The sequence below is a fragment of the Globicephala melas genome, chromosome 7 (genome assembly GCF_963455315.2).
Source record: "Globicephala melas chromosome 7, mGloMel1.2, whole genome shotgun sequence".
Lineage (NCBI taxonomy): Eukaryota > Metazoa > Chordata > Mammalia > Artiodactyla > Delphinidae > Globicephala > Globicephala melas.
Window position 1 is genome coordinate 59,983,739 of NC_083320.1, and position 487,587 is coordinate 60,471,325.

The 487,587-nt window shown below is 41.2% G+C and overlaps 7 protein-coding genes, 1 non-coding gene and 1 pseudogene across 14 annotated transcripts in view; 3 read left to right on the forward strand and 6 right to left on the reverse strand.

The window, feature by feature from the left end:
- Window positions 1-203,457, reverse strand: part of ITGA6 (integrin subunit alpha 6) — a 328,970-nt gene extending 125,513 nt beyond the window's left edge. The window contains exons 1-2 of the mRNA XM_060302245.1: window positions 203,297-203,457; window positions 183,709-183,797 (exon numbers count right to left, since the gene is read on the reverse strand). The gene's annotated coding sequence lies outside the window, so the exon portion shown is untranslated. The remainder of the gene's footprint in view (window positions 1-183,708; window positions 183,798-203,296) is intronic.
- Window positions 203,458-207,482: 4,025 nt separating this feature from the next.
- Window positions 207,483-209,942, forward strand: DLX2 (distal-less homeobox 2). Its single transcript, XM_030851903.2, has 3 exons — window positions 207,483-208,131; window positions 208,625-208,809; window positions 209,322-209,942. The coding sequence occupies exons 1-3, from the start codon at window positions 207,726-207,728 to the stop codon at window positions 209,727-209,729; spliced, it is 999 nt and encodes a 332-aa protein (XP_030707763.1). The 5' UTR covers window positions 207,483-207,725; the 3' UTR covers window positions 209,730-209,942.
- A 10,858-nt stretch (window positions 209,943-220,800) lies between these two features.
- DLX1 (distal-less homeobox 1) lies at window positions 220,801-225,709 on the reverse strand. 3 transcript variants are annotated; one of them, XM_060301483.1, is made up of 4 exons: window positions 225,583-225,709; window positions 224,468-225,146; window positions 223,603-223,802; window positions 220,801-222,475 (listed from the first exon to the last, which is right to left on the reverse strand). In XM_060301483.1, the coding sequence occupies exons 2-4, from the start codon at window positions 224,778-224,780 to the stop codon at window positions 222,221-222,223; spliced, it is 768 nt and encodes a 255-aa protein (XP_060157466.1). In that variant the 5' UTR covers window positions 224,781-225,146; window positions 225,583-225,709; the 3' UTR covers window positions 220,801-222,220. The 3 variants fall into 3 exon arrangements, with proteins under 3 accessions (XP_060157466.1, XP_060157465.1, XP_030705560.1); XM_060301482.1 differs by having other exon boundaries at window positions 225,579-225,698; XM_030849700.2 differs by lacking the exon at window positions 225,583-225,709 and having other exon boundaries at window positions 224,468-225,182.
- Window positions 225,710-229,741: 4,032 nt separating this feature from the next.
- On the reverse strand, window positions 229,742-308,700 carry METAP1D (methionyl aminopeptidase type 1D, mitochondrial). The gene is given in 11 exon segments (XM_030851925.2): window positions 229,742-230,176; window positions 230,308-230,386; window positions 231,283-231,330; window positions 232,643-232,740; window positions 239,684-239,847; window positions 243,117-243,159; window positions 243,713-243,861; window positions 245,263-245,412; window positions 247,205-247,362; window positions 308,264-308,411; window positions 308,413-308,700. Coding segments are annotated over 11 exon segments (1,404 nt in total). The 3' UTR covers window positions 229,742-230,097.
- On the reverse strand, window positions 291,377-291,448 carry TRNAV-UAC (transfer RNA valine (anticodon UAC)). The gene has a single exon. It is a non-coding gene; the product is annotated as a tRNA-Val (tRNA).
- SLC25A12 (solute carrier family 25 member 12) lies at window positions 308,433-481,883 on the forward strand. 4 transcript variants are annotated; one of them, XM_060302248.2, is made up of 19 exons: window positions 308,456-308,604; window positions 376,789-376,933; window positions 392,404-392,457; window positions 410,347-410,489; window positions 420,215-420,330; window positions 428,398-428,537; window positions 438,892-439,038; window positions 441,199-441,337; window positions 442,013-442,106; window positions 443,683-443,767; window positions 454,185-454,266; window positions 455,549-455,707; window positions 458,967-459,019; window positions 459,266-459,346; window positions 474,853-474,993; window positions 476,827-476,965; window positions 479,523-479,681; window positions 479,791-479,881; window positions 481,188-481,883. In XM_060302248.2, the coding sequence occupies exons 4-19, from the start codon at window positions 410,380-410,382 to the stop codon at window positions 481,384-481,386; spliced, it is 1,935 nt and encodes a 644-aa protein (XP_060158231.1). In that variant the 5' UTR covers window positions 308,456-308,604; window positions 376,789-376,933; window positions 392,404-392,457; window positions 410,347-410,379; the 3' UTR covers window positions 481,387-481,883. The 4 variants fall into 4 exon arrangements, with proteins under 4 accessions (XP_060158229.1, XP_060158231.1, XP_030707815.1 ...); XM_060302246.2 differs by lacking the exon at window positions 376,789-376,933 and having other exon boundaries at window positions 308,433-308,604; XM_030851955.3 differs by lacking the exons at window positions 308,456-308,604; window positions 376,789-376,933 and adding an exon at window positions 391,351-391,456.
- On the reverse strand, window positions 324,681-375,915 carry HAT1 (histone acetyltransferase 1). 2 transcript variants are annotated; one of them, XM_030851933.2, is made up of 11 exons: window positions 375,839-375,915; window positions 370,811-370,915; window positions 358,820-358,895; window positions 354,907-355,027; window positions 345,778-345,957; window positions 345,384-345,505; window positions 344,779-344,883; window positions 344,345-344,451; window positions 335,286-335,437; window positions 332,320-332,436; window positions 324,681-325,130 (listed from the first exon to the last, which is right to left on the reverse strand). In XM_030851933.2, the coding sequence occupies exons 1-11, from the start codon at window positions 375,843-375,845 to the stop codon at window positions 324,963-324,965; spliced, it is 1,260 nt and encodes a 419-aa protein (XP_030707793.1). In that variant the 5' UTR covers window positions 375,846-375,915; the 3' UTR covers window positions 324,681-324,962. The 2 variants fall into 2 exon arrangements, with proteins under 2 accessions (XP_030707793.1, XP_030707799.1); XM_030851939.2 differs by lacking the exon at window positions 375,839-375,915 and adding an exon at window positions 375,667-375,686.
- LOC132597567 (28 kDa heat- and acid-stable phosphoprotein pseudogene) lies at window positions 339,979-341,246 on the forward strand (annotated as a pseudogene).
- LOC115850227 (small nuclear ribonucleoprotein E-like) lies at window positions 450,434-450,743 on the reverse strand. Its single transcript, XM_060301484.1, has one exon. It carries the CDS (start codon window positions 450,710-450,712, stop codon window positions 450,434-450,436), a length of 279 nt encoding a protein of 92 aa, XP_060157467.1. The 5' UTR covers window positions 450,713-450,743.
- Window positions 481,884-487,587: the final 5,704 nt, after the last annotated feature.

A 487,587-nucleotide genomic window follows, 5' to 3' on the forward strand; every position in this document is an offset into this window, starting at 1 on the left:
ACATTAATATGAACTATTTACATATCAATATTCCTAGTAAGCATGGATTACCCATGTCCTGACCAAACTTGATTTTGGATCAAGTTGAATAAATCCCAAATCATTCTAGTTAATGGATGTTTTAATATACAAAAATACACTCTAATTACTACACAATGATCTCCAGTAGGTAAAAGAAGCTATAATATCAGTTGTCATAGATGAGAAAAAATACATTTAAATTTGGCCACAAAGAGATTTCTGGGCCCTTTTACATTCAAATTAACATAGACTCATGTTTATATATCATCGGAGCCTGTAGCTGTGGCTTTATTTTAGTCCTAGAATATTGATAATAGTCATAGGTCAATTTATGAGTTTTTTAAAGAAATTGTTTCCCAGACCAGGCAACACAGATTCCTCTGTCACAGCCCTTATTCATTGGTCATCCAAATGAAGATGAAAACAATGAAGTCAGGACCAGGCCTGTCCAGTTAATTAAGTTTCCGGAATTGCCTTACAGGGTGAGTTTCCCAGGAGAGCTCTAGGCCATGTAACCTGGGGATAGGAGAACAGAAATTCCATTCCCCGCTGAGTCACTCACTGCAACACCCTGGGTAACTTACTCAACCACCTAGGGCTTTACTTACCTGAGTGGTAGAATGAGGATGAGGAAATAAGAATACCAAGTACATACATAATTTGGAGGAATGAAGGAGAAATTAGTGACAATATCTGCAAAGGATGAGAAGAAGCCACAAGTAACCTCTTCTGGCAGGATATTCACAATCAGAAATGTAAATATGCTTCATAAGTGTATTCTTCCTTTCTACAAACTTTTCTCTCCACAGAGACAATTGAGACGTTCATTACTCAAAAGACAGAAGATTGAGATTTTAACAACCACATATCATCAGTTCAAAGACACCTGTTCATCCACATTTTACCATTTCTGAAATCTAGATGCGTCTTACAATTCTTATTTTTGCATCACTGAACTAAGTATGGTCTTACAATTCATGGCATCTTAAATTTAATGACACACAGCATTTCTTTTTTCGCTTATACAAATGGATCTACACAGACATACCTCCTTTGGTCAAGTGGCTTGCTGAAGGGATTGTGGTGGCCCTACTGGCTTTGGAACCCTGAACTTTTTTTTTTTCTTTTGTACCTTGCTAATCACTAGTAGATGGTCAACAAATAGTGACTAATTTTTTTTCAGATTTTATTTTATTTCATTTTATTTTTTTGATTCCCAAAGCAAAGACATTGATAAAGCAAATACAATCTGCAATAATAAATACATCTGCAACAGATGCTAAATATCATTAAATTATATAATTTAGACAGTAAATATGGTCTATTTTTGCTTCTTTCCAATAGAATACATTTGATCAGATTTTTTTTTATACAGCAGGTTCTTATTAGTCATCAATTTTATACACATCAGTGTATACATGTCAATCCCAATCGCCCAATTCATCACACCACCACCACCACCCCCCTGCGGCTTTCCCCCCTTGGTGTCCATATGTTTGTTCTCTACATCTGTGTCTCAATTTCTGCCCTGCAAACCAGTTCATCTGCACCATTTTTCTAGGTTCCACATATATGCGCTAATATATGATATTTGTTTTTCTCTTTCTGACTTACTTCACTCTGTATGACAGTCTCTAGATCCATCCACGTCTCTACAAACAACCCAATTTCGTTCCTTTTTATGGCTGAGTAATATTCCATTGTGTATATGTACCACATCTTCTTTTTACATTTGTCTGTCGATGGGCATTTAGGTTGCTTCCATGACCTGGAACCCTGAACTTTTGCAAGAGGTTGACATTCAGAGATAACCAGAAGCACCTCTAAGCCACTAGGACAGATTCATTTAGAACACAGCTTGATTGGTGAATGCTTTGACAGGGGGACACACAGAATTCTATGAGACCAGCCAGCCAGATGTGGGTTGGAGGAAGATTGTCAGGAAGACTTCCTGGAAGAAGTGATGTCTTAGCTGAGAATTAAAGAAAGGGTCAGAAAAAAAAAAAAAACAGAAACAAAGAAAGGGTTGGAGTTACCTAGAACAAAGTTACTCGAAGTGTCCACTAAGTCTATTTGTTAACAGTCTTCCCTGGGTAAGTACAGAAATTGAGAGGAAACATTTAGAAACTTTTATAACATTTGGGCAAAGTAATTTTATGTCTGTTGAATCTAATTATAGAAAATTGGGGAATGTACTTTATGTATCTGTTCTTAAAATTTTAGTTTCTGTGGTAATTAATTTTATTGTAAATTTTTATAAAAAAAATGAGTCAGAACAGATTGGAAATTGAAAAAAACAAAGCCAAAAACCAACTGGCTCTTCCTCACAGATCTTTGGAGAAACACTGAGTTAGAGGAAGTGATAAGGAAGGACTTAAGAGAGATAAGCAGCATTTGTGAGGCCCTGGGAAAGAGAGAGAGAGGGAGAGAGACTGAGATTAAGAGAGGGAGGTGGGCACAAGTGATGACCGTTTGTATAAAATTTCACATGGGAATTAAGAGACTGGAAAAATACTGACCAAAATGTTACAAGTTGATTATCTCTGGATGGTAGCATTTCGAAGAATTTTCATGTCCTTAATTTTAAGCTTCTTCACCACTATAGTGAATCCTGTAGTGGACATGTTTTGGTTGGTTTTGCCTACACAGCATCCGTTCTCCTTCCAGGGGACGATGTCTGCCTGATTTCCTTCTGGGAAATCTCTGCTCCCCAAATGTGTATGGTCTTGGAGGGACCATCCACTGAGTCAACGACTGGGTATGGGACTCAGGCTAGACCAGTGGGCCTCTCTCCTTGGGATTTGCAAGAACAGAAGCATATATAAAGGATCCTTCACCCCACTGTGGCAGTGTCTATTTGGTCCAGATAGACCAAATCATCTATTCGGTCCAAGAGCTCCGAGCTACTCTGGCTTCAGTGAGGCGCAAGCCTGAGTCTTATGTGTTTTCTTACATTCTCTGAGGTACCTCATTCCCTTTGAACAAATTCCCTTTGGTTCAAGTTAGTAGAATCAGTTTCTTTATTTGCAATCAAAGAATGTTGTCTGTTCACATGTATGTAGTACCTTTGCAATAGGAAAAAAATCTGAAACGAGCCTCCAGGGACTGACTGATAGCTTGTGGAATGGTGAAAAGCATGGGCTCCAGAGTCAGAAAGCAAGCCTCAGATCCTCCTCCAGCCATTTATCAACTATGTGGTTTTAGGCAAATTCCTAATCCTAACCTGTGTCTCAGTTTCTTCCTTGTAAAGAGAGAATGACAAAAGCATTGACCTCAGGATCGTTGTGAGGATTTAAAGACATAATACATGTAAAGTGCTCAGAAAAGCGCCTGGCACACAAGTGCTGTAGGAGCATTTGCTATTCTTGTTTTGCGAATACAGCCCTGTACCGGAATACAGTGCAGCTCTGGACACCAGATTATCTTTGTCGGTTCAATCTTGTAAATTCTTTGGTTCCTATTCCAGGACTCCCGCAGTTCTGAGATTCATCCACTCACTCCGTCTCCACTTCTGAGATTTGTTCACTTACCCAGAGCCTTACTCTCTGGCTATGCTTTATATTCAAATCCTGAGAGAAAAAGGCTTTGATGGGTCTGGCTTGTCTCCATCACTGGATCTCTTGAGTAAACGCTGTTGCGTATAGAGTAGCCCTAAGGGCGGGGCCTCTCCTAGTCCAATCAGCTCCCAGCTGCCGCAGAGCTGATGGGTGATGGACAGGGAACCGCCTTGGGCTGCCTCCTTCGTCAACGTCAACGCAGCGTGGCTGCTGGGCAACTAGCACAGGACACAGAAGGTCTAGTGTTCCCATTGCAGCAACATCAGCACCCAAGAAGCCCACCCGCTTTGTTCTGGTTCCGCAGGGGCTGCCGAATTGTCAGAGGGAGCCAACTGGTAATGCTGTCTGAAAGCTGGGTTCTGAGAGTTTTTTGCGAACACTTAGCGAATGCACCGAGAGCGAGGATTTTCCCTACCTTCTCTTCCTGACATAGCTGCCAGGCATATTACATCAGGGGGGAACTTTTAAGAAAATTCACAGGAAGAGTGAGCTTTCATGTAGAAAATAATGTGCTTATAAGGAGTTTTATTTTTCCCCGTTTACTTAATTTGGCTGGCTTAATGTACTGAAGGTTGGGCAGTTTTATAAGATTTTGAGAAGATGAGTTCAGGAATCCCGAGTGAAGATCGTATCCGGACTTCTTGCTGATGGTTGCAGAGGTTAAGACATCTGCGATTTGTCAGACCCTAAGTGAAGCAGATACATCACAGCACCTGCCTGATAGAATTCTCTTTAGCGTGGAGGCATCTGGGGCTGGATTCTGCTGATACCACATAAATTTCATCTCCCTATAAAGCTCTCCCCCCAGAAGAACACTTAAAAGGAATAAAAATCAGGAAGCCTCATAAAATAGGGACTCCGGCTTCTGTTAGCCAGGTCTGGGAGAGGGAGCAAGCAGACGGAGTCCAAAACAGAAAGCCCATTATAATGGACTTACCAGGAGACAGGACTATTACCTGGGTAATAGACTAAAGTGTTAGTTCATCCAGCTATTTGGGCCATGATTCCCATACAATGAGTCCCACGTAACAGGCTGCAATACAATATGTTTCTACTGTTCAAGAATTAAGGTGTTGAAAATGACAAGCTCCATTTCTTGGTTTAGGGACAATCTTTCAGCTTCATTTAGTCTCTGCATCACAGTCAGAAGCTACAGAGGTGGAGAGAGATCTATGTGCTTCCCAGATAGCATCTGGAGACGGGGAAATGGGAAGTTTGAACTGGGAATATAGAGGTTTGGAAAAGATGTATTGTGGTTCCCTGCATCTACAGGGGGTGAGGATGATGTCAGAGTCATGGGGGTGCCCGCGTGGGAGCACATATCCACCTCCCCAGTTCCTAGGGGGAAAATCAGAATGGAGAAAGTGCACACCGTTAAACCTTGTAAATTGTAAAACTGAGGCCTCTGTTCTAATTGTTTCTGTAACCATGTAAGAATCATAAAGATCTATCAGGATAGAAAATAAAATCAAGTAATTGTTCATTGAAGGATTGCTAAATGATTAAATGAGTTTCTTATATTTTTTGTTACTTTCATCCAGAAAAGAAATATGTTTTAAAAGCAGTGCCTAAGTAAAGTACCTTACAGGTCCTAGATGATAACCTCCTTAAAACGTGCTGATGATATGAAGATATGTCCTTCCTCCCAAGGAAAGGAGCTTTGGGAGGACATTCATTCATTTATTTAGTCATTGTACAAATGCTTCTTTAGTGTATACTGTATGTCAGGCAACAATTAGGTGACGAGGACGTGGCAGTGAACAAAAAAGGCAAAACTCTCTGCCCTCAGGGAGCCTATATTCTATGGGAGAAAGAGAGATAATAAACAAATAAGTAAAAGATAACGCAGAGCAAATGGAGGTGCCATGCAAATAACAAATGTTGGTGAGGATGTGGAGAAAAGGGAACCCTCGTACACTTCTGGTGGGAATGTAAATTGGTGCAGCCACTGTGGAAAACATTGCGGAGGTTTCTCAAAAAACTGAAAATAGAGCAACCCAGTAATTCCTCTCTTGGGTATACACCCGAAGAAATAAACAAACAAGCCTAATTCGAAAAGATGCATGTACCCCAATGTTCATAGTAGCATTATTTACAATAGCCAAGGTATGGAAGCAACCTAAGTGTCCATCAACAAATGAGTGGATAAAGAAGATGTGGTATATATACACAATGAAATAATATTCAGCCATAAAAAAGAATGAAATTTTGCCATTTGTGGCAACATGGATGGACTTGGAAGACATGCTAAGTGAAACAAGTCGGACAGAGAAAGACAAATACTATATGACATCATTTATACGTGGAATCTAAAAAATACAATAAACTAACTATGTGAATATAACATAAAAGAAACAGACTCACAGATATAGAGAACAAACTAGAGGTTACCAGTGGGGAGAGGGAGGGGGAAGGGGCAATATAGGGGTAAGGGGAAAAACGGGTTATGGGATTAAATGAAACCATGTGTGTGAAACTGTTGAAAACTGTAAAACACTATAGAATTTAAAGAATCTTTCATTAAAAAAAAAATCCACCATCTAGGTGATGCTGTTAAAATTTTCTCTGCACCTAGAGAATATTAGGCTTAGTGAAAGAAGTCAAAGAAAGACAAATTCTGTATAGCATCACTTATATGCGGAATCTAAAAAAATAATACAAATGAATGTATATGCAAAACAGAAACAGAGAACCAGACTCTAGATATAGAAAACAAGCTTGTGGTTATCAAAAGGGAAAGGGAGGGCTTCCCTAGTGGCGCAGTGGTTGAGAGTCCGCCTGCCGATGCAGGGGACATGGGTTTGTGCCCCGGTCGGGGAAGATCCCACATGCCGCGGAGCGGCTGGGCCCGTGAGCCATGGCCGCTGAGCCTGCGCGTCCGGAGCCTGTGCTCCGCAACGGAGAGGCCACGACAGTAAGAGGCCCGCGTACAGCAAAAAAAAAAAAAAAAAAAGGGAAAGGGAATGGGGGAGATACAAACTACTATGTGTAAAATACACAAGCAACAAGGATATACTGTACTGCACAGGAATTATAGCCATTATCTTATAATAACTTTTAATGGAGTACAGTCTGTAAAAATACTAGACCACAATGCTGTACACCTGAAACTAATATAATATTGTAAATCAACTATACTCCAATTTTTTTTAAAAAATGGAGGTGCCAAGGAGTTGGGAGGGATGGAACTCTCTGTGGTAATGACATCTGAACAAAGACCTAAGGACATGATGGAGCAAATATATAGCATCTGGGAGAGAGCTGCTACAAAGAATGATTCTGGAAAATCAACATCAATATTTAACCAATATCAAGTCCAAGATGGCCCTTTAGTTGTGATTCCCAGGAGCTTCACGACAGGCATTCATGTCTCTTCTCCATCGCTCAGAGGCGGATGGCCCTGGAAGGGAGAGACAGGAATGTGTGGGGTGGACCCCACTCTGACTCTCTCTAGGTCCATATCAGCCACACACATGTGTCTTCACTTAAGTTCCAAGCGCATGTGCCTCTCTCTGTCCCACCCTTGCTCCCACCTCATTCCTCTTGTTTCTTAAGTGACAAGGACAGATTTTCATTGGTAATACACTATCACAACAAGGAAAAGAGTCCTATGTGAACTGAAGTGAACTTTGATTTGTACAGAGCTGACTGGCTGTTTTGTTTTTATCTACCGAGATATAATTCCTCTTTCTTTTTAAAGAAAAGCCATAGCCATATTTTAATCGTTGCTTCTTTTGGTGACAATGTGATATTGTGGATCAGGAGAGAAAAAGTTTCAAACAGAATGCACAAAATTGAGAGCTTCTGAATATACTGTCTTAAAGCAACCTCTTGAGACCTATTAACTGAGTAGAAAGGAAAGAACTTAGGGTTGGGAAGGTGGGGTTGGATGCAGCTTTCCATGTCTTTTTATATATTCTAGATGGAATAGTTTGGCTAGTAAAAGTCAAATGTCGTAAGGTTATTGCCTTTCGAGCCAATCCTATAAAAACATTGTCAGAACTGGAGCGTTCCAGATGTGGTAGACATCAGAGCAGACGAGGAATCTGGGGAAGGGCAGGCTCCATTTTCTTTCTGGGTTCTGACCTGTCTGTAATCTGTTGTTACGGGTTCTTCAGATTTGAACGAGTCTCTGGGCTCAGCACTCTGAATCATAGGTTTCTAGATTCCCCAAAAGGAAACAGCCTTATTTCTGGTGATATATTTGCCTAGTAATTTATAATTTTATTTTTTCTAGTAAGCAGCTGACATTCAGCACATTTTTATTCATTTTGTACAACAGGCACTAAATGATTCTGAATGCCAGGCACCTAATCAGATTAAGAAAACCTTCATGTTGGCCAAAGGTTTCTGCTTTTGTGTTACAGTGAACTTCCCCATGATCAAATCTAAATAAGAAAGTCAGTTCTTTCTTCTCTAACCCATCTCAAGAAAGGAGGTGAAGCAGCCCAAGGCTTTCAGCGAAGATCCTTCCTCATGCAAAGCCTTATCAGATACCCCCACCAACTCGGTCATTTACAATATATTGGGGCTGAGGGTGGGGAGAAAAGGCGCAATTACACAGGATTAAAATGAAAATTCAATTTAGAGATCAGCTGACTCGTTTCACGGTCAAATTTTTTTCTTTGGCAGCAAAATTATATCTTGATAAGCCAAAATTGGACTTAGTTTTCAAGCAGGTTGTGGCAGTATCACCATCTATACCGACTCTACAGAGATGCTAAACCTTTAGTCACCTTCCAGAGGAAAGTCAGATTCTAACTCAAATTAGCTGAACCCAGGTAACCAGATCACCTGGGACTGCCCTCAGCAGCCTCAGTTCTTGCCCTGATCATACCTTGAGGTTGCACTTAACAATCTGTCACGTGGGAAAAAAATAATAGATCTAAGGCCACAAACACTAGTGACGTCGATTTCAATGAAGATTTCACAGGAAGACAGAAAAGATTGCCATCTTACACCACACACCGAAACCTGCATAAAAGTCTTTTTTACTGTAATTTCTCTCAAAAATTTTCTCTGTAAGTCACCATTTCACTTTCCCTTCATTCTCTTTCTCCACACAGCTTCTAAAACTCCAGAGGCAGTCAGTTCTGGTACTCAGTTTGCATATTCCACTTAGCAAAATAAAATCATGGTGGTATATTCATACAATGAAATACTACTCAGCCATGAAAAAAGAATGAAATACTGATACAAGCTACAACATGGATGAATCTTGAAAACATGATGCTAAGTGAAAAAAAAAGCCATGAAAGGCCACAAACAGTATGATCCCACTTATATGAAATATCCAGAATAGGTAGAATTATACAGACAGAAAGAGGATTGGTGGCTGCCAGAGGCTGGGGGAGAGGGTAATGCGGGTGGCTGCCTGCTGAGTATGAGGCTTCCTTTTAGGGTAATGAAATGTTTCTGAACTAGACAGATGTGGTGGCTGTAAAACATGGTGGATGTACTAAGCGTCGTTGAATTGTTCGATTGAATATGGTTAATTTTATGTTATATAAATTTCATCTCAATAAAAATAACTAAATCAAATCATGGCAGTAATTTCCCCCAACACTTTTATTAGAAGACTGTCCACCAAACATCTAGTAATACTCAACCACGTCTCCCACCTCCCCACTCTAGAGAGTTTATGAAAGCATTTTTTTCAACAAAACTGGTGAGTTAAGACTTCCCAGTGACTAAGAAAATAAGATTTTGTTTTTCCCATTCACCCAAGAAAATATCCTAGACAGAGTAGGTCCATACGGAGTAGGGTCTGAGGGATCCCCTTGGGCCGGACCATGAGGCTCTGAGGGATCTGCCCAGGTCCGGGAGAGGAAGTGAGGAGGGAGCCAATTCACACTAAGGTGAGTCCCTTCAGTGGAGAAGCCATGAATCAAATCGCAGGATTGGGGAACTGGGCTTATCTTGGGCCATTAGCTCAGCCAAGGACTCCTGCTATGATGGGTGGGGTGGTGAGAGGGCTGGAAGCTGCCACTTCATAAGCCACACCCCAGCCAAGCCAGTCTAGGGTCATCCTTCCTATATTACAATCATGACAGGTAATTTACACACTCGTCTGTTTCTAGGGTTTTGTGTTTTGCTTTGTCTTATTTTGATCCTTGGTAAAGTTCCTTTTGAAAAATTGCAAATTTTATCTCAGATTTATGTCATACTACCTACCTTTGGCTATTTTACTGCTGGTGACAGATTCCACAGTCCAGCTGGCGCTGTTCCATCCCTTAATCAGGGGGTAGGAAGGGCAGGGGTGGTGGTGAGAAGTACTAATAAAACCAGCTCATATTGTATAGCATGTTCTCATATGTTATCACTTTTAACCCTTACAACACTTTAAAACAAATATTATTTTTCTCTTACCCAACATAAATAAACAGTTCATACAACTCAACATCAAAAAATCAAACACCTCTATTAAAAAATGGGCAGAAGAGGACTCCCCTGGTGGCACAGTGGTTAAGAATCTGCCTGCCAATGCAGGGGACACAGGTTCAAGCCCTGGTCCGGGAAGACCCCACAGGCCACGTAGCAACTAGGCCCATGGGTCACAAGTACTGAGCCCGCGTGCCACAGCTACTGAAGCCCTCGTGCCTAGAGCCCGTGCTCCGAAACGAGAAGCCACTACAATGAGAAGCCGGCGCACCGCAATAGAGTAGTCCCCACTCACCGCAACTAGAGAAAGCCTGCGTGCAGCAACAAAGACCCAACGCAGCCAAAAATAAATAAATAACAGTTTTTTAAAAATGGGCAGAAGAACTGAACATTTTTTTTAAACATCTTTATTGGAGTATAATTGCTTTACAATGTTGTGTTAGTTTCTGCTTTATAACAAAGTGAATCTGCTATATGTATACATATATCCCCATATCCCCTCCCTCTTGCATCTCCCTCCCACCCTCCCTATCCCACCCCTCTAGGTGGTCACAAAGCACCGAGCTGATCTCCCTGTGCTATGCGGCTGCTTCCCACTAGCTATCTATTTTACGTTTGGTAGTGTGTATATGTCCATGCCACTCTCTCGTTTTGTCACAGCTTACCCTTCCCCCTCCCCGTATCCTCAAGTCCATTCTCTAGTAGGTCTGTGTCTTTATTCCTGTCTTACCCCTAGGTTCTTCATGACATATTTTTTTCTTAAATTCCATATATATATATATATGTGTTAGATTCCTTAAAAAACTACAAATAGAACTACCATATGACCCAGTAATTCCACTCCTGGGTATAAAAAAACAAAACACTAATTCAAAAAGATACATGCACCCCAATGTTCATAGCAGCACTATTTACAATAGCCAAGATATGGAAGCAACCTAAGTTTCCATTAACAGATGACTGACTTAAGAAGATGTGAGATAGATAGATGTGTGCATACACACATATACACACACACAGATGCACACACAATGGAATACTACTCAGTCATTAAAAAGAATGAAATTTTGCCATTTGCAGCAATATGGATGGACTCGGACAGCCTTATGCTAAGTGAAATAAGTCAGACAGAGAAAGACAAATACTGTATGATATCACTTATATGATATGTGGCATCTAAAAAATACGACAGGGCTTCCCTGGTGGCGCAGTGGTTGAGAGTCCACCTGCCGATGCAGGGGACACGAGTTCGTGCCCCAGTCCGGGAAGAACCCACATGCTGTGGAGCAGCTGGGCCCGTGAGCCATGGCCACTGAGCCTGCGTGTCTGGAGCCTGTGCTCCACAACGGGAGAGGCCACAACAGTGAGACGCCCACGTACCGCAAAAAAACAAAAACAAAACAAAAAAAATTACAACAAACTAGTGAATATAACAAAAAAGAAACAGACTCACAGATACAGGGGACAAGCTAGTGGTTACCAGTGAGGGGGGAGGGGCAGTATAGGGGTTGGGGAGTGGGAGGTACAAACTATTGGGTGTAAGACAGGCTACAAGGATGTACTGTACAACACAAGCAATAGAGCCAATATTCTGTAATAACTGTAAATGGAGTGTAACCTTTAAAAATTGTATTAAAATATATATGGGGGAAAAACAAGGAAACAAAAAAATAGGGGGAAAAAAAGCCAAAACAACAACAACAAAAAGACATTAACAGGATGCTGTGTGCTTTGGACAAGCAGTCCCTTTAGATGGTTTAGATGTATATTTCAGGAAGAATTTTAATGAACCCAGACTCTTGCATTTTCCCGTACATGAAAAATCACTAAAATCATTAACTTGAGATGTCCATTCCTTGTGACTAGCAGTAATCTTTAATCACAATGTATGCTTGATTACACATATTCCCTAGCCAAGAAAAACACCAAAAAACATATAAACTGGCTTCTCCTCCCACTCTTTAGAACATTTCTCTCAGAGTTACTAAGAGGCTGTTTCCTGGACTATCATCTCCAGTAAGACCCTGAATAAAACTTTTAAACTCGCAGAACAATAACATATATATAATATTTAGAAATTAGGAAATTAAATGTAGATTTAGAGAAAATGACCCACAGATGCTAGGTAAAATCCAGGGACACTGGGTTTGATAATGAGGTGAAACATCAAAGGAGATGTTATGAACTGAATTGTGTCTCCACAAAAAGGACACATAGGCGTCTTAACCCCCAGTAACCTCGGAATGTGACCTTATTTGGAGATAGGGTCTGTATAGAGGTAAAAGTTAAAGTGAGGTCATCAAGGTGGCCGTAACCTAATATAAATGGTGTCCTTATAAAAAGGAAAAACTTGGACAGAGACAAATACTCATAGAAGGTAGACACATAAGGAGAAGGCAACCATCTATAAGGCAAGGAGAGAAGCCTTCTCTCACAGCCCTTGGGAGAAACCAACACTGCCAACACCTTGATTTCAGATTTGAGACAATAAATTTCTGTTGTTTAAGCCAACAGAAATTGGTACTTTGCTATGGAAGCAAGATATGGGGAAGTGTGGATGTGGATTCCTTGCTAATGGGAACATCACTAGAGAAACTTCACAGCATACTAGTCACTCCACCCAGCTTTGGGCACCAGCACCCTGAGGGGGGCTGCACAGGAAGTTTGGAGTTTCCAGGTAGAAGAAAGAGTCCCTGCCCTGGAAGCAGGGCATAAGTGGGAGACCTGGAAGTCAGCTTCTAACAGGAAGGTGCTGACGGTCATGGGCCCAAGACTAAAATACAAGCTACAAAGGGAAAGGTGGGGGTAGGAGTGGCCAGCTTGAGAATGCATCTTGGCCTCCTTCCCTGTGCCTCTACCCCTTCCCTCACTCTGGCTATCTGGGATCACCTTCCAAATCAACTAGCATGAACTTGGCTACTCTGAATTGAGCTGTGTTGGAATATAAAATATGTACCACATTTCAAAGTATGAAAAAAGAACATAAAGCACCTCCTTATATTCGTTTCCTAGAACTGCTATAACAGATTTGGTGGTTTAAAACAACAGAAATTTATTCTCTCACAGCTCTGGAGCCAGAAATCCAAAATCTAGTTGTTAACAGAGCCATGCTCCCTTAGAAGGCTTGAGCATTCCTTGGCTTGTGGCTGCATCCCTGATCCCTGCCTCTGTACTCACATGGCTTTCTCCTCTGTCTCTGTCCTCCTCTTCTGTCTCTTATAAGGACACTTGTCATTGGATTTAGGGCCCACCCAGATAATCCCAATGATTTTATTTCGAGATCCTTAATTTAATTACATCTGCAAAGACCCTTTTCCCAGATAAGGTCATATTCACGGGTTTCAGGGATTAGGATGTGAACATAAATTCTGGGGAACCACCTTACAAGCCACTACACTCCTTAATAATTTTTATGTTAGTAACATGGTGCATTAGTTTGCTAGCACTGCCACAAAAAAAATATCATAGACTGGGTGGGTTAAACAACAGAAGTTTATTTTCTTATAGTTCTGGAGGCTAGAAGTCCGAGATCAAGGTGCCAGCAGAGTTTGTTTCCTCTGAGGCTTCTCTCTTTGGCTTGCAGATGGCTGCCCACTTGCTGCCTCTTCACATGGTCTTTTCTTGGTGCTTAAACATTCCTGATATCTCTCTTGTGTGTCCAAATCTCTTCTTATAAGGACACCAGTCAGGTGTCCTTGATGACCCACCTTGGTGATTAGAGCCACCTTAATGATCATGTTAGCTTGATTACCTCTGTAAAGACCCTATCTCCAAATACAGTCACATTCTGAGTACGGGGGGTTAGGGTTTCAACACGAATTTGGGGGGAACACAATTCAGCCCATAATACATGGTGAAATAATATTTTGGTTGTTTTAGGTTAAATAAAATATATTCTTAAATTTTAATTTAAAAGGAAGTATGGGGAACATCTTAAACAAACTTTGACTCCTCACAAATTTGCCCAGGGTCTGCCCTTAATTCTTCCCATGCCCCAATCTCCTCCAACAACCCTGGCCAGAACCAGGGCTGTTAATGAAATCCTAGGATCTTGATTCTCTGGGTAGTTTGAGGAGCACTTGGGGAAAAGAGACCAGGAAGAAGGTCCTAGTGTTGGTGTTATTGAGGGACTTTCAAGGACAGAAAGAAGAGATCTATTAAATCTGTTTGAGTACCTATTCTGTACAGGAACCCCCCCTACACACACACACACACACACACACACACACACACACACACACACACCCCATCTCTGCAAGTCTTGCGCAAAATCTGCCACACTCCTAAATGTTTTGTTTCTTGAAAGAAATCAGGGAAAGGACCTGGTTGGCATGAACCTGAGAGGACAGAGCAGCCACAGAGGTGGGATGTGGGTGAGCCCAAGGCCAGCAGGAAGAGGAACGTGGAAACGCAAGCGACCACCAAAGTGCTGGGAGTTTGCAAAGATCTTTGGGAGGGTATCTGACTTCCCACAGGATGTGTGATGGGGGCTTGAGCTAATTTTCTTTCAGTCTCAAAGGACAGGGTGACGTCAACTGACGACTGGGTTTACTTGTTATCAAAGAGTTGAAATGAAGACACAGGAGGCATGCTTATCAACTTTGTAGAGGACAGGAAGCTGAAAGGAACAGCAAATACGTAATTAGAACCCACAAGCCTCAAGAAGCTAGAATACCAACCTGAATTTAATAAGAGGAAACAATAAGAATGAAGGGAATGCCCTGCACTTGAGATGATAGATAGATAGATAGATAGGGAAATAAATAAAAACTATTGGTACAAAGCACTTGGAAAAGAGTCAGGGGTTTGACTCAGATGAGGGTACTCCAAAAGCAGATGGGACCCAGGCTGTTCTAGTAGAAAAGCAGTATGCAAAGGAGGGAGCCGGCAATCAGGTTCATTCTTTCTAGTCAGGCCCCCGGAATGTCAATTTCAGGTCTGCTTGCTGTACATTAAGAAGGAAGAAAACTGGAGCATGTGCAGAAAATGAATGACCAGTGTGATAAGGGAGCCCCAAACCACATAAGGCAGGAACAGTGCTATGTAGCTGGAGAAGAGAAGCACCGGGGAGAAGGGAGAATTCTCTACATGAATCTAAAATGCTGCCATGTGAAAGAGCTTGGGCTTGTATTGAATGGCTCTGAGGAGTGAAATCAGGAAGAAACTGGAATAATGTATAATGAATAAAACAAATGTATCCAGTAGGATTTGTTTAACTGGAAGTAACAGAAAATCTGATTAATAATGGCTTAAACAACAAAAAAAATTCCATTACTTAAAAAAAAAAAAAGGCTAGAAGTAGTCCATGGGTAAGGCCTCAGGCTTTCTCCAATCTTTTCCCCCACCACCTTCAGAGTTCTGGTTTCATCCTCCATGTTGCCTCATGGTCAGAAGATGGCTGCTGAAGCTCTAACAGCGCAAATCAGCTCTCAAAGCAAGGGAGGAGGGTGACAATAAGGGGATGTAGCAAAGAGGATCTTTTCCTTAATGGTGCTGTCCTTTTTCAGAAAAGGAAACAATTTCTCAGATGTCTTCGTATACGTATCTCATTGGCCATACTGGGTTATGTGGCCAATTCTAGCCACAAGGAAGACTGGAAAAGACCTAGCTTTTCCAGCCTATATAGTGGGAGGCTGGCAAGAGAGAAGAGAATGAGTTTTTAGCAGCCCTTAGTAGTGTCTGCCACAACAAAATCAACTATAAATCAACTACCAGTAGATGCTCTTAGTGTTTTTAATGCAAATATGTTTATATAAGCACATATGCTCACATAGGTCTACTGCACACAGTTTTATTCCCAGTTTACATTGCTTAATATTTTGAGTATCTTCCTATAACATTTTGAAATTCTTTGAAAATGTAATTTTCAGCAGTTGTACAATATCCTTATGCTATTCCACATTCAACCACTCCTCTACATGGAGGTTATTTCTACTTTGATAGAACTTTCTAGCTGTCATATCCAGAGGCAGAAGGGTGTGCCTTGGAAGGTAATGAGGTGCCCACCTTTGGAAATATTCCATCACAGGGATGAAAGAGATAAGACACAGCACGGGGGTGGGTGGTTCCTGGACTCTATGACATCTCAGGCCCTTCCTCACCTCCTCAAGCTGCAGATGATAGGGTGTAAAAGAAATGGAGACGTGATCAGGGAGCGTCGCCGTGCCTTCTCTGTTTCATCTTCCCATTCTGCTGCCTGAGCCCACAGGCTGCGCAACATTCCTCCTCTGGATACCCGCAAGGTCAGCACCCCACACAACACCCCATCCCAAGGTCACACCATCTCTCTCACTATCTCCTGTCAAGGAGAATAGCCTGAATCAATCTTCACAGGCTTTAAAATTGCCTGAATAGGGCTTCCCTGGTGGTGCAGTGGTTGAGAGTCCGCCTGCCGATGCAGGGGACACGGGTTTGTGCCCCGGTCTGGGAAGATCCCACATGCCGCGGAGCGGCTGGGACCGTGAGCCATGGCCGCTGAGCCTGTGCGCCCGGAGCCTGTGCTCCATAACGGGAGAGGCCACAACAGTGAGAGGCCTGCATACCTCAAAAAAAAAAAAAAAAATTGCCTGAATATAGACAGCAACATCTCTGGCTCTCATCAATGGGGCCAAACATGAGAATCAGTGGGAAGCACCTAGGCCTGGACCAGGGGTCAAGGATGGAGAGAGCCTGAGACGCCAGGAGCTAATGACAACATCCCAGTGATGCTCCTCTGCGGCCTCTTGCTGCTCTGAAGCCTATCTGTGGCTTTCCAGCCTGCCACGGGGACAGGGAAGGGGCAGGTATCTTCGACTGCTCAGCAAACACCACCAGGGTCATGTAGGTGAGCTGGGTAATGCAAGGAGTGAGAAGTGTCAGTTCCCAAGGGTTGTGTGCTAGGGGGTCACAGACACTGGAGTGGTGTTGGGGGACAGAGCAGACACCTGACTTATCAGTGAAGGGTTTGATATCAGCCGTTGCTATATATAGTTATGCTTCAATGGATGTGATCTGACCTAAGTCTAAATGAATTTAAATTTTCCTTCCATGGAATCACGGAAGTATTCATACGCTTCAACAGGGTCAACATCCCAAGCCTACAATTCAAAAACCAGAATTCAAAACCAAGATTTTTAAGACACAAGCAACTTGCCAGATGACAACTCAATGACAAAAAAATAGCCATTAGCAACATCACCAGTTTATTCTCAGTTATACGGACCTTAGCTCATCCCTCCAGTTTCTTGCTCTTTTAAGTGGGTTTAGGGAACAAATATTTAAAGGTCAAATAATTTCGGTAAACTTCAGTGATATAATATTGCTAATGCCAAGCACAAAACAACCCAGTAAGAAAAGTTGCAAGTATTTGCATTGTTTCTTTTCTAAAAATGGAGCTCCAATTGCTTGCTGGATGAATGGAATTGGAAAGGTCAGCAGCCCCAAAGGTCATTTTCTTGCCTATGAATATTGTGTCTACCACACAGCACAATCGTGTGTGCATCAGCAGCTCACTAGGGGCAGACCAAAGGCTGGAGCCAGGGATCTGAGCAGAGGAATAATTTGTGTCTCAGCTCTGCCAACAGCTGCCCCCAAGGCATGTCTCTTAATTACTCCATGACTTAATTTCTTCAGGCTCTTATTTGGGTCCATGAATCTGGCCACCAGAAGGAATCTTGAAAAGTCCCTTCTACTAATAGCTGCCCCCTTTCCCCCAGGTTAATATCAAAGGAACCCTCTTTAATTTTATTAAATTAATAAAATATCCTTCTTAATATTATTTAACCTTTGGATTAGGGATAAGTCTCATTCTGTTCATCATAAGTCTCTTAAAATTTTATTGATTCTAAGTTCTCAAACAGAACAAAGTATACGTAAACTTGGTAAAGCACAAGTTTGAGAAAATGTTAACTATCCCACTTATATTCTCGACTGCAACCCTCATAAGATGCAGGACATGGTATGAGGCAATCTGCTGGTTTATAGAGCTGGGTAGACTATGTCCCTGGTCTCCAAGAACTTCCAGCGTAGAGGAGAAACAATGACTAATATAGATATTAAGAGAGAAAGGAAAAGGATACATAGGTTACACACAAAATACGAACAGCTCTAGTAGACACATCTGGGACATCTGTCCAGCCCACAGTGACCAGCTTTCTCTGAGAGCTGCCTCTGCCCTCAGATACCACATCCACAGCCATGTTTACACACCATCACTCGCCCCCCATCTCAGCCACGGCTGATTGGACCAGTGGTAGACACCTCACCAAGCTAAGTCAAATTCTCTGTCCCGGGAAGCTGGAATCGTAATTCAGAGCACCTGTAAACTCCGCCAATTTAGGTGCCTATACCTCTGGAGAAGAAGGAGGACAAAAGAGAGCAGAGAGGAGCAGCCCGAGACCCTGTGTGCTCCCACCCCCAGAGGCTGAGAAGACAGCTGCCTTGGTTGCTAACGGCTTTGCCCTTTCTGGTACCCGGCCTGCATGGGGCCCCGAGGACACTCCTATCTTCCTGAAACATCCTTGTTTCCTATGAGAAATTTCCCCTTTCTCCTTGAGCTGGCTCAGGCTGCTGCTACATTCAAAGCCACCTTGACTAGGCCTTGATCATTAACATGCCCCTCCTCATATAAAAGAGACACAGGTAATCCAAAACAGCCAACAGTCCAAAAGCCATTTTTGGCCCTGGAGGACACCATGAAATGAGTATGTTTAAATTGCTGAAATTCATAACACCTTGAACGAAAACACAAGCCCACAGCAATGTAAACCTGATCGACAGAGTCCAGCGAAGCCTGTTTCCTTTGTCCTGCCCTAGGCTCTGCTAGCCTCTGCTCTCTGGTCCTCACAGGATGAGGAAGCATTACCACTTTCCCTCCCCTTCCACCCATCTCTCCCGCAGACCCACAGCTGAGCACCTCATGTTTTGGGAGGAACATTTAAAAGCCCTTCCTGAAAGCATCGAGCATAACAGACGGCTGCCCGAGAAAATAGTAGAGGAGGCAAGAAGACCACTGGATTCTTTTCAGAAAAAGTTTACCATCACACCTCAGATAATTTATAAAATAAATAATGCCTAAAAGACATGCAAAAGAAGACCTGTGAGTGGTTGGCTTCCTGGTCAATGAGGGTTTCCAGTGTGGTTCAGAAGTTTTGATGCAAGAGCCATGTAGAAAGGAACCTGATTAAGGATCCGCAGGAACAAAAACCATTGCAGGAAAGAGAGGGAAGAAGACTCTATCAGAGCAGCCTGAATGCTCATCGGGCTGAGGAGAGTGTGCAGAGTGGGGTGGAGGGTGGTGGGAACACTGGTGCTGTCCTTACAAAGCCTGGTAGGCCCCGTATCCTGGGAAACAGAATCCACCAATTGCATTGAGAGAGATCTCTTTGTATAACCCAAGCCTTCCCCATGGCGAAATAATCCCCTCATCACTACCCAACACCTACATCTTAAGTAGTTTACGGACCTATTAAATACCACAGAGACCAAGGATCAGGTCTGGTACCTTATAGATGTGCCCACGAGGATCAGCTTCCAGTTTATAAGGACTTGGTCATGGAGATGACTTCATTCAATCACAAAACGAGGTGACCTGGAGGGACCTCAGGGAGCCCTCTTCCAACACAGCTTCTTCAGTTTCCAGATGAAACAAAGGCTGGGTGTGGTTACAAAAAATGATCTGAGTCCAAAGATCCCCTAGGCTTGGCCAGGCTATTTTTTTGTCTCCCAGTCTAATAGGACAGGCCAGCCTGGCCCGGCTCCCAGGCCTCGCATGCGAGGTTTTGCCAACAGGCCTCACAAATGTCCAGCGGAGAGGTTGCCAAGCCCAGGCCCCACCCGGCTCGTTATCTGCCCGCAGGGTTCTCCCATGACTCTCTGGCTGGCCCTGCTGCCACCTCTCTTTGTGGGCCAGCTGTACCGGCATGGCTGCTGGTGTGTTCAGTCAAAGGTCCTGCCTCTGTTTGGTTGATAAGCACGGTCAAGTTGCAAATCCCACTGCTACGACGCAGGCACTCTTGCCCCGATTGTCTTCGAAGCCTGCACTACCTTGACACGTTGTCACCTAGGGCCTAGGGTGACCCAGGCCTGAGGCTTGGGCACCAGGAAGAAGGGGAAGCTACAGTCCAGAGTCACAGAGCCAGGCTTCTCTCTCCGGAATCACCATAACGCATTTCCCTGCCAGTTGGCTCTTTTAAATGATTCTTTTGTGCCTCAATTATTACAGCTCTCCCAGGTCCTGAAAAGCTTCTTCCCTGGAAAACACTTGAACCAGCCAGTAAAAGTACTGACTAGCTTAAGAGATCTAGGTCAATGTTTCTAAAAGTGTGGTTTGCGGCAGAAACACTGGGTGCTTGTTCAAAATGTAGGCTCACGGCACCATCCCAGGCTTTCTGAATTAGAATCTTTCAGAGTAGGGGCTGGAAATCAGATCGTTTAACAAGCCCCCAGGTGAATGTGATGTGCACTAAAGTGGTAAGACCCACTTGACCCATTGTGGGTCTGACTCAGTTACCTCTGGCAGCAAGGGGTGGTCCCTTCCCTAAGTCCTCCAGGTCTTTTCTTCTGAGCCTTCCGTGAAGAAAAAGTACAAAGAACTTTGCAAATGTCAACTTAATGACTAAGATTATCATTTCTTGGAGGCAGATGTCTATTTCTTTCTCCTGGAGCTCACCTTATCAAGTCCCAGTAGGAGGAGAATTGCCCATGGAGGATACCTAAACCACCTTTCATCCCCTACTCTACATAGAATGTTTAGTCCGTGCCCGCAATCCTGTGAGATCCATTTCAAAGTTTAATGACCATTCGGGGGCATAAATCTACAGTGTTTCTTTTTGAGTAGCAAAGATCTCTGGAGCCACTGACTTCCGTTCTACCTGTTTAGAAGATAATATGAAGATTCTGACAACTCAGCTTTATTTTTTTAAAATTTTTTTTATTGGAGTATAATTGTTTTACAATGTTGTGTTCGTTTCTGCTGTACAATGAAGTGAATCAGCTATATGCATACATACATCCCCTCCTTCTTGGAACTCAGCTTTAGTTTTTAAAGAAGCCCACAGGAATAGAAAAGGCACCACTCCCTTCTGCTGGCTAAAATACCAAGAAAACTAAATGAGGTCTTATTCTTGTGCCCAAGATGACTCTTCATCTATTGACAGAGAAGTGACAATCAGTATTAGGTCTGCAGCCTGGTTCCAACCATGAGCAAAAAGCCGACAGTGCATCCTACACATATTTTGTGTTTGCATCTTGCCTCTAAAGAATCCAAAGCACTTCCACCTACTTCTGTGTGTACTTCTGTGTGTACTGTCATGGAGGAAGGCAGTTATCCACACTACTTCATGAATAACTCTTCTGCGGCCAAAGGAATATGTGATGTGTTCAAGGTAGAGCACTTAAGTAAAAGCAGAATTCTAGCAATTAATTAAGGTGACGATCCTTGGGTCAGAAAATTGAGCTACACTCTTTGCGTGAAATTGTCTTTTGGAATATTCAAGACATCTTAATCTTGTTGGCATTCAGTCTGCAAATAAAGCTGAACCACAGGTAACTCCACTTCTGTATCCTTTTCCCCACCTTTTATGCCCTGCTTTCTGACATTAAGGATCTCACCTGTTCATATGATTCATCAGAGGAAAAAACAGCATTAATTAATATCAAAATGTTAAGGACTCAATGTATTTTCCCACAGATAACTGGATTACGAAAGAGAAGCCTAGAAGAGGATTGTTTTACCCAAAGAAATGGCTGGCTAATGGTGAAATTTTAGGCATCAGTGGGATAGGAAACTTCCTACTATTCCTTTAGACGTATATTCTGCCCAAGCAGAATGTCAAAACCTGTCTATAAGATACAGTATATTAGAATGAAGAAACTGTCAAACATAATATGAATTTAAGCAACCAAACTCTGTTCCAAAGCACCTTAAGAAGGTGATATTGGAGATCTAGAATCATAACATTAAATAAACCTGTAAACCTGGAGACTTCTAGTGTGGCCCAAGATGGAAAAATAAAAACTGTATTTATTTTCCCACCCAAAACATCTAAAAAAACAGACAAAACATATGAAAATAGTTCCCAACACATTGGACATCAGGCAATGAAGGGCAGTGATCCCTGAAAGATGAGAAATGGATGAGCCCTAAGATTGCCCCAGCTTATTGCACTGAGAGAATTTCCAGCCCACAGCACAAGAAGGGGGAACCCGGATGGAGTCTGGCTGTCTCACTGAGTAGAGGAAACTGGGGAGGCCAAGGTGGCTAGAGTCCACAGGGTGGAAACGAGAGAGATGCACAGAGAGAGGACTGTGGAGACGGGCAGAGGACCCCCCTTGAGTATTCAGCTGCGTATTCTTCAGTGCCTGCAAGAGAGGAAACTGCCTGAGGCTGGAGAAAAGACTATCTAAAAGGGTTAGAGGGGATAAGGAGCAGAGAGCTTACAAACGGCTGGGAATAATGCCCGTTCCCATCAGCCAGAACGAAAAACCTTATAATTCACAGGGTGTGGGATAGACTACTCAGAATGGTCTTAACTTGGTAGTAAGGAAACTTGACCCTAGACTAAACACTGCCTCAGTCCCACCTAACAAAGCTTACTCAAGAAGAAACAGATAACCTGAATAGCCCTATCAAAGAAATTGGATTTGGAGTTTAAGACCTTTCCACAAAGTCAACACCAGGCTCAAATGCCTTCACTTGGGAATTTTGCCAAACATTTAGAGAAGAAATACTATCAATTCTATACAAACTCTCCCAGAAAATTAAAGAAGAGAAAATACTTTCCAAGATTCCATAAGGCCAGTATTATTCTGATACCAAAACCCAGACAAAGGTATTATAAGAAACAAACTGCAAACCTATATTCTTTACACAGAGATGCAAGGATTCTCAACAAGATTTTAGCAAATTGATCCAACAATGTAAGCCAATAAAATTATATGTAAATACACAGAAATAATACTAGCCCTGATGAGAAAATACATCATTAGTTTGAGGCACAAATATTTCTCTCTAAAAGCAGTGACTATTTAAGAGCTATCTGTAAGCCATGTGTTCATTTAATGATTATCCCTTGTGGCTATTAAAATAAAGACAGATTACTTGCTGATGGCCAACACTGAGCAAGTCCACAGACTGTGGGTCTGCCTTTTCAGTGTTACTTCTACTGTGAGTTCCCCATGAGCAATAGCTGGGTTTTCCCATCTTTGTATTTTCAGGGCTAGCAGAATCCCTGGCATATTATCAATCCTTTCTTCTTGTTCCCAGCCTCTTAACATGGGAGATAATAAATGTCCTTGCTGTTCCTGCCAGTCAAGTTGAAGTTCCCTTACTTGAAGTCAAGGGCATCAGAATGGACACAACCATTGAGCTGAGTCTCAGTTTCCTCAGCTACAGAAGAAGGACAGTACAATCTGCCTTCTCGGATTTGGAGGGCAGTGAATAAGATAATGCGTTTAGAACTTCTCGCACAAGTTCTGTCTCAGGAAGCGCTAAATAACTGTGAGTCCCCTTCACCTTCTCCTTCCCCTTTCTTTCTTATGGAATTCTCAATCTAAATATTAGAGATACAAAGTTCAACACCCGTGAAGCTTATAGACCTGTAACTCTGTTTTGTCAGCTGCTAAATTTGATGTCACCTAGTTTGAGAGAATTCATTTTTACCCTAAGTTTTATTGATTTTCTCTCTTACTTGTGTTCCTATTAAACTCACCAAAGGATCTATTGCAGGAAACAATCAAAAGAAGGCCTATGAATGAAAACCTAACTTTGCACTAGGCAAGCAACAAAGAAAATGGCTGAGAAGACTCTTCCTTCCAGGAAAGTGGGGAGGGGAAAAATAAGGGTAAGGGAATAAGAGGTACAAACTATTAGGTATAAAATAAGCTTAAAGGATATACTGTACAACACAGAGAACATAGCCAACATTTTATAACAACTGTAAATAGAGTATAACCTGTTAAAATTATGAAACATTATATTGTACCCCTGTAATTTATATTATATTGTACATCCACTGTATTTCGAAGAAGGAGAAGGAGGAGGAGAAGAAGAAGAAAAAGAAGACGCTTCCAAAAAATAAGCCATTTTGCTGGTAACCCAGCAGCTGCAGCCCATGTTCATTCCATCATGATTTTCAAGATTTTTTTTATTTGGAAAATGTTAAATTTACAGGAAAGTTGCAAGCACAAGGAGTGCTAAGAACACTCATATACTCCTTACTAAGACTCACCTATTGCCAACATTTTGCCCATTTGCTTTATCATTGTTTCTCTCTGTCCCAATCTCTCTCTCTCTCCATCTTTGTGTATATATATATTTTTTCTGAATCATTTGAGGGTAAGTTGATGATGATGCCCATTATAATATTAATTATAAATTTCATTTTAGGGGCTTCCCTGGTGGTGCAGTGGTTGAGAGTCCGCCTGCCGATGCAGGGGACACGGGTTCGTGCCCCGGTCCATGAGGATCCCACATGCCGCGGAGCGGCTGGGCCCATGAGCCATGGCCGCTGACCCTGCGCGTCCGGAGCCTGTGCTCCGCAACGGGAGAGGCCGCAACAGTGAGAGGCCCACGTACCGCACAAAAAAAAAAAAAAAATTTTCATTTTAGAATTTAAACACTTTAACAACAGATACTTGTACGTGATTTGTGCATGGTTCAAAACCCAAAGTGTATAAAAGGGGATAGAGTTGAAAATAGATCTTCCTCCCATCCCTATGCCCTAGACACCCTGTGTCTCAGCATGAGAACTTAAAATTCAGAAAGGAATGTATCTTGATATTCTCTGAATCCATTTTCTTTCCCAATTATATGAAAACCTCCTTATATCCAAAACAATTGAAAAAATTATATTTACCCAAAAGAGAAAATCCAAGCGACCTAATACCTATCAGAACCCCTCAGAAGCCACTGCTCTTTGTGGTGCTACAAAGGTTTGAGACTTTTGGTTTTACTTAGCCATTTATTTATTCAACATTTCTTCGTTCATCTACCAATCCTTTATTGAGTCCTAGGCCCTGTGCTAGTGTGATGGATTGTATTTTCCAAAATTTCCCATCCCACATGCTCTTCTCACAGTGTGATTCTGCCACTCCTCCCACAGAGAGGTGGATCTATGTTCCCTCCCTGACTTGTGACCACAGCAGAAGTGACATTATTTATTTGACTTCCAAGGCCAGGTCATAAAAGGTAATACAGCTTCTCCCACCAGGCTCTCTTGGGATGCTCATTTTTGGAATCCTGACACCATTGTGTGAGGAAGCCCAAGCTGCCCTGTGAAGAAGCCCACGTGGAAAGGCACTGACAGTTTTCACCAACTCGCCAGCCTTATGAGTGCGCTGCATTGGAAGACTTCCAGTGGAAGTGGCCACTTCAGAGGAACCCCAGTGGAGCCACCCCAGCTGACACTGCATGAGGAGGGATGAGCTGTCTCTGTGGAACCCTGTCCATGGTGTGGACTTGTGAGCAAATTAAATCATTTTTGTTATTTTAACCTATTAAGTTTTAGAGTATTTTTCACGACAGTTAACCAGAATAGCTAGGTACAGAGGATGAAAAGATAGATCTATTAGGTAAGGTACCTGCCTTCAAAGACCTCATACTCTAGTGGAGGAGATGGGCAAGTCAACAAAAATTAATTAAATACAATATGATGAGGACTTTCTATATAAATACCATTCCTATATAACATTTTTTTCCCTATATAACATTTTAAGAAATGGGAGAAATTACCTGAATTTGATGGAGACTCAGAAGGATTTGAAGAAAACAAAAGCTGAGTTAGGTCTTGAAGGATGAGTAGGAGTTCATCAGATAGAGGCAAGAGGTCCCGTCCATCACTGCAGCACCACAGAACTGTGTAGAGAATGTAAAGAAGGGTGGTAAGGAGGGAAGGGGTAGGATAAAACCTGAGAGAAGAAAGGATTCAAGTTAAGGATGTTGGTTAGAGTGAGAACAGAGACAGACAGGAAGCAGGAAGTGGGGAGGCTGAGAGACAGAGAGAGCAGGACATATATGAGACCACAGGATAACTGGGGCTGCTGAGCAGGACAGGGTCCTCAGAGAGCCCAGGACCGAGATCCGGGTCTGATTCTGCCTCTGCCTCTGATTCTGCCTCTGACAGAGCTGTAGGAGCCTGGGAGAACCCCTCTGTCAACCGAGGGGTGGGAACTTAGGAGTTTTAAGGCCCTGTCCAATTTTGTGACATTTAAAGTCACAAGTCTAAGGGTCAGGGTTTCTCAAAATGTGGCCCCATAGAGTCAGGTTGCCTGGGTACCTGCTAACCTATATCATATCAGCTCCCCAGGTTATCCCGATGCCAGTTATGTTTACCAAACATTATTGTATGAACTGAATGGAATTGAACTTCTCTTCCTCTTGGTTTCTTTGCATAAAACAGAGAACAAAGAAACGTTTGCATTCTGTGGGCAATACTGTAGAAATGTAACATACAACTGTGTAAGATTTCTTGTAAACACCACACCATTTTACCCAAACTGAAAACTGATGGTTTCTTTTTCCTTTAGATAGGAAAGTAGTATCTCGCTTTCCCTTTTTTCTTAAGGAAGCAAACTTACTCCATGGGAGGGGCCAGTAAAGTGTCCTCCTTGCCATCAGGAGCGGAGGCTACTCTGAGAAGACTTGAAAGCCCCAGGGAGGGAGGCTGGATGGACATGTTGACGTTTACTCCATAACCCCCTCTGGCTGGACAGCCACTGAACGCATCAGCCTTTTGTTGTGATAAACACGGCAAAAACACCAGCATCTTTCAGAATCTTCTGAATAGTCGGTTGTACAAGAGATGAGGGTGATTGATTTCCTTGGTGGGTACAGGAGCAGAGCCATGGGAGGAATCTTCTGGAAGAGAAAATCGGGGCCTGGACAAGCTTCTTGAAATCAGGCAAGTAGAAGCAGAGCTGAGGCACCACCTGCTTTTCAAATGTTAATGAGTTTCTTAATCAGATAAGGGTGGCTCTCACCAAGAATTCCGCTCCCACACACCCTAGTTTGAGGCTGAGCTAGACTGGCTTGCTCTTGATTTAACTAAGCCCGGATCTCATCCAAGGGCAGGCCTGGTGTTTTTATCTTTTAAAACATCGGGAGAATTGTTAAATAAGACAAATTTAGGAAATATAAATTCCCCCACCTCCCTTAATCTCAACAAACTCAGAGAAGCACACGTGTGTCTATTTGGCCCAGAAGATTCAGCAGTTAGCTGAAAAGTTATCAGATCCTATAAGAAAAAGAAGGAAAACAGAGAGAGAGAGAGAATGGAAAAAGGAGCGCATGGAGGGGACATGGGCCAAGTCCAGGCAGTGTAGTCCGCGGCGTTTACTTGTGCGGGCTCCTTCACCTGGTAACGTGAAATGGACCTCAATCCCTGAAGGGAGAAGAAGGAAGCCCTTGGGGAAGGAAGCACTGTGTCCTGGCCGAGGGCCCCTCCCGCTGCTGCTGCCAGGAGGTCTGCAGACTCACTGCTTGTTCCTGAGGGTCACTGAATTTTGGCAGCCTCCACTGGCCGCATCCTCCCTTCCCACAAATGGTGCCCGCGGCTGCCCGTCCAGCCCCACCCCAAACGAGAGGTTCAGGGAAGCAGCCCCTTTTGTGAGGCACTCCAGGAATTTGTGATTTATAGGAAGGAGACACCCCTAGGTGTGAGAACACAAACCCCAAAGAGACAAGGATCTACAGCATATATTTCAGCTTTCTTTTCCCTAATCTGCAGCACTTCTGAGGGGTCTATTAAAACTTCTAAAGGGCAGAGGGTGGGGAGGTGTTGCCTAATCTAGCTTTTTTCTCTCGCCCCAACTTTTTTTCAAGGATTCATTTCCATGTCTTCGTGACATAATTGTCCTGAGTTGATTTTTGCGAACCCAAGTTCATGTCAATGCCAAGAAAGAAAATTCTTCCAACCTGTAAGACATCAAAAGTAAGGCTGGCTTTACCCCATTAGACAATAGACAGGCTCACGAAGCCACTGCTAGTTCAGGCTCAGGGTGGGGTCACCAGGAGGAGGAACAAGGGGACTCAGGCTTTACTCATCACCTGAGTCCACTACAGGCCTGACAAGCTCCGCCAAAAGATACACGCCGCAAGGCAAAAGAACTTCGCATAAATATCGCCATGAACACAAAGAACAATGTTCATGATTTTTATGTCCACGGGAGCTCAGGCACAAAGGCATATCGGAAACTTCTTTTTCTTCTACATTATGTAAGGACTGGTCCATGAGACAAGCCTCTGTACCCCCAAGCAAGGGGAACCCCAATCCCCTAACACTGGAGGGCTTACAAGACAGCCAGGTTCGGGCGCCACCTCGGAGAAGGAGAAGCAACCAGATCAGGGGGCGGAAAAGAGGAAATACGATCTTTTTTTCAAGGTCCTTCCACGGATTTTAGCATCTAGCGCCTACAAGTACTTTGCGAAGTTTAATAACACAAGCCTTATAATGAAAAAGACAGTCTCCCGCTCCCCTCCCCAACCTGTCCTTTTCAGCCATTTCTTATACTTTCCCCCAGATTTCTGAATAATAAGCTTATACTGCTACTGATTTATCCATTTGGGACATGGATGTTAGAGGACTCTTACATCTGCCTCCCTATTTTGCCTCCCCCATTCTCTCAACACAGATAAATAATAATTTTTGGTTAAATCAACAGTTCGTGTTTACATTATTGGATGTTGTTGCCACTGAGGACAGAAATGAACTGAAGTTTGATATCCTTGGTCTTCTGACATTGAGCGTTGCTATTGAGAAGTCCTGGGCCATCGCAACTCCTGTTCCTTTAAATGGAACCTGTTTTTATCCCTCTAGGGTCTTTATCCACAGTTTCTGAAATTTCAGTGGTGTAACGTGGTGTGGATCTTTTCAAATTCACAGGGAAATTTCCTGGTATTTTTTCTTTGCCAATTCTTTCACCCTGTTTTCTTTATTCTCTCTTTCTGGAATTCCTATTGGGTGAAGATTGGCCTTCCAGGACTAATTCCTTTATTTTTTCTTATCATTTCTTCCTTCCTGGGCATCTTTATCTTTTGGTTCATCTTTCTGGGAGATCTTCCCATTTTATCTGCCAAATCTCCTTTTTTAGCTCTTCTATTTTTAATTTCTGAGAGATTCTCTTTCTTGTGCTTTTATCATTCCAGGATTTAAGCATTCTGCCTCTGATTAATGGGTACGGCACTACTTCTTATCTCCCAAAGAATATTATATATATGTGTTGGGTGTTTGTGAAGTTTTAGTCTGTTCCCCTGCATTGTTTCTGTTTCCTCCTAAATCTTTTCCCTGCTGGAATGCTTTTGGACTCTTTCATCTTGGTGGCTTTGCTCCGAATCAGGTGACTCCTGGATGTGCATCCACATTGAAGTCTAAGATCTAAAAATCTGATTCGTGGGTTTGCTTTGAGGTGTGGGCAGGGCTTGTTGGCTGGTAAATTTCATTGATGGAGACCGGGTGGTGAGCCAGCCTTTTCAGGGTGGGACCCCAAATGGCATTCTCTGCAGGTCTTTTCTCTGCAGTCACTCAGTTCTCTGGGGTCTCTTTTGTAAGAGTACTGTTTCCATTCATGAGGGCTCCACTCTTACAACCCAATCACCTCCCCAAGGCCCCACCTCCAAATACCATCATACTGGGGGTTAGGATTTAACATATGAATTTGGGGGACACAAACTTTCAGTCCATTGCAGGAGGGGACATTCTAGTTCCCTTTGTGTCCTTACCTTATCTTTACTTTAGATGGTCTTTCTTAGATGATCAACTTCTCACTTTCCAACTTAAAATAGCCTCTACTTCCCAATGCATTTTAAAGTCAATACTCACTCAAAAAAGTGGAATGTTTTCCTGTAGTATTTTGCCTCTTTATAAACTAAGTAAGATTTGACACATATGTTACCTGCCAAACATTGACCCCTGTGAGGGCTTGGGATCGTCTCCACTCTTCTATGGGCCATAGGAGATGACACGATGCCCAGGACACATCCCACATCACAGCCCTTAGGAGCTACAAAAGATCTTAAATTTATCTGGTCCAATCCCCTTCTTTTACAGATGATCTAAGTAAGCCCAAACAAGATGAAATTATTTACCCAAGACTGCGAGGAAGAGGTCAAGCCAAAACTTGACCTGGACCTTCCAACTCCGAATTAGCGCCCTCCACTCTACCAGGCAGGCCAGAACAGGTGTTCATAAGTATCTCGTGTCTGCATCACGACCTAATAATCCATTTCTCCCCAACATAGCCCAACTTTCTCGTATCTTTTTAAATGCTGTTCTTTTAACAATAATGCTTAACATAAACCTAATAGTTAATGACATCAAAAGGAAAGAAAGTTAGGACATAAAATATTGGATGAATAACTACCTACCCAAATATAACACACAATCAAAACTACTCTCCATCAGTCGTTCTGTCATGCATTCTCTCATAGAGCACGGCACAGGTCTGCACACTTTATGCCCCTGGATGCCGACTGCTTTGTGTACCTGCAGAGTCTTTACTTTTTTTAACTTGACAAAACTAGCCCCAATTAACCTCTGTGCTGAGTGTTGCCTTCATTAAGGTCACCTGAGTGAGTTTAATTTCGAACACCTGACTGAAGGAGGTTCTGATGGTTTGCTTTCGTGTCTCACCCAAATGGACTTGTCCCACATCACTGGTACTGGCTAGAGCCAGAACTGAACTCGGGTTCAGCTGCTCATCACTGAAAAATCAATGTTCGAGAGCCAAGGGTTGGTGCAAAAAGAAAGGTGCTTTATTCAGGAAGTCGCCAACCTGGGAAGATGGCAGCCTAGCATTCCAAAACTATCTCCCAGGTATCAGGGGACAAAAGGTTTTAAAGGGGAGTTTCAGGGGTGCACAGCTGGGAGGGCTACGTGCAGAACAGCACAGTCAGCTCCAACAATCATCTTGAAACTGGCCATGCGGTGGTATGGTCAGCATCGTCTTGATTGCTTTAAGCGCAGTTAGTCTGCAATTCCAGGGTAGGTGTGTTCCCATTTCATTGAGGCCAGTTCTTGTAACTGTGCAAGGTGGAGCAGCTTATGTCATGGCTACAGTCTGCTTATTATGCAGTTAGCTTTTTCTCTCTGGTGGTGGTTTTAGTATCTGCAGAACAATTCAGGAAAGTGCCTCAGACACTGTTATCTATGCCCTTCAGGGAGGAACTAAAGATTCTGTGGCTGCTACATGGCTGATCCACTGTTCAAACTGTCACCAGCTCTCCAGGTCTGACTGTCATCCTTGTCACCACCTGTTCACATCCTTTCAATCGTCAATTCTTGAGTCAGGCTTTTGTGACTCAGGGGAGGCTTTTCTACAGACAAGAGGCAGGCAGAGGATACAGTGAGGGGTCTGTCCCTGGGAAGGCCCCGTATGGTCCTGCTGGTTACATCACCACTCACTCAAGCACTCAGCAAAGGTTCATCACAGGCCTACTGAATGCCAGGCACTGTTCTAGGCCTTTGGGATACACCATGAGCAAAACAAAGACCCCTGCCCTTGGGGTGTTTACATTCTAACAATAAGCATTAAAAACAAAAAAAGTAAATTATACAGCATGTTGGATGGTGGGAAAAGAAAAAGTGCAGGGTAAGGGGAAAGGGGAGTGCTGAGGCAGGTGGTCAGGAGAGGTGACATTTGAGCAAAGCCTTGAAAGAGGTGAGGGAATGAGCCCAGGAGATATCTGGGCAGGAGGTTTCCCAGCAGAGGGAGCAGCCAGGGTGAAGTCCTGAGGAGACAGCATGTCCAGTCCGTTTGAGGTAACACCACTTCCTGATGGGTGACGTATTTGGGGAAAGAATCGCGAGTAAGAGAGAGTTGTCATTTCCTGATTCCAGAGAGAAAAAAGAAAGGAAAACTTCTAGAAAGAGAGAGTCAGAGCCTGGAGGTACGGAATCTGTAACAGTGGTGTGAGAGCGGCATGAGAAAACTGGGTAGCCAGAAGAGATAACTGAGGAAAGCAGGTAGCACTGTAAAGTCAGGAAATTGCCGTGGGGATGACTCACAGCGGGGCTGAATCTCACACACCTTTGCATTCACGGCATCTGGTGCAGAACAGAGCACACGGCAGGGCTGCGGAATGAAGGGATGACCATTCTTAACACAAGACACTTCTTGTGCTTTGTGTGGTAAAGGACTAGAATCAGCCCCAGAGCTGTGCTATGAGGTCTGCTGCAAATTTGCCCTTGAACTTAATTTATTGCTAAGAAGGGGGATGTACCTCAAAGAAAAGTTTAGCAATCTTTTTTCTATTCATTGGTTTATTCAGTCTGCTTAAGATCTAGTCCAGTGAATTATGGAGTCTGAGAAATGCACGTGTGGCTGAGACATGTAGGCGCGTGGGAAGTTGTACCTGGTGGTTGAACTGAGCGTGAGTGCAGTGCATATGCGTGTGTGTCCTTTATCAAGACGACGTTCATGAGGCTGGGAGAAATGGCTATTAATAGAGTCTACAGGTTTACAAACCTTTCAGAAGGTATTTATATACATTCCAGAGTGACATCGAAGTGCATCAAGGTTCCTTCGGTTGAAGGAACAGAAAGCACTTCAAACACTTAAGCAATAATAAAGAGTAATTTATGACAAAGATAGAGGTAGAGCCTGGAACCTCAGGGCAAGAAATCAGTTAGACATTCCCAAGGAGCTGAAAGCCAGCACTAGCAAGTCAGCGGGAACCCAGGAGGCTCCCCACCGTCCTGCTCTTCTCTATGCTCATGCTGTGAGGCCACATGGTCTCTCAGCCCCGCCTCTGTGCAGGTGTGTCCCCCCCCCCCTTTTCTCCTGGCAGAACTGCTTTCTTCCCTGTCCATTCACACGGCTTCCCCAGCATGCCTGGGTTTATCTTACCTCCGTTTCAGCAATGAATAGAGCCTGAGACCAGTAGTTTTCAGTCTCAATTCCACCACTGCAGGAAAGATTGGCGCTGCTCGGGCCAGTGTCTCCACCTGCTCCAAGAAACCACAACCAGTGGGACAGTCATGCGTTCAAACATGGCTGCCTGGGCGTTGACATTGACCTCCGTCAATTTGGCCTAAGACATTCATCAGGCTCTTTTCAGTAGCTAACGGCGACTCCGCTGGTTAGAGGTATGTGAGCGCTCTAGTTCCCCTCCCCGAATACCTCCCTATGAGGACAGTGTCCAGATGAAAGCAGGTCTCATTCAGAATTCCGCCACACATACAAACATTTACACAGAAGCAGGCACAAAAACATCAGACCACTCAGAGAACTGGACGCTCAAAGACGTAGTGATTGACATCAGCTTGCACGGGAAGTTCACTCAAGGGAGGGAGAGGTGATGGCACTCCAACCACAGAATCAGCTCAACTCCCAGCTGCATTAGTGGTCGAATCCCCTGGGACTCATCAGTGCACAAAACTCAACAAAGCCTCCATCCTAGCGCTTCTCCAAGGTGGTGGTAGGGGTGGGGTCCATCAGGTGGACTCACTCTAACACCACATGAATGCAAGGGCACAGCGCCCTTTACAACGTTCCTAGCCAATCCACAGTTCGTCCTTGCAAATCCTTGTGCTCATTAACAGACCCCCTAGTCAAGATGCAGGTGGCTGTCTTCTGCTACCTTTGGAGAGTGGACTCCTGACCAGGACCCTCCAAATGTACCTACAATGCTCTGGGGTGTGGATTCCTGATTAGGGACTTCAAATGTGAACCAACCAGCCCTGGGCAAATGAACACACACAAATACACACACACACACACACACACACACACACACACACACACACAAGGCCCCCTGCCAGATGAACTGGCCTCCTCTAAAGGGTTGTCTTGGAAGTTTTCCCATGTGCCACTGCTGCTTACACGTCACTGGCCAGCCCTGTTAGCAAAAGAATCTGGGAATGTTCTTTATTAACTGCACATATCCTTATCTGAACAATACAGGGGTCTTGTTACCAAGCAAAGGAGGGAATACAAATTGGTTGGGCAGCCAGCCCCCTCCGCTGAACTCACTGATCTAAAGCAAATCGCTTAACCCTTGTCTCAGTTTCTTTATCTATAAAATGGGATTATCAATACTTACTCTGCCAGTTTCTCAGGGTTTGTGTGAGAATCAAATGAAAACACTTAGAAAACTGAAAAGCCTTGTTCAAATAGAAGATATCATTCTGACAGTTTATACAAGAAACCACAGTGTTATATGACCATCAAAAGGGTCATTCTTTCAAATCAAAATGTAACCATACATAAGCACTTACTCTTGATTCCCCAAAGCTTACTTGTATTTTCCAGACCAGAAGGTGTCATTTTTTATTGTCAAGGATCCTTTGTGACACTTGCTAGTTTACGGGAGGCTGACTGGACATATATGGAGGCTATCTAAAGGTATGTAACATTTATTGGGGCTTTCTCTGTGCCAGGTGCTGTGTTTCACACGAATTATCCACTTAATCCTCACACAGACTCCGGCGGTGGGCAATGCTGTTATCCTCCCAGCCTGCTGATAAGGAAACTGACGTGAGTGCCATCAGCACCTAACACAGGCAGTGGAGACCCAGTATTCCACTCTCGGCCACATCGGCAATACCTGAGCGTCATCCTTTAATTCTAAAATGTTGCAGCTTCTAGTTACCATGTGTATGGGTGGAACTCTGTCCCCACCCCCTGCCCCTGCAAAATAGGTGTTGGAGCCTTAACCCCAGGACCTGTGTACGTGATACCTTGTTTGGAAATAGGGTCTTTGCAGATGTAATTAAGTTAAGATGGAGTCACACTGGATTAGGGTAGGTCCTAATCCAGTGACTGTTGTCCTTATAAAAAGAGGGAAATTTGGATGACCACACAGAAGAGAAGGCCGAGTGAAGGCAGGGGCAGAGACCAGAGCAATGCATCTACAAGCCAAGGAACGCCAAGGACTGCCAGCAAACACCAGAAGCTACAAGAGAGGCAGGGGGTGTTTTTCCCTTAAATCCCAGAAGGAACCGGCCCTGCTAACATCTGGATTTCAGACTTCTGGCCTCCAGAACTGTGAGAGAATAAATATCTGTTGTTTTTAAGCCACCAAGTGTCTGGTAATTTGTAATAACAGCTCTAGGGAACGAATACACCATGTGAATATATGACGGCCCTAAAAGGAGCCTGGTGTGGACTCTGCAAATGAAGTTGGGCTCATTCTCCGGCACAGCCTCAGCTTACCTAGGAGGTGCTGTCTTTACAGACCGAGCGAGTTCCTCCCCAGGCATGCTCCTGGTTCTGTGGAAGCCACTCTGACTGTGCCCCCAAGCAGAGGGGGGGGTGTCTCTGAATCCACCTGTGAGATGCAGGGTGCAGCCTGAGGGTCTCAGCCACAATCATGAGGACTGGCACACGTGTTCAGGTCACAAGATCCGTTAGGGCTGGGCAAAGGGAAAAGCCTCTGACTTTTCTTTCTATTCCATTTCTATTCAGATTGCACTGAAATCTTTGTGGGAACTAGATCTATTTGCTGGATGAGGAATCATTTGCATTTTGAAAACCATGATTTCCTCTACTTTTTGGTCATTTCATCTTCAAAAATGTTTGTCAAATCTACATATCACTTGTGCTTTTATAAAAGCAGTTTTATAACACTCGCCAAAACGGAAAGCCAGAATCATTTGTCAAGAATAAAAAGCAAAAATATTAAAATATAAATATTTACCCGTTTACTGTCTGTATATCAGGGAGCACACTGGCCAGAGAAATGATGATTGGTAAATTGGGGCAGGATCCAGGCTACTCTAATAGGCCAGATAATTTTTGTGAAAAGAACTACTTTGAAAGCTACTGGAAAATATTAAGTAACAATATGAAAGAAGTTTATTTTTGTAAACTTTATTACTGCACTGCCGTGAGGATTCTCAGACCACCACAGAGCTACCTGTTTGACACACATTCTGTAGAGATAAAATTCTAGAATGGGATAAATCTAACAGGCTTTTAAATACTTAAGTGCCACTCACATTTAAAAGAACAGATGCTGGTATTTCAAGTCTGAGAAGATTAACAGTACGGACATCTGCCATCTGTATGACCTTGCTTAAGTGTCACTTTATCACCCCTGATAATAACTGGTGATGTGTCTTGTCTTGACTGGAGAAAATAAATAAGACTACTAGGCTAAGAAGAGATCTTTTCATTGTGCTGGTGAGAGGAGAAATCTGGACACCCAGCCAAAGAATACAGGCTAACCTTTGTTCAGAGACTCGCATGAAGAAGAGGGGAAAGGACTGCTGGGATAAAGAGATACTTGTGTTTGTAGTGTGCAGGGGCAGATGGGATGCCACACTCCACGGCACACAACAAGCCTTCTACTGCACTGAGGCCTGACACAAACAAGTGTGTCTATTTGGGTCTAATATTGCTTTTCCTGGAGTTGAAGGTTAAGACCCGTACAGGGATGTGATCCCAATATGGAAATGGAAGCCTGAGGGCCTAGAATGCCAAGCCAGTTACCCAGCTTGTCGGCATGAACATTCAAGAGTTTGGCTGTCGTGGAAAACACTGAGAAAGTTGTGCGTGTTTCCTGCCACCACCTTTTCCTCTGCATGCTGCCCTTTGCAGAAGTAGTGGGCTAAGAAAATGCAGACTGTTCTCCACAATAATACTCCTAGGGTTAACCGAAAACAATGACTCCAATGCAAAACAACTCAGAAGAGCATAAAAGACCAGGACTATAACATTTCTCAGAGGAAAGGCAAAAAGGGAAAGGGGAGTAACACCGTCACACAACAGTGAGTCTATAGTGATGTCCTGGCCAGAAACAGATGGCTCACTCAACCGGGAATTCTGAAGAGACTTTTTAATGAAGGGATAGTTTTTTTGGAGGTGTGGGTTAAGGGACAAACCACAGCAGAAAACTGCCACCACTCTGTTTGCTAGAGCTGCCAACACAGGTTACCTCAAATTGGACGGTTTAAACAACCGCAATTTATTATCTCAGCGCTCTGGAGCCCAGATGACTGAAATCAAGGTGTTAGCAGCGTCATGCTTTCTTTAAGGCTCTAGCAAACAATCTGTTCCAGCCCCTCTCCTAGATTCTGGTAGTTCCTTGGCTTGTGGCAGCCTAGGTCCAGTCTTCACATGGCGTTCTCCCTGTGTGCACGTCTGTGTCCAAATCTCCCCTTTTGATAAGGACACCAGTCATATTGGATTAGGGGCCCACCCTACTCCAGTATGACCTCATCTTAACTAATTACATCTGCAATGATCCCTATTCCAAGTAAGGTTACGTTCTGAGGTTCCAGGGGTTAGGATTTCAACAGATTCACTTTGCTGTACACCTGAAACTAACACAACATTGTAAATCAACTATATGTCCATAAAACATTTTTTTTAGTTATCATAAAAAATATCTATACACATGGCACTTAGAGTTCTATTATATGCCTACATTTGTGGGGAAAAAAAAAAACTAGGAATTTTGGAGGGATAAAATTTACCCCCTGACGCTCTCCGAGGCCCAGAGAGGCAAAGGAGGGAGGGGTGTTGGAGACCCTGGTTGAGAGCTGAAGCCGGGGAATGGTGTTGTCACGAGGGACACAGCAGAGCCAGAACCTGCCAAAGTAGGGATGGGGCCAGAGAAATGAATATTCTGCCTTTTCTCTCATCCCACTCTCCAGGCACAAAAGCCAATCAGAAGGCGGAGGACAGGGGAGTCAGGTGATACAATCTGGGGAAGTCAGCCATCTCCCAGGATAGGGCAGAGAGGGGGGGAGAATGGAGGGGGGTAGGGTGGCGAGGTTAGAGGCGCGAAATGAACACCCATTTACATGACAGACTCAAGGGATCCAAACGGGTCAGGGAGAGAAGTTGATTTATGAGAAGTTTCCAAACTGTAGCTTGGGAATCAGCACATTTAGAAGATCCAGAGAAAAATCAAGGTGTGCGTCCTCTCCCAGGAAAGATATCTGTTTGAAAATGTCTTCTCTTTAACGGAGAAGTCAGGTCAGAGTGGAAGGTCTACATTTCAACAGACACAATGAAGGCCTCCCGAGAGAACGTCACGTTTGGGTGCACGTGCTAGAAGATTTCCCACAAAGCGTCTTCAGATTATTTCATCACATCTCTCTGTCCTCCTGAAACCTGAGTCACCCCAGATGTCCCTTCATTCTGTATCCAGTTCAATCCAACGTCTCCATTTCTATTCTCACCACCTTGTTTCAGGACTTCCTCACTTTTCCCCCGCCCACCCCACCGGGCCCAGTCTTCCGGACTTAGTCTCCCACAGTCCATCCTGGACCCTGTGGGCTGCAGGGTAGAATTCAGACTCCCTGGCTCTTTGTGGTCTGGTCCCTGCCTACACTTCAGGCCTCATCTCCCTGTCATCCACGCCCTACCCTCCACTATGATTCTCCAATAAATTAACCCACTCTGTCAGGAAAAATGCGAAAAATGTTGAAACGGGCCCAAAATGGATTACTGGGTGTCCTGTCTGGTGCACCCTACTGGGTTACCCTTATCTTTCCTTGGTCTTGAGCTAGTTTATTTCTGTGAGTTGTAGACTATTTTATATTTCATTTCTGTAAGTTGTAGACTATTTCCTATTTTATTTCTGTAAGCTGTACACTAGTGAAAGTGATGCAAATGAGTCTTGGCCACAGAAGTGCAAACTGTGTCCCTGGAGATGCACCGGTGGATATTGACTGGTTTTGCATCTATTCTTAAATTCTTTTCATCATTTCTGATAACTTACAGATGAATGTTCTTTGAATTCTCCTTTGAACAATTTATAACATCTTACTGGTTTTCTCATTAATTAATGAGTTCAATAAAACCTTTGACAGATGCTCAATTTATAATTCTATTAGAGTCACAGTTCTATCCTTTTAAATTTTTATATCTTTTAATAACTCCTATGGTTCTCTGATTGGGCCACACTCTTTCCTACCTCTCTTTGTACAAGCTGCTGGTACTGTCCAGAATATTCTTCCTCATCTTTGTCTACCTGGTGAACTCCTAATCATCCTTCAATGCTCAGCTAAAGGTTGCCTCTTCCGTGAAGTCTTCCCTGATTACCCAATGAATCCTCCTGAGCCAGTAGTACTTTGTATGTGCCTGTATTTCCATGCTTAGTATGGGTCCATATCTGCTTTCCACACTAGTCTTGGAACTCCTGTTGGTAAGGGCCATATTCTACTCATCTAGAATATGGATATCTATATTCTACTCACCTGGCACAGAGTAGGCACTTAACCGTATTAGTGAATACTTATTTAGTACCTTTACCTGGGTTTCCTTTTAATTCTCACAACAGAAGTAGGTAACATTTGTGTCTACCTTTTATGGATGAAGAAATTGAACTTAACTTGCCCGGGATCACACAGCTTTGGGAGTTTCTGACCTAGTGGGTGTGTCATCTGACTGAATGGTGCTTATTTATTTATTTATTTATTTTGGCTGCGTTGGGTCTTCATTGCTGCTCACAGGCTTTCTATAGTTGTGGCGAGCGGGGGCTACTCTTCATCGTGGTGCTCGGGCTTCTCATTGCGGTGGCTTCTCTTGTCGCGGAACACGGGCTCTGGGCGCACGGGCTTCAGTAGTTGTGGCGCCCGGGCTTAGTTGTTCCAAGGCATGTGGGATCTTCCTGGATCAGGACTCGAACCCGTGTCCCCTGCACTGGCAGGCGGATTCTTAACCACCAGGGAAGTCCCTGACTGAATGTTCTTAACTGCAATGTTATAGTGTTTGTTGATTCAGCAAATCCGTGGCCGTCAGGCCCTCTTTAAGTTATGCTTAAACAGAACAACCATGACTTAGGAAAAGAAGGGTTGACGTTTGGGTTTTGTTTTTTTATCAAGAGATAACATACATTACCAGCTTGGGACAATGAAGAGCAAAAAAACTTACAATACCTTAATTTAAGAAATTAGCCAAAACATATCAACCACAGAGAACCGGCTATCCAGACAAAGTCATGGTTATTATTACACACTGCAGCATAAATGAAAACTGCTGTTTCTGGCTCACACAATCAGCACAGCCATTGGCGCATACTGGTGCCCGGCAGGTAGTATCTGTCTATGGGCATTTGCACAGGGACATTCACAGTGCAGGGGCCAGCTGTCCTGAGGAGCTGCCCGAGGAGCCCCAGCCCCTATTCGCCTGGTGCATCTCTCCTGGCCAGCCTGCTCCTGCCAAGGGCAGTTCTATCAGGGATGCATCTAGGGTTTGGAGTTGACGGAAGCCTCTGGAGCATTTTTAAAAATACACTCAATTGCTCAACTTTGCTAAGCAGGTGAAGAGTGAAACAAATGCTGCTTCACGACCTGGGTAAGTCAGCTTCTGTCCTTGAGGTGACTCAGGGCAATCTGACCTCCACTCACAGGGTTGAAACAAACAGAGTGCATTGCCATAATAAGGGACATGTTGGGAAAGGCCATGCTGGGCTTTGATTACCTAGTGTGGTGTGATTAGGGTACCTTTGATGTTGATAATCCGTCTGAGGGCCCTTCATCTCAGCGCCCCGTCCTTGGAGGTTTGGGCTCGGGCAAGCCAACGTAATCACTACCTCTGGCTCCAGATTGTGCCGGAGAGTAGGCTGTGCGGAGGCTTGGGAGCAGCGAGGCCAGGCAACCACAGCTGCATTTCTCCTCAGTGCCAGGAAAGGTTCTAATTCAAAACAAATGTATTTATCACTCCCAACCGCTCCACAGGGCAGGGCATCCTGCCTCTGGGTGGAGTGTCAGTATACAGTGGGAACTGTGGCAGGCGGCCAACGGAAATTTCACATTTCACCAAGGTTCCTGCCACTCTGCAATGGTCCTGTAGACCCAGCATCACTGAGTGGAGAGAGTCCAGCCTCCCAGCCAGCCTTAGAGACCCAGGCGCCAGGCCAGGGCCGGGCCCTCAAACCACCAGCCAGACAGCCCCTGCCACAGCCGGCCAGGCCCTGAGACTGAGCTATCTCCACCTGGTGGCTAAGTTGCTTTCTAAGCCAGGAGAATGGGCCAAGGGGGAAATCGGTCTGTATGAATCCCCGTGACATATATGCCGTGGTTCCCTGTGTAAGGAGTCAGAGGCTTCTTCTGCTGTAAGACAAGACCACCTTTGCCTGGGGGTCCAGGGGCCTGGCTGGACATGCTCCAGAGAGAAGGAAAGGAATCGCAGACAGTTATAGATTTCCAAATCACTGGACTCCGGGCTGCTGACCCGTCCTTCCTCCTCCAGTCTAGGCTTCCCCACTACCGGAGTTCTTTCTACCACAGACTAGAGCTTGTCTCTCTCCATCTGGACACTCGCCTGAAAGAAGTCCACTCCCTACAGGTGCCATATCCAGTGTTCCTGGTTCTTCCTGTACCCACCTGTCCCATCTCAACACTCTCTCCTTCACGCCCCTCACTCACCAGCCCACCACTCCCCAAGCAGGCCATGCACTTTCTTTTTTTTTTGGCAAAGATTTTATTTTATTTTATTAACATCTTCTTTGGAGTATAATTGCTTTACAATAGTGTGTTAGTTTCTACTTTATAACGAAGTGAATCAGTTATACGTACACATATGTCCCCATATCTCCTCCCTCTTGCATCTCCCTCCCACCCTCCCTATCCCACCCCTCTAGGTGGTCACAAAGCACCGAGCTGATCTCCCTGTGCTATGCGGCTGCTTCCCACTAGCTATCTATTTTACATTTGGTAGTGTATATATGTCCATGCCACTCTAGCCCCCGAATATCCTCTACCTTCTGCTGCTCATGCTTCAAGGCCCAGCCCTCCTAGGTGAAGGCTCTCCTGCCTTTCCTACCCCCATCCAGACAGAACTTGAATGCTTTCCTCCCTTCACAGGCCTTCATAGCTGTGTGTACCCACCTTTAGTGTAACATTAAACTACATCAGAACTGATATGTCCACCTTTCTGATTATGAGCTCAATCCAAGTTAGGGCTCCTTTTGTATTCACCTATTCTCCAAGAGTGACTAGTATAGCCCCTGGCACATAGTAGGTGCTCAATAAATGGAAAGAATGAACGAGCGAATGTCCAAAATCATCCCCTTTCCTTGGAGAATCTCTTTTCTTAGGAGGACGTAATCCAATTCTGAGCCTTCTAGGGGTCAAAGGACATTTATCTGTGGAAAATTGTTTGCTCTGGACAAATTCTGCCTTTCCCCCATCCCTAGAAAAAGCCCAAGGCAAAGAAGACAATGTGCAAACTAACCATTTCAGGATAAGTGTACTCTCAGATGCTAACAATTTTACTGCGTGTTAAGAGCAAAGCCAAGCCACACACGGAAGTGAGACCTCCTGAACGTCCCCCACCAAGCATTTAGCTGACTGCTCTGCTGGAATTTTGATGACAATACTAGGCATCTGGGTAAAGATGCACTGTGCAAGAACAGAGGGATTCTGAAGATTATTTTATACATAAATCTTTGGCCTTTCACTTCTGGAGGCACGGCATCCTGAGAGAAGAGAAAAAGGTGCAATATCCTTGGTTTGTGACCTGGGCTGTACCATTCCTACAAAATTCTGAACCTCCGTGTCAGAACTGCTACTCTCTTCAGATTCTTTTGCTTTAAAAAGAGTTATCATTATCCTTATTAAGATTGTTCTTATTGAGAATCACCTCCTCTAAGAACAAAACAGGCTAAAATCTGAAGCAAATATTCCAACTTTCCCAAAGATAAGATTTATAATTTCAATATTCTGATGGTAAGATCAAGGTCCAATTAAACATAACGAACTAACGTCTACACAGGGGCGTTATACGCCCAAAGCCTTTCTGCATACATAATCTCACTGGTAAGAGTTGCTCTAACTCATCAGTTCCACACCTGGCAAAGGGACAGGTGTCCTACCCCCTCCACACACTGCTGAGTGTCTCCCCTCACTCCACTGCCCACCCCAGGTGGAAAGGAAACCAAATGCCCATTCATCTCTAACACCTCCAATCCCATTTCCAGGAAAAGGCGGTCATAGCTCTCCCTTGCAGAAAGAAGCAGAGTGCCCCCTCCCCACATCCTGAACCCACCCTCCCTCTCCAGCCTAGCTCTGCCCACTTCCCCACCCCGACTCAGCTACAGCCCTGATGAACTGCTCCCAGCTTCCAGAATGCACCATGCTCTGTCATCTCCAATGCCGGTCACTATCTCACTGTGCACCTCACTCTTACTCAACTTTTGAGTCTTAATTAGATATCACTTCCTCCTGGAAGCCCTCCCCCAGCTCCCAAGGCTGAGTTAGGGCTCTTTCAAACAGTTCCTAGCTCGCCCTAGGAACTGTCCTTCTCCTATCCCAACAGTAATCATATTTCTTTATGATAGTCAATTATACTTGTTTTCTCACCCTCTAGAGAGCACCGTCCAATAATCATATAATGCGAGCCATACGTGTCATTTTTAATTTTCTAGCAGCCTCATTAAAAAAGTAAAAACAAATAGGTGAAATTCATTTTAACAAGTTTTATTTAACCTACTATATTGAAAATATTATGATTTCATCATGTAACCAACATAAAACAGATGTTAATGAGATACTTCACACGCACTTCTTTTCCTACAGAGCTTTGAAATCTGGTGTGTATTCTACACTTACAGCACGTCTCCATACGGACATTTCAAGTGCTCAATAACCACATGAGGCTGGTGGCTATTGTATGGGACAGTGGGAGTCTAGATTAAACTCCTTGAAGGCAGGGCACGGTCTCAACCCCTCACACTAGCATATCTTGCCCTGTGCTCAGCACAAGGGCAACAGTGTGAATATCTTAGTCCATTTGGGCTGCTATAACAAAAATATCACTGGGTAAGGCTTGGTGACTTAAACAACAAACACTTATTTCTCACAGTTCTGGAGGCTAGGAGGTCCAAGATCAAGACACTGGCAGATCCAGTGTCTGGTGATGGCCTGCTTCCTGGTTCATCGATGGCCATCTTTTCACCGTGTCTTCACGTGGCAGAAGGGATAAAGGAGTTCCCTGGGGTGTCTTTTATCCGATTCATGAGGGCTCTACCCTCATGACCTAATCACCTCCCAAAGGCCCCACCTCCTAATACCATCACATTGGGGGGGTTATGGGACACAAACATTCCATTCATCCCCCAAGGAGGGAGGCTGGGTGTATGAGTGCCTCCCTGTGGCCCAGAGCAATGGGTGTCTATAATATAAGGTGCAAGTAAGCACGTGTGGGCTCAGGTAAAACTCTGTTCCAGTGAAACTCCCTAAATAAAAGAGAGGTGGCCAGATTATGGGCCACTCACATCATATTTCAAGCGTTACTCAAAGGACAGAAACACCAGTTCAACAAAGCAAACTGATCAGACCCTTGGAATTTAGAACAATGTAATTTAACCTTCATATAAGATTGAAACCAAAATGGAAACACAGTATCTCCAGGAGAATTCCTTGAAATGACTCAGCCAGAAACGTTCTCTGCCGCAGGACCCGGAGGCAGGAAAGAAGCCTGAGGCCAAGGAGGAAGGACAAGTGTGGAATTATCTGAGTCCTACCCACTCTTTGTTTCACGATTCCTAGAGTTTTTATCCTAAAAGCTGACACTTTTTAAAGTGCTTTTTGGAAACAACAAAGCAGCGGTGCCAGGAAAAACAATGACATCAGCCCCAAACCGCAGAGAAGCAGCCTTTGGGAAGACCTCAAGGACACACGAGGAGGTGACACTGCAGAGCTGAGAACCGTCTCTGTCTGCTCTGTCCAGTCAGAGTTCTAGATTCCCAGATACACAGATCTCAAGGACTTCTGACACAACAGTTGCTAAACCAGCAGTTCTTAAGTTTTGGCGGGGTTGGGGGGGGTGGGGGGTGTCAATAGAATCCTCTAGGGGGCTAGTTAAATATCCAGATTGCTGGGTCCCACCCTTCAGAGCGTTTAATTCAGTGGTTCTGAGGTGGGTCCCAGGAATATGCACTCTTATCGAGTACACCTAGGAGACTGTGATAGGGAGTTCCGCACTTTGAGAAAAACAACCCTGAATAATCAATTCACTTTTCTCTTACCTCTCCTTTCTAAACACCCCCAAAGCTATACCTTCTTGGCCACAAGTATGGCCATGTGGTTCCTGTGCTGCATAATGGCTCCCAGCTGAGAAGGCAAGTGGGCATTGAGATCTAGGTGCCTGGCATGGGGCCGTGCCCACCCAGAGTAACGAGCACTCTTTCTTTGAACAGAGACGCCTCCAAATGCAAGGCTTCTGCCCTAGTGTGGAGCCGGGTCAGCCCAGAGGGGGCACTTTTTTTCTGATTCATGCAAAGACACTATATAGGCTAGCAACAGCCCTGAATCTGCTGTGCAACATCTTGGACACTGCATCTTCCCCAGACCCCGACACCTGACACCCTCAAACAGTCACTGCTCTTGAAGCTGGAAACCACGAATAGAATTGATGGCTCATCATTTTCCTTGTGCCTCACTAGCCAGCCAACAGCCAGCCAGGTCCTTCCTGGGCCCCAACGATGCTCCAGCAGGCACAGGCCCAGCGGCAGTCAGCACCTCCCTGAGCGAGGCCGGTCAGCGTCTCTGCGTGAATGAGGAACACACCATTGTCTCACTGTGTTTCTTTCCTGGAAAGACTCTGCCTCGCTGATTTTATGTGCAGATGCCAGATTTCTCCTGGGCTTGGTGATTATTTAACAGGAATGATGGTTCCATGGGAATAGCTCCTGTACACATCTCCAGGTTACCTGGTTTCCTGAGGCAGTAGACTGCTGAATGGGACGGACGCCCAAGTGACTGAAGCCCAAGTGACTGACTACATTTCTACAAATTCTCTTTTCACTCTTCTATTCTCTCGCAGCTTTTAAAATTTTCTCAACTGGATGAACACTTTATGACAGACTGTACATGTCAAGGCAGACAAAGAGCAGGTCATTGGACCTGCTGTGAATCTCAGATACATCCTGGGTGAAGTGAAAGAGGACTCCCCCCAGCTGCTAAGAGTGAGGAAATGCAAGCTGGGCTGGGCTGGGAACTCTAGCTCTGCTACAACCTGGCTAATTGTTACTGGGCAGAGAGACAAAGAACAGATAAGAATTTGCAGCCGCAAGAGAAAAGAAATCCGAAAGGGATGGAAGAGTTTAGTAAAAAGACAGCTGGAATCTGAACCTACCTTTTTTGTTCACGGGACAGCTACAAGGTGCCTCTTCCCATCATGTCACAAGCACTGACTATCCTAGGTCCAGGGAGACATGGGTCCCTCAGAGAACTCACTCACAGAATAGCAGGTGGTGTAGGTATAAACAAATAATTACAATCAAATGTGGTGGGTAACAAGAAAGGGAAAGGCACCACCAAGCACTGTGGGCGTACCCAAGAAGGAAGGCCCCCGAGGATGACAGTAGTGCCCCGAGTGGAGCTTGGGGAAAAGCAGAGAGAGGAGCTTGACGGACTGACTGGCTTCCACCCCTAGAAATGGGACTGGGATCAACACAAACCAATCATTAGAAGGGACGGGAATGGATTCTGGAAGAGCAACCAGCAAATAGTTCTTACAAACTCCATCATCCAGTTACCATCATTCAATAGCTCTTACCAATGGTCCCTCAGCTTGTTTCCAGTATCTTGCTTTGTAAACAATGCCTTAATTGACATCCTCACACATACATCCTTGCATGTACAAGGGTAACTTACAGAATAAATCCCTGGAAGTAGAACCTCGAGTTAAAGGGTGTCTGTTCTTATAACTCTGATAGACATGACCATATTGCCCTTCAAAGGGGGCACCCATTCACACCCACAGCATCTCTGAGATGGCTCACTTCCTCATATCCTGGCCTGTGTGTTGTCAACTTCCTTAGATCTGTACTTTCAAAGTTCAGTTTGACAACCATGTGGTTGATGGATAAGAAGGGGAATAAGAGTGGAGATAAGAAAAGCAGTTATATAATTACAGTAATAAAAGGGAGAGATGATAAGGACTTGAGCTATGGTAGCTGCCAAGTGTGTCTGAAAGTAGGGGAAGGATCAAGGTATGCATCTTCCAAGTACAACTTGGCAATGGAAAATGTAACTACTGTGCTGAAAATTTCACACTGAGAAGGCTTCTTTTTGACAAAAAGACTATAGAAAGGAAGGAATAAAGGAAGGGAGGGAGGGAGAGAGGAAGGCAGGGAGGAAGGGGAAGGGGAAATGATGGGAAAGAAAGGAAAGGAAAGCATTCTGTTTTTAAGACTTTTCCAGTTGGAAATAAAAAATAAACATGCTAAGTACCAGAGGCCTTAACACAGGCTCTATACAGAGAATTTGAGTTAAACATGCTCAGATCTCAAAAACAAACAAACCTAGAAATGGAATAATGCGTTATCAGAGCACTAAGCATTAAGTAACACTCTAAAAGTGCATTTTGTAAATTCGAAACAGTCTACAGTGTGAGAGAATATGGCAATACTGGTCTTACTAAAGCAGAATAAGGCATTGAATCCTAAGGACCATTGCTCAACTTGAGAAAAACCTTTCCTCTGTGGATCCTCCCCCTTGGATGTTGTAGACAGGAGAGTTCTCAGCTGACATCCAGATGCCTCGTACACTGTAGGTCCTGTAGCAAACACTGGCTGCGATAGTCTAAGATCAACCCCTGACACCTTCCCCTAGTTTCAGAATGACTGTGTCTAATTCTTGATTATGTTTAAAATCTTCTTGTGAATATAACTGCAGATGAATGCATTTTGCTACTGAGGTCCATAAAACCCTCTGCTTTGCTCACATTCCTGAGGATGGCTACAACTATTTCTCTCCTGGGTGCAATGATGAGGGAAAAGAAGCATTTCTTCTTCCAAATCCCCTGACATCGTAACTACCCACCCAATCCTGCTTTTCTCATTATCTGTACCAACCATCCTGCGATCTTTCTTTCCTAGAAGATTCTTAAAGGAAGAAGCAAAAAGGAGAACATTTTTGAAATAGTTACAAAGGTGGGGGAGAAAAAATGCAAACACATTTTTAGGAGGTTTAATGTGCCCATGGGAAAGAGGGTCAGATAAACAAGGTTGGGTGGGGTGGGGATTAGTCCCGGGTAGAACAGTCCGGGGCATATGATGCTGTATCTGGTGGAAGTCCCTGGAGGAGGGACCAGGAAATTTGCAGACCCGAACGTCAGAGCTGGAGCAGTTTACCAGGCACTCTGAAGCCATGTGGGTGTCCACAGCACCCCTCAGAGCAGGGCCACATGCTTGAGGGCTGCCCAGCGCCTGTGTGCTCTGCTTCCTTCAAGCCCAGGCCTGTGCTCTCTGCTCAGCTGGAACTCTCTCCAGCAAAGGGTCTGGGTCTCCCTCGGTTTCCCTCATTTCCCAGTGTATGTGTATAATTGATGCGTCTTTGCCAGGATGCCAAAGAGCCCAGAGTCCAGAGAATTCCCTGAGCCTTCAAACCCAGACTGGCTAGGCCCTTCAGTGTAGCCTGGAGTCCCGGGTACTGACTGATCAGGAGCCAGTAATCCCTCGTAGGAAGGAGGGTCTTAAGGCAGCGAAAAGTCTTCCCTCAAAGACCTAACCACAGCCAGGTTGAAAGGCCGGCTCTGGAACGCTGTGTCCCTGGTCCTGCTCGGGGTCCCACTCCTTGTTTCTGTCCTGCCGTCTCGCAAGAAAGGGAAGCCGTGCCTCCTCTGTGACGCCCCACAGACCGCCACCCACGAGAGGCTCTTGCTCGTCCTTCAGTCGATCGCTGCTGTCCGTGATCATTACCACAGGAACGATCTCCTCAGCAAATGCCCCCCACTTAGCACCCACAGGTCTCTCCTCAGCAGGAAACATGGTGCTGGCACATAGGAGATACTCAGCCATTGAATCAAAGTGGGCCATGCTATTTTCTCCTCCCACAATCCAATTCCGGAAAGAGTCTGGTGTTTCTTGTAGCTGAGAGTCCAGAGGATGATACAATCATCTATTTACTCCCAAGTAAGTCACCTTGCAGACCCTACAGAGTCACACTCCGACCGTGACTCAGTTCCTGCTTCCTCAGTTTCCCTCCCTCCTTCCTTCTACACTCTGCCTCTACCCATCCACCCACCCCCATCCCTAGCATCACCAAAGCCTGGAGCCACACGGCCTCTGGAGCCTGCCCTTCATTCTGAAACAGCGGCATGAATTCCTTTTCCAAGTGGAGCCCTCATCAGACAACCTCTCTCTTGCTGCCATTATAACCTTTCACAGCATAATTTTGATGTATCTTATGCTTTAAAAACCCCTTCCACCAAGGATAAAGGGTGAGCTGGAGTAAAGTGAGTGAAGAGACAGATAGTTCTGCCACCAGCAAGCAAATGTCTTCCCCTGAGAAATGACTTAAGGGGCCTAAGAGGCTTGGAAGAGTTAATGGCCCTCCCTAAAAGGCACCAGGTGCATCGAGAGACCAGAGACACTAATAGTTTACCTGTAAGAGCTCAGCTCAGACAAAATAAAGCAGAAATCTGAAAGAAAGGACTCCAAATGTTTTTGAGATTTTTAGCACAAGGTTAAGGAACTGACCACAAACCAAAAGGACCCAGAAGTTCAAATCAAGCCTAGAAAGTTACTTAATTGTCTTTACCTCCCAAATAGCTACCAATGTGCTCATCTCATTATAGGCAGCACCCTCAAAAGGAAGGCCACCGGGGGGTGGGATAGGGAGGGTGGGAGGGAGGGAGACGCAAGAGGGAAGAGATATGGGAACATATGTATATGTATAACTGATTCACTTGGTTATAAAGCAGAAACTAACACACCATTGTAAAGCAATTATACTCCAATAAAGATGTAAAAATAAATTAATTAATTAATTAAAAAAAAAAAAAAAGGAAGGCCACTGGGAGGAGCAGAGGGAAGGTCTGAAAGCTCCTTGATAACCACATTAGAAATCAGAGAAGCAGGTCAATTAAAAGAGATACTAAGTGCGCGTACACATGCCAGGAAAAAAGGGGGCATCAGACCAGAGCAAAGCAAACCACCATCTGACAGTCCACCCTTTTTCTCTCTCTAAATTCCTAGTTGCCTTAGATGTAATACTATATTTGCAAATTCTCTGGCTCATGAACCGTTTGAAGTAACATAAAAGCCAATTATATTTCATTAAAAGCCAAAAAAAAAAAAAAAAAAAAAGACACCAGGTGTGCCCAGGAGGCTGCAGCCGCAGGGCCGGCCCCTCTGAAGGGGTGGAGCTCACAGCTAGCCTGAAGTCCAGGCAGGGCAGGAGCTGCGCTGTACTCTGCCCCCTTGGCACTGAAGCGGCAGGCAATTTGGAGGCAGCCACTTGGACTCTGTTGGGCCCAATGAGTCCCTTGCCTAAACCATATGTTTTCCCTTTCCTTACAAAGCTGTTTCCTCAGCGGGTTCAGTGAGGAAACCCCTGAGTAAACAGAGAGCATGCCATGGGCCCCAAGGTTTCTCTGAGGTGTACCCCAGGGACGCAGCCCCGGGTGAAGCCCACTTCCAGTCCTCCTGCCAGCCCTCCAGCCCGTCACAACTGTTGTTCCCATGAAGTAGCTGCTTTCAACTCCATTCGCTTCAGCCTCCGAAGGAAAAGCTTACAGCAAGGTGGAGGAAACCTCCGAGGCAGATGTCTGCCGGGGGCACGGAAGCCCTCGGGCCCTCCCTGCCAAAGGGTCACCCCACCCCACCTCTGGCAGCAGAACAATGCCTCCAGTCTTGCTGGGGAACTCCACAGGCTTCCAGGTTGGCTCGTTTTCAGCATCTGAGTGGTTCAGGGGCCTCATCTTGTGCGAGGGGGAGGGGAAGCTAGAAGTAGCTAACATGTGAGGCCGCAGAGGCATGGGAGGATTGACGGGACCAGAGGTCTAGCCCAAGGCTGTCCAATTTGAAATCCCACATCTTGACCAGGACCCTTTATCAGTCATGGGCTGATGCTGGGGCCAGGGCCACCAACCAGGTTCACCATCTAAACAGGAAGGCCCTTGATGTACTGCCAAGCTCAAGGGCTGGCTCAAGAAATACGTGGGCTGCACCTCAGGAAGGGGGCCAAGGAAAGTGGGTTTTGGCAGTAGCAGAAGCCCCTGTACTTTGCCAGTATTATCGTTGCTATTTGGTTCAGAAACCCAAGAAATAGTAGATAATCTCCACCACTTACTTACTGGTACAATCTTGAGCAGTTTACCTAATCTCTGCATGCCTCAATTTTCTCGTCTGTAAAATGGAAATAATAAGAGCCCCTACCTCAGAGGGTGGTTTGAGGAGTAAGGAGTTAAAGTGTGCAAAGCACCCAGCAGATGCCTGGCACGTGGTAAGCTCTGTATATCGCTGATAGCAGCATCGTCATCCTCTTCCTCAGTAGCACCATCAGCATCACCATCATCTTGGTCTGAAACCTCCCCCCACTTCTCTCCAGGCAGAATCAAGCACTCCTGCCCATTACTCCCTTTAATGACACCTTGAATGTAGCCCTCATCACTTGGTACCAACGCCTCTAATCTGAGCAGGAATTATGACTTTCCATCTCTGTATCTTCAGTGCCTTATACAGTGCCTGGCACATAATGGATATGAAGTACACGTGTGTTGAATGAATGAAAAATGGTGCTTGATTCTAAAAATAAGACTTTCAGATAAATCACAAAGGTGTCTGATTTTTATAAGATTTTTAAATATGCCTTCGACCATGCCTTAGAAATCAGAACATCGTAATAGGCGATACGAAAATTGAAAGGGCTTTAAATCATGATGTCAGACACGTGTAGGAGATTGTCATTGTAACAATCATTCTATCAAATAACAGTAACAAACCCCATTTGAGGCACTGAGTGTCCCTGATGCCCTAAAGACCCCCTCCCTATTCAGCATTTGAAGACTCAGAAATAGGCAATCCCAAGACGTACCCCCATGAGTCTTGCCATAAGTGAAAACATTTCCAAGGAATCAGCATTTAGTGGAATGTTTTAAAATGAACTTTCAAAGACAGACTCCAAAAATAGGTTCATGAAATACTGATGGAGCACCTCCTGTGTGCCAGACACTGGACAGACACATGTAAGATATGGTGTCTAGGAGGGGAAACAGGCACGTGAATAGATAATTCATATACGGGGAGTGATATGCAGAGGCAAGCCCAGCATATTCAGAAAATACAAAGGATGGGACCGAGTTGTGGGTTCGGGGATTTTTAAATGGCAGTAGAGACTGACCTAGGACAATGGATGCATTTTTAGGTTCTTACCAGGGCAGCTGTGGTTCAGAAATACCAAGGACTGCTAAGCACATTGCTGAAGGTGCCACTACCACACTTGTAACCCATTTAAGCTGCCAGCAAGAGGAGCCCCCCACCCCACCCCACCCCGGACAGGCGGCTGGAGCTGCTAGCCTGCGTGGAGTCCCGGGGGCAGGGCGCTCCCTCCCACCAGCCAGTGCACAGTTATCTTTGCTCAAACAAAGCCAGCGCTGTCCCGCTGTCCAGGACTGCCGAGGGCTTCTCTGCAGCCCACAGGCCCTCCCCGCTGAGTCTACAAATAATAACTGAATGTCGCCCAGGTCACCTCAAAAATGCTCACCACCATCGGGGTCCTGAGCAGGAGCCTTATCCTGTCATGCTCTGATGACTCCCTTCCTTCAAGCCCAGGCCTGTGCACCCACTGGTCATCCTGGGTGTGCTTCCGGTTTTCAAGGGGTGGCTACATTTTGTACTTGGATAATTCCTTTTAACTAAGGGAGGTGCTGTGAGAAGTGGAACAATAGTGCCTATTCACAGTGGGTGAGAACCTTTAATTCACCATGTGCGGCTACATACTCCAGGCCAGAAAGATGCATGAGAGTACAAAAGAAGAGAGCTCTCAGGTTTGGGACTGAGTCGCCCTCCTTCTAAGGAAAGAATCTTACAGCTCGGACCCCTGCTGGTCAATATGGCTGCTGGGACACGGCCTCCTCAGAGGGCTTCTGCCCATCCCTATGCAGGTGGGACTCTGGAGGTAGGTGCTGGCATGAGGTCCCTTAAGAGGATTACAAGCCAATCATCCTAAACCAGGCTCCTCAGTTTTCAATAATTACCCTCAAGCTAACCTTCCTTTTCCCTCGGAGGCTAAAAGGGGGCCTGTGAAGCCACTGCCTCAGGCCTCGAGGCACCTGGCAATGCAGGTCCCAGGAAGGAACTCAAGGAAGAGGCTGGGCTGGGAGGAGGAGCAGGAAATCTTGGCAATTCCTGAGCTGGCGCTGGGCCGAGGACAGTGGACTGAGAACAGTAGTACGTGCCTTTCGTTAACTGAGAAGTGCCCCCAAAGAAATTCCACGCCATCGAGGTGCTTGTTGCAGTGGGAAAGGCAGAGGAAGGAAATACCAGGAGTCAGTGGCTGACAAGATAGAGCCCTGTGTTGGGCTTCCCTGGTGGCGCAGTGGTTGAGAGTCTGCCTGCCGATGCAGCGGACGCGGGTTCGTGCCCCGGTCCGGGAAGATCCCACATGGCGCGGAGCGGCTGGGCCCGTGAGCCATGGCCGCTGAGCCTGCGCGTCTGGAGCCTGTGCTCCGCAACGGGAGAGACCACAACGGTGAGAGGCCCGCATACCAAAAAAAATAGAGCCCTCTGGAAGAGTCACCATGATTCATAACATGGGAAAAATGAGAACTTTTGGAATATTTGGTCAGCTCAGGTATCAGGTGATTTTTGCAAATCATGGCATTTTAAAATAATAACAATACACTGGTTTCTCTCCTATTATGTCATATGTTTATGGCAAAAAGTTACAAAAACACAGAAAAGTGTAAAGAAATAATCAAAATCATCAGGAAACTGGACACCCAAGAATAACCACAGTTAATATGGTGTGAGATATGTGAGTTAATATGGTGAGATTTTTGTATAAAACTCATATAAGATTGTTGGTATAATTAGATATTTTATTGTCTCACAAAGATTTATTGATGGCCTATTATGTGCTGGGGATACAGCAATGAGCAAAACAGACAAGTTCCCAGTCCTCATGGATCTGGAACTCCTCATGGAAAAACAGACAATAAATAAATAAATACAAAAATATGCCATGTACCAGGAAGCAATAAGTGCTATAGAGAAAAATAAGGCACGATCGGTGACAGAAAGGATGGGGTGGCAGTGGTGGGCTGAGGAGTGGGTACTATTTTTATATGAGCAGGCAGGGGTGATGTGGCTGATAAGGTGAGCTTCAACCAGAGGCTGAAGAAAATGAAGAAGCAGCTATGCAAGTATTTCAGGCAGAGCGAAGAGCAAGTGCAAAGTCCTGAGGCCACAAACACTGGGCATGCTGGAAGAACATTCAGGACTCCAGGGTAGCTGAAGCGGAGTGGACTTTCACTGGTGGCACAGTGGTTAAGAATCCACGTGCCAATTCAGGGGACAGGGGTTCGAGCCCTGGGCCAGGAAGATCCCACGTGCCACGGAGCAACTAAGCCTGTGCGCCACAACTACTGAGCCTGTGCTCTAAAGCCCACGAGCCACAACGACTGAGCCCGCGTGCCACAACTACTGAAGCCCGTGTGCCTAGAGCCCATACTCCACAATAAGAGAAGCCACCGCAATGAGAAGCCCGTGCACCGTAGCAAAGAGTAGTCCCGGCTCGCTGCAACTAGAGAAAGCCCGCGTGCAGCAACGAGGACCCAAAGCAGCCAAAAATAAATAAATATTTTAAAAAAACATAACTCTGTAATGACAATAAGATTGTACCATATGGACTAACCATAATGTATTCAAGCAACATCTTTTGTGGTTATTTTGATTATTTTTCTCTGTTATTAACAGTATGATGATTAACACATAAATCCTGGGAGCCCCCTGGTTATGTCCATACAATAAATTCCTAGAAATGTAATTAGTCAAAGAATATAAATACGTAAGAAGTTTTTTACACACATTCCAAATTTGCCCAGAAGGGGTCTGATAAATTATAACTCTGTACGTGTAAGAATTTCCATTTCACTGCTGGATATGACAACTTTTAAAAATCTTCGGCAATTTGACAAATGAAGACCTGTACTATTGATACATTGTTACTTTAATTATCGCCTGATCATTACTGAAGTTGATGTTTTACATATGTTTATTGCAAATTGTCTGATCAGGTCTTTGTCCAATCTGATCAGATCTTTTGTTTATTTTTTATTGAGGAGTTTTTTTCTTATTGTTTTGAAGAGCTCTTGTACATAAAGACTCAACTTATTTGCTGGGGTTTTTTTCTCAGTTCTCAATTATCTTTTATGTTTGCTTATGGTTTTTTAACTTAAATGTTTAATATTTATTTAGGCTGTGCAGGGTCTCAGTTGCAGCATGCGGGATCTTCATTGCAGCACAGGGGATCTTCGTTGCGGCATGAGGACTCTTAGTTGTGGCATGCGGACTTTTTAGTTGCAGCATGCATGTGGGATCTAGTTCCCCCACCAGGGATCGAACCCAGGCCCCCTGCATTGGGAGCATGGAGTCTCACCCACTGGACCACCAGGGAAGTCCCTTAACTTAAATTTTAAAATTCTTAGGAGGTCAAATCTATCAGTATTTCTTTTATGATTTCATCCTTTGCTTTCTCACTGCAAGATCTGGTAAACATTCACCTATATTTTCTTTATTTTAAAAATAATTTCCTTTAAAAAAATCAGCCCTACTGTTTATGCAATAAGTATATAATTTTTTTCTACTTAGCCAATCAAATATCATCCTATGATTATGAATTGAGCAGTGTGACCTTTTCTTATAAATATGAAGCATACATTTATAATGTACAAAATTCATATATATGTGTGTGCATGCTTACACAATTACCAGATTTTCTATCTTATATCCATTAATTTATAAGTCTATTCTTGAAACAATATGAGATTTATTTATATATTGTAGCATTTTGATGCTTGGTACGGAAAGCATTCCCCAAAATTCTTATTTTGCTACATTTTCTAGGTTATTCTCTTTCATTTATTCTTCCTATAACTTTAAATTGTTATCACAATCCATAAACAACTCATAGTAATTTTATGAGAATGACTTAACACTTAGAAATTAATTTTCAGAGAATGTACATCTTCACAATTGAGTCTTTTGTAACGTGGTATGTCTCTGTTTAGTCAGGTGTCTTATGTACCTCAAAAAACGTTACCATTTTCATCATAGATTCTGTACATTCCTTTTAAGGTGCTTATTCCAAAGTACCTTACTTTTTATTGCTATTGTGAATTATTTTTTGTAGATTTTTTTTACTGCAATTGAAAAAGCTGGACAGAAGACATGTGTGTGATGTACATCATGAAGAACAACCTCATTCCTGTGCTAACGGAATTAGAGCACGCAGCCCTGATGGACAACTTCCTATCCACAGCCCCACACTTGGAGGGGAAAAAACGATCATGTGTGTAGTGTGTATCAGTTAAACTTAAAGGCTAGGCTGCTATAGCCAAAAGACCTAACAACACTGTGGAACAGAGAACAAAGAAGTTCATTTCTCCCTATGATAGTCAGAGATAAGCATACCAGTCTGGTGGGCAGCTCTGGTGTATAAGCCCAATCATGGACCCATGTTGCTTCCAGGTTACTGCTCTGTCACCCCGTAGAGGATTGTTGTTGTTTATTTGGTTAAAGCTAGACTGCCTCTAAGTCAACATCGCAAAAGGGGCAAAGGGAAAAGAAAGTGTTGGAGGGGTGTACACAGCCTTAGGTCTAGGCCTGGGAATGACACACAGTACTCAGACTCCATTTGAAAGAACTTGATCACGCCACCACACTGATGTGCAAGGTGGGTGGGAAAATACAGTCTAGCCCTGTATCCAGGAAGAAAACAGATATGGTGGACAAGTACCAATACCAGCCATAATGTGCCACCTCAAGAAGAAAATGTGATGAGAGGCTGATCACTTAAAAAGGGATATGTATGTCCATAAATCGTACCAATGTTTTCTTAGGTCAGTCTCCCAAGGCAATAGAAATAAAAACAAAAATAAACAAATGGGACCTAATCAACCTTACAAGCTTTTGCACTGCAAAGGAAACCATAAACAAAATGAGAAGACAACATACAGACTGGGAGAAAATATTTGCAAATGATGTGACCAACAGGGATTAATTTCAAAAATATACAAATAGCTCATAAAACTCAACAACAACAAAAAAACAAACAACCCAAACGAAAAATGGACAGAAGACCTAAATAGACATTTCTCCAAAGAAGACATTCAGATGGCCAATAGGTACATGAAATGATGCTCAACATTGCTAATTATTAGAGAAATGCAGATCAAAACTACAATGAGATACCACCTCACAGCAGTCAGAACGGCCATCGTTAAAAAGTCTACAAATGGGCTTCCCTGGTGGCGCAGTGGTTGAGAGTCCGCCTGCCAATGCAGGGGACACAGGTTCATGCCCCAGTCCGGGAAGATCCCACATGCCGCGGAGCGGCTGGGCCCGTGAGCCATGGCTGCTGAGCCTGCACATCCGGAGCCTGTGCTCCACAACGGGAGAGGCCACAAGAGTGAGAGGCCCGTGTACCACAAAAAAAAAAAAAGTCTGCAAATAACAAATGCTGGAGAGGGTGTGGAGAAAAGGGAACCTTCCTATGCTGTTGGTGGGAATGTAAGTTGGTGCAACCACTATGGAAAACAGTATGGAGGTGCCTCAGAAAACTAAAAATAGAATTACCTTATGATCCAGCAATCCCACTCCTGGGCATATACCTGAACAAAACTATAATTCAAAAAGATACATGCACCCCAGTGTTCATAGCAGCACTATTTACAACAGTCAAGACACAGGAACAACCTAAATGACCAGAGACAGAGGAATGGATAAAGAAGATGTGGTATATATACACAATGGAATACTACTCATCCATAAAAAAGAATGAAATAATGCCACTTGCAGCAACATAGATGGACCTAGAGATTATCATACTAAGTGAAGTAAGTCAGACAGAGAAAGACAAATACCACATGATACCACTTATATGTGGAATCTAAAATATGACACAAATGAACCTACCTACTAAACAGAAGCAGACTCACGGATATAGAGAACAGATTTGTGGTTGCCAAGGGGGAGGGGGTTGGGAGAGGGATGGAGAGATGTTTAGGGTTAGCAGATGCAAATTATTATATATAGAAGGGATAAACAACAAGGTCCTACTGTATACACAAGAAACTATATTCAATATCCTATGATAATAGGATATTGAATATAGTTCAATATCATATCCCTTTTCCCATAATGGGAAAGAATATAAAAATGAGAATGTATATATATATATATATATATATATATATATCTGAATCAGAAAAACCCTGGGTCTCTGACGACTCTATAGCACTGAGCACATACTGCCTTAGACTTTTACACGGAAGAGAAATAATCCTTTACTGTATATAAGCTGGCTCTCTGTGACAGCAGCTGGGACTGTATCTTAATTAATACAGAATGTCAAGAACTCTTTCTGGACACCTGTGAATTCGCTTGTCTTGGCTGTCCGGGGTACACTTATGCTGCAACAGCCCCTGTGCACAGCTTTGGGGAATTCATTCTCTCATTCCCTCCCAACATCTGCTTACTCATCCCCCAAATATGTGTGGAGAACCTGCCCTGTGCCCGGTACAGAGCCAGGCTTTGGGGACATAACAGTGAATGAGGCAGGGGCTCCATCCCTGAAGTTCGTTTGGATAAGACTGGTCACATTAAGCAGTGTGTAAGCATGAGTTGATGGAGAAACTCAGAGAGGGCTAAGAAATTCTCCTGAAAGTAGTCGATATCAAGCCAGAGACCCACACCCATGTCTCTCAGGACCTGTAAACAGGTGCACACCATGCCAACTCCACAGGAGGAAAGGTGGCTCTGGAAGAGAAATCCTAAGATGGTAACTTGTTTTTGCACCTTCCTTACTTGCCTTTCATATAAGGTTCTGCAGAGTTTAGAAACCCTACCAGAATGCAGTGATATAGACTTTGCTTTAACATTTTAAAGAAGGTTAAAGGAAGAATGATTCTAACTGACCCCATGAGCTCCCCTGCCACTGGCAGCTCCTGTAACCTGCAGCCCTCACACCTCTAGGGCTGTGTTGGTGTGCTCTTTCACACCAACAGCTGGGCTACAGATCAGCCCCAGTTCCCGCAGCCTCTCACCTGACGTCGCTCCAATCAAACTCAACCCCTGGCTGTGTACTAAACGCGCCTTGTGCTTTTCAACTTGTGGGCTTTTGTTCAAACTGTGCCCTGCGCCTAGAAAGCCCTTGCTCCAGGTTGTCTGATGGAATCTCAAATATCATGAGGATTCTCCTGATCCCCTGAGTTGAAAGTGTTCACATACACACAGCCAGACACTTATGTGAGTCTGCCTTGCCCCCAGCCAGATTGTAAGCTCCTCAGACCAGAGGCTGTGTCTCTGTGTCTAGCTCATCTTGGTGTGGCCTTAGTGCACAGCTGTGCATGTGAGAGGGGCTTAGTACATATCTGCTGGATTTGATTAGGTTGAATTTTCTCTCTTGTGGCATGGTAACAGAGCAAAAGGGCTCCACAGGAGGAGCCAGGGCATGGAGATGATGGGCTCACCTTGGCAGTGTAGAGTTGGTTTTCTTGTAGGTAAAATTGGGATAATAATGATATTTCAGTCTGCTGCAGGAGTAAAGAGTGGACATCTAGCAACAAATATTTCCTCTGAAGCAAGCGAGGTCAGTGTTGCATATATCCCTCTAGATGCACTCCATAGCACAGCCAGCCACAGCTCTATTGCTAGAAAAGAAAGGAGATGCAGGTGTTAATGGACAGCTAGCAGCCTCTGCCATATAAACAAGCCAAAAGGAAATGAATGACACATTTAATTACATTAACTTAAAAATTCTATTCAACCAAGACAACAAAAAGGTAAAAAAGGTAAGCATTAGACAGGAAGAAAATGTTAGCAACATATATAATTGACAAAAATTAGAATCTATGAAGAACTCTTTCAAATCAATAAGAAAAAGAGAAATAATAGGAATGGGCAAAAGATGTAAACAAGCAGCACTCAGAAGAAGAAACCCAAGTGGCCAATACACATGTGAAAAAACAATCAGCCTCATGAATAACTGGGAAAGGCAAATTAAAACCATAAATAGATACCATTTCACATCCATCAGCTTTGCATGAAATTTTTTTTTTTTTTTTTTTTTTGCGGTACGCGGGTCTCTCACTGTTGTGGCCTCTACCATTGCAGAGCACAGGCTCCGGACGCGCAGGCTCAGCAGCCATGGCTCACGGGCCCAGCCGCTCCGTGGCATGTGGGATCCTCCCGGACCGGGGCACAAACCCGTGTCCCCTGCATCAGCAGGCAGAGTCTCAACCACTGCACCACCAGGGAAGCCCCTGCACGAAATTTTTAATCTGACAATACCAGAATAAAGAGCAGGGTGATTCAATCACTGTTGGAAGTTGTATAAATTAATGCAACTGTTTTAGAGAATTTGATGCTGTTAAGAAAAGTCAAAATGCACATATCATATGACCTATCCATTCCACCTTTAGACTGGTATCCTGGAAAAACTCTTGCACATGGGCACAAGGAGAGTGCAAGGACACTCATAATGACATTATGTGTAATAGCAAAATAAAAATATTACAAGCAACATGAACGTCCATCAACTGGAGAATGGATACACAAATTGTGATTTATTAACACAGTGGAATGCTGTACAGTCACTAAAACAAATGAATTAGAGCCATGCAGATTAATATAGATGGATCTCACAAATATAACTTCGAATAAAAAGAGAAGGTTGCAAAAGAATCATACAGGATGCTGCCATATATAAAGTTTGAGAATATGCCAAACAACTCCCCATATTGTTTAGGATACACAAATTTATGGTGGAAATATAAAAGAATGCATGGAAGGGTAAACACAAAATTCAGAATACTAGTTTCCTAAGGGCAGTGGGATAGGGAAGGGGGAAGATATAGTCATCGTGAGTGCATAAGGGATGTCAATTGAATTGATAATATTTTATTTCTTGAACTGGGTAGTAGGCACATAAGTATTCATTTAATTCTTTTTAATCCTTTTTCTATGTCTGAAAATATTTCATGATAATTTTCTTTTTTTTTTTTTTTGCGGCACGCGGGTCTCTCACTGTTGTGGCCTCTCCTGTTGCAGAGCACATGCTCCGGACGCGCAGGCTCAGTGGCCATGACTCACGGGCCCAGCCGCTCCGTGGCATGTGGGATCTTCCCGGACCGGGGCACGAACCCGCGTCCCCTGCATCGGCAGGCGGACTCTCAACCACTGCGCCACCAGGGAAGCCCCATAATAAATTTTTAAATCATGTTTTAAGAGAACGGGTTTGTGGTAGTCAGGGCCCAAGACAGTCCCACTGACCCTGGCCTCCTGGTATTCACACCCTTGTGCAGTGGCCTCCCTAAAATGATGGTGTATGACTTCTGATGCTAGGTCATAACAGGCATTAGAGTTTCTGCCTTGTTCTCTTGCATCACTTGCTCTAGGGGAAGCCCTCTGCCATGCTGGAGGACGCTCCTGCAGCTCTGTGAAGAGGCCCACGTGGAGAGGAACTTCCCGCCAACAGCTTGTACCAACTTGCCAGCCATGTGAGTAAGCCACCTGGGAATCAGATCTTCCAGCCCCAGCCAAGGACTGCAGTCCAGGTGACATCTGAGTACAGCCGTATGAGAGACCCTGAGCCAGGAGAACCCCGCCAGGCTGCTCTGAACTCCTAACCCACAGAAACTAGGAGGAAAAAGTAAACGATTCTTGACTTAAGGCACTATGGTTTGGAGTGATCTGTTATGCAGTCGTAGATAACTACTGTAGGGTCGTATTGAGTGATCACCAGCTTCCTTCAGATCTAGGCTTAGATTTCTCCCACCCCTAACTCCATTCATCCATTCACTCAGTCACTCAACTTCTGTGTAGAAGAAACTTCAAAAGTCTTAGGATCGCGCTTCCCTGGTGGCGCAGTGGTTGAGAGTCCACCTGCCGATGCAGGGGACACGGGTTCGTGCTCCGGTCCGGGAAGATCCCACATGCCGCGGAGAGGCTGGGCCCATGATCCATGGCCGCTGAGCCTGCGCATCCGCAGCCTGTGCTCCGCAACGGGAGAGGCCACAACAGTGAGAAGCCCGCGTACCGCAAAAAAAAAAAGTCTTAGGATCACTTCTGACTCCCTTTGGGATCCAGTCCTGGGCTAGAAACACTCTAAATAGTTCATAACTCAGAAGTTTAGTACTTCTTAATTTTACTTAGAAGAGATTCAGCTCACGAAAGAGGTCCTCCATCCTTAAGTTAATGCTATTGCAGAAAGTACAAGAACAGTCTCCAGAGGGAGAGGGCCTTGTGCTGTAACATGCGATTATATGTTTCCATAAGTATAGATCCTGGAACTGTATGTGGTATAAAGTAGTAAAATGCTGGATCATATGTTTTAGTATATATACTACCCTGAAAAGATTTCTCCCACCTGCCCAAAATTTACTAGCTACTAAATCTTTACTGACCACACCCACCAACCTCACTGCTTCTCCATCTGAACTATACCAGCTACCTGTGATCATCTGCCAGATCAACAGGGTCTAGAAAACACAGAGACAGACCCACAGCCAAATACGCTTAAGAATCAGCCTACCAGCAAAGACACATCCCACGAAAACATAACAAGAGCAAAGTTTAAAAGAGGCCGGTTGTGGGCGCATGCAGGTACGTGCCAGCTCCGTGGCTGCAGTTAAACTTGAAGTACGTTCCCAGGGGTGGATCCCGACGTGATGCTACCCGGAAAGACGCACAGCCTGACGGGCTTACAAAAAAGCTTTACTACCAGCACTGCTCAGCTCTCTGTCTTTCCTTAAAGTTGCTGTGCAACTTTGCATTTACTTGGTGTGATAAAATGTCACTGACCAGAGGTGAGAAGACCTGGCGGGGGTGGGGGCGGGGTGTGCGTGTTATAATTTGGGCTTCTTTTGTAGACTCCAGCTAGCATAAACTAAAGACAACTTTACTGAGAGGAAAATAAATAACCCACAGGATGGAAAGAAGAGCTGAACAGCCAGGCTCTGAGTCATCCTGGGGATCGTGGAAACAAGAATCCACTGGCCTTCTCTTTATACAGCTCCAACACCTTCCTCCCCCAGAAACTCTCCCCACGAGATTCAAGTGTCCAGTATAAAGAGCCCAGTGGCCTAGCTAGAGCCATACGCCTAACCCTGGGGGTGGGAGACAGAAGGGGTTGGAAAGGTGGGACAGTCCCGTGATTGGCAGACCCACCAGAATGCAATGATTACAGAAAAGTCAGTTTCCCAAAGAAAGGGATGCTGCGCTGGCAAAATAAGAGATGTCCATTCACTGTCTAGCCTCATATGCTTGTCATAGGCTTAAATAAGGTCATGCACCTCTGAGAGTTTCTCTTAAATCTCTGTAAATGTAAAGTTCTTGCTCACTGTCTCTTTCTTGGATTTAGAAGTAAGCAAGAGCCTTTCCTTCTGACACCCCTACCCCTCAGAGGCCTGGAGGGAGCTGCAGCAACCTTGGGGGCACTAGATCCTGCAGGTCCAGGGCTCTGAGCTCCAAGTCACAACTGTCATCAGGAAGGGAAACCAGAAAATTGTTTCCGGGAGTGTTGTCTGAACCAATAATCTGAGGCTTAGGAGAAATGCAACTGCTTGGCCTTTATGGGAGGGGTGTCTCTGAAGTTACCACTTGTGTCTCCTTCATCGTCTCTGAGACCCCCCCCCCCGCGCCCCCATATGGAGCACCCACGGTGTAACTGAGGACAATACAGTTCCCAGCCCCTGGCTGCAGCTCAGCCTTGGCCGTCTGTGCGGCCAAGTCAAGTAAAAGGAATCCACTGCCAAAGGAACTACAAAGAAATCGTAGCAAACCTTTCATCGGGTCCCACGGTGCAGACCGCTTTTCCCTTCTTTTACTCCAAATGCTGTTTCCAGAGCCCTGGCAGACTGACTGACATCCCCCTCCCACCCGCCTACCTCTCCTCCCCTTTGAGGTCCTCAGTTGGTAATGTCTTTTTCAGGCTCTCTCCTCCTCATCGGCTCCACTTCATCTCAATCACAAATAGAACGTTGGCAAATTGAGATGGGGAGGGACCAGCATTCTGGAGACAAGTAGGAGAGTAGAAGTAGGAGGTTCCTTAGGAAGCCAAACATAGGCTTGAACATCCCCATGGAACCATCTCTCATTCCTCATCTCAGACATGATCCCTGGGGAACCTTGAACAATGTGAAGAACAATGACCAGATGGGGTTACAGCCCCACCTGGAAGTTCCCATTAGGACCCCAGGGACAACAGGTGTCCTCCAGTGTTCATCCTGCTACCACAGACCTGTACAGCGACTGCCCCTCTCCTACTCTGTGTCCTGGGGGGGGGGGGGAGTTTTCTTTGTTCCCAGTTCTTGAAATCGTAATAATTTTCCTTGTCATCCTGTCGTCATGGGAGACAAATGCATCAGTGTTAGTAATCCTTAGATAAAAGGTGCTTTACATGTGTGAAAAAATGAGCTTTAATTTCGTCTCTCGGGTATATGGTGAGGATTAATTAGTTAATCTTAGCAAAGTGCTATGATTGGCAGGGGGAATTATCAAAACCCTGGGGGAGGACTAGCTTTGAGTGTAGTCATTTCAAACTGTTCTGCTGTGAAGAGCAGCTGAGGTAGCGGCTCTGGTCTCTCAGATGTCACAGTCTTGGTTTCCGGCGATACCCTAGACTATACATGCCTGGCCAGGGGTGAAAAGGTGAAAATAACTTTGAGAGTGGGGAGCGAGGGGAGACATCAATGTATAAATGAAAACTCAGGACCTGAATTAATCTCTGATTCTCTTCTCACCATTGACCCTCACCTGAGTCCCTGAGAGCATCTGTGTGAAATGGAGCTGCTGGGTGCTGACCCAGCACAGAGCTGCCCCCAGGAGAGCAGGGAGGGCAAGGAAGGCTCCCTAGCTCAGGCCATGCAGCAGACAGCCCCTGGACCTCTCTAGATCCCCATATTCTCATTTGTAAGATTAAGAGGGTGAGCCAGATGTCTAGATACTGTAGAAAGACACGGTAATAGCACATGCTTACCCAGCACTTACGGCATATCAGCCATTCTTCTGCGCCTTCACTCATATTAACTCAGCAATCATGGCAGCCCTGTAAAGGTAGGAGGTTATTTTCCCCACCTTCCAGAGCTGGTAAAGGTTATGTTTGAAGCCAGGTGGTCAGGTGCTACAGCCCCCACTTTTAACTATTACATCATGCTGCCTCCTTAAGGAAAAATCTCTTTGTGAACCTCTCTGTTCATGAAGAACCCACAGTGGGGGAAAGAATTTTAAAAGTACCAAAGGTGAAATTCTTTGGGGCTCTCCACAATTTAAGCCTGAACTCATAGAAAGAAATAGCTCTGTTATTCTTCCAGGTGTCTGAACTACCATAACATATAAAAAGGAGACTAAGAGTATAACGGCTCTCTCCTCTGAGCTTTTAAAGTGAGTCACATGTTGGCTTTTAAACCTAGATTGTATCCTTCAACTAAAAGAGTTGTTTAGACAACAACAGTGCTTTTGGTAGTCTCTTAGCAAAACTGGCCAGTTACGTGAACCCAAAACACTAAGCTTATCAGGTTTGCAAAAGCCATCTGGAGACTTAAGGGCACTGATTTGAGTAACTTTTCAAGGGAATCTTAAGAAGAAATCTAAGCATGAGACCTTTTATCTGCTCGTCTGGCTCCCCATTCTAATACATCAGTCAGTCAGTGAACTGTCGGCATTTGAACGATGCACTGGGTAGATACGAGGTCCAAGGCTGTGTCAAAAAAGGCAGTTATTTATGTCAGTACCTGATTTTTACTTGCTCTCTTCTTCTCAGTCCAGTTTCTTCTAAAGCAAGCAATGTATTCAATAAGCAAATTCTCATTCAGGTGAGGAACCAGGGACGATAGAGTGAGGGCTGGGCCTAGGGAGTGGACGAGAGGAGACTCCACAGGTGTACTGTGCCTTCCACCAGTGACAGAAGGACCTCTGATGAAGGGCAGTCTGGCCTTGGGCTTACAGTCCTGCCAAACTTTCCTGCACATGTAGCTTCAATAAGGGGTTTTCCTGATACAGAAAGAGAACTAAAGCTTAGAGCTGGAGATTGCATGAAGCTTCTGATAAGGAGGAGAAAGAAGCAGCAAGGGAACTCCAGGGAGGGTCTAATAGTGCAGCATCTAAGAGCACAGGCTCTGGATGCAGATGGGCTGTGTTCAAATCCTGCCACACTCACTGACCAGCTATATGTCTTAGGGCTTTGCTTCCTTGCTGCTCAAACATGATGTGAAGAAACTTAGAATTTACTCCAACATCCACTCTCATCTTCTTCCTTGTGACAGAACTCAAATATTTACATTGCTGACTGTGAAACAGTAAGATGATATTTCCCAGCCTCCCTTGCAGCTAGGTATAAACGTGTAACTAAGTTCTAACCAATGAAATGTCAGCAGAAGTACTGTTTGGATTTCTAGGAATAAAAAAAAAAAAAAAAAAAAAAGGTAGCCCTTTCACTCTCTTCCTGCTTCTTGCTGCCTGAAATAGACATGTGATGACTGGAGCTATTGCAGCCATCTTGAACCCTGAAGTAACCTTGAAGTGATATGCTGAGGATGGTGGAACAGAAAGATAGATATCTTGAATGACACCATGAAGCTACCATATCAATAGTGGCCTGGCCTACTTCCAAATGTCTTGTTTTATTTTTTTTTTTAACGTGGGATAAAATTTAACTTCTATCTATTTAAGCCATTATTGTTTAGGACATTTCTGTATAAGCGGCTGAAATGAATATTAACTGATACAAAGGATAGCATTAGTAACTACCTCAACTTGTTTTTGTAAGAACTAAATGAGAGAATGTACATAAAATTCTTAGTGCAATTCCAAGCACACAGTAAGTGACTGAGAGGGTCAGAGCTTAGAATGATAACTCAGAGCTAGCTTGATAGCTGTGAGAGCCAAAAGGGAACTCAGTCACCAACCCGAGCCCCAAATTTTAAAGATGGGATGACTAAGGCCTAGAGAGGCAGGGGCCCTTGAACAGAACACCTAGCCTGATAGAGGCAGCCCAGGTCTCCGCACATCTATGTCTTTCATACCCTTTCAAAGCTGAGGAGTGGCTGACACAAGAGAGGATTAATAAAGTCACAAGGTGACCCCTAAATAATAGGATAGACAAATGTCCTGAGGAGGACTAAACATTTAATTCTGAGGCTTTCATTCAAACAATATCAATCTGCATTTGATTATTTACTTAACTATCAGGAAACAGGGGGGTGGGGTGTGAGAGAATGAATAAGGAGATCAGGTTTGGCTCCATAATGGACTGTGCAGTGTCTGTGTCTGGAAGCCTGCCAGGTCCATTAACCATAGCACCACTGTGGACGGAAGCCTGAGACACCAGTGAAAGAAGCAGTCTTCTCTGATGGCTTCACCTCAGCTGGCCCCTGCCCAGGACCCAGGAAGAAATGCTTCCTAGATGCTCTGAAGAGTCCCCTTAGGGGCAGTCTGATGCCAGAGGCCTGTGACTGCTCACTCACTCATCTTCCCGACTGTGACCCAACAGAATCACTTACCTGCCTTAAACTCAACAAGTAGCCTTAGTCTGTTTGATGCTCCTCAGGGCCAGGACTTAGGCTGGTTTCCTTGGGTCTCTAGCAAGACCACAGCTGGCAGAGTTACCTTGATGAGTGAGAACATCCCACCTCTAATCTGCTGAGAACAGCAATCTCCAACCAAACATTCACAGATGCCAATAAAATCCTGGCTCCAGTAGCTCAAGGAGGTTCCACAATAAGTCACCCAGAAAGCCTCTTGGGAAAGAGTGACAAATGGGTTTTTTTCATGCGCCACCTGCTTAGTTAATACTGGTTTCCTGGAGAGCTGTGTTGAGAAGCATTCCTAAGCTTAGCAGTAAGGAATTCGACAGTGTATTAGCATTGCCATGGGCCAGGCAAGAGACAGGATCACGGGTTCCCACACTCGCCATCCTTAGCCTGGCTTTCAGATGTGCAAGAGCTGTGTTAGACCATCAGCCTCAAACTAGTTCACCACAGATCTGTGTCTTAGAGGAATTTTGCAGCACCAGCCTGTGGCTCGTAGACACATCCCTACTGCCTTCTCACAGACACTGTTTACATAAAGAATCAATTCCAGGGCTTCCCTGGTGGCGCAGTGTTGAGAGTCCGCCTGCTGATGCAGGGGACACGGGTTCGTGTCCCGGTCTGGGAGGATCCCACATGCCGCGGAGCGGCCGGGCCCGTGAGCCATGGCCGCTGAGCCTGCGCGTCTGGAGCCTGTGCTCCGCAACAGGAGAGGCCACAGCAGTGAGAGGCCCGCGTTGCCTTCATTTTTGCCTTTGAAAGCATTTAATCAGCAGAATTCACTGAATGGGATACTGTTGGGTGTTTACTCCGAACAATTAAAGCGTAAATAAAATATAAAATGTGTACAGTATTACGCTGGAAGCACCTTCTCTTCTCTAAAAATCCCCACCCTCCGTTTTCAGGGATGGGTCCCCGGCAGGTGCTCAACCACAAGATCTGGTCCTCTGGTCATAGTTGCTTGCTGCTGAGGTGGCTACCTGCCTCAAGTTGAGCCAATCTGATCCATCTCCTGGGAATGTCATCCCTGAACTGAAAGTCACAGAGGTTGGGAGCAGAATCTTATAAAAACACAGGGGTAAAGCAGGTATCTCAACATCAGTACCTTACAGGGATCAGCTGAGCAAGTAGGCAAGTATCATAAAATAGCAGAGCCACTATGAAAATAAATGGCAGCTAACACTAAGTCTGTGTTTGGGGGGATAATAGAGAGTGGTGGGGACTATGCCCAACAGGAGAGCCATGCCCAGTCTGAAGGGGCAGCTGCTAACCTCCATCCAATTGTTGCCACATGGGAGAGGGGCCTAGTGTTGCCAAATTGTTTGATTTTTTTCCAAGAGAAACCAGAAATCTAGATTTTTACATGAAGGTCTTCCAATTTTTTTTAAGTTGTCAACTAAATTTCAAAACTAAATTTTGGTCAAATAAATCATGTCTTTGGTAAAATACTCCCTGAGAGCCAATGATTCACAATCTGTACTTTTGAAAGGAAGTATCTACGTCAGTCAGGGTCCTATCAGGACACAAATTGCTTGCTCAGAGAGGAGGGATTTATCATGGGAAAATTTACAAAATGTAATCAGAAATCACAGCAGTATCTTTTTCAATCCATCTCCTAGAGTAACGGAAATAAAGACAAAACTAAACAAATGGGACCTAATTAAACTTAAAAGCTTTTGCACAGCAAAGGAAACCATAAACAAAATGAAAAGACAACCCACAGAATGGGTGAAAATATTTGCAAATGAGGCAACTGACAAGGGATTAATCTCCAAAATTTACAAACAGCTCATGCAGCTCAATATCAAAACAACAAACAACCCAATCCAAAAATGGGCAGAAGACCTAAATAGACATTTCTCCAAAGAAGATATACAGATTGCCAACAAACACATGAAAGGATGCTCAACATCACTAATCATTAGAGAAATGCAAATCAAAACTACAATGAGGTAGCACCTCACACTGGTCAGAATGGCCATCATCAAAAAATCTACAAACAATAAATGCTGGAGGGGGTGTGGAGAAAAGGGAACCCTCTTGCACTGTTAGTGGGAGTGTAAATTGATACAGCCACTATGGAGAACAGTATGGAGGTTCCTTAAAAACTAAAAGTAGAACTACCATATGACCCAGCAATCCCACTACTGGGCATATATCCAGAGAAAACCATAATTCCAAAAGATACATGCACCCCAATGTTCACTGCAGTGCTATTTACAATAGCCGGGACATGGAAGCAACCTAAATGTCCATCAACAGAGGAACGGATAAAGAAGATGTGGTACATATATACAATGGAATATTACTCAGCCATAAAAAGGAATGAAATTGGGTCATTTGCAGAGATGTGGGTGGACCTAGAGACTGTCATACTGAGTGAAGTAAGTCAGAAAGAGAAAAACAAATATTGTATATTAATGCATATATGTGGAATCTAGAAAAATGGTACAGATGATATTATCTGCAAAGCAGAAATAGAGAGACAGACGTAGAGAACAAACGTATGGATATCAAGGGGGAAAGCAGGGGTGGGGATGAATTAGGAGATTGACATTGACATATATATATAGTATTGATACTATGTATAAAATAGGTAACTATTGAGAACCTACTGTATAGCACAGGGAACTCTACTCTATGCTCTGTGGTGACCTAAATGGGAAAGAAATCCAAAAAAGAGGGGATATATGTATACATACAGCTGATTCACTTTGCTGTACAGCGGAAATTAACAAAACATTGTAAAGCAACTATACTCCAATAAAAGTTAATTAATTAATTACAAACAGTAAATGCTGGAGAGGATGTGGAGAAAAGGGAACCCTCCTACACCGTTGGTGGGAATGTAAATTGGTGCAGCCACTGTGGAGAACAGTGTGGAGGTTCCTTAAGAAACTAAAAATAGAGCTACCATATGAACCAGCAATCCCACTCCTGGGCATATATCTGGAGAAAAACATGGTTCAAAAGGATACATGCACCCCAATGTTCATTGCAGCACTGTTTACAATAGCCAAGACATGGCAGCAACGTAAATGTCCATCGACAGGTGAATGGATAAAGATGTGGTACATATATACAACAGAATATTACTCAGCCATTAAAAAGAATTAAATAATGCCTTCTGCAGCAACATGGATGGACCTGGAGATTATCGTACTACGTGAAATCAGACAGAGAAAGACAAATATCATATGATAACGCTTATTTGTGGAATCTAAAAAAAAAAAAAGATACGAATGAACTTATTTACCAAACAGAAACAGACTCACAGACTTAGAGAACAAACTTATGGTTACGAGGGAGGAAGGGTGGGGGGTAGGGATAGATTGGGAGTTTGGGATTGACACGTACACACTGCTACATTTAAAATAGATAACTGACAAGGACCTACTGTATAGCACAGGGAACTCTGCTCAATACTCTGTAATAACCTAAATGGGAAAAGAATTTGAAAAAGAATAGATACATGTATATGTATAACTGAACCACTCTGCAGTACACCTGAAACTAAAACAACATTGTTAATCAGCTATACTCCAATATAAGATAAAAATTTAAATAAATATCTTAAAAAATGTAATGGGAGTAGGGTAAAGTGAGTGAGGCCTCAGGTGCAAAATTTAAGGGGGCACCACAAATCTTAGTAAGCAAGATAAATTATACTTTTATTGTTTATATTTAATTATATTTTAATGCAATAGTTTAAAAAATCAAAATTAATGCAAAAAATATCTATGATGAACAAAATACCAACATTTTAAACAATGACAGGATCAGTATTACTGTTATTTCCTTTTGCCTCAAGCTCCAGTGTGGCCCAGCACAGCACTAGTCAGGATGCAGGGAAACCACAGGGGTAGTGCAGTTCCCTGGGGATGGTAAAAACAGAGCTGTTACCACAGCTAAGGCCAAAGAGATGAAAGGCAAGAGGGGTTGCTAGAACTTGGAAGGAGAGTGTCATGTTGAGAAGGTAAACTTAAGATGACCTGTGACTGCCGGCCAAGAGACTGGCCAACCCAAGGCATTCCCCAAGGTAGGAGCCAAGGGAAGAAACATCCTGATCTCACTCTCCTTTCTTCCTCTGATCTCTGGGCAGGATACACCACTGGCCAAACCCAGCCAGAAGTCAAGGGAACAGGAGCTCATTGATGCAGTCCCTAGAGCCCATCATATAGTCCAATGGAGCACAGAGCAGAGTGGGAAGGGTAGAAAGTGGACTGGAGAGGCAAATGGAAAAGACCCAGCACAGGCCTAGAACTCCTGCCCTGGTCCCCAGTCCACCTGAGTCCTGGGAATTCAGTGATTCCTGGGACTTGGTGAGTTTTCCCAGTATCCTCCCAGTATAGCCTTTTTTCTGCTTAAGCTAGCTGGAGTTGGTTTCTGACATTTGCCACCCAGAGAATCTTACTTAACATGCCTGACCTGTGTGAGAATGACTGTATGTAGACAGTCAAACTCCAGGTGAGTTCCACCAGTACTCAACCATGCCTGACCAGTCCCAGCTCACACTCAGAGCTACCTCTTCACACCAGCCATCAGCATTTCGGGACTTCACTGACATGGTATTTCCTAACTAATAACAATCTGTTGAAAAAAGGTGACTGCTCATGGTTAGTTATCAATAGCAAAATAAAGGTGAGTGTACTCAAAAAAGCTCAAGTATATTATAATGACCCTGCCCTAAGTTTAGGTACTGAGTTATCGCTTGACCTACAATTCCATGGATTTTCCCTTGGGGGAGGGGAACATTGAATCCATCCTGTCCAGCATCCATAGAACGTTGACCAAGATATTGGGTTGGCTAAAAAGTTCGTTCGGATTTTTCCACATCTTATGGAAAAACCTGAACGAACTTTTTGGCCAATCCAATACTTATGCGAATTTTTTTAAAAGCAGTCTGTAAGTAGAAGATAATATGAGAAAGGTGGAAATTTTACATTAATTACTCAAAAAAAGGAAAAAAACGTCAACTTTGTAAGAATACAATTTACTCTGAAAGTGATTTTCAACAAGAACCTTGTTTAGGCACTGTTGTGGGCTTGTGTCTTTCAAAAATTCATACCTTAAAAAAAAATCATTTGGAAATAGTGTCTTTAAAGAAGTAAGTTAAAATAAGGTCATTAGAGTGGGCCCAAATCCAGTATGGCTGAAGTCCTTATAAGAAAAGGAAATCTGGATACAGACACACACACAGAAGGAACACCATCTGCAAACACAGAGAGAACATAGCGATCTCCAAGCCAAGGAGAGAGGAACAGATATTTCTCTCAAGGCCCTTAGAAGATATCCAAACTTGATCTCAGATTTCTAGCCTCCAGGACTGTGAGAAAATAGATTTTTGTTGTTTAACCCAACCAGTCTGTGGTACTTTGTTATGGCCCCCCTGGCAAACAAATACAAGCACCATAACAACAATAACAACAAATATTTGTAAAGGGTTTGTTAAATGCCAGGCACTGCTTTTAATGCTACACATATTAACTCATTTAATCTTCACAATTTCTGTGGGAGGTAAGAGTCATGTTTATCACCACTATTTTATAGATGAAGAAACTGAGGCATTGAGAGGTTCAGTAACTTGCCTAACGTCACACATGAAACAAGTAGGAGAATTTGGATGACACACCTCAGTCTAAATCCGAACTCTGTACCCCAAATCTGTGCTTGTAACCGCTATACCCTACTGCCTCTTGGGTGCAGAATTTTAAGATTCCTTCTCCTAACCCTACTCCTGAGCTGTTACTAGCCAGATCACACCAAATGAAAAGTCAGGTCATACAGATGCATCCATACGCAAGTATTTGAGCGCCTTTGATGAATCTGATACCCCCAGAGACATTGAAACCAGATAGTCATGGATTAAATTTTGTGTTACCAGGGAGATCAGCTCAGTGCTTTGTGTCTACTTAGAGGGGTGGGATAGGGAGGGTGGGAGGGAGATGCAAGAGGCAGGGGATATGGGGATATATGTATACATATAGCTGATTCACTTTGTTATACAGCAGAAACTAACACACCACTGTAAAACAATTATGCTCCAATAAAGATGTTAAAAAAAAATTCTGTGTTCCCCCAAAATCATATGTTGAAATCCTAACCCCTAATGTGATGGTATTAGGAGGTGTGGCCTTGAGAGATGGAGCCCTCGTGAATGGGCTTATACCATTATAAGAAGAAACACAAGAGAGATGACTTTTCTCTTGGCCATGTGAGGATAGAATAAGAAGATGATCCTCTGCAAACCAAGAAGAGTGTCCTCATGGATACTGGATCTGGTGCCACTTTATTCTTGGACTTCCCAGACTCCAGAACTCTGAGAAATAAATGTTTGTTGTTTAAGCCACCAGTCTACGGTATTCTGTTATAGCAGCCCAAACTGACTGAGATACAGCTCTTTAAAATCACTGGGTACAAGACATGGGTGATTGAACCAACCTTATCCCACAACCGAGGCATGCAGTTTAGTTCAACATAATTTGATGGGGTTATACAGTGTGTTTCCCCAAGTGCTTACGGAAAGTCATGCTGGAACCTTTGGCCATCAAAGTCCTGTTGTTTCTACCTACTTATCCAGGGATGTCTCCCAGGACAATTAAAAGGCATGTGGCTTAGGCACTGCTTCTGAAACCCCTTTCCTGTTGCCAGTGTCAGCAGCTACCACCACCACCACTGCCTGGCATAACCTCCAAAAGGGTGGGGATGAAGCAAAAATAGTAGCTGCTTCATAGGGCTGTTGTGAGAATTTAATGATCCTAGCACACACTTGGCTCTCAGTAAATGTTAATCCTTTTTCCCTTTGCAACCAGTTGGTATAGCCTTGTGAAAGTTGAAGATGAAACTGTTGGTTTTCAACTGGTGTTGTGTTTACATTTTAATTCATTTTATTAAATTAAACCTCCTCTCCTGACTTTTCCAGGGTTAATGACTTGTGTGCGTGCAGATATGAAAGATACAGACTGTGCCTAGTCTGTGCAGTCAACATGTGGTTGTGAGTAGGATGCTTGCTGCAGGAACTCCTGCATCTCAGCAGCTGCCTGGAAGGGAAGGGGACTCATGACGTATAAAAACAGGGAAGAGGCATTCTCCCCCCAAAATCAGCATTCTGAAAGGATAACCCTGTTCATCCCAGTCCTGTTTTGGCCAGACTCTCCTGTCCATTAAAAGTGCTAATGTCCAGCTGCTCTAAAATACAGGAGTTGTGATTTATTTCGCAGTGCACCGTGCCAGCCCAGCCCAGAGCATGCTTCAAAATCCTGGTTTTCCTCTTTGCACAAAAGAGTTTGGACAAAACAAAGCTGGGATGAGCAGGGTCACGGGCTCCTGTACCCTACTGGCCAAAGACTAGGAGACAAAGGCAAAACAGAGACTGGTTGTCCAAAGCTTTGTGGATCGTGGGAAGCGGTGTTGCCAAGGTGATGATTTATCGCCAGACCGGAGGAGCTGGTGTTAACAAGGACAGGAGACCCGAGCCATGTTTCCTGAAAGGGAAGAGAGAAACTCGGAGGGAATTTACCACCAATTGGTAGGATTTCCATGTTTTGTCTAGAATATGTATTTCCAGCCTGCCTTACGTTGGGAAATTGTGTTCAGAACTCTGAACTCTGAACACAGCAGACTTACATCCTGACTGTCAGAGATAATTTAAAATCAGATGAGAGGGAAGGAAGGGACATTAAGAGTCACGGTTGTTGTCCAATCCAAACCCGATAAAAAGCATTTGATAATGGTCTATTTATAGAGACATATGGGATGGTTATTGGGATCCGAGGCCAGGCATTGGGCCCCAGCTCCAATGACAAATTTTGTGAGGGACACTCACCAGTCAGGAAAATCATCTAATCTCTTGGTACTCAGATTAGATCACCAACAAGAATGAGTAAGACAAGTAGAATTTCATATTGGAGAGAAAAAGGCAGGAAGAGCCTGACTCCTCACATTTAGTTTGGAATATTAATTTTTTCTCTTTTATTTTACAACCAGAGCCCATTGTCAGGGGACAACGAATCAACATGCTTGTTTATTTATGCTTAATTCCATCGACTTGCCTACCAAGGACCACTAAGTGCTCTGTTTTCTAAGCCAATACTGTATTTGAATGAAAATGTGGGTTTTTCTAAGAGAAAGTCAACTCCAGACAGATCTATACTCAACTCAAAACTCACCTCTGCACGCTTCAAGTCATTTTCTCAGTTCCCTTATTTTATTTCTTTTTCTCCCTTATGGAATTTTATTTTTTTAATTGATGTATAGTTGATTTACAATGTTGTGTTAATTTCTGCTGTACAGCAAAGTGATTCAGTTATACATATATATACACCTTCTTTTTTCTTTAACATCTTTATTGGAGTATAATTGCTTTACAATGGTGTGTTAGTTTCTGCTGTATAACAAAGTGAATCAGCTATACATATACATATATCCCCATATCCCCTCCCTCTTGCATCTCCATCCCTCCCGCCCTCCCTATCTCACCCCTCTAGGGGGACACAAATCACCTAGCTGATGTCCCTGTGCTATGTGGCTGCTTCCCACTAGCTATCTATTTTACATTTGGTAGTGTATGTATGTCCATGCCACTCTCTCACTTCGTCCCAGCATACCCTTCCCCCTCCCCGTCTCCTCAAGTCCATTCTCTGTGTATGTGTCTTTATTCCTGTCCTGCCCCTAGGTTCTTCAGAGCCTTTTTTTTTTTCTTCAGATTCCATATATATGTGTTAGCATACGGTATTTGTTTTTCTCTTTCTGACGTACTTCACTCTGTATGGAAGTTATTTATTAGCAAGTGAGAAAAGTCATAGAATAAAATCAGGGGACTGTGCCCACTCTTAAGCCATAAACAGTTCTCTAGAAACTAGGAAGGGAGTAAAGGGAGAGCCTGAGGGCACAGCCAAGGAGCCTGATGGTTATTTCTCTGGCACAAAATTGGGACCTAAGTAGTTTTCTGAGAGTGTGTTAGAAACACAGCACAGAATTTCACAGGCTAAACGAACACTATGGTTTACATCACCAAGACAGTGACATCTTTTACATAACACATTAATGGCTAACCAAGTGCTTTGTTTTTATCTGTTCCTCATTTGATTCTCACACCCCCTTGAAAAGTCAACAGATAAGGTACAGACTATTATCTCCATTTTATGGAAGGGGAAACAGATGCTCATAGAGAACAGAGTATCCAAGGCAGCCTTGTACACAATGAATGATGTAACCTATGAGAGTTTTTTCTTTTAATTAATTTATTTTATTTTAATTTTGGCTGCATTGGGTCTTCGTTGCTGCATGCGGGCTTTGTCTAGTTGCAGCGAATGGGGGCTACTCTTCGTTGCAGTGTGCGGCCTTCTCATTGCAGTGGCTTCTCTTGTTGTGGAGCACAGGCTCTAGGTGCATGGGCTTCAGTAGTTGTGGCTCGCGGGCTCTAGAGTGCAGGCTCAGTAGTTGTGGCGCACAGGCTTAGTTGCTCCACTACATGTGGGATCATCCTGGACCAGGGCTGGAACCCGTGTCCCCTGCATTCGCAGGCAGATTCTTAACCACTGCGCTACCAGGGAAGCCCCTTATAAGGTTTTTATAGCCACCAAACAGTAGAGCCACGACCTAAATCTAGAGCTTCGGATTGCTAACCCTGTCCTATAAAATCTCAACACATCACCACCACCAACCCTAGCTTCCAAAATAAAACTTTCTATTCAAACATAAAGGCCCCACAAATAGTCATGACAGCCACTTAAAGGCAAACTCCTTTCTCTGTGGAATTCGCTCAGCACTATCCTAGAGCATCACAAAATCTTAGACAGGAAAATAATCTCCAGTCCAATGTTCCTGTTTTATAAACAGAAGAAGAAATTGAGGCACAGAGAAGTGAAGTAATTTGCCCTAAATCACACAGCTGAATGACTTGTTGCATTGGTTAACTAAAATTTTTAAATCAATTTAGTCATTCCACAGTTTACAATTAGAAGGTGTCCATTTGCATAATGTGAACCTAATTAAACACCATATTTAAGGGGTTAATTAAGTGGCCTTAATCTGATTCTACTAGTTCCCAAGTGATTCAAAGTTAAAAATTCATAGCACATGCTCCAGATGCCAGAGACAGGTAACTGGGAAAAGTGGACAGTTACATGTAAAAGAATGAAATTAGGGCTTCCCTGGTGGTGCAGTGGTTGAGAGTCCGCCTGCCGATGCAGGGGACACGTGTTTGTGCCCCGGTCTGGGAAGATCCCACATGCCGCAGAGCCGCTGGGCCCGTGAGCCATGGCCGCTGAGCCTGCGCGTCCGGAGCCTGTGTTCCACAACGGGAGAGGCCACAACAGTGAGAGGCCCGCGTACCGCAAAAAAAAAAAGAATGAAATTAGAACATTCTCTAATACCATATACAAAAATAAAGCTCAAAATGGATTAAAGACCTAAATGTAAGACTGGAAACCATAAAGCTCTTAGAAGAAAACATAGGTGGAAAACTCTTTGACATAAATCATAGCAATATTTTTTTGGACCTGTCTCCTAAGGCAATGGAAACAAAAACAAAAATAAACAAATGGGACCTAATTAAACTTAAAAGCTTTTGCACAGCAAAGGAAAACATTGACAGCCTAATGAATGGGAGAAAATATTTGCAAATGATATGACTGATAAGGGGTTAATATCCAAAATATATAAACAGCTCACACAACTCAACATCAAAAAAACAAAAAACTCAGTTAAAAAGTGGGCTGAAGACCTGAATAAACATTTTTTCAAAGCAGACATACAGATGGTACGTGAAAAGATGCTCGACATCTTTAATCATCAGAGAAATGCAACTCCAAACCACAATGAGATATCACCTCACACCTGTCAGAATGGCTGTCATTAAAAAACATCACAAATAAACAAATGTTGTCAAGGATGTAGAGAAAAGGGATCCTTGTACACTGTTGGTAGGAATGTGAATTGGTGCAGCCACTGTGAAAAACAGTGTGGAAGTTCCTCAAAAATCTAAAAATAGAACTACCATATGATCCAGCAATTCCACTCTTGGGTATATAACCAAATAAAACAAAAACACTGATTTGAAAAGATATATAGCACCCCAGTGTTCATAGCAGCATTATTTACAACTGCCAAGGTATGGAAGCAACTAAGTACCCATCAACAGATGAATGGATAAAGAAGATGTGGTATATATTTACAATGGAATACTACTCAGTCATAAAAAAGAATGAAAATTTGCCATTTACAACAACATGGATGGACTTGGAGGATATTATGCTTAGTGAAATAAGTCCTATAGAGAAAGACAAATACTGGATGATATCACTTACATGTGGAATCTAAAAAATAAAACAAACTAGTGAATATAATAAAAAAAAGAAACAGACTCACATATATAAAGAACAAACTAGTGGTTACCAGTGGGGAGAGGGAAGGGAGAGGAGCAAGACAGGAGTAAGGGATTAAGAGATTCATACTGCAATGTGTAAAATAAATAAGCTACAAGGACATATTGTACAGCACAGGAAATACGGCCAATATTTTATAATAACTATAAATGGAGTATAACCTTCAAAAATTGTGAATCACTATGTTGTACACCTGAAACTTAGAGAATATTATATTATAAAGCAAGTATACCTCAATTTTAAAAAAAGAGAGACAGGTAAACCAGTCCATCATTCGGGATGTAAATAATAGAGACCCCCAACTAAAAGAAGTTTAAACAATAAGAAAAATGTATTATCTCATATGACTAGTCCAGAAGTAGGGCAATTCCAAAGTTAGTTAATTCAGTAGCTCCGAAATGTCACCAGGAACCCAGGTTCTTTCTTTCCATCACACTCTGTGATGACCAGGTTCAGGGCTCACGTATTACGTTGCCGTGTTTAACTATGGTCCTGCCCCAGGTCCAAGCAGCACAGGTAGACCACAGTGCCTGGGGCAGAAAAAGGAATGCCCCTTTCCCAGGCCCCTTTTTTAGAGCAGGGAAAACCATTCCCAGGAGCCCCACTGAAGATGTCCTTTCTTGTATCATTGGCTAGAATTGTGTCACATGTCCATCTCTAAACTAATAATCAAAGGTAAAGGGGATGGAATTCAAGCCTGTCTTAGAGTAATCAAGATCCAGACCTATTCCTGCCCCTTCTGAGTGGTCACCCCCCTAGACTCCCACACCGTTTTCACAAAGGCTCATGCCAGCCCTGGTCATACCGAAGGTCAGAGTTAGTATTTTTCAAGCTAAAGGTTGTGATCCATAAGCAGGATAAAATCAATTTAGTTAGTCACCACTGGCATTTTTTAAATGAAATAAAATAGCATAAAAATACAGTGCTTTGACGCAGACGTAGATAATGCACTTGAGGACACGGGAAGGGGGAAGGGGAAGCTGGGACGAAGTGAAAGAGTGGCATGGATATATATACACTACCAAATGTAAAACAGATAGCTAGTGGGAAGCAGCCGCATAGCACAGGGAGATCAGCTCGGTGCTTTGTGTCCACCTAGAGGGGTGGGATGAGGGGGTAGGAGGGAGACACAAGAGGGAGGGGATATGGGGATATATTTATATGTATAGCTGATTCACTTTGTTATACAGCAGAAACTAACACACCATTGTAAAGCAATTATACTCCAATAAAGATGTTTAAAAAAAAAAAGAGTGCTTTGCATGCAAAGGCAAGTATTATTTCAAGAAACTTTTGTTCCAATTTTTGTATAAATACTTTGTATGAGTGTGTACTGCATTGTGATATTTCCTATCATGGGTCACAGTCAAAGGCTTGAAACCCACTGCACCAGAAGGCGCTTTTAGGGAATTCCCTGGCAGTCCAGTGGTTAGGACTCCATGCTTTCACTGCAGGGGGCACGGGTTCCATGCCTGGTCAGAAAACTAAGATTCCACAAGCCACGTGGCCAAAAAAAAAAAAAAAAAGAAGAAGAAAGTGCTTTTACTGAAGGCAGAGCTCTACCTTATTCATTCCTGGGTCCTTGGCACCTGGCATATAAGACACTTCAAATATATGTCAGCAACTAAGTCCGTGCGCCAGAACTACTGAGCCCATGTGCCACAACTACTGAAGCCTGTGCACCTAGAGCCTGTGCTCCACAAGAGAAGCCACAGCAATGAGAAGCCCGTGCACCACAACGAAGAGCAGCCCCTGCTCGCCACAACTAGAGAAAGCCCGCACGCAGCAACAAACACCCAACGTAGCATAAATAAATAAATAAATGTAAAAAAAAAAAGTATATGTCAGATGAACTGAATTGATGAAAAATTTGAGATTTACACTCTGCTCCCTAATTTTCTCTCACAAAGATTAATGTATCAAGGTGTTTTCTGGCAAACTTCAGCCAGCCGAGCAGGTAACGTTTCCCCACGGCCAAAATGGTCAAGTGCCTACCTCTGGCCATGTATGAGATGGCCATGTGGCATACCTATTTCATTTAATCTTCCCAGCAATTCTATAACATTTGTTGTTATTACCCGCATTTTCTGCATTGAAGAAATGATAGCTCAAAAATGTTAATTTGCTGACATCACAGAATAAGTGGGGGCGGGGGAGAGGGTTGGCAGGATATGAAAGTGGGTTGATCTGACTCCAAACTCCTTGACCTTACCCATCACTATCAGCCTGTTATGTCAATGACCCTTTGCACCCCTCTGGAAGAGCGGGGGAGAGGCACAGCATTGGTTCTGCTCATCTCGAGCGAGAACGTCTTGCCCACACATGAACACCTTGGACTTGATGACTGTACCCAGAGACCTCTTAGCCATGCCTAGTCCACAGCTGTTGGGCTTCAAATCCCAAAGGATTCCTTCTGCCTCCCTGGCAGCCCTGGCACAGGGAGACACTGTCAAACAGTTCACGCCAAGTAATCCACAGCAGGTAGCTGGGATTCCAGAGGAGGGCACAGTCCCAAACACAAAAGCTGTGACTCATGGGGGCCCCTGCTGACCTTCTCAAAGGCCTCCACACTCCCAGGCCTAAGAGCACTACTGGAGGATCATTTTAAAAGGCCTGCTTTGGCCCATAGTTACTGCAGCTTGTGGGCTCCCAGCCCCCTGTCCACCACATCCTTAGTAACCGTGGCGGTTCCAGGCTTTCTGGCCCAAGTCATCAGCCATTGAAATCCAGGAGTTATTTAATTAAACTGGTTTCAAGTTACATGCTCTTATAAAACTGAGGGGAAATTAAACCTGCCGGCCTATTGTCTGTGCTGTAAACAACCACTTCTTTCTCGGTGAAGTTTCTCCCAGGTCTTGCGTCCCACTACTGAGTGGGAGTAGAGGAGTAGCTGAAGCATTGGTTTTACCAAATGAGGTTTAAAAGATCTCTGCTTTCTGAGTGTCTTGTTCCCAGTCACTCTGCACTCTCATAGGCTGAATCTTTTTGCAAGAGCCCCACATTACCTTTCTTCTGAGTATTTCTTCAGTGTATCAGGGGGACAAGACAGCACAGAAGAGCGTCTCCTGTCTTCAGTTTCTGTCTTTGCCTTTAGCTTTCTGATGGTAAACTGCCAAATGTGCCAAGAAACTTGACTTCAGAAAGGGAAACACATGCTCACACAAACACCTGCATTTGGCCCAAGGTAGGTTTGCCCTCTTTTTCTCTCTTGTTTAAATTAGACATATGGATAAGAGCTGAAAATGACTCTGGAGAAGAATGTTTTCTCCATGCTAAATGCCTGAAATCCCAGCTAGCCCTGTGTAGCTGGACGATGCTTCCAGATCTTTGAGAGGGTCAGTGCGGGTGTTATAAAAATCCCTCTCATGCAGAATTCCTTAGTCTTCTGACAGCCAGTATGTGTACAGGGAGAGGGCACACGCCCCTTAGGGACAGTCTTGGAGCATGTTGCTCCCCCAGCAGATTCACAGGGTGTAGAGGGTACCCAGAGGGGGCTGAAGATCCCTGTCAACTTCCTGTGAACCCCTGCCACCACTGCTGCATGGGGTATGACATCACTAGGGGAGAAGTGGGAACAGGGAACTGGGGTTTAAGTACCATCTCCCCTGCTTACTCTAAGCAACACTGAATACACACCTGGACCTCTCTGTACCTCAGTTTAAATACCTGTAAAATGGGACCAATGATATCTGCCACGCAATATGGAAAGGTCTTTGTAAATGACAAAGCATTATTATTCATAAAAGTAGTAACATTAAGAAGACCATAAGGACTCTTCTCTGATTTGTCCTAAGCTGCTACATCTACAACATTTAAGGGGAAATTTTCTGAAGGTAAATTTCATTATTGTTGTCATCACTGTCACCTTCCTTAGTCAAACACTGAAAGTAGACTTGGTACCAGATGAAATAGTCATCAACATCATCCCTAAAAGAACAGTTGGTCAGATATTTCAGACATCCAAACAGCCCCACCCCCGCCCATCAGAACCCTCAGCTGTGTCACATTCCTCCACTTAGGCTCCCTTCAGACCACATAGCACCTTCCGGTAATTTTAAATTTCAACCCACTGCCTCGCGCTATCTGGGCTGCACACTAGAGCAGCCTGGTTCCTGTCTGGTGAACCACATTGAAACCAAGGGAGTAAAAGCTAATGTAATTGGTTGAAGTCATTTCCAGAAATATACTGTGGGGGACATATCAAGAAGGTATCTGGGTTCTAAACAGGAAATCATAATAATTAGAACTAATGTAGCATCCAAATTACTTTAAGGAAAACAATTGTTACAAAATCAAATTCACCGATACAGACTCACCAAGCTCCTTGTTAGAAATTGAAAGAGGCTTGCTTTTTTATTACATGCCTTTATTCCAGTAAATTCCTTGCTCATTCTAGAATGAATCTTAATTATTCACAATCCCTATAGTTCATGAAATAACACCATTATAATTATACCAAACCTGAAATACAGCTTGACCCACGATGTGGGGCAAATGGGGTGCATTAACACACAGTCGCACATGAAACGTGTAGGCAGCCTCAGAATTACGGCAAATTTAAATTGGTGCCAGAGAAAGAAAATACATTTGCCTTTTTTTAAATCATCTTTATTGGAGTATAATTGCTTTACAATGTTGTGTTAGTTTCTGCTGTATAACAAAGTGAATCAGCTATACGTATACATATATCCCCATATCCCCTCCCTCTTGTGTCTCCCTCCCACCCTCCCTATCCCACCCCTCTAGGTGGTCACAAAGCACCGAGCTGATCTCCCTGTGCTATGCGGCTGCTTCCCACTAGCTATCTATTTTACATTTGGTAGTGTATATATGTCCATGCCACTCTCTCACTTCGTCCCAGCTTCCCCTTCCCCTTCCTGGTGTCCTCAAGTCCATTCTCTGTGTCTGTGTCTTTATTCCTGTCCTGCCCCTAGGTTCTTCAGAACTTTTTTTTTTTTTTTTTTTAGATTCCATATATATGTGTTAGCATATGATATTTGTTTTTCTCTTTCTGACTTACTTCACTCTGTATGACAGACTCTAGGTCCATCCACCTCACTACAAATAATTCAGTTTCATTTCTTTTTATGGCTGAGTAATATTCCATTCTATATATGTGCCACATCTTCTTTATCCATTCATCTGTCGATGGACATTTAGGTTGCTTCCATGTCCTGGCTACTGTAAATAGAGCTAAATGAACATTGTGGTACATGACTCTTTTTGAATTATGGTTTTCTCAGGGTATATGACCAGTAGTGGGATTGATGGGTCATATGTAGTTCTATTTTTAGTTTTTTAAGGAACCTCCATACTGTTCTCCATAGTGGCTGTATCAATTTACATTCCCACAGAAATGGGCTTCCCAGACCCCTACTGTGTCAGTGTTCCACACCTTAATCCTCTATATATAAATACCTCTGAGGTGTAGAAAGTCAGATAGGATGCCCAGGAGCACTAACACACAATGAACAGTGGAATCTTTTTTCTTTTTGCAGGAAGTGACAACAAGAAAACAATCTAGAAAATGTGGGCAAAATGTAGGAAAGGAAAGAGCAAAACATAAGATGAAGAAGGAAGTGGAAAGGAAAATAAAACACAAGGGCTTTCATTGTGTCCTGACTCTGGGCTTGAGCTCAGATTTTCTTTCACATGCCCTTCAAGAAGATGGAGGGGCAGCATCAGGGCTGATACCAGGGAAAATTCTCCTTTACTCTGCACAGTCAGGTGTCTTTAATACATTGTAGCCATTTTTTTTCCTGTTTCTTAGGGCTGGGCTTTCTTTGTTAGAGATTGGCTCGACCACTATTATCGACCACTGACAAAGCAACAGGACATCATCTGTCCCTGGGCACTTGCTGGTTACCTATCAATCACTTTTTATTGACTCTGAGCTAAGATCTATGAATTCAAAAACTGCAATTTAAAATTTTATAGGCAAACTAATGGTCTATCAACTTATACAAAGCTGATTCTTCACTAATGCACTTGAAGGGCATAGTCCCCTCCATTGACAGAGCCCTGTTTTTTGGGTTTTCACTAAGGGGAGGAAGGAAGGAACACTTACTGAACCCCTGGTGTGTGTGCCAGGCACTGTGTGGGATGCTTTACATGTATCAGATGGAATCTAAGTTGCCACCAACTGTAACATAGCCATTATTTCATGTGCCACCAGAAAAGCAAAATCACTACCAATTAATTGAAGGATGCCATCCAGGGTGTATTTATTGCGAAGCTAAGGAAACTTAATAAGTCTCAAGGCCCTGCACTTGCACAGACCCTCCCAAGGTTCCGAGAGGGACCCCAGTAGTGTATTCACATGGCCACATATTTTTATAAAATTTGAAAAAGGTATTTTAGCTGCAATCAGACTTCCCCTCTGCCATACTTCCCCCTGTGTTGGCTGGCACTGGAGTGGCCATGGGCAATTTGGGGATCTTCTTAAAGGGAAAGTTGACTTGGGGATACATTTAGTCTGGGTTCAGTGGGATGTGTGCATGTGGTCGCAGTCACATTCGTGCAGTCAAGTCATTGCTGGTCATTCTGGTGCAGCAAAAGTGTCCACCTCTTCTACCCTCCACACCGTCAGCTCTCCTGTGGTGAGACCCCCAGTGCAGGGCTCCAGGTTGTATCGAGTGTCAACATGTCCCACCATGCTCACCAGAGGTATATGGCACGAGTAGTGGGAAAAAACAAGGTTTGAAGTATATGAAGCCAAAAACTAGCCCGTGGAAAATTCTTCCAAATCTTATAGCTCCCATATGAAAGAAACTTCATAGAGGTTTCCCCAAATTTGACAATCCTAAAAATTTATCTGACATTACCTAAAATAAGTGGTGAAGCTGGAAAACACTTCTCTAAAATATCTATAGTAAAAAATAATTCTCCGTCAACCACAGAGAAGGAAGACTGAGTAGCCTACCTATTTGCTCTATAGAAAATGACATAACAAAATCACTGTTATACAGCCGAAAAAATGTAGGACAAAGAGGTATTATAGAGGCGTGTCAGGCAGTTAATTAATAAATATTACGGTGTTTTTTGTGGATTTTAAGGTGTTCGTGATTTATTGCAGCTTTTTAAAATTTATAATTTGTTGTGATTCCTTTCTCATCTAAACAAATATTCACATTTTACCTTATTTTGCATTCATCATTTTTTTAAAGTTCCCCAAATAATATAAGTTTCAGCCCCATAAAACCTGGATCCACCCCTGGATACCATCCCAATTTCAGGGAACTTTTTAATTTGAGGGAGGGGAGGGGAGGAATATGTGTTTTAGAATTGATGAAATATATAGTGTGTATTATTTCATTTAATTCCACATAACAACACTATGAGGTAGGTATTATCACACTCATTTCACAGATGAGGAAACTGGGCTCAGGAAGTTGAGAAATTTGCCCAAAACTAAGCAGGGTTAATTCTGTTGCATGGTTTCACCAGCAACGTTCAAACCTTGAAGCCACAAAATAAGGCCTGTGTGTGTTTGGGTTGAATCACTTTTTGCAGAGCCTCAAAGCTCCCCTGTCTCCACTGAGTCAGTAAGATTCAGAGGCAGGTTTAGAACAAGACTTTTTTACTCTGAAACCCAAAGTCTTGCCACCACGCTGCACCACAGCCTCTTTGGAAAAGAACCGCTATCAGCCACTTCCTCCCTATAGAAATCCACATTTCCTGCTACCCATCCAAAGTATTTCATTTCACCCTTATGTGTAATTATGTAATTAAAAGTCTTTGTCGTATGTTCAAAAGTTTTAGGAATTCAACAAAGGACCAGTCCCCAAACTCTGCTCCTAACCCCTGTCCCCACAACCAGACCTAACCCAGAGAAGACACCCCTTTGGGTTAAGACATTAAAGTCCCCTTCCTTTCAAAATGTACGTGTCTACCTGGAAGCAGAAACTCAACAAGGAAGCTATTCTTCCTTACTAAGTTAACAAGAACATATTATTCAAAAGCACTAACATGGCAGGATTCCTGTGAGGAAGGCAGAGTGTTGGTCCTGACAGACTTTTCTTTGTTTATGGAGGTGAGGTCCTGAATAGCCAGGGGCAGCAGTGCTGTGGTCATTTTCACTTCTATTCTACCTAGCCTGTTGCAGTTAATAAAACCAACTGATTATTTCCTGGTTCAAAGCTCCTCTTGGCCATTAAGCCAGCACCACCAAGTCCAGTACTTCAGGGGATGACATGCAAGGAGGCCTACTACCACTGCTACATTTGGGACTGTCCATCATCAAAGATATCATCATGGACCACCAGCCTGAGCTTCCTGTCTCCCTTCCCCATGAGTTATGGGAAGCCAAGGTTTAGAGCAGGAGTTTAATGTGGGGTCCTTGAGCCTCCTTGAAATTACACACCAAGCTGTTGCAGAAGTAATGTGAGACAGCATTTCTTCAGGGAAGAGCCCATAGCTTTCATCAGATGCTAAAGGGATCTATGATCCCACCTGCCAAACGATTAAGAATCACTGCTTTAAGAGAAAAGCACTGAAACAAAAGTTAGTACAGGTCTCAGAGAGCTGTTCGTACCAAAAACATAGTCAAACTGGTTTTTTTTTTGACCACAAGAACACTCTTTTTTTAAAAAAGAAGATGCATCTGTATGTATGTGATGAAGAAAGGGTTTATTATATTTAACTGGTTTATAATGTTTTTAATTTGTTAAATCATCAGTTAAGAATTTCTGATTATTATTAAATCATGAAAATAATGACAAGATTGACTTCTTTAAAATGTTTGTATTATAATACTAGAGGAGTTATCAATCTTCCACTTTTAAAGTACTGGACCATTTTACTTTGAATAATACAACTTAGCAAGAATTCCATTTTTGGCCATAAGTCAGACTACTAAACAGAAAATATTGAGCTGTGTAGAAGTCACCCTACCCCCGTTTCATTTTGACCTTCTTCTCTGCAGCCATTTTTTAAATATATTTGCTGTGTTTAGAAATACATTATTTATTACTTGAACTAAAGCAGTAATTTGTTTCTGTTAATATAAAAAAGTTCTGCCAACTCAACCAGCTTCCTGAATCAACAAAAATCATGATATCATTAAGGGTTACTTTAAAAAAAGAAAGCAGCTTTTCTTAAGAAAGAGCTTGTTCGACCTTTGTCTTGCTTCCTTGATCCACCTTCCTCTGACATACAAAATACTTTCATCTCATATTTCTGTCCCTGCAGGTCCTTCCAGTCCTTGTCCCATCACCCCACAGAAAAACCTAATTTTGGATTCTGAATCAGGCCTTTCCAGTTTATAACTTTGAGAGAAAAGACCTACAATTGGCTTGAGAAAGACTGTAAACTGGAGTGCCATATCCTTCAGACAGGGATGTTTGTTCAGCGTTGGTCACACAGACATCCAAACTCATGCATTAGCTCCTTCAGCACCGCCCCTTGAAAAGGCTTTGTTAAACTTACTACAAATAAAGGAGGTAGTAATTCTTTTCATTTCTTAAATGTTTGGCTTTGGAGTTTGGTTGTTTGGAATTCGGAGTTTGGTTGGTTGTTTTTTCTCTCCCATTTCTGCAAAGAACATTGAATCTCTCTGTCCCTCTCCAATCCTACTGACCACAGCAAAGCAAACATCTGGTGATGTGAGAGCAGGTAAGTCCAAAATCCTTGACATCATTCCTACACCTGGAGAATGTCCCACCTTAGGAGTGCTCACCTCCTCTCAGTAGATGCCAAAAAATTCACTTTCCTTGCTTCTCTTGCAGCTAAGGCCTCATCCACATGATCCAAACTCTGCCAGTCAGATGTTCTTACACAAGGCTTCATTCAAAAATGAGCCACAGGAAGAGGCCAACTGTGCAGAATCCACTTCCTAGAAAAGGTGGTAGTGGGTGTCTAGCTCTCATGGGCAACAGTGGCATGAGCTGTGCTGTGGAGTCTAGACCTGGTGGCAGTAGCGGAGGCCCTCTGCTGATTCCACCCGAGGCATGGCTGGTCTAAGCATCGTTCTGGCTTCCTGACCTCCAAGCCTGACTCTCTGACCCGCCTGGAGATTTTGAGAGTGTCTTAATATCCTTTAATAAAGTCCTTTTCTGCTTAAACTGTGGTGAGTGGGTTCTGTTGTTGGTAACAAAGATCCTTGAGAGATACAATGCCCATGGAGCCCTACATGGCCTCCAGGCAGCCTGCTTCTCCTGTTCCATCTGGCAGCTGTTCCCCCCTCTCACAGGGCCTTTGTCCCCCTCCACCAATGGGTTAACTTCCTTCCTGCCTCAGGCCTCCATGCCAGCTGTCCCCTCAGCTATGAATGCTCTGTCCCTGCTCTAACCCTGGCTCCCTCCAAAACTCAAAGCACAGCTCAAAACTGACGAGGTTAAGTCCCCCCTCACACACAGCCTCCTGGCCTCCATACTTGCCCTTCATGGTCCTTATCACAACTGAAATTAAGTACTTAGTTGGTTAATTAGTTTTTCTTCCCAAACAGACTGTACAAATTATAACAATAACTAACATTTATTGAGCTCTTTCCAAATACTGGGAAGCCGTCTAAGCACTTGACATGGATTATTTCATTTAATCTTACTGCAACTCTGGGGAAGGTATTATTGTAACACCCATTTTACAAATGGAGGATCTGAGGCCAGGAAATCTGACTCCAGATCACACTCTTAATCCCATCTGTGGTCTCCATAAGTGGGTGCCTGCCCCCGCAGAAGTTGTACAAGATAAGCCACTGGCGGGTGGAAAGAAAATATTAGAATGTATCTCTCTATATATGTATATATTTATTAATCTCATCCTAATTATCTTATGTTGTATGTCCATTTTATAACGTACATATTTCATGATGTACATAATAAGCAATACATTACATAATTTATGAATAAATAAAAACAGCATAGATAGGCTCAATTTTCTTCCTATAGGGACTTGCAGTGACTCAAATTTGGAGACCACTGCTCCCAGCTGTGTGAAAGTAGAACTCCCGCTCACCAGTTTACCTCCAGCAGCCAGCACAGTGCCTAACACGCAGTAGATACCCAATAAATATGTGTTGACTGAACAGTTGTCCCTCTTATGGTGACAACACCCAGCACTAACTAGGAAAAAAGTCCCAATGTCCCATCTATAAGTTCAGGTTCCCAATATTTTTGCATCTGTGAAGACTTCCTTGCTCGCTCCTGCTACGATTCTGCATCTGAGACCAGCTGTGCTCAGCCACGCTGCGGGATTGTCCATTCCCCGCAGAGACTCACTTTCTGTTGCGCCAGAGGCGGCAGCAGTACCTGGGGCAGCCCGTGGTTTCTTGGATTGTTTGCACTGACCTACTGTCACTGACAGTAAAGCCTGGGTGGAGACTGGAGTGCAAGGGGCAGCTCGGGCCGTGCAACGTCACCTGCAGAAAGTCTGCGCACTCGGGCTCCTCTCTCTTTCTGCCTCTGCCGCCCTCCCACTCAGACTAATTTGAGCTCCTCCTTTCCCTGCAGTTACAAAGGTTCCTGGGGGCTTGGGGCATGGAGGGGGGTCATGCCTGAGCAGGGAAGAAAGGGAACAGGACAACAGGAATTTTATCAAAGAGGGAGAGGGACCGACAACTTGAGAACATGGCCCTTCTTCCTTCTCTGACAAAGGGCTGGTGAAAATGGGATGTCACTGGACAAATTCTTGCTAAATTAAAAACAAACTAAAACCACCATCTAATGTGGGTGAAAAGATGAAACTGGCCAACCCACGTGGGCGTGGATTTCCCACAGGGCTCTTGAAAGCACTGCTTTGAACACAGGCTCAGACCCTATAAATGTTATTCTTCAGTCATTTTTGGAATTCCACATCAGTTGAATTGTTTTTAGATAGGTTTGTGGGTTGTTTCTTCTCTAAAAATCTAAGAAATGGGAGGCTGGGTGGCGAGTAGGGGTAGCACAGAGGGTCCTGCAGAAACATCAGACCTAGCCACCAACGGACATCGGGGTTGGAGGTCCCCAGGTCAGAGGAGGTGAGGCGGTGAAGAGGCCAACAGCTGTATTTGCAGTCACAGGTGCGGCCCTGCCCAGGGCAGCCCCACAGGGTCAGCTGACCTGTGAACATCATTCCTGGAGCTAATGGCAAGCCACAGACCAGGTTCCCACTGGCCACCCAGGAGTTGACTTTCAGTCTTGAATTTCCAGCACCTTCAGCACTGCCCATGGGGATGCAAACAGCAGATAATCTTCCTCTATTGTGCTGCCTCCTTTAGAAAGGAAACGGCGGAACTGCCGCAGAGTGGAGCTGGGTGTCTACAAAGGCCACTCCTGCGGCTGCACCCCTCCTGTATGTTCGAAAACAAACGAGTTACTCCTTCCAAGTCTTCTGTGCAGAGACAACTATGAAGCCGGCCTTCGCCACAAGGCCGCCTGCCAGACTCTTTTGGAGCGCATTTCTCATTTATTTAAAGCACATGAAATGTGCTGGAAACCTTCAACACATTTTAGAAGATATCTCAAAAAAATTTTCATGAAATACATTTTAAAGATATTTTCTCTACAAATATGTATTCAATATGCAGAGTCATCAACTCAGCAATCATTTAGTCAGAGCTTGTATGCGCCAGGCAATTATGCTGAGAATGTTCAATGCAAAAAGCATTTACACACACACACACACACGTGTGTGTGTGTCTACAAACGGATACCTGTAAAATTTGAACTAAAATATTAGCCATCTAATCTTGACATCAAATAAATTAATTGCTTAACACCCAAACTGATAGTAGGAAAATGCCTGTTCCTATTATTGTCTAGCTGGCGGTCTCACTCAAGTGCATTCCCTTGAATCACTTTGGGAGCCTTTTAGAAGCACAAATGCCAAGGCCACACCTCAAACTCACTAAACCAGAATTTCTGAGAATGGGCCCCAAGAATATGTCCTTTGAAAATGTTCCCAAGCAATTCTGAAGTTTTCCCCTTGTTCAGAGCCACTGATCTAGATGATCTTAACAGTAGCTGAACAACTTGAGATCCACATTACCTGGTTACTAGTAGCAAGCTCAAAACCAAATTTTTTTTATCATTTGTAAGTAATCGTCATTAACTGTGACCACATTAAACGAGCAGGGGCTATATGGCAGGGTGGGGGGTACTTTCAGCTAAAGGCAGATGCAAAGCATGACAGACCCCATGACTAAGATGTCCCGAACAAAACAGGACCAGGAGCCCAGGTATGACACTAGGGAAGAGGAAGGCAGGGAAACGACATCTAGCACTTAAGTAAATGCCCCAGAAATAAAATCCACCCCAGACACCAAGAGAGTGGCACGGAGAAACACAGACCATGTCCAAACCCTACTAACTAGAAAGAGGGTCTATATTCCATCATTGGCTCAAGGCCCAGTTGGACCGACCTAATTAATGGCATCCCCTAGTAGCTGGTAGATGGGCAAATAGGGGCCACCATTCCCCACACTAAAAAATTGGGAGAAAAACAAAGGAATGTTATTAGTGTCAGGGAAACCCGTTTATTTAAAGAGGTTCATTTTCACACAAGAAAAGGGTGAATAATAACGAATGTTTTCAAGAATTTTCTATGAGAACTGTTCTAAGCGCCTCAAACAAATGAACCCAATACTATTAGATACCTACTATTATCAGAAGCCCTCAGGTCGGGTCTCAATTAAAGCAGTTTCAGAAAGCCAGGTTTAAAAACCTTGTTTCATCGATAAGATTGTCTATGTTTCTGCTCTGGTGGTGTGCCCCTGACCTTCAGTACATTGACTTCCGGACATTCCAGCCATGCCACGGGTCAGTGCTATATGTGCTCGGGCCAGTGTGAACAAAGGAGGAGCATCCCCATTAAGCATGATCATGGCCGTGATTACTAGCAAAGGACTCTAAAGCAACGCTCTCCAACAGTCAGAATGCGAGCCACAAATGTAAGCCACATACATAATGTTTACACATTTTCTAGTAGCCACATTAAAATAAGTAAAGGGTGAAGTTAAGGGGCTTCCCTGGTGGCGCAGTGGTTCAGAGTCCGCCTGCCGATGCAGGGGACATGGGTTCGTGCCCCGGTCCGGGAAGATCCCACATGCCGCGGAGCGGCTGGGCCCGTGAGCCATGGCCACTGAGCCTGCGCGTCCGGAGCCTGTGCTCCGCAACGGGAGAGGCCACAACGGTGAGAGGCCCACGTACCGAAAAAAAAAAAAAAAAGGGTGAAGTTAATCTTAATATATTTCGTTTAGCCCAATACATCTAAAATATTATCACCTTAATATACCCATATGAAAAAATTATTGATGAGATATTTTACATTTTTTATGTTAAATCTTTGAATTCCAGTGTACATATTATATATATCTCAATTTGAACTATCTACTATTTCTTTAACTTCCTTGAGGAGTGATTGGGAATAACTGACAAATATAAATTTCAAGTGCTCAAGAACCACATGTGGCCGGTGGCTTCCATACTGGACATCTCTAGAGGAATGTCAAGGTCAGCTGCAGGGGAGGGGTCAATACCCAAATCACCTCTCAGTGCTAACTTCAGAGGATGTAAGCTTTTTTTTTGTTTTTTAAATAACAGCCACTTTTCCTTATACTTTCATCCTTAGAGGATAGAAATCTATCATCCCTGGCTTGGATGTCTTCCTTTTTCAACATGAAAATTATTTGGGATAATTCCTTTACATTTTAGGAGTCTCTTATGCAGAAACTTTTTTTTTACTGGCTAAAGCTAGTCCCATCAGGACTTCCTTGTTTGAGCCTTTGGAATTTGGTGAATAAGAGTCTGTCAACCCTTCCTGGGCCCTTGGGTTATCTCTGACTTGCTCTATAGCCCTCTAATGAGGGCTTCGAGCTGTTCCATGAAGAGGCCCAATCTTTCAAGGACCCAAGGTGATAATAATACAGTTGCTTTTGTACATCCCAAAGCCCCTTTGGTCTCAGTGTCTGCCTTTCTCTGCAGTTGTCCTCAGTCTCTCCTGCTGTGCAGGGACCAGGGCAGCACTCAGCAGTCCCACTGCAGATGGTACATGTTTAGTGCAGAGAGCACGTTTGGGGTTTGTACCTGTTTCAACCATGCCTACCTTTTTCATGCCCCCTTCCTTTTTTTTTTTTAACTATTAATATACCTTGATAAGGAAATTACCTTCCAAAAGTACCCAGGATCCTTCTCCATTGGCCTTTTTACTTTTGAAAAACAAATTCTTTGAGAAGACAGATCAGAATTCCAAAACCTCAAGCTTCAACAAGGAGTGGCCAGTCTGACAGTTACTACCATGTACGAACTCGTCTAATATTTTTAAAATCCTAAAACGTAATTTGGGTGACTAATATCCCCTGGGATAGGCCAGACACTTGGTTTCTTCCAACCCCACCCAAATTCCCAAGTGGATCTCAAAAGCATGCTGTAGGAAAGCCTGTTCTGTTTGTTTTTAACGTACCAATACCTTCAAAGCTGAAGTTATGTAATCAAGGAAATATTTCCCTCCTACTACACTAGCTGACCATGGCACAGAGGCCTTGGAAGGACAGCTGACGTGGGGCTTGATGTTTCAGTTAGTCATGGACAGCCATGGTCTGTGAAGAAAGCAAGCCCGACCTTCTGGTGCAACACCATAACCAGGGAGGGATGTGACTGTCAAAAAGAAAAGAAGGAGGGCTTCCCTGGTGGCGCAGTGGTTGAGAGTCCGCCTGCCGATGCAGGGTTCGTGCCCCGGTCCGGGAGGATCCCACATGCCGCGGAGCGGCTGTGCCCGTGAGCCATGGCCGCTGAGCCTGCGCGTCCGGAGCCTGTGCTCCGCAGCGGGAGAGGCCAAAGCAGTGAGAGGCCCGCGTACCGCAAAAAAAAAAAAAAAAAAGAAAAGAAAAGAAGGAGAGGATAGATGAAAAATGGGAGTATGTGAGAAGGCCTCAGCTGGCTGGGGGAGGGGAAACAATCTCTGTGGAGCGACAGGATTTACACCATGGGAAACATGGAAGGCAGGCCTTGGAGCCTTCCTTCAGGATGTGGGTTTGCTCCCTGCAGGATGCCCTTTCTCGTTAACGTCTTTAAAACGTTCAGTATGAGAAAGACTAAGAGAAGCTGGAAAGGGGAGAGGGGAAATCGGCTATTCCTCATCAGATCTCACCTCTTCAAACAATGCTCGGTGCCACCAAGGGCTCAGCAACTAGATGTTTTCTTCCTGCTCTCGGGGCCTGTGCTTCCTTCTCTCCCCGCCCTCTGTGGGTCTCAAGATTTTAATTATAGGTGGAGATTTTGCAGCTGTCTGGAAAGCAAGTCAGGCATTTTTTTTTCTGGTTCTTTTAAATCCTGGGATTTTCCATCATTCACCATCAAATGAATTTCTAAGGAGTTCCTTGCTAATCCCTGTCTAGGTGATACTAGACACACACACACACACACACACACACACACACACACACACACACACACACAATCACGGTATAGATTCTGGTTGGAGCACACAGCAGGCAATACATTATTGACAGTAGAAATACTGAAATCTTTTGTTGAAAGGGGAGGACGTTTCCTGGGCGTTTTCATGTGTTGAGCAGACAAGAAGCAAGGGAAGCAGTTGTTGATGGTGACTAGCAAGCTGGCATCCACTGTGGTGCTTGTGGCTGCCCCATCCTTAAACCACCCTGGGAGGAACGACTGTTCTGTTCCATCTGACTCATGATTGGGGCAATTATTTGAGTAGCTTAGAGGTCCTGGGGCCTGTCATCCAAGGGGGACTGCAATAAAAGTGTTGGTGGGGGGAAAAGGCAAATACTGTATCACAAAGCTTAGAGGCTCTATTTCCAGTCAAGAAGTCCTTCTAGCTTTTACCTTTCAGAAACTATCAGCTGTTAGTTGGTAGGAGCTTGATTTTTTTTTTTAATTGATGTTGCCATGCCAACATTATTTCTTTTATTTTTTAATTTTTATTTATTTATTTATTTTGGCTGAGTTGTGTCTTCGTGGCTGCACGTGGGCTTTCTCTAGTTGCGGCGAGCGGGGGCTACTCTTCATTGTGGTGCGTGGGCTGCTGATTGTGGTGGCTTCTCTTATTGCAGAGCATGGGCTCTAGGCGCGAGGGCTTCAGTAGTTGCAGCACACAGGCTCAGCAGTTGCAGCTCAGGGGCTCTAGAGCGCAGGCTCAGTAGTTGTGGCGCACGGGCTTAGTTGCTCTGCGGCATGTGGGATCTTCCCGTATCAGGGCTTGAACCTGTGTCCCCTGCACTGGCAGGAGGATTCCCAACCACTGCGCCACCAGGGAAGTCCCACCTGATTATTTTAAAATAATTTATTTGGCATATTAAACTCCTGACCTAAGAAGATCACTGACATAGTTTATGGTTTTTACAATTTTTAAAAGTCCCATGCAAAAAGGGCCTCTTCAATCCAAGGTTTGCAGTGGTATTTCAATACGGGCCATCAATATATCAGGACAAAACTATAATTCAAAAAGATACATGCACCCCTACTCTCATAGCAGCACTATTTACAACAGCCAAGACTTGGAAGCAACCTAAATGTCCATCGAAAGATGAATGGATAAAAAAGATGTGGTACATATGTACAATAGAATATTACTCAGCCATAAAATAGAATGAAATAATGTCATTTGCCACAACATGGATGGACCTAGAGATTATCATACTAAGTGAAGCAAGTCAGACAAAGATGAATATATTATATCACTTAAATGTGGAATCTAAAATACGGCATAAGTGAACTGCCACAAAACAAAAACAGACTCACAGACATAGAGAACAGACTTGTGGTTCCCAAGGCGGAGGTGTGGTGGGGAGGGATGGACTGGGAGTTTGGGATTAGCAGATACAAACTGTTATATATATAGAATGGATAAACAACAAGGTCCTATGGTATAGCACATGGAACTATATTCAATATCCTGTAATAAATGATAATGGAAAAAAATATGTATAACTGAATCACTTTGCTGTACAGCAGAAACTAACACAACATTGTAAATCAACTACACTTCAATAAAATAAATTTTAAAAAAATTTAAAAAAATAAATTAAATTTAATTAATAAAAATAGGCCATCAACTGATAAACGGATTTTTAAAATATGGTCATCCATACAATGAATGTTATTCAGTCATAAAAAGGAATGAAGTACTGATGCATGCAACAACATGGATGAAGCTTGGAAACATCATGCGAAGTGAAAGAAGCCACAAAAGGCCATCTGTTGTATGATTCCATCCATATGAGAAGTCCAAGATAGGCACATCCGTGGAGACAGAGAGCAGATTCATGGTTATCAGGGATGAGGGAGAGAGGAGAATAAGGAGTGAACGTTAATGCATACAAGGTTTTCTCTGGGGTGATGAAAATGTTTTTGAACTAGATAGTACTGATGGTTGCACTACATTGTGAATATAATAAATATTATTAATGGTAAATTTTATGTTACATGAATTTTACCACATTTTTTTTTAAAAAAGAGCCTGAGTTAAAAAAAAAAAAAAGAAGCCACACTGGTGACAGATGGTAACTAGATTTATCGTAGTGGTCATTTTGTAATGTATAGAAATATCAGATCACTATGTTGTGCACCAGGAGCTAACATAGTGCTGCAGGTCAGTTATACATCAAAGCAAACAAATAAACTCATCGAAAAAGAGATCAGGTTTGTGGTTACCAGAAGCAGAGAATGGGGGGAGGGAGAACTGGATGAAGGTGATCAAAGGTACCAACTTCTAGTTATAAGATAAATAAGTATTCGGGATGTCATGTACAACATGATAAATATAATTATCACTGTGTGTTATATATGAAAGTTGTTAAGAGAGGAAATCCTAAGAGTTCTCACCACAAGGAAAAAAATTTTTTTCTATTTTTTTAATTTTCTATCTATATGAGATGATGGATGTTCACTGAACATTGTGGTGATTATTTCATAATGTATTTAAGTCAAATCATGATGCTGTACACCTGAAACTTATACAGTGCTGAATGTCAATTACATCTCAATAAAACTGGAAAATACATACGTACGTATGTACGTACGAACACCCTTCCAGGGAGCATACCTGAATCCTTGGAAAAAAACAAAGAAAAAGAAGGCATACTAACCAACCTCTTCAGCAAAGGCCTTCATACCCTTGAGTTCAGCCTTGTTAAAACCTTTCCTGAGTTAATCAACCACCAACTTTTCCCACTCAGCCCCATAAGAGAACAATTCGATTAGGCAGGCCAACGCCAGACAGCTACTATGTACACGGACCTTGGTCTGTCTTAATCATCAAAATGCTGCTGTCTCAGGGCAAGCCCCTCACAGCTTCTCACACAGGTGATGGAAAGCAGTCGCACGGAGATTTTCTTCAAACCAGGGAACAACCGAGAGATTCATTTCACACTGGGAATTTTCCTTCACTGAAACACAAAGGTGGTTCAAGGATCTGAGTCTGATTGCATGACTCCTTTTGTGTAAATAAAAAGGCACATGTAAGCATGGACACGGGTCTGGCAGTGTACACATAAATGTTTTTCAGGATAGAAACAGAAACTTGTCAACAGTATCACCTCAGGGAAACCGACTGGGCCAGGAGAACTTCATTTGTTACTGTGTATTGTCTAAACCCATTTAAATTCTCCAATCATGTAATTATATGACTTTTATAATATATATATTTCTATATTTATATTTGCATGTAAATATAGGTAATACATAAATATAATATTAAAAATGCCAGCCGAGTCACTTGACTCTATTAACTGGATCTTGTAAATGTAACCATTAGAAAACAGCCAACTGAATCTAAATTGAGAGATATTCTGCAAAACAACTTACTTGGACACTTCAAAAATGTCAATGACATAAAGAACGGGGGTGGGGTGGGGGAATGCTGAGGAACTGCTCCAGATGAAAGGAAGCTAGAGACCTGACAATGAATGCAGTGTACGTGCTATTTACATGCTGTGTTCATCTGATCAATTACCTAACCTCTCTACGCCTCAGTTTTTCCATCCCTAAAATGGGGTGATAATAATCACTATCACTCCATAGGGCTGTTTGCAGAGTTAATAAGATTGTGCATGCAAGTGCCCAGCACACAGAAAGTACACCATAAATGAGAGTGTAATTATTTCTTAAAAAATCTGTTGTTTTGAAGGGTCTGACTCTAATGGATGAAAATCAGAGATCATTTTAAGAAGTCACCTAAATTGTAGAAAAAGGGTTACTTAGTGAGGGATTTAATTTTTCCTGAACAATTTACTATGAGCAAAATCTTTGAAAAATGATACTTGTAATGGGCAAACTTACTACAGAATGACACTTCCAAGTTTTATTATTCCTAGTATTTAAATACTTATCTCTTCAATTTTAACACAAAGCTAATCATTAATATTATCGTATTCTACAAGTAATTATTTTAAAAGCTTTTGCTGTAATAGCTGAAACCAACTTGGCTATTCCCGGTACTGAAGAAGGTAAAAGTGTTTATTTTTTTTTTTTTTAGGACTGACATGAAAGAGACTGATTTTTGATGCCAAGAAATCACTTAGCATTCATGTGACTTCAACTTCACGGCATCTTGGAATATGTTTATCCTTGATCAAAATTCCTCCTGGGGCAAAATGCCAATACCTTCTCCTCTCTACTACGTTCCCTAACAAAACCCAAAGAGAAATCAAAGGCAAGGTCATGACCCATGACTCAGCCATGCCGGCAAACACTTTGGGATGTCATGAACTACCATGATCTGTAACCACTTCGAGTCCATTTCTTCTGGGCACCTCTTGCCTGGTAGATAATACTGTACCTAGCTTTCCAGGAGAGAAACTGAGGTGCAGAAGTGGAATGAAAAGGCTGAGATCCAGATATCCATTAGGATAAAAGCACTGAAGTCCCCACGGTTGGGTCCCAGTGCCCAACATTCATTGTATGAAGTATGAAAGGTTGGTAAGGGAGGGTACCTACTTTCAAAACAGCCTCTTAATTTGCCGGGGGTTGCGGGGCCGGGAGGGTGGCGGTATTTTTTACCATTAGCCCTAAGTTCAGCACAAATGAAGATAAATAATTTTTTATTTTTAGAATGTTACGTAATAAACTTTTAGGGAAATCTTTATTTCTATAAGATTGACTGTGAGTCTAACCATAGAAAAGTGCTAGACGCTATTTTCAGCACTTTACAAATATTAACTAATTCAAACCTTATAATGGCCTTATTATTACCCCCTTTTACAGACGAGGAAACTAGGCATGAAGAGTAAAATAACTTGCCAGAAGTCATGGACTGACCCCTAAAACACATTGTTAAGTAAACTGTAGAATACTATATAGATCCCATTTCTATGAGAAAAAAAAAAATCTTTAACGTGTGTGTGTGATGTAAATGCAAAGAAAGAGGCCTACCTAGACAAACACACTTCAGTCACCGCTGGTGATTATTTCTGGAGTGGGAGCAGTGGGGTGGGAAGATAAGGAAGACTTTCATATTCTGCTTTTTTTACTTCTCTATCATTTGCATATTTTATAAGGAGGCTATTTCAGGCATTAACATTCATAATTTTTTTACCTTAGAAAAATCAAATAAAGAGCCATATCTAACAAAGCAACCACAGAAATGAGCTTATCCTTCCTTTAAGGCACATAAAACTCCGTGTGTGATTTATTGTTGCAGTAATCGCCACGAAAATTTTTAAACAAGTCTTTATTGCACACCTGCCAGGCCGCGTGCTGGGTGCTGTTGTGTATTTTATCTCACTTGATCTTCACCAAATCCTCTTAAGGGATAGATTCAAGTTTTATTGCCAAAAATTTTTAAAGTATTTAGGGGCACTTGGGTTATTAAAATGGAGTCATTTATGTGACACAATGTAGCACTGTTCTCATTTATCTTTTACCATTTCATCCCCCTAAAATATGGCGAAATAGGAAGCTCAAGTGATTATTTTTCCCAGTTTATACACATGGAATCTAAAGCTGTGGAAGAATAAATAACTCAGTCAAGATACAGTGAATTACAAATGAACACTATAAACAAGAGCCAGGTCTCCTGGTTCTCGACCTCATGTTCTGGCCACCAGAGTGTAGCCCAACTGGCCCAGTCACGTCTGCCACCTTATTGCCAACACTCGTTCATAGAGTGGCTGGATCTGAGCTCTTAGTGACCATCTAACCAGTGGCCCTCAAGCCTGGCTACACAATAGAATCACCTGGAGAGCTTTTAAAATATATCAATGCCTGGGGCTCATCCCAGACCAATTAACTCAGAACCCATATGGGTAGGGTTCAAACATGTGTATTTTGTAAACACTCTTCAGTGATTCTAAGTGAGAACTGAGAACCAACCTTAGGAGGCAAATAGGCTCACCTGAAATGCTAATTCCAATTCACTGAAAGAGGTACAAGAGGGCAGTGTGGGAAGGGCTCTGAGTGGGTGTCTGGGCTCGGGTAGAGTGCTGTGAATAGTGAGTGGTGTCTGCTGTGGACGCGGGAGGGGTAGGCGGCATGTGAGCTGTGTGCCGGCCAGTCCTGATCTAGAAGGAAACCGAGGCTGGAAGGTTTAAGTGATTTACCATAGTAACCAAAGGAGCTAGTGGCAGAGCCCAGTCTAAGCCCGGGTCTCCTAACGTCCAGCTCAGCCCTCCATGTCTTTACATAACTGAATAGCTCCCAAACAAATTCACAACAACCTGGAAGATGTCAGACCAGCCCTGGGATTAACCGGACCATGGCACCCATGACGCACCCGCCATCTTGTGTGCCTACACCCAGCATCGTTCCCATCACTGTGTGAAGAGGCCCCTGAAACAGGCACAGCCCACAGCGGCCAGCAGGCACCAGGCACTTCCAGTACCAACTGCTCTCACTGCTGCCACCATCCAGGTTGAACTTAAAGAGAGAAGTAATGCTGGGCCTGGAGTTGCGAGCTGTGGCCACAGCTTCCCTTTATTACAAGCCACAGGAAAGGCCGCCCAGGAACGCGCCTGCCTGCCCCAGGCACATTTCTCTGGCAGTATCCAAATCACTGCCTGTCTTAGAAGCCTGTGGGGGAGGTGACTTGTGTGTGTGTGTGTGTGTGTGTGTGTGTGTGTGTGTGCGCCCGCGCGACTCAGGCATTTGTCATAAATGCCCCATGAGTCACCCACTTCCTGACCAACACACTGTGGAGACAACTTCAGGATGCACAAAAGCACAGGAAAAGAGCCTCTTGGCGCGGAGCAGGTTACATGTTTTCGGGAAACTGGTTACTTTTAATATAAATACACACACACAGCCCCCAAGCTAAAACTCAACGCATTTAGTGTCTCTTCGTTGAGATAATTCTGTCCACAGCCGTTTCTTTTATTGTGGCAAAATATACGTTACATAAAACTTCCCATTCTAGCCATTTTTAAGCGTACAGTTCAGTGGCATTACGTGCATTCACAGTGTTGTACAACCACCATCTCCAGAACGTCTTCATCTCCCCGAAGTGAACCTCTGTACTCCGTAGACAATAACTCTCCACTCTCTCCTCCCACCCAGCTCTGGTATCCACCAATTTACTTTCTGCCTCTAGGAATCTGACTACACTATCTGCACATAATGTTTTTTTTTTTTTTTTTGCTGTACGCGGGCCTCTCACTGTTGGGGCCTCTCCCGTTGCGGAGCACAGGCTCCGGACGCGCAGGCTCAGCGGCCATGGCTCACGGGCCCAGCCGCTCCGCGGCATGTGGGATCTTCCCAGACCGGGGCACGAACCCGTGTCCCCTACATTGGCAGGCGGACTCTCAACCACTGCACCACCAGGGAAGCCCTGCCCATAATGTTTTACTTCATGAATCATTTATCACTTCATTGTTATCATTTTTAATGGAAAAAATGGGTAATGCTCTGGCTTCTTGACGTCTATTTCTTTTAAGGATTCCCTAAATATAAATAGAAATGATTCTCTTGAGTTCCTATTCGAATTGGCTAGCAGAGGATGGAGAGATGGAGAAGCAGGGACGACCGGAGTCGGGGGAAGGGGGGTCCAACTGAGCAAAGAAGTGAGCTTCAGAGCACCAAACCCAACACATTCTGGTTGCTCATACAAAGAGACACCAAAATGCCACAATTAAGTGCTTTCCCCAGGTGGGTAGCAGTGGCTCTGAAAGGCAGCCAGCATGTGAGACACTTCAGTGCGTGAGCCGCACAGGGCTCCCTACCTTAGCAGTTTTTCTGGGAAACCCATAAAAGAAAAGCAGAGCAAGCAATGAGCATCGATGTCTTTGACCCACACAGTTAAATGGTTGTTAATAACTCTGTTTCACAATGCATCTGCAGACCAGCTCTGGCTCTGTACACCTCTGCAGGAAGGCGGAGGCCGTGCCCAAGAGGACCGCAGCTGCTTCCACTCGCTGTCCCAGGGGAACCTCACAAAGCACACTTCTTGCCCCTGGTCACTGGTTTCAGGGCTGGTGTGGACAGCCCCCCAGTACATAGGCTTGGGAGAATCAGAAACAGGTTCACTTCCAAGAAGTCCTGTGGAAGGTTTAGTCTAAGCAACGGTTCCTAGCCTGGGGTCTAGAAACACCCCACCCCACGGCCACCATGACCCAAAGAAGAAAGTCGAGAATCTCGGGATTTGTGAATATTTCCCACTCAGACCATAAACCAACCCCAACGAATGTTGTAAGGAATACAAAGACTTACGCAAAGTGTAATCCCTTCCTTCAAGAAGCTCACCTCTGGTTAGGAGACTCAGAGCCTCCATGGAGGTGAGACTGCCTACTGGATGCCTTCCTCCCCGGAGGAAGGCGCTAACAGAGCTGGGTGCCTCTGGAAGAAAGGTTTCTGGAGGAAGTTGAGACCTGGGACTCTCAGAGGCCAGTTCTTTAAAGAGATGTGGTCGTTTTGGTGTACAGTCACGTCTGTTTTTTAAGTTTCTGATCTTTGATCTCTTCGAAACAGGACTTGACCATGGGCTGCCCAGACCCTGACGTGCTGGTCAGTGAGAGGAGACCCACCCTCCTCCAACCTATCCCTGAGGGGGACCGAGGTAGCCCAGCACTGCCAACTTCTAGAGGACCAGAGGCACCATCAGAGACCTCGCCTGCTGATTCACTTCCACACCTTGTTGAGCTCCTCCCACAGAACAATCCGCAGCTCACACCGAATCCCCCCACCCCAGCATCCTAAAGCAGCTACAGGGGAAATTAATGGTTTCCCCCAGAGGCTTTTATTTATACAAATGTAAACCCCCTAGAAATACCCTCCCAGATGTGTAGACCTCTTCTTGCTGTTGTTTTTCTCCTGTTGCTTAGAATGAAAGAATGAGGATGACACAAAAATAAACCCCTTTAGTACTACAGAAGAGTGAGAGTTCGGTGGCAAATTGCAGACAGTGATTAAGTGAATACAGGCATGGTATTAGGACACACACCGCAGCCTGTCACCTTTTCAAAATTAAACATGATCACGTCCCACACACGCTTACATCAGCCCCCTCCATAAAACGCTTGAATGGCTCCCCACTGCTCTTAGGACAAAGGCAAAGTTCCTCAGTGGAGCATACAGGGCTTGCCTGTCTGTCCCTGGTGCCTCTCTAGCCTCATCTCACATCCTTCTCTCTCCGCCCCACAGGCACGCTGCCCCCGCTTCAGTGCTGCAGGTGGATTGCGCTCCCTCTAGCCTGAGAACTTTTATGCGTGCTATTCCTGCCTAGAATACCGTTCCTGCTCAGCCCTTCATCGAGTTGAAGCCCTAGCATTCTCTAGACCTCAACACAAACTTTGCTTGCTCAGAGCAACAGTCCCTGAGCCTCGCGTCTCCCCGTTATTCTCTCTCTAGCCCTGCCATTACACCCCTTTTCCTCATGTGCTAGATGAGACTATCACTTCTCCTGTCACTTTCAGATTTCCTGTGAATACTAAGGGAGAAATAGTATAGGATGGCAGATACAGAATAGATGTATCTATCCAACTTTCTAGTGCGCCTTCCCATACCACAGAGCCTGCAAGGCTAAAACCTAGTTTCCAGACTCCCTTGCAGCGATGTCTTTGCAAAGGACTTGAATTTACAAAGTTAAGAAGGCATGCAGTATGCATTCTGCTAGCACAGATCACAAGTGGAGCTGGAGCCAATATTTCTGATCTCCAAATTACAATGAATTATATTCTTAGAGCCAACATTTCTGGGACTGGCTTCCTAATTGTGGCAGAAGTAGATGCTCTCTGGGTAGGCCAGTTCTGGGATCCAGCTCTGGGAGACACTCATGGAAGGCCAGCCCGAAGCCTGCAACTCGTAAGCGCCTGATGATCTATATTAACGCCCTTTCTGCTTAAACTTCTAAAGTGGTTGCTGTCACCTGCACTGACCCCTGTTCAGTGATATATATGAGAAAGAGCTTCTGGAACTGTAAACTTCTATGGAAATGTGAGCTACGGTTACTCATCACGGTGCAGAGCTGCCATCTGGAAAGGGGCCATGGGAATAGCCATCAGTCACGGAATGTGCGGTTTCAGGATGACTCACACTCTTGGAACAGTCTCCCCAGTGCCAACAGCCATTTTAAACCAGAATCCTCACCTGAAACATGGAGGTGTCTCTAAGTGTCATTTTGGGATCCAGCTTCTCTTCTGTAGTCTTGTTTTTCCCTATCTGGAAAACAGGAACAGTGTGGAGTTTGCAGCGTGCGGCACTTGGGGAGGGCTTGCTAGAGTTGATCATCTCCTAAAGCGTCTCCTGGAAGGGCTGACATTCCTGTATCAGAGTTGATCATCTCCTAAAGCGTATCCTGGAAGCGCTGACATTCCTGTATCAGGTGGAAAGCGCATGAGTCATTCTCAATGGCTCATACATACCTCCCTCACTTTGGCAAGTCTACCCTGCATCCGTGATGCTTGCTCACCCTGCAGTCATTCCCAACTCAGGGAGGGAGGGAGACAGAGGGCTGTGGGTACTGCTCACTCCCCTCTCATTTTCCACCACACGGGGCAGACCATCTCAGCACCTGGCTGTGTGAGGCCTGGCTGAGGCTACTGGGTTGAGTCCCAACAGGATGACAGCATGGAGGTCTTGCTTCTTCAGCACATTGTTTTTCCAGCCATCTAAAAACTCTGGCTCAGCTACAGACAGCTCAGCTGGAATGCCCCGGGCGTGGCACTCGTGAGCCTGAATGGAAAACCTTAAGTTCAGAGGGAGAGTGGGTGAAATTGAACAAACATCACCTAAAGCAGCCTTGGGGCCTCTGATTACTTCTCCATCTCATTTTACCACTCTTTAAAGGCTTATGGCGGTCACCTGCCAGGATGAAAGCACCTCAGCTCAAGGAGCTAGTGGGACAGAAGGGATAAGTGAGAGATTAAACACGCAGAGCACTGCAGATGTGACTCAAGAGAAGTGGCAGGGAGAGGGAGAGAAAGAATAAATCACCACCAGATAAAATTGTGCTCGTGGCTGGCCTAGATCAAAATGAACTTGGGGACTTCCCTGGTGGTCCAGTGGCTAAGACTCGACGCTCCCAATGCAGCAGGCTTGGGTTCCATCCCTGGTCAGGGAACTAGATCCCACACGCCGCATCTAAGAGTTCGCATGCTGCAATTAAAGATCCCACATGCGGCAACTAAGACCCGGAGCAGCCAGATAGATAGATAGATAGATTTTTTTAAAAAATAAAGTAAAATAAAGATGAACTTGCATCCCTTCTGGGTGGGAAGTGTCCCTTTTTGATGAACCAGGGAGTTCGTCTGTGCTCTGGGCGAGACCAGGTGCTCCGGGAGCAGTGTTTTGGGAGTCCCTCCTCAGACAAAGTTCAGGGCCCAGCTGCCCTTGGGGAGGGGGTAGCTGAGCTATCAAAATTCCCACATTCACCCCATTTTCAACTAGGGCAGTTCCAGCCATACTTGTTTCACATGTTGGACGTCTTAAATGGTTTCATTTGAAGAAAGAGATATGTGGGGTTTAAAAAAAGAGAGAGAGAGAGCTGGAAAGCCACTCATCTGAGGAAGAAGCACTAGGCTAGGAATCAGGAAGCCTGGTTCTACCACTAATTTTCTGGGCAACCTTAGCAAGTTATCTCAGCCCTCTGGGCTTTAGCTTCCTCACCTGGACACAGGAAAAATGCTGACTTCAAAAGTTGCTGGGCTTCCCTGGTGGCGCAGTGGTTAAGAATCTGCCTGCCATTGCAGGGGACACAGGTTCGAGCCCTGCTCCGGGAAGATCCCACGTGCCACGGAGCAACCAAGCCTGTGCACCACAACTACTGAGCCCGCGTGCCACACTACTGAGCCCGTGTGCCACAACTACTGAAGCCCACATACCTAGAGCCCTTGCTCTGCAATGAGAAGCCACCACAATGAGAAGCCCACGCACCACAATGAAGAGTAGCCCCCACTCACCGCCAAGTAGAGAAAGTCAGTGTGCAGCAATGAAGACCCAACAAAGCCAAAAATAAATAAATAATTTTTTTAAGTAAATGAAATATTAAACATTAATTTAAAATGCTGGAAAAGTTTAGGTTTAGAAGGGTACATAAGCCACATTTAGGTTTGTTCTACAGAGCTCAAGCATGTTCAAGGGTTTTGCTTTATCCTGAAGTATTTCCCCAACCCTTGGGCTGTTTCTACACAAATGCCTCTTCACGGATGTCTGTCTCCATGGCAGCTGGCCGGTGCTGCCTGTTCTCTTTTTGTAGTTCTCTCTCTCTCTCTCTCTCTCTCTCTCTCTCACACACACACACACACACACACACATGCACGCACACACATGCACACACACACACATACAGTAACATGATTGAAAAGAGGAACTTTTCTGAATTCTGGAGAACTTTGAGTGCTGTACCTTGAGAGAGTTCCTGAAAGCACCTTGTCAGGTTATTTCCCACTGCCAAGATGAAGGAAAGGAGGAGGCATTGGAAAAGAGAAACCATCACTCCAAATAGAATGGAAATGGAAGCACTGCAAAATAAATAGCTGAAAATATCACAAGTGTCATTCACAAAGACTATCTTTAGACAACATAATAATCCAGTACAACATTTATTCTGTCTGAGGGATTATTACAGCACAATTTTACCTTTCCATCTTCCATGGCGTAGTATGATTTCTTTAATAATCATTCTTTGTCTTTCCCAAGTTTTTGGGGTCAGACTAATCCAAATGATGACTTGGGGAGACTGAAGTGAGGGTTGTTGGCAGCCTGGAAAACCACTCGAGGACTCTCACGTCTTCAGCGTCGCCACACAATTACAAATTACTGCTCTTTAAGTAGCCTTTTCCTTGGCATGACCTGGGATTATTTACTGTGCACTGTCTCAGGCCTGGGATATCGCTCCCTCTACCCTTCTCCCACGAAAGTCCTATTTCTTCCAGGAAGCCTTGCTTCACCACAGCAACTTACATGCTCCTTCTCTTTTTAAAATCCATATGGTGTAATTCAACAAGTGTTAATCACGTCCCTCTCCAAGGTGGAAAGAACAGAGAACTATTCAACCTAATTCACTGGGGGCGGGTGGTGGTAGGGGGTTACTCAAAGAATAAATAAGAGGTAAGGGAAGAGACAGGGATGTCACAGGATCTGATACTGAGCCATGGTACAGCCAGTTCTCATGGGAACTAAAGCTTCAGAGTGTCTTTAGAGACATTAGCAGCAGAAAATCTCAAGCTTCCTCTGCTGGTGCCCCACCAATAACAGAGCTGGTACCCTCACGTGTTTGCTTCTTTCTCCATCTCCACCAGCTGGCCTCCCCCTGCTCACTCATAGTTTTGCTGGCTTCAAGCTGCAGCAATTTATCCATGATTTGGCTGGCTAGGGTCCCAGAACTACCACTGAGCATCCTTTCACCTTTTTCCCCTTCTACCAACTGGCAACTTGTTTCAGTGTTTTGGACTTCAAATTCCCAAGTAAGAACACCTGATTTGCCCAGTTAAACTTTTGGAGCTAGACAAGTCATAGCCAGGCAACAGCTTGGTTCATCTTAGGTTAAATGGCCCCTCACTAGCTTGGAGATGCTGAGAGATTCTTCATGTAGAGGCCCAGCAGAGATTTTACGGGGGCTCTGAGATTATGTGTGACCTTTAACTTCTAAGGATGGTTATTTTTGGTAGCAGTTGTAGCCTAGTGTCTGCATGGGTCTTCTTCACTCTAAAACCACAGTGGGAATAAGAGTGGAAACTTACCTAGAAGCCCCATTTGAAAGAAAGCCCATTTCTGGCAACTGGACAGGAGAAGACTTGTTCTAATACCATTTGGGTATAAGATATGACACACACTACACAACTTTTTGGAGTAGGCACAGGCTGATGAGGCCGGAAACTTACAGGAATGGGTTACACGTAGATGACCAAGACTTCGCTCTTGATGTCATGGAGCCTGTATTATTCAGGGTTCTCCAGGGAGATAGAATGAATAGGATATATATATATAGAGAGAGAGAGATAAGAGGAGGTTTATAATAGGAATTGGCTCACATGATTACGGAAGCCAAGAAGTCCCATGAACTGGCATCTGTAAGCTGGAGAACCAGGAAAGCTGTGGTGTAATTCAGTCCTGCCACAAAAGCTTGAGAACTAGGGGAGCCAATGGAATAAGTCCTAATCTGAGTCTGAAGGCCCAAGAAGCAGAAGTGCCAATGTCCAAGGGCAGGAGAAGATTGATGCCCCAGCTCAAGCAAAAAGCAGATTTGCCCTTTCTCTGCTTTTTTGTTCTATCCAGGCCTTCAATGGATTGGATGATGTCCAGCCACATTGGTGAGAGTGATCATCTCTACCAGTTTACTGATTCAAATGCTAATGCTAATCTCTTCTGGAAATACCCTTACAGACACATCTAAAAAATGATATTTTACAAGTTATGTGGGCATCCCTTAGCCCAGCCAAGATGACACGTAAAATTAACCACCATAGAGCCCCATCTAGCAGAGAAGATGGACATGTAAAAAAATATGTTCCAAAACAGTACAAGGCATTGGGTAGCACAAAAGAAAGAATGGGTAATTCTCTAAGGGTAAGCTTCCTCGTTCAAGCAAAGTTGTGAATAACAAGTTTAACTGGTAGACAAGGAGGGCAAGACATCCCAGGCAGAGGGATCATCAAGGAGAAAGGTATGAAGAAGTGAAGTGTAGGATGCTCCAGGTCAGAGCTGTTATAAAATATAAAGGGAGCAAACGTAGGAATTAAGGCTGGAGAGAGGTATACAGGGATCAGATCATGGAGACCTTATAACTCAAAAAAGGACCAGTAGAGTTTTAAGGAGGAGAGAGGTATGAAAAGACTTTCCTTTTTGGAAAATTACTGTGCCAGAAATGTGGAGGACATGTTAAATTGAGGAGAGGTTAGAGGCAGGCAGATCAGTTATGATGCTATTAGACTTGAAGCCAGGCATTGGCAGGGGAAATAAAGAGGAGAATGTGGATTTGCAAGGTCAAGAATGTAGAACAAGTTTAGGGTAGAGGGAGAAAATGAATATAATTTGGTACATGTTGAGTTTAAGATGCATCAGGGCCACCCAGATAGATATTTCCAATATAAGTTTTTGGACAGATGGTCCTGAAGTTAAGGAGAGAGGTCAGATCTAGAGATAGAAATTTGGGAGTCTTGTGCATCGACATGGAGGGAAAAGCCATGGGCTTGGAGAAAATCAATGAGGATGGAAGGTAGGGAGCAGAGTAGAAGAAACAGGAGAATGGAATCCTGGCAGTAATGGCACAATAGATTACATGGTATCTTGTAACATCTTCTGAATATTTCTCTTCCCAACTTAATTAAATTATCCATGTTACCTTATTCCTCTACTGTTACCCTCTCTCTTTTCAGCCTCCCCTACTTCCTTTCCCAGGCCACTGTGAACCTATTCAGTGTCTTTGTGCAAGTTACAACAGTACACACCCTCTGAGCACTTGGCTTGGCAAGCCAGCTTTGGGCAAATTAGGAAAAAAAGTACCATTCCTTTGGTCTCAGGCAGCCTCATGCCAATACAGAGCTCAATAAGTAGAGCCAAGATTGATTCACCACCTCAACCTGGACCTTTGTGCAACACACAAACTGCTCAACTTTACGCGGTAGCTCTGGCCCCCATCCAACAGGATCTACACAACAAGATTCCTAACAAGGCCCATAACAAGTACTTGTAGATGACTCTTCAATTTCCTTGTGATTTAAAGTATTTTAAGGCAGCATTTTATTTCTTCTCTTTGTACCAGACTGTGCTGTGACAAATTTTGCTGATGACGGCTCTTCAAACCTGGCCCCCAGATCTTAAGAGTTGAGAAATAAAAACATCAAACCAATCTCTCTCACACACAGGCAGCTCTTGGTCCTTGTCCCTGATTCTCATGAAGAAAGGTCACAGAATCCTCTCTTTCAAAGGATGGCAGCTCTGAGATGCCAGCAACTTCATACTCTGTGGCTTTAGCCTGGCCTGCTCCCAGCCACATGCCATGCCCAACCGATGTCTCTTTCAAGACTTTCTTCAAAGCAGCTTCCTTCCTCCTTTGTTCTCTGTCCTTTGGGGATAGCCTCTTTATGAAAAACTGATTAATAGCATTATTGAACACAGTTGAGAATTCTCTGTCCTTGAGATCCAACAGTCATCTTATCTTAACGAATTTATTCATGCTGCATATCGACGTGTAATGTGCCGGTATAACTCTTCAGGCAAGGTCCATGCTTCTGCAAATGCTCCGCCATGTTTAAAATTATGGCGTAAATAATTACAGGATTCATTTCACTGATATTATTAATAATAGATTTCTGTGAATTACACTCTCAAATGCCTGGGGTGGTTTTGAATGAAAAAGAGATTAGAGGGGACTTCAAAGAAGATAGAATGTTGGAATTAGTAAACTTTGAAATTAGAAAAAAGAGAAAATTAGAAAAAAAGAGAAGAAAAATAAGACTTTTCAGCTGCATTGAAAGTGCCATTGAAGTTATCTGGACTCCAGTTAATTTTATCACATTGTCATCCTCACATCTGGCACAAATAAAAGAAACTCATCCATAATCCTACCAGCCATCAAATTAAATTACTCTTATTTTTCTGTTTTCTCCCTCCGATCTTTGTCACATGTATATAAAATGGGCTCATAGCTTTAGCTGCAGATCCTGGCTAATTTTACTAGATTTCAAACCCACTGATATGAAATGGAATTTAAATCAATAAGTATGAATTGAGCATTTACTACTATTTAAATCTCAGCCATGGGGAAGGCTACCAGACAGGTGCTGCCCTGTAGAGTTTAGAATCTCCTACATAGGTGTACCAGAGACAAAAGCAGGACAGACTAGGAGGCAGCTGCTAGGAGAGAACGCCAGCATTAGGAGTCAGGAGCTGTGGGTTCTGACTATTTCAACCAGCTATGATCTTGGGCAAGCCTACCTCTTGGTTGCCTCAGTTTCCTCATCTGTAAAATGAAGGGATTGAACTTGATCAATGGTTTTTAAACTCTGCTCCTCAAAAGGCTGCAAGAAGATGCTGGGGCATGAGGTGTGGTGCTATAGCACTGATCTCCGCCCACCTCCCTGCAATCAGAGCAGCTCCAGCTTTGTCTACTTTTTATGCCGATGCGTCTGACAACAAGACAGATCATGTGCGTTCAGGGCCGTCTCAGAAAAGCAAGGACTGGGACTTCCCGGGCGGCACAATGGTTAGGAATCCGAATGCAGGGGACACGGGTTCGAGCCCTGGTCCGGGAAGATCCCACATGCCGCAGAGTAACTAAGCCCGTGCGCCACAATTACTGAGCTTGTGCTCTAGAGCCCATGAGCCACAACTACTGAGCCCGTGTGCCACAACTACAGAAGGCCACGCGCCTACAGCCCATACTCCGCAACGAGAGAAGCCACCGCAATGAGAAGCCCACGCACCGCTCTCTGCAACTAGAGAAAGCCCGTGTGCAGCAACGAAAACCCAACGCAGCCATAAATAAATAAATAAGCTGATCAATAATATGAAAGTGTTTTTTTAAAAAAAAAAGAAATAAAATCAAAGACATAGGGTCACCCTGGTTATCAACAATACAGGCAGCCAGGGGGGTTCACAAAAGGGGGAGGTAAAGGAGGGCAGGTGCAGAATGGGAAAGGTGCATGGAGGAGCCAGGGCTTGGATGGACCTTGAGGGAAGGTGGTACACAGGGTCCCTGACCTACAACAGTTCAACCTACAATTTTTTGACTTTACAGTGGTGCAAAAGTTATGTGCATTCAGTAGAAACTGCACTTCAAATTCTGAATTTTGATCTTTTCCTGGGCTAGCAACGGGCAGTACAATACCCTCTCCTGATGCTGGGCAGTGGCAGCAAGATGCAGCTCCCAGGCAGCCATGTGATCACAGGGTAAACAACCAGTACACTGATGGCCATTCTGTACCCAACCATTCAATATAGTATTCAGTAAGTTACATGAGGTATTTAACACTTTACTATAAAATAGGCTTTGCGTTAGGTGATTTTGCCCAACTGTAGGCTAATATAAGTGTTCTGAACATGTTTAAGATAGGCTAGGCTAGGCTATGATGCTCCGTAGATTAGGTGTATGAAATGCATTTTCAACTGACAATATTTTCAACTTTATCAAGATGTTACCCCATCAAAAGTCAAGGAAGATCTGTACTTGGAAAGACAGAGGGAAGAGGTAAATGAAGAGAGCATTTCAGGGAAAGCATAGTGCCCAGAAAACAGGACGCACTTGGGCTGGAGCTGGCCTGGGGAGCAGAGAAGGCTGTGGAGAAGGCTAAAAAGAAGGGCATGAGTGCCCTTCTTCACAAAGTGAAGGCAAGCATGTAAATACAAGTTTGACAAAGTAAGCTACAAGATCTCCTGAAGATTTCTGAGCAAGGGAACAACATGCTGAAATTGGTGATAAGGAAGATTAGTGTGTCAGCTTTTCACAAAGCAAACACTTCTTGATGTTTATGAGGTGTCTGTAGGCACTGAGAATACAAAGCTGGAGAAGGCAGCGGCTGCCCTTGAGGAGCCTGGCAGCGGGGAATGCAAATGGGTTGAAACAGAGGAGAGCAAGAGTTGGGGCTGGATTATGGAAGAAAAATGGGGGCAGAGTAAAGGGGGAAGAAGCAAGAGATGAAAGACATTGCAAAGTAAAAATTAACACGACTTGGTGGCTCGCTGAATAAAGTAACTCAAGGAGAGGAATAAATAACAAAGGACCACACTTTTTAATCCTGGAGCTTGAGTGTAGCTTCCTCTTCCTCTTGGGGCCACAGGTAGACCACCTTTCCCAGCCTCCCTTGCGGTTGGGTATACCATGTAATTGAGCTCTGAGGAAAGATTGTGAACAGAAGTAATGTGTTCCCCATAAAGGTCTGGTCCATAAAAACTTCCCACATGTGTTTCTCCACTCTCCTTCCCATCCTCCCGATGAATGAAGAGGGCTCTGAGGCTGAAGAGGGGGTCAGATCAACAAGACTGAAGGAGGGCTACATGAAAGTCTGCCTGCCAAATAGGAACACCACCTGGGCTTCACATGGCTCACTGCGGCAAGCCACTGACATTCTGGAGTCATTTGTTACGGCAATTAACTTATCCTGAGACTGAAACAGTAATCGTGCCATTTTAACAACCAAGAGAAGAAGTTGATATGGGCTTAGAGGGTGAGATAATAAATTCAGTGTTTCATTTAGGGTTGTTTTGCTTTGATGTACTATAAAACCTGACCTAAACTAATTTAAAGGGGGGGGGAGGAGTTATTGACAACAGGTACTATAAAACCTGACCTAAACTAATTTAAAGAGGGGGGGTAAGGAGTTATTGACAACACTTCCAACGTTCAGTTCTGTATAGCTCAGAAGGAAGCTTTTTCCACCAAGTTATGAGTTTCACTTTGATTGGCCCAATTTAAGTCATGTGCCCCACCTGAGAACCAATCATAAAAGCCCTGGTTGTCCTGAGTGGAGTGGCTCTGTACTGGGAGAACAGTCAACTCTACCCAGAGCAAGGGTGAGGATGATTCCCCAGAGGGAAAGCAGGGTACCACTACTACAGAAGGGGAAATGGACGTCCAATGTTAAAAAGCAGTAAAAGTGCTTCACTTTCTGTTTCAGACATGCCTAATTATTTGGAATATCCAAATGGAAAGGACTTTATAGAACAGAACTAGACATGCAGTTTAATCCAGGCTGTGTGAATAAGAGAGTTTCTTCCTTTTTCTGAATCCCTAAATCCGAGAAGACTGAAGGAAGAAGACAAAGAATTCCTTTTGGGGGTCCCATTTGATATGTGGCTTCACTGTTTCCATTGCCTGTCTTTTCTACTCAGTCTTTTTTTTTTCCTTATTTTTTCTGGGGGTGGGGTGTGCGTCAGGTTTTTGTTGCAGCACACGGGATCTTTGTTGAGGCACGCAGGATCTTTTCGCTATGGCGCGTGGTCTGCTGAGATTCTCTCTAGTTGCGGCGTGGGCTTCTCTCTAGTTGTGGTGCACAGGCTCCAGGGTGCGTGGGCTCTGTAGTTTGTGGCACGTGGGCTCTCTCGTTGAGGCGCGCAAGCTCAATAGTTGGTGGCACACAGGCTTAGCTGCCCCACGGCATGTGGGATCTTAGCTCTCCGACCAGGGATGGAACCCGCTTCCCCTACATTGGAAGGCGGATTATTTACCACTGGACCACCAGGGAAGTCCCTCTACTGAGTCTTTATGTGAGAAGTTTGGGAAGTAAGGAACGTATTTTTAGGGACACAGGTGAGGAACGCAAAAGAGATAATACATAATATTGAAGAGTATTTTGCAAACCTCACACTCCCATAGCCTTTTTAAAAATGCTGATTTTTAGACTCAATTGATGAGGGCGGCTGAGTTGGGCTGCACAACTCCAGGACCAGCTTTCATTGAGAAAGCTAACATGAAAACAGTGTCCCCTGGAGTTGTACAATATACCAGCACTGGATTCAGGAATTCTCTTTACATAACAAAAGTCTTTAGACATAGAGAATCTGACTGACTATGGTCTGAACCTTGCTTCCACAGCTTGGAACATTCTAAAGCCTTCCCCATACTTTTATAAAATGCTTGATCTTACTTGAGACATTTACAGACTATATTCTACTTACTTACTTCCGGATCTTACTACGTCCTCTCGATATTTCATGCCCCCCAAATCCTCTCCTTCATGTGAGTCTGCCATCTTGGTTCTACCCTCTGTGGATCTCTATGAAAATTTTCCTAAGAACTTTACTTAAGATTTAAGGTTGTCACTGAGGAAGAATTACATCATATGCCAGACAGCAAATTAATAAAATCCCCATTTGATTTTTCTGTTCTCCCCACAAATCCCTCTTTATAAGCCCCTCTTTATTAACTCAAAACTCCACATTTATTTTGACCCTTTAGCATAAAGCTTTTCCTATATCTCTTCCTGCTCCAGTACTTCAGTATCTTCTATCTAGACTTTCTTCATACCAGAACCATGCCATCCTGATTACTGTAGCTTTAAAGTTTTGAAATTAAGTCATGTAAATCTTCCAACTTTGTTATTCTTTTCAATATTGTTTTGACTATTCTAGATCCCTTAGATTTTCATTTTCAGTTTGTCAGTTTCTACCCAAAAAAAAAAAAAAAATCTGGGGAGAAATGACAAGATCATGTTTCCAATCCACGCACACAGTATATTTCTCTCCATTTACTTAGGTCTTTTAAAATTTCTCTCAGCAGTATTTTGTTATTTTCAATGCTCCATATTTTGCTAAATTTAACCCTAAATATTTCATTCTTTATGCTGTTATTTATGGTGCTTTTTAAATTTCAGTTGTAATTGTATATAGCTATCATATAGAAATACAGTTGATTTTTATATGTTGAGTTTGTATCCTGCAACCTTGCTAAATAGGACACAAAATGATACAGTAACTTTGGAAACAGTCTGGCAGTTTCTTACAGAGTGAAACATACACTGACAGTATGACCTAGAAGTTCCACTTTTAGGAAATGGAAACATGTCCTCACAAAGATGGGTATGCAAATGTTCATAACAGACAAAACTGGAAACAACCCAAACGCCCATCAACAGGTGCACAGATAAACAAATTGTGATATATCCCTACAAAAGAACACTACTCAATGATTAAAGGAACTAGCTAGTAATACATGCAGCAACATGGATGAATCTCATGGATGAATTTCAAACAGAGCAAAAGACAGCAGACAAAAGAATGAATATTATATGATTCCATTTATACGAAATTCTGGGAACTACAAGTTTAATATATAATGACAGAAAGTAGATCAGTGTTTGCCTAGACTAAGGATTAACAGGAGGAATACCTGGGAAGGGTCATGGAGGGGACATTTTGGAAAGATACAAAAGTTCTGTCTTGATAATGGTGGTGACTACAGTGCTGTTTAGTCAAAACTCACTAAATTGAGCATTAAAATGGATGCATCTGGGCTTCCCTGGTGGTGCAATGGTTGAGAGTCCGCCTGCCGATGCAGGGGACACGGGTTCGTGCCCCGGTCTGGGAGGATCCCACATGCCGCGGAGCGGCTGGGCCCGTGAGCCATGGCCGCTGAGCCTGCGCGTCCGGAGCCTGTGCTCCAAAACGGGAGACGCCACAACAGTGAGAGGCCCGCGTACAGCAAAAAAAAAAAAAAAAAAGAATGCATCTGTTGTAGGTACATTTTACCTCTTTACTGAGAAACTGAAACTGCTCAGGCTACTTTTTAGAAAGCAAGAAGTATGTATACACCAAGAAACAACTGAACTTCAAGAACATAGCACATAGGACAGAAAAGAGGGAAATTTTCCTAAACTTCACTAGATTGTTCACTAGATTGTTCACTAGATTGTTAGAACTTCACTAGATTCACTAGATTGTTAACCTCTACACACAGTGCTGACCAGTAGAACTCTCTGCCCTGTCCAGTACAGTAGCCACCAGGCATACATGGCTATTGAGCTCTTTAAATGGGGCCGGTACAAATGACTAACTGAATTTTACATTTTATTTAATTTTAATTAATTAAGATTTAAATTTTAATAGCCACCTGTGGCTAGTGGCACCATACTGGACAGAGCACCCAGGATAGGAAGTGTATTTCCTAAGTCTTGGTGTGCCTATTACCTCATCTTGGACCTGGTAGTAGCTGTTCACCGAAGGCAGAAAAAGGAAAAAATGAAATTAAATAGGATCCAAATAACCCAGTGTACACTGTAGCTGTGCCAAGTGGTGGACAGAACACCAGACTTGGTCCTTTGGTTCCTCTTCTGTTAAAACGGGGCTCTTACTCACTACAGACTCACACTGTCCTTATGAGGCTAAAATGAGAAATGCAAGTGCAAGTGGAAGGTACTGGATGCATTAGCAACGTAGTGGCAGCATCTGGCGCCACCAAGGGATTTTAAGCTGCAGGATCAAGAGGGTCATGGTCAGGCCTTCCCGGAGCCACAGGAAGAGACTCTGCATGTAGACCTTGGTTCCAGTCTAGCCTTGACATGCTAACACTGCAGTCTCCGAGGAGTGCAAACCACGGGCGCCTCATAAACCTTTCGATTTACATACACACGTGTCACCTTTCCTAGGGCCACTTTACCAGTTTTGACCGCTGCTTTGCAGGGGAGCACGCTCTACTTAAGAAATGATGACTGCGGCGGCGGCGGCCTGCAAGGATAAAAGAGGTGGAGCTCACTACCGGTAAATGAAAGAGAGCCCCACGGTGAATTACAGTCCCGCCGGAGGCAGAAACAGAACCTGGAATCCTCGTTTGCACCCTCTATGGTTCAAATGGTGTCCCGCGATCTCCAGTAACTGCTCGCTCCTCCCTCCACGGCTGTCTTTTGTTTTTGAAAGCCCGAGACCGACAGTCAATTATTATCTGTGCATGCAGGTGTTGTTGAAGAGCCCAATTTGTGAACAATGGCCCTTCCCACGTTGTCCAAACACAACGATTGCTCCGCAGCTGTTATTTGCGGAACCTGTCACCGTTCGCCGCGCTGCCGCGGAGCCGCCAGCTGTCCCGGAGCGCGCTGCGCCCGGCGCCGCTCACCGCTGACAGCGCCCCCCGCCCTCCCCGCGCCGCCGCCCACCGCCGCCTTGCGCGGGATGCCCGGAAGCTCGACGCGCCGCCCTGCTCCACCCGCCCGGCAAAGCACGCCTGACAGCCTGGCCGTGGTCTCCGCCTTCCTCGGGCGGTCTGGCCCGGTTTCCAAAGCTCACTCCTCCGAACCCTCCCTTCCCATTCTGTATTCATTGGGGCAGAAAAACAGAATCCACGGACGGAGTTGTTAGGCCAGCCTGGTAGGACACGAGTTTAAAGAACAAATATTCATTTGGGTGTTTATTTTAAAGGTGTGACCCAAAATTCAGGTTCAGATCTCCTTGCCCTGTAACATCTGGACGAAATTGTCTTGAACCCACCAATTCTATAGTCGAGGAAGGTCCAGAGACTCCCCCAGAGTCCTGCTAGTTCCCATGGGGTCTGATGTCCTCTTACCGCCTGAATCTGCACGCCATTCTTGAGTTCCTCCACCTACCCTAAAGCGAAATGCAGCCCTTCCACTGGTTCCCAAAATAAATCTGCTGGCATGAAGCAGTTCCTGAGAGGTTTCACTGAAAACACAGAGGGGGTTTTCACAAGAAGAAGGGACACCTCTTGGAGGACACTCTCAGCCATTCCCCCCACCCCCTTCCCATGGTGACATCCCTTATGTTTCAACCCCCAGAGCTCCAAATTCCTCTCCCCCTATTATACACACAGCAACTCTCTGATCCCCAGGCCCTTCCCCCAAGCTTCACTACCCAGTTGCTACCAACGGCCTTCCATTGCCAGGGCTCCCTCTCCTTCGGGGAAGAAGCACTTTTCTTCCTGGTACAAAGACCTTCAGTTTCCAGTGGTGTCCTGCTGGCGTCAGCATGTCTGCTGGGCTGCCAGTTTCTCAAAAAGTTCACTGGCCTCCAGCACTCCGTTTTCTCATGTCAGGACAATTCACATAGAGTGGATGGCTAGCTACTCAAGGAGCAGGATTTCATAATAGTTTTCAGCCCCGAACTTCCAACAGTGATTTTAAAAACATCAATTGCTGAATCTTGTACGATGCAGAAGCCATGCTTGCTGGGCAATATATACTTAGATTGACATATTTTACAGTCTAAATTCAAACTGTCTAGCCTTTTCCAAATCCCTGACAGGTGACTTCAGTCTTCCTCAAGACTGTCCATGCATTTGTGTACACATTTCAAGATTACAGACACGAGCATATAGTATTTCTTAGATTATGATACTATAGATACCTTATAATAAAGAATATTTTGAGTGTGAACTGAATATATTTCCTAAATTTCTTCGGACACCAACTTCTAAGACCTGTGCCATTCTCAAGCATGGAGCTATAAAATAAACTGAATAGTCCCAGATCTCTTCTTAACCCCATTTTATGCTAATGGTAATGCACTCTAAAATGACCAGTCATGTCCTTTACAGAGTAACATTAAGGCTACCTTCCTAATTTGTAGTTAAATTTCTTAAATGTATGTTAAAAGCATAAAATACTCTATAATTCCTTCTCCCTTCACTTTTACCCAAGAGACAGAGATCAATCAAAAAGAATATTTTTTAATCCTGATCTTAGATGACATACCCCGGTTTGTTTTGGAATATTATTAAGGGCCTGAAGGAAAAAGAAATTTTTTGAAAGAAAGTTGAAATCAGCTTCCCAGAGAGAACATTAAGATTCAAGAAATTTCCATTTCAAAGGACTCTAGAATTATGTCCACTGCCCTTGAATTCCGTGACACCGAGGCAGCAAGGCAAATTCACACAGGAGAGGGAATGGGACTATCCTGAACGCAAGGCAAAACTCATCTGATTCAAAGTGGTCCTGTCCTCAGCGGTGGCATGTGGTTGCTTCAAACAGCAACAAGCCTGTGCCTGCACCAACGTTCCAGGCTGGTGCCCACACACTGTCTCCAGGGCAGAGTTAGATGTCACAGCCACCCGGGGAGGAGAGCAGTTCTGTGCGTGTTAACAAGCTCTGTGGAAGAAGGCAATCCACTTGGCTCAGTACCACGTTAGACTGGGGAAATACGAACTGGACTCTGGGCAAATATTTATCTTCGAGGGACCTCCGAGAGACCTCTGGGGGAGGAAAATAAATCTCTACACATGTTTACTCATACTGATTTCCAACAGCCCATCTAAATACAAGTGCAGCATTTCATTAAACAGACTTCTTCAATGGCCACTGAGCTGGGTAAATACATTATAAATAAAGGCACAGATCCCCTTTTCAGGGCAGATGGAGGTGTAATGTTTGAGTACATGATCCCTGTATCCCAAACCAATCCCTTCTCTGGGGGCCCAGGAAGCAAGGAGTTTGCTGAAGGATTTCATTTTCTTTTTCGATAGAGTCGTTTATGGAGGGACTTCCATTTGAAGGAGAATATGCTCATTTTCAGTTTTGGAAAAACAGAAATTTAAAAGAAGGAAAAAAGACCATTGTGAAGGCTGCTCACCCTTGATCTATCCAAGGAAAGTGCTAGGATTTGTAAGCTCAAGAAGTTCATTGAACATGATTTTAAAAATGACTTGCACAGGGTCTGTTTCCTCATCTGGCTGGAACGACAAAGCTAATGTTGGACTCCAAGTTTGAGTACAAGAAGGAAAAGTGCATGACCTCAGAGCACCTTCCCACAGCAAGGCCCCAGGTGATGCTTGAGAAAGCACGTGCTTTTGGACAAGGCTCCAGCATGTACATACACACACACACACATACACACACACACACACACACACACACACACTCCTTCCACACAATGGCTTGGTGTAAAGAAAGCAGGGAAATCCCTCTCCAGGCTACAGATTCGCCCATGTTATTAGTCACCCTACCCTTCTCCTCCCAACTCTCCCTGGCAGCTGGGCTGGGCAATGACTCAGGAAGGCAGGCGGTGGGGAGAAGCTAGTTCACCACCATGGCTTAAGAAAAACTACTGAGGCCTTTTCAAGTATAATTAACTCATAAACTTACTAGTCATCTGGAAAGGGAAGAAGGAGGCCAATGAGGGGTACAGGTGTGTGTTTGGGGCAAGGTGGGAGATGAAAGACATTTGGACAATAGTTGGAGGAAAAGTGATAGCCCCTATTTTTGTGAAGATGGTTCATGTAAACAAGCAAATGACATTCTGATAACCTATGCACACTTCTCCATGAGCCATTCTGCTGTGGGGAGTTCTTCCGGGTTCAGCAAAGCCCCCGACATCACTGATGAAACCAAGTCCCATCAGCACCACATATTACCTACTGGAGGAAGATGCAAGCAGCTCTGCGGAGTATAACAGGATCTCAGGAAGGGAGAGCTGAGAGAGGTAGCCTGAAACTCAGACCCGAGCCAAAGTGAGAGCTGAGTACCAAGACACACCACAGTCAGATGGAGGAAAAACAGTGCCAAACTACAGTGTCTTCAGGACTGAAAGAATTTCTGTTGAACATGGTGGATCCTTTCTCGGAGTATGATATCTGATTTGGCCATCTTGAGAGAGAACACCAAAGGAAACCCAACCTAGACACAACTGATTGTGTTTGGGGGTAGCACTGGATCTGCTCTTTTTTCTTTGTGCATACAGCAAAATGTCTCTGCCCTCCATCTTCACTACTCAGAGAGAAGGGCAATAGCTTGCTCTCTGCTAACCCCACAATGATCACATCATAGATGTTTACCACCCTGACCCTTGCCTGTCCCTCCCTGTCATAGCTGGCTGCTCACACCAGCCATGATGACATGATTGTAGCTCCAAAAGTGGAACGTTAGGGAGGATAACACCCTAAGATTCTCAACATTCAATTACACGCTCCCCAGCCCTGATATTCCAGACTGCAGCACTCCCATCAGCATGATTTGCAACTGATTTATGAAGCAAACCCCACTGTTTCTGGCTCTTATTCAGCCCCAAATACAAAGGAATGAGTAAAAGCTGTTTTCTCCGCAGCAGTATCTTGCCTCCTTGGCAGGTGGAGAGGATGATGTATGGAATAGCTGGCATCTCCTCCTCCTTGGAAGGGGATTCAGCACACACAGTCCTGTCAGCCAACACACCAGCCAGCTGACTCTCCGGGGGCCGCGGAAGGCCAAGCGGCAAGGCTGGCCCCAGCTGCCAGTTCCAGGAGAATAAGCCACTGAGTTCGTTCTGCCCTCTCCTGGAGCCCAAATCCCCAGGCAGCCTCAGCCTCCAGAGCCCACGGTATGGTCTACGCTCCACATTCCAAAAATCCTCTCCCATCGTTATGTGTAACCAAGTACATTAAAATGTCACTGGAACTCTCTCTTAAGGCCCTTTCTAAAAGCCTGTCTGTCCCACTAAAGCGTCCCTTTAATATACCCATGTTTCCTCTATAGAACACATACATTCACACCTTCTGATAGGCACATAGCTATCAACAGGCTATCAATAGAGAAGCTTTCCTCCAAATGCTGAAACTTTAGAATGTCTTCTGTGTTGTTTGCCTCGTGTTCTTACAGAGTCAGTGCTCCGAGAACTCAGGAGCCCTCTGTGCACGGAGAGGCTGCTCGCTCGCGGCCTCTCAGGCACGTCTCGCTGTCTGGCCCAGTAGTGGCCCCTGAGGTCTTTACACAGGGGCCTGGGGCTGCAGTCTGACTGGGGGAACGGGGACTCGTCTAAAGCTGGCTCTGTGCAGCAAGTACACTGTTTACTTAGATTTAATGTTGACGTGCCGAAGTTTAGAGTCGGAGCTCGCGAAATCACGAGGAGCCCGAAAACCCCACCTCCACCTTGGAGCTGCAGGCTTCATAGCCCAAGTGCAGCCATTGATTACGGTGCCAAGATACCCCAGAGTCCTTCTAGAAGTAGCTTCAGAGGCCAGCCGACCAGCTTTCTGCTGTCAAAAAGGAGGCATGTAAAACAGCCCATTTCCCTAGCATGTGGCAAGGTTGAAGTGAGAAGATCATTCTGACAAACATGGTGGCATGGGGTAGACAGAACTCCTGTGTGGTTGGGGCAATAGCACTGCCATTAATTTAGCGTTTACCGAATAATACACACTATCTAAAAAGCCTTGACTATACTATCTCATTTAACACTCACCACAGGCTTGTGGGGTAAATATCACTACCCACCCCATTTTAGAGATGAGGAAACTGAGCCCCCAGTCCCAAGATCCAACAACGAGCAAGCAGGGGTCCCACGCTTTGAACCCAGGTCTGTCTGACTATAAATTTCCCTTGCTGCTACAGCCTGCCATATCTCCCAGTTACATTATCTTCACCCTGGATTTCTGATTTCCCTCCCTGTTATCAGCCCTCACAACAACAACCAGATAGTTTGGTGCCACCCCTCAGCAAGAAGTGCGAGAGTCGTTTCCCAGGTTAGGAATGTAGGATAAACAGCTCACGGCACCGGCAGGTGGTGTGGCACCAGGCCATCAGAGGATGGCCAAAGCCAGTGGAGGCTGTCCTCTGAGGAGAGGTGGGTCTGAGAAGGGGATATTTTCATTACCCAGTGAGGAAAGGATGCAGAGGTACTTCTTTAATCAGGGGATCCGCTCGCTCCTTTCTGGTTCCAAACAGCTTCCTGCTACTTAGCAGACTCGTTGGGGAGGGAACTCCTTGGTGTCACTTTGTCATCACAGGCCACCAGGAAACGACCCCACTACCTTCCTGGCATTTGCGACTTCACTCCAGCTCAGGTGTTTTTTAGTGTATGTCCCATGCAGTATTTGCGCATACTTATTCTAAAAAATTATTTGTTGCTTATCTGAAATTCAAATTTAACCAGGGTCTTGTATTTTACCTGCATTTCGCACAGGCTCCAAATACAGCGCTACTCTCTTCAAAAAAATAAGCGTGCTAATGAAGGTCAGGAAGTGTCACACAGATGGTGATTGGGACCTAACCAAGCCAGCTCGGCCCTGAATTAAGACCCGGAGAATCCTTAGTGCACCCACCCCCAGAGCCCTCCCCTGGAGCTTCATGAGAGTATCTTCCGACCAGGAAAGGCCTCAGCTAAGCAGTTGGATCCCTAAACACCCCAGGAAAGGTAGATGAGTCAACAGTACATCGATCTCTGTGGGTGCAAATACACAGTTCCTTTCTCCTCAGTTCCTGTTCAGGGTAAGTGTCCATGTAACACTCTCCTCTGCTAGCAACAGGGAAACCTCTTCCCTCTCCCGTACTAGCATATTTTTAACAAAGCAGCTAAGATCTCCCCAGCTGAAACTCCTCTTTCACAAAGATTTGCTTGGAGGAGCAGATGGGAAGAATGGCAGTTACGTAGCAAAAAAAAAAAATTACACTGGATGCCACAGCACGTTCCCACTCGTAGCCGCCAGCTCTGTCCAATGTTTTCACTTTTCAAGCGCAAGCATGTTGTTGAAATCTAGATGCCATTTCAAAACAAGATTCCGAAAGAACAGCAAGGGGGTTTCACTGGCACGGTATTCTCTCCCTTCTTTCCTGCTCTCCAGCGAAACAAACGTCAATGTTTCCACATCACCTTCTACAGAAAGCCTGTTCTGTTCTCCCTGAGAAATCCAAAGCCCAGCCGACCAGGAGAGCAGCCTCCCCAGGTTCCTGCTGTAGTCCTGAAATTCTGTTTTCTGTGTGGCCTCTCGCACCTGGCTCTTATCACTAAGTCATCCGGGCCACACACCCACAAAAGACTGATTTGGCAAGAGCTTAGGACCAACAGCCTGAACCCGGCTTCCTCTGGACAAGCCCAATCCCCTCCCCCGTCCCCAGGCTACCCACACCTGGGACAGGCAGTCCCTTCCAGTTTCCTAACAGCCTGTTTCAGTGTGTGAGCTACAGGCCTGGGGGAAGATCTGGGTGACCTGTGACCTTGGCTAACCCTAGAGCAGTTTTCAGTTACTCTTCTCTGGGTCTAGGACCAGTGATTCCTGTCGGGGGTGGGGAGCCCGCCCCTCAAGAGGAGCCTAATGATACTGTCCAGCAGGATGTTTTATTCAAAAAAGCAAAATTAATAGTATGTCATTTTATATTGGAAAATTATTTATTATTTTTGCAACACAAACTACAGAAAAGAAAGGGCAAACATTTACAGAAATAAATCTTTCACATTTTGTAGTAAGAATAATAGCTAATATTTGAGAGCAGCCTAACCCCAGGCATTATGCAGAGTATTTTAAATGCATCATTTGGTTGATTCCTCAGCCATCCCATGAGACAGTACTATCATCAGCCCCTCAGCCCCTCGGCCAAGTAGGGAGACAGAGGCACGTCCCAGCGAGGGCCAGGGCTGCAACTTAGATCCCAACATCTCACCAGAGTAAACCCTCACCATCACTCCACATCATATCCGAGGACCAGATCATGTTTAGCCATCGCCTCAGATATCACTGGCTTTCTCTCCTGCCACAGAGACCTGAGACTACACTGAGAATCAGAAAAAACAACTATAAAATCAGTTATAGGGACTTCCCTGGTGGTCCAGTGGTAAAGAATCCGCCTTACAATGCAGGGGATGTGGGTTCGATCCCTGGTCAGGGAATTAAGATCTCACATGCTGCAGGGTAACTAAGCCTGCGCGCCACAACTACTGAGTTCGCGGGCCTCAACTGAAGAGCCTGCGTGCCGCAAACTACAGAGCCCATGTGCTCTGGAGCCCGCGTGCCACAACTAGAGAGAGAAAACCCGCATGCCACGACTAGAGAGAAGTTCAGGCACCGCAACGAAGAGCCTGTGCGTTGCAATGAAAGATCCCGCACGCCTCAGCGAAGATCCCACGTGCTGCAACTAAGACCCGATGCAGCCCAAAATAAAATAATATAAAAATAAATAATAAATAAATCTTTTTAAAAAATCAGTTATTACCTTGCCATTTCCAACAGCCTAGTAGACTGTACACATGCTACAGAGTGTCAGCAGGACAAAACTAATAAAATCATATGTAGACCTGGCTCTTTCCTGTTAAATTCTTGCCAAGGAAGAAAATCTTCAGGGAAGTCCAGGAAAAAATTGAGTTTGGCTGAATATCTTCAGCCACTGAAAGAAATCAGTATGTCACAGCATTTGATTAGTGCCTTGAACACAGCAGGTACTAAAGCCATGTTATTCTGTTGAAATTGGGACAACTTTATAGGAAGGATTACTTCTCTCTCCCTATCCCCCACCTTAAGATGAACCTTAAAATGTCATTCATTCACTAGACAGGCATTAATTGAGTTCTGCCATGACGAGGCATCACTGGGCATGGTGATAACCCAAGATGAAGCAGGTGCCATTCCTGTAATTGAGAGCATTATAATTTGGGGAATTATATACTTTGGGGGGAAAGTTATATACTTTTTAAAGACAAATACATGTGTATTCGTTTTCTACTGCTGTGTTAACAAATTACCAAAAGCTGATTCTCTCACAGTTTTGTAGGTTAGAAGTCCAGGCACAGAGCGGCTGGGATCTCTGTTCAGATCTCACTGGGCTGAAATCAAGGTGGGCTGAGTTTCTCATCTGGGGCTCAGGGTCCTCTTCCAAGCTCATTCAAGTGTGGGCAGAATTCTTTTCCTTGCAGTTATAAGACTGAATTTCCCATCTCCTCCATGACTATCAGCCAGGCTGCTCTTAGCTCCTAAAGGCCACCTCCCTCCCTTGCCACGTGGCCTCCACCTTCAAGCCAGCAATGGCGTGTAGAATCCTTTTGCTTTGAAACTCTGACTTTCTCCTCTAGAACCAGCCACAGAAAACTCTCTGCTTTTAAAGGGCCCACTGGATTAGGTCAAGTCCAATAGGCTAATCTCCCTTTTGTCATATCACGTAGCATAACCATGGTATCTCGTCATATTCACAGGTTCTGCCCACATTCAAGGAGAGGAGATGAGATAAGTGTGTGGGTCACTGGGGGTCATCCTAGAATTCTGCGTGCCATAATATGCATGTAAAAATATTGTGTTTTCAACCATTGTCAGCAGTGGTTCCCCCAAACCCTTGGTGTCATCAGAACACAGGGGGAAGCAAGGATGCTTAATATCATATAGTAGTCAAAGAATAACTGTCCTGGATGAAATACCCAAAGGACGCTCACTGAGAAACACTAAACTAAATGAAACAGAAAGAGCCTTAAAATTTGATGGAATGCCAGAGCCCTTCTTTGAATAACAAAAGGTCCATTAAAGACTGATACGACTCCTCTTTTATACTGGTAGATTCCCCCCCACCAGGTGAAGACAGAAACTAAATGGATAGAAACTGTGCTATGCCACGTAATGACGGAAGCCCAGTAGCTTCCCGAAACAGGACTAGGCTCCTACCTAAGGAGAAAATATTTCTTTTCTTAATGTGATTTCTGACTTAATTATTCACCACCCTCTTCCTGTCTGTTCTTGGAAGATGCTCAAATTTAACAGGTCAACCAACGCAGTGATCAAGCTGACTACTGTTCTCCATGTGGCTACACTAAGGGAAAACTTGACCTTGAGTTTCACCCCTCTGGTTTAGCACACTGTTGTGGAAACCAGGGGACAGAGGAAGGTTATCCTGAGAATGAGGGTCTTTCCTCTGGAAGGAGAGAAATTTGGGGAGCAGAGGGCAGGGGAGTAAGGTCCTTCCCACCTGGAGGTTGTCAAGCATTTGAGCAGGGTTCTGAAGGATCAGAAGCTTTGCATTTTTGAGATAAGGCAGGAGAAGCTCAGCAATGAGGAGAAGGAGAGTACGGCAGTGAAAGGGCAGTGAAACGAGAGCAGGTTACTTCTTTGGAAGGAGGAAGCTAAAGTATGTTTGGAGGCTGAGAAGGACTCAGTGGAAAAGAATAGAATGAAGACCAGACTAATGATACAACCGAAAAAGGAACCTGCAAGGTTTCAGAAAAGTCGGCGGGGGCGGTGGGGGGCGGGTATAAGATGCAATGGGAAAGTATTAACTATGAACACTTCTGCTTCTGTGATATGAGGAAGGAAGGAAGGATGGGTGAAAACACAGAGATGCTGAAGTGGGTAGGAAGAGGGGAGTTAGGTCAGGTGGTCTCAGTCTCAGTAACTGTAAGTCCTCTGCCAGTGAGAGTTTTTAAAGTGCAGTATATCTTACATATTTAAAAATGCCCAATGTTTCCCCTAATTTTAGCTATCCCTGCCATGGGGGTTAGGGGAGGAAGGCTTTGAGAAATACTAATGTTAGAAATTAAAAGGAATAAAAGCATCCATGACCAAGGAAGGGAGCCAACATTTGCTGAGTTATTAATGTTAAAACAAGACATTTAACCAAAAAGAAATGGAAACAGAACAGAAGTGTTTCTTAAGGGCACAGGAGAAAGATGTGCAAGGTAGCCAAAGTGCAAAGGTTCCTAAAAGAGAGTCACCGGATACCAGCTCCTCTATCCCGCAAACCTTTCTGGAAGGAAAATATGTCTTCACAGTTGAAGGGGGTAGGGAGTGCCCCTGCCATGACCTGATGGATGGGGAAAAGTTCTGTTTACCCAGTTTTCTTCCTATTTGTCTATAACCAGCCAGGTGTTTACAGAAAGAGAGAAAAGTCATTGACCCTATACTTACTAATATGCCAGCTCAATAAACAGGGGGTTCTATTCCATTCACATTTTGAAGAAAATGTTACAATTGCTAGAGAAGAACCAGCTGTTTAGTCTTCTGTAAAAAGAATAATTTTGTAATGTACCAAGGCTATCTGAATTGAGTAAGGCGTCTGGGGAAATTTTGCCTGATGAAATCAGTTTTTCCTAAGTGAGCAGCTACAGCAGAAGGAGGGTAAATGTTTTACCCGGTTCTGGTCAATAATGAGTCCAGTCTCCATTTTTGTAAAGAGATCGTACAACCTTACCATCCCTAATACAACATTGGCCTCAAATCTTCAGCTCTGTCTGACAAGCTAGATCTTACCACAGCTTGGGAATAGAGCTTTGGTTCTTAATGTTTTTTTTAATACATCAAAAACACTTCAGTTTAACTGATTTGGGTCAGCTGTGAGCCATTAGTCAGTGGGAACTGATGGGTAAAGATGATATATATGCAAATGAATGGGAAAATTTTTGATGCACCAAGTTTAGGAGAAAGAGTGATATATATGCAGTGCTGTTATACTACAAATATTCTAAGTAATCAAAACGGTTTGACATACTGTGTACATTTCAAAGAAGGTTTGTTGTATCAGTCAAACCATGTAAAAAGCGTGATGTGCAATTTGAAACAGCGGCCAAGATTTAGCAGAAAATGACGAGATCAAACAGCAATTTAGGAAAAGAGACAGGGAGAAATAGATTGTTTTGACTCCATTTCTATGGTTATCTAAGCAAAATCCAGGCCAGCTTTTTACAACAACCTACCTAAGGTAAGTCACAATGAAGGGCTGGCTGGCAAGCCTTTAACATACCCTAGAGAAATGTATTATGATTCAGGAATATTTTTTAAATGTACTACTCAGCAAGAATACTGCAGCTCTCCTATAGATTAGGAAATTGACTATGTTCAAGGCCATTAAGGACAGCCCAGAGCAAATTACAAGAGAGTAAATCCTGGTACTGTTAGGCTTGGAGATATCCTCCTTCAGAAAAAAAGACAGATGAAAAAAGAAAAATACATTTTTTATTTGTACTTTAGCCCTGGAGCAAATACCAATGTAGTTTGCCCCATCCCTGCCTCCCTGTGTTGGGTTAGGTAGTTACAAAGAGTTGCCACCTGGATGGGGTGTAAGTGCTGAAGCTCAGAGAGAGATAGACTCAAGAGCAAAGGATGACAGTGCCCATCAGAGCAAGGACAGGGTGACCAACTGTCCTGTTTGCCCAAGACTGAGGTGCTTCTCGATACTCAAGACACTCAGTGTTAAAAGCAGAAGAGTCCCGGGCAAACTGGGATGACTGGTCACCCTAGCAGGTATGGATGAAACTGCAGGAGCGGCTCCTGGGTGGAACTTCACCACCCGAGGCTGTTGGAGAACTGGGACTGTCGTACCTGGCTTGGTCCCCAGGCACGTACACCATGGTTTGGCTCCCTGAGGGACTGCACTCAACTGTCCCCCTTCCTTCCCTGGCAGGTACCCTGGAGCACTCAAGGCACACAAACACACAGAGACATACAGACACAGACACACACATACACATTGTATATCTTTGCTATAAATATACTTACATGCTAGAAAATAAAATAGTAAGTTACAAGGTTTAGAAAAGTAAGGGAAAGCAAAAGGAACAAAGCATTTCATTTCCTAGGCTCTGAATCATATTTATTTCAATTAAAAATTTTTCTAATTACAAGTAATATCCTCGTTACAGAAAAAAAAGTACACAGAAAAGATAAAAAGAAAGGAGACAACTCCCATTCTATTCAGGGACAACCACTCAATACCTAGATGGACTTCCCGCTCTACCCGTGGTCCTCAACCTTGGCAACATACTGTAATAACCTGGGAAGATTTTTAAAAATACTGAAACCTGGGATACACGCCCAGAGATTCTGAATTCATTGGTCTGGAGAAGTCTGATTTATTTCATTGGTCTGGTCTGATTTTATTGGGCCGGCATCAGTATTTTTTAAAGTTTCCTCCAGGGATTCTAAGACTCCGGGAAAGCTGGGAACCACTGCTCCAGGCCCTTTTCAAAGTGTCAGTCCCTTCACACACACAGACCCATACATGCAAACACACACACGTTTATATCATACCTAGCATGCCTTTTAAAATCTCCTGTTTTTTTCACTCAGCAATATATAGTGAATAGACTCCCATGTCAATAAATCATTTTGCAACACTTTAAGTGGTAGCATGGTATCCCAATGTATGGCTTAATTCATTTAAAAAATTTCTATTTTTGAATATTTTTACTGTTTCCAGATTTTGCTCTCATATCTGCACTGGGAATAATAATTAAAATTCTGGACTCTGGAGTTGGACTGCTTTGGTCTGAGTCCCAGACACTGCCCTCACTAGCTGCGAGTGACCTCAGGCAAGTCACTTAAAACTCTCTGGGCCTCAGATTCCCCATCTGTTAAATGGGGTAATAGTGGTGCCTATCTTTTAAATGAGATAATACATATAAGGCACTAACCATGAGCTTAAAAAGCATTAGATATTATATAACTATTAACCTTTGGCCATTTCCTAAATTATTTTCTTAGGATAAATACCCAGAAGTTCAATCTTGAATCTAACAGTATGCATAATTTTGAGGTTTGTGATATGATTTCCACACTACCCTCCCACAAAAGTGTGAGTATCGTGCAATTACCAAAGTGTCTACTCTTAAGTAAAGGTGACTCCACCCATTTTCTCCACCCCTTACTCATGTTGTACCAGTTTTATGTCTTAATTTCATGATTGTAGGGACTTCCCTGGTGGTCCAGTGGTTAAGAATCTGTCTTGCCATGCAGGGGATGCCGGTTCGATCCCTGGTCGGGGAATTAAGATCCCACATGCTGTGGGACAACTAAGCCCGTGTGCCACAGCTAGAAAGAAGCCCATGCACTGCAACTAAGAGCCTGTGTGCAGCAAAGAAATATCCCGTGTGCTGCAACTAAGACCCAACGCAGCCAAAAAATTAATTAATTAATTTTTTAAAAAAGTTCATGATTGTAATTATGATGCATGAAAATGATACAATGATCTGTAAAATTTGAAAATTAAGCATAACATTGACCTAAGAACTGGATTTGAAAAAGCTAATAATATCTGTAATTTATTTATAATTTATCTCCTAACTGCCTGGCAAAAAATGAGGTACTCAGGGGAAAAAAAAACAAAAACAAAAACAAAAACATGATACAAGACAGATAAAATAAACATTTCAGGAAAAAATCTTACTATTTGAAAAAGAAAGGGAAAGATATGAGATGGTCATGAATTTCAGCTCTGAGCTTCCTAGCAACAAAATAAAGACAAAAACACATTTCCCACTCCAAAATAAAAAGGAAGCACATTAACTTTATCTATAAATAAATGTCTTCCTGTTACTAAATTCTAAAAAGAATTACCATGCATTTCCTTATGTAAAAGCCACCAAATAACATAACAAACAATACAGTTTGGTCCAAATTTGCTGAAGATGTTAAAACTTTTTCATGTGACCAGTTCTCATATAGATCCTTGAAAAAATATGAGAACCTAAGACCTGGTTGTATTTCAGTGAAGACAGAGCTTTTGGTTCTAACTTATACCACATATGTTGTTTGGTGTTTCTCAAGTGTGACTTAAACTGTGGTGGTCATTAGTGTTGTTAACCAAATATTTCTGGTTTCCCCATTTTCAGACACATGGTAAGATTGCATATCACTGCCCCCTTAAATTAGGTGAAACCATGTGACATTTTGTGGCCAATGAAATGTGAGCATCAGTAATACATGGAAGTCTCAAGTGGAAACTTTAAATGCCAGGGCACATTTTTTCACAACATGCATACTGTTGTGGTCATTAGGGTACTCAACAACAGATTCTTATATATGATACCCAAAGCATAAGCAACCAAAGAAAAAAATAGATAAATTGGACTTCATAAAAATTAAAAACTTTTGTGCATCAAAGAATACTATTGAGGCTTCCTTGGTGGCGCAGTGGTTAAGAATCCATCTGCCAATGCAGGGAACACAGGTTCGAGCCCTGGTCTGGCAAGATCCCACATGCCACAGAGCAACTAAACCCGTGTGCCACAACTGAGCCTGCACTCTAGAGCCCACAGGCCACAACTACTGAGCCTGCGTGCCTAGAGGCCGTGCTCCGCAACAAGAGAAGACACCGCAATGAGAAGCCTGTGCACCACAACAAAGAGTAGCCCCCGCTTACCACAACCAGAGAAAGCCCACGGGCAGCAATGAAGACCCAATGTGGCCAAAAATAAATACATAAATAAATTCAAAAGAAAAGAGAATACTATCAAGAAAGTGATAAGACAACCCACAGAAAGAGAAGAAATATTTGCAAATCATATATCTGATAAAGGTCTAGTACCCAGAATATATAAAGAACTCTTACAACTCAACAATAAAAGGACAAATAACCCAATCAAAAAGAGAGGATTTGAAGACACATTTCTCCAAAGGAGATACACAAGTGGCCAATAAGCACATGAAAAGATGCTCAAAATCATTAGTCATCAGGGAAATGTAAATCAAAACTGCTTCATACCTACTAGGATGGCTATAATCAAAAAGATAGACAATAACAAGTATTGAGGAGGATATGGAGAAATTGGAACAATTGTACACTGTTGGTAGAAATGTAAAGTGGTGCGGCCACTGTGGCAAATAGTTTGGCAGTTCCTCAAAAGGTTAAAATAGCGTTACCTATCTTATGACCCCGAAATTTCACTCCTAGGTATATACCCAAGAAAATTAAAGACATATGTTCGCTCAGATTTTATACATGAATGTTCATAGCAGCATTATTCACAATAGCCAAAAGGTGGAAATAACCCATGTCCATTAATTGATGAATGGATAAACAAAATGTGGTTTATCCATCCAGTGGAATAATATTCAGCAATAAAAAGGAATGAAGTTCTGATAAATGCTACAATATGGATGAAAACATTATGCTAAGTAAAAGAAGCCAGACGCAGAGGCCATATACTGGGTGATTCCATTGATATGAAATGTCCAAATTAGGTAAATCCATAGAGACAGAAAGCAGATTAGTGGCTGCCAGGGGCTGATGGGTAGGGAAAATGGGAAGTGACTGCTAATGGGTACAGAGTTTCTTTTGGGGGTGATGAAAATGTTTTGGAATTAGGTAGTAGCGATGGTTGCATAACCATATGAATATACTAAAAACCACAGGATTGTATTCTTTTAAATGTGTGAATTATATCTCAATTAAAAAAAAATAATTTTTAAAAGAATGCTAACGTCAAAACAAAACCTCAGTCAGCCTGGGTCCCTGAGTCTAGCTGAGGTCAATTAGCAAAACTCCCTAAACTTCTGTTGAGTTAATAACTGAGTTTAGGGACTTCCCTGGTGGCACAGTGGTTAAGACTCCGTGCTCCCAATGCAGGGGGCCCAGGTTTGATCCCTGGTCAGGGAACTAGATTCCACATGCATGCCACAACTAAGAGTTCACATGTCACAACTAAGGAGCTGGTGAGCCGCAACTAAGGAGCACACGTGCTGCAACTAAAGAAGCCAGTGAGCTGCAACTAAGGAGCCAACAAGCTGCAACTAAGGAGCCTGCCAGACACAACTAAGACCTGGTGTAACCAAATAAATAAATAAAAGTAGATATTAAAAAAAAACAGTTTATTTTGTTTAATATTGTTGCATAAGTGTGCCTATCCTTATTGATATGAAAACTAATTCCTTTTAAAGGTAATAAATTTGTACAGACCCCAAAGTTAACATAAATTATTTTCATTGTTACGTTACTTAGATATATATAAATATAAATTTCAGTTTAAGGTCCTTGGGCTTATATATACAAACAACTATAAAGCCAAAACAAGGTTATAAACTAAACAGGTACAAAACTACAAAACCAATAATATTCAAGTTACCAGCACTAAATCAGATGAGAGATGACACTGTTTGCTTCAACTAAATCACACCTGAATAGGCATTGACTGCAAGGGCCTCGAGTCTGACATGCAGGTAATGTCATGCCTCATGACACCTCAATTTTCTATCACTTTTCTAGGTTCAAACTCCTAAACAATTCACCCAGTCTTCACTTAGCACAAATGCATCTCATTAACCCGTGGCAAAGGAATTCTACTCTAAACCAACACAAAAACTAATACAGACACAAATTATGGACAAAGAAATAGTACGGCAGTATTTGTATACAAACTGATCATTTAGGCTACTTAGCATACATTTATATTGTGCTTTTTGGATTTTTTTTCAAAATAAAACATTTCATTTTTATTCTCTTAGCAAAATCTCACGAACCTCTAAGATATACAGCCTCTAGATAGTTACGATGCATAGCTAATGAAGAACTTCACTAGCCCCAGTCTGTTGCATCTTCCATACATACAAAGGTACTAAAATCATTAACTTGAGATATCTGTTCTTCGTGATTAGTAGTAATCTTTTTATATTTGACATGTATTTCCCAGCCAAAAAAATTCATATACATACTGGCTCCTCCCCTACTGCTTCTAAGCAAGTCACCTCAGAGCTACTGAGAGGCTGTTTCCCAGGCTATAGTCCTCATAAGGTCCCTGAATAAAACCTAACTCACAACTCTTACATTGTGCATTTTTTTTCAGTCAACATTCCCAATAATACATTTGCTGACCAATATAAGCTCCATGGCTCTGTTTGAGAAACTGAGACTGTTGTAGCCTAGACCACTGGTTTTCAAATTTGAATACGCATCAGAATCACCTGGAAGGGCTTGTTAAAACACCGATTGCTGGGCCCTACCTTCAGTTTCTAATTCAGTAGGTCTGAGGTGAGGCCCAAGAATCTGCATTTCTAAAACTTCCCTAAGTGATACTGATGCTCCTGGGAGCACAGTATCTTTCGAATATCAGGTGACTCTCTGGTAGCCATCAATTCAAGACAGGTTTCTGACAGCAACTCAATTCAAGGATACACTCTCCTCTGATGCCTGAAATCGGCATCCCGTAGGGCTGACTGGAGAGACAACCATCTGCTTTGATCACCAAACAGGAGGAAAAGTTAGCCTTCAGTAACGAGAACTGTGATAGTTAATTTTATGTGCAACCAGACTGGGCCACAGGGTGCCCAGACATTTAGCCAAACATTATTCTGGCTGTGTCTGTGAGGGTGTTTTGGGGTGAGATCAACATTCCAATCAGTAGACTGATTAAAACAGGTTGCTCTTCCTAACATGGGTGGGCCTCATCCAATCGGTTGAAGGCCTGAATAGAACAAAAAGGCTGACCCTCCCACTAGTAAGGAAGAACTGCCTGACTGCCTTCCGCTGGGACATCCTTTTTTTTCCTGCCTTTGGACTCACACAGCAACATCCACTCTTTCTAGGTCTCAAGCCAGACAGCATTTGGACTGGAACTACACCATCTCCCTCCTGGGTCTCCGGCTTGCTGACATGTCAGCCTCCATCATCATGTGGGCCAGTTCCTTAAAATAAATCTTTCTCTATCTGTATCCATCCTATTGGGTATGTTTCTCTGGAGAACCCTAATACAAAAACTAATGAGCCTTTCTTGGATTTTCACACAAACTGAGCCCAGAGGTAGAAGGAGGAAATTCTCATTAATAAACCTTCGTGATCCATCCACCTCCAGTCAAAAGTTTCTATAGCAACCTGAGTTTCAAAGCGAGGCTCGGGCCACATTTTCACAAACTGAAATGGAATAGATGGAATAGATGAGTGGAAATAAGTAACCCCTTGTGATCAACCAAGAAAACGAGGAATAATAAAAGACTAGCACCAGTGCCTGAGTTGAATTAATTTACCAAGATTTAGGACTATGAAACACTGGGCGCACACACTTACTCTGCCACAGAGATTACCTAATTTCTTAAGGTCAAAGCAACGCTTCCACATCATTACCATTTCATACATGAAAAGATTTTTCTTCCTTTTCCTTAATTACTTCTAACTCATTCTGAGAGGCCACATAGTAGTGTATTAAGAGTGTGAGCTCTGAAGTCTTACATTTTGAATACCAATTTCATCATTTGCTAGTTGTGATGACCTTGGACAAGCTATTTAACCTATATAAGCCGCAGTTTACTCTTCTGTTCACTAGGAATAATAATCTAACCTGTCTCCGGATCTAACCAATCAAACAAACTACTTTTAAGTATTTATAATAGACAGGGCTCCATGCGGGGAATTATTTCCACAGACGACGGAGGAGTTGAGATGGGGAGGAAGCTGCTACCACCCTGCGGTGGAAGACAAAGAGAGGAGATGAAGTTATGGAAGTCCAGGGTCAGCTGAGGAAGCTGGGACGCTGAGGGCTTGTCTGCAGCTGCTGCCAGAGCGGCCTCCTGAGGCAGAGGTCGGGGGGGGACGGGTCTCCCTGGCTTCTCCCACCCCCTCACCTTTCGGTCCTACGGATGCCTTCCACCGGACACACCATCCAGATGCAGCCTGGGAAACATGCCCTAGAGCTGGCTGTCCTGTGGCACCGAGCAGGGGCTCCATCTGAGGTCCAACGTTCCCAGAGCCAGCAGTGCACGGCAGGGAGTAAGTGACAGCAGGTGTAAAGTCCCCGGTCCGCTGCATATGGCAGACCCCTTGAAGCTGTGTATTTTAAATTGGGGCTGTTGTGTCTCACTCGCCTTTTCCTTAAACCCTTCAACAAACTTTCCACTCCTCACGGTCTCTCTTTGTCTTCCTACTCTCTCATCACCCGGTCCTTTCCCCCCACTTCCTCGCCCACACTCAACAGCAGAGAGCAAGTCGGCTGACCTCCCAGTGAAACTACAGACTCTATGAAACCCGAGGGATGGTGGTGTCAAGCTTTAGCTGCCAGATGCAATGATGTCCTCCTCTTCTCAGAGCCTGAATCCCCTGCCTTCACACACCAGGTCACAGAGGCATGACCACACAGCAAGCGTGGCGCCAGCACAAGCAAGACAGCAGGACGTGCCGGCCCTTTATCCTGAAGATCTCCACCCAGACCCACCCCCAGTGGCCATGTGAGCTTGTGCAGTTTGCTGCAGAGTCAGCTCCTTCAAGCACCCCAGCTAAGTCTGCTGATCAGACGGAGATGGAGACAGATGACCTCGAAGTCCCCTTCCACCCCATCATCCTACGACACTACTGATGAAGTTAATTCCTATACAGGGACCCACAGGATGGAGGCCACCCGCCCCCGCAGCCCGCATCACAAATATAAACCAAAGTCAGCCTGCACTTAGGGGAAACACCTGTCAAGGTACCTTGTCTAACACCAATCCTCCAACTCAGCTTTAGCTAGCTCACCTTACCCTAGAAAATAGGAGCTGCTAGCCTTATAAGAAAGTTCCCAACCTCCTAGCCAATCATGTGCTGTTTCCGTGTTGCCTCTTCTAATATACCATAAAACTCGTTCTTGCCCAAAGCCCCTCCGGAAGAGTGCTCCACTGCTTGACTGTGCTCCCCTAATCCATGGATTGAGTAAAGGACAGAAACCTCACTAATAAAATGTTTTAGTCATTTGACACTATTATGGTTTCCATTTGTGTAAGGCTGGATTGTGGCATAGTCCCTGCCTGCCTGTGTTATGTTTAGACAGAGGTAAGAGTCCCAAAATTCTTGAGCCCTGGTGCCAAGAGTGGTTTTCTGTTATAGGACAGGCATTTAAGAACAAAGGACCCCAAGGCTTATCCTAGGAGCCGCACAGAGTATAATGTTCTCAAATCAACCCTCCTTATAAATAAATTATTTGTAGATTAAAATAATTCAGAATTATGCAGGGAAAATTAGGGCAAGAAAAATTATCCCATTGCACAAGGCCTATAATGAAACTTCGGTGCCAATTTATATCTTTACCATTCTCAAAACCCTTGTACATTTTTCCTTCATATTTCTTCTCTGGGGTGTATAAAAGAATCATTCCTCTGACATGGTCCTTTATCACTTAAAACCCAGATGTGAACTGTGTCCATCAGCTTGACCAACCCATACCAGACTTTTTTTTTTTAACATCTTTATTGGAGTATAATTGCTTCACAATGGTGTGTTAGTTTCTGCTTTATAACAAAGTGAATCAGCTATACGTCTACATACATCCCCATATCCCTTCCCTCTTGTGTCTCCCTCCCTCCCACCCTCCCTATCCCACCCCTCTAGGTGGTCACAAAGCACCGAGCTGATCTCCCTGTGCTATGCAGCTGCTTCCCACTAGCTATCGGTTTTACATCTGCATACCAGACTTCTTGTTAAGTCCAACTAGAAAGCAGTTGGCCAGAAACTCAGCTTTTTGCTTTGTATCAGATTTGACACAAGTCAGGTCATGATTTTCGACATTTCACCAGCCTGATCTACTGGTGGTTCTCAAAGTGCGGTTCCCAAACCAGCAGCAGCATCACCTGAGAACTGGTTAGAAATGCAGAATTTCAGGCCTCACCCAGCCCTACTAAAACAGAAACCACGGAGGGTGGGGCTCAGCAACTTGTGTTTTAACAAGCCCTTCAAGTGATTCTGACGTAGGTGAGGTCTGAGAACCACTATGCTAGAAAAACACACACAAAAACAAAAAACAGACCAATTCCAGTGAAACATATCACAGATTACTGGTCATTTTTCTCATGACCTGAATCTGAATTTAAATCCCAGATCCCCCCACAATCTGAAATCTACAGTCTTTCTAACACCTATTTTATTCAATACTCATTGTATTGGGAAGGCTTTTATTATTAAGGGAGGGTAATTTCAAGCAAGAGGACAATGGATATTAGAACACCGCTGCTATTGCCCTATCAAAATGAAAAAATTCCCCTCTACCAAACTGTCATTTTATGTTTGGGGGGAAAGGAAGGTTATATGCCTTTGCCAGACATGCCACCCTTTTGCTGGTAAACGCTTCTTTCCTATAATTGAGTGGACCTGCGCAAGTGCGCTTCTGTGCCCACCAAGAAACAGCAGGCCCGACATGGGAATGGAGTCATATTTCCTTGCTCTTTTTTTCCAACCTTGTAAAAGCTCTTCATCCTTTCCAAGGAGAGGGGAGTTTTGGCAAAGAATTCTCCAGGGTGACAAAAAGCACTTTCTTTTCACTCTTTTGTTGGGCTGTTAGATTTGAAACCCTTTTGCCCTGAGAACAATACACTGCAGAGTTACTTTCCGTCACTGCCTTCCACGTGCTTTCTCTGGCCCTTAGGATAATAGCCACCATTTTAACATCAGAGACCCTGTGGCTGCAGTGAATCTAAGTGTAATGTAAGTCAGGCTCGTGAGTACTATTAGTCCAACTCTTAGCTAGACTGCTCTAAGGGGTTTAATTTTTAAAAAGCAATGTGGCACTCTAGTTAGAAGGCCAGTGAGCAGGAAATGGACTCCCACATCAATAGAATGCTAACCACCCTGGTGGTACACACCCAGAAGGTAATTTGAGGAATTGAGGAAGTCGGAGAAGATGAATAAATAACAGAAGAACCAACCAATTTCCTTTTTCCTTTTTATGAAGACTATGATTGTAGGCTGTAATCTTCTTCTCATCATTAATGAAATAAGGGGAAGGGGGAGTTTAAAATATGTGGTAGTGTTAAATAACCCATAACTAAATGCATGGCAACATCAAAAATATACATCTCAGGTGGAAATACGATGAGGGCCTCAAAATTTGATGTAAGGTTTTTTCCTAAATATAACTCCCTAAGGAAACTCTTAAAAAAAAATCTCCCCTAAAACATAGGCAGAACACTCTATGGCATAAATCACAGCAAGATCCTTTTTGACCCACCTCCTACAGAAATGGAAATAAAAACAAAAATAAACAAATAGGACCTAATGAAACTTAAAAGCTTTTGCAAAGCAAAGGAAAACATAAACAAGACAAAAAGACAACTCTCAGAGTGGGAGAAAATATTTGCCAATGAAGCAACTGACAAAGGATTAATCTCCAAAATTTACAAGCAGCTCATGCAGCTCAATATCAAAAAAACAAGCAACCCAATCCAAAAATGGGCAGGAGACCTAAATAGACATTCCTCCAAAAAGATATATAGATTGCCAACAAACACATGAAAGGATGCTCAACATCACTACTCATGAGAGAAATGCAAATCGAAACTGCAATGAGGTATCACCTCACACACGTCAGAATGGCCATCATCAAAAAATCTACAAACAATAAATGCTGGAGAGGGTGTGGAGAAAAGGGAACCCTCTTGCACTGTTGGTGGGAATGTAAATTGATACAGCCACTATGGAGGACAGTAGGAAGGTTCCTTAGAAAACTAAAAATAGAACTACCATATGACCCAGCAATCCCACTACTGGGTATATACCCTGAGAAAACCATAATTCAAAAAGAGACATGTACCACAATGTTCATTGCAGCACCATTTACAATAGCCAGGCCATGTAAGCAAACTAAATGCCCATCAACAGACGAATGGATAAAGAAGATGTGGTACATATATACAATGGAATATTACTCAGCCATAAAAAGGAATGAAATTGGGTCATTTGTAGAGACGTGGATGGATCTAGAGACTGTCATACAGAGTGAAGTAAGTCAGAAAGAGAAAAACAAATATCGTATATTAACACATGTCTGTGGAGCCTAGAAAAATGGTACAGATGAACCGGTTTGCAGGGCAGAAGTTGAGACACAGACGTAGAGAACAAACGTATGGACACCAAGGGGGAAAGCCGCAGGGGGGTGGGGATGGTGGTGTGATGAATTGGGCGATTGGGATTGACATGCATACACTGATGTGTATAAAATTGATGACCAATAAGAACCTGCTGTATAAAAAATAAAATACAATAAAATTAAAAAATTTTAAAAAAAACTAATACTAAACTTTCTTTGGGTTATTTGTATGGAAATATGTTAATGTAAATGTTTCAGACATTACATGAAATTCCTAAAAATCTTATATGTTCTGGTATAATGTTATAAGTCATAATTCTAGTTATTATTTTAAAATGTGTATCTCAGAAATAACTAAATTTCCTTGTCAACTGCATTATTATGAACTTTCATCAAATCTTTAACCATGGTCATTTTTAAGTCTTTTGTCATTTACAGACAGTTCTGGGTGTACTCTGATGCTTCTGCAAAAATGTTCCTATAAAAGGGTTTCATCTTCAAGGAATTCATGGAAAAGACTCTGACAAGTACAGGTTTCTGGTAACTGATTATACTATGGAACTGAATGAATAAGCATTTTCAGAACTCTAATGGAAAACTGATGAATTCATGAAAGTGCTAACAAAAGATCAAGATGAAAAATATTAATTACATGGGACTGAGTGAACTGATGAAGATGATTATAATTTTTGTGACTTTCTGTATGAATTAAAAAAAAAGAGTCATGTACCACAATGTTCACTGCTGCTCTATTTACAATAGCTAGGACATGGAAGCAACCTAAGTGTCCATTGACAGATGAATGGATAAAGAAGATGTGGCACATATATACAATGGAATATTACTCAGCCATAAAAAGACATGAAATTGAGTTATTTGTAGTGAGGTGGATGGACCTAGAGTCTGTCATACAGAGTGAAGTAAGTCAGAAAGAGAAAAACAAATACCGTAATACATATGGAATCTAAAAAAGAAAAAAAAAGTGGTTCTGACGAACCTATGGGCAGGACAGGAATAAAGACGCAGGTGTAGAGAATGGACTTGAGGACACAGGGAGGGGGAAGGGTAAGCTGGAACGAAGTGAGAGAGTGGCATGGACATATATACGCTACCAAATGTAAAACAGATAGCTAGTGGGAAGCAGCCGCATAGCACAGGGAGATCAGCTTGGTGCTTTGTTACCACCTAGAGGGGTGGGATAGGGAGGGTGGGAGGGAGACACAAGAGGAAGGGGATATGATACGTATAGCTGATTCACTTTGTTATACAGCAGCAACTAACACACCATTGTAAAGCAATTATACTCCAAAAAAGATGTTAAAAAAAAACTCCTCTAGCACTAAACCAAAAATATATATTTCTAAGCATTGCTCCGAATGATATAAAACTAACTATAACTCTCTATAGCCTCAAGTGAAGTGAACATTTGCTGGTGAGCTCAATAATTAGATCATTCTAGACAGTCACTCTGGGCAAATCACATCCCAAAGCTAATGTTTCGCCCGTAATTATCTTATGTCTGTCTACAACCATCAAATTAACCAAATAATTGCCGACTCTCCAACATGATGTGCAGACAAGCTGCAAAGCATCCACTGGGGCTTCTCCTTTTGCTCTTTCTCTTTCTTCCATATGTCACCATTTACCCTTCCGTCCTTTTCCCTTCCAAAGCCATCTGGGCCTATGATTTACAGAAGGATTTATTTGCAATGTTCCAAACCTGGCTTTTGTTGTAAGTGGTATTCACTTCTAATGGTTTCAAGCATTCCACCAGAAATGTTTACCTGTGAGAGAGTACAGAGAACCAAGAGGGCAAGGTGCACAGACCTAGTGCTTCACAGTTTTCAAAGTGCTGTTTCATAGCCTTGTTAGTCTCATCTCATAGCCCTGAGTTATTTTACATGCATACAAACTATGTCTTCTAAAGACTTTCCCAAGGTCAAAGGTCTAATAAATTCAAAGATATCCTGGAACTCAGGTCTCCTGATCCTGAATGCTCTGAGACTAGGCTGGAATGTATTTCCAGGAGTCAAATGCCAAAGAAGGTGTAATTCTGATTCCCTTAACATGAGGGTAGAATACAGCAGAACTCCTGCAGCAGGATGGGAATGGATGTGTGTGCCCGAGGTTGGCATCCATATCTCTGAGGTTAATGTCTCGAAACTAGAGCTTCCTAACCATGGCATTGACATCCTTACCCTCACCTTCACAAAGCCAGTGAGAATGAGAAAATGAAGGTTTCTATCCCTCCAGGTATGACTAAAAAGGATGACTATTGAAGTACTTCTCAGAGCCCTGAGGGAATATTTATTCTAGGTTAGTAATTCCAACTTTTTTGGACATGAGATTTGTTTTATTTCAGAAGGCCCAGACCCCCCACACAATTTGAGTTATGATTGAGAACAGAATTGAGAACAGAAGGATAGTTCCTTCAAAATCCCTGGAGACAGGGAGTCCAGTAAGTTAAGGAGGAAGTTTAGCCTGAGTAAGACTAAGGTGTCTTTGGATACCATCTTAGCTGGGTTTCACAGATTGGGGGATTGTTCCAGACCTGTAAGTTCAAAACCTCAAAAGTCGGCTTAACCATAGCTAATTAGACCCAAGGGAAACTATTCATGTTATCCAAACTCTGTCAACACTGATTTTTAATTAACAGCTACTTTATTGAATTAAACTGAGTAAAACCTATCCTAGGATTTGACACTTGCATGTTCCAACCAGGACACCCTCCTCTATATAGAGGTTCTTTAGTGAAAGTGGCATTATTGAAAAAAGGTACACATTTGAGATTGTTATGACAAGTGTCATATGTGAAATTAAGGGTGGAGTGGCTTTAATGCATGGAGCAAACAGAAAGGAAGTGGTTCTAAAATATAAAAGTAATTGACGGTAGAGAAATTTCTCAGTGTGCACGCAACAAGGTTCAGGAGAGAACTATGCTTTCATCTGAAGCAAAAGTATGGGATACTTCAGGAAGACCAGCCACATAAAGCATCTCTTAAAGATGCAGAAATATGGAAGCCAGTCAAGAGACACTGCACGTGATCACAGAGCTAAGAGGAGAGAGCTGTAACTACTATGTATCCAGCACTCCTCCGTATCATTTAGAATCCATTTCATGGTACAGAACAGAAAATAAACTCAAACTGGTTAAAAACAATACAATTGATTTATTGGTTCCTGTAACTGAAGTCAGGGTTGGATCAGATTCAGTGATTTAACTACATCATCAAGGATCCAAGGCTCTGTCCTTTCTGCTCTGATACTGTGGAGGAGCTCAGCTGGGGCTGTCAGCCAGAACCCAAACATGGGGCCTCTCCATGTGCCTTGGACTTTTCACATGGTGGCTGGGTTCCAAGAGGAAGCATCCCAAGATGTTTTTTATTGAAGTATACTTGATTTACAATGTTGTGTTAGTTTCTGGTGTACAGCAAAGTGATTCACATATATTATTTTTCATATTCTTTTCCATTATGGTTTGTTACAAGATATTGAATACAGTTCACTGTACTATACACTACGACCTTGTTGTTTATTTTATATATAGTACTTTGTATCTGCTAATCCCAAACTACTAATTTATCCCCTCCTCACTTTCACCTTTGGTAACCATGTTTGTTTTCTGTGTCTGTGAGTCTGTTTCTGTTTTGTAAATAAGTTCATTTGTATCATATTTTAGATTCCACAAATAAGCTATATCATATGGTATTTGTCTTTGACTCATTTCACTTACTATGATAATCTCTAGGTCCATCCATATTGCTGCAAATGGCATTATTTCATTCTTTTTTATATCTGAGTAGTATTCCATTGTATGTATGTATGTATGTGTGTGTGTGTATATATATATATATATATACACATACCACAACTTCTTTCTTTTTAACATCTTTATTGGAGTATAATTGGTTACAGTGGTGTGTTAGTTTCTTCTGTATAACAAAGTGAATCAGCTACACATATACATAAATCCCCATATGTCCTCCCTCTTGCATCTCCCTCCCACCCTCCCTATCCCACTCCTCTAGGTGGACACAAAGCACCGAGCTGATCTTCCTGTGCTATGCAGCTGCTTCCCACTAGCTATCTATTTTACATTTGGTAGCATATATATGTCCATGCCACTCTCTCACTTCGTTCCAGCTTACCCTTCCCCCTCCCTGTGTCCTCAACTCCATTCTCTACGTCTGCATCTTTATTCCTGTCCTGCACCTAGGTTCTTCAGAACCAACCTATTATTTTGTTTTTAGATTCCATATATATGTGTTAACATATGGTATTTGTTTTTCTCTTTCTGACTTACTTCACTCTGTATGACAGACTCTAGGTCCATCCACCTCACTACAAATAACTCAATTTCATGTCTTTTTATGGCTGAGTAATATTCCATTGTATATATGTGTCACATCTTCTTTATCCATTCACTGTCGATGGACACGTAGGTTGCTTCCACGTCCTGGCTATTGTAAATAGTGCTGCAATGAACATTGTGGTACATGACTCTTTTTGAATTATGGTTTTCTCAGGGTATATGCCCAGTAGTGGGATTGCTGGGTCGTATGGTAGTTCTATTTTTACTTTTTTGAGGAACGTCCATACCGTTCTCCATACTGGTTGTATCAATTTACATTCCCACAAACAGTGCAAGAGGCTTCCCTCTTCACCACATGCTCTCTAGCATTTGTTGTTTGTAGATTTTTTGACGATGGCCATTCTGATGGGTGTGAGGTGAAACCTCATTGCAGTTTTGATTTGCATTTCTCTAATGATTAGTGATGTTGAGCATCCTTTCATGTGTTTGCTGGCAATCTGTATATCTTTTTTGGAGAAATGTCTATTTAGGTCTTCTGCCCATTTTTGGATTGGGTTGTTTGTTTTCTTCATATTGAGCTGCTTGTATATTTTGGAGATTAATCCTTTGTCAGTTGCTTCATTCGCAAATATTTTCTCCCATTCTGAGGGTTGTCTTTTCATCTTGTTTACGTTTTTCCTTTGCTGTGCAAAAGCTTTTAAGTTTCATTAAGTCCCATTTGTTTATTTTTGTTTTTTTTCCATTTCTTTAGGAGGTGGGTCAAAAAGGATCTTGCTGTGATTTATGTCATGGAGTGTTCTGCCTATGTTTTCCTCTAAGAGTTTTATAGTGTCTGGCCTTACATTTAGGTCTTAATCCATTTTGAGTTTACTTTTGTGTATGGTGTTAGGGAGTGTTCTAATTTCATCCTTTTACATGTAGCTGTCCAGTTTTCCCACCACCACTTATTGAAGAGGTTGTCTTTTCTCCACTGTATATTCTTGCCTCCTTTATCAAAGATAAGGTGACCATATGTGCATGGGTTTATCTCTGGGCTTTCTAGCCTGTTCCATTGATCTATCTTGCTGTTTTTGTGCCAGTACCATACTGTCTTGATTACTGTAGCTTTGTAGTATAGTCTGAAGTCAAGGAGCCTGATTCCTTCAGCTCCATTTTTCTTTCTCAAGATTACTTTGGCTGTTCAGGGTCTTTTGTGTTTCCATACAAATTGTGAAATTTTTTGTTCTAGTTCTGTGAAAAATGCCATAGGTAGTTTGATAGGGATTGCACTGAATCTCTGGATTGCTTTGGGTAGTATAGTCATTTTCACAACATTGATTCTTCCAATCCAAGAACATGGTATATCTCTCCATCTGTTTGTATCATCTTTAATTTCTTTCATCAGTGTTTTATAGTTTTTAGCATACAGGTCTTCTGTCTCCTTAGGAGGTTTATTCCTAGGTATTTTATTCTTTTTGTTGCAGTGGTAAATGGGAGTATTTCCTTAATTTCTCTTTCAGATTTTTCATCATTAGTGTATAGGAATGCAAGAGATCTCTCTGAATTAATTTTGTATCCTGCTACTTTGCCATATTCACTGATTATCTCTACTAGTTTTCTGGTAGCATCTTTAGGATTCTCTATGTATAGTATCATGTCATCTGTAAACAGTGACAGCTTTACTTCTTCTTTTCCGATTTGGATTCCTTTAATTTCTTTTTCTTCTCTAATTGCTGTGGATAAAACTTCCAAAACTATGTTGAATAATAGTGGTGCGAGTGGGCAACCTTGTCTTGTTCCTGACCTTAGTGTAAATGGTTTCAGCTTTTCACCATTGAAAATTATGTTGGCTGTGGGTTTGTCATATATGGCCTTTATTATGTTGAGGTAAGTTCCCTCTATGCCTAATTTCTGGAGGGTTTTTATCATAAATGGGTGTTGAATTTTATCAAAAGCTTTTTGTGCATCTATTGAAATGATCATATGGTTTTTCTCCTTCAATTTGTTAATATGGTTTATCACATTGATTGGTTTGCGTATACTGAAGAATCCTTGCATTCCTGGGGTAAACCCCAGTTGATCATGGTGTATGATCCTTCTAATGTGCTGTTGGATTCTGTTTGCTAGTATTTTGTTGAGGATTTTTGCATCTATGTTCATCAGTGATATTGGCCTGTAGTTTTCTTTTTTTGTGGAATCTTTTTCTGGTTTTGGTATTAAGGTGATGGTGGCCTAGTAGAATGAGTTTGGGAGTGTTCCTCCCTCTGCTATATTTTGGAAGAGTTTGAGAAGGATAGGTGTTAGGTCTTCTCTAAATGTTTGATGGAATTCACCTGTGAAGCCATCTGGTCCTGGGCTTTTGTTTGTTGGAAGATTTTTAATCACCATCTCAATTACAGTGCTTGTGATTGGTCTGTTTATATTTTCTATTTCTTCCTGGTTCAGTCTTGGAAGGTTGTGCTTTTCTAAGAATTTGTCCATTTCTTCCAGGTTGTCCATTTTATTGGCATATAGTTGCTTGTAGTAATCTCTCATGATCCTTTGTATTTCTGCAGTGTCAGTTGTTACCTCTCCTTTTTCATTTCTAATTCTATTGATTTGAGTCTTCTCCCTTTTTTTCTTGATGAGTCTGGCTAATAGTTTATCAATTTTGTTTATCTTCTCAAAGAACAAGCTTTTAGTTTTATTGATCTTTGCTACTGTTTCTTTCATTTCTTTTTCATTTATTTCTGATCTGATCTTTATGATTTCTTTCCTTCTGCTAACTTTGCAGTTTTTTTATTGTTCTTTCTCTAATTGCTTTAGGTGTAAGGTTAGGTTGTTTATTAGAGATGTTTCTTATTTCTTGAGGTAGGATTGTATTGCTATAAACTTCCCTCTTAGAACTGCTTTTGCTGCAACCCCTAGGTTTTGGGTCGTCGTGTTTTCATTGTCATTTGTTTCTAGGTATTTTTTGATTTCCTCTTTGATTTCTTCAGTGATCTCTTGGTTATTTTTAGTAGTGCATCATTTAGCCTCCATGTGTTTGTATCTTTTACAGATTTTGTTCCTGTAATTGATATCTAGTCTCATAGCGTTGTGGTCAGAAAAGATACTTGATACGATTTCAATTTTTTTTAATTTACCAAGGCTTGACTTGTGACCCAAGACATGATCTATCCTGGAGAATGTTCCATGAGCACTTGAGAAGAAAGTAATCTGCTGGTTTTGGATGGAATGTAACCGATCCTCCGTGGGGAATCTCTCCACTTTGCCCTCTGCACCCCTGTTGCTGCGCTCTCCTCCATGGCTCCGAAGCTTCCCTCCCCACCCCCGTCCCCACCAGTGAAGGGGCTTCCTAGTGTGTGGAAATTATTTCTCCTTCACAGCTCCCTCCCCAAAATGCAGGTCCCGTCCCTATTCTTTTGTCTCTGTTTTTTCTTTTTTCTTTTGCCCTACCCAGGTACGTGGGGAGTTTCTTGCCTTTTGGGAAGTCTGAGGTCTTCTGCCAGCATTCAGTAGGTGTTTCTGTAGGAGTTGTTCCACATGTAGATGTAGTTTTGATGTATTTGTGGGAAGGAAGGTGATCTCCATGTCTTACTCCTCTGCCATCTTGAAGGCGCACCCCTCCAGTCCATACCACAACTTCTTTATCCATTCATCTGTCAGTGGACATTTAGGTTGCTTCCATGACTTGGCTATTGTAAACAGTGCTGTTGTGAACATTGGGGTGCATGTATCTTTTCAAATTACTTTTCTCCAGATATAGGGAGCATCCCAAGATTGAATATTCAAAGAGACCCAGGAGGAAGCTGCAAGACTTCTTATGACCTAGGCTTAGAAGTCCCAGAATGTCATTTCTACAACATTCTATTGGTTAAGAAAGTCACTAAGGCCAACCCAGATTTAAGGGGAAGTGGGGTAGACTCCATCTCTTGAGAAAAAGAATAAAATATGTGTACAGGCAGGGAAGACTATCTACCACAACATGAATGACTGAGCACCGCAGAGGCAGTCCCCTATTGAGAAACCTCTAATTAGCTGTGACTGCCAGTGTGCTGAAGACGAAATTCCTGGCCTTTGAGACCCTCTGCCTGAAGCAATTTCCTTTTCCAGGCTCATCTTCCACCATTGTCGGCCACCCATCATTGCCTCAATCAACCTTGTGTTTTTCCACCTCCATGCTTTTGCTTATGATATTCCCTTTTCTGCAAAGGCCTTCCCCCATTTACTTCTTCCCAACCAAATCTTGCCCCCTAAGGCCCAGCCCAAATCCTTCCTGCCCCTGCTCAGACTACCCCAGGCTCAGATGATTTCAAACCACTCTGAACTCATACCACACCACTGATTAGGCCCTTCCTGTGGGGCAGTTCATTGGGTAATATTCCATCTGACAGCACGGCCCCAGAAGAGAGGATGGATGACAAAGTACAGGCTTTTGCTCCTTATTCTCTTGGTTTAATATTTCACGGCAAACATTTAGTTTTATAACATAAACACAAATTTAAGATTTTAAGCAAGAGATAATAGAAATTCATTAGAAAAATTGATAAGGGCTAGAATAATCTCCAAAGTTTCGTAAAGAAAAAAATAGTTTACTCTGGGAACACTAAAAGAAAAAAAAGTCTCTAAATGGTATTAGTTCATGACTCAATCCACTCTTAATATTTCACTACTCAGCAGCGTGTGCCTTCCTCTGGTTTATTATTTTCATACTCCAGTGTTTTCTCTGAGACTGTTTAGCAAGAGTGAGGAATGGAATTGGGAGGGTCAGGAAACTTTGAGAGCTGCACCAGGCACGCCTTGCAACCTGCACAAAATATTTGACAATTGAGCCATCAAGTCAAAAGTCATCCTTAGCCCTGACCCTGGGCTCACCATCTTTTATGAACACGGAAAGAAGGGTCAGACATGAATCAGACCAAGTCCACTTCCCTCTTCAGGCTATTTCACAATGTATAGCCTTGAAAACTGCCAACCCAGAAGAGAAAATCTGCTCTTTTCCTGACTCTGTTTTTCACAATATAAGCTCTATAAATAGATTCTTCTGCTCTCTCAGCCTTTGTTCAACATTGGCTCCCTCAAGTTAAAAAACACAAACAAACAAGAGCCACAGGGGAGCAGCCTCCATGAGGAGGACCTTCAAGCCTTCTTCTAGCTTTCAGACGGGAGTACACATTCCTAACTAGTAAGAAGATACTTTACCTATCAAGGCCTAGAGAAAAAGAAGTCCACAGCTGCCTCAGGATTAACAACCTGACTGAGAGAATGCATCCCTCCTTCTAACCAAAATCCCTCTTGGTGGTCTAGGATCAGTCTGCCAACCCCTTCATGAACTCCACAGACGGGAGAGCGCCGTGATAACTCATGGTGCTTCTCCTATGTATCTGCTGGAGAAAACAGACAGTAGATGAGACCGTCCTTGCCTCTGTAAGGTAGTGTGGGAGATAACTGTAAACAGAGATGCCCTTGATATCTGTAAATGAGGCAGGCGGGTGTTACCCCTGGAAGGAGAATTAGCTAAAGAAATAATGATGAAAGGGGGTCCCTGAATATTTCCAGGTGGCTATATCTTAAGGAGGCATTCCTGCAGTGAATTCTGTGAAAGATATAATTTCTCCCACTTTACTAATCCATCCCCATACAAGATGCCACCTGGTACATAAAACTACAAAGACAAACCCCCATGAAGCTCCAAATTAGGGAACAGGGAGAGGGTCTGGAGTGGATAAGCATATCTGGCTGTAAGTCAGAATTCCAACCTGTGTTCAACAGTCTAAATCCTACCTACTGGTGTGGAAAGGGAGATAGCAGAGAGCCATCTTCTATTCTGGAGTAGAAATACTTCACTGTGAAAATGGACCAGAGCTTACTTTCAGGGCAGGGTTACAAGGCCACCCTGTCCTCATCCATTAACCTCCACGGCCCAACCCCCTGGCACATGTTTACCGAGGTGGGAAGCTCAGGGAGGGGGGTGTTATGATGACCCAAGCAGCTGCCAGCTGAGTGCACGGCTATTACATGGTAGCTTGAGTTATGATGAAACAGATGGATAGAACTCACAGAATTCCCTCCCCAACAAGTCCTCTCAGACAACTCTATCTGCAAAAACACTTCATATGCCAAAACAGCACATTAATTGGGGCCAGAAGAGCCAAGTGATCTGCAAGCTACTGTATAAGCAAAGTCACTTAGGGCTCCTGACAACCACATGGCTTCCTAACACCTTTTAATCCCAGCCTCACTGAAAACTTAACTTTTTTTTTTTTTTTTTTTTGCAGTACATGGGCCTCTCACTGTTGTGGCCTCTCCTGTTGCGGAGCACAGGCTCCGGACACACAGGCTCAGCGGCCATGGCTCACGGACCCAGCCGCTCCGCGGCATGTGGGATCTTCCCGGACCGGGGCACGAACCCATGTCCCCTGCATCAGCAGGCGGACTCTCAACCACTGCGCCACCAGGGAAGCCCTGAAAACTTAACTTTTGAGCAAAAGCTTGAATTGAGGGAGCGAGCTACAGGAGTATATGAGTAAGGAGCTTTCCAGACAGAGGGAATGGCCAGGCTAAGGAATCACAAGTGGATTTCCCTTTCCCACATTCTGGAACTTCACCCCTATGAGCATGTCAAAGGCCAGGAGAAACCAAAGGCAGGGACGCCAGAGCAGACCAATATTAGCAAGGGAGGCCCCAGAGTCCCCTCTAGACCTTTGTGGTGATGGCAAGAGAGGGACCTAGTAGTTCCAGAGGTTTTGCCTCCTTCCCTTTTCCCGCCCACTTCCTCCCTGAGTGAGCCCATCCAGCCCAGACCTCCCCATGGTCCCTACTCAAAGGTCCCACTTCCTGCTGGGCACCTCCAGATACGTTCCCACAAACATTTCATGCCCACATATCCAAAATGGACCTCAGCATCTTTCCCCAAAAACCTTTCCTTCTCCTCCTAAATTCAGAAGTTTACCCTATCACCCAAGCTGGAAACTTGCCTCTCCTCTCTCCCTCGTGGCCTATATCCAAGACGATGCACTGTCCTAGTAATTCTGTCTGTACAACATCTCCAGAATCTCTCCTCTTCTCTGTTTCCTCTGCTGTTATTTTGCTTCAGACATCGATCGCATCCTAACCATTCTCTAGCCTGTCCACAATGACCTTTCTAAAACCAAATCTGACCATGTCACTCCCTTGCCTAAACTTCTTCAATGGCTTTCCATAGTACAAAGTCCTGAGTCTTCACAATGACATAGAAGTCCCCCAGGACAAGGCCTCAGCCTCATTTCTGACCATTCTCTCCTTAAACCCTGTGTCAGCCGTCTGCACTGTACCACTGTGCTCCCTTGAACCTGCCATGCTCTCCATCAACTCCTGCCTTTGCATGTGCCTTTGCACCTGGAATACCTTTCCCATCCTTCTTTGTCTGGCTTATTCTCATTTATTCTCCAAGACTCAGCTGAGACATCACCTCCTGTGGGAGACTCTCCTCACCTCCCTGGGGTCTGTTAATGCTCCCCGCCTTGTGCTCCATCATACTCTGTGAACTTCCCCATCATATACTGGTGGCCCTGAATTCTAAGGGTTCCTCTCTCTCTCTCACTAATCTTTGAACTTATTTAAGGCAAAAGCTGTTTATCCCTCTTTGTCAAACAAATGAGAACCATCCCAGAGCCACATTAAAAAACAAAACAAAACAAAACAACGGAAGGATTCTCAGCTCACAGGAGGAACCAGGATTTTGGTTGGTATGGGGACCAGAAGCAACTGCTCGACCTTCAAGTTTGAGAAGTTATACTAGAAATACAGACGGGAGTCCCAAGGCACATCAATTCTGGGGAGTGGGATTTGGGCAGGAGACCGGAGCTTCAGCTTCGAATAAGAGACCTGGGGCCTTTGTATTAAGATGTATGAGAATGAGCGTGAGCAGCTTTTCATTAAAGGTACAGAGTATCACAGAAGAGGTGGGCAGTGGAGATATTACAAGTCCTAGAAAAACAGGAGAAAATAACATCTAAAATGTTAACTTGGCTATTTAAAAATACCTTCATTTATGGGAAGTGTTGTCTCCAGTGGAATACAAAATCATTTTTTTAATCACTGAACGTGTATCAGATTAATTGGGTTGTAAGTTAATTAAAGCAGTAAAATCTATATATGCAGGTGGATCTTTACTGTTGACTGCATACTACGCCAGAAGTTTTCTACTCAAAATTTTCAAAAATCAGAGGTAAGATGTAATGCTCAAGAAGTAGAGGAAAGCTGGGAGTTCCCTGGTGGCCTAGTGATTAGGATTCTGGGCTTTCACTGCATGGCCTGGGTTCAATCCCCTGGTTAGGGAACTGAGATCCCACATAACATGTGGCCAAAAAAAAAAAAGAAGAAGTAGAGGAAAGCTGACCCCTTGGTTACACAGCAGGAGGACCCATGACTGTCTTCACAAAATGCAAGTGTCTTAGTCATAAACCAACCCTGGCTGAATTGTACATGTTTTCTTACATCTTACATCCTTTCTTTATATCCTCACCTGACCCAGGCCACCTCCAGTCCCATCTCCCAGTTATTACTTATGAGTTAAACCAAACCGAAATGTGACCTGAATCAAGGTTCTGCAGTGTTTTAGACAAGCAAAGCAGAGAACCAGATAGAAATGTTATAAAACTTAAAGTGACATTTCTATTTCAAAAGAAAAATTTTAAGACAAACCCTTTCCCTTTGTGAAATAAGTTTCTGAAACTTGAACAGTATGGCAGCAAGGCAAATACACTTCCAAACACCAGTCAATTTGAATGAAGATTTCTTTTGGAAACACATTCTAAGAAGTCACCTTCACACGAAAAAAAAATGATTTCTTTTGGGGGCTCATGAGGGATGGGTGGAAGTATTTACTGCAAGGAACAGAAATGTAATCTTAATCTAATTAATAAACTTTCTCATCAGCTTTCCTTGCACAGCTATTGGTAGGTTTTCTGTCTTCAAAATAAAGAACATCTTCCAGATGGATGCCCAGTTGGAAGCGAACCTACTGGACACAGGGACATGTACGCTGTCCTCTGACGCTCATATGCCATGGGACACAGCTTTCCTCACTTTCCCCAGTAATGAAGGTGGATCTGAAGTGAGCCACTGTCATGCTCCTCATGCTTCCTGGGATCAAGTGGGCTTTGAGGTTCAATTTATGACCCTGAAACAGAGGCTTTTTCTATGTGTGAACTAACCAGCTAATGTGGGGATTAAATGCATGTATTCAATTTATGGATACTAGAAAATTAAGCCTATATTTAGCAGCATGCTATAGATCACACCAGCCTGACAGTACAAGTATTCCTAAACCAATTAACTATTCCACAACTATCTATTACTGAGCACCTACTGTGTTCCAGGCACTGTGCTAAATTTTTCACCTGATAGTGATGTTTAGTATACCCAAAAGCACAAATTAGATTCCTTAAAGAACTTTAAGATTCAATTCAGACTTCCGTCCTCCAGGAGACCATCCCTGACCCTCCCAGGCTAGGGGAGGCGTCCTTCCTCTGAATTGCCTATGTGCATATTTCTATCATTGGGCTGACCTCATTGTTTTATAGCTCTCTTTGTGTGTCTGTCTCTAAACACAAACATGAAATCCATGAGGGCAGGACACTGCTGGCGAATCCTCATAGCTGCACCTGGCACAGAGCTACTGTGTGGTAAGCAGTTAGTGTGTTTTGGTTAAAGATATGAAAAACTAGCAAATGGGGCCTCCCTGGTGGTGCAATGGTTGAGAGTCCGCCTGCCAATGCAGGGGACACAGGTTCGTGCCCCAGTCCGGGAAGATTCCACATGCCGTGGAGCGGCTGGGTCCGTGAGCCATGGCCGCTGAGCCTGCGCATCCGGAGCCTGTGCTCCGCAACGGGAGAGGCCACAAGAGTGAGAGGTCCAGGTACCGCAAAAAAAAAAAAAATGCAAATAAATGGAGAAAACCACACCCATAAACTAGGACTTAAGTCAAACTGCAAAATGAAGGACTTTTCAGACTATGGCAGTGATTCTCAAACAGGTCCAGCCAGTACTGCCCCTACAATCTGTGATGCTCATTTCTTCCTTCCTCTATTTATTTAAGAACTACCTGTGTCAAGAACTGTGCTAAGTATGCATTGATAAATAAAAGATGGAGTACCTGGCCCTGGGGAACCTATGGGCTGGCAGTGCTCTTGGAACAGCACCAATCCATGCCTGGCCTTTGGGGAATGCCATGTCTCCATCTAATTCTATCATATTCTAGGAAAATAATTCTTGCAGAAAATAATGGTATTTTACATACAGGCAACATAATATTACGATCGTGAAAGCATAGCATGAAAAAAATTAGTAAACCAAGCCTGATAAGCTGGTTTTGTGTTTTTTCATTAAATTTAATTTATTAGATGTTCATATTTACTGTTAGATAAATAGCAACAAGTACCAAAGAATTAACATAAAGTTATGGACAGCAAACTTTCATTTGAGAGAACTTAATCCATTTTCTGTGACCTGATGGATTACCATCACAGTTTGACTATAGTGGAAAAATACCACTGTTCTGTACACAAATTACTTCCGCAGATTGCTCTTGAGTGGTTGAAGTTAGAGGTTAAGGTATATACATACTCAAGTGTTAAAGGGTGGCGCCTACAGGCAGGATAACATACTGCAGCTCAGATCTATTAGATATTAAAGAATACACCAAAGGAATCACAACAGAAACAACAGTGTTAGTTTGGGAGTTTTTTGTTCCCCAACATCCAAATCCTCTTCCTATTTGGGTGAAATTCTCCAATGTAAGAGGCCCCAACTTCCATTATAGAAGCTAAACTGTATAGAACCTCCTCTCTCTAACCTGGAGCTCAGCCCATTAGACAAGATCACCAGTGATTTTTGAATCTTAAGAAAGAGATGTCAGGAAGAAGAGATGAGTAGATTAGGATTGCAACAGTGGCAGAATCCAGCAGTGGTACCTGGGTCCAGCAACAGGTACAGAATGTCCTGATCAGATGATTTCTGCTGCCTGGCCTCCCTTAGTTCCTGTCTACTGACAGCATCTGCTTTTCCAAACTCTTGTGTCAATTCTGTGAACTGGCCAACATCTTTCCAATAAATTCTTTTTCCATTTATGGTAGCCAGAGTAAGTTTCTATTGCTTAGAATCAAGAATCTTAGCTGATGCACTAAATAACATTTATTGAGTGCCTTTTATGTGCCAGGCATCGTGCTAAGTCCTACTCATGCAATATCTCATTTAGTCCTGCTCCAGTAAAATCTATGAGGTAAGAATAGAGCAGGAAATAAAGGCAAAAAGACTAATTAACTTTCCCAAGTCATACAACTAGTTTGGCAGAACCAGGATACAAAATCATCCAGTTTAACACTAGAATTGATTCTCTTAATCATTTCACTACCTCACAAAAAAATATTCTGGGGCTTTTGAAAGTATAAAATTGGAAGATAAGACTTGAGACATAGTCCTACAGTCTGTGGGCAGTGTGAGCTAATAAATTACAAAGAGAAGTCTTGCAACAGTATAAGGAAAATAGAATATTAAATTGAGATTGGAGACCATTTTACCATGCAGTTGATGAAGCTTAAATGCTCTTGCCTTGCAAGGTGCTCTTTCCAAAGCTCTAAATTTAATTTTTTATTTTCAAATTTTTCTTCTTTTTCTTAAAGAAGGCCCTTCAAAATGGTAAAGCTTCAGACTCCACAAAACCTGGATCCATCCCTGGATGAGACCACGAATTTATCAAATTAGAGACTCATTTTCTAGCTTCAGATTTGGAGATCAAGCAGAGAATCAGAGACCTACAGAATGTGGATAACAGCACAACCTTCAAGGCCACTCCTGCTCTGCTGCGCCCAAGGGGAGGAAAAGGGAGAGTTAGGAGTTATTCCTCATAACTCAATTTAGGGTCAGTTCAGCACACTCAGGGACCCATGGGTCCCCAAAAAGGTGGCTTCCTTCTTATCCAGCATCTGTGCACCCAGCAGGTGCAACAGCAGCAGCCAGGACTGGGTGTGAGTCCCCCTGTCTCAGGCACAGACAGTCATCAGGCCCCTCTTCTTATAGAACCAGCTGGATGGGGTCCTGACTCTCATGAGGAAAGGACAGAGAGCCAAGCCTCATCAGGGAGACTAGGAGAATCCTACCTTTCTTTAAAATTTCGATATTTTGTTCACCATGGACTTTTGCATTAATTTTTCAAATTGCATTAAAATAGTATTTACATTGACTACTGAGTTTTTTGGGCTCCCTTAAATTTTTCACCTAAGGTGAGTGCCTTATTCACCTTACCCTTATCCAGGCACTGACTCGGCACGTAGAGAATCACCAGACATGCAAAGGCTGGGGTTTCCCCTAAAATAGCAATAACTCATCCAGTCATTCTTCTGTATTTCCAACATAGCATTGCCACCTAAATCAAAACCATTTTATTGTGGTCCGGATGCATCATCCATCTTTATATCTGAATCTTATGAGCCTTTATTACTTTAAGGGATAAGCAAAAAAACCAAATCTCATTACTAAGTAATATTGTTTGGAAGGTTCTTGGCCTTAGGGCAGGATCGTCCAACCAAGACAAACAATGGTTAGGCCAGTGGTTCTTTGCCCTGGCTGGACATTAAAATCAGTTGGGGAGCTTTTTTAAAAATGCCAGTGCCAGAGTCCTACTTCTGGAAAGTCTGACTTTATTGGCATAAAGTGATGCCCAGGCAGAGGCTTTTTTGAAGAACTTTATGGGGGCACAATTTACATACCATAAAATTCACCCACTGTAAGTTCAGTGACTTTCTTAGTAAATACATACAGTTGTGCAACCATCACTACAGTCTGGTGTGGAACCTTCCCTTCACCCCAAAAAGCTCCCCAGTGCCAGTTTATAGTCAGACCCTGTTCTCACCCCAGCCCCAGGCACCACTGGTCTGCTTCCAGTCTCTAAACTTCAAGCACCCATACGTTTTAAAAGCTTCCAAGTGATTCTTGTGCAGACACGGTTAAGAACTACCATTCCAGACACCAAAGAGCTAAATTCTCTCCTTAGCCCTGCCTAAAAAAATTTAGACAGTTTCTGTTAGAATTCTTCCCTATTGAAAAATCTCTAATTTCATATCAAAAAATTTTGGTGAAATAGAATACGTTTTGTGACAGTCTGTAATCAACTTTACTAAAATATCACTAAGTAAAAAAAATGCCTGTACGTATATCTACACCCCTAATAGGTATGAAATGCCACATTTCTACACAGGCCTAGGATACAGAGTTCTTTTGTTTTGTGGTAAAATTAAAAGCCCACTGTGCTATCTTCAAAGTCATATTCATTGCCTAAAAAGTTAACAAAGGAACATTTATTTACCTCAGACTGAAAAATTATGAGGATTACAAAACGACCGTCCTTAGATGTTCAAAAATTCTTCAGGGAAAAGGTTTTAGAGAAGAACAAAGTACCTTTATTAGTATGTTGCACAAACATAAATATGATATCACACTAGTCCAGGAAAATTCTAGAAAAAAGTCACTGGCAAGTTATCATGTGGAGCTGATGTCCTTCTGTCATTTTAGGCATGCAGGGCGAGCAAGCACTTGTAAAGGGGTGAGCCTGAGGAACAGGAATGAACTTGACAGAACTCACAGAAATGCCAGCCCCAGAGGGCTATAAATGTGAGTAAACCACAGCCAGAGGCTGCCGGATGAGTCAATGCTTTTTCAACGCAAGCAGTTCTTCTGCCTTCGTGGGCCAGGACAGTGAAACGCAGACAGCACCAGCTGTCAACACAGCCAGTATGTGGGAAATGTTATGGGGTGCAGCTGGAACGTGACCCCACCCATACCGCTCCTTAAAGTTGCAAAGCTTTACAACAGTGTCCACAGCCAAGGAGGTGCTGCCTCCAGTTAGGCCGCCGACGTTCTCCAGCAACAAGGCTGCCAAGTGTCAGGAGGGCAGCTTCTGAGCAAGCGGCCCTGAACTATGGATAAAGAAAGTTGGGGTTTTAGTCAAGTGGATGGCCTCAAACCATGCTTTCCCTGTATTTAGATTTTTAATTCCTAATACCTATTAAGATACTGGGAGGCAAATATTAAGCTATTTCCTTCTGTGATTATCAATACTGAATTCTTAGTCCACAAGAAAACCTCAAATGACTTTGAAAAATATCACCTGAGAAGACTGGATAAAGAAAGCTGATGTGTTCCAGCCTACCCCTCCCTCTCCAAAACATTAGAAATGACAGAAAATAATTTTAAATAAATGAATTAGAAAATTGAAGGTAAGCAAAGAAAGGCAGCCTCTGGGGCCAGTAATAATGAGCCATCCCTGAAAGACAAAGGACAGATGGAATCAGATTCCTGAACCTAAAACAGACATGAGGGGACAGTGGTGGGGATGGCTCCAAGGGACCCTAAATTAGAGGGAGAAGATATTGGGAGCCTGGGTGGATGAGGGGTTCTGGGCCACCGTCAGAACTGGAGGAGCAGGGACTTCCCTGGCGGTCCAGTGGTTAAGACTCCGTCCTTCCAGTGCAGGGGGTGCAGGTTCCATCCCCGGTCAGGGAACTAAGATCCCACATACCGCGGAGCTCAGCCAAAAAAAAAAACTGGAGGAGCAGTCAAGCAGGTGGTTACACACACACACACACACACACACAGACACACACACACACACACCCCAAACTTGTAGGAGCAGCAAGCCCAAGGGGCACATTCTGTGCCAGAGAATCAAGGCGGTGCTTCTAGTAGCTGGCCTCACCCAGGAGGAGTGCAAGTGTCTTGGCTAGAAGACTTTAGGGAGTCACCCTGCCCAGCCCCATGTCCTGCTCCTGCCCTTACCACCAGAGGACAGCACATTCTCAGACACAACACCTGGGCCTCTCAATGGCCCAGATACACAATACACAATCTCAAACCACCAAATATTTGAAGAAAACCCTTACTGTGACAGACACATCAGTTACAACAAGAGAAGAACTAACTGCCCCACCTCCCCCCCAAAAACAGTCTTTAAAAACCCAGTAGATGAGCTGAACAGCAGAATGGGCACAGCAGAAGGCAGACTTAGAAAGCTGATGTGGGGAATAGAGAAATCCTCCCAGAAATAAAAAGGATAAGAGAGGCATGAAGGGTACGTCCAGAAGAGAGAGAATCTAAGAAAGGAACCCCTCAAAAAACGATAGAAGAACATTTCCCAGATTATCTTGCAGATAAAATTAGGACTACTTTTATTTTCTTTACACTTTTTTGTGTTTTTCTAATCTTCTTCAGTGAGCCTTGTATAGTCAGGCCACTCAAGATGGCTGTTCTCTTGCACTCCATACATCCCCTGCTTGACCAGTCCCTGCTTCACCTGCACCTTACTCACATGACTAGCCAATCCTCTTAATTATAGGACTTCATCAGTAACTGTCTACATGCCCTGGTAACCAGTGAGCCAACCTGATGTCAATTCCCCCTATTAGTGGTAGCCTCCATCCCCCTCAGTAGTAAAGACTGCTGCCATGTCCTGCCTGATGACTGCTGCACACAGTGGGGTGTTGCTTCAGTACTACGCTTCAGACGTGTAAGATCCCCTATCCAACAAACCATTGATGCCTCTGTCACTGTCTCCAGGCTCTTTCTTTGGTCTCACGGCTGGGCAATTACAAGGTTTGCAGGCCTGCAGGGTGTAGCCCAACAAGCACACAATTTATTCAGAGAAAAAAAAAGTTTAAGTACGTATAAGGTCTGAAAAGAATAAATAAAAGAAAAATCCCTAAACCACATGACAGCCTTCCTAAGGGAAATGAAGAAGGTAAACTCAATCAGAATTTCTCTAAGAGATCACTCATAAATGAAAATTGGTCATCAAATAGAAATCACAGGGCTTCCCTGGTGGCGCAGTGGTTGGGAGTCCGCCTGCCGATGCATGGGATGTGGGTTCTTGCCCCGGTCCCGGAAGATCCCACATGCCGCGGAGCTGCTGGGCCTGTGAGCCATGGCCGCTGAGCCTGCGTGTCCGGAGCCTGTGCTCCGCAACGGGAGACACCACAACAGTGAGAGGCCCGCGTGCCGCAAAAAAAAAAAAAAGAAAAAAAAAAAGAAATCACAGAAATTTTGCTAGAGGTCTTTGAAAACAGGAGAAATGCTGATCCTTTCTACTTAAAAATTGGAAATGGATTCTCCTGTAGCTTCTAGACTTACCATCCTAACTCTATGTCAGAACTAGAGATGGCCTTGTGGGGCCTTGAAAGTGCGCACTAAGAGACTGAACTGTCTTCATAAGGCAATAAAAAGCCAAAGATGGCTTTTGTGGCATATTTTAGGCAGAACTGCCATCATCCAGGGAGGAGAAGGAGGTGGTGTCCCAAGACAGAAAACCTAAGGAGTAAATGTCTGCTTAGCAAAGGGCTCAAGGATTGCCATTTACATCTGTGTCAAGAAATAAAACAAACAGAACCTCTTGTCAGAGCACATTCCTGTGCCCCAAACCAGCACCCACGTGAGCCTCTGAGATCTTTGTGCTGCGGCCACCCTAGGGAGGTAAAGTAGTGCCATTGTCCTTGTCCTTGCAGGTTCCTCTTTATGTTGGAGAGATGCTCAGGAGGGTTTCCAGGGTCCAAAAATATATCATAGCAAGATGCAAAGTGTGCCCAACCCCTTGCATGGCAAGATGCTATTTCCTGGGGTCTTCTTACATTTATTTTTTCTCGTTTTCCTCTGACTTTAGAATTTACAAAACAACTTAGACTTACATACAACCTGTCCCCATGCAGTTACTTCCCCTAGGATCCAACAGTTTTAAGGTCTGCTAGGGGACTAAAGAGGGGAAGCGGGGAGTTTCCATCTAAAAATATAAATGTATATTTTTAAAATGTTAAAGCATCACCAGAACTCAAACATCAACAAAGGGAACAAATAGAGGGACCCCAAAAAAGATGCCAGTGATTTAATTGTAAAACTAAGTCCAAGTCTTTGCAGCAGATCCTGAATCAGATTCATATTTTCAATAGACGTATTGAGGACCTACTATGTGCCAGGCATCATGCTAGTTGCTAAGAATGCAGTGCCTTCTGAGCCTTGACAGGGAAAGTGGGACAGTCTGGTATGGAAGAGACAAAGCTTACCTATCCCAGCACCTCCAAGACAAGGCCTCCAGGAATGTCAGGGGTCCAGTGAGGGAGACAGACAATGGGCAGTTGGCCCATGCGACAAAGGTGAGGGACCCTTCCCAATGGGATGACCAGAGACACCTTCACGGTGGCATCAGAGGTGAGTCTAGAAGGATAAGAGTTTCAATAGGCAAAGCCATATGGGAGGGCAATGAAAGGCAGAGAGAGATGTCTGAGAGAAAAAGAGAGGAACGAGACACCTTCTGGTCTTAAAATTGTAGTTCCAAGGTCACTGCAACTCTGTAGCCATTCATCTGACCAGGAGACTCCAGGAGCTAGGGCCTTTGTGAACGAAAGGAAGCCCTTCCTTTGACATGGATGCTGAAGGAAGTGAGCAGGAAGGGGAACGAGGGAGGAATACCGGGAGGCAGAGGTTGGAGACGAGGAGGACCAAAGGCCTTTTCTTAGTCAGAAAAGTGAGTTGAGGTTGGCTCCTTTGCTCATTTGCCTCAGAGCTGTCCTCTCAACCTACCTTGGTCACAGTCCCTCCAACCCAGCCTGCCTTTTAGGACAGTCTTGGTAACTCAGTGGCAAGAAACAGATACTGGGGGAATCACATCTGATACGAGCATTTCCAAACCAGATGTAAATTACTTTCCTGTGATCAATCATAACCAGGAATGTGTGCTGACATTTGTAAGGAGGCAAAGAAGCCCACTCAGGAGGCTGGAGAAGACAAGCTACCCAGTAGTCCTGTGAAATTAGTACGGTCCCCTTGTGTGTGGCTACAAGCTAGAGAGGAAGTCATTGCACCCTTGCAATTTTCTCAGACACCTGCCAATCCACTCAACAATGGGCCTCCTTACTGTCCAACCACAGGGAGGGCAGGAGGTGGGGCAGTAATAGGACCAGATTCTAGCTCTAACTCAGCTCTGGAGGAATCTTGCTCCCTCTGGGAAATCCCTGATGGCATCACTGCTTCTGCTGCATCTACCACCCAACTCCAAGCTACAGGCCCTCCAGCCAGACCAGGTTTCCTGCAGGCAGGAGAGGCCAAAGAGAAATGCTTTGTAAAGCACCTTAAAATTCTCTAATGAGGGGATGAGTTACACATCCATACTATGGAAAACTGTGCAATTGTTAAAGAAAATGAAGCTTTGTCTATATCAACAAAGGAAGATGTCCAGGACAGGGCACTAGGTGGAGAATGCAAGCTGCAGTGCAGACGTGTAGAATCATTCCAGTGTTTATATAAAATATTAAAAAATACATATATTCTTGCAAGTACATGGAAAGTTTCTAGAATATTATAAAATACACTATTCTATATCTGGAAGTAGGAGAGATAGAGGGAGCTTCAATTTTATCTCCTTTTGGCTGTTTATATAATTTTTAAAAGTTTGAAAACCTTCTCTAAATGATATGATGTAAGAGGCCAAGAAAAACTATTATCATGTCTCTATGCTAACTGAAGGTAAAAAAAATGATCTTCTTACTTGTACCTCTCTAGCCTGATATACATTTCTGTATTAATACCACAGCTTTGCCAGGCTTACTATGATGCTGCTTCTGTTCAATGGAGCTTAAGCTTTATACTGAAATCAAATTAAATGTGACTGTATGTACAAGGTGTATTTTCAGAGAGAGACATAAACATGTCTAAACACTGCACAAATCTATAGCTAATACACTCACACTTCATGCAAAGGCTTTTGTACTGTTGGTTTGGCCTGCTTAGCATACCTTTGCTCTTTGTCTGGAACGGCAGAATTACTCTCACCTGACTCCATGGGAACCTGGTAGGGGTGTCTATCATGGTGCCACAATCCCCACACCCCCCTCAAAGAGATGGGCTCACAACCCTGGCTTGCCCATCACAGTACCCCATTCTCCTAGCCACAATTATTTGTCCAGTGATAGGCAAATGTCTTAAACTGGACCAATCAGAATCTTCCCTAAGACCTGACATGTAGGCACTAGAAGAGAAATGTTGTCTCTCTTACTCTAGGACCTTGAGCTTAAGACCATGAAGGCTTGAATAAACCCAGGCAGAGGTAAACAGAGTTGAAAAAGTGAGAGTGAAGGACAGAGCTGATGGCATCACCTCAATTTCTGGATTCAGTTACATATGAAGTCACGATTACCCCCTTGGACTTCCCATTTGTAAGAATCAATAAGTTTATCCTTGTGGCTTGAGCTGGATGTTGTTGGTTTTCTCCCTTGCAGCTTAAAGGGTCCTAACTAATTAACATCTCCACTTCCTCACTGGAGGTTTAACAAGCCACTCCATGATTGGGACTATCAGCCACATTCAAGATCCAGAATTATAGTCCATATTCTAATATTCTGAATGTCATTGTTAGGTAGGATATCCTATTTGTTCTTCAGGAAAAGGAAGTACAGGGAACTTTCTATACGGAATTTCCCCCAAGGTCATACAATTCATCAGAAGCCAAGTCCAAAGCAAAAAACAATTTCCCAGACCTTTTCTTTAAAAAAAAAAAAAAAAATTAAAAAAAAAGCTTTATTCTATGTCAAAAGCAAAGGAGAGAGTGGGGCTTCCCTGGTGGCGCAGTGGTTGAGAGTCCGCCTGTCGATGCAGGGGATGCGGGTTCGTGCCCCGGTCCGGGAAGATCCCACATGCCGCAGAGTGGCTGGGCCCGTGAGCCATGGCCGCTGAGCCTGTGCGTCCGGAGCCTGTCCTCCGCAACGGGAGACGCCACAGCAGTGAGAGGCCCGCGTACTGCAAAAAAAAAAAAAAAAGCAAAGGAGAGAACTATCTGCATAATCTACAAAGGGAAGGGAAAGAGAGATGCAGTCCTGATGATGTCTTAACTCAGGAACAGTAAGGACCAAAACAAACCAATCTCAAATTCTCAGCCAACTGAGCTTTATCCGACTAATTTTGCTGATTTCTTGTCCAAAACGATTCTCCACAACTGTGAAAGTGTCTAAAATCCAAGTAAATTGTTTTTAACTATACTTACCTTCGAGTCAATTAGGTAAAAGATTTCAAGGCTTTCAGAATGTTCATCTAAAGCATTGTTTTATAGTATAAATGAAAGTCGTAACAATGGGAGTTCACAGTAAGTTCTTTCTCAATGAGAAGCAAAATAAAAGCCTGATCAGTAACCGAGGCAAAAACGCAGCATACAATTGGCTAAACTCTTTGGAGCAGGAAAATGGTAGACAAGAAAGGAAATTCATAAAGGAACTTTTTCAGTGCAAATGGTAGAGCAGAAAGAGGTGAGAAGCCTGTATGGGGAGTTGAGATTTCTCGGGAAGCCAAGCATTTAGCAAAGCCAGGATTCTACAGAAGTATGCGCTATACAGAAATTCTGTAATCACAGTCACTAAAGGCCAGTTCACCAAAAATATTTTCATTAAAGAAAGAATGTACAATTCAGATAATGGACAAGAGAAAATCTAATACAAAACCTGCATCACCTCATGCAGCTGAGGAGTGAGTCCAGGACTCACATAACGTCTCTGAGCCTCAACTTCCTCACCTGTAAATGAAGGGACTAAACCAGATAGTCTCCAACATCTTTTCTAGATGCACAAATGATACCACCTATAGTTTCTCACTCTGAGCCTCAGAGATGTTATATATTAAAAAAAGGAAATTTCAATTTTTAGTCTGTCAGGCAAGCACTGAAATGTGAAAACTATAAGGAACTGGATTGTTGACTTGCTTCTTCCTTTATGTGCAGAAAGCATGACTACGTCCTAAAAGGATATTAAAGGAAGGCACAGAATCTATAGAGGTCCTGGCACATTATAGCCAGAGATTAACTGATCACACGAAAAAAGGTAGTTAGGGACAGGAAGGCTCCATCCCGAAACTAAATCCATATTCTCCCTTCTTTGCAGTACATTTTACACTTACAGCATTGGCTAAATTAGAAGAAAAGAAAAAGAGGGAAATGCATATTATCACAATTTGCTCAAAACAGTGAAAAATTAGAAATTCCCTAACATCCTGAAACTAGGATTAAACACATTATCTTACTTATATAATAAAAAATAATTCAATAATTAAAAATCATGCTTAGAAGAATACTTAATACCCTAAGAAAATTCCCATAGAATACTGCTATAATTTTAAAAGTAGGTTACAAAATATAAACAGTATAAATGATATATATATACATATCGTTGTTTATCTCGAAGTGGTAGAATTATCAATGATTTACATTCTCTTCCTTATATCATTGTACATTTCCAAATTTCCTACAATGAACATAATCTTTGTAAACAGGTAGAAAATGTTATTTTTTTTAAAGGCAAACTACATGTTTGACTTCATATATTTGCCTTATGGAAAAAATAATATTCCCTCCCTTCTGTTTTAGCACCCAGGAAGCTCTTCATGTACCTGGGTCTCTTTGTAGAGACTGAAAGACTAAAAGCTGGGGACATGTGAGTGCAATATTTGGGTCAGGAAGGTCTTTTTAAACAAAACAGAAAACCCAGCAGCTATAAAGTAAAAGACTGATAAATTTGACTGTATAAATATGAAAATTTATGAAAGGTAAATGATGTCAAAAGACTGAATAGATGTAAGAGCCAAAAGTCTAATTTCTTTAATGTATAAAAAGCATTTGCAATCCATAAGAAAGAGTCCAACAATCCAATAGAAGCAGGAAAAGGAGAAGAACCATCTACTCATAGAATTCTCATTGCTTTATTCATGTGAAAAAGAATAAATCTCACTCAAAATTTAAAGAATGCAAATTAAAACAATGACATGCTACATTTTTTAAAATAAATTTATTATTTATTTATTTATTTTTGGTTACGTTGGGTCTTCGTCGCTGCACGCGGGCTTTCTCTAGTTGCGGCGAGCGGGGGCTACTCTTCGTTGTGGTGCGCGGGCTTCTCATTGCGGTGGCTTCTCTTGTTGCGGAGCACGGGCTCTAGGGGCGCGGGCTTCAGTAGTTGCAGCACGCAGGCTCATAAGTTGTGGCCTACGAGCTCTAGAGTGCAGGCTCAGTTAATTGTGGCGCACGGGCTTCGTTGCTCCGCGGCATGTGGGATCTTCCCGGACCAGGGCTCAAACCCGTGTCCCCTGCCTTGGCAGGCAGATTCTCAACCACTGCGTCCCAGCCCCAATGACATGCTAATTTTCAATCCTTCACTTGGCAAATAGTATTTTAAAAGCTCAGTAAACTTATTGTTAACAAAGTGGGGGATGGGGAGTAGTCACTGAGGAGAGTATGACTTGGTGCTACCCTTAACTGGCAAGATCTATAAAATTAAAAATGTAAATATTCTTCATGAAGACAACTCCACTTCTAGGAATTTATCCTATAGACACAGTTGCACATGTACTCCAAACACGTACACACAGATGTTCACTGAATTGTTTGCAACAGCAAAAGACCGGAAACAACCTCGATATCCTTTAGTGGAAGGCTGATTGAATAATTATGGTGTGCTGCATACCAGAACCCCAGGCAGCCATTCTAAATGAATGCCCGGGATCCACCTGTGCTGATGTTAGGGCATCTCCAGGATGTATTATAAAGGGAGAAGAGAAGGGGCGCACAGTTCTTGTGTACAGAGGACGTTTCAAAGGAGATATCCATATACTTGTGTTCTGGAATAAATCAAAAGAAAGTATTAGCAGTGGCTGCCTCTGAGAAGGGAGATTGGGGCCAAATAAAAGGGGGGAGAGGCTTCTGTACTGCTTGAAGTTTCTACCATATGTATTTATTATTTTTCCATTTTAAAAACTAGCTAATTATTTTGAATAAATATTAAATTAATATTTAAGCAGAGTGGGGGACTCCATGGTGCTTTGAGTCAGGAGGAAGGAGATTCCACATCCAACCCCAGAAATGAGCACTCATGAAAAGTCAAATGCAGACAATTTTTAAAATAAAATTAAAAACGTGCAGATATTTTTTTTAAAAACTAAAGCAATGTAACAAAGAAACTGGAGTAGCACTTTCCCCCAGCATACATCGAGTTGGAACGAGTGTGGCCGCGCCGGAGGACCACCCGTTGCCCTAACCGCGGCTGAAGCCCCCAGGCCTTCTCTTCTCTGAGACCACTCTTTCGTGCCATCCGAGGAGGCGACAGCAAATCGAGGCGCCAAATATCCGGGACAAGGGAGACAGCCAGGACGGCCGAAACTCGCACCCTTCCAGAGGGTGGCGCAGGGCAGCCCCTCGGGCCGGCGAGGTCCAGCCCTGGGATATACTGTCAAGGGCAACTTTTCGGGATTTGGAAAGCTCTGCGTCGGGCACCGCTCCGTCGGGCACCGCTCCGTCGGGCACCGCCGGCGGCCCGGCAGCAGCTGCGCCCAGATTCAGCGCTGCCACCTGCGCGCGGGGGCTGAAGCCGGCCGCTCCCGAGCGCCCCTGCCCGGCCCGGGCGCGCATCCGTAGGGCCACAGTGCGACCCAGCGGGCCGCCGGAGAAACTGCGCCCGACGGCCGCCCCGGCGGCCGGCGGGGCGAGGACCCGGAGAGTCACTGCTTTCTGCCAGTTACAGTCTCAACGAAAGGTGATGCGGACGCAGTGTCCTTCCTCTGTAAACGGAGGGAGTCTGTCTGTTTGCCAAGACACTGTTGCTAAATTCCACAGGTCTTTCTTACCGCACTCACCCTGTGGGTAAAAATCGGCTTGCCAGATAAGTTCTGGTTTGAAATGCCTGCGGTATTTTATTCAGAATTCTGGACGACTGGTCATTTATGAAGTCCAAGGAAGGAACTATCAATTTCTATTTGAAGGATGACTCTTGTGGTCTAGTAGAATCTATGGACAGTAGAACTGACTATAAGCAGGCTCGACCAAAATGCCACCTCCTTCCTGAAATCGGCCTCTAGGTTAAGTAGACGTGTCCCCTTACTTAGTGTCATGGCCTGTGTGAAGGTCCTTCCGCTGTGAATCAGATCTTCACATCAGCCTCGTTACTGGACCTACAAGTTCCCTGAGGCCGAGACCATGTCTTATTCATTGTGTTAGGAGTGGGGGAAAGACAGAAACGATGCAGACATCAAGAACAGGAAAAAAAAAAAAACAGAAGAAAGAATCTATGTCATAACAGCCTTGGTCCAGTAGCCCAGCGTTTCTCAAAGGTCGCCCTGTGCATATTAGTTTCAGGCCATATTAATGCCATAAATCGTGAATATCAGGTAACTCTGAATATACAGGGATCTCACATTTTGCGAGGGAAAACCCTCTTAAAAAACAAGGTTACGGTTTGGGGGGCCTTTTGGCCACCTTAAAAATATAAATGTTTCAGCAATAGGTAAGAGAGTTAAATGTCTGTGTATAGGATTGAATTCATCCCTTTAGTTACACATTAAAGTTTAAGTCACATGTGAAATAGCAGGTTGATTTTGTAATACTGCTTTTTTTCCTCTCGCTTTTTATGAAGCAATTTTATTTAAACTCTCACCTGTTTCAGTATCTCAGTCATGCCAAGAGGCCCTTCTTAAAGCATCTAACACAGTCACTTTTATTTACATACATTATTTTTTTAAATCCGTGTATGGTGCTGTCACTGGACATTTTAATCCTAACCATAGTTATATAAATTCAGGGTGTTTTTTTTTTCAAATTTGTGCTATAGGTTTAGATTTATCTCTTTGACATATTCACTGACTATATTGCTTTTTAATCATTGCTTTTTACATACACACCAAATACTTGCATAGGGAGGTCATACCCTGTATCAGTAAGGGTCTAGCTGCAGAGAACAGAATCTGTTCTGACTAGTTCACACAAGAGGAGATTTGTAACAGTATCATAATTTCCAGAATCACTGAAGTGGGGGGGGGGGGGGTGGGGAGGGTTTGGCAAGAAACAGACTCTAGGCTGAGCTTCCAAGAATAATTCCAAAGCTACACCAGAGGACTGGCCAGAAAACAAAAAGCCACAAGCCAAATCTGGGTTTGCCGCTGCAGCATGCAACATTGTGCCACTCATGCTATAATCAGAAAGCTGCCGGCTGAGCCGAGAGTCTGCTGTTGCATATCCCCTCTGCTACCATCCACAAACCAAAGTGAATGCCTTGCTCGGAAATCAAGTTTCATGCAAGTTAATCTGACTTTTGGAACCTGAAGTACCTCCAAAATGCTCACTGCAGAGTCTAAGAAAACGTTCTTTTTAGCTTTCCAGCTTTTTCAATATAGGAAGATAGATCAGAAGAAAGTTTGAGAAGACGATGAGCAAGCTGGTCTATAGCATCTGCCTCATACTCTCAAGAATAATTACCAATTTTTTGTTACATTTATTTGCTCCCTCCCTTTTTTTTTTTTAACTAATTCCATCAGACAACCTTTACCAGCTACTAAAACTAACATTGAGTAAAGCTGTCTCAGGATCAAGTTTTCCTCATACAGTGCTTTAGTTGTTTAAATTTAGTTATTTAATCACTTTCAAAAGAAAGTGATTGAGAAACTGGCTTGAAATATGAGATCTTGAAAGCCCTTGAATATCAGGAAACTCCATCTTATGTATCTTATATATTCATCTCCATCTTACATGTCCATGAAGGATAATTTGGAAGAAGAAAACCTTACTTCATATTTGGGCATACACAGTAGTTGTTCCATGAAAAGCTTCTTTAAAAAAGAGTTTTATGGGCAAATGGATTACAGGCATACCTCAGAGACCTTGTAAGTTCGGTTCCAGACCGCTGCAATAAAACGAATATTGCAATAAAGTGAGTCACGTGAATCTTTTGGTTTCCCACTGCATACAAAAGTTTTATTTATACTATACTGTAGTCTATTAAGTGTGCGATAGCATTATGTCTTTAAAATGTACATGTATTAATTTAAAGAAAAAAACTTTATTGCTAAAAAGTGCTAACCATCATCTGACAGCCCAGGATTGCCACAAACCTTGCATCTGTTTTAAAAAAAAAAAAAAAAAAGGTAATATCTGCAAAGCACAATAAAGTGAGGTGTGCCTATAGATTCCAAGGGCTTCCATAACAAATTACCACCAACTGGGTGGCTTGAAACAACAGAAATGTATTCCCACACGGTTCTGGAGGCCAAGAGTCTGAGATCAAGCTGTCAGCAGGGCTACCCTGCCACTAGAGGTTCTGGGGGAAAATCCTTCCTCGCCTCCATTTTCTGGTAGCTGTCGGCAATCCTCGGCTTTCTTGGCTCATGGCCACTTCACTCCAAACTCTGCCTCAGTCTTCACATCATCTTTCTTCCACGTCTGTCTTCTCTTCTGTCTGTCTCAAATTGCCCTCTATTTTTCTCTTATATGGACGTATCATTGGATTTAGGGTACAGTCATATAATTCAGGGTGATCTTGTCTGGAGACCGTTAACTTAGTTACAATTGCAAAGACTCTTTCTCTAAATAATGTAACATTCACAGTTTCCAGGGATTTGATGTGGATGTATCTTTTGGGGGGGGGCACCATTCAACCCACTACAGAGATAAATTTAGGAAATGCTGGACTAAACAAATTAAGCCATTTTTTTTGCTGCAGGATTTTGCAAAGCCTTTAATTTGTTAATGGGCACTGTGAAACTTTTAGAGAGAGAGACACTATATACAGTGATTCTCAAATGTATTTGACCATGTAATCCTATTCACAGAAGTGATGTTCCACAGAACACACTCCAGTATAGGCTTATAATTTACCTGCTAGGCAAATTCTCAGAAAGAGTATCAGTAAGTATCAGAGAAGCCAAAAATAAGTGACTGAACAGCTGAAGGCTCTCAAGGATTTGGCAAGAGTAACTATTCTAAACTATGACCATGCATCAATGCTAAAGATCATCACAATCTTACAGCCATAAAAATGAAATAAAATAAAGATTTATCCCCAATTATTAGACTGCTTCCTACCAGATTCTATTTCGGTTCAGGATAAAGTGCAAACACTCAATCGTTTGCAACCAAATCCTCCATCAGTCTTCTTGCCCTATATTAATCCTTGCTCTAGCCAAACTGATCTATGCACTGAATTTCCTACTGCCACGCTTTTGCCGTGAAAAATACCTTCCCCAATGCCTCACCTATTAACAGCCTACATTCATTTCAAGTGATGCCTCCTAGACAAAGCCTCCCTGGTCACCCCAGCAAGAAGGGCTCTCTCCCTCTGTCCTGTATTTGGCACAGGACACTTGTCAAGTGCCTGGTTTTAGAGTTCTTTGCATGAAAGATCATCTGTCACTGGCTAGTAAGCACAGCACTGGTGAACAAGGATCATAATTTAGATCTCTTCCTATCCTCTAAGTGTTCTGGCACAGTGCCTTTCACAGAATAGATGCTCAAAAGAAATTTGTTGATTGACTAAACAATCAAATTAATCTTCTCAGGAACTATGTATGTAGATGTAAAAGTGCTGTACAGACTCCCCCAGCCCACCCCATCTCCCAGATGAGAGTGGACTGGAGACCAGAAGCTTGCCCAGGAAAAGGGCAATTTAGAGTTAAGAGAGTTACCCAATCAGCGATGGATGACAGACCCAAATGCTGATGGCACCGAGGACCTAGGTTAGGCAGAGTCCTGGGTACTCTTAATGATTTAAGGCAGAACAGCATATCCAAAAGAATTGAAAGCAGGTGCTCAAATACATGTACATATGTACACATGTGACACACATGTTCATAGCAGCATTATTCACAATAACCAAAAGGTGGAAGCAACTCAAATGTCCATCAACACATGAATGGATAAACAAGTTGTAGTGTATACACACAATGGATTATGGAGCCACAAAAAGGAACAAAGCACTGATATATGCTACAAAGTAGATGAATGTCAAAAACATTATGCTAAATGAAAGAAGCCAGACACAAAAGGTCACATGTTGTATGATTCCATTTATCTGAACTATCCAGAATAGATCCAAAATAGGTCAAAGAGACAAACTTCCAGCTAGAAAATAAATAAGACCTGGGGATGTAATGTACAGCATGGCAACTATAGTTAATACTGTTTTGCATATTGGAAAGTTGTTAAGAGAGTAAGTAGATCATAAAAGTTCTCATCACAAGAAAAAAGATTTGTAACTATGTATGGGGACAGATGTTAACTAGACTTACTGTGGTGATCAACTTGCAGTATATGTATACAAATATTGAATCATTATGTTGTACACCTGAAACTAATATAATGCTATATGTCAATTATACCTCAATTTTTTAAAAAAAAGAAAAAGAAAGGGCCCTTTTTAGCCCCTAAAATCAAGAGATATTTATGCTGATTTTAGATCACAGATATGCTGTTTTAGATCATTGCCTTGTACTAGCTGAAGTTATTGTAAATGTCTGTCTCAATTTATATATTAGTCTGTTCGGGCTGTCACAACAAAATACCACAGACTGCCTGGTTTAAAAAACCGAAATCTATTTTCTCACAGTTCTAGAGGTTAGAAGTCCAAGATCAAGGTGTCATCGGGTTTGGTTTCTCCTGAGGCCTCTGTCCTTGGCTTGCTGATGGCCACCTTCTCACAGTGTCTTCACATGGCCTTTTCTCTGTGCACATGCATCCCTGGTATGCTTTCTTATTCTTATAAGGATACCAGTCTTACAGGATTAGGGCCCCACTCACATGACTTCATTTAACCTTAATTACCTCTTTAAATACCTATATCCAAATACAATTGTACTGGGGGTTAGGGATTCAATATATATATTTGAGGGGGAACACAATTCCACCCATAACAAGTTATAATAGCACAAGACTCCAATGTTCATCAGAAGGGGACTTGGTGACATAAAAAAAAAAGTCACATATTGTATGATTCCTTTTATATGAAATATCCAGAACAGGTAAATCCACAGAGACAGAATGCAGATTGGTGGCTGCTGGGGGAGGGAAAACGGGGAGAGACAACTCGATGTGTATAGAGTTTCCTTTCAGAGTGATGATAATGTTTTGGAACTAGATAGAGTTGGTGGTTGTACAACCTTTTGAATATACTAAGTGCCACTGAATTGTTCACTTTTAAATGGTTAATTTTAAATGGTTACTTTTGCTATGTGGATTTTACCTCAATTTTTTAAAAAACTTGTATAGCATATGAACAAACCTGGTATTAATGTGTAATAAGTGATGCCAAGAAAACATTTTTGTTATGGAATAATATTTAAAATATATGATTCATTTTCATAACTCTATTCTCATTTTGTCTGTGGTAAAAGGTCACAAAAGCAAAGGATTGTCTGGGACTAGTCTGTAGTTATGATTTTAATCATTTACTATTAGAAACTTTCACCTAAAAGAATACTGCACTAAACAAGAAAAGCAAAGCACAACACAACTGAATGAGCCCTTGTGGTAACTTTACCCCCATATAGTAGAGTAGGGCTCAGCTTCAGGCTTAGGAGTTATGTGCACTAGAATGTCAGCCCCAGGAGAGCAGACCCCATAGGTCTGCCTTGTCCCCCATAGATCTCCAGTGCCCCTAACACTACCAGGAACATGTAATTGTTTATCAAGCTTCTTGGAGAAGTCTGGACGCTGCAGTACAGGAGGCGAGTGGTCACTAAGGTCAGGTCAGGCCCTTGGGTTCAGGACCTGGTTCTGCTGAAAGAGACAAGGGAGGCCTGTATCCTGCAAATGCTGAGGCCTTCACACTAGCACGTCCTCGAGGTGCCACTCCCCCAACTTCTATCAGACAGATGCTAAAGGGGCTGGCAGATGAGAGGTCCCAAAGGAAGACACACAAAGTTGAACCTTCCTTGTATCTGCTCTGGCACATGGGGACTGGCACCCCTGCCTACCCTTTGCCACACTCTTATGTATTGGCTAAGTACCCATTCCTAGCTACAAGCTCTGGTTCCTGCCATAATTCCTATCAAATTCTGTGAACAGACTTTGAACTAGCTCCTCAGGTCACACTCACGTCCAGTTTACGGCTGACCACTTGGATTTGGTAACCTAGACACTGGCCTCACCCAGGCACAGCTCTGGCCCCCAAACTCTGGTCCTGCTGTTACTCATGGCCCCTACCTCTCAGGGAAGACGCACCTCAAGCCAAAAGGGTACACACTTCACACAGTCCCCACCCTATCCATGCCAAGGAGTAAAAGAGACTAACATTCAGCCTCATTAATAAAGAAGCACAAGTCAAAAATGTGGCATTAGCTTAAAAGTCAGGATGGACCGTGAAGTCACACAGTGTGAATCCAGCCGAATGGGCAAAAGATCTCTTTCTCCTGCTTTCTCCCTATTTAACCCCCTCTACTTATCCCTCTCTCATGGCCTCTCATTCTCTTATCGCCTGTTGTCTAAAGTGCTCCCTCTGTCCTCTCAGTATGTCTCTCATTGTCTTCCACCCCTCTTTTTCTCCTATCTCTTTTACTAACCAATAATATAAGATAAAGCTGATTACAATACTATAAATATTTCTTATGTATTTTTTTCATTCAATTTAGAGAGCTGTTGTCAGAACTTACAGGAGTGATGGCTAAAATGTCATTCTCCATAAGAATCCTTTGATAAAATACTGATTCCAAGTCTAGGATAGGGAAAATACAGGTGAACCTGGGATATCTTGTTGCACCAGAAAGCAAGGAAGTGCTTTTCTATAAACTGATGTTTCCTTACTCTAGCTAAACACTTCATTGAACACTTAACTCCTGGATTATGGTGTATATTATAGGTAGGATTGGATCCCCCCAAAAGGATATGTTGAAGTTCTAACCTCTGGTACCTGTGAAAGTAACCTAATTTGGAAACAGGGTCTTTGCAGGTGTCATCAAGTTTTAAGGTGAGGTCATACTAGAGGAGAGTGGGTCTTTAATCCAATATGACTGATGTCCTTATAAGAAAGAAGAGTCACAAAGGCAGAGACATGCAGGAAAAAGATGGCCATGTGACAATGGAGGCAGAAATGGCAGTGATGCATTCAGAAGCCAAGGAACAGCAAAGATTGCCAGTAAACACCCAGAAGCTAGAAGAGGCAAGCAAGGGCTCTCCACTGCAGGTTTCAGAGGGCCCTGCCAACACCTTGATTTCAGACTTCTAGCCTCCAGAACTGTGAGGCTATACATTTATGTTATTTTAAGCCACCCACAGGAAACTAATACAGTTTCCCTCAAATATACAGTACTCGGGTTTTTTTTAATGCTTAGGACTTCTTCAAGAATTCTTATTACTGATACTAGTTATTCACTCCTGACTTACCTAATTTTGAGATCAGGAAATTTAACTATTTATATATAACAGAAAATACATAACTAAAATTTGTCGTAAGTTGATTTCATTTTAACGTGAATGTGCCACAGTACCAATGAGCTTGGTTCTTGGGCCATGGCTTAAATCATTCTCCATAAGAAACCTTTGATAAAATACTGATTCCAAGTCTAGGAGAGGGAAAATACAAGTGAACCCGGGATATTTTGTTGCGCCAGAAAGCAAGAAAGTATTCAAAGACTAACCAGGACATGTCAAAAGGTCACAGGAGGTTATAGGATGCAGCTTGAAAGGGTTCCTGCTACCCAAATTTGGGACAACTTGAGCAGCAAATGGAAATAGAGTAATGATAATAATGGATTGTTTGTAAAAAAAATAGTAATAATCCATGCTCCATGGTGATACTCAAAAGAGAGAAGGAGAAAGAGATTTTCTTCATAGAAGAATGTCAACTAAAAAATATAGAAGGAAGGATAGGATTAGAAAATGACCATTTTGCAGCCTGTGATGTAATTATTAATTTAGGCAATGGATGCAAAAAATGTAGGGGAAACAGTATATTCACATCGAGTCAAAGTATCACTGCACAGAGGATTTACTAATTATAAAGGAGAAATGTAGGAATATGGGGGACACCTCACTAACTGGTGGATCACTAACTGAATGACCACACTTAGCAGCATATTATATGCTTTCTGGTGTGATGCAAAAAGAGACACACAATCTTACCTATGTAACATTTTTTCCAAAAATGTTTCCCTAAAAGTAATCAAGAAAAAAACAATCAGACCAATGCCGAATGTGATACATTCTACAAGGGAACTAACTGGCTTGGTCTCTTCAAAAAACCAGTGTCATCAAAAAGGGAGGGGGCAGTTATTCTATATTAAATGAGACCGAAGACATAACAACTAAACATAATTCATGAATCTTGATTGGATCCCAGACTGAAAAAATAATCATAAAAAGACATCTGGGGGAATTCCCTGGTGGTCCAGTGTTTAGGACTCCGCGCTTCCTCTGTGGGGGGCATGGGTTCGAACGCTGGTCAGGGAACTAAGATCCCACAAGCTGTGCAGCGCGGCCAAAAATTTTTTTAAATAATAAATAATAAAAAAAGACATTTGGGGAGAAACTGAATACAAATTATACATCAGAATTATTGCTAATTTTCTCAGGTATGATCATGGTATTATGGTTACATAGGGGAAGGGTCGTTATTCTCAAGAGATGCTTGCTAAAGTCAAGGGTCACAATATCTGCAACTTTCAAATGTTAACCATTGGTCAATCTAAGCAAAGGATGTATAGATGTTAATTTTATTATCCTTTCAACTTTCCTGTAGATTTGAAAATTTTCAACTAAAATGTAGGGGGTGGAGACTTGAACATGATCTCAATTGTGTGTTTCTTTAGTTTCTTCATGATCCTGAACAGTAAAGCATTCCCCATGTCCTTGTAAATTACCTTTTGTTTCAAATGCCTTCTAATCTGACCCTCCTGAAGCACTTGAAGCTGAACTCACACCTGTTCCAAGAAAAGTATGGTTTCCACTGCCCAAAAGGGTACAGGCTTTCCCTCTTCACAGCTGTATCACTAAGAGCATTTTTCTCCTTCAGCACCTCACGTGTTTGTCATTTTCTCATGGATGTGTGCAGCTTTAGGAATCTGTTACTGTCTCTTTGTGACTTAAAGATGAATCATTCTCCCAGTCTCTGGAAGAAAAGATACCATATGACCTCCTCATTGCCCTGTAGCAAGAGGGGGCCACACCCACAGCCCTCTGCTCAGATCACTAGTAGATTCCAACAGTGGCTTCCAAAGTTTATAACAGATGCCAAGGTATGTTAGGAACACTACTGGGCTAAAAATTGGGAATCTCCTTGGGAAAGTCATTTCACCTCTCAGGCCTTCTGTTTCTTCATTAGTTTAAAAGAGTGATTGGAATGAATGTTTTTAAAATCCTCTTCAAGCTCTCACAGTTTATCATTCAAGTCCCTGCTTCCTTGGCCCAGAAGGCAAAGCTAGGGCTAAGTCTCCTCCTTGAGAACAGTCCTCAAATTCTAGGCTGCTGCCATGGTGAAGTAGCACCCTCAGCTCTTCTCCAAACGGAAACATTTTCATTGCAGCACTATTTACAATAGCCAGGACATCGACGCAACCTAAATGCCCATCAACAAAGGAATGGATAAAGAAAATGTGGTACATATATACAATGGAATATTATTCAGCTATAAGTAAAGAACAAAATGATGCCATTTGCAGCAACAGGGATGGGCCTAGAGACTGTCATACTGAGTGAAGTAAGTCAGACAAAGACAAATATCATGAGATATCACTTATATGTGGAATCTAAAAAATGGGTACAAATGAAATTAGCTACAAAATGAAATAGAGTTACAGATGTAGAAAACAAACTTATGGTTACCAGGGGGTAAAGGGGGTGAGGGATAAATTGGGAGATTGGGATTGACACATACACACTTCTATATATAAAATAGATAACGAATAAGGACCTACTGTATGGCACAGGGAACTCTACTCAATACTCTGTAATGGCCTATATGGGAAAAGAACCTAAAAAAGAGTGGATATATGTATATGTATAACTGATCCACTTGGCTGTACACCTGAAACTAACACAACATTGTAAATCAACCATACTCCAATAAAAATTTTAAAAACAAACAAAAATTAACCTACCTAAGCACCTGGCCTATACCTACCTTCCTTCTGGAAACAAATGTGTCAGTTGGCAACTTGTAAGCCTCAGAAAGAAATTAATTCCATATGTACTTAGCATGCTATATAAAGAGAGCATCAAAGGAGGACACCCTGTGTGGAATATGGTTAGCGGCTTTCTTTATTCTCTAAAGTTGAACACTATCTGTTAGCTATAGGCCCCCTTGGAAAATTCTGACAGGGCCAAAGGATAGAAGATGATGGAAGATATGGGCAGAAATTGCAAAGGAAATCAGTAAACTTTCATCCAGGGTGTGACCAGGGCAGATGAAGAAGATGAAAAGTATAAGAGATCGGTAATAAATGGAGAAGAAAAAATTTTAGAAAATATCATACTGGAAACTGGTTCTTTCTCCACATTCAGTTCACCACCCTATGCTTCAATGGTATTTTCTATCCTGTTCATTTTCATAATAAATAATGATGCGAAACTATTTAAACAGCATCCTTCCCTGGTTAACCATTCAAGCCAAGCAGCGGTCCACAAAACTGTGATAGTCTCCAGGGTGAAGAAGCCACTACCTCCTTATGATTCGCTAATAGAGTTCAGATTGGATACTGTGAAAGCCAGAAGTGGGCCTGCCCTACCTCTAAGGGACACAGGCTAAATCAAGCCCTCCTGTCTTTCACGTGACATAGGCAAGTTTTGTTTTGTTTTGGTTTGGTTTTTTGCCACTCCGCACTGCTTGCAGGAACTTAGTTCCCTGACAAGGGATTGAACCAGCACCCTCTCAGTAGTGAAATCGCAGAGTCCTAACCACTGCACAGTCAAGGAATTTCCACAAGAATGCATTTAAACAAAGTAAAAGAAAAGGTCCTTTTCCTTTTAAAGGAAAGAACCCAGTACTCAGTGAGCTCTGGCCACAACTGAGAGCTGAGGTGGTTTATAGTGACCCGTCTGCATATTTTCTTAGTTAAATTAGATTTGTCATCTGTTGCTTATTCAACAAATTTGCTATAGTCAGTGTATTTGTAGTTAAAAAAAGAAAAATGTTTGGGTACTTCAGAGAGCTAATAGGGGCCTGTCAGGGAGCTCTCTCACAGAAGTCAAAGAGAAAGGCCATGTCTCTCGATCCTTATTGTGAGCTGTATTCATGTAAATAATTTGTTTTGTTTATTCTTTTATCAACATCTCTTCCTTTCAAATGTAAATTCCATAAAGGTTTTTCACCACTGAATCCCCAACCCGTAGCATATAGTGAAATGCAATAAAGAAGATATAAATATAACATTTGTAATAAGGAAAAAATGTGATATGGTTCTCTATTTATTCACATCTTTATTTTCAGGAGATTTTTAAGTTTTCTTTATATAGATCCCAGAACACATTTCTCACTAAGCTTATTCCTGGGTATTTTGTGAGTTTTATTTGTTTTTAAAAATGCAATCTCTCTTTCTCTTATTATATTTTATAGCCCAGCAATGCTGGCATGTGGGACAACTTTCGATTTGAGTATGTCTAGCCTGCTTGCAGCCAGCGCACTAAACTCTCTTATTAAATCCAATAGCTGGGGGTTCATTTTGCTTGATTCTCTTAGTAGGCTAGGTATAAAATCATATCATCTGCAAACAATAAAATTTTGTCTTTTCCTTTCCAACAATCTAAATCTTGTTTCTGTTTCATCTTTAATTGCACTAGTGACAAACTGGGAAAGACATCAAATAATAATGGTAATGGTGAGTGTTCTATCATCCATTCATGGTTCTAATGAGAAGGCCTCTGTTGTTTCCTCATTCTGATTTTCACAACTGGAGCCCAGCAACCTCCCATGTGCTCACTTCCTTTCACTTTACTCTTATTACAGACAACTTAAAATAATCCTAATATAACAATCTAAGTCTTAATAACACCAGGGTGGTTAGCTCTCAAAGAAGTCTCCTTTCTGCCCCTAAACCACAATGTGAGAGCATCCCTTTGCCTCTGTTAAACACACACACACACACACACACACACACACACACACAGAGCACATGTAGCATGTCCAAGCTATGCCACCTCAGGGATTCAGGGGCTGTGGAGGGTGGTGGAGCAACGCTGATGCCTCAAGGGCTCAGCACATCCACAGCACTCGTGGCTAAGGCAGTTCCTGCAGCTCTGAGAACATCAAGAATTGGCACCCTTGGCATAAACACGCGCATTTCCATGATGAGTCCCGGCAGCACCATATGAATTAGCGGATATTAACTGTGTGTTTGTCCTAATCAGCACAAAATTGAACAGCATATTGAAACAATATAAAACGAATTACTTCTGCTCCTGCCCCAAACAATGACTCTGGTGGACTCTGGCTCTTTTCGTTGGTCCAACTACCCATCCACGCTTGAGCAAATTCTTTTTCTGTCTCCTCTACTTAATTCAAAGCAGGCTGAAACTGGAAACCATTTTGGAGCTCATGGAGAGACTGCCCTTCTCTGGTCTCAGACCTTCTCCATCTCCTGCACACATCTCCTCCTTTTCAGAACCAAGCTCTGCCACTAGCTGCCTCCAGGTGATGAAGGCCACGGTCACAAATACAGGGCAATACACTGTCAGGTGCAATGGCACCAGGACCTAAGTGTATGGACCTGATGCACCACCTAGACAAGGAGGTCTTCTCCAGGGAATCCCATCCTCCCCAGCCCACTGTCCAAGCTTTGCTGCTGTCAGAGCAGCCATAGGGGAAGCTTGGTGTCATCTCCACCGATGACACTCAAAACTACTTCCAAGACTTCTCTTGGGTTTTCCCAACTATGGCAGCAGGAGAGTCATTATGGGGAAGAGACCTGGGAGATGGACGATAACAGCAGTTATATCTCCCCTTCAGCCAGCCTTTGGCACTGGCTCTACTGCCACCATCATTCTCGAGCTATGTGCAAATAACTTAGAACCTTCCTTCCCCCTTCTTAGCCTCTTGCAGGGCTACAGCCTCCCTGGTCTAGTAGGAGAGGCAAGAGTATATATGTGTGTCCATACTGATCTCATGCATTGGGGGTAGGGAAGGCAGCCTTTGTCCCCATCCCCGGCTTCTGTCTCTCACCCCTTGATGAAAGTATGCAGCAAATGTGCTGGCCCAAGCTATATTCCAGAGTCAACCCTAACCCCAACTTTTCTAATGTTTATCCCCAATGCTATGTTTCATTCATTCATTCATTCATGTTTAGCTTCATTCCAGTCCCCAGCCCCGAACAGTGCCCACCCTTAATGCCCAGCCCAGAAATCCAAGCCCTGGTATTACACTAATAATAAATCATTGTAGCTAACGCTTGTAAGCTAGCACATGCACACACGCGTGCACGTGCGCGCGCGCGCACACACACACACACACACACATTCAGTCTTTATAGCAATCCTCTGAAGTAGGTACTATTATTATTCCCCTTTTACAGGTGACAAAACTGAGGCTCCAGGGGATTAGGTGACTTTCCCAAGGTCACATAGCTTGTAAATAGCAAAGCTGAGATTTGAACCCAGGATCTGCAATCCTAACCTCTGAGCTCATGCCAACACAGAAAGTTTCACTCCCTGTCCCCAATCCAACCTCAGTCCCACCCTCAGGCTCTCCAGATATGATGGCAGTCGGCGCTCCTTAATAATGCAGCTGAGACCCACAGCCTGCCACCCAAAGTCAGGAGGCAGAGTCTGCCCACCTTGCCCCATCAAGTGCTCTCCTGACACACCCTTTCCCTTCGTACAGACAACAACAGAGCCCAAGTCAGTGAGAGGTCAGTGCTTAACCAGGCCACGGCGGTCAGCTCCTGGAAGTCCTAGGGAGCTTCCCAGCTGCTGACTAAAATGAGCTTCAGACACCCAGGATGCGGCCATGGCACCTCAGGCCTACCTTCCAGGGCTGTGGAGGATGTTGCTGCATCAAAAGCATTCCTGTGTCTGGAAACGGCTGTGAAATCTGTGGGCAGCGGAAGAAGGCAGCTGTGGGACGAAAAGAAGGCCTGAGGGTGAGAGAGTTGACAGGAAATAGGCCTGGGCAGAGGCCTTCACTTCCCCTGCAAGAAACAGCAGTGGAACCCACACACTGCCATTCTAGCGGAACCCTGGGCATTGACTTCTCTGAGCTGTGTGTCAGCAACTCCAGGCTGCTGTTCTGCAACTTTCTGGACCAAACTGTGCTCTCCCACTTTATGTGACTTTCCCAGCAAACACGCCTAGTTTTATTCTCAAACTGACTCAACATCTCTCAGCTCCATCTGCCCCTATTCCCCCATCCCCACACTTCTAGCACTTCTTAAGGCATTCATCACTGTGGATTATTATTAATAACCAGATGTACAATTTGTTCAGAATTTACAGGCTAACTCATTTAGTTCTTACATTCATAAGTCATTTAGTGCTTTGAGATAGGTACTATGCCCATTTTACAGATGGGGAAACTAAATCCTAAACTCAATTGCCTCAAGTCAAACAACTGACATAACACTTTAACAGGGTCAGTATAAGACAAATAATCACACATTCTTTTTATTGAGATCAAGATAATGCCTTTTACTGAGATCAAGATAACTTTGCTTTAGCGAATGCTAAGCAGGCAAAACAAAAAATGACCCACTGGTTTCTCTGGCCTTTGAGTCACCAGTTTAAGATCCTTGAGTTACCTAACTCAAATCAGCCTGCCTATGCGGAACCATGCTCTTAACACCTAGGCTATCCCACTGCTCTATTATTCCCTTTGTTACTAGTCAGTCCACCAGTCCTAAAAAGAGTTGTGTGAGAAAGGAAGCAAAGAACCAGTGTTGAAGAATCCCCAGTGCAGCTTAGAGGGGAATTCCCACCAACCTATACTGCAATACAAATCACTAAGATACAAGACAGAACGTTGTAATCCTAAATTTGTGCACAGTGCAGGGAAAGAACGCTATCTAATTCTTTAAATCCCAATATAGAACATTTCCAAAGAGAAGCAAAACTTGCTTTAAAAATAAGGGGGAAAAAAAAGCAAAAGATGCCATCAGGGGGCTTCCCTGGTGGCGCAGTGGTTGAGAGTCCGCCTGCCGATGCAGGGGACACGGGTTCGTGCCCCGGTCCGGGAAGATCCCACATGCTGCAGAGCAGCTGGGCCCGTGAGCCATGGCCGCTGAGCCTGCGCGTTCGGAGCCTGTGCTCCGCAACGGGAGAGGCCACAGCAGTGAGAGGCCCACGTACTGCAAAAAAAAAAAAAAAAAGATGCCATCAGAGTCATTTTGTGTCTATTTCATTATCTTGTTAAGACAATGCTTTCCAGCCACAACCAATGGACAGGTCAAGGGGGTAGGGGGAATACAACAGCTAAGAACAAGTATGAAACATGATCTAGGGAAGTGGGTTCTAACCTGGGACCATGGAATCTTTAGTGGCCTTCAGGGGCTCCCGGTACATCTTGGAAGCTCCTTCAAAAATTTGTGTGTATGTGCCTTTTTCTGGAAAGAGGGTTCATGGCTATCATCAAGAGGCCCACTACTGGGGGAAAAAAACCCACTAAGAACCACTAACTTACAGTAAAAGTAAATCTCTTCTATAACCCAGCAGTATTTTCTAAAACCCAACTGCCCCTCCCTCCTGAAAATAGTGACCTCTCCCCCAGTGACACCTTAGAGGAGCTGGGGGGGGGGGGTACCAGGAACTCACTGACACCAGGCTTGGCAGCCCATCTTACAAGCCCTTCCTATCATTCCTGTGCCCCTGCCTAGTCTCCTCCACAATGGAAGGCCAAGTATGATCCCACAGCACCCTAATTAAGCCAAACTGGGAACATTCAAAAGAGCTAAAAGGGATATAACATGGAGAATAAACAGTCAGTCCCCAGGAGAACACAGCTCAAGTAGCCTGCAGAATCGCTCAGGGAAGGCTGGTAAGGCTGGAATCAGTCAGGGAAGCAGATGAGGTTTCTGAAGGTTAGGGAGGAAGAGCATATTACATGGGCTGGGCTTGCAGGTGTAACAAGCAGAGATCAGAGGCAGAAACAGATTAAAGCAACAGAGATGCTAGGAAGGAACAGATGGTCTGGTCCAGGGCCAGGGAGGAAATGAAAGGCAAGATGAAGGCCATATCATTAAGCATCACTGAGAGATGAGGCTTGAACATTTGTATGGAAGATGTCAGAGACTGGGCAGATTTCAATGGGGAAAGAGAGTACGTGACTATGCTCTACAGAGGAAGCGACTGAGAAATGTGGTTTAAATCAATAGAAAACAGAAGAAAGATATGACTGCAGAGAAGAGAAATTGGCCAGCACATGGAGTGTCAGGTATTAGTTTTGAAGGGACATGGTAGATGAATGGAAAAGTCAGCAAGGGGTATATAAGACAAGATGCAGGTATGGATAAATGGGGTGACTTAGGTCAAAGGAAATGAAGGGATCCTCCCCTCCATTTCCCCACCACAGACCTCCGCAGCCTACAGGCCTCCCACCATATGCCTATAGCCTGCCTGCACATAGGTCTGCCCTTGGCTCTAGTAACTATTAACATAGAATTATTGTTAAGTACCTGTGATGGTTTCAATGTCCATCTCTGCCCATACCTCAATGGAGCAACCTTTTTCCCAACTGAGTAGCAAGGATTAAAGAAAAATAAAAATTATAGCACAAGAAAGTCAGAAAATGACCAATAGTCTCCTCCTCAGTTCTAGAACAAGTCCCATACCCTGAACCTGAATGATCTGCATTCTTTTCCTTGACTTGTTGTTATTGCAGGAAATGGTGAAATTCTCAACATCCTAACAACCATCAGTAAATGACTGGTTAAATAGATTAGGGTTTATCTGTACTCTGGAATACTAAGCAGCTACTTTAAAGAATGAACTGCATCCAGATGTACTAACATAGAAAAATGTCTGAGATTCCTTGCTGGGCGAAAAAAAAACAAGCTGGAGATCATATATATAATGTAAAAAAAAAAATTATACAAATAAATATATATTATATAATTGTGCTTGATATTCATCCATTCATTCAGGAATTATTTATTGAGCATCTTCTGTGTATCAGGCACCACACAAAAATCTCTGCCCATACAGAACTTACATTCCAGTGGGGAAGATGCATAATAAACAAGAGAAATAAACAAAAGGCATATGTACCATGTACAAAGTGCTAAGGATAAAAAGAAATCTGAGAAGGGGGACAGAAGTGTGGGGTGGTTGTGATTTTTGACACCACTATCTAGTCTAGACCTCTAGGAGGTATATTTGAGTAAAGAATGGAGGGAAGTGAGGGAGGAAGTCAGGCTGCTGTCCTTAGGAAGAGCCAGGGAAATAGGAAAAGCAAAGGCTCTGAGGCAGGAGCCTGCCTGGAGGGTTACAGCCAGTGGGGGAGAAGGGACAGAGCAAGCAGGGGTAACAGGGCCTTGTAGACATTGTGAGAACACTGCTTTTACCCTAAGTGAGATGGATACATCTGCAAAGAAAAGCATCTTAGAAAAAATGTTAATTAGCAGTTAATTGAGAAATGTGATTAGGAATAGGTGTGGAAAAATCTTTTTACTTTTCACATTATATACTTTTATACAGGTATATACTTTTATATATATATATATATATATATATACACATACACACACACAGGTGTAACAAGCAGAGATCAGAGGCAGAAACAGAAATATATATATATACAGGTATATACTTTTATATATATATACTTTTATACTTTTATATATATATATAAAAGTATATATATATACTTTTATAAAAGTATATATACTTTTAAATTTTTATTGAGTTTCTATACCTTTTATTATTAATTTTTAAACTAGTTCAAACTCAAGATTTCTATTTTTTAATGGTAAAAATCAGCATTCCAATAAACACATAAATTCAATTAATTTGCTGCTTTTGTAGTGGTCTGTGTTTTCTTAGATTCTGTATTTGTCTATTTGCCATCCATTCATCACAGAGCCAATTATGTTAACTATATTTTCTTATTTTCTGTATTCTTGATACTCTAGGGCCCTTACAGACCCAGAGAGAGACTGCCCCTCCCAGAGTTTGCTAATTCCTAAAGGTAATAACAACTTGCCAAAGAACACACCTTTCATATGCAAACCAATCAATCTCCCAGTCTATACTCCCAACTACCTTTTTATCTAACTCTCACACAACCGAGCCAATGTTTCCCCCACCCTAAATCAAACCCAGAGCTAGGTACCGGGCAACTACAGACAGCCCCTATGTCCCAAGGCCCAATGCAGTTATTCAAGCCAGCCAATTCTAAACTGTTCATTCTGCCCTACCTTGCCTTTCCCCAGTAAAGGCTCTGGTCCAATGTTTCCTGCCCGCCCCCCCTTCTGCCTCCTGACCATCCTTTCCCCTGGGGCCCTGTGTGATGTGGTATAAAATCTTCATTCAACAGCACTGACGAATGGATAAACAAAAAGGTCCTATTGTATAGCACAGGGAACTATTTTCAGTATCCTGTGATAAACCAAACGGAAAAGAAATGAAAACAAATGTGTATGTGTATATATATATACTTATATATGTATATTATATGTATAACTGAGTCACTTCGCTGTACAGCAGTAATTAACACAACATTGTAATTCAACTATCCGTCAATAAAAATTTAAAAAAAAAAAAACAGCACTGACATCTCCAAACCGTCACTCAATCAAACTTCTATAAATTAAATCCTGGGAATAATTTTAGAATAGGTAGCTATGTGTCTCTTAAAAATTCCAAGGATTTCCAGGTAGAGAGGAAGAGGGGTCATTTTGTTTTGTTTTTCATTTTAACTGCTGAATTAACTTTCCCCAGCTCATTCAGACTTCAGCCTATGTCCTTGAGAAGCAGGAAAAGACCACCAAAAACCATGAAGTGACAAAACTACAAATGTGACTTAGCTGAGCAAACTGTGCCCTAGTTAAAAACAAAAACACAAAATCACATCTTCCTCCTGCCACTGTCAACAATTGCTATAGGTAAGGAGGCCTTAGAAGGAGAAAGTTAAAGGGTGCAGGTGGTATTCAATGTGAGGAAGTCTGTAGGGGAAGCCAGGATGGGGGGCTTCCGCTAGACCTGAAGGGGGTGGATCACAGAAGAGCACCTGCTTCAGCCCTCAAACTATTCTGGAACAGGGATTGAGATGCCTAATTAAAAGTGTCAGAGTGGAGTTTTTATATAAAAGAAAGATCTGAAGCGGAAGTCATTAGAAACCTAAGAGAATACAAAAGTTGAACCAAATTAAGTCAGAGAAGGCGTGTGAATGGGTGTTTAGAAGTGTTTGTTGACTGTGGTCAGACTTTGAAAGAGAGCCATAAAATGCAAATTATAGGTTTGCATTAGGGCAGGGGCCTGCAAACATCTGGAAATGGCCAGATAATAAATATTTCCAAGCTCTACTGTATTTGTCATATCATCCCAACTCTGCCATTATAGCACAAAGCAGCCATAGACTACATAAATGAATGAGCATGACTGTGTCCAATGAAACTTTACTGATGGGCACTGAAATTTGGATTTTACATAATTTTCACTTGTCACAAGATAGTATTCATCTTTTGATTTTTTTTCAACCATGTGAAAGTGTAAAAACCATTCTTAGTTTCCAGGCTGCAGTTTACTGACACTTTTCCTTAGGGAATGAAGTTTAGAAGGCTGCAAAGATCTTAGGAGAAAAAAAATGCTGGGCTTTGTTTCTTTTTCTGAGGATACCTCTTGGTGTGGGAAATCTTGCAAAACTCCTTAACAAGGAATTCCTACACCTTGTTACTCTTCCATTCTGAGTCTGTCTCAGCGTATTCAATTCTCACTCTCCCTCTGACTCACCAAATAGGGTCCTAATCCCCTTTTCTCATGTTGCTGTGGGTTCCTCTGTGTATTAGGCCAGTGTTACATCCCTGAGCTAAAGGAAACATCAGGATGGACTTAACTTATGAGACATAGTAGCATTTATTGGATTTGGGACCCAGAAAACACCTTAAAATAACGTGCTCCAACTCCTATATTTTATAGCTAAAGCAACAGAGGCTCAGTGAGGGTTAACGGCTTGCCCAAGGTCACCCAGCTCTCTGGAAACAGGCCTGGGACTAGAACTCACGTTTCCAGCTTCTTCCACATTTGTACATTTCTGCTCCACTACTTCATTTGCACTCTCAGGAAAAAATTATGGAGCTTGCTATGGAATTGAGGGGTGGGTACTGTGTGGAGAGATTGTAAACACTTTGTTAAAAGAACATAGAACATAATTAAAATGCCATTACCACATCTATAGAATATTTTTGTATTGCCACTCCCAAACTTGGGGCAAGGAGAAAGAAATTGTGGAGATCTGGGAGACAGGGGGAGTTGAGAAGTATTTGCAAGGGATGCTCAAATACACACCTTCCCTAAGCATTGTCTACATACTACTAATGATAATAATGTCTTCCACATATCAATATTCTACAGCAATTCTCAGAGTGTGGTCCAGGAACCCCCGGGGGTCCCTAGACACTTTCAGAGGCTCCATGAGGTCAAAACTGTTTTCATAATAAAACTAACACTTTATTTGCCCTTTTCACTGTCAATCTCTCAAAAATATACAGCAAAATTTCCAGAGGCAACTCCGTGTGTAATATTGTAACAGACTGAATGCCAAAGTAGATATAAGAATCCAACTGGCTTCTATCAAGCAAGACACTAAAGAGATTTATGAAGATGTAAAACAATATCACTCTTCTTACTAATTTTTTTTTGTTTTAGAAAATACTGTCGGGCTTCGCTGGTGGCGCAGTAGTTGAGAGTCCGCCTGCCAATGAGGGCGACGCGGGTTTGTGCCCCGGTCCGCGAGGATCCCACATGCTGCGGAGCGGCTGGGCCCATGGGCCATGGCCGCTGAGCCTGCGCGTCCGGAGCCCGTGCTCCGCAGCGAAAGAGGCCACAACAGTGAGAGGCCCGCGTACCGCAAAAAAAAAAAAAAAAACACTGTCATTTTTCTCACAAATGTATTATTTGTTAACATCTAACAGATTTATTATTTTTAAAAATGAATTAACAAATAAATATTTTAATTGTTCAGTTTTAATTTCTAATACAACAGATATCAATAAACAAACAAGAGACTTTTATAATGCCTCCTCAATAGTAAAGGAGTCCTGACCACAAAGTCTGAGAACTCACTGATTTACAATTTCTCAACTCTTTTGCCCATGCACACACAAAAAAATTAATTTGAAAGTGTTACTGAATTTTTAGTAGCCTTTTATCAATATGCATTTTCTTAAAAGATACTAAAATTACAACTACTAGTATATGGTTTAAAACGGCCTTTATCACCACAGAAATAAAATTTGCAACTCCACAGGACTAAAATTATAAATATCTAAGATAGAAAAACTCTACTGCACAAACGATGCAGTTTAATCAACAACTCAATGGCAAGAAAAGAAAGAGGGCAAAGAAAATAGGACATAAGAGACTCAGAAGACCTAGAAACCAAATGCAATGTGTCTACCTCATAAGACCCTGATTCTAACCAACCAACCATAACAAAGCACTCATGAGACAACTGGGGAAATTTGGATCCTGAGAAGATATTTGATGATATTAAAGAATTGTTACTTTTATTTAAGTGTAATAATGGTATTGTGGCTGTGTTTTCTTAAACAATCCTTACCTTTTAGGGATACAGGCTAAAGTATTTATGGATAAAATCATTTAATATGTTGGACTTCCTTCCAAATAATCCAGTAGGAAGGGGAGTAAGAGAGATGTAAGCAAGATTGGCCATAAAATGATAATTATCAAAGCTTGGAGGTGGATACATGAGATACCATTCTTTATACGTTCGTGTATGCTTAGAAAAGTCCACAATAAAAAAAAACATTTAATAGGTTGTCATGCTAAAAAAAAAGTGATAAACCACTTCCCTAACTCATTCTTGATTTAGCCATTTGCAAATCAAAAAGCCATATAATTTTCGGCAGGGAACTTAAACAAGGCCCCCCCTCGTAACCAGAACATCAGATGGTAAGAGAATACACTTAGAGCAAAAAGCATATCACAGGAGGGATTACAACTCTGCAGAAAGCAGCTATTAAAAAAAGCTGCCCCCAAAGGGGACTCTTGCTTTGGGTGGAACACAGGACCTGTGAAAAGAACCCTTAGATCTATCTTGTCCTACCTACTCCAAGACGCCCACTGGGTAGCTACTAGTTTCTTACCAATCTACAAGTATACTAGTCTCCCTTGGAGGGCCACCATGTTATCAGAGGTATCCAGAAGTGCCTGGAACAGGAACGATCATGAAAGTGGACCACTTTACTTGAACCTGAGCTCACCTATACGGATCTCATAGACTGGTTTTTTTGTTTTTCTTTTTTTTCATAGACCGTTTTTAATGACAAAATTTAACAGACGCATATTGAAGAATGACTCATTTTACTATTTATTTTTCTACACTGACCACATTTTTAAAAAAACTATATTGCACAAAAGCCCACCACAACAACTTTGAAAAGTAGTTTGGAATTATTTACTAAAGTATAAGATACATATATCCTATGATCCCTCTATTCCATTCCTTGGTACATATCCAACAAAAATGCATATATATTTGTACCAGGCGACAAGCACAAGAAATTCTTAACGACAATGAAGTCAACCCCATGTCCATCAATAATAGAATGGATAAATTATTATATATATAATCATAATGGAATATGAGACAGCAGTAAACATGAGCAAACAACAGCTACACCTACAACAGGGATGAATCTTATAAAGTTGAGCAAAAAAGACATATCCCAAAGAAAACTTTCTGTAGTGTTAAAGAAAAAATAATAATCTCATCTCTTGGTAAAGACTGAGTACTGAGTAGAAAAAAAACTGAGGCCAAACTGAGGAACTTAATCCAGCACAGAGTCTAGGCTCTGGAAGATGAAAACTGGGAGGACAAGAAATAGGGCAGGTCATTTAAAGCCAAAAAGACCAAGACTCTTCTTGGACTGATATTAGGAAAACAAAGCCTCATAGTGAGGTTGATTAGCTATGGGAATTGTGTTACCCAGCCAGGTTCACACAGATGTGGGCAGGCTAGGTAGCCAAGCTGGTGCTTCTTAGTATTAGTCCATCTAGGTATAGAGTTCAAAAATGGGCAAAACTTTAAAAAGCAAGGAAGTGGTTACCATAAAAGTCAGGATAATGGTTACCTGGGGTGTAGGGGAAGGTTGAGAAAGAGGTGATCTGGATGGGACACATGAGAAGCAGTTCTGGGGATAACAGCAATGTTCTATTTTTTGATCTGGGTGGTGCTTTTGTGTTTTTTTTCTAATTATATTTATTTTGTAATTATTCATCATACTTTGTGTTTTATGTACCTTTTCTCTGTGTGTTATCTTTCACAATTAATAAAGGTTTAGAATAAACAAATCAGCCTCATTTTATATAACTATAGTAGTCCCTCTGAAATTGTTAAACTTTTAATAAGTGTATTAATACACTTTGACTTTTGAATGAAGGTATCAGTAGAAAATGGAAGCCGTCTATTTCTGACTTGGCAAATTCTCGTATGTTAAGTTCTCATGCCTGTTGCCTTAAATACAGATGAGCTGTAGAATAAAGTTAAGAAACTATTCCAAAATATGACATTTGGGTTCTAAAGAATCCCAAGAGCATTCTAAGAATGACTTGGAAAAGTACTGTATTGTAACTTATACCATAATTTAATTTGAACCTTCTCCATTTTACTAAGCCTTATACCAATTGAGCTAACATTTCCAGGCCATGAAAAGTAATTTGAAAGAACTCCCACATTCTCAGAACACTAGAAAACCAGTGCTCTGGAGATCACACTCTACAAGTTGGCTCAAGCAAATTTCAATATGCAAATACATGCTTTTACATTAAGCTTCATTAAAATACACTTACCGGTTTAAGTGGAGGCTGATTTTGTAACCACATTTGGAATTTAGATTCTTACTACTTTAAAACAAATGCTATGTAAACATGAAAATTAGATAATCAAATGATTCTGTGCCCTCCTTCTACAACACTTTTCACTTGAAACAACTGATGTACTTTAAAACACAAATCTTCAAAATACCCCCGTGAGGAAATGGAGTCCCGAGCTTTGGAAATACACTTTAACCAAGTCAAAAGCAGACTGCCCTGATGTCATGAAGACCACTGGAACAGGGGAATCTTAGAAAGGTCATCTGAAACTCATCCCAGAAGCCCTTTCCAGGCCCAAACAGGCCCTTTCCAGGCCCAAACAGGCCCTTTGCATTCTCCTGTCCTTGCCTGCCAACTGCAGGAAGCTGACCTGCATTCCTAGAGCTGGCCTCCTTTCCTCCGAGCCTGTGGGGTCCTCTCTCCCCAAGTTTGGCTGCAAAAGGACCCATGATCTCCTTCACACTCCCTTCATTACTCTGCTTTTTTGAGGAAAGGGAAGAGTGTGATAAAAAGACAGAACACAGAGACCTAGAGCACTCATCCACCATGTAATGCAGCCCACACCCCTCCAAAACCTGAGGGGGAAGTGTCATTAGACCCTCATTTTACAGAGAAGAAAATCAAAGCCCGAAGAACTTGTGGAATCTGAGGTCACACAGCTAACAGAGCAGAGCCCCACCAAACCACTGCTTAGGGCAACTGACTTCCCTGCCTCTCTGCAGACTTGGTATCTTAGACCCCACTCCACTCAGTGGTTCAGAGTTAGGGCTTAAGGTCAGATAATCCTCATTGACATCCCAGGTCCATCACTTCCAAGGTGTGTGATCTCAGATGGATTACTTAGCCTCTCTGGCTTCAGTTATCCAAGTCAAAGCTCAATGAATGGTGGCCATTATTATCATTTCTTTCACACATGCTAAGGTCTAGTGTAAACCTCTGTTCTCAGACTTTCCTTTCACTCAGGGTCACCTGAGGGAACTTGTTAAAAGCAGATTTCTCCTGCTCTTCCCTGGGAACTTCTGAGCCAGATCTAGGAAGCACCATTTTAATTCTTTAACAAGAGTCCTAGAGATTCTAATACAGAGAGCCAAATTTTAGCAAATACCAATCAAGTACTTCTACTTTCTCTTTTTACTCCTTTGAAATAAAAGAGCTCACCAGATCTATACATACATTTGTTTCCCTCAGGAAAGCTCTGGTTCTAAGAACTTGAGGTCTTTCTTCTGAAACAGATCCCATTACATATCTGTCTTCTAGCTGGTGGCTTTCAAACATTTTTTACCATAACCACAATAACAAATACATTTTACATAGCAACTAAGAACACATGTGTTTATATATACATATATAAATAATTTTTTCACAAAATAAGGTGCTCACTATGCACATTGCTATTTTCATTCTTTTTTTATCATTAATGATAGGCACAACTTTCTAATTTTATTTCACAACCAATAATGAGTTGCAATCAATAAAGACCAACACTAAAATGACCCAGATGTTGGAATTAGCATGCAAGGAATTTAAAGGAACTATTATAAATATGTTCAAAGATATAAAAGAAAATGTGCACATAATGAATGAATAGAGAACCTAAGCAAAAAATAAAAACTATAAAAAAGAACCAAATGGAAATCCTAGAATTGAAAAAATATGTATATGAAATTAAAACTGCACTTACTAGACAGATTGAGATGGCAGAAGAAAGTCAGAACTAGAAATTATTCAGTTTGAAAAACACAAAGGAAAAAAAAAATGGAAGAGTCCCAGAGACCTATAGGACAATATCAAGCAATCTAACATACATATAACTTGAACCCCAAAATTATCCAGAAGAGAGAAGAAGCCCTCCAAAATGTCAAGAATAGTGGCCAAACAGTCTCCTAACTTGGTGAAAGATATAAATTTACAAATTCAAGAAGCCCAGCAAAACCCAAGCAGAAGAAATGAAAAACACACCTATGTATATTACAGTTAAACTGTTGAAAATCAAAGATAAAGAGAAGAATATTTAAAGCAGCCAGAGAAAAACAGCTCATTACTACAATGATACCTTTACTATCCAACTTCTCATCTGAAACAATGAAGGCCATAAGACAGTGATGCAACATCTTTAAAGCATTTACAGAATAAAAAACTTTCAACTCAAAATTCTACCTCCAGTGAAAATATTCTTCAACAATGCAAGCAGGGACTTCTCTGGTGGCACAGTGGTTAAGAATCTGCCTGCCAATGCAGGGGACATGGGTTTGAGCCCTCGTTCAGGAAGATCCCACAAGCTGCAGAGCAACTAAGCCCGTGCACCACAACTACTGAGCCTGCACTCTAGAGCCCGTGAGCCACAACTACTGAGCCAGCATGCCACAACTACTGAAGCCCACGCGCCTAGAGCCCGTGCTCCACAACAAGAGAAGCCACTGCAATAAGAAACCCGCGCACTTTAATGAAGAGTAGCCCCTGCTCACCACAACTGGAAAAGGCCTGCATGCAGCAACAAACATCCAATGCAGCCAAAAATTAATTTTAAAAAAACAATGAAAGCAAAATAAAGATGTTTTCAGATAAATGACAACTAAAAGAATTCATCACCAACATAAGTACACTATAAGAAATGCTAAAGGAAGAAATTCAGGCTGAAAAGTAATGATACCAGATGGAAATTCAGATCTTCAGGGAGAAATAAAGATGACCAGAAGTAGTAAAAATGTAGATAAATATAAAAGACAATCTTTCTTCTCTTAATATATTTAAATACATATGACCATTTAAGCAAATTATAATATTGTGGTATTTTTAGCATACTTATATTAATACATATGACAACTGTAGCATAAACTGGAGTCAACAAACTTTTTCTGTAAGGGGCCATATGGGAAATATTTTAGACTCTGTAAGCTATTGATATATGGTCTCTGTTGCAACTACTCAACTCTGCCATCATAACATAAAAGCATCCACAGACAATACAAAAATAAATGGGTATAGTTGTGTTGCACTAAAACAAAAGCAGGTACAGGGCAAGATTTGGCCCAAATGTCACGGTTTGTCAACCTCTGGGATAAAGAATTGGGGGTAAGTGAAACTGTATGGTTGCAAAATTTTTATATTTTGCATTAAATGGAACCAAAACTCTAAGTAGGCGCTAAGAAAACTTTAAGGATGTATACTGTAATCACTAGAGCAACCATTCAAAACAAAAATGCAAAGAAGAATAACTAAAAAATATAGAAAATAAAATGGAATTCTAAAAAAACCTAATTGACTTAAGAGAAAACAGTGAGGAAGGAACAAAGAAACAACAAAAACAAAAACAAAAACAACTCAGTAGAACCAATAGAAAACAAATAGTAAAATGGTAGACCCAAATCCAAATCTACCAATGATTTACAGTAAATGTAAATGGACCAAACATTCCAATTAAAAAGCAGAGATTATCAGACTCAGTAGAAAAGCAAGACCCAACTACATGCTTTCAAGAGACACACTTGTGCCAATTATCAATATTTTGCCTCTCAGCCCCAAATTCATCTTTCTTTTCAGGCTCTGTAAAAATGGAGTTAGGAATCTAAATATTTTCCCTTTGCCACCTGCCACAATGTTAAGCTTTGTCAGTGGTGATCACTGGAGATACACTGCAGGAAGAAAAGATTTTCTTTGCTGGCTTCAGAGTGCTCTCTCACCAGACACCTGCAACACTGTCAGCTTCTCTAGTGCCCAACTCCTAAGTGCACAATGGTCAGCAGCACCCAGCATCCAGCAGATTCTCCAGAACCCCTTGGGCAGTCTCATAGCAGAAACCACCTCTGTGTGAACAACTTTCCTCAGCATCCTAGAGGGCAAGTTTCTGGCAAGTTCCAGAGGGTGGATTTCCAGCAAGATTTGTTGATGTGGCACCACATTGACTTCTCTGCCATACCGTGAGCTATGGCCCAACCTTCTCCAACAAGGTGGAGCTTTGCATCAGCTTTGGCAAGAGGGAGGTGGAGGGAGAGACCCTTCCTTGGGCACCCTATCTCAGCCCTAGAAATAGGGGTGCTACTTATATCTGCTCTTCTTATATTCTTGAGTTTTTTGGGGTTTTTTTGCTTTTTACTAATCAATCCCTCATTATTCCAATCCCCTCTTTTACTTAATAATTCTTTATATTAAACTTTTCTGGTTCAAATTACTGTAGTTTCTGTCCCCCAGTTGGACTCTCACTAATATGACACTTGAAATACAGAGATATATAGGTTAAAAAAAAGATGTTAAAAAAAAACCCTGCAAACAGTAAGCATAAAAAATACGGATTAGCTATATAATTATTATATAAAGTACTCTTCAAGATGGAGTATTACCAGAGAAATAGTGAGGCATTTCACAATTATAAGAGATCTAATTAATTAGGAAGACATAAATATGTATGTGACTAATAACAAAGTTCAAGATACATAAAGACAAAGTTGGCAGAATTAAAGGGAAAAACTAACACAACCATTATTGAATACCTTAATACCTTTCTCTCGGCAATTGATAGAAGGCAACAAACAAAAACAGTAAAAACAGAAATTCTCAACTATACTATCAACCACCTTTACTTAATTGACATTTTAGAACATTATATCCAACAACTACAGAATATAGGTTCTTTTCAAACACACTTATTACAGTCACTGAATCAGACTGTATATGGGCCATAAAACAAGTCTCAATACATTTCAAAAGATTAGAATCCTTCAGAGTATGTTCTCTGACCAAAACGAAATTAAAGCAGAAATACATGTGAATATATTTTAACTTTTTCTGAATTGCTCAAGGCTTACTATTCTAAATATTAATAATTTACCAGGTCCTAAATGTAAGGCCAGACACTGTAAAACTCTTAGAGGAAAACATAGGCAGAACACTCTATGACATAAATCACAGCAAGATCCTCTTTGACCCACCTCCTAGAGAAATGGAAATAAAAACAAAAATAAACAAATGGGACCTAATGAAACTTAAAAGATTTTGCACAGCAAAGGAAACCATAAATAAGATGAAAAGACAACCCAAGAATGGGAGAAGGGCTTCCCTGGTGGCACAGTGGTTGAGAGTCCACCTGCCAATGCAGGGGACACGGGTTCGTGCCCCGGTCCGGGAAGATCCCACATGCCACGGAGCGGCTGGGCCCGTGAGCCATGGCCACTGAGCCTGCTTGTCTGGAGCCTGTGCTCTGCAACGGGAGAGGCCACAACAGTGAGAGGCCCATGTACTGCAAAAAAAAAAGAATGGGAGAAAATATTTGCAAACAAAGCAACTGACAAAGGATTAATCTCCAAAATATACAAGCAGCTCATGCAGCTCAATAGCAAAAAACAACCCAATCCAAAGATGGGCAGAAGACCTAAACAGACATTTCTCCAAAGAAGACACACAGATTGCCAACAAACATGAAAAGATGCTCAACATCACTAATCATTAGAGAAATGCAAATCAAAACCACAATGAGATTATCACCTTACACCAGTCAGAATGGCCATCATCAAAAATCTACAAACAATAAATGCTGGAGAGGGTATGGAGAAAAGGGAACCCTCCTGCACTGTTGGTGGAAATGAAAATTCATACAGCCACTATGGAGAACAGTATGGAGATTACTTAAAAAACTAATAATAAAACTACCATATGACACAGCAATCCCACTAGTGGGCATACAGCTTGAGAAAACCATAATTCAAAAAGAGTCTGTATGGAAAATATTTAGTCTGTACTTGTATAAATACATCTTTATGTATTTCATTTTCCATGACTCACATTAATTTGACTGCAACTTGTCTTGGTGAAATACTTTAACATAATAAAGCAGTAAATAATTTGTTATTTTTACAAAAAAAAGAGTCATGTAACACAATGTTCATTGCAGCACTATTTACAACAGCCAGGACATGGAAGTAACCTAAGTGTCCATCGACAGGTGAATGGATAAAGATGTGGCACCTATATACAATGGAAAATTACTCAGCAATAAAAAGGAACAAAACTGAGTTATTTGTAGTGAGGTGGATGGGCCTAGAGTCTGTCATACAGAGTGAAGTAAGTCAGAAAGAGAAAAACAAATATCGTATGCTAACGCATACATGTGGAGTCTAGAAAAATGGTACTGATGGACCTAGTGTCAGGGCAGGAATAAAGACACAGATATAGAGAACGGACTTGAGGACAGGGGGGTTAGGGGAGGCTAGGACGTAGTGAGACAGTAGCACTGACATATATACACTACCAAATGCAAAATAGATAGCTAGTGGGAAGCTGCTGCAAAGCACAGGGAGGCTTGGTGCTTCGTGACCACCTAGAGGGATGGGATAGGGAGGGTGGGAGGGAGGGAGACGCAAGAGGGAGGGGATATGGGGATATATGTATACATATAGCTGATGCACTTTGTTGTACAGCAGAAACTAACACAACATTGTAAAGCAATTATACTCCAATAGATGTATAAAAAATAATAACAATAATTTACCAGGTCCATCAGAACCTAATCAAGGTGTGTCAAGACATTCCCCCTATGCTAATTAGCCTCAAATTGCTGTATTTGGGAACCATATATCAGCTTTTGGTAGATTTGCTATCTCCATCCCTCACCATCAGTTTCCTTTTATCTTGCTCTCCTTTTATCTCAAGAAACAATACTTTAAACTCCTATTTCCATTTGTAAAATGGAGATAAACAGTATGTATTTTCCTATTTAATTTGTAAGGATTAAAACTAAACAGTTTAAAGATATTATTATTACTATTTTTAAAAGTTTACTATATTAGTATCTGTCATTCAATTGCTCAATAAATATTAGATAATCTCACACACACACACACACACACACACACACACACACACACACACACCCCAAATTTATCTCCAGACTAGACCTCTCTTATGAGTCAAATGAAGGACTTCCCTGGTAGTCCAGTGGTTAAGAATCCACCTTCCAATGCAGGGGATGTGGGTTTGATCCCTGGTTGGGGAACTAAGATCCCACATGCTGCAGGGTAACTAAGCCTGTGTGCTCTAAAGCCTGCGCGCCACAACTAGAGAGAAGACCGTGTGCCGCAAGGAAGAGATCCCACGTGCCGCAACAAAGATCCCGCGTGCTGCAACTAAGACCTGACACAGCCAAATAAATAAATAAGAGTCAAATGATACCTGATACTCTACTTGGAAACCTCATAGGCATTGGAGTAGACTGACTGTAAAAAATGTCCCATTTCTTCATCCCTCCCTATAACTATGCCCTTTACAATGTGACTTTGTAGCTCTTCCCACTAAGAGGTGGAGTCTACTGAGAGCGACCAGCCATCCCAATTTACCCAGGACTGAGGGGGTTCCTGGGACACAGAACTTAAAGTGCTAAAGTCAGGAAAGTCATGGGCAAACCCAGATGAGTTGGTCATCTTAAGTCTACTTCCCCTTTTGACTCTGGACTGGCTTTCTGACTTGCTTTGGCCAACAGAATGCCGTGGAAGTGACAGTGTGCAAAATCTAAGTTGACTCTGGTTCCAGCCAGTGGAAGAAGGGCAGGGAAGAGTCTCAGCTCTGTCTTAAATGGCCCATCCTAGGACTGGTACTCGTGACTCCCACTCTGTTCCACTCATAGCCTAGAACTGAATCACATCATTAACCGAAGTGCAAGGGTTGGTTGGAAATGCGGTCTAGCTGTGTTCCCCAAAAGATCAGATTTTGGGAGACAGCACTTGTTCTATTTCACAATTTTCCATTACTAGTCCAAATGATGAAGTCTTATTCTGATTAAAGACTAAATTGAGGCACAGAGAAGTTAAGTAATTTTCCCAAGGTCACACAGCTTGCAAATGGCCAAGCTAGGAATTGAGCCCAGAGCCTATACTTTTAACCACTCCAATATATTTCTAATACTATTTGATTCTCTGACAAATTACTTTGTAATTCTTTAACAATAACAACGTTTCCCTTTATCTAAAAAAGGATGCAAGAAGCTGGACATAGCTATAGTCAGTTCCCTATGAATAACTTGCAGGGCTCCTCTTCATCCCCCTCTACGGTTTCAGAGAGGTGTAGAAGCAGCCGGGGCATGCCACACAGGGAAACTACCTAAGGCTCAGCACAGAGGGACTCTGCCCAGGGGACTAAATGAGGATAGTGCCCAGGGGACTAAATGAGGATAGTGCAATGCTACATGAGTTAGGTAGTAAGTAGCCTGAGAGCCATTCCTAAATTCAGTACTGCAGGCAGCCCTGCACTCCCCACATCCCAGCTCCTGACCTCTTCTTAAGGCACATGGGCCCTACACTGCGACTGGGAGGCCAACGCCCATATCCCCAGCCTGCTCTGGTCCGCTGGAGTTAGCAGGCCTTCTCTGCTCTCAGCCTGCCGCCTGAAGAAAGCATCCTTACGCACTGGAGAAGAAAATGGGGCAACACACTCGCCTTGGCCTTTTAGAACCTGCAGAGCCTAGGCCAGAGAATGCCCAGTTCTCCAGATAAGCAGGGCAGCAGACAAGAAAACACGTGGTGATATGTTCCCACGCAATAATCCCAGGAGGAAGGTATTGGGTTTTTTGTTTGTTTGCTTGTTTTTGTTTTTGATTTAAGTATAGTTGACTTACAATATTAATTTCAGGTGTACAACATAATGATTCAGTATTTTTATACTCCAGATAAAGTTATCATAAAATATTGACTATATTCCCAGCGCCGTACATTACATCATTGTTAACATTTTATACATAGTAGTAGTTTGTACCTCTTAATCCTCTTCACCTACTTTGCCACTCCCTCCAGGAAGGTATTATTATTATCCGCATTCTACAGATGCAAAAACAACGAAGCACAGAAAAATTAAGTCCTTTTCCCAAGGTCACACAGTAAGAGCAGCGGTTCAACTCAGAAAAGTCTGGCTCCCGAGCCCAGGAGTCAGCACCTCCATAGGAGGTGGCACAGCTCTTTAGTGTGTGATGAGGAAGGGGCGGGGTGGAGAGAAGGGAATCCGTGTACCCAGAACGGTACTCTGAGTTTCAAACGGTTCCTTCCAAGTTCTTTTCCCGTTTGGTACTGGGGGGCGGGTTGCTTCAACCACTGAATAGACAATAAAGTGAAATGGACCTGACTAGAGTCTAAGACCTGTAAGGCACAAGGCGAAATTGGCTCTGAAAGTTCCAGAAGTATGCTATAACTGACAACCCAGCACCATGAGCCTCAGGGGGTGACCATCGAGTCTGGGCGTCCGCACAAGGGTTCACCTCCGCCCCTCTTACGGGAGGAGTTACCCTTCAACCTGACAGGCAGCAGTCAACCGTGGCTGGGCACGCAGAGGGCAGGAGGTTCCAGAATGAACGCAGCTCTCCCCGCCCGCCCCGCAGGCACCTGAGCTCGCCCGACGCAAACGTTCCCTGCGGCGTCCGCCCATGCGGTGCCTAGGGCAAAGGGGCGGAAATTGTTTTCTTTCAGGTTTAGGAATAAACCTTGTTGAGAGCCATTTGTTTGCACACCTCTTATCACCCCACGTGGGTGCAGCTGAAAGTGCAAAGTGAAGGTCCCAGTGCTCGGAGCTGGGGGCGGGGGGGCGGGGGCATAACTTACTCCATCTGCGTTCCTGGCCCGCCTGATCCAACACTGAGCTCTGAAAGCCGCGGAAAGAGAACGCGTCCCTCTCGCTCACTGAAGCTTGTCCACCTTGCCGAGTCTCCGGCCTTGGGAGCCCCAGCTGGACACTGAGGCCCTGCGCAGCGCCTCAGAACCCGGGGGGCCCTTCGCCCCAGTCTGGGCGCCCTGGCGGGTCAGGAAACCCCGGTTTCGCTCTCTTTGCTTCAACCACTGAAGAGGCAGTAAAGCGAAATGGGCCTGGATCTGGGTCAGGAAGACCTAGAAGGTAGTCGGGGAAATTGGTCTGAAAGTTCTAGAAGCATGTTGAACTGACCACCCAGCGCCTTGACTCAGCCGCGGAAGGTTCGGGGCTGTGAACGCCGAGCGTCAGCTCACTCTCGCCAAGCCCTTCTGGGTTTACTCACTCGAGCAGGGAGCGGAGGTGCGGCAACTCAGCGGGGACAAAACACCTGCGCGGAGCTGCGGTTCGAGGGCGGAGCGGGAGGGGGCGCCCGCCTTCCCCGCGCCAAACAGTGACCCTCGAGTCTGTTCCGGGATCATCCCGGGTCGCGAGCCGTGTCCGCGCAGGCTAGTCTCCCGGAGAAGCCTCTCCTTCCAGTCCACTCCTGGGGCCGCAGGGCCCCTTCCTAAGCGGTCCCTCTGCCTCGGAGCCCCTGGCCCGGGAGAGGTGGGTGTGCCGCGGCGATCTCCCGTGACCCCCAGGCCTGAAACCGGACCCGGGCAGCAGCGGCCTTGCCTCTGTGGCCCGGACCTGCGTTCAAGTCCTGATGCTGCTGCGTGTCCTCAAGCAAAAAAAAAAAAAAAATCAGTCTCTGTAAGCTTTGGTTTCCTCGATGTGGATAATTGTGAACCCACCACATTAGGATGGTTCCCAGGGGTCAGTGCTTGTCAGAACTCCTGGACTTCAGGAAACGCTCAAGAAATAAAAGCTGGCCGTTAGTACTGTATTAGTTATCGCAATATATCTGCTTTTTCCACGAGACTGTAAGGTACTGGAGAACAGGAACTCCCAGCACCTGGCACAGTACGTGGCATGGTAAGCGAGACTAGCTGCCTGGGACCCTCGACGGCAGAGTGCAGAGTGGGAACAGGGGGCAGTCCAGCAGCAGCGCGTGTGACCCCGAGTGACGTAGGCGAGTGAGAATAAGCCTGTCCCGGCTGCGCACAAACTGCACTTCGGCGCCCACCCCGCGCCCTCAGCCGACAGGGGTCATCCTCTTCCCCCACCCCCCCCCCATCCCGGCACCCCTCGGCGTCCGCTTTCTGTGTAATGGAGGACGCCCAGTGGTCGGGCAGAGGCTGTGCGCAGAGCCAGGGGAAGCCCTAAACGCCTGACCCAGGCCAGCGGTGGGGCAGAGGCCTGAAAGCAAGGCGCAGCAGACCTGTTCTCCAGAGCCGCTCGCTGTCTGCCAGAGGTCGGCAGCTGTTCGACCAAGGCTTACGGTAAGTACCCTGTGGTTTACACTATGGCAACAGAGAAAGGAGGGGTACCTAACTCAAAGGAAGTCGTTTCTGCCCTGGAGCCTCACTGTTCACGTGTACAATGGGAACTATGATTCCGTCCTTGCCTGCAAGGCTTGTCACGAGGCTCCCAAGGGAGGAGACAGATAAAGGGCTGTCGCGACAACCTGGTGGGCATGGGATCCAAAACAGGAAGGTCTCAGCGACGGTGCTGGAACATAGAAGACCAGAGCAGAGACACTGAGCCCCCTTCCTTCCGCCATCCTTCTCTAGAAAACTGAAAGCAGAAAAGGGGAAGGAGGGTGCCCTGAGGTGGAAGAGGAATTTTGGCTGCAAGGAGGCATTACCCCAAACTCGGTCTGAGCCCCCCTAAACTCCTCTCAAATCACTATGGAGGCATCCCCCTACTCTGAACTGTGGACAAGAGTGTCATTTCTCTACAGTACTGTCTCCCTGACTTTAGACCAAAGTGAGGAAATCGTTTGGATATTGTGATCTGATAATTTAGGCAAACCCAGATTTGTGCCCAGATTATCAGAATTAACATCTCAGGTATTTACTTGATTCTCCAAATGCAATTGTAAATTCTGCCTCTCTCTCCCTCTCTCTCTTTGCTCATTGCCTCCGGTCTTTTCTCCCACATACAAACAAGTCCCTTGTTTTGCAGTTAAAGGGGAACTAGGGTCATATTTCCTTCCAGGAAGATGCTATTTTCCAGACCTAGCTGACCTGGACTTCAGGCCATTAATGCAGGTTCTCATAGTTAATAAAATTAAACGCATTTGCCACCATGAGAAAGTCTGGAGTACATGCTTGGGGTGGAAACAAAGGAGCAGAGAGAAGGCAAGGCTATGGAAATTAGATCTTTTATATTTCATTTTCAATAGGAAAACAAGTTTTTACCTTAGGTCAAAACAGCTACCACCTTAGTGACAGAAAGATTTGTAACTTGGTGTCAGGACACCAAAAAGCAATCTTGATTACATATCAAGAGGTTAAGTTTGAGACTGGGGCCCACAAAGCAGCAGGCTGAGCGCAATGCACTGATGAGGCAATGCGGCCTGAGGCGAGACCCACCTCCTGAAGCTTTCTAAACCAGCTCCCGCTTCTCCATCTAGGGGCCTTCTGTAACCAAGAGGAAGGCTGCAAACTAAATCCAGGAGGATTACGTTCCTCAGTATTCCACAGAGAGTGAGCTATGTGGATGCTGCAGTTTTAATTACACACTTGCTTTTTCTGAGGAAGAAAACCAAAGATATTTTTCAAAGTATTAACTTGTTTTCCATTAGGCAGTTGTTGTAACAAGTTCTTTCAGCGACGTGTTATGTCTTTAGAACGGGGTGCTTCAGATGGCGTGCACTAGCACAATTTTGTGGCTTTTAATTACTATTTTGTTCTTTTGGGGGGTTTCAGAGGCTGGCGCCTCGGCATCATTAGACCGTCTACTGGGCCCACCGCAATCACGAACACCTCCACCAGGTGGCGCCACAAGGCAGGAACTGCGGACTCCGGTAAAGGCGAGTGTCCCTCAACTCCGGGCCACGGTTTCCAACCACCAGGAAACAAGAGATATAGAGGAAGTCGCCACTTCAGATTTAAAAGAGATTGCAGTGATAGGGCCAAACAGCGTTCTAAAATGAAAAAAACTGTAAAATAGGGTTAAGTGCATGAGATAAAACTTTTCCGTTTCTGTAAATTTAGCAAGATTTGTAGTATCGAGACAACACTCTCACCAAAGTATCATCCCATTTCCTTTTTCGTAAAAGCATGGAATTTAAAGTTAGAACGAACTTTGAAGGCCATCTGGTCAGTCCAACCTAGAGAGGAAATCCCCGGGATCGTTCTTCGGTTGTCAATTAGCCATCAAATACACGTAATTACTCAGTCTCGGTGTCCACATCAGAAAAGTACAAGGGAAAATGCTTTCAAATATATCATTAGCAATACTACCTTTGAATTTATATAGCTTTTCTCTCAAGGAGCAAGGAAAATAGTTTAAATATTATCGAATTAATTGTCCTAATATCCCTGTGGGTTAGGAAGCAGGTATTATTATTATACCATTATATCAATGGAATGTCAAGTGCCGAGTGGCTGACAACAGTAAATGCCAGACCCTTCGAGGAAAAGCGGAGCTAGAACTGGCCGGGCTCTCCGCACCGCTTTATTTTGATTAATGTTTGAAAGCTGACCTCGGACGTGAAAGTATGAATCACTGGAGTTTGTCGACACTTGTACACAGAATGGGTTGGGAGACCCCATTTCTTCTTCTCGGAGGCGAAATGACAGTCTCCGTCTTCACGCCTTCTGTCCTCCTGCCATCGGTCACCCTGATTCCCCGACCCCCCGCCTCCAGCCCCTCGCCTCGCAGCTCACACTCAGCAGCAGCCTGTCTGCACCCAGGACCACAGCAGCCGCCGCGCCAGCCCTGTGATTTCCCCCAACACCCCCGCCCCGCGCCCGGCGTTCCGGAGCTCCAGAAGCCTTGTGGCTCGGCGCTTCTGATTGGCCGTTGCTAGGTGACGTCGCCTGAGCTCACGTGACGAGTGTTAAATGCCCACCCTGCGGGAGCCCGGCCCACAGACAATCGTAAAGCCGCTCGGGGCTGCTCACCTGCTCCCACCTCCTCCCGGAGCCCTGGCCAGGCCCCGCCACCCCTGCCCCCTCCACTGCCCGCCCCTCGCCCGAGCCCGCGCTGGGCAAGGCGCCGAGCGGCCCGAGAGGCGGAGAGAGGATGAGGCCGGAGGCAGCTGTCCCGAGCAGTGCACGGTGATCGCCTCCCCCGGAGGAGGAGTTGCCTAGACCATTGCCGCATTTCTTGTTTTCCTCTCCCCTCCCCCACTGTAATTACATTGGCTGCTGGAGGGGACAGGGAGAGACGGAGGAGGCGCCTCGCAACCCCCCGCGCGCCCGCCACCCCTGCTCTTTCCCGTCCCGGGCCAGGATGACTGGAGTCTTTGACAGTCTGGTGGCTGATATGCACTCGACCCAGATCACGGCCTCTAGCACGTACCACCAGCAACAGCAGCCCCCGAGCGGCGGCGGCGCTGGCCCCGGCGGCAGCAACAGCAGCAGCCTCCACAAGCCTCAGGAGTCGCCCACACTCCCGGTGTCCACAGCTACCGACAGCAGCTACTACACCAACCAGCAACACCCGGCGGGCAGCGGCGGCGGCGGCGGCGGCGCTGGGGGCTCGCCCTACGCGCACATGGGTTCCTACCAGTACCACGCCAGCGGCCTCAACAACGTCCCTTATTCAGCCAAGAGCGGCTACGACCTGGGCTACACCGCCGCCTACACCTCCTACGCGCCCTACGGGACCAGTTCGTCCCCGGCCAACAACGAACCTGGTAAGCATAACTTTCGCGTCAAGGGTGCCAAGTCCGTCTAGTTCCTGGAATGGGTGGGATAAAAATGTTTGGGACGGGGATCCATCTGGAGCCCTGGCCTTTCACACTGATTGCTTCCCGCTCTCCTCGCGCCCTTTACCCTCATCAGCTTTCAATTGGCCGAGGGTCACCGGGTACGTCCCTCGGGTACCCGGGTACTCGGCTGGTGGGACCAGGTGGCCTCGGCGGCCGCCTCACAACAACCTCATTTCCCTACCACCTGCTGCTCCTTTCTCCCCCGGTTTGCGCCTGTCTTCCCCTTCCCTGGAGGGGCCGACTCCCGGGTTCGCTGGCGGCGCGGGTCCGCGCGTTGCAAAGTTGTGCCTGAGCGCCGCGCAGCGTCTCCAAGAACCCGCCTCCCGGCTTAGGCCAAGTTCCACGCTGCTCTCCCGGCGGGCGGGGAACTCCTGGGCTCCCGCGGTTGCGCGGTTCTCACGATTCCATTTTATTGCAGAGAAAGAGGACCTCGAGCCTGAAATCCGGATAGTAAACGGGAAGCCAAAGAAAGTCCGGAAACCCCGAACCATCTACTCTAGTTTCCAGCTGGCGGCTCTTCAGCGGCGTTTCCAAAAGACTCAGTACCTGGCACTGCCCGAGCGAGCTGAGCTGGCGGCGTCTCTGGGCCTCACCCAGACTCAGGTGAGGGCTCGCGGCCTGGGAGGCACGAGGAGGGCGCTGGCCTGGGATGGCCAGGAAGCAGGCAGGTTTAGGACTATGTTTTTTTAATGTATTTTTTATAGTACTTTTAAGGATTTCGAGGCCCGCGCCTTGGGCGGCCTAAACTTCTACGCCCGAAGCTGAAATCCCCCAGGGTGCCACCTCGTGTGAGAAAAGGATAGGACAGGGGTGGGCAGAAATCCGGTAGCAAGTTGTCCTTCCGCGTACTACTGATTAAGCGGGTAAAACAAGTGGCCCTCCTGACTCCCTCCGCTGTCACCATCACCTAAGTGCACACACATCAGCTCTCTCGGGTTTTTTGAGAATACCTCCCATTGGAGCAGGAACCGACAGACCCTCTGAGGCCGCGGCACGTGATCGGCTTACCTGACCAGGGTATCCACCTCCCAACCAGCTGTCTTCCTAAGCTTCCTCCCCTCCCCTGCCCCAGGCCGAGTTTCCTCCATTAATGCTCAGGTCCCTTTTCCACAAAGGTCAAAATCTGGTTCCAGAACCGCCGATCCAAGTTCAAGAAAATGTGGAAGAGCGGTGAGATCCCTTCGGAGCAGCACCCGGGGACCAGCGCCTCGCCACCTTGTGCTTCGCCGCCGGCCTCGGCGCCGACCTCCTGGGACTTCGGCGCGCCGCAGCGGATGGGGGGCGGCGGCGGTCCGGGCAGCGGCGGCAGCGGCGCGGGCAGCTCCGGCTCCAGCCCGAGCAGCGCCGCCTCGGCTTTCCTGGGCAACTACCCGTGGTACCACCAGGCCTCGGGCTCCGCTTCGCACCTGCAGGCCGCTGCGCCGCTGCTGCACCCGGCGCAGACCCCGCAGCCGCACCACCACCACCACCAGCACCACCACGGCGGCGGGGGCGCCCCGGTGAGCGCCGGGACGATTTTCTAACTCCCGGAGACTGCGCCAGAGACTAAGAGAGCAGGGACCAGTTATCCTTACTGCTCATCCCCAGAGCCATAGGGTCCCTCCGGCTGGCCCGATGATGGCACCCGCCGCTCCCGGAGGTGGCGGCCCAGGATGGCCTACCCCAGGGCCGGGGCCACCGCGCGGCCAGGGACTGGAAGGCGTCTTCTCGCGCCACGGGCTCCTCTCGGAGAAACCCGGCATCCGCGGGAGAAACCCTGCCAAGGCCGCCTTTCCGACCTGAGCCCCGCCTCAGACTTGCCTCCCCTCCCCTCCCCTCCCCTCCCCGCCCCGCCCGGCGAGGCAGTCCGGCGCCTTTTTCGCCCCGGGCCGCGAGCAGAGTCCCGGAGAGGGACGCCTGCCCCGCCCGCGAGGCTGCCTGGGCCCTCTGAGGCTCCTTTCTCCTTGCCCGCCCCCAGGCTCAGCTCCAGTCCTCTGGGGTTATTGACCTCCCGGTCCTGCCGGCCTGCCCTCCCCCCGCCCCGACCCCTTGACCCCGGCGGCCCGCCGCTTTTTTTCTGCCCTGCTGTTTCCAGCCGTTGGAGCCCTCGTCCCTCCCCCGCCTTAGCTCTCCTCGCAGGAACGCTCCCTCAGCTCTCTCCTCATCCTTCACCAGTGGAGTTTTTTTATTTTTATTTTTTTAAAAGTTTAGGTGCCTTTGCGGATGACCTCATTTTGATGTTGGGGGAAAAAATGATTTTTTTAATATGTGGACACTGCAAAAAAATGTGTTTAAATTATCTTTTTTAAAACCTATTCAGGATTATTAGCCTGGACTTCGATATAGCGTTTGTAAATAAAGGTGTCTGTGCAGATTTTCCCACTGATTTATTTGTATAAAAATACTCATCTTTTCAGACTTTTTTGTAAATCCCCACTTGTGAAAACTGCGGTTTAGCAGTGACCTCAGCAACCCCTCCGTTTTATTTTTCCCTTCGAAAAATGTTCTCAGTTTAACTAAGCTACTGATTTGGATTTGTTTTATCTTATCCTAAAGTCTTTGTTCTTGAAATGAAAGGTATTTTGGGGTTATTTATTATGAAAACAACATGCTCTTAATGTTGATTTTACAATATGAAGAGATTATTTAAATAAATTATTGTTTTCATTGGATGTGTGCGCTTTTTTCTTGGTGTCACGACCTGGAAGCTCGAGCCGCTGCCCAGGCGGGGAACTAGGTCAGCCAAGAGTGACATTTACATCTATCGGAGGCTGCGACTTGCGGAGAGGTGCGGCGAGGCGAGGACCCGCACTCTCAGCGCAGGGCTGCTGCGAGAGTTCACGCTCTGCCCGCATCCGTGTCCCTGCGCGAGGTTCGCCAGCTCTCGGCGCGGTGAGTCACTCAGCGCCCGGTGGCTCCGGCCTCCGCCCGCCCGGCCCCTTCGGCGCCGGCGCTGCAGCCCCGCTCCTGGGAGGTCTCAGCCGCCCCCGCGCCCGAGGTGCAGGCAGGGCAGTACCTTCGAGCCGCCGCGGGGAACCTGCCGAAGCCGAGGTCTAACCCCTACTTTGGGCCCTCCCCACTGTTTGCCCTGCAGCCCTTCTGGGACTGGCTGAGCTGAGAACTCAGTGAGTCACCCAGGCCCTCGCGAGACTCTGGAAGGCAGGGCGACCCTGGGCACACAGGGCTGCGCTAGCACACATGCAATCACACACTGACTCTCACAGTCACATCCATACTATCACATATTGAATCACACTTACACTCCTACACAGAACACCGACAAAAATTCATGTACATTCGCACGGAGACCGACGCACAGTGCTGTGGATTCGGCGTTGTTAACACCTCACGATCTCGAAGGGGAAACGTCCATACATGATTCAGCTCTGCTTTCCACACTGGGTCCCACATAACTAGCGCCCAGCTTTGGAAGTGACCCTAATTTCTGGCATTCCCTTCAAAGGCCAGGGGTAGGTGGGTAATGCAGTCCTGAACCAAAAGTCTTTTTCCTTGAAAGCGCTGGGGCCTACAATTGGAAACGTCTTGGCTTCAGTCACAAACTGTGTGACTTTAGGCTACCCACTTAACCTTTCTGTGCTGCAGTTTGCAGATCTGTAAGATGGAATCAATAATAACAGATATCTCAGAGCTGTGAGCCTTTAACAAGGGAATGACAGTGTGTGGCACCTGGTAAGTACTCAGTAAATTTTGCTTAGTAGCATAGAGTTTTATCCCAATGCCCCCAAATAGTGAGGGCATTGGGATAAAATGCCCTGCAATTATGAGGCCCAGAGTTACCCAGAGGCCCTTCCAAGTTCACCTTGTGTGGAAGAGCAGCATTCTAGGGCACTCTAGGGCTGGGAGAGCTCTGGCCCCTTCCTATATGAGAGGCTGAACCTTAGCCATCCCCTCTGAAGCGAACAGCGTCTACTGGAGAGGAGGTTGGGGCAAGCCAGAGAGCCCAGTTTGCCATATGTCCTCTAGGATGGCTATTCAGGCCATCCTTTTTGTGTGTCCTCAACTAATGTCTGCCAAAAAACAGACGTGGGGGACTTCCCTGGTGTTGCAGTGGTTAAGAATCTGCCTGCCAATGCAGGGGACATGGGTTCGATCCCTGGTCCGAGAAGATCCCACATGCCGCGGAGCAGCTTAGCCCGTGTGCCACAACTACTGAGCCCAAGTGCTGCAACTACTGGAGCTCGTGCTCCGCAACGAGAAGCCACCGCAATGAGAAGCCCGCGCACCGCAACAAAGAGTAGCCCCCGCTACCCGCAACTAGAGAAAGCCCACGTGCAGCAACGAAGACCCAAAGCAGCCAAAAATAAAATTAAAAAAAAAAAAACAGACGTGGGACAATGGTGACTTTCTAAGCATCACTGAGAGCAATTCTCACTTTTCTGGCCAGATTGTTTTGAGGCCTGCATTGAATCTAGTTTACAGCAGAGTATGGTCCACAGAGTTGGGGCTCTGGGGAAGGCAGGGAGGCCATTCAGTCAAGTGTCCGTTCGCATTCCTGCAGTGTTTTCCCAGGCTAGGGAAGCCTGGGATGAAGCTCATTGACCCCATGATTCTGACTTCCCTAAGCAGTTGCTGCCTAGCAGACCCCCATTCCTGCCACCACTCCCGCCCCAGCTCCAAATTTCGTGGTTTTCTTTGAGTGCCAGTAGTTGGTGCCAGCCTTCTTTCTGCGGTTGACTGTGCCCTCCCTTCCTTTGCGCGCACTCCCCTCCCCCTCCTGAAACCAGCGAGGAGAGACGGGGCAGTAAATTGGCTGGTGTCGAGGATCTGCAGCAGACAAGATGATTAAGAGGCCTACGCCGAAGCGCCCGGGGCAGGGAATGTCAGCCCAAGTTGGAATCACGCAACAGGCCTTGGCATGAGCGAGCCTGGGAGCCGGGAGGGCGGGCGGCCCCAGCTCTGGGGTGGGCCGAGGCCCCACAGACTCGCCGGAGTCACCGAACCTGGCACCCGGCGGCGGCGGGGTCGGGCCGGGCCAAGGCGCGCCTTTTCCCGGGAAGCCCTTGAAGCAGAGAGCAGAAGGGTGCAGGGGCCAGAGGAAGGGGGCGTTTCCGCAGACAAGGAGAAGGGCAAAGAGAAGGGAAAGAAGGATGCACCTGGGTCCCAGAAGTAAGGGGGCGGGGAGGAGGAGGGGTGAGCGAGGGGAGAAACAAAGCCTGGCTGGGGGAGGAGGGAGCAGGCTCCAGCTCCGCCGGGGGCGACGCGCTGGCAAGTCCTTCTCAGTCTCGCGGCCCGCTGGGAGACGCAGAGCCCTGTGATCAGCCCGCCGCCGCCGCGCAGACAAGCTCCCCCCGCGCCCGACTGCACTCCCCAAAGCGCGAATGAAAAATGGAAATGGGAAGCAGCGATCTCGGCTCCCTGCACTGGGAAACCAGCCGCGCTCGGAACACACATAAATCTTCATTGTAATCTCCTTCCATTTGCTCGCGTGAAATATCAGGCCAGAGATAGGATATGACAAGAGCTGGGAAGCAGAGGGAGGGAAGACGAAGAGTGAGGGGTGCCCGGTTCTCTCCGCTCCACCCCCTGGCAGTGTTGCTCGGAACTCCGGCTGAGCACTGGCACTGAGGTCCAACTCCAGTTGCAGGCACTCCTGGCGAGCCCGAGTCCCCTGCCCCTCGCAGTTCCCCCTCCCCCACCCACCGTACCCCCGCCCTGCGCGCGCTGCGTCGCGGGCCACCCCGCCCCGGGTGCTTCCTGGGTGTAGACACACACCCCTCCCGCGGGCCCGAATTCCCGCCGCCCGCCCCGCCGCTCCCGGGCTGCGGGGGGGAGGGGCGGGAGGCAGGAAAGAAAGGGAATTCATCCCGGGCCTAATCAGCGCGGCTGCAATGTGGGACCATTTAGGAGGCTTCCCCTCCGCCTTCTTTCAGGATTACTTGTGAAAATTGTGAATATCCGTCCTGTGTAAGGATTTCCGAGACTAGTGGGGAGAGTTTGGGGGAAGTATCAGGTTTGATGGGGGCGGAGAGAGGGCTGGAAGACTGGAGCTTTGTTTACAAACAGTCCTTTGGTAGAAGGGGGAGCGGAAAAGAGGGGTAAAAGGTCCCGTGAAGGAGAGTGATGTCGGGGAGTAGAAAGGCCCCTTACCTTTCTAACAAAGATGTCCTCACTGACTGTAAAACCCAGGAGTAACTCCGCACTCCCCCAAACACCTCCTCCCCCGTCCCCGTCCCAACCACTTGCTCAAAAGTCACAAGCCGGGTCTTTTCCCTCTAGGGAACAGCGACCACCAGTCGCTTAAACCTGTTGGGGGTTAGAGACCTCTTTGAGAATGAAACTACAGATTCTCTCTTCCTCCTAAAATACTGGTTCCTTTGCATTTGACTTTGGGGTCCCCGCAAGCCGGTGGGTGGGACGCGATGCTGCAGTCTTGATTACGCGGGCCCCTGGCCGGGTCTGACTAGGCTCTCCGGAGACGGGCGGGCTCTCGCAGGGTCGTGATACCCAAAACCGCCCCAGGGAAGCCTCCCTCTGCATCTGGAATCTGCCCCCAAGCCTAACCCGCTGCCCAGTCTCCCACCCCCCAAACTCAAAGGCGCGGGCGGATTCGGAGGCCCCCGCTACCCTCTGAGGCCCCCCTGCCGGGAGTTCCCCTCGCGGGGACGGGTTTGGCAGTGATTGCCCCATTACAAGACTTGACATTCCGCCCTGGGGCCTGGGGCCAGGCGATGCCGCGGGTAGGCTGTGTTTAACGAAAAGAGAGAGCAGGCAAGTCTTGGAGGAGCGGCCATTCCACCTCCACGTGAGAACACAGGCAGAGTCTCTAGATAGACCTTTCTTTCTCCGGCCGCCTCCGCTCCTCTCCGTCCTCCCGGTCGGGCCAGACCGCAAACACTGCAGTGTCTTAGCAGTTTGCGGGCTGCGCAGCGCTCCCAGGATTCTCCGGAGGCCCGTTTTGGGAATCCTCGGGAGTCCTGGTGCCACTGGCTGCGTCCCGGGTCCGGTCCCGCCAGCGCTAGGAGCTGGAGGGAGGAGACCAGCAGTGAGGTTTGGGCGCGGAGCCCGGGAAGGTGGAGAAAGGCTCCCTGTGATGGGTCGGGACTGCGGGCCATAAGATTAGAACTCAGGGGAAAGAGAAAAGGCGAAGGAGAGGGAGGGACTGGACTTGGAGCGCGCCGGGGTAATCCCAGGGGGCCGACTCGGGCCCGCACAGAGCAAACATGGCGGGCTTACCCCGCTCCCACTCCTGCCCTCCTTTTTGTGGCCCAGGAGGCTCAAATACCCTAGAGATGAAATCGTCGCTCACGGAACAATGGCGACTTCTGGCCCTGGAACCTGACCGAGTCCGGGCTGCTCCGAGCGGTGGCCGCACTTCCGTAGGCTTCTCCAGCCCGGAGCCGCAGCAAGCCCCCCCCACCCCGCCCCGGGGCAGCCCCCGCCCCGCCCCATCCCTCTGCGGCCCTGGCCTTGGCTTCTTAAAGTCGCAGGCTGTCTCAGTGCCCGAGAGAAGCACCGCCCAAGTGGGGAATGGGTGTTTCTCGGGGGCGCTCTCTCTCTGGGGTGGAGATCAAAGAAACGCCTAGGAGTTCACGGGGCGGGCCCCGAGGATCCTCAGATCCTCCTCTTCCCAAAGCTTCCCAAAAAGCAGGTTGGTGTCCGCCGGCACTGGGCGGCACTCTGTCTAGGGGTGATGACCGCCTCACACCAACTCCTCAGCCAGCTACCCCCACACCCCACCTCCCGCCCCCTGGACTAGGCCTGCAGATTCCAGGGCCCTACTTGGCTGCACTTTGGAGGGGGTTTGCGAGAATACGGGAAAGGGGCCGAAGGAAGGAGGAGGGGAGAACTGGAAAGAAAAGAAATAGAAGAGGTGTTGGGAGGAGGAAGGGGGGTGGTCAGAATCCTGCTCAGGCACTTTCTTGCTTAGTTGCCGCATTTAGGGTCGGGGTCCTGGGCCTCTCAGGCATCCCAGCTGGGGCCAGCCGGCACGCGGGAAAAGGGATTCTCTTTTCCCGCAGGAGAACAGTGAAAATTTGCCTTGGGTGGCCAATTTTCTCATTTGCCCCTATTAAAAGAAAAAGCCCAAGAAATTCAATTAAAGCCACCCTGGCCAGGGCGCTATTTGAGGCATGAATGTCTCCCCTAAAGCTGCAGCAATCATGTGGTATTAGACACTTCCGGAATCCTATAGCCAACCTGAAAAATCCCAGACCCCCTTTTTCCCTAATTTTTGCTCTGATCTGTAATTTTATCCACATTTGCACTAGTTTGAGCATTCTGGCTCTCCCATCTGAAAGCCTGCAATTACTATATAATTCTTCGCAATTTCAGATGTCCTAATATGGACTGTAATTTTTGCGCAAGACAATTTCCTGCTATTTCAAGCATCAACATTGTCAAAGTTGTATGTACATAATAAATGGGAATATCAATGCATAGTTTTTAGCATAACATCTTGACTCCTCGATAATTATATCCGTTCGGAGCCTACGCAGAATTAGCCTGAATTGCATGGTAACTGCTGCTGCTTTAAAATTTTTAAAAATTACTCATAATTTTCCCAAAGATTACCAAGATCTCGAGTGCACAATGTCATCAGCGTAATGAAGAGTAAACATTTATGCTAATAATCTGCAATTTTTTTCATCAGCTATAAAGACAGAGGCTATATAGCCGAAATTTTCAGTCCTATTCTGCAAGCGCAGCGCTGCAAAAAGCCTGCGGCGCTCGGAGGCGTCTGGTCCTGGAGACCTCTTTCCACTCTTTACCTCAGGATAGGAGGATGGGGCTGGGGGATACTTTTTGGTTTTCTGGTTTTGTTTTGCTCTGGTTTGGTCGCTTTTGTATTTCCTATTTTTCCTTTTTTTTTTCTTTTTTTCCTTTTTTTTTTTCTTTTTTGCCTTTTCTTTCCTGTCATTCTCCCAGCCAAAAGCCGCCTTCGACCCTTTTGATTTGATGTAGCAAAGATTGTGTCCAGATTATCTGAAATTGACACTGAAGAAGGTAAGGGTGGAAACCGGTTTCATTTTTCAGAGGGTTGGAAGGCTGCGCTGCGCCCGCCGCAGCGGCTCCCGCTCCGGGAATAGGAGGGTGGGGGGAGTGATTATGTATGCACCAGCTAATTCTTCCATCAAAACTTCTTGTCAGCGATGTCAGGATTATTTTTTTTCCTTTTTATAAAAACACTTGATGTTTCAGGAAGTGTTAATCCCTGAAGGTTGGGGGATGAGGGAGGGGGTATGAGAGGAGTGGGTGGGGGGGTGACAGTTTCTTGAACCTGGGGAAGGCACCCTTTAGAGCCGTTTGCCAGTCTACACTGAACTGGGGTTTGTTGTAGAGCTGGGACGGAAGGAGGGTTTCTTTGAGTCGTGAGAGAGAGAGACCCTTACCCTCTCTATTGCATTTGATAGAGGTTTCTATGGCCATGAGGGATGAGAAGCAGAAAAGTCCGCTTTAGCCTTTGATTTCGGGGTGTTTAACCCAGGCGGTGGGATGACAAAAGCTAGAGATTTTTGAAATCGGTTTTTTAAAGATACAGAATGAAAGACATGAGTAGCAGGATAAAAATATATAGCTAGGGGCCTGGATTGCTTCTTTCCTCCCACTTTTTCTTGAGATCGAGTTTCACAGGTTTTGTATCCAGCACCCAGACCTACCTTTCTTCTGGTGACAAAAATTGACAATTTCTTCAAGGGGAGAGATTTAGTTAATTTCTACATCAAATGACTCTAAGAGTAAATTCATACTTCTGTGCATATAGATACGGGGGATTCTAAAACTTTTTGTGGCTCTTTAAACTAGTGCAGAATAGGCAAGTCTGGAGAGCCATCTGACCTAGCCCAGTGCAGATCTCAAAAAGAAAGAAATAAAAATAAAACATAACAATCAACGAAGGAACGTTGTGAATTATAAACCTGTTTCCAATGTTGTATTTTAAAATATTGCCTAGATTTAGGAGCTTGATTTTTCCATAATTAGACCACTATTAGCAGGGCCACTCAGTCCCCAGCTTATGAAACCCAAGACCAGTGAGGAGGGGGCTGGGGATTGTTGCTTCTGTCCCTCCACCCCCACCCTTACCCCTTTTAGAGCGAGTGTGTGAGAGAAGATATTAAAGAGGTATCTGTTGTTTGGCAATTTTGCTAAGTCTGTCTTCATTACTTCGACGCAGTGCATTTGCTAATTTGGAGGCCCGGCCATTGACAAGCTTGCTTCATACACCTGCAAGCAATTTGCCGGCTCCGGTACCGGAGAATTGCAGAGATGGCAGCTCGCACCTATTTGATTTTTTTTTTTCTTTTCTCAATGCACAGCAAATTTGGCTTTCAGTGCGTTATCTCTTTTGTTAATGCAAAAAGATTCCCTGGGCGAAAAAATTGCTCATAATTACCAGAGAGATGGGGAAACTGCATTAGAATAAATAAACCTGAAATTACTGTAATTATGTTGTGTTTGATGGGCCCGGCTTGTAATCAAGAAGAGAATACAGTGAAATGATGCTGACCCTCTTGGGTTTGCAGCTGTACGCGCACTTTGGGGTCTTTTTTTGCAGAAAAGAGTCATTTTGATAATCATTAAGCTGTGTGTAACCTATTTCAGAAGTGTTTTAAAATGAGGTTCACATTTTTTGAACAAGGGGAAAAAAATCCCAAAATTGCATTTTGCCATTACAGACTCATACATAAGGAAAGGTTGTGTTTTCTAAGTGACAATTGTTAAGACATAATATTCAAAATCAGTATTTAATCATTATAATGAGGTATTGTTTAAATATAACCACCTTTAGATTATTCATAGTTTAATTAATATACTCATTATGAAAATCTTTGAATCAGATATTTGATGAACTACTTGTCAGTAACAAGGCAGCATTAATTAGACCTATATTGAGATTAACATTTTTTAAAAGTACAACCGCTTATAATTATAATAGAGCCTAACTAAAGACCGCCTTCGTTGAGCTAAAACTAATAATTTCTCTATTTGAACTGTTAGCATGAGATTATTAAATTAGTATAAGCTAGTATCTCAACGTATTAAAATCCACTTGACCAAACAGATTTTGCCTGTGGCTTCAGGCGTTGGGCCCTGTCTGCCCTCTGGGGTACCAGAGTTGGATGCTTGAAAGAAATCCGCCCAAACCTTCCCGCTAGCAAAGTCACATTTGGCAGGGGAAACCAAATCCAGGAAGGTCCCTGTCCCCACGCCGGAGCCCAGCCCGGGAAAACAGTTCCCTCTTTTTAGCTTCGACACCCGCCCGCATGCATCCTGGTCTCCAAGGTCCGATCACCTCCCCTTAGCCCTCCAGGTTCTGGGGGCTTGTGGGAGAGGAAGAGCCCCACTCTCAGGCCCAGAAGGAGCCTCGATGTTCCCCGCTCCATTCCCCACCACCTCCCCTGCTCCCTCCACCATTCCCCCCCTTCCCCTCCCTTTCCTAAAGGGCGTCGGAGAAGCCTGGCGCATCCGATCTTTCACCAGCACCAATTGAAAAATGGGTGATTGTCATAACACAGATCACTGCCTTCCCCTCTCTGCTCCCCACCGCGCCCTGCAAAGGGGCCCCCAAAGGCGGAGCACCAGCCCCCTCGGGAAGCAGTGTCGGAAGGCGAGTTCGAGGGAAGCGGGAATCTTTCAAAGCAGCCCGTCGGGGCCCGCAGCTTTCCTGAGCTCTCTCAGCTTGCTGTGGGGCCTGGGGCTGAGGCTGGTCTGGGGCGCAGGAGGAGGGTGCCAGACTGATGCTAGCGGCTCAGAGCCCACGTTCTTCTGGAGTGTACTGATCAAAACGGTCCACCGGAGGTGCCCCTTAACCGCCTGGCCTTGGGACTTCTGCGCTGGAGGGGGTAGGGGCTTGGCTTGACAAGCTCTCAGGTTCCGTCGAGTCAGCGGAGCCCACCTGCCCCTCCCTCCTCTCCTCCGCTTCTCCTAGTCGCAGAGAAAAGCCCGGGGTCATTAGGCAGGAATGGGCCTCTCGTTATGGATGGGCCCGGATGGGTGGGAGTGGCTGTGGAGGGGCCCGGGTGGCGCCTTGGGACTGTCCCCCGGAGCTCACTGATTGATTGGGGGGTAGCGTGACAAACGTGTCCTTCCGGCCCCTTTCCTGCGTCTGGCCTCGTCTTTTCCGCCTCGAGATCCAGCACCCTGCGGGTAAGCAAAAGCCGGGAGGCCAGATCCCGGCGGATTCGAGGGGCATAGTCGGGTGTCTCCACTTTCAGTCTTCCAGGCCCCCTGCAAGGTGACTGGGCGCGGGGGGCACTTACATCTCACAGGACGGCTGCTTGTGAGCTCTGCTTTCATCTCATTTCAGACTGCCTTCACAGTCCCTTTGGTTCCTGAGCCCTGGCTCTGCCAGGCCGCACCTGTTCATGATTCCCCTTCCCAGGAACACTTGCCACCGCCCTCTAACCCAGGCAGGGATCAGACCCTTTGGGGGGGGGGGTGCAGGAGTTAAGTCTTGAAGAATGGTCCCAGCAGGGGCTTCGCATACCTCCGCCGTTATCCTGCTGTTTGGAGACGGGAGTCGCTGCCCCTGCCTCATCTGTCCCCAGAGGTGGCAGTCTGCTGCCTGGCCCCAGCACCCCTCACACAGCACACCAGACAGCAACTCTTTCTCGAAACCATAATTTTACTGTCTCGGAGAAACTTTATAACTTATTTACAAAGTTCTTTCCCCCCCCCCAAGATACAAAGCAATAAGTTAACATTCTCAATATAAAACTAAACTTTGACATAGAGAACACAAAACACGGTTGATTTCATTTGATCACATTTTCCAAATTTCACAAGAAAAATGTCAAGATTCTCATTTCACAAAGCATCGGGTTTTACAGCCACACACAACAGAAAAAAAGCTAAGCTTGTGCAACATGTTTACAGAACAATAATAATAACAATAATAATTAATAACAATAATATGTACAGCAATTAGATCCTGCACTGGAGACTGTGCATTCAGGGTGGTGACTGGCATTATTCTGTGGTCGAGCCTCTGGGGATTGTTGTAAAGCTGCTTTCGTCTTACTTTAAAGCCCACCGGCATTAGGGCACTGGCGCACCCCTGCACGTTTTCTCTCCCCGCCCATCAGTCCTCTCTCTCCACAAGGGAAGAATTAGGATTTTCCTGCTTAACCAGGCAAAGCGATCAAGCGTTCTTCCCGAGATGAGGAAATTGTGTTGGCTTCATTTCTTTCTCTCTCTCTTTTCTTTTTAAAATAATACGGGACATGTAAAAAATGCAAATCATTCGTTTCCAACCTCTCCATACCAGCGAAGTACAAAAGTTACTATATAAATTAAAAATCACCAGGTCCTCCTTATTCGTTTTTCCGGGTGCGTTTAAAGTAATGGGTACGTTTGGACCCTGCGCTCCTCGCCCCACAGAACCGTGAACTGACCGAACATTCAGCCTCAAGCGAAGTCCATTTCTCAATAAATAAAACCCCCTCCCTCCAATTTCCCCCAATCCCCGAACGAGCCACACAGATGGTTAGGCAGGCCCAGGAAAAGGTCCGAAAAGACAAAACGTTCCAGTATCCGGAGCAGGGTGGCCCGGTGGACCAAGCCTCCTCCGACCTGGTGACTTTTTTCAGCGGCCGAAGAACGAGGACAGCGGACGGAAGAGAACCTCGACTTCGTCAGCTCACAGATACAGAGCGAAAGGAGACAAGAAACGGACAGGACAGAAAGAGCTTTTGCTTTTTCTACATTGTTTTTTGTTTTGTTTTGTTTTCCTGATAGTCCCATACAGCTGAGCGTCGGCGGTCGGGTCCGGCGGGATCTTGCTGCGGCTCCCGCTGTCTCAGGCCGCTGTGCCTGCGCTTCGAGGCCACTCTGCTGTCACCGCGCGGCCGAGGCCGGGGTTCGGGCAAGGGCGTGGGCGCCAGGGAAGTCGCCGAGCCAGACCGCGCGGCACTCGGAGGAGGCGGCGGGCGTCCTGCCTTTACTGTTCCTTCTTCTTTCCCTCTGGGCCCTTCTCCTCCGGACCCACGGCACGCGGACGGGGCGGATGGACCGGGAGGCGAGAGGGGCCCGGGCAGAGGGAGACGGGAAGGAGGCGGGCGGATGCGGACGCGCAACCTCACATGAGCTGGGGTTGCTGCATAGCTTCTTGGTGCGCCGAGGGGTACCACGACGTGTAGCTAGGGATGTAGGAGCCCGCGCTGCCGCCCGAGCCCTTCCCGGAAGAGGAGTTGGGGTTCCAGCCGGGTGGCACTGGAGGAGAGCCTGCAGACAGCGCCCGGCCGTTGGCCAGCGCGCTACCCTCCAGAGCTGCCCCGCCCTGCTTCATCAGCTTCTTGAACTTGGAGCGCTTGTTCTGGAACCAGATCTTGACCTGCAAGAGCGGACAACAACGTGACTCGGTCTAGGTCCATTGTGCCTACCTTGGTCCTGGGGAGATAAGGGGGCCGTGGGACAGCGAGAGAGGATACCCCGCGGGCCCCTGCCCTGAGCGACCTGGCAGCTCCCTGCTGGAGAAGCATACACACCCCCCTTCCCCCATAAGAACCGAAGGCTGGGAGGTTCCACCGCGGGCCGCCGGTGGCCGGCAGGGGCAGCTCTCTGAGAGCCAGGGAGCGTGGTGGTGAGCGGTGCAGGGATCCAGGCCTTCGCCTGCCTCGGGACTCAGCCCGAGCCCGGCAATCTTTTGGGGAAGACGCGGAGCCTGCATAACATCGAGGCTTCAATTCCAGTATGAACATCAATAAAAGAACCGAATGGAGAAAAGAAGTGGAGGAAATTTATTTCCAGTGTGACCCGCCTTCTCTTTGCGCCATCATTTCAGCCCTTGAGCAAGTTGCGGGCTGACTTAGGAGGCCACAGGGTTTTGTTAAACTTTTCATTTGGACTCAAATCCACCTTTCCTTAGCGTCTCCTAACTCTGCTCCAAATCCCGGCCCGGACGTTGGAAACCCGCACCAGTCGTGATCAGAACGCCCAGGGGGTCCCCGGAATCTTAGAGAAACCAGGGAAGGAAGGTTCCGTTTCTCCTCCAGGGTCTGGGATTTGGGAGGTGAGAGGGCCGAGGAAAGGATTCCCCCTGCCAGCCCAAACCGGTGAGAAGGCGGAGGAGGAGGGAGACAGAGGCTCGGGCCCAGGCCAGGAGTGATTAGCCACACACTTTAAAGCAAAGAAGGGATTAACCCCCGCGTCTATTGTTCCAGTTGTTCGGGCACGTGTGACCTCAGAGTCCCCAAACAAAATGCCTAGGGAAATCCTTCTTGTGCCCTAATCAGATTGTCCAGGAACGGAGGGCAGCGACAGAGCCAGGGCAGAGAGAACTGCGGAGGAAGGAGAGATGTTGCGAGAGCCGGGGTGGGACACACACACACACACACACACACACACACACACACACACACACCCCGACCCCTGACGCCCAGAGAGCAAGAAATGAAGCTGCGGGTGCAGGTTGGCCGCGGGAAGCCTGCGTGGCGCCACAGTGGGGCAGCGCCGAGGTACCTGCGTCTGCGTGAGTCCCAGGGAGGCCGCGAGCTCCGCCCTCTCGGGCAGAGCTAGGTACTGAGTTTGCTGGAACCTGCGGTTCAAAGCCTGCAACTGCAAACTGGAATAAATCGTCCTGGGTTTGCGGATCTTTTTCCCCTTGCCATTGAAGCGCACTTCACCGCCTTCCACCACCGTGCTCTTCTCGGAGTCAGCCCCTGGAGGGACAGCAGAAGTGGGGGCCGTAGTTAAGGCGAGGGACTGCCTTTAGTGCGGGGAGCCCAGAGCAAGTGACCGCAGAGGGGTGGCAGAGGCAGGACCAGGAATGAGAACGCTCAAGAAACTCAGAAAGCCAGGGAAGGGTCCCGCCAAGTCCAAAGGGCCCGACCCCGGCCGCTGCAAGCGGTCTGGGGCAGTTCCCAGGCGCGCAGCTCCTGCCTTTGCAGGGAAAGTTTGCTATTTTTACAGGCGGTAGTTGAGGTTTAATTACCCTTAATTGCATACATTGTTTACAGCGCTACACAACAAATAATTACCGAAACTAATAAGTGCACATGTGGGTTTCTGTTTTCCACCAAGGCATTGTGTGCTCGGCTCACGGAGCCACCCAGAGGCCCAGCCAGTGCCAGGGGACGCTCTCGGATTTATCCTTTGCTGGATAGTTGCAAGTTGCGTGGATACATATTTTAAAAATTTCTTTGCTATGGCAGGGATTCATTTACTGATACCCAAAACCTTTCACTGCTTCGGCGCTCTCCCCACCCCCATCCCATGTCTCTCTCCTCCACTCCTCTCCCTCCTTTCTCTCTCTCTCCTCCTCCTCCTCTCTCTTCCCCCCCTCCCTCCCTTCGCACCTCTTCCTCTCCCTGGCAGGCGCACGTACCTGGGTCCTCCAGGCGGCTCTGGGCGAGGCTGGCGCTGCCCGGGTAGGACTGCACCGAACTGATGTAGGGGCTGGACGCGTGGCTGCTGACCGAGTTGACGTAAGGGTAGCCCAGCGGTCGGGAGAAGGACGAGGCCGAGCTGTAGGCGCCGTCGGGCTGCGAATGGCCCGCCGAGTGTAAACAGTGCATGGAGTAGTGCCCGTGGGACATGGGAGAAGGAGACATTTGCTGGTTGGGTGGCCCAAACTCCATAAACACCGCCTTGCCCGACACGGGGCTGTTGAGACTCTCTGGCATGGTGGTCATGGTCATCTCTTCTCGCGGGGTCTGGGTGTGGGTCTCTCTCTCCTCTGCTTCCCTTTTGGGGGTCTCTGTGTTTCTCAGGACAGGAAGGAACCCAATTTAAGCGTAACAGGGGTTTTCACTTTCCATTCATAAGAAAATGGAGTTTGTCTCTTTGAAAAGTCTAAGCATGATGCTGCCGAGCTCCCCAAACTCGCTTCAAAGCTTTGACTCAGCCAAGGTCATAAATATTCATGAGCTGGCGGAGCTGATTGGTCCGCTGTCTTGCATAATCACCGGGGATTGGTCCCAGGCGCTCCGGCTCCGCTGGACTAGAGCGGGCGAGGCGGCCCGGCCTCGGGAGAGACGCATCCACACCTCTCGGCCGGGGCTCCTCTGCAACAGAGCAAGCAGCGTGGGGCGCACAATGGGCTGCGGCGTCCGCGCCGGGACCTCCGCGGCCCGCGGCTCATCAGCCTCCCGCCTCCCCGGCGCGCCTTACTTCCCAGAAATCAACCAGTGGTTCGGCGCCGCCGCCCACCCCCTCCTACTGTCCCCACCCTCCGCCCACCCCCAACACCGGGGACCAAGGCAGTTTCTCCTAGCAATCGCCAGCCGGTCCGGTGCAGAGCTAGGGCGGCTCTGGAGCCCGGCCGCGGCCTCCCGTACGCGGAGTCGCGCAATGGGGGCGCCGGAGGCGGTCAACAGAGCGCTGTCCTCCCGAGAGTCTCGTGCCTAGCGCAGCACTCTCCCGGCGGCGCCTCCCTGTCCTGGGTCCGCTCTGCCACATCCCTGGGGGCGGGTTTGGGGCCCTCCGGCCGCACTCACTCACTCGGCCGCCGCGCCGCCGCCGCTCCCTAGGGCCCGCTCGCATTGCTCCAGGCCAAGCTGGCCACTCCAGCTCGAGGCTGCACCGGTCTGATTAAAACAGTGCGCGCGGAGAGCCAGGAACCCGCGCTTCTCCTCCCAGGAAAGGCGACCGCACCGCCCCCTCCCCCCAACACCCACCTCCTGTTTCCCTCCCAACCTTCCTCCTCCTCCCCCCCCTCCATTCCCTCTGCGCCGAGCGCCCCGGCTCACTCGCCCCTAGGGCGCGGCACGGAGTGGAGCCTAGGAGCTGGCGGGCTCAGTTCTGCTTGAGCCGCGGACGCCAGGTGGTCATTTTCCGGCCTCCTGGGGTCTGGCGAGAGTACCCGGGGTGTAGGAGTCCTGGAGGATACCAAAACCCGCAGCAAAACCAGGCCAGTGGTAGGCTCGCTTGTCTGTGTGTGAACACGTCTCTCATTGTCACCCAGGATACTCCTCATCTCCAGGGGTCAAAGCGGGCGCCACTGGGCCTGGGGTAGAGCTGGTGGAGGCAAAAGCTGCCGCGGCGCCTTCTATCTGCTGGGGCGCTAGGTACAGAAAAGTGCACAAAAGCCCCCGCCACCACCGCCACACAGCCACCCCCATGAGGCGTGGCGCGCACCACGCAGGCTGCCAAGGGGCTGTTGGTTCCCTATCCCGCCAGCCCCACGGTGAATCCCAAATTACTTTGTTAGGTAATTAGAAAGTGTTGATAATTATTTCTTTCATAATTTAGCGGTGTGACGGGAACAGGGAAATGATCTTGTGAAAGTTCACACGTGCAGATGTATTAGTTACTGATTCATTTGATTAAATGGTAGTCTCAAGTGCTCGGATCCGCAGCTGAAGGCGCCCCATTAGCATAACACTGATGTTTAATTTTCATATGCATAATTAGCCATATATTTAACACTAATAGCAACATGCAGCCTTTCAGCCTTAAACAGCCCAGGGTTTGATCTGGCCTGAGCTGAACCTTCGCCGAGGCACCTTCCCCTTTCTAGAGTGCGTAGTGATCACAGGACAAACCTCTGTAATCAAGCACATTTTGGCAGAGGGAACACCAATAAAAATGAACATTCAAAACAAATTACATCGGTGCTGTCGTTACAGATATTAGTGGAAGGGGCTTCTCTCTTTTAACTTCTGTAGCAGCAGCTGCTGCCCGGGGGAATTCCTCTCCTTTGGTTTAAGGGTAAGATATTGGGGGGCAGAGATATTTCAGGCAGTGTGGTTGGAGCAAAAAATAAAAGCCAAGCAAAACGAAACAACCAATCCTCCAAACCAATAACGGGTTTGCCAACGTTTTAAAAGATTTTTCCTTCTTTCTTTCTTTTTCTTTTTTCTTTTTTCTTCCCCCCCTCCCCACTTAATCGCCGAAGCACACGGTGAGGCTTTGTAGCAACAACCAGCTAATGACTCCGCCACCAGACAACTCCCGGAGCCGTTCCACTCCTCTTGTTTTCCGTGTTGCACTTGTGGTTTTAACTGCTCTTTCCTAGCGCCTGTTTTGGGGTGCGGAGTGCGGTGCGCCCTGCACCGCAGCTGATGCCGCCCGGGCCCCTGGTCTCCCGCGCGCCTCATGGGCCCTGCCCACGTAAGTGATCGCCGCGGCTGGCGCGGGGCAGGGATTGGGACGGAGGGAAGCAAGGCTGGAGATTTCGGCTGCTCAGGGCAAGGCGTGAGGAAACCCGACGGCTGGTCTGCCCTGGGCCAGTTTATTCCAGAGAACTGCAGGGTGGGGGAAAGGGAGAGAGGCGGCCACAGGTCGCGATGGTCTACAGGGCTCTTTGCCGTTCACTTCTGGTGGGGGGGAATCCAAGTCTTCCGCAGCGCAGGGGACAGGGCTGGCTCCAGGGAACAAAAGCCCCGCACGGGAAATGGTTTCAGAGCCTGGGTTATTTTAAAAATGAATTGTATCTGGGCGAGGGAGTGCCTACACTCCGGAATTATTTCTTAGCCCCAGAGAAGCAGGTTCGGGGAGGGGTGGCTGAGCCGGGGCCCTCGGGTGCTGAGACGCCCGGCCTCGACTAGCTTCTCCATGTGTGATCTTATCTCTATTCTAAGAGCCCAGGGTGGATCCCTCCCAACCCTCACCGCTAAGGCGACACCTGTTCTGAAACACCGGCTTGCTTAGATCTTCGCTTGTCCCAACTCAGAGAGGCAACAAAACTCTCTCAATTATCCTGAGAGCCCCGGATTCCGAGTAGGACCTGTAGGAGACACCACAGGACCGGGCACCTTGTGGTGTTAGCAGTAGTCACGCGTGGCTGGAATCCCTGCAACCCAGGGTGAGGTTTGGGGCCAATTGAGTTGGCGGGATTGGGGGTGGGGACGTGGACAAGATATTTTAAAATCTGCTTCCAAATTTCAACTTCAAAGCATGTTAAACGGAGTTCATTCTAATTCAAGTTTGTTTCCTACGGAGCTGCTGACGATTGGCTGGTACTAGTATATATACATATATACGTATCATATTTAAACTTGAGGTTAGTCACTTTAATAAGTGGGATTATAAACCTGTCCCATAAATACCTCCACCTCGGGAAAATTACTGCACAAGCAGCGTGCTATCCCAGTGGCTGGTAAAATTCTGTGGTCCTAATGAAATTATTCTTGGGGAATCTCCGGGTAAACGGATCCGTAGATAAGATACTGGCTAATCGCTGCAATCCGACTAATCTAGGAGAGAAGTGAAGTCATTCTCTGGCAAAACTCTCCCAAGGCTATCTGGGCCTTGTTCCTCTCTAGAAAATTCGGATTGTTCTGGGGCAGCAGCCTCAGTCTCTAGGCCTTTTCTTGGCCAACTCCCCGGCACCCTAAAGTTTTCCTGTGGGTCTTGTAAATCTTCAACCCGTCCCTCATCTTTTCCAGCTCTCAGGTCCACTAGAATCGGAATCCCCTCTGTCCAAATTCTACATCCCTGGACGCAGAGAAAGGGAGCTGGAAGGGTTGGCGGATGCCCATGAGAACCGAGTTCAGGGAAAAGCTTGAACTAGCCACTTTTCCAAGCACGCTCGTGGGCCTCAGTTTCCTATAACTTTTCCCACACTCTGAATGTCACATAGACGAGCTGGCTCTCCAGTCCTATCACATAGGCCACCTGTCATGGCAATGACAGGTGTCCACATCTCCTTGGTGGTCTGGAGCTGAGCCCAATCTGTGTTTAGTGGATGGCAGCTTTGTAAAACCCGCTTCAGTAGAAACAAGAGTTAGCACAAGCACTGACGGGTGGGACACCCTGAAACCATGACGGGGTGAAACTACTTTCTACATGGCTTGTTAGAAGCCCAGCCCTTGCCACCTCTGAGCCCAGGTGTGAAGAGGTCCTGAGGAGCGAGCGCTAAGAAAGGCAGGGTACTGAGGGCGGTAATGAGCCTTGGGGGACGCAGAATGTGGACTCTTGGATTTCCTGCTTCTGAAGCAGGTGGAGCTGCTGGCAGGCTGAATCAGGGTTAAACTCGCCAGCTCCAATCCCGACTAACTAGGCCCTTGCCGTCAAAAGTTCCCGTGACTCCTCTTGCAGGGATGCTCTGGGTCTCCAGCGCATTAGCGCGGGTCTGAAGAGGGCCAGTATTGGAAGAGATCAATTTAGGTAGGAGACCCGCCAGACACCGCCCACATCTGGGCGGGTGGGACCGATGCTCCAATTCCTAGGGCGACAAACGGTCTAGCTTGCCTTCGTGTGTCGGAGGGAGGGTCTCTCAAATTTAACCTTTGGGATGGGCGCGCGGTGCGGGTTGAAGGCCAGGGAAGAGGAGCCGCACGGCACCAGGAAAGTCAAGTTTGGGGAGTGATAACCCCTGCAGAAGGGCCAGGCCCAGGGTCCAGTGGCAAGGAAATATTTGTAGCTAACTCCTCCACTGGCGGGCTAATCTTTTCATCGCGAAGCAGCTATGAAGGGGAAAGAACCGGAAGGGCTGGGGGCAGCTGGCCCCGCGAGCTCCCTCAGGGCTGGCCAGTGGGGGGGGGGGTCCAAAAGGGGGGAAGAAAGAGACTTAAAAAAAAATTCCTAACAGCTAGGCTCGGGCTCTTCTTTCTGCGCGCGCGTGTTAAAAGTTCAGAGACTCAAAAATTAACCACCTACCCTCTTACCCTAGTAACCTTCAGAGACGAAAGAGCACAAGACACAGCGGTTTTAGGAGGTGAAAGCTTTTTATTCGGGCAGTCAAGACAAGGGAAAGAGAAAGCTATGCATTTCTAGGAATCCCTCGTCTTCCAAATGAGGGCGTCCCCGCTCCCTTCCAGATGCGTTTCCCGCGTTGGGAAGCAGAGCCCGGCGCCAGGACCCGTCTTTCCGAAGCCGCACGGCCACATCGGGGCCTCGGATCTGAGCTCTCAACGGCCACCAATCCCCACCGCGTTTTCCCAAGGCGCTACTAGGTGCTAGGTAGGTTACTGTGAGACCTGCCGTTAGCCTGTTTCTTCTCAAAGTTCTCCAGCTGGATTTCAGCAATTTCAGAAAAAAGGCGCCGGGTCTCTGCGACCTTTGGGTGGATCCTCAGGCCTCGTGGGGCAGTTTGGTCAGGATCTGCGCGCCCCCCGACGTGATGAGAACTGTGTGCTCGAACTGGGCCGACCTGAAACACACAAGGCAGCGATCAGCAAGCGCTCAAGCGCCTGCGGGGCGGGGAGTAGCAGCTCGCCCTCGTCGTCGGACGAACCTTCCCTTTCTATACAATTTAAAACAAACCGGGCAGAAAGCAAACACCTTTGATTGTCCAAGGAGACCACAGTCCATGCATCCTCCAGCACTTTAAATTCAGGGGATCCCTCGGTTATAATTGGCTCTGTAAGAGGGAACATATTTACTGCAGTGATCTAATCAGATTCTTGTTAAACATTGTTTCGGCTGATTATCAAAAAAGAGAATAAAAAGGTTCTCCCCCCTCCCTCCAAGTGCTTCCCCCCACGGGCTCATGTTGTCATCTCGCAAGCGCTGATAATTGATGTTGCTTACATAGTATGCTACAAACCAAACAGTAGGAAGAGGAAACGCTATGGCATTCAAAAATGTTATGAAGTTGCCTAGTTCGTAATTCTTTTTAGAGGAAAAAAGGGCATTTTAATCAAGCCTTAATTAGGACCCTGTGGATAATAACCACCCAAACACCAGTCCCTCTCATGAATACCAGTCAGTTTTTAAAAATATTTGAATTTTTAAAACATGCTCAAAATGTTCATTAATCAGCAAATAACAATTTTCTTATTTCACTCTAATTGCTTCTCCATTAAGCCCCACAGTCAGAAATATGATGCCTTCAGGGTCTTAGGTGATTGGAATTTGGTGGTGACACCACTCACATGATCAGCCAGGAATGGGTTACCAGAGAGTATGTCACTAGCCGACAGGGAGCAAGGGACATAAATGCCTCTAGTTACTGGGTGTTAATGAAAAACAAAAACAAAAACACCCCACAAAACAACACAAAAAACCCAAACACCACATTACACTGGTAACAGAATTAAAAGGTTGGACGGCTGCCGTCTCCTAAATGTGTTGGTAAGTATCTGATTTAGGAAGATGGGGCTCGAGGATATTATTTAATCAGATTTACTATGCATCTGAATTATTTAATTATGCTGATTGGCTTTATTAGCCCTTCAACTGGACTGCCTGGCCTAGGCCAGCGCCACTGCTTCTGCGAGGGATCCACTGCTCTCTGAAGAGGAGCTCAGCACTGACCTACGGTGAATGCCATGCCCTCCTCCATGCGTAGATCGCTGTCATTCGCTGTAAAACAGAAACAGAAAACAATGGGTGTGGGGAGCAGGAATGGGAAATGGAGAGGACAGAGAGAAATGGAATTAGAGGGGTTAGGCTACTCAAAAAACATGGTTATCTTATTTATTCTTTTAGGAAGAAAGGGTGGAGGTTTCTAGAATCCTGGGCGGTAGCTACCACCCATGGGTTAATAAGCACAGGGCTCCTAGGCCTCAGTCTTTGCATTTTCTGAGCTTGGGGTCAGGGTCCCTAGGAAGGGTGCACCAAGGCTAAGCAAAATCAGCCTGGGTGCTTGAGACACCTGTTGGGCACCCCCTCTCCACTGTCCCCTGGCCACTTGCTCTGAGGTCTCCTGGCTGCACTGGGTCCTGGACCTTGCCCTCCACACCTCCAACCCAAAGAGTAAGACATCTTGGGAACTGAGTCAAAGGGAAGGCAGGTTGGTAGAAGGCAAGAACAGGGGTGACTTGAAATATTTCCAGGTGTTGGCGCTGGGTAGGCACATGGCTGAGAGGCCCTTTCTGCACTCCAGCCTGGGCCTCTTATGAGCTGCCTCTGGTGGAGCTCTTTGGCCCAAAGGGAGTTCTGACTTGCTGAGTCTCTAGGGATCTTCCAGGGGATGGATTCCAGCCAGTAGTTCCTCCAGGGGCTGCTCCCACCGCAAGCACACAGGTCAAGGCTCTAGGGCCAACTTTCCTTTGGTCCCTGTCCAGGTATGCACCCCCCTTGGGGGCACTCCATAGAACTGCTTCCTACCCTAACCCAAATACCCCACCCTTTCTGGCCCACCCTTGCTTTCTCACTGTAGGGTACACATCCAGGCAGGGAAAAACAGGAGATTCTGGGGAAAGAACAGGGTGGGTATAATCTAGAAATCACTAAGAGTACACGCTGCTAAATACATCAGCTGTCAACGCTGTGTAGGATGTAATGAAGTTTAACCACAACAGTCAGCAGTTTGAGAAGGGGGCAGAAAAAGAAAAACAGAAAACAGTCATATGTGTATGCTGCTGGGACATTGATGCTGTGGTGTTTTGTTTTCAGTAACTTTTTCTAGACAAATATCCCTCGTGCCTTCCAGCCATCACCCTTCAGGAGACAAAAAGCAAAACAAACCTTATTTTGGGACTGAAACGGCTGGGCTCTAATTCAATAACATAGTAATGTGCTGGTTACGATTAGGTAGGACCCCCCCATTCCCACCCACACACTCATAGGAAAGGATGACATTGTGGATTAAAAATTGCAGCAAGGGATTCAGGAGCAAAACTGCTTTATCCTGATTACCTTCGATAAGCAGCTCCCAAACTAACTTTCTTACCATGATGCCAAATTTCTGGATGTCCATGAAAGTAAGATCCTATCCCATGTCCCACAAAATGTGGACAGACTTGCAAACCATTCTGATGAGTTATCTGGCTTTAAAAGTAACCAAACAAAATACTTAATTAAATTGGATCATTTTAAGTGCATACACAGATAAGACAAAGTCACTTCAAAATATTCTCTGAAAAAGAAAAAACTAAGTTATATTTAGGATAGTAACAAGTTGTTTTCATTATTCTGGAAAATTTTTAAATTTTTGTCATAGCTTGTAACAACTCCCTCTGGATAAATGAAGAAAAAAAAGGTATGTATCTAACACAGTAATTTGCTTCATTTACTTTATTATTATTATTATTATTATTATTATTTTCTTTTTGCAGTATGCGGGCCTCTCACCGCTGTGGCCTCTCCTGCTGTGGAGCACAGGCTCCGGACGCACAGGCTCAGTGGCCATGGCTCACGGGCCCAGCCACTCCACGGCATGTGGGATCCTCCCGGACCGGGACATGAACCCGTGTCCCCTGCATCGGCAGGCAGACTCTCAACCACTGCGCCACCAGGGAGCCCTGCTTCATTTACTTTAGTACAGCATTCAAACAAGCCCACTTTTAGATGATGAGTGTGCAAGCACACATATATAGCTCAATATAACCAAGATACATGTACAGGTAATGCAGGTCATAAAAATCTGCCTGATTTGTATGGAGTTTCACAAAAAGGCTGTGCAAATTACCACTGATTTGGGAACCAGACAAAAAAATTACAATCTGAAATGTGACTTCCTACTTCTATAATTCAGAACATTAAACATTTTACAAACAGACACACTCACACAAAAGGTCACATCTACTTTGTCAGTATTCTTGAAACACTCCAAAACTTTGTGATTATTTGGGATTTCTACTAAAGACTTACACCATTAACAAAATTCATAAAAAATGCTTTTTAATCGCTACGATGCTTAAGTGAAGCTAGTATTGTGATTCTTAATTCTTAATGCTTCATTAGTTACTTCTACATGCAAATCTTTTGGGTTCCGTCTATCCCATATAAGTGAAATCTTACAATCCAACCCTAAAATCTTCACCTACAAGGTTAAGAAGTCGTTTTTGCCATCAGGTGAACATGTTCATTTCTGGGAGCACCAGAAAGACAAGAACATACATATCATGAACAATCTATATTTTCATGTGAATGAAGGGCAAAGTGCCTTAACCCTAACCATAATAATGGACTGGGATTTACAGGCCCACTGTTTAAATTCTTAACAAAACCAAAGTTCTTAGATCCCAAACTAGAGGTTCCAACAGCCGTTTGGTTTAGTTTAACATGAACTCAAAGGCGTTTAGCCAGCATCTATATGAGCATTCCTGTCAATATACTTTTCTGTATACATTTTTAACCTTCATCTCCGGACCTGTAAAATGTCTTCACTTAGGCCAGGATGTCACTATAAATAGCAGGTGGGCAGCCTCTCATTCAGATTTAATTTCCATGTAACAGTGCAGAAATAGGTGAGCTATGCATGTGTAGAGAGGAATGGTAACTGAATGCTTTTATCTCTTAAGTTGTTCTTTATGGTTATACTTATTTCTGTGTGTCTTTGCACTTTGGACAGGAGGTATTACAACTTTTCCAAGATGTTCCTATTTGTACCACACAATTTCTGAATAGAAACTCAGGATGGAGAGTGGATAGAGGGTGGAAGAGAGATTATTTAGTAAGATAAACTGATCTAGTATTTTTTTTTTTACAAGAATGGGTTCTATCTAAACCTGTAAATTATGTTATCTATGTCCCAACAAACCTCAATAATTCTAAGAAGATTCATTATAAACTGTTCTATTTTCTTTTCTTAAAAAAACCAAACTAGTTTTTTGTTGTTGTTTTTGTTTTAAGGCTCTAACTGATTGGCAGGCATCACAGCTACGTCATAAATGTGTGTTACAATGGCAATCTTCATTTTAATTTCCGATGAGAGGAGAGGAAGAAAGCCCACTCTGAAAAAACACCTGGGGTCCCTCCCATGCCTCTCATTCCTCTTCATAAAAGAAGCTGTGCAATTACTAGGTGGCTAAAGATATCTGAGTGCATTCTACAACAATTTACTGCCTGGATCCTGCTGGAACTTCTGGTATTAGGAGGATCATAGAATGTATGTGCCATGGATGCAAAGGTCAGAGGATTTCACAGCTGTGTGGGAAGAGGAAAAGAACAGGACAAATTTCCCTCAGTTCCTTGGTTGAGCACCCATCTCAGTGCTTGATTCTCACGAACTAAGTAAACACGCCTGTCTGCTTTTTAGGGTATTCTCCTTTTGGATTGGTAGTTCGCTTTTTAACGCATACTTCCTGGGACTGAATGGAAGAAAATCTCATTAATATTTCTAATTACTGTTGAAAAGCGTACCCCTTCTACTATTCTACTATATACTGTTCTTCTATTTTGGAATATAAGGGAAGCACAAGATTATGTACCTGATTCTAGGGTTTAAATCTAACTTTGTGGAGGTAATCCAAGCAAGTTGTAGTAGCAAATTCCACTCTAACATGGAATCAAGTGGCTAGGATCCCTAGCTGTGGCATGGGAAAGTGGAGTACACGTGCTTCTCGTGACTGGTGTGTTGGGGGAAATGGAAGCTGTTGGGTGGGCAGGGGTGCCCAAGAAGTACACAACTGCTCCCCAACGCCAGCCATCGAGGGTCATGACCCATTTCTGAGCATGAGGGTCTTCCTGCCTTGGACATTTCACAGATGAAATCTGCCTTCTTTTTGTTAAAATCTACCAAAAGAACGCTCCTGGTATTAGCTCTTCCGTTCTGATTTTCTCTAATTAAAAATTTTCTAAGACAGCCACTCACCTGAGCCTGAGTACATCTATGATTTGAAGCCCTTCAGATGGAATATTTGGGGAGGAGAGGCAGGGAGAGGAGGAAGGAGATGTATAAAAGTAGTTTATGAACTTACCTGAAAATTATACTGTATTATTACAGTTCATGTTTCAGGTACGGTTTAGAGTTGAAAGAAAAATCTCTCTAAAGGAATTTCATCTTGTGATCATTCTCTTAATTTAATTCCCTTTCATGAGATAGTTTTCCTCAATTGAAGTTTTGTCTAGATAAATTAAAATCCTTGATAAACTTAAACTACATTTTATGACTAAAAATACATTCCCCAAGAGGGCAGAGGAGTATTATATTTAAGTACATACTCTTCTAAAGAAATAAAAATGCACATGAAAATTGTTTTATTACCATTTTCTCATGAACCCTATAAACAGCACTGATTTCCAAATGGTCATATCTCTAATTAAAGGATCTCAAATGGCACCTGACTTTCTAAGTTATGGAATTTTACTTTACTCTTTCCAGATTTTTATTTTAAGCAGTAGTTTTGAATGCAGGAATGCACAGATTCAAGGATTCCCTTTAATGACAAGGAATGTTTAAGTACAATTAGTAATATTTTTGAAAGCCAACAACTGTTTTCTAAAAGAGTGGTACATTTTTTTGTTTCAAACTGGATCACAAATTACTGTATTTTTCTTACAATAGTGCTGAACTTTTATTTGAGGTTTTCTGTTTCTGAAAAGCAGACATGATGGATGGAAATAAAAGATAATTTATTGCAATGCTTACTTTCATGTGCAGAGAGAAGCAGTGTAATTGTAATTTACAGTAGCTGTCAAGAAAAATCCATCACAGATGACATTAAAATGACTTATTTTGCCTGAGCCACTTATTGTTTAAATGTGCATAATCTAATAGAAAGAGATTTTTAAAAATCTGCTTTATATTCTTCTAAATTAATATCAAAACATATACTTATGAATTAAACATTAAAAACCATTCATTGATACTTTCATCATGACATTTACAAGTATAAGTTTAAATTATTTTTGATTGAGCTGTCACATATTTGTGATGCATGAATCTACACATTCACAGTATCTTCATATGTACAGCTCATATCATCTAGAGGTAATTACAAAAATACAAATTTAGAAATATTTTAAAGCAAATGCAAGTCCAGTGAGTATAGTAACACTGTAACCTAAAGATCACTAGCTATCCCTCACGAAGCAGAAGGGCACACAGAGAACTCTTTTCATTAAAGTCTTTTTAGCCAATACTTCTTCAGAGATACCATCCTATCCTTTAGGTTTCAGAAAATTTCAAAATTTCCTATAAAGATCACCAGGTTTTTGGTGACATAATACTACTGAAAGATGCTTGAATGTGCTTTTCATGGTGTATCAGTAGAGGGAGGCTATGCAAAAGATGGTGAGTATCTTAAAATAAACGAGGCTGAGTTGAAAGATGTTTGTCAACTTTCGGTCTGTAATGATTCTGAGTATTTTTGGCTTAAAGGTGGAGACTGTTTGTTTATTTACTCCCTTGAGATTTTGCCTGAATGAGAAAAGGCGAAATAATAGATGTCCAGAAACATTGCCTTAACACATCAGAACAAACATTTGTTAGAAGTGGGGCCAGTTTCCTCCTCAGTGGCAGACGTAGACCATCTAAATAATGAAATGCATTAGGGTAAAGGAAAAAGTTCATTGTCTGTTATTTTTCACATAGTTTCGTAAGTGCAGTCGTCGGGACTGATCTGGTTTTCAAAGGAGCTTGTACATGCAAATTCATCCTCTGCGAAAACTGACCTTTGTATCCAGATAGCTAAAATCCAATGTCACTTTCAATTTTACTCTTCTTCTTCTTCTTTTTTTTATGTAGCTAGAATTAATGTAGTGAATATGTAATGAAATGCATTATCCTGCACGGGGATTTATCAGATTTTCCGACTGAATGCTATGCTTTGCTAGTACTAGCTGGAGTTCACCTGCATGTTGGTGTGGCGTGTGGCTCTTTTTTGTAAAGAGTTAAGTCGTACACAAAAAAAGGGAACAAAGGTCAGCACCCAGCCGCCACTTGAATGTGAGATTTTTCTTTTTATTCCCCTTGATGTATACTAGGCTCTGTGTTATTAGTCTTAATGATGGAAAATTGTAGTGTTGATACAAATCTTTTTTTCAAAGTAGTAGGCGGGAGCTCCATTTGTTAGTAAGTTTTTTTGTGACTAAAAGCCACGGACAGTACATTTATGTAGCAGTAAAAGGCCTAGATGCTCTTTCCATAGCAGAGCTAATTATTCCTACTGTGACCTTACTGATCTAGCCTGTTCCTAGTACATCTCATCTGCACGCCTGTTCCTCTGTGTAGATGGTGTCAGAGAATATGAAAAACCCTATAATGAAACCATTTTCATGATGGAGAAAGGCTACTGGAGTTGCACTTGCTACAAAGAGGCTCAATTATATGAGTAATTGTGATAATTTTCTACATTCATAGCCTTCAATGGGGAAAAAAGAATGAGAGCCACAAAGGAAAATTACTTTAACAAGAAAGTACAGAGAGTAAAAATGGAAGAAGAGACAAAAAAGGGGAAAAAATAACCAGAAAAAAAGTTTAAAAAATAGATCTGGAGGGAGGAATAGCGAGACAGGGAGAACAACAGAAATGCTCAAAAGCCCATGTGCAGCTGTGTTGCACAATTAAATTGAATTTTTTTTTCTGCAGTTGATGAATGTGACTACTGCAAATGTGCCTCTGTAGTTAGCTATCATTTGTTGTTCCGTGACAGGAAAAGGATAATTACCTCTCAGAGAGAATCAAAGGCTGACATGCCCTTTAGACACAGCCATGAATGCAGAGCTCGATAGAATGCTTGAATAAGAATCTAGTGTTCTCTGCCCCCTTCTACTGAAGAATAAATTTTGTTAAAATGCAAGAGCACCACCAGTAAATTTGTTGAACCCTAGGTGTTCAAAAATATGAGGTACATCTATCGACTCATCCCATTTGCAAAAATAAAACTGCATTTTGAATTCATTTCTATTATATTCATGGACAGTAAGATAGTGAGATATGCATTAAATTTCTTTTCTCAGTAGGGGTCTGATTCAACATTTCCTATGAAAGAACAGAGAGACACTATCCTTTTTTCCCAGGCTAGTTAGCCTATAATTTAAAACTGTCAAAAACACAATTTTGTTCAAAGTCTTCAATAAAAGCTTCTCGCATATAACCCAAAGAGATTTTACTAAAGTTTGATTCAGACACTGAATCACTGTTACAATATTTTTAAAGCCATAAATGCATTTAACTTATATTTTACTGCCTTTTTTCTTAAAGTGTTTGAAGGCTTACAAAGAAAAAAGGCAGCATCTTTTCAAGGTGACTAAGCCTTCCATCCTTCAGACAAATGGGAAGTATTCAATGGTTCATATTAATGAGAACAGTACTTTAAAAGGTACTGATGTGATCATCTTTAACAAAAATATGTTACTGTTAAATGAAAACACATTTTCTGTATGTCTACTTCAAAACAGTTATGGGGAAGAAAAAGAGATCTAAAGTAGGTAATGGATTACAAAGAAAAGTCTTGAATTCGGAAAATACACACACTCTCAAAAAGCAAGCATAGAAGCCTGTGTGGAAAGTAAACAATGGTTTATAGGAAAAATGAACCAGACCAAAAAAAAAAAAGATCACCTTTTCAGGCTGTTTGTTAATCCACCAATTTGAAAGGTAAGGCTTGCTTGAGCTAATAATGCTTTTTATCTTTCTATCACAGGAATATGTTTCACTTCATGCCTTTATAAAATCTAGCTTTTCTCCTGTCTCACTGTCCAAGAGTTGGGATACTTACCCCTTCTTAGTTACTCCTTCCACGTTTGGTGTGATTTTGAATATAGGAACACTACAGACCAACATGTCAAGCTAAAAGTAAAGCGGTCACATAAATATTGCTTGCCGGTTCTATAAGTTTCTTTGCTGACCTGATATAATTCACTTTAAAAAAAAATTTTTTTTTTAAACTCAGGGAACAACACAGCAGCCTGGCAGTTCACATACTGATATCAGACTGAAATGATGGTTCTGAATAGTAAAACATGTCATCAACTTTATACCAAGCCACCAATAACCTTTGTACCATTTGCCAACCCTCCCTTTACTTGTCAGTGTAAGGCTTACCTGATTGTGTTTCCAATTACAGAGAAGGGAGCCCCCGCTCTGCAAGCAGCAATTGCTTCGTCTCTACACCTCCTGGCAACCTCCACTAACTTTTTACCACATTCATCCACATTGCCCACCAAAAATGTTTCAGAGGTGTCTCCATGGTAGCCATTGTAGTAAACCTAAACACAGGCAGAAATTTTAAAATATGTCCTTGTTTAAAAATCTACTCTCCTAAAGTCTACATTGCATTCATTTATGTATTTAGTAGATTCATGTGTTTCACCCTTCCAGAATTACTGTCAAGTTTACCTACAAAAAAAGAAGAAATAGCCTTACAGAAATTACAAAGAGGAAGACACTCAATGATATTGCAAGATTTTAAAATAAATTTGTGACTAGTATGGCTATTTCAGCATTAGCATTAGCAATGTTCTTTAACATTTTGAGTCCTCATTTTATTTCTGAGACAAAATTATATATGCAGAAATAGTGACCAAAGACACTGACCCACAATTACTACAATAGGTTTAGAGAATCCAGAAGTATTTAACACAGTGAAAAGTTTCTTCAGTGTCATAAAGATACTTATCTTTTATTTACCAGTCCCACACTTGGAAGTGATAGATAATGGCAAAAAGAAATAAGATAGACATGTTGGTGTTATGACAGACAGAAGGAGAATTCAGTTCCAAGAACTGAAGTGGCTCAATATTGGAATGAAAAATGTTATAGAAGAATCCTGTCTGGAAGTGGAATCTTAATCAAATGTTCCAGATAGCAGAATGTTAACAGAAACCACTATACATGGATTTTTAAAGAATCAGAATGTAACAAAACAGGCTTAAGAATAAAATTACAGAAAATAGCATTTTATCTGTCTTCAATGACTCAGAAGGCCCTGTAGGATCTCGAAAGACACCAGATTCATTATAAAAATCAATAATTACCAAACACTGTAATAACTATAGAAGTCAGAGGAGACTGGTTGAATATTGATCCTTTGATATAGCATGGAATTTGCTATTTTGCATAAACTTGTCCTATGTAATTATTTTTCACATTTCTCTTTCCCATGAAATAGAATGCAAAACTGTAATAAAAAAGAGATCTATCTGAGCTTTCTGCTTTAATACCAAATTAATATGTATACTCTTCTGCTTAAAAAATATACTCTTGTATCCTCTGTGAGGGAGGCAGGAGAAGTCTTTATTTTATCCTCACTTTAAAAGTCAGGAAACTGAGGCACAGACAAGTAACTTGTCTAAGGTTAGTGGCAGAATACAGAGGTAGAACCAGGTTAATATGATGGATTATTGGCTTCTAATCAAGTGTTTTCGCTACTACATCAAATTACCTTAATTACCTTGCAATAAAACAATGTTTTATATATTTATTCCCATTTGTAATCCAAGAGAGTACAAGTTTTGATTTGATACACAAGTATATAACATTTACTAATAAAGAGTAATTATTAAAACAAAATTGTAACTCTGAATGTTTGTATAGTTGCTATTTAAGTAAAAATGTATTTTAAAAAATGTTTACTTGCCTTTTCATATTACTTTTTGCTAGCCTGTAAAATGACTACTTGAAAGATTCAATATATATGAAATAATACTTTTGAAAGTCTGTGGCAGTTATCTATAATTACTGTTTTTACCCACAAACTATTCTTGTTTTATACTTCATTTATTTAACAAATATTTATTGAGCAACTAATATGGGTATCACGTTATCTTTTTTTAAACATTTAACTTTCAAGGGGGAAAGAAGTTATTTTCTTGTGATATATACTAATGTAAACAATTACAAAATGCAATGAGTATTTTCTGATAAAAGTATAGGATCTAATAATGGAGTCTTTCACTTAATAAAATATTTCATAAGAAATATAATTTAAGATACTGACCTGTATGTTTTCTTGGTCCCTTCACATTTCTAGACACTTGAAAATATTTCACTTTGACCATTTTAATGTTAAAAATGGAATTGTTTATTGAAGGTCTTCAGGAAACTTAGAAAAGGCATGGACTATTCTCTTTGGACACATTGGAAACAGGAAGGAAGAGTATGCTGATTTCATTCAAAGAAGCAATATTTTATTAGGGAGTGATTAGGTGAGATAATAAATGAAGAGCCCCCAAATCAGGTACAATCCAAAAGAAAAGTGCATCATGAAAAATACTTCATTTCAGGTACACTTCATAAAATACTTCCTTCTACATATTCTGAGTTGGAAAGATAGCAACAATATATGTAGAACAAATGTTCAAGTATTCTAAGTAGGACAAAATGATATAGGAAAGAGCATCAGCAATAAAAGAATATTTGGCTATATCCTAAGACACACTGATATGAAGAAAAAAAGCTGAATTAATTTAAACAACTAAATATTGGACTGAACTAAACTACTGGATGCCAATCTCCACCGCATTCCCACTCCCACCTAAGGTTCATGGTCTGGAGATGAAATCACTATTATTAAGAATATTTCCTCATTAATAGAAACTGTACTCCTTGAATGCTATCTCAACTAGTTCTCATCAGATGTTTAATTTATATTTATTTATTTAAAATGTATTTATTAATCATCAGATGTATAGAATTTATTTACCATCTCCATAATCCAAAGGTACTATTACAAATTTTTTTAGTAAAACGAACTGCCAAAGCACAAATAACCCAAGTCTGAGAATAGTGGAAGGCTAGGGAAATTAGAAAAGGTTAGAGCTTGTACAGTTTGAAGTTCCTGTGTTAAATTACTTGGGGCTGTTATTTAAAAGGAAGGCTGTTAACCATTTGGTGAAAACTGAAGTTCAGAGAGAAAAGCACTCTGCTTGTACGCTTTGAGTTCAAGGCTCTCTATACCAGAAATGGAATACAACGTTACCTTCAGGGATTTTAATAAATCTAAGGAACACTGCTAGCAAAAGAGTTGCTGTCCAAATAGACTGACACACACAGGCCAATGTAGCGCCTAATGACAGAGTAAGATAATGACAGGCCCCACTCAAAATCAGCAGGAAGAGGAAGATCAATCTTGGCAGAGTGAAGGAAAAATGCTGGCTTTCTTCGCGTTAGCTCATCTCATACATATCTAGCTTCAGCAGCTGCCCAGTGCTGTGGGCTCTGCATTAACTACACAGTGGATCAATAACAATTACACCTTCTCAAAAACATGACACATAGCAGGATTGGGTTGACATTTCACTTAGGCCAACATTGATCTCAGTGCATCTGATTCCAGCCCTAAATTCAAGTCAGGCCTGGGTTTACTTGGAATAAACACAGAGTTAAAGACAAAAAAGGAAACCAGCTGCTTGTGTCTGGGTCTAGAAGTAAACAGCACTTCCATCGGTGCAGTTCACATTTTCAATCCACTCTTCTTCTTGTTGCTACCGGCAATTCTGAAGTTGATCAAAGACTATTTTTTATATGATTTACTCACCGTGACATCAATGTTGATAATATCTCCATCCTGAAGAGGTCGACTGAAACATAAACAGGAAAAAAAATGGTGACAGACAGATCCCAATAAAAGGAATATAAAAATAAATATCTAATGACCACTATCACAAGCCTAATGAGTTGCGGTGATAATTCTGAGTGGAGAAGGAATGAATGGAATAACTATAGTTAATCTTTAATTTATGTTAGTCACATCAATTTTTACTAGAAATACCTAAATGAGCATGTATTGCCACTGGTAAAAAATCTACTTATTCTCAACAAATTTACTTAATAGTTACCTTAATTTTACAAAGAGCCAAAGCAATAGTAGATGGTTAAAAATCTAAGATGGTAAAAGAAATACTTACTGCACAGCCACTTTTTTTGTATTACATATTGCTTTAACAAACATTAAATGGTGGTATTATGTCCATTTAGAAGCAAAATACTTCAAAATTGTTGCTCTACCATAATCAGCTTCAAAAGTTTGCAGGTAGGTTTCAATTAAACTATAGTGTCTTTCAACATATGTTATAGATCTTAGTTTCATGTTTTAGTTTCCAAAGGAACAATATGTTATTAAGCAATGAATACCTGTCAGGAATACCATGACAAAGCACGTTGTTTACAGAGGTACAAACAGATTTTGGAAAACCTCCATAGCCTAGAGGTGAGGGATAGGCATCATGACTGATGATTTCCTGATGAACAAGAGCATCTATCTCTTCAGTTGTCATGTCAACCTAAAATATTAAATAAAGAAATTGTGGAGCGACAGTTGAAGATACTTCCTGTATTTATTGACTATGCCTATAGCTATAGCACTTCCAGATGAGGCTGTATAAATTTACTGTGATAAACTTGTGGTACAACATTTCAATTAATTATGATTAACCTTAAAATCCTATTGTGCCTTTCTGACAACTGTTTGGGTATATGATGGTGTTATGGACTATTAGGAAATGGACATTTTAAAATCTAAGATCCTTTCAATCACTTGTGAGTCATTAAATGACATGACTCCGTTTTAGCCTGAAGGTTTAAAAAATATGTTGAGGCAATTCCTTCCTCTTCTTCAATGGTTAGTGCCCTGGGCTAACCAAAGCATATAAATTCTCAAAAGGATCTTCAATTTAGATGACAAAGCTTGAAAAGTAGGTCAAACCACACCTTTTTATCTCAGCGAAACATTACATGGGTTTCGCCATAATGGCATGGAGGTTACGGATCATCATTTAAAAAACTAAGTCTGATACATTTTGTAGAGATTCAGGTTCACTAATCTTGATTTCTTTCATGCCTAAACAAATCAATGTGTTTTAAAAAAATATTTTTCCCTTACTAGAAGGTATCCAATTGCTCCCAAACTAGAAGAAAACTGAAATCAAGTTTTGTGGGCACAGGAGGACTATCTCCACAAATTCATAAATCATGAGCAAATTCTAAAACAAAATCTTTTATTAAAAAGTATTTCTTCAAGAGTTTTCTTTATGTTATTTTATATTCACATTATGGTTAGTTGCGTTGCTATCACAAGTCTATTACACAAATGATACACTAAGTGTTTCATCTTTGAGTCTCACTTCCTAAATTCTGCCCACCTTTTGGAAACTACAGTATTTTCTTTTATGATCCTTACATAGCAGGATTCAGATTCAGTTTCAGATTATTCCAAAAGACCTAAATCTTGTAGTAAGATAGTTGTACACAATTACATTGCTGAATTACCTATAGCTTAGTGTATGTGGTCTGTCTTTCTTTGCAGAGCCAATGTAAGAAAATAAGAGACAAAGGATGAGGCAAAGCAACTCTTCAGGCACACGGAAATAATGTGGGGAATAAAAGCAGAAACTACAGGCAGGAGTAAGAGGGGAAAAGTCAAAGCCATCTGCCATGGATCAACTTGGATAGGCCGATTGTGCTCCAAGTATCTCCAGAATTCTGCTACTTAACATCAAATTTGTATTTTCAATTATCTCTTGAATAAACACAGAAATAATACGATCCCTTTCCCCTATCCCAAGGCTTTACTTAATTTTAACAAATGAGATGTGTACAAAAGAAGAGTTAAAGGGAAAGGGAAAAAAGGGGAGCAGGGTTTGTTGCCCCTTATGTAAGTCTTCCGAGGCTTGGTGAGACGCCACCTTTAAACTCTTCCCGGCCAGGAGGAGGACATGGCGGGCCAGCTGACAAGCCTGACGAAGCCCTTGAATCTGATCTTCATTCTTAACTTCTATGCTGTCTCCCCAGTCGGGTACAATGCCTGTCGTCACATAGTCTGGCTTCTTTATGTGCTTGAGGAAAAAGGATTGAAAACGAAGATCAGAACCCAGTGCATGACAATGGGATCATTTTTTCGGACACAGCCTCCTGCTTCATGGAGCTCTGCCCTTCCTGCCGGAGCACCGACCTCTGAAGCCAGCACAACAGACCCTCCAGGCTGCCCCCAGTTCCTTCCCCTGCCCTTTTGAACTTAACATGGCCTGTTAGTGCTGCCTCTGGATGGTCTGTTAACCTTTCTGTGCTTTGAGTCACACTGGACTGAAGGAGACTTCTGGTCAAAACAAACAGGAGTTTTCTTCCTTCTCCAACCCCGTTAGAAGCCTATTGCCATTGATAACAAATAGCACCAAGCTTCCCAATTGCCAAATGGTTAATTAAGAGCACTTTCATCTCCTCGACACAAAGATAAATTTATGCAAAGGATAGCTCACAACACCCTCTCCCAATGAATATATGTAAAAGGCTGACTGTCAAGTTCACGGACGCCTATTACATATGCACTTCTCTTACACTTTGCAACTGTACCCAAACTAAGAAGGAACTAGAGGACAAAATGAAACAGCTCTCTTTCCTTTTCCTTTCTTTTTTTTTCAAGTACATAAAAAATACTTTGAACACTTCCATCATTTGTCAAAAACAAACAAACTCCCCCCTCCTCTAAAACTCAAAATGTTCAACTCTGATCACCCTTGGAGAACATTCTCCACCACGAACTTAAATCCGTGGGCAGTATTCAGAAAATAAATACTACCTTACACACAGAGCTCCTTTCAGTCCCAAGGTTTTGCACAGCTCTTTACAAACTATTTATGGCAACTGCTACATAAGTTTTGTTGAGCAGTACCCAGTAAGGCTACACAGCAGTTGGGGACAGGAAGCTGAGAGAGATAACGCTATTCAATGGACATCACAGCATCTCTGGAAGGTCTGAGGTTAGGGCTCTGCACTTTGGGAACTGCATCATGCAGGATTTAAGGACCTTCACTTGTTCTTGTGTTCAGATGGGCCTTTCTGACACAAGTAACACCATTGCTTGGGCTGCAGCAGCCGAGCTCGGGGTGAGCATCTTCTCTGCTACAGCTTTACCACCAGCACCCACAAAGCACACCCGGTCTCCCACAGCCCCGCCTCCTCTCTCTTTGCAATCTGGCCAGGTTACAACCACAGGCAGAAGGGCTGTTGGCTTGTCACTGAAATTCTAAAACAATACATTCACCTCTCTGGAGACTTCTTTTTTCTTTTCTACTAAAGAAATACCAGAAACATACTCTGGCTCTGGTGGCCTGTCTTGTCAGCCCTTGTCACAAAAATGGGCCACTCACCTTCAGGGAGTATGATATACTTAATGTGGGTTTACTGCAAAAAAAAAAAAACACACAACAAAAAAACAGAAAAAGAGGGAAAGCAGGTGACTTTTGTGACAAATCTATTATTTCTTTCACCTATTCTCGTTCTTCCTAAACGATCCCCACACCTCCTTTACATTGCATTTTAGAAAAATGGACAGATTGTCTATAATCTTATCTTCATGGTAGAAATTTAATATGGAAATTTTAATGATAGAAACTTGAATTCTAAGTGAATTAAGCAGTTATGAGCTCAGTGCTTTATTTAAAAAATGAATATTATAGAACTGCAGGATGTTAAAACTTCCCAGACCACAGTTTTAAATCACAGACCAAGTTAAAAAATTATAATTCAAACACCTCAGAAATCAAAGGTGCAAAAACACTTGATTGCTTCTGCAGTTAACCTTTATCTTGGCCGGAAAAAGCAGCAAAAAAATAATAGGCAATACAGTACCTTAGGGACTGGATGAGCTGAAGAAACTGCAGCCGGCAAAACTATACTGTGTGAAATCTCTCTTTGTCTTCGGAAAAAGAAATTTCTTCTTTGTTGACTGCTTGACTGCTTGTGTAAGTAGATATGATTGAGTGATGAAGAGAAAATCCTGTGACAACCTAGAAGCAGAAATAGACATATCTTAAGTAAAAAAAAAACTACTTAGTGCTACATGTTAAGATGTTGCATTGTTGTCTATTAGATCATTATTATAATCCTTTATTGGCTCAAAAAAGAAAAAGCTCCAAATAGAAAGGAAAGCAGTGGTATTCTGAGTTCTAGTACAATAGTAGCAAAGCATATTTATTAGCTAATAGTATGTTTACATAAATGTTTGACAATGGAAAACTCTATTCTAGTGGGTAAAAAACATATAGAAACATCTGCTAAACACCAGGTCTATAAAAAGAGCAATTTCTGCTGTGGTACCTTAAAAGCAGCCATGTCCAGGATGACCCTAGATTCAGGGCACTGTTTGGGTGGCTTTAAGTTCTTTAAAGCCATTTTCCTTTCACGACTCCTGGACAAATTACCAGCTGCACTTTTTGCCCTCGATAGGATTACTACTCTGTGTTAAGTTCATGTGCAGCGAGGCATTATACTGAAATTCATTGTAATGAATGCTCGAGTCAGATAAAGACTAAATAGCAAAACTGTAGGGTGTAACCCTGAAAGAAAACGAATGTAGGGTCCTAAAGTACCCACAACAGGAATTTAGAAATATCTATCAAAATTTTAAATGCACACATCCTTTGACTCAGCAATTCATCTCCTAGGACTCTACTGTATGCAATGATGGATGTTTGAAGATGAACTGTAGCACTGTTTGTGGTAGAAAAAAATGGGAAATAATCCAAATGTCCAATCGTAGGGGACTGGTTAAATATATTATGGTAAATCTGTACAACAGAAAACTATAGAGGTATTAAAGAGAATAAGCTAAATCATCTCTATGTATTGACATTGAAAGAGGTCACAATATATTGTTAGGAAAATAGCAAATGCTGAGCCGTACATATTAAAAGTTCATTAAAAGGAGCTTATGTAAAAAGCTCATGTAAAAAGAACTTATACATTTATACAGGCTTGTATATGCCTATAAAATTTCTGAAAATTGATATTCAGCAACAGTGGTTATTTCTGGGGTATCTGATTGGGGCTGGGGTGGGGAGGAAGACTTACCGATTCCTTCTGTTTTCTTCTATACTGATTGACTTTTAAAAACATTCACTTGCATTACTTTTATAATTAAAACAATAGTTTTAAAAATCCCCAACATGCCATAATTGCATGTCAGGTGTTGGCAAACTACAGCCCAAAGGGCAAATCTGCCCTGCTGCCTATTTTTATATAGCCCCAACCTGAAAGTGATTTTTATATTTATAAATGGTTGAAAAAAATCATATTTTGTAATGTGAAATTATACAATATTCAAATTTCAGTGCCCATAAATAAAGGTTTATTGGAACATAGCTACACTCATTCACTTACAATTAGCCATGGCTGCTTTTGAGCGACAGTGGCAGAGTTGAGTAGTTGTGACAGAGAACATATGGCTCACAAAGCCTAAGATATTTACTACCTGCCCCTTAGAGAAGAATTTTGTCGACTCCCGGTCTAGAGCACTGGTTCTCGAAATGTGGTACCCAGACCAGCATATTAGTATCACATGGGGAAAAGATGCAAATTCTTGGGCCCCTCCTCAATTTACTGACTCAGACTCTGGGATGTGGTCAGCAATCTGTGTTTTAACAATCCCTCACCAGAGTGATTCTCATGCACACTAAAGTTTGAGAATTACTGGCCTAGAGTAATCTTTCAGCTGTGAAACATAATGGAAACACAAATTGCAGGTGAGTATTAGCCCCAAAACTCAAGATCTCTAAGTGGGAGAAAGGAAAAATGGGAAAAAGGCGCAGAAGCAAACAAACCCCTATAGTCATTGATTCAGTGTCCTAAGTTTCACTCAATTATGTTCTTCCAGAAAGCTGAAAGTAACATTGTTGAATCAAACTTACAGAGGTGTTTCAGGTACTATTTTAAACAATTCCAAATACCAGACAAAATGCTGCCAGTAATATCACTTCTTTAAAAAAAAAAAAGTTGCTTGATAGAGGCAGGTACATATTCCCTAAAGCTTGTAAAGTACAACATTTCCCTAAAGACAACACCACCAGCCCCAGGATGTTAATTGTCTATGAGGGGCAGGGTAGTTTCCTAGTAAAAGCAGATGGTTGGAAAGCAGAAGCCTGGACTTCTGTCTCAGCTCTACTACTTGGTAGCTGTGTGGCCCTGAGCAAGTGTCTTGTTTTGAGTCTCAAGTGAGAATTAATTGGAATAAAGTCTGTGAAAGTGCCCTGCCTTTAGTAGATGCCCCCAAAAATGGTAGTTCCTTCAAGAATACTTGAAAAGTAAAATGAGAAAGAAACCCTGGGCTTCACTATAGCTTCTAATACTGAGAACTTATTGTACGTCAATTACTATGCTAGGCCCTTTACATATGGTAGCTCATTAATCTTCCTGAGAACCCTGTAAACTGTAAACTGTTATTACTCATTCCACAGTTGAAGATACGGAAGCACACAAAGGTAAGTAACTCTGCCAGAGTGCCAAAGCTGCGGGAAAGCAGGTCCAGTTGCCTTCATGAAGTATACTGCTCTCTCATGCGTGAGAAAAAGATGAGCTAACAACACACAAGGACACACTCTGAAAATGTAAAAGGCCTCACAAAACTAGTAAAAGTTACCACTATTATTATTTTTTTTTTGCAAAAGTGGTGATGGGTTGACCTAATCCATCCTCTTTCTCAAGCCAAACTCCCTTTGCTGACCAAATACATGCTGTAGAGGTTTGGCTGGGCAGTCTGTGGACACAGAATGGAAAAATCTGGGTCCCAGTTAAAGCCAAGGAAAGGCTCAGGTGGAATCAATCCATGATTCTGGGCTCCCTAACTGCATCCCTAGGTAGGACCAAAGACAAGCTCCCAAGTGTTTTCCCTTCTGAGAAAAGCATGTATTATGATGACTATTAATAACAATAACACTAATAGAAATAGAAAACAATAATAGTGGTTAACACTTAATGGCCAGTTTCTTTAATTAAGCACAGTGCTAGGTGCTCCACACGCATTAAGTCTTACCAGTGCTGTTAGGGAGGCGGGCAGCTGTTGATGTCACTAGTTTATGGATGAGGAACAAAGGCTCACACCTCTGGTGGCCCCAGCTAGAGTCCTCGAAGTCTGAATCCAGGGCTGTGTCTGCCGCTCCAAGCTGCCTTTCAACAGTGTGCACGGGCTCTAGTAGCTGGTATGCTTTGCTATAGCATGTGTTTTTTCAGGGATTCGATTTCAAAGAAATTTTTTTTTAATCATGAAAAAAAAATAAACATCATGGAACCAGCCAACATTCAGAATGAAGGTATTTTTCATGAAAAGTCTTAGAACTGATTTAACTGGGAGGCATTGTGGTAGTGAAAATAACATGAGCTTTGAAGTCAGATCTGAATTACCAAAACTTCTGAGCCCCATTTCTTCACCATTACATGGGAATAGTAGTGCTTTCCTCACCACCAGGTTGTTGTGAACATTAGTTGAGATAACACATATCCCTAAACCGTCTTTTAAAAGTAGGCGCTCCATGGGGGAGTTCCCTTGTGGCCTAGTGGTTAGGATTCCAGGCTTTCACTGCCATGGCCTGGGTTCAATCCCTGGTCGGGGAACTGAGATCCTGCAAGACATGTGGTGTGGCCAAAAAAATAAAAAAATTAAAAAGTAGCCACCCCAAAAATGTTAATGTCTTTTCCTTTCCCTTCTCAACACTCAACATGTTTACCTGTGGGCCTTGAAATTTACTTATTCTTTTATTTGACAATTACTTACTGAGCTCCTCCTACATGCCATGCTTTGGACACGAGGTGAACCAGGTGACAAAGTCTCTGCCTCAGGGAGCTCATATTCCGTGGTGCGACACAGACAAGAAGCAAACAAATACATTCGATTATAACACATGGTGATATTCCTGATGAAAAATGGGCCCGAATGACACCGCATTGGAGCTAGAGGTTCTGCTCCTGGTCCTGCCAGGAGCTAACTGTGTGACCTCGGGCAGTAACAACAGCAGTGAACACTGGCTGAGAGCCTACTGGTGCCAAGCTCTGTGCTGAGCACTTCACAGACACTATCAACTGCTACAGAAGGTTTAGTAAAATGAGGGAGTGAACTTCATAATCTTTGAGGTCTATTTTTTTTAATATAAATTTATTTATTTATTTTGGCTGCGTTGGGTCTTCGTTGCTGCGCACGGGCTTTCTCTAGTTGCAGTGAGCTGGGGCTACCCTTCATTGCGGTGCGCGGGCTTCTCATTGCGGTGGCTTCTCTTGTTGCGGAGCACGGGCTCTAGGCGCACGGGCTTCAGTAGTTGTGCCTCGTGGGCTCTAGAGTGCAGGCTCAGTAGTTGTGGTGCACGGGCTTAGTTGCTCCGCGGCATGTGGGATCTTCCCGGACCAGGGCTCGAACCCATCCCCTGTATTGGCAGGCGGATTCTTAACCACTGCGCCACCAGGGAAGTCCCTGACGTCTCTTTTAGCTCTGAAAATGTGTGCCTTCATTCAGCAGCTTCTGACTGTCATGCTATGTCCCAGGCAATGGGACGATGTAGAGTCTGATCAATTTTAGGACTCATGTAGATTTTTTTCAATGCAGCTGATAACATGAAAGAGAGGTCATCTTTATCAGTATTATCAAGTTCAAGTACACAGTCATTACAGGGGGAATCTTTCCAATGTTCTTAAACTCAACGCATGAAGTCATCAGGTCTCTACTAGGAGATCTGAATGAGGCTTCTCAGACATTCACTTCTAGAATGAACAGTGTCGCCAACATACCTGTTCTGCTAAATAATGGGCTCACTGCCAGAAAGAGGCAAGCACCTTCACACATGACTTAAACATTGGGAACACAGCCTGAACATATCCAATCTGTTGACAATTATGGTTTTGCAGTGTTCTCAGCAACTCCACTTCCATAAGATACATTTTTATTGGAAGCAAAATCTTTTCTTTCAATCTGATAAAAGACACCCTATAAATGTTGTCACAAAGTAACAGGATAATAAGGTACCATACCGTGTTTATTCTACTAACTATTCATTACAAACCAGAAAAAAAACCCCAACAATTTAGTGTTTTCACAGGTGAAATGAAGAAATGGTCTTACATCAATATGTGCCTTTAGAAGATAATGGCTCTCCAATTAACATGACAAAAAATGCGGGGGGAGATCCTCAACTTTGCTTATCATAGTGTAATTCATAAATAGCAATTAACAAATTTTCTAAATGCAGAGGGAGTAAAATTAAAATCCCCTATCCCAATTATACTCAGGGTCACAAACTACATTATCTGCTATAGATCAGTCTAGAAAAGGTTTGTTGAATTTCCTATATATTTCCTTTCTTTTTAAAAGCACTGCTTTGTACATCCAAAATGAACACATATGTTATACATCTGTTATATTTCAATTTAAAAAATAACTAAATAGAAGAACTGCTGATACCTTCTAATAACTACATGTAACTTCCAACTTGCTACTGTCAGTGTTACACAGCTAATTTGATGATGTCCATCATCAGAGGCAGGGACACCAGGGAGGTTTCCATCAGCCTCGGGACTGGCCCCTCGGTCTTCTGGGCATCATCATTCACCCAGGACTCACAGCAAACCCTCTTTTGTTAAAGCTATTTTTAGGAAACAAGGGTTAAGTTGACTAATCTGAAGTTTAGAAGATGCCAGTAGGAAATCATCAGAAACCTCAGAAGAGGAGAGCCCCAGATCAGCAAGGAGCTGCTTTGGACTAATTTGATCTTAAAAGACATGATCATAGCGAGTGTTGTTACTGTCAATTATGTAACAGAAACTCTATATAAGGTTTCCTTAGGCAGTAAATCTATACATTATTAGTTATGAATACTAGAATACTTACTGTTATCACAGGTAATAACAAGAATTTATTTTCAGTGTCATAAAAATTCTATTAGCTCCTAGTTTGAGCTGAATGTCAAAAATTATAAGCAACTGCTTCTTTCCTTCCACGGAGGAGCACGCTGTGCAGCCTGAATGTCTATTGAAATTGCTATATGACCCTTGGATCCTGCAGCACATTTTTCATATTCTAAATTTGTATTTGAAATGTAAATCTAGGTTACAGTTTTAAATATTTTCATATTCGGTAATAACATCAATTTCTAAAAGCTGCATTTTATTTCCCTTTACAGATTAAGTCTGAAAGGTGGGACTACAGAATTCAAGTATGATGGGGGAAGAACGCATTTAAAATAACTAATATTGCTGCATATGACATGCCCTATATTCACTGGCCTCTTACTCAGGGTTCATTTTAATTGTTATCTGCACGTGCATTCTATACCACATAATGAAAAGCTTCCATTTCACCCACTGAGCCCTGGGTTTTTATGTGCACCTCTACTAATGACCCTTAATTAAGCCGATTTTACCCTCGGAAATGCAAGTTTTCTTTTGGTCAACAAGTATTTTTAAGAGAGAGTTCTGAATGAACTTCCAAAGAGACATTTAAAATGCCTATTAATGCTTATTATCTTAAGCAGTTGTAAAACTGAACAAAGTACATTTGTACTCAAGTGTGGGCTACCAACACCTCTATGTTTCACTGTACGTTTCCAGGGAAGCACTTTCACCCTCCAGAGTGCCATCAATCCTCAGTTACGGTATGTTTCAGAGGCTTCAAGTATCTGGGTAGAAAACAACACAATAAAGTAGCCTGTATCACTTTACATTAGCCAACAATGTCAACCAGAGATAATATGTAATTTAAAAGACACCCTGTAAAATGTCTTGCTGAATGTATTTTTTCGTAATGATCAGCAAATGTCAAAGTCTAGTAACAAAACTATTATTTATAGCATATCAACATCTAATTGATTTTACAAATGGAGGCAATTATTTTGGATGAAGGGAGGAATGCCTGCCAGATTTAAATGATTTATGATTACTAAGAGAAAACAACGTTTTGCTAATTCATTTTCAAATATGGCTCTTACACTCATTGATGATTTTAATTTTAAATCAAAGGATTTGCTAAAATAATATATTAACTCTAAAAAAAAGCAACTTGTGACAGCAATTCAAGATATTTTTAACTGTTTAGAAATATTGCTTCCTACAGTAGGCTCAGGAGGGACTGTACCACAGAAATACATTTTCAAGGTGCTGATTTAGAACCACAGAAAGATCACAGTTCATGAACTCCAACCAATTACCCAGGGTAGGAGTACAGGCTCTTACAGCACGGTGAATGCAGCCATGTCTCATATTTCCTGACCTAAAACATTGACTGTCCGCTTGATAGGTTTGATAACTTGCACAAATGTCGTGAAAGGAAAATTAAATAGTCTGCCTCACTCTCTGTAACTCCCATTGATTTTTATAATCTAGTAGTAAGAGGTACATGTTTTAAGAGTAAATGAGAAAGTAAGTTCCTTCCCATATCAAGGAGACTATAACGCAGAAGAGAAGCTCACATTTCACAAGAAATAACCTGTGCATCTGTTGAAGAAGAAGAAGAAAAAGAAGGGAAAAAAACCCAAAACGGCTAGAGGAATGCCCCAGGCTGAAGCAGATACTGATTGGGCAGAGCTTAAGGACAAGGGCCCTTGGAACTAAACAAAAGCAAATTCATTCTGTTGACAGATGTTGATTACATCAAAGCAACAAGGAACTCCCCCAACTCCCATTTTTTAAAAAACAATTAATACCTCTCTATAATCTACACAATAAGGACAAAGTAAGTTTTTAAACCAATCATAACAGACATTATTAAACTTGTTTTTTAAAAGTTTTGGTTGAGTTCTGGTGTGCTTTTAGCTACGAGCTTCTCCAAACAGTGCTTTATTCATTCCCACGGACATGTCTGGGGAGCTAAGCTGCCCATGCCATCAGCCCCTTCCTTCCAGGGGTTAACTGCTCTAACTGCCAAATAAAATACAGAGCAAGCCATGTAATTATGGAGACAGTCAAAGGGCAGGCTCTATTTTGAAATCTATTTGCACGGACAAGGTCTTCCAATTGAGCTTACAGGAAACAAGCTGGTAAAGAGCCTCCTTTTCCCCAGATGCTTTCCACACTTTTTCTCCAATTCAGAAAATCATGGATATGGACACCATACACCATTACTTCCTGGATTTCAAGCTAAGATGCCATTACAAGGAGAAGAGTGGATCTGTTTCACAAACCTGTAAAAAAAACCTTTTTTTTTCTTAATTAACAGCATTTGGCAACAGCATCCGGCAACAGCCTCTGGACGATAAAGCTACAGTGTTTATTAAACAACATTTCTCAAGAGGATACAGGCCAATTGTTATGCAGGTGTTGGAAAACAGATCATTTTCTTTAATGCTCAAAATAAAGCACATAGTCAAGTCTAAAGTACGCTGGCATAAACACTTATCTGAAATAAAGATTCTACTCGACATGCAACAGGGTTGTCCTTGAAGTTATTTATAGCTAAGCTGGCTAAAACAGTAACAAAGATTCCACAGAAATAAAAAAAAAAGAAATGTGTAAAGTATTTTACGTGACACAAAATCACAAGTCACTTTTATGCTGAAACATAAAAATTTGTCCGAGTTGCTTAGAGCTCTACGTTTGCAATTTCTATGAGACTTTATCATACTCATATTAGAATTGGGCCACTACAACTAATAACACTAAGTAGTCAGAGGAAGGTGAGATAGTAGTCTTCACCACACATATGAGGCTGTGGATGTAACTCATCATCAAGCCTATAAACCAGAGCCTGGGAGTCCTGGTTCTAAAGAAGATGAGCTGGAAAGCCAGCCACAGAGCACTTCTGGGAAGAGGAAGGGTGGCGGCCTGAGGGCACCCCCTACCAATAATAACAACATTCAAGAATGATGCCCAGGTCATGGCAAAACATGACCTTCCCCAAGGCTCCATCAGGAAGTTGGCTCAGTGCTACATCCCTCTTCCTTTTTAACAAAATGTATCAATAGCAACTGATAGAGTATAATGTCAATGACAAGTTCAGAAATGGGTTTAGGAAAAATACTTCATTTTGCTACTTAACAAAAGCTAATTGGATAATATGTTGTTATTCATTAATTTACATCACTAGCACCTAGGGATCTGTGATTTAAACGAAAAGCATTCCCCTCTTCTTGGGTGACAAAAACAACCCAACCTATTCTAGAAACACAGATCAATAAACATACCTATTTAATAAAGTAGACTCATGTTTGTGAACCTAGAAAAAAGTTCCTTTAGGCCGGCCCAATCGTAGCCAGGGGAGGAGTGTCAAAGATTATAGTAAGAACACAAAATCTAAATCTAAAAGCAGATCATTTGGTGGATAAGTGGAAGTTACACAGAAATCATTCATCTGTAAAAGGAACTAGGACTACTGTATGAAATTTCTCCATTTAAGATGAAAAACGTTTAGTTCAACATTTGAATTTAAATTCCTCTTTATAATCATAAAATATTGAGTCACACTGAAATAGTATATGCTTAGAAAATCCCATTGTGTCTCAGCTAAAGTTTAGAGAAAAGCAGCTTTTTAGCACTTCAACAATACATATACTCAGGCAACTTCTTGGACAAAGAAATATTGTACCCTTTCACAGGAAATAAAGAAGCTGTTTATTAGGGCTGTGGTTAAAATGTAATAATTCATTCCAGTTGAGCCCTGTGAAAAATGTCATCAAAATATCATTTTCTTTGCCAGATTTTCTGGATGCCGTAGTATCATTTAAATACAGAATAAAAGTCAAGCTCTGATCAGAGTAGAAGTACGACACCAAAATGACCCAAAAGCAAACATTCATTCTGTCAAAGTAACAGGAAGGAATTTCACACAGTCCTGATACCCAGAGAATGCACACTTCTAGGTTAGCACAGAACATCTGGCAAACTTCAACTTTCCAAAGTCTCTCAAAAAAACATTCCTATTACCTCACATACTTGGGTTAAAGAAGAGGAAAACATAGAGAAAAATTTATATTAAAGCACACAAGTAAGCATCAGAAAGAGCAGTTTCACAGAAATAACACATGGAATTCAGTTTTAGAGAAAGCCTGTATAAAAGTATCATGAGTTTACAAAAAACTGACATAATAAGAAAGTCCTTCTTTAATTCTTTAAAAAAGACTATTCTTAAATACTACTGTCATGTAAAATACTACTCAAAATATTAGTTATTTGGATAAAAATAGCCAGTAATAGAAGATGTTGGGACTTATAATTTATGATCAAAGGCACAGCTTTAGTATGAATATTTTTCAATTGTACTAAAGCCTTTGAAAAGACTGTAATTTTAATCTTCCTCTCACAACAGGGTCAACTGAATTCTATATGCAACATGCTCTAGTTATATTGTTGGATGCATTTCTTTTTTCTTTTTTTTATGAGCCCTTTAAAGTTATTTATGCAAATAATTGGTATAAAATAGCTCAGAGCTTTGACCCAAACTACAGTATCATTACCAAAAAACCCCTACAAAACCCAAAAAATCTTAATATTTTCCTGAGAATGCTTTCACTGTACAGCTCCAAGTGAAAGGCATGGAACAAAAAGAAACCATTTGAATATAAATCCTACGGTGGTATTTTGACAATCGTGGGAGTTCTGCCCTGTAACCAGGCAATAGAAGTGGTAGGTAGTTAGGTAGGTCAATAATCACAACCGGAAATAAGAAAGCTAAGCTCCAGGAAAACAATATATTTTCAGCTTCTGCAGTTGAGATTACACAGATTCAAGACAAGAGAAGGCAGGATCACTCATCAAGGAGTCATTTTCACAAAAAATAAAGAGAAAATACACAGTAGCCTCTTTAGCAAAAGAAAAAAGTTCCAAATTATCTGAAGGTAGCTTTTTGAAGTGATGTAGTTATGTTGCCACAAATAACTTTATATTTAATTCAACTATGTAGCCTTAGTTAACCACATGAAGAAATAACAGCTCCATTGCTTTAAGAATTAATGCAAAAAGTACAATGTATTAAAATGGTACAGGCTTAAAAGGGGCGTCCCACAGAAGCCTGCTTACAAATTGGCTCTTGTATTTTTTATTTTTCAGATGTGGATGCTCAGCTATAAAACCATTATTTTCTGTACTAAAGATTAAAAATGAAAACCACTGCCACCACTACCCAAATGTGTACTCTTTACCTGTATAAAGCAGGCTGCCTCTCACAGCTGAAAACACAATATTACTTGAAATCCGTAGCTGACCAAGGTCATTCACACTTGGTGGAATGAAAAATTCATCATCTCATTTTTAGATTAAAGTCTTCAGTAGAGCCACAGTCCTGAAATATTTAATGTGTACAATAGCTGAAGCATGCTATTGTCTAATGTGAACACTTTTTGAACTATAGTTCTACCAGAGTGTTATAAAACAAAAACAAAAATGCCAAGATAAAACATAGCCCATTTGGAGGTAAAAATAAATAGTAGAATTTCAAACACTTTATATTTTGCTTGTGAATGTGCCATGGGATTTTCCTCTGAAAGGTGTGCCTTTCTAATTATATTTACTTGAGTTCTTGTTTAAATTGTTTTCCCTTCTCTGAGCATTAGTTGGTTTACTTGGACAAGTTAGTTAAATTCTCTAAGCCTTAGTTTGCTCATCCGTTAACAGGAATAACAATACCTTCTTCACAGGGTTGCTATGATAACTGTATGACATGAGGTATGGAGAGTGGCACAAGGTAAGCACTCGATAAATGGTAATTATGATCACTGGTTGCCTGACTATGTATGGGAGAAGGTCACTCTAAAATGGACTGATCAGTAGGTAGAAACCAGCCTGAACGTCAAAATGTGTTTTGGATAATTCACAAAGTAAGTACTTCACAAAATATTCATGAGATCCTAGGTTGGGTCCCAGAACTGCTACTTAAAAACCATGCTATCCAAAGCACTGGTCCTCTCCTGCCTTTATCACAGGACCACCCTGACCATCAAATGAGACTGCAGATGTATAAACACTTTATAAACCAGACGGCATCTCATGATTGTAGTGTATTGAGAGAAGGCTTAAATTCAGTAGGATGAATCATGTACAGCCTAATTTTGACATTTTTCTGAGAGTTCTTGGTGGGGCCTTGCTAGAAAGCTGATGGTAAAGTCTAAGGAAAATCTCTTCTTCCATGCAGAAGCATAAACGATCCCAGCTTTATTCAAGAATCATATCCTTCCAAACACATTAGTATATGGAATAGATTTTATATTTGTGCAAAGGGTGGGATGAGAGAAGTATGTTTTAGAAAGATTCTACTTGGAAGTGAACACATCCCCTGTAAAGCTCCTTACCGCAAATAATTTTGAGACAGCAGAATGTTATTTTTATTCTGTTATTAAATAGTGTTCAGTCAATGTTATGCTTAGCCATAAACTGTTACGTTGTCCTTGGTAACCTCAGTAACTTAGTTTGTAAGAGTTTAAACACATTTGTTTGACTATTTAATAGAAATATTCTAGAGCTCACCGAATCTTATTGTTTAAATGTACCAAGAAGTCTCCTTTGCATAAAAATTCCTGTTTATTAAACAGTAATACAAGAACGTATTTATATTTCAAGCACTACCAACATACATCATTTATGACAAAAAAGGCAAGCACTGCATAAGAAATGCTCAATCACTGTCAATCACAAACACTAAAATATAAAAACCAAAGCAAGCCGTGTGAACTGCATTAAATTCAGCTAAGCACAGAACTACCAAAAGAACAAAAAAAAAACCAAATAATTATCAGTGACTCACAGATCTATTTACATGAGATACACAAAATAACGTGCAAAGGTGTAACCATGGTAACGTGATAGCCTAAATTGAGTGCCTTTAAAATTTCCACTTATTTAAACACTATGCAAACTGATGTCCTTACAAAATTTAAATATTTCAAAAGTAGTCAAAGCTTATCTTTGTTATCTGATCATTGATCAAAATAGTTTCAACTATAAATCAGCTGTCTTTAAAATTATTCATGGCCCAATTTAATGAAACCATGATAAAAATATCAAACAATTTTTTCTAATTTTTCAGCAAACTATTTTCACAACCACTGATTAACAATTGAAACAACTCAGCTGTATACAATAAATCTCATAATAGTCAAATAATATTAAAACATGCTTTGACATAAAGACTTTTCTTAAACTCATACTGTTGCGAGTAACCACCCCCCCTTCTAATTAGCTACTGAAGCAGTAATGCTATCAGCTGTTTCAGTTTATAGGTGATTTTCACTGACAATTACCATTTGAATAGTTTAATATTTAATGCTATAGTTAGTCCTAATGTCTTCTATTTTATTTCTTAAGCTACAGGAGTAAAACATTATTTTGTAGTTCACTGGCTCCCACACTTAAGATGTAATGTTTAGTGTGTATTTCATTATGTAGATGAGCAATGGATGTTGCTTGACATGATTTAAATGGGTCAACAGTATTTTCCTAGTCACATTAATCATTCAGACAGCTAGAATTTAAAATATGGCCTTGAAAACTAAAACTGGAGAATCTATTCACACAAATGACACTCACCATTGGCGGGTTATCTAGGATGTGGTTAAGGAGAAGGAAGAGTTACAGACTTTGAACACGTTTCATTATTTACTCGGAAACCACTTCAAGACCCTAGCTCTGTTTTCAGAATCTAAGTGAACACCCACAGGGACAGATTTCTGAGATACCAAACTGTAGTTAAAAAAAAAGCATTAGATGGAAATCTATGAAAACTTTTTCATTTGAGAAGAAAGAATAAAATTTGGGGAGCCCAGCTGTAAATGAGACAGGGCCCCAAGGGTATGATCAGGCAAATGGTATCTATACAAATATACCGCAGCATGGATGAGGACACAGCACTCACTTTGGACAACCATCATGTCTTCACCCACTGATGGCTCCTAGGAAGTGAAGAAGAGAAGGAGAAAAAGAAAAAGCAGAACTGGCCTTTAGAAATAGCTGCAAATCATCTTGTTCCAGATGCATCAAAAGAAAGAATCTGATGAGGAACATGGAGAGAGACAGATGGGAACCCATGAACAGCAACTCCAGTTTCCTCTTCCCTTCATTGTCATGACTGACCTCTCCACTGAGTCTGACCGAGGGACGCTCTGGTCTACATGGCTAGGCAATATGCTGGAAGACCATCCTGGACAACCATCCTACCACTTTGTTCCATATGAATTAGGTGCTTTCAAATAAAAGTATGGAAGCCACATGCAATCGCTTCCCTCTCACCAGAAGCTCTTCAGGGGGTCTTTGGCAGCTGTGAAGAAGACAGTGCGTGGCATTAGCTTTCTCTTTCTGAACTCACTTCACAAGGGTCATCCTCCTAAGTAGATGTGCTCTGTCCTTGCCTGAAACCACACAGGATGAGCCAGAGTTCATGGGAAGCCTACTTTTTTTTTTTCTGATTATGAAAATGGTATATGCATGGTATTAAACATTTTTATAACAATACTGAGAAAGCATAAATAGTATAAAGTAAAAAATGGTAAAGAGCTTCCTCAAATGATCACTGTTAACATTCAGCAAACACACTTTAGACCATTTCTCTATGTACCCATTAATATATTTTTATTATATTTTTAATAGTATATTAATTTATATTTTATAAATATTCTGTTTGTACATGTAGTTTTATAAACTGCTATTCTGAAAGCTAGTAATTTCTCTCCACAGTATACAGAAGTTTCCTGTCTTTTTTTTTTAATTAATTAATTAATTTTATTTTTGACTGCGTTGGGTCTTCGTTGCTGCACGTGGGCTTTCTCTAGTTGCGGCGAGTGGGGACTTCTCTTCGTTGCGGTGCGCGGGCTTCTCATTGCGGTGGCTTCTCTTGTTGCGGAGCAGGGGCTCTGGGCGCACGGGCTTCAGTAGTTGTGGCACACGGGCTTAGTTGCTCCGTGGCATGTGGGATCCTCCCGGACTGGGGCTGGAACCCATGTCCCTTGCATTGGCAGGCAGATTCCCAACTACTGCGCCACCAGGGAATCCCAAGATACCTGTCTTTAACAAAAACTATAGATCTACATGATACTTTTTATCCTCCTGGGTTACTGGTTTCATAGTACTCCTTTATATGGATGGGTAACATAGCACTTTATTTAACTGATGATGAGCATTTAGGTGAGTCCTTCTGTTTTGTGCCCTGCACAATATACCTTTTACAAATACATGTATTTGTAATTTTTTTTTTTAGCTTAAATTCCCAGAAGTAGAATTCTTGGGTTAAAAAATATACAAAATTCTGACATATCTGCAAAACTGCTCTCCACAAAAGAGCAATTTATATTCCCAATGGTACCTATTCCCCTACACCCTCACCACTATTATTAATGTTGAAACCTTTGTCAGTCTGATAAACGAAAAATGGTATCTCGCTTTTACTTGTTTTTCTTCAGATACTACTGAGGTTGAAGATCTCTTTATTTATGTATTTATATTCTTTTGTGAAATCTCCATTTACGCCTTGTGGGCTGTTTCTTACTGGATTTACTTTAAGTGTGCTCTGTGAATTAGAAACATTAAACATTTGTGTACTATATTGTTTCAATTTTTTTTCAGTTTGCCATTTGCATTTCAACTTTGTTTAAAGTGTGGGCTTAGGGACTTCCCTGGTGGCTCAGTGGTTAAGAATCCACCTGCCAATACAGGGGACACGGGTTCGAGCTCTGGTCCGGGAAGATCCCACATGCCGCGGAGCAACTAAGCCCATGCGCCACAACCACTGAAGCCTGCGCGCCTAGAGCCGGTGCTCCCAACAAGAGAAGCCACCGCAATAAGAAGCCCATGCACCGCAACGAAGAGTAGCCCCCACTCACCACAACTAGAGAAAGCCCGTGCGCAGCAACAAAGACCCAACACAGCCAAAAATAAATAAAATTAGATATTATTAAAATAAAATAAAGTGTGGGCTTATATTGAATTTATAGATTAATCTAGGGAGACTATGACTCTCTAAAATATTTAGTTGTCTTATTTAAGAGATGTCCTTACATTTACTGCAGTCTTCTTTACTATATCTCAGTAGACATCTAATGTCTTCACATAGGCCCTGTATATTCCTTATTATTTGTTTACTCTGGGATATTTTATATTCTTGGTTGTTATCATAAATGGATTTTTTCCATTATATTACCTGCCTAAACATAGGACAATAATTATTTTTCTTTTAAAAAAACATAAGTTTTAAAAAGTTGAAATATAATATTCCAGTGTCATACTTTCATGCTCCTTAATATATAAAAAAAATCAAACAAACATACAGACTCACATGCTTTTTCCACTGGAAAGAAGTGAGTTGGGACTGACTGGGTTTAACTAGACTTTCCTTTCCATCACTGCCAACTCACCCCCTCCTACCTTGTCTCGCCCCAACGTTACCCTCCCTCTTCTCAAATATAAAGTGTTAAACGAGGTAGGCTAACAGGTGCTGGAAGTGCCCGTAAATTAAAGGCACCAAAAAAGGACAGATTTTTGGCAAAGGTTTGATATTTAAAATGTTCCGCCTCAAAAGCAATGACCTAATCATGAGGGGTTGGGGGAAAGAGTTAGAACTTTTTAAGACTTATTATTCTACACTTACCTAAATTTACAGCTTAGTCTTGTTTTTGTGTTGAGTTGTGTGTCTGGGTTGGGATGGGGCAACCGTAATCTTTTCAGTGGTAGGGTTCCATCTTAATTCAGCCTTTATGCAGCTATAACTGTGCCTGTAGGCACAAGAAGGTCTGACTGCATTGAGCAAACAGCACAATTACGAAAATTCCCCTCATCTTATAACAGTGAAAGAAATCAAGAACTTTAAATAAAAATAAATTTAAAACTAATCTGCCAGCTTTCCGACCAAGGTCTCTGTATAGCTCTAGTTGCCAGGATCCTCTCATATTCAGTTTGACTTCCCCCTGGGAAGACAAGTCTTCCTTAAAGTTGTAGAAGGGGGGCCAGGGTGTGTGTGGGAAAAATCCTCTCCTTACTGTTCTCTTAGAGCAAATGCTCTCCTGACATATTCTCTTCCATGAGTTTCAGAATACTATTTCCAACTCTACCTGCAAGTTTGGAAAATCCCTATGACATATATTTGGCAGAAAAAAAATGACTACTTTTTTGCATTATAAATATCTGATCCACAGGTAATAGCATGGAGGATTATACCCTTTTCTCTACTTTTACCTGTATTTGAAATTTTCAATAACAAAAAATTTAAAGAGCATTTGGTCTAGCACTAAAAAAGAAAAATAGCTTTCCTAAAGAATTCAAAGAGGGCTTCCCTGGTGGCGCAGTGGTTAAGAATTTGCCTGCCGATGCAGGGAACACAGGTTCAAGCCCTGGTCCGGGAAGATCCCACATGCCGCGGAGCAACTAAGCCTGTGAGCCACAACTACTGAGCCTGTGCTCTAGGGCCCACAAGCCACAACTACTGAAGCCTGCACACCTAGAGCCTGTGCTCCACAACAAGAGAAGCCACCGCAATGAGAAGCCGGCGCACCTGAACAAAGAGCAGTCCCTGCTCACCGCAACTAGAGAAAAGCCCGTGCACAGTAACGAAGACCCAATGCAGCCAAAAATAAAAGAAAAGAAAAGAATTCAAAAAGTGTAGGAAATAGAAGAGTTATTCTAAATCTAGCATGCTGTTTACAATGAAAAAACAAAGTATTTAAAATGAGCATTGATCTGCAATTGCTCCTGTTAGGAATAGCCCCAGGACTGATGCTTCTTGATGGTAGAAACTGCAGAGTTATTCACACATTTCTAATTTGCAGTTTACAGCAACGCATCCTTCTTTGGAGTAAACCTGGGGTTGAGTTTTAACTGCTCAGATGTTATGCAAGTAAAACTCCTAAAGTACATTATAGCACAAGAGGGCACAGGTTTGGACACCAAACTCTTTCTGAGCACAGTGTTATATAAGGTGCTGGCTGGGGTCTGAAAAGTGTCTGGGGCTTGGCCATCATGGTGATATACAGAGAGGCAGGAAGTCTTCATGGAAGTTCAACACTGGAAGTGCTGAAGAAACACTGCAGTGAGGGAAGTTCCATTTCCACCTCTGTGTCATAAAACCTTAGGCAGCAAGTAGATTTTTGCACAATGGTATGGGGCCCCTCAGGTGAGTATTTCAGGGATAATACATAAAACAGGAAGGCCATAAATCCTGTAAAGGGGGTAGCAGTGGACTGACATGGACAGAATTTACACCTAGAATTAATGTGTCATCATTACCAAATCCACTCTGCTCTCAAATCCATTGCCATGACTAGATGATGCTGACCTCACTGAGTTATCTGAAAGGCTGGCAATATTTGGGTTTGGTGACGCTAACTTCAGACCTCATAAATATTATGTAATTCTAGTCTTTTTGCCTCTAGCCAACCAGCCTGACTGCAATTTTCAGCCACAAGTGGCGAACTGACATTGAGAATTTATGAGCTCTGCCATATTAGTAATGCACATTTCCTTTTGAATTATTCTAGCCTGTAGCCTGAAGCAGATCATAATTATCATTCCTTTCGCCATACAAATCTGAAGATCTAAAAGTGGTTCAGGTGGCAACATCAACGTTTCAATGTTCTATGTAGGTTGGTAAATAAAAGCCCATATATGACAAATGAAAAGCACATGGATATTTGTATTGCTGGAATTTTAAGATATCTTAGCTTATTAAAGCTTGGTCCCCATCACAGTGTGTCCATATAAAGTGATTCCCTATCCTATTAGAGATGTTTTTCACTTTACTATCAAACAAATGCATGTTGTACGGTTTGCGTGGAGCAGGATATTCAGGTAGTCAGTGAGCCATACTATGGAAAAAGTTAGTTCTACACCAAGATAAATATGTGGTCTTAGCTGTTAGGAAAGCATTTTCCGACATAAGCAGTGTGTCTAAGTTCTAGGCTAGCCCATCTGCCCATAATACCACTGAAATACTACACATCTGCAACGAAAAGAAAAAGCTAGGAAACGATTCAGCCGCAAACACCTGATGTTTTAGCTACATTATGGATTTTCTGGGAATGTTGCTGCCATTTACAGTGTGGTTTCTAGAGGAAAACATGTTCTACATGGACAAGGAGGGAAAGTGAAATGCCCTCTCTATGGCCTTCTACCTCCCATTCCCAGTCTCTTCCTCTCCATCTCCCACTGGAAAGGGGATGAAGGCTGAATGGCCCTGAAAATGCTAGAGAGGAGAGTAGGCCAAGTCTCATTCCTTCTCATAAAAGCTGTACCAGCCCCAGAGCTAGGATCCTCGTGCTGCTTCAGCTTCTTCCAACATCTAGAGCAAGTGAAAGGAAGCAAGTCTGTTTTGAAGTTCAAGCAACCCCATTCCCTGACCCTCAGCACCAGAATGAACACCTCAAGCCCCAGTACAGCCACCTTGAGAGGAAACAAGGTGGCTCTGTGGGACTACTGTCACTCTAACTGGAGTTCACCAACATGGGCAGGAGGTCTGGTTAATAATAACTTAGATGGAGCCAGGGGAGCTGGATTGTCTAACTTCAGTTCTGGCTCTAAGATTTACCAGCTGCCAACCTTCAGCAAGTTACTTAATCATTCTGTGCCTCAGTTTCTCTATCTGTTAATAAAAAGGGAAAATTTTTTAAATTGTGAGGATTAAATAAGTTCATACGTATTAAGTATTTATCATTATGGCACCTGGCACATAGCAATCAAGAAGTTGAGCTATCATTCATTATAGGTATAGTATTACTTTGAATGAAAAAGGTACATAAATGCTTTCTCCTTTTTGAAAGCTATATTATTTTTTCCCTCTGGTCTCCAGAACAGTAGTGGTTAGGTAGGAAGATGAAATTTAGCAAGTGGGGCTTTCCTGGTGGCACAGTGGTTGAGAGTCCGCCTGCCGATGCAGGGGACACGGGTTCATGCCCCAGCCCAGGAAGATCCCACATGCCATGGAGCGGCTGGGCCTGTGAGCCATGGCTGCTGAGCCTGCGCGTCCGGAGCCTGTGCTCCGCAACGGGAGAGGCCACAGCAGTGAGAGGCCCACGTACCGCAAAAAAAAAAAAAAAAAAAGAAATTTAGCAAGTGGACATTAATGCCCAGAAACAGTTTATGTACCTCTAAAATACTCCTACACTCACAAGGATGCTTCAACATATGCAAATCAATCAATGTGGTATACCATATCAACAAAAGAAAAGAGAAAAATTATGTGATCATCTCAATAGATGCAGAAGCATTTGATAACATTCAACATACATTCATGATAAAAACTTTGACCAAAGTGAGTATAAAGGGAACACATCTCAACATAATAAAAGCTATTTATGACAAACCCACAGCCAACTAATGCTTAATGGTGAAAAGCTGAAAGCCTTCCCACTAAAATCTGGAGGAAGACAAGGATGCCCACTCTCATCACTTCTATTTAACTTTGTACTGGAAGTCCTAGCCACAGCAATCACACAAGAAAAAGAAATAAAAGGTATCCAAATTGAAAGGGAAGAGGTAAAATTTTCATTATATGCAGATGACATGAAATTCTAAATAGAAAACCCTAAAGACTCCACACAAAAACTATTAGAACTGATAAATGGGGACTTCCCTGGTGGTGCAGTGGTTAAGAATCTGCCTGCCAATGCAGAGGACACGGTTTCAATCCCTGGTCCGGGAAAATCCCACATGCTGTGGAGCAACTAAGCCCATGTGCCACAACTACTGAGCCTATGCTCTAGAGCCCACGAGCCACAACTACTGAGCCCATGTGCCACAACTACTGAAGCCTGCGTGCCTAGAGCCTGTGCTCCCTAACAAGAGAAGCCACCGCAATGAGAAGCATGTGCACCACAATGAAGAGTAGCCCTCACTCGCTGCAACTAGAGAAAGCCTGCGCACAGCCACAAAGACTGAATGCAGCCAAAAATAAATAAATAAATAAGATTAAAAAAAAAAAACCTCTTAGAAGAGAACATAGGCAAAATATTCTCTCACATAAACTATAGCAATACTTTCTTAGATCAGTCTTCCAAGGCAAAAGAAATAAAAGTAAAATACTCCTCTACACACATACACACACACACTCCTCAAATAAAACCCAGACTTTTAAATTACAAGTACATATGAGTAACAGACAACAGTAAACTTATTTATCCATGTTGTTTTTACTAATAAATTTTTTTTTTTTTTGGCTGCATTGGGTCTTCATTGCTGCGCATGGGCTTTCTCTAGTTGCGGCAAGCGGGGGCTACTCTTCATTGTGGTGCATGGGCTTCTCATTGCGGTGGCTTTTCTTGTTGGGGAGCATGGGCTCTAAGTGCATGGGCTTCAGTAGTTGCAGCACGTGGGATCAGCAGTCGTGGCACGTGGGCTCAGTAGTTGCAGCGCGTGGGCTCAGGGCACATGGGCTTCAGTAGTTGTGGCACACAGGCTCAGTAGTTGTGGCACATGGGCTTAGTTGCTCTGCAGCATGTGGGATCTTCCCGGACCAGGGATTGAAACCGTGTCCCATGCATTGGCAGGTGGATTCCCAACCACTGCACCACCAGGGGAGTCCCACTAATAATGTTTTAAAGAAAGCATTTTAAAACTTAATGCAAGTACAGGTGAGAACATGGGGCAACAAAAACATTCAAATATTACTGGAGAATGTGTCGATTGGTACAACCACAATGAAAAACAGAATGAAGTCACTAGTTCAATTCCAGGTATACACGCAATGAAAATGCATACGGAGGTACAGAGATGCACCAAAAGACACGTACAAGAATGTCTGTAATAGAAAAAAAGTGTAACTAACCCAAAAGCCCATCTACAACAGAACAGATAAATTATGATAAATTCATAAAATCGAAGGCTATTCAGCAACCAAAATAAATGAACTGCACCTATGGACAATAATATGGATGAATATTTAAAATATAAAGTCGAGTCAAAGAAGCCAGAATAAAAGAGAATCTGTGATTCTATTTATATGAAGGTACAAAAACAGGCAAAATCGAATCATACTCTATAAGAATCTATACATGGGCGGGGGGGTGGTTAAGAATCCGCCCGCCAATGCAGGGGACACAGGTTCGAGCCCTGGTCCAGGAAGATCACACATGCCACAGAGCAACTAAGCCCGTGCTCCACAACTACTGAGCCTGCGCTCTAGAGCCCGCAAGCCACAACTACTGAGCCCGAGTGCGACAACTACTGAAGCCCATGTGCCTAGAACCCGTGCTCCACAACAAGAGAAGCCCCCGCAATGAGAAGCCCGCGCACCACCATGAAGAGTAGCTCCTGCTCGCTGCAACTAGAGAAAGCCCACGTGCAGCAGTGAGACCCAATGCAGCCTAAATAAATAAATAAATAATATTTAAACTAAAAAAAAAAAAAAAGAAGCTATACATGGGGGTAAAACTATAAACAAAAGTAAGAAAGTGAATACTATTAAAGTCAAGATTGTGATTACCTGGGAGATGAAAGAGATTTGGACTGGGAAAGGCCATGAGAGTTCTTCTGAGGTACAGGCAACATTCTGAGTTTTTTTTTTGTTTTAACTGGCACAGTAGTAATATAGGTGTTTGCTTTACAATCACTCGTTAAATTGCCCAATCCTTTTACACATGTTTCTCTCTATATATTATAATTCACAATAAAGTGCTAGAGGGGAGAGAGGAAAGAAGGCAGGAAAAGAAGAAGGGAAAGGAGGGAAGGAGGGAAGAGGGGGAGGGAGGGAGTGAGGGAGTGAGGGATAAAGCCAGAACTAGAAAACAAAATAAACCAAAAAAAAGATGAGAAAGCATTCTAACAATCGAGTTTCTGTATATTATGATGCAAGTAATTCAAAATATTAATATATTAAATTCAAGCAATTTTTAAAAAATCAAGTAAAACAGAAAATCAGAAATAATTCACAATTCTTATTATACAGTGAAAATTAATAGCATAGTTATCTATATTATATTTAATTGACCAGGCTATTAGAAATTTGTATTTGAAAAAAATTAAAATGAATTCTTATAATTATTCTATTACTACAAACTAGTTAATAAATATCTTCGATGGCCATATAACTATATTCTTATTCCAGGGCTTTTTAATTGATATAACATACATGGGACAACTATACTGCTTGCTGAAGCAGAAAAACCTACTTAGCAGGAAAACTGTATCCTTTCAGAAGCTTTATAATAACAATAATAAAATAGCTGACATGTTTATAGCAATTTACAAAATAACTTCATACAGATTATTTAATTTGGTCCAACAACTTGTGTAAGGTAAACTGGGAAGATATTCTTGTATGTATTTTACAGGCAAAAAACCCTTGAGACTCAAGGGGGTTAAGGGATTTGCACAAGATCACAAAAGTTACAAGTGGCAGATCTGAGTTTCAAACCTGAGCCTATTTCTTTTTTTTGAGTTTTTTTTTTTTTTTTTTTAATTTATTCTTGCCTGCATTGGGTCTTCGTTGCTGCACGTGGGCTTTCTCCAGTTGTGGCGAGCGGGGGCTACTCTTTGTTGCAGTGCGCGGGCTTCTCATGGCGGTGGCTTCTCTTGTTGCAGAGCACAGGCTCTCTAGGTGCGAGGGCTTCAGTAGTTGCGGCACGTGGGCTCAGTAGTTGTGACGCGTGGGCTCTAGGGAGTGCGAGCTTCAATAGTTGTGGCTCGCGGGCTCTAGAGCGCAGGCTCAATAGTGGTGGCACACGGGCTTATTTGCTCCACAGCATGTGGGATCTTCCCAGACCAGGGATCAAACCTGTATCCCCTGCCTTGGCAGGCGTATTCTTAACCATTGCACCACCAGGGAAGGCCTTAAGCCTATTTTTTTAAAACTTTTTTTAAAAATAGAAAATTAGAAACATATGCAAAAGTAGACAGATTACTATAACAAACTCCCATGTACCCATCATCTAGCTTTAACAATTATCCACTCATGCTGATCTTGTTTAATCTACAACCATTCTCCCTTCCCACTGAATTATTTGGAAGCCAATCCCAGACATCATATCTGTAAATATTTCAGTATGTATATCTAAAAGATGAGAACTCTTTAATAATTTAACAATATAACCGTATCATATTAAAAAATTAATATTAATTCCTTAATATATCAAATATTTGTAGTCTTCAGATACTCTCCTTTTGTCATATATATGAAAATTATATGTATATATAATTATATATAATTCAATTTTTTATTAAACAAATGATTTGTTAAAATAGGATCCAAAGAAGATCTACACATTGAATTTGATTGACGTCTCTTATGCCTGTTTAATCAATTCCTCTCTCTTTTATTTTTTCTTCCATGTAATTTATTGTTAAAGAAATGAATTTCTTTGTCCTTAGCATCTTCCTTACACTGGAATTCACTAGTTATATCTAGTGGTGTCTCTGTCCCTTATATTTCCTATAGCCTGATATTAAACCCACGGACTTGTTTTGATTCAAATTCAGTTTTTTTAGCAAGAATGTTTAAGGGGCGGTCTCTGACAGATGTCTCTCTTTTTGTGATGTTAGCAGCCACTGATGGTCAGTGCCTAGATCCATTAATTCATTAGGGGTTTGTCAAGTGGTAATATTTCATCAGTACTTTTTAATTCGTTGGCAGGAATATTTCTATAAAGAAATCCTTTCTTTTTTTTAGACTACGTATTTGGCCATCCTGACGTTCAGTTCATACAGGAAATCAAGCTAATGGCTTGATTCTTTCTCTCTACTTAACCAGTTTTCAGAATAGCTAGTTAAAAGCTCAGAGCTCTCAACAATAAATTCAGTGTTCTTAATCAGAGATTAGATAAAATTTCTATCTAAAAGATTCTGATCTAAAATATTATCTATTTCTGTGTAAATAATTTCTATATGAAAGATTGAGTCAGTGAAACTTAATTGCACTTTGAAGTAAAAATACTGGTCAGAGTCCAGTGAAACAGAAACATTCTATTAATTTTTATCATAAAGTAAAAACATTAGTCACCCAGGCTTAATAAATCACATATCTCCTCCATCCTTTTCTCCTCACACTTCCATTTGGGGGGTGGGGTGGAGCTGGAAGATTAGAGGTAACAAGACTGCAATTTAAAGCGGGGGGGACCCAACTCCAAATGGATTTTTCTTTAAGAAAGAAACCCAAAACCGAAAGAAAACAGGTAAAATTAGCTATTGGAAATTATGGCCATGTGAATCAACCCTTGCTCCCCACATCTGGCAGCACTTAGCTCCCTGAGGGCACACTTGGTGCCCTAGGGCACCGTTACACATGTTTGACCAGCGGGGCAACAACAAAGGACACAGAGGCTATAAAAAGAGGCAGCAGGTAACCATCAGGCCGGCCAAATGGCTGAGGCACTTTGACAAAACACACAATGAAGCAACTGGTTATTCCCATGGCTGAAAAGTCAGCCAGGGAGGGCTGTATTTTAGGATTCAAATTCCACAGCGTGCCTCTTTAAGTCACTGGGTTACTTCCTTGTTTTAATCAGGTCCACAAATTCTCCCTTTTCTTTCAGATACTCAGTGAAAAACATGGGAGACAAGCTGTATAAAGTGACCTTGTGTTCTTGCCAAAAACCCATCTAAGAATTCAACTAGACTGTTCTCTGGACTTTCCCCCCAGACGGTGGAGGCAGTGAAGGTGCCAAGTTATTCTGCACACCCTGTGGCATCCTGCTCCAAAAGAGACAGAAGTGTTCACGAATGACACGGTCCATCTGATTATACCCATTCTACAACTTAGATGAGTATAGTACAATTAGTTTTAAATACAGAGCCCACATAAGCAGTCATTTCATATTTAGGAAGTAGGGGCTCTGCCTTTCCCACACCCTAAAGCCCTCTTTTGGAGCCCTTGGTACTGGCGTGTCTCCCTTCTCTCCCACCAAGAATGCCCACCCTCCCCTCCACCTCTTCACTAAGACTATTAAAAACATATCAACTCATTCCTTCGAATCCAGTCTTAGCAAAACACAGGAATGATAACGCCTATTAAACAAAGGCTTTGTGTGGATATTCCCTTAATCCGAAGGAATGATTCTAATTGTAGGAAATTTTAGATTCAAACAGGCTGTAGAGCGGAGATATTTGGGGGCCAGCGGACCCTTCCAGTGTTTTCAGTTACACCACTGTTAACAATCTGTTTCATAAACATGAAGCTCTGGGGGGAAAAAAACCTATAAATGTCTTTAGTCTCCCTTTCCAGTGAAATATTTCTGAATTATGAGCTTTTGAAAATGTTGAGCACTTACAATAAAATATCTCTAAATTATCTTGAGTACTTATTCCATAAAACAATTTCTTAAAAGTAAGCAACAGGAAGATTTCTTGAGGTATCATACATACATACATGTCGGTGAGTGTTTAATTGTGGAATTAAGATACCTTTTAGCAAAAGCGTCCCATACAATTAAATGTTTGGAGAAGTTAAATATATTTACTTTTTTTTTTTTTGGCTGTGTTGGGTCTTCGTTGCTGCGTGCAGGCTTTCTCTAGTTGCGGCCAGCGGGGCTACTCTTCTCACAGGCAGTGTTGCTCTGCGGCCTGTGGGATCTTCCCGGACCAGGGATCGAACCTGTGTCCCCTGCATTGGCAGGCGGACTCTTAACCACTGCACCACCAGGGAAGTCCCTATATTTCCATTTTTAAGTACAGAAGAAAGTTACATGAAAGATTTTATTAAGAAACAGAGTATTTCTCACTAATCGATGTTGCTCCAGGGTCTCCAATTTGCCATAAAAGGCAGAAAGGTAACTGATGAGTGCGTAACTATTGCTTGTGACTTTATTGCAAAACCAGAAGCATATCAACGATTTGAATTTAAAAAGATACTTCCAAATGCTGAAGGCTGGGGCCAGGGTTCATGGGTTAAGAGTGCAGACAGGGGTTTTGTCCGAGATATCCCTCCTGTAATGTGATAGCAGTGCTGTGTCACACATCCTCAGGCTCCTTATTTCTTGCCTGCTTTAGCTCATTTGCAGCTCTGCAATATGTTTTTGTTTTTGTTTTTTAATGTAGGCTTAAAAATTAGCTACATCAGTTTTCATGAGTTCGAGGCAGTTATTTTTGTAGCCTATAGTTTTTTCATTCACCTGCTATTTTAGAAAATGTTTGGCTTAAAGCCCATACTACAGGGGACTCTAAGACCAGAAAACATAATCCTTGTCTTCGCTTTACTGTAATATAGACAGTTTCTCCTGTTTAAGCTTTTGCTTAGATTTTACAAATGGGCAAGAACTAAAAGATGCCGGAGTTTTTACAGTTTAAGGATTTTTAGGTCTATTTTTACAAAAATTAAATATGTTTTAAAAGTGAATAAATATGTACATTTATAACTGTTGACAATAGTAAACCACACTTCTCAAGGTGACACGTTCTCTGTGGAGTTTATTGATCATCTCTCTTGGTTTGTTATGGTTTGACCATACACTTCCTGCTGAATTCTTATTCTTCTATCTTCCTTCTTTGTTCAAGCTGTGCTGTATCTAGAAGACTAAAAATGGCCTATAAAGTTGTTTTAACAATAAATACATGATTAAAGTAATATACTAATCATGATAAGCTTATGAAAGAATCAAGTTAGAATATGTCTTTAATGTTCTTAAGTTACTGAAGTGAATTTGTATCTATAATGGACATTAAAAGCAAGCACTGTCCATTTTTTACCCCTAGGACACTGATTTTTAGCCACAGCTTCAAGTTCTTACATATCTACATCTATTTGTCATGTCGTTCACAGCAAATCAAACTTATTTTTCCTTATAAATCTTCCTTTCATAGATGCCCATGATGTTATTGGTAAATGAAAGAGCAAATTGCAGATCACCTACAGCAAGCTACCATTAGAAACACACATAGGGAATTCACTGGCAGTCCAATGCTTAGGAATCTGCGCTTTCACAGTGGAGGGCATGGGTTCGATCCCTGGTTGGGGAACTAAGGTCCCGCATCCTGCAAGCTGTGAGGAGTGGCCAAAAAATAAAAAAAACAAAACACACACACACACACACACACACATAGAGGTTTGCACATGTGTAAAAAAAAAGCCTAAATGAAGATAATTACTAAGTTTTCCTGCTTAAAATTCTTCAATGTTTGTTAACTGCTTTTAGAACATTAATTCCAGCTTCTCAGAGTTGACATGGTCCTGGCGTGGTCTGGCCTCTGCCTACCTCTCACACTCCACTCCCCCTGTCACTCACGGCCAGCCAGCCACCAGGCCCCCTTTCTGTTCTCAGACATACTAAGTCCTTTCTCATCTCTGCATCTGCTCTTTCACCAGCTCCTCACGTCACTGGCTCATTCACATCCTTCAGGCCTCAGCTCAAATGTCACTTCATCGGAGAGGGCTTTGGGACCGCTCTCTCTAAAGTGGTCTCCCCAGTTACTCACTACCTCTTAACTTTATTTCCTTCCAAGCACTTTCCCGTTGCGGAGTTATCGCATTTGTCTAATTGTGTCTTTGCATCTCCCCTATTAGGGTGCCTGCTCCACCAGACCTAATCCACAGCACCTACCACAGCTGTTGGGTCTGTCCCTCGTCCTGCTGTAGGTCTCTTCAGCCTGAGGAAACATTTAGTACTTTGCACTGGGATTTTCTTCTCAGAGTCTAATTTTCCCAATTTGGATTTCACTTTCTCTTCAAAAAAGCTAGTCACATGAGCAAACTCCAAAGTGGGTATAAAGTATAGCTAATTCACTTGCTACCTGAGAAGCTGGAGATGAGAAAACTTCACGCAAACGTCAGTGCAAATGACATCTGTAGATAAATTACAAATGAAGAAAATGATTTTTTTTTTCCATTTCAAATGAGTTGGTTTAATTCCAAATGGTACAGAATTCAGGATAGAACAAAGACTTAAGAACACACTTTGGCAGGATTCTGGTCTGGGTTTATACAGATTTCATCGCTAAGGTAGAAATGGCTGAGAAGAACTAAAGATAAGATGAGCAACTCTATGATTTAAGGAAATGATTTTTGAAATTATAATGTAAGTCAGAGGGGAAAATCAACACACACATATATGGGCCTATATATGTATAAAATTATATACACACATATATAAAATCAAATACACATATACATGTGCTTATATAGGTATAAAATTGTATACACATACATATATAACATCAAATACACACACATATGTACAAATATATATATTTGATTACCTGTAAGTATAGGATGAGACTTGATGGCTAATTCTAGGCACAGAGGTATATGGTTTTATGCATTAGGTTGGGAGTACTCTAGTATTTACCATCCTCTCCAGAGCTGGCTCAGTGTCTGCATACACTCGACCATCAGTATGTGTTTGTTGAATGAAGGAATGAACCCATTCATTCCCAGTTCCTGGAGAGATCTTGGCATACTCAATTCATTCTTTTAGACCCCTTCACATTGCTCTCAAGGAGAAAACTGGGGTATAGGGAACCAATATGGTTACTGTTATAAGTAATAATTGTCTGCCCCTGATCCAGAAACCTCATGTTTGCTTTCAGGACAAAGTAAATAAATATAGGTATTAAACACTCATCGCCTTCCCCTCAGGATGGGATGATGGTACAGAACTGGAGGCTCTTACTCACTTGTACTTATACCAGGTCACCTTGCCTGCAACTGTGGTTTCATTACAGGGCCCCCAAATTTCTGCTCAATTGTGTGGTCATCCATTCAGCTTAATATGTCTCAGAAACTGAAATAAATGTTGAAGGCACTAGGACAAATTTTAAAGATTACTATATTGTGAAAATGAGACTAAGATGTGAAAGCAAGAAAGCCTTTCTGCTTTTTGTAGCAAACACATTGTCTAAGTAGGCAGCTATGGTTCACTGTGAAAGCTTTAAAAGCCTAACTTAGAAAAGGAAATATCCATGATGAGAGGGAGAAGGTTCTTCCATGAAATACTTAGAGTCAAAATATGGGGCTCTCCCTACGTAAGAACAGATCTCAGCAATGATCACCAATAGCTGCTAACATGACATAAAGAGAGATAACCAAAAAAAAAAAAAAAAAAAAAAAAAAGAGAGATAACCAGACATGTGCCTCCTGATGGAAGTATATGACATGACCAATGATGCATTTTAGCTCCCAGATTGAACTTTAATCTGATCAAACTTCAGGATGGAAGTGATGGAATTTACAGGAAATACAGGGGAAAGAAAAATGATAAATGACATCATGGGGATCCAATGAGAAAATCCAGACTGAGAAAAGCTACAGAACAAATGGCCTAGTTTCTTCAGCAAATAAATCACAAGGGAAAGAAAGAAAGCAGGGAAGGGAGACCTCTAGATTAAAAGATTAAAGAGACGTATCAATCAAATGCAATATGTAGACTGTGTTTGGTTCCTGATGCCAACAAATCAACGGTGGGGGAAAGAGAGAATCAAGGAAATCTAGACACAGACATATTTGATACTAGGGAATTATTCTCTAATTTTGTAAGGTTTAATATGGTATATTTTTTAGAGTACTTATATTTTAACATTTTAGAGTTGCCTACTAAAATTTTTTTTTTTTTTTTTTTTTTTTGCGGTACACGGGCCTCTCACTGTTGTGGCCTCTCCCGTTGCGGAGCACAGGCTCCGGACGCGCAGGCTCAGCGGCCATGGCTCACGGGCCCAGCCGCTCCACGGCATGTGGGATCCTCCCGGACTGGGGCACGAACCCGTGTTCCCTGCATCGGCAGGCGGACTCCCAACCACTGCGCCACCAGAAAAGCCCCCTACTAAAATATTTATGGATGTAATGATATGTCTAAGATTTGCTTCTGCAAATAATCAGTGGATGAAGTGTATAGGGAGTAGATAGGGGTAGAAGTGAACTAAGAATGTTGAAGCTGGGTGATGGGTCCATGGAAGTTCGTTTTACCATTCTCTCTACTTTAGTGTACGTGTAAAATTCTCCCTAAGAAAAAGCTAAAATAATACAAGATTCTATCAGTTAACATAGTACCCATCAAAACACACCTACGCTGGTTTTCACGTGGTCCAATATTTACATCAGTATCACAGCAGGCATTTATTAAAATGCAGATTTCTGAGCTCTGCCCCAGACCTACTGATTCAGAAAACCCAGGTGTTGGAAGCTGGAATCCCTAACAAACTAAATGATTTTTACACACACTAAAGTTTTAGAACCCCTGACCGGGCATTTTGTGCCAGGTTTCATTTCTCATTTTCCAAGTGAGAAAATCAATGAATGGAGATAAATTAACTGGCCAGAGTTCATTTTGAGACCCTGAAAGAACTGAGATCTTTGAGCCTCTCCAATCTTGACTTTCCAGTTTACTGTTCAAGCACCAACTGAGCAACATGGCCTCATTTAAAAATGTATTATCATTAGCTTTTAAAAGTTTGGTTCAAATTCACCAGAACCAATTTACCCTTTTGACCCTTCAAGATTAACACACACACAACATAAGTATCACAGAGGTCCCATATAAGATATCTTTAAAAAGAGGCCTCTATCAGGATGTAAGAGAGAGCTTGGCATTCTGATAAAAGTAGAGGTGTTCATGGCCAAATCCCTGAGATTTGGCTGAAAACCGAAAGCCCATTTTCATTTGATAGGGCCTTAGTATAAGGTATACAGCAGGGGGGTTACCTGCTTACCAGTGGTGAAGATTATGTGTCAGGAGGCCATGTCCTTTTCCATGGTTAGGGGTCTGGAGGCCAATTTTTATCTGCCCAGAGAGGTCATTGGTTGGGGGCATGATGTGGGTTTCTCAGAGCTCTTCTTGTTTGTAAAGACACTCTTGGCTTCCATGCTTGATAACGGCCTTTCAAAAGTAACTAGAGTATGAGGTGGGTACATTTTTCTATTTATCTAAATGGCTCACATTCACACTCCTCCCCCCTTTTGATATTAATCCAAGTGGCTTAATTTTGAATGAACGGGGGGTAGAATTAAAAATGGAGGTATACAAATCCTTTAACGAGCAATAACCAGTACCTTCACTTTTTCCCCAACATTTTATGAACATTTTCAAACATATAAAAATGTTCAGGGCTTCCCTGGTGGCACAGTGGTTGACAGTCCGCCTGCCGAGGCAGGGGACACGGGTTCGTGCCCCGGTCCGGGAGGATCCCACGTGCCGCAGAGCGGCTGGGCCTGTGAACCATGGCCGCTGATCCTGTGTGTCTGGAGCCTGTGCTCCACAGCGGGAGAGGCCACAACAGTGAGAGGCCCGCATACCACAAAAAAAAAAAAAAAAAGTTCAAAGAATTTTATGGTAAATATTCACACTACCTAGATCCTACAATTAACTCCTTACTATATCTGCTCTTTATCACATTTCTAAACATTCTATATCCATCTTTTTTTTTTCTTTTGGAGGCATTTCAAAGTAAGTTTCAAAGACAGTAACCCTCTCCCCCATATTTCAACACGTATAACGTTAACCAAATATGTGTTTAGAATTCCTTTTTTTTTTGTATTTTGAGGTAAAATACACATACTATGATATGAACAAATCTTTAAATCTTAAAGTATATCATTTGATGAGTTCTGACAAACGCATACACCTGTGTAACCAAATACCTATCAAGATACAGACTATTTCCAACATTCCAGAAGTTCCTTTTCTGCTCTTCCCAGCAAACCCCAATCTCACCCGGTACCTAAGGAAATATGTGATCTGATACTTCCACATCATCAGGGACTGAAATTATTGTAACACTTCCCAAGTAGAATAACTTGGGCCAGACAGAGAGTAAGTATTTTTCTTAGATCACATGAACATGGCATGAGAACAAAAACCTCAGACCCTGAAGAGTTTCATGCTTTTCCCACTTGATTATATCCCAAAATTTCATTTCAAAAATTCTAAATTAAATTAAAATCTAATTCGTGATTTCTGACTGTTTCCGAGCAAATAGACAAATTTTCTATAACCTTTTCTCAGGGCAAGCGTATGGGAATAGCTAGTATAGAGGAAAAAAATCATAAATGCATTTTAAAAAGAGACTAAAAATAATTCATATAGGAAATACAATTAAGTTTAATTACATTGAATGCTAATACTCCCCCTGCAATCATGAAAACAAATGTTTGAAATATATTCTAACGAAAGGAAAAGCCCCTAGTATATTACACAGCTAAAAATAATACATTTGCTTAATATTTCCATTTTTATTACTACTTTAAATCTAATACAACCCAGATTTCAAAAATTAATGATTCTGTTCATTCTACTATTTTCTACTTATACAAGCGAAGGCAAGTAATGTTACAAGGATATCCTTAGGATATCTGCAAACTACCCATAAACAGCAGTTTTTTTCTTATTTGTTTAACAACTGCTGTCATTCTTTCTGTAAGCAGCAATCACAAGATGTCAAACAAATTCTGCCTTGACTGACAGATGTCTCTGCTTGTTTTTATTAAAAACAAAAAAATTTCCCTGCATTAATCACCAACACTGGAGAAGTGGGGCACGGCTGGGATGTGCACCAGCCTCTGGGCAAGCAGAGATGCCTCACAGAAAACCACAGCGCAAACTCGACTACCCGAATACCAGAACACATTTTTTTTTAACTCCCTTGGGGACCCAAGGACTCAAAGTTTTAGATTCCCTTAAAGGGAAAAGCAGGAGCATGCATGGGGGCAGGGTGGGATCATGTTTATCAGTCTCAACAGTTCATCTGGGCCTGGATCCAGGTAGTCTGCACGTCTAAATTTGATGAAATATAGGCGCCACCAGGTAACAGTAGTGGTCAGGGAGCTTGCCAGAAACCTGTAACTCAAAACTGAAAAATGAAATTAAAAGACTACTTTGGCCAGGCAATTTCTTTCTGCAGGATGCAATAACTGCAAACTACAAAGTTGAAAGAACAGACAATTCTTTGTATGTTTTAAAATTTCTTCTTCCTAAAGTGACACAACATCTGGGCCAGAAAAATAGACATAAATATTTTCAAACTTGTATTTCAAGACTGAACTGTAATGTTTCTGCAGAACTTCGCCTGTTCTTCCTCCTTTCTTCTTTCCCTTCCCACATTGTGCAGGGGGGGTTGGCTTACAGCAGGGAGCCCAGGCTGGCTGAGGTCTTGGATGTATCCGGAGGGCAGGTAGGAGGGGCAGTGGTGGCTGAGCAGACGCCTGACCCTGTCCTGTCAATAAACCTTAACCCCGACCTGCCAGGCCCCTGAGCCGGCTATTCTCTGTCTAGCCTCGTCTCTAATTGCTCTAAAAATGTCTCTTCATTTAAAAGTACCTTTGTGTAAACATCCCACAGGAACTGACAGTCATCAGAATTACCACACAGTTCTAGTTTTTAAGGAGTGCGAGAAAAGTCATTTTCTACCTCATTGTGGAAGGACTTTGAAAACAGTTTCAACTGCTGTGCAAAACAATACTCATCATTCTTTTAGCTGCCTCTGCAGGTGACATTAGTTTGACTTTTAAGACTGTTTACAGTGAAATGTTTGATCTTTTGATTAAGTTATTTGAAAGTAAAGATGGATACGTGATTCTCCCCACAAAACTAGCCTACTCCTGAGCGCCCCAGACAGGTAAAGCTAAAGTCCTGTGCTTCTCATGCATATGATGAGGCTTCCCTATAAATTCTAAAAGGACCCATACTTTTTAATCTAAACATGAAAATCCAAACCAAAAATTAAAAAGGGGAAGTGGAGAGATAAGAAAAGAGGCTTTGGAATGAAGTGGATTTCTTTTAAATAATAAAATTAAATCAGCCTTGCAGATTAGTATAAAACACAAACTTCTTTTTACTGCTTTGTGGCTTAATTCCTTATTTCCTTTTTCTTTGTAGTGGTAAAAAAATCACATAATTTACTAGGACTCCTTGGGAGCAATTCCTTAAATTATTTCTCTCCTACTGACATATAATAACATAATGGGAAAGACAGTTATTGTCAATTTTATAAACGGAAACTAGACTTGAATTTTGCAAATCCCAAGCTCTGTTCTGACTGGGTGCAGGTTAAATTCTGCCTTTTAAAGTATGGCTTATTTAAACAGCTCAAATTAAATAAATTATTTTCTCTAGTAACTTATTACTAAGCACTGACAAAGTAAAAGAAAGTCCTCCCTCCCTGTTCCATTTTCTCCACATTGCTTATCACCTTCTAAAATACTCTGTGATTTACTTAACATATTTATTTATTGCCTATCAATGCAAGCTCCTTGAGGTAGGGATTTTTGTCTGTTTTGTTCATTGATGTGCAATAAACGACTAGAACAGTGACACATGGCAAGCCCTCAACAGTCTCAGAATTAATGAATAAAAAGTTGAACAGATTAAGCCAACACTCTTAAATGAAATCAGGGAATTTATCTTATTTCTACTTATCTACCTTATCCTACATTCAGTATAATAAGCAATCTTACAGTGGGCATGGAAGAGGACTGCATAGGCAGTCTTTTTTTTTTGGCTTTAATCAACTACCCAAAAGCTTTTTCTCCCCTCCTCAACACCAGTTAAACTGAAAGGAAAAGGGCTTCCCTGGTGGCGGTGGTTAAGAATCCTCCTGCCAGTGCAGGGGACACGGGTTCCAGCCCTGGTCTGGGAAGATCCCACATGCTGCGGAGAAACTAAGCCTGTGCGCCACAACTACCGAGTCTGCGTGCTGCAACTACTGAAGCCCGCGTGCCTAGAGCCCGTGCTCCACAACAAGAGAAGCCACCGCAATGAGAAGCCTGCGCACCTCAACGAACAGTAGCCCCCGCTCAACGCAACTAGAGAAAGCCCGTGAGCAGCAATGAAGATCCAGTGCAGCTAAAAATAAAAATAAATAAATAAGTTTATTTTTAAAAATGCAAGGAAGAAAAGCCTTGACATTTCAGAGTTGAAATAGATCTTAGAAACCAATTAAAACTGAGGTCTGACATGGGGAGGGGGAAGGGTAAGCTGGGACGAAGTGAGAGAGTGGCATGGACATATATACACCACCAAATGTAAAATAGATGGCTAGTGGGAAGCAGCTGCATAGCACAGGGAGATCAGCTCGGCGCTTTGTGTCCACCTAGAGGGGTGGGATGGGGAGTGGGGGAGAGAGACGCAAGAGGGAGGAGATATGGGGATATATGTATATGCATAGCTGATTCATTTTGTTATACAGCAGAAACTAACAACCTTGTAAAGCAATTATACTCCAATAAAGATGTTTTAAAAATAAAACAAAATAAAGATACTGAGGATATAGTTTTAAAAAAGACAACTGAGGTCTGAGCCTTCAGAATTCCCCAAGGAGCTTGTTGAACATGCAGATTCCCAGGCCCCTCTCCATACCTACTACTCAGAATCCCTATGCTCAAGTAATTTATTGCCTAGAAGGGAAAAGAAGATAGACCGATTAACCCATGGTTACAGTACAGCACTAGAGGTACGCTAAGGATGCTGCTGGAACAAAGAGATGGTGCATATCAATCAAAGTGTACTTGAGATGAATTTTAAAGAATGAGCATAAATGTAGTGCCAGATGAGGACAGTCGTGGTATATGCATTTCACACAAATAGTCTTTGTAAAATCTATAGGTGTTATGGCTTGAGGGAAGAGTGCCCATCACAAGATTAGAGATGCACACAGGGTCAAAATATGAAGAGATTTGTGTTATAAAACAAGGAGTTTAAAGAACTGTGGGAAGACATTAAAGACTCTTGTGATTCTAAATGCACAATACAGTTAGAACCACTGGGATAGTCTATCTCTAACTCTAGAGGACAGTGAGCTTTGGGAAATGAATAGACAGAGAGATCAATCAGCAAAGGAATGGCAGCTGAAGCCACAGGCTGCCAACTAAGGGACCTGCCTAAGGTCACATGGTGTTATACCCAGAGCTGAAGTTACCACTCCTTATTTAGTTTTATGGTCCTACCTCTGCACTACTTATGGAAGTATCTCTTAAGTGAGCCTCTTATCTCAGATAAAGAAAAGATTTCTAACACAATTTATCTTATTTGTTGTATCTTAATAAGTTATCCTTCAAACCCTGACTGCAATTTATTATTAGAGTCCTTACATCCTCATAAATCTGTCCATAGCCACGAAGTCAAGTTGATTACCTTGGTTATCAGTGACATGAAAGTCCTCCTTATTTTCCAGAGGCATCTATTTTCTAGTAACTTTCTTTTACTTCTTTTCTTTTTCTTTTAATCATCACAGTAAGTCATCTATTTCTGTTCTTAATAAGCAGACACAAGTTTACAGGACTCAATTCCATCTACTACCCTGAGTTTTCTCATTTCAAACATCAATGGCAATTGTACCTCCCCCACAGGACATTTCTTATTCAATGACATTAGAACCATCTACAGGCTCTCTTCTCTTCAGTGTTAGAAAAAAGAAGTAATTTGTAGCTAGAATCTCAATTAAACTTCTGTTTTGTACATAAACAAACTGAAATTTCCCCTGGAGTTTTTTAGACTTCCTTTTAATTACTCCCTTGTCTTGTCTTGGGTTAATATTAAAAGGTTTTCCCTTCTATCCAAGTAATGATGCTAGTCTTGGCAAGATGACTCAGTTTCACTCATATAGCAAATAGTTATTTAGTTCTTACCCTCTATAGAAACTTGTGTATTTACTGGGAGGGGGTATAGGAATTATTCATACTCCTATCTTAGCAGACTTGATAATCCACTGGTGTGACAAGGTTAGTGCGAAAACTGTTACAAATATAACAGCCCATGGCTCACACTAAGTGTCTGTGGAAAAAATGATCGTCTCAGCATGCATTCCAACCTCCTCCTCAGTTGTCTTCTGTACTGTGGAGACTCAATAGCTGAGAACTATGTGTCCCAGACTCCCCAACATCAAGGTTCTACATCTGAATTTCACCTTACCAGTTAGAAACTTTCATGGGAGATCTGAAGTGGGGAGTGTGATGGCAGCCTCATTCTTGCTGCTTCTGCTATTCTTTCTTCTGCTGGTGAGCACGATGGGGAAATGTAAGGGTTTTCTGAGCAGCATCCCAGCATCCCACATCGGCTTCGTGAGTATTCAGAAGCAGTTGGAGGTGGTGGCAGCTTAACTCACCTGGTGGGCTGGCTCTGGAGGAAAGGAGGAGCTGTGCTGGAAGTTGTTCCCGCACGCTCCGCCAACAGGCTGTTTCTTTAACCTCTCAACAATTATGGACACCCAGTTTCCATGTTAAAGGCACTTCTGCTTGAAATAGCCAGAATGACTTCAGTTTCCTGCAACTTCCCCAACTGGTAGGGTTCCAATATTGGTGGAAGAAAGGAAGGAAGGGAGGCAGACAAGCAAGATGGCAATTATTAGGGAAGACCAAGAGAGGCTCTACAGAGAAGGTGGTGCTTGACGTAGCCCTTGATATACAGAGAGGCTTTTGACAAAAATGAAGGGCAAAGGAACAGCATAATAGGCTGAGGGTAAAGCATGAACAGAAGTGTAGAGTTATGAAAGGCCGGAGTATATGAAGTGTCGAGTGGTTTTGTTTTTGCTAAAGTATTGAGTATGCTTATTTGGAAGAGTAAAATAAGACTATATTCTGAAAGGTTTAAAGAGCTCAGTTTAGATTTAATTAAGCAAATTATTAAAGAATTGCTCTTATATGAAAAAATATATATATATGAAAAGGAATATATATATATATAAAACTGAGTTACTTTGCTATACAGCAGAAATTAACACAACATTGTAAGTCAAGTATACTTCAATAAAATTTTTAAAAAATTACTCTTTAGGGAAGTTAAAAGGGTAGAATGGATTGCAATGGAGAATCAGGATATTGCACAGTTAAGCGGCTATTACAAGAGGACAGATGAAAAGTAATGAGGGATTAAATCTCTGTGGTAATTTAGGGAATGTAAGAAAGAGGAGGGACACCAGAGACTGCAGAGGTATAATTTACATAACCTGATAATTGGTTAAATACATACTGATTAGCGGAAAGGAGTCAAAGATGACTCTGATGACAGTGGTGTCATTAACAGAAAGGGGAAAGAATAGAGGATAAGTTGGTTCTGGTCTGGGGAGGACTTCGTTTGGATTTACTGAATGTCAAGTAGCAGCAGGACTCTACGTGAGGGTATCTGGAAGGTATTTGGAAAGGAGGGTTGGTGCTGAGGAGAGAAGTCAACCATACTGAATCTGGACACCTACCTCAGAATCTGATGATACTTTAAAGTATTAACTAAAAGGTAATTACCCATAAAGGCTTCCTACTTCTCTAGCTACTCCTCAGCCTCTTTTGTAGGCTTCCTTTCCCTGATTACTCCTTATATATCAGTTTTTCTTAGGGTTCTGTCCTTACTCCTCTTCTTCTCAAGCTACTACCTTCCCCTAGGGAGCTTACATATGTTCCGTCACATAGCCACCACATGTTCATGACTTCCAAATCTGCATCTCTAGCCCAGATCCCTTCCCCAAACTCTCCCGACCTGTTCATCTCCTCCGCTTACTGGAACTCTCCATTTGGCTCTCTCTGGGCACTTCACACTTAACACTCTCCATGTTAAATTGATCATATTCTCTTCCAAACCTTGTCCTCCCTCCAGTGTTCGCTATGAATGGTACCATAATCCACTCAACTGCCTAAACCAGAACCTGGGAATCAGGGGGTCCCCCACCACTCATCCTTTTCCATCATCCCCATCCCCAAATCCAAGCGACAACCATTCTGTGAGTCTACCTCACCAACAGCTCCTAAAACCATTCACTTCTCTCCACGCCCACGACCCTGGTCCAAGCCACTGTCATTTTTTGCCCCAAATGGTTACAAATGCTTCCCTACTGTTCTCTCAGTTTCTAAAGTCCTCCTCCAAATCATTCTCCTCCCTGAAGCCAGGGCGATCTTTATGCCATGCTGCTTTGAACCTGTTCCTCCCTGCTTATCATCTCTCTCACTTTCTCATTCAATGGCCCCATCAGGTCACCCCATGGCTGAGCTGACCCACAGCAGCTTGTCCCCATCCTTTGCTCAGAGCTTCCACTCAGTTTGTCTTGTTTTTATTTTCTATTTTGAAAATAGTACAAAGGGAAACAGCGGTACAAAAAGTTCCTACACATCCTTCAATCAGCTTACCCTAACGTTAACATTGTACATAACCAGAGTTTTACCATCCAAAACAGGAAATTAGTATTAGTAGATTAATATGAACTGAAGTATGGATCTTATTTGAATTTCACCATTTTTTCTACTAATGTCCTTTTTTCTGGGCCAGCCTCCAAATCCAGGATTCCACAATGTAATTAGTTGTTAAGTCTTTTTAGTCTTCTACAGTCTCTGGCAGTTTCTCAGTCTTCCTTGTCTTTCACGAGCCCACTCAGATTTTTAAATCCCCCATTCTTTTTTTTTTTTTTTTTTTTGCGGTATGTGGGCCTCTCACTGTTGTGGCCTCTCCCGTTGCAGAGAACAGGCTCCGGACGCTCAGGCTCAGCGGCCATGGCTCACAGGCCCAGCCACTCCGCGGCATGTGGGATCTTCCCGGACTGGGGCATGAACCCATGTCCCCTGCATCGGCAGGCGGACTCTCAACCACTGCGCCACCAGGGAAGCCCCTAAATCCCCCATTCTTATACAGAAGCAAGCAACCATGGATTTCCAGATGTCTGAGAAAGTCTCTTATATAAAATATAAATACCAAAAAACAAAAACAAAAACAAAAACCTCAGAGGAAACAATATATAGAGAAGAAAATTTCTAGAAAATTATTAATAATGTACTCAAGAAACCATGGTGAGTATATTAATAATATACTCAAGAAACCATGTTGCAACCATGAAACAAGAACAGAATACTATTCTTAAACAAAACTTTAAGGGAACAAAACAGACTCTGGGAGATTAAAAATATGACAACAGAAAGGAAAACTTCAATAGAAGGGGCAGAGAATAAACTTGAGGATCTCTCTCAGAAAGGAGAACAAAATGACAAAGTTCAGAGGGGACCTGGGCATTAAAAGAACAACCACACAAATGAACATATGATTTTAAAATGTGGTATGTATTATGAAAGAGAAGCCTAGGTCACAATGAGTGAGTATGCTGGGGGGTGGAGTACAGGGGTGGTAAAGAGGGTCAGGAAATCCCTTTGATGAAGCTAAGACCTCAAGAAGACTTAGCCAGACAACAGCTGGGGAAGAGAAGTTCATGTGCAAAGGTCCTGGGGAGGAAAGGGCTTAGGGAATGAGAGCACCTAAAAAGCAGGCCAGTAGACAGAAATGGAGGGACTGGAGAGTTGGGGTGATAAGACAAAGCCTTGGAGGTCAGGATTTTCATGGTGAGTGCAACGGGAAGCCAAGGAAATGTTTAAGAGGAAGTGAAATGATCCAATGTGCTACTTAAAAGGCCACCTGAGTGTAGTGTGGAGATGAATTAGAAGAAGTAGTTTAGCGACTATATAATAGACTCTCTCCTCTTATGGATGTATCATAATTTAATCATTCCTCTATTTTATTAGACATTTAGGGAGTTTCCAGTTCTTCGCTAATATGATTAATACTGTAATAGACATCCTTAAAATGAAATCTTTGCCAGCATCTCTAGTTATTTTCTGAATATAGACTTGTTGAAGTGGAATTAAATAATTGAGTTAAAAGGTATGAAAATTTCTGACTATTTTTTAAAAGTTATCTTTAAAAGAAAGATTTTGATCATTACATATGAGAAACCTACTTCACAAAATGGATATCTTCCTACTTATTCAGTTAAATGATATCAACAGATAATTACTTAAGATGAAAAACTTCCATTTGTATGTAAAAAGCACTCCATTTATTTGTTTTTTAAAAATGGTAAGCACTTAACATCATCAAAATTGATACTGTCCAACTTCTTGGTTGGGATGAGCCACATTTAAGACAATCAACACGCCAGCAAGCATTTGGGACATCCTAAAATAACCTTAGAGTAATGTAATCTTCTAACGGTCTGTTTGTGGTTTAACATTTTTATAATAATACTTTTTTGTTATAAACATATTCACGGGCTTCCCTGGTGGCGCAGTGGTTGAGAGTCCGCCTGCCAATGCAGGGGACGCGGGTCCGTGCCCTGGTCTGGGAAGATCCCACATGCCGCGGAGCGGCTGGGCCCGTGAGCCATGGCCGCTGAGCCTGCGCATCCGGAGCCTGTGCTCCACAACGGGAGAGGCCACAACAGTGAGAGGCCCGCGTACCGCAAAACAAACAAACAAAAAACAAAAACATATTCACAAATCTGAAAAAATGCTTTGTTAGACCGTGTTTCCCAGTGATGCGCCTGGTCAGGTTCTATGGAGCAGAGCCGTTTTGCTCTCTCCATTTTCTCCTCCCTTTCTCTCACAGGTGGCATCTTTCACACGCAAATTTACCTCTTTTCGTCCTCATCTCAGCATCACCGTACGCAAGCTCTTTCACCTCTTTACTTAGTTCTTCCTACTCGTTCTGTCTCCTTGTATACAGACTCCCTCACCCTCAAGGTCTTACATATTTATTTTCTCTTCAACTGATGTGATCCTTTCTCCCTCTTTCCCCCACACCCCTTCTCTCTCACTTTCATCTCCCCCCCCCCCGCCCCCCGACTCCTCAGCCCTCTCCTCTCACACACTCCAACGACTCCTTTCCTGGGTCCTGGTTCGGGCAAGGGCTGTTGGTTAGAAAATCTGCCAAGGTGGCTGAGGAGATAATTGGGGCAAGGGTGGGGATGCAGATGCACGGATGCTGGGCATGAGGAGACCAGGTGGTCAGCCAGGGTTTCCCAGGCCCCTGTGGCAGGAGGGGGTAGGCCTGAACTAAAGGCTGGGGCCGCCAAAGCAGGGGACAAAGGCCGAGTCCTGCTGATCGCCAGCCGGAGCACACACACTTCAGCCACCCAGAAACACTCCGTGGCCTGGATGGGGTCTGAGAGTTGCCAGTTGGACATACTGACCTAGACAACCAATTAAGGCATGTTCAAGGTCTGCTGAACAGAACAGTCTTTTAAACTAGGCTAAATCCCCTCTTCAGGGTTGCTGATTCTTCTCCCCCTAAATTTTCCAGATTTATAATCATAGTAAGAACTAGAAGACAAATCAGACAAGGGTACTGAAAAATCTGACGTACACTGAACATTAGAGTTAATGTACTTTTGGAAACAAACCAGGTGCCTGGTGAACACCGAGGGATCTAGGAGGTATGCTTGATGAGAATCTGTGCTGGGAAGGAATTTAAGATCAAGGTCAGGAATGATTAATATGCATGAAGGAAGTCATCAACATTTAAGGACAAGCAGTATGAATCTCATTAAATCTTCAATCGCTTCCTATTGCCTGAAGGAACTGGTGATAGTCTAATGATTAAAGCAATAACATTAAAGTAGAAAACAGTATTAGAAAATTAATCCGACTTTTATAAAAGAAGCTAGCACGAAGCACCAATCCACCTAAGAGACTTGACAAGACCCTCCTCAGCAGCTGTGATTTTTCTCTACTGGCGAAAGAGACTTCTGGGGGCTTTCTTTTTTTTAATTGAGGTAATTGATAATCTTTCACATGCTTCCCAGTGGGCCATCGTACTGCTGTCTGGCTGTTTGTCATGTCTCCCACTTACTCACTGTATCACCAGAACGCACCTCCCTCGGCCCCAGCCTTCTCCTGCTGTGTCGCTCACTCACATTTCTGATTGCAGCACCCCTGTGCTCACTCGGCAATACCCTGAACAGCTGCTATTCACGGAGCATAAAGTAGGGGAGAAATGACAGAAGACAACAGAGAGGAGCTGTTTTTGTAACATCAATTCTTAGAGGGGCTGGTTTTCAGCTGGACCAGCCAGTTGGCAGGGAGTCCGGTGAGGGTGTTCATTTCATCTGTGACCTATTTCTATTTGATCTTATAGGAAAATCACAATCTTACTGATGACAGAGACAGGGTATGTGATGCCCCAAATTCAGAATTATCACAATGCTGAATAGAAGGATAAACAAGTGTGATGTGCAGACTCCAAGTGTGAGAGATAAAAGGATCTCAAATGTTCATTTTCCTAAGTTAATATTTCAGTAATTAATAAGCTTTCTCTCGTAGATGTGGAAGGAATTTTTAGAAATCATGGTCCTATTACTAGTAGCCCTCCTTAGGGAAAAAGTCATTTTAGAAATGCCAGTTCCATCTAGATGGTGGACTGTGAGTGACTTTTACTTTCTTCTTTATACTTTTTTTGTTTTTGGTTTTGTTTTGGTGGCACCACTCAGCTTGGGGGATCTTAGTTCCCCGACCAGGGATTGAACCCAGGCCACGGCAGTGTAAACGCCGCATCCTAACCACTGGACCACCAGGGAATTCCCTCTTCTATATACATTTTTATAATATCTTTTTAAAAAACATAAATTTATTTATTTGTTTTTATTTTTGGCTGCGTTGGGTCTTCGTTGCTGCATGCGGGCTTTCTCTAGTTGCGGCAAGTGAGGGCTACTCTTCGTTACAGTCTGTGGGCTTCTCATTGCAGTGGCTTCTCTTGTTGTGGAGCATGGGCTCTAGGCACGTGGGCTTCAGTAGTTGTGGCATGTGGGCTTCAGTAGTTGTGGCTCGCGGGCTCTAGAGAGCAGGCTCAGTAGTTGTGGCTCACGAGCTTAGTTGCTTCGCGGCCTGTGGGATCTTCCCGGACCAGGGGTCGAACCTGTGTCCCCTGCATTGGCAGGCGGGTTCTTAACCATTGAGCCACCAGGGAAGCCCCACTTTTAAAATATCTTAATATTTCCACTATGAATACAGTTGACCACTGAACAACCTGGGGGTTAAGGGTGCTGACCCTCCTTGCAGGAGAACATCTGCAAATAAATAGTCAGCCTTCAGTATCTGTGGACCATGTAGCACTTTAGTATTTACTATCAAAAAAAAAATCCATGTATAAGTGGACCCATGCAGGTCAAATCCGTGTGGTTCAAGGGCCAACTGTAGTTATTAAGGGCTTATTATTAAGAACTGTGTGGTAGCCAAGGTGGTCGCCAATGACCCAGCCTCCTGGCATCCACACCCTGGTCCGCTACACTGTGCTGGTCTGTGGGAGCAGGGGGATGGGATGTTACTTCTGAAATTAGGTTATAAAAGACTGTGGCTTCTGCCACAGTGGGCACTCTGGTACCCTCCTTGGATCACGAGTCTGGAAGAAGCAGTCTGCCATGTTGTGAGCAGTCCAATGGAGAGACACAGGTGGCAAGAAAGTGGCCTTCACAAGGAACTGAGGCCAGCCAAGAACCATGTGAGTGAGCTTGGCAGTGGGTCCTCCAGCCCCAGTCAAGTGCTGGGATGACTACAGCTCCCACCAATAGCTCAACTACAACCTTGTGAGAGCTCCTAAGCCATAGGCCCCCAGCTAAGCTACACCCAGATTCCTGCGCCTCAGAAACTGTGACATAGAGTTTGTCATTTGGGGTAATTGGTTACACAGCAGTAGGTAACTAATACAGCTGCACAGGTATCATTTCTTTAATCTTCATAACAGCCTAGTAAGGTAAGTACTTGGCTCAACTCCATTTTAAAAATGAAGAAACTGAAGCCTGGATAGGTTAACATGCCCAAGGTTCCACAACTAGTAAGCAACAGCATCAGGATTCGAACCTAAGGAGCCTGATTTGACAACCCACACTCTTAGCCTCTCTTTATACAGCCTTCCTTGTATTACTTTTATTATCAGAAAATATATTTTCAAAGTATTTTCATTCATAGAAAAAGAAATTCCCACTCGTCCTTCACTCCTGTTGTAGAAGTAGAGATACTCTCACCACTTCCAAGGGGAATTTTCCCCTTCTCCTCCTTCTATTCCTTTTCACCTCTTTCAGGTCTGATCTCTCTCCAGGAAGCCCCCTGCTCTCCAGAATTTCCCGTGGTCCTTGTTCCTTACCAGTTGCCTTCCTTCCCTCTGCGTCTAAACATAGCCAGGACCTCTATGTCAAAACCAAAATGTACGTCCACACAAAACTTGTACACAAATGTCCACAGCAGCATTATTTGTAAGAGTCAAAAAGTGGATATAACCCAAATGTCCAACAATTGGTGAATGGACAAACAAAATGTGATATCCCATTCAGTAGAATATTATTTGGCAATTAAAAAAGGGATGAAGTACTGATACATGCTTCAACATGAATAAACCTTGAAAACACAGTCCTAAATGAAAAAAGCCAGTCATAGAAGACCACACATTATGTGATTACACGTATTTGAAATGTCCAGAATAGGAAATCTATAAAGCCAGAAAGCTGATTAGTGGTTACCTAGGGCTGGTGAGGATAGGGGGATTGGAGAGTGACTACTAATGGGTAAGAGGTTTCTTTCAGGGGTGATGAACATACAAAATTGATGGTGGTGATGGTCACACAACTCTGAATACACTAAATACCACTGAATTGTAAACTTTAAATAGGTGAATTGCATGGTCTGTGAATTATATCTTGATGAAGTTGTTATTTAAAAAGAGAACCAAGAACCTCCACACTTCTCTGCAGCCACCACCATCACTTTTCATCTCTCCTTCCACTGCTAAAATTTTGGTCTAAGTCTCTATGATCTCCAAGTGGCCAATTTCACTGACCCTTACTGAGTCATCCCAAAATTTCCTCCTGAGCCTCTTTTCCTATGTTCTCTGTTTCTGCCAACTCCCTCTTTTCTGCTCTGACAGCTCCTCTCCTTCCTCAGGTCCCCTTTCTAACCACCAGGTCCTGATTCCTCCTTCTCTGTATCATTTCTCTTGCATCCATCTCTCCCTTTCCATCCTGAACACAAGGCACTAATTCAGGCCCCCATCACTTTGTTTCCACCAATATTTCCCAAATGATACGATAGCTTTCCCTCTTCAATACATCCAGGGCACCACCAGCTGCAGGTTATTTCACTTATTTATCAAAAACCTTCATCAGTCTCTGCTGCCTATAAGATAAAGCCTAAGCCGACCTTCAACGTTCTCATCACCTGGCCCTAACCTGTATTATTAATCTTCCTCTTCATAACTCTTCTATGCAAACTCTCAGCTCCAGCCAAACCCTCCATTCCAGAACCCTCTGAACAGGTCCTGTATTCACATGGTTTCCCCACCGCTGCCCTGCTTTACCCCCTTAGAAATGCCCCTCCCTCATCCCTCCGCCTCTCTGCTGACCACCTTACTCATCCTTCAAGGCCCAATTCTGTGAAGTGATCACTCCAGCCCCAAATTATCTTTCCTTCCTCTTTTTCCCAGAGCACTATCATACTGTTTTACATCGTTATAGGCATTAGGCTTCTTTCTCCAATTAAACTAAAAACCATCTAACCCAGTTCAGAAGTCACCTCCGTGGTGAAACTCCAGACTACTACCCCCAAATCTTCCAGTTCCTCACTTCTAATTCCCATTATACCTGTTCTTTGCTCTTGCTGGAAATTCTCGTCTTAGGACAACTCCTTCCCCCGCCCCCACCAAACTATCAGTCTCTTCCCTTTTTACTTCTATGCTCTAGATTATTCATTGTAATAATAATGAGCCCAGAAACAAACAAAATAGACAAGGTCCATGACCTTGGGAAACTTCCAGCCTAGGCTAGACTCTAGAATGCATTGATTCAACCCCCCTCTTGCTAACCCCCCACTCCCCTTTTCTCTTACTCCCTGGTCCTTCCAGTGCATCCATCTGGAAAATTCCAATCAATCCAACTATCTACCTTCACTCTTTTATACACACAGGATGATGCCCATTTGGAGAAAATCACACAGTGGCAATGAATGGGGTCACTACAGATACACGGTCTCTAATTTCACTTGGATCTCAACACTGCTGGGCAATCCTTCTATTATCCCTTATCATTTTTTCCTCCTATTTCCCAACCCCCTACCTCATTTCATCTCTAATCTCTGCAAAAATGTACAGAAAGAAACAGAAGTAATTGGGGGACGAGGAGCTTCTTCAATTTTCTGTCTCCTCTCCCAGCTGAAAAACTATCTACATGCACATCTATCATTTCCTCCATCCCTAAGGGAGCAGGAGTCTGGTATCTTTACCCCTTTTCACACACATGCTTCAGTTGTCCCATTCAGGTAGTCCCCAAATGCTATACATTTTACTGCCAAAAGTAGCATCTCCAACTGGCTACTCCCTAGCTCTCACCCTGCTTGCTTGCCATATTAAACCAGCCGAGCTCCCAGAAGGCTGCACAGGCTCTCACCCCTCTCTCTGCCTTTGGACAAGAGGCCTCTCTGTTTCTATACTCCTTCATCTGACCAGGCCCTCCTTGCACTGGAAGACTCAGCCTAGTCTTCTCCTCCTCTGTAAAGGTGAAGGCGTGTCGGTCTCTACGGGATGATCCCATTGCATCATATGCTTACCTCTAACTGTGCATCCTTATTCTGTTGCAAAATTGATTTACATGTTTGATTCCACCAAGGACTGTGAACTCATGGAGGACAAGAACTGTGTATTCCAAGGCCAGTACAGTGTAAATGGTACATACCCCACTATTTAGTTTCCTTTTGTTTCCACAATACTTGGGTCAAATCTCCTCTTTCCCCATTAATTTGTGCATTATTGCTTTGTGATCAGAGGATGCAGTTTATACAATTTTTCTTTCTAGAACTTACTGAGGTTTTCAGTGGCATAACTTACCATCTTTTATCCTATTTTGTGTATATTTGTAAAAAAAAATCCTAATCCAAGGTATCAAATTTAATATTAAATCAAATTTACTAATTATAACATTCTGAAATCCAGTAACCTTATTATGTCTACTTAAATTGACAAATTAGAGGCATGCTAGTTTCCTATTACGATTGCGGTTTTATCCATTTTTCCTTTTATTTTTAACAGCTCTTGCTTTAAATATTTTAACATGTTATTTGACTCATAAATATTCATTATTAATAACTTTATTGTATCATTATTAACTAGCCACTTTTCATTCATTCATTCAAAAAATCTTTATTGAGTGCTTATCATGTGCCAGGCATTGTTCTAGGTACTTGGGATACATCAGGGAAAAAAACAAACAAAAATTCTTCTCTTTGCCAAACTTATAGTCTGTATATGTGGGGAGGTAAGCAACAGAAAACATGACAAATAAGTAAGTCATACAGTGTGTTAGAAAGTGTTAAGTGCTATGAGTAGGGCCTTACAGGACATTATGAGGATTTTGGCTTTTACTCTGAGTGAAGTAGGTTTTCAGCAAAAGAATGACATGATCTGACTTAACATTTTTAAAAGTTCAGTCTGGCTGCTGCGTTGAGAATCCAGTATAGGAGGGCAAGGGTAGAAGCAGGGAGACCAGTAAGTGGTTACTGCAGTAATCCAGGTAAGATATGATAGTGACTCAACTCAGGGTGGTGACAGTGGGGTGTCAAAAATGCATTCTGGGTATATCTTAAAGGTAGATTTGGGGCTTCCCTGGTGGCGCAGTGGTTAAGAATCTGCCTGCCAATGCAAGGGACACGGGTTGGAGCCCTGGCCCAGGAAGATCCCACATGTCGCAGAGCAACTAAGCCCATGCACCACAACTACTGAGCCTGCACTCTAGAGCCCGCGAGCCACAACTACTGAGCCCACGTGCCACAACTACTGAAGCCTGCGTGCCTAGAGCCCCTGCTCTGCAACGAGAAGCTACGACAATGAGAAGCCCGCGCACCGCAACGAAGAGTAGCCCCCGCTCACCGCAACTAGAGAAAGCCCATGTGCAGCCACAAAGACCCAACACAGCCAAAAATAAATAAATAAATAAATAAATTTTTTTAAAAAGGTAGATTCAATGGGATTTCTTGACAGACTGGATACGTGAGAGAAAGAAAGGAATTGGGGTTGATTTGAAGGTTTATGGTCTGAGAAACTGACAGGATAAAATTACCAACAACTAAGGTAGGGAAGTCTTTGGGGTGGAGCAAATTTTAGGGAAGAGATTAGAAGTCCAGTTTTGGAGTTTTGCACATGTCGATCTCGACATTTGGAAATGTCAAGTAAGCAGATGGATGCATGAGTCTGGAATTTAGGAGAAAGGTCTTGGCTGAGGGCATAAACATGGGAGGCAACAGCTTAATGGGTTATTAGAGTCATATGACTAATGAGATCATTAAGGGGATAGTGAGGGTAGAAAGAGAAAAGGTCCATGAACCTCTTTGTCCTCTTTGATGCTTTTTGCCTTAAATTCTATTCTGTCTAATATTAATATTCTTACTTTGCTTTTCTCAATGGATAGTTCTCTATTGACACATTTGACCTTGGGTTAACTTTCTAGCTCTGTTCTCTTTGGAAACCTGGCAAATGTGGAAAGTCAGCCATGATACTGAGTAATATCACTTATGGTAAAAATGACTCCAGATTAATAAACTTCATCTAGACTATAAATATCTGGTGATAGGGAATTCCCTGGTGGTCCAGTGGTTAGGACTCCATGCTTTCACTGCTGAGGTGCAGGTTCAATCCCTGGTCAGGGAACTAAGATCCCAAAAGCAGTGTGGGCAGCCAAAAAAATATATATGTTTTTAATTAATTAATTTATTTATTTATTTTTGGCTGTGTTGGGTCTTCGTTGCTGCACACGGGCTTTCTCTAGTTGCGGTCAGTGAGGGCTACTCTTTGTTGTGGTGCGCGGGCTTCTCATTGCAGTGGCTTCTCTTGTTGAGGAGCACGGGCTCTAGGCGCACGGGCTCAGTAGTTGTGGCACGCAGGCTCAGTAGTTGTGACTTGTGGGCTCTAAACCACAGGGTCAGTAGCTGTGGCTCACGGGCTTAGTTGCTCCGCGGCATGTGGGATCTTCCCGGACCAGGGCTCGAACCTGTGTCCCCTGCATTGGCAGGCGGATTCTTAACCACTGCACCACCAGGGAAGTCTAAACAAAATTTTTTAAATAAATAAATAAATATCTGGTGATAAGCCATACTTGTTGTGTGTGGTGACTCCAAGTTTTGTGGGAGATATTTTGTGACTGCCTGCCTGCATGTACTACCTATAAGTTGTCCTTTAGGTTTTCCACTGAAAATTAATTGCTGCTGGCTCTTAGATATTACATAGTGTCCTAGTTAATACTGCTTTGTAACGAGTTACCCAAAAGTTAACAGTGTTTTAACAGAACTAATAATTTTATTATGTTCATGGATTCTTTGGGTCGGGAATTTGGAAATGAATGTCTGAGGCCGCATTATATCTGAGGCCCTGAGTAAAGAAGACGACTTGGCTGGGGATGACTCTAGGGCTGTGGGCTGGAACCATCTGAAGGCTCATTCACATGTCTGGTGCCTGCAATGGGATGACTCAAAGATTAGGTCTCCTGACTGGATAACTTTCAAAGAACCTCTTCAAGTGGCTTGGCTTCCTCACAACACAGCAGCCCCAGAGTAGTTGGGTTTCTTACAAGGCAGCTGAAGCTGCCAGCATGACTGTTCTAGTGAACAAAGCAGAAGCTGCATCTCCTTTTATGACAGCCTTGAAAGTCACACAGCATCACCTCCCCAATTCTCTTTCGAATGAAGTAGTCACAAGACAGTCTAGACTCAAGGGGAGGGGACACAGGTTCGAGCCCTGGTCCGGAAGATCCCACGTGCCGTGGAGCAACTAAGTGAGACCCCACTTCTCAGTGGGAGGGGTATCAAAGAATATTGATATTCTAAGGGAGATGCTATTGTTTTTTCAAATCATCTTACTTCGAGAAATTAATGAAAGCCACGCATATTTTCCTTCAGAAAAGTGTCCATATAGACAAAATTTTGAATGTATTTGAGGAGTCCATCTTCTTCCTTCCCATTGTATTCAAGAAACAGCCTTAGATTGCCTCGATTCATTGACACGTATCCCATCAAGAGGGACTCTGTATCCCCTTCCCCGAATCTGGGCTTCCTTGTAATTGCTTCAACCAATGGAGAACATCTGCTAAAAGGGAAGGGACATTTCTTGTGCTAGATACTTTCACAGGTTCTCCCACTTAATTTCTTAATTTTCATTTAACTTAGATAATTTTAGACCCTTTCTTTTTTTGAAAACAGGTGAAGAAAGTGAAATTCAGAAAGGTTAAGTTGTTTTTTTTAATAGACATAGTTTTTAGAGCAGCTTTAGGTTCACAGAAAAGTTGAGTGGAAAATTACGTTACTTTTTAAATTCACGTGATAATAAGTTGTAGAGACAGGATCCAAAATCAGATCTTTACCAGTTACTTTTTCTGATATATAATCACTCTCTAGATATTAAGAAGCATATTATTCTAAGCACAAGATCTGACGTTTCACTAGATACAAAACTGAACCTCTTGCTGCAATGTGAAGGACTAACACCACGGGACTCAACTTGCAACAAACACTGGAGGATGTTCAATCCTTTCTTACTCTATAACCTCCCACTTTAACATTGTTATAGTAAGAATTCCCTAAATTCATTTTTTAAAATGCTATTCCTGTCAATTGCTTTTGCTCGTCTTTCTATAATCTTTCAATCTTGCTTTAGGATTACATTTCCACACTGCGTGATCCTTTCATATACTTTCAGAAAATTAAGGAAGTAGATACCCAATTAAACATAAATCCACACAGTTCTAAACACAACTCATTGGTCACTTTTGGAGGATAAACTTGTTATTTTAAAAACTGGTAAATACAGAGAACAAATCAAACATTTAACTTTTCAGGATGAGGCCTATCAGGGTAATCAAATACTTGCTGAGAAAGTTTCTTTCTGTAGATATCTTCTAGCTAATAAACGCAGAAGGAATGACTGAATTAAAATATTACCATTTTGCAAAGTCTTAATGAGCTAATGGAGCCAAGTAATGATCACCAGTGGCCACTAACATCACAAAAAGCAATACTCTAGGAAGTATTCTTGCCCAAAACAACAACAACAACAAAATGTAACCTAAATCAAGTCAGGCCTTGGGTCTAACTGCCAGTTAATAGAGGAACATTTAAAATGACTCCACTGGAAATACAGTCAGCAAAATCCAGAATGTGGAAAGCTCCATTAGGGCAGACTGCCGAGTCAGTTGCTTCAACAAATAAATTTCAAGAAAAAAACCCTGGGAAAATAAACTTACTGAATAAAAAAAAAATAACTGACATCCTCTTCTAGCCATGTTGGCATAACTGTTACTAGAATTCCTTCCTGCCTTAAATGACTAGACAACTAGACAAAATGTGAAGGAGCTATTTTTTGGCATTGGCTGCTGAACAGTGTAGGACAGTGAACCTTGAGGGTAAATAAGTACACAAGGTGAGCCCAGATTGGCTCCAGTGTTCTGCCTGGGGAAACCGTCCCAAATGTGGCCTTGGGAGATGGAGCCCAAGCCAAGCACAGCCCCTCACTGTTTACTTAGGGAGGCAGAGAGCAGAGGGCTGGCTGCTGAAGCAGCTGGACTTTGTGCAGTACTGAGGGTTCTGGGAAACAGAGAGGCACGAGGCCTACCAGACAGCGGCTGGTGCAAGGCTGAGAGCTGAATAGAGATTCCAGAGGTTGCAGGGCTGGGAGAAGTTGAAGTCTTAGCCCAACCTGAGTAGACGGACCTCACTGAGCCCCACAGGCATTCAGTGGAATAAGAACTGAATAAGTGGGCCCTCAGTGGAATAAGAACCACGCACATGCAGAGCAAAGGTGGGCAAATTAAGACCTGTGAGCCAAACCCGGCTCACTGTCTTTCTTATAAATAAAATTTTGTTGGAATATAGCTATGCTCATTTGTTTATATACTGTCTATGCTGCCTTTGTACTATATTAGCAGACTTGAGTAGCTGCAGTAGAGACGATAGGGCCACAGAAGTTTAAGATATTTACTATCTGGCCCTTTATAGAAAAAGTTTGCTGAACTCTGCACTAGAGTAAGAGCCACACTCTAGTACTAAGAGCAAAACAAACAGATCCACCCTACGAAGGAAGAAAACCACGCCTGGCGGAACAGCATAATCTCCACAAGGTATTATCCACTTGGGACGAATATACAATTACATGTATGAAGAACAGAAAAATGTGAGCCACAGTCAAGAAAAAAAAGTCAATAAAACAGAAAAAGACCTTGAGATCACCCAGACGACAGATGAACAGATAAGGACTTTAAAACAGCTGTTATAAATATGTACGTACAAGTACTTAAAGGAAAAGATGGACGTGAGTAAACAGCTGGGAAACCTCAACACAGAAATGGAAACTATAAGAAAAGAACCAAATGTAAATTCTAGAACCGATAAGTGCAATATATGAAGAAAATTTTAAAGGCTCCTGGCTTTTGGAGATACATAATGAAAAATGTACAGATGAAATTATATATCTGAGATGTGCTTCAAAATAATCTAGCTTGGGGAGGGGAAGTGGCTGGGGGTAAAGATGAAACAAGAGGTGCCATAAATTGATGACTGTTGTAACTAGGTGATGGGTATGTACTGCTCTCTCCACTTTTCTGTATGTTTGAAATTCTGCACATTCAAAAGCTAAAAAAGAAAATCCAATCTCTACAAGAAAAAACTGTTTTAACTGAAAAACAAGATAATGTTCAAATGAAGCTTTGCATATATCTTATTCTCCTCCCATCTTGCCAAATTCCCAAAGATACATAGCATCTACTCTGCATTTTCAAAGATTCCCAATGCTTGGGGAAAGGGAACATTTCATAAAAACTGTGAATATTTATGTAGGTGAATGCCATTCTCTCTATCTTTCTCTCTCTTTCTTTCTCTCTCTCTCTGTATGTTCTACACTTTGACACACATGGATATATCAATATTTGATTTCACAAAATAAGATTATATTAAATTGCTCTATAACTTGCATTTTCCAAATAATACATGTTGTGAATATCATTCCATGTCAACAAATAGAGGTCAACACCTTTTTTTTTTTTTTTTTTGGTTAATGACTGCACAGCATTTATCATTGAGGGTCTACGTGCCCTGTACTGTGTAGTAAAGTTCATAATTTCAATGGGAGACAGGAACTATGCGTTACAGAAAGCTATTTCAGGCAGAGGGAAAACATAAGAGCACACATGGCTTGAGGGACAAGTCTGACTTTAGGGAATTCAGGGTTATGATTTGATTGTTAAGTATGCTTTAATTTATGTAGTAACAAGCCATATCATAACAGAGTTTATTTGTATTTGTGTTAAGGTACTTGTTAAAAAAATCATATAGCAAAAATCCATCTCCATTCTCAGCTATCAACATGAATAGAGTTTAAGTTACAGGAAGCTCCTTATTAATAGTATTGATATTTTCCAAATCATCCATGGCCTGCATCCCAAAACATGATTTCTAAGTTGGTTTGATGAAACTGAGGATACATTTTCCTACTGAAGCTATACAAAACAGTAAGGATCTCAGGTCAGTTGACAAAAGTTTAAAGTACCTAATTTATTATGTAATACAGCCCCTCCCCTACCTGGAGGTTAAATTTTTGAAAAACCACTATCATAAGAAAATTCTTAGTGGAAGAATCTATGGCCTTAGAGTCACAAATGAACAAAAGCACTTGTAAAAATTCGTACATTTGTTAAAAAAAGACAAGAATAATAAAATATTAGTAGCATTATATGCATCTTAAATTACAGTAATGAGTATATATAAGTAATTTCCAGTTACCATTCCTTGATCATGGAAATCTTAAAGGTGTTCCTTTCCTATATTATAAATTACATAGACATTTTGCTTTGTTGCAGAGAATATGCACAGTAAAAGAAATTTTTCCCTTGGGTCTGGTCCCATTCAAACATTTGATACCTTTTATATTTGCTTGGTTGGTTTTTTCTCTTATACAGTTTTGAAAAAAAGTTTTGGAAAATAAAAATGCTATCTTCTCAATGTATAAAATTCAAACACATCAATTATAAAGAAAGTAAAAATCAGTACAATCTCACCATCTGGAAATAAGAGCTATGAACACTTGGGTGAGCATCATGCTAGATATTTCTTTGGGCATATATACATATAAGGAAACAAAGATACAAACTTTATGTAAGTGGGATTTACTGTTCTATACCAGCCTTTTCTCCTCTATGCATGGCCATGACTTTTTAAGTCTACAGTACATCTACATCGTCTTTTTAATGGCTGCACAGCACACCATTGCATGGATAAACTATAATTTATTTAGTCATTCTCTTACCAATGGACATTTCAGATTATGGTGAATATTTCCCAATTACCATTATTATAAAGTTACACTCTTATTTATCCATCTTTGTACACTCATCCTATTGTTCTCTCAGGATAAATCCCTAAAAGCAGAATTGTTAGCTAAAAAGTATGTATACCTTACACCTTGACACACATTGCCGCACAGCCCTCTGGGAAAGCCACACTATTTCATACACCCACCAGCTGTGCCTTTCTTAGACTTTCTGCTGGACTTGCCCACAATCTGCCCCCTCTCCTCTCACTGGCATCAGTTCCCTCCACATGGACTGTGGAAGGACAGCAGGATAGCGATTAGGTCTAAGGGTTTACTTCCATCAGCTTCCTTCTTCTCTCCCATGACTACGCTGCTTAAGCCTTAAGCACTTCTCTTTTAGATTTCTTCCCTTCCCCCTCCCAACCTCTTTTTTCTAATTATCTCCAGTAAGGCTGACTCACAACTCATATTACCTGGAATTCTCACAGTTACCCAAAAAGGTATACAGAAGTAACACTGCCTTAAACTAATCTTGGAGGGAGATGGACTATAAAAGGGGGTGGGGGCAGGGAACAAAGTCACTAACTAGGCCGGTCATATGACAAAAACTGACATTTTGAGATAAATTATTCTTTAGGCCTACCATATAACTTTTGTGAACAAATGTTCCTACAGGAGGTTGCAGTCTGAAAGGTCTTTCATTTGGTTATGAAACTGAGTACTTACTATGTGTACACATTGTATGCCAGGTTTTGGGAAGACAGATGAAGAAGATAAGATTCTTGTCTCTAAGAAGCTCCCATTCTAGCAAGGGAGATGGAGGTGTAAACAAATACTTTTCAGGTAAGTGTGCATACTCTGATACAGGGTAATAAGCGTTGTGATAAAGGCATGCCCTGAGTGCTATGTAAGCAGACTGGGTTCGTTTAGCCTGGGCAGAGGCAAATACAGCTTCAAAGGAGAGATGGCATTTAAGTGTGGCCTTGAAGAATGAATGGTTTGCTGGGTGAAAAAAGACATTGCAGGCAAAGCAATTAAGGAGGTACACAATGGCAAACCTTAGCAGAGATATGAGGTTAGGAAACTGGCAGGACCTAAAGCTGAAAAGGTAAACTGAGGCCAGACTGAGATGGTGCTATCCTTCGATGCGGAGGGACAGACTATCCCAGCAATGAAGAGTCCCCAGAGGTTTTTTTAGTAGGGAAGCGTCATAATCAGATCTGAATTTTAGAAAGACAGCTGGTTGTGGGGAAGAAGGTGAACTAAGGTGGAGACCAGTTACAAGGGATGGTAAAGAATTATACCCAGACCATGCAGAAAACTGGAGGCATCCAAGAAATGGGATTTACTGACTCACTGGACACAGACACTGAAGGCAGTGGTGGGGACCAAAAGCCCTTAAATACTTACATTTAGGTACTGCCTGGATGGCGATGCCATTAATGGAGACAGAGTATATATGCGGAGAAGCAGATGTGCAGGAAAATATTCATTTCCATACTGGACTTGTTGAGCTTAAAGGGTCTGTGAGACATCTAGGAAAAGATACCTAACAGAGAGCTGGTATTCAGACCTGGTGTTCAGTTCCAGGGGATACTCTGTTGATTTTTAAAAACTGTATAGATTTGACAGTCATTGAGGTAGGCAAATTTGATTGCTGACAACAAAGAGAGGAAACAGGGATGAGGGCTTAGAACAGAATCCTGGGGAACACTAATATTTAAAAACCTAGAAGTAGAAGAGCCTAGTGGAAGTCTGGGAAAATCAGAGAAACAGGAGGCAAGCCAGGAGAGACTGGCTCATAAAAGGAACAAGAGTTTAAAAGAGAAAATATGCCCCCTTCTTTGCCTTCACCATTCCTTGCCATCCTCACTGGGCAAAGGATCTTATGTGCCAGCTTTGAGAGCTGGAACAAAGATTCTAATAAAGTGGGAACTGGGAGTGAGAGATTAAGCAAGGAGAGAGCTCCTGGGGCCCCAGGGTAGGGATTTTGCACCGTTATCAGGGATTTAGTGTCAGTGCTAATACCAGGAGTACCTTCATCCCTAAAAGGCTCTTGTTACCTTCTCTCTACCTTCCAAGAGACTAATCCATCCTTTCCCCTTTCCAATGTCACTACTTATAGTTTCTACCCATCCCTTAGCCCATGATAGAAGAGAACAAATTTGGCCAAGCTGCAGGGCTTGCGGGATCTTAAGCGGAATCTTAATTCCCTGACCAGGGACTGAACCCATGCCCTCGGCAGTGAAAGCACCCAGTCCTAACCACTGGACCGCCAGGGAATTCCTCAGAAGAGAACAAGTCTTAACAGCCTCTCAATTCAGTAAGCTCTTCAGCCAGGAACTGTGCTTATTAAGATAGACATATAGATAAGACACGGTTCCTACTCAAAAAGAATTAACAATCTAGTTAGGAGTGGGGATGGAGAGAGGAAGTAGGTAACTACTATATAGAGGGTGTACTGTGATTAAAGCTACAATGAGCTGGAGAGTCATGAGAGAAACCTTATGCCCTTCTTAAGAGGTTAAGAAATCTCTTCTGGGACTTCCCTGGTGGCACAGTGGTTAAGAATCTGCCTGCCAATACAGGGGACAAGGGTTCGATCCCTAGTCCGGAAAGATCCCACATGCCACGGAGCAACTAAGCCCGTGTGCCACAACTACAGACCCTGTGCTCTAGAGCCTGCAAGCCACAACTACTGAGCCTGCGTACCACAACTACTGAAGCCCGCGCACCTAGAGCCCGTGCTCCACAACAAGAGAAGCCACTGCAATGAGGAGCCTGCGCACCACAACGAAGAGTAGCTCCCGCTCACCACAACTAGAGAAAGCTCACACACAGCAACGAAGACCCAATGCAGCCAAAAAAAAAAAAAAAAAAAAATCTCTTCTTCCCATTTTCCAAGAGGGAAAGGTGCACATAGATGCTGACGATAAATCCTGGCACATAAAGACTTATAGTGGATTAATTTACATCAATCTAAAAGGATGAAAAGGAGGAAGAGAGAAAAGAGAGTACCCTTCATAAATTTACCCTTCATTTTCAACGCTGGGGGGTGGAGAGCAGGTGGTACAGGACAACCTGTCTGCAATGCATAATAAAAGTAATTATGAATAACCCATAAAGGGGCCTTTCCCTATCACTAAATCTCTTCCTGATGACATATTTTCCCTCCCTCTTCTAATCAGAAGATCCCCCTCTTCTAGTTAGAAGATAACCCTCTTGTGGGGTATAGTGGGATGGGTTACTATAGCTATTTCTGTAATAGCTTTTTCCAAGACTGTCTGAACCACCATTTGTCAAAATCATAAGTCACAAAAAAGATGAATATGGAGCTTCCCTGGTGGCGCAGTGGTTGAGAGTCCGCCTGCCGATGCAGGGAACACGGGTTCGTGCCCCGCTCCGGGAAGATCCCACATGCCGCGGAGCGGCTGGGCCTGTGAGCCATGGCCGCTGAGCCTGCGCGTCCGGAGCTTGTGCTCCGCAACGGGAGAGGCCACAGCAGTGAGAGGCCCGCGTACCGAAAAAAAAAAAAAAAAAAAAGATGAATATGTTATTTCTATACTCTGCAAAGAGATTATATACATATGCATACATATGTGTGTGTATATAACACGTGTGTGTGTGTGTGTTTTGGCTCCTCCTCTACCTTGACTATCTGCCCAGATCCTCTTCACCATTACCTGCAGTGCACAAAAAAGAAGTCTAAACCCCATTATTTCTTGTCAAAAGAGGAAACAGAAAAAAAGTAACTTGATTAGTAAACAGAGTTTGGATTGGAACCCAGATCTTAAGAGATGTAAATTGGTGCTCTTTTCACAAGGCTGTACTCTCACACTGGCCTCCACTCTCCCTTCCAACCAGTCCAAAATACTGCCTATATCACCTTCCCTTTACACATCTCTCACCTCATATCTTCCTGTGGCTCCTTAGTCATCTCCACTAACACTATATTACACTGAAAGACTGAGGTCTATCTGCCTACCAACCTCCTTCCTCTCTAAAAACATCTTCCTTTTTACTTCTCACACATGCTCATCATACTTGTGCTGTCTCATCTGAACTTTGCACACTGATTTCTGTGAAGAGACCATGCCATGCAGGGCAGAGGAACGAGCACTTAAAAAAAGAAAAGAAAAGAAAAGAAATCAGTGCCATGTTCAAATGCCCATTTTGCCTCTTACAATCTGTGCAATCTTAGTCTTATTACTTAACCACTTTGTCTCACTTTTCTCATCAGCAGAGAATAATGCCTAACTCACTGGGTTTTAAAAGGTAGCTAACATATGTTAGGTGCTTAACACAGTATCATGTACTTCAAAAGCACTTAATAAACGTTAGCTATTTACTGTGAAAATAATATTTGCCTCATAGGACTGTTGTTCCTACATGCCTGAAACCTAAATAGTCCTTGAAAATATTTTAATTTCCTTCTTCCCCCATCCTTGAAACAACTTCCTAGTTCTTTCCAACAAAGATTCAGAAACCGGTTCAAATCCAACAAAGATTCACCTGCAAAAGTATTTGCACATTTACTAAATTCTCACCACTCACACAAGAGTAACACCTACTGAAAGCTAGCCAGACAAAATTTCTCCTCTTCTTAACTTTAAGTCAATGGAAGAGAATAATCACATTTTGCAAGTTCCCCAAAAGACGTGTTGTATCATGCCAACGGATACAAGTTGCTTTCTCTGCGGCAACTGGGGGTCCAGGCGCATTTCAGTTACTGTAGGTTCATCGCTCCGCCCCAGGAATAAAAGAGTTTGCTACAGCAACCACACAACTGACGTGGGAGAAGAAAACCTTAGACAATGTCCCATAAATCTCAAGGAGGGACTGCAAATAGATGCCACGCAGTGACGTGATCTAGGCAAGTGACAAATGAACACTTGTGGGTATGTTCCTGTGGCAATGTGTCATCGTGTGTCTGCGTGTGTCCGCAGAACTGAAAGCACATTCATGTGCGCCGAGATGTCTGATCGCGGACGTGTATTCCTTTCAACCCGACTGCGTAGCCAGTGAGCGACAGTGAGAAGCCCCGCGGAGCTGTCCTCCAGGTGCTTACCTCTCCGGACGAGCAGGTGGACGCCGCTGGGCGCCGCCATGTTGGCGTCGGTCACGTGGCCGCGAGCTCTCGTCCCCTCCTCGCCCCGCCCCGCCCGTAGGAGCAGTCCAGTCGCAGCCGTGCCGAAGACCGGAGGCGCCGAGGCCGCCAGAGGGAGAGTGCGCGTGCGCGGCGGGAGCTGACTGCGGGAGCCCAGGCGGCGGAGCGGCTCGGGCACCGGGGCCAGTAGGGGAACCCGCGGCCGGCCGAGCGCGGTCCGGCCGCGAGAGACGGGCTCCAGCCGCGGTTCGCGCGCTCGCTCTGAGCCCCCGCGCCCAGGTGGGATGGAAGAAGCCTGTCAGGTAAGCGTGGTATCCAATATTTGTAGCATCAACATTTTGGTGCATGGAAACGTAAAGTTGGGAGGAAAAAATAAAGCACAATCTAGCGTTCAACATAGCACTTTGCATCGTCTGCTCTTTGTTGCAAATTATTTCCCTGGATTCAGTTGAAAGGTAAAATTTGGTTCAAAGTCACCAGCTGCCCCTTTGCTGTCCCATAATCTACATTACTCAGCAGAGACAACAGACAAGACAGGATCTGTGTGCAGCTGCAAAATCTATTCTGGGTACCAGAGTGGGTATATTCAGGGGACTTCTCCTTCCCCAAGGACACCTCGAGCTCAGCGGTATTAAGTGGAGTCTTAATCCTAAATTTGACTTTTAACAATGAGAGGATGACGTCTGCCAATTGCGCTGCCGAAAGATGAAGCCTACAGAAGGCCAGTTATGAATCAAGTGAGGGAGCTGATGTATCCCTAGTGATGACAGTGTCAATTTTTACCAAATTCGCTGTTCCTCTTATCTGCATTCTGGGGCATATTTCCATTCTGTCATGGACCAGGTATTAATCATCTTGGTAGCCTGGTACCCAGCAAAGAACCTGATATTCAAGGAATGTCTGGTGAAGGAATTGAACTCTGCATGGACCCAGTCAAACCAAGAATGTTAACAGTCTCCAAATGCAGTAAAGATTGATAAGGATTCTTGGTGAACATGTGTGATGTCTCCTAATTAATATTTAAGAATTTAATTTAACTACACACTCCATGAAAAACCCAGACAATTCAGAAATGATTTTTTTTTTTTTTTTTTTTTTTTTGTGGTACGCGGGTCCCTCACTGCTGTGGCCTCTCCCGTTGCAGAGCACAGGCTCCGGATGCGCAGGCCCAGCGGCTATGGCTCACGGGCCCAGCCGCCCCGCGGCATGTGGGATCTTTCCGGAGCGGGGCACGAACCCGTGTCCCGTGCATCGGCAGGCGGACTCTCAACCACTGCGCCACCAGGGAAGCCCCCAGAAATGATTTTTTAAAGAAAGGGTAAATCCCCTTCCTCACCCTCTCTACACACCACAATCCCACTATTTAGTCAGCCACTGTGTGTGCCATTCCATGCCTTTTACAGGCAAATATGTGTAAAGATTTTAAATGGAATCACATACTTACTGTTGCAACTTGCTTTTCCACTCATGAACATCAAATCTTAGAACACTTAGAGCTCATTCTTTTTAATGACTACATAGTCCTGATGTTTTTACTTTTTTTTCACATCTTTATTGGAGTATAATTGCTTTACAATGTTGTGTTAGTTTCTGCTGTACAACAAAGTGCATCAGCTATATGTATACATATATCCCCTCTTGCGTCTCCCTCCCACCCTCTCTATCCCATCCCTCTAGGTGATCACAAAGCACGGAGCTGATCTCCCTGTGCTATGCAGCAGCTTCCCACTAGCCATCTATTTTACATTTGGTAGTGTATATATGTCAATGCTAGTCTCTCACTTCATCCCAGCTTCCCCTTCCCCACTGTGTCCTCAAGTCTGTTCTCTACGTCTGCATCTTTATTCCTGCCCTGCCACTAGGTCCATCAGTACCACTTTTTAAGATTCCATATATATGCGTTAGCATACGGTATCTGTTTTTCTCTTTCTGACTTACTTCACTCTGTATGACAGACTATCCCTCCACTGGGTATGTACCCTGAGAAAACCATAATTCAAAGAGTCATGTACCACAATGTTCATTGCAGCTCTATTTACAATAGCCAGGACATGGAAGCAACCTAAGTGTCCATCGACAGATGAATGGATAAAGAAGATGGGGCACATATATACAATGGAATATTACTCGCCATAAAAAGAAACAAAATTGAGTTATTTGTAGTGAGGTGGATGGACCTAGAGTCTGTCGTACAAAGTGAAGTAAGTCAGAAAGAGAAAAATGAGAGTGAGTTTGGGTAGTTCATTAGAGGACACATCTATACTTCTTGGAGACCCTGTTTTGTATGCTTTTGGGTCACCTTGAAAGATAAAAAGAAAAAATGTTTTCCACTGAAGTAAATAAAATATACAAGGATGAGAAGGAAAAGTACTCTTTCAGGTGACTTCAAGCACCACCTTTTTCAAACGCAGATCAATTCCAAGGAAAGAGTTTTTGAACGTGCTAATCTGTCCTCAGTGTAACTGAAGCCAACAATCTGAGTGCAGGAAAGGAACCTGAGAGTTAGCAGAACACCAAGTCTCAAGAAGTGTGCAAAAAAAAGAAACCTAGAAGTCCCTAGAGAAATGTCAGAAGGCATTAAGCCCAATTTCAAACACATCTGAAATAGAACACATGTTCATGTGATTCAGCTCAGCCAATCCTTGGAAAACCAATGCACAATTTATTTCCCTGAAACTAGAAGGAAAAGGAAAAGGAAACACTATGAGAACTCAGGTGGCACCACCATAGTGGAATCCAGTGAGGAAATTTCCAGTAAGTTCAGCAAGGATGTGGATATGCAGGATGAGCTAGAAATGAAGCAGACATGAACTTGCACAGGTGATAGCTTGTGTACCGATTCTTGATTTAGCTTCTTTCATCACATCCTTCTGACCTTAGAAAGATTAAGAACTGCCAGCATGTGTCCTCCAAAACTGTCAATTTATGAGATATATGCATACTGATCAACGGTATAAAAAAGGGCTGGACCCCTGACATCTAAGATCCGTGGCAGTTCTAACATCTGTGATCCTGGGTGTTAGGGCATTAGATTGCTTTCATTTAGTTGAGTAACTACTACTGACTCACTTCTCTACTCCATTTCTGCCCATCTTCCCATCTGTGAAATGAAGGTTAATTATGTTGTGGCACTTCATTGATTTGAACTCCCACCATTATTCAGATTTTGTACTTGTGTTTCTTGAAAAAAAATGTTGAATAATTTTTCAGAACCAGGGTTCAAGAAATAAAGTATAACTTCCTAATACCTTCAGTTTCTGTGTCCAGAAAATTCATTCTTAAATGTTAAAATATTTTTATTAATTGTGATTAATTATTGCTTTATAGGTCTTTTACCTTGGTTTTAAAAAAGAGTGTCTTATTAGCATCTTTTAAAGTCTAATCTTCTTTTATTAAAGAAATAAATCAGAAATAAATTCCGACATTCTCATTTTTAAAAAGTCATTTTTTTCTTTCCTCCTTCTTCTACTTAATGATAGTTTATTTTGGACTTATATAACTTTTTCAAAAGCTGTATATAAGTTTGTGATAAAATTGAAATTATATTGATTTCTATAATGTAGATACTGAATTTGTAATTCAGGTTAACAATTTAAAATGCTCTAGGGATTATGCTACATGAAGTAAATCTCTTTTTTTAAAAAATAAATTTATTTATTTATGTTTGGCTGTGTTGGGTCTTCGTTGCTGCTCACAGGCTTTCTCTAGTTGCAGAGAGCAGGGGCCACTCCTCGTTGCGGTGCTCGGGCCTCTCACTGTGGCGGCCTCTCCTGTTGCAGAGCATGGTCTCCAGGCACACAGGCTCTAGCAGTTGTGGCACGCGGGCTCAGCACTTGTGGCTCGAGGACACCAGAGCACAGGCTCAGCAGTTGCAGCGCATGGGCTTAGTTGCTCCGCGGCATGTGGGATCTTCCCGGACCAGGGCTCGAACCCATGTCCCCTGCGTTGGCAGGTGAATTCTTAACCACTGCGTCACCAGGAAAGTCCCAGTAAATCCTTTTAAAAATAAATTTTGCTTTGTAATACATCATCCTGTAACTTGTTACACAGTTTAGATTTTTAAGTACTTATGAAGATTACTTATAATGCAAGATACTTAAAAACATAGACTATAAAATAAAGACTAAGGTGCTTACATATCTATAGAAGAAGCTTGTTACATATGAACACATAAGACTAACTGAAATAAAGTGGTGTTTCCTACTAGGCACAAAGCAGGTTCTGTGGCCTGCTGGGGGAAATTGGTGCCCTGGGACCTGCACAGCTTCAGTAGGGCTGTCATTTAGCCTCAGGTGCCTTCATTCTCCCTTCCTGAGCTTGCTTCTCAGTTTTGTCATCTGAATCAGAAAAATTAGCCTTTTGGTTTAATATCAGGATCATTTCTTAGCAGTTTACTCTATGTCTTGAGAAGAATATTTCCCATCCTGCCCTCCAATGTGTTCAATTTTAGTGTGAGGAAATACTTTTATTTATTTACATTTTTTAAAGCTTTTTAAAAATTTTATTTATTTATTTTTGGCTGCATTGAGTCTTTGTTGCTGCGTGCGAGCTTTCTCTAGTTACGGTGAGCGGGGGCTACTCTACATTTTTTTTTTTAAAGTCAAATGAACATTCTTTCAGTGAACTTGGAATCCTGCATAAACATAATCTGCACATATAACAGGGAGCTGTCTAAGCTGACTGGACCCCTCTAAAGTTAAGGTCCAGCTTCAAATGATTCTGTGTTCAGGCAGAAAGTTTCTAGGGGACTCTCAGCCACCTTGTTGTTTCCTATACCCATCACTTGAGACAATGATGGAGATGTTACTGGGTAATCTAGGGGGACCCTTAGAGAAAATGTTTTCTTGAGGAAAAGTAGTGTCACGTGCAAGAGGATGTGTCCGTGCTGTTTGTGCCCTGCTTCCTTCGTCTCCAGCAGGGTCAAGAGGAAGCCAGGAGGCAGGGGAGGGGGGCTGGCATCATGTGTGACCCTCCTGCCCCCCCATTTTTGATTTGTATAATGACGTTTTCTAGACCATGTAACTCCTAGGCAAATGAAACTTTAAGTTCCACCCCCTTCTAACAAGATTGCCCTACCCGAGCCCCTCCTACATTGAAATTCTGAAGATTCTGTGGCTCTCCAGCCATTTATAGGCCTAATCCAAGTGGGCTCAGCAAGGAGCATGCTGCGCCCTCCCGAGCAGCCTGTCACTGTGATTAAGCAGCGCGGAATGGGATCAGATAGGGCTAACTTAGCTGTAGGGTAAGAGCAAACTTTGTCCCAAGGGAGTTGTTGTTGCTCTCAGGCACAGTGTGGCCCACATTCATTTAAAGCCGCTCCAACCTCTTGGCTTGAAAGATATTATGGGAGATTTGTCAGCAGAAATAGTGCTTCAGCATAACAGCCTGTCCATTGTTGGAGCAGCAGGCCACCTGGAATGGTGGCAGGGGCCAAGGGAGGGAAGAGATGGGAAGGCCATAAGGAAGAGGATGAGGGTGGTCCCAGACCTCACTCGCTGATGCATCTGAGTTTTATCTTTTTTTTTTAAATTGAGGTATAGTTGATTTACAATATTATATTAATTGCAGGTGTACAACATAATGATTCAAAAATTTTATGGATTATACTCCATTTATAGTTATTATAGTATATTGGCTGTCTTCCCTGTGTTGTACAATGTATCCTTGTAGCTTATTTACCTTACGCATAGAAGCTCATACCTCTTGATCCCCTACGTCTATCTCTTGCCCTTGTCCCCTTCCCTCTCCCCACTGGTAACCACTTGTTTGTTCTCTGTATCTGTGAGTCTGTTTCTTTTGTGTTATACTCACTAGTTTGTTTTATCTTTTAGATTCCACATATAAGTGATAACATACAGTATTTGTCTTTCTCTGTTTGACTTATTTCACTAACTATAATATACCCTCCAGGTTGATCCATCCACGTTGTTGCAAATGGCAAACTTTCATTCTTTTTTATGACTGATGGGATTCTGTTGTACATATACCACATCTTCTTGTCCATTCATCTGTTGATGGATACTTAGGTTGTTTCTTGGCCATTGTAAATAATGCTGCTATGAACATTGGAGTGCATGTATCTTTTCAAATTAGTGTTTTTGTTTTCTTCTATATACCCAGGAGTGGAATTGCTGGATCATATGGTAGTTCTATTTTTAGTTTTTTGAGGAACTTCCGCACTATTTTCCACAGTGGCTGTTGAGTTTTATCTTGAGGGACAGGGCTTCCCTGACCTCATGTCTTGGCACTGGCTCTAAGGGAAGCTGGGTTAAAGCAGAACTGGTGTATTTGCCCCATGAAATCTAAATAAAAACGTGTACCATTATCGACTATCATCCATTCTCAATTACTAAGCCCTGGAAAAGTAACACCTGCTTACACACTTCTGGAGAATGAAGAATTCCATGCAGAGTAAGGAAGAAAGGCAAAAAGTTTCCAAGAGAATTTAGTGATCAATCAGCCAATCAATAAATACTTAAGTGCCTACTCTAGGCTCCAAGGAGACGTGATATTACTTTTGTTCTTAGGAAGCCAATCGGAAAGCTGAGACTAACATGCTCACAAAATTGTCCATAAAGAAAGACCAAGTACCCTTGAGACTATAAGCCTCTTAGGAGCAACACCAGGTGTGAGGGGTCACAGATTTTGGCTATCCCCGGCTGCCAAGAACTGAGAAAAATGCTGAACTCTAATTATATAAATTCCCAGGAACTTGCACCTGTTAAAATCCTTCCTGCAAAGATGAAGGTGAAAGGGAAATAATGCTTCCTCTACGATCTCTAATCCACATTTGTAAAAAAGAAGGGAACGCTCTCGATCTCATTGTTAGAATTTTTTAAAGTCTGTTTTTGGTTTTTCTTTTTTGTTTACACATGTATGTAATATGTGCTCTTTAAAAACATTTTAAAAATACGGAAGTGTAAAATATAGAACGTAGAAGTTCCCCAGAAAAGCTTTTCCCAGGTAATCACTGTTAATACATTGATATGTATTCATCCAGAGTTCTTTCTGTGCATATACCATTTGCTGAACTTTCTAAGGGAAGTTACCTGCTTTACTGTGACTAGTCACACATCTACATAGAATAAAGGACAGGCTAGGCAAACCACATGTGAGAGGACAGGAATGCATAGTATTACCTATGCCTTTGTTGCTGTCTACTGTACATTCTCTTTTCCTTTTGCCTTCACTCTGCCCTTGCTTCTCTTCTTCCAATGTCTCCACCCTTCTATAAGATTACTCCTCTTACTGTTTTTTCCCTTTCCCTCCTGAAATGATGGTACATTCCTGGTTACCTTCTCCTATGTTTTCGTCTTTGCTTACCCTTCTGCTGGGTTTATGGTTCTGTGTTTACTGTAGTGTGTTTGAGTAAACAGTGTCCTGTAGGGTTCTGTGAGACCAGTTCATATAGAAAGCAGTTGGACCACTAAGATCAGAGGTTGAAAATAGTTGTGAATTTGACATTTCCTACCTAGAAGTATGAAACAGTACTCCTTGGTCAGTGAACAGTTATGCAGACTACACTGCAGTAAGAACCTCCAAAGTGGACATTATGAAATAACAAGGGATTTAATAATAGAAAAAGAAAACTAGTCTGTGTCCCTTTTCCCTCTCCCACTCTCCACCTCCACTCCCCAAACTGGCTGACAAACTAAGCAGAAATGCACTACTGCTTAAATTGCATTTCTTAACTCACTCAACAGATTGTGTATTCAAGACGGAAGCTGTTGAAACAAACAAGGGGGCAGATGCTGCCTCGACCTCTCTTCCCATTGAGCTGAGCTCCTCTGTGCTCCCCCCATCCACTTTAACCCAGAGAATAACCTGTCTGGAGAGCATTCTCCTCATCTGAGGCACACACAAACATCACCACGTTTTCCTTTGCTGGAGAAAGGATAAAGGAAGAAAGGCGGCAGCTGCTCCAGGAGCAGAGAGCAAACAAGCCTCACTGTGGTGGTCCCACAGTCTTCACAAAGGGGATTCAGAGAGCTAGGCAAACACACTGCACAGCCCAAGACTTCTGCACAGATTCACCTGCCAGTATTATTCATTAAAGATCTAAAGAACTGTCCAGGTGAACTGAAAGTCTAACCAAAGCACGTTTTCCAACTGGTCTTTTATGGAGTTGGAAGAGGGAGAATACAGTTGAAGAACTGGAAAGGGCTTTAAAGATCACCTAATCCAACTAGAACTCTACCCCTTCCAATTTTAAGGTAAAGCTAGTGAGGCCCGGAAAGGTCATAGGAGAGAAGATTCGCCCCTTTTCCAGCCTGTGTACATTGTAACACTGGAGGTCTTAAAATTTTTTGTTTTATAAGACATTTATGAGGCATTTCTTGTAGCATTTTACACGCAACAGCTCTTCAGTTGTTCATGAGACCCCATTACACTTTTACTGCATTATATTTCTCCACAGGGTTAATGAAAAGCCCCCCAAATTATGACACGAAAAATTTCAAAGCATTGGTTTTACATTTAGTGTCTGTTGATTCGTAGGGCCAGTGTGTCAAAGATGGGGACAGTTTGCTTTTGGTAGCCAAATAAAGTATATGGTAAACTATGGTTCCCTGGAGAATCAGTTTCCAAAGAAAAGAACTGAGTATAGCCACTTTTTTTTTTTTTTTTTAAAAGAAAGCTCTTTACTCTCTTTTCTTTTGGCAAATTCTGCTTTGTGGAAGTCAGGCTGAGCACAATCTCACTGTTTAAAGGTGCCACTTACCTGCTTCAGATAAACTTGTTTTTAAAATTTCCTTAGTTTACAGTTATATTTTATTTGACAATTATATGGAGCTTCAGTTGCTGAACAATATTTAAACAAAATTTTATATCAAGGTAACACATATTTGGTTTTAAAAAACATGCAATTATAACAAGGTTTACAACGAAAAGCAATAGTCTCCCATCCTACTGTCTCCCAGTTTGACCAAACTCAACCAATCTGAACTGTTTTCGTTTCTAGTCACTGCTCAAAGCCATGCCAATTATAGTTGATTATATTTAGACTCTGACTTTCTTTACACTTTTTTCGTAATTTCCTATTCTAATTTGGACCAATTACTTTTGTAGACATGTTATTCAGTTGCCATCCTCAGATTTTTTTTATTGGAATCAGAATAGTTTTAGTATTTCCTGTACTCCACATCTTACATGCTCTGATTTCACCTTCATGCCGTTGAAATAGATCAACTAGTAACTTCATCAGAAAGTGTGTGAAGTAAGTTTTCTGATTTTATAGATTTCCAAAACCACCTTTCTTTTCTCTCACACTTGGATGTAGGATTCTTGATTCAAAATCATTTTCCATCAGAACTCTGAAGTCATTGTTCCATTGTCTTTTAGCATGAAGTATGGCTGATAAGGAGTCTGGTGCTGTTTAAATTCCCCTTCCTCTCCCAAGTTTCCCACTCTGAAAGCTTTTAGCACTTTTATTTTATGCTCAGTTTTGAAATTTAATAATGTAGTCTACATGTGGATCCTTTTAGGTAAGTGTTATAGTGGTTAAAAACGCAAGTGAAGGGCTTCCCTGGTGGCGCAGTGCTTGAGAGTCCGCCTGCCGATGCAGGGGACACGGGTTCGTGCCGCGGTCCGGGAAGATCCCACATGCCGCGGAGCGGCTGGGCCCGTGAGCCATGGCCGCTGAGCCTGCGCGTCCGGAGTCTGTGCTCCGCAATGGGAGAGGCCATAACAGTGACAGGCCCGTGTACCGCAAAAAAACAAAACAAAAACCGCAAGTGAATTATACTGCCTGGACTAAAATTCTATCTCTGCCACCTACTAGCTGTGTGACGTTGGGCGAAATAATCTCCCTCGACCTCACTCGAAGAGGATACCATGTGTGCCTCTGAGGGTTGTGCGATCTGAGATGACTGTTACAAGTGCTTAGCAGATAGTAAGGGCTCTATAAGTGCTAGTGATGATTTAATCCTGCTCAACCTTCAGTGAACTCTTCTAATTTGAAGATTCATGTCTTCAACTCTGAGGAATTGTCCTTTCTTTGATAATGTCCTTCTGTTTGCTTTTCCTCTCTGAAAATAAGCCAGCTATCAGATTTCCCACATTGATTTCTCTTTTCCCTCATATTTTCTCTTTTTTGATGTTCTAGGGAATTTCTTCAACTTTATACCCCAAGTTTATGCTGCTTGAATTATAATAATCATTTAAAATTTCTAAGAACTCTCTCTTATACACTGATTGTTCCTTTTTCATAGTATTGTTTTTATTTCATATATGCAATATCTTTCCCAAGTCTTATTTTGAAAACATAAAAGCATAAAGGTTGAAAGAATCACATAGTGAACACCTGTATATCCCTCCCACCTAGATTCACTAATTTAAAACTTTTGTCATATTTGCTTCATTTCTGTTTATGTACATATGTCTATGTATGTATGTGTATGCCATTTACACAAACATACTTTTTTCCTGGACCATTTGAATGTCAGTTGCAGATGTCATGACTCTGTTCCTAAATAGTTTAGCATGTGACTTCTAGGAATAAAGACATTCTCCTACACAATCACAGTACCATTATCACAACGATGAAAATAAACAGAATTCCATATCATCTAATATAGAGTCCATATTCAAATTTCTGTATTGTCTCAAATGTGTGCAAAATGTACCAAAATGTAAAATGTCCATGCCTTTTTAAAAATTTTATTTATTTTTGGCTACATTAGGTCTTCGTTTCTGTGCATGGGCTTTCTCTAGTTGCGGTGAGCAGGGGCTACTCTTCCTTGCAGTGCACGGGCTTCTCATTGCGGTGGCTTCTTTTGTTGCGGAGCATGAGCTCCAGTAGTTGCAGCACGTGGGCTTCAGTAGTTGCGGCATGCAAGCTCTAGAGCGCAGGCTCAGCAGTTATGGCGCACGGGCTTAGTTGCTCTGTGGCATGTGGGATCTTCCCGGACCAGGGCTCGAACCCGTGTCCCATGCATTGGCAAGCGGATTCTTAACCACTGCGCCACTAGGGAAGCCCCCAAAAATGTTCATGCCTTTTCACTCAGCGATTCCATTACTATCTTGCATACATACCCCCACCACATGTACAGAATGAGATGTACACAAGAACATTCACTGCAGCACTGCTTGTAAGAGCAGAAGATAGGAAACTGCCTTAAGTGTCCATCAATATAGGATTGGGTTAAACGCATTGAAACCAAACTATGGAATAAATATCCAACAGCTGTTTAGAATCAAGGTGTTTAGAATTGAAGTGTTCTGATATGCACTAATAAAGATATGAGTTAAATTTAACTGGAAAAGATTCCAAGTACTGCATGTAGTATATCACCATTTGTGTTAAAACAAAAAATGATGGCTTTCTGAAACTGATAATTAACTCTAAGGGACAAAAGAGAAACTGGGAAAAGTAACTGCCTCTGGAGAAGTGACTTAGGTGACTGCGTGGAAGGGAGGGCAGTTTACTTCTTATCAAATACTCTTATTCGTTTTGAATTTTGTACTATGTCCATGTTACATAATAAAAAAGTCAGTGCTTAATGTGGGTGAATATCCAATCCCACATAGCAGTGGTTCTTAACCAAGGGTGATTTTGCCCCCCGGAGGACATGTGGCAATGTCTGGAGACATGTTTGGTTGTTACAGCTGGAGGTGGGGATAGTACTGCTGGCACCTAGTGCATAGAAGCCAGGGGTGCTATTAACCAGCCAATATACAGGTCACCCTGGCAAAACAAAGAGTGATCTGGCCCAAAATGCCAATGGTGCTGAGGTTGAGAAACCCTGCTGTAGAGCAATTCTTCTGGATGATAAGGTTTGTTTGAGAAGAGCTAAGCAAGACTAAAGGAATAAACAAAAAGAAAGTCATGTGCATATGCGTAAGCGTTATCATCGTGCCTTTAAGGTACATCATATTTCTAGTAGTATAGGAAAGAAGTATAGGTTGGAGAAGTCCAATATGCTCGTTTGCATAGCTGATTCCAGATTGATACAGTATTATACTTCTGTAACCTTAGTTGGTGTTAATAATTTTAACTGTTGTGAACAGTAGTACGGTCACTTTAAGAATGAGGTCAGGGCTTCCCTGGTGGCGCAGTGGTTGGGAGTCCGCCTGCTGATGCAGGGGACACGGGTTCGTGCCCCGGTCCGGGAGGACCCCACATGCTGCGGAGCGGCTGGGCCAGTGAGCCATGGCCGCTGAGCCTGAGCGTCCAGAGCCTGTGCTCCGCAACGGGAGAGGCCACAACAGTGAGAGGCCCGCGTACCGCAAGAAAAAAAAAAAAAGTAGGTCAAACTAAAGTCCATGATTTCTAGACTTTAATCTGTAAATATACTTGCACATGTATGCACAGCACATGTACAAGAACATGCATGCATTGCAGCACTGTGTGTAACGGAAGATACTGACACAACCTAAATAATAGGGGACTGGTAACTTATGGTATATCCATACAATGGATACCATGCAGCCATAGCTCTATCTCCAAGATATCATTAAGTTTAAGGAATTCCTTGGTGGTCTAGTGGTTAGAACTCTTGAGCCCCCCACTGCAGGGGGCCCAGGTTCAATCCCTGGTCAGGGAACTAAGATCCCCCAAGCCGTATGGCACAGCCAAAAAAAAAAGAAAAAACAAAACCCCCCAAAACCAAGATATCATTAAGTTTAAAAAGCAAGTTAGAGAACAATATCTCTAGGAGGTTACCATATGTATATATGATACATAGAAGATATATATGCTCATTTATACATATATCTCTGAAAGATATGCAAGATCTCAGAAATAGCGGTTGTTTCTAGAGGACTGGGGCAAGGAACTTTTCACAGTATGCCCTTTTGCATTTTTGTACTACATGCATACTACTTTTTATATACATAGACAGCTCTGCCTGAGTTAATGCACTGTGTAACACCACTGCAATGCATAATACAAGGAGAATGAAATATGTATTACAATAAAGATGTAAAGGCATATGGAAACACAGAAAAGTTGTAGATGTTGAAAAATTGAAAATGTTGAGAGGAAACGAGGAACTTCAAGCCATACTTCAAATGAGGCACCAATAATTTGTCATTACAAATAAACATCCTTTTTCCTAATACTTCTTCCTGTAGGTTATAAAAACAAGAGGGCAGTTGGGGTATTTGTCTAGTGACTAGGGCAAACATGCAGGTGAGGTATTTCCCAGACGGTGATGAAAGAAAAGCCCCTCCTGGCATGCTTAAGACTTGGCTGGCCTACTTGATGGAAGATGAGATGGAGGAGTGGAAGCCAGGAGCCTAGGGTATATAGTCCTGGCTTTGCCACTAATTCACAGTGTGACCTTAAGCAAGTGAACCTCTGGATCTATTGTCCATCTATAAAATGAGAGTGTAGATCCTAAAAGACAAATTTAAAAAATCAAACGGAAAGGTTGGATTAATAAATGCAATTGTGTCCAAGCTAAATCAACTTATGAAATTCCTTTGTTTTAAAATATACCTTATAACATTTTGAAATATTTTGTTGATATGCTAAGGTATTTCAGAGGAGCTTAATAAATAAATGTAAGAGTGTTTTGTCTACGGCTTCCAAGTCACTACAGGAGTGCAATAAGAAGTAGGAAAGAGAGGGAGTGACAGATTCTGTTTGGGAGATTGAATAAATAATTCTAAGAGAAAAAAAATCAAATGGACAATTCCTATCAGGGAAAAAATTTCACAAAATCGTGGAAAAATATTCAGCCTTCCCATTAAGCAAAAGGAATATAAATGTGAGATTTTATACCTATTGAGGCAACAACAAAATCAACATCCCATACCACGGGAATTCTGTTAAAACCAGTATACACATTAATATGTTAGTAATTTACAAAGCATTCTGGAAAATACGGCATGTTTATATAACTGAGCCATAGAGATATTCCTACCTTTTGACTCAGTAACTGCATTTCCCAGGAATTTATCTTGAGGAATACTTAACAGATACAAAAATATATATACACGAAGACACTAATTCATTTGAATGTTGTAATAATAAAAGAAAAAAACCTAGGCAAATGGTTTAATATGGGCACATCAACATGAAATATTGTACGTCTATAAGAACCATTTTGAACACTAGAAATATTTGTTAAAAACAAAATGCTACTATGTTCAATGTAAATAGAGATAATATATAATTTCATTTAGAAGGAAGAACTATGGGTACCTTATTATTTAATCAGTATTTAATATTCTCGAACTGGCTTTTCAATTCTACTAAAAAGAACGTAAGAATGAATTTGAGGAAGTAAATCACTTGACCTCTGAGGTCTGTGATTCTAATAATTCTCTGATATGGCACTGGAGGCTCTGCTGTGAGCTTTCCTTTAGTAGGCAAGAAAACAGATCAGATAAATCTTCAGAATAGACAAGACTCTGGTACAGCAAGCTGAGGCCCCTGCAATTTGGAGTCAGGGACATATAGTGGGTTTGTTTTTTTCTCCTCTCACACATAAACTAACGTATAAACTGAATTTTGTGTGATTTATAAAAATACTTTTAGACATATACTACACCTACACCGACATCTGAGTAGAAAAGCTGAAGAGTGATGAGAAAAGATGTAAAAAGGATTAAGCACAGATCTTAGAACAGGGAGGAAGCCTTGAGATAATTCCAGTACAACTTCATTTTACAGATGAAAAACACTGATGCTTAGAAAGGAAACGTATTACACGTAGAGAAAATGCAACTTGGAGAAGATAGGGGAAAAAAATAAGAGTGGTGGACAGGGGAAGGGAAAAAGGTAAAGGCAGAAAGTAAATACAGTCAATGTGTGTGTGGGTGATAAAGCGGAGGAAGGCTACTACCACAGGGTGAAAAGTGACTGCTAAGACCTAGAAGGTGGCTGTGTTAGGTTTCACACACGGTCCTGTACATCTATCCTGGTATTTAATTAGCCCACACAAGGTGCAGATCTAACAGACGTACTCTTCTAACTCAAAATGAAGGTACAGCCTTTCAAGTCCGAAAGATTAATGCTAAACGAGATCTTTAACCATGGAACATAGAACACTGTTCAAAAACAAGGTAGAGAAATTGGTATCACACCGGCTTTTTCTGGTTTCTATATAAAAAAGGATGTTGAAAGATAATTTATTTAGATTGTACTGATTTTCTTCCTCCGAGCTCTTTTTTAGGTATCAATTGTGACTTTTCAATAAAAAAATTTAAAATCTGCTAATTTAGATGGAAAACAAACTGTTTTCATATAGTTTCAGAAGGACTCTGAACTGGTTCATTCAATCTGTACAAGTTATGTACATGTATATACTCTTTCAGAAATCAACAAATTTAATCTATATGTAAGCTTCTGAGATGAGATTGCCTGAAACGTTTGCAACACTCTCATTTTAAGGGGATGGTTTAGTGCCATTGGTATGCTGATGGCCACAGCTATTTTGTGTCCAGAGGGTACTAGTCACTGTCCTTCTGTCTGACAGATTGTACTGATGGAAGGCTGATCCAAGGATAAGACAGTGCTTGTCCAAGTTGGGATTTTGCCTTGAGCATTGAACACATCAGATTTTAAAAGTAAAGTTCAACTTACATCTCATTTTTGATGTTATACAATACGTGGCTTACTGGCACACATTAAAAAATCAAGTTTTTACTTTTTTTTTTTTTTTTTTTGCGGTACGCGGGCCTCTTACTGTTGCGGCCTCTCCTGTTGTGGAGCACAGGCTCCGGACGCGCAGGCTCAGCGGCCATGGCTCACGGGCCCAGCTGCTCCGCGGCACGTGGGATCCTCCCGGACCGGGGCATGAACCCATGTCCCCTGCATCGGCAGGCGGACTCTCAACTACTGCGCCACCAGGGAAGCCCAAGTTTTAACTTTTAATGACTGTATCAAGCAACTTATTTAGCTCTACTTCAATAAAATAAAGACTATATTAAGCAATTTATCATTACTTTGTTTTTTTCCTTGTTGGACTTCAACGTCTTGGTAACCTTATATCAAATCACGAGAGATATATGCCTCATTTTACACAAGATATATTTCAACAATGGTGTGTAAACTGGATTTATGAACTGATTTCTATCTTATATTATTATTTATAAAATGTTTATGGTAACTTCCAAATTATCTTCAATTAATATTTGATGCCAAACATTTAGGTTTTAGGCTGTATTTAGTTTCCCTTCTATTACCCGCCCTACTCCCAACAAGTGGTTAATAGTTTATTTAAAACAACTCTACACTAGGAACGTTTTCTACTTAGAAAAATCACATAGTAAGACCAAGAGCACTAGGAAGACCTTAAAGAAATGTGTTTTAAAGGTGCCAGATGTAAAATCTTAGAAGCAAAGTGTGGGAGGAATTATAGTAAAAGCTTAAAACCTAACGTTTTTTAACAAGACTGAAGAAGTTTATCATAAGTATTTAAGAATCATATCAGTACACATTAACATATCACAACTAAGCATTTATTACACTGTTTAAGAAGGGAAGCAAGTGCAGTGGTATTTTAGAAGCTATATCTTTTTTTAATGTAATATATGCTCATAGACTCTAAACAGTGTTTTAAAATATACAATCTCTCCAAAAGAAAATATTTAACTAAAGATAACTTTTAATGTAAGTAAAATGTTACAAGATTTTAAAATTAAAGTCATCATCTGATTTTTCACAACACATGTACAGAAATTTTCAAACTTCCTGTACAGAGAAGTATAACCTCTACTCTTGAGCAAGGCGTTCAATAACACGTCGATAATCTTCCACAAGTTCCTGAAAGCTTTCTTCCAGCTGTTCATGTTGCATGCTTATTTCTATTTGGTTCATCTGGTTTGTCAGTTCTTCTGGTCTGAGACATTTTCTCATTTTAGCAAGATCTCTCTGTTTTTTCTAAGCAACAAACACAATTATTGGTTAGACTAAGAAAGCTAATAAAATTCTAATATAAAGAAATATAAGTCTCCAATGTTAAAAATAATAGTAGAAGGAATATGCCCAAATTTGTCCCATACATTTTTTCTTAAGGAAGCCTAAACATAATGTTAACCATGAATTATAAACTCTCTAAAAGGAAGGTTCCAGAAGATGTGTAATTTGTGTCAGTTAATGGTAAATATACATATGTGACTAACAGCCCCCTCTCCAAAGCATAATAAAGAACTGGCCAGTACAGACACTCAAATACTTCTTTAATAAAAAAAAATATATTAACTGAAGAAAGACAACTGAGATTAAGTGCTATTATTTCATCTCACTATTTAATCATTAATTACATTAATTTTCATTCCAAACTGGCTTCTGCCACTAGGCTCATTTATGAGTTCCCTTACCCAGAGATGTATTTATGGACCACATGTTAATTTCAACATAAATTGTTGGAAGAGTTTCAGAAAGATGAGCCCAAAACTGTCACTGTTTTTTTTTTTTTTGGCGGTATGCAGGCCTCTCACTGTTGTGGCCTCTCCCGTTGTGGAGCACAGGCTCCGGACGTGCAGGCTCAGCGGCCATGGCTCACAGGCCCAGCCGCTCTGCGGCATGTGGGATCTTCCCGGACTGGGGCACGAACCCGTGTCCCCTGCATTGGCAGGTGGACCCTCAACCACTGCACCACCAGGGAAGCCCTGTCACATTTTAAAAAACAATATTAACTAGCATTTACTGAGTCTCTACTGTCCAGACATACATTATCTTATTAAACCCTCTCCATTTTACTGAGAAGGAAACCACCATGCTGAGGAGTTTGCACCACACTGAGGGGCTGGTAACAACTTCTAAACAGGACACTGTATCAGAACAATACTGTTAGTAATGCTGAGGACAGGACTGGGGGGCCAGGTCAGCAGCTCCTGCAGCGCTTCAAGTAAGAGATGATGAAAGTCTAGACCAAGTCAGTAGCAGCAGAGATGGAAGGAACAGAACAGATTTAGGGAAGAAAACACTGGGTGATGTGGGGAAAGAAGAATGAAGAAGGACTCCAAGATTCCTGGGTGGGTGGCAACACTGCATTATATAAAACACTGTAATATATGAAACCTTCATACATTTTGGATAAACTGTTCTAGATTATATCAATCCTCTTTTATTAAAGCATATAACGAAGAGATAACTCTACATAGAGAACAGGAATCACATATATTAAGTCATGTAATCCTAACAACCCTATAAGACAGGCACTATAATTTTCTTCAATTGATAAAGAAAAAAAAGGTGCAGGAGTTAAATAACTTATGGAGGTAGCAAGCTGAGAAGCCAGGATTCAGCTCTTAATGATCTGATTGGAAGTCTGTATTCTGAGTCCTTATATCTAACTGACTTCCAAAGACATTAAAAAAAAAACCCCACAAAACCCTAAAAATGGTATCTTAAATCCATCCTAAAAACTAATAAATGTCTCCTTAAAGGAAACCCTAATAATTCTGGAATATAGACATATACAGTGCTTCTCAAACTTAAATGTGCACAAAGATCACCTGGGAACCTTGTTAAAATGCAGATTCTGATTCAGCAGGTCTGGGGTGGGGTGAGATTCTACAGTTCTAACAAGTTCCCAGGTTATGTTAATGTTGCTGATCTCCCCCCCCGACCCCTCCCCCCCAGCACGGCTTGGGGGATCTTAGTTCCCCAACCAGGGATCGAACCGGTACCCCTGCAGTGGAAGCGCAGAGTCTTAACCACTGGATCACCAGGGAATTCCCAATGCTGCTGATCTTCTAACCACACTTTGAATATTCTAGAGAAGTGATGAAAATTCAAATTTATTGCTCCCAAGGCCTGGAAAGACAGTATATTTCTTACTCTTCAATCATGTGGATGATAAATGCTTTGTTTCTGCTGTAGAAGTTATTTTTTCTGCCAAGAGGCGCAACTGCCCTATATGAGAACATCTAAGTTAAGGAAACAGCTCAGGAACTAAAGGGTTATGCATCCAAAAATTATTGTGGTATGTGGTAGGAATAAAAGCTATTTTTCTAAACTGCTAACCAGTTATAACATTTATGAAATAATCTAACCATACTGCTTGGATATGCCTCCAATCATATTAAATTCTTATATACAACAGAACCATCATATTAATTCTTAAATATTTCTTGACTATCAATTCTGTTCCAAATAACCTATAGAATGAATCATGTGCCAGTAACATACTGTTTTAAATTATCTTGTTTTTAAATCTCTACGAGTGCTTACTTCCCCAATTTATCTCCCCCTTCCTTGCCACCTTCAATTTCTTCATTGTCAGGTTTTTTCAGATGGATGTCACAATTAATCTCTATTATAATTTTTATGGGCATGGCAGTACATCTCTGAATTAAATTTAAGAGTTCTAAGTACCTTGGAATAAAAACTACATGTACTAGCTTTATGGAAAAATGTGAAACTATTATATAGAAGCTCCTCATGAGCATGTAAACTGTGGTTCAATTTTTAAAATAACTTGTTTACTGTTCAGGAATATTAAAATAACTTTAATATTCCTGAAACTATATATACACAATACTTTGTATATGTATGAAATATTACAAATTAATCTTTTAAATAATGTGTTTAAAAAAAAAATTAAAAAAAATAAACTGGGACTTTTCTGGTGGCGCAGTGGTTAGGAGTCCGCCTGACAATGCAGGAGATGCGGGTTTGATCCCTGGTCCCGGAGGATCCCACATGCTGCGGAGCAACTAAACCCGTGCACCACAACTACTGAGCCTGCGCTCTAGGGCCTGTGTACCACAACTACTGAGCCGACATGCTGCAACTACTGAAGCCCACGCGCCTAGAGCCTGTGCTCCATAACAAGAGACAAGAGAAGCCACTGCAATGAGAAGCCCACACACCACAATGATGAGTAGCCCCTGCTCGCCACAACTAGAGAAAGACCACGCGCAGCAACGAAGACCCAACACAGCCAAAAAAACCCCCCAAAAACAAAAAACTGATTTGGGGCTTCCCTGGTGGCTCAGTGGTTGAGAGTCGCCTGCCAATGCAGGGGACGCAGGTTCGTGCCCCGGTCCGGGAGGATCCCACATGCCGCGGAGCGGCTGGGCCCGTGAGCCATGGCCGCTGAGCCTGCGCGTCTGGAGCCTGTGCTCCGCAACGGGAGAGGCCACAACAGTGAGAGGCCCGCGTACCGCAAAAAAAAAACCAAAAAACAAAAAACAAAAAAACTGATTTGGGGAACACCTCTATCCAGCAAAGTGACATACATTGGGAGTACAAATTAAATACTGAAAGACAGAACTCCTTAAGAGTGAAATAGACCTCCTGTAGGCTCAGAATAATTCTCACCCTCCAAAAATAAAAAGTTAATTCCTTCATAGATTAGGGCTGTTGCTAATTTTAATTAATGCAGACAAATTAAAGATGGTATTAGTGTCAATTTATTTATGTTAACATTTGGCTTTAACACATGTAATGTGTTAAAGGTCCAGAAAACAATTCTTCCTTCTTGCCTAGTTTTCACAGGTTCCAAGAGGGTTTACAAATATAATCTCAAAAATGCCACCACTTCTAAGGGTTCCTTAATTTCTGTCTGCTGAACTAGTCTCTTTTGTGAACTAAAGAGATAAGGTTCTTTTGTAAGAATTTAAAAATAGTAATGGTGTGGAGGCATTGACGAGTCCTAAGACTTCTCAAAATATTATCTTTAGGGCTTCCCTGGTGGCGCAGTGGTTGAGAGTCCGCCTGCCGATGCAGGGGACACGGGTTCGTGCCCCGGTCCGGGAAGATCCCACATGCCGCGGAGCGGCTGGGCCCATGAGCCATGGCCGCTGGGCCTGCGCGTCTGGAGCCTATGCCCCGCAACGGAGAGGCCACAACAGTGAGAGGCCCGCGTACCGCCAAAAAAAAAAAAAAAAAAAAAGATTATCTTTAAAAACATGTACAATACATTGTATTTCTTTCTCTTCAGTTCCTCACTATGGAGGCATTTCCATTTTAGAGAAGCCTAATACCCAGATGTTAATAAGCTGTCGACACTCACACAATTAGTAAAAGGTAGAACTAGACCTCAAAATGGAGTTTTCTGATTCCAAATCCAATATTATAAAAATGATTCTAAATTTTATACTTGTAAACCAATTATGAATTAAAATATGCCCATGAGAGCTTCCCTGGTGGCGCAGTGGTTGAGAGTCCACCTGCCGATGCAGGGGACACGGGTTCGTGCCCCGGTCCGGGAGGATCCCACATGCCGCGGAGCAGCTGGGCCCGTGAGCCGTGGCCACTGGGCCTGCGCATCTGGAGCCTGTGCTCCGCAACGGGAGAGGCCACAACAGTGAGAGGCCCGCATACCGCAAAAAAAAAAAAAAAAAAAAAAAAAGCCCATGAAACACTATAAAAACTTTAATGCTAAAAATCAAGCAGCTGTACCAACTTTTCTTTTTTTAGCCAAATTGTTCAAATTTATTTTTTGAACACCTGAAAATTACTTCTGTACTAATAGAGTTTCTTTTTGTGCTTTTAAAAAATGATTCTAGTTAATACAGGTTATTTTTATCCCTTCTTGGCACTGATACAAATGAATTATCAGTGTTTACAACTTTTAAAGTAAGGTACAACTACTTCTAATAGCTACCCAAAAAATTTCTTAGTGGGACAGTGTGATTAAGCTGATACAGAAACTTGAGCCCTCAAATAAAGGCAGCACAGAACTGGTGGACTTTGCTATCAGTAAATAATTTCATACCTCAGTAATAACTTATGACAATCTAAATTATAATTTCTTTTCATAAAATGTGTTGAAGTAAAAATGGAAATTCTAAACTCCAAACTTTCCCCATTTGGCATACATTTTAAGACCTCAAAAAATTTGAAGCCACACTCAATATTAAGCAATTTTACTTTATTCTTAAATATAATTTTGCATTTGAGAATGCTGTGATAGCACAACGAAGTATATGAGTATCAACTTGGAATGACAATTGGAGAAAATCACTTGCGTACATTCAACAAAGAAATCTTATAACTCCTCCCATGCCTATAGGGCATTCAACTATTTCTAGGCTTTTACTAAGTTTGTGGTAAGTTTTCAACCACATTGTGGCTATCAACCCAAAGTAGGGGAGAGGACCCTCAAGATTTCTTGGTTTTCTCAATGAGAAAGAATACTGGATAACTAAACTCATTAAAATGTGCATACTATAACTAGGGTTTGAGCAAGTATCTGAAGAATTTATAATTTGTGTATGAGCTTTAGTGCAAGGATGGTAATACCCCTTTTGGCTGTTAAGAATTTACAGAGTTTAATAACCAGTCTTTGGTTGTCTTTTAGATAAGGTGAACTTGCTAGACAGGTGAGGATACTTAATATAAAAAAAATCATCATTCTTTAAGAGTAGACAATACTTGCTTTTATGAACTACAGAAATTCCCATTGTTTGGCATAACTTCATGCCTACTATATATACTTAGAATTCATTCTCTCTCATTTGCTACATCTGCCTATATAAAATATCACAAGTATCTGAGATGCATAATTCAATTATTTTACTTTACTAAAACAGTTTTAATACTCTTAAATGTTGTCATAACACCTAATTATATTGTTCTACATGCCTAATTTCATCATAAAGAAATTTTCTAGCTAACAAATTAATATTAAAGATCAAAATCTTTGGAAAGTACCATTTCTACCGATTTTCTGATGTTTCTGAATTGATAAACATAAGGATTGATAAAGAATAAAATGTTACTTCAGACAATTTTTGGGAACAGAGACCATTATAATTTATTACAACCTGTTATATGCAGATGGTAGTTCATAAGATAGAAAATCAATCCATTAAATTGCTTAATAAAATGGCACTATGAAGAAAAAAATATATATGAATTCGAGATACAAGGATTTATAGTCATAGGCAAATAATTATTTTTATATTCAGAATGTGATATGTTTAGAATTACAATAACAAATTAGGAAATACGGTTGCACTGCAAACAAGATGTGATAAAGGAAAAGAGCTGGGATTCAACGAGTAGTACGACCTATATACCATCAACATTCAAAAGACTGGCTCTATAAAGCAGAATCTATGATAAATAAAACCTGGATTAATTTAGAAAAATCAGGGACTTCCCTGGTGGTCCCATGGCTAAGACTCTGCGCTCCAAATGCAGGGGGCCTGGGTTCGATCCCTGGTCAGGGAACTAGATCCCACATGCCGCAACTAAGACCCAGCACAGCCAAATAAAATAAATAAATATTTAAAAAAAAGAAAAATCAGAACTATGTGTACTTGATACATTAAGTACTCATTATTAATTGACTTTCTCTTTCAATCTTAAGACAGATTCGAATTTGTCATTTATGTTCTCAGCTACTGTGCTGTATAAGTCTCTAGGTATAGTGTATTCAAATGCAGCAACCACATGTCAGGTGCTCAATAATTAGTTGTTGAATAAATAAATGAATATTCTCTCCAATCAGATTACTGCCCAGCTACAAGAATCACAGCAAATCCTCCTCCACACAAGCTGGCGTGGACAATATCTACCTTAATAACGGCCAAATGATGATGAGGCCAGACCTGATCTAGGAGGGGAGATTTTTGAGCTAGAGGAAAATAAAGGAGATGAAAAAAAGCGGGGGGAATGGAGCAAGAATAACAACAACAACAACAATAACAAAAAAAGAGGTAAACAACACTAAGTTGCAATTTCAGCTATGGTCAAATATAGAGGTTACAAATGGCAATCAAGGCCATATTTAGGAAGAAAGGAGCAAAGGTAAACAGAATATATATGACAAATGGGAAGACAATTAGAAAAAACTAACAAGATAACTTTGTTAGGGAAGATTCTGGGCATTCAGGTTTTAAAAAGATGCATACAAATGAAAGAAAAAAATAATCATGAGTAGACTATCCTTGGGATTAATTTTTAAGTGAATGGAAACAGATTTATAGCTTACATTGGAAAATTATGACAGGGAGAATTCTTATAACTAACTGGAAGAATATTTTCACTTTTGTAAAAGTTAATTTAGCAAAACGATTTGGACTCTCCCATACATTGGCATTTGCTAGATTTTCTTCTTTATTTTAAACAGTGACAAGAATATAATGTTTAAGACTCTTGAAAGTCCTACCTTATATGGGCTAATTAGTCTTCTTTTAATATCCAGTCTATAGCTTCTGTATTGTTCAGCATCACTCATGTCAGTTACCAGTAGTCGAAGAATTTCATAAACCCGTCTGGCATGTTGCTAATAAACCAAACAAAAGAAAAATATGAACATTTCAAATTACAAAATAGTAACACTTTCCCAAAAGAACACAGCATATATTGAATATCTGTCATAGGCCAGAAATTGTGCTAGGTGCCAGACAAAAAGCAATAAAAGATATATAATCTCTGTCCTCAAGGAGCTAGCAGTCTAGTGGGTAACACAAATGACTAAGGTATGGTTAATTTAATGATAGAAATATGCATAGGATATTATGGTAGCACAGCCTGGGAATGGGGGAAATGTTAGAAGAGGATTCCTGGGGGAATAAAACCTGAGTGAATCTTAAAGGAACGGGAGCATGCTATACTTGAAAGAGGCGAGGGCACTATGTGTGTGTGCATGTCGCATGCACACACATGCAGAAGCAGTTTGACACTGCTCGAGCACAAACAAAAAAAACGCGAGGAGTAGCAGCAGAGTGAGGGTGGAGCAAGAGCACTGAGCCTTACATACTGGGTTAAAGAGCTGCGTTTTATCTAGTTGGTAACAGGTTTGAGTTTTAAATAAAGCATTTTCTCAGCTACATAAAAATGGTAGCAAAAGAAGGGGAGGGAGACCAATTAGGAAGCTCAGTTATTAAATCAGGCAAAAAATGATGAGGTGGCGCAGTGGTTGAGAATCCGCCTGCCAATGCAGGGGACACGGGTTCGAGCCCTGGTCCGGGAAGATTCCACACGCCGCGGAGCAACTAAGCCTGTGCGCCACAACTACTGAGCCTGCGCTCTAGAGCTCGCGAGCCACAACTACTGAAGCCCGCGTATCTAGAGCCCGTGCTCCGCAACAAGAGAAGCCACCGCAATGAGAAGCCCGTCAACTAGAGAGAAGCCCACATGCAGCAATGAAGACCCAATACAGCCAAAAAAAAAAAAAAAAAAGACAAGGGCATGAACTGAGATAGCACAAATAAGAATACTAAGGGACCAAGGATTCTAGAAATATAGAAGAGTTAAGACTGGCTGTGGAGGAGGGTATGGAATAACAGTTTTCAGAGTAGGAGAGATTTAGGAGGCAGCAGAACATATAAATCTGAAGAAAATTCTAGTCTAAGGGTAAGGATTTAAGCAATATCAGTATACAGGGCAAGAGTTTAAACCATAAGACTAGTTAATGGTTAAGATCACCCAAGGAAAACATACACAGTGAAGACAGGGGAGAGGTCAGAACCCTGTAGTATAGTGACAGTTAAGGAGCAGACAAAAAACAGAGAAAAACAGTCAAAGAAATATGAGAAGAATCAGGAAGTTTGGGTAACACTGAAGCCAAAGGAGTAGGCCTACAGTTCTCCTATTTCTGTCATTTCACTTACCTATTTATTGGGAGTGGGGAAGAGGTCAGGTATATAGAAGTTGAGAAGATAACATTGAACTTTCTGGAAGAAACACTTGAGCTGAGCTTGAAAAAATGAGTACTACCTGGCCAAGCAAAGATGGAGGAACAGGAGAAGGGGAGTATAAGGGCAAAGGGAGCAGCTTATATACAGGGACATAAAAGGAGGAAAGTTGTAGCATAGTTGGGAAATAACAAGAAGTTCAGCAAAGCCAGAGCGTGTGGGAAAGCGGTAGGAAGCTGAGGCTAGCAAGGTAGGCAGGGGCCAAATTATGATGGGATCTGTGTGCCATACTAAGGAGTTTTAATCCCAATAATGTGCTCATATTCTCTTTCTTTTAAAGGCTGAGCTATTAAATAAATTCTCATTAATAAAGGTTTAATACAGTCTGGAAATATAAATTATTTCTAAAATCACATTTTATCTTAAAGCCAGGAAGCCATTAAAGTGTTTTTATGCAGGAGAAGATGGAAAGTTTCAATTTAAATTAAGTTTCTTGTTGAAGGTCAGTGACTAGTAAACTTTTGGTATACAGTTTTGGAGCTCAGGAGGAAAATTTGGATTGAAGATTTAGATGAGCTCTTCCAGGTAGAATTAAGTAGAATGAGAAGAAATGAGGACTGGATAAAAAACTCTGGGGAAGAATTATATTTAGGGAGCAGTAGAAGCTAGTAGACAGTATCTCAAAAAAAGATGAGCACAGTGGTTAACTGGAAAACCAGGAACTGTAGTACCTTAGAAGCCAAGGGAGGGGAGGTCAATAGTATCAAGTGCTAGTCCTTTTTTTTTTAAATTTTGTTTTTTTTTTTTACACAGCAGGTTCTTATTAGTTATCTATTTTGTACATATTAGTGTATATATGTCAATCCCAATCTCCCAATTCATACCACCACCACCACTAATTGCTACTCCTTATTACTGGAATACTCTTCATCCCTCATACGTTTATAATCCAAAACCTACCCATTCTTCAAGGCTTAGATCAAATGCATCCCTTCTATGAAATACTCTGATTTCTTGCTTACATAAATATAACAAATTCCTCTGAACTCCCATATTATTTTTTCTGTACTTAAGATATTTACTACTTTAAAATTCAAACAAACATATATAGAAGTATAAAAAGTGAAAGTTAAGTGTTTTATTCCAACCCTCCTCCCCACCAATACAGTCTCCAGGGGCATTAACTACTTTACCAGTTTAGATAAACATTTTCTTAAAAAGCAAAAATAAGATCCTACTATCCATCTTTGTTCTCCTTGTTACACTTAATATAGCCATGAAATCAATTATCTTTCCATTCTATTAATGAGAAAATTGAAGCACAAGGAGGTAAACTAAATTGCCCTAAGAGCAAGTGGTGAAGCCAAATTTGACCCCAGGCAATTTGGCTTCAGGGCCTGTATTCTTAATGTATTTGCAATGTTTAAATTACATATGTACTTAAAAAATTTTTTTTTCAAAGTTTGAATGTTTTCCTCCTACAGACTAAAAGTACCTTATTTATTTTGAACTTCTGTTGAGCCTCTATTGCCATATCTTCACTGAATCCTTGCATTAACTTTTCCCGGGAAAAACAGGGCAAATCTTGACAAAGCTTCACAAGCACAAAGTCTCTTAATTTCACATAGCTTTTGGATGGATCTTCCGCTAAAGAAATAAAGCAGGATAACATTTCCCTTACCTAACATAATTTCTTCATCATTTGCAACCTCAATATACATGCTAAGCTTAGAAAAGGCAAATATTCTTAAAAGAATTATACATATATACAAAAGTTACAACGTGAAAGGATTATTCCTTATAAATCAAACAACAGCAAGCACTATTATCTTTGTCAAATAAAATTATAGATGCAATCCTTTTGCAAATACATACATATTATTTGTGAAATTAGAGCTACTCCTTTTCAAATGTAAACTTTTTGACTGGTTTGTTATCATATATATGTACCTTAGTTTTATTTTCAGTTAAAGCAGCTGTATAAACAAGAGATTCAAGTTTGCATAATCAACTCCAAAAGCAAGTATTTTCTGATACTTAAGGGTTCCAAAGCTCAATTTATAACTCCTTTACTTTAATAACCTTTATAGTCTGCTAGGCTTCTTTCACCCAGTTAAAAAAATTCTTCCTTTTACAAAACAAATCTTTTTTATTTAGAGAATAAAATGAAAATATGATTTTGATTCTTTCTTCATCGCATCTGGATAGCATAGATGTTCCTTTATGTTTGTCTATGTTAGCTACATTAGACTAAGTAGTGGACAAGGAAAATATCAAAACATGATAGGTAGAAAAAATACTGCAGCCAGAGAACATGTGTTTGAGTCCCAGTTCTGTCATTCACAGATGTAGGACTTTAGGCAAATTACCTCACTTCTCTGAGCCCTCATTTTCTGATCTGTAGAAGACTTGAAACAAAGAATGTTAACGTCTGAGCTAGTTCATAGTTCACAAGACAGTTTTGTTACAATATCAATACTCTACAAATTATTCAATGCAATCCCTATCAAAATCCCAGCTGGCTTTTTTTGTTGCAGAAATTAACAAGCTCATCTTAAAACTGATATGGAGATGCAAGGAACTCAGAATAGCCAAAACAACCTTGAAAAAGAACAAAAGTTAGAGGACTCAGATTTCCTGATTTCAAAACTTACTACAAAGCTACAGTAATGAAGACAGTGTGGTACTGACATAGGATGGACATGTAGATCAGTGGAACTGAGTTGAGAGTTTAAAATAAACCCATACATTTATGACCCATTAATTTTTGAGAAGGGTGCCTAGACAATTCAATGAGAGAAAGAATAGTCTTTTAACAAATGGCACTTGGACAACTGGATCTCCACAGCAAAAAGAATGAAGTTGGTTGGATCCTTTTTCCTCACACAATACACAAAAATTAACTGAAAACGGATCATAGACCTAAGTGTAAGAGGTAAAACTACAAAGAGGAAAACATAGGAGTAAATCTTCATGACTTTTGGTTAGGCAATGGTTTCTTAGACAACAAACCAAAAGCACAAGCAACTAAAGAAAAAGTAGATAAATAGGACTATATCAAAATTTATAACTTTTGGGACTTCCCTGGTGGCACAGTGGTTAAGAATCCGCCTGCCAGTGCAGGGGACACGGGTTCGAGCCCTGGTCCAGGGAGATCCCACATGCCACGGAGCAACTAAGCCAGTGCGCCACAATTACTGAGCCTGCACTCTAGAGCCCATGAGCCACTACTACTGAGCCTGCGAGCCACAACTACTGAAGCCCGCATGCCTAGAGCCTGTGCTCTGCAACAAGAGAAGCCACCGCAATGAAAAGCCCATGCACCACAACAAACAGTAGCCCACGCTTGCCACAACTAGAGAAACCCCGCACAGAGCAACGAAGACCCAGCGCAGCCAAATTAATTAATTAATTAATTAAATTTTAAAAAATTGTACACTTTAAGTGGATTGTATGACATGTTAACTATATCTCAATAAAGCTGTTTATAAAAGCGTCTGAGCTAAGGGTAATGTTTTATGATTGAGTCATTTATTCATTCAATCCATATGTACTTAAATACCATCTTTATGCTTCTATGCAGCACTTCATATACATGTAATTATTAGGTAAACATTATATGACCGTGGCTTTAAGGTGGTAAAGTGAAATTCTGTCATGGCATCAGTTTGTTATGAAATTATGATCTATCAGGAATGTACATATAATAAAATCAACAGTAAACAAAATAACAAATGCAGATCTACAAAGAAAATCACCAAATAAACATAAGATTGTAATGTAATTAGTTACTTTATCTCATTCTTCAGTCTTTTCCATATTAATCTGGTCACACCATGGAGTTATACAAGCCACCCAGAAATCTGAAGGACATTCTGATTCCTCTCCTATGTGATGCCACCAGTGTTTTTTTCAGCAACTACAATAACCTCCTCACTTGTACTCCGCAGCTTTATAAAATGTAAAGTGGACTGACATAAACCTAAATTAAAACCATTCAAGTGTACCAACATAACTGTAATCTGTGTCTCAAAAAGAAAGATGAGAGAAAGAGACAGAAAGAATAGTTGAAGAAATAATGGCCAAATGCTTCCTAAATTTGATGAAAAACCTTTATCTATACATCCAGGAAGCTCAACAAACTTCAACTACGAAAAACACAGAGATCCACATCTAAATACATTATAATCAAACTGTCAAAAGCTAGAGACAAACAGAAAATCTTGAAAGCCGCAAGAGGAAACAACTCATCAGAAACCATGGAGGCCACAAATCAGTGGGGTGATATATTCAAAGTATTGAAAGAAAAATACTGTCAGTCAAGATTTCTATATCCAGCAAAATTATCCTTCTAAATGGAAGTGAAATAAGGACATTCCCAGAAAAGCAGACTGAAGAAATGTGTTGCTAGCAGACCTGCCTTTCAAGAAATACTGAGGAAGTTCTTTAGGCTAAAGAAACATGGTATCTCAAGTCCACAAGAAGAAATTGAGAACACCAATAGTTATGAAGATAAATATAAAAACTGGAATAAATATTTTTTTTTCTCTCAACTGGTTTAAAGGACAATTACATGAAAAAATAATTATAAAACCAATGTTTGGCTTACAAGATATAAAGAGGCAATATCAATTTACGTAACAATAATAGCACAAAGAAGGGGAGAGAGAATAACTGTGATGGAGCAATTCATTTTACTGAAATTAAATATTAATCTGAATAGACTGTTATAAATTAAGATGCATATTGTAATCCCCAGAGCAACCATTAAGCAAATAACTAAAAAAAAAAAACTTCAATAAAAATGAATAACAAAAGGGAAAAAAAGAAAACAAATAGCAAAGTGGCAGGCATAATTTCAACCACAGCAATAATTACATTAAGTGTAAACATATTAAACACTCCTATCAAAAGGCAGAGATTGTTAGACTGAATAAAAAAGGATCCAACTATATGCTATCTTCAAGAGAAACATCATAGATTCAAAGACAGGCTGAAAGTCAAGGATGAAAAAAGATATACCATGCAAACAATATGAGGTCTGGAGTGACCATATTAGTATCAGGCAAAATAGAGTTTAAGACATTACCCACCCCACCCCACCCCCACACAAATTAGGAAAAAATAGTTTAAGACAAAAAGATTACAGGAGAAAAAAGGGCACATTTTATCACAAGTTAACTCATAAAGACAACATTAAAATTATAAACATATACACAACTAATAAGAAAACCCCAAAATACATGAAATAAAAGCTAACAGAATTAAAGGGAGAAACAGACAATTCAACAAAAATAGCTGGAAATGTCAACACTATCCTCTCAATAATGGATAGAACAGCTTGAACAGCTCTATCAACCAACTTGAACTGATACTTATATAGCATTCCACCTAACAAGAGCAGAATACACACTCTTTTCAAGTACATGTGCAACGTTCACCAGGATAGACTATATGTTGGGCAAAGGGTCTATAAACTATGGCGCAGTGGTCAAATCTCATCCATGGCCTGCTTTTGTATGACATGTAAACTAAGACTGGTTTCTAAATGGTTGTAAAAAACACAAAAAAACAAAAAACCAGTAAGACTGTGCAACAGAGAATTTATGTGGCTTGCAAAGCATAAAATATTTACTACCTAGTCCTTTAAAGAAAAAGTCTGTGGCCCCTACGTAGGCCATAAAACAAAACTCAATACATGAAAAATAACTGAAGTCATACAAAGCATGTTCTCTGACAATAATGGAATTAAATTAGGTATCAACAACAGAAGGAAATATGGGAATCCACAATATTTGGAAATTAAACAACATGTTTCCAAACAACCCATGGGTCAAAATGAAATCACAACGGAAATTAGAAGATATTTTGAACTGAATGAAATGAAAGCACAATTTATGAAAATTTATGTGATCAGTAAAAGCAGTACTTGTATTTATATATAAATATATATTTAAGTATTATTTAAATGTCTATATTAGAAAAGGAGGACATCAAATCAATAACCTAAGTTTCAATCTTCACTAGAAAAAGAACAAATTAAACTCAAAGCAATAAGGATAATGAAAATTAAAGTGGAGATCAACGAAGTAGAAAACAAATAGAAATGTTTATGAAAATATAAGGGATCCTGTATAATAAAACAATTTTGAAAAAGAACACAGAGGACTTTCACTTCCCAATTTCAAAACTTAATATAAAGGTCGAGGCTCTGCTGCCACTGGAGGCAGGATGCCCAGAGGGCAAAAGGGAGACCACAAAGGCTGGGCTAGGCAGTGTTTGAGTCCCAAGGAGACCGACAAAGAGCTCCAAGCTGAAAAGCAGGCGACCAGGGAAGAAGAGGACCAAGGAAAGAAGGTAGAGATGGGGCTGCAGGTGACTCCAGAAAGAAGAAATCTCTAGCCTCAGAAGACAGTGAGGATGAAGCTGACCACCAGCAAAGGTGTAGGAGGGCTCATTAACATCAAGAACCCCAACCAGGTGGCACAGACAATCAGACAGATCACGCAACTAGATCTAGATAGGCCAAAGGAGCTTTCAAGGAGAGAAGATGATGACACTGAGAAGAAAAAGCAGAAGAGCATTACATGAAAATGTATTTAGCGGGGGAAACGGAGCAGTCCAAGGCCACCTTGCCTGGCTGGTGATCGATCATTCAGAAAGAGCAGAAAGCAAGAGGGGCAGGAGGTTGCTAGGAAGAAAGAGGAAAGGAAAACAAATGATAATGCAACTCTGTCAGGAAATGAATGCAGTTGCTCACCCTGAACAAGTAAGCATGGCTTGTAGGAAGAAACACCAGGCAACTGGGTCCCACTGCCAGGACCTCTGCCCTGTCTTGCCCGCCCTACACCCTGGCACCACTGTAGTAGCCCCTCACAGCTAGGAGCCTCTCACTGCATGGGGCTTCCTCTTCATTATCTTACATGTAAAATCATTTGGGGGAAAAGGAGGACTGTGCTTCGGTGAGGGAACAGCTGCTACCTTTGAGACAAAAAATGAAGACTCTATTTCTTCTGGAACCATTTGAATGTTTTTGTTGCTTTTAGAATCTGGAACCTTTTTGGGACGGGCGTTGTGTGTCTGAGAGGTGGGGTAAGAAGAGTTTCCACTGGTCACATAGATTGCACCTCCGGGGTGGCTGTACCAGGGTCAGCTGCTGATGAGTTTGCGACAACCAGCCCTAGTCTGTGTCGTCTGGGTGCTCACTCAGAGAGGGACTATCTTCTGGGAGCCTGTGCCTCTGGGTCCCTGAGGGTCATGGCTTGTCCCAGGCCAGGCCCCTCTGACTGAGGCCTCTCCTCTCTGCTCCATTCCCACCCACCTGGCCAGGGCCAGTACCCATTTCTAACTCTACTCATCAATCATTTGAAGAAACGTCTGTTTATTCTACAGCAACCAGGCTGAACATGCTCCACAAATTCAACTTACATATTTAACAGGTTAAACTTGACATTATCATTAAGGCAAAACATACACACACGAAAAAAACTCATATATAAAGCTACAATAAAAAATCAAGACAGCATTCTGAATAAACAGCCTCTGTTTCTTCAAAAAAGAAAAAAAATCAAGACGGTATGGTACTGGTAGAAGGATAGACATAGATCATTAAAGAGTCCAGAAATAAATCTTTACATTTATGGGCAACTGATTTTCAACAAACATACGAAGGCAATTCAATAAGGGAAAGGATAGCCTTTTTAACAAACTGCTGGGAAAACTGGATGGCCATATGTAAAGAAGATTAATTTAGAAACTTACCTCACATAATGCACAAAAATTACCTCAAAATGGATCACAAACCTCAATACAAGAGACTGGGGATGGGGACTGACTGCAAATGGACAGGAGGGAATCTTTTTACGGTGACAGAAATATTCTAAAACAGGTTGTAAAACTAGGCAAGTGTACTAAGAATACTGAACTGTACACTTAAAATGCATGAATTTAATGCTATGTATATCATACCTCAATAAAGCTGCTTTAATTAAATCTCTACTAAGTGACAAACTCTTAAGCAAGCATCTCTTTAAAAAAATGTTTTTAAGTGCTAATAGTGAGGCACATGCTTATTCAATATCAGTTTTTCTGGGGCTTCCCTGGTGGCGCAGTGGTTGAGAGTGCACCTGCCGATGCAGGGGACACGGGTTCGTGCCCCGGTCTCGGAGGATCCCACATGCCGCGGAGCGGCTGGGCCCGTGAGCCATGGCCGCTGAGCCTGCACATCCGGAGCCTGTGCTCCGCAACGGGAGAGGCCACAACAGTGAGAGGCCCGCGTACCGGAAAAAAAAAAAAAAAAAATCAGTTTTTCCAAGTCCACCTCTTCTTGAACTGGTTTAGAAAAAATAACTGTGCTGCTAATATCAGTTTAAAATAAAATTTCGTATGAGTGAAAGCTTAAGTAACTTAAGTAACTTATATACCCCCAGAATTTTAGGAAAAAACACATCAAAGGTAAAAGAATTACAGTTGAGAAAAATCTAAAAAATCTCACTCCACAGTCTTATCTGAAATTTTCACATATACTAAAAAACTGTGCAAAAAAATTTCCACTTAGCTTTAAATAAGCCATTATAGACTAACAATATTTTGTTTGCAGCTTAATATAAGGGGCCAAGTCACCACTCAGTCTTCCAGCACTTTAACTAAAGGTGTCAGCCTGAAAATGAACCTAAAATGGTAACACCCATTAATCTGTGACATCCTTCACAGATGAGTGACGCATTTAAAAGATGAAATTTGCTTGGATATAAATCTATAGTGATACGTGGGATCAAAACTTGAGTTTTTTCCCAAGTTAAATACATCATCTACCAACATAAATGCTCTTCTATCATTAAAAAAAAACCTTCATATTATAAAAAATTTATAGATAACACTCTAAAAAGCCATGTAACATATTCCAGTACTACAAGGAACGTTTAAAGGACAGATATAATTAGCTCTTAATATACAACTAATAGATTAATAATAGTGAGATATATTCTAGCCCAAGATCAATTTCTATTGCCAAATGCAACTCTCTTCATAATTCTGGAAGAAACAAATCACCAATTCTATATGTAAGGTCATACAACCGATATGTATTCAAACGCTGTATATCTTATGAATACTGACATCCTCAAAAGGAAGATGGCACATGATATAAAGAACTGTTTTCCAGTATTTTACTTTAAGTGCTTAAAAAAGGGAATTCCCTGGCAATCCAGTGGTTAGGACTCGGCTCTCTCACTGCCAGGGCCCGGGTTCGATCCCTGATTGGGGAACTAAGATCCTGCAACCCGAGAGGCGCGGCCAAAATAAAAAAGTGCTAAAAAAAAAAAAAATGGGTGGCAATTACACCACAACACCTATCTATCCTGTAACATAGGCCATTGCTGGTTAAGTTTTAATTTTTACTATATCTGGCTATATGTCAAGTAAGCAAAAGGCCATCTCAATATAAAGAATATCCTGGATTGCAAAGGGAAATTCAGAGCCTGATAAAGATCCAAAAAGTTTAAAAAATATACAAAATAATGGCGCTATAGGCAACTAAAACAACCAAAGAGTGGAAAATTCTGTACTTTTCTTTTTTTAAAGGACTGGGTATAGAAATTGAGGAGAAATATCTTAGAACAGCTGATAAGGCATATTTAGTAATTTATAATGCTAAGAAATGTTAACACTGAAAATAAAGGCCAATACCCAGTTTTCAAATTCACAAGTCCGTTAGCATGTTTAGCATTTTCTCTTTAGAGACTTCAGTTTGCAATGAATAAAGGCTACCATTATTGATGACTCTTCACTGAGATTTAAGAAATAAAATTCTTTATCTGCTAATTGGTGCTAAGTATCAAGGACTTTATTGGTTGGAGTAGACAGAAGAAAGTGGTTAAGAGGCTTCACAGAAACAACCCCTGCTGGCACATTACCCACTAGAGAAGACAAAGACTACTTATGTGAACTCTTAAGTCTCTAGATTAAAATCACCAAAAAAGTCCCTTCATGTAGTACCAAGTCCAAGCTCTATAAGTAAACAGAAGCTAAACAATTTTGAGCTTAGCTAAAAAGAAGTGTTATTGTTTGTATTATGTTTCTATAATTTTGCAAGTCACTAAGCTAGTGAAGGTGTCACTTAAACAATTTATAAATTTTGATATAAACTAACTTTAGTAATTACTTCTGTATCTTCCAAGTTTCCAAATCATTTAACAGTAGCAGTAAAGTTAGATGAAAAGATACATCAATTTTATAAACTGTCTGCCAAATAAACTGAACAAATAAGTCATACCACACTTGCAACATATATATGCCTAAGATTTCCCATTATATATTCAATTCATTATCCTCAATTTGTTCAATTAATGAGAACCTCATACTCAGAAATGCAATCCAATCCCACAAAGGCTTATGATTTAAAATGTAACCTTAAGCCATTTTTAAACAGTTCCAAAAAGACCTCAGGAGACTGCTGCTATTTAAAATAAAATAGTTATTTCTGACAAAACCAAAATTAGTAAAGAAGAGATTTTTTAGAAAGGCTCTTTCAACAACAAATCAAAATTTACATACCTGTAATATCAAGAACAGAAGGAGATGCAATGTAGTATCTATGAACTGTTTCAAGAAGTTGAGCACCATGGCCTTGACCTTGAAATGGAGTCAATATCAGCATCTGACTATAGTAAAGAAATTATATTAAAATATCACAACATGACTGGTTTACAAATTGCAAGTCACTATAGTAATATAAACACTTTAAAGTTTGTGTGATTTTTTTTTTCAATCCACCTTCAAGAATTCCAAAAATTATTGAGATACTCAAAACTGTAAACATTCAATCTTCCACGCTGTTTCAAAGGGAACAATGAAATAAATCAGTACATAGCCAATGAATAATGGTGATTTTTTTAAAACAAATCAACACTATTATAAAAAGTATTGGAAACTTCAGCAGTCCCTTCCTCTGAAATAAAAGACAAGGCACGTGTTATACTGCCAATTACCTTACACGTGGCCGGGTTTTGTCTGGGTACACATAGTAATTATAGACTGTCATGTAGCCTACGGTCGCAAAGAGTGTAGCTCCGTCCTTATTATACTTCTCAAATCTGCAGATAAAACAGAAAGCCAAGCAGGTCAATTACAGTCGCGCTCCCATGCAGTGTCCATTTTCTTTTCCATTCTCTGACTGAATTTTCAGTGTCAGCAAGCTACTCTGTGAGGGCCCAATGGGTACACCTGCTATGTTCTGAATATACAATTCACTTAATTGGTGTGCAGCAACTTGGATAAATCAGACCTCTTTACATCACTTCAGTGCACTTGCCTATTATAAAGATGAATAGGTGGCAAGTAAAAGAAAACACAGGCAAAGCTCGTTTTACTGTTTAAGCCTACATTCAGGGCCCTAACGGACAACAGCATTTTATTCAACTCTATTCTCAAGGTCTCCCAAAGCATAATGAAGGAAAACTCAAGCCTCATAAACAATAGATTTTCTTTCCTGGGAAAAATATCATTATACTGTCCTAATAATTGGGCCGCCACAATTAAAATGCTGGCTTTGTGGAGGTAATAAGGTCTACTGTTGCTTTAGAACTGTACTTACACTAGAAAGTAGTGCCATCTTTCATCATCCACGTCAATAAAGCTAGCAGTTTCAATAAACCACATCAAAAAGGTCTGAAGCCTTTCATGATATTCTCGAAAGCCTCTACATGTCATGTCAGCCTAGGGAAAAAGCCAGGAAAAGTCAGGTGAAACTCATCACAAAGGTAAGTGAAAGTCTGTAGAACACAAAACTATTCTGTGGGAAAATGTTTAGAAGTCTCAGACTAAGATGTGTACACAGACACACATACAAAACAGATCTTTGTTTTTAATGCTGACAAAGACTTGTTTCCTGAAGTTACAATAAATCACGGAAAAAAACATCAAAACAGGATACAGGTTCCAGGCAAATGAGGTACTTTCACCCAGGGAATATTTAGATTTATCTTTACCTTATAAATCTGAAAGGTAAAGTTTTCTCCTCCTGTTGGACTGAGAACAGAGTATGTATGAAGTAAGGTTCCAAATGGCTTGAAATCAACTTCTTTTTCCAGCAAGGAAAGAAAATCATTCGTGTTTGTGCAAAATCCAGGTGGAATGATTTGTCTAATTTTGCCCTCAACATCATCTGCCTAAGGAATGGAGATTAAAGGACACACAAAAATTAATAAATTTGACTTAGTTGAACATGCTTAGTTTTTCTTAGTTTTTCTTCAATTCACTGTTAAACTGAAGGTACAAACACACGGCGAACTGGGAAAGGATGAGTTTCATGTGTACAGGATGCTGCCACAAAAATGTCAGATGAACACAAGTACAACACAAATAAAAAAGAGGAGGTGGGTAGCCTGAAATCAACTACAAGAATGAGGGCAATGCTATAGAAATTTCTAACATCATGTAGAAAATGCTATGTCCCTTCAAGACAATTTAAACTGGCCAAAACAAAAGGCTGCTTATTATTTTACACAGCTGCTTATTATGTTACATGTGTCAAGGAGAGTATATTATCCAAGACATGAAAGGATCACCAGCAGTAGTGAGGTGAGGCTAGGGTCTGACCAAACAAATGGCAACCTCACAATAAGCAAGTAGGTCATAACTCCCTCATACACGAAACTCAAAATTAAGATAACTTAAAAAATATACCCACTTAGGAAATACATAAATTATATGAATGGATATATTATCCACTCATCCTATAATGTGGCACAATTTTTATAGAGTTGGATTTGTGACAGTAAAAAAAGGCAAGCCTGGACAACAAAATTAAACTCAGAGATTAAAATTATCCTTGTTAAATAACCTCAATGAATGTTAAACTATCAGCTGAGCAGACTTCATAATCCTTTACAAAACCCCAAAGACCACTTGATTGAATACATTTACTACTTCTCTTTAACCATGAATATTTGATGAAGTCTTACAATAAAGTATTACTGCTTCTCACCAGGCAATAAAACTTAATGAATTGGTCTCAACTTAACAAAACCTTATCCCTCAATACAGTCCCTAAAAGCCTGACATTACATTCAACAAAATGAGCTTGCATTCTATTCAAACTTTTTCCTGAACAATGAGGCCAGGTTTTTACTTAATGGAGTTTGCCGTGAGTTCAGCTGTAATGTTTGTATTGTATCTATTTCCACAAGGACTGACACAAGAACACTTTGTGTTAACTTACTAAGCAGCTCTTTCATACCGTTTACATGCATGATGGGTATTAGTTCTAAACCAAGACCCTTGCTACTTAGCATTCAAAACAGGGAAATTAAGATGCTTAGGACAAAATACACTACAAAAGGCTAATACAACATGCTACTAATTCCTGTCCTTTCAAACATCTTTTAACTAAGCAGAAGCAATGCACCTGCAGATGAATAGCACTTTATTATCATTCAGTTACATTTTCGGATAGAGAACGAAGGATGGAATTTATCACAAACAAGTTTTATTTTCAATGCTCTGGTACTACCAACATTTATATATAACTTGTTTATAGCTATAAAAAAAAAGCTATTATTTAAAAATATAGCTCTTCGACATTTTGCCCAACAGCTTATTTCTAATATGTGCACCAGTCCTTACAATCCATTCACCCTCAAGATCAAATAAACTGCATTTGACAGAACCACTTTTGCTTATTTTTAAAGTACTATTTGATAAATTATTTTTCCTTGATACTGCTATTTAATGTGAAGAGACCATCTTAAACATATTTTATAGAATTTGTACAAATTCAATAATTACAAGAGGAAAGTGTAATAATAAGGGATAGGTTTAATAGGTCTGTTGTGTGGCAATTAAAATCCAAAGTAGCGATGGGTAAAGTAGTATTAATTCAAGTTTTAAAAAGTCAAGAAACACTACTTTTAAATAAAGAGGTTTACAATCTATCAATTTAAAAGAAAACACTTCAAGGCATGTACAGTGTATATAATTTTAACTTTAAAAACTTTCCCTGTGTCCTGTCTTCTCAACAAGGCATTGCAAAGCACGATCAAATAACTTCACATATCAGGCACCAAATGTACTTCAAAGATTTCTCAGAAACTCTAAGTTTCAAGTAGCAGTTCAGATAGCAGATAAAGCAGCCAAAGATTTGAGCTCAACGAAGTTGAAAGAGAGTTAATGTTTAACTTTCAGCCTTCAGAGGATACCTATTTATTGTAATAAATATCTTCAAATAAATATTTTGCTCTGGGCAAGTTTACACATTAAGAACTTTTACAGGGGAATAAAAGGCCAAGTTTAAAAACAAGGAATCTGTTACATATAATACATTAGAGAAAATGTATATGTATTACATAAAATACGTAACATAAAACCAAACAGCTCTTCAAACCCAGAATTCAGAACTTTGCACCACTAAAGGAAAAATGCCTGCATTTCTCTATTAAATGGATTCTGCTTTAAGAAAAAAAAAATCCTGTAACTGTCATGTCTTACAGATCTGTACTCTTTTCTAAAAGAATAAATATATTTTAGTTCAGTTAAATATTCATTTTTCATATTGGATTACTGGCCAGACAATACAATTACCACTAGAGAAAACCCCCATATACTCATTTTCAATTTAATGTAGAATTGAAGATTAACTGAAACCTTTTAGTTCCAATGCTTGTGGCTAAACGTTTAGATTCTGTTTCTGAAGATCCCTGAAAAATTCCCTATCTTCAAGAATATTCTAAACTTTAAGTAAAATTATGTAAAAATACAGTTCTAGAAAGAATAAGAAATTAAGCTGACTAGATCAAGAATCTAGAATACAACCTGATATATTTAATAAGGATATGCCTTACAAATGTTTTCCTAACCCTTGGCAATATCTTTTTAATAAGGAAAGCATAAAAGTAACTCTTCTATTCAGGTCTTCTCTTAGGTGACTCAAGATGAAATATTTTAGATTGTATACTTTCTGACTATGGTCATCTCAATTTCCAATGTTCTGTACTTTGTTACACATGAGATGTTTCCATGAAGCAATTTTTACTATCCTTCATCACTGCATAAAGCAATGTACCTGAGACTAACTGGTAGTCTGCTGTAATACAAATATGTTAACACTTGTACACGTGTACTTATCACATTTGAAAACCAAATTACCTCTTTCGTGTCTTATCTTAAACAGCAGCATTTGTCTAAATTTGTCTGTGGTGCTTTATTTTTGAAATAGCAACTTTAGAGGCATGTTAAATAGTAGTACATGCTATCATTTACTTGGCTGAAGTGGTGAAGACAACATTAACTATAATTCTAAGAATATGCTATAAAACAAGCAAAAAAACTCCATATCTACATAATTTGCTCAAGATATGCTACAAAAACAAGCAAAAACACTCCGTATCTACATAACGTGCTCAATCTTACATTCTCTGACAATATTTAAGCTGTAGAAATTTCCATTTTGTTAGAGGAGTAGAGAAAAAGCGTGAATATTTCAACTACTGGAAAAACAAAGGTCGCATTATGTTAATTTATACTGCATTAGTGTTTTGCAACCTAAACTCACAACAAAGTTCCAAGATAAAAATCTAAATACATAATTTTAAAGCTTTTTATGATACTTCATATAAAATTACTCATTAAGAATGCTGACACCATTATCAAAAAAAGAATATAGTGGAACATACTGAAATATTATTAGTCTACCAAAGAGTTATTTTTTTGCTTCCTCAAGATTAAATTTTTATAAGTACACAGGATTTTTCTATTTAAAAAGCCCTAAGGAATCCAGAAAATTTAAAAAATCTGCTCTCATCTACTCTCAAACTCAATCCATATTAATGAGAGACAAGGATAAAACAGATGACTGAAATTCACAGATAATACAAACCTTATCCATGTACTTCAACTTTCTCCAACAAAACTTTCCCTAAAATATTAGCAGTTAGCAAGACTGAACAATCTTAGTTACACATCCTTCCACTAAAAAGCAATGAAATTACCTCAAGAGAGGGCAGGAGGTATTGATAAAGGCAAAGATCAGGGACAACCATAAGATGACCAAACCATCAGTGTCTGAATAATCAAGTTTATTGTATCGCAAAATTCAAAATAATTATGTTGTCTTTAAAGAGGATGTCTAGTGGAGATGTTTTACAGGCATCTTAATTGTAACTAAAAAATTTCAGGTGACACTGGAGAGCATGTAAAAGAAAAAGAATGGATGATGAAAGACTAATGTAATGGCAAAATTTTAACAAGCAAATAACTTCTAAGCAGATTTGCTGTGGTTTCTGACCACCTAAAAGGCTATATTTTTCATATGCAAAAATAATGCCACAATAGTAGAGTCTGCAAAAGCTCAATTATGATATATTATGTAATAACCTCAAAACAATACATCTAAAACAAAAATCTTGGGCTTTTTCCACTTAAATCTACTTTTCCTATCTTCCCCATCTCAGTGAATAGTACCACTACTGCTTAAGCAATGGGATCCTCCTCGTTCCTCTTTCCCTCATCAATCACATTTAATTCAACAGCAAATGCTACTGGCTCTACCTCCAAAGATATCCTTAACCAGACAACTAAATGCAGTGTGGCCTATAACACTGCAACATTCTGGTCTCCCTTCTTTCACTCTTGCCCCCTACAGTGTGTTCTCTGCACAGCAGCCAGAATCATCTTTTAAAAATATAAACCCTATCATATAACCCCCACCTACTTAAAACCTCCAAAGGCTATCAACTACTCTTACTCCGTATGACCTAGTTTCGCCAACCCCCTTCAACCATCTCCTACCTTTCTCTCCATCACCACAACGACTTAACAACAGTGATCTTTCTGGACAACAAAAATGCCAAGAATGTTCTCATTTCAGGGCCTCTGCATACATTGATCCCTTCAGATTATTACATGGCTGTCTCCTCTTCATTCAGAAACCAGCAAAATGTTTCTTCATACATTAACGTATTTTCATACATATTAATTTGTTTATTTAATATTTGTTCACTGACTGCTCCTCTTGGCAAGAAGGTAAGCTTCATGAGAGCAGTGACTTTGCTTTGTTTGCCACTAGATTCCTGGCATCAAGAACACAGAAGGCATTGTGAAATGAACATTCGCACTGCAAACTGAGAAGAGGCAAGCCCATTCCTCCCACATCTGCTACCCATTCTTTTTGTATAAGGGGAAAAAGAGGTCTCTGCTTGAGCATGTAATTTAAATAAGTGATCTTCGACCATGAAGCAAATAAATAGTCCTACAAAAAGGCATTATAAAAGATGGATTTCTTACTCCTAACACAGTACTTCTAAATGGAGAAAGCTGGTTTTCAAGAATGGAACAATTAGAAGTCAATGCAAATACATAGCTATTTTCACTGCACATAATATTTGAAAGATTCATCAATAACTAAGTCAATTGTTCCTTTGGAAGAAATTCAGCACTGCCAGCCGAAACTTAAAAAAACAAACAAACAAAAAACCCCAAACCAGCAAACCCCTCAAACAAAAGTGAATTTTGTATAACACAAGAAAAAAAACCCACCACTGCATTTTTTTTTTTTTTTTTTTTTTTTGCAGTACATGGGCCTCTCACTGTGTGGCATCTCCTGTTGTGGAGCACAGGCTCCGGACGCACAGGCTCAGCGGCCATGGCTCACGGGCCCAGCCGCTCCGCGGCATGTGGGATCTTCCTGGACCCGGGCACGAACCCGCGTCCCCTGCATCGGCAGGCAGACTCTCAACCACTGCGCCACCAGGGAAGCCCCCACCACTGCATTTTTAAAGAGTATCTAGCCGGGCTTGAAAGTTTAACAATCTAATAAGAAATATTTGATTATAAAAAGCTCCATTTTACTAAGTCTGTGTTAAATGCTAGTTTATCTAAGATTAAATCTTTTCAAGTATCAAATCACCACAACTACAGTATTATTCAGAATCACTTTTATATCTGCAAATTTTCAAAAATTTCCAAGGGACACAAACCACTGAATAAAACAAATGTTAAGTGCAGTTACATATTATTTATCTGACAAGCTTAGGCATCTCAAACAGAGTGGGATGGGAACAAAAAAAAGTAAGTGCTCAAAGTATTTCTGACACTGAAGTTTGAATAACGGATATAAGAGACTATTTTAGACCTCTTTATGCTATATATGATTCATGTTACAATTCCATTAAGTTTACTAATATGGTATTTTTTACCCATAAGGGGACTGTTTGCAAGCGGAAAGTCCCTCACACCAGCAGTAAATTGAGATCTAACAGCATAAAAGTATGGAAGCAGGCAAAAATAAATCCACATTGTAAAAAACAGAAATAAAAACTAATAAGCACAAGCGCCTGGGCCCATTTAGAACAGGTCATAAACAGTTCTATAATCACATCTTTTAAGAGGGTATTACTATATATTATGCATACTACGACTAAGTGATTCTTTCCCATGTACAATATGAATCATTTATTGATACTAGTTGTGGGACTTTGGGCAAGTCCTTTACAATAAAAGAAAACCAAACAATAATAATAAGGGGGCAAATCAACAAATGCAAGTAATGAGAGAAGGTTTTACAATAAAAGGGTGGGGCACAAGGTTGGCAAAAGGCTTAAGTCAGAAATTTAAAGTTAGTTAAAGCCTTGAAAAAGTTGGCTTCAATATCTTTAAACAGGAATGCCCAGGAACAGAACAAGTCTAAAATATATAATTTTTTGGGACTTCCCTGGTGGCGCAGTGTTTAAGAATCCGCCTGCCAATGCAGGGGACACGGGTTCTAGCCCTGATCTGGGAAGATTCCACATGCCGTGGAGCATCTAAGCCCGTGCGCCACAACTACTGAGCCTGTGCTCTAGAGCCTGTGCTCCGCAACAAGAGAAGCCACCGCAATGAAGAGTAGCCCGCGCTCGCCTCAACTAGAGAAAGCCCACACGCAGCAACCAAGACCCAAGGCAGCCAAAAAAAGGGAGAAAATGGTAGGAAGAAATAAGTCACCAGTACCAAACAATTTCAAAATCCAGCTAATTTAATCCATATTCCATTAGACCTGGGAATACTGTGGCCTGTGGGTCCATCCTCTGAGCCTGAAGCTCCACCTTCAAAATTGTTCTTCCTTTTTCTTGAAAGGTAGCACATGTTTGCAGCTGAATAGTGTTATCAGCCTGTTTCCTGCCTATAGAACTTTAGAAGTCCATTAGCCTTCCCTCATTCTGTCAGTCCAAACTGGCCGTGTTTCTGCTGATATAACACTCGCGAAAAACCTTGTGGGTAATCTGTGTATACCATGAAGGTTCATGTCAATAGACAAGGCAGTCCTCCACAGATGTTCCCTGAATTCATATCATAGAATTCAATCCCTATTCCTGGCTTTGTTGAGATTACTGAGAACAGTGAGTCACGTGCCTATCTCTTCAGCAAAACAAGATTACTTAGCCATACTCTTGGCTTTCTCCCCACAGCACACTTGCCTGATAATGAATCTTCTAATTTTAGTGTCTTCAGAACAGGCTGAGAATCTCCGAAATCATCAAGTCCTAGATCTTTTTTGCTTAACAGTTCTTCCCTCAATTTCTCTCTTTCCTCTCACATTTTACGAAAAGCAGGAAACCAGGCCAAAGCTTCAATACTTTGTTTGGAAAACTACTCAGCTAAGTATTCAAGTTTATTGCTTACAAGTTCTCCTTTCCACATTAATGCAGGACACAATTCAGCCAGGCTTTCTGGCATTATACAAAAAAGATCTCCTTTACTCCAGTTGCCAATAACATGTTCCTCATTTCCTTCTGGGCCCTCACCAGAGGCACCTTTTACTGGACTGTTACTAGTACTAGAAGGCATTCCTATTTCTATCAACATTCTCTTTTATAATGATATAGTATGTATTCTCTAAGATGATAAAAAAGTTTTCTCTCCCATGGTCCTAAATTTGCTCTGAGTCCTCACCAGCAGTGCCTTTAACATCCATATTTCTACCAACAGTTTGTTCAAGGCAAACTTGCTTTTTCTATCATGTGTCTCAAAATTCTTCCAGTTTCTACCTATTACACATTTCTAAAGACATTTCTACAGTTTTAGTTGTTACAGTAGTATCCCACTCCCTGGTACAAAAATCTGTATTAGTTTCCTATGGCTACTGTACTAAATTATCACAAACATGGAGGCTTAAAACAACAGAAACGTATTCTCTCACAGTCTAGAGGCAAAATCTAAAATCAATATCACTGAGCTGAAATCAGGGTGTCATCAGGGCCACACTCCCTCCAGAGGCTCTGAAGGAGAATCTGTTCTTTGCCTCTTCCAATTCCTGGTGGCTACTAGTGTTCTCTGGCTTGTGGCCACATTACTCAGCCTCTGTGGTCATGCTGCCTTTGGTGGGGCCATAATTCAGCCTGCCACAGGTGCATATGCTTCATACTCTCTGCCTTTACCCTCTTTTGGTTCATTTGCTTCAAATAGTTTTATAATGTAATCAGCTTAATTATCCATGTTCATAAAGGAATATATATTAGGAAATTTGGGATTAGAAATATGGCAAGAGAAATTTTAATAAGAAAATTGTACATGAAGTAAATGCAGAAAATTTAGCTAGTTCCCTCCATCTTAACTTTGGGGAAAATAAGTACTTTTAATGTTCAAAATAAAAAACTAAAGTTGGTAAATAAAATGCAACTCTGATCAAGTGAAGGGTTTTTTTTGTTTTGTTTTGTTTTGTTTTTGCGGTATGCGGGCCTCTCACTGCTGTGGCCTCTCCCGTTGCGGAGCACAGGCTCCGGACGCGCAGGCTCAGCAGCCATGGCTCACGGGCCTAGCCGCTCCATGGCACATGGGATCCTCCTGGACCGGGACACGAACCTGTGTCCCTTGCATCGGCAGGCGGACTCTCAACCACTGTGCCACCAGGGAAGCCCAAGTGAAGGTTTTTATGGAAAAGGTCCACTCAGGAAACAGATCAGGCTAAGGATCATGATCACAGCGTTAACTGGAATGACAGGCAGACAATCATCTCCATGACTAAATATTAAATATGTGGTTTTAAAGCTGCTATATAACAGATTCTCTCCTCCCTCAAACCTTTACATCTTATAATGTTTTATACTCAATTGGAAAACAGTTAAAAATAAATTTATTTCTGTTCTTACCTCTACACAGTCAAAGTTCTCATCAACTTTAGATGCATATTCAACACGGAACATTGTTGACAGGCTACCAGCAATATAATATAACAAGATCTTCAGACCCTTGTAACCAAAAGCAGTTTCACTAAAAGGGGAAAAACAGCAGTAATCTAAGACCCGAAAATGAATCTTTACAAAGTCATGACAAAGTATTAACCCTACATATAAACAAGTTTAACTTCATGGGTAGTTTCGAGATTTTAAACTATACTTATTAAAAACAAATACACAAACGAACCATACTGAATGAAACTGGGCCTCCGCTTTCCTCATTTATAAAGTGAGAGAATAATAACACCTACCTCAAGGATGTTTTATGGGTTAAATGAACAAGTTAATACATGTAAACTGTGTATAATATTGACTGTCACATTGTACAAGTATACTACAGCTACTGTTGCTGCTCTTACTGTTGCTACTACTAGGAGGCATTTCAAATCAGAGACAAGCAATGTCAAATTGATTCCTGGCTAGGCAAGCGGCTAAGATGTAGCCTTAGCCCAGTGCTTCCAACTTACCACTTGCATCCATCACCAACATCCAGAGCTGTTGAAAGTGGTGAGTGATAGTACCTGTCTGATCACACCCCACTTATGAACTCAGAAAGCAGATCTGGAGCTGCTGCTATTTTTTTCCAACCTTGCTCCCCGCTACCCATCTACACCTTGCTATTCCCTTTTTCAGCTTAAAAAAAAGTCTTCTGGGACTTCCCTGGCGGTCCAGTGATTAAGAATCCGCGCTCCCAATGCAGGGGGCATGGGTTCGATCCTTGGTAGGCAGAGATCCTGCACACTGGCCAAAAAAACAATCCAGAATAGGTAAATTTATAAAGACAGAAAGTAGATTAGTGGCTACCCAGGGCTAGGGAGGGTAGGGGAAAGAGGGAACAACTGCTAATTGGTCACAATGGGAATTTTGGTGGGAGTGATGAAAATTGGCAGTGGTGATGATTGCGCAACTCTCAATATGCTAAAACCCATGGAACTTTACACTTTAAAAAGCTGAATTGTAGGGCTTCTCTGGTGGCGCAGTGGTTGAGTCCTCCTGCCGATGCAGGGGACGCGGGTTCGTGCCCCGGTCTGGGAAGATCCCACATGCCGCGGAGCGGCTGGGCCCGTGAGCCATGGCCACTGAGCCTGCGCGTCCGGAGCCTGTGCTCCGCAACGGGAGAGGCCACAACAGTGAGAGGCCCGCGTACCACAAAAAAAAAAAAAAAGCTGAATTGTATGATAGAGGCTTTTTTTTTTTTTTGGCGGTACACGGGCCTCTCATTGCTGTGGCCTCTCCCGTTGCGGAGCACAGGCTCCAGACGCGCAGGCCCAGAGGCCATGGCTCACGGGCCCAGCCGCTCCGCGGCATGTGGGATCTTCCCGGACCGGGGCACGAACCCGCGTCCCCTGCATCGGCAGGAGGACTCAACCACTGCACCACCAGGGAAGCCCAGAGGGTTTTTTTTGAAGGTGAATACTGAAAGAGTGGTTAAAAGAAGCAGTGTCATTTCCAGATTTCTGTCTAGGCTACCAAAACAAAATATGAGCAGTGTCCATTCTAGGACTCTGAAAATTATATGTAGTAGAAAGGAGTGGCAATGACACTAGGATCAAGATCAATGTCATGGGTCCCAAGATACAGAGTTATCATGATTATGTGATTGTCATCTGCCTACCTTAGAGGAGGGGTATGCAAGCACACCACTTTTAATGACATGCAAAGTGAGTGTGCAAAATGCCATTAGAAAGCAGTACCTGTGAAATTAGATCCTACTCACTAAGGTATTACCATAGGAAGAGATTTAAATAGCAGTAAGAGGAAGAGAATAAAGTAAAAAGCTCCTTAAAGACAGAGATACAAAGAGAAAGCATTCTTATTTTTATGGTGTAATAAAACCTGTTTAAAATATGAAAGGCTCAAATTTTGGCACAAATCAATATATAGTAAAATTCAGTTATTAATATTTAAAAGCACATAAAATGCCTAATCTGATGTATTCATAAGAAATTCTCAAGAAACTTGTTCCATGAAGAGACATTTGTCAATTTAAAAACACATTAAATAAATATGTCCAAAATGTTGAAATAATGCATAGAGAAAATAGCAATAAGAGGGAATATTTTAAATGTCAACTATGTCTAAACACCCTTTCCTACTAAAAAAACCATGGTTCCTTGAGAATATGCCCGACTCCAGAACTAGCAGAGGAAGTACAAGGTGAACGTGGAACACCTTATTGTATCACAAGGTAACATGTCCTCAAAATGATGACGATATATCTAAAGGACTCAAAAAGCCAGTTTGAAAGAGCCAGTTGTTGAATCTGTGATAATTTGAGCATCAAATTAATAACAGTAAAAGATTATAACCCATTAATTTAAAAAAAGAATCCCTGAGTCTATTCTGATATAAACAATACACAAGGGGAAGAAGAGAAGCTGTTTTTTATAGCAGAATGCAAACTAATAACTGCTGAAGGTGTGGTAGAGTTAGAAAATCGCCATTTTACAATCATAGTAAAATATTGACATGAATCATTAACAGTTTTAAAACTGCTGAGCGAAAGTTTGATGGGAAACAGGATATTTTCACTCTCAGACTATCTCCCCACAGATTACATATAAATAACAAAGAAAAGCCCAATAACCTTTTAGTGGAGAAACCTGGCAGATACCTCGAAACTTAATGACCCAAGTTAGCTTAACCAACAATGGGACAAACTGACCTCATAGACTTTCTGATATGACACACTGAGAAGGACATATACAACTTCTGTTGTGGTACTACAAAAATATGCATTATCTGAATTTAATCATGAAGAAACAATCAAATGAGTCCAAAATGGTTTATAAAACTAGCCTATTCTCTACAAAAATGTCAGTGCCATGGAAAACAAAGCCTGAAGAACTGTTTCAGACTAAAGGGACTAAAGAGAGATGACAACTAAATGCAATACGTGATTCTAGATTGGATCCAGGATGGGGAAAATGGTTATAAAAGAATTACTAGGAATCAACTGGCAAAGTTTGAAATGTGGATTATATTTTAGAAAACAGTACTGTATCAATGTTAAATTTCCTGAGTTTTGATAATTCTACTATGGTTACTGTCCTTGTTTTTAGGAAATACATACTAAAGAATTTAGGAGTAAGAGAAGATATATCTGCAACCTACTCTCAAATGGTTCAACAACAACCTATCAATATATTTATATAAGAGAATGATTAAAGCAAATATAGCTAAATGTTAATAACTGATGATTGTAGATAAAGGATATACAGAATATTATTCTTGCAACTTACTGTAAATTTGAAATTTTCTTCAAAATCAAAAGTTAAAAAAACAAAAGGTGATGGACTATTCTAATAATGTAATGAAGGTATAGGAAATTAAAGAATTGTGCTGAATAGCCCAGGACGTATCTTTAAAGTTGCTTCTGAAAATAAATTTCTCTTAATTGCTTATTTACTTGTCCCAGAATAAACTTATGCTTTCCAGATTTAGGGGAGTGTTTTCTAAAAGCAGTATAGCAAAATGGTAGGAAAAAAGGAGTAGTTATGAATATGGGCTCTGCAGTCAGACTGACTAAATCTGAACTTCAGCCATTCATACGTCCTTAGGCAACTATCCAATCCCACCAATGTTAATGTTACAAATGATAATACCATTGCTAAGATTATGAGAATTAAATGAGATAATGCACCTATAGCACTAAATGACAGGTATTATATAGTAGATTGGTGTCTCAATGTAAAAAATGCCATTCTTATATTTTAAAATAAATTACATGAAAAATAACAGTAAAGAAAATAAATTCTCATCTCTAAATTAAAAAAAAAATGTTTTTGCCATACTATTTTGACAAATATCTTACTAAGTTACTTACTCATCCCCAAAGAGTTGATGGGTATATTCAGGAAAGAAAGTTCTAATGTCATTCTCAAGATCTTCAGGAAAACGAACTGTTTAAAAGAATAAAAAATATAGAGATATTAATGATATTAAAGATGACAGGTATTTCCAGTTTAAGAATTTCAGTGTAACTAGGATACAGCCAACATTTTTCATACTTAAAATGTCACTTTTCCATTATATGATTTACACTGGATTCTCATGAGGAAAACAAACAATGAAAATCAGAATATTACTTTGAGTGCTTCAGCGTCAAAACCCTACTGATTCTAAGAATTAGAAAACTAGGCATGACAGAGGCATCTGATTTAATTTTTACTTTTCTGGTATGTTTATACACAATGCAAAGAGTAAAAGGAAACAAAACCAAAAAAGCACTTTGAGATGAGAAAAGCTACAGTACAAAGGAAACAAAAACAAAGTGCTGTAAGAAACATTCTGAGAACAAGAACAATCTGAGTTTGATGAAGCTCATAGCATCACATCATTCTTTATGACTGCAAGATGATGATGTTTATGTTGTTCCTAGATTTTTTCCTTTTCTTTTTTGCTATTAAAAGTAACGCTGCAATGACATCCTTAACCGTGCTATACTTTTACAAGTATACATAGAGGAAATTCCTGGCAGTACAAGTGCTGAAAAAAGTACTGAAATATTTTTGCAAATACTGCTTAAGTGCCCTTTAAAATACTGTAAATACACACCAGCAGCTACTTAAACTCCTTTGTTTCTCCCATATCCCTGAGAATACTCTGTACCCTCAACTTTAATTTCTACCAATCCAGGATGGAAATGGGTATCTTGTTATTTTTATTTGCATTTATTATGAGTACTGATATTACTGGACTTCTTCCCAATATAATTTATCTTATAAAGAAAAACTACCAAAAAAACCAAACAAACCCTTAAGCAATTGAAGAATGAAAAGATAACTGCAGATGAAAAGTTTCTAACACTGTCCTTGTAGAGCAGGTCATTCACAGGGTGCCAAAGTTATCAACTAGCAGCTTACTGATTTACAAAAGGAAAGACAATCTTTTCACTGTAGAGATCTGGTGGTCACCATCTTTCCAAGTGATCTCAAACTTAGAATCACTCATTGTGGGACAGACCAACAATATGTGCCTCTTGATTCAATGCAACATAATGCATACAGTATCACCTATGAAGTTTTCTTACTGAAAAATTTTATCCTAGCTCGAATCCAGCTTTATATCTTCCAATTTACAATAGAGAAGGGAACAAATTAAATACCAGCAAAAGGAAATAGACAAATCCAGAATGCAGATTTGTTTAATAATTCTATGTAATGACTTTACTCTGCCTAATAAATCAATGGCATCAGGAGGGAAAAGTTCCATGGGTAGGAGGGACTGTTCTGGATTAAAAGAGATTAAAGAAACACCCAACACAATGCATGATTCTTGAGTGGATTCTGGTTTAAATCTTTTTTTTTTTTTTTAAGCCACTGAAGACTTTCCAGAACAACCAGGGAAACCAGAAAATTTCATGATACCAAAGAATTACCACTAATTTTCTTAGGTGTAATAACTGTGTTGTGGTTATATATGTGCATATTCATATATTAGGACATGTGCTATGAGCAAATTCATGATGTTCAGAAAGCTACTTTCAAATAATTCAGCAAAAATACACACACAATAAAGCATATATGGAAAATGTTAATTGTTAAATCTAGGTATAGGATATACAGGTATAATCCTATTCCCTCAATTTTTCTGTGTTTGCAAATTTTCGTAATGAAAATTGAAAGAAAAAAAGGCCTGGGAAAATACAGCAAAATGCTAAGATTTGAAAAAGCTGAGTGATGGAATCAGAGATATTCATTAGTTGCTTGTAATTTTTGCATGTCTGTAATATTTCATAATAAGAAAATAAAGTAGTCCAATATGTCTAGACTCATTAACCTAAAAATTCCCAACTACTGCATCTTTAATATTTTAAAATGTCTCGAAGTCTCTAGAAATTATTAAAAAATAATTTCAAAAAAAATTGATTTCAAGCTACTGCTTCTAATATGTATAGCACTTTGGTAATGATGGGTAGAGACATGGATAGAGAAAAAGACAAGTAATGAATAGGAAAAGTGTAAGGTTAGTTATGATAACTATTTCTATAAATTGGATTGGCCTTCTTCCAATACCCACTCCTGTCATCCAAATTAGTGAGGTTTTACTATTTTAGCATGGAATTTAGTCCACAGAAGATAGGAACTAAAAGAAAAAGTAAAGTGATGAATCTTTTAGTTAAAATGAAGTAAAACTCGGGCTTCCCTGGTGGTGCAGTGGTTGAGAGTCCGCCTGCCGACGCAGGGGATACAGGTTCGTGCCCCGCTCCGGGAAGATCCCACATGCCGCGGAGTGGCGAGGCCCGTGAGCCATGGCCACTGGGCCTGCACGTCCGGTGCCTGTGCTCCGCAACAGGAGTGGCCACAACAGTGAGAGGCCCGCGTACCGCAAAAACACAAACAAACAAAAAACAAACCAAAAAAAAACCCCAAAATGAAGTAAAACTCAAATAGCTTAAGGCAAATATATACTTAAATATTTATTGGCTTGAGCAGATTTGATTAGATTTTAAATATAAGAATCCAAGAGAAACTCTTTAAAACCACTGCTGTGTAGTTAATAAAGGATTCTTTTACTATCCAATAAGTGAAGTTTTTATATCAGTCCTTATCGTGAAACTTGAAATATGAAATTTGTTCACTGTACGACCTTTAACCACACTGGGCAGATTTCTAAAAAGTTGCCTAAAAGTTCCTGGCATTACACATCGAGAAAATACCATGGGTTAAATTTGATAGAGATTAGAATGAAAGTAATCTCCTCAAAAGAGGGTTTTTAAGGTAAAAAGTCCTGGGCCTTAGACAAAAGGAACCAACAATTGGTGCTAGGGGCACAAAGAACGGAGGTTAGTCCTTTTAATAGACAGGACAAATGTGAGTTTTCTATTCTCATTTTAAAAACCCTCAACACTTATACAAATGTAGTAATTACTATGAAAGGGATGAAACCAGATCTCTAAATCTGCCTACTCTGGGCATATCAAATAAACAGAGTTATAAAATATGAGGGCTTCTGTGTCTGGCTGCTTTCACTTAATATGTTGTCACGGTTCATCCATGTTGTAGCATGTGCTAGTAGCTCATTCCCTTCTCGTGGCTGAACATTATTCTACTGTACAGAGGTGCCGTATTTTGTTTATACACTCATCAGTTAACGAACATTTGGGACTATTTGAATAATGCTGCTATGAACGTGTGTGCACAAGTTTTTGTGTGAAAAACATTGTTATTGGATATACATTTAAGGAGCAGTCACACACAAAATAATAATATGTTATTAATAATATTATTAGTTGTCACTTGAACATTTACTGTGTGCCAGGCAATTTGTTAAGGATTTTATAAACATTATTGTAGTTAATCCTTGAAAGAGCTGTACAAGGTAGGTAACATTACTACTTCCATTTTACAGATGAATAATGCAAAAAAGAATAATTTGCTCAAGGTTACAAAGTCGGTAATAGTGAGTTTAAGGCTGACTCAATCTGCATATATATATGTACATGAGAACACATACAAAGTGCTGTTACGTCAGTAAAGCAAGAGAGCAAGCAAGCAAACCAAATATCAAGCAATAGAATGATTAAATAAATTATATAAATGTGAAATGGTTTATATAATCACTAAACATCACGTTACTGAGATATTTGGTGACAGAGAAAAATGTTCACAATGTACCTACAGTTAAGTGAACAGAACATGACACTGTGACCTGAATTTTATAAAAGAGAAATAATATAAGTGAATATATAATTTAAAAAACTAGAAAGAAATATCCCAAATTACAATACTGAAGTAGTTATTCTGGGTGACAGAATTACAGGTTTAATTTTAATTTCTTATATTCTTCAGCACTTTTTAAAATTTCTGCAAAATATACATTATTCCAATAGAGAAACAGACAATATAAAAACTGAAATAATTTAAAATAAGCACTAAAAATTTTCTTTCCAAGAAAAATTATGTCATTCACATCTGTGGAGACAAATGGAAGATCAGGGCCTGGAATACTAAATGGCACCTTATTGCCAACATAGGACCTGCAATGAATTTTCTTTTTGAATATACATCCTATTGTTTCTACTCCTATATATATAGTTCCTGTATTTCCTAGTTCTCCGAATCACTTCTGTAATTTTTGGAGGGACAAAGAAGCATAAAAGAAGATACATTCCATCTCCAGGCTATTGTAAATAGAGCTGCAATGAACATTTTGGTACATGACTCTTTTTGAATTATGGTTTTCTCAGGGTATATGCCCAGTAGTGGGATTGCTGGGTCATATGGTAGTTCTATTTGTAGTTTTTAAAGTGTCCATCATCAGATGAATGGATAAAGAAGATGTGGCACATATATACAATGGAATATTACTCAGCCATGAAAAGAAATGAAATTGAGCTATTTGTAATGAGGTGGATGGACCTAGAGTCTGTCATACAGACTGAAGTCAGAAAGAGAAAGACAAATACTGTATGCTAACACATATATATGGAATTTAAGGAAAAAAATGTCATGAAGAACCTAGGGGTAAGACAGGAATAAAGACACAGACCTATTAGAGAATGGACTTGAGGATATGGGGAGGGGGAAGGGTAAGCTGTGACAAAGGCAGAGAGTGGCATGGACATATATACACTACCAAATGTAAAATAGATAGCTAGTGGGAAGCAGCCGCATAGCACAGGGAGATCAGCTCGGTGCTTTGTGACCACCTAGAGGGGTGGGATAGGGAGGGTGGGAGGGCGGGAGACCCAAAAGGGAAGAGATATGGGAACATATGTATATGTATAACTGATCCACTTTGTTATAAAGCAGAAACTAACACACCATTGTAAAGCAATTATACTTCAATAAAGATGTAAAAAAAAAAGATACATTCTACATATGTCTTATTAGCCAAAAACAAAATTAAGAAATCACCAATGCATGTTAATCAATTATTAAAGTTTAATTAAATACTTAGGCGTTTAACATATGTACAACCCACTAACAGGTGCTCATATTGCAGATACAATGGGTTCTAGCTCTCAAGCAGCTTCAGAGATGCCACATATTCCCCACTGTATCTAGTTGTACTCTAGACTATAAGTTTATTCATAACCCTGTGTTCTTTAAATAACTGAAATCTTAAGTGCTCTGGCCAACATATATTTTCCTGAGTATACTAAATTCCAGAGCTATGGCAGAAATAACACATGAGCCTAGAACATCTTGTTCCAGAAAGTAATCAAAAAACGAAGTAATCAAATAATAAGGAGGACATGTAAAAAAGACACAGAAGCCAACTTGACCTGGCCTCCCACTGGTCAAGTCAGGGACAAATTGACCACCAAAATAAATGACAGTAACAGGTTATAATTCATTAAATAAAATAGGAAATAAATGAAAGAATTGAAAGTTTAACGAAAAACTGATAGGATGCAATGAAATCTGCACATCACTTCTGTGATAGTCCTAACAAAGATATACAATCTGAAATAAACGATAAGCAAACATGTGCCAAACCCAAATTGAGGGACATTCTACATAATAACTGGCCTGTAATCTTCAAAGTGTTAAGGTCAGGAAAGTCAAGAAAAGACTGACAACTGTTCCAGTCTGAAGGAGACAAAAGAGACAGCCTGGAACACTCCTTGAGATATCCTTGAGGTATCTACACGATTCACAGATTCACTTTACTTAGCATCTACTCAAATGTCACCTTAGTTGTAAGACCTGATCACTCTCTATTTTCTCCATAACACATATCACATATCACAATGTGTCATGTATTTAATATGTCTGTTTCTCATAATGAAAATGTAAGTTCAGTGAAAAGAGGGACTGTTTGTATACTGCTCTACCTCTAGTGCCGAGATAAGTGCCTGTCACATAGTACACCTAAATAAGTATTTGCTGAATGGTAGTAAACTTAAAACAAAGATCATCTCAGTAGAACTAACAATACACTGTATTTTTATAATTGGTTATATGGTTTTTTAGTAGAATTTAAAAGAGTATACTGGAGAGTAAGGGATAAAGGAAAACAAAACACACACTACATAGGAAAAGAGGAATGAGAAAGTATAAGGAAGCAACAGAAAAAGATGACAAAAGCAACAAACAATAAATGTAACGGAGATAAACTGGTTAGATTAAAAAAATTTTTACAAATCAAATTCAGTATGTTCTCTATAAATGACATGCCTAAAAGGAATGACAAGTTAAAAGTAAATGGAAGGACCAAAAAATGTAGCCTGTAAAACACAAAACCTGAAAATGCAATCTAAATTGTATTAAGGCAAGAAAAGCATTAAATGGCCTAAGAGGACAATCTCTTCAAAATGATTAAGGTGAATTATTTCAAGCCTTTAAGGAACAAGTATACCTAATGCTTTAAAAACTGCTGAGAGTAGGAATGGTAAAGTGGGAAGGCCATGAGAAATAGTTACAAAGAGTACAAAAGCTGACCTTCACCTTCCCTAAAAAGAAAGCCTTGAGGAGAAAAACACAGACCAAGATCATCTATAAACAATAATGTAAAAATATTTAAAGATAATATAGTCTTCATCAAAACAAAATATCTCGAGGTACTGAAATGCAAGGATGGTTCAAAATCTAAAGATTAAAAAATAAAATTATTTAAATATTATGTTTTACATTGTATATAAGATAGTATAATAAAAATTATTTCCAGGGAAACCAAAATGGCACTCAATAAAGTCTAATATGCATGTTTGAATAAAAACTCTTTGCAAACTGAAAAATACTCTCCAATGTAATAAGCCAGGATCACGTTTAGTGGAGAAATAACAAGAACCATCATCATTAATTTAAGGAAGAGGAATGACGGCTATCATTTTTTAACACTGTTCTGAACGTGCTAGCCAATGCAAATTGAAAAGAGAACAAAGTAAGAGGTATATATAGAAAAGAAAGTGAATTTACTAAAATGTTCAGATGCTATGATTGCATGCTTGAGAAAAACAAAGAAAATCAGCTGAAACCACTCTCCACAACAGTAGAAGAATCCAGTAAGATTATCTGTTTTTAAAATATATTAAAACAACAATGACAACAAAAAATATATTAAAGACAAACAACTCAATGAAAAAATATGCAAAGGATCTGAACAGATACTTCTACAAAGAAGATACACAAGCAGCCAATAAGCACATGTAAATATGCTCAATGTCATCAGTTATTAGGGAAATGCAAATTAAAACTGCAGTAAGATGTCATTTCACACCTACTAGGATGGCTATATATAAAAAAATAATAAGTGCTGACAAGGATGTGGAAAAAGTGAAACTCATACATTGCTGGTGGGAATGTAAAATGGTGTAGCCACTATGGAATATAATTTGGCAATTCCTCAAAAAGCTAAACATAGAATTATCATATGACCCAGCAATTCTGTTCCTAGCTATATGGCAAAAGAACTGAAAACAAGGACAACAGACAACTGTATCTCGATGTTCACGGCAGCATTATTCACAATTGCCAAAAGGAGGAAACAACCCAAGTGTCCATCAACAGATGAATGAATAAACAAAGTGTGGTATACAACAGAATATTATTCAGCCATTAACAGGAATGAAGTTCTGATACATGTTACAACATGAAACATTTGCTAAGTAAGTTGAAAATGTTATGCTAAGTAAAATAAGCCAGACACAAAAGGACAAATATCCCACTTAAAAAAATATCTAAAATAGGTAAATTCATAGAGATAGAAAGTAGATTAGAGGTTACCAGGGGCTGGAGGGGAAGGTGAATGGGGAATTACTGCTTAACAGGAATATAGAGTTTCTGTTTGGGGTGATAAAAAAGTTTTGGAAACAGATAGTGTTGATGGCTGCACAACACTGTGAAGGTAGTTAATGCTACCTAATTGTATACCTAAACATAATTAAAGTGACATATAGAAAAAAAGATTCACTCTTTCTACAGTAACCTACCCCCAGAGCACTGGACCCGTGTGGGAAAAGTGTGCCTATCAATCCCTCACACACAAAGTGAAAATAGCTTGCTATGGGAGAAGAATCTTGGGATAAACCTTAGTGGAATTACTGGTATGCAGGCAAGAGTTAAAGTTATCCCATGTGTCTAGTACAATGCCTGTCACATGGTAGCTTTCAATAAACATTTCTCCAGAGAAAGTAGAAGGGGAAGGGAAAGAGGGAGATAGGAAGAAAGGTTGTTTTGAGGGAAGCAAATTATTGCTGCTGACTGTAAGGGATTAGACTGACCAAATAACCCAGTCAATTTTAGTTCTGTCAAATATGTATAAAATTTATGTAAACTAGATTTTGATGTGGGAAAAAGATATGTGTTAAGAATTATTTTCCATAGTTCTCCCATACACAATACAGAAAATATAATGGACGAGGAGATCCCATTTATAATAGCAGTAAAATAGATGAAATACCTTGGAATAAACTTAAGAAATGTATATCATCTGTACATAAAATTTAAAACTCCACAGCTAGACATAAAAAAAGACCTGAATAAATAGAAAGATATTCTTGCTATTAGAAAGGAAGATTCAGCAAGGTAAAGATGTTGATTCTCCCCATACTAAACTTAAATTTTAACAGGATCTCAATTTAAAAAAAATCAACCAAACACCTCTTTGGAACCTGATAAAATGTCCACCTAGAAGTAGACATTAGAGAAAACTCAGGAAAACTCCTAAAGAAATGAGTGGGACCCAGTCACACCATATACTAATCACAACATTTACTGTAACAGTACACTAATGGCTCAGGGAAAAAAAAAAAGGCCCCAGAGTAAACCCAAGAATATATATAATATTTTAGTGTGATTAAAAAAGAAATTTTAATTGTTGAAGACAACAAATCAGCAGCTAGATAACTGACTAAACCATCTGGAAAAGTATAAAGCTGGATTCCTACCCTATGCCTCATCAAGATAAAGATTCAAAGGTTTCAATTTAAAAAGAAAAAAAAATCGACAAATTATTAAAAGAAACAATAAATAAATCTTTTCATAATCTTAGAGTAGGAAGGACCTTTTTATAAGACACAGTGAAAACTCATAAAAGAAAAAGAAATTTCCCTAGATAAAAAATGTTAACTTCTACATAACAAACTCACCAAAACTCAAAACAGGGAAAAAAGTACTTGCAACATATTACCAAAGAAGGGCTGATTCTTTTAGAATATAAAGGATATACTTCTCTTAGGATTAAAAATCAATTTTAATTATCAAATCAAAAAATGGTCAAAAACTGTGGGGGAAAAAAACCTCAGAAAATAATGTGTTGGTAAGGATGTGGAGAAATTGGAATTTTTGTGCACTGTTGGTGGGAATGTAAAATGGAGCAGCAACCACTATGGAAAACAGTATGGAGGTTCCTCAAAGAATTAAAAATATAATTACAATATGATACAGCAATCCCACCTCTGGGTATATATCCAAAAGAATTTGAAGCAGGATCTCGAAGAGATATTTGCACACCCCTATTCACAGCAGCATTATTCGCAATAGCCAAGAGATGGAAGCAACTCAAGCGTCCATCAACGGATGAACAGGTAAACAAAACGTGGTGTAAACATGTAATGGAATATTATTCAGCCTTAAAAGGAAGGAATTCCTGCCACGTGCTACATGGATGAATCTTGAGGATATTATGCTAAGTGAAATAAGCCAGTCACAAGAATACAAATACTACATGCTTCCACTTATATGAGGTATCTAAAGTAGTCAAATTCTAGAAACAGAAAGTAAAAAGGTGTTAGCAAGGGGCTAACAAGAGGGGGAAAACAGGGATACAGAGTTTCAATTTTGCAAGATGAGAAGGTTCTGAAGATCAGCTGCACAATAATGTGAGTATAAATGCTAAACACTACAGAACTCTACACTTAAAAATGGTAAAAAATAGTAAATTTTAAGTTATGTGTTTTTCACTACAATTGCAAATTAAAACAAGAAGCTATTTTTCACCCATCACAGGGACAGGGTGTTCTGCTTTGTTTTTTTTAATGATAATATGCAACACTGACCAGGGTAATAAGTAAAAAGGCAATCTCAAATTCTGGTGTAAGCACAGGTACTTTTTTGGAAGGCAATTTAGCAACGGCTACTAAAGTAGAATATGTTTGTAACCCTTTGACCTAGCACAGTGGTTCTTAAACAAAGACAATTTTACACACAACCCTCAGGAGATGTGACAACGTCAGAAGACCTTTTTTTTTTTTTTTTGCAGTACGCGGGCTTCTCACTGTTGTGGCCTCTCCCGTTGCGGAGCACAGGCTCCGGACACGCAGGCCCAGCGGCCATGGCTCACAGGCCCAGCTGCTCCGCGGCATGTGGGATCTTCCCGGACCGGGGCACGAACCCGTGCCCCCTGCATCGGTAGGCAGACTCTCAACCACTGCGCCACCAGGGAAGCCCCAGAAGACATTTTTGATTGTCACAACTGAAGGAGAATGTTACTGGCATCTAGTTAATAGACAAGGAATGCTGCTAAACATCCTACAAAGTACAGAATAACAAAGAATTATCTAACCCAAAATGTCAATAGTGCTGAAGCTGAAAAACTCTGATCCAGCATTTCAATTTCTAGCCACACACTCTACAGATCACTCACACAAGTGGGTACATACATATGCAACGATATTTACTGGAGAATTACTTTTAATAGCAAAAGAGGAGAAGTACATCTCCCAACAGAGAATACTTAAATAAGTTATGATACAGTCGTACTATACTACATAATTTAAAAGAATGAGGTAGATCTATATATAGTTACAAGGAATGATATTCAAGATACTATTAAGCTAAATAACAAAACAGCCTTACAACAGTATCCTGGTTTTAGAAAATTAATGTATGTACAAGAAAAAAAAACTTAGATCAGTATTATCTTTTTAGTGAGGCATCAGGGCACCATTATCTGTCACTTTCTTTATATTTCTGTTATGTTTGTACTGTTTTAAATAATAATAGCTAACATTTATTGTGAATTTCTAAATCAAATTGTTTAAGCACTTTACTTGTATTTAACCTCATATGTAATCTTTACAACCACTATACAGTAAGTAATATTAACTCCATTTTAAAGATGAGAAACCTAAGGAATGGAAAGTGATGGAACCAGAATTCATGAGCTTATAATTATTTCTTAAATAGCTTTATTGAGTTATAATTTACATCCCATAAACTCAACTGCTTTAAGTGCTTTAAGTGTTGTAGCATGTATCAGACCTTCATCCTTTTTATCGTCAAATAGTATTCCATCACATGGATATACCACACTTTGTTTAACCGCTTACCAGCTGATTGATATCTGGGCTATTTATTTTGGCTATTGTGAATGATGCTGCTGTGAACATTCATGTACAAGTTTTTGTATGGACAAACATTTTCATTTCTCTTGGGTAGATACCTAGGAGTTGAACTGTTGAGTCATATGGCAAATATATATGTTTAACTTTTTAAGAACCTGCCAAACTGTTTTCCAAAGTAATTGCCTCATTTTATGTTCCCATCAGTAACATATGCAAGTTCCCCACATTCTCCCCAACACTTCTTTTCTATTATTTTTATAAGCAAATAAGTACAAGTAAATACTTTTAAGAGGCTGAGACCACTTATACCTGTCACTTTTTGCCACACTGAACTTTCTATATGTAAACTCTGCCATCTCTCAAACACCTACCCACACCATGACATAAACCAAGACTTAATAAAATCTGAATGTGTTCAATAAGTGTAGAAAACTAAACATTAAATTGCAAAAACAATACAATAACTATACAAATGTCTGCAATAAACTGCTCTTACATAAAATTCTACTTCAAATTTAAAAAGAAAGATTATATATACACACACAGTACACACGTAATACTACTTAGAAAAGGCATACATACCTAATTTTAGTTCAATTGCTGTGTTGGTGTTACATTTGTACTCTGCCAGTTTCTTCTCAACTGCACTCTTGTATTCAACCAAAAATTTCTCCATAGCACCAAATCCTAAGAAAAAAGGTTTTTAAAAAGTCTAGGTGGAAGTGGTTTAATTAGTCAAACCTACAAATAGAGTTCTTATTAGAACTGGAATAAAGGTAAGACTTACAACATGCTAACAGATCACAGATCTCCATATACTCCTACATAAATGTACTGAGTATGACTATCTCATCATAAAACAGAAAAAAAATTACTTTTGAGATAGAGGCTTGTGAATTAGACCTGCTTTACATAAATGAGTAAAGCTGATAATTAAAATGACAGACTATTGACATTTCTGAATATTTAATATTAATATAAATTACCTGCTAGGATTTATACCTAAGTAGCCTTTTTAAAAGAAATATAAAAAGGATGCTACTGCTCCGCTAAGAATCAAGGTGAGAATGTCCTTTGATAATTACAGGATAGCATTTTATTTCTAATACTGAAAAAATTCTACCCAGAGTACTTCCAGATCAACTATTAAAAAAACCAACAACAGAAGGCAGGCATACAGGGAACCTACCTCAACATAATAAAGGCCATATATGACAAACCCACAGCCAACATCGTTTTCAATGGTGAAAAACTGAAACCATTTCCTCTAAGATCAGGAACAAGACAAGGTTGCCCACTCTCACCACTATTATCCAACATAGTTTTGGAAGTTTTAGCCAAGGCAATCAGAGAAGAAAAATAAATAAAAGGAATCCAAAGCAGAAAAGAAGAAGTAAAACTGTCACTGTTTGCAGATGATACGATACTATACATAGAGAATCTTAAAGCTGCTACCAGGAAACTCTAATCAATGAATCTGATAAAACAGCAGGATACAAAATTAATGCAGAGAAATCTCTTGCATTCTTATACACTAATGACGAAAAATCTGAAAGAGAAATTAAGGAAACACTTCCATTTACCACTGCAACAAAAAGAATAAAATACCTAAGAATAAACCTACCTAAGGAGACAAAAGACCTGTATGCAGAAAACTATAAGACACTGATGAAGAAATTAAAGACGATACAAACAGATGGAGAGATATACCATGTTCTTGGATTGGAAGAATCAACATTGTGAAAACAACTATACTACCCAAAGCAATCTATAGATCCAGTGTAATCCCTATCAAACTACCAACAGCATTTTTCACAGAATCAGAACAAAAAATTTCACAATTTGTATGGAAACACAAAAGACCCTCAATAGCCAACACAATCTTTAGAAAGAAAAATGGAGCTGGAGGAATCAGACTCCCTGACTTCAGACTATATTACAAAACTACAGTAATCAAGACAGTATAGTACTGGCACAAAAAACAGAAATATAGATCAGTGGAACAGGAAAGAAAGCCCAGAGATAAACCCATGCACATATGGTCACCTTATCTTTGATAAAGGAGGCAAAAATATACAATGGAGAAAAGACAGCCTCTTCAACAAGTGGTGCTGGGAAAACTGGACAGCTACATGTAAAAGAATGAAATTAGAACATTTCCTAACACCATACACAAAAGTAAACTCAAAATGGATTAAAGACCTAAATGTAAGGCCAGACACTATAAAACTCTTAGAGGAAAACATAGGCAGAACACTCTATGACATAAATCACAGCAAGATCCTTTTTGACCCACCTCCTAGAAAAATGGAAATAAAAACAAAAATAAACAAATGGGACCTAATGAAACTTAAAAGCTTTTGCACCACAAAGGAAATCATAAACAAGACAAAAAGACAACCCTCAGAGTGTGAGAAAATATTTGCAAATGAAGCAACTGAGAAAGGATTAATCTCCCAAATATACAAGCAGCTCATGAATCTTAATATCAAAAAAACAAACAACCGAATACAAAAATGGGCATAAGACCTAAATAGACATTTCTCCAAATAAGACATACAGGTTGCCAACAAACACGTGAAAGGTTGCTCAACATCACTAATCATTAGAGAAATGGAAATCAAAACCACAAGGAGGTATCACCTCACACCAGTCAGAATGGCCATCATCAAAATATCTACAAACAATAAATGCTGGAGAGGGTGTCGGGAAAAGAGAACCCTCTTGCACTGTTGGTGGAATGTAAACTGATACAGCCACTATGGAGAACAGTATGGAGGTTCCTTAAAAACACTAAAAATAGAACTACCATATGACCCAGCAATCCCACTACTGGGCATATACCCTGAGAAAATCATAATTCAAAAAGAGACATGTACCACTATGTTCACTGCAGCACTATTTACAATAGCCAGGACATGGAAGCAACCTAAACGTCCATCGACAGATGAATGGATAAAGAACATGTGGCACATATATACAATGGAATATTACTCAGCCATAAAGAGAAACAAAATTGAGTTATTTGTAGTGAGGTGGATGGACCTAGAGTAAGTCAGAAAGAGAAAAACAAATACCGTATGCTAACACATATATATGGAATCTAGAAAACTGGTACTGATGGACCTAGTGGAAGGGCAGGAATAAAGATGCAGACGTAGAGAATGGACTTGAGAATGTGGGGTGGGGGAAGGGTAAGCTGGGATGAAGTGAGAGAGTAGCAATGACATATATACACTACCAAATGTAAAACAGATAGCTAGTGGGAAGCAGCTGCATAGCACACGGAGATCAGCTTGGTGCTTTGTGACCACTTAGAGGGGTGGGATACGGAGGGTAGGAGGGAGGTGCAAGAGGGAAGGGATATGGGGATATATGTATACATATAGCTGATTCACTTTGTTATACAGCAGAAACTAACACAACATTGTAAAGCAATTATACTCCAATAAAGATGTTAAAAAAAACTAATAATGCATAGAAAGATTATCTCAGGAAGGATACACAAGAAACTAGTAACCACTGTTACTTCTAGGATAAAGAGAAGGAAAGGGGACAGGGTTAGGAAAGAAAATTTTCACTGTATTAGCAAAATTTTTGTAACCATGTGCATGCAGTCATAGGCTACTGGAATAACAAAATGGTTTTAGTACAACGTGGCTACCCATCAATGTATATAATAATTAACAATGGAAGAAACCATTATGAAGAGAAACTTTCAAGCAAAGATGACAATAAATCTCCTGACAAAATGATCATAAAAATTAGGAAAAATTCAGGGAAAAAAGGTCATGAGCAGAAATGAAAAATGGGGTACAATGACATGCCGCAAACTTCAGTAAGCGGTTAAAACACACATATACAGAATGTGGGGAACACTTGAAGCAGTATAGTTTAATGGTTTGGAGTCAGAACTGCTGGATTCAAATCCAGGCTTCACTATTTACTTACTAGATCTGTGAACTAGAGCACATTACTTGGTTTCTCTGACCCTACTGGATAAAAATGGTATAATAGAACACATCTCAAACATCATCTATAAAAGTGAGATAGTAAAACCCACCTCAAGGCATTTATGTACAATCTAAGCAACAAATCATACATTAGTTTAATCCCCACAATTCTATAAGACAAGTAGATACTTTATCAGCCCTATTTCATATTCAAAAGCTCAGTTAGAAAGAGGTTTGGTTGGGCTTCCCTGGTGATGCAGTGGTTAAGGATCCGCCTGCCAATGCAGGGGACAAGGGTTCAACCCCTGGTCCGGGAAGATCCCACATGCCGCGGAGCAACTAAGCCCGTGTGCCACAACTACTGAGCCTGTGCTCTAGAGCCCGCAAACCACAACTACTGGGCCCACATGCCACAACTACTGAAGCCCGCGCACCTCAGAGCCCATGCTCCGCAACAAGAGAAGCCACCACAATGAGAAACCCACACACCGCAATGAAGAGCAGCCCCTCCACTAGCCGCAACTAGAGAAAGCCCACACACAGCAACGAAGACCCAACGCAACCAAAAATAAATAAATAAATTAAAATTTAAAAAAGAAAGAGGTTTTACTCCTTAAAGGGCACCCGATTACTAAACGGTGGGACTGAGATTCGAATTTAGGTGTAATTCTTATAACACTACACCCTGTGCAATACAAGTGTCCCCCCTCTTTTATAGTACCAGTGTACCCCCAAATCCGACAGTCTCTATTTGGTAGAAGAGCCTTTCCTTAAACACCTGTAGAGCTCATGCTATAGCCTATGTATCCAGCACATCCATAAAAGTGTACTGAGACTACTATAAAGGCAATGGGGAAAGATAAAAGAAAAAGAAACTGTCCATTACTTCAAAAGATATGTAAATGGATTAAAAAAAGCATATACTCAACCCAAAACAATCTTTATAAACGTACAGAATAATGGCAATTATTAGTTATTAAATGTTGTGAACTGAAGAGACTCAATAAAGAAGAGGTGGATAGAATAAACACAAGAAAATTAAAATAGACACCCCCTAAAAGAGAAGTTTAGATTAAGGAAGAATGCTTCACTGTCTCTCTCTCAAAGGAAATCTAAATAGATCTTAGTAATACTAAAGTGTGAGGCATTAAGGAGACTATTACGGAGTCAATCAAGATTCAAATGAGAGCCCTAGTGCAGGGCAAGACAGCAATGCGCTAGCTCAGAAGTTGACTGTAGTGGAAGGCGAAGAGAGACCTGGAAGAGAAGAGTCTGAGCATTAAAATCAGCTGGCGGGAACAGAACCAGACTAGTGGATGAGGCAGCAGTCGGTAAAGGGAACGAGAAGAAAAACAGGCGTCCAGGCACCTGGCACCTTACAAGCCCAAATCACGACGCTTTCTCCTGGCCTCTTCGGCCCTCCTAAGGGCCGAGTTCCCCGCAGAAGGTGCGGAACCCCGAGCCGTTGGGGGCGGGGGCACGAACCTCGGCGGACAAGGAGCTGAGCTGAGAGTTCCGCGTTTCCAGGCTGAAACAGGCCTTCTAGAAACCAGGCTGCAGCCCGAAAGTTCCAGGCGGGCACTGTCACCACCGTCTCGGCGTTCTTTCCCAAACCTGCCCGCCCCCTCCCCTTGGTAAACTTTTCCCGGGAACTTACCCGCCATTTCCGAGCTGCGAGCACCCGCGGCCGAGGAAGGACGAATCAACCCGCGCGCTCCCTAGCCGGAAGTGAGCACACTTTCTGACGCATTTCCCCCGCCCACCCCTGGCCTGGTGCTGGCCAATGAGAGGAGGGGGTTCGAGGCGCGGGGTGGTGGAAGCGCCTCGAGAGGCGGGGCTAACACGGCAGGGAAGGCTCGGACGGTTGCCTAGCCACGGCCAGCGCAGTCAGCCTCTTTGAGGCTTGAATTGGAGGAGGAGGCCGCAAAGGGATATTCTCTGTTGAGATGCTCGCTGGCTCGAGGAGAGTTTCTTTGGGGGTGATTTGCATAATATACATACCTCTGGCAGTTTTCTGTTCCCCCTTAACGATGTTTTGGAGACTGTTAGAAAAACTTTTCCCTTGGCCTGGACAGTAGATCCAAACACCTGAGCCCTAGTTTTACAGGTAAAATATAGGGATTGAGTTCTAGTTGCCAGAGAAATTTTCCCATATTTATTTGTTTCTATTTTTGCGGTAAATAGTTGTTTAACATCGTTTTTCTTTTATGTTTTTTTAACAGTATGTATACGGTGTGATATCTTAGGCACTCGGGTTTCGCATTTTAAGGTTATGAGGCAACAATTTAGTGTAAGGAAATTGCTACCTAGTAATAATTTAGGTGACCAGAACTGTTCTGGTTCTACATCTCTCAAGTCCTCGTGGCGTAACCACATCACAGGATGCTACCTGATTTGGGCCATAGGGCTTGTTAGTGTTTAGTAGCTGCTGAAACTGTCCCAGAGGATAAGCCACTGTTTAGGTATCCACAAATACACCCATGATGTCTGTACACTAGAATGCCTTGTCTCAACAAATGTTGGTTAATAGGTTTTACAATGATGATACGAGAGCTAAAATGGACCCTTGAGATGATAATCTAGAACTAACACACTTCCTCGTTTTAGAGATGCGGAAGCTAAAGCCCAGAAAAGAGAAATTACCCAAATTCACACTCAGTGTACAGCCTACACAAGAGCCCAGTTCTCCAGATACTCAGCTCAGTATTTGACTACATGGAGATGGCCCTCCTGAAGATAAAGATCAGAAAAGGTACTGAGAATGCTCAGATCCTTTTTCTTTAAGCTTTATTGAAACATAAGAAATTACGATCATAATGTTAAGAAGAAAACTGAAATCGTTGTCACTAATGACATTATAGATCAAAAACGGAAAACAATCTTTTTATATAATTGTTCTTTCAAAATGGCAAGATTCAGCATTTCTTTCCAAAACCACCTTACCTGTAGATTGGCCAATAGCTGACCGGCAATTATGATCCTTAAAATAAGAAATCAAGAGGAATTTGTCCTAACTGCCGCAAATCTGAAACAGATTTTATGACTTTATGTGACTTTACGGTTGGTTGTAGGGAATATGTTGAAACATATATGATAATATGAATAAGAAATAAGATGAATATGAATAAGAAATACGATGAAACCTATATATGACTAATATTTCATATGATCTGCTTGCAGAATTGAGGTTACAGTTTTAAATTGACCTTGTCTTAGAACCCTTCACACATATTTATTAAAAATGTCACAGAATACATGTTTAGCTAGTTTATCTAAAACCTAAATGAATGACTTCTTTCAGAAAGGTAAAAATAAAATTACCAAAAAGGAAAAAATATTTTTGTAGGGTTTTCCCACTCTTTTCAATTTATATTTTACCTTATTCTAAAGGGGATTTAGGAAGTGAATGTTACCACCATAGAATACAATTTCTACACAAGGAATCTGCTGTCCTCATGTATAGGAAGGAGGCAGCATAGTGGTGTGGAAAATTCAGTGCCCTACTAGTCTCAGTTCTACTACTTCGTGATTGTGTGACCTTGTTTCATCTATTAAGTGGAGATAAAAACCTTCCCAGTCATTACATTGAGTTGTTGTGAAAATCAAATGGAAAAATTTAGGAGAGAGCTTTGTAAATTGTAAAATTCTATATTAATATGAGGTGGTATTAGTATGATACCATTCATTCTAGAATAGGAAATTTGGAAAAGGCATTTTTCTCCATAGAAAAAGGCCATATTACACTGTTAGGAATGAACTAGCAACCTTATGTTTGGTACAGGTTCAACTGCATATGGACTAGTAAATTTTGCCATCATGTCTTGAAACCTCCGGAAGGGATTTTTTTTTTTTTAAAAAAACATGGTATTAAAAAGATGGTTATCAGAAAGTGGATGTAGGAAATTTGAGATCCAAAAGAAAAATGCAGGTACTTGATGTGTCTTTAATTCAAAATACATACGTCTCTACAGACAAATAAGAATAGCTAGTTAACTCATTTGTTTAGCTCATAGTGCAAATGGTGGGGGTGTAGTGTATGAGTTTCAGTTCCCAGAACAATTATCCAGAATCCCCTATCCAGCTAGATGACTTTCATATAGGATAAAAGAAAGAAAATAAAAATAGGCCAGCTCATATTGAAAACTACTGTTAGAGGAAGGTATGTATATTATTAAGATGCACAGCACCAACAGTTTGCAAATTCCATATTTCAATTCTCATACACTACCCATAGGTGTGTAAACTAGTACTTTTTGAGAAGCAATTTAGCAATTTAAAAAATTTAACATGTTTCTATTTGTACATCCTTTGAGGTAGTAGTTCCACTTAGAAGTATTTGTCCTACAAAACTATTTGCACAAGAGTGCAAAGATAAATGATCAAAGATGTTCAAGGCAGCATTAATTTTACTGGCACATTGGAAATAGCCTAAACATTCATCAAAATGGGCTGGCTAATATGTACTGACTTGGGAAAATACTATATAATAGGTTAAAAAATAAGTTAACATTATAATGTTATTTTACTTGTATAAAAAAAGTGTATTTTGATATAAACATAGAAAACATTCGGAAGCATAACCAGCTAGTTTAACTGTGGCTCCTTCTAGGAGAGGGAATTTGGAGATGGGGATTAATCAGGGATTTAAAAAAAAATGCTGTTTGCTTCTTTTAATGAGGATGTATTGGTTTCTTTCATAACTAGAAACTTATCAATCTTTTGGAAGTTTTTAGACATGGTGGCTAACTCTACACTCTACATTCTATAAATTGTGATACATAGAATTAAAGAGAAGCAGCTTAACTGGTACAAGGAACAGTTAATTGAAAATTAATATTTCTAGTTTTGCATTCTGTCATTATTTACAAGCAAAGACTGGTCAAAATGAGGGAAGAGGACTATAATTGCTTATCCTTATTTACAAAATGACCACCCAGTGATGCCCGCTTTACTTTTTGAAACTATAGTTTGTAAAAATGGCTTTAATTATGTATGTCTACTTAGGGTGACTAACACAATAATGCCTATGATATTTCACATTTCATAGTTAAAAATTACTTCAAATATTAATTCTTTTTTCCATTCTAGCCAACAGAAAAATGACCATTGTTCCTCTGTTTTAAACTTTTTTTTGCTGTTGTTTTGTGTTGTTTTTCAATGTAGAAGAGCTTCAGGATAGGAGGAGGGTGAAGAAAACTTTATCAAAGCTACTTTGATATTAAATAAATAAGACTAAAACGTGGTGAAAATTATGACTAGAAATATTTTAAACTGATATATTGTTTCAGTCATTCTGTCTTTCTTTTTTTTGATTGTAGTAAAAAAATACATAACATAAAATTGACCATCTTAATCATTTTTTTAAAAAAATTTATTTATTTATCTTTAATTTTGGCTGTGTTGGGTCTTCGTTGCTGAGTGCAGGTTTTCTCTAGTTACAGCGAGTAGGGGCTACTCTTCTTTGCGGAGCACGGGCTCTAGGTGTGTGGGCTTTTTTAGTTGTGGCATGTGGGCTCAGTAGCTGTGGCCCGTGGGCTGTAGAGCGCAGGCTCCATAGCTGTGGCACCCGGGCTTAGTTGCTCTGCAGCATGTGGGATCTTCCCGGACCAGGGCTCGAACCCACATCCCCTGCATTGGCAGGTGGATTCTTAACCACTGTGCCACCAGGGAAGTCCCATCTTAATCATTTTTAAGCATACAGTTCAGTAGCATTAAGTATATTCACATTGTTGTGAAAGCTGTCGTTCTAATGGGTTGGTTTTCAGGCACCCCCTTGGTAACCTGTTTACCCATATCGCTATGCAGAACAAGACTCTTAACTTCCTATGATCTGGACACACAAAGTGAAGAGCTTTTATGCCTGCTGTACAGTGCTGTTAAGTATTTAGTTCATAAACCTCTCCCTTAAAAGAATTATAAAAAAATAAAATAGCTTTATGGTAGTGTTTCTTCTAAATTTTTTTACAAATCAGAATTTTGAGGGAATATATATAGTTGTTAACAAGCTAAACCAACCAATCACTGTGCAAATTAGTAAAAGAATTCTTTCTGAAAATTTTGCTAGAAGGAATCCAGAATTTAATGATCTAAGAGAAGGAAACTGTCATGCTAACCGGCATCATATAATACAAAGAGAACCTGCTTCATCAGGTAAGAAGGGTGTGTTGGTAGGGTTAGGATGCGTTTAAAGAATAAAAGGTTTACTTTTACATATCTTTATAAAGTTAAATTTTGTTGTATATGAGGCAGTTTATGTTACTATAGATATGGTGTTATTTTTTAATAGATTTTAAGAGCAACTAAGGTACTTTGAATAATACAGAATCAGGAATTTTAGAGCAAAGTGATTTTAGAAATCAGGTAATCTAGTCATTGTCATGTTTATTTGGTATACATATGCATAAAAACTTTTGCTGATATCTTCTCTTCTATATATCAATATATTTCTACTACTGTTAATTCCTATATTAAATATTACTATTATTAACTTTTTTTACTAATTAATTTATTTATTTTTGGCTGCATTGGGTCTTCGTTGCAGTCCTTGTCTGGCAGCCTCTTGACAAAGTTGGTGTAGGGGTCGTCTAGAGTCTCCTTGCTCTCCTCCAGGATGATGTTCTTCTTGTCCTCGCTCAGGCAGAAGAGCACCGCCTTCTTGCGCTTCTTCTCCTCCTCTGGTGTCGACGACTTATGCACCTTCATGTCATTGAACGCTTTGATGGCCCCATCAGACACAGCCACACCAGAGACCATGTTTCTGGAAGAGAAAAGGAGAGAGCAAGGAGAGCCAGAAAAGACAAGAGCTGCTACTGCAGCATTTTTAAGCATGGGTCATGAAATCAATTCAGAATGTTGAAAACAGAATTAGAAAATAAAAAATAGAATAGTACAGAATAGCAAATACCAGAGTATGTTGCATGTAAAAAAGTTCAATATTGCTTCATGAAGTTTTTACTTCAGTGTGTACTGGGGTTGTGATAAAAAATGTATTTTTTACTATTTAGGTCTGGGGCAATAAAGTTTGAAAGCCACCAGTGGAAAAGACAATGTGATTTATCACAATGTGATAAATATGATGGGGAGGTCTATGATGGGTGAAAAAGGGGGCTTAAGGATTGTTTTGTGGAGGAAGAGATTCTTGATCTGTATCTTAAAGGATAGGCCAATTGTAATAAATGTGGAGTAAAATATCTCCAGTAAAGGAAATAGCATAAAAGCTCAAAAATCTTTGTGACTAAAGGAACAAGTATAGTAGTAAGATATAAGTAAGAGGAAGGGGCTGGATCAGGAAGCTTCTATTCTTCGTCAAACTGAGAAGCTTGGATTTTATATTGAAGTCGCTAGAGAGCCACTGAAGGATGGGGAAGTGACAAAATTTAGTATCTGTTTTATATCGAGCAGTTGACAGCACTGTGGAGAATGGATTTGAGGATAGTGACAGGAGGCAGAAAGTGGAGAACTGGAGGCATGGGAAAGCAATTAGGAGGCATAATGAAGGCCATTATAATCAAAAGAAGAGATTTTAAAAAGCCTGAAGAGGATGGAAAACACAGGACTGGGTAGCTATTTGGTTGTGAGGGGTAAGGAAGAGTCTGATACCCAGCTTTCTGGCTTGAGCCACTAAGACAATGGTAATGGTCTTTACTTAGGAAATATAACAGGACTAATGGCTAGTGGTTGAGCAACCAGGTAAGAATAATCAATAAATATTTAAGGGGCTTCTCTGGTGGCGCAGTGGTTGAGAGTCCGCCTGCTGATGCAGGGGACACGGGTTCGTGCCCCGGTCCGGGAAGATCCCACATGCCGCGGAGCGGCTGGGCCCGTGAGCCATGGCCGCTGAGCCTGTGCGTCCGGAGCCTGTGCTCCGCAACGGGAGAGGCCACAACAGTGAGAGGCCCGCGTACCGCAAAATAAATAAATAAATAAATAAATAAATAAACATTTAAGTCGTACTTACATAGTTAATGTCAAGCATTTAGATAAGTGTTAGGGCCGACGGTGTGGATGAAGGAGGAAGGATAGGGTAATAAGATATACCCTGGAAGAAACAGAGAAATCATGAATTCAAGAAGTGGCAAATTATGGTTTCCGTGAAACCTTCTGTATATCACCCAGCTTGAACTGATTTTTTCTTTTTCTAAACCTGTATTGCATAAATTTGCCACACAGTTAAGCATATGCATTGTTAATTAATGGTTTTACCTATGTTTTGTCTTAATACGTTGTAAGATCCTTATGGAGAGGAATAATTATGTTCCCTTCATATGTCCTGCTTATGGATATCAATAATAAGCCAACACTCTGTCTAAGAGATGGAGTAGAACTTCATAGCCATATAGAATTCCATATGATGAAATGTCCTTTCATCCCTTCATGGTGCTCTAGTAAGTTTGAACAAAAGGGGATTTGTCTCATCTACTACTGAGCAGTTTCTTCTCTGTGATCCATGTCCCCTCTTTACCACCCAGTATGCCTTGGGTTATACTCACTTGGCTGCTGTTCCCTACCTAGGACTCTGAGCCTACTGTCTTTGATGAAATGATGTTGCTGCTACTGCCACATGGATCTCAGTGAAGGCGTGATATGAGGAAGGCTACACTTCCCATTACTGCGCCTTAATTTTCCGTCCACACCATCAACACAAAACTAGTTCACATAAAATGCTTTATTGAGGGGCTGGGGATGATTAAAGGAAGTATAATTGCTGACTATTTTATTACCCATCCTCATCCTGAACTGTCCAGGTAAGCCCATCCATCCATCCAGGCTGATGGAAGAACAGGATAAGCAATGTTTTCTGGGGCTTCTTTCCAAGTAGTAAAAGGGAGAGATAATAAAGGCAAGACCATGTACATCTGGTACTCCATGATTTCTTCCCATGCTGACTTGACCAGAATCACAGAAGAAGCAGCAGGTCAGCATTACCCAGAAGCTTCCTCAAAAACACAAAATATAGTTAACCCCCCCTTTCTTTTGGTATTTTGGCCACACCACGCAGCATGTAGGATGGTTGCCCAAACCCAGGCCTCCACAGTGAAAGTGCTGAATCCTAACCACTAGGCCACCAGGGGACCCCCTAGTTAACCGTTTTTATACATAAGTTTATTCTTATCCATTGTTACATCTTTTGAAGTACAAAGACCTTATACCATGGTGAAGACCTCATAATTATTTATTTCATTTTTATGTAGTTTTTTCTTATATTTTCATTACCTTAAGGTGCTAGATATACTATTGTCAGGGCTACTGGGAATGGAAAGTGCAGAATACTACTTTGACTGAGACCTTTTAACAGTTCTTAGTTAAGTTCCTTCTGTGTTCTCAGCTTCTGACCTTTTCCAATCAAAAGAATGCCAATCATTCCACAATTCTGCCCACTTTTCCTCCTTGATTTGTCTCTTTCCACAAGGTCTAACTGTCCTCAAGTTTTAGCTCTTTCATGTTGTTTCTCCAGAACTTTCTAACTTAAATTTCCTGATTATTCTTCTGGTCAGTACAATTTTATGCTGATCAATACTACATTGCATTACATTATTCCTTTATAGCAATTCTTCAGAAGGAGTTTCTTCCTGGGCATACCCTGGTTCCTAGCTTCCTTGTCTTGAGATTTGTGGCCCTCTCTTCCTTAAGGAGTCCTTTTTTTAGGTCTCCCACTACAAACCTGCCCTCCCTTTTTTTGAAACTCCCTTCTCACTGGGGTTGATTTCACCCTAGGATGAGTTCTCCTTCCCCCAACAGGGCAGTCCAAGGACACAATGACCCGTTGCAGGATATTTCCCACCAAAGTCTTGAGTTTCTCAGCCTAGATTTACACTCTAGGTGCATTTCAACAGGAGAGTTCCAGGTCAGGCTTCAGATTCCAAGTCTGGTACTTTCCAAGGTTTCTGTCAGTATGTTGTGCAAATATACCTCCACATTCTTCCTCTAATTTTCCTGTGGGTAACTTAGACCAAACAGACACATAGACACAAACACACACAACTCCCAAGGACATATAATTACTGTCTGAATCCATGTTAAGGAAAACATTTTTCTTCCTCAGTGCAATATAGTCTTCATAGATTTCGCTGCCCATACTAGAGATATACTATTTGTCAAACAGTTTCAGTTTCTTTTCCCTACCCTGCAACAATGCACAGAGACCTGTCAGTGTTTAAGAAACAAGGTCCATTACAATTTCTAGCCAAATAACAGAATTACATAACTGGATAGCCATCTTCAGTATCAAAAGACCCAGCACGATTTTCCCCCGCATTTTATTATGAGAATTTTCAAAAGTATACAAAAGTTAAAAGAATTTTAACAGTGAATTCCTAAATACCACCCCCACCCCAGGTTAGGTATAACATATCTATCTATCTATCTATCTATCTATCTATCTATCTATCTATCCATCCATCCATCCATTGTCTTATTTCTTTTATGGAATTCAAAGTAAATTTAATATACCAGTACTCTTCTCCTTAAATACTTCATGTCATTACATACCTAGTTCAATATTTATTTACAGATTTTTTTTCTTTTGAGGAAAAATTGACACACAATGAAATGTATAAACCTTAAGTGTACATTCCCTAAATTTTGGAAAATACATACACCTGTAACCGAAGCCCCTAGCAAGACATAGACGATTACTATTACTCCAGATAGTTCCCTCATGCCTCTTTCCAGTCAGTTCCTCTCCCTAAGCAACCATGGTTCTGCTTTTTCCCACCATAGATTAGTTTTGTTTGTTCTAGAACTTCACATAAATGTAATCACATAGTATATGCTCTTTTGTATATGATTCCATATAAGGCTTCTTTCATTTAGCATGATACTTTTAAGATTCATCCATGTCATTGTGTGTATCAGTAGTTTGCTCTCTTTTACTGCTGAATAGCATTCCATTCTGTGAATATATCATAGTTTGTTTATCCAGTCTCCTATTGATGGACGACTGGGCTTTTCCAGTTTTTGGCTTTTTTTAATTAATTAATTAATTAATTAATTAAAATATTTATTTTGTTGCACCAGGTCTTAATTGTGGTAGGCGGGCTCCTTAGTTGCGGCTCGCTGGCTCCTTAGTTGCAGCACATGGGCTACTTCGTTGCAGCAGGCGGGCTCCTTAGTTGTGGCTCCCAGGCTCCTTAGTTGCGGCACGCGGCTCTGTAGTTGTGGCGTGCGAACTCTTAGTTGCTGCATGCATGTGGGATCTAGTTCCCTGACCAGGGATCGGACCCAGGCCCCCTGCATTGGGAGCTCAGAGTCTTATCCACTGAGCCACCAGGGAAGTCTGAAGTTTTTGGCTTTTATGAATAAAGTGGTTGTGAACATTCTTGACCAAGTCTTTTTATCCACACATATTTTCATTTCTCTTGGGTAAACGCTGAAAGGTAGAACTGCTGATTCATGGTGTAGGTATATGTTTAGTTTTATAAAAACCCGCTCAATCTTATCCCAAAGTGGTTATATTATTTACACTTCCACCACAGTGCACAAGAGCTCTGGTTGCTCCACATCCTTGCCAGAATCTGGTGTTTTCAGTCTTTTTAATTTTAGCCATTCTAGCAGGTATGTAGTACTATCTTTTTACTGTAACTTAATTTGCATTTCCCTGATGACTAATGATATTGTGCAGTTTTTCATGTGCATATTAGCAATTTGTATATCTTCTTTTGTGAAGTGTTTGCGTCTTTTGCCCATTTTTAAACTAGGCTGTTCATTTACCATTGAGTTTTAGGAGTTCTTTATATCCTGGATATCAGTCCTTTGTTTTATATATGTTTGCTAGTTTTTCTCCTAGATGTGGCTTATTTCTTTTCTTTTTCTTTTTTTTGTTTTTGTCCTATTAATTTTCTTAATGCTGTCTTTTGATAAGTAGAAATTTTTGAGTTTAGTGAAATCTAATTTATCAATTTCTTAATTTATGGTTATTGACTTTTATGTTCTCACTAAAACACCTTTATCTAACTCTGAGTCATGAAGATATTCTTTAATGTTTTCTACTAAAAGCTTTATGATTTTAGCTTTTGCATTTAGGTCTATGATTCATCTCAAATTTATTTTAGTATATGTTTTGAGGTAGAGGTTGAAGTTTCTCTATTTTCCCACATGGATATCTAGCTAGTCGTGTCATTTGTTGAAAAGACTCCTTGCCCCATTAGATTGCATTGGCACCTTTGTTAGAAATCAAATGACTTTATAATTTTGGAACTATTTCTGAGCTCTCTATTCTGTTCCATTGATCTATTTATCTATCCTTTTGCCAGCCAGTACAATACAATATTGATTTCTTTAGCTTTATACTAAATCTTGAAGCAAGGTAGTGTAAGTCCTCCAACTTTGTTCTTTTTCAAGTTTGCTTTGGATATTCTGGGGTCTTTGTTTTTCTCCCAGCACAATTTTTAAAAAAATTTATCTATTTTTGGAGGCGTTAGGTCCCCGCTGCTGCACGCGGGCCCTGCCCTGCCACTGCGAGCTGGGGGCCCACCCCCTGCCACGGCGAGCAGGCCCCTCACCGCGGCGGCCCCTCCCGTCGCGGAGCACGGGCTCCCGGCGCGGGGATTGTGGCCCACGGGCACAGCAGCCGTGGCTCGCGGGCTCCAGAGTGCGGGCTCCACGGAATGTGGGATCCTCCCGGACCAGGGCCCGAACCCTCGTCCCCTGCATTGGCAGGTGGACTCCCAACCACTGCGCCACCAGGGAAGCCCACAATTTTTAAAGTGGAAATTTTTTCTTTACTTTGGTTCAGACCCAAAGCATCCTTCCTTACTGACCTCTGAGTGGAAGGGAGGCAAAAACCAGATCCAAGTCAATCCCCAGAGGAGGGGAGGGGTGAGCGGCTGAAGGACTGGGCAGGATGTTTGCTCTTCCAGTTATATACTTTTGATTGGAATGGGAATATGTGACAAACCACAGAGTTTTTACCCAATTATTACCTAAAGCTGCCTTGGCCTTTGGCATATACAAAGGTTTTGGTATCATTCTTTCAGCTTTATTCATTGAAAAAATGAATAGTAGCTGTTGCCGCAATAAAATATTCTCCATACTTTGGGAATCATGCTCTTTATTTTTCTTATATTTCCTATAGCTGCAACAGCAAGTTTAGTACCAACACAAGGCACTTAATAAATGTTTGTTAACTAAAATTTGGGTCATTCCAAATCATAACATTAGAGTGTTAAAAGAAGCATTAAAGCTCACCTAGTTCAATCCTCCATCTGATCATAAGGTTTCCCACTAAATACCAGCTTGTACATGACTAATACAGTAATAGGAAACTCACAGCCTTCAACATCTAGAGCAGCTCATTCCATGAATTCCTTACAAAATCTATTGAAAAGAAAACTGGCTGTTACTGCCTCCACAAGGGAATAAAGAAGAGTGTGGTCCCAAACTAAGATCACTGTTATCTGCATTGCATAATTTATAGGACTTAGAGTCAGACTGTGAGGAAGAGCAGTTTAGGAAGATGCAATTGCAAGAGTACAGCTATTTCATCTGATTTCTGATATGCTACTCTTCCCTCTCCACCAAAATGAGAATTTATTTCAATTAGCGCCAATGTTCCTACAGGGAGTATAATACTTGTACAGTATAGAGAAGTCCTAAAATGTGTCATTTATCTAGTATCTAACTATAAGTGGCTTGGGTTGAAATAATAATTTCTGATTTATTGATTTCCAGGTCAGCCTACCAACTGAAACATAATTTGCTCAGACTTGGACACTTAACTCTTCATACTTCTGCCCAGTCTACCCCTGCCGTTTCCCCATATAGTCTCTTAGCAAGGAAAATGTTGAAAGCACAACTTATAAAGTTTATAGGTTTTGCAATATTTCAATAAAATATAAAGAACCATTTTATACTTCTAGATGTAGGCTCAAACCAATCTACACTTAAAATTTCCAGATGTTCAAATATCTTTGTGTGTATGTGCCATTTATTTCATTATGCTATTTATTTCAAATATGTTAAGTGAGCATCTTGATGTGGGGATGGCATAAATGCCAGCTTATTCCTCATCATAGTGATGGTGTATGTACCCTTAATCTAGGAGGAGCCCCACTCCTGGTTTAATTAGTCAGTGATATCCTAATGCTCTACTACATGTTTGTACACCACCTTGATTTAGTTCTTGCAAGATGGCATCCGTCGTAGCTATGGAATATGGATAGGATATCCATGGATATGGAAATGGGAACAAAAATGTATCCATGTCAGTAAAATAATCAGAGGGAGCTAGAATATAAACAGAAAGAACATGTTATTAAAGATAGAAGGAGGGCCAGGAGTTGTGGCAGAACAGGCTCATTGGAAATTGCCTCTTGTTTTAATAACTACATTTTAGTTTATTAGGGCGCTAGGCATTAGGATAATTCCAACTTTCACCCACAAAGTTAATGCAATGTCAGCTGCCTGGGAGTTGGAGACATATTTCTGTGGATTTGTCTAGTAAGCCCATACTTCGTTTTTGCATCTGGGGGTAATATATTATTTTCATGGGCAAGGACTTCACAAGCAGATTTAAATTTCCAGCTCAGTCAAGCTTCATATTAAATATTTTATGAAACCAACTCTAAAAAGTGACTATTAATGACAGTACGTTTGCAGCTAGTCTCTTAGCCTTTAACTTCCAATTTCACTTTCTGAAATGTCATTCTTTTTAGACTCAGTTATCAAGTTTTCAACTTATAGTTGTGCCAAGGTGTTAAAATTATTTCTTGTTTACAGATATCATTTGCAGTCTAAAGAAAGTTATAAATTTCTATACTGGCATTCTACTTTTAAAAATTATAAAAAGTTTTGAATTGTTTCTACTTCCTTTTCCCAAATATTTTGTGAATCTTATTTGACAGGTTTGTCTTTTGTTATTCCATTAACTAATAAGTTTTCCCTCAACCCTGATCATCTACAATTCAGGAAAAAGTAAGTTGTAGTTTGTTTTAACATCTAACAATACTATTAGCCAATCATCATAACAGAACGACAGATTTCAAAGTTTTTCAGGGCAGAAGCTCTAACTCATAGGCTTTTGTATTCATTTCCATACTTAGTTCATCCCACAGTACACACTTTTAATACCTTTGTTCAATTTATTGTTTGTTATATTTGGATAGATGAAAAACCTAGCAAAATTCACCTTTTTTTTCTTTTGTCTGTGCTGGGTCTTTGTAGCGGTGCGTGGCACATGGGCTACTCTATTTCTGTTGCACAGGCTTCTCTAGTCGTGGCATGTGGGCTCAGTAGTTGCGGCGCACAGGCTTAGTTGCCCTGCAGCATGTGGGATCTTAGTTCCCTGACCAGGGATTGAACCCGCATCTGCTGCGTTGGAAGGCGGATTCTTAATCACTGGACCACCAGGGAAGTCCCAAAATTCACCTTTATTTAGGGTAGCTGAGCTCTCCTAACTTCTCTTTATTTAGGGTAGCTGGCAGCCTTAGTTTTAAATTATTTTATCATCTCCATTGCAACTAGATTGGCATCAGTGAAACTCTAGAGCTTGCTCAAAGATCAGCTATTTTTTATTCAAGAAAATTGTTATTGTGGCCTGGTGCCTGCCTATACCTATGAATTATTGTGGTGGGTTCTGTCTAAATGTAGTGTTGTCTTCCTCTCTACAAGTGGCCAGTCTGTCCCTAAATTTCACTCCAACGGTATGGATTTGGTCAACAACAATGTGTTCCAATAGAAAATAATCCCTTCATTTTAAATAAATGTCTTTCTTTCCCTTAAGTACTTATATTCAAACTAAGGGACTTCGGGCTACAAACAGACATCCTTCCCTTGAAAAGTAGCATAAAATAAACAACTTGAGATTCCTACTTAGAGAAACTTCATAAAATAAGAGAGCAGAGTATCAGGGACATAAGGTGCTGGTAAAACAAAATATGAATTTGTAAATCCTTATGTCCAATTACATTGTTAAAAGAACTTTGAACGGACTGAAGAAAGAGATGTGATGGTGGCAGACAGTTAAAGCAACTGCAGCAGAAAAGCTCACTTTAGGAGTACTAGTAATATATCATTCCTTATCAACAATTTCCATTTGCCAGTCCACTTGCCTCATTTCTACAATATTAACTTGGATACTTAACACAAATATTATGATTAGTGAGACTGGAGAAAAGGGAAGCCTCCTGTGAGATTCAACACTGGAAATGGAAAAGAGGGTGGAGAGGGATTATAGCGCTAAATGAGATAAGCTAAACCTTGGAGTTGTTAGACTTTTTTTTTAAACAGGAAGCTTCCTTGGTTTAAAAACAATCAACCAACAAAAAAAAATACACTTAGGTTTGGGGTTGTGGGGAAGCACTGACCATCTGTAAACTCCTGGACAGTAAGGGCTATATGTTATTAATCTTTGTATTCTTTATAAGCAGGACGGTATCTGGCATATAACAGATGCCCAGCAAACATTTGTTGAATGACTCAATATTTGGCTCAATATAGTCATAATGGCAAAACTCAGTTTGAGAGACATTATTTTGGTTCAAAGTAGAGCTACCCTTTCTTAGACAGGGCTGGAAATGTTTATGTAGAGGCAAGTTGAGCCAGGATTCAGTGCCAGCCCTGTCAAATGGATTTTTTTCCCCCTTGGCATTTGTGCCCCACCTCATGCACAAAGGATTTGGGTGATTAGGAATGTGGAGTCTACTAATAAAGCTTTATAACAGTACACGAAGCACAAGTATATTAAGCGTATTCATCGCATGCCAATTTAAGGACCTATTTCTCAAGTTATGTTTACTTAGGCTTTCCCCAGAGTGAGTGGTTCCCAATCTGTTTTATTGTCAGTATTTCCCTTTAGTTGTCATCAATTCATTTGCTGTTATTCTTTCAAACGGAACATGTTCTTTGATCCTTCGAAATCTTGCTCAATCTAGGCCCCAAGTGTTGCTCTAAGTCTCAGGAGAAAACGACTTTGGCTGAAGTCGGCTCCCAAAGCCACACCCACTAAGAGGCCTTAAGAGACCTGGGGCTTTGCTGGCGGCTGCTCAGCTGCCGGCAATCAAGCGGCACGCCGGAATCCCACGGCTTGGTCCTCCAGTCTCCCCGGCGGGAGGCACGTCCCCCTCCGCCCCGCGGGCCAGCTCTTTCTGGCTGGGACGCCGAGCCCCCTGCCGGCCCCGCCCGCCCCGGGCTCATTTGCATAGAGGCGCGCGCGACGCCGGCGAGCGAGCGGGAGGGAGGGCGGGCGCGGCCGGGAAGGCGGCGCGCGCGTGCCCTGACAGCTCGGCCCTGCTCGCTCACTCGCTCGTCCCCGGCTTCTGAGCACAGCATGGCGGTCAAGGTGACTCTAACTCTCTGCTGCTGTCTTTATTTCATAAGAGACATTCCGGGGACCGTGCCTGCAGTCCCTCACCTCTTCCTATTTACTTCTTTGCCTGATTGTTAGATAGCGTGTCCTGGGGCTCCAGGGAGAGCCGTGCGGGGCTTGGACTGGAGGGAGAGGATGCCCGGCCGGGGGAGGGGAAGGAGGAGGGATTTTGAGTTGGAGGGGCTTGTAAGGACCACAGGTCGGTGAAGGAAGCGTAGTATCCTGCCCTGGGTACATGGAATTGTGAGCCAGGGGTTGGAGGGCATCAGAAAGGGAGTGGGAGGAAGTGGCATATATAGCCGGGGATGCCTAAGGCATCTGTGTACCGCGGTGGGGGAGGGGGTGAGTAATTGAGTATTTTGGGGCCTCTGGAGCAGGGGGCAGTGGTTGGCATTTGAGCTGCAGGTGGCGGGATGGCTAAAGTATTTAGAAACGTTGCAGCGGTTTTCATGATTTTAGGTTGGGTGGAGAAAGAGAGGGGCGTGGAGATAATTATATTCTGGATTGCTTTCCACGGGAAGAAAGGCCAGTAGGCCATGCGATTAATTTGGGAGTTTCAACTTTCCTGTTGTCTCTACTAGCCTTAATGGCCTCTTGATTTGAAGGTGGGTGGTTGCCAAATGTGTTGCTGGTGGATGTGGAATAGGTAGGGGATTGATCCTCATGGCCTTCCCTTTCCAGTCCAGGGGAAATCTATGTGGTAGATTTGCTATATTTTAGGCTCTTCACACCTGTCTTTCCACCCTGTGGTCACAGAGCTCCAATTTGACAGTTGTTATCAGTATTAGTGCTTTTGGTTTGTTTTAAGCTAAATGCCCTTATAAAAGATAAGAGCATTGATTGCTGGCATTTGTGAACTGTAATCTCAAGAGATTGCCTGGTCTCTAGTGAAGCATTAACTGGCTTTTTTTTTCTTACAGGTGCAGACAACCAAGCGAGGTGATCCTCAGGAATTAAGAAACATATTCCTACAGGTAAATTGGCTTACGGGCTGTGCTTTTTCTTGGTGGGGGAGATATAAGTCTAGTACTTTTTAGGCCTTAACTTTCAGGAATGTTCTATTTTCATGTATTCTTAAGAACTTGACAATAGATAATATAGATTATAAGTCTCTTATTACGTTTTTATAAAAAGATTTCCCTCACATTTTTTAACATGACTTAAGACATGTAAAAAAAACACTAAAAAGGATTTCCATCTTCTCTTAACCATTGTGACCAAAATAAAATTTCAAAATGTATTGACACTCTTGTGCAATTGATAGGTATGATGATTAAAATTCTTTTTTCCTTGAAAGCTGTGTGCTTATAAAGTTTTCCTACTTCTAAGCAACTGTGTAATTTGTTACAGAGGTAAGAATATTATAACTGTTCTTAATTTGTGTGTTTTCGCCCTCTGTTTATTTATATTATGTCCATGGGCATTGGGGGTTGTGTTACAAAATGTTACTGTTTGGGATTCTTGCAAGGATCCACCTTCACTTCTGCTAAGTTTTTAGGATCAGTGACTTGCTGTAGACGCCTAAAGAATTGGCTTAGTTTTTTTGTTTTGCTTTCTTTTCTTAAATTTCAAAAGTTCTGCATGCAGGAAATTGTACCTAAGTACATATAAAGGGAGACAAGCTAAGGTGTTCTACCAAATGTTGTATTTTTCTCTGAAATTTTTTAAGAACTTTCTATTCTGGACATGGTTCTCATATAGAAACTTTGACCTTGGGCAGGTCCCTGCTGGGTATTAGTTTCCTCTGTAAAATGAGAGGTGATCTCCAAGGTTCTTTCCAACTGCAGAAGTCTATGATTCTATATTAGGAACAGACTCTAACATATACAGATCAGCCTGGAATAGATGACATTTTTATCTGAGACATGTGAGTTGCTTAAGCTATTGTTGGGGAGCACGCTTCACAGATGACCAATTAGTGAAAATGAGAATCTTAAATTTTATAAAATCTGTTGAAGGGAAGCATCATTTCCAGAACAAAAGTAATTGTGATAGAAATGCTCTATTTATGGTTCAAAACCTTTATTCCTCACAGTTGTTCTTGAAAATAACCAAAAATATGTCAGTGTTAACCACACCATGTACTCAATTGTTTTATGAGGAGTTCATGGATATAGTTCATTTTATTTTCTAAATTAAGTAGGCATGGAAGAAATCATTTGAAAATGCTGCAGGAGGTGATGAACAGAGCACTGACCCAGGTGTTAGGAACACTGGGTTCAGTTGCCAGCCCTGCCTCTATCTGGTTGTGGTACCTGTAAGCTAATTATCTGGCTTTCCTGGGCTTCATCTTCTCATGTGGGACTCAGTGGGCCATAAGGGAATGTGAACTGAAGTCCTTTCAGCTTTAAAAATCCTATGGAAAAAATCTGTGATTCTGTATGGATTTGGTTTTTGGGGAGAGGGGAGAATGCAAATACAGAGAGAGCTGGGACTGTGCCTAGCTTTTTGAAAACTTTTAAATCTTATCTTTTTACACATTATTTTGATGATGCCCTTATTTTTTATACTGAAACTTTGTGGAATTTATAATTGCATGTTCAGCACTAACTGTAAAGCACTGACCCAAGAGTTATTGGTAAGAGACAGAGGAGATAACTTACCGTCAAGTAGCTGAAGCAGCTTTAGTTGAATCAGTTTGAGGGCAGTTAGCAAGTAACATAGATTTTAAAATTTCTGTCTGAAATACTTCAAACTATAGTTACTTGAAGCTGTAGAACATTATTTAGAAAGTTTTGTTTTAGATACATATGGTTTATAAATATTTTAGAGGTAATAGGCAAAAATACATACTAACTATGCATTTCTTTATAACTTAATGTTGCTACATATATTTACTGAGGATTATTTGTGTGCCATGTATGCACTTGTATTTAGTTTAGTATATTGAATAATTACAGGGGAGGATTGAGCCAAGACTCGAATGGTAATGGACATATGACAAGCTCCTCTTTGAGACGGGTTCCATCTCCCACAGTTTTTGGTAGAGGGAGTCAAGAATAATGAAGGCAAATGCATAGCCTCTGGTATGACAGTCAAGTTGGTTTGTCCAGATAATTGTGGTCGTGTGATAATAATGACAGTGGCTATAATTTACTGATCATTCTGTAGTATGCTGGGTATTGACCTAGTCCTTTAAGGGTATTATATTAATTTTCTTTAAAAAAATTCTTAATTGACATGTAGTTGATTTACAATATTTCAGGTAAGGGTATTTTATTAATTTTCATAACAACCTTAGGAGATAGCATTGTTGTCCCTGTTAAACAGATGAAGTTAATTGGCTTGGTTAATGTCACTTAACTCATAAGTGGTAGAGATTTGGATTCAAATCAAACTATAGAATCCATCTTCTTAACCCTTATTCTCTGCCACTTGTGGGATCTTGAAATGGGATGACTTTTGAAAGCTAGAGGTATGTAAGGGTCTAACAGCAGCTGTGTTTTTTAAGAAGTTAAAGAAGAAGAAATCCAGTTACTTAGGTGATGAAAAACAGTACCTTTACACTGTGACTCCCTAGAACGTTTGGCCAAGGAGTTTAGGTTTGCAACAGTAGGAAGGCACTGTGGGTTTCTGAGTGGGCAAACTGAAGTGGTGAATTCTGGCAGCTCTTTGTGTATGTTGGATAAAGTATGGAGAGGTTGGAAGTAGGTAGAGAGATCAGTTAAGAGGCTATTGAAATAATTCATGTTGGAGATAATGACCAGGAGTGGCTGATGGCTGAGGAAATGGAATGGAAGGACAATACCAGGGACTTTGGAAGGGATGAATCAATTGAATTTGGTATTAAATGTGAAAGTGAAGGAGTAGTGAATCTGGCATTTTTAGAATAGATGTTAATTTATAAGGCATCTATTTTGGGAATTTGGGGGGGGGCGCGGTTTGAAGTTTGGTTGCTAAATAAATGTGTCCCAGTAAGTAAAAATCAGATACAGGGGCTTCCCTGGTGGCGCAGTGGTTGAGAGTCCGCCTGCCGATGCAGGGGACACGGGTTCGTGCCACGGTCCAGGAAGATCCCACATGCCGTGGAGCAGCTGGGCCCGTGAGCCATGGCCGCTGAGCCTGCGCGTCCGGAGCCTGTGCTCCACAACGGGAGAGGCCACAATAGTGAGAGGTCCGCGTAGCGCAAAAAAAAAAAAAAAAAAAAGTCAGATACAAATTTGTACAGGTGGTAGATGAATCCTTGGGTTAGGGGAATTACTTATAAAATAAACAAGACAGGGAATAAGGGACTGATTTATAAGTGATATCCTCAATTGAAGTGGAAGGAGGAGGAGGGGAACTAGGGAGAATGATCCCATGGGAGTTTAGAGTTTCACAAAAAGGGTATAGTCAAAGACTAAAATCTAGATTATTCGGTTATTAGTATAATTTGGTTTTGGTAGGATTTGGGGGTCACTTGAGTTCAGGGTCATTTGAGCTACTTAAAGAGAAGATTTAATTTTGAATTTTAGAATGCAGTTGGAAGCTCTCTTTTGTAAAATTTAGATCTGTGGCATAAACTGTCTAAATTCACGAATAGTCGGTGTGGCTCAAAAAATCATTTGTTTTGTAAACAGCAAAATATTCCTGTTTGAAAGTGCTGTTGTATCTATGTTTAATGGAATGATGTGTGCAAGTTCATGAGAGTAAAGCATTATGGTTCTGAGTATAGAGAAATAGGTTTATTTTGTCTGTGTTCATTGTTTCTCAAATTTTGATGAGTTATGTTTTCTATTAATTAAAAAAGAACAATAATATTCACTAGGATTCTGCTTTTTCCTGTCACCCAAGTTCATAAAATTGGAGCAAAGTTATGAATTCTTATGTGTTAGACTGCTATAATTTTACAACCATCTGTCAAACTAATATTTTACTGTTGCTACCCTTACAACTGTCATTTCTTGATTTATGCCTTCTTTTACCTCTCTCACCCACACACTATCATTTAACCAAATTTGCTACATCAGAGGTATACAGTAGCAAAAGGAGACAATAGAAGCAATGAAGAGGGAGGTGAGGTGAGGACAACAGGAATGTCACAGGCTGTTTGTCATAAGCCTGACGAATTTCAAAATGAAGAGTTAATCTGGTTTGGTCTGTGCTTTGTGGCAAAGTAGGTTTAACAAAAAACTGTTTTAAGGGACTTCCCTGGCTGTCCAATGGTTAGGACTTGGCGCTTTCACTGCTGTGGCCCCTGGTTCAATCCCTGGTTGGGAACTAAGATCCTGCAAGCTGCACAGTGGGGCCGAAAAAACCAAACCAGAACAAAACAAAAAACTGTTTTAAGTGAATGATTTTTCAAGATCTCTGTCTTTTTTTTTTTTTATAGATTTATTTATTTTATTTTATTTACTTTTGGCTGCGTTGGATCTTCGTTGCTGTGCACGGGCTTTCTCTAGTTGTGGCAAGCAGGGGCTACTCTTCGTTTTGTTGCGCGGGCTTCTCATCGCGGTGGCTTCTCGTTGCGGAGCACGGGCTCTAGGTGCGTGGTCTCAGTAGTTGTGGCACGTGGGCTCAGTGGTTGTGGCTTGTGGGCTCTAGAGCGCAGGCTCAGTAGTTGTGGCACACAGGCATGCTCCGCAGCACATGGGATCTTCCCGGACCAGGGCTCGAACCCGTGTCCCCTGCATTGGTAGGCGGATTCTTAACTACTGCACCACCAGGGAAGCCCTCTGTCTTTTTAGTTGATAGATTTTCTGTTGTTCATTTACCAATGTATTCTGTGATAAAAGCAATACATGTTGAGACTGTACCGTTATATATGCTAGACCAAAAATGTATGGCAATGTAGAAACCAAATATTATTTTGATCCTGTTCTTTTTTTCATTATCACCAATGTAGCAATGAAGATCATATCCCATATAAAATTATGAAAATGCATTTTTTCTATCTTGTTTATTTTACATTAGAAAGTAGGTATAGAAGATGCTGCTGCTAATGTAAAGCAAAGAGTGATTCTTCCTTAGGATTTTTATGATAACATATAAATTTTTGATTGAAAGAAATGTGCTTCATTTGTTTACATATTACGTATTTATTTACTTTGGCAGTAAGCTGTGGCTGAGAAGGGAATTAAGCAGGGCTTTTAGCAGGAGACTTTTCTATTTTGTTGAAATATGAGTTAGGACTATGTTTTCCAAAGTGTAGAATGTGTACCACAATATTACAGTTCTAATAAGATTATCAAGTATTGAAAGATGATAACACCTACTGAGGCCAAATGTGGAGAAGAAAGGTGCTCTCATACTGCATTTGTGGAAACAAAGACTCTTTGCAAAGCAGTTGGCAATGGTTTAAAATAAAAAGATACCACTTAAACAAGCAGTCCTACTTTTGGGATATTTATCCCAGAGAAATAAAAATACTCATAAGAATATATATGTACAAGGTTGTTAGTGGCAGCACTCAATTGTCCCTCAAAAAATAGAAAAAAAAGGGGGGGGACAAAATAAATGCTATCAAAGGGAAGCAGTAGAAAAATTATGAAATAACCATAACATGAAAAATTATGCAGACACGAGAAAGAATGAGTTAGGCTTATTCCAGCTGATTTAGAGGGATTTCCAGTGTACTATAAATGAGGAAAGAAAGATGTAAAAGAGTTTATGTAGAATGATTCTACTTTTCTAAACATTACTTCATATATGTTGTATGTATATTTAAACATATATATGTTTGATATAATTTAATGGGCATTAAGAAAGGTATGGAAGGATAGATAATGTTAACTTTGTTGGGGAAAGAATTCGGGGGAAATAAAAACAAAATTTCAATGTATATGTATTAAATTTTGAGCAAGTGAATAATTTAAAAAGTGAGAACTTAGTAATTCAGAACCTGAAGTTAAAAAAGGACTTTGCAGTGTAAATTGGGTTGTAGAACCCAGTAAGAGACACACAGAAGGAGATCTATAGTTTTCTTAGCCACACTGATTAACAGGTTTTCACCAGTTTTTCAGACTATAGGAGTTGAAGATGATAACATTTATCTTTAGTTTATAAAGTATTTGCCGTAAACTATGTAGAGTTCTTATTAATAAAACAGTGTTAGGCATTAAGGGCATACTAGCAACATAGTGAAGACTTTATCCTTGAATCAGCTAGACAGATTAAAAAATAATTGAAAAGATGAAAAAATGTGTTATTAAATGCCATCTATGTTCTACTACCAATCAATACATTTTTAATTGTCTTCTGTGTGATAGGCCAGTCATATGTGTGGTTCTACCTTTGTAGATAAGATAGAGGAGTTTAGTGAAGGTAGGACCTCACATTCTAGGTAGGGGTGAGACAGACAATAACAAAGCCCACACACTGAGAAACAAATAAACAAGCCAAAACCAACTACAGATTGTGACAAGTCCAATAAATGGAATGATGGAAAAGGTGATTGTTTTTCAAGATGGTGGCTAGTGAAGGCCCCTGAGGAAGTGATATTAGGGCTGAGAACTAAAAGGTAGGTATAGAGAGTTCCGCAAGTGCAAGGGCCTAGATGGTGATAGGGTTTGGTATGTTCAACAAACAAAAATGAGGCCAGTGTGCCTGAAGCATCAGTGAGTGAGGGGGTGCATGGCCAGTAAGAGATGAGGCTGAAGGAGCCACACCAAGCAGGGCCTTGTTTGTAGGCCATGAAGAAGAGTTTGGATTCTTCTTATAAAGAGTGTCATGGAAACCGCTGAAGGTCCTTCACCTTGGAAGTGGAATGATTCAATTTATATTTTAAATACATTGTATTTAGATAGATCATATTGAAATGTAAGCTTTCTCATACATTTCTGTACCTTCTCGTGGATGACTGCCTTGAGTAGACTGTGATTCTTTCAGTTTAATTTCCTCCTGTCCACAGCACTCTTAGAATATCTTGAGCTGGGCCTTGGTTGACTCCTTTTCATCCAGGAGGCCACAGAGTGTAGCTGGAACCTACATGGGCTTTGTAATCTAACCAGAACTTGAATCCTTATTTGATCCCTTTTTGCTATATGACCTTAGGTGTTTACATTACTTTTGGAGTCTGTTTCCTCATCTGTCTAAGAAAGAGTAACCATATCTAGCATGTAGGGATGTTATGAAGATAAATAAGGTAATGTGTAAATAGTGCCTGACACATGGAGAATCTAGTAAAGCTTAGTTCTTTGTCCCCTTCCTTTTCTTCTGAGGTGAGGACTTTCTTTCCTGAAAAGGATCTCAGTCCCTTGTGTTCCCCAGGTAACTGTGCTGGACCTATAAAGTGACTAAGATGCTAGTAAGTGTTTATGATTATGTACATTTAATCAGTTAATTACTCACATTCTTTTTTTTTTTTTTTTTTTGGATGTGTTGGGTCTTCGTTGTGGTGCGCAGGCTTTTCATTGCGGTGGCTTTTTTTTTGTTGCGGAGCACGTGCTCTAGGTGCGCCGGCTTCAGTAGTTGTAGCGCACAGGCTTAGTTCCTCCACGGCCTGTGGGATTCCCGGACCAGGGCTCGAACCCATGTCCCCTGCATTGGCAGGCGGATTCTTAACCACTGCACTGCCAGGGAAGTCCTACTCACATTCTTGAGATATAAGTCTGAAGATCTTCACAAATCCCCACATTCAGAAATACCACCGTAAGAGGTAATTTCTCACAAGTCTGTAGGTTCTGAGAAGGGGTAGAGCCATGGTCTTAAGACTGGGAGACTGTGGAAGATATATGTAGAGTTTTCTTTTGAACCTTCAGTTGTTCTTTCTGAATCAGAGAAGGAAAAATAGTCCAACCAAGAAATACCAAGACACAGATGTGAAAGAGAGACTTGTAATTCATTCTTTATGTGTGTAATTTTTAAAAAATCATCATCTCCCTGTTCTGTCCAGCTCTCTTTTACTTAGTGCTGCTGAAATTTCTGAAACATCGTTCACTGAAACCAGTGCCATGGCCAGTATTGGGCTTCTAGGACTGTGCTATTGTTTGCTTACTATTATGTCTTAGGCAATGTTTTAAGTGTTTTATACAAATCATATGTAATCCTCAGAACAACTCTATAAGGTAGGTGCCGTTAATATTCCCATTTTATAGATGAGAAAACTGAGCCCCAGAACAGTTAAGCAACCTCTTCAAGGTTGTATGGTAAATGGAAGAGACTTGCTTTATGTATGTTAATACAACATGCCTTTTTTACTTAATATTGTAGGGCAATACAGGTATGGTAGTAAGTGTAGAATCATCTCGTTTTTTTGTAACCTTTTAAAAAGCCTTTTTTATTATGGAAAATTTAAAACATATATGAATTTAAAGAAGGTAGCATAATGAATTGCTATGTACCCATCACTGATCTTCACCAACTATCATAGCTAATTTTGCTTCATCTATATTGCAGCTGCACTGGATTATTCTGAAGCAATTTCCAGACATCCTATCACTGCATGCATAAATACTTTAGTGTCTGTCTCTAAAAGATGATGACTCTGAAAAGCCAACCAAACCACAATACGTTGTCACACCTAAAATTTTTCCTTAACCACATGGATTTCCATTCACGTTGAAATTTCCATGCTTGTTTCATTTTTTTTTTTAAGATAACTTTTTTTTTTAATTTTTATTTTTGGCTGCATTGGGTCTTCGTTGCTGCCACGTGGGGTTTCTCTAGTTGTGGCGAGCGGAGGCTGCTCTTCGTTGCAGTGCGCGGGCTTCTCATTGCGGTGGCTTCTCTTCTTGCAGAGCACAGGCTCTAGGTGAGCGGGCTTCAGTAGTTGTGGCACACAGGCTTCAGTAGTTGTGGCTCTCAGGCTCTAGAGCACAAGCTCAGTAGTTGTGGCACACGGGCTTAGTTGCTCCACAGCATGTGGGATCTTCCCGGACCAGGGCTCGAACCCGTGTCCCCTGCATTGGCAGGTGGATTCTTAACCACTGCGCCGCCAGGGAAGTCCCTTGTTTGATTTTTTTAAAGTTGCTTTTTTAAAATCAGGACCCAAGCCAGGTTCCTACATTGCATTTTGTTGATCTGTCTTTGCTCCCTACCAGGATAAAGGGCCTTCTTTCTCCATGGCAGAAATCTTGCTATTTAATCAAGGCTTACCAACAGTAAAGCATTCTGTACTCCTAGGAGCTGCACCTTGATTGTCAAACGTGATTTGCCCCGGCTTATAAGTGTGTACGCTCCTTGTATGTTCCCATGGTTACTTAGACCAAGAGATTGAAGTATTTATTTTAAAAACAATGCAAATTAATTATTCAACTTAATCTGCCCTGAGAAGCATTCTAGTTCCAGTTATTGACTTGTCTGGGGTCATTATTTTATTTACAAGGTTTTTGGCCATTTTTAGGGGTTGTTTTGATAGACTTAGTTTATTATGGTAGCTTTAGTTGATTTCAGTGATTAACGAGAGTCTTACACCTCCTCATTCTATTAGAAATTGCATTGTTTAGTAGCTGACAGTAGGACTTGCTGTAATGGACAGTAAAAAATACATATATTAAAGCAAAAAGAGAATAGTATTTCATGAAGCAATCAGAGTGAGAAAGGAAGACTTCTGGAGAATTTTCTTTGCAAAATTAAATAGAAGGTTTTGTTTCTAGTATACGTGAAATATGCAACTGAAAGTGCTAATTAGATGTATAAAACTGCCTTTTCCTAATGCATTTGTAGATTTTAGTAAATATCAGAAAAATTTTGTGTCACTAATTAAAATCTCTGTTTAAAAAAATTAATGTGGCTCAATAGAGTTGTTAAAATTTATGTGACCATATGTGTTAAAAATTATTTTTTCTCATTAAAATATTATTTATGATAGATGAATTCCACATTGTACTATTGTAACAGGGTTTGTGTTGTTGGATCTGTTGCGGTCTTTGCTTGTTGCATAGAGTGCTTGTGTAGTGAAAGGGCATGCATTCCTGACTAAATTTGGCTTCCATTAGGAGTAAGAGCAGTAATGATAGTGAAGGACAGCAAGAGGATTAGCTTCATATGCTCAGCTCTTGCCTTGGTACCTGTCTTTCTCCTCCACTGTTCACGTAATTCATTTTTCTATATGGGAAATGCTCTACGTGATATTTGTAGTTACTGAACTTTGTGACGTTGTCGTTTGAGAATTACTGAAATTGCAAGGATGTTAAGATCTGAAAATGTCAGTGTATCTTAATTGGAGCAAAGTCATGGAGGAACAGTGTGTTTTGACTCATATTACAGCCACATGTTGGCTGAGCAGAGATGAAGCTGCCTAGACCAGTCAGGACTGATTTTCTGGTAAACCCAAGAATAGTGGAAGTCAACCCCAAAGAAACCTTGGTTTGGATAAAGGTGAGGAGTTAGAAGAGTAACTCCTCCATGTTCGAGCAGAAGCTGAAAAATTCAATACGCAAGAGGGAAACTGGGATCCTCTGCTTTTCTGTGTCTTCTAAGCATTTTAGAATAAGTATGTCAATATGCATTAGCTTTACAATTTCCAAGTACTTTGGTGTTCAAGATCTCATTTTCTCCCTTACAAAAATATCTATCTTTCTGTAACTTCTTGTTAAAGAGACTCTGAGAAGCTATGTGTTTGCTCAAGAAATCTCTATTAGTTAACGACCCAGGCTTAGTCCCTGTTTTCTGACCTTAGTTTCAGTGTCCATCATGCCATCCTCTCTGAGCAGCTTGAGGGCTGGAACTAAGTTTTTTTGATCTCTACATCCCTAGCACCAGGCCTAATGCCCAGCACAAAGTTGGTGCTTGATAAATGTTTTAAAAGTGAAAACAAAGTAACCTGAAAGATTTGATTTAAGCAGATTTTCGGCTTAATAAGTAGTGCTTCTAGATATATTACCTTGTTTTGGTATTACTGAAAAAAGAAAATTCTTTATCTTGACACACTGTATAATTTCTTTAAAAGTAACCAACTTTCTAGTCACAGCCTGTCAGAATTTTCCTTTATAATCTCTGGAAAATCTTTTAGAAATATCGAACATCAAATAAAATCTGTTTTTGAACTTAAACCATTTAAACAGGTAATTTAATATCATTTAGACTATTTGGGTTTACTCATTCATGTCATTGAATTTTAAGTTAACATTTTTTTTTCCTTACTCAATGGAAATTTAGGGTTGTGTATAGACTCTACGTAAAGTCTACTTTATAGTTGACCTGTGATGTAGGTTGCATACATTCTAAAGGTTACTTAAGGTTAAATTTGGTAAATTGCAAAGGAGTTACTGTTATCCAATTTACTACAGTCAAGTGAGGTCTTGATGTGTTGATCTGTAGGCTTGATAGGCAAAACATTTCTAGATAACATGATCTTATCACTTGGTGCTAGAGGTAGTTCAGTGCAAGTACAACATAAATCTGTATATGAAACCCTACTGTCTTTTATCAGCAATAATTTTGAATAAATGTATAAAGATTCTAATTTTTCATTAAGATCCATTTTCTTTCTCAAGCTTCAGAATGTCAAGGCTTTTTCAAACACATATGAACTATACTGAAAGTAAATTCAAATATTTCTGGAAATGTCAAAGCTATGTGCACTTTTACATTAAAATACTTGCGTTAGGTTAGGAAAAAGTTTAATCGAGAGAACAGACTACCTATTTTTATTCAGATACTGTCAGCTACTTCTTGTCTGTGTCTTTCATGTGTCCTTGACTTCTTGCCCAAGAGGGATTTATGACTGCTTAAGAAACATATTTGAAATGGCAAATGATTAACTCTAAAGTTATTTGGAGTATGGATATAATATTTGGTTAATTTCATTTAAAGTCATTTTAGTTCAGTCTTTGAAATGATAGGAACAAAATACGAATGATATCGTGGGACTTCCCTGGTGGCACAGTGGTTAAGAATCCGCCTGCCAATGAAGGGGACATGGGTTCAATCCCTGGTCTGGGAGGATCCCACATGCCACGGAGCAACTAAGCCAGTGAGCCACAACTGCTGAGCCCACGCACCACAACTACTGAAGCCTGTGCACCTAGAGCCCGTGCTCTGCAACAAGAGAAGCTACCTCAGTGAGAAGCCCATGCACCGCAACTAGAGGAAGCCTGCCTGCAGCAATGAAGACCCAACACAGCCAAAAATAAATAAATTAATTTTATAAAAACTTAAAAAAAAAAAGAAATGATATTGTGAAACTACTAAATTACTTTAATATATTAAAATTTTAGCATAAGTGTTAGTCTAGGAGATCCAAAACTTTTTTTAAATTGCTTTTTATCGTTTTTAGTGTAAACATGCAAGTCATTTTGGTTAGCAGAAAGAGAAGGTCTCAATAAGGCCACTTAATAACCTTTTCCTATTTCTAGCTGTATGTGTTACTTTAGGCCATGTTTCTTTTTTTTTTTTTTGGTCTGTTTAAACATTATTATCCAGTCAATTAAAATAAGTGTTGAAAGCAATGAAGTTATTTAAAATAAACAGGTCAGTCTTCTTTTAAAAAATACTTTTCGGTTTAAACGTATCACCTGTTTTTGAGGTACCTGCTTTTCTTTGTTAACATAATACCTAAAATGTTTTAGTCTCTTGACTGACTGTGAGTAGATTTCTAGTTTCAGTTCTAAATTCCCTCTTCTGTTTTGTCTGTTCAGGCAGCAGGCTCACTGACATTGCCAAGTAATTGTCTCTAATTTAATGAGTTAATTAGTTAACTGTCTCCTGCAGAAGTCAAGTACTGACTCCTTGTAGGTGAGAAGACTTGTGTTTTTTTCCTCTGAGCTATGCACTTTATCTTTCAGTTAAAATCAAGTTAAAATAGACTAGGAGAGTTGGGGAAAACACTAGCAAAATACCTCAGGGTAAGTGATTCTCTGGCATCATTTATAACCTAAGATACTGGCAAAGCCTGTTCCAAGTACATGTCAACAAAAGCATTTGTTTTCCTTGTTGGCCACTGTGTCCTTGGTGATTTGTGCTAAGGCTGCTCTATTTCCTGATAGTTTTAAAGTCAAGAATGTTGTGAAATCCTGGTGATTCAGTAAGTGCAGTATACATTCTGTGTGTGTGTGTGTGTGTGTGTGTGTGTGTGTGTGTGTTTGTGTTCTGTGTATATAGTGGTGATAGTCCTGGCAATCAAATTTAGGTATTAGTATTAGATATTAGACACCTCCGTGACAAAAGAAATGAACAATTAGTTGCTGTATTTTGTAAATACTCTGAAATGTTTTCATATTGTTTCTTTTGAAAATTGCCATCTGCTAATTAAAGAAAGCAACACTCAAATTGTGAAGTGAGAGAACAAAGATCACCATAACCCATCTCTTGTATTTTCTTATTTTATATTTAGTTCTTAATTCTTTTAAATTTCTCATAAAAGTTGGCCCAGGATTCTTTGTCAGAGAATATGAGCATTTCTATGGTTCTTTATATATGACATGTATGTATATTTGTGTGTATGTACATATATGTTGCTAAATCACTTTTTAAAAATTTATTTATTTATTTATTTATGGCTGTGTTGGGTCTTTGCTGCTGCACACAGGCTTTCTCTAGCTGCGGTGAGCAGGGACTACTCTTGGTTGCGGTGCGCGGGCTTCTCATTGTCGTGGCTTCTCTTGTTGTGGAGCATGGGCTCTAGGCGCACAGGCTTCAGTAGTTGTGGCACATGGGCTCAGTAGTTGTGGCTCGCAGGCTCTAGAGCGCAAGCTTAGTAGTTGTGGCACACGGGCTTAGTTGCTCCGCAGCATGTGGGATCTTCCTGAGCCAGGGCTCGAACCCATGTCCCCCTGCATTGGCAGGCGGATTCTTAACCACTGTGCCACCAGGGAAGCCCTAAATCACTTTTTAAAAGGCCTGAATTTGAAAAAGCAAGGTGTATAGAGGAATGTAAACAGTATGTTATCATTTGTGTAAAAAAGAAATGGATAAGAATATTCATACGTACATATTTGTATGTATATATATTGGCATATATATATATATATATCCTATATATAAAATTTACTTGTTTATGCACAGAACATCTCTGGAAGCATATGCAAGGAATTGATTGCCCTTGGAGTGAGGAATTGAGTGACTGGGGACAGAGGTGGGAGGAAGACTTTTCACTGTATATCGTTTTGAATTTTGAATGGTATGAATTGACAGCATTAAAATCATAAATAAAAGAAAAAGCTGCTAGCAGTGGGTGAAAGTCCCCATTGTTTTGCATTTTCACTTCCATTGCCTTGGTTCAGGCCTCAGTCTCTTTTACCTGGATTGTTGCAGTAGCCACTGCTTGGTCTCCCTGCCCCCAGTCAGTTTCTCTCTTCTCCAGTCCACCTTTTACTTTGCCTCCAGAGAGAGCACAGGTCAGATCATGTCTCTCTCCTGTCGTAAAATTTTCAGTGGCTTCCCATGGCCAGGATAAAGTACAGACTATTCAGTTTAGCATTCCAAGTCTTCCACTATCTGGTCTCAAACTGCCTTTCAGCTTCACTTTCTTCTACATATCTTTGTATACCCTCTCTTTGTTACCATTTCTTTCTCCAACTAACTCCTCCTCCCCCCAAAAAGAAATAAATATATGTTTTAAATTTCTGTATTTGTTTGCTTTTTTTTAAGCCTGAAATACTTCTCTCCATTTGCAGTTGAAATTAAGTTTTACTCTCAAGGCCTATTCTAAACATTATTTTCTTTTCCTTCCCATCAATCCCTTCCCACCTATCCGCAAAATGAATCATTCTTTTTGGTTCCCAGTGTATGTTTCTCATACCTTTGGCACTTATTCTAGTTAGTTGTTGACTTGTCAGTCTCTTAAAATTCTATTTTTATACTTCCTTGTATTGATCCCTCTTTCCAGTTGCAGTAGTCTCCCTGACATTGTGCCTTTCCCCACTCCTGCCTGTCCTTAACTCTGGTGGTTTTCGTATCTTGGTAAACATGTCAGGGTATACATGTCAATGTATAGCATAACAATGTTATGCTATACATTGAAGAACTTCAAGGAGGAGAAGAAGCAGTTGATTAGAATTAGTAGAATCCACTCACTATCACTATCAATGCCATTCAGTTTATTTTTTCTTTATCCTGTATTTGCATGTGTATTGTTTTAAAATTCAAAGATTATTTAGTTTTCATTTTATAGATGCGTGTTTTATCTAGAGGCTTGGGAGGAGAATGGCATCGTTGAAGGACTCACAGCGAGTTAGTGGTAGAGCCAGGATATAAACCCAGGACCCTTTCAGGAATGACTTTTATAGCATGTAGAGAGAACATGACTTTTTTTGGGGTGATATTAGTTAGGTGCTTTTGGTAGTACCAGCTAGTAAAAATGTGTCCACCTTTGGGCTGCTTCTTGTGCAGGCTGATAGAGCATTTGTTGTGATAGCCTCTATGGTATTTTTCAGAGTACAACCAAGGAAATATTTAAAACTTTAACTCTCTCCTTATTGAAAGAGCTAGTGGCTTGGTTTAGACAGATTCACAAATGAGGACATTTGAAATGCTTAACCAAAAAGCAGACCAACCGTCCTTTGCTCTTATCCTTCTCATCCTCATCTTGTTTCCTAGAAGCAAGCTCTTGTAACTTTTCTAGCTATTCATTTTGATATTTCCCTTCATATTTCTATACTGCTGTTTCTAGACACTATTGACTTTCTTTTATAGCAGATGAGGACTTAGCTTCTTTATACTACTTCCTCCCGCATTCTTCTCCCTCCATTCTTATGAGCATATTTGTAATTGTTATTAATGTTTGGTATCTACGTTATTATGACTAAGTTCTGTTTATTTTCAGCCAAGTCATGTATTATAATATTTTCTATTTTTATACAAAAGAAGTACTTATTCATAATTTAATGTTTTTATAGAGTTAAAAATTACCTAACTTTTCATTTACTTAGTGATTTGTGTACCTAGTACTAATTCATTAACAAATGTTTAGAGTGCCCTCCATGTGCCAGGTATTATTCTTGGTGCTTGGGGATACATCAGGGAACAAAGTAGACAAAAATTCCTTCTTTTGTGTTATTTACGTTCTAGTTGAGAGATACAGTAAACATAATAAAGAAGTAAAATATATGTTAGAAGGTGATAGGTGCCAGGGGGAAAAAAAGCAGAGCACCCTGGAGGAATTGGGAATATGATATAGGCATGGGTGGTGATGCGAAATAGGCTGATGAAGAGTAGGTCTCATTGAGAGGAGGGCATTTGCATAAAGATTTAAGCTCCTCCCTATGTTATTTTCCACGTACCAAATGCCTTGGATACGCTGACATTACAGTTTCCCTAGTGGCTTGCCCTCTTGGAGCCCTCTGTCTGCTCCAGCCAGGAATGGCACTCCAGAGACCTGCAGCACAAATGTTGTACTGGGATTTCCCTTGGCCACTTTACTGGATTTGATTATCTGTTTCCTGGATCCCCTGTCTTTCTCTTACTTGGTCCATGCTCTCTTTTTTTTTTTTTTTTTTTTGCGGTACGTGGGCCTCTCACTGCTGTGGCCTCTCCCGTTGCGGAGCACAGGCTCCGGACGCGCAGGCTCAGTGGCCATGGCTCACGGGCCCAGCCGCTCCGCGGTATGTGGCATCTTCCCAGACCGGGGCACGAACCCGTGTCCCCTGCATTGGCAGGCGGACTCTCAACCACTGCGCCACCAGGGAACCCCCATGCTCACTTTTCCATGGAGCGAATTATCATAGCTTCCTGAGAAAGGGTACATAAAGGGAGAAAAAAAATCTTGAGAACCTGGATATCTCAAAGTACTTTTAACCTACTCTTACAATTGGTTGAAAGTTTGACTCAGTTTAGAACTCTAGGTGAGAAATCATTTCTCTTAGAATTTTCAGTGCCTTACTGCAATGTCTTCAAGCTTCTACTGTTTCTGTTGGGAAACATTGAGGCCCATGATTCATAATTCTTTATATATGACCTATTTTTTCTCTCTGAAAACTTTTAAGATTTTCTCTTTATCCTGATGTCCTGCAATTTTAAGATGATGGGCCAGGCTCTGGTGTGGGTTTTTGTTTTGTTTGTTTGAATTTATTGTGCTTGGCACTAGTGGGCCTTGTATTCCTCAATTCTGACAACTTTTCTGATGTTACTACTTTGATAGTTGACCGAAGTAGCTAAATTGATCAACTGCAACCCAAAGATGAAGACTTTGGTTGGTCATGTTTGGTCACACCATAGTACATAAAACCCTGAATGTATAAAGAGGCATTTATATGATAGGCAGGTATTATTATTATTTTATTCTCTAAAATTATTGACGTAAAAGGCAGAATGTTTTTGTTTTTTCTCGCTCCTGGAACTTAGAATGAGTACCTATGGTGGCAGGTCTTGTTTGCTATGCTGTTGTCATTCAAGGTTTGCAGGTTGTGTCCCCATCCCCCCCCCCCCCAACTCTTGCAGGCAGGAAGTCTCCAGATGTTATCTTCTCACTTTCCATCTTGCTCACTTGGCTGCCCTTTCACCTTTCTTCGTCTTTCTCATATTTTTTCATATATATCTACACATATATTTGATTGACATAAAAGTCATTACATAAAATTTACCATTTTAAAGTATGCAAGTCAGTGTTTTTTAGTTTATTTACAATGTTGTATGACTATCACCAGTATCTAATTCCAGACCATTTTTATCACCCCCAAAGAGAAACCCCCTACGTAAAGTGGTTACTCTCCATTCACCCCTCCTCCTAGTTCCTGGCAACTACTCTTTTCTCTGAAGCTCTGAATTTGCCTGTTGTGGACATTTCATATAAATGGGATCATGTGGTTTGTGGCATTTTGTGTGTTTTCTTTACCTTATAATGTTTTCAAGGTTCATCCATATTGTAGCATGTATCAGTACCTTACTGATGTTCTTAACTCAGGCTCTGGGTGTTTGTTTTTTGACCATACAGAGAAAAATCTGCATTTATTATTCTTATTTTGATTATGATACTGGCCTTTAATTTACCTTTTCAGAAAACATTTGTTGGCTACGAAATGATATTGAATACTTGTAATTTTAAGTATACATTATTTATTTTTTAGTATGCCACTACTGAGGTCAATGGAGAACATTACATGACCCCGGAAGACTTTGTCCAGCGCTATCTTGGACTGTATAATGATCCAAATAGCAATCCGAAGATTGTGCAGCTCTTGGCAGGAGTAGCTGATCAAACCAAGGATGGGTAAGAACCTTTATGCACTTTTTAAAAAAACTAATGTTCTTCCATATTATGTTAAAAAATAGGAAAACCATGAATTTACCCATGACCATCTGGAATTTTAATATTAATAAACCATATCTTTTCTTAGAAGTTTATAAAAACTGTTATTTAGTGCCATTATCAAATATACTAGCATTTCTTTCTTTTTTTGAAAAAAAAATTACATGCAAAAGCTGTATTTTATATTGAATAACCTGAGCAGAATGATTTTCACGTAACTGTCTTTCATTCATTCATTCATTCAGTAAATATTGAGTACCTACTATATTTTAGGCAGTGTTCTAAGTACTAGAATTCCATCAGTGAATAAATCATAGAAAACCAATAAACAAAATTTTAAAGTAAATTATAACGTTAGGTGGTTATAACTGCTATGAAGAAAAATAAATCAGGGAAGAATTTAGAGAGTGGTATTTATTCATTTATCTGTGTACTCATTTATCTGACAAATATTTATTGAACAACCACCATTTGCCAGGCACTGTTGGACGTTAGAAATACAAATTAAATGAGGTTCCTGACTGTAAGAAGAAGCTCATGGCTTAGTGAGAAAGAGGATGAGTAAACAAAGAAAAAAAGTAATACTTTGGGAATAAGGTGTTATAGTAGAACCATATGAAACATACAAAGGACACCCAAGAAAGCATGGTTAACTATGTTTTGGGTGGTCAGGAGAGCATCTTAGAAGAAGTGATGCTTGAGTGAAATCTGGCAAGACAAAAAGGAGCTTGCTGGTGGTTGGACAAATAGGGAGGAGAATTCCAGGAAAGGGAACAACAGTGGCATGAAACATCAAGGGCCACTTGCATGTCTCTGCTGCATACACATTGAGGAGGTTGTGTTATAAGTACTTCGGTGGGGCTGTGGCATTGCTTTGTTGTTGTCAGAGTAGCAGTTGGAGTGCAGCTGGGGACCTCATGTGCTAAGCTTTGACTGTATCCTGTAGGCTTGTGACTCTCAGATTTGGAGGTATTTTTAGCCTGGTAGTGTACACATGTGTGCAGTCACAGAAGTTACAAGGTGCATCTTACTAGAGTGTCAGTTTACTCAAATCAAGGGGAAACAGCATTTTTATATTAGAATCAAGTATGACTGTATTATGGAGGGAATGGAATATTTATATGCCTTGCTTTGTGAGTTCCAAGCTACAGCCCCAGGCCTCCAAGGGCCCAGTTTCTTTATCCTACCTGTAGAGGTGCTTGTATGAAGAACTTTGAAAAACTAGGCAAAACTAGTTTTAAGTCTTTAAACCTTATTTCTGTTATTACAAATACGATCAGATTTTAGAAAAATGAAAGGTCAGAGTAGGACAAGACTTGCATGCAGTGAAATCCGTTTAGAAGGCTGTTTAATAGTTAAAGTAGAAGTGTTGGTTTCTAAGTTCTTTGAATCCTGGGTTATTGTATTCATTTGTATTTTCTCATAGAATCTAGCACAGTGCATGAAAGTTACTATGAGTACTTTATATCTTGGAAAGATTTTGTATAATTTATCAATGGCAGATATCGGGGAACTTGTATACATTTTGTGCCTGTTCTCTTAAGAAAAGTCAAATGAACTGCTGAGTTACTGTGGACCATTCAGTCATTGGGTCTCTCAATAGTGATTAGACAGTAAGGCATATAAAAATTAATCATATTTAATCAGAATTCCTTCTTCAAATTTATTAAAGCTCTTTTAGAAACTTTTATTAGAGTATTTATTGTCATTAATTTGGCCTGAGACTTGCTTTCAGATATCCATATCTTTTCAGATGCTTCCTTTTGTGACTGTCTGCTCTGATCCATCCTACTTGTCTATCTTATTTGAAGCTTCATGTGGTTCTGCCAGAATCAGTTGTGTTGTTAAAGTGTGGTCAAGTGTAATCAAGTGTTTAAGTTGCCAGAGTGGGATAGATCAAAAATGGGTTTGGCTAGTAAAGAATCTAATACTGTTGAATAGTGTTTACTTAAAAAAAAAACCAAAAACTGTTTCTCTTTTGAAAAGGTAAATCTGTTCTATTTCAAATTTTAAAAACATCTTAAACTTCCTTTTTGCCCTCTCTCCTTGGAATAAATCAGATTGAGATTGGGTAGGAAATCTGATTCATAGAGTTAGGTCATAAAAATTATAAATATATGATAAATATATGTTTATGAAACATATAGATTATTTCTAAAAGCAGAGAAAGGTGGAATTTTCTAGAAACAGTGATTCTTTTTTCTTTTTTTAATTAATTAATTTTTTGGCTGCGTTGGCTCTTCATTGCTGCGCATGGGCTTTTTCTAGTTGCAGCGAGTGGGGGCTACTCTTTGTTGCGGTGCGCCGGCTTCTCATTGTGGTGGCTTCTTTTGGTGCGGAGCACGGGCTCTAGGTGCGTGGGCTTCAGTTGTTGCAGCACGCAGGCTCAGTAGTTGTGGCCTGTGGGCTCTAGAGCGCAGGCTCAGTAGTTGTGGCGCACGGGCTTAGTTGCTCTGCAGCATGTTGGATCTTCCCGGGCCAGGGCTCGAACCCGTGTCCCCTGAATCGGCAGGCGGATTCTTATCCACTGCGGCACCAGGGAAGCCCTAGAAACAGTGATTCTTAACCTCCCGTTCTTGGATAGTCTTCAGAGTTTCCTGAACTTGCTGAAATACAATGCGAAATGAGTGAATTTGTATCTGCATTTTTCTGGGGAGAAATCACACGTTTTTCAAAAGGGTCTATGACTTCAAAAAGGTTATGAAGAACCTAGGGGCAAGACGGAAATAAAGACACAGACCTACTAGAGAATGGACTTGAGGATATGGGGAGGGGGAAGGGTAAGCTGGGACAAAGTGAGAGAGTGGCATGGACATATATACACTACCAAACATAAAATAGCTAGCTAGTGGGAAGCAGCCGCATAGCACAGGGAGATCAGCTTGGTGCTTTGTGACCACCTAGAGGGGTGGGATAGGGAGGGTGGGAGGGAGGGAGACACAAGAGGGAAGAGGTATGGGGACATATGTATACGTATAACTGATTCACTTTGTTATAAAGCAGAAACTAACACACCATTGTAAAGCAATTATACTCCAGTAAAGATGTTAAAAAAAAAGTTAAATATCATTGTTAAAGTTTCTTTAATACTTTTAAGAAAATCAGAGGGTTTGATAATGTTTAACTTATTCCAAGTAGCCAACCCTTCCTCATTTAACGTTTAAGGAAAATGAGCTCCAGAGAGGTTGATTGACTTCCCCAATAACACAAGATTAAGTTCTCTTAATTAAAAAAACTATCTTTTCCCCATTGTTCTGTTTCCCGCCCCTTTACCCAGGGCAATGATGAAAGGTTAGAATAGTTCAGTTGGTCCATCTTTTTTTCCGGCTCCAAGAGGTATTCCTTGATTCTATTATACTTTTTGATGATGAGTCCTATAGATATATAACTTGAAATAGAATCACATAATATTGTTTATAATTACCCCAGACCAAATCTCAGTTAATACAACTAGCATAAACAAGTTTGAGTGATTTAGTTAAGTGTATCGGAAAAGGAGGTTTGGGAGTGGTCAAATGTGGCCCCATGCTCTGCCCTTACCCTCCACGTTTTCTTAGCATGTAAACTGCCCCCTTTCTCTTCTTCCCTGCTCCCTTTCCTCCAACAGATAGTAAAATAAGCAGGAGTGTTTCGATACAGGTGCTTGCTATGGAGAGCCATGTAGAAACAGCATTGTATAGTATAAATAGCATGATGGGTTGTCTAAAAGTAAAAGCCATTAGCCAAGCATTATTTGTGAGATTGTGGCTTAAACTTTGAAGTTCTGGCTGTATAATGAAAAGCAAAATGATTTTGTGCATTAATTGCAGATCTCAGGGACCATTATTGTGTGATTTAATCTAAAATATTTAGATTCTTGTTTGAAACTGTAACTTCTAGAACCATAGTTTCTATATTTAGCTCTAGTCAGAATTTCATCAGGAGGCCCTATTCTCCTATAATGTGGAAAACTCTAGTTTTCCTTCCTTTCTTTTTCACAAATGTTTTCCTTTAATATTCTACATGCATATAGAAAAACGTTTAATGAGGAAATCTTGGTTGTTTTAAAAATTACAAAATTATCATATTAATGTTGTGGAATTTTATTAGTTTCCATTCAGTAAATTAAAAAGGATCTCTTTAGGAAAATTTTAAAACATCAAATTAATAAAATATATTATTTCAAAGTTATAAAATGAATACATGTTCTTTGAAAAAAGTCAAACAGCAGGTAGGGTAAAAAGTGAAGGTGCCCCCTCATCCTCGTTAAAAGAAAACAAACTATGGGCTCCCCTGGTGGCGCAGTGGTTAAGAATCCACCTGCCAATGCAGGGGACATGGGTTTGAGCCCTGGTCCAGGAAGATCCCACATGCTGTGGAGCAGCTAAGCCCGTGCGCCACAACTACTGAGCCTGCGCTCTAGAGCCCGGGAGCCACAACTACTGAAGCCCACGTGCCTAGAGCCCGTGCTCCACTACAAGAGAAGCCACCACAATGAGAAGCCCATGTGCCACAATGAAGACAACAGCAACTAGAGAAAAGTCCACGTGCAGCAAAGAAGACCCAACGCAGCCAAGAATAAATTTAAAAGAAAAGAAAACAAACTATTTATCAAAGTGTGAAGTAAGCAACGGTTTCTTCACTCCACAGTTAGTGGCTTGTGGTTTGCCTTTGTTTTGCTGAAGTCTTCATCGGATTCTTTTATAGATAGGAGAATCATGGCAGAATAAAGGAAAAAGAGCTTTAAAAATTATTCTGGAACATGTTTGCTTTATGTTGCCAGATAAGCAGACTGTTTCTTGCTTTCTGAAAAGTATTGTTACATTACAATGTGGTATAAAATGCCTGTGGACTAAAAATAGATAAGGAGCATATCAGAGAGAATAAGTGGCCTATCCCCACTCCCCATTTCCTCCCAATATTTTATTATGAAAAATTTCAAACATTCAGGAAAGTTGAAAGAATTTTACAGTGAATACCCTATATACCCACCACATGTATTCTACCATTAACATCTTTCTCTACTTCTTTTCATGTATCTATCCTCTATCTTTACATCAGTCCGTCTTATTTTTTTTACACATTTCAAGTAAATTGCAGACACTGATACATTTCTTAAATATTTCAGCATGCATATTATTAACTAGAATTTAATATTTGTTTTGAGGTTTTTTTCTTTAGATGTAACATTTACACACAGTGAAAAATATAAATATTAAAGGTACATTTCCTGAGTTTTGGCAAACATGCACACCTGGGAAACCCCATGTGACTTATTATTTTTTATTGTATTAAAATATATATAACATAAAATTTACCATTTTAGCCATTTTTAAGTGTACAGTGCAGTGGCATTAAGTACATTCACATTGTTGTGCTATCGTCACCGCTGTTCATCTCCAGAGCTTTTTCATCATCCATGCTGAAACTTCATACCCATTAAACAAGTCCCCATTCTCCCCCAACACCCAGTTCCTGGTAACCACTATTCTACTTTCTGTCTCTATGAATTTGTTCTAGGTACTTCACATCAGTGGGACAATACAATATTTGCTCTTTTTCATCTGGCTTATTTCACTTAGCATAATGTTTTAAAGATTCATTCACGTTGCAGGATGTATCAGAATTTCATTCCTTTTTAAGGGTGAATAATATGAAGTGACTTATTTTTAAGTTGCTTTTGTGTTTCTTAATTGACTTTTCTTTCTTTAAATAAATCACTGTATTAACAAAGGTAACTCTGAGTATTGAGGGTTGGCTGAGTATTATAATAATGTTCTACTTGCTGTAGGTACCAGATACCCTTTCTATTTTTCAACTATAACTTTAAATCTGGGATTGGGGGGCAGGATGGTGAACACTGGATTGAAGACAGGAGTTGAGTCTTCGACGTGGCCCACTGGGTTGCTGAATGTCTTTGAACAGATCACTTCTTCAGATTTTCTAAGGGTCCTTCTGACTCTAAATTTCATGAATATATGATTTGCCTTTTTGAATATACTGGTAGATAAAAATGTAGATATTTAATAAAGTCCATAGAATTTATATTTTAAACAAAATGGCACTTAGTTGGAAATCTACGCTGCCAGAGTCTCAAATCTGCAGGGGCAGGTGTAGATAACTGGCAAGCCCTGGTCTCTCTGAAGAAGGCAGCTTCTGCTAGGCTCCAGGAAGCTGGTGCTACTTGGAACCAGAAACCTGTTGCCCAAGTTCACAATTTATCAAGAGAAACCAGAAAACTGGATACTTTTGTGAAATCTTAGGATTTCCTAATGTTGGCAGCAAACCTAACTAAAAACATAATGCTTTACATGCTAAAGAAAACATATGTGTGGGCCAAATTCAGTCTGCCAGCCAACCACTTATGACCTTTGCTAGTTAAGGAAAAGGTCTTTGACCTCTTCTCATAAATACAGAAAGTTTTACTACTGAGCATGAAATATGCTTTAAAGCTACATATTCTGTATTTCAGGTTAATTGTACTTTTGATGTCTAATTCCTGAGACTCGTTTTAGAAAAACCAAGATGCTGGGCATTGTTCTTCCCTCCTATAATCAGCCTAGCTACTTTTAATTTTTATTTTTAAAATTAATGTTATGAGCAGAAGAAATAATGCTAATTCTTTATTATAAATATAAAAATTGCAAATGTTTCTGAATTACATAATGTAGAACGTGAAAGTCTACTCCAACTCATTTCCTAGATCACTATTGTATTTGTGTTATACATTCTCATTGATCTTTAGTTTTGTTCAGAGCTTAAAACCACATATTGCTCATTGCTTTTTAGGAGTGTGTGCATAGTCATGATGATACCTGATATATTGTTACTTCTTTGTTTTTTACTACCCTACAATTTGTGTACTGATAATCATACTTTTGAGTTTTACTATATTTTTTAGTAATGCATAAGGTGTGTTATGACATGTGGCCTGATAAACAGTTTCGATTGTTCCTCCCAGGATTCATTAGGCACTCAAGCTCCTAATTTCACCAAGGATTCTTCAGCGTGGGCACAGTGAGGGCATAGTCTTCAGTGCCCTGAATACTACCACCACAAAGCCTTTCTTTCCCTCAAAAAAGGGTAAAGGCATAGTGTACATCGTTGCTTTGGATATAATGTAATCTGTGTAATTTGAACATACTTCAAAGTGTTTTAAGTAATAGAAAATATAACTTTGAATGTAAAATATGTCTTAGATGAATGAGGGCATAAAATGGAAAGTAAAATGTAGTCACTTTCTTAATACTGTGTTGGAAAACAGGTATCTCTAAAAAGTCATGTATTCTAAATTGGGTGTATTCAAGAAGATTTATGAGTTCCTACCCTGAATCAAGCCTGTGCTCTGACAGGCCTACTTTCTAACGGAGAATTGGACTTTAAACAATGAGTTACATAATTACTTTAACAAGAATTCTGTGAGGGGCGCTAAAAAAGTACAGTACTGCTGTAAGGTGTGAAGGGGATGTGACGTCATCTGGGGACTTTAAGATGATTCTCTTGAGGAAATGATATTTGAGATGAGCTATATAAAGACTGGGGTCGGGGCTTCCCTGGTGGCGCAGTAGTTGAGAATCTGCCTGCCAATGCAGGGGACACGGGTTCGAGCCCCGGTCTGGGAAGATCCCACATGCCGCGGAGCAACTGGGCCCGTGAGCCACAACTACTGAGCCTGCGCGTCTGGAGCCTGTGCTCCGCAACAAGAGAGGCCGCGATAGTGAGAGGCCCGTGCACCGCGATGAAGAGGGGCCCCCGCTTGCCGCAACTAGAGAAAGCTGTCGCACAGAAACGAAGGCCCAACACAGCCAAAAATAAATAAATAAATAAATATTTAAAAAAAAAAAAAGACTGGGTGGAAATTTAATGGACAGAAGTTTGGAGATGGTGGGATCATTCCAAGGAAAATGAATTGCTGAATGATGGACCTGAGTGGAAGGAGCATGGATTGTTTTAGGAGCTTAAAATGAGTGGCCTGGAGTGCAGAGAGCAGGGAAGAGATATGGAGAAGTCAGATCCTGTGGGCCTAGAAGCTACATTAAGAATTAGGTCTGTTCCTTTGGATAGGGTGACTGTAAATGTATTGTCCGAATCAGCCCATTTGAGAGTAAAATGTGGCACTACTGGTGTGTGTGTGTATAATTACTTGGATATATACTGTTATATGTATTTCTTGGATATATACTGTCACTTGGATACTAGTCACTATCAGTAGCAGCAACATGGTATGAAATATTTGCAGCAAGATTTGTTGTGGAAGATGACTCTAAACTAGCATATGCCTACTCCATAAGATCACTGAAGGCAATTTCAGTGTAGTTTTGGCCACTGGCTAATTTCACAACCTTGAGTATTATAGGATGAAATAAGTTAGTTTTCTTCCTTTTGGTTTTGAATTTTCCTTTAAAAATTTTATTATTGACATTTCAAACATATATAAAACAAAGAGTAGTATAATAAATGCAATATACTCATCGCCCACTTTTTTTGAGGTTAGTTTGTGCTTTTATTTGCCAGTATAATTTAACCACAGTGGCCTGCAAACTTTTTTGATCTAAAAAGTACATTTTACGTCACAGTCCAACAAACACACACACATATATAATATGTATACATATATAAAAGTGTAACAAAATTTTGCCAAAAATGTCTACCCTGAGTGTTAATTCTTTTTTAAGACTTTTTTTTTTTAACCAAGGATGAACTGCACTGACACATCATAATCACCAAGGTCCCCAGTTCATCTTAGGGTTCACTTTAATGAAGTAAATACACTCACTTTTAATAATTATTAAGATAATTATTAAATTTGTTTCACTTATACCTCCATCCATTCCTCCATCTTCTGGAGTATTTTGAAGCAAATTCCGGGTGACATATTTCATCTGTAAATATCTCAGTGTGTATTTCTAGAAGATAAGAAAAATTACCAAAAACCAAACAAAACCTCCTCAAAAGCATTGATGTCTTAATATCATCAAGCATTTGTGTTGTAACAGTATTTCCATTTCCTGATATTTTTATAAACTAAAAAAAATTTTTTTTACTTTGCTTTAATCAGAATCCAAATAAGATCTGTATCTTTGTAATTAATTGCTACATCTCTTAGGTCTTCAATGAGGTTCTCCTCCATATCTTCTTTAAAAGTTCTTTTTTTTTTTGCATATACAGAATGTTCACTCTGTAGTTTCCCACAGTCTGCATTTTTGCTGATTGTGTTTCTGTGGTAATGTTTAATTTGAGATGTTCCTTTGTCCTTTGTATTTTTCTGTAAATTGTTGATTACATCTAAAGTGGTTCTCGGTGGGGCAGGTGCTATTGGCATCTAGTGGGCAGAGGCCAGCGATGCTGCTAATCATGATACAATGCACAGGAGGCCCCCACAGCAAAGAGTTATCCAGCTTCAAATGGCACGATTGAGGGCCAAGCTTTAGAAACTCTGATCTAGAGACTTGATCAGATTCAGGTTCAATTATTTTCAGTCTAGTCTCTTTCTTCTTGCCATGTTAGAGGCTATTGATTATTGCCCAGGTCCATTAATGAGTTAAGGGTTTACAAAACGGTAACTTTCTATCATTCCTTCTTTCTTTCTTATCTGGAATACCACTATAAAGAGACACTTCCCTTCATCAGTTATTTGGTTACCCTGAGCTACAATTCATACTGTAAAGGCAGGTTACCAGCCAATAATATTTTATATTTTATTCCAGGTTGATCTCCTATCAAGAGTTTTTGGCATTTGAATCTGTTTTATGTGCTCCAGATTCCATGTTCATAGTGGCTTTCCAATTGTTTGACAAGAGTGGAAATGGAGAGGTGACATTTGGTAAGAAAAAAAAAAGATTATATATTTAAGTGAAGTTAGTGAGGCTGGTTCAGTTTTTAATTGCTAAATGTAGTAACTGCATATAGATTGCTGCTTATTTTAAGAGCTAGTCAAAAAATGAAGTATTAATTTCCTAAAAGGATTTACATAGATAAAATTAAAATGGCTTTATTTTCTTTTAAGCATTAGACTATTGCAAAAAATTAAGGAATTTAGGAATGTCGTTACATCAACTCATTGACTCTCTGACACTTTCACATTCCTAAAGTAGGTAGTATAAAATTATCTTGTTCAGGGCCAGCCTGGGCAACATTTTTTATGAAACAGACTGAACAACGTGGAGTAATCATCTCATACCTTCAGGAATTTTTGGGTAGAGAGTTCAGAGCTTCTCTGGAGCATCTTTGGAAAATTGCTGCTATGTCATTTTAACACCTAAGAATGGAACGGAAGGAGGGCGTTAAGGCAAGAATAGTTAGCATTCTCTGAACCCCCATTTTAGATTTTTGGTTTTAGGCAACAAGGCTAGAATATTAAAGTTACCATTTGAATTGGATGTAGAAATTAATTTAAATCCTTTGGTAGGCACATAATCTAGCACATTGTGGATGTCTCAAAGCATACAAGCTAGGATTTCTATCTATAGCCATGTATTAGTTTTTTGAAGAGGCTTACTTGCAGAAATTAGTATGTGTTTAGTAAGAGTATCAGCTAATTTTTTCCTGCAAGAGGCTTTTCAATAAAAATAATGTAGTGTTATCAAGGACCTAGAGCACTCCTCCCTTTTTTTTTAATATTTGGATTTTTTTTATTGTGGTAAAACAACACCTAACATAAACCTTAGCATCTTAACCATTTGTAAGCGTACAGTTCAGTAGTGTTAAGTATATTCACACTGTAATGAAACAGATCTCCAGAACTTTTTCATCTAGTAAACCTCAACTTGAACTCCTTTAGTGGTGTGAATTGGAATCAATATGTGGTAGGGAAACTCTTGAAAATCAGGCTTCCCCTGAGCCACAGTGCTAAATATTTATTCACTGTAGTGTTGGTTATAAAACAAATATCCTCTAGTTAAACCCAGAGGAAGATGTATCGCTGCTATGGTGAGAATGGTGAGAAAATACAGGTATTTGAAAGGACCAGTGCGCCTTTGCTGTCATCTTAGTGGGCACATGTTCTAGCTTGGCATTGATTGTTTCCTTCTTTCTGCCCACTGACCCAGTTGTCTTCTGTTATCAGAAGATTTTCCCAAATAAATACCTATGCAGAGCTCTTCAGGTGTCTGTGTTTATCTTGGCATTCTCTCTGCTTTGGAGCAAGCTCTGGCCATTCTGCCTCCTAAAGAATGTTGATTTTCCTCAGAAACACCCAGATTTTATAGCTTAAAGCATAAAGCCTTTATCATCTCATCATTCAGCATTAACCCTGTACTGCTGAGAATGCTGCCTTTTCTATTTTCAATAAGTATCACACATGCTCATATACCTTATTTCCAAATGTGATGCACAGATGCTTGGGAAATAACTTGATATAAATATCTGCCTTAGTGACAGTATACCTGTGCTTCTGTCATGTGTCCATTTCTTAAGAATTAGATTTCCCGAAACCAAATTCTATTTTTTTTGGTCCCCTTTACCTTGGTATCATGATTCTTTGTGCCTCCTCCATTTGATTGCTTTTTCCAATTTCTATTTTAAAAATAAGTCACTCAAGTCAGTTTATTCAACAGACTAACAATAGAGACTCATGCCATTGTTGATTAGCAGATTAAAATGTGTAGGAAGTAGCTGAATGGTTTATACACACATTATTTCATGCAGATGAAAGCTTGTAGTTATTAGACTCCAACTTTAGCGTTTTATAGATCTTTTGTTTTTCCCTCAGACTACGATTTATGAGTAAAAATTCCAAGAAAATATAATTAGGATTAAAAGCAGAACAAATCAGTTTTAGTTTTTATAGCACCTGTTCTGAACTGAAGAGCATATAAACCCTCCAGAATCCTTCATTCTGCTGCTCCATAATCTAGAGTTAGGAAGATTCTTATGGAATGAGAAAAAATTGAGCTCCCTTTCGACATTGTTCCTGTGGTCCCTGGCTAACTGGATGGTTCTCTTGAGGGTGCTCACCTATTTGCTGGGGACCTTGACCATTTCCCCTCCCTGCCCTACATCCCAAATTCTGAGGATTCATTTTTAGACAAACTTTCTTAACTAAAATGAAAAAAATCATAATGAAGGAGAGAAATTTTAATTTTATATTCTTAAGAAAAGAAGAAAAGCATTGAAACTGTTACAGATGCCATTTAACAAAATTTCTAAGGCCCACTCATTTCAGGCTGTATTCGAGACTACAGAATTTCAACATAAGGAAATAATTAACTTGGAGTTTGTTTTAATAGGATTTTGGATCTATGATAAAGGTCAGTTTTCATGTTTGTACTCACTTAATAAAATGAATTGTGCTTATGTATTTATAGACGTATGTTTAGGTAAAAGGAAAATTTAGATCCATTCTAACTCTAAATCCTTTTCACCAGATGGCCTTATGTTTTCTAGTTTGGAGCTTATTTAAAGTATAGATTTTTCTTGTGCACGTCAGGAGAGAAAGGCGGGAGAGAATATTGGATGCAAGGTGTAATGGAGTGGGGAAAGACTATTACGCCGTCAGTATATCTCATGGACTATGACGATGATGTTATCTGTGTACTTGTGTATATTCTCATCTATGCTTTGTTTTTAGATATGCTTTTTATACACATCAAATTGTGTACTTAAATTGTGTGTATCTTTGCAAATATTTATATATATCAGTATTGAACAACATTTACTTGAATGCTGGACAAGTTTTTTTTTTTTTTAATTAGAGATACCTCTGCTCTGGGCGAGAGGACTTACATTGAGACCTTGGTCATCCATTTTAGAATGTACAAGCTCAAGAGAGGGTTTTGGAGTTTTTAAAAGAGTGAATAAAATCATCAGTTGTTTCTTCTTTGGTGTTCTTTTAGTAAAACTTCTAATGCATGCTGTGGATGATTACTTAATGGCTTGTATATCTGTTTCTGCCTGGTGGCATGAGCCTTATAGGGGCCATTGCATGACTGGTGTGTGCTAGATATTGTGTAAACTTGCCTTGGTCTCACTGTTGTCCACTAGTGTACTGGATATTCTGCTCAATAGAATTAGATTGACGTACCCTAGATAACCAGCTATTCTACATTGTGTTGTCAATAGTTGCCATGCATTTGTCCCAAGTTAAAAAAAAAACCAAAAACCCTATTGCTTTAACAAGGATGTAATCATTCTAAAAAAAAACCCCAACAACACTCTTACCTATTAACTAATAAATGTTATATATTCTAAATTTTCTATTAAAAATCTCATCAACATTGTGTTCCAAAGTGTTTGCCTGGGAATGGGAACTCTCTGAAGAAAACTTTTCCAGGGCACATCTTTACCCCGACCGTAGAACCCTCAAAAAGTAGGGATTCCTTTCGATTTTGTACCGTGTTTGACCATCATTATGTATAACAAATAAAAATGTGTTCCATTTGTGCCTCTAAAACAGACTCTTTTTCCCTAAAGGGAATAATAATCTGATTGGGCTGTTTTAGGCATGACCACTGCTATTGTTAAAAAGAGTTAGGAGATGGAAGTCTAGATATGAAAAATGTCATATCCTCTCTCAGTGGAAGCAAAGCTATAGACATGGTATAATATGAAATTCTAATGGTAATAAATGCCTAGTTTAACTTGGTAAGAATGAGAGCTTCACCTGGGTGTTCAAATTAAATCAGGAAGACTTTTTGAGACTCCTTTCAGGTATCGCAGAGAAGGTCACATTAATATTCAAGGCTATAGAGTAGGTTAGAATTTGAGGTAAAAAGAGAACATGGTTTTACTTGTTTTTATGCCATTTGGTGATAGATTGTTGAAGCATCTAACTTCCGTAGTAATAGATGCTCTTTAAATGTAAACTCATTTTTCCTGAGAAGTGGACCTTTACATATATTTGGCAGCAGGACTACTCTGTTGACTGATTGTACAGTAGTCCCTTTTGGAGGTAGGTAAAGGGTTACCAGAGGAGGTCACCCCGGAAACTAATGAGCCACCTGGAAATAGAACCCAGAAGTCTGGCCTGACATGCTGGGTTGGCTGGGACTTCTACAAGCTCCTGTTGTTGATCTTTTTGTTGTTGTTTGTTTTCCTTTTTTTTCTTTTTTAGTTTCTTAGTCGTTCCTCTTCTTTCCCCCCAAGTTTTCCCTCACTGAGAAACTCTTTACTTCTGCAAGTCTTGCCATTGTTTTTGTTCAGTTATACACAAGGATATTCATTGTTCCTGGTGGGAGTCCTTCTAAAAGCCTCTCTGACTTCACTTTAAGAACTGTGCAGGTGAAACTCAGCTATTGAGGACTTTTTTTTCCCCTGACAATAAAAATGTTTGATCTCAAGCCTATAAGTTGGAAGGAGTGGCTCCTGCTGGGCTGGAATCCTTGGAATCAGTATGTCGTTGGGCTGATGGTAGGTGGGCTGTGTCACAGGGCTGATGGCTTGTATACCTACAGGAGGAGTTCTCTGGCCACACCGTTGGTACAGCAGCTCCTTCCAGGCTCATTCATGGAACAGGCATGGCGGCAGTCTTGGAGAAGAGTGCCAGCCCCGGTCAGAGGTAATTTTGTACTGCAGAAAGGTGAACAAGACCAGTAGGAAGCTCCCATAAGGACCAGGGGAGGGATGAGGGTGGATGAGATGGGGAGACACAGTGTGGGCTGCTGGGGAAATTAAAACCTCTGTTAAGACATATTTACATAATATATATGCTTCGATGTATTTCATCTAGTGCAATCATCATAAGTGACTGATACAGCTAAACTGACTAATGTTATATGTCTGTGAACATTTTTACTTAATCACAGTTGTCACCATTACCTGCCCTCCTGACAACTCATTGTGCTCCTCTCCTTTAAGCAAAGAGAACATAATGACAGGCTACTTTTGTATCTGGCCCCAATTCCCTTTTCAGAGGAATTATAAACCATCTCTTTCATGAGCCCATGCTCTGCAGGAAGTGAAAACGTGGTCTTTTGTTTTCTATATGTCAGAAAACAAATGGATTCCTATTTCCCCTTAGCAGTGCCAACCTAGTATAAAACACTCGATCATGATCTTGTTGCCAATAAGATGTGACTATCATATCCCTTTCATCCAAGCCAGAACTGTGGCCACTGAAATAGTACTCCTTGGAGAGCTAAAGACCCTTGTTTGCCACTGGAAAGACGGGATTCTCTCTGGGGGGAAACTTGCTATGTAGTTTCAGTTAGATATATTGGGTATATTTGAGATTATTGGTGCTCCCTTTCATGTCGTACAGAAGCTGATAAAACTGGGTAAGATAAGAAGATCATCAGCTCTTTGGGCTATTGCCTCACACAAGTATAAGCTCTCCAGTTCTGGAGCTTTTGTATAACTTTTTTTTTTTTTAATAAGCATATCCTGGTAAAAGTAAAGCGGTAATTATGAATTTGACTTCAAAACAATAGTTGTACTAATTATTTCTGTAAGCTTCCTGATTTAGCCTTAGGCAGTTGGTAGTGGAAATAATAACAGAAGGGAAGTGGAATATCAAGAGGTGCCAAAGTAGGTTTGAAATTTTGTAGCCTGTGACATGGCTAAAATAATTAAAAGTGTCTGGGGGTAGTTAATAAACAACAGCACATAATAATGGTCATAATAAAACCATATACAAAGCTGTCAACTGACCACTTTGGGTGAAGGGAGAAATGTTTAAACAAATATTCATGGAAAATGACACTTCTATATTTGGGGAAATTATTATGAGTAATTTAAGCCATCATTTTAATTGTTTCAAAGGTATTGTAAGATTTTATTTAAAGGTTGCTAAGTAGTTTACAAAATAGGATTTTAGTTAAAAGTTTTTATTTTAGAGCTATTTTTCTGAATGTAAATTATACATTGTAATTTTGGTTTATAAATATCCTTTTTGTGATAATAGAAGACAATTTTCATGGTTCATTAAATTTTCATAAGTTTGAAAGCTTTTGAATCTTCGGCTTTATTTGATATAGTTTCGCACTTGAGATTCTGATATTTTCCAGTCATACAAAGGGAGTTCAGTTTTATTCCACTGTTATATAAAACTTATTTAGGTAGCAATACGTATATTTCCTATCAAATAGTTGAGTTTTGGGAGTTGTGACCTTTAAAATACAGGTTATAAAATAACTCATTCCCTTTAATAATTTACCTTAATGTTACTTAAATATATGTAGTAATTTAAGTTATCCTAATATGCTTTCCATTAATTTCTTCATATTCCCTTAGTTTAACACTTAAAATAAGAAATCAAATTAATTAATTTGGAAAGAGAAGCAACTAATTAATTGAATTAGGAGGATCCTAAAAAAATCTTTGCTAAACGGCCATAATACTTTTAACTCTAAATAGTTTTTTGCCATCCTTATTATTTTAATTACTTTGTAAACTTTAACATATCTTACAACTTGTTGAAGTTTCATATAGATTCAAGGGTAATCCTTTGTGTTGGTTAGGATCCCATGACTTGCTGTATTGCATTAATTCTTTGCTTTCAGAAACAAAAACTCATATATTTAATTTGTGTTTATGGAAGATGAAAATAATTGACATGATTTGAAAACTCTGAAATACTGTTGCTATTTAGGCCAGAAATAAATGCTACATTCCATTTGAAAGAAAAGATGAGAATCCCATCTCCCCAGTGACATCCAATGCCGCCTTCCAACTGACTAATCACTGTGACCTATTCAGAGCTGTCATGTTGAGTCCAGACTGGTAGGATTTCCAGTTCAGGATTCTTACACTCCCTACTGCTCCCCCAGCATAGCAATGCTTTTATCAAAAAAAAAAAAAAAAAAAAAGTATATTAAAACTAAAGGGAATCCATTAAACCATTTACAATATGAGATTTATATCTTACTCAAAGAATTTGCAGAAATTAGATAAAATAGCATAGTTGGAGATTATAAAACATTAAGCTTGTATTTACTAATTCTTTAGTATAATTGATAGCTATAGATAGTAAAATCCTTTCACTAATATAATTGGCTTAAATTTGAAAATAATTTTGTTAAGACATCAGTAAAACGGGCTTCCTGCTTTCTTAACTTTGTTAACAATTTTTTTTTTTTTGGCATGAGCTTCTAAATTAGTCTATCCAGTCTATGCTTGTTAAAGTACCAGTCATTTGTGAATTGACTTTCATAGTAAGTGTAGAACGGTGTAAGAAAGTGAATGACTTTGTTAGTGCATGAAGACAAGCTGTCAGAGGGTTTTGGTTGTATATTACACAGTGTGACTGGTTCCTATCTAAAAGTTAGTATACTGTGTTTAGTCCTTCTTTACTTAAAAGTGAATCACTAATTTCACTTATCTTAAAATATTTTAATAGCTGAGACTAATAATCATGGTTTTTATGGGGATCTTGTAGCTTTGTGTCAAGACCATATTTTTGACAATATCAGAAGCTTTTAATAAGGTGCTTGCTGCTGAGCTAATGATATGCTTTTGATAGTATTTCTTATACCTATCTTCAATAGACATATTCAGGCTAGTGTGAATGTAATAATCAAGCCTCAATCAAGCCATACTTAGTATGACAAATATTGCATTATACTGTAATTTAGGTATTCATGCTTCTGATAAAGGGCTTAATTCGACTCCTTGAGGAACCGGGAAAACACTATTGATTTTATACTGGAATGCAAAGTAGCAGCCATTTATAATGCAAGATATAAATCACTTTCTAATTAAAATTAAATCAAGAGAAATTAAGAATCTCATGGCCTTATATGTAATGGTACACAATCTTAACTGTAAAATTATATTTTGTATCAATTGTGCTCCTGTGCATGGGTTTCTGAGCACAAAAAATTTTGCAGCTAATGTTAGTAGAAACAGATAATATTGACTTTTAAAATTTCTCTTAATTTCTTTCTGTAGGAACATTGCAGTGGACTAAACTACTTATTCCAGATATAATTTATTTATTTTTGTTTTCCCTTTCAAGAAAATGTCAAAGAAATTTTTGGGCAGACTACTATTCATCACCATATCCCTTTTAACTGGGACTGTGAATTTATCCGGCTGCATTTTGGGCATAATCGGAAGAAGCATCTTAACTACACAGAATTCACACAATTTCTTCAGGTGAGCTTAGTTTTTCATAACCAGCGTAAATATATACCATTCCTCCTCCATCTCCTTCCCTTTTAGCTTTATTAGTTTATTACAAAAAATAGCAATCCTCTGTGGCATTTCACCCCCATTTTTCATTTCTCACTCCCAGAGGCAACTTATTTAAATTCTCGTAATTGTTTCTTTCGGTGTTTACTTTCATAGCTTTAAATAATAAACATGTGCTGGCACTTGTACTTTTTAATTTTTCAATTTTAGGTATTTTTTATTTAATTTGAACTATGGAAGATTAGGAGCTAGCTTTTTCACCTTTCCCTCTCTATCACAGACTTGGACATTTTCTGTCCCCTCCCTCCATATAATTATGTCATGATTCTGCTTAGATCGGTAATCATATTTGAATCACCACAACTTTGTAAACACTGTGCATGACTAAAATGATTTTCTTAGCGATTCTAATTTTTATTATTTCATTTTCTGTATATTAATGCCAATTCATTCTCAGACTTGGCCTCAGTTACTAAAATCTCATTTTAATGTTTAAAACAGAGTAGGTGTTTGGTCAATTTCATCCTCTTGGAGCAATCCAGGAGCTTGCTTTCTTTTTAAAAAAATTTGAGGTAAAGTTCAATTAACATAAAATTAACCATGTGAAAATGCACAATTTAGTACATTCACAGTGTTGTGCAACCACCAGCTCTAATTCTGAAACCTTTTCATTACCCCAGATGAAAACCCTGTACCAGTTAAACAGTCACACCCCATTCTTTTTTTTTTTTTTTTTTTTTTTTTTTTTTTGCTGTACGTGGGCCTCTCCCTGTTGTGGTCTCCACGGAGCACAGGCTCCGGACGCGCAGGCTCAGCGGACATGGCTCACGGGCCCAGCCGCTCTGTGGCATGTGGGATCTTCCTGGACCGGGGCACAAACCCACGTCCCCTGCATCGGCAGGCAGACGCTCAACCACTGTGCCACCAGGGAAGCCCTAACACCCCATTCTTGCCTTTCCTTAGCTCCAGTTTACTTTCTGTCTATGGATTTACCTATTCTGGATATTTCATATCAGTGGAATTATACAATATGAATTTTTGTGTCTGGCTTTTTCTTAGCATAGTGTTTTCAAGGATTATCTGTGTGTAGCATATATTAGTCCTTCATTCCTTTTTATGGCTGAATAATATTCCATTGTATGGATATATCATATTTTGTCTGTCCGTTCATTAGTTGATGGACACTTGGGTTGTTCTTGCCTTTTGGCTGTTATGAATAGTGCTGCTATGAACATTGGTATACATGTATGCTTTTGAATACCTGTTTTCAAATCTTTTGAGTATATCCCTAAGGTGTGAGATTACTGGGTCATAACTTTTTAACTTTTTGAGGAACTGCCAGACTGTTTTCCACAGCCCCTACACCATTTTCCTGGAACTGTCTGATACTGGACTTTGTACTTACTACATAGCTGTCAGCTTGTGATCTCCCTTCACCTTCATCCTGGGGACTCCATCTGCTTTTCTGTTATGTTGAACCTCCCATTTACTGGATTTCATCTCTTCCTTTATTATGGTTTGCTTCCTCTTTTTTTAAAAAATATTTATTTGATCTATTTATTTATTTGGCTGTGTCGGGTCTTCGTTGCGGCACGTGGGATTTTTCATTGCGGCGCTCGTTGTGGTGTGCAGGCTTCTCTTTAGTTGTGGAATGTGGGTTTTCTTGCTCTAGTTGTGGCGCGCGGGGTCCAGAGTGCATGGGCTCTGTAGTCTGCGGCACACGGGCTCTCTGGCTGAGGCGCGCATGCTCAGTAGTCGCGGTGTGCGGGCTTCGTTGCCCCGTGGCATGTGGGATCTTAGTTCCCCGACCAGGGATTGAACCCACATCACCTGCATTGGAAGGCGGATTCTTTGCCACTGGACCACGAGGGAAGTCCCTGCTCCCTCTTTTTGGTAGAATACTTAATTCAGGGGCTTCCCAAGGAAAGTAAAATAATTTTTTTGTGAGACTTGATATATGAAAGCCTCTGCTCTATCATTACCTTTAGTTTGGCAGGGTATAGAATTTTAGTAATTTATTTTCCTCCTAATTTGAAAATATATCTCTTTTGTTTTCTAGCTTCCAGTGTTGCCACTGAGCAGTCCAATACCATTCTAATCTTTATTCTGTTTTGAAACTTTTTTTTTTCCCCATTCTGGAGGGTTTTAAGATTTTTTTCTTTTCAGCATTTTGAAATTTCATGATGATATTCCTTGATGTGAGTTTATTTCTATTCATTGTGCTGAGCATTCAGGGGCTCTTTTAATTTGAAAGCTTATGTACTTCAATTCTTGAAAATATTCTTTCTACTTTTCTTCTATTTTTTTTCCTGTCTAGAACTAGTAAATATAATAAATGTATGATCCTTTAGTTTTCTTTTCTCTCCTGTTTTCCTTCTGAACCTTCTATTGTTTCTTTTGTTGTATCTCTAATTTTCAAGAGTTCTTTTTGGTTTTCTAAATATTTCTTTTAAAAATAGCATACTGTTCTTCTTTCATGGATGTAGTATTTTCTCTCACTTCTCCAAACATATTAGAGGCAGGGTTTTTTGTTTTTTTTTTTTTAATTTTCTTCTCCCTGCAAAGTGTCTGTTTCTGTCAAGTTACTTTCCTTCTCTTTGTTTGGGGCTCTCTTTTTCATGTTCGTAGCTCTTCTCCTATGTCTGATGGTTCTTGGTCCTCTGCTCATATTAAAATTAAGATTGAGGCTTATTGGGAGCTTTGGGTCCATGGCAGGATTTATTAACTGGACCTTACTGTAAAGTTCTCTGGCTGGGCTCTTTTTCCGGGGACTCTCTAATGCCTGTATGTTCAGGTCTTTTACTTTGGATTGGGGAATCAGAATAATGATTTAGCCACCCATCTGGAGTATTAGATCTGGCTTTTTTTTTTTTTTTTTTTTTTTTGCGGTACGTGGGCCTCTCACTGTTGTGGCCTCTCCCGTTGCGGAGCACAGGCTCCGGACGCGCAGGCTCAGCGGCCATGGCTCACGGGCCCAGCCGCTCCGCGGCATGTGGGATCTTCCCGGACCGGGGCATGAACCCATGTCCCCTGCATCGGCAGGTGGACTCTCAACCACTGCGCCACCAGAGAAGCCCTAGATCTGGCTTTTGATATTCTGGTTGCTGAGTAAGACAAAAGGGTTAGAGGTCTGCAACATTCAGTGTGGAGATGGACTTTCATTTAATTACCTGTTTTCATCTGTGCCTGGTCTCCCTTAGTCCGGAGATCCTCTGTTAGACTCACCTAGTTGTCTTCCAGGGTTGGGAAAGGGCTAGTGGCCTGGTTGTGGTGGAGTATAGCAGGTAACTAATTGCTGTATAAACAGGCTTCCGTCTAAGCCTCCTGTTCTCAGCTCCACCTTCACGATTACTTCTGGGGGTACTAGTATAGCCAATTCACAAGTCTTTGGCAAATTCTGTCATGTACATTGGATTGCTTTTTTGCTTTCCTCACTTCTGGTTTTCTTGGGCCTGCTAAGCCAGTTGCCATTTGCTCTTTTGCCCTCTAATCTTTTTTTTGTAAATTTATTTATTTATGGGCGATTTGGGTCTTTATTGCTGCGCTTGGGCTTTCTCTACTTGTGGTGAGCAGCAGCTACTCTTCGTTGTGGTGTGTTGGCTTCTTGCGGCGGCTTCTCTTGTTGCAGAGCATGGGCTCTAGGTGTGCGGGCTTCAGTAGTTGTGGCACACGGGCCCAGTAGCTGTGGCTTGCGGGCTCTAGAGCGCAGGCTCAGTAGTTGTGGCGCACGGGCTTAGTTGCTCTGCGGCATGTGGGATCTTCCAGACCAGGGCTCGAACCCATGTCCCCTGCATTGGCAGGTGGATTCTTAACCACTACGCCACTGGGGAAGTCCCTTTAATCTTAAAAATGTAGTTGCTGTCTTCTTTTCTGTTCTCTTTGTCCTTGAGTTTCTGTATTGTTTTGTTTTTCATTCTTTAGTGTGATTTTTAGTGAAGAGTAGAGATTTGAAAGACAGCTGAGCTAAATGTACTAGTTCAGTCTCATCCAAAGCCACAGTATTTCTGAACCCCTGCTATTTTCATCTCATAGTTAGATGAGATGCATTTCTAAAAACACAAGATCTTTAGCTTTAACATAACTTCCTGTATTTACCCTTTCCCTCAGTTTCCCTTTCCCACCCTTTCAATCTAGAAGCAGATTTATTTTATTTTATCTTTTATTTATTAGAGTATTTTTATCTCTTTAGAATATCTTTATTTTATCTTTTATAGGTCCAGAGTATTGTTTTTTTCATTAGCGTGATCACAGTATCTATTCTACCCTGATGTTTTGATTATACTACACAAATGGAGAGCTTTATATGCAGAACGTTTTTCCTTTGGTTGCTTCTTTTTTTTTTGCGGTACGTGGGCCTCTCTCACTGTTGTGGTCTCTCCCGTTGTGGAGCACAGGCTCCAGATGCGCAGGCTCAGCGGCCATGGCTCACGGGCCCAGCCGCTCCGCGGCATGTGGGATCTTCCCAGACCGGGGCACGAACCCATGTCCCCTGCATCGGCAGGTGGACTCTCAACCACTGCGCCACCAGGGAAGCCCTGGTTGCTTCTTTTTGAAGTCCTTAATTTTAATTTTTTATTTTGAAAGACTTCAAATATATTTAAAAATAGAATAGTATAATGAATCCCCATGTACCCATCAACTAGCTTCAACAATTATTAAATGTTGGCCAGTCTTTTTTTAATCTATACTCTCCACTCTGTTCCCTACTGGAGCATTTGGAAGCCAATCCCATACACTCTATAGTTTCATATGTGATACTTCAAATATATATCTTTAAAAGATACAGGGGAGTCCTTCAGCTGTTGACCTAATAGAAAATAGAAAATCTGTTCTTCCAGCATAACTCTTGCATTACTCTTGCAGTGAGGATTCTGCTTTTCTTCAGAATTAATGTCATTAATAAGGCTTAATCATGCCCATGGTTGCCACTGGATATTTCTGAGAGTCTAAGACGTGCATGGAAAAGACAAAGACATAACAAAGGCATAAATAGGGAGGAAAAAAAAGAGTGAGGAAGGGAAAGCCTATGTAAGATAGAGTGGAGCTGTGTGTGCTTCTGATGCTGCTTAGGAATATCCTTTTCTTGGAGAGCACTTTCAACCATATTTTAAGGTTGAAATAAAGGTAAAAAATTCCTGCTTCATTTGAAGGGTGATGTGGTTGGAGCTGAGGTGATAGAAAGTTGGAGTATGTTAGGGAGAATGACTAAAGTAGAAGAGGAGAAAATTTACAAATTGGAGATTGAACAACATGCTCCTAAGTAATCAATGGTTCATAGAAGGAATCAAAAGGAAAATCAAAAAATACCTTGAGACAAATGAAAATGGAAACACAGCATGCCAAAACTTAAAGGATGTAGCAAAAGCAGTTCTAAGAAGGAGGGTTATAGTGATAAACACCTACATTAAGAAAAAAGAAAAATCTCAAACAATCTACCTTTATACCTCAAGGAACTTGAAAGAGAATAAACTAATAAGCCCAAAGTCAGTAGAAGGAAATAACAAAGATCAAAGGAGAAATAAATGAAATAGAGACTAGAAAGACAGTAGAAAAGATCAATGAAACCAAGAATGGGTTTTTTGAAAAAATAAACAAAACTGACAAACATTTAGCTAGATTAAGAAAAAAAGAAGTCTCAAATAAAATCAGAAATGAAAGAGAAGACCTTACAACTGATAAAGATCATAAGAAACTACTATAAACAGTTATACACCAACAAATGAGAAAACCTAGAAGAAATGGATAAATTCCTAGACACATACAGCCTACCAAGACTGAATCATGAAGAAATGGAAACTCTGAACAGACGAGTTACTAGCAAGGAGATTGAATCAGTAAACAAAAACCTCTTAATGAAGAAAAGTCCAGGACCAGATGGCTTCACTGATGAATATTACCAAACATTTTAAGAGGAATTAATATCAGTCCTTCTCAAACTCTTCCAAAAAATAGGAGGGTATACGTCTTCCAAATTCATTGTACAAGATCAGTATTACCCTGATACCAAAGCCAGACAAGGGCACTACAATAAAATTACAAGTCAGTATCCCTGATGAAGATAGATGCAGATATTCTCAACCAAATATTAGCAAACTGAATTCAGTAGTATACTAAAAGGATCATATACAATAATCAAGTGGGACTTAATTCCTGAGATGCAAGGATGGTTCAACATATGCTAATACACCACATTAATACACTACAATGAAGGATAAAAATCATGATCATCTCAATAGATATAGATGCAGAAAAAGCATTTGACAAAATTCAAGATCCTTTCATGATAAAAACTCTTAAATTAGGTGTAGATGGAATATACCTCAGCATAATAAAGGCTGTAGATGACAAGTCCACAGCTAACATCATACTCAGTAGTGAAAAGCTGAAAGCCTTTTCTCTAAGATCAGGAACAAGTCAAGGATGTCCACTGTTGCCACTGTTATTCAAAAAGTAATGGAAGTCCTTAGAGCAATTAGACAAGAAAAAGAAATAAAAGGCTTCCAAGTTGGGAAGAGAAAAATTAAAATTAAGTTAATTAAATTAATTAAAATTAAAATTGTCCTTGCTTGTAGGGGACATAATATATGTAGAAAACCCTAAAGACTTTACTATTAGACCTAATAAATGACTTCAGGAAAATTGTCGGATATAAAATCAGTATACAAAAATGAGTTGTGGGCTTCCCTGGTGGCGCAGTGGTTGAGAGTCCACCTGCTGATGCAGGGGACACAGGTTCATGCCCTGGTCCGGGAAGATCCCACATGCCGTGGAGCGGCTGGGCCCCTGAGCCATGGCTGCTGAGCCTGCGCCTCCGGAGCCTGTGCTCCGCAACGGGAGAGGCCACAACAGTGAGAGGCCCGCGTACCGCAAAAAAAAAAAAAAAAGAGTTGCATTTCAGTACACTAACAAGAAACTATTGGAAAGAGAAATTAAGAAAACAATCTCATTTACAATAACATTAAAAAGAAGAAAACAGGAATAAATTTAAGGAAGTAAAAGATCTGTAAACTGAAAACTATAAGACATTGATGAAAGAAATTGAAGAAGACATAAATAGAAAGATATTTTGTGTTCATGGATTGGAAGAGTTAATATTGTTAAAATGTCCATACTACCCAAAGTGATCTGTAGATTCATTGCAATCCCTATCAAACTTCCAGAGGCGTTTTTCACAGAAATAGAAAAAACAATCCTCACATTTGTATGGAACCACAAAAGACCCCAAACAGCCAAAGTAATGTTGAGAAAGAACAAAGCTTGAGGCATCACACTTCCTGAATTCAAACTATATTGCAAAGGTATAGTATTCAAAATAGTATGACATTGTCATAAAACAGACGCAGCTCAGTGGAACAGAATAGAGAGCCCAGAAATAAACCCATGCATATATGGTCAATTAATTTTTGACAGAAGAGCCAAGAATACACAGTGGAGAAAGGATAGTCTCTTTAATAAATGGTGTTGGGAAAACTGGACAGCCACAGGCAAAAGAATGAAACTGGACTCCTGTCTTAAACCATATACAAAAATCAACTCAAAATGGATTAAAAACTTGAACGTAAGACCTGAAACTTTAAACTCCTAGAAGAAAACAGAGAGAGTAAGCTCCTTGACTTCAATCTTGGCAATGATTTTTTGAATTTGACATCGAATTAAAAAATAAAATAACCAAAAGCAAAAATAAACAGGTAGGACTACATCAAACTGAAAAGCTGCACAGCAAAGGAAACAATCAACAAAAAGAAAAGGCAAGCTATGGAATGGGAGAAAATATTTGCAAACTACATATCTGATAAGGGGTCAATATCCAAAATATACAAGGAACTCATTCCACTCAGTAGCAAAACAAATTAAAACACAATTAAAAAATGGGCAAGGGACCACAATAGACATTTTTCCAAAGAAGACATATAGATGGCCAACAGGTACATGAAAAGTTGCTTAGCATTGCTAATCATCTGGGAAATGCAAATCAAAACCACAATGAAATATCGCCTTGTACTTGTTAGGATGTCTGTTACTAAAAAGACCAAAGACAACAAATGTTGTCAAGGATGTGGAGGAAAGGGAACCTGTGTACACCATTGATGGGAAAGTAAACTGGTACAGCTATTATGGAAAACAGTATGGAAGTTCCTCAGGAGGTTAAAATAGAGCTACTGTGATCCAGCAGTCCTACTTCTGAGTATATATCCAAAGGAAATAAAATCATCATCTCAAAGAGATTATCTGTACTCCTGTGTTTACTTTTTTTTTTGTACTCCTGTGTTATTGTAGCATTATCACAGTAGCCAAGGTGTAGAAACAACCTAAGTGTCCATTGACAAAAGAATGGATAAAGAAAATGTGGTGTGTGTATATATATGTGTGTGTGTGTGTGTGTATGTATATATATACGTATATTATTCCACATTCATACAATGGAATATTTTTCAACTTAAAAAAAAGGAAATTCTCTCGTTTGCAGCAACATGGATGAACTTGGAGGGCATTATGCTAAGTGAAATAAGCCAGACATAGAAAGACAAACACTCCATGGTATCACTTACATGTAGAATTAAAAAACAGAAGTTGTACATGTAGAAACAGAGTAGAATAGTGTCTAGGGGGTGGGAGAAGTAGGAAGAGGCTGGAAAAAGGGCACAAACTTTGTTATAAGATAAATAAGATCTGAAGATCTAATGTATAACATGCTGATGATAATACTGTATTGTATAATTGAAATTTGCTGAGAGAGTAGAACTTAAGTGCTCTCGTCAAAAAAAAAAAGGTAAATATGTGAGGTGATGGATGTGTTAACTCAATGGTGGGAGTCCTTGCACAATATATACATATATCAAATCATCACATTGTACACTTTAAATGTATTATAATTTTATTTGTCAATTATACCTTAATAAGTTGAAATTTTTAAAAAGCAGAAGGGGTTGGAAAGAAAACTTTGTCAAATCATGCTGGTTGTTTATTTTGTACTCTATCTTTCATACATTTTTACCAGTTGACTTTTAGTTTCTCTACTTCTGTTGGTCTTTTCAAGACCAATAGAATATTTGAATATTTATAAATATTTCAAATTCAAATATTTACATGTGTGATGATGGATGTTAAAATGTTTAGATGTTTTCCACAATGTTGTTATTAAATTTTTTTAAAGTTAAGATTATTGAAAGATTTAGTAGGTTTGATATACTTGTCTCTAGCCTATCAACCTGCTAAGAAAAAATATTTTAGAAACTTGTTTTATTGTTAAATATCATGCAAATACAGAAAACCATATAAAACAAATGTATAACTTAATGAATTATGAGACAAACACCTGCTAAGGCAATTTTAATGTCTTTGAATTACTATTGAGGTATAGAAAAATATAATTAATTAGTAAAAGGGTGAAACTTCTATCAAAAGCTATTTTAAATGTCAGAAAAGGGTAAATCAACATTGATTTGTAGGCTTTTATAAATGAATGGCAATGCAAATTGCCATTACAATATTTACAATATTAAATTACAGTATTTCACTTTGTGAATAATATTTATATATTTAGATAGGAATATTATTTCCGGAGTTGCAAATAGTGTGAAAATGACATCTAATAGCACTATTATTATGTTGTGATAACAGATTTATTTGGATTATGTCATATGTCCTCAGGGCAGAAATGCTCTAAATTTTGACTTTTATATAGTCCTTAGGGTATTACTAGCACCTTTTTTTTTGATATCACCTATTACAAAAGTCAGCTGCCCAGTAGTTTAAAAGTTCAGAGATCTTCTGTATTGTTCTACAGTTTATGAGTATCACTCAAAGCCACACGGAGTGTTAGCTGAACACTATTTATGCAGTTTGTTATTCATAACTTTCACGTTAGAATTTCAAGCTTCAGTTGGTTGAATCTGCAGATGCGGAACCCTCGGATGTGGAGAGCCAGCTGTAATTCAGAAAGTACTCTTGGATGATAAGAATGCCTTCAAGCAGGAGAGTTACTAGTTATTTTAAAGGTAGAACTTAAAGCACTGAAAAGATACTCTGAAAAGTTTTCAGTGATGAAAACTTCCAAGTAAACAAAGGTTGTTTTTCCTTCCTTTTCTTTATTGACATTCTGTGATTCACTTTTCCTGAGGAGTAACATGTAGTATATTTTCAGGAAAACGTGCTTTTTAAAAAAAAATGAAGAGTTTTGTTGTACATTCAGAGCTGTATATTGTTCATTTTTGTAGTAAATGCATGTAGGGGAAGGATGTCTATCCTTCTTTTCTAAAACATACACTCGGGATGTGCTTTAGTTAACCTAAGGCCCCATTTCTAACTTTCCCTCCAGGAACTACAATTGGAACATGCAAGACAAGCCTTTGCACTGAAAGACAAAAGCAAAAGTGGCATGATTTCTGGTCTGGATTTCAGTGACATCATGGTTACCATTCGGTCTCACATGCTTACTCCCTTTGTGGAGGAGAACTTAGTTTCAGTAAGTAAAAAGCAACCACTTCAACTTTCTGTTTCCTTAAACCTTTGAAACCATTGCCCTGGATTGCATCCCTGGGCCCATCTCACTCTCAACTATTCCAACTTTATGCTTGGTTGGTAGTAGGTAAACAGGTGTGTGTAAGGGAGGTGGTGGTGGGGGTGATAGTGAATAGTCTTTCCCCAGATCATAGCTGCTTTTTTCAGCACCACCATCTTGCTCTCATGTATTTCCAAATTGTTTATTTCCATGTACAGAGTCCCCCTAAAGAAAACAGGGGAGTTTGTAGACAAGGGTGTGCAATTACTTTTTCCAGTGGGCAGTACTTCGCTCAGACACTACTGCCTTCACCTGTGGCCTCTTTCCATCCCACCAGGCTCCCAAAGCCTTGCTATAAGGATGGCTCCTTCCTTTGTTGCCAGCAGGGTGCTGTTTGCTAGAGGGATCATCACTGGCCTCTACACTGTTTTAATAACCATGGCTGTGGCAGAAGGTATGGAGGAAATATGTGGGCGTCAGCTTCTGTGGCTCACTCCTCTCTCTGCCCCTTCACCTGTGCATTCAGTCTGCATGGACCAGACAGTTTTTTGTTCTCTACACTGCTAATCTCTGTAAAGCAATCATCTGGACCAATAGCAAACTGATGTCATCCACTTCCTCACAAAGAATGGTGAAACTGTCCTCACTTATCAGTTTTCTTGTTCATGTGTTGTACTTATGTATAAGTTTTTGATTGCTGCTTGTTTTAAATGGAGGGAAGCCAATGAGTGCTTTTGTTGTTTCAGCTGAAGATCATTATCCCTGATTCAGACCGGGGGTAGAAAGATCAACTTCTGTTCTTTTTCTTCAGTGAATTTGAACATGGAGCATGTCACTTTCTCCTACACATTTCACCTCCTTGACACTCATCTCCCACTCCCCTACCCTCACCTCGTACCCCAGCCAAAAAATGAAAGGAAGGAAAGAAAGAAAGGGAGAGAAGGAGGGAAGAAGGAAAGAAAATCCTAGAGAGAAGGACTCAGTGCCTTGGGGTGAGGGGACCCATCTAATCTTTTCCAGTTGGGTTAGATAGACCTGTTACAGCCTCAGTTTACCAAATGCCGTCTCAGTTTCTGGAGGAACGTGTTAAATAATTTGAGTCTGGCGTTTGGGTCGCTGGTATCCAAATTCAGGCTAATACAAATATCATATATATTTAGGTTAATGCATGTGTGTGAGGGATGGTGGGGGTGGGAACGTATGCCCAGCATTACCTATACTGTCCTTAACGTAGACCTTTATGATTAAGGTTGTCACACTGGTATTTCTATGAGTATTTCTTTTGAGTTTTTAATAGAGAATGTTTTTAATCATCTGGGTTCCTCTGCCTCTTGGCTTAGAAATTAGGCTTTTGCAAGCTACGAAAAATATTCACTTTTGAGTCTATGTCCAAGTGTTGGACAGAGGGAGAAATTACTTCCTCACCCTGTAGAGGTAATGAAGGCCACATTGTCCCCCATCCTTCCCCAGGCATGAGAGAGCCTCTTCAGCGCTATTCTACTAAAGACATGATTTATATCCCTAGATTTTCTCTACATCTTTTGGAGCTTTTGGTAGTTGTACCTTTTGTGATAGAGATTCAGAACCTAGCATGGACTGTTTTATATCTTAACTATAACAATAAGCTTAAAAAGGAAAAGATTAGGAGAGTTGACATAGTGAAATAGTCTTAAAATTTAAAGTTACCACTGGTTTTTGTATATGTGTGTGGGGAAAAAAGCAAGTTTAAAAAATGCTCCTTATATTGTACATTGAGGTTTGGATTATCCAGAACTAGCAGGAGTTCCATAGTTGAAGGTCTTGAAAATCCTGTTTAAATAATCATTGGTTTTGATCTGTGATAATTGTATTTGTTGTTTTTGACCTTATAGGTAGATGAACCATGAAGTCCAACTTCCAGATGTTGCTTTCTTCCTTAACACCTAAATTACATAGACTTCCTTGAGGGCATGAAACACACTGACAGTGTTTTAGCACGATACCTTCCTTGTATTTATGGACTGGCTGTTAATCATTTTAGTAATGAAGACTCCTTTGGATCTTCTTTGAGAAAAGTTCAGTGTCCATAAATGTATTTTTTTGGTTTTGTTTGTTTGTTTAACTTTCTGTGTTGTCATTTCCTAGGCAGCTGGAGGAAGTATCTCACACCAGGTTAGCTTCTCGTACTTCAATGCATTTAACTCCTTACTGAATAACATGGAGCTTGTTCGTAAGATATATAGCACTCTAGCTGGCACAAGGAAAGATGTTGAAGTCACAAAGGGTAAGATTTTTAAAATATACGTTGATTCGAATCTCAGCATTTTCACTTTATCTAGGGAATGAGGTTGGTCTAAGTTTACTACTCTGAAGCCAGGTCTAGAAAGTATGTTACCATGTATGTATGCTTCACTTGGGTCATAATGGTCTCCAGAAGTTCAGGTGGATTTAATGGGATGCTGAGGTCAGGAATGGAAAAGTGGCTTTGACAGTTTTGAAAAGAACCTTGGCCCAGTCTGTCAAACAGGTTAGTGGCAGTGGCTTGTTTGTATGAGGAAGGAGTTGCCACAGAAAGATGGGCAAGCCTACTCCTTTTGCTGAATTGTAGTGGGAAGTTTTAGGTGACTGGAGAAGAGCCAATTCTTTTGTCTTGTAACTCTGGAGACCAAATCAAATAAACAAGACAAGAGAGAGGATCCTAAAGAGATTGTTTTATCTCTGAAGCTAATTTATCTTTATCTGCTTTTACTGTTTCATCATCTTAACATTTTATCTTTTGCCACCTTTCATACTTTTGTGGTTATTTCTATATAATTGAACTTAGACATTGAAATTCAGTTTTAGCCTTTTAAAATAATACTGAAATGTTTTTAGCTTTCAGATAGTAGTTGGTTAAGGTAGAAGTTTGTTATATGTTAAGAATCTTTTAAGATTTTAAAATATTTTCTTTTTCTTCCAGAGGAATTTGCCCAGAGTGCCATACGCTATGGACAAGTCACCCCACTAGAAATTGATATCCTGTACCAGCTTGCAGACTTATATAATGCTACAGGGTAACTATTCCAATAATTCTTCATGATATTTTTTAGGACAGTTATTTTAACGTGAAGCAGTGGTGTTCTTTTAAACAATAGTTTATTCAGTATATACATTTCAAGAAAGAGAGATAGACAGATAAGAGAAACAGGGGAGGAAGGAGAGACAGATGAAGACAGACTAAAGATAGGGGGAGATGGAGGGAGGGAAAGGGAAAGAGGACAAGAGGGGAAAAAAGAGAGAGGAGGGGAAGAAAAAAGGGAGGGAAGAAATGGAGAGAGAGGGTGAAAAGAAAGGGAGTAAGGGGTTGAAAGGGAGTAAGGTGTGAGAGAGGGAAACGGGAAAGGAAGAAAAATGATAGAGGAGGGGGAGAGGGAAGTGACAAAAAGTAAGAGAGGGACAGAAAAATTGATTTAATCTGGACTCTAGAGGTGTTAGGAATTTTTAGTGATTTGTGGACATCTGCCTAAATTTAAAATAAATTGAAGTACATGTTCAGGAATCTTATAATCTTTTTGATTCATTGTGAATGGGGATTTTACTAAACAGTGTATACCATTTTGTGTTGGAGAGTATCATTTTCTTGAAATATGCCTGTGACATTATCATCATAGTTAAGCTCAGATGTTTTATGCCTCTGTTTTATTGATTGAGAAAACCCAAAGCACATAGAGAGTATTTAATTTGCAAAATCTCATGCAAATCCAGATGAAAAACCCTTGTCTTTGGGCACCAGTAGGACCTGTGTGATCTGCTAAGTGATCAGATTTTATTAGTCACCTGTAGTAGTTACTTAAGTGTAGGCATATCTGAAAAAATGGGTTTTAACCCTAGAACTGAAGACTAATAGAAGTTGAGTGTACATAGATGATTTATTACCTTCCTGCTACATAATGAATTGTTGAGCTGGAGATGAGACTGGATAAGCCAGCCCGTCTTTGGTGATTGACATGAACTATCAGGCCATGTCTCATCCATCTAGAATTCACATTTTTAGCAAAGGTATTATACCTCCATGATAATAAACGCTTTCAAAAAGTGCTTCTCAAAACTGGATCTGACGTGATGTACTAGCCAGTTCAGGGAATGTACTTATTTTAAAGTAAAATTTCTTTGAAACAGTAGTGCATTCGCGTAGTTCAAAACTCTTAAGAGTTTAAAAGAGCATGCCGTAAAAATGTTTCCCTTCTACCCTTCTCCCTTTTCCCCTTAAAGACAACCGGTATTTATCACTTATTTTTATCCTTCTCAAGAGACTTTGCACTTATGCATATTTAATGCATGTGTGTATGAACTGTCAATGTTTATACTTTGCTTCTGGCAAGAATTATTTCTTTAATTTTATTATCTGTCTTTGGAGTCATTAAATTTGTGTACTCCACATTATTTCTTTAGAGTCTTTTGCTTTTCGTGTGACAAGCAGCGTCTGAAGTTTTTTTTATTTCTCTCACTAAAATGATCTGTGTGCATAGAGAAATACTACTTTTAAACCATAGTTCGTTTTACCCCCTTTTTTTCTGAAGAAAGATGATCTTAGTATGAGGAGTTTGTTGGTATCTAACAGTTCTTTCTTTCCTGTGTTTTTGCCTGAAGGCGCTTGACTTTGGCAGATATTGAGAGAATAGCCCCATTGGCTGAGGCGGCCTTACCTTACAACCTGGCAGAACTTCAGAGACAGGTAGGAGGAGTCTCATAAACAGAATCACCTTCAAAAATGCCGAAGTAATATGTACATGACAGCCTCAGACTCCTGAATCTATGAAAATTAAAAACTGCTTTACAGAAAGACTTTACTTAGCTCAAAGACTACCTTTATAGAACTTCTACCCTTACCCTCCCAGAGTATTTTATGGAGCAACTAGATTTATGTTTGTGGTTTTTTCTTTTAGCTTATTAAGATGAGGAAAATAAGAGTGCAGACATACATGGGCTTGGCTTCCCACCCCCTAGGAGTAGCAGTTTTTTCCTTTCATTTGTCTAGTGACATTGAAAGATAAGTGTTAAGTTCATTTTGTATCATTAAACTGATATTTATAGGGTTTTTAAAATACAAAACATTCCTTTACTGAAATAAATCTTTCACTGAGAATGTGTCTTATAGATTACAACAGTAACACAGGAAAACTATCTAATTAATGAATCAGAAGGAAAACCTTGATTATTATTACATTTTTGATAATATTAGTTTTTTGTTTGAGTGAGAAAAACAATAGCTCTGAGTCCTATAAAGTTAATGCAGTCTTATTTCTGGTTTCAAAAATACTGTCTTGGTAGGAAAATAAACCCCATGATATTACCTTGAATAGTGGAATGGAGCAGTTTTTTAAAAATCTGATTTAAACTGAAGCCCTACTTCTGGAGCATTTGGAGGAAGCCTCAGTTGCAGCAATGGTCATATAGTTTTGGTTGCGGGGGATGGTGAGGGTTATAGGAGGGCTAGTCCTTGTCTAATACACATGAGACCTGTGTCCCTCATGATTCTTTAGGAGACTGTGATGCCCTTTGAGGCTAGGAGAGATGGAGAGGGTGTGGGGAGAGGGGGAATGAAGACAGGAGACAAGAAGAGAGAGAAGAAAGCTACATGGGCATGCCATGGAAAGAGACCAAGTCTGCTTTTTCTTTACTGCTACCACACTGTTGAATAGCCACATGTGCTAGTGAAAGATCTAGGTATTTAAGTGTGGTTCACTGTGGGAAGTTTCAGTAGCAAATCTTTCTTCTACTTGAACTCCATGGAATGATGGTTCTGCCTCTGAAACGAATTAGAATTTCCAGCTTTTCTTTGTAAAATAAACAAGAACTTTTGTAGTCAGGTAAGTAAATTGAAAATGGAAAATAATTGCTTTTATATCTGCATTTTATGTTAATACTTTGCTTGGTGTGTGTAAATTAAAATATATCTGTAACCCACTGTGATTTACCCTCTTTAGTAGCAAAAAACTCTTATCTGCTGACATCAGAGTTTCTTTTCGTTACACGTTCTCAGATCCTTTAAAAAAAATAGATGGATTTATTCCAATTCATTGATTTATAGTAAAATTTAATAAAATTATTTAAAATTTGAGATGTATTGAAATATTTAAAGAGTTCTTACTGAATTTAATTTCATATATTGTACACATTTATAAAAATTTATTCTTGAAGTTTGAAAAATTGCATTTCAAAAGGAGATACTTTTTAGTGTTACAGGTCTATTAATAGAGCTTTCCTTGGGGGTGTCCTTAATATTTGTAACTGGGGAATATCTCATTTAGCTTATTAAAAACAATGTGATGAATTAAAAAAACCCACTCATTTCCTCCTTTCTAAGCCTTTCTGCCACTCTTTTTTGTTTTACCTGCCTTTCTTGCCCCTAGCGATTTTCCTGGAGGCCATAAATGAAAGTTACTTTTGTAATCTTTGGCGCCCTAAGTCTGTGTCGCTCATATTTCTGATTCCTTAGGAAAGTGATGTAATTCTGATACTGTTGGAAATTGTTTTGAAGACAGATTCGAAGATGATTTGCCTTCAGTGGCAGCACGGGTGCTTTTTATGCTGGCATGGATGGCCTCAAAGCTCTTGTCAGATACTTAGAAAATGGGCAGTGATAAAAACCACTACTAACTCTTCTTACCCTTTGTTTCTGATTGGCATCCAGGATGGTGGTAGAGTGCCTTCTCTGCCTTTTCTCTAACAGTAGGATGGCACAGGGATCTGCAGTCTCCAGAGAGCATGTAGAGATCCTGGGTGTTCTTACATTGGTCTCAAAGGAGGAAGGTCAGAGACTGTATTATTTTTCCTTTCACATATCAGCTAGATTGGGTAGTCTTATTGCTGAGGGTTAGGAATAGAGAAATAAAATGAAGATTTTAAATCTGTTTTTTCCCTGTAAATTAGGGTAAAAACAACACCTGGGAAAATAAAACTCGAAGTCAAATAATTTTTAGAATTTCATAGAAATAGATTTATGAAGATTATTTAAGAGGGATTCAAGTTAATATCCCCAGTTATATCCATTGTAATTCTGACCTTTACTGTCCTTGGCATCTGGTACAAGTTTCTGTGGGCCTCACTTTCTCATTTAGTAAAATTAGTACCTGCAGATATTTCTAAGAATCCTTTAAGTTCTTGCATTCTGTAAAAGTTATGTGAATCAATAGATTTTTTTTTCTTTTTCAAAAATTTTAGTGTATCTTCCTTTTTCCTTGTAGCATTAAAAGCTATGTAAGGAATATAGGCTAGGACCCAAGTAGAATAATATAAAAATATGCCTAAGTTATTATAGCAAACAAAGTAATAAAGTTTCTGCAGTTTTCAATCTAGAAACAGGTTTTTTCAGTTAACGTATTTTAGATTTATGAGGCATTCTAAGGCAGCCATATAGACTTCAATTTTAGTGACTGACTTGTCTTTTAAAATTCTCTAAGCCACAGAATTACATTAGTGCTAACCATAACTGTTTCCGTGTCACTTTCAGAAGATATTTTTGATTCTCTTATTTTTTCTATACTACCAAATATGAATACATGATTATTTACATTTTGTATGTAGAGTGTTCCTCTATAGGAATTCACTTGAAACTTAGATAAAAAATAGGAAGGGGCTTCCCTGGTGGCATAGTGGTTGGGAGTCCGCCTGCCGAGTCAGGGGACACGGGTCCAGGAAGATCCCACATGCCACGGAGCGGCTGGGCCTGTGAGCCATGGTCACTGGGCCTGCGCGTCCGGAGCCTGTGCTCCGCAACGGGAGAGGCCACGACAGTGAGAGGCCCGTGTACCGCAAAAAAAAAAACCAAAAACAACAACAAAAAAAAAAAAAATAGGAAGGAAGGCATGTTTTGTTGTTATCTCAATCTATGAAAGTTGTTATGAAAGCACATATGCATGATGGAGAATCTGTGAGTTCAGAAGTAGAAGTTATGAGAGAGGCAGAGGTTAAGAACTTGGGGACTGATTATGTAACATCTTTCCTTTCTCAGTTTCCTCATTTATTAAGAAGAGACAGTAGTATCCATCTCATAGGGTTATTGTGAGAATTACATGAGATAATGCACTTACACCTAGTAAGCATGCAATAAATGTTAACTGCTATTACAGTTGTTGTTATTGTTGTTAAATACGAGAAAGCTATCTGAGCAAACTCCAAGTTGGGCTCAAATATAGACATGACACAACTCCTTCATCCACCTTCATCCACTTTCCTTAGGTGGAAGGGGATGGGAAGTGAGGAAGAATTATATCTTTGTATTTTCTTCTTTTTTGCCTGAAATGTTTTGCTTTTAAAATTTTTGTGCTGGCTGAAATTCTACGTTGTATTTTTTTTTAAATTATGACTGATATATATCATATAGAAAAAAAAATTCTCACCCCATACCATACACAAAAGTACGTTCCAGTTGGGATGTTCTAAACTTGAGAGATTAGAGAAGATAACATAGGAGATTATATTCATAATCGAGAGATAAGCAAAGATTTCACAAACAGGGCACAAAATACCTGTCATAAAGAAAACGATTAATAACTTGAACTTCACTAAATTTAAGAACCTTTGTTGATTAAAACATATCACTGAAAGGGTGAAAAGACAGGCTGCACAAAAGGGAAAGATAGAAGATATCCAAATGGGGAAGGGAAGAGGAGGGGAGGGGAGGGGATGGGAAGTTAGTTCAGCATCATTAGTAAACAGAAAAAAATACACATTAAAACTACAATTAGATGCTGTTTTATACTATCCAGATTGGCCGATATTATACTCTGACAATGGCAAGTGTTGTTTAGGAGGTGGAGGAATGGGAACTGTCAGAAACTTCTGGCATCACAACTTTGGAAACTATTTGGGAGTATCAGCTACAATTGAAGAGACATATATCCTGTGACCTGACAGTTCCTCTCCCAGGTGTAGTCCCTAACAGGAATAAGTACATATGTTGATTAAAAGGAACATGCAACAATGTATATAGCAGCATTATTTGCAGTAAGTGTCCATAGTAGAATGGGTAAATATGTTGTGGTATAGAGATGACCAGTGAGAAAATTGGAAATTTTTAATTGGGTAAAATGGGTTAAATAAAAGGAGGTGAGCTGCAGAGAGAAGAGGATGTGACATTTTTGAAGCATGAAGTGCTTTGGAGGTTAAAGACCAATTCTATCTAGCCCAATGTGAGAATGGGTAGGCAACTTCTTTTTTTTTCTTTACTGTATACCACGTAATTGCTTTTTCAACTATATGGGGTAAATTATCTATGATGGACCTGCTTGGGCATATAAATACTTTTTTTTTAAAGTTTTGTTTCTATGGGAAATTACATTCAAGCTACAGACCACTCACACAAAGAACTTTTGGAATATAAGCTGGCTTGGGTTCTATCAGAACATTATTAGAATGATTTTTCTCTCTGTTTTCTATATAGCATTTCTTAGACAAATAGGAGTTTGTCTCTTTGTGTGTTTTGCATTCTAATGGACCTTCTTGAGAACTTTGTTTTCATGAGTAAAGAGAAAGCGTTACAATCCACTTACTCTTTTCTTTTTTTTGGAACTTTTAACCTCTGTCATCTGCAATAGTTTTACCATAAATGGAAATCTGTTCTCAAAAAGGAGGAGATTGGGTTTCTATACTAGTTTTATTTATGTATTTATTAGCCATTTACCTCATTTAAAGTATTAGAATTAAAGACTTATTACAGTCTCTAACACAATTTAACCTCACCTGTCACTGAGAAAAAAGTATATATTGTCACAGCTTTGGGTTTTAATCTTGTTTTATGAGGCCAAGAGTATGGAATTCAAATTCAGGCATATTAAATTCATAGATGTGATTTGCAGACAAAAGAATTTTATTTTCCCTAAGCTTATTTTGCTGTTACAGTCATACATTTTAGTTGGTGTAAAGTCTAGCCTTCCCCTCTCCCGCCACAACCCATGCTCAGTATAAAAGACTTCAGCTTTTCCTTCCTTTCCTTCTATCCGTCAATAGTGTGCCATTTGGAAGAGGGAGTTCTCATTGTTGGGTTGGCATACTCCATGAAGCGGCTTGGTTTGGGCAGGGTGCCTGACTTGTTAACTGACATGATTTTGCCTTATCTAATTCTCATTTATAGGATAAGGTACATTTAACAACAAAGTACAAGAACTTTCTCCTCTCTCAATGAGCTCTCGAGCCATTTCCTCATTTCCTATCATACACACACGCTTAGGCAGCAGGTGTAAAATCATTTAAGATTTTCAACTCTTATTTTGCTTTGAAAAACACTTAATTAATCTTGTTAAATATCACCATGATCATAATCATAACCTTAAGGAAAAGAGTGCCTTTTCCTTTGGCCCATTTGCTCACGGTAGGTGATCTTCTTAGTGCTGAGATTTTCTTTCAGCCTAAATGCTAAAAAATTCAGTACACAGTCATTAATAGAGATGACAGCTACAGTAGCATTCTACTTATGAATATTCATGAAATGAAATCCATAGCATTAATTATATTAATTTACATACCTGAATATAAGTGAACCATAAGTTATAGTGATAGCTAAGCCTAAAAAAAAAAACCCTTAGTAACTGTATATTGTATGTTTTTTAAAAAATAGGATGCAATTTAATAAGGACAGAGGTGGCATTTTCAAAAGGCATTTGGGTATTTATAGTTAGAGATGTTTTTAGCTAAGAATTAAAGACAGTATAATCCTACAGTTTTCATAGGATTTTTTAGGGCTTATAAACATTCTTTAAAGGAAGAGCATATAAAGAAAATATATGTGCTTGAACACAGGAGAAAGCTTTTGTATGAATAAGAGAATTAGTGGTTACTTGATTCTTTCTTTAATTGAGGTATAGGTGATTTACAATATTACGTTAATTTCAGGTGTATAACATAGTGATTCAGTATTTTTATAGACTATACTCCATTTAATGTTATAAAATAATGACTATATTTCCCTGTGCTGTACAATATATCCTTGTTGCTTATTTATTTTATACATAGTAGCTTGTGTCTCTTACTCACTTACCCTCCCTTTGTTTTTAGTTTTTTAAAAAATTTCATTGATGTGTAGTTGATTTACAACGTTGCGTTTAATTTCTGCTGTACAGCAAAGTGACTGTTATACATATATATATTCTTTTTCATATTCTTTTCCATTATGGTTTATCACAGGATATTGAATATAGTTCCTTGTGCTATACAGTAGGACCTTGTTGTTTATCCATTTCTTTAAAAATAAAAACAATCCCACAGCATTTATTGTCATCTGGTAATAACATAAAGGTGAGCAAAACAATATGAATAAATGCTTTAGAGTTACACTTCTAACAAAGGACACCTAAACAAACTGCATTGCCTTCTCAACAATTTCTCACTTCATTGATCATTTCTAGTTGGAGACACTTTGGAGCAGAATAACGTTATCTCCTTTTAGCATGATCCGACCCAGTTGTTTTCTTGACTTTGGTTTAGAATGAATCTCTTCTGCATCATCTAATACGAGCTTCATATACTCATCAAAACCAGTGATACAGCCCTGTGTCCGCATATTCACTTGCTCATAAAGCCACACCTGAATCCGAGATATATTTTGCAAATATCTGAAGATGAGATTGATGGGCTGCACCATCACCTTCTGCACCTTCTGGCCCTGGCCCCGGTACGCCATGGTGGAAGCTCACAAAGACCACACTATCCCACACACTCTATCCATCTGATATATAATAGTTTACATCCACTAATCCTAAACTCCCAGTTGTCCCCCCTCCCCACCCCCTGGCCCCCTTGGCAACCACAAGTCTGTTCTCTGTATCTGTGAGTCTGTTTGTGTTTTGTAGATAATGTTCATTTGTGTCGGGGTTTTTTGTTTGTTTGGTTGGTTTTTTTTGCTGTGCCGCATGGTGTGCAGAATCTTATTTTCCTGACCAGGGATCAAACCTGTGCCCCCTGCAGTGGAAGCATGGAGTCTTAACCACTGGACCACCAGGGAAGGCCCTGTGTTGTATTTTAGATTCCACATATCAGTGATATCATATGGCCCATACCCTTATCTTGCCCCTCCCCAATACTTGATTCATATTTGGGACCATAGCTCTTTTTAGTCGGTGAGTTTTAAATTTAACATATTCTTTTGAAAGGAGTCATGATTGAAAATAATTCATAATCTACGAGAATGGATTTATTTTCACCCAGTTTTGTGACTGAGAAACTTTGATTTCGGAAAAAAAGTTTTATGTGTGCATTTTTAGAAGTTAAAAACATATATGCTATATAGGTAGTATAACAGCCACATTGGTTATAAAAGATTTTAAAATCTAAGCCAAAATGCCATAACTTGAATTTCTTTAAAATGTGTGATGTTGAACATCATCTTTACCTCAGAGATACAGATTGCGTTTGTTTTCAACTGGATTGTCTTTGAAACAGAGTATCAGAATTAACTCATTACCCGCATTGTGTTCAATCAATATTTGAAAAACTAACTGAAGCATATTCAGTTAATATAATATTTTAAAGTGATACCGAGAAGGGTTTTACATTAATAAATGCAAAATTAAATTAAAAAAAATCATTTTATTTCATCTCATTATTTTATAATTTCTATTTTTGTATGTTTAGATGTATATTATATGTAATTTAATAATATATATTAGATTTTTAGGTATATAATTAGTACAGTAAAACATGCATATAATTTATAAATGAAATCATATATTGGAGTTAAGTGCTTACAATCTTTGCCTGGCACGAGTGTTCAGTTATAATGGAGAATGCAGTGGAGTGACAGGGGCCGTTGCTCTGCTTATTCCCTATTTCACAGTGAGACCTTTGGCAAGTCGCCTGTCCTGTCCATAGTGTGGCCATCTTACCTTTGTATGTATAGTGGACTGACTGGCAAAATAGTACAGTGTGGTCTCACTGTGGTTAGAAATTGCTGAGAGTAAAGCATCCTTCTATGGTCTCACAAGGGAATTTATTTACAGAAGATTGAAAAACACTGGACCCCTGAGGGCTGCATCAGGGCAACAGTCCTGAGTGCTTGGTCAAGTACTTTCACCTTTTGGGGGACAACAAATCTCTAAACAGTCTAAAGTTAGTATTATTATCATAGTAATAAATGGAACAAAAAATATCTTTGTGGACGGCATATTTTTTGCTGTTCTGTGAATGAGTCAAAATTAGGCTTATGCTCAAGGTTTTGTTAAAATATTCTCTTTCCCTTATTAAATTTCAAATAAAATATCAATATTAAATTGTTAATTGCTCACTTTTGTTACAGCATGTAGATCAAACGTAATGGATGGCCATGCAGTTGCTTGGGCTAACTTGCTAGGAAAAAAATGTATTCCCTACAAAATCATGATTATGTCTTTGTGCAGTTTTTCGCCTTTTTTTATGATGGTTTCTTCCATGTATTAAATTCAGTTTTGGATATAATAGATGTGTGCTTTCACCTAATTTCATCATAGTAAAGTTGGTATATTGGGACAGTTGACATTTATAAAATATGTAGTGATTTTGTTTGAAGTAATGGTGTTTGACTAATTGCCAGATTTTCCAAGGGTTTCTTATTGACTTTTCATCAAACATTACTTATTTTCCTTCACTATAGAATATATTGAACCACAACACTATGACAAGCATAATGAGCTTTTAAAGATCTCTGCCTACAGAGATCACAATCAAACGTTAAATATTTAGATATCAGATGCTTTTGTTCAAACAGAAATGATACTGTGGTGCAAAATTTACAAAACAAGAAGACAGATAAAACCTTTCTGTAGGCTGCTTCCCAAATTGTTTATAAATATCTGGTTTTGCCGTATTTAGCTTCCTTAATTGAACTTTGAAGAGATTGTACAAATGAAAGCAAATGAGAGTAGACTAGCTTACTTTTTTCTTTCTTTAGATTTTAGGCAAGGAGTCCCTCTCCATTAAATTATTCTAAATTATTCTAGTGAGAGTATCTAAACATTTTTATTATGCTGTGTTTTGAAAGCTCATTCAAGTTGCTATTTTTCAAGTTTTCTTATGATAAAGCAGTATTTTATTCCTTTATTTCAGACTGTTTATACACATAACTGTTATTTTCATAATGAAAATATTAAAGAACAAGACTGACACACTAATATAGACAAATTATTTCAAGTCCTTTATGCTGTGGGGTACCAATGAAATAACATTCTGAACCACAATAGGTTTTTCCCATTAGCTTTATTTTCAACATAGATTTTATGTTAGAACTGCAAACATGGCTAGGACAGTGGTTCTCAACCTAACTACACAGCAGAATGATTTGAAGCCTTTTAAAAATTTATAAGCCCCAGGCCTCAGGGATATATATTTTAAGGTCCCTCAGGCGTTTTCTTTGCGTAGGCAGAGTTGAGGAATGCATAGGTCTAGGAGAGCAAATGCTCAGTAGCATAGGTGAGAAATACTATACTTATCTATTGATAACCTCAGTGGTTGAGCTTCAAAGCCTCAAATAAAGGGGCAAAGGCTCTGAACCCTTGAAATAGCAGCTATTAAAGTTTTTCACTTTAGCCCAAAAGAGAAGTCCTTGACCTTGCTTTACATATAATCCTAACAATTCTGGTTATGTGATTTCTCCAGCCCTGACAGATGAGAAGCGGCAAAATCAAACTAGGAGGCTGTTGGTAAAAGAAGTAATAGTTGTCAAGCGTGGGAAGATAGCACAAACAGCTGCGTTAGATCTCGATGCAGAAATTGATGGACGCATGAATATGTTGACCTTCAGTCATCAGAGGCGGAAAATTATGATCAATATTATCTGATTTAGGAATCGCGATAGTTTTTATACATTTTAGAAAGATTTTAAAATTCTAAGTTGGTTAAAGTAAAGAAGGGGGAAATGATTTTAAACCTGAAATATTTACTTACCTGAAAGATTCACTTCTGTAGAATGATAGTGTATTCCCCAGTAGTAGCAGCTAAATGAGGCGTTAATAGGCTCGTGCAAATGGGGGGAAAAAGCTACTGTGTCTGTTTGGCCAGATATGGGTTTTAAATGCTAATAATAGGAGTATCTATTTCAAAATCTTAACACAGCCAAATTATAGCTTTTTTCATTCGCCGTATGCTTTTCCAAAATTTTTCACATGTTTTCTTCTTCCCCACAGCAATCTCACAGTTTAGGCAGGCCTGTCTGGCTCCAGATTGCCGAGTCTGCTTACAGATTCACTCTGGGCTCAGTTGCTGGAGGTGAGTGACATGTCTATGTGCTGTTTCAAGCTTGCGTTCATGTAATATTATCTCACTAGACCGGGACAGATCAGCAAAGGTTCAGTTCATTGTTCCCAAGGGTCACGACTGCAGGGCTTTCTGAAGTATTCTTTATTTTTACCTACGATCAGAGGACTTGTCATAGCACAGCCGTGGCCCCTCTGGCTCCAGTCTGTCTTCAAGACAAAACCTCTGTAATCATGTGAAAGTCTTGGATGCGTGCTGCACTCCCCTTAATTATACTGGTTAAAGCCAGTACGAAGAAATGGAGAATAAGACTGTGTTTCTGGTGTTAGGAGTGAGGGCAGGTAAGAGATCAAGATTTGGGGTACAAATTCCAGAACCTTATGAAATAAAACAACCTCTCACAGTGATTCGCTTTTGCTTTTCTGCTTGTTTCCCCCCCCACCTCATCTTTTACTGGCTGAAGAATATCTAGACTTGAAGGTTATTTGTTAAAATGAACCTCTCTTCCCTGCTCCTGGGCAAAACTTGAGAGGCTTTTTTTGCTTAAATCTCTTCACAGAAAATGTATAAAATCTGAAGTTGCTTTATTGAGAAGAACCTAGTAGTGTGATTAAAATACTGATGATTTTTCAAAAGAAGTCTAAACTGATGAAACTATTATTTTTTCTTTTCAATCTGTTTTAGAAGTTGCAAAGCATGTTTTGGTTTTCAACAGTTGAAAAATATAATACTCTAATTCATGTTATAAATTTTTCAGTCCCTGAGAAATTCTAAAGCCCGGGCTTTTTATTTTTATAAACCGAATGCTGTGAGTAGGGGGAGGGTCATGTTGAGATTTGGTTCCAATATTATAGTTGCAACTAAGGTTAATTTACCAAAATGCTGTAGTAAACTAAATTTTAAAATTGCAGCCACCTATGTGTAGATATATAGTTATTTTAAGAGGTAACTGGGTATAATATGTAGGCATTTAATGGAAAATATAAAGAAATACGTTATATATAAGAGTTTAATGTTGTTAAAGGAAATTGAGTGTTGATTATCTAATGTTGGTGATGACTTGAAAATCCATTACAGTTGTTCTCTGAAGCAGCTGTATTTATGGATCCCAGTGGTTGCTAGCCTGTGATCCTTCAGCTGTGTATGGAAGAAGGGAAAATTACGTAAAATCTCTTTGGCGAGGATATATACTGTGTTCTGTTTTCTAGTCCTTTGATTTAGAGATTTGTTGTCCTTACAGATTCTCCGTTTAATTGTGCTCTCTTTTAAGCCTAACAATTGTTTTCGTTTGTAGCTGTGGGAGCCACCGCGGTGTACCCTATAGACCTGGTGAAGACCCGCATGCAGAATCAGCGTGGCACCGGCTCTGTTGTCGGGGAGCTGATGTACAAAAACAGCTTTGACTGTTTTAAGAAAGTCTTGCGTTACGAGGGCTTCTTTGGACTCTACCGGGGTGAGCAAGCAGATCTCAGCTGCTGAAGTTAGTGAGTTTTTCTCACCAGCAGCAGGTTTCAGACTCACTGATTGTGAAAATCAGTGCATAGCCTTTTCAGTCAGACTAGGGCTGTTTCTCTCCTTTTATTTCCTCCTTGCTCATTTCCCTTTTTACATTCTTGCTGGTAACTAGCAATATTAGTCTGCACACAAGGTCTTTATTTCTTCTTCCTGCAATCTAAAGCCTGTGTTTTCCCCAGCATGGGTCTATGGTGGTCACCATGCTCTTACAAACTAAGGCACATGTCTGCAGGTGGAATACGAGGATGACAGCTAAGAAATAGAGAGCTGCTTTTCTCAAAGAATTAGAGAGGAAAAATATATCTCTCCTCTGTGAAATAGAAACCAGGCTGCCACTTGAAGGTGAGTTTACACTCTATCTGTTTGTTTCACCTGAAAGAAATATTGCACATTTTTGTCTCTTCCAGGGAGACCAGTGAGTCATCTGAAGGTTAAAAAAAAAAAGAAAGAAAGAAAGAAAGAAAAGAAAACCTTTTTGCTCCAAATCTTATTCTTGCTCCTTTTCTCCCTGTAGTTCAGAGGCACTGAGTGGAAGCAGAGAGATTTTCTTTTGCAGGGAATGTTACCACCAACTCTAAGCTGAGCACACTGCTATCGGCATCAGAGGCAGCAACCCCATGCAGAATTCTCCCCACCCCCATCGGCTTTGTAGGAACTTGTTCTCTTAGGAGAGGGAGACTTTCATGTACATGTTTTCACATTAGAATTTAGGGTTTCCTTTGGGAGGGAGATTAATTTTTTAATCCCTTTGGGCGCCACTTGGAATTCTTTGAAAAACTTTCTACATGCTCAATTCCAGGGCATTTATGTAATTTACTGTACTTGTTTGTTCGCACACACAGTCCCATTAATCCTGAGCTCATTCTGAGCTCTGCTGAACTGTTTGGCTTAGAACCTCTTCCTCGGAAAGAAAAACTGGGCCTGAGCAAAGCTTTATGCTCATGACCAGGAGGAAAAACACTTCTGATTGGCATTATGTGCAGATACTCAAGTGAAAATGTAGTTCTAATATACTTATACTTGAAGGAGAGGGTCATGAGGATGTTCATTTTTGGCATTGTATAGAACAAGAGGAGAGAGTTGTTCTGGAATCAAACTAGGCTCAATACCCTGCTCCTGAGAAAGAATGCGATGAATTTTATTCAGATATGCAGAACTCTAGCCTGTCTGAAATCTAGCTGTACGACATTTACTCCATGGGAAGAGGTGTGCTTTGTTAGAATGCAGATCTGTGCATGTGAGTGCTTGTTTTAGACTGTATTAAACACTGCATATCTAGATTTTATTTAATAGGGAATCTGAGGGTTATGTGGCGCTATGGTGGTTTGCTTCTTTGACATCTCCAGTCTTTCTTTGTTAAGTAAGAATCTTTCTTCCTCCTTGGTATACTTTAAAAGAGAAGGAACCTAGACATACACCTCACAGTTTAGCCTCCTCAATGGATGGATGCTTACAGAAGATTTCATTTGGGAGAGATGTCATGTTAATTAAATGGGTCCAATATAGCAAGTTGGGGGTGGAGGGTGCGGAGGGATCATTAGCTTGATTCAGAATGTGAGCTGATAAAATCAGTCCTTTAAGTGAGAGATTGTAGGAGTCCTGTATCTGAACACTGTGATTGTTGAGATTGTCATATATTGCTTAGAAGTGGTCCATTATTTTGTCAGATGATTGACAAAATTGTTGACAGACTAGCCTAAATTTCTTCATAGGCAACAATGATAAAATGACATAAATCAATACTTTATTAAAATTCCATGAGCCTTATTGAGACAAGTAGTAAAACAAACACACATGCTGACACGGTTGTATGGGAGTCAGCTTAAAAGTAATAGGGCCTGATAATCATGAGAGTTAGAAAGTTAAGACTGCCATCTGCTGATTTATTCTTTTAAATCAGTTTGCTACCCATTAAAGGTGTGTGCAGATTTGTGTTTGTCACTGATAATTCAGTTTGACTGACAGTAGGCTGTATGTACGATTACTTGCTGGCTCTCAACTTGCAGAAAATCACTCAGCAGTGTCCTCAAAGTAGGCTTAAGATCAGCAGCAAGCATGCAAACACATACATAACTTCCCCTTGGCTGGGTGATTTAAAGGATATAGTATGTTTATTGTTAGCATCTTTAAAAGATGTATGCAAAAAATGTATTTTAGCGATTTCGATAATCTGTGTGCTTTAGAAAGTTGAGCCCTATGAATAGCTACAGATGTTGAGTTGTTTATATATTTTTTCTTTTGCAGCCAGCCTGGAAAATTTAACTTTCTAAGAACAATGATTTCCTTTGTTTTAGGAGAAATCTTTTGAAATGTCTTAAGTTTGACATATATTAGCAAATAGGCTAACAATGGGCTGTTTTTGCTTGTAGAAGATACCCATTAAATGTTACTTAAAACTGCATTTTTCTTTGCAGTTTTGGCTTTCTTTTATTTATTTATTTATTTATTTTGGCGGTATGCGGGCCTCTCACTGTTGCGGCCTCGCCCTTTGCGGAGCGCAGGCTCAGCGGCCATGGCTCACGGGCCCAGCCGCTCCGCGGCATATGGGATCTTCCCAGACCAGGGCACGAACCCGTGTCCCCTGCATCAGCAGGCGGACTCCCAACCACTGCGCCACCAGGGAAGCCCTTGGCTTTCTTTTAAATAAATGAGTACTGAATTCTGGGTTTCTGTAAAGAGAAAATGATGGGAGTTGGTTTTCTGTATTAGCCAAGCCACTGTATGCTATTATGCAGGTAGCATCATTTGTGGCAAAATCTGGGTCTACTTAACAGGACGCTTTGCAGAGCTTTTCCAAGCATACAACATTGGCTTCTCTAAAGTGTCTGTGTATGTTAGTATGTTGTTGGTTGTAAAGGGAGGTAATCTGGTTTCCCTGCTATTGGCAGTGTTCTGGGAGTAGACAAGATCCATGGGTTCCATTCTTTCCTCATACTTTTTGGGAGGTGTTAGATAACCAGGCTTTAAAGGAGGCGTGCTTAAGAAAAGGATTTATAGCCTCAAGAAGTATAACATTGTTTTGACATGAATAATTATTATATACATATGCATAGTTTTTAGGATAAGCCACTTTTCCCATTTTAATAAAAACCCTAAAATGTTTGATGGGTAAATAATATGGGGAAAACCACCTTGTTGGGCTTGTGTATTCACGTCTAGTACATCTATACCGCTAACGATTCTCTCTGTTTACCTAGGTCTGATACCACAACTTATAGGGGTTGCTCCAGAAAAGGCCATTAAACTGACTGTAAGTTTCTTTCTCATTGAATTTATGTCCTTTGTTTAGATTATCATTAAGCCAAAAGTGAAAACGGATGCTGGTAAGATTAGCACACTATCAAGGCACTTGTACAATTTTAAACTTATTTGTAGTCATTTGCTAATTTTAAATTTTATATGAGACAAATATTTTGCTGATTTGGGAAAACCAGTAACGGACTACTAAAGGTAATGATTGGGAATTCTGGTTAACTGATGTTGTCTTTCTAATTAGGTCAATGATTTTGTCCGGGACAAATTTACCAGGAGAGATGGCTCCATTCCACTTTTAGCAGAAGTCCTTGCTGGAGGTTGTGTAAGTATTAATACTGATGATTTCTCACGGCAAATATGTTCCTTAGGATTTTTGCACACTGGATATACTATCTGAGTGACATGCCCCCTGAACTCAAGGGACTCTAAGCAGATTTTCTCAGTGATAATAAGGAATCATTTTTTAAATTTCATTGCATAAGCTCACTGGTTTTGAGGCAGAAAAGAGGTAGTATTTTTGTAGAGGTAGTATTCTTAGAAGCTCCTAAAACATTACCTTCTACACTTTTCAGAGTTCTAATTCTGTTTCTTTTTAAATACCACAGAAAACAGAGTAGTGGGTAGAGTTACCCTATATTTATATTGACTGGAACTTTAAAATAAGTGTGAGGTGACTGATTAATTGGACCCTTGTATTTTAGGTGTAGGATTGAGTAAGCCATTGTGGTATAATTATAATTTTCCTCCTTTTAGGGACCAGAGCAAACAACCATAACTATGTTGAAGCTATTGACAATTCTGAACTTTAAAGAGATTCTGTCTTTAAAGTGTGAGCATGACATTGGATTTAGACCAATTCTCAAATCTAAGTTTTCAGCTCAACTCATCTTATTTGTGGTGTTCCTTTCACATTTGGTAGTACGTGATTTTTTTAAAGATTTATTTAGTCCATTTTGTCCCTGAAACCCTTAATGGCTTCCAGTTGACTTGGCTGACAGTCTTGGCTAAACCCTCCTCAGTTGCTTGTGGAACCTGAGGTGATGAGGTCAGTGACCTTTGCAGCTTTTAATTCAGAGAAGATTCCCTGAGGGTCAGAGAGAGAGGGTGCTCTGGATTCTCCTTCATGATATTTGTCAGCCTGGCACATACCTGGGTCTTCATCTTTCTGCAACCAAAGTTCTTATGGAAGAGGTAGGTTGGCGCACTCCCTTTGTGTGAGTGTGCGTGCGCGTGCGCATGTGTACTTACGTGCATTTGCCGCTATACCTGCACACATGCCCAAGTGCATTCTCAGGGAGAAAACTCATGTCTTTGGCTAACTTTTTTCATGTAGGACAAATAATGGACAGGACTACCTTTGCTTAGTTCTTACTGTTGTTTCTCCTCTTTATCCCAATTAGATGCTGTAAGTGTTTCTCTTCTAATGAAAGAACCATTGCGTATCATAAATATTCTTTTTCTCAGTGGTTTTAGTTTTAATTTGGTTAAGAAATTTCCTAACTCAGCTTTGCTGCAACACTGTGTACATTTGTCAGAAATCTTCCAAGTCATGCTCTCTGTGTTCCATGTAACTAATTATTTGTTTCCATTTGTAATATCCAGAGGTTTTTGCCCATGAACCTGACTTGTTCCCTTGTCTGACATGTGACCTAAGTGGTTAAATTATAATCAGATATTTGGTTCCTTTGTTCTTCCTAGGTATTGACCCTGTTTCTATTTTTGAACTTTGGGAATTTCTCTTGAAGTCTGGAGTGCCTTGAGGGTTGTGCTGACAGTCTGAATCTCTTCCTTAAGAGATTTATTTCTGGACGCTTTGACTCATTTCTGGACGCTTTGATGGATTGTCTAGCTGGAAATTGACAGTGTGAAAAATAGTCAGGTTGGGCTATAGGAGGATGATTAGGTTGTATGTACTTCTTCACCACAAACACTTTCTGCTTCCCTGTTTCCTCTACATCTCTTCATTTCAGGGAGGAAAGAAAATGTATAATTATTGAGTTTCTACTGATGAATTCGATCACACTACAGTATAAATGACTGTTAAAGCACAATCTGCTACTTCTCCCAAAAGTCTATATATTTCAACAGAGAATAACCTTAAACAAAAAGGATGAGTCTCTGCTGATAGAATATCAGGCACTGTGGAATATAGGAATACTCTTTTTGCTGAATGAAACATGGTAAGCAGCCACCAGATAAACACTAGGAAGAGTGGCTGCCCGTGAGGCTAATCAGGAGAACCCAACCCTCAGGATCCTGGGTACGGGTGGTGATAGAATGTGGAGTGTCCTGTGGGTGTTTGGCTGAATGCTGTCAGTGCCACCAAGTGAGAGGAGTGCAGCTGTTCTTCCAAACATCACTCAATTTTAAAGATGTATTGGGTTGGCCAAAAAGTCCGTTCGGTTTTTAAGTAAAAATAAAAGATACGTTTTTCATTTTCACCAAGAACTTTATTGAACAACAAATTCACCCATTTGTTCCACTACCTTCTGCCATTTTTCAGGCAACTTCATGGTTCCATCTTCCCAAAACTTTTTATCTTTTTGAGCAAAGAACTGTTCCAGGTGCCTTTTACAGTCTTACAGAGAATTGAAATTTTTTCCATTAAGAGAATTTTATAAAGACCTAAATAAATGGAGATCTGAAGGTGCAATGTCTGGTGAATACGGCAGATGGATCAGAGCTTCCCAGCCAAGCTGTGACAGTTCTTGCCTGGTCATCAGAGAAACATACGGTCTTGCGTTATCCTGTTGGAAGATTATGCCTTTTCTGTTGACTAATTCTAGACGCTTTTTGTCGAGTGCTGCTTTCAGTTGGTCTAATTGGGAGCAGTATTTGTTGGAATTAATCGTTTGGTTTTCCAGAAGGAGCTCATAATAGAGGACTCCCTTCCAATCCCACCATATCATCACCTTCTTTGGATGAAGACTGGCCTTTGGTGTGACTGGTGGGTTCATTTCGCTTGCCCCACCATCTCTTGCATTCCACATTATTGTATAGTATCCACTTTTCATCACCCATCACAATTTGTGTTAAAAACGAACGTTTTTATTACATTTAAGTAGAGAACTGCATGCGGAAATACGGTCAAGAAGGTGTTTTCGCTTAACTTACGTGGAACCCAAACATCAAAGCGATTAACATAACCAAGCTGGTGCAAATGATTCTCAGCGCTTGATTTGCTTATTTTTAGTATGTTGGCTATCTCCTGCATGGCATAACGTTGATTGTTCTCAGTGTCTCGGTTTGATCTCTATCCACTTCAACTGCTCAACCCGACCATAGAGCATCATCCAGAGAGAAATCTCCAGCACGAAACTTTGCAAACCACTTTTGACACGTTCAATCAGTCACAGTACCTTCTCCATACACTGCACAAATCTTTTTTTGCATTTCGGTTACATTTTTACCTTTCTTGAAATAACAAATAAAGCATAATAGGCCGAAAATGTTGCTTTTTTTCTTCCATCTTCAATATTAAAATGCCTACACAAAAATTCACCAATTTTGACAAGTCTTTTTTTAAATGCATGCTGATATGACAGCTGTCACATACAGTCTAACAAAATTATCTTGAATGAAGTTAAAGGCAACTAAGTGCTACTAGAGCCATCTTACGGAGAAAACTGAACAAACCTTTTTGCCAGCCCAATACCTAATGTGTTGACCTAATGCAGATTAATTCAGAAGAAATGGCTCAAACTGAGCAGTTAGTATTGACTTTACAGCTATTTTTTTCCATAGCAGAAGAATCAGCTAGGACTAGGGTCTTGAGTTCCCTACATATGGGAGGGAAATTCTACTGCTCTGAAAATGACTGTGCCGTCCTTTAGGAAAAATGATGTACACTAACTAGATCACTGAGGTGACCAAGAAATGAAAATATCCAGTCCTTAAGCATTATGTGTTTTTTTGTTGTTTGTTTTATTTTGTGATCTGTTTTTAAAAGTATGTGGTATTAGATATATGCAAAAGAGAACGCATTATATAAACAAAAAGTTATAATAAAATGAGCATCCATGAGCCTACCACTCCACTCAACTACAGTATTACTATTATCATTGATGCTGGGTTTTGCTTTTACTGTAGCGCTAATCTGCTAGAATGCTAATGAGCATGTAGGGACTTTTCTTACTGGGCTGAACATTTTATAGGCATTCTGTCATTATTATTCCCAATTGGAGTTGAAGAAACTAAAACCTGAGAGACATCTAGCACTTAGTGAATGGCAAAGGTGAGAGTCAAACCACTTTTGTCTCCAAATCTCTATTAACTCATATTTGGTATGTTTTCATTCATTCTTTCTTCCATTTATTCATTCTCATCCAACAAGCTGTCAAGGCTGAGAAGGATTTAGAGTTTCTTCCTGTGCAAGGAACTAGACTTAGGAAATGTTTATATCTCATAGAAAAAGGGTAGTTCTGACCATTCTCACCAGATAAAACCTAATCTTATATCTAAACATATTCCACTGTGGTAATTTGAAAGTAGAATTCCTTATCGTGATTTGCTTCATTTCTACATGTCACCAAAGAAAATACGTGCTTATGATTATAATTCATTGTAATAATAGCTACCGTTTCTTGAGCCTCTTGCACTGGACTGAACACTTTATAGGCATTATCTCATTATTCCCAGCTAGAGTCGAAGAAACTAAAAGCTCAGTGAAATCAAGCACTTAGTAAATGGAAAAATTGAGATTCAAACCACTTCTGTCTCTAATCTATATTCTTTCATACTTGGTTTATGTTTCCATTCGTTCAGTCTTTCATTCATTCTCTCATTCATCGAATGCTTGCTATGTTTCAGGAAAAAATTTTAAAATAACAGCTTTATTGAGATAGAGTTCACATATCATACAATTCCCCACACTTAAAGTGTACAATTCAGCAGTTTTGAGTATATTCACAGAGCTGTGCAACTATCACCATAGTCAATTTTAGAACATTCTCATCCCCAAAAGAAACCTAGTACCCTTTAGCTATTGCCTTCCAATTTTCCCGCCCTCTCCCCATCAAGTCTTAGGCTACTACTCGTAAACTTTCTGTCCTTATAGATTCACCATTTCTGGACATTTCATATAAATGGAATCAAACAATATTTTGTGTCTGGCTTCTTTCACTTAGTGTAACGTTTCAAGGTTTATTCATGTTGTAGTATGTATCAGTATTTCAGGCCTTTTTTATTGCTGAATAATATTTCATTATACCAATAATACCACATTTTTTTAATCCATTCATCAGTTGTTGAACACGTGGGTTGTTTCCACCTTTTGGCTATTATGAATAATGCTGCTATGAACATTCATGTAAGAAGTTTTGTGGACATATGTTTTCATTTCTCTTGTGTTTATACCTAGGAGTGGAATTGGTGGGTCATATGGTAACCCTAACTAGTATTTTGAGGAACTGCCAGATTGTTTTCTAAAGTGGCTGCAGCATTTTACAATCCTACCAGCAATGTATGGGGGTTCTGATTTCTCCACATTCTTGCCAATACTTATTATTATCTGTCTTTTCGTTATAGCCATCCTAGTGGTATGAAATGGTATCTTACTGTGATCTAATGACTGACAGTGTTGAGCATCTTTTCATGAATGTACTGGCATTTGTTTATCTTTGGAGAACAATCTATTCAGAATATTTGCCCATGTTTTAGCTGGGTTGTTCGTTTTTTATTATTGAATTGTAAGAGTTCTATGTGTATTTAGGGAATTCTGTATACACACAAGAGTTCTGTATATATTTAGTGTACCCTACCAGATACATGATTTGCAAATATTTTTCACTTTCTTGACTGTGTCCTTTGAAGAACTGGACTTTGATTTTAATGAAGTCCAACTTATCTATATTTTCTCTTGTTGCTTGTGCTTTTTGTGTCTTATTTAAGAAGTCATTGCCTAATCCAAGATCATGAAGATTTATACCTCTATTTTCTTCTGAGGGTTTTATAGTTTTAGATCTTACATTTAGGTCTTTGATCTTTCACACAAATTTTTAACCTTAATTTTTTCTGGTGTTTTGCTTTGAGCAGAGATATTACCAAATGAAAGTTTTATTTTTCATTGTCAACATTTCGGTATATTTCCTCCTAATGCTTTTATAGACGTGCTTTTGTGCATGTACAGACATAAACACACACACACACACACACACACACACAGGCATGCACGCACATTATATATATTTTTTAACATCTTTATTGGAGTATAGTTGCTTTACAATGTTGTGTTAGTTTCTGCTGTATAACAAAGTGAATCAGCTATACGTATACATATATCCCCAAATCCCCTCCCTCTTGCGTCTCCCTCCCACTCTCCCTATCCCACCCCTCTAGGTGGTCACAAAACACTGAGCTGATCTGCCTGTGCTATGCAGCTGCTTCCCACTAGCTATCTGTTTTACATTTGGTAGTGTATATATGTCAGTGCTACTCTCTCACTTTGTCCCAGTTTACCCTTCCCCCTCACTGTGTCCTCAAGTTCATTTTCTGCATCTGCGTCTTTATTCCTGTCCTGCCTCTACGTTCTTCAGAACCTTTTTTTTTAGATTCCATATATATGTGTTAGCATACGTTATTTGTTTTTCTCTTTCTGACTTAACTTCACTCTGTACGACAGACTCTAGGTCCATCCACCTCACTACAAATAACTCAATTTCGTTTCTTTTTATGGCCGAGTAATATTCCATTGTATATATGTGCCACATCTTCCTTATCCATTCTTCTGTCGATGGACACTTAGGATGCTTCCATGTCCTGGCTATTGTAAATAGTGCTGCAATGAACATTGTGGTACATGTCTCTTTTTGAATTATGGTTTTCTCAGGGTATATACCCAGTAGTGGGATTGCTGGGTCATATGGTAGTTCTATTTTTAGTTTTCTAAGGAACCTTCCTACTGTTCTCCATAGTGGCTGTATCAATTTACATTCCCACCAGCAGTGCAAGAGGGTTCCCTTTTCTCCACACCGTCTCCAGCATTTATTGTTTGTAGATTTTTTGATGATGGCCATTCTGACTGGTGTGAGGTGATACCTCATTGTGGTTTTGATTTGCATTTCTCTAATGATTAGTGATGTTGAGCAACCTTTCACGCGTTTGTTGGCAACCTGTATGTCTTTTTTGGAGGAATGTCTATTTAGGTCTTCTGCCCATTTTTGGATTGGGTTGTTTGTTTTTTTGATATTGAGCTGCGTGAGCTGCTTGTAAATTTTGGAGATTAATCCTTTGTCAGTTGCTTGGTTTGCAAATATTTTCTCCCATTCTGAGGGTTGTCTTTTCGTCTCATTTATGGTTTCCTTTGCTGTGCAAAAGCTTTGAAGTTTCATTAGGTCCCATTTGTTTATTTTTGTTTTTATTTCCATTTCTCTAGGAGGTGGGTCAAAAAGGATCTTGCTGTGATTTATTTCATAGAGTTTCTGCCTATGTTTTCCTCTAAGAGTTTGATAGTGTCTGGCCTTACATTTAGGTCTCTAATCCATTTTGAGTTTATTTTTGTGTATGGTGTTAGGAAATGTTCTAATTTCATTCTTTTACATGTAGCTGTCCAGTTTTCCCGGCACCACTTACTGAAAAGGCTGTCTTTTCTCCATTGTATATTCTTTCCTCCTTTATCATAGATAAGGTGACCATATGATGCACATTCTTTTTTAAACCAGATGGAAGTTTTGTTGGCTCTGACTTCCTGATTAGAAATGCAAGCAGCTCTCACTTTCTAAGGGCAGCAGAAAATCACAGTGGAGCTTCTCACTTTGGAAATAGATATAACCTTTGGGAACAGAATTATAAACAGAGTGTGCGTTTTCAAATTTTAAATCTTCATTGGGAACATTAACCAAATGTATTTTATATCTATATTAAAATCTTCTCAAAAAAGACTAAATAGTTCAGAATTTATGATTTAGATGTGATACATTTTTTTGTTGTTGTATCTATAACTCGAACTTTAGATTAAACCTCTCCACGCTTCTTTAGGTGGGGATGAGATGAGAGTGTATGCATATGGATACAGTTACTCAGTAAATATCTGTTATGGATGCTTATGAGTAATGTATGTGTAACAGTAGGTTTCAAATAATTTTTCTCATTGTTCTCACAGGTAAGCCGTTCTTGTCAGGCCATATGTTTTCATTTTTCTCTTAGAAAGTCTCCCTTTATATATGTATAAATGTATACATATATGTTACACATACATATATTACATGTCCATATCAGACATAAATATAATTGAGTGTTTAGGGCTTGCCTAGTGGCGCAGTGGTTAAGAATCCACTTGCCAATGCAGGGGACACAGGTTTGAGTCCTGGTCCAGGAAGATCGCACATGCTGTGGAGCAACTAAGCCCGTGCGCCACAACTACTGAGCCTGTGCTCTAGAGCCCATGAGCTGCATCTACTGAAACCCCTGTGCTCTAGAGCCCGTGCTCCGCAACAAGAGAAGCCACCGCCATGAGAAGCCCGCGCACCGTAACGAAGAGTAGCCCCTGCTTGCCGCAACTAGAGAAAGCCCACGGGTAGCAACGAAGACCCAACACAGCCAAAGATAATAAATGAAAATAAATAAATTTATTAAATAAATATATATATATATAAAATTGAGTGTTTAATTATGGTATCTGTTGTGTGCAGGAATAATATCAATACTTCGTTGTCAACTTAGAATTTTTCCAATTACCTTAACATGCACTATTACCACCTCCTATAAAATGGGTAGATGAGAAACAGAAGGTCAGACAGGCTAACTCTCACCCCAAATCACACAGCTAATATATGCTGCAGTTTTCATGTATACCCAAATATTTTGATTTTAAAGAAAAGACCAACTCCTTTTGTTCTATGATGCTGTCTTAGGGAATCAAATCGAGGCCTTCTCCATGTGTCAAAGTAAATCTAGATGAGACCATTCAACTTTGTAGTGGCTTTTCTTTCTTTTTTTAAAATACTACATAGATATATATCATAGAAATTTAGCATATATCTGAATATATATACACATATATGTTATTTAGGTATAATTAATGTATTAAAAAAACTTAGCTGTCAGCTTAATGAGTTTTAATAATTGTATACATCCATGAAATCACCACTCAAGAGTGAGATAAAGAACATTTCACTCCAGAAAATTAATTCATGCCTCTTTCCAGTCAGTCATTCCTCCCCTCCCCCAGGCAGCCACCATTCTGATTTCTGTCAACAGTTTTGTTCCTTCTTGGATTTCATATCAACAACTCGCACGAAATGCATTCTTTTATGGTTGGCCTCTTTTGCTTAACAGAGTGTTTTCAAGAGTCATCCTTGTTATTGTGTGGGTATCAGTATTGGGTTTTTTGTTTGTTTTTGATTTTACTGAGTATTATTCCATGGTATGAATTAGCTACAATTTGCTTGTCCATTCTTCTATTGATGGACATTTGGGTTGTTTCCAGTTTTTATCTATTATAAATAAGGTTGTTATAAACATTCTTGTACAAATATTTTTGTCAACATATGTTTTCAGTTTTCTTGGGTGACTAAGAGTAGACAAGGGTAGATGTATGTTCAGTTTAAAAGAAACTGCCTGTTGGTTCTTTGAAGTGGGTGGACCATTTTACAGTCTCCTCAGCAGTGTACAAATATTCCAGTTACTCCACATCCTCAACAATGTTTGATATTTTTAGTCTTTTGTTTTAGTCATTCTGCTTGGTGTGAAGTGATATCTTGCTGTGGTTTTAATTTGCATTTCCCTGATGACTAAAGATATTGAGCATCCTTTCATGTGTTTATTGGCTTTTTACATCTTTTTCAGTGAAGTATCTGTTCCAGTCTTCTGCCTATTTTTATTAGGTTATTCATATTTTGTTATTGATTTGTAGGAGTTCTTTATAAATCATGGATACAGTCCTTTGTCAGGTGTATGTGTTATGAATATTTTTCCCAGGCTGTGACTTGCCTATTAATTATCTTAATAGTCTCTGTGTTGGTTTTATAAAAGAAAAAGATGATATAGAGTTTTTTAGACACATTCATAAACCTAAGTGGGAAAAAATTTAATGTCTTTCTGAGTCAGCAAAGCAGGAAGTTCAAAAGTCTAAAGGGACTGACCTACATGTATTTTCTAATCATCTCTCTGGTTTTTATATTGTTAAACTTAGCCAGAGCACTTACCTGACTGATCACATTACCTCTTTCAGGGAGTAGATACTTCTGAATGGATAAGTCATAAAACTCAAAATGTATTTATTGCTCAACAAAGGACTGATGTAACCCCATTATGCTGCAGGTGTTTTCAATCTGCGTAGCACTCTCACCTTAGGTTAGTGCACAAGAACTCTGTGAGGTTGTTGGAATCTCTGTTGTCATATTAGGAAACCAAGGAATGGAAAGGTTATGACCTATCTAAAGTTACAAAGTTAACGACCATATAGGTCAACAACCTTCCAAACCTGGAATCTTTCTACTCTTCTGTCTTTGGCCTATATGTGCACATGGGCACACACACACACACCCATACCCATGCCCGTATAGGTGCAGCAAGAGGTCCACTTGTTAGTTGGAGCATTTACTAATCCTGGGAGCCACAATTGGTAGCTAGCCAGCTCCCTAAGCCATGTCTTTCTTGGCAAGCTGAGCTTGCACATCTCTTTAAAGAGCTGTTTGGAAATAGTTTCTCCCACTCCCATCCCCAGGAACCAGTGTGGTCTTAACTTTATGCTTGCATACTTACATGAACACACATACATATGCACACACATTAAACGTCCATATATATTTATGTTATAGTTGCGTATCATCATGCTTTAACCTGAAATTTTATTTATCTTGGTGTCTATTATTTCAGATCACTAGCTTTAATTGGTTAGATTTTTTTGATGTTCATATATGTGTATGTTGGTAAGCCTTTTAAAAGTTTTGGATCCACAGATAACAAGTGCTAACTAGTTTTTAAAAATTCATTTAAAGTGTATGAATTACCAAGTTTACCATGGGGAAGAATATGAGAGAGAGGACCTAGTCTGTAAAAAGAGCCATTGTTTCTAAGGCCAGTTCTGTTTGTTATTTGTGGTGCTCGTGGGGGGTTTGTTTTTTGTTTTTGAATAGTTAATACATTCATATGATTCAGAATTTAAAAGATATAACAGCATATGCTTTGCAAATTCTTTCTCCTAGCTATTTAATTCTCCTTCCAGGGGAGCAACCAATGTTTTCATCTCTAAAGCTATTCTGGTTTTGATAAACTTAGGTAAATTTTGATATATTTGTAACCAATGGGTACCTAATACTTTACGTTCTGTTTATGTCACTTGGCATGATTTATTACCTAATCTTATTGCCTTATTAAGAGCATATAATTATTTCTACTTCACTGTTTACTTATGGGCATTTAAAATTTTTTTTCTGTTTAATTTTATTGCTTTTTAAAATAGCAAACGTTAGCATATTTGTAAAACTACAGGTACTTTTTAAATTGAAAATTATATTTTTATTTCACAATTTAACATCTCTGAAATTCTGTATATTAAGTGATTATATTTACTGTAAGTAGTGTTTTTTCCCTGTGGAAAGCTGTTATTAAATTCATGATATCACTTAATAATCAGTAGCATCTTAATATAGAGGAAAAATGATATTTTCCTGGTGTTTGTTTCTCAGAGGGGAAAAAGTTAAGGATGTGATAACATCATAATCCTCATTCTTTGTCACTACATTTCTTATCAGAGTGATTGAATTAATTGCAAATCTTATTCCCCCTGCCCCCTGTTCCCAGTTTAATATGTATGAGAGTGGTTAACCTCAGCGTTTAAAAAAGGACAATCTGAGGGGCTTCCCTGGTGGCACAGTGGTTGAGAGTCCGCCTGCTGATTTAGGGGACACGGGTTCGTGCCCCGGTCCAGGAAGATCCCACGTGCCACAGAGCGGCTGGGCCCATGAGCAACGGCCGCTGAGCCTGCGCGTCTGGAGCCTGTGCTCCGCAACGGAGGCCCACACACCACAAAAAAAAAAAAAAGGACAATCTGTATTTGCCTTGTATGTTTTCCTTCAAGTGTTATAAAATATCCAAAGTTTTAGACAAATTAGATAGCAATCTTTATTACTCAGTGTTTCTGTATTACTGAAGTCAGGTTCAGCTGCTCGCCTCTTGAAAGCCAGTACTTGAGAGGCAAGTGTTGGTTGGAAAAGGAAAGTTTGCTTTAGGAGCCCGGCAGTCTGGGCAGAAGGCGGACTCGTGTCCAAAAACCAACTTCAAAGATTCTGCTCAACCGTGGAAGTTTTTAAAGGGTGAATCATTTTGGGGGGGGGGGGGGCAGAGTCTTCCTTATCTTCCACTGTGTACCTTTCTTCTGATTGGTTGGTGGTGAGATAACCAGGCAGTGTTCCAGGAATCCTGTGCTCAACCTGAAGTTACTGTCCTCCACCTGGGTAGGGGCCTTAGTTCCTGCAGAAGAACTCAAAGGTATTTTGTTATGTATATTCCTTGAGGAGGCACCAGGACCTCGCCCCATGGCTGCAGTATTGTTTCTTGATTGCTCCTGCTTTGTTTCTGGGTTCCCTCCCTTCCCTGAAAAGCGACTGTTTGAATCTGCCCTTTGGAACTAAGGGAAGGTCAAGGAGGCTGAATGAAGCCTATTTCCTACAAACTAGAAACGGGGGGCCCAGAAAGGATTTTTACCTAGGAGTGCCCCATGGGGTCTTGTTCCATTTCATCTGGAATAATATTTGTCTACATATTCCCAGGTCTATCATAAAGTTCTTAAAAATGATTATTAATTTTTAAAGCATATACAGACTATGAAATTGGTAGAAATTTTCTCCTTCAGTCATAGTAGAGTACGTACATAGGTGTGAAACAAACTCACGGTGTGTGCCTTGATCATAGTGTCATTGTTTCATTGTTTACACACTCATTTGTCATATTTCATATATATATATATATATGTTTAGTTTTGTGGTTGTTTCCAGTGCGTTGCTGGGACTTAGTATATGTGCTGGGTAACAGATCTTCAAAGCGTGCAGTGGTTAATGTGTTTGTGTGTCCTTCTTTTAGTTGTGTACTGTTCTAATTGAAAGCCTATTACATGTACCCGTGGAAAGAAATTTGAAGAGTTGTTAAAGAAATACAAACCTCAGTAACCTGGCAGTTATTTCCAGAAGGGTCTGTGAGAGAGCGAGGAGGAGGGAGCTGTGGCGGGGGGGAGCGCTAGTTGGAGTATTCCTGCTCTGCAGGATGTTATAATTTACTAATGGTTAAAAACATGAAAGAACCTTGTATTTATTTAAACATAACGTCCATGTTTAATGAGTAGCGCCCAGGGGTTGACATCATCTGATGGTGGCAAATTTGGGGGATTATAATAAAAATTGGTTCTTTTTTTAATTTAATCTGCTTTAGTTTAGAACATAAAGCGCATTTCCCCAAAGATAGCCTTTGCAACAATTATTTAAACAAGAGATTTCAGGGAAGTAGTAAACTTTTTCGATTGGTTTGGTCTTTAATGCTAGCTACGGGGAGCAATTACTTGGATTATCATTTTGACATAATTTTTCACCCAGCAATCCTTTTGAAAGTATTGTTTGCTTCGATTGAAACATTGAAATACTTCCTCCTGCCCGCAGTGCCCTAGATTAAAAGAGAGAGAAACACAGGCAAACCAACATGTAAAATTGGGTCAGTCGTCATTCAGGGGCCTGTGTGCCAGTGGTCTGGATTGTGTAGAGTTGGGAGTCGCAGGAAGTCCACAGAGAGACAGCAAATTGCTGCACCCTCTGTGCTTGGTGGACAAAAAGAGGATTAGGGCCCTGAGGAATCCAAGACAGTAAGCATCTCACAAAGAGGAAAGGAATCTTGTGTCACTGTTGGCAGTTGTGGATGTTGATAGGAATAAGGGATCAGGATTGGAACAAGAGTATTTAGTTGGTTTATAGCCCCTGGCCAGTTAGGAGAATGGGCTGGGACTTGTTGCTCCCCCTTGGAAAAGGTCTGGGAGGGCTGTGGGTTTTAGAAAAAATGAACGGGAGTGTGGGTGAAGGTAGAGTACTGAGGTGGCATTGAATGTTGCTGGTGAGTATTTTTTGTTTTATAACTTATTTTAATTTTTACTTTTTTTTTTTTTTTTTTTGGCGGTACGCGGGCCCCTCACTGTTGTGGCCTCTCCCGTTGCGGAGCACAGGCGCCGGATGCACAGGCTCAGCGGCCATGGCTCACGGGCCCAGCCGCTCTGCGGTATGTGGGATCTTCCCGGACCAGGGCACGAACCCACGTCCCCTGAATCAGCAGGCGGAGTCTCAACCACTGCGCCACCAGGGAAGCCCCATTGTTTTAATTTTTATAAATTTATTTTATTTATTTTTGGCTGTGTTGGGTTTTCATTGCCACACACGGGCTTCCTCTAGTTGCGGTGAGCACGGGCTGCTCTTCGTTGTGGTGCACAGGCTTCTCATTGCGGTGGTTTCTCTTGTTGCGGAGCACGAGCTTTAGGCGCACGGGCTTTAGTAGTTGTGGCACGCAGGCTCAGTAGTTGTGGCTCGTGGGTTCTAGAGCGCAGACTCAGTAGTTGTGGCGCACGGGCTCAGTTGCTCCGCGGCATGTAGGATCTTCCTGGACCAGGGCTCGAACCCGTGTCCCCTGCATTGGCAGGTGGATTCTTAACCACTCCGCCACCAGGGAAGCCCCTGCTTGTGAGTTCTATGGGTGTTGTTTGTAGTCCACCCATACCTGTGGAATTAGAATCACCAGTGAGGTACCCGTTTCCTGTTTCACATGTGACATGCTATTACAGTGAAGTTATGATTATATAATGTATTATGATTATACGAATGTGGTTCTGATTATATAATGTAAACAGCTACACTTGAGATGAAGATGTGGAAATAAGATTTTTTTCACTTCATGAATGGAGATGTATATATATATTTTTAAATTTTTATTTATTTTTATATATCCATATGTACACACATACACATAAACACTTTTTTTCTTTCTCACAGAAACCAAAAAAGGAGTTGGTAGCAGTTTTGTTAAACATTTCCCCCCCACCACTAGTTAACAGATTTCAGGTGCAAATACACTTTCATTAGCCAAATTCAAATATCTCTGTCAGTCACCCACCACTAGAGAGTGTGGAGTGTGGCTTTGATTTGCCCCCTCGTTTTCATGGTAACTAGATGTTCCATTTTCCAGCTCTGTCTTTGAACAGTGTTTCTGGTTTGGTCTTGAAATGATACTGCAATTGTCCTTCCAAATTATCTTCTTTTGTGTGGGTGTAGTTGTAGATCTGTCTCAGAGTTTTGTTCAGGATAGTACATTTTAGAATTTGAACTAGAGGAGACTTTCCCCTTTGACTTAAGCCACCTCTGTGGGGCAGAAACACCTCTGTGTTAATTGCTCTGCAATCCAGTGAAGCAGAAGCAGGTGGTTGAGCTAAGGAGAATGCTTGCTAAGAAGAGGAAAGAAAGTGTTGTAGATCCGAATTTTAGCTCCAGCATGGTAAAAGATACCAGTCAATCTTCTACCATCTTTTCCCTTTCATTGGCTCTCGTGCTGCCACATTTGGCTTCACTTTTGTTTTCCAAATGAGTTTATTAGTTTTGCCATTTTGCATATGGCTGGGTTAACCCTGGAAAGACTGCTCTGGGAAACACTCTTGACATTTCAAATAGAAACAAAGCTTGAGACAGAGTTTCGGGCCATCCCTGTGAGCCCCTCCAGCATAGGCCAAAGCATCAGACTCTCATTCCCCCGTGAAGAGGGAAGCGTAAAGTGGTACAATGTGGAGGCATCTCCGGATTTTTCTTGCCTGTACTTCCAGTGGGGCTGATTTGGAAATCTGCTCTATCTCTCCTTTCTTGCCTGCAGGCTGGTGGCTCTCAGGTCATCTTTACTAACCCTCTGGAGATAGTCAAGATTCGCCTGCAGGTAGCTGGAGAGATCACCACAGGACCCAGGGTCAGTGCCCTGAATGTGCTCCGGGACCTGGGACTCTTTGGTCTGTATAAGGTGAGTAGATTCCCTTGGGTTATCTCAGTAGAGAGGTTGCAATGTACTCAATAGAAATGTGAAAAAATGTGGAACCAGACTTCTCCCCCGCCAAATGGAAAAGGAATCTTGTCCAGCAGGGTGGTCCCTGGAGTAGAAAATCAAACAAAAAGGAAAAACCAGGACACTTCTATTAGAGGCATTGGGATATACAAACACGCTCTCCTGTTGTCATCTTCAGGCCCTTATGAAGCTGCCAGCAGGGAGGCCAGCCCTGCAGACCAGCTGGCTGCAGGCTCACAGCCTTTTATTTGATGGTGGGTTTGGGAAGTTTCTTTGGTGTTCTTTTGGGGCTGGTTTAGGACTTCAAAATAGTCTTACGTTTATTTTGAGTCTGAGTTATCTCTATTGTTATCTTCCCAGTAGGAGCTTCTCTTTGTCTTAATATTTGACCACAGTGAAACAGTAGTAGAGTTTGGTAGGATTCAGCTCTTTAAGAAGTTAAGTGGTGGGATTTGTCAATAATGAATTCCATTTAAAAACACAAAACCAAACCAAACCAGGGTGTACTGTACTTTAGCAAAACGCCAGTCAACAGATTCCTTCCCCACAGGTGTACTTACTCCCATCATTACACATCAGATGTAATGGAGCAGAAGCTATTATTTTTCTTAAACAAGGAAGAATATTTCTTTCTATTCTTTTGCCTGGTATAAAGGGGGTATACGTAAATTTAGCTTTTATAGACAACTGTGTTTCCACAGCATCTGATTTATTTATAGATCCATCACAGTAGAAATGTGTAAATTGGCTTCTGTAGCTACAAATTGGAAATTAGAAATTCTCTAGATTAGAATCACACAGCTACAAGGCTCTTAGGAGACCAGTAAACCAATGATGCCTATCCTGAGAGAGTTTTGTACATATTCCCTCCCCTCTGCCCCCAGCTTCCATCCTTTTTGGAATTCCCTTTGAGAGCTGATTTGATTAAAGTTGTTTCTCTCTGTATCATCTTTCAGAGAGTCCCAGGAATTTTTTTTTTTTAATGTTTGAGTTTGTCTTTTAAAAACAGAGCCATCGGGGAAACAAGTACCAAAGACAGAGTTTTTGCCTGGCTAGCTAAAGCCTGGGGAGTAGAATAGTGGGGTTGAGGAAGGTGTTCATTGCGACCTCAGTCACTGAGACAAGCTGTACCTGGCTGGATTTCTACTCCCAGGGAAATTTCCTGCTAAAATATTTTGTCTGGGTTTCCCCCGTCCTCTGCTATTTAGGACATGGGGAATGAGGAGGGAAGATTGGTGGTTTCTTTTTCCCCTTCCCTAAAATAGTCACTTTCCTTTTCCACTGCTCCTGTCCATAGCTTCTTACCTGGTACTTCAGGGACTCAAAGCTGCGGTGGGTTGAATTGGTAATTTGTTAGTTTTGGGGGCTGCCTTTGCTGGTTGCTTTGAAATCAAGCTATTAATATTGGGTTTCTAAGTCTGTTCCCACCCACACGCCCTCCCCCTGGCACTCACCAAAGCCAAACAGAACAAGCAGCCTAGAGATTTGAGCATTGAATTTTTATTAACCTTAAAATCTGAATCTATACTGGAAATGCCAGAAAATGCTTAGTTGTCAGAATACCATCATTACCCAGTTAACTAACTCTAGGACTCCTGGGTCCACCAGTGTTTCTCAAACTTTGAGCCGTGTCTCTCTACTTCCCTGTGCCCGGCTGGTTCTCCCATTTCCCTTCCACATCAGTCCCAAAGCTGTTTGAGGGACATCTCAGGCTTGTCACCCTGGATCCCTGGTGGGCATTCACACCTTGTTTACACAACTGTTTTGCACTGTTTCCTCACTGTGTGACAGGGTGCCAAAGCGTGCTTCCTCCGAGACATTCCCTTCTCTGCAATCTATTTTCCTGTTTATGCTCACTGCAAACTACTTCTGGCTGATGAACACGGACACGTGGGAGGTATATATCTCCTTACAGCTGGAGCCATGGCAGGTAACTACAATATTTTTTTTAAACCAAAAGAGTCCCCGCCTCCCCCTACATTCTCTTTAAGAAGTACAGAATCTGTATGTGCTTTCCCCCTTTATTTCTGGAAAGGTTATTGTTTGTATCTGACTTAGTTTAAATATGATCCCTTTTTCTCCTTTGCGAGGTGTGCTGTAATTCTGATGAGAGTTAATTTCATTTACATAATGTGGATAAACAGCTTAATGCAGCTTAGCAACTTAGAGCCAAATTAGCTCTGCCCATCTCAATTGGGCTTTCATCAGTAACGTGTTCCTTAGCCTCCTCTACCCCTGAAACCTTGGGTGCAGCCAGCTAAGCATTAAGGTGGAAAAATTCTTCATCAAACCAGTTGCTTTGTTGTACCTCATCCTGACGCACAGGTCTAAGCATGCTCTCACTTTCTAATTATGTATATTGGAATCAACACGATTTGGCTCAAAATCGAGTTTGCTTCAGGAAGCTGTTCCTGTTCCTTCTGCCATCGTCCTCATCAGACCAAAGTGAGCCGTACTTCCCCAGCACACACCTTGCACTCCGTTGGCGTCTCTTCTCTGTCGCTTAACACTTTTTGTCTTGTATTAATGGTTGTTTGCATAAGTTTTACCCCCTGTACTGGACTGGAAGCTCCTTGAGGGCAGGGGTTTCATTCTGTTCATCCTTGCCTTCCCTACGTGGCCAACATAGTAATAATAGGAGCTCAGTAAATGTTAACGGAACGAATGAAAATCCTCATCTGGTCTAAGATACCGGATTTAAGCACAGAAGAGATTCCATCTGAAAGAGGAGCCCAACAAGTGCAGGAAGGTACTAAGACACTTCCTCCTGATCTCATGCTCCAGCCTTCCTCTTGAGCTGTGAGGGAGCTGACTCGGGATAGAAGGGGAGGACCAGGCGTCCTTTGTTGCACCAGCCCTCAGATGTGACAGAAGAAGGAAAGGGCGCATGTGTGCTCCCCGTTACAGCTGGTCAGGGAGAGAAACGGGCAAGGTGAATGAGCACAAACCCAGGGCTGTCCCCAGGTGCTTAGGGTGGCTCTTACCACTTGGCTCCTGGCACTGCTGTGTGGCTCACTGGGCACCTTCTCCTCTGGTTTGCTGGCTAAGCACAGCAGGATAGCCCGAGCACTCCCTGGAGTGTGGTGTGTGGCAGGAGCCCTTGCTTCCAGGGGTGTCGGGTGGGCATGTTACTCTTCTCATCCACAATGATAGGGAATGACTTGTGATGATCAAGAAACTCTCCCAGGGAGCCTTGAGCTCTTATTTGGGACAGTCACTTGCAGTTATAATTTGAAAGCCAGTAAAGCTGCCTGCTCAGTCTTGGCACCGAGTGTTCATCCAGTTCCTTTTGGGTGTTCACCAAAGCCTCCCCATTTTAAGTGAGGGCCAGCAAATCTTCCCCCCAGTCTTTTCTCTCTGCTGTCCAGGCAGCAGCGAAGAACAGTCTTATCATGGACAGGCGTTTTGCCAGTGGGTGACGGAACCAAGTAAACATTTTCATGGAACTGTCAGCACCAGCTTCTTGCCCACAGACATTCGATGTCAGTTTTCAGAATGAGAGATGAATTGTTCTAATTTTTACCTGTAAAGCTTTGCTGGCAGGCACTGAGAACATTCAGAATTCAGAACATTCCAAAGGCGGCAGTTTACCTAGTTCTGTCTGAACAATGTAGAGGGCTCTGCGGGGGGATGTTTGGCTCGTCTCTAACAGAACCCGCCCCCCCCCAGAGTCACGGCCCCATCTGCCTAGTGACCATTCGGTGATATTCAGGCCAAATTGAATTTCTTCCCCCTGAGGAAGATTATCTTGCTCCTTTGTTCCCTGTTTTGTTTTATAAGTGAAAGGTGTGGTTGTGAAATCCATCTCGTGTGTCCTGCTGCTGCTGAATCTTAACATGGCCCCAGGGAGCTGGGGCACAGGGGACGGATGACAAGGCCTTTTCATGATCAGTTCCCTTACGTTCCTTAACTGCCTGCCTGGCCTCCTCTGCTTCAGTTGTAATGACTTCTGTCATGTAAGCACGTCTGAAAGGGGCACAGTCAGCTCTCAAGTTAGCCCCTCAAACGGGTGAGTGGATATATGAGTGTTGATATTCACCTTGCACAGTAAGGTGACAGGAATCAGCAAAAAACACTACAGCTTGGTATCAGATATATTTAGCGCTCATTAAATTGGCATTATCCTCATTTTTTCTATTATATATGAATACTGTATCTTATTTAAGAAAAGAAAGGAGGTAAAATAATTGAAACCTAAAGAACACTTGGGGATTGTCCTAGTCATGTTGCTGCATTTTTTTCCTCTCACAGTTCTTCGGGATCATGCAATATAGAGTGATTTTCCTAATTCAGAAAGGAAAAAAAAGAGCTTTGCCCTGACCCCATTGAAGCAGCTAATAGGCTTATAGATCCTTTTTCCATTAGCACCCAGGTATCTATTTAAGAAGCTTCTAGTTAAAGCTGCTAATTGTATTGTTAGTTTTAGCAGTATGTCTCTCCTTTGTTAAGGCACTTTGGATGAATTAAATGTGCCTTTCTCCCGAAAGGTGTGCCTGCCGCTTCTCTGGTGACCCCTGCTGATGTCATCAAGACAAGACTGCAGGTGGCCGCCCGCGCTGGCCAAACGACCTACAGTGGTGTCATCGACTGTTTCAGGAAGATACTCCGGGAAGAAGGGCCCTCTGCATTTTGGAAAGGGACCGCAGGTAGGGGCTGGGGCCATGTGGAAAGGCTGGCATTGGGGTCCTGGTCCCATTACTGGTTGTCTTTGCCGTAGTCATCCTGCTGCTAACTGCCCCAGTCTTTCTCTTTCAGCTCGAGTGTTTCGATCCTCTCCCCAGTTTGGTGTTACTTTGGTCACCTATGAACTTCTCCAGCGGTGGTTTTACATTGATTTTGGAGGCCTGTAAGTGCAGCTTTTCAACTCCCTTATAAAGAAAGCACCAAAACCCCAAACAGGTCTTTGTTCAGCCTACTAAGGCAGCTTTGGAACAGAAACTGACAGGACAGAGGATCCTGCAGGACCAACACATTTAAAACAGACAGTGGACTTGAGAAGCTTCAGTGTCGGAGGAGTAAGACCTTGGCAGGGTGACATCATACAAGTATTAAGCAGTTACTTGGGGAAAGTTTAGGGAGGCAGCAAATTAAAATGTAACGTGAAGAACTGTCTTCTACGTGTAGGCAGATACTGAGCTTCATGGATTTAGCTCCTTATTTGGATTTTATTATATATGGCCTTTTCTCCAGAAGTAATATAAATTTGTATTAGTTACACTTTTGTAAACTTTCTAAGACTCAGTGAAGCCCTTTCACACCCCCAAGATTTCATGATTCACCATAATTTATTCTTAGATAGGTATAGACATTCTTAGAACTGATTTACTGCAAAAAAAAAAAAAAAAAAATTCAAAGAGAGGTTATGCCCATGGACAAAATCACTGGTGACATTTAGGCCAGAAACTGGGCCTTTTGAAGCTTAGTACTTGAAGCTTGTGCTGTGGACAAGAGGAATCACTTGAATTTGCTGGCGAAGGTTTTACCCAAAGGAAGCAATTACCAGCTTTTCAGCAGAAGATCAAATTCTGTATCTGAGTCTTTTCCTCATAAACCTGTGAACCCCTTTCCTGCTCAGAAGCCAAGTAGGGAATTAGCTGTTGAACCAAAAAGTAGAGGGACTTAACACAAAGAAAGTAAGAACAGCAGTCTCACAATTCCAGGCTTTTCTATACTTTTACATCCTGGAGAAGTAAGAATTATATCTATTTCTCTTTAAGTAATTTTAGTAATAACCTTCGTGAGTCTCTTACCTTAAAAGTTAGCTTTTAAAATTATGTCAAAATAAAAGAAAGATGTAAATTTTCTATGATTAATTTATGCTTAGTGTAAAAAAATTGGGAAAACAAAAAGAGAAAAGAGAAAATCATCCGTATTCCTACTTCCCAGAGTGGTGATATTTGAGTGTATTTTTTCTGGTCTCTTTTCTGTGGATCTGTATATGTATATGAAATTGAAGCCATTTCTCTTAATCAAATATGTGAATGTGTTGCTTTCAAAGTAGCTATAAATAATGACTAATGCAGCATAAATGACAAGGAACTCATTGGACAGACACTCTTCTTTGAGGCACGTGGGTCAGATTGAAAGTGTTCAGTAGTTTTCCATCTTTATCAGTCTCGAGCCCACTAACCATTGGCTTTCCCTATCAACAGCAAACCCTCTGGCTCAGAACCAACACCTAAGTCGCGCATCGCAGACCTTCCTCCTGCCAATCCCGACCACATCGGCGGATACAGACTCGCCACAGCCACTTTTGCTGGCATCGAAAACAAGTTTGGCCTTTATCTCCCCAAATTTAAACCTCCTAGTGTTGCTGTGGCTCAGCCAAAGGTGGCGGCGGCAGCTCAGTGATGAGACAACCCTCGAGTGCGGCAAAATGGCGCCCTAGAGAGAGAGGCCTAGGAGAGCAGCCCCGTAACGCATCCAGTCAGCTGCATGGTGCTGACTGAGCTGAGGGGTCAAACTATTCTTTCTATATGACATATACATATATTTGTTTATAAACTAATCATTTGCCCAGGAAAAAAAAAAAATACAACGCAGTTTGAACCTTTAGTTTTATGTGTTGAAACGTTTTCTAAGCCTTGGCATGAGTTACTGTCCTAGACTGCTTCGCACAGCTTGCACTTCTAGTGACTGTACATATTGTACATCTTTGTACAGAGACATCTTGGCACCTCATCCCGACAAATCACATTTATAGAATGTAATGCAGTTCTGAGTGGCTTGAAATGTACAGAATGTTTTGAAAGCGCTTTATGAAGAATTACATGAAAATAAATGTATTGAAATTAAATTCATTCTCTTATTGGTGACTTACGGAAATAAAGCATTCAGTATTGGATGTATTTAATTCCTAGCTTGTTTTCCCTTCTGGAATAAAAAGGTATTTGCTGATAAGAGGCATAATGAGACAAAGTGCTGAGACCATTGAAGAAGAGACCCTTTGGAACAGATGCATGCCAGTGGATGCCGGAGGACCAGGTTAATGACGTGTGTGTGTACTGATAGGTTTCTATTTATATTTCACGTGTGTATAGATTCTCCTCTGTTCATCAATCAAAAGGCATTTCCTAGACAGCTCCTCTCCTGCCAGTGTGCATATGGAAACAGGGATGTCTCCAGCATTACTGGCTTCGTTTTGCCTTCCTCTGACACAGCAAGGCAAGGGCCTAGCTTTCAAAAGAGTAAAGAATACTTTGGCAATTTTCCTTCATATGGATATGATTCCAATCAAAAATAAAATGCACACCAAAATATATGCATGGAGTTGGATTTTCCTTCATAAAGGTACCGATAGTACTTTTTATTTTGATTCACTACTGATTCCCAATAACTAATGATCAGGTTTCCCTCTTTCCCACTTTTATAGGAAATCATTTGATTTGGAAAGGGCTGTGGTGGAGTGAGAGGAGTGCAGAAGAAAGAGAAAAGCTGTATCTCATAATTTGGTGGGGTCTAGGCTCTTCATTATGAATCCAAATACAAACTTATTCCAAAAGTCACTCACCAAGGGTGTGATTGCTAATTTAGATCTAAACATGCATCTTGACAGCCACATCAACACTTTGCTCTGGTTGTGATTTGATGTATAGCATCAGAATTTATTTACTTTAGCAAAGTGCTTTGGGAAAACATTATTGCTATTGCCAGTGAGCCGGCATGAGAATGTATGCAAATATTTTCAAGGGGTGAGCCTGGAGCTGGACCAAGTCACTTAATATCCTACACGTGGTTCATCAACTGATGGCTGACAGCCCTGTAGCACACTATAGGCTCTCTCGAGGCCCTCCAGGAACAAAAGAATTCGCTTGGAAAGCAAGTTATTTCCAAATGTATTCAGCTGTTCTCACTGGAATGGAATAAATAGCAATACAGTTGTTTTGCTATTACCACCGGTTAAAAGTAAGCAAGTAGTCCACGGATATGTCCTTGCAAAAGTTTCAGGACCAAAAAAAAAAAAAAAAAAATATATATATATATATACACACACATATATATATATATAGAAAGAGAGAGAGAGAGATGTGAAAGTACCCTCTTTACCCTGCTTCTCCCTTTACCCTCCCTGCCCCAGAGGTAATCACTGCTAACAGGTTAGAGTATAAATTTGTGGTCTGTTTTTCATACATATGTATGTATATAAATATGTGTACATATTTATATTTTAATAACAGGATTATGCTATGTATGTGTTGTTCTGTGACTTGCTTTTGTTCTCTTGAAGTCTTTAAGATCTTTCCAGGTCAGTTCACAAAGATTAATTTTTAACAGCTGCATAGTATTCCAGTGTATGGGTTATGATACTTTTCACAAAAACTCCCTTATTGACATTTATTCATTTTTTCACTATTGCAAGCAATGCTGCAGTGAACAGTAAACATCTTTGTACACGTATTTTGAGTACATGTGCTAGTATTTCATTAGGATGGATATTTCAAATTGGAATTGGTACTTCACGAGATAATGGGTTTTACATTTTTATATATATTGTCACATTGTTCTTCAAAAAGGCTTTACTAATTTACTTTCCTTCTGACAGCATATGCAGAATGCCTATTTCTTTGCAACTGCAGCAAAAATGGATATTGTCAGTCTTTTACGTTTTAGGCAAATCGTGATAGGTGTTTTAGTTTTCATTTTACTAATTACTAGTGAGGTCAAATGTCTTTCCATATTTACTATCTGTGTATCTGATTACTATGGTGCGATATACAGAAAATACATGAAACATCTATGTGTATATGTATACACAGACACACACATAGATATTTTTTAAACAGACAGTCATAAAGTGAACACCCATGTAACTACCCAGGTCAAGAAAGAACATTTCTAATACTTTAGAAGTTCCCCCGCAGGATCCTCCCATCATAACCCCTGCTGTCGTCCTTAACACCATCCCTGCTCTTCATTTCTTTGCTTTCCTTTATAGTTTTACCACCCACGTACACATTCCTAAACACAGTTTAGTTCCTGTTTTTGAAATTTATGTGAATCAAATTATACTGTATACTTTTGCTTCCTTTTCTAAACATTATGATTCATCCCTATAAATTGCTATATAAGCTATGATTTGCTTATTCCATTGTATGAATATATTACAACTTATTTTGCCATTTTACTCTGGACATCTGGGTGGTTTCCAGTTTGGGTATATTACAGGCTCTGGATGTTTTGTATGTGTGTTTTGGAGTATGCATTTTTAAAAGGATATATACCTAAGAGCAGAACCACAGAGGCACAAGGTTTATAAGATTCAACTTAGCTAGATCATGCCAAACTATTTCCCAGAGGTGCCCGTACTGATTTACATTCCTTCAAGAGTGTATTGGCTCTTTAAGTTTTACCAATCTGTCGAGTGTATAATGTTATCTTGTGATTTTAATTAGCATTTTCCTTATATCAGATGAGGCTGACACCTTTTATATGTTCATATATATTGCCACATTGTTCTTCAAAAAGACTTTACTAATTTACTTTCCACCTCATAGCATGTGAGAATGCCTGTAAGTTTATTGGCTATTTGGATTTCATCTTTGGTGAGTGAAATGTGTGTTCAGGTTTTGTCCATTTTTCTTAATAATTGGCAGGGGGTTCTTTATATGTTCGGGATACTATTCCTTTATGAGTGGTGTTACAAAATCTTTTCCCAGTTTGTGGCTTGTCTTTTCACAATGTTTTGATTAACATGTTAATTTTAGTATGTTCAAATACATCAGTTTTCCCTTATGGGTAGCATGGTTTATATTTCACTTAAATTTTTTTCTCTCTCCAGGTTATGAATATGGCTGATATTTTCTTCTTAAATGCTTTATTAGTTTTGACTCTCTCACAGAAGTTTCATCCTACTTGGAACTGTCTTTGGCATGTGGTATGAGGTAATTTATTATTATTATTTTTTGCTTCTTTATATGGTTAGTCTGTTGTCCCAGCACCATTGGTTGAAAAAAACCTTCCTTTTCTTACTGCTTTGAAGTGCTTTCTCTGTTATATATTAAGCATTGATATATGCAAAGATTTATTTCTGGCCTTTTAATTTTGTTTTATTGGTCTTCTGTGCTGTATACACTCTCTTCATTACTATATCTTTTAAAAAAGTTTTGATATATGGTATAGCAAGTCCTTTCACCTTGTTCTTCAAGAGCTCGTGGCTCTTCTTGGTTCTTTGTTCTTCCATATCCATTTTAAAAACAGCTTGTCAATTTCCTCCCCAAAACTAAAAAAACAAACCAAACACATTGAGATTTTGATTGGAGTTGCCATGATTCTGCAGGGCATTTGGAGAGAATTAATGTTATTATTATTGGACCTTCTAATCCATGAACATGTTGTATCACTTATTTAAGTCTTTTTAATGTCTTTTTTTTTTTGAGGTACGTGGGCCTCTCACTGTTGTGGCCTCTCCCGTTGCGGAGCACAGGCTCCAGACGCGCAGGCTCAGTGGCCATGGCTCACAGGCCCAGCCGCTACGTGGCATGTGGGATCTTCCCAAACCGGGGCACGAACCCGTGTCCCCTGCATCGACAGGCGGACTCTCAACCACTGCGCCACCAGGGAAAACCTATTTAAGTCTTTTTAATGTTTTTTTTTTAAACATCTTTATTGGAGTATAATTGCTTTACAATGGTGTGTTAGTTTCTGCTGTATAAGAAAGTGAATCAGCTATGCGTATATATATATCCCCATGTCCCCTCCCTCTTGTACCTCTCTCCCACCCTCTCTATTCCACCCCTCTAGGGGGTCACAAAACACCGAGCTGATCTCCCTGTGCTATGCAGCTGCTTCCCCCTAGCTATCTATTTTACATTTGGTAGTGTATATATGTCAATGCTACTCTCTCACTTTGTCCTAGCTTACCCTTCCCCTCTCCCCATGTCCTCAACTCCATTCTCTACGTCTGCGTCTTTATTCCTGTCCTGCCCCTAGGTTCATTAGAACCTTTCTGGTTTTTTAGATTCCATATATATGTGTTAGCATATGATATTTGTTTTTCTCTTTCTCACTTCACTCTGTATGACAGACTCTAGGTCCATCCACCTCATTAAACATAACTCAATTTCGTTTCTTTTTATGGCCGAGTAATATTCCATTGTATACATGTGCCACATCTTCTTTATCCATTCATCTGTCAATGGACACTTAGGATGCTTCCATGTCCTGGCTATTGTAAATAGTGCTGCCATGAACATTGTGGTACATATCTCCTTTTGAATTGTGGTTTTTTTCAGGATATATGCCCAGTAGTGGGATTGCTGGGTCACATGGTAGTTCTGTTTTTAGTTTTTAAAAACTACTTCATACTGTCCTCCTTAGTGGCCGTATCAATTTACATTCCCACCAACAGTGCAAGAGGGTTTCCTTTTCTCCACACCCTCTCCAGCATTTATTCTTTGTAGGTTTTTTGATGATGGCCATTCTGACTGGTGTGAGGTGATACCTCATTGTGGTTTTGATTTGCATTTCTCTAATGATTGGTGATGTTGAGCAACCTTTCACGTGTTTCTTGGCAATCTGTATGTCTTCTTCGGAGGAATGTCTATTTAGGTCTTCTGCCCATTTTTGGATTGGGTTGTTTGTTTTTTTGATATTGAGCTGCATGAGCTGCTTGTATATTTTGGAGATTAATCCTCTGTCAGTTGCTCAGTTTCCAAATATTTTCTCACATTCTGAGGGTTATCTTTTCATTTTGTTTATGGTTTCGTTTGCTGTGCAAAAGCTTTTAAATTTCATTAGGTCCCATTTGTATATTTTTGCTTTTATTTCCATTTTTCTAGGAGATGGGTCAAAAAGGATCTTGCTGTGATGTATGTTATAGAGTGTTCTGCCTATGTTTTCCTCTAAGAGTTTTATAGTGTCTGGCCTTACATTTAGGTTTTTAATCCATTTTGAGTTTCTTTTTGTATATGATGTTAGGAAGTGTTCTAATGTCATTCTTTTACATGTAGTTGTCCAGTTTTCCCAGCACCACTTAGTGAAGAGGCTGTCTTTTCTCCATTGTATATTCTTGCCTCCTCTATCAAAAATAAGGTGACCATATGTGCGTGGGTTTATCTCTGGGCTTTCTATCCTGTTCCATTGATATATATTTCTGTTTTTGTGCCAGTACAATACTGTCTTGATTACTGTAGCTTTGTAATATAGTCTGAAGTCAGGGAGCCTGATTCCTCCAGCTCCATCTTTCTTTCTCAAGATTGCTTTGGCCATTCGGGCTCTTTTCTGTTTCCATACAAATTGTGACATTTTCTGTTCTAGTTCTGTGAAAAATGCCATTGGTAGTTTGATAGGGATTACATTGAATCTATAGATTGCTTTGGGTAGTATAGTCATTTTCACAATGTTGATTCTTCCAATCCAAGAACATGGTATATTTCTCCATCTGTTTGTATTGTCTTTAATTTCTTTCATCAGTGTCTGCATACAGGTCTTTTGTCTCCTTAGGAAGGTTTATTCCTAGGCATTTTATTCCTTTTGTTGCAGTGGTAAATAGGATTGTTTCCTTAATTTCTCTTTCAGATTTTTCATCGTTAGTGTATAGGAATGCAAGAAATT

Coding starts and splice junctions, on each gene's coding strand:
- DLX1 (XM_060301483.1), bottom strand. CDS start 224,780: ATGACCATGACCACCATGCCAGAGAGTCTCAACAGCCCCGTGTCGGGC. Junction 223,803..224,467: donor GAGCCGCCTGGAGGACCCAG/GTACGTGCGCCT, acceptor CTGTCCCTCCAG/GGGCTGACTCCGAGAAGAGC. Junction 222,476..223,602: donor TGGGACTCACGCAGACGCAG/GTACCTCGGCGC, acceptor CCGCTCTTGCAG/GTCAAGATCTGGTTCCAGAA.
- DLX2 (XM_030851903.2), top strand. CDS start 207,726: ATGACTGGAGTCTTTGACAGTCTGGTGGCTGATATGCACTCGACCCAG. Junction 208,132..208,624: donor CCCGGCCAACAACGAACCTG/GTAAGCATAACT, acceptor ATTTTATTGCAG/AGAAAGAGGACCTCGAGCCT. Junction 208,810..209,321: donor TGGGCCTCACCCAGACTCAG/GTGAGGGCTCGC, acceptor TTTTCCACAAAG/GTCAAAATCTGGTTCCAGAA.
- LOC115850227 (XM_060301484.1), bottom strand. CDS start 450,712: ATGGCGTACCGGGGCCAGGGCCAGAAGGTGCAGAAGGTGATGGTGCAG.
- SLC25A12 (XM_060302246.2), top strand. Junction 439,039..441,198: donor TGGAGGAGAACTTAGTTTCA/GTAAGTAAAAAG, acceptor GTCATTTCCTAG/GCAGCTGGAGGAAGTATCTC. Junction 479,682..479,790: donor ATTTTGGAAAGGGACCGCAG/GTAGGGGCTGGG, acceptor TTTCTCTTTCAG/CTCGAGTGTTTCGATCCTCT.
- HAT1 (XM_030851933.2), bottom strand. Junction 345,958..354,906: donor AGAACTTTGACTGTGTAGAG/GTAAGAACAGAA, acceptor TCCATTCCTTAG/GCAGATGATGTTGAGGGCAA. Junction 344,452..344,778: donor AAAACCCGGCCACGTGTAAG/GTAATTGGCAGT, acceptor TCTTTACTATAG/TCAGATGCTGATATTGACTC.